Source organism: Anas platyrhynchos, chromosome 5 (assembly GCF_047663525.1).
Source record: "Anas platyrhynchos isolate ZD024472 breed Pekin duck chromosome 5, IASCAAS_PekinDuck_T2T, whole genome shotgun sequence".
In the NCBI taxonomy this organism is placed as follows: Eukaryota; Metazoa; Chordata; class Aves; order Anseriformes; family Anatidae; genus Anas; species Anas platyrhynchos.
In genome coordinates, this window is record NC_092591.1 from 31,850,110 (window position 1) to 32,372,772 (window position 522,663).

The 522,663-nt window shown below is 45.4% G+C and overlaps 17 protein-coding genes, 2 long non-coding RNA genes and 1 other non-coding gene across 71 annotated transcripts; 13 read left to right on the forward strand and 7 right to left on the reverse strand.

Moving 5' to 3' along the window:
* The first annotated feature begins 4,183 nt into the window (after positions 1-4,183).
* Positions 4,184-9,895, forward strand: LOC113841849 (ciliary microtubule associated protein 1A-like). 2 transcript variants are annotated; one of them, XM_038180483.2, is made up of 7 exons: positions 4,184-4,317; positions 4,577-4,703; positions 5,329-5,529; positions 5,965-6,066; positions 6,247-6,368; positions 6,821-6,961; positions 7,792-9,895. In XM_038180483.2, the coding sequence occupies exons 2-7, from the start codon at positions 4,598-4,600 to the stop codon at positions 7,873-7,875; spliced, it is 756 nt and encodes a 251-aa protein (XP_038036411.1). In that variant the 5' UTR covers positions 4,184-4,317; positions 4,577-4,597; the 3' UTR covers positions 7,876-9,895. The 2 variants fall into 2 exon arrangements, with proteins under 2 accessions (XP_038036411.1, XP_038036410.1); XM_038180482.2 differs by lacking the exon at positions 7,792-9,895 and having other exon boundaries at positions 6,821-7,381.
* A 4,849-nt stretch (positions 9,896-14,744) lies between these two features.
* LOC139998561 (ciliary microtubule associated protein 1A-like) lies at positions 14,745-19,435 on the forward strand. Its single transcript, XM_072038711.1, has 7 exons — positions 14,745-14,878; positions 15,138-15,264; positions 15,890-16,090; positions 16,526-16,627; positions 16,808-16,929; positions 17,381-17,521; positions 18,352-19,435. The coding sequence occupies exons 2-7, from the start codon at positions 15,159-15,161 to the stop codon at positions 18,433-18,435; spliced, it is 756 nt and encodes a 251-aa protein (XP_071894812.1). The 5' UTR covers positions 14,745-14,878; positions 15,138-15,158; the 3' UTR covers positions 18,436-19,435.
* Positions 19,436-19,790: 355 nt separating this feature from the next.
* DDB2 (damage specific DNA binding protein 2) lies at positions 19,791-47,093 on the reverse strand. Of its 8 annotated transcripts, none has more exons than XM_072038696.1 (13): positions 46,519-47,093; positions 45,726-45,837; positions 44,494-44,628; positions 42,648-42,831; positions 40,383-40,513; positions 39,697-39,888; positions 36,917-37,083; positions 35,670-35,769; positions 34,107-34,284; positions 32,900-33,045; positions 32,487-32,651; positions 32,128-32,173; positions 30,268-31,459 (listed from the first exon to the last, which is right to left on the reverse strand). In XM_072038696.1, the coding sequence occupies exons 4-13, from the start codon at positions 42,817-42,819 to the stop codon at positions 31,209-31,211; spliced, it is 1,548 nt and encodes a 515-aa protein (XP_071894797.1). In that variant the 5' UTR covers positions 42,820-42,831; positions 44,494-44,628; positions 45,726-45,837; positions 46,519-47,093; the 3' UTR covers positions 30,268-31,208. The 8 variants fall into 8 exon arrangements, 7 of the variants coding, with proteins under 7 accessions (XP_071894797.1, XP_071894796.1, XP_071894798.1 ...); XM_072038695.1 differs by having other exon boundaries at positions 45,726-45,890; XR_011809663.1 differs by lacking the exons at positions 44,494-44,628; positions 45,726-45,837 and adding an exon at positions 19,791-20,423 and having other exon boundaries at positions 20,710-31,459.
* On the forward strand, positions 25,227-28,972 carry LOC113840866 (ciliary microtubule associated protein 1A-like). 3 transcript variants are annotated; one of them, XM_072038709.1, is made up of 7 exons: positions 25,227-25,360; positions 25,620-25,746; positions 26,372-26,572; positions 27,008-27,109; positions 27,290-27,411; positions 27,864-28,004; positions 28,835-28,972. In XM_072038709.1, exons 2-7 carry the CDS (start codon positions 25,641-25,643, stop codon positions 28,916-28,918), a joined length of 756 nt encoding a protein of 251 aa, XP_071894810.1. In that variant the 5' UTR covers positions 25,227-25,360; positions 25,620-25,640; the 3' UTR covers positions 28,919-28,972. The 3 variants fall into 3 exon arrangements, with proteins under 3 accessions (XP_071894810.1, XP_071894809.1, XP_038036414.2); XM_072038708.1 differs by lacking the exon at positions 28,835-28,972 and having other exon boundaries at positions 27,864-28,406; XM_038180486.2 differs by lacking the exons at positions 25,227-25,360; positions 25,620-25,746; positions 26,372-26,572; positions 28,835-28,972 and adding an exon at positions 26,642-26,782 and having other exon boundaries at positions 27,864-28,406.
* An 84-nt stretch (positions 47,094-47,177) lies between the features above and the next one.
* PACSIN3 (protein kinase C and casein kinase substrate in neurons 3) lies at positions 47,178-65,955 on the forward strand. Of its 3 annotated transcripts, XM_027459367.3 has the most exons (12): positions 47,178-47,333; positions 57,089-57,163; positions 58,402-58,502; positions 58,924-59,080; positions 59,590-59,825; positions 60,178-60,333; positions 60,865-61,040; positions 61,805-61,925; positions 62,494-62,630; positions 63,303-63,365; positions 63,882-64,042; positions 65,641-65,955. In XM_027459367.3, exons 3-12 carry the CDS (start codon positions 58,449-58,451, stop codon positions 65,754-65,756), a joined length of 1,377 nt encoding a protein of 458 aa, XP_027315168.1. In that variant the 5' UTR covers positions 47,178-47,333; positions 57,089-57,163; positions 58,402-58,448; the 3' UTR covers positions 65,757-65,955. The 3 variants fall into 3 exon arrangements, with proteins under 3 accessions (XP_027315168.1, XP_027315170.1, XP_071894803.1); XM_027459369.3 differs by lacking the exon at positions 63,303-63,365 and having other exon boundaries at positions 47,179-47,333; XM_072038702.1 differs by lacking the exons at positions 47,178-47,333; positions 57,089-57,163; positions 63,303-63,365 and adding an exon at positions 57,701-57,931.
* Positions 49,804-75,785, reverse strand: LOC140002635 (uncharacterized). 4 transcript variants are annotated; one of them, XR_011809668.1, is made up of 4 exons: positions 75,132-75,783; positions 72,495-72,603; positions 70,734-71,442; positions 49,804-51,197 (listed from the first exon to the last, which is right to left on the reverse strand). It is a non-coding gene; the product is annotated as an uncharacterized lncRNA (long non-coding RNA). The 4 variants fall into 4 exon arrangements; XR_011809665.1 differs by lacking the exon at positions 49,804-51,197 and having other exon boundaries at positions 67,450-71,442; positions 75,132-75,785; XR_011809666.1 differs by lacking the exons at positions 49,804-51,197; positions 75,132-75,783 and adding an exon at positions 74,614-75,065 and having other exon boundaries at positions 67,450-71,442.
* ARFGAP2 (ARF GTPase activating protein 2) lies at positions 75,085-85,243 on the forward strand. 2 transcript variants are annotated; one of them, XM_027459365.3, is made up of 18 exons: positions 75,085-75,222; positions 76,008-76,313; positions 76,398-76,516; positions 76,900-76,972; positions 77,215-77,346; positions 77,436-77,516; positions 78,561-78,663; positions 79,326-79,382; positions 79,932-79,976; positions 81,069-81,121; positions 81,540-81,676; positions 82,185-82,316; positions 82,802-82,930; positions 83,011-83,139; positions 83,503-83,629; positions 83,727-83,817; positions 83,938-84,056; positions 84,512-85,243. In XM_027459365.3, the coding sequence occupies exons 2-18, from the start codon at positions 76,242-76,244 to the stop codon at positions 84,530-84,532; spliced, it is 1,620 nt and encodes a 539-aa protein (XP_027315166.3). In that variant the 5' UTR covers positions 75,085-75,222; positions 76,008-76,241; the 3' UTR covers positions 84,533-85,243. The 2 variants fall into 2 exon arrangements, with proteins under 2 accessions (XP_027315166.3, XP_071894795.1); XM_072038694.1 differs by lacking the exon at positions 79,932-79,976.
* Positions 85,244-85,813: 570 nt separating this feature from the next.
* On the reverse strand, positions 85,814-164,436 carry CSTPP1 (centriolar satellite-associated tubulin polyglutamylase complex regulator 1). Of its 7 annotated transcripts, XR_011809664.1 has the most exons (10): positions 164,253-164,433; positions 155,100-155,202; positions 138,436-138,566; positions 100,202-100,286; positions 94,641-94,726; positions 91,898-92,093; positions 90,229-90,338; positions 87,844-87,907; positions 86,499-87,369; positions 85,814-85,930 (listed from the first exon to the last, which is right to left on the reverse strand). XR_011809664.1 is itself a non-coding variant. In XM_027459374.3 (9 exons), exons 1-9 carry the CDS (start codon positions 164,296-164,298, stop codon positions 87,189-87,191), a joined length of 1,002 nt encoding a protein of 333 aa, XP_027315175.1. In that variant the 5' UTR covers positions 164,299-164,433; the 3' UTR covers positions 85,814-87,188. The 7 variants fall into 7 exon arrangements, 6 of the variants coding, with proteins under 6 accessions (XP_027315175.1, XP_021124135.2, XP_021124138.2 ...); XM_027459374.3 differs by having other exon boundaries at positions 85,814-87,369; XM_021268460.4 differs by lacking the exons at positions 155,100-155,202; positions 164,253-164,433 and adding exons at positions 143,184-143,225; positions 143,358-143,466 and having other exon boundaries at positions 85,814-87,369.
* On the forward strand, positions 163,909-177,266 carry LOC110351715 (uncharacterized). Of its 2 annotated transcripts, none has more exons than XR_002399484.4 (4): positions 163,909-164,256; positions 167,847-167,959; positions 174,795-174,863; positions 176,897-177,266. It is a non-coding gene; the product is annotated as an uncharacterized lncRNA (long non-coding RNA). The 2 variants fall into 2 exon arrangements; XR_002399485.4 differs by lacking the exon at positions 163,909-164,256 and adding an exon at positions 164,577-167,265.
* Positions 177,267-177,743: 477 nt separating this feature from the next.
* LRP4 (LDL receptor related protein 4) lies at positions 177,744-251,738 on the forward strand. Of its 3 annotated transcripts, XM_072038691.1 has the most exons (39): positions 177,744-177,976; positions 215,692-215,838; positions 221,658-221,774; positions 223,815-223,928; positions 224,392-224,508; positions 226,887-227,015; positions 227,348-227,467; positions 227,601-227,726; positions 230,029-230,154; positions 230,634-230,768; positions 230,937-231,062; positions 232,084-232,314; positions 232,621-232,777; positions 233,118-233,335; positions 233,664-233,840; positions 234,443-234,568; positions 235,273-235,481; positions 236,057-236,138; positions 236,784-236,889; positions 237,790-237,991; positions 238,333-238,522; positions 238,770-238,901; positions 239,559-239,699; positions 240,404-240,490; positions 240,698-240,869; positions 240,953-241,115; positions 241,361-241,586; positions 242,959-243,262; positions 243,585-243,803; positions 243,950-244,084; positions 244,265-244,373; positions 244,690-244,834; positions 245,343-245,456; positions 245,758-245,881; positions 246,543-246,610; positions 247,121-247,208; positions 247,744-247,885; positions 248,450-248,518; positions 249,656-249,794. In XM_072038691.1, the coding sequence occupies exons 1-38, from the start codon at positions 177,886-177,888 to the stop codon at positions 248,492-248,494; spliced, it is 5,460 nt and encodes a 1,819-aa protein (XP_071894792.1). In that variant the 5' UTR covers positions 177,744-177,885; the 3' UTR covers positions 248,495-248,518; positions 249,656-249,794. The 3 variants fall into 3 exon arrangements, with proteins under 3 accessions (XP_071894792.1, XP_071894791.1, XP_027315149.3); XM_072038690.1 differs by lacking the exon at positions 248,450-248,518 and having other exon boundaries at positions 177,745-177,976; positions 249,656-251,738; XM_027459348.3 differs by lacking the exon at positions 248,450-248,518 and having other exon boundaries at positions 177,745-177,976; positions 234,446-234,568; positions 249,656-251,738.
* Positions 251,739-253,834: 2,096 nt separating this feature from the next.
* CKAP5 (cytoskeleton associated protein 5) lies at positions 253,835-308,713 on the forward strand. 5 transcript variants are annotated; one of them, XM_027459343.3, is made up of 45 exons: positions 253,835-253,989; positions 262,476-262,568; positions 263,108-263,301; positions 264,426-264,632; positions 266,746-266,917; positions 267,842-267,974; positions 268,257-268,360; positions 268,793-268,906; positions 269,132-269,236; positions 272,103-272,192; positions 272,326-272,490; positions 273,286-273,414; positions 273,835-274,017; positions 274,921-275,034; positions 276,189-276,299; positions 277,540-277,632; positions 277,922-278,107; positions 278,572-278,666; positions 280,076-280,133; positions 280,217-280,342; positions 280,695-280,831; positions 280,998-281,172; positions 281,711-281,824; positions 283,711-283,839; positions 284,491-284,685; positions 285,050-285,185; positions 286,674-286,762; positions 287,565-287,675; positions 287,971-288,096; positions 288,790-288,939; positions 289,302-289,505; positions 289,754-289,889; positions 290,699-290,892; positions 292,356-292,528; positions 293,669-293,842; positions 294,294-294,414; positions 295,108-295,287; positions 295,569-295,756; positions 296,176-296,251; positions 297,038-297,226; positions 297,305-297,442; positions 297,987-298,070; positions 298,164-298,323; positions 299,953-300,107; positions 300,577-301,309. In XM_027459343.3, exons 2-45 carry the CDS (start codon positions 262,512-262,514, stop codon positions 300,829-300,831), a joined length of 6,225 nt encoding a protein of 2,074 aa, XP_027315144.2. In that variant the 5' UTR covers positions 253,835-253,989; positions 262,476-262,511; the 3' UTR covers positions 300,832-301,309. The 5 variants fall into 5 exon arrangements, with proteins under 5 accessions (XP_027315144.2, XP_071894790.1, XP_027315146.2 ...); XM_072038687.1 differs by having other exon boundaries at positions 253,933-254,084; XM_072038688.1 differs by lacking the exon at positions 253,835-253,989 and adding an exon at positions 256,991-257,013.
* LOC113843921 (small nucleolar RNA SNORD67) lies at positions 294,464-294,574 on the forward strand. Its single transcript, XR_003497866.1, has one exon. It is a non-coding gene; the product is annotated as a small nucleolar RNA SNORD67 (small nucleolar RNA).
* Positions 304,361-314,431, reverse strand: F2 (coagulation factor II, thrombin). The gene is made up of 14 exons (XM_038180478.2): positions 314,274-314,431; positions 313,194-313,357; positions 311,535-311,559; positions 311,273-311,323; positions 310,646-310,751; positions 310,439-310,569; positions 309,100-309,396; positions 308,563-308,676; positions 308,138-308,264; positions 307,554-307,721; positions 307,091-307,264; positions 306,679-306,857; positions 305,073-305,143; positions 304,361-304,656 (listed from the first exon to the last, which is right to left on the reverse strand). Exons 1-14 carry the CDS (start codon positions 314,350-314,352, stop codon positions 304,513-304,515), a joined length of 1,830 nt encoding a protein of 609 aa, XP_038036406.1. The 5' UTR covers positions 314,353-314,431; the 3' UTR covers positions 304,361-304,512.
* Positions 314,432-318,180: 3,749 nt separating this feature from the next.
* On the reverse strand, positions 318,181-322,836 carry ZNF408 (zinc finger protein 408). Its single transcript, XM_072038393.1, is given in 4 exon segments — positions 318,181-321,198; positions 321,201-321,524; positions 322,163-322,323; positions 322,802-322,836. Coding segments are annotated over 4 exon segments (1,401 nt in total). The 3' UTR covers positions 318,181-320,317.
* ARHGAP1 (Rho GTPase activating protein 1) lies at positions 321,483-346,450 on the forward strand. 11 transcript variants are annotated; one of them, XM_027459370.3, is made up of 14 exons: positions 321,483-321,769; positions 325,513-325,696; positions 326,222-326,314; positions 331,088-331,117; positions 337,022-337,109; positions 337,352-337,483; positions 337,957-338,043; positions 338,661-338,759; positions 339,462-339,569; positions 340,801-340,877; positions 341,286-341,363; positions 341,932-342,060; positions 342,282-342,385; positions 342,994-346,450. In XM_027459370.3, the coding sequence occupies exons 2-14, from the start codon at positions 325,558-325,560 to the stop codon at positions 343,171-343,173; spliced, it is 1,344 nt and encodes a 447-aa protein (XP_027315171.2). In that variant the 5' UTR covers positions 321,483-321,769; positions 325,513-325,557; the 3' UTR covers positions 343,174-346,450. The 11 variants fall into 11 exon arrangements, with proteins under 11 accessions (XP_027315171.2, XP_027315172.2, XP_071894805.1 ...); XM_021268470.4 differs by lacking the exon at positions 321,483-321,769 and adding an exon at positions 321,779-321,924; XM_021268468.4 differs by lacking the exon at positions 321,483-321,769 and adding an exon at positions 321,931-322,071.
* Positions 346,451-347,989: 1,539 nt separating this feature from the next.
* On the reverse strand, positions 347,990-369,651 carry ATG13 (autophagy related 13). Of its 10 annotated transcripts, none has more exons than XM_027459356.3 (18): positions 369,510-369,651; positions 364,880-364,961; positions 364,183-364,263; positions 363,450-363,569; positions 362,958-363,004; positions 362,306-362,446; positions 361,835-361,875; positions 361,198-361,294; positions 360,755-360,853; positions 359,878-359,968; positions 357,307-357,405; positions 355,852-355,962; positions 354,929-355,062; positions 353,610-353,727; positions 352,813-352,890; positions 352,337-352,453; positions 351,736-351,864; positions 347,990-350,990 (listed from the first exon to the last, which is right to left on the reverse strand). In XM_027459356.3, the coding sequence occupies exons 2-18, from the start codon at positions 364,946-364,948 to the stop codon at positions 350,913-350,915; spliced, it is 1,650 nt and encodes a 549-aa protein (XP_027315157.1). In that variant the 5' UTR covers positions 364,949-364,961; positions 369,510-369,651; the 3' UTR covers positions 347,990-350,912. The 10 variants fall into 10 exon arrangements, with proteins under 10 accessions (XP_027315157.1, XP_027315160.1, XP_027315155.1 ...); XM_027459359.3 differs by lacking the exon at positions 369,510-369,651 and adding an exon at positions 369,030-369,190 and having other exon boundaries at positions 355,852-355,935; XM_027459354.3 differs by lacking the exon at positions 369,510-369,651 and adding an exon at positions 369,030-369,190.
* HARBI1 (harbinger transposase derived 1) lies at positions 369,201-371,460 on the forward strand. The gene is made up of 2 exons (XM_027459373.3): positions 369,201-370,077; positions 370,681-371,460. Exons 1-2 carry the CDS (start codon positions 369,408-369,410, stop codon positions 371,055-371,057), a joined length of 1,047 nt encoding a protein of 348 aa, XP_027315174.2. The 5' UTR covers positions 369,201-369,407; the 3' UTR covers positions 371,058-371,460.
* Positions 371,461-371,745: 285 nt separating this feature from the next.
* Positions 371,746-500,819, forward strand: AMBRA1 (autophagy and beclin 1 regulator 1). Of its 3 annotated transcripts, none has more exons than XM_027459350.3 (18): positions 371,746-371,928; positions 380,852-381,107; positions 381,364-381,422; positions 382,114-382,297; positions 382,913-383,085; positions 383,864-383,930; positions 384,521-385,980; positions 403,160-403,246; positions 409,979-410,161; positions 423,070-423,153; positions 423,706-423,806; positions 448,976-449,086; positions 457,354-457,542; positions 458,013-458,167; positions 472,793-472,932; positions 488,895-488,987; positions 490,567-490,760; positions 499,182-500,819. In XM_027459350.3, exons 2-18 carry the CDS (start codon positions 380,973-380,975, stop codon positions 499,673-499,675), a joined length of 3,909 nt encoding a protein of 1,302 aa, XP_027315151.1. In that variant the 5' UTR covers positions 371,746-371,928; positions 380,852-380,972; the 3' UTR covers positions 499,676-500,819. The 3 variants fall into 3 exon arrangements, with proteins under 3 accessions (XP_027315151.1, XP_027315153.1, XP_038036404.1); XM_027459352.3 differs by having other exon boundaries at positions 371,747-371,928; positions 423,073-423,153; XM_038180476.2 differs by lacking the exon at positions 371,746-371,928 and adding an exon at positions 371,949-372,082.
* Positions 500,820-509,895: 9,076 nt separating this feature from the next.
* On the forward strand, positions 509,896-518,453 carry CHRM4 (cholinergic receptor muscarinic 4). The gene is made up of 3 exons (XM_027459262.3): positions 509,896-510,211; positions 515,710-515,751; positions 515,897-518,453. Exons 1-3 carry the CDS (start codon positions 510,157-510,159, stop codon positions 517,372-517,374), a joined length of 1,575 nt encoding a protein of 524 aa, XP_027315063.1. The 5' UTR covers positions 509,896-510,156; the 3' UTR covers positions 517,375-518,453.
* Positions 518,454-519,060: 607 nt separating this feature from the next.
* Positions 519,061-521,478, reverse strand: MDK (midkine). Of its 2 annotated transcripts, none has more exons than XM_027459267.3 (5): positions 521,343-521,478; positions 519,833-519,912; positions 519,595-519,756; positions 519,358-519,519; positions 519,061-519,233 (listed from the first exon to the last, which is right to left on the reverse strand). In XM_027459267.3, exons 2-5 carry the CDS (start codon positions 519,909-519,911, stop codon positions 519,208-519,210), a joined length of 429 nt encoding a protein of 142 aa, XP_027315068.1. In that variant the 5' UTR covers position 519,912; positions 521,343-521,478; the 3' UTR covers positions 519,061-519,207. The 2 variants fall into 2 exon arrangements, with proteins under 2 accessions (XP_027315068.1, XP_027315069.1); XM_027459268.2 differs by having other exon boundaries at positions 519,833-519,916; positions 521,343-521,476.
* Positions 521,479-522,663: the final 1,185 nt, after the last annotated feature.

Sequence of the window (522,663 nt, forward strand, 5' to 3'; positions counted from 1 at the left end):
GAACACCTCTTAACGACAGCCGTTAGCTAGGTGATAACGGTCTCCACCAGGCACGGTGCGCTCTCCAGGAGGTCGGTGTACACCCAGACCGACTGCCCGTTAAAAAATGCAGCGGTTCAGGTCACGGGATGCAGGGAGTGTCAGAGCCTGCTGCTGCCGTCGGCGGGAGGCAGAGACGCTGCGTGCGTGAGGTGCGAGCAGGTGGATGACCTGATCCGCATGGTGGCGGAGCTCAAGGAGGAGGTGGAGAGGTTGAGGGCCATCAGGGAGTGTGAGCGGGAGATAGACTGGTGGAGTAACTCCCTGCAGGGCCTCAAGGAGAGGTACCGGGGTGAGACACCCCAGATGGGGGTGGACCCCCTGCCCTGTCGCCGTCGGGCGGAGGGAGGGGATCTGGGAGTTGAGGAGGAATGGAGACAGGTCCCTGCTCGACATGGCAGGCGATGCCCTCCCCTTCCGGCCCCACCTTCCCAGGTGCCCTTACGAAACAGGTTTGAGGCCCTGGAGATTGAGAGACCAGCAACTGAGGAAGAGGTAGAAAGTGTTCCCAGGAGGATGCCTAGGGCGAGGAGGTCGACTCCACGCCTCAGGACTGCCTCCACCAAGAAAGACAGGAGGGTGATTGTTGTGGGAGACTCTGTCCTTAGGGGAACAGAGGGTCCTATTTGTCGGCCTGACCCTACCCGTAGGGAAGTCTGCTGCCTCCCTGGGGCCAGGGTCAGGGACGTCGCCAAGAAAGTCAAGTGCCTGGTACGGCCCACTGACTACTACCCGCTACTGGTCTTTCAGGCTGGTAGCGATGAAGTAGCAACGAGAAGTCCGAAGGCGATCAAAAGAGACTTTAGGGATTTGGAGCGACTACTTAGAGGATCAGGCGCGCAGATTGTGTTTGCCTCTGTCCTTCCGATAGGGGGGATCGAAGCAGAAAGGTGTGCTGTTCACATAAACTCGTGGCTTCGAGACTGGTGTGACCGGCAGAACTTTGGGTTCTTTGATCACGGGAAGGCCTATGCTACACCGGGCCTGATGGCACCGGACGGGAAGGGCCTCTCTCGGAGAGGGGTAAGGATCTTTGGTCAGGAGTTGGCAGGGCTGATAGATAGGGCTTTAAACTAGAGCCGAAGGGGGAAGGGGCTAAAACCAGGTACGCCGGTGAAGACCTAAGGGATGGTATGCTAGAATCAGAGGGGCTGTGTGCCAGTGAGATCCTTCAGTTAGATCCACAAGGTGCTAAGTGTAAGGAGACGCACCTGAAATGCTTCTACACGAACGCACGCAGTATGAGGAATAAAATGGATGAGCTAGAAGTCCTGGCCCAGTCCCGCAACTACGACATCATCGGCATAAGCGAAACCTGGTGGGATGAGTCCTGTGACTGGGGTGTTGCGATAGATGGTTACAGGCTCTTCAGGAGGGACAGGCAGGGTAGGCGAGGTGGTGGGGTGGCGATGTATGTGAAGCAGGGGCTGGACTGTGTGGAACTTCAGGTTGGCGATGGCAAAGTTGAGAGCCTCTGGGTAAGGATCAAGGGACGAACGAATAAAGGGGATGTCGTTGTGGGAGTCTATTACAGACCGCCTGGCCAGGACGATAGCGCCGATAACTTATTCTTTACAGAACTAAGAGAGGCCTCGAGATTAACTCCCCTTGTCCTTATGGGGGACTTCAACCTGCCAGACGTTAACTGGGAGTGCCACACGGCTGACACGAGCAAGTCCAGGAGGTTCATGAAGCACCTAGACGATAACTTCTTGGTGCAGGTGCTAACGGAGCCAACTAGGAAAGGTGCCCTCCTAGACCTGTTGCTAGAAAACAGAGAGGGTCTGGTGGGAGATGTGGTGATTGGTGGCCGCCTCGGTCATAGCGACCATGAAGTGGTTGAGTTCAAAATTTACGGTGACAGAAGGACAAGTGCCACCAAAACCTCATCCCTAGATATGGGGAAAGCGGACTTCAGGCTGCTCAGGGAACTAGTCAGCAAGGTCCCCTGGGAAGCTGCTCTTGAAGGCCTCGATGTCCACCAGTGCTGGTCATTCTTTAAGCGATGCCTCCTAGAAGCACAAGATCAGGCAATTCCTAAATATCGCAAGTCAGGCAGGCGGGGCAGGAGGCCGGCGTGGCTGACCAGGAACATTCTGATGGAGATTAGGCGGAAACAGAGAGTGTTTCGCTACTGGAAGGAGGGCCAGGTGTCATGGAAAGAATACAGGGATGCTGTTCGTGTTTGTAGGGAGAAAATTCGTGTGGCTAAAGCACACCTAGAGTTGAAGCTGGCTGTGTCTGTGAGAGAAAATAAAAAGGTTTTTTTTAGATATGTGAATGGAAAAAGGAGAACTAAAGAATACAGTATCAAGATCTTACTGCTACAGGGAGGCAGAGAGACAAAAAGCTCTCATTTTGGTTGCTTTGGCCTCTCCATTAGGGACCATGCTGTCTGCAACACTCCCTCAGCCTCCTGATCTCTTCCAGCAGCACTATCTTGTTGTCGACGGAAGGAAGACACAGACGCTCAATATGAGTGATCAGTGAACTTCGATTTATTGGATAGCTCAGCCGTCTTTTATATGATTCAATATAATTAGCTCATACATATTGCAAAAGCTAAGCTCACTATTGGTTAGTGCAACTTTCCCTATCTTATCAGCTAGCTCCTCATTCCCTCAACCGTTATCCCGTCTTAGGTACTTTCCCATCCACACACTGACACAATGCCTTTGTCCCTTGATTGGCTTCCCGCCATCGGCCAGACTCATTTGAGCTGCGTTCGATACTTTTTTAGCTCGCGACCTCCAAGTTGTTCAACATTCACATGACCTACTTCACTTAACCATTCCTCCACACTATCTGTCCATTCATCGCTGTGTTTAGGGAGCTTACGGTGACCAAGTCTTTCAATTCAGTTTCCCTGGAGATGGATGAAGTGGCTTTCATGAAATCACCCCAGGAGAGTTGGGGCAGCAATAACAGTACATTTTCTGCTGATACTACCTGTAGCTTGCAAGTACTTCGAGCTATCACATAAGCATACCCACGGTTACGTGTCCCCTGGGTTTAAGTGCCCCTAGGTTAATTACCTCAAGCACTGTCCTGCAGTTTATTTAGTACAAGGGGCGTGTGAGACGCTTGGTGCTCCCAGGATGCCCTTGTGAGGGGCTGGGAGGGCAGGAGGTGCTTAAGCAAGGTGTGGGGTGCTCCCAGGGCACTTGTGAAAGGGGCTGGATGCACACAGGGTGCTCGGACAAGGAGGGGGGTCTGCCCCTGTCCCCACCACCCCAAAGCGGGGACATGCGGTACAGGGGGTACGACAAGGATGCCCTCGGCCTGGCTGCTGGGCTTGGGGGCATCATGGACAACAAGGGGGGCATCGGAGATGAGGAGGAAATTAGGAACACCAGGAGGAAATGGTAATTTCAGGAGATTGGGAAGAAATGAATTCCAACCCTCAGTCCATGTCACATGTACCACAATCTTCTACATCGTCTCAGACCCTCTCCAAGTACATGGACACTACACACATCTTCAGTGCCACCGCACACAGGGCCCTCCCTACCCACTCGCACCCCACAGCCAAGCATCCATCCAAATTTTAGATTTTTTTCACCCATCTTTTTTTATTCTTGTGCATACACTATCATGGCAAAAACATGAGATGAACTCACTCTGTTGTTCTCCTGAAACTCGAGAACCTGCTGCCTCAGAGCCCAATTTCCCTGTTTTCCGGAGAAATGGTGTGTCTTCAGTGAACCGAGACACAGGGATGTGAGCAGTGCTGCCCTAGCTCCAAAGCTGTAATCATTCATTGCTCTGCAAGATCTTCCTGTGCTGTTTCAGAGGAGGCCTTGTCTCTCCAGTATTCTCTCAGAACAAAAGTTTACATCACACAGGATCGTAAAATCATCCAGGGTAGGAAAAGACCATTTACTCCCACCTTTAAACTAGTCCTAAAAGGATTAGTTTAAGTCCCTAGTTGGAGACTTGTCCCCAAGGACAGCCCAGCTCCACGCCCCAGCCTGGGGGGCACAGGGCTGGCATCTCCCTGGGCTGAGGCCAGAGACACTTTACCAGATGGGGTCCAGCCCAAGCCTTGGAGGTAACAGCCCAGATGGGGTCACCATGGTTCTGAAACCTCTATGCTGTCATAATGCGTTTCCATGGCGATGCCGTCCCCTATAAAAGCTGGCAGCTGACACCCTCCCCCAGAGTCAGAGTCTGTCCTGAGCTCTGCCTGTCCGCAGCAGCTCTCTGTGCCCTGTGACTGTGAGCAGCCACAGCAGCAGCGCTCATCCTCACCGAATTTTCCTTCCAAGGCTAAGAAAGGTGAAGTGGAGCTCCTCCCGCAGGGAGAGGCGGGTTTCAGACCTGGGTTTTGGGACTGGAGATTCAGCTGTCGGCCTGCTGGTGAAAGAAGCAGCGATAGCTTTGTTTCCTCTGAAGGCTCAGTACCGAGGCACAGAGGGACGGGGGAGAAGTCCTGTGCACCAAGCGGAGCACTGGCACCTGAAAGAGAGGGGCAGAGCTGAACTCCAGGCTCTTTCGGGGCAGCCCATCAGTAACTCCTCTGCTCTTCTACCTTTAGGCTTTGGAGACACCTACCAGCATGGACGGAGCCTTTGTGGGGACGTGGAGACCTCACCGCCCCCGCGGCCCGATCATGGCCCAGTTCACCACCCCTGGGCCCAAGTACTCCATCCCAGGGGCAACAGGTACCGCAAACAAACCCAGGGCAGGCGGCACATCTAGGACATCGCTGCTCACAACAGCCCAAAAGTCTTTTTTTGGCGAAGCCTCCGTGCCCCCCAGGCCTGGCAGAGGAAGGCTGATACTTCCCCTCACCCAGGAGAGCGCTGCTTTCATACCAGCAAAAGCAACGGCCTGGGCAGCATTTCCTGGCGCTGTTCCCATTGGCACTCCAGGGAAGTCAAAGCCTCACAGAAGCCACCTTCCTGTTGGCTTGCCCTCGGCTCTCCAAGTGTCTGTGGGGTTACACTCTTGGATAGCAGCTGAATCCCAGGGATGCTCGTTATGGAGTGCCAACACTGGTGCTCCAAGCAGTGTTTTTGAACCGCTGGGTGCAGGAAGCGTGCTGGCCACACATCGGCTGTCTCTATCTGCTGCCTTTGCAATGCAGCTACAAAGCCATTTGTGCTTCTTGGCTGACTCTTCTGCACCCCAAGCACTGCGTAACTGGCTTGTGGTTGTAGTAGTCTTGGAGGAAAAAGGCCCACGGGAGGGGAATTTGGGAGGATGGTGACTCCAACTGCGCCTCTTCCAGCGGAGCTTGAAGCGTGCAGCCTCCTGGAGGTGCCCTTTGTGTGCTTTGCTTCCTAGGTTTCGTGGGCCACAGTCCCATCAAAAACCGAGCCCCTGCTTACACTTGCAGAGGGACCAAGCCACCCGTGACCGGCGGCTGCGGTCCTGGTCCCCGCTACTTCGTGGAGCCTGACATCACCAGGACGGGGAAGTACGTGCCTCCAGGCGCCCACATCCGGGGACTTCCCAAAATAAACACTGAGGTCACACCCGGACCAAGTGAGTAGCAGTTCTCCAGCTCTTCATCCCAACAAGACCACAGCACCCCACTTCTGCCCTGGCCTAGCAGGGGAACAAGCCATAAATGTGGGCAGCCATAAACGCCCTCTGAGAAGGAGACCTGCCATAGACCACGGGCTGTGGGCAAGGACCATGGGCTGTGGGCAAGGACCACGGGCTGTGGGCAAGGATCCAGAGTCCAGAAAGAAGGTGGCAGAGGCGGGGGGCTGACAAGAGGGACAGCAGGGCAGGACAAAGCTGCGGGGTGCAGAGAAATCCCCCTCGGTGCTGCCTGTGTCCTCCAGCACAGGGCAGGAGGAGCTGCCAGAGAACTGGCAATTTTGCAGCTCTTCTGAAGAGCCCCTCCTTGGGATATCGCCTCTGTGTCTGGAGAAAAAGACCAGCACTTGACTGCTTTTCTTCTCTTGGCCCCAGGCGATTACCACACGGAAACATCCAACAAGCACGTCTTTAAATGTCCACCCGTGCAGTCCATGGCCTTCCGGCACGAGGCCTTCCGAGCAGACCGACCTCCAGGTAAGGCGACCCCGGGCAGGGCAGACACTTGCAGCCTGCGCGAGCTCCAGGGACAGCCTGCTGCTGCTCCGCCTTGGCAAGGGGCCGCTTCCAAAGCCTCCCCCTGACCTGTGGGGAGAGAAGCAGCAGCTTCTCACTCAGGACCCCATCGCTCACCCTCTCTTTTTGCTCCTCCTGCAGGCCCTGGCACCTACACCTTACCCAGGCTGATGGGACCTAACACAGCCTATACAACCGCCAGCCCGTGCTACTCTATGAAGTGGAAGAGTAAGCACGATCGCTTCGATGCAGACCTCTCCAAGGTGAGCAGTGCTTCCCTTCTTTTCCACACTGCCTAGTGACCCCGAGCTGCTCTCCTCGTGCCACGAGGGCTCCAAAGCCTGCTGCATCCTTGCTTAGGGCAGGCTTCTGTGCACCAAGAGCAAAGCCAGAGAATCCACAGCTGTGCTCGCAGGGCCACAGAGCACTCCTGCTGTTCCAGCGGGAAGACAACACAGGGATGCTCTGCCTACACCTGCAAGTGCCTCACTTTCCAGCTCTGGCAGTTTTGATGATGCAGAGCTCATCAGAACTGATGGCTACCTGCCTGACGCTCTGGAACATGCCCCTCTTTGGAGGGGAGCAGGCTGTGCCACCGCCGACATTGTCCCAGGCTTTCCACACCCCTTCTCTGTTAAGGGTGCAGCCCTCGTGGGGAATCGGGAAGGAGAAACCTGTGAATTTGTACCCATCGAGGTCCCCGGCTCTCTTGCAGACTCCCGGTCCCGCCGCATTCCCAAAGATTGAGGTGGATACCTACAAAAGAAGGGCACCCATCTACACCATGGGAGCCCAAACCAGAATTGGAGGGGACAGAACCATCAAGCCTGGGCCCGCGGACTACCGCACTGGAAAGGTAAGGCAGCCTGCTCGCCTCTCCTGCTCCGTTTTCCAACGAGCAGCCTTCAAGCATCTCCCCCTCCTGCTCAGGCTTCAGAGAACAAACGGGCTTCTCACTGCAGGCACCAGCTGCAGGACAGCAGGCCTGCTCCCTGCCCCAGACCCTAGCAGAGGAAGGGCAGAGGACACGGCTTTTCCCTTCCATTCCCTCCGCCCTTACACACGACTTGCTCATCCATCACCATCTGTGAGAGTGGAGCTTGGGGACACCCTGCAGATACACGGGGAGGGGAATCCAGCAAAGGCTAGGCTTGGAGAAAGTTCTGGATCCAGGGCAGGTCCAGCTGAGCTTGCCATGCCAGATGGAATAACCGTCCTTTCAGCCCAGTTTCCTTTTGCACACAAGAGCTTCTCTTGAAGTGGAATGAGACAAAAAGCAGACAAAAATCAGGGAGGTCGTTATTTACCTCTCCCATATCTGTGGTGATGACTGCTTGCCCCAAACGGCAAGCAGGAAGAGCATCAAAGCATTTCCAGTGCTCGGCTAACATGGGAGGTTTTGAAAGAGCGTGCCACCAGGACAGGGAGAGTTAGCTATAGCTTCCCAGGCGTGCATACAGCTGTGGATGAGACATGCAAAGTGCCCGTAGCCACCCCTGTTAGAGCAGGCTGCCTTCACTGCAACAAGTCTGCTCCAGCAGGAAGCTGAAGCAGCGCTGCACTCACATCCTGACACGGAGCAGTAAGAGAGAGGCATACAGGGACTGGCTAGGAACAGGGGGATGTGTGGGACAGCAAGAAGGACCCTTAATGAACCCCTCTTTTTTTAAACTTTTCCCCTTCCAGGTGACACTGATCAAGCCCCAGGCACCTGAAACCACTTTTGGAATCCGTCACTCCATCTATACAACTCCACTCATAGTGGAATAAAAAGAAGTTCCCCAAAAGACCTGGTTTGTTCTCCTTGAGCTATGAGGAGAGGAATGAGAAGGAAGGGAAGCGGGGTGTGAGTGAGGAAGTTTCCTTTTCCCTCTGTAAGGTTAAAGCCTCAGCAAGAAGAGTTCAAGAGGAGAGCCCCACAATCCAAAGGGCACGCAAGACAGCCAGATCTACCGGCACCTTTTCACCTGCGTGCCTTCAACCCACTAGGCCTTGCATCCTGATTGCTCCCTTCACCCTGTGCCAGGGCCGTGCCTCTCCTGCAGGCTGCAGTGCTCCTGGCTGAGGAGAGATGCCAGCCCCACAAAGAGCCATCAGAGCTCAACGCCGCGCCATGACAGCACTCAGGGCCTTCCCTACCCACTCGCACCCCACAGCCGAGCATCCTGGAGCTGCACCATGCAGCTGCTGCAGGGAACTTTACGCCAAGCGTTTACCACCTGCCTCGTAGCTTCCGGCAGCATGCGAGACTGCAGCAGGCACCAGAAGCACCAGCACTTCACGTGGTGATGCTGCACATTGACTTCCCACCCTAAGTTCCCTTTCTGGTGCAGTTCCCTTCCCCTCTTGCGGCAGAAGCCAGATCTTAGGTTACAGGCATTTCCTTTTCTTCCCCATGGAGTACCGTGGGGGCTTTTCCCTACACCATATTGGCATCTGCCAGCATGGGAAGTCTGAATCAGCAGAAGCAGCTTGCTTTTCTCAACATCTTTCCCACCTTTTTGGCCTCTGAAGATAGCATCTAGGTCTGCTGCATAGCAAGACATAAGCAACTCATAAGGGAAAAGCCACTGCCTGTGAGAACAGGCACAAGAAAGAAGTAAGAGAAAGTACACTGAAGGGGACCAGACCTGTTATTTTTAAAGGCAGCACATTTTGCACATGCAGAAGAAAGGTTTCTGTGACGATTTAGACTTTTTGCCTGTGAATGACTTTCTGTGATTGTTCCAATACATTTCCTTTTCATCATTAAAATCAGATTCACACTGAACTCCACTCCTCCTGTTCTCTGAGCTCACAGGGCTAACCCCAGTGTGCTCAATGTTGGAAAACAGAACGTACTGCAGTACGCCCCCTCCCAAGGGGAAACTGTGATTTACAGTCCCAGCAGCAGACAGAGAATTGAGATAAACTAGTTTTGATGGCAGCAACCATGCATAGACACAGCTCATAATGCAGCTATCAAGGGTCCATTGAAGACACAGCATTACGACTGACTTCTCTAGTTCTAGTACTGTTCTAGTTCTCTTAGTTCATCAGGAGAAAGGTCAACATCTTCTAACCTCCCAAACAAAAGCAGCTCAGCAGAATGTGCAAAGCACCCACTCTATGTGCCACAGAAGGACTTCAGTTTAGTACAAAACTTTATTCATACCAATACTGCAAAACTACAAAAGTGAACACAGAATCTGAGCAGGCCTGGAGCCTGTCCCATCCACCAACCTCTGGAACAGCAGCAAGGCCCCAGACAGCTTTATTTTATTAACAAACTAGAATATGCAAAACTTTTCAGTTTAACAGCAGTTTCAAGATTTGGCTCTGAAAGGGGGTGTCTGGAAGAAATCCTCCCCAACAAGCCCATATTGGCTAGATATTTCCTTTGGCCTCATCCTGGAATCACTTAGCAATTTCTTTGCCCTTCGACTCATCCGGGTCCAGATCTGGAAACAGATGGTGGTCTCCTTTGTTTAGCTGTGCCAAAATGCCAACCAAGTACTACTGGGACTAGTTTAGGTGTTGTTTTTTTTTCCAAGTTTGAGGAGAATGTGCAGGGAAGAAGAGTAGGAATGGAGGCATCAAGGACTTTGGTTCTTATCGCTGCTTCTCTATTAAATGCGGCAGCTCCCAGCAATGTCTCTGTGTGGAGGAACGATGGGTGAATTGACAGACCGCTTTGATTTCAGAAGCGGATGACTTCTGAGGAAAGGCCACTGGAACAGCCTGGTCTTCATGATGGTGGCCATTTCAGTTTGCTTTAGCTGTTGTAAATAAAGACCTGGTTTTACATTTTTTTACCCAGGTGTTGTGTGTTTTTTAATTTCTCCTCCAGCTCCTGGCCTTGCCCCGGGCTCCTGTCTCAGGGTACTTCAGCCCGTTTCTGCCAGCTGCTGCCCGTGCCCTGCTTGTGCCTGTTGACACATGCTTAACCCTCTGAAACAGAACTGCAACATTTGGAAGTTCTTGGAGAACCTGAGAAGGTATAACCTGTTCGCGTGCTGGAAAATAGCCTCTCCCAGCAGGAAATATTCTGAGAAAGTGCCGTACCTGAGACAATTCACAAGTATGAATTCAAGGCGGGTGTGCAGGGTAATAACAGCAACACAGTAGTTGATCGCCATTTGCCGAGGCGATCGGCTCCGGGGCAGACGCGTTCTGCAGCGGAGCGGGGGATCGGGCCAGGCAGGGCTAATTTTCCGGCATCGAGCCGACTTCAGGGAGCCGCCAGGACCCGGCAGCCCTCCTGAGGGAGGCTGACGAGGCGAAGGCGGAGCCAGCAGCGCCCCCTCCCCGGCCGTTCAACAGCTGCCCCTAGGGAGCGCGGCGAACAGGGCGGGCAAACAGGGAGTGGCGCGGCAGGGCGAGCAGGCAGGGCGAGCAGGCAGGGCGAGCAGGCAGGGCGAGCAGGCAGGGCGAGCAGGCAGGGCGAGCAGGCAGGGCGAGCAGGCAGGGCGAGCAGGCAGGGCGAGCAGGCAGGGCGGAGAGCAACCCCCTGCCCACACGAACACCTCTTAACGACAGCCGTTAGCTAGGTGATAACGGTCTCCACCAGGCACGGTGCGCTCTCCAGGAGGTCGGTGTACACCCAGACCGACTGCCCGTTAAAAAATGCAGCGGTTCAGGTCACGGGATGCAGGGAGTGTCAGAGCCTGCTGCTGCCGTCGGCGGGAGGCAGAGACGCTGCGTGCGTGAGGTGCGAGCAGGTGGATGACCTGATCCGCATGGTGGCGGAGCTCAAGGAGGAGGTGGAGAGGTTGAGGGCCATCAGGGAGTGTGAGCGGGAGATAGACTGGTGGAGTAACTCCCTGCAGGGCCTCAAGGAGAGGTACCGGGGTGAGACACCCCAGATGGGGGTGGACCCCCTGCCCTGTCGCCGTCGGGCGGAGGGAGGGGATCTGGGAGTTGAGGAGGAATGGAGACAGGTCCCTGCTCGACATGGCAGGCGATGCCCTCCCCTTCCGGCCCCACCTTCCCAGGTGCCCTTACGAAACAGGTTTGAGGCCCTGGAGATTGAGAGACCAGCAACTGAGGAAGAGGTAGAAAGTGTTCCCAGGAGGATGCCTAGGGCGAGGAGGTCGACTCCACGCCTCAGGACTGCCTCCACCAAGAAAGACAGGAGGGTGATTGTTGTGGGAGACTCTGTCCTTAGGGGAACAGAGGGTCCTATTTGTCGGCCTGACCCTACCCGTAGGGAAGTCTGCTGCCTCCCTGGGGCCAGGGTCAGGGACGTCGCCAAGAAAGTCAAGTGCCTGGTACGGCCCACTGACTACTACCCGCTACTGGTCTTTCAGGCTGGTAGCGATGAAGTAGCAACGAGAAGTCCGAAGGCGATCAAAAGAGACTTTAGGGATTTGGAGCGACTACTTAGAGGATCAGGCGCGCAGATTGTGTTTGCCTCTGTCCTTCCGATAGGGGGGATCGAAGCAGAAAGGTGTGCTGTTCACATAAACTCGTGGCTTCGAGACTGGTGTGACCGGCAGAACTTTGGGTTCTTTGATCACGGGAAGGCCTATGCTACACCGGGCCTGATGGCACCGGACGGGAAGGGCCTCTCTCGGAGAGGGGTAAGGATCTTTGGTCAGGAGTTGGCAGGGCTGATAGATAGGGCTTTAAACTAGAGCCGAAGGGGGAAGGGGCTAAAACCAGGTACGCCGGTGAAGACCTAAGGGATGGTATGCTAGAATCAGAGGGGCTGTGTGCCAGTGAGATCCTTCAGTTAGATCCACAAGGTGCTAAGTGTAAGGAGACGCACCTGAAATGCTTCTACACGAACGCACGCAGTATGAGGAATAAAATGGATGAGCTAGAAGTCCTGGCCCAGTCCCGCAACTACGACATCATCGGCATAAGCGAAACCTGGTGGGATGAGTCCTGTGACTGGGGTGTTGCGATAGATGGTTACAGGCTCTTCAGGAGGGACAGGCAGGGTAGGCGAGGTGGTGGGGTGGCGATGTATGTGAAGCAGGGGCTGGACTGTGTGGAACTTCAGGTTGGCGATGGCAAAGTTGAGAGCCTCTGGGTAAGGATCAAGGGACGAACGAATAAAGGGGATGTCATTGTGGGAGTCTATTACAGACCGCCTGGCCAGGACGATAGCGCCGATAACTTATTCTTTACAGAACTAAGAGAGGCCTCGAGATTAACTCCCCTTGTCCTTATGGGGGACTTCAACCTGCCAGACGTTAACTGGGAGTGCCACACGGCTGACACGAGCAAGTCCAGGAGGTTCATGAAGCACCTAGACGATAACTTCTTGGTGCAGGTGCTAACGGAGCCAACTAGGAAAGGTGCCCTCCTAGACCTGTTGCTAGAAAACAGAGAGGGTCTGGTGGGAGATGTGGTGATTGGTGGCCGCCTCGGTCATAGCGACCATGAAGTGGTTGAGTTCAAAATTTACGGTGACAGAAGGACAAGTGCCACCAAAACCTCATCCCTAGATATGGGGAAAGCGGACTTCAGGCTGCTCAGGGAACTAGTCAGCAAGGTCCCCTGGGAAGCTGCTCTTGAAGGCCTCGATGTCCACCAGTGCTGGTCATTCTTTAAGCGATGCCTCCTAGAAGCACAAGATCAGGCAATTCCTAAATATCGCAAGTCAGGCAGGCGGGGCAGGAGGCCGGCGTGGCTGACCAGGAACATTCTGATGGAGATTAGGCGGAAACAGAGAGTGTTTCGCTACTGGAAGGAGGGCCAGGTGTCATGGAAAGAATACAGGGATGCTGTTCGTGTTTGTAGGGAGAAAATTCGTGTGGCTAAAGCACACCTAGAGTTGAAGCTGGCTGCGTCTGTGAGAGAAAATAAAAAGGTTTTTTTTAGATATGTGAATGGAAAAAGGAGAACTAAAGAATACAGTATCAAGATCTTACTGCTACAGGGAGGCAGAGAGACAAAAAGCTCTCATTTTGGTTGCTTTGGCCTCTCCATTAGGGACCATGCTGTCTGCAACACTCCCTCAGCCTCCTGATCTCTTCCAGCAGCACTATCTTGTTGTCGACGGAAGGAAGACACAGACGCTCAATATGAGTGATCAGTGAACTTCGATTTATTGGATAGCTCAGCCGTCTTTTATATGATTCAATATAATTAGCTCATACATATTGCAAAAGCTAAGCTCACTATTGGTTAGTGCAACTTTCCCTATCTTATCAGCTAGCTCCTCATTCCCTCAACCGTTATCCCGTCTTAGGTACTTTCCCATCCACACACTGACACAATGCCTTTGTCCCTTGATTGGCTTCCCGCCATCGGCCAGACTCATTTGAGCTGCGTTCGATACTTTTTTAGCTCGCGACCTCCAAGTTGTTCAACATTCACATGACCTACTTCACTTAACCATTCCTCCACACTATCTGTCCATTCATCGCTGTGTTTAGGGAGCTTACGGTGACCAAGTCTTTCAATTCAGTTTCCCTGGAGATGGATGAAGTGGCTTTCATGAAATCACCCCAGGAGAGTTGGGGCAGCAATAACAGTACATTTTCTGCTGATACTACCTGTAGCTTGCAAGTACTTCGAGCTATCACATAAGCATACCCACGGTTACGTGTCCCCTGGGTTTAAGTGCCCCTAGGTTAATTACCTCAAGCACTGTCCTGCAGTTTATTTAGTACAAGGGGCGTGTGAGACGCTTGGTGCTCCCAGGATGCCCTTGTGAGGGGCTGGGAGGGCAGGAGGTGCTTAAGCAAGGTGTGGGGTGCTCCCAGGGCACTTGTGAAAGGGGCTGGATGCACACAGGGTGCTCGGACAAGGAGGGGGGTCTGCCCCTGTCCCCACCACCCCAAAGCGGGGACATGCGGTACAGGGGGTACGACAAGGATGCCCTCGGCCTGGCTGCTGGGCTTGGGGGCATCATGGACAACAAGGGGGGCAGCGGAGATGAGGAGGAAATTAGGAACACCAGGAGGAAATGGTAATTTCAGGAGATCGGGAAGAAACAACTTCCCACCCTCAGTCCATGTCACATGTACCACAATCTTCTACATCGTCTCAGACCCTCTCCAAGTACATGGACACTACACACATTTTCACTGCCACCACCCTCAGGGCCCTCCCTACCCACTTGCACCCCACAGCCAAGCATCCATCCAAATTTTAGATTTCTTTCACCCATTTTTTTTTTATTCTTGTTCTCCTGAAACTCGAGAACCTGCTGCCTCAGAGCCCAATTTCCCTGTTTTCCGGAGAAATGGTGTGTCTTCAGTGAACTGAGACACAGGGATGTGAGCAGTGCTGCCCTAGCTCCAAAGCTGTAATCATTCATTGCTCTGCAAGATCTTCCTGTGCTGTTTCAGAGGAGGCCTTGTCTCTCCAGTATTCTCTCAGAACAAAAGTTTACATCACACAGGATCGTAAAATCATCCAGGGTAGGAAAAGACCATTTACTCCCACCTTTAAACTAGTCCTAAGAGGATTAGTTTAAGTCCCTGGTTGGAGACTTGTCCCCAGGGACAGAGCCCAGCTCCACACCGCAGCCTGGGGGGCACAGGGCTGGCATCTCCCTGGGCTGAGGCCAGAGACACTTTACCAGATGGGGTCCAGCCCAAGCCTTGGAGGTAACAGCCCAGATGGGGTCACCATGGTTCTGAAGCCTCTATGCTGTCATAATGCGTTTCCATGGCGATGCCGTCCCCTATAAAAGCTGGCAGCTGACACCCTCCCCCAGAGTCAGAGTCTGTCCTGAGCTCTGCCTGTCCGCAGCAGCTCTCTGTGCCCTGTGACTGTGAGCAGCCACAGCAGCAGCGCTCATCCTCACCGAATTTTCCTTCCAAGGCTAAGAAAGGTGAAGTGGAGCTCCTCCCGCAGGGAGAGGCGGGTTTCAGACCTGGGTTTTGGGACTGGAGATTCAGCTGTCGGTCTGCTGGTGAAAGAAGCAGCGATAGCTTTGTTTCCTCTGAAGGCTCAGTACCGAGGCACAGAGGGACGGGGGAGAAGTCCTGTGCACCAAGCGGAGCACTGGCACCTGAAAGAGAGGGGCAGAGCTGAACTCCAGGCTCTTTCGGGGCAGCCCATCAGTAACTCCTCTGCTCTTCTACCTTTAGGCTTTGGAGACACCTACCAGCATGGACGGAGCCTTTGTGGGGACGTGGAGACCTCACCGCCCCCGCGGCCCGATCATGGCCCAGTTCACCACCCCTGGGCCCAAGTACTCCATCCCAGGGGCAACAGGTACCGCAAACAAACCCAGGGCAGGCGGCACATCTAGGACATCGCTGCTCACAACAGCCCAAAAGTCTTTTTTTGGCAAAGCCTCCGTGCCCCCCAGGCCTGGCAGAGGAAGGCTGATACTTCCCCTCACCCAGGAGAGCGCTGCTTTCATACCAGCAAAAGCAACGGCCTGGGCAGCATTTCCTGGCGCTGTTCCCATTGGCACTCCAGGGAAGTCAAAGCCTCACAGAAGCCACCTTCCTGTTGGCTTGCCCTCGGCTCTCCAAGTGTCTGTGGGGTTACACTCTTGGATAGCAGCTGAATCCCAGGGATGCTCGTTATGGAGTGCCAACACTGGTGCTCCAAGCAGTGTTTTTGAACCGCTGGGTGCAGGAAGCGTGCTGGCCACACATCGGCTGTCTCTATCTGCTGCCTTTGCAGTGCAGCTACAAAGCCATTTGTGCTTCTTGGCTGACTCTTCTGCACCCCAAGCACTGCGTAACTGGCTTGTGGTTGTAGTAGTCTTGGAGGAAAAAGGCCCACTGGAGGGGAATTTGGGGGGATGCCGACTCCAACTGCGCCTCTTCCAGTGGAGCTTGAAGCGTGCGGCCTCCTGGAGGTGCCCTTTGTGTGCTTTGCTTCCTAGGTTTCGTGGGCCACAGTCCCATCAAAAACCGAGCCCCTGCTTACACTTGCAGAGGGACCAAGCCACCCGTGACCGGCGGCTGCGGTCCTGGTCCCCGCTACTTCGTGGAGCCTGACATCACCAGGACGGGGAAGTACGTGCCTCCAGGCGCCCACATCCGGGGACTTCCCAAAATAAACACTGAGGTCACACCCGGACCAAGTGAGTAGCAGTTCTCCAGCTCTTCATCCCAACAAGACCACAGCACCCCACTTCTGCCCTGGCCTAGCAGGGGAACAAGCCATAAATGTGGGCAGCCATAAACGCCCTCTGAGAAGGAGACCTGCCAAAGACCAGGGGCTGTGGGCAAGGACCATGGGCTGTGGGCAAGGACCACGGGCTGTGGGCAAGGATCCAGAGTCCAGAAAGAAGGTGGCACAGGCGGGGGGCTGACAAGAGGGACAGCAGGGCAGGACAAAGCTGCGGGGTGCAGAGAAATCCCTCTTGGTGCTGCCTGTGTCCTCCAGCACAGGGCAGGAGGAGCTGCCAGAGAGCTGGCAATTTTGCAGCTCTTCTGAAGAGCCCCTCCTTGGGATATCGCCTCTGTGTCTGGAGAAAAAGACCAACACTTGACTGCTTTTCTTCTCTCGGCCCCAGGCGATTACCACACGGAAACATCCAACAAGCACGTCTTTAAATGTCCACCCGTGCAGTCCATGGCCTTCCGGCACGAGGCCTTCCGAGCAGACCGACCTCCAGGTAAGGCGACCCCGGGCAGGGCAGACACTTGCAGCCTGCGCGAGCTCCAGGGACAGCCTGCTGCTGCTCCGCCTTGGCAAGGGACCGCTTCCAAAGCCTCCCCCTGACCTGTGGGGCCAGAAGCAGCAGCTTCTCACTTGGGACCCCATCGCTCACCCTCTCTTTTTGCTCCTCCTGCAGGCCCTGGCACCTACACTTTACCCAGGCTGATGGGACCTAACACAGCCTATACAACCGCCAGCCCGTGCTACTCTATGAAGTGGAAGAGTAAGCACGATCGCTTCGATGCAGACCTCTCCAAGGTGAGCGGTGCTTCCCTTCTTTTCCACACTGCCTAGTGACCCCGAGCTGCTCTCCTCGTGCCACGAGGGCTCCAAAGCCTGCTGCATCCTTGCTTAGGGCAGGCTTCTGTGCACCAAGAGCAAAGCCAGAGAATCGACAGCTGTACTCGCGGGGCCACAGAGCACTCCTGCTGTTCCAGCAGAAGACAACACAGGGATGCTCTGCATATGCCTGCAAGTGCCTCACTTTCCAGCTCTGGCAGTTTTGATGATGCAGAGCTCATCAGAACTGATGGCTACCTGCCTGACGCTCTGGAACATGCCCCTCTTTGGAGGGGAGCAGGCTGTGCCACCGCCGACATTGTCCCAGGCTTTCCACACCCCTTCTCTGTTAAGGGTGCAGCCCTCGTGGGGAATCGGGAAGGAGAAACCTGTGAATTTGTACCCATCGAGGTCCCTGGCTCTCTTGCAGACTCCCGGTCCCGCCGCATTCCCAAAGATTGAGGTGGATACCTACAAAAGAAGGGCACCCATCTACACCATGGGAGCCCAAACCAGAATTGGAGGGGACAGAACCATCAAGCCTGGGCCCGCGGACTACCGCACTGGAAAGGTAAGGCAGCCTGCTCGCCTCTCCTGCTCCGTTTTCCAACGAGCAGCCTTCAAGCATCTCCCCCTCCTGCTCAGGCTTCAGAGAACAAACGGGCTTCTCACTGCAGGCACCAGCTGCAGGACAGCAGGCCTGCTCCCTGCCCCAGACCCTAGCAGAGGAAGGGCAGAGGACACGGCTTTTCCCTTCCATTCCCTCCGCCCTTACACACGACTTGCTCATCCATCACCATCTGTGAGAGTGGAGCTTGGGGACACCCTGCAGATACACGGGGAGGGGAATCCAGCAAAGGCTGGGCTTGGAGAAAGTTCTGGATCCAGGGCAGGTCCAGCTGAGCTTGCCATGCCAGATGGAATAACCGTCCTTTCAGCCCAGTTTCCTTTTGCACACAAGAGCTTCTCTTGAAGTGGAATGAGACAAAAAGCAGACAAAAATCAGGGAGGTCGTTATTTACCTCTCCCATATCTGTGGTGATGACTGCTTGCCCCAAACGGCAAGCAGGAAGAGCATCAAAGCATTTCCAGTGCTCGGCTAACATGGGAGGTTTTGAAAGAGCGTGCCACCAGGACAGGGAGAGTTAGCTATAGCTTCCCAGGCGTGCATACAGCTGTGGATGAGACATGCAAAGTGCCCGTAGCCACCCCTGTTAGAGCAGGCTGCCTTCACTGCAACAAGTCTGCTCCAGCAGGAAGCTGAAGCAGCGCTGCACTCACATCCTGACACGGAGCAGTAAGAGAGAGGCATACAGGGACTGGCTAGGAACAGGGGGATGTGTGGGACAGCAAGAAGGACCCTTAATGAACCCCTCTTTTTTTAAACTTTTCCCCTTCCAGGTGACACTGATCAAGCCCCAGGCACCTGAAACCACTTTTGGAATCCGTCACTCCATCTATACAACTCCACTCATAGTGGAATAAAAAGAAGTTCCCCAAAAGACCTGGTTTGTTCTCCTTGAGCTATGAGGAGAGGAATGAGAAGGAAGGGAAGCGGGGTGTGAGTGAGGAAGTTTCCTTTTCCCTCTGTAAGGTTAAAGCCTCAGCAAGAAGAGTTCAAGAGGAGAGCCCCACAATCCAAAGGGCACGCAAGACAGCCAGATCTACCGGCACCTTTTCACCTGCGTGCCTTCAACCCACTAGGCCTTGCATCCTGATTGCTCCCTTCACCCTGTGCCAGGGCCGTGCCTCTCCTGCAGGCTGCAGTGCTCCTGGCTGAGGAGAGATGCCAGCCCCACAAAGAGCCATCAGAGCTCAACGCCGCGCCATGACAGCACTCAGGGCCTTCCCTACCCACTCGCACCCCACAGCCGAGCATCCTGGAGCTGCACCATGCAGCTGCTGCAGGGAACTTTACGCCAAGCGTTTACCACCTGCCTCGTAGCTTCCGGCAGCATGCGAGACTGCAGCAGGCACCAGAAGCACCAGCACTTCACGTGGTGATGCTGCACATTGACTTCCCACCCTAAGTTCCCTTTCTGGTGCAGTTCCCTTCCCCTCTTGCGGCAGAAGCCAGATCTTAGGTTACAGGCATTTCCTTTTCTTCCCCATGGAGTACCGTGGGGGCTTTTCCCTACACCATATTGGCATCTGCCAGCATGGGAAGTCTGAATCAGCAGAAGCAGCTTGCTTTTCTCAACATCTTTCCCACCTTTTTGGCCTCTGAAGATAGCATCTAGGTCTGCTGCATAGCAAGACATAAGCAACTCATAAGGGAAAAGCCACTGCCTGTGAGAACAGGCACAAGAAAGAAGTAAGAGAAAGTACACTGAAGGGGACCAGACCTGTTATTTTTAAAGGCAGCACATTTTGCACATGCAGAAGAAAGGTTTCTGTGACGATTTAGACTTTTTGCCTGTGAATGACTTTCTGTGATTGTTCCAATACATTTCCTTTTCATCATTAAAATCAGATTCACACTGAACTCCACTCCTCCTGTTCTCTGAGCTCACAGGGCTAACCCCAGTGTGCTCAATGTTGGAAAACAGAACGTACTGCAGTACGCCCCCTCCCAAGGGGAAACTGTGATTTACAGTCCCAGCAGCAGACAGAGAATTGAGATAAACTAGTTTTGATGGCAGCAACCATGCATAGACACAGCTCATAATGCAGCTATCAAGGGTCCATTGAAGACACAGCATTACGACTGACTTCTCTAGTTCTAGTACTGTTCTAGTTCTCTTAGTTCATCAGGAGAAAGGTCAACATCTTCTAACCTCCCAAACAAAAGCAGCTCAGCAGAATGTGCAAAGCACCCACTCTATGTGCCACAGAAGGACTTCAGTTTAGTACAAAACTTTATTCATACCAATACTGCAAAACTACAAAAGTGAACACAGAATCTGAGCAGGCCTGGAGCCTGTCCCATCCACCAACCTCTGGAACAGCAGCAAGGCCCCAGACAGCTTTATTTTATTAACAAACTAGAATATGCAAAACTTTTCAGTTTAACAGCAGTTTCAAGATTTGGCTCTGAAAGGGGGTGTCTGGAAGAAATCCTCCCCAACAAGCCCATATTGGCTAGATATTTCCTTTGGCCTCATCCTGGAATCACTTAGCAATTTCTTTGCCCTTCGACTCATCCGGGTCCAGATCTGGAAACAGATGGTGGTCTCCTTTGTTTAGCTGTGCCAAAATGCCAACCAAGTACTACTGGGACTAGTTTAGGTGTTGTTTTTTTTTCCAAGTTTGAGGAGAATGTGCAGGGAAGAAGAGTAGGAATGGAGGCATCAAGGACTTTGGTTCTTATCGCTGCTTCTCTATTAAATGCGGCAGCTCCCAGCAATGTCTCTGTGTGGAGGAACGATGGGTGAATTGACAGACCGCTTTGATTTCAGAAGCGGATGACTTCTGAGGAAAGGCCACTGGAACAGCCTGGTCTTCATGATGGTGGCCATTTCAGTTTGCTTTAGCTGTTGTAAATAAAGACCTGGTTTTACATTTTTTTACCCAGGTGTTGTGTGTTTTTTAATTTCTCCTCCAGCTCCTGGCCTTGCCCCGGGCTCCTGTCTCAGGGTACTTCAGCCCGTTTCTGCCAGCTGCTGCCCGTGCCCTGCTTGTGCCTGTTGACACATGCTTAACCCTCTGAAACAGAACTGCAACATTTGGAAGTTCTTGGAGAACCTGAGAAGGTATAACCTGTTCGCGTGCTGGAAAATAGCCTCTCCCAGCAGGAAATATTCTGAGAAAGTGCCGTACCTGAGACAATTCACAAGTATGAATTCAAGGCGGGTGTGCAGGGTAATAACAGCAACACAGTAGTTGATCGCCATTTGCCGAGGCGATCGGCTCCGGGGCAGACGCGTTCTGCAGCGGAGCGGGGGATCGGGCCAGGCAGGGCTAATTTTCCGGCATCGAGCCGACTTCAGGGAGCCGCCAGGACCCGGCAGCCCTCCTGAGGGAGGCTGACGAGGCGAAGGCGGAGCCAGCAGCGCCCCCTCCCCGGCCGTTCAACAGCTGCCCCTAGGGAGCGCGGCGAACAGGGCGGGCAAACAGGCAGGGCGAGCAGGCAGGGCGAGCAGGCAGGGCGAGCAGGCAGGGCGAGCAGGCAGGGCGGAGAGCAACCCCCTGCCCACACGAACACCTCTTAACGACAGCCGTTAGCTAGGTGATAACGGTCTCCACCAGGCACGGTGCGCTCTCCAGGAGGTCGGTGTACACCCAGACCGACTGCCCGTTAAAAAATGCAGCGGTTCAGGTCACGGGATGCAGGGAGTGTCAGAGCCTGCTGCTGCCGTCGGCGGGAGGCAGAGACGCTGCGTGCGTGAGGTGCGAGCAGGTGGATGACCTGATCCGCATGGTGGCGGAGCTCAAGGAGGAGGTGGAGAGGTTGAGGGCCATCAGGGAGTGTGAGCGGGAGATAGACTGGTGGAGTAACTCCCTGCAGGGCCTCAAGGAGAGGTACCGGGGTGAGACACCCCAGATGGGGGTGGACCCCCTGCCCTGTCGCCGTCGGGCAGAGGGAGGGGATCTGGGAGTTGAGGAGGAATGGAGACAGGTCCCTGCTCGACATGGCAGGCGATGCCCTCCCCTTCCGGCCCCACCTTCCCAGGTGCCCTTACGAAACAGGTTTGAGGCCCTGGAGATTGAGAGACCAGCAACTGAGGAAGAGGTAGAAAGTGTTCCCAGGAGGATGCCTAGGGCGAGGAGGTCGACTCCACGCCTCAGGACTGCCTCCACCAAGAAAGACAGGAGGGTGATTGTTGTGGGAGACTCTGTCCTTAGGGGAACAGAGGGTCCTATTTGTCGGCCTGACCCTACCCGTAGGGAAGTCTGCTGCCTCCCTGGGGCCAGGGTCAGGGACGTCGCCAAGAAAGTCAAGTGCCTGGTACGGCCCACTGACTACTACCCGCTACTGGTCTTTCAGGCTGGTAGCGATGAAGTAGCAACGAGAAGTCCGAAGGCGATCAAAAGAGACTTTAGGGATTTGGAGCGACTACTTAGAGGATCAGGCGCGCAGATTGTGTTTGCCTCTGTCCTTCCGATAGGGGGGATCGAAGCAGAAAGGTGTGCTGTTCACATAAACTCGTGGCTTCGAGACTGGTGTGACCGGCAGAACTTTGGGTTCTTTGACCACGGGAAGGCCTATGCTACACCGGGCCTGATGGCACCGGACGGGAAGGGCCTCTCTCGGAGAGGGGTAAGGATCTTTGGTCAGGAGTTGGCAGGGCTGATAGATAGGGCTTTAAACTAGAGCCGAAGGGGGAAGGGGCTAAAACCAGGTACGCCGGTGAAGACCTAAGGGATGGTATGCTAGAATCAGAGGGGCTGTGTGCCAGTGAGATCCTTCAGTTAGATCCACAAGGTGCTAAGTGTAAGGAGACGCACCTGAAATGCTTCTACACGAACGCACGCAGTATGAGGAATAAAATGGATGAGCTAGAAGTCCTGGCCCAGTCCCGCAACTACGACATCATCGGCATAAGCGAAACCTGGTGGGATGAGTCCTGTGACTGGGGTGTTGCGATAGATGGTTACAGGCTCTTCAGGAGGGACAGGCAGGGTAGGCGAGGTGGTGGGGTGGCGATGTATGTGAAGCAGGGGCTGGACTGTGTGGAACTTCAGGTTGGCGATGGCAAAGTTGAGAGCCTCTGGGTAAGGATCAAGGGACGAACGAATAAAGGGGATGTCATTGTGGGAGTCTATTACAGACCGCCTGGCCAGGACGATAGCGCCGATAACTTATTCTTTACAGAACTAAGAGAGGCCTCGAGATTAACTCCCCTTGTCCTTATGGGGGACTTCAACCTGCCAGACGTTAACTGGGAGTGCCACACGGCTGACACGAGCAAGTCCAGGAGGTTCATGAAGCACCTAGACAATAACTTCTTGGTGCAGGTGCTAACGGAGCCAACTAGGAAAGGTGCCCTCCTAGACCTGTTGCTAGAAAACAGAGAGGGTCTGGTGGGAGATGTGGTGATTGGTGGCCGCCTCGGTCATAGCGACCATGAAGTGGTTGAGTTCAAAATTTACGGTGACAGAAGGACAAGTGCCACCAAAACCTCATCCCTAGATATGGGGAAAGCGGACTTCAGGCTGCTCAGGGAACTAGTCAGCAAGGTCCCCTGGGAAGCTGCTCTTGAAGGCCTCGATGTCCACCAGTGCTGGTCATTCTTTAAGCGATGCCTCCTAGAAGCACAAGATCAGGCAATTCCTAAATATCGCAAGTCAGGCAGGCGGGGCAGGAGGCCGGCGTGGCTGACCAGGAACATTCTGATGGAGATTAGGCGGAAACAGAGAGTGTTTCGCTACTGGAAGGAGGGCCAGGTGTCATGGAAAGAATACAGGGATGCTGTTCGTGTTTGTAGGGAGAAAATTCGTGTGGCTAAAGCACACCTAGAGTTGAAGCTGGCTGCGTCTGTGAGAGAAAATAAAAAGGTTTTTTTTAGATATGTGAATGGAAAAAGGAGAACTAAAGAATACAGTATCAAGATCTTACTGCTACAGGGAGGCAGAGAGACAAAAAGCTCTCATTTTGGTTGCTTTGGCCTCTCCATTAGGGACCATGCTGTCTGCAACACTCCCTCAGCCTCCTGATCTCTTCCAGCAGCACTATCTTGTTGTCGACGGAAGGAAGACACAGACGCTCAATATGAGTGATCAGTGAACTTCGATTTATTGGATAGCTCAGCCGTCTTTTATATGATTCAATATAATTAGCTCATACATATTGCAAAAGCTAAGCTCACTATTGGTTAGTGCAACTTTCCCTATCTTATCAGCTAGCTCCTCATTCCCTCAACCGTTATCCCGTCTTAGGTACTTTCCCATCCACACACTGACACAATGCCTTTGTCCCTTGATTGGCTTCCCGCCATCGGCCAGACTCATTTGAGCTGCGTTCGATACTTTTTTAGCTCGCGACCTCCAAGTTGTTCAACATTCACATGACCTACTTCACTTAACCATTCCTCCACACTATCTGTCCATTCATCGCTGTGTTTAGGGAGCTTACGGTGACCAAGTCTTTCAATTCAGTTTCCCTGGAGATGGATGAAGTGGCTTTCATGAAATCACCCCAGGAGAGTTGGGGCAGCAATAACAGTACATTTTCTGCTGATACTACCTGTAGCTTGCAAGTACTTCGAGCTATCACATAAGCATACCCACGGTTACGTGTCCCCTGGGTTTAAGTGCCCCTAGGTTAATTACCTCAAGCACTGTCCTGCAGTTTATTTAGTACAAGGGGCGTGTGAGACGCTTGGTGCTCCCAGGATGCCCTTGTGAGGGGCTGGGAGGGCAGGAGGTGCTTAAGCAAGGTGTGGGGTGCTCCCAGGGCACTTGTGAAAGGGGCTGGATGCACACAGGGTGCTCGGACAAGGAGGGGGGTCTGCCCCTGTCCCCACCACCCCAAAGCGGGGACATGCGGTACAGGGGGTACGACAAGGATGCCCTCGGCCTGGCTGCTGGGCTTGGGGGCATCATGGACAACAAGGGGGGCAGCGGAGATGAGGAGGAAATTAGGAACACCAGGAGGAAATGGTAATTTCAGGAGATCGGGAAGAAACAACTTCCCACCCTCAGTCCATGTCACATGTACCACAATCTTCTACATCGTCTCAGACCCTCTCCAAGTACATGGACACTACACACATTTTCACTGCCACCACCCTCAGGGCCCTCCCTACCCACTTGCACCCCACAGCCAAGCATCCATCCAAATTTTAGATTTCTTTCACCCATTTTTTTTTTATTCTTGTTCTCCTGAAACTCGAGAACCTGCTGCCTCAGAGCCCAATTTCCCTGTTTTCCAGAGAAACGGTGTGTCTTCAGTGAACTGAGACACAGGGATGTGAGCAGTGCTGCCCTAGCTCCAAAGCTGTAATCATTCATTGCTCTGCAAGATCTTCCTGTGCTGTTTCAGAGGAGGCCTTGTCTCTCCAGTATTCTCTCAGAACAAAAGTTTACATCACACAGGATCGTAAAATCATCCAGGGTAGGAAAAGACCATTTACTCCCACCTTTAAACTAGTCCTAAAAGGATTAGTTTAAGTCCCTAGTTGGAGACTTGTCCCCAAGGACAGCCCAGCTCCACGCCCCAGCCTGGGGGGCACAGGGCTGGCATCTCCCTGGGCTGAGGCCAGAGACACTTTACCAGATGGGGTCCAGCCCAAGCCTTGGAGGTAACAGCCCAGATGGGGTCACCATGGTTCTGAAGCCTCTATGCTGTCATAATGCGTTTCCATGGCGATGCCGTCCCCTATAAAAGCTGGCAGCTGACACCCTCCCCCAGAGTCAGAGTCTGTCCTGAGCTCTGCCTGTCCGCAGCAGCTCTCTGTGCCCTGTGACTGTGAGCAGCCACAGCAGCAGCGCTCATCCTCACCGAATTTTCCTTCCAAGGCTAAGAAAGGTGAAGTGGAGCTCCTCCCGCAGGGAGAGGCGGGTTTCAGACCTGGGTTTTGGGACTGGAGATTCAGCTGTCGGTCTGCTGGTGAAAGAAGCAGCGATAGCTTTGTTTCCTCTGAAGGCTCAGTACCGAGGCACAGAGGGACGGGGGAGAAGTCCTGTGCACCAAGCGGAGCACTGGCACCTGAAAGAGAGGGGCAGAGCTGAACTCCAGGCTCTTTCGGGGCAGCCCATCAGTAACTCCTCTGCTCTTCTACCTTTAGGCTTTGGAGACACCTACCAGCATGGACGGAGCCTTTGTGGGGACGTGGAGACCTCACCGCCCCCGCGGCCCGATCATGGCCCAGTTCACCACCCCTGGGCCCAAGTACTCCATCCCAGGGGCAACAGGTACCGCAAACAAACCCAGGGCAGGCGGCACATCTAGGACATCGCTGCTCACAACAGCCCAAAAGTCTTTTTTTGGCAAAGCCTCCGTGCCCCCCAGGCCTGGCAGAGGAAGGCTGATACTTCCCCTCACCCAGGAGAGCGCTGCTTTCATACCAGCAAAAGCAACGGCCTGGGCAGCATTTCCTGGCGCTGTTCCCATTGGCACTCCAGGGAAGTCAAAGCCTCACAGAAGCCACCTTCCTGTTGGCTTGCCCTCGGCTCTCCAAGTGTCTGTGGGGTTACACTCTTGGATAGCAGCTGAATCCCAGGGATGCTCGTTATGGAGTGCCAACACTGGTGCTCCAAGCAGTGTTTTTGAACCGCTGGGTGCAGGAAGCGTGCTGGCCACACATCGGCTGTCTCTATCTGCTGCCTTTGCAGTGCAGCTACAAAGCCATTTGTGCTTCTTGGCTGACTCTTCTGCACCCCAAGCACTGCGTAACTGGCTTGTGGTTGTAGTAGTCTTGGAGGAAAAAGGCCCACGGGAGGGGAATTTGGGAGGATGGTGACTCCAACTGCGCCTCTTCCAGCGGAGCTTGAAGCGTGCAGCCTCCTGGAGGTGCCCTTTGTGTGCTTTGCTTCCTAGGTTTCGTGGGCCACAGTCCCATCAAAAACCGAGCCCCTGCTTACACTTGCAGAGGGACCAAGCCACCCGTGACCGGCGGCTGCGGTCCTGGTCCCCGCTACTTCGTGGAGCCTGACATCACCAGGACGGGGAAGTACGTGCCTCCAGGCGCCCACATCCGGGGACTTCCCAAAATAAACACTGAGGTCACACCCGGACCAAGTGAGTAGCAGTTCTCCAGCTCTTCATCCCAACAAGACCACAGCACCCCACTTCTGCCCTGGCCTAGCAGGGGAACAAGCCATAAGTGTGGGCAGCCATAAATGCCCTCTGAGAAGGAGACCTGCCAAGGACCACGGGCTGTGGGCAAGGACCACGGGCTGTGGGCAAGGACGATGGGCTGTGGGCAAGGATCCAGAGTCCAGAAAGAAGGTGGCACAGGCGGGGGGCTGACAAGAGGGACAGCAGGGCAGGACAAAGCTGCGGGGTGCAGAGAAATCCCTCTTGGTGCTGCCTGTGTCCTCCAGCACAGGGCAGGAGGAGCTGCCAGAGAGCTGGCAATTTTGCAGCTCTTCTGAAGAGCCCCTCCTTGGGATATTGCCTCTGTGTCTGGAGAAAAAGACCAGCACTTGACTGCTTTTCTTCTCTCGGCCCCAGGCGATTACCACACGGAAACATCCAACAAGCACGTCTTTAAATGTCCACCCGTGCAGTCCATGGCCTTCCGGCACGAGGCCTTCCGAGCAGACCGACCTCCAGGTAAGGCGACCCCGGGCAGGGCAGACACTTGCAGCCTGCGCGAGCTCCAGGGACAGCCTGCTGCTGCTCCGCCTTGGCAAGGGGCCGCTTCCAAAGCCTCCCCCTGACCTGTGGGGAGAGAAGCAGCAGCTTCTCACTCAGGACCCCATCGCTCACCCTCTCTTTTTGCTCCTCCTGCAGGCCCTGGCACCTACACCTTACCCAGGCTGATGGGACCTAACACAGCCTATACAACCGCCAGCCCGTGCTACTCTATGAAGTGGAAGAGTAAGCACGATCGCTTCGATGCAGACCTCTCCAAGGTGAGCGGTGCTTCCCTTCTTTTCCACACTGCCTAGTGACCCCGAGCTGCTCTCCTCGTGCCACGAGGGCTCCAAAGCCTGCTGCATCCTTGCTTAGGGCAGGCTTCTGTGCACCAAGAGCAAAGCCAGAGAATCCACAGCTGTACTTGCGGGGCCACAGAGCACTCCTGCTGTTCCAGCGGGAAGACAACACAGGGATGCTCTGCCTACACCTGCAAGTGCCTCACTTTCCAGCTCTGGCAGTTTTGATGATGCAGAGCTCATCAGAACTGATGGCTACCTGCCTGACGCTCTGGAACATGCCCCTCTTTGGAGGGGAGCAGGCTGTGCCACCGCCGACATTGTCCCAGGCTTTCCACACCCCTTCTCTGTTAAGGGTGCAGCCCTCGTGGGGAATCGGGAAGGAGAAACCTGTGAATTTGTACCCATCGAGGTCCCCGGCTCTCTTGCAGACTCCCGGTCCCGCCGCATTCCCAAAGATTGAGGTGGATACCTACAAAAGAAGGGCACCCATCTACACCATGGGAGCCCAAACCAGAATTGGAGGGGACAGAACCATCAAGCCTGGGCCCGCGGACTACCGCACTGGAAAGGTAAGGCAGCCTGCTCGCCTCTCCTGCTCCGTTTTCCAACGAGCAGCCTTCAAGCATCTCCCCCTCCTGCTCAGGCTTCAGAGAACAAACGGGCTTCTCACTGCAGGCACCAGCTGCAGGACAGCAGGCCTGCTCCCTGCCCCAGACCCTAGCAGAGGAAGGGCAGAGGACACGGCTTTTCCCTTCCATTCCCTCCGCCCTTACACACGACTTGCTCATCCATCACCATCTGTGAGAGTGGAGCTTGGGGACACCCTGCAGATACACGGGGAGGGGAATCCAGCAAAGGCTAGGCTTGGAGAAAGTTCTGGATCCAGGGCAGGTCCAGCTGAGCTTGCCATGCCAGATGGAATAACCGTCCTTTCAGCCCAGTTTCCTTTTGCACACAAGAGCTTCTCTTGAAGTGGAATGAGACAAAAAGCAGACAAAAATCAGGGAGGTCGTTATTTACCTCTCCCATATCTGTGGTGATGACTGCTTGCCCCAAACGGCAAGCAGGAAGAGCATCAAAGCATTTCCAGTGCTCGGCTAACATGGGAGGTTTTGAAAGAGCATGCCACCAGGACAGGGAGAGTTAGCTAAAGGTTCCCAGGCGTGCATACAGCTGTGGATGAGACATGCCAAGTGCCCGTAGCCACCCCTGTTAGAGCAGGCTGCCTTCACTGCAACAAGTCTGCTCCAGCAGGAAGCTGAAGCAGCGCTGCACTCACATCCTGACACGGAGCAGTAAGAGAGAGGCATACAGGGACTGGCTAGGAACAGGGGGATGTGTGGGACAGCAAGAAGGACCCTTAATGAACCCCTCTTTTTTTAAACTTTTCCCCTTCCAGGTGACACTGATCAAGCCCCAGGCACCTGAAACCACTTTTGGAATCCGTCACTCCATCTATACAACTCCACTCATAGTGGAATAAAAAAAAGTTCCCCAAAAGACCTGGCTTGTTCTCCTTGAGCTATGAGGAGAGGAATGAGAAGGAAGGGAAGCGGGGTGTGAGTGAGGAAGTTTCCTTTTCCCTCTGTAAGGTTAAAGCCTCAGCAAAAAGAGTTCAAGAGGAGAGCCCCACAATCCAAAGGGCACGCAAGACAGCCAGATCTACCGGCACCTTTTCACCTGCGTGCCTTCAACCCACTAGGCCTTGCATCCTGATTGCTCCCTTCACCCTGTGCCAGGGCCGTTCCTCTCCTGCAGGCTGCAGTGCTTCTGGCTGAGGAGAGATGCCAGCCCCACAAAGAGCCATCAGAGCTCAACGCCGCGCCATGACAGCACTCAGGGCCTTCCCTACCCACTCGCACCCCACAGCCGAGCATCCTGGAGCTGCACCATGCAGCTGCTGCAGGGAACTTTACGCCAAGCGTTTACCACCTGCCTCGTAGCTTCCGGCAGCATGCGAGACTGCAGCAGGCACCAGAAGCACCAGCACTTCACGTGGTGATGCTGCACATTGACTTCCCACCCTAAGTTCCCTTTCTGGTGCAGTTCCCTTCCCCTCTTGGCAGGGGAAGCCAGATCTTAGGTTACAGGCATTTCCTTTTCTTCCCCATGGAGTACCGTGGGGGCTTTTCCCTACACCTTATTGGCATCTGCCAGCATGGGAACTCTGAATCAGCAGAAGCAGCTTGCTTTTCTCAACATCTTTCCCACCTTTTTGGCCTCTGAAGATAGCATCTAGGTCTGCTGCATAGCAAGACAGTCATAAGGGAAAAGCCACTGCCTGTGAGAACAGGCACAAGAAAGAAATAAGAGAAAGTACACTGAAGGGGACCAGACCTGTTATTTTTAAAGGCAGCACATTTTGCACATGCAGAAGAAAGGTTTCTGTGACGATTTAGACTTTTTGACTGTGAACGACTTTCTGTGATTGTTCCAATACATTTCCTTTTCATCATTAAAATCAGACTCACACTGAACTCCACTCCTCCTGTTCTCTGAGCTCACAGGGCTAACCCCAGTGTGCTCAGTGTTGGAAAACAGAACGTACTGCAGTACGCCCCCTCCCAAGGGGAAACTGTGATTTACAGTCCCAGCAGCAGACAGAGAATTGAGATAAACTAGTTTTGATGGCAGCAACCATGCTCAGACACAGCTCATAATGCAGCTATCAAGGGTCCATTGAAGACACAGCATTACGACTGACTTCTCTAGTTCTAGTACTGTTCTAGTTCTCTTAGTTCATCAGGAGAAAGGTCAACATCTTCTAACCTCCCAAACAAAAGCAGCTCAGCAGAATGTGCAAAGCACCCACTCTATGTGCCACAGAAGGACTTCAGTTTAGTACAAAACTTTATTCATACCAATACTGCAAAACTACAAAAGTGAACACAGAATCTGAGCAGGCCTGGAGCCTGTCCCATCCACCAACCTCTGGAACAGCAGCAAGGCCCCAGATAGCTTTATTTTATTAACAAACTAGAATATGCAAAACTTTTCAGTTTAACAGCAGTTTCAAGATTTGGCTCTGAAAGGGGGTGTCTGGAAGAAATCCCACATTTCTGCCTTAAAACATTCATCCAATATTCTGACGTGCATAGGCATGGGTGAGAAAAATTACCTAATTGGTAGCAAGAAAAAGCCTGGAGTTCTCGAGATATAAACTACTAAATCAGTAGGTTCCCAGCTCTGTACTGCCCATGCATCCCACAAGGCAGACAAAGAGGTCTGGCAAGTTCTTTGTGGCCTAGTTAAATAGCTGCAAGCACAGAATAGGCGAAGCCTGAGGTTCTGACAGATGCACACTGTGGGGAAAGCTGGTGTTCCTCGGGTCACCCAAGCTATCCATCACCTCACCCCTGCAAATATTGGACCTTTTCAGGACGTCAGTGTCACTAACAAAGGCTTCCTCAGTTCAGTTTGACTAGGACTCTCTGGGGACCCGTCATGAGCTGCTCCACAGCGCGCTACATGAGGTGATCACCTCTGTTACCAATCTGTTACTGGTAACAAGCAGATGTGGCAGGCTGGAAGCAGTAACTGCAGCAGGATCTGAAGACCTCTGAAGTTTCCCTGATGCCTCAGAAAATAGGTGGTAATTCCACCTGGAGGACAAACACAGCTCTCTAGAAGGGGAAGCAAAGGGAATCAGGGAAGCAAGATCAGATCCAGGGAAGAAGGACAAAGCAAGAAGGCTAATGCCCTGCAGCACTTATGCTGCCCTCTGCCAGCACTGAATTTGTCCTCTCTGATCCAGAAAGGATCAAAATACTAAATCAGTTTTCTAGGTCCTTCCCTTTTCGCTTCCTTGCCTGTGATTTAGAATCTTTGCTTTTTGTTCTCATCTCTTCCACATCCCAAGACAGTAATTTAGCTTTCAGTTTGCTTGTCCCTGGGTTTGCCTGTCTCTGCCCTCCACGTCTGGACAAACTCCGGCTTCCGATCCCCTGTTCTGTCATGGCTTTCAGAAGATGTTCTTGCTTCTTCATCACCATCTCCTCCCGGCTCCAGATCAGAATATTAAAGCCTGAGAGGAAAAATTAAACATTGTATTTGATGTAGATCTTCTGACAGACAATACCTTTGGCTATGCTGCTTAAATGCCAGAAATTCAAAATGTTTTGTCTGTTCTAAGACATTTCCAAGGCAAATAGGATACAAAGATATTTATTGCAGACAATCTCCAAACACCCATGGAATTTTCTCTAATTACAAAATGTAATCAAGTAATTTCTAATCTCCTCTGTCACAGTTATAAGACATAAATCTATAATCAGTTCCCTTAATCCCATACCGCCTAAGAAAAATCTTGTAATCTTGGCTGTAAAGCCTGGGAAATAAGGTAAGTCAAATAAAGGGAAAGTGCTACAGGCCTAGCCGGAAAAGGCCTTTTTCCCCCCATCCTGTGTTCTGGAACTGTCATATGGCCGGCAGATGGCAGCAGGGCTCAGGGGAGGCTTCTTCCCCTGCAGATCTCGTGCTCAGGAATGCTTGAGAGATGACTAGCAGCCCATTTTGTAACGGCAGAAGACAAAGACTGACAAGAAGGTCTTGACTTCCTTCACACATGTAGAAAATTATAGGGGACTGCTAGTGAATGGGATCTGGGAAACCACACTCACGACTTGCTTATAGTTTTGAGAAACAAGCCTACCCTTTCCTGGGTGCTTAGTGTTCCAGGTTCTCTTTACTCACCCATGCCAGAGGCCAGTGTGTCTCCCATAGGGTTAAATTTATTGAGCTGAAAATGGAAAAACAATGAGAGTCTGTAAGAACATCAGTGCTTACATAACAGAGGCGTAAGAGCACCACTGCTTATATAATGGCAACAATCTGGAAAGCAAAATGCTCCCTAAAGAGCATCACAGGAAACCCACAGATGACCACAGAACAGCCCCGCTCGAGTCAGCAGCTTTAGCCAGCAGCCACAACCCCACGAGACTGTGAGTCTGTCACAAGTGGAGAGGACGTTCCTATTGTTCTCGTCCCTAAAGCCCATCTCTTGGCTGCAGTTCAACATGCAGAGGTAGTTTTAGTTGCAGTGCCCAACTCACCGAGATGATACCAGACGCGTTTGGGTCGTGGAGCTGACAAACCATCTCCCCGGTGTTCCCATCGAATATATCAACAGTCCGTAGCTCGTTCACCGTGTACCCTGGGAACTTCGGGTCTGGGTAGCGACCTGCTACAATGAGGTCATAGCGAGGATGCCACGTCGCCTGGTCACAGAGCAGAGCGACAGGGAGTTAGAGAGGGGCAGAGTTAATGCTGACACACACCAGGGAACCATCCCACTCACAGCCTCAGAAACACGAGCATCCTCAGCAGAATGCTCTGCAAGAGCTGCAGCAGTGTGAATATCCACCCACCATCGTATCCTGCCCAGAAATCAGACCATTTCTTTCAAAGCCTGCTGCTAGCACCAAGGGTGATGCTCCTCTTGGAGTGAGTTACTGGCTTAACTCACCTTAATAGGTGTGAGGTGCTGGAACTGCCGATGTGGGTGCGGGATCAGATGCTGTGGTTTGGTCCAGTCTGAACAAGAGTAAACCCTGATTTCGTTGCGCTGGTCTGTAGTCAGCAGCTTGGCACCATCTGTTGGGCTGAAGTAAGCTGGGAGAGGGGGACAACGAGGCAAACAAGTCAATCACAGCACTGTGATCTCAAGAAACATAAAAGTCACATTTCTCTAACTAGAAAAATGTCAACTTGTTTCTTTTTTAAACTAAGAATGTACATGTGGCCATGTGCCCCAACACAAGACTTCACCTGTCTCAAGCAAATTCAAGGCTCTTACGGTAAGCTGAAACCTACAGCACGGGGTTACATAGGAAGAATCACTATTCTCATTTTAGAGTCAGAAAGAGACATAGCCAAGAAAGGAACTTGTTCATTCAGATGGGAAGTCACCAGAAAAGATGGATACAGACCCCTGCAGTTTAGACTTGCAGAAACTGGTAAAACTGCAGCCAAGAAACAGCCTTGAGTCCCACGTCCTGCTTTTGCCAAAAGGGACCATCCCAATAAATTCAGTTTTCTCATCTCAGACACTGCTGATGTTTCAGCACTAACAAAGCACAGTGCCACGGTTTGTACAGCAAGACTGAGGCCATCTGTAGCTTCCCTATTTCACCTCCCTGCCTCTGGCTGCACATTCCCACTGCCTTCCTTGCTCATAAGCACCAGAAAAAGGCAACTGGCATGCACGAAAGCTTTTCAGCAAGAAAGCAGGAGCATCCTCTCTGTTAAACCTGTAAGAAAATAATGAGCTCTAAGCTGCCTAGGATAAGTCTGTCAAAAAACAGAATTTGTGTGCGCTTCCACCACGAACAGCAATTCTGAATAATTTACTCAGGTGGTTAAAAAAAAATACAGGTTAACAAGTTAAATCAACCTTCTCCCAAAGGACTGAGGTAAAATTCATGTTCAATGTTTGTGTTTAAAAGTTATATGATACTTGAACAATTTGCATCTGGCTGTATCAAAGCTTGCTCCAAAGTGTTTTCATCTCTTAAAAACACAAAGATAAGTGGAAGAAAGAGAATCAACTCATGCTTTTTGGGAAGAAAAGCAACATAGAATCCAAAACTCATGAAAAAAGAAAGGAAGAAAAACACGTGGATGGGAGATGCAGCAGACATCCATGTGACAAAATTTTTATCTCATGAACTTACCTGCATTGACAGGTTTATCATGAGGAAGCACATGAAGAAAATTAGTTTTGTCTTTGATGTTTCTGAGGTCCCAGATTTTGACTGTCTGATCCACAGATGCTGTGGCCAACAGCCACTCACATCGAGAGTTAAACTCCACATGAGATACTTTCTTCTTGTGCAATTTCAGCTTCCAAATCTGAAGCAGAGGAAACAAACAAAAAAAATAAAAATCACACACACACAAAAAAGGACTGGATTAAAAAAAATGAAATGAGAATCTGCTAGTGTTCTTGTGCAGAGTAAAGAGGTCATACATTTACAGAGTTAAAAAAAAAAAAAAGAAACAAAAAACCTTCTGTAATACACCTACTGGAAACAAGAAAGGAGAAGATTGACCTTGGAACTATTTAATCCTGAGAGAATCTCTGATCCACCAACTTATTACAGCTATAGGAAACAAAAATACAATCCCTGTTTCATGGAGGGAAGTATTAATGTCACTGTTAAGACCTCATGTGGAATACTTCATGCAGTGCCAGTGCTGCAGCTGCAGGAAAATTAAAACAAACTGGAACAGGTACAGAAATGAGCCACCAACATAATAAGGAAGGGCCTACTTTGTGGGAGATCAGAAAAGCTTGCTTTCTTTATCTTAGTAAAATTGACAGGTGATGGGATACAATTGGCTTCTAGAAACGTATCAGAAAAGAAATATAAGCAAAGGAGAAATATTTTAATTAAGCAGAACAAATGGATATAAACTGACTATCAGTAAATTTATACTAGATGCCAGATGATTATTTCTGATCAAAGGAGTACAGCTGGCCCACCCTCTATAATAATGCGTATCTCCAGAGTGCAGAAGAGCCCATCAAGTTCTTTCAAGAGAAAAAAAATAAAGAAAGCAACTAACCTTTAATACACAAAACTCATGTACTCATAACCCTGCTCTCTAATTTACATAGCTGCCTCTGGCCACAGCTCACCGGGTGGCACACTCTTACAGATGTTACCCTTGCAGGCAGGAGAAATGGTAATTCCAGTGTGGTGGTACAGCAGGCTCCTGTAAGCAGGGCCACTCCAAGCCTGTTCTCTAATAGGTTTCTGTACTGCTTCAGAGTCTGCCTCTGCCTGCCCTCTCATGTCTAGAAGCAGTAGTGCAATTTATATCCCAGTGTTTGTTGAATTACGGTTCCGTACTTACTCCACAGTCATGGAAAGGTGTCTGTCAAAGTAGTGCCTCCCAGATGACTCCTATCAGGGCGCTTAATTTTTGGAAGGATGAAGGTTGCTGGCAGAACGTATTTAGGCTCTTCAGGTTACCATATAATTACTCTGCCCAGTAACAAACACTTTTAAGAAAAGGGCAGCACATCACACAGTCCCTGTTGGAGATTTGTTACTATCACGCTGACCAACATGCTTGACAGAAGTGGAGGAAGTCTCAGCCCCTAAACTATATGTAGGCTCATCTCCTCAGCTGCAAGGCACTTGTCCACTTTACTGGGCCCCTGTAGTGCAGGGAAGTCGATGAGCCATGCAGATTCCCATAAAGGAGGTGCTGTAAGGAGCCATACAAACCTCTTCACCAGAAGTGCTGAGCAGAACCACGTTGCCCAAATTATCTCCTGTCACCACAGCGCGGCAGCTTGCAGAAACATCAACACTGCAGTACCAGCAACTAGAGGGAAAGAGACAAAAATCAGTGCTGCCTCCCACAGGCAGCTGAAGGCAGCTGAGCTCTGGTTCACATCTGGTCCCTTTCTGACAAAGGATACTGCAACAGATTGCAATTGCCATCTCCTGCCTGATCTGATGGGGTGGCCCTCAACATCAGGAAGGGGGCTGGTTTATCAGCAGTGCTTGTTTTGGCGACTGAATATGAAATAATTTCCAAGTAATTTGTGAAGTGCTCACTAGACAGAGTGTGACATGTTGGGACAGTGGAATACAAAGGCTGAGAAGTCCCTTGGAGCCTGCACACTTTGAGAAAGATCAGAACGCCCATGCAACATTGCCAAACATACAGAAACAGCTTTAAAATAAGGTTTTCCACAATACAGTGAAGCAGCAGTAAAGAAAAGACAAAAGCTTTGGATTGGAAAGTTGCACCTCTAAACTGTCTCAACTTCATGCTCCAAGAAACAAAACTGAGTGGAGACTTATCTGATAAAGATCTATTTCTTAACCCCAGCTCTGCTGGGAGGGTAGGGCTAGTGAGAGTAAAACTGGGGTCCTTTGGGAGCCTGGAGGGAAAGCTTTAATTTGCAATGAATTGCAAATTATTCTTGATTTCAAGGCACTGGGAATTAGCATGGTGAGCCTGCACACTCCAGAGGGCAATAGGGTAAACTCAGTAAGCTGAAACTTTGATTCTTCAGGAATGTTTTTTTGGCCTTCCTCTGCTGCCTGAGCTGCTGCACACAAAGCGCCCAGAACACCCATCACAACGAAGAGCAGAAAGCATGTTCTGCTCTTCTCTCCTCACACTTTATACAGCAAAGTTTTGTCAGTACCTGCAAGACAGGAGATGGTGTCACCAGAAACAACACCAGAAGGTGCATGCAGCGCACTCGGCTACTGCAAAAACAGAGGTGCCCTGGGGCTGCCTAGCTTGTCACCCCCCCTGCTGTGCTGGAGCAGGGACCGGGAGCCTATCTCTGAGCTTCCTCACAGGACCACGTCACGCCAAGGATCTCCTCATGCTTGCAAAGAAGCAGATGTTAGTGAGCACGAGCAGAGCCACAGCACTAACCCAGCACTAAGGGTAAACCATTAACCACAGCATTAAGGAGCAGAGATTCATCCTTGCACAGCTCCCTCCTCACCAAACATTATGGAGCTCATGGCCACAGTCCGGGGCACGGGAGATCACCTGCACCGCTCTGCTCTCAAGGTCCTGCAGGCTTAGGGTGCCATCCCCTGATGCCACATAAAGCTTCACTGCCTCATAAGGACTGAACTTGATGTCTCCAAGAGAATCTCCTGGCCCTTTCTGGAATACACACAGAGCCAAAAGGCATCAAGGTTAGAGTGGGGGAAAAAAAATCTTAATACAACTCATCTCCTGGAACACACTGCAGGTTTCCCAAGGCACGATGCACCGCTCTTTTTTCAGGGGACACACATAAGATCTTTCTGATCTGTTTCAGACCTGAGCATATACATTCTGAGCCTCTAGGTTCAACCCCACAGCTTTGGGCTGCAAACTTCATTAGCAGCACTGCTTCCTCTGCTGCTGAGGGAATGACAAACCTGCAGTGACAAATCTGCAGTGAACCACCTGGCTCAGAACAGGCTTAGGTGATCGGAAGAAAAACCAGCACCACTGCATGCAGAAGCTATATAAAATCTCAGGACAGCCCTGCACCAAGCTTTTCTTACAGAGGTTTCATTCACCAGTTCACTACAGCCTACTTCCATTCCTTCTCTAGTCCTTCTCAAGGTACCAGCAGGCAGCACAAGAGCAGTGCCAGGAGTAATTCTACTGCTAGCTACAAGGCACAAGAACCTCAACTGAGGAAATGTGGAAAACATACACAAAGACAGAAAAGAAGGACACAGACTGGGAGTTCCCAGACTCTGACGTGCACTCCATCTGCTGCTCACAGAGCAACCATTTAATGAAGTCACACAGTACACACGAGCTGTTAAGAGGCCAGTGAATATGAAAAGCCCACCCATAGAGCTTGCTTGCCCTCACAGCAGCAAAGAAAGACTGCATGACCTTTCAAATCCTGGCATTACTGTGACAGGGATCCACCGGGATACAAGATCTTCCCGTCCCACCTTGCCTACCTGACCAGTCATCCCAGCACCACTAGGGCTCACCTTCTGCCTCAAGACAAGACTGCAGCTGGAACAGCCGCTTTGGAAACCAACCATGAAAGCTGCTAACAGAAAGCATCAGGTGGAGAAAAGTAAAGAGGAGGCTAACCCCTTTTCTCTCACTTACCTAGCACTGAAGTAACTAATTGAAGAGGTCAGGCTTCCTCATGAGTCCACAGAATACTGTGAGAGGGGGATTCTAAGCACGGGCAGATAGAATTGCCTCTAGAGATTCATCTCCTCATTCCTCTGAAGAATCCGAGTCTTAATTTTGGTATTTTATACAAGAAGCACCGAAAGTTAGGTGGGATGAACTGGTGTGATCCTTATGACGTGTACCACTTAAAGGCAGTGGTGTTTGTGGAGAAGGACTGAGGGGACCGCAGATGGCTCTGCAAAAGCCATCTGGCAGCGAGCAGCACTGCTAGGAGGCCAAGAGGTCAGCAGGTCCCCAGGGCAGAGCTACAGAACACAGAGCTGAGGAAATCCACCCCACACTCCCAGGTGTAACAGGTAGTAAGCAAGCATCTGGGTCCTTCCCCTTAATGAGGGAGAGCTCTCTTCTACCCACCACCCCATTTCAGAGAAAAATAAAAAGGGAGAGTGAGCCTCCTCAGAAGGGAGAGCACTCTTGACATGTAGAGGGTAAAGGAAGTCTATGTGGAGAAGAAGCCCAGCTCCCATATATTGGAGACCAGCATCTCTCTCTCTCTCTGTAGTGCTCCTGCCAGCAGGATGCAGAGGCCCAAAACATTGCTGTATTTCTTACTCCCAGTCCTCGGAGATGGTGAAGACCCGGAAAGTATTGCCATTAAAATCCTGCAGGGTGGTAGTGCCGGCAACTGACGAAGTGTACAGCTGGCTAGGGTTAAAAGGGTTAAACTTCATTCCTGTGATGGCCCCTCCAGCTCCCATCTACAAGGAAGGGGATGAACAAAAGAAAAAATCCACTGAGTGATGGGGAAGGAGGAAAGTGTGTGCTCTAAGTCTGCATTCTCTGCTACGTTCTTAACAGCAACAGTCAAACACACCACAGCCCTCCAGGAGACAAAGACAACCATGCCTTCCCACATGACAGTTGTCTAGGCAGCTGCCCTCCCAGAGAATAGAGCTGCAACTCTGCCAGTCCCCCAGCAATGTGCTCCTCAGCTGACATCACACTAGTAACAAAAAAAAGAAATACAGCCCTGGAATTTTTGGAGGATGGAATTCCTTCCAGTGCACACCTATGTTAATTTAGGAAGGGACAGAAGAGTCTTTTAGAGTCCCTGTAGGACTGCCAATGGCTGAATATACCATGGGGGCATGCTAGCTGTACAAACCACTCATTCTAGCTTAGTTTTTTACTTCAGATGAAGGCACTTTGTTTCTCTCCACTCAAAGTTGTTTCTTCATCTGACACAGAATAAAAGGTGAGCAGAGAAAAGATCAAGACCTAAACCAGACAGACCCTCTCTGCCTATTTGCTTCTGGCATCCCTTTAAAATAATTGTTTTGCCAGTTGCTGATTTTTTCCCCACACTGAACACACATCAAGTACAGTTTCATTATGAATTTACTCAACAAGCCTCTGTTCTCCCTAGTGCAATAGGATTGTTCCCTAGAACAATCTGAACTTAGGAATGACATGCTGCTGCATCTCAGTCCTGCCCCATGGCTGGCTACTCTGCAGCCCAAGGCCTTCATGTGTTTCTCACAACAGATCTCAGTTCTGACCCGCAGATATTTGGTGGTGCTCCAGTTTTCCCCTCCTACCCACCCCACACACCCAGAGACTTACCCCTTTTATAAAGCAGGTTTTAGTAAGTACTTCGTAGTCCCACAGAATGATGTCTCCACCTTTGGAACCAACAGCCACAGTACTTGGGTGTGTTGGATGCCACTCCAGGCATGTCACTCTCCTGTCAAAGGGACTTGCTGTTCGAAAGAGGCGGTATGAGGTCAGAGAACGCAGAAAGGGCAGCTGTAGACACTGTTACAAAGATAAAAGATAATTATGACTTCTGCAGGGATCCCTGAGTATCTCTGAATGAGGAGCGCTAACAATTCCTAATCACCACCAGCTGTAGAACATTCACAGCAAAGGCTAAGCTCCTCTCCGCAAGGAGTACGTGCTGTCCCCAAGGGAAACAATCTGGACCACGCAAATCCACATCAACCACAGCACCCGGAAAGCAACAGAGAACTGAGAGATACCATGCTTTAAATGACGTACAGGGAGCTAAGCCTCTTGGGCTGAGCTAAGAAGGCAGGATAACTAATATTAATGAGGGAGGGTAACATCTCCCTGTCAGAAACAAGACCTTGATGACTATGTCATTGCTGTGCATCCAGAACGTTACACTTCACCTACAGCTACAGTGTCATAGGCCTCCATCCCAATTGCTTGCAGCTTAACAATACAGCATAAAAAAAAAAAAAAAAGAGTTAGGACATCCAACAGGTCATGAAGGAGGAACTCCTCACCTGCCTGAGCTGCGCCCGGATGGAGCCTCCCAGCTTGTTCTGGTAGACATAATGAACAATGCTGCACTGCCGCTCCAGCTGATGGAAAAGGGCTCTGGTGTTTCTCGTCACAGACCCACCTCCACTCCGACCTGCCAGAGAGGAAAAGAATAAAAGTTACTGGGAGCCAATGCCGGTCATGCTCATTCACTAAACAACACAGGAAGACATCTGTATTTGCTGCTAAATCCATGAAAAGCTTCAGTCACAAGTGAAAAGACTAAATGACTCTTACACGTCTAAGGAGCAAGCAGCCTTTGCCACTGTGGAGTCCAGTGCTTCTCATAGGCTGCCAAACTTTGTGTATGCTTCTTCATGTTAAAACTTCCTTCTGCCAGCCAAAGATTTAGCAAAAAGACAGCATGAGAGGGAGGACTAAAGCAAATTCTCAGGTGGCGCATCTCTTGGACAGTATACAGCCTGAATGGTTCATACCCAAAATATACTGAGGCAATCCAAAGCCCCAACAACTTGGCAACATGCAATGGGAGGGGGTGAGCCCCTGTGTACAGAGGAAAGAAGGTCAGACTTATGAAGAGCAGAAATATTACACCTGAAATTTCCCCAAGTGTAGCAATAGGAGTTCCCACACAGTTCCTGAAATGCCTGCTTGTGAATGAGAATATTCTATCTGCTTGTGCTGTAGCCCGTACAGTCTGCCTGCAAACTGTGAGGTTTGTTTTTGATAATAGACTTGCTGACGCCTCATCGCCTGAAAACCTTTCTGTTCAGGGTGATTTTTGCTGAGAGCACAGCATGCTTCTACATTTTGTTCATGTTCCAAGTTTTATCTTCAGGGACCTTTAGATAAAAACAAGATCTGTGCGCAGTCCCATGTCTATGATCTAATCATCCCCATGGCAATAGACTGTAACACCTCAGTAGATCTAGATGTCAAATGAGAAAGATGCCTTTGTTAAGAAACAAAAATGCTACGTTCATTTAAGGATACTAATGAAAAAACAGAAGATCAAAAACGTAAGGATCATTCTGTGTGATTAGAACCTAAACAAAATCTTCCTTTAATGCAAGCCTGGAACCTAGAAATGCAGGGGTGAGAGACTAAACTTCTTTATTCATATGCCAACATAGTGCTAACACTTGCCTCACCTGTTGAATTGGGCATAAGAGGATTTATATTTTAACTCATTTTTCTCTTTTTTTTTCTTCCTCCACAGAAGAATTAGTATCCACAGTTCCTTCTTCAGAAGTGACAGAAGGGGGCATATTTTTTTCAGATTCAGTGTGGTTGCAAAGGATAATTTACTAAGTAAAAACTTCAGGCCTTTTTAGAATCTGCTGTAGTAAACGCTTAAAAACAGATTTCAACTGCAAGAAACTGGACCTGTACTACACAATTCAGAAGAATTTTTTTTTTTCCAAGCTATATTAAAATCAATATAAAAACAGTAAAGAAGCATTACGATTTTCTTTGAGGTTTGGATGCTTTTCCCACAAAGTGTGTATAAAGAACAGAAAATCTCAAATGCAAAGGTCTTGGTCTTTTTAAGAAAGGTCTTAGGGAAAAATACGATTGGTCTCTTTTTCCTCAAAGTACTAACCACATCCAACTCCCTCTGAAACTTAGGGGAACTACAGGTGCTCACCAAATCTGAAAATCAGGCCATGAAGTTACAATGAAAACCACACAGCTAAGTCAGCTACAGAAGATGCTTTAACTATCCACAACTACGTACAGAACTCCTTTCCAGCAAGAGTATTTTGCTTCCATGACCACTGTCCACACTGCCAACTGCTCCAAATTTTGTAACTCCTGCTTGCTTTAGGAAAAGTTAGAATACGCACAGATCAGGTGGAAATGCCAGTTTAGACTGCACGCTGTAGAACACCAACCTTACAGCTAAGAAACTGCATTAAGAATTGCATGGAAGAAAAAAATGATTCATTACCAAGGCTGTCTGTCCTACAATAAAGCAGACATCTGGTAATTCAGGAATTCCACAGAATTCTCCAATGTGCTGTGATGGCATTATGTGGGCAGGCTTCTACCAAGGGGTTATGGAGTCTCAAAAATGAAGGACAGACATGCAGACACACTCTCATTAGACAGATAATTGGAGGCTGCACTACCCTGATACATGTCTGTGTATCACTTGAATATGTAACAGTCATCTGAACACTACTCTTGGCATTCTCCTTCTTCAGCTAGTCGATACCTGTGATTTAGGGTAAATCTGGTTGGGAGAAACAGTAAAGAAGCATTACCGATTTTCTCTAGGGGTTTGGATGTTTTTCTCAGAAACAATTTCCTTGCTAGTGGTTCGTTCTCTAGTTCCTTGCAGTCCAGTTTCCTTTTCCCAGACGATTTTGCCTCTTCTGACCAATACTCATGCGCCCTCTCATGCTTCTTGTCCTTTGGCTGATTTACTGGAGCCATTCTGTCTGACCACTAGAAGCAAATAAAACACGGAAGGTAAGACTGTCACAGACTTTTAACCAGACAACAGAGAGGAAAACTGGAGTGAAATTTATCCCAGTGGCCTGGAAGTAGTGCTTATACCCATAGCCTCTTTCATCAGCATGACAGTAGCTTTTTGTTGTGTTCTGCTGGAGAGGGGAACAGGTTCAATAAACTCTTCTTTGTTCCCATATGAAAATGAGTGTATCCTACAGCACTGGGGTATGTTTTGACAGATGTGCTTCTACCGAAATTTTAAGCTTAAAACCCACAGATCTGCATAAAGCACATCTGTGAAACCACATAATACCGTAACTGTTCCTGCAGCAGCTCACACTGGGCTCTTCAGATTGGGCTAAGGACAGGGTCTGAGCTGTTGCAAAGCTGGCCAAGACTGACTGCTGTCCCACCGAGCCCGTTCAGAAGACACTTCCTACTCTTCCTACTTCACGGCCACCACCTAATATTTGGGCTGGGCTCCCTCGCTAAGCTCCAAACACGCTTTTGACCGTGGGGGCCAGCACCACACGCCTGCCGCCTGCCCCGGCTCCCCGCCTCCTCCTCCCGGCTGCAGGGCACCGCACCCCGGGGGCTCCTCGGGGAAGAGCCCGCTGGGGGCCGGGTCCCTCCCCGGGTCCTCACCGAGCCTCCCCGCTCTCACCTGCGCTCCGCCGGCCTCCGCTGCCCCGGCCCCTCCCCGGAGCTTTCATAACCGGGGCGGGGAGGAGCGGGGGGGCCGCGGCTGCCGGCGCCGGGAGCGGCGCCGAGCCCTGAGGCGGCCTCAGCAGGGCCCCGCCGCCGCCATCTCACGGCCCCAAGCGCGGGGGGCGAGCCTCTGAGGCGGCCTCCAGGGGTTCAGCTCAGCTTCTTCGGGGCTCCTAGGGGAATAATTAATTACTGCGGCACCGAATGGGTTGATTAAAGCTGCGTGGAGAGGGCCCAAAATAGATCAACCGAACAGCGAGCGAAAAAAAGAAGAGAGGCTATTTAAAAACGCGACTTGCACTGCCAGGCGCACCTGGTGTCGAGCTGTGGTGGAGCTCAACAGAAAAACCTGTGCCTTACAGCTGGGGAAAAAGAAAAACAATCCCCAGCTGGAGGCACACACGCCTCCCTCCCTCCCTCTCCATCCAGGAGGGAGGCTACTGCCTGCCTTGCCTCCAGAGCAGCAGGCAGCCCGTGCCTCAGGTCCCCATCGATATTCTGAGTAATAACGTCCTGTCATCCACACAGCTGGTGTGTAGTCCTAAAATATCTCTGTGTAACCACTCCTACAGTTGTAGGTGTGCTGCTTTTTTGAGGAGACAGGGGGTTCTGTTCAAGTTACCTATACATTTTCTCACATAGTAGAAAATGAACTGAAAAACTACTAGGAGAAGGTGCAAAGAGCCAAACTCCAGACCTTTCTGCTGCACTGAAAAAATTTATTAGTTTTAGCATCCTAAAACCAAGGATCAGAATGACCTGGAAAAAAAATCATAACTGCTGACAGATGTCAGTTTTGACATGTTTACAGACATGTCAGACAGTTTTGAACATGTATGCCAGCCTGACCATGGTCTTACCAAGCACTTTTGTAACACACAGCATCCTTCTGAGAATTGTACCCATTAACAAAATATAGCAATAGCAGTAACTGAAAGTAGTATTTACCTGCTTTCCTCACAAGCCTTGAAGGCTTGATTTCTGGGAAGAGAAATTACTATAGAAAAATAGCCTCCTTGTCTTGACAATGATCAACGGTTTTGTCTACAGGTCTGCACATGTCATCATCATCAGAGGCAGAACCTGTGGAGGTCATCAGGAATCGACAACAAATCACCAATTAAAGGACAAAAATCTTAACATCCCCTGTTTTTCACGTACAGTAAAAGGTGTAAATTTCTAAGTCTGTAACTGAAGACAAATGCCCCAATACCAACTCTCTTCAAGCAGATTGAAAGACCTGTATTGCTTTTAGTGATCTATGTATTAATCCCAAAGTAAACTCCAATGGTGTCATCTAGGTTACCCCCAGCAATGTTGTGTACTTCCTGTCCCCATTCCTTTCATCTTCCAGTGTTTGCTTCCCTGCACAGAGGGCACGCACAGTAACCTACGGGTTTCCTCATTGCGCTGTCATGGTTAGCATTTTCTATCAATTACTAACACCACATTTGCTTTCTCTCTCAAGAGTCACCAGATTATTTTTGTAATCGTTATTCACTAAGGACAAGAATAGCAGTTTACAAATCATGCACAGCAGAAAGGCCACTGGCATGGGGTGCCGCCAATTAGTACTGGTATGCCAGTACTAAGCAGACGTGGTGCACCGCAGGCCAGAGAAAGAGTAATTTGAAAATACTACTCTGCATTTACAGGCTCACACTCTTCAAACTAATGTATGCAGCAAAGTCAAAAGAGTATAAATATGCATGAGCAGGATATTAGGCTTTTTTTTTTTTTTTAACAATGCCTTCTGTCTGATATACGCTCTTGTTGAGGTTCCACCTTAGTTATAGCTCACAGTTCTCTATTAGAGAATAAAGCTGTCTTGTTGCTGGGTCTGGTAAAGCTATATTCTGACTAAGACCGTCGACTTCATGGTATTTGTAATACTAGTTGGTATTTTGCCTCCTTGTTGCCAGGATCTTTTTCCAAAGCATGAATGTTTTTGGCTACTTTAGTCTGACTACTGATGTAAAGAGTACCATTACAGCAACTTGAGTTTTGCCCGCAGATGCAAGCAAGACTTATCTTCTGCTAAAAGGTAGGAAAAACTTTTCAATCCCCAGGAGATAAGAGTAAATATGCTATCTAACCTCCTTCTATCCCATGACCTTTACTAGGCTGCCCTGCATCAGGAAAAAGAGCAGAAGTATTGCTATTCTAATTATCTTGTTTACCTGAGCACTCAATTTTCCCTAAGCAATTCCAGTCTTAGAGGAAAGGAGTGAGACAGCCATGTTACGTAGTAGTCGTAACTTGTTACTTAGTCAGCACTGGGGACAGCCAGATCTGAAATGGAAGGCATCTCAGATGCTCAATGCATGGAGTATCAGTATCAAAATCTGCATAACATAAAATAAGGCAAACAGTGGATAAAGAATATTAATGAATTACGTGTTTTTGCTTTCCCCTACCTCATTAATGTACGTACATTTGATAATGGCATTAAAATCTCATATAGTTAATTTAGAGAATCTCTACGCCAAAGAATTGGCATTGGTTTTGTTCATTTTTTTTCAGGGGTGGTGGTGGTGTCTTATTTTTAAAATAAAAAAAATATTATTTTAGTAAGATAAAAAGTTAATGCTCAGTAATAATTAACTTCTAGGGTAAGATAAATGTCTTGAGTCGCTTTTTGAAAGTACACTCATTGTTATACCACACACAGTGACATATCACGGGAATCTACTCAGGGGAAAGCGAACTGAGGATTGGCCCCAGGGCAAAATAAGTGGAACGGTTTCTAAGATCTCCTTTCTAATAGGAATTCATAGTCTCTGAAGGTCCTCTGTAGAGGTACGTTTCTACCTCCTATAAAACTTGGGGCAGTTGTCAAGAGAGAAAACATCCCTGGGCTGCTCCAGAGAAGCGGCAGCACAGATTTACGGCATGTTCTTTCCTCTCTCCCTCCTGTAAGGCTCTCAAACTTTCCTCTCTCCACTGATTGCATAAACATCACGGCAAACTCACAGTTGGTCCTTGGAGTTGGGTCCCAGGTCTCTTGGAAGCAGTCAAGAGAAGAGGGGCCAGCGAGGCCTCCAGGCGCTCCTCTACACGCTCTGTCCCAGCGTCATGGCAAACCACACCCGAGGCCTGGCGCTAGAAATGGAAACTCTGGCACGCAAACCTCCTGGTACTTCGAAAAAGCTGGCTTCGACCAAGAGACTGAAAAGACGAGGTCTGGGTTATTCAGGAAAAAGGTTTCCAGAGGAGAGGGCGAATGGACTGAGTCAGCTCTGAGGGAGCGAGCCAAAAGGCCACCACGCCGAGTCGCGCCGAGGCTGCTCCCCGACCCCAGGAGAATGACCCACGCCTCACAGAACCGAGGGATGGGGGCTCTGGGTGGGCACAGTGGGCTGCAGCTCGCAGTAACCAGCTAACCGAGCCAAACTCCCTGAGCACTGACTCCTCACAGGCCTGCCTGCCCCCTCAAGCACTCGCCATACTGGGGGGCGACCCCCCAAGTGCTTTAAGCGACACCCCACAAAACGCAGGGCGACCCCCGAGCCCCTGCCCGGACAGCCACTTCTACTCCTCCGAGCCAGCCCCACCTGCCCGTGAGGCCCCGTTAATTAGCTAATTAGGGAGGGGCGGGCAGCAGGCGGCGCCCCCCACCCCCGGCCGGCCCCGAGCTGCGGGCCGAGCCCGCCCCGCCGGGAGCTGCTGGAGGCGGAGCGGGAGCCCCCGCGTCCCGTCCCGCGGCTGAAATAGGGGCAGGGCCCGGCCCGCTCCCCTCCCAGGTGGCCGCTGCCCTCTGAGCCGAGCCTGGCCGAGCCGCCTGCGAGGTAAGCAGCGGGGTCACCCCGGCTATAGGGCGGCTTTCGGCCCTGTTCTCCGGGGGGAGCCGGGGGTCCTGGAGGCTCCTGCCCGCGGTGGGCAGCGCGGCTGCGAGGGAAAAGTTTCCTCGGGGAAAGGGGGCGGCGCTGAGACCCCCGGGAGGGGCCGGGGTTGTTCCTCGGGAGGTGTTAGTGGGGTTTGGACACCCCCTGTATGGGTTTCGCCGCCCCGAGCCCCTCGCAGCCCGGTCTCCAGCCTGACCTTCAGCGGGCGCCCCCGCTCCCCAACCCCCCCCCCCCCCAGGGCTGGCGCCTCAGCGGGCTCAGGGCCCCTTTGTGGCGGCTCCGGCAGCGCTGAGGGGCAAAGCGGCTCCCCCGAGGGCTGGGGGCTGCCCTATGGGTCCTAGGGGGTCTGGTCGTTGTCCCCTTGGTGTGAGCTGGGCGGTCCCGGCTGTCTCATCCTCCCCCCTCAGCCCTGGGGTTGGTGTCGGGGGATTGGGGGGGCTGTGGGGGCTGTGCCCGGCTTTGGGGTAGGACGCCGGGGTTACCGTGTCCTCTCCAGCCTGGGGCAGGCGAAAGCTGCTCAACATGGAGGTATTAGTGGGCCTCACCGCCTGGCGCTCGCTCTGCGGGTTGTCACCGCTCGCAGGAGGAGGGATCTGCCATCTCTGCTGGGCGATCAATAAGCGAAGTTTGCCTGGCCCGAACGCGTTAACCAGTTTCGCTGCTTTTTGTGCCAACTCTGTGTGCTTCACTTGCTTCAGTTCTTCAAGCCCTGAGCTGTCCCTAGGCGTGGGGATGAGGACGAGGTGAGCCGACCACCTCTGGCGGCGTGGTCTGGCCTCCTTGTCCACCCTGCACCCAGTGGGTGCTCCCTGCCTCTTGTGGTGGGAGATCAGCCTCCCTCCCCTTCAAATCCACCACCGATCTGATTTGCACGGAGGTATTTGTGGTATGGCAGTAATCAATGGCACTGTGAAGCCCTAGCAGAGCCTCCTGCTCCACCCTGGGATTCAGATGTTGCCCAGAAGTCACTAAAGCCTCACGGCGATCCAAGCGAAGCTCAGTGCGTAATGGGCGCAGAATGCACGACTGCAGCGTGTGGGCTAAAATGACAGGGTCTGGCCGGTTCCAGCTCCAGGTGTGAGCTGGTCCCTGGGTGGAGTCACACCGGAGCTGCTCCCTGCGCGTTGCATAACCGAGCACATTCTTTTCGGGAGGGATTCACCTTTCTGTGAAGTGCACAGCATGCTCCGTGTGAGATGGAGCGTGTTCTGCTTTGGCAATGCTTTGTGTTATTAATAGTGCCTCGCAAGAAGTTCCCTAAAATGTTTACGAGATCGTACTTCCAGTTGCAGCTTGGAACAGAACGAGCGCCTGAGCTGAGCTAGCTGTGTGCCGCCTTCCCTGTGCTGTGCCCACTGTATTGTATTGTTGCATTGTTTTCTGAGCTCTTTTTTTCCTGACCTGTGAGTTTGTGCTTCTCTGGCTTGCCAGTACTTGTTCTATTAAGGCCTGTCTTCCTTCTCGGGTTCTAAAGGGTGGCAACTTCATCGTGTTGGTAGGTATAAGTGCTCATCTGGAACTCCACTATCAAACTTCAGTGAGTAAGGGCTGTGTGTGAGCTGGCTGTACCAAAATGCTGCAGGTCCTTGGCAGGCTGCGCGTAACCAAATTACAAAAGCCTGACTACCTCGTGGACCCAAAATCAGTTCTTGTCAGGATAGTGATGCTTTTAATCATTCTAGGTCATTATGGATTACACAAGAACTAGCCTGACTTTTTGGGGCCTTCCATGGATGAACATGAGCTTACAACCTATCACCACCCCTAAAAATCTATATGTATACATATGCACATATAAAGATTGAACAGAGCAGTCAGGTATATCTGTAATGCAACTAATCTTAGAAGATGACTGTAAAACAGAAACAGATGAGGCCCTATACTAGGGGCAAGATCAACTCCTGTTAAAAATGTTGTATCTCAGAGTGGCAAATACTATATATCCTTATTCTGGCAATTTTGAGGGCTGGAGATTATTCAGTTGTTGTTATTTAAACTGTTTGGTTCATGTGATGGCTGGCATCCAGGAATTGAACTGGAGACTTCAAAAGTATCTGCCTATAGCCTGAGTGGAAAAAACTATGCTCTTGATTAGAAAGCAGTAATAAACTGCCTCTTTTTTTTTTTTTCCATCAGCTGATCAGTAATATGTGAAGTTAGGCTGCTCATGAGAGTTCATGGGGAAATTTCTAAACAATGGGAGAGCTGTTTAAGCCCTTTGAGGCACTCTTATCTTCCTAAAACAGGCTTTCTGATCGGGCAAGCTATTTTATCATACTGACATAGCATGATGGGTGTAGATGGTGCTGTATGACAGGGAGCTGTGTCAGAGAGATTAAAAAAAAAAGCCTTAGTCTTAATCTAAAGGCTGTAGTGGGTGAGACAGAAAACAGTGAGTAGTGTATCTGGAGGGTTTTGTGGAGAATTTGGGCTTCTTCTATTTGAAGAGTAACAGGAGAGCTTTGCATCCTTGGAGCAGTTTGGAAGATGTTCAAGAGGTAGCTTAGCTACCTTGTGGCACAGTGAACACTAATTTAACATCCCAATGCCTTCTGACCATCTGGGCACACATTTTTCCAGCAGAAAGTGTAATGTGAATGCAAAGAGCCTGATGTGCCCTCTGCTGTAATCACCCAGCTTTGTTTCAGTGACTCGTACAGGAGTTTCATGTCCCTTCCAGCTGAAATGTGGGCTGAAGCTGGGTAATGCTGTGAAGCAACGTGTGTGACTGGCATCCTAATCATATTTCTGCCTTCAGTGGTGTCTCCTGGCTGTGAATGGCACAATGGGAAGGAGCCTTTCAGACTTGAGACACTTGGAATTTGTGTGTTCAGTCTAGTGGTTGTCAGTGGGCATTGTAGTTTGCTTAAGAGGCGTGTGAGGGATCTCCATGGTACCAGGGGCCTGGATCCAGAGGCATTAGGCTTGGGGGGGATTTTATGCTCTCCTAGTTGACGATCACAGTAGGACTGTTCAGTGTGACCTGTGGGTAGGCTTTTTTGCAGGCTAGGGGAGTTAGAATTGCTGCAGACAACACAGGTGACAGTAAGTCTTCTGCTCTGTCCATGCCACGAGCTTGCCCAAGCTGTCTCATCTGTTTGTGGGAAGATGTGGTTCTCCTAGGCTGTTGGGGATCTGGTCAATCTCTTCAGTCACTGTAGATGACTGTCTGTTGACAGGAACTTCCTCCTCTGCCTCAGTACCTTGCTGCTGAGCCAAACCTCTCCTGCTCCTGTGTGCCTGCCAAGCTGCATGGGCTGCAGCACTGCAGTATAGGAGTGTGAGGTGGGCTTCTTACCCGACTCTGACAAGGGCAAGCAACCTTCCTGGAGGACCTGGAGACAATGAGCACGTTTCACTTCTTGGATAATTCTAGATGCTTGTTTTTGCTTCTTGGTATCCTTAATCAGCCCTTTCTTGTACCAGCACTGCTTACCCCATTGCCTGGAAACCTCTGTGAAAGCCTGGTGTTGACACCAGCAGGCTTCTACCCCAATACAACCAACAGCAAAAACAGTTTTTTGAGCTGTGGGATAGGAGCTGCTTCCAGAAGCCACGAGGGAGGAAACAATGCCCACTGGATTGCTCTGTTTGTGCTTTGATTTTAAAAAAGGTCCTGCTGTTCTTCCCTCATGTGTCTGTTTGGGACCTGAGGATTAGAAACTGAGATCTGTGCTTTGGCCAATGGGCTGAGGAAGCAAATGACATTCCAGTGATGCTCAGCAGTTGAAATTTCTTCTGTGATATGTGCCCTTTGGACTGAGTAACACATTCCTTTGTAGCCTCTTGGAGTGTTGTTGATAACACCTGGAATATGAAGTATATTGATATTAATAGACGTGTTCTTCAGCTTGATATTCAAAAATGTATTTGAAGAGGGATGAAGATACAATACTGAAAATGAGGACCGGATTCTGTGCAGGTAAACTGAAAGTAGACAGAAGCTGCTGCAAGACGTAGTGTATATGACCTCCAGGATGAATGTGTCAGGTATGAATAATCACAGTGCAGGATAGTTCCTGATGGCTGCCCTTTTCAACCTCCTTATCTGTGCAATCTCCAGGAAATATGTCAAAAAGACAAAGGGTACCTTTACAAATAAACTCTCTACAAAGCAATGGAATCTGCTTACTGCTGCTTGGACCAGGAGATGCTATGAAGGGAATCCAAATTACTGAGTGTTCTCTACACTCCACAGAGCAAACGTTCTTTCTGGGACCAGGCATGTAAAAAACACTCCGGTTGTGTAAAATAACTTTGTCTAACCTCTTGCCTGTAGTTCTGCCACTTCATGTGGTGCCGAAGGCTGCCTTATGCTTGCGTCTTCACGTTTAAGTGTTCCTGTGAGGAAGCAGCTGAGGGAACCTATCTCTGGTAACAAAAGCTGCCAAAGAGCTTTGCTGTCATCTAAGTGCAGGAACTAGCCACAACACAACACAGAAGCAGCATGTGTAATGCTTTACCTCTTGCTTTCCCTTTACTGTAAGAGATGTTCTAGCACTCAGTCTGATCTCATTCAGCTTTCCTTGAAAAAAATTGCTGTCCAGGGATGTGGTGGAGCCCCCATCCTTGGAGGTATCTAAGAGACATGTGGATGTGGTATGTAGGGGCGTGGTTTAGTGGTGGACTTGGCAGTGTTAAGGTTAGTGGTTGGACTTGATTAGGGGTCTTTTCCAACCTAAATAATTCTGATTCTGTCTAATAAAAGCTGATTTACTGTTTACCAAGTAAAACCAGAAGTCTGAGAGATAAAGAGGAAGAAATACACTACCTTGAAATCATTGTGCTTATGATTGCTGTGTACTTTGTCTACATGATGAATATTTGCCAAGTCCATCTCCCATTGCCCCCTTCCTTTAGAAGACAGTTCAGTGAAACTGCATGAGGGCTTCCTTGCATATAGAGGTATGCAGAACTGCAGCTGGGTTAAAGAAGTGTTCCTTCCCAATGGAAGGGGCAGAGGAGCCTGGTTGGAGACACTGCTGCACTACACCACACAGTGGTCAGGGAACTGCCAGAGGCTCGGTGCTGGAGCGGTGCGAAGTGGCCTGCGGCTCTTCTGAAGGCTGTTGGGTTGCAGCCTGCTCCCTTAAGGCTCCTTAATGCATTCAAGTAAACTTGATCCCTGCTCTGGGGGTTACAAGGTGACTCAATCACAGGAGGAGAATATTCCATTGATAGAAACTACTGCAATTTCCTGAGGTTGGGGAAAAAGCAAACAGCAGCACCACCCTGTTATTTCTTTTCTTTACTCTGGGCTGGATGAGGATGGGGCCTTCTGTTCTGTTTGGATCACTGCTGTTCACATACAGATCTAAACAAAACAACTTATTTGCTCAAAGCTTGGCTGGAAGTGGGCACACTGAAAGTGGGCCTGCTGTTGCAACCTCCTTTAATACTGGAGATCTACATCCTATTGGAAAGGAAAACAATTTTTTGTGGTGAAACAATTTCTGCCTGGTACAGCTATGTTGGTCAGGAATCTAACCTTTAGATCAGCAGTGACGTGTTGGCAGAAGCCTATCCTGTAGCCTTGGCCTCTGCAAACTGGATAGGGAATAGCTAAAAAAATATGGAAAGTATTTTGTCTGAACACTTTTTTTTTTTTTTTTTAAAAAAAAAAAGAGAACCACTTGGGGTTATGGCATGGTGAGATGTCTGCAGGATATTAGCTTGGCCTGGATCTGGAGGAGACCAATATAAGGAAGCTGTGGCCTGAAACTAGAGAGAGCGCTGAAGCAGCACGTAGACTCAGGAGGTCAGCACCTTAAGCGGAGGAGGATCTTGTCTGTATTTTTGTACTTTGGTATAACCATTGAGAATTTTGCTGGGGGACAGCCACACAGTCTCTGGAGAATCATTGTCTTGGAGACAAGCTGCTGTTAGAGGCTTGCACATAGCTGAAGTGACCTTTGTGTGCAGTTACTGCTCTGCCTGATGTCTCTGACCTCTCCCTGCCTGGAGAAAGGGAAAGATCTCTAAACTGCACTAGGCAGCCCCAGCAGGCTTCAGGGAGCAGCTGAGAAACATGGGTTTGTAGGCCCATGGCAGGTGACTCTAGCAAGGGTGTGACCACAGCAATAGGGTAAGCATCTTGGAGGATGTTTTGCTGGGTAGAAGTTATTTCAGAGTCACAGGCTTTTTGGAGGGTCTTGATGCCACTTGGTGCTCCTCTAGCTGTAGAGAACTGGCCTCTCTCTGGCAGGTGACCACCTGTAACCATCAGTGCCCCTGTGTAATGGCAGTGGAGAGCACCTTAATGGGCATCGTTCAATTCAGAGCTGTTGGATGCCCACACGTAGAGATGAGGCTGGAGAGGAAACCTTGTCCCATGCTTTGTTTCACTCTTCCCATCAGGCACCTTCCCAGCACTGCTGTACCAGTACCAGGCCCATTTATTATGCTGGGGGCCTTCCTAGTGTCAGCTCTAGCTTCTTTCTGACAACAAGTTACCAAAAAAAGGTGTTCTCATGGCAGCCGCTCTGGAAGGGGAGGGTGGACTGTTGTCCTTTGGTGTCTTCGGGTTGTTCAGATTGAAGTGTTTATCTGCAGCCTACACCAGAAGCGCCCTGGAGTGAAAACAAAACCTCTCCCACTGCCTGCTGTACAGGAAAAGTGACTCTTTGGGAATCGAACGGGCTGGTTGCAGAGATGGCACGCTGCTGCTTTGAGGTGTTATTGTCCTGAGGTGGAAGTGAGTTAGCCTGCTCCTGATTGAAACTCTTGGTTAGCTTGTCTTGAACACCCCTATAGGAACTGGTCCATAATAAATGTCCATCAGCAAAGCCCAGTTCGTTGATAGATATAATTGAACATTTTCCTTCATCTGCCTGGATCCAGTGCTTGCAGTTGTACTCAGGCAAGGTGGAAAAGGGACTCTGCTGGGCAGGAGGCTTTGCCTGGCGCTGTGTACAAGCTCTGTTTCTGTGGAAGAACTCCTGCAGGCCTGTATGCACCAGCACTTTGAGCGTTTGTAGAGCTCAGAGGCTGGTTCTTGGCGAACCTAGGGAAACAATTGCTCACAGGGAGTCTCGGGAGGCGGTCAAGTAATGCACAGAAGTGATGCCTTGGGCGTTTGGAGTCTGGAAGCACTGGAGTGCGGTGTAGAGGGAAGAGGATTTTTGTGGCTTGTGTGCCTTAGGGAGAAGTTTCTGAAGTCAAGGGTGCTTATTACTATCTGGCCTTGAAGCTTTAATTGTGGATCAGGACCCTGTTGTACTCGTGTTGTGTAAACACGAAGCAAAAAGGCCTGCTGAGTGGTGTGGTGCCAGATGCACACGAAAGTGAGGGTTTTAGCCTGACCTCCCGGTCTGAGGGTGGGGAGTTGTGGTGTGAGATGTGACAGACCAGAGCAGGGGTGAGATGGATGTGGTTAAAGGCTGAAACAGCTCTGCTGTGACAAGTGCTCTGGCGGTTCTTGTAGTGGAGCTCAGCACCAGTGAATCAGTCCTGAGCCACTCTGCCCTTCTGCAGCTGAAGGCCAAGAGCTCTTTTTGGATAACTTACTATATTGGTCAAAATAAGAGAGCAGATATTTGGGGGATGGAGGGGAATACTTTTTTTTAAAACACTATTAGCAGCAAGGCTTGTGTCTGCATAAATCTCAGTTGTACGGTTTATTTTGTCTACTTGTCTCTGCTGGTTGTGTCTACAGTGCTCTCATCTGTAATTGTGCAGAGAAGTGACTGGAGATGTGGGTGCTCTCCCTGCTTCCTGGGGGAGTTCCTCGTGCAGGAGCTGCACTGAGGTCTCATTCACTCAACTGTAAGAAATGGATGAGGGAAGCAGGAGGAGAAAGAAACATTCCTCTGCTCTGCAAATTTAACGTTGGTCCCCTCTTAGCAGAGGCGGCAGTGGCATCAGAAAGTCTTGGTGTTGATCCACACAGCTGCAGCTCATCCTGTACAGGCTCTGCCAACCTTCCTGAATGACACGGTGGCTCCTGCTCCATCAGGACGCAGGGTAGTACTGTCATCTCCCCACCTTGCTGTAGAGCAGCCTTTGGCACATGTAACACTCATCTGTTTGCTTTTCCTGGCAAACTCGCGTTTTCCCTGGTCTCAAGCTCTTGGCAGCTCGCAAAAAATACGATGTTTGGGGAATAATCAGGCGTGAGTGGGTGGAGTGGCAATCTATTTGCTCCTCTTGGGCTGAGGGTGACAGCAGCAGCTGTTCTTCAGCCCCCGTGTGCGCTGCTAAGTACCATCCCTGTGTCTGCACGCAGATCCAATTTGATCTGCTGACTGACATGGGCTCATGGAGTATGTAAAGTCCAGAAAAAGCCTGGCAGAAAAGGGTCCTCCTTGTTCTTTGACCTTTTTGCTTCTACCAGGACCCTTTTATCTAAACTTCTATGAAGTCTATACAACTGCTATTGAAATAACCTATTCTGCTGGGTGCTACTTGGGCCATGAAGATTAACCTGTAGAAACGTTAAACTACTTTTTTTTTATTTTTTGATTTGACCACCCAGCTCCTGTGGTGGTGGTCTCAGTAGAGCTTCGAGCTGTGGGGTGCTTTGCCACGTGTTACTGATGCTGAAAACTCCCGTGTGTTCAGATGCAGAGTGGAGAAGTTAACGGAAGGGAAATTCATGGGGTGTTCCTGAATTCCGAGGTGCCACATTCAGCTCAGGAAGTTCCTGTCAACAAATGGTTAGAGGCTTGGAAAGTACGCAGGGAAGCATCATGTATGCTTGCTCTGTTCTCCAAGCAAGGAAAAAATAGCTGCTTTTGGCCACTGGCTGTGAAGCGTATGCGGTGACAAGGACCCTTAGTCTGATCCAGCGCAGCTACTATTATGTTTCAGAGCCTGCTAATCTTAGTGATAGTAAATCCAGTTACTTGCGTTTGTAACTCCCAAGAAATTTGAGCTGTGCCTCCTTATTTTATTGTGGAAATAATGGGTTTGGGTTCCTCCTTTCTTTACCGACTGACCAGGCAAACAAGCTCGCTGTGACACACAAGCTTTCCGCATTTACCCCTGAATTCTAGCACGCTGGAGTCAGTCTGAATCGGAAACCAGAGATGGAAGGCATGGTTGTGATTCAGTGCTTCCCGATAAAGAAGTGGGGATGGGGGCAGTGTGGGAGGGAAGGGTGGAAAAAGTGATACAACCTTAATGGGTGACATCTAATTGAGCTGTGTCTCCACGAGGAGAAGCTTGGTTTTAAATGTAGAACTACTGAGTCCTTTGTCTCCTTTTCATCTTTAGGGAAAAGGGATGGGAAGAAGCCCATGTCTGTCCTTCCCGTCTTTTCTTGAAGCCTGCCATGTCTGTGTGAGGCAGTGGGCTTTCCTACCAGCCGCTGTGCAGTGAGGGGGGTCAGGCCCCACCGCCCCGTGCCTGGGGTGTGCTTTTTTTAGGCCTTGCTGGCGTTGGGCTGTTCCCTTTGCTCAGCTGTTGTGATGCTGCCACCTTTCCCGCACAGTGCTGTCATGCCGCCCCAAATAGTTTCTATTTTAACTTTCTCTGGGGCTAGGTCTTGTGACACAAGGATTTGGCATCTCTCCTACGTGCTGGAACGTGGCATCTTCGGAGGCACGGTGGCTGCAGCTGCTATATCAGAGGGTGCCCCTCCTAGTAGCTGGCAGAAGGGGGACACCCCTATCCCTGCCCTGGGGTTGGGATGTGTCAGAAGAGGCAGCATCCCTGCGGGGAAGCAGCACTGTAACTGCTTGTCTCTCTCTCTCCTCCAGTCTGTTGTAAGGTGTCTGAAGAGCTTGGGACATACTTGCCAGCTCCCTGTTGCTCCCCTGTTGTCTCCCTCTCAGGTAAGTGGTTAGTGGGGGCGATGCTGAGCTGTGTGCCCTGGAAGCACACCAGATGGCTTTGCAGCCTGCTAAGGGAGGATGAGGACGGCTGGTGGCATGAGTGGAGGTGTTCTTCAGGCTTCTGAGCTTGTGCACCTGAGCATCACATCGCATTTAACAGCTGGCTTGTGTGACTGGAGGTCAGCACTTCCAGCCTTCTGGGGAAACCCAGAGGAACGGCATCAATGTGCTTCTGACAGTCAACAGCATGTGAGGCTGGGCAAACAGAGCCCAATTGTTTCTGGAAGAAACGGAGGAAATTCCTGCAGCCTGTGTTGGGGTGCTGGTGAGGTGGCTCGCACCGCAGCTGCCACGCTGAGAAGGATTTGCAGGAGGTGGGAGACGGGCACTCCTGACCTGATCTCCATTTCTGCTGTGTGCTCCGTGGGCTGGCAGAACCAGCAGATACCTCCCCGGGGTGTGAGGGAAGCTTTTTATAACTAGGAATGTGCAAGAGGAGAAGTAAGTGGCAGCAAAGGACATCTATGCTGCGTTAACCCAGGCTTGCCCAGAGGGGAGTGGGTTTGTGCAGGAGCAACTGGTGTGGGCCTCTTTCCATTCCTCATTCCTGCACAAAAGCATCCTTGGGCCTCTCCCCAGGGATTTCAGAGTCACACCGCATCAGGAGCAAAGCAGCAGCGCAGGCTTGTACAGGGAATGGGCCAAAGTCCTGAGACAGAGGTTGAGAAGCACCTTTCACCTTCTAGCCTAGATTTTGAGCCTACTGAGGTGACAGACTCAAGTGTTTTTAGGGAAGCCGTGTGGCTGGGTAACCAGCATGCATGCTGCGGTGCCATGTGCCTCTGCGTGTTCCTGTAGCTCTGCTCAAGCCCAGCTCAGGTGGTGGGCAGCTTATCGGGCTCCTCCCCATTCACAACATGCCTGACTGCTCGGCCTCGTTTTCTCCAGCCAGTTGTTGTAATCCTGACTCACACCGGGAAACCGGAGTCATCTCTGCTGATGGAGGACTCGAAGTGATTCAAGTTTTCAAATAAGTGTAGCTGCTTCAGCTTCTGTAGCTTTTGCTGCCTTCCCGAGGGCCTCGGTTAAGAAAGGGATCTCTGCAGGGGTGGCTGGTGCTGCTGAGAAGTGTTGGATTCACTGCTGTCTCTAGGATCTGTTCAGCTGAAGTTTGAGATCGACACCTACAAGGAGGTTTGGCCAGTGCTGTGTTAGAAATCCCTTTTCTCTCTCCTCAGCTTAACTGAAATCTGCAAAAATTCCTTGCTGCAAGAAAACGAGGGCGATGTCATCAGAAGATGATGCTGGCGGGGAGGCTCCTGGGGGCAGTTTCTGGGAGGTAAGGATAATTGGGGTGTGAGGGAGGTAGGAAGGAATGTCTTACCTCCCACCCATGGAATTAAAGGGTTGAGTTTCAGGTTCATGGGTGACATGGCGCTCTTGGGGAGTGGAAGGGAGAGGCCGTGGGGTGGTTCGGTAACGTGTTGTCTTACTGCAAGGAGGAGTAACCCTTTCCTCCACTGATGCTGTGGAATGAGACTTCCTTGTTCAGCTGACACTGCTCAGAGCTGTGAGAGGCAAAGAGCATCTTGGCGTCCACCCTCCATTGCTCTGCCTGGCAGAGCACCAGAGGCGGGTCTGAGCCCAGCTGCAGGTTCCAGGAGGGTCTGCGCTCCCTCCCAGTGCGCTGCTCGACCTCCTCCTGTCTGTGCTGAAGGAACGTGAAGGTGCAGTATAAATAACAATGTGTGAAATTTCAGGCTGGAAACTACAGGCGGACAGTGAAGCGTGTGGATGATGGCTACCGTCTCTGCAATGACTTGATCTCCTGCTTCCAGGAGCGAGCCAAGATAGAGAAGAACTACGCCCAGCAGCTAACAGAGTGGTCCCGTAAGTGGAGGACCAATGTGGAGAAAGGTAAAGTTGGCAGGCTGGGCTATGAGCAGGATGCAGTAATTGCACTGTATTCCTGGAGTGCTCTATCGTACTGAGGTGTGAGGCTGTTTCCTTGGGGAGGACGGGACAGGCTGCTCTTCTCCAGAAAGGGGGGTGTGAATTTCTTGGGCATTGTTTTGTTTTTGTTTTTGTAGGCAGGTCTTTGGTTTACTTTTAGAAGTCTTCCTCTTCCTCTGCATTGTCAGGTGTTCGGTTACAAAAAATATTTTTAGTGTTGCAAGTCCTTGGCCAGTCCAAAGCTTAAATCGAGCTGCAGATCGCCCATCTTAAATGCCTGCCTTGGCCAGCTGTGACAGCCAGTCTGGGTGCTGCCTTCTGGGACTGAGTGGAGACCAGTCAGTGCTGACTTATGTGATGGAGCAGAGCTGTGGAAGTGACTGCAAAGTGATAGATGAATGTAGGAGGAGGAAAATGAGTGTTTTTTCTTGTGGGCAGGAGGTGAAGAGCCCCTCTGGTGCTTGTTCCTGCAGGTCCACAGTATGGTACTCTGGAGAAGGCCTGGCATGCTTTCCTGACAGCTGCAGACAGACTTAGTGAAATCCACTTAGATGTCCGGAACCACCTGGCTGGCGAAGATTCGGATAAGATCAAGGCCTGGCAGAAGGAGGCCTACCACAAGCAGATGATTGGGGGCTTCAAGGAGACAAAGGAGGCAGAGGATGGGTTCCGCAAGGCCCAGAAGCCCTGGGTGAAGAAGATGAAAGATGTGAGCAAAGTGTGAATGGGGAAGGAGGGGTGAGGGTGGTCCAGGTGGGTGCCACTAGCCACAGTAGGGAGTGCCACAGAGGGAGGGATGGCTAGCTGGGCTCTTGGTCTCGGTCTTGCAGCTTCCTTTCTGTGTAAGAAAAGTTTAGGAACAGGCTTGGTGTTCCTACATGGCAGGTTAACACTACAAGATTATCTGGAGATACCTGTTCCCATGGTTGGCGAAACACCAAACTGGCATTTCTGTTTGTCCTCAAACAATTGCTGCTTACTGCAACAAAGTGTTAATGTGCTCTCTCTGAAGAATAGAAGATCTCTGGTACAGAATCACCTTGTCTGCATCACTCCTACAGGTAGAGACCTCAAAGAAAAACTACCACGCAGCCCGGAAGGAGGAGAAAACAGCCCATACAAGGGAGAACCATGCCAAGGCAGACTCCTCGGTCTCCCAGGAGCAGCTGCGCAAGTTGCAGGAGCGTGTAGAGAAGTGCACTCAGGAGGCTGAGAAGGTGAGCACTGAATGGACACGCATCACAAGGATGCGAATTCCAAGGAGAAGGCACTGGCTGCATTGTCACTCAGTGAAATTGCTCCTGCTGGAGGCTGTAAGGAGGTGTGAGATCGCATTGTTTTGAAGTTTTAGTGAGTTAAACTGAAGCTTTAGGAAGGCTGAGTGAGGGGTCTATCCTTGGTGTTGAGTAGAATTTAATTTATAGATATATTTAAAAAAAAAAGTAGGGGACTGGTTGCAGGGGGAGGGAGCTGCAGAGCTGAAGACTTGGTTACCAAATGTGGGTGGCTTACTTGCTGACAGGAGTGAGTGTGGAAGGACCTCTATGGAGGAGGGTGGTAAGGAAGGAAGAACTTCTAAGATACTAGGAGAGCAATGGATTTGGGTACCAGCTGTGGGACTTTATCTGTTTTCTGTGCTGTGTGTTCAGCAGTGCAGGGGGAAAAACTTCCCTCCTGAGCAGGGGGAGTGTCAGTGGTTTGACATCAAAGCAATATATCACCCCTGTTCCCCTCCTGTGTTGATACAGTGCAAGGATCAATACGAGAAGATGCTGGAAGAGCTGAACCGCTACAATCCCCGCTACATGGAGGACATGGAGCAAGTGTTTGAGGGCTGTCAAGAAGCAGAGCGCAAGCGATTGTGCTTCTTTAAGGAGATGTTCCTGAATCTGCACCAGCATCTCAACCTCTCCACCAGTGAAAGGTACCAGCCCTGACACAGAAGGGAGGCTCTCTACCCTGGGGTGTCCTGGGCACTGAAAAGGGGTCTAATTCTGGTGTTGGTGAAAGGGAGCTGCATCAGGCACATTTTGCTCCTTCCCCTTCTGATTGAGAATGGGCATTCAGTCTCTTTTTTGACTGACCAGTGCAGGAGGATCCCCACAGAGGATTCTTTCTGCCTCTGAACCCTTTGTCTTCCAGTACTGAACCATGGGTGTGTTTCTGTTCTGTGAAGTGCCTCAGTGTCATGTAATCCCAGTCTGTGGAAGGCAATGGAGCCACATTCCTGTATGTGTAGTAAATACACCCGTTTTGTCCTGAGTAGAGACATCTTGAGAGAAAGATGATCATGAGCCCATGAGTTGCCCTGAAATAGGGGTTACACAGGGAGGTAGACTCTTCTGGGCTCCTATGCGTTGAGGTGGAGGTAACAAATCTGAGCCACTTCCTTATGTGCAAGAATGTGCCAGGCCCTTTTGATACTCATTTGAGCTATGCTGGGAACTGGCAGATGTTAGCTACTATCACACCAAACAGCTTGCCATACTTGCTGTACTGACTCCTCTGTGAAGGTGGCCCTGTTTTTCTTGAGCTGAACAGGCGTTGCACCCCGCTAGCACCCTTAGTTCTGTGGGGTTTGATATGCTATGTAATTGTGCATGAGGTTATGCTCTTCTTTTTGACTTAGGTTTTGGGGAACCACTGAGGGACTTGGTTCCTGATGGTTCTGTTTGTTTTTGGTCATAGCTTTCAAGCGTTGTATCGTGATCTCTACCAAGTCATCATGGCTGCAGACAACCAGGAAGACCTGAAGTGGTGGCGCAACACTCATGGGCCAGGCATGGCAATGAATTGGCCTCAGTTTGAGGTGACAAAGCATTCTAGAGTATATTATAATTTCTCACTATCTAACTGCTTTCCTGAAATTGGTGGATTGCTAGTCTTGCATTGGAAAGATGTGTCAGGCATACCTCTTTCCTTCCCTTTCCAAGAGCTTCTGAGAGCTGGCATCTGGTCCTTTTAGGCTAAACCATGCCGGTGTCTCTGGCCTTGAAGTAAGGCTCATTGCTCAGCAAACTTCATGATATTAGAATCTTCGGAGACTTCTGGGGTTGCAGTCCTTTCACTTCCTTAAAGGAATGTGTGCAACCTTGCTGAACTGCAACTACTCTGCCTTCCAGCTGCAACAGCAGGGAAGCTGAACTGGTTCTCAGGGTCCTGGGATAAGCTCCTATTGTCACTTTTCCCACAGGCCCTCTTGTTGCACCTCAGGATTCGAGAGGAGTGAGCCTGCTCTGTCTGCAAGGCCACTTGGCTGATCAGCCACAATTGAAGCATGACTTGTGTTATTACACTTCTGTACTGTCCAGTAGAAAAGATGCCCGGAGCTCTCATATCCTAATGGCTTGATGGTGTTATTACTTCTCCCTGAACAGGAATGGTCCCTGGAAACACAGCGGCCGATCACCAAGAAGGAGAAGAGCGGTAAGATGGCCGACGATGTCACGCTGACCAGCATTTTGCCTGCACGGGATGGTGTTCTTTCACAGACCCCTCTGCAGACGAGGCGAGGGTAAGGATTGAAACCTGGGATACATCCTGTTAGGAGACATACAGCCCTGCCCAGGGTAATTAATGAGTTGGGTTGACAGGACTGATCTGAACTTCTTGTCTCTTCTATTTCTAGCCCCATGGCCTTGCCCAGGACAAGGTAGAATAAGGCTGTTAGGGGAGCTCTTTTTGGTCTCCTATATAGCATTCTCCTAGATAGCATCTCACTAAGGGCCTCCCTTGTAAAGATTCTTCTAGTGATGAGATCTGGCCTTGTTCAGACCAGTGCTGTGCAAGATTGTGGCAGGTGTTTCCACACCTTCTCTTCCACCCAGACAAGGTGAAGAGAGTTGGGAACTGGTGACCTTGTGAGCTAACTGTACTGTTTCCTAAATGAAGGCATCAGTGTTTGTTTTTTTTCTCCCTTGGCATGGTGCTGAGTGCTGCCTGACAAGTCTGGGTACAGCTGCTTCCCTTGCCAGGAAGCAAGCAGGAGAACAGGGAGATATAATAGGATATAGGGATATATAATAGGGAGAATAGGGTATCCTGCAGCGCTGTCACCATCCCGCCTTAAATGGGGAACCCTGGCATAATTGAACTGGGTGGGAAAGAAGGGGAACATAGGGGCATCTCGAGGCCATCACTGTATTTCAGTCTATTGGATTCAGGGGCCCTATTTGCCACTCCACAGGTCTTCCTATCAAGAGGAGCAGAACAGCTTCTATGACAGCCTGAGGGCACCCACATTTGTGAAGTTAGTATGGAATGTAGCCTCTTTGGGGGTTTCTGGGTTCCAGGTGCCTGTCCTCTGCTGTTCCTCCCCTCTGCTCTTGCTTCTCACTCAGAAAATGGCATTCCAGCCACATCTGTTTGGGATGGGAGACCTGTTTTTTCCCCTGTCTGTCCTGTTCTTGGCTGGAATAACTCTGGACACAGCTGGGCTCTCCATTTTAGGACTGACTGACCTTCCCTGAGTGAGATGGTCTGCTGGAGTAGGATGAGGTCACGAAAAGTATGCATGTGTGGAAGTGCTGAGAATGAGTTACCTTCCTAGCCCTCAGGGCTCTAATGCTGGGATGCTTTCAACCAAATCTAGTATCTCCCAGTGTCCTGCTGTCCCATTCACCCTGACTTGGCTTTTGGGTCTCTTGCACTTCATTCTATGGCATAGAAGCCTTTGAGGGGTCAGAGTGGTGTGTGATTCAGGAGGAGGTGGGTGAGAGATGACCCTAACTACCATCTTGTCTCCTCTCTGCTTCCACATGTACAGTGGGGGAAAGGAAGACATTTCGGAGTGGTCAGATGAGGACACTCCAAAGAAGTGCCTGGATGCCAACGGGCATGAGGAGGACTTAAAGGTACCAGGTGTACGGGTACGAGCACTGTATGATTACACAGGACAGGAGGCTGATGAGCTGAGCTTTAAAGCAGGTACAGAAGCACTAACCTCTCACTAACTTTTTGCTGTCCTCACTTGAGCCAAGTGAATGATTGAAACACTTTAAGAACTGGATGTCCACTTGAAAACTGACAATTATTCTTCTTTCCCTGGCCTGACCCACTGCCAACTGCTGAGGAGAATGATACACCAGGCAGTTCAACCTGTTGTAGATCAAAAGACAGCGAGGCCACAAAGTCTGCTTGGGTCTTGGTTACAGTGTAGGGAAAGCAGCAGACCCAAGTGGTGAAATCGATCCTGCCTGCTGTCTCCTAAGGCATTTATTCTTTATTAAATGTTTTTCCCTTGTCACTGATATAAATTACTCCTCTCTGAAGTATGAGAAAGGTGACCACCTATATTGATTGTCCTTTGAAGTAACCAGAAGGTAGATACTCTGGGAAGAAAGCCCATTTGACTGCCATGCACTACTGAAGGCAGAGTTCAGCTGGCAGAAACATCTATGCAAACTGTGGGTATCTTGAGAATGGGTGTTCTGGCTCCCAGCAGAGAGGACTGAGGGAGGGAGAATGCTCAAGCAAATAAACCCCTCCCCTTCTTTCTTCCATCACTTAAACTTATACACTTAGTTTGAATGTGCCATCTTCTCCAAATTCAAGAGGACATGTGGATCTTGAGTGTCTCTAATCTTGCTTCTTCTATGTGGTGTCTGCTATAGAAGTACACCCCTCTTTAAAAGACGCTGTCTTTCAGTAGCAAGGACTTGTGCCTGAGGCCAGCATCTGTGCTGTGGTGTAACCATTCTAACAAACTTCCTAACGTTAACTTGTTGCTGTAAAATATGAGTGCTCTGGATCTTGACTCTTTGGGGTCTTGACTCTTTGCTATTTCTTTCTAGTCAGCTGATAAATAGAGGCATGACTGGTTATCTTCAGTCATCCCTTTTCTGAATCTGCTCTGACAAGCAAGGACCAGTAGGGCTCAAGCCTAACAGCAGATGACTTTCTTTCCCAGCCTCTGCCAGTGTGGGATGTGCTTACTGATGCAGTAGACCTCCCTCTCTGGCAGATGTATGACTTTTTCTGCTGACAGAAGGGGACCTCTCTGCCCTTTCCTGTAGTAGATACGGGGAGGTTAAAAGCCTTTCCTGGTCATAGTCTGGGAAAGGAGTTAATTCCATGCCTTTCTGGCCAAGCCAGACAGTTCATCATGGAATAGTTGTTTGGGGTATTTCCAGACAGAGCTTAGCTGCTTTTTACATTTCCTTCCTACCTGCTCCAGTGGAACTTTTTTTTTTTTTTTTAAAAAAAAAAAAAGGATCCCTGAGCATTCTGAGCCTTTTGGCTTATAGGCACATTCCTCTGGGGAAAAGAAGGTTGGGTGGAAATATTGGGAACAACTTTCTGATGTTGAAGAGCAGAAGTTCCTTTGCCTTAGGGGATGGTACTGATCACAGATACTGAAGAGGTCTGTAACTCTGGATTGGATTAAACTGCAGTATGATAGTGTGATAAAGGGAAAAAGTGTGGGGATTCAGACCAACTCTTTTTTCAATTCAGAAAAAAAACAAATGCTCTTCTACCTTTCCCCTTTCCCAAGGCTGCTTCCTAATATCTGTTTTTGGTTGTAGGTGAAGAATTAATGAAGATAAGTGAGGAAGATGAGCAGGGCTGGTGCAAGGGCCGACTTCTCACTGGCCACGTTGGACTCTATCCTGCTAACTATGTTGAGAAGGTTGGATCATGATTGCTACCACCCTGTTAGTGTCTCAGCCATGCCAGCATCTCCTGCAGAGGTCACTGGGTCACTGCTGGCTCCACTCCACCTTTGCAGTATATCCAACACCTTCTGGACTCTGAGGGCATGTATTCCATGTAACTAATGCTTCATTTTAAATGCCTAGACCTGTAGGGATTTTCTAATAAATAAACAAGGATGAGTAAGACTTTTCTGACTGTGAGCACTATAGGAATTTAAAAGTGCAGAAGAGAACAGATCCTCCTGACTTGCACTTGGTGAAGGGAGATACATGACATGTCCAACTCCTCACAACAGACAAAGACTTCCTGGGCTTCAACATGTGCATCCATAGCATGGGGGTGTCTGCCCTGCCCCCAGGCTTCCTGTTCAAGGAACTCTGGATGTGCAGGGCTGTAGGGAACTTGTAGCATTGCTTCCTCTTTTTGCTGAGCTGAGGCAGAAATCTGTTTATCCTCTCAAATCTTTCAGAAATCTTCAGTGTCCTTTACCTCAGGCCTGGTGACTCCTGTGGTAAGGCAGCTGATAAAAAGGTGTAACTTCAAAAGCCTGGATTTCCCCTCCCACTGTCCTCCGGTTTATTGGGATAACACCAGAAATGCATGATAACACAACTTAGGGACAGGAGAAAGGCTTCTATCTTGCACTGTCTAGCTGTTCATGCTGGCAAGGTGGAAGAGGAATGTCTGGTAGCATACTGGGACTAGCTTTTTTCTGGTCCTGAATCTGTTTCAGGTGTACATATGCCCAGTTAAGAGAAGACCTCTCCAATCTCCATCCTGCCTTTCTGCCCTTCAAAGTCTCTGAGGCTGTTGAGACAAAGTAAGGTCCAGATTTTAGTGCTTTGTGTATTCAAACATGAGCATTTGTCAAAGGTATATGGCTGATAGACATGTTCCAATACAGAATAAGCCCAAAAGCTTAAAGGAAAGCAGAAAGAAAAGTAAACATTTATGGTATAAAACTCAAAAGACTAAAAACTAGCTACTTATTGCATTTGTTTGAAGCTGTTGCTGAGACGCAGTGTGAGCTTGTAGGAGCTTTCTGCAGTGAACTTGTGGGTTAGTACCTCAGGAACTTCATTCACTCAGACTCAAAAAAAAAAAAAAAAAAGCCTCTGCCACGCACTCCCACTGGTGCTAACTGCTGCAGAGCTGTTTGGGAAAGGGATGATACAAAGAAGGAAGTTTTGAATTCAGAGGTGAGCACTTGGGATTAAGTGACTGCAGAATGTTGGCAGACAGTGAAGCAAAGAGGATGTTAAACAAGTGTGGACTCGAGGTGGGGATGGACAGATTCAACCATTAACCTAGGGGAAATTAAAAAGTGTCACAAAGTGTGTTGCCTGACTGCTAATGAGAGCAGAAATGAGCTGTTTACAGCACCTTGGGTGGGGTGAAATATAGTCTGGCATGGGCAATGATCCACAACTCGAGAAATGTCATTGTATAGGCATTTTGATTCAAAGATCTAGGTGCTCCTTTCAGTACCATGTCCCAGGTAAAATATCAGCTGTGTTAGGCAGTAAGGGCCAGTTGCTGACCTCTCCAGCTGAAAAATGTTTTGCTGTCTGCTTTGTTCTAATATACATGAAAGTAAAGAACATGTGCCAGGCCTGAGATAAGAGATAAAGAGTGAAGGATTAAAAACCTGCTTTGTGTTAAATACAGAAATTTACCTTGTTAGCTTGAATGGTTTCAAGGACTGAGATTAGCCTTTCAAGTAGGGTCAAAACAAAGATCTAAGAGGGAGTTAGGAAGGACAAGAAGCTTGACTTCAATTCTTCCCCCAAAGTTCTGATCAGGTTATAATTAGGGGTGGAGGTAGGTGTGGCCAGAACCTGCTGTGAGGACAGAAATGGCCAGTGGACAGGACCCCTGGTTACAGTACAAACAACCTGAAATTCCACAGGACAAAGTCTGAACAGACTTGTTTATCCTAGGAAAACACCGTGACCTGATCACAGGGGGCTGCTTGAAGGTTTCCAGAAACAGTGACGTGCCACACTTCATGTGAACATGTCCTCTAAAGAATGTTTGCACATCAGGAATTCTTGCCAAAAGCTGAAGTAAGAGACGGGAAAATGCATCAAGAATAAAGAATTGCTCAGCTGGAATGTACCTCATAAATTTTGGTATGGATACCCAAAACCAAATGGAGTAGTAAAAAGAGAGCCTGTGTAATAAACCCCTCCCTGGAGGGGTGGTGGTGGTGGGGAACATCTAATGGTCTTAAATTAATGTAATATTTGCCTGGAGACTTACTCACTGCTACGGAAAGCTAAGGTTTCTTTTTAACCGCAAAGGCTCTAGTTGAAACTTGTTATCCATACCATGCCAAAGGTTCTGCGTGAACAGAGAGCTAGTTGCACATGTGACCTCATAGCTGTGCCTCACCTTCAGGTCAGCAAAGCCTCTTCTTCCCACAGAGCTTCTGTAAAAACACACAGATGTGCCTCTGTGGCTGATGGACAACAGAATGAAAACATTATCTAGTTGTTTTTTTTAATAAAGCCATTCCTTGTGAGCAGCTTTGTATGTCTGTGGTTGGCAGATAATTAATTTAGTTCTGACATCTTCCTGGGAAAGTATTTCTAAAGCATCATGCAAAGCTTGGCTTTTATGATGATGATGAATTTTTTCTAGGAAGAGGAAGTTAAGGATTCTCCATGGCAGATCCCACCCATTTCCCCAAAGCAGAAGCTGAGCTTGCTTAACCCATTAATAACATTTCTGCCCTGTAGGCAGAATCTGGGCCTTGGACCCTGTAGAGCCCCCAAGCCAGCTGTGCTTTGCGGTGGCAGCTGAGGGTTGTGGTTAGCATCTAACTCTTGGTGGCATTCCCACAGCCCTGTGTGGAGCCTGGGGCCGTTGGTGCTTCAGTTTGCTTTCCATTTCCACTTCCCCATTCCCTATGTCATTGTGGCTGGTTTGCTTGGCACAAAGCACTGAAGCAGGTGTGAGTGGATGTCAGTCCTGCACTGGGACCCCTCAGAGCTGTTAAAACCCATTCTGGATGCCCTGGATTCTTCTGGATGCCCTTTGCTCCTGCCCTGCTTGCAGACCTAGCCTGTGGCTGCAGCTGTGGGGTGCTCATCTCTGCTATTTCAGGCGCGTTCTCCTTGACTGAAGTTCAGACTGTGCACAAACTGCACAACTGGGGCTGCTTCAGTCACATTTCTAGATCTGCTAGCGTTTTGCTCGTGGGCAACAGTCTGCAAAATTCCCTTCTGCTCGTGAGGAAAGCTGGTGCTGGAGGTAACATGGGCCTGCATGCCACTCAGAGTGTTGGGTAGTTGCTCCTAAGTAACTACTGCACAGAGGCTGGCTGCAGGGACGCTCCATGCTGGTCATGGAGCTGAACCTGAGACAAGGCCAGGGCCACAAACTCCAGCTTTACCTATGGAAATAAGGTTGGGAAATACCTATTTAAAACAAAAACAAACAAAAAAAAACCTGCAACCAAGTGTTGTGCTGCCACTCGTTTCCAGGCTGCAAGGAGCTGGAAGGCTCAGGGGCTGCAAGGGAGTGAATCTGTTTATCAGCCTACCTAAGAAGAGCAAACAGATAAATATGAGAGGGTGTTTCTGGACAAGGTTAATAAATTCTTGCTGAAAGGAAAGTGGGGGTGAGGGTAGGGAAGGGGGTAGCTCTAAAAGACCGGCTGTTTGTTTTTTTTTTCCTAGGGATATCTTGACTCAGTGGCATGGCTGCAGTGAACTTTTCAAAGCCAAGCTTTAGGCCCAGTCACCTTCTCAGTTGCTTCAAACACATCCATCTTACTGGCTGTCTCACCCTGCTTTCCCTTGTCTAGTAGCCCTCCTTGCACAGGTTCATGGTTTGCTGTCAGTCCTGCAGTTTGATGTAATTACAGCTGCAGCTTGCGATGTCCTTTCTCCAGAAGCAGCGTGGTGGCTCAGCACCTCTCTGCAGAGACCCATAATCTCTCCTCTTCAGTCTCAGCGCTTTCACTGGGTCCGGCTATTTATAGGTCCTGTGATCCCTTCCTCCCCGTGTTTCCCTTCTATCCTGTCAGCTGGAAATCTTCCAGGTCTTGTATTCTTCCCCTTTGACTTCCTGAGTCTATTGTTCCTGCTTTCAGCAGGAGGCTGACACTGGAAGCATCGCTGTCCCCAGCTGTGATTGTGTTAGCCCTTTCTCTCAAATCCTCCTCAGGGCCACACAGGTGCCACACAGTTCCTAAGGAAAGCTGCATCCACAGCCCAGTGTATGTTTGCATCCTCTCTACACATTGTTACCACCCGCAGAGCTGAAACACTGCTACCTACTCACTCTCCACCCAAATCCCATTTCGCAGTGGTGCTTATATTCTGTGGGAATTGTATATTTTCAAAACTTTTATAGTAAAGCAACAGCTTTCTGATTTTTCCTTGTTTACACTGTGTTTTTTTAGCATTGCCTGCCTTGGGTCGCTGTCTTCTGCTTTAGGCATGCTTCCCACTCTTGTGGGGCCTGCAGGCAACTAGTCCCTGTACTGGAGGGATTCAGTTTAGGAAACTGGTGAGTGAGGTGATCTGCAGGGAACATGGAGATTACATGCCCACTAGAAGAGTCAGAAAGGTCACGTATAATAGGACAGCCCTTCCAGCTCCGTCCTCAAGCAAATCAGTGCCTGTGCTGTGGACTGCTCCTGAAAGGAGGCAGTGGCCAGGCAACTCAGAAACTCCAGAAGAGGCTCGTTGTTCTGGGGTGAAAAAGGAGGTGTTTCCCTCACTGGAGTACCACCACCTTCCCTCTTCTCCACCTCCCTTCTTTCCCCACCCCCAGGTCACTTGTTTTTTCAGTTTATTTAATTCCAGCATTAAAGTGCTTCAGGAAAGATGCTCAAAACCACAGAAAGCACTGGCTCTTAACTCCCTCGTGGTCTGTCCCAGGCCTGCAGGCTGGCAGCTAAGCTAGTCCTGACAGCCCAAGACCAACACAAACTATAATTCTCAGACTGTACCTTTTCTTCAAGGAGTAGGACTTCTCGTGACTTCAGGGTCTGTGAACGAAACCAACTCCTTTGATGGCTGCTGCCTGGGCCTCGAGTTGTCTGAGAGGACAGCCAAGGCTTTCGGCCTTGCGCTGCCACTGCTGTTCCTGAAGCTGCAGCTGCTGCAGATGTTGAAGCAGGCCACTCAGGGAATCAAGTAATAGCCTCACATCCTGCAAACTGAGGCAAAGCCAGGTTGGCTGTGAAATAAAGGTCTCTGCTGTGCTCCTGCTGAACAGCTGTGGAGCACCATTCCCCTGGAGCTGCCACTCTGGCCAGGCTGACATTCCCCTGCCTGCAAACAGCCTGGGGATCCCTCTCCTGCCACAGAGCACCCCGGTGAGACACGCAGTGCCACTGCACGGCCTTGCTGCTCAGCTGGAAGGTCCCAGAGCCTGCAGTGTGCTGTGGACAAAGGTGTGCAGGTAGCAGGGACACGGGTGTCCCTGGGTTCCTGCTGCCACATGCAGGAAGACTTCTCCAGCCACTGACGCATCGTCTGCACTGTAAGCCCCAGCTCCAAAGTCAGTCATTGCGTGCCACACGTTGTAACAGCTGCCTCTCCAGCAACATTGCTCCAAAGAGCAGCAAACAACATCAGAAATCTGTCCTCTGCATGCAGCCTGCCTGCTGAGGCACTGAAGGCTGCGCTCAGGGCTGGTATCGGAGCTGGAGACACCTGCAATGGAGAACACAGGAAGCTGAAGGAGATCATGAAACTATGGCCTAGGAAGAACTTGAGGAATAAGGAAGTGACTACAAACCCTAAAGGCCACCTGCTCCTACGCGATCTGAGGGGTAACAGTCTCACAAAGTGCTGTCCTTCCCTGCGGCAGGCTGCTTTGGTTTTCTGTCAGAGGCTGACAGATTCCCACCCCTCTTGGGTTCAGAGAACATGTTCCTCTCTCACTCCCTCTGGGAGTCTTTTTTGGCCTTTGCTCTATCCAAGGTTTCACAATTAGGTACTGCGATCTGCTGGTGTGCAGTTTTCTGTTCCCTAAAGAAGTTCTATTCCCCTTCATCCCAGCTGTGCCTCTTTCCTGCTTGCCCACGAGGATGTCTGCCAGTCAGCCAGATGCAAGCTGCTGCCTGCTTTCCCTGGTTCCCAGCCTTTCTGCTTCAGGCTTGTCACTGAACACGACTTCATTTACCAGATGAAATGCTGTGTGACACAAGGCACACTCCAGGCCCCGCACTGCTCTGTGGCTCTCCACTGCTCCTTATAAGCTTCCCCCTTTCCTGCAGCTCAGTACGGCACTGGGCGCAGCAAACCTTGACTCTCCTATTTATTAACCACTTCCCAGGGCTGAACATGCCTTTTATCAACCTCTGACTAACGGCTAAGTTTATCAGCTGCCCTCTGGGAGAGGGATGCAGCAACTGTGCCCTGGCTTGCTGTGGGGTCTGGCTGAGGGTCATTTTTCTCGCAGCTTCCATCCCTTTCAAGGCCGACAGCAGACCCAACGCAATTTTCCCAATATGCCAGCAAATGTTTTTGTTTTTTTTTTTGTAACCTATTCTCCTTCCACATCCCATCCCCTGGGCTTTCCAGAAGTGCCCGCTCATGGCTGAGGAGCCACTGTGACTGCTATGAGCCCGTGGCCGTGCAACAGCACAGCCAAGAGCTCCAGCTCTGCCATGCTTGAGGCAGACAGGGTTTTTCTGACTGCAATGAGGCAGAAGCTCTGTGACAAGGAGACTGTGCTGCTGCCATTTCCATTTTTTATGTACCTTGTTAGCTAGAACAGGAGTGATGTCTGTTGTTGAACCAGTCTTGCTGGTGCCAACTTCTGCTGTATTTTGGGGGACCTCAGGGTGTGCGTTGCTCCTTGGATGGCTTCTGTGTGGGAGAAAACAGTGGGTCATTCCAAGAACAGTTAAGTCTGTGACAAATAAATCATCCCCAAAGGCATCCCCAAAACCTCCTGTATCCCCAGCACCTGCAATACCAGTCCGAGTGTTTCAAGCCAGACCTTTGAAAATAAATATTTGCTTACAAGAGTAGAAATGGAGTTACGAAAGAAGAGCATGAAGACACACGTGCATGCACACACACAGAGAGTCACTTAACAACTAGGTTATCGGCAGCAATCAGGACTCACGCTCCAGTTACCGTTTCCATCAAGCCCCAGCAGTTTTGCCTGACAGCCCAGCAACATCAGCTGATGCAACTGAGAGGGACAGTCCTCTCCTCTCCCTGTCAGACCTTCCTAGCCCTTCCCTTACTCTTGCAGTCACAGGGGAAAGAGGGAGACCAGCTCAGCCACCCAGCTGCCAGAGTGGGTGCAAGGGGCATGACGTGCAGCAGGACCGGCCTTTCGGCTGCAGCGCAACCCCAAACTGGATGAAGCCAGCCACGACTGCTCCTCAGTATCTCCCAAGTTACCCACCCGTCGTCTTCCTTCATAGGTTCCTTCTACCTTTGCTGGATTGTCTCCAAACCACAACATTTGTAAGACTGCAGTAAAATTGTGTAAGTTGTAAACCTTAACAAAATATTCACTCTGCACATAATGTATTAGCTCCTTATCTTAAATCTTGCTGGAAGCATTGTACGGAGTCAGTGTGTGACGTGCCTGCCTGCCTTTGTACAGTACTTTTCCTAAGGAGGCAGTTACTAATTGCACTGGCACAGTGGCAGACTGGTCCCCAGTATCTGTAAACTGGTTGGTTAAAAAATAATAATAATAAAAAAAAAAAGACTTAAGAATTTCTCCTCTCCCCAGGGAATAGCTAAATTCCTGGTACCCCACCACTCGCATTGTGATCCATGGGAAACTGTCTCTACCAGTTATTTTGTGGCGGTTTACTGAATTTCCTGCTCCCTCCCCTATTCTTCTCATTCAGCAAAAGCACAAGAGGCCAACAGGTCTGAGTGGGAGGGCAGGACCCAGCCAGCACCCTCCCTCTCCCACACAGTCCTTGCAGCCTGCAGTCTGTGCTGAGCAGTGGAAGACAGCAAGGCCCCTGCTGTCCTCTGGGACCACCCTGCTCCCAGACAGATCCCCAGAGGGGCACCTTCTCCTCGCCTTGGCTCTGACCTGCAATTGTAGGGCAAATTTTACCCCATCACAGCACTTCACTCCCGAGCCTTCCCAGCTCTCATCTGACTATCTCCTTGCTTTGCCATTTATCCTTCCACGGTAACCTCAAACAATAAGATTCTGTGCTGATAAAAGCATCCCCAGTGGTATGGCAGGCTCCAAGAACAAGCCTGGTCACCCTCCTTCACTCTCCTGGATGATGCTGGGGACTGTCACCTTGCTGCTACGACAGCAGCAGCAAGGAGATCTCCGATTATGGGGCTACAGCTGGCTCGGGGTCTGGTGTCACAGCAGTCAGGAGGAAAGAGGCGAATGTCAGATGTGATGTAGGTGGACATGAAAGCTGAGGGCCAAAGAGCAGGCTGCCGGCTTGCAGCTCAGAAATTCAACAGCAAAGCACATGAGATGCAAGAGAAACAGATGCAGGAAATAGCAAGGACTGTGCAGTGACAGCACACGCTCGCAGGGAACAGTCAGCAGCGGGAGGTCTTTCCTGTACTGACAAAGGCAACAAAAAGAAGCTGACTATTTTTCAGACCAGCAGCATGCTCTTCCTGCTGTTTTTATGTAAAACTGATGGACAGGATCAGCAGCCTTGCCAGCGCTTGGAGCAAACAGCGTGGGCTGGAAGGCTTGCAAGGGACACAGCTGAGGCAAGGAAGCTCAAGGAACCCTGCCATAGCAAGTCCTCTTTGGACACAGCACAGCGAGCATAAACCATGCACCCTTCACAAAGCAGAGCAGCCCGCACTGTCTCTCCAGGTGCCTCCTAGCACAGACAGACAGGGACATCGTGTGACACTGACCTACAGACCTCTGAGGCTGCCTGGGCTCATGCCATTTCTCTCTCGTAAGCCCCAACTAGGGTTAACACCACCACAAATAGATTCTGTCCCTCCTGGCCCCTGCACAGCATCTCTGCCACATGGCCAAGCACAGACGCAGGCAGAATAAAGCCAGCAGAGGAGGGGAGCAGCAGCACACAACAGATGGGACAAGGCAGGAGCAAGCACCTCAGGGTGATACTACTCAGGCCAGCAGAACACCACCACTCCCAATATATGCTCACTGTCTGAACTGGCTTTCAGCAAATGCTCCTCTCTATGATAATATAGTTTATGCAGTCTCCACCAAACCACTATATGCTCTGCCTCCTATCCCTCAGTCTGCCTTCAGCTGCCACAACCCTAACAGCACTAACAGATCTTAATTGCCCTGAGCAGCCCCACCTGGAGCATTTACCCACAGCTGCTGCCCATGTGTGGGTGGGTGTGGGTGTCCATTTAAGTTCAGCCCAGGGCTATTGCCTCTTGTTTGAGCTAACCTGGGGAGGTGCTGCAGTCTGGCTGTGCCTTCTGGATCCTGCTGAGCTGGAGCCTGTTGCTAAATTCAGTTTGCCACCGTGGACCTGCCTGGTAATTGCTAGACTTCATCCTGAGCTGTGAATTGCCTTCCTAGCTTGACTGCAGGCCTACCTCATTGCCAGGGGCTTGCCTGGCAATCTCACCTCTTGGCTGCTCCCCTGCTTGCAGGGCTCAGGTTTTATGGGATGGGCCAGGACTGCTGAAGGCACAGCCCTACCAGGAGCTCCTCTCAGCTCCCCTTTTCCTAGGGTGCAGCCAGCCCTCGCTGCACTCACTGCTGGCCCTCCTGGTATGTGCCCAGACAGCTGCACCACGAATGGGAGCTAGGAGCTCAGCTGGTTTATAAATAGCCATGACAAAAAGCTATCACTTACTTCTACCTGAGGGGGTCCCCCAGTGCTGTTGGGATAACCCAGAAGGGGGCACAGAAACCACCACGAGGCAGGGGGCAGCCAGGGCTGTGCCTCATGGCCTCACCTTGGGGGAGCTCAGGGCGGGTGCCTCAGCGGAGGGGCAGCCTGCCTCCTAGATCTGGTGTTGGCAGCGAGACCTGAAGTACAAGGCCTGATTCCTCTGCTAAACTTTTTTTTTTTTTTTCCAGTGTCTTTCGCTAATTAGTTCAGTTGTTGCTGATTTTATCTGCGTGTCTTGGTGTTATGGAACTTAATTAAGGTGGTGGATCGCGGGCTCCTAGGGCAGTTAGTGCCACAGTCCTCTTGTGGGGGAAAAATAAAACGAAGCAAAAGGAAAGCCGTTCGATTTAACCCGAAAGCCGTTAAACTTAACCTGAAAGCCGCCATACCCAGGCACTAACCCATTTCCTCTTATTTTTTAAGCAATAACTTGGCGTGACGGAGCAGCGTCCTCCGTGAGGGGAGCCCACCCCGCTGCCCCCCCTCAGTGCCCGCCCCGCGGTGCCGCTCCCCTCACGGGCGGCCGCCGCCGAGCCCCGGGCGGGCGGGAGGGAGGCGGTGCCCGGGCCGCCCCCCCTCGGAGGCCGGAGCCGCCGGGGCCCGTCCGGCTCCCGTAGCACCGCCCGTGGCTGCGGTGGCGTGTGGGAAGGAGAGACGATGGCGGCGGAGCCGGGCCGGGCGGAGATCCAGGCCTTCTTCAGGCGGCTGCGGGCGGCGCCGGCCAACAAGGTAACGGGCGGCGGGGAAGGAAGGGCGAGGGGATGGGGATCGGCAGGGAGCCCTCAGCCCATCTCTGCCTCTCTCTGCCTGTAGTCCTGCTTCGACTGCGGCGCCAAGAACCCGAGCTGGGCCAGCGTCACCTACGGCGTCTTCCTCTGCATCGACTGCTCCGGAGCGCACCGCGCCCTGGGCGTGCACCTCAGCTTCATCAGGTCGGGGGGCACGGGGCCCGCTGGGGAGGAGAAGAGTTTGGGTTTGGCTTCTGTGTGCGGGGAGAATGGGGTCTGGGGTGCCACCGAGGTGGTTTTCTCGCGTGTTCCGTCGTGTCCCCTGCCCCGTGCTGCGCTCTGTAGCACCTTCACCTTCTAGACGTGAGCGCTGTTACTTCCAAAGCTGAAGCGGACTTTACTGATCACTTTAAAAGTCCAAACCGATTCCCTCTGGGAGTAAACAAGTTACTGAGATGTTCTTCCCCCCCTTTGCCACCATTACCCTGCTGGGATATCTGGTGGTTCGAGCTCAGAGCATGCTTTTTTTTTTTTTTGCCTTTGCCACGCCTGCCTATTGTTAATAAGTGTAACTTGTTCTTGCGCAGGTCCACGGAGCTGGATTCCAACTGGAACTGGTTCCAGCTGAGGTGCATGCAAGTCGGCAGTAATGCCAACGCGGTAAGGAGCCTTTGTAGGCGTTTTGCTTGCTTTGTTTTGCTAAGCCACGTCCTCTGTTCCTTGTCCCTTTCCTTTGTACCTTTCAGGGTACTGACCTAGCTGCCATGGGGTTCATACCGTGTGCTCAGAGCTATATCCTCTGTGTCTGGGAAGCTTCCTCTTCCTGTTGTCTTTGCATCATGTCTAACGCTTGCCTGAGTGTGACCTGGCAACCAGTGGACTGAATGTTGTTCTCTTTTCAGACTGCTTTCTTCCGTCAGCATGGCTGCACTACAACAGATGCCAATGCGAAGTACAACAGTCGAGCTGCCCAGATGTACAGGGAGAAGATCCGGCAGCTGGCGAGCGCTGCCATGGCCAAGTATGGCACTGATGTAAGTCCAAGCAGCTCTCTGCTGTTAGACACGTAGAACTGGGTGCTGAGTCTTGCAGGATAGCTTCTTCTTTCCTCTTTTCTCTTCAGCTGCTCATAGATGGACTGAGTGGAGCCCCTGGGCATTCCCCTGACAAGAGCGATGCTGATTTCTTCATGGAGCACACACAGGTGAGAAGCTGTCCAACCAGACAGCCTGAACAGCTCTCACAGAGCCAGCTGGTCACCCAGGAGCCTGGAGAGGCGGTAGGAGCAGTCCTACTTAGATTGGAGGGATTTTAAGTTGTATACACATTCGATAGGAACATGGAACAACTAAGATTTAGTCATCAGCCTGGTATATAACCCACAGATGTAAATATTTCCATATGGGGCCTGTAATATCCATGTCCTTTCTCTTTCAAAGTATCTTCATCTTTGAGGGATACTCAGAGTCATCAATTACTCCCTGGAAAATGCTTTTTCTACTGCTTTAATGCAGAGTCTGTGGACAGTTAAAAGTGAGGGCTGGCTGTTATGGAAACTTCTAGTTAAGTCAGCTTTCCAGTGCATAGACCTTGGTAACGTTGGATTTAGGCAAGTGCTTCTACAATGCAAAGTGGATTATATCAACTGAATGTAGTGATGTGACAATGTGGCAACTAGTTATCTAGTAGTAAGGATGGAAATCAGTTATTTTCATAGTCTTGCTTTCAGCTGAGATAGAGTTAATTGTCTACAAAATACCCCCCAGCCTGCTGCTCCCCTCAGTTTCATTGTTCAGCATGACGCTGTGTCGTGTGGAACATCCCTTCGGCCAGTGTGAGTGAGCTGTCCTGGTTGTGCCCTCTCCCAGCTTCTTGTACCCCACCCTCCTTGCTAGCAGGGCACCACAAGAAGCTGCAAAATCCTTGACTCAGCATAAGCACTACTCAGCAACAACTGAAACGTTGTATTATTAACATTATTCTCATCCTAAATCCAAAATGTAACGCCATACCAGCTCCCAGCCGAAACCAGGACACTCATTCAGCTGGATTCTCTTTTTTTCTTTTTTGTCCCTGATAATGTGTGCACAGCTCCACATCCCATTATCTTCAGCGAAGGGATAGTCTGGAGTTGGGAACATGTTTTCTTGACCTCAAATTCAATACAGGTTATTGAACTTGAAGTAAGTTGAGGATGGTTAGATTCGTTCATTCTCTGCAAATCATTCAAATGAGCATCTCTTTGCAGTCTTCCAGTACCTGGGATGTAGCAGATGCCAGCCAGAATCTTGCACAGTCTTCCCTGGAGGTGGAAAAAGCACCAAAGTCATCAGAAGGCAGTGAAGCATCAAGTGAGTTCTCTGCTTAATAATTTTCTTGAGAACCTGACTTAATGTCCAGGATGTCCAGGAGAATACAGTTCTGTAACCCAGTTGGAAGGGCTAAGCTTTGTCCCTTGGTTCAGGCTTGAAGAAACTGTGTGCTGTTTGATGTTAAATTAGTGGACACTTAAAAGAACAGCTCGGTTTGGGCTCAAGGAGTCAGTTCTTTGCATTTCCTGAAATGCAGTAAAAACAGTTTAGTTGGGGCTGGTTGCTCTGTTTCTCTACTTCCAGACGTAATTCTTCATTTAAACACTTTTCTCTATCACTTGAATTTGATTGTTCTATATTCACATTTTATTTTCAGACCTGAAAACTGTTTCTAGGGTGAATTACAAAGAAACCAAGAATGTGGGAGAACAGATGTAATTTGAAACAGCTTTTGTATTCCCTTGACAGAGTATTTACTTTCTTTTAATGCATTAAGAGCACTGCAGAATGGTTAACTTGCTCTGTGGAGACTTAAGGTAGTTGTGCTTGGCAAATTGCACCTTTCAAATGGAAATTAGATTGTTGAAGGAATTTCTGGGTGATGGGGGGCAGAGAAGGTAGCAAGACATAGAGCAGAACTATGAACACAGAAAAGGAAGGAGAATTTCTCTGAATGTTCTCTTCTGTTCTTGTGCTTGCAGATCCCAGCCAAGGCCCATCTATTGACTTGTTGAGCACATCTCCTAAAGCTCCTCTAGGTAAGTAACGCTTCAGTATCTCCTGGATCAGTCTTGCTGTTACACATACTGTTGTGTAGTAACTTTAGTGGAACTGTAACTAATGAGCCTATTTTCAGAATGTTGAAAGGTGTTTATCTGCCTATGGAACAAATACTGATGATCTCCATAAATTCCAAAATCACTCCACAGCTTATTGGAGGTTTCTTGCTCCTTTGGATGATCGAGTCCAAAGCTGTCTCGTTCTCAAAAACTTGTTTTCGTTTCTGGGCTTTGGTCAAAACTTGGTATTTGCATATCTGGAACTTGGTTGACCAAGGCCACGTGGCTGTTTTGTGTTTCATCTGGCTTTTTCCCCTAGAAGCTTGGAACAAATACGCATTTAGTTTGCTGAATAACAGGTGTTTATATCTGATTGTCCCCCACCATAACTGTTCCGGCCAGACACAATGTATAGCTGAGCTTCTTTCCTTACCAAGAGTGTGTTCCTAGCCCACAGGGGGCTTCATCCTGGGTGGAAAGCCTGTGTCCTTAAGCGTCTGTTCATTCCCCATGTTTGTTTCTTCTCAGACGTGTCCATGTGTCTATCAACACAAGAGCCTGCTCCTGCCAGAGGTAACTGGCTAACAGCTGGCCTGCTCTGGCTGCTTGTGACAACTCTGCCTGCCCCTTTTGTAATTCTGCCTTCAATAACTTTAGCTTCTTGTGCTTAGAGGGAGAGAATGAGCCGAAGCTTACATGTATCATATTGGGATCTATACCAGCTATTACTTCTCTGGAAATGGACCTTATTGTTACTTCTATTAAAACACTTCTTGACAGTAATCAAAATAAAATCAGGACCAGTATGCTGAAAGCAGTCTGATAGTGATGAATGTGCCAAACCCCTTATTTCAAAAAAACCTTATGGTAAAACGAGAAAAGATCGTTCTTGACAGCCTTCCCAGTATCTCAAGTATGGATTGACAAAAGTCATGTGGGTGTAGAAAGCAAGGAAACAGTTCTGTGGAAGGGAATCCCACAAGGGCACTAAGACTGGAGCTACGTAATGTTAAAAGCTGGAAAAGTGTCCTGGGCAGTTCCTTTTTATGCTTGCTTTGTTCTTACACATTTTCCACAGGCACCTACTGCTTGGCTGGATCTTGGCTGTTTTTACAGGTGTGGCGTGCTTTATGCCCTCAGAGTGACAGGTTTCTGGTAGAAGGGGTTGAGGAACCTGTTGCTTTCTACAGCTCGCTGTACTTTAGGTCCATTTTGTTGGTGGTCTGTACGTGTAAACATTGCTTTAGGGTTCCTGCTTTTGTCCCTAAGGCACTGGTGAGACACTGACCTTCATGTAGCTCTGGATCTTCGTTTTCCTGGGTTTGTGTATGAAATAAATGTAGTGTCTCTAGCAACCCTGATCTGTACTGGACAGGGTCGCCAACTGCATGACACCTGGAGGAGCTTTTTGAAGGTCTTAATTCAGTTACAAGCTTCTCCAGGGATGGGCGTGCTTCTTTAGGCCACCAGCCTGCAATTGTGGAGCTTTTCAGTGCATCTTTCTTGGCTGGGTGAAATCACCCAGCTTTCTGATGCGAAGCTGCATGGTGTGCCCTGGATTCTGTAGCAGCTGGACTGGGGTGGATGTTTGTGTGGGTTCCTGACTAATTTTGGCTTCTTAAATTAATTCATTTCTGTTTGTTTGCTGCTTCCCTTCTCTTGCAGAACTTAAATCCTCCCTCATCGGAAAGAAGAAGCCGGGAGCTGCCAAGAAAGGGGTACGTCTGAGCTCTTACTTTCTGGAGAGGAGGCAGAGCACATCTCGTATTACTGCTGTCCTTTCCCTGGGCCTGTGCTTTCTGCCCTTACCCAAGCTGTCTACTGAGAGATCCATTTGGGGAAGGCAGAGCTTTATCTCACCACCTCTTTTGAAAGCTAGCTTGTAAATTAATGGACAAAAACAAATAGTGTTTGGATTATTACTGGAGTGTATGTGGCTAATCTCTTCACACTGGGCACCAGTGGGTCAACTCTCATGTTTTTTTTCCATCTTCTGCTGCAGGCTGTCCTGGGACTGTAGGTTTTGACTAAACAGGGAGACCGAAAGCCTGAGCTGCTGGTTTTCTTGTACTGTGAACAGCTTAGGGGGAAGAAGTCCTTTTTGTATGTGTTTTTTTTTTTTCCTTTCTTTCTCAGCTGGGTGCAAAAAAAGGTCTTGGAGCCCAGAAAGTGAGCAGCCAGAGCTTCAGTGAGATTGAGCGGCAAGCCCAGGTGGCAGAGCAGCTGAAGGAGCAGCAGGCAGCGGAGTCCAGGAAACAAGCTGAGGAGTCCATGTAAGTGCCCTGTCTGGGCCGTACGCCTTGTGTACGTAAGGTAGAAGTAACACGTGGTTGATGCTGTTCTAGGACTGCCTGATATGAGTACAGAACATCCACAACCAGTCCTTAGAGCAGGGCACAAGCTATATTGCTGTATTTTATTCAAATTAGTACCTCTGGAAGATTTTAAGGAGCAGATATGGATTTTATTTTTCTGTGCACCTCTGGCCAGGACTGATAAAAGCAAAGGCTGAACTGGGTGGGTGTTCTTGTGTATCTGTCCCAGGGGGTACAGAGGCAGTGCCTACACTGAGAAAATCACGTTTAGCTAGAAAAGAGTTGCATCCCAGTGGAGATGAGGTGGGGAGACAAGCTGCTATGAAGGGATTTTTGTCTGTGCTGCTGTGGAAGCGGGTGTATTGAGGGGTTGTCAGGGTTGCATTTCCCCTTGTCCCTCCACAGCATGGGCTGGGCTAGGGCAGAAAGGTAATGAGTTGGTACCCACTGCAGCTCTTTCCTTTAGAGTCACCTCGATGCGACTGGCTTATCAGGAACTGCAGCTCGATCGGAAGAAGGAAGAGAAGAAACTTCAGAACCTCGAAGGGAAGAAGCGTGAACAAGCTGAGAGGCTAGGCATGGGCTTGGTGTCAAGAAGGTACTTGGCTGGGGATGGCGTGGGGTAGAGGTGCTCTGGAACCACACTGCTCTAAAACAGTTTCCCAAAGGCAGTAGCTTGCTGCTGCTCTAACAAAAGGAAGGGATTTAATCTTCTTGCATGCTGGACTGTGTCTAAAAATGCTTCACACCACAGAAGGAATGGACACTGTTCAAAGGTTCCAGTTCTCACGTGAGCTTTTCCAAAGTTGCTTGGGGCCTGTCAGTGCCTATCTCTGGAGCCTTACAACTCCACAGATGTCTGCATGTAGGCAGGCATCACCCTACGTCCCTTAAGAAGATAACTCAAGACTTTGAGGGATTCAAGCCTGATGTGTGGTAAAGGGGGTTGGCTCCCCACAACTTCCTCCAGCTCTGTGGCACCTGCCCTGTCTCTGAAGGCCAGATTCAGTTTTGAGGGAGACTGTTTGTAGGTGCTGGATGGTGTCACAGCTGTCAGCCCTGACCACCTATTTGTTGTGCTAGCTCTGTTTCACACTCGGTGATGTCTGAGATGCAAGTCATTGAGCAGGAGACGCCACTGGCCGTGAAATCTTCCCGCTCCCAATTGGACCTGTTTGATGATGCTGGAAGCTTCACATCTGGACCCCCCAAGTAAGACTAAGCTTCAGTGTAATGTTTGGCTTGTTTCTAAATTTATTATCTGGCTTAAACTACCTATTTTTGGTACCTAGGTACAAATATAGTCCCTTCTCATTTGAAGATGCCTTTGGCTCACGATGGGAAACAGACTCTTCGTGGGGTGTTGACAAAGAGGAGGAACCAGAGGTGACAATTTCCAGTATTCGGCCAATTTCAGAGAGGTAAAGCACCTGCTACTGTACTGCCCTTGTACGGGACAAAGGGATGGGTCTAGGAGTTGTGGGGGAGATGCTACTGTGCTGTGACAGGAGCTGAGCCTTAGGCTGCAGAAGATCACTTACATGGGTAATCCTGAGAAAAGGGGCCTTTGGTGAGAGATCCTTTGGGCACTTCTTTTCCTATTGTGTCACAGCCCTTATGGTCATCAAATGGGGTCTGCCCTGGGGTGGGGGGAGGAGAGAACTCTGGTAGCAGCTAGCCCTTGGGGTTTGTTCCTCTCCTTCCATCAGATGGGATATGAGACATGTCTTTCTCTACTGTGTTGCTGAGCTTAAGCTGAGCTGTCTCCTCTCTTGCTTCCTCAGGCCCACCAGTAGAAGAGATACAGAGCACAGGACATCAGTTGTGGAATCAAATGAAGCTCGGCAGAAGTTCGCAGGAGCTAAAGCTATCTCTTCAGATATGTTCTTTGGGCGGGAAGCAGATGCTGAGGTAAATGCACTTTGCAGTGCTCTGACTTCATCTCCTGTTTGCTCAGGTTGTTCTTTGTTCCGTTCCTTTACCTTTTTTGTTTTCCTTTCTTCTGCAGTATGAAGCCAGATCCCGACTGCAGCAGCTCTCAGGCAGCAGTGCTATCAGTTCTGCAGACCTGTTCGGAGAGGCTGAGAATGCGCACTCAGGTTTGTTAGCACTCAGTGGGTTGAGGAAGGGAGTGCAGCTTTGGAGGACCTCAACAAGAGGGGGTCAGGGTGTTCTCTGGAGCTGGAGAACTCCAGCCTTACTCCTCCTGGTTCTTGTAGGTGGTGTGTCGATTGGAAATGTCCTGCCTGCAGCCGATATCGCACAGTTCAAGCAAGGAGTGAAGTCAGTTGCTGGCAAGATGGCTGTCCTAGCCAACGGGGTGATGAACTCCCTCCAGGTGAGGTTGCACTGCAGCACTTTCAGACAGGTTCTAGTCATGTTCGGGGACTTCTACCATATCCTGGCCGTTCCAAGTGATTTCACTGGGATTATCATCGTCTTCTCAAATTATATGGAAAGTCCTAGGTAGAGATGAGCCCTTTTGTAGCTGAGGATTCAATAGCTGACCAATTCCAGGTGGCTGGTGAATGCTACTTGGACAACATTATTCTCCTGCTGGACAGGGTACTGTGTTATGTCAGATACACCTTTTCCCACAGATCTTTAAACTTAAAAAAAAAAAATTGAGCCCATTTTACCTCCTGTCTTTGCAAGGTGTCCTCTCTTAAGGCAACCTTTTGTTGACCATTGTGTATTGATTGCATTAATGCCAAACCCCCATGACCTTGTTATTTGCTTCTTTGGAGTTTGCACAGTGTTATAGAATGGTGTCTTGGTGTGTTTCCTCCCCAGGATCGTTATGGTTCATATTGATGACCCAGGAACTGCAACTCGCAGGGAAGCCAGCAGGAGGCACTGATGCCACCTTCGCCTGGAGTAAACTCTGCAGGATTGTCTTAGTTTGTCTGGGGTGGGTGGGGAGGGGAGAAGGAAAGCAGAAGGGGGCAGGACATGGCTGTGCCCAGGATGCTTTCCAAATATCTGAATTCCACTCTGCATTAAAATTTGATGTGCCCTCAGACCCACTGCTATCTACTAGCCAGTGGAGATGGGGATAACCTCACTGCTGTGAAAGATGTGGGAATTCCTGTGACTGCCCTCATCAGTGCTCCTATCCTTCCTGGCCCATCCCTTAGCTGACCACGTGACAGAGGAAATGGGAATGCTGTTTTTCTGAACGTGTTACCTGGTCCCTACGGACATGACTGTGGCTTTCTGTTCTGCTCAGTGCTCTTACTGCCTGATCCCAAGCAGGCTGCTGCAGCAGTTCACAGCACGGGTAAGGCATTTTCAACTGCAAGGTTCTAGCATGCATGGTAAGCCATGGTGTCACAATTCCTCTGTATTTGCAGGGTCTGCCTTTTACCATGGGATAATCCTTTTTATTGTCTTGTAAACTGGCATATATTGATGCGGGAGAACAAATCAAGCAAAGATTATTTTTTTTAGCTTCTAATCACATCATGAGCAAAAAAAAAAAGGCCCAGGCCATGAAGTACTATAAAGATATTTGCTGGACCCTTGGTTATTGTGTTGCCCTGTCCTATCTTCCATCCAGACTTGGACAGAGGGGAAGGTCCTGAAACCCTGGCTTAAGTGGGACAGGGGTGAGGGAGGCTGTCCCCATGGGGACTGCAACCTTAGTCCTACTCAGGTGGGTTCTTTGCTTCTGAGTGTGGTTTCAACAAGAGCAGTTTTCCCTTCATGCAGTTGAGGATGGGATAGGCCTTTTTTTCTGTGCTTATTTTGCAACTATTGCAAAATAGCTGGATGAGCAAAACAATTTAACTCCGTGGGTTCCTGTCAGCAAATGCCCCCTCCAGGGCTGGGCCCCCACATTGTGCCAGATGTGCACGGACCCCCCTGGTCCACTGGGGGCTGCGTGGCAGCAGCCAGAGGGGCCGTGGTACCCCCAGGGCTGTGGCGGGGGTGGAAGTGGCTGAGGGTTGAATGTGCTTGCGTGGGTGATGTGGGCACGGTGCCATTTGTGCTGGGGGTGGCAGCGGGCCCCACCTGGGCGGGGTCAGCATTGTGGGGCCCCATGAGAGGCCACTGGGGCCTGGGAGGGGGGGCACAGAGCAGAGTTTCTCAGGCTTGGCCCCAGGCCTTACACTGCATGCTTTATTCCCTTGCTTTGGTTGTTGCCCACTGCTGGGTGGGGAAAAAACGTGCAGTTAAAGAGCATGCTGATAACTTACAATCAATAAATACCTCCCCCTACCTCCACAGCCAGGTCAGCAGTAGCTAAAAGATTACTCTTAAAATAGTTCCAGCATGTGCTGAATCCGCTCGGCTTAGGGCAGCGCTAAGCTTTGGGTTAACAGATCTTAGTAGCCTACACCGTGCAGCGTTTTAGGGCAGGGAAGAGCAAGAAGCCTCCCAAAGGCTCACGAGAAATTGGAGTATCTTGGGAAATAACGAGTCCATGCAAGCTGTGACAGAGGTGCATGGCTAGTCAGCTGTTCAGGGTTGTGGAGGCCAAGCTGCAGAGTTAGTTACCACTGAGGCTGTAATTCTTTCTGTAGCTGTACAGGCCACACCGCGATGATACAACAATGCCAATATTTACAAAAAGTACCTGGGCCTCACTTGAAAACTGCCTCCTCCTCCCCCAGTGCTTCTGCCCACCAACCCCCAGCAGATATGCTCTATGTTGGCAGGCTGCACCGCCACCTGTGGCCAAACCATCTGAAGACTTTTCATCTCTCTGTTCCACCCCCCTCTCCAAAGCCTGCTTTCAGCAAATGAGCTTAACGTGCTGTTGGAGGCAGGGGGAGGCCTCCCAGAAGGGAACTCAGCACAGCAGAGGAGCCGCAAAGCACCGTGCAGTACTTGCTGAAATCTAGCTTATTATTTGCTTTGGCTTGGCTTGGACTCATGGAGGAGGAAGCTGTGACAGGTGGCAAGGCACTAGCTAAACCCTTCTATTCTAGGAACTTGAGGAATTTCTCTACCTTTGATCACATGCAGGTGCAGCTTTACTAGGAATAATTACAATGGAGCATGAATGCAAAGCTGCCGCTGGCGATTTAACCACTCTATTGTCTAGGCCAAGTCTGAACACAGCTACACAACAAAACCCTGGCACCCAGCCTGCACCAGCGCTCCCACTGTTCCAGCACCTGCTGAACTGGGAGAGAGCCCTGGTTGGGAGAACGCCGGGCTATTTCCAAGTACGGGCAGCTCTAGCAGCTGCTGGTTTGTCGTCTTACGTGCCAGCAGATGGCAGCAGAACTCTGTAGCTGGAAATAGCTACTCCTACACAGATTCGGATCTAGGGGAAAAAAAAAAGCAGCGTTCTTGCTGGGAAGGGACAGGTGGACTTGGCAATGGGGCCTGGCAGAGCCGCGCACACACTGGTGATGTGGATGTAACCCAGTGCCAGAGCAGATGCTCTGGGAGGAGGTGCTGCACCTCCAGGGAGATGTGGACAAACCAAAGGTGGGACCGGTGCCCACCCTCACAACCTTCAGTTTTCAGAGGAGTCTGTCTCTTCGTTGGAGCCTTCACTCTCAGCATCCATTTTTCGGCGATGGTGGAGAGGTTTCCAGGGAGAGTTAATCCTGGGTGAGTGACGGACAGGCAAATTAGCAGTGTCCCCGCTGGAGCTGGTAGGAGCAGAGATGGCAAGCCCTGAAACCTGAGCTATCCTGGAAGAGAAAAGACAAATGCTGGGTAGCCGAGCTTGTCACCTCCACCCTTAACCATAGCAATTTTGGAGTAAACTCGCAAAGAGGACTCATTCCCAACTAGAAAGACGTTCATGGCAAAGATGGGGAATACTTTACACCAGTATCTGCCAGACTTGCTGTGCAAATCTTTTTTCCCCTGTTAAAACAGATCTGGCCTCAGCCTGTGTCTCCTAACACTCCTAGTTTTCACTGTCCAACATTTTTTTTTCCTAACCAAGGTGCATTTCCTCCCCAGTTTCTGAAGCCTTTTCTAAGGATTTTGTTAGCACCACCCAGCCACCCCAGAGGCCCTCTCTGCCTAGGCTGCTCTGTTAGCTCCTCTCTTGTCTTATAGTTGAGTAAAAGACTAGGGGTAGTACTTCAGTGAAGATTTCCTTAACATGCTACTTTCCATCTGTTGCTTTACCTCCTACTCCAGGCAATTCCACTTACAATTTCTCAAGTTCCTGATCCATGGCAGGGTCAAGAAACAAATCTCCTTTATCTGGCAAAGCCCCTGTGAAGAAGAAGAAAAACCAGTATCAGAGCAGAGTTAGGCTATTCAGGGGTTACCTTTTTGAAGAAAATCACTCAAGTCAGGCCAGCATCTGAAATGTGTCCTGCAAGACCAAAAAAAATACCCTTCCTTATGCCCATCAGAGAAATGGACACTGAATATTGAGGATCAAGGACAGGCAAAGAATGATGTTGCATATGCTGTGTCCTTCACACAGGCTCTAGCGGGGCCTCAGCCTAGATGGGAGGCACTCAGCAGTCTCACCTTTCAGAGAACTTGAAAAGCCCAAAGATTCGGCAGGTTCTGTTCCTACTAGAACTACTGCGTGCTGACTGTCACAGGGTGATGTCCCTGTGGTAGCTGTATAGGGCAATTCAGTCCTAAATCCTATCAGAACAACAGAGCCTTCAGGAAGATGGGGCTCTTAGGAAATCCCTCCTGTAACAAACTCCACCTTGCACAAGGGCTGTGGGAGGGTCTGATCGGTCAGCATGGAGATGACAAATTGCCTGGATGATGCCACTGCACACCAGGAAAAAGGCATTTGGTAATCTGTACCAATGCTGCAGCGAGAAATGCTCTTGTTTTTCAGGAGACCTGGGTGCCACACGCAGTATTTTTGGAAAAGAGCTCTTGTACTGCCCTGGGGGGACACAGAGCAGATGTCTGGCCCTGGCACCTTTGTCCTGAAGGAGGGGCTGGAGAGCCACCTCTTCCAGACAGGCAAATGGCAGTCAAAAAATTGTAGCAATGAGCATCTAACAAATTAGAAGCAGTTCTGACCAGATCTGACTCCCTTACTTCGAGTTCTGGTCTTCCTCTCTTGCACCTGACCAGGAAAACCTGGCACAGCAACACAGAGTGGTGGGAGGTCCAGTGCTTGCTTTCACATGCTACATTAGAAGAATAAGCAAGCAGCTAAAGCTTAACTTGTTTCTGTGTTTGCAGAATGTAGTGAGGTCTCTGGGGCACAAGAATTACGTGGGAGAGTCAGTAAATGGCACTTAAAGGTTTCACAAATCTACCTTAACACTGGAGTTAGGCTGCAGGTTCCCATTTGCCTGACAAGTTCATCAGTACTACCCCAGCCAGAATGAACTGCTGTAATCCTTACCCCTGCTCTAGAGGGGCCACTGGCTTTGTGAGGCAGGAGAGCAGGTAGGCATCCTCACTGAAAGCTCCTTTGCCTGAAACTGCCCTTGCTGAAGGGCTTTGGGGAGCTTGTGATCCCCTACAGACCAAAGACTATTGAAATCACCCTTCAGGAGAGATTAAAAGACACCAGGAAAAGAATCCTCCTCTCCTTGCCAAGATGCTAGCACCTGTCAGACTTGTGGCTGCTGCCCCTCCTCTGCGAGAGGCCTCAGCAGGAGGCTGGCAGAGGGCCAGGGGCCAGGCCCACATTAATGGAAAGGAAAACCCACACACTTTGTAGATGGCACAATGGAAGCTGTGGGCAGGATCTTTTTTTTTTTTTGCCCATCTGTTTTCTTTGCACTCGATTGGAGTGGATTTTGTCGGGCAAAGGAAACAAGAATTTGTTTGGTGCAATCCAGGCATCACCTGTGAGTACATGGCTTCCTAAACCTGTTTGCAGAGGGGATTGCAGGGCTGTAGTCCTGCACCTTTGATATATAATCTCTGTGTTGCTGGGTAAGCAGCCCTTCCCCAGAGGGGCATTAGCAGCTTAAATTGTTTGCTGGAAGAAGAGGCTCAGCCAGGGAGGGGACACTTCTACTATGACACACCTGTGCAAAAGAACAAGCCCTCAGGCAAGGTACAGCATCTTTTCACTAAGGCTTGTCTTTGAAATATGGGGATTGGCAGATACTCAGGCCTGGGAGTAGAGGGAGAGGATATCCAAAGAGAGAGCTTATCCTTACTGACCCGATGATCTGCTGAGCAGAGTGAAGGTGTGTGAGCCTACATGCTTTCAAACATTTCTCCTTGTCAAATGCCAAAAGCCATTGCTGTTCCCCTTTGCAGGAGGAAGAGGAGCACAACCAAGTCATATGGGGACAACACAGCGTTATGTGTCTAAATTATGTACGGATTAAAGATGTAAAACATTGCTGTCTTAGGGCAGCATTTCACACCTCATTTTATTGTGGAAGAAGCTCCACAGCTTCAAGCAGACAAGTAAGGTGCAGTGCTATGTTTCTAAACTTTAATCCGTTTAAAAAAAAAAAAAAAAAAGAAGATGAAAAACTGTCCCGTTTTCTTCCTAATGAAGTAAAATCTGGGGCATAACTACAGTGGAAATTCCATAGAAATGCAGAATGACTGAAAATCTAGAGCTGTCCCAGTCATAGAAATCTTACCTAGGGCTCTGTTGATCCCTTGGTCCTTTGCAAGCGCCAAAAGGAATCCATAGAAGGTCAGTCTCTGTGCAGTACTCAGCATTTCCTTCACAAGAGCACAAGGTGGACAGCTAGGAAAAGAGAGACAAAGAGGTTATCTTGTCTATTAAACATCTTTTTCTTTTTTTTTTCAAGATGCAGCTCAAATTGGAAGAATAAGCCCATTTACCTGTTCAAATATTGTCAAGTTGCCCCCATTGTTTAAAACTAATAGCCAACAGCTTGTTTACTTGGCATTGCATCTGCTCCCAATTTGCTAAGCAAAAATGATTGGGCTGGGGTACATCCCTAGGAGCAGTCCTACCTGCCTCCTTTCCAAGCACAGGGAGAAAAACCCAGATCTGCTGAGAAGCATATACACATGTCCACTCTTGACATATATTCTTTCATAAGAGAAAAAAAAAAAAGGAAATCCTTTCTTTTAGCACTCAATAAACTTCCATTTCTGTGAGGACACTGTTTTTATCACCCTTTTACCAGCAACAGACATTCAAGGGGCAGGAAAATCTCTCCAATGACAGACTAAATATGTCCTAAAACATTTGAGTGGGGACTGCAATTCCTATGTCCCCTTCATCTACACTCACCTTAAACCCTGGCCCTGACCTTTAGGCAATATCCTCATTATGATTCTTGCTCTTGCTTAATACTCCTTAAAGAGTTTCCTGCAAAATGGAACTGCTGCATGTAGAGGAAATGAAAGTGCTGAACAGATCAGGACTTAGTAGCACTCCCAGGAGATGTGGGTGTGGGCTGGTGATCCCTCAGGCAAAGGTGGTTACCAAAGCCTGGCTGAGCATTGAGCTACTTGAGGAAAGGCTGGGAATGTCTCCCCTCACAGATAGGCTTACAATATCCTCCCCAGCTGAAGCTCTGGGGGCATACAGGGAACGTAGAGCTTCTGTTACTTAAATGTCCAAACAGCCCGGAATCTCTGCTTAGGTGCCCATAGTACTGGACAGTAGCTCAGAACTAATTTTGGGGATCACAAATTTTGATTCACATAAAGCAGGAGTCAGGTGGGGCCTGCATCATGAGTCTTTTTGTGGATCTAGACCATGACTATCTGCTCACTACCTGCAACTATGAAGAATGTGTCTATTAAAGCTACACAGTAAGGCCTGGTTTTTCTCTGTCCCTTGATGAACCAAGGCTAGTCTTGTGCCTGGGATCTCTAACTAGAGACCAGCTCCATCCCATATTCCAGTTCAGACTAGCAGTGTGATCTTGTCCAGGTGCTAAAGCTTCATCCACCCCAGTGTGGCCTGCCTGTACTTCAACACTCAGGAACGCACTTGTATTTGTTTAGCTCTTCTAGTTAATCCATGATGGTAGATTAACCTCTCCTTGATGAAAATATCAACGTAGAAGTGAGCAGGAAAGCAGAGTCCCAAATCAAACAATTAGCCCAATAATCTGCTCAACTCCACTGTGTTTATTAGGCCCAGGAAATTGTTTTTCTATTTTGGTTAAGGCAGTTCTGCTGTGATCTCTCCCTTCATACTTCTCCAATGAGATCTATGTGGAAGTTACAGCTTGTTCAAAGTCCTGTATTTCTTCGCAGATCCAACCTTACAAAGAGTGTCCAGAGACAGAGACTTCACGTCTGTGTTTTGGACTCTATTCATACCTGTATTTTGATCTGTCACACAAGGACTCTAGGCACTGGTAGAAGAGAGACGCTTCTACCCCATCGAGTGGGTTGCAGTCATTTGGGGGTTGTCGCTGCCGATGTTGCCCAGAGGATGATGTTGGCACGATCACAGTATTTGGATTCTTACCAGCCAATAGATCTTGATAAATGGCAGCAACACTTTCCAGGAACTCTGGAAAAACAGAAAGTGATTTATAACTCAGGGCTACAGCCGGCTAAGCATCCTCCTGACCTACCAGACCCAGGATTAAATTGTCATTCCCTGCTCTGTGCTGCACATGACACCAACAGGAAATGAATGTAAGCACAATACTAAGGCACCCTGCATATTTAGATCAGATATTATGCAGGCACAAGCATCCATTTCCATGTAAGTTGCTGGTTTCTCCCTGTCAGGATGGTTATGAGAGGCCAGCCACTCTGTTCAGACTTTTCTAAAGGGAACAGAGGCGAGCACGTGAATAAAGCACTGGAGTGTGAAAGCTAATGTCAAACACACAGCTAGTTTGCAAAGTCTCAAAAGTTTTCCTTCTTCGTCTGTTACCACCAACCGAGAAATCATCCAAGTTGGGAACAAAATATATGGTACTGCAACAGAAGCAAAGGGAGCAAGTTAGTCAGGGCTCCAGGCTGTATCCCAGCCTGTCTCTGTGCTGCTCCAAAGTAAATATTACATGGGATCTAGAGGAAGGGCCAGGGCAGGTCAGGGCTAGAGTTGGCAGAAAGCCTCTCCCCAGGCTCCTCATACTACCCACTGTTTACTGCAAGAGCCTAATTTTAAACAAGTTTGTTTATGGATGTGGTCAGCAGTTTACAAATCTAGATTCCATTTGGAGTGGTTTGCATGTGTGTGGGTTGGTGGGAGAGCGTATGACAGGCTGCGTGTGTGCGCTGTGCCTGGGCGAGCAGGACAGGGCCGGGCTGCCTGAGTGTGTGCACACAAGGGCGCGTTTGGGAGGGCTCTGGTGGCATTTGTGTCCCCAGCGAATGGAAGTGTGAGGATGTGCGTGAGGCGGCTGGAAAGGAAAGGCGGGATGGCGGCGGGCCCTCGGGCTGCGCTGAGGTTTTGCAGCTCAGTGGAAATATTTGTTGTATCAGAGAAAAACTTTCCAAGCGCATTTTCTGTCCGCAGCTCAAGGCGCTGCAAGCCTGGTTCTGCCCAACCCAAAATCACCATTTTAACTGTTTTTCTTTGATGACTTGTCACGGGTAGTGTTGTGATATGCACAGGGGAGTTATACAGAGAGAAGTACTAAGAAATAGAGATGTTTGTATTAGGAATAGCAGCTGACTCATAACTGCTGGAAAGATGGGAACTGACAGGTTGGATCAGATCAGCAGGCCACCCAAGGCTGTACTCTGACCACAAACTGCGCTCCACCACAGCTTCTAGCCAGGGTCTCCCAGTATCCCTGACCTGCCCCCCTTTGCCTGATCAAGGCCAACTGAGAGCTATGCCCATCAGCAGGAACCCTTAGTGTGAGCGGACAGAATCCCATGATTTTTTGTTGTCTTTAGAAAGTGCTCTGTGCTGCAAGATGAGTGAGTGAGTGCCTGTGCAGTGCCCCATGCTTGGGAGCATATCTAACCTTGATACGGGAAACGTTTCCCTTTTTTTCCCCACTTGAGCAGTTTCCTGGATGAGTTCCTTTCCTCAACAACATTTTAGGGGGCTAAGACAAACAGGCCAACATATTTTAAAACATCTCCCTGTAAAGAAAAAGCACATGAGTGTTCATCCAAGTTTCTCCCCCTTGCCACCTGAACTTTAGTTTAAAAATACCTCAGGATTTTTACAGCTGTGTATGTGTGGGTGAGCATATGTAAAAATATGCATACACAAACTATTAGCATTTGATTTGTACTTCTGTCAATAATCTTAAAAGAAGTATCCCATCTACTTAAAACCCAAACTGAGGGAGAGAACATGAAAAATTACCAATAATATGAAAAACATAGGTAGGGATTAACTGTTCATTTTCCCTTCCAACTAGGGGCTCTCAAATCAAATGAGAGGTGGATCTTAGTGGAACAGGTGGCAGACCCATGCAACTCCTTGCCAAGGAGAGTTGTGGAGGTTAAATGTTGATGTGATTTCAAGGGGAAACTGGAAAATTCCTTGGAAGAGGAATCCCTGAGTGTTTCTAAACCTGTAGAAACTATACACATTTCAGAAACATTTTGAGCTGAAAACAGCTTGTAGTTGGGTGAGTATTAGGGGTAAGAATTTCCTTTTTTTTTTTTTTTTTTTTTTTTTTGAGGCACCAGCTCCCGATCCCTGTTGGGGCCAGAACACAGAACATTGGGTTAGGCTTGCTCTGGGCTGTTCTGATCCTGTCTCCAGCACGGGCCAGTACTTTAGAGACAGAAATGATGTATTACAGAATTACAGAACAAAAATATTAGTAAAAGTTAACTGTTAGGTGCTAACATACACTAGATAAAGCTGGAAATTTATGTCTCAGGGCTAAGACAAATACATGCATAAGCCATAGCTATTACAGGTATCTTGTTATTCATAAACATTTGAAACCTCCTTATGAAGCCTTCTAATCTATTGGCATCAGTGACAGCTTTTATTGATGGGTTCCATTAGCTATATATTCTCTGTGAAAACCCATGCGTGTCCTTACAAGGCTGAAAAAACTGCAGGGATAGAAGAGCTGTAAGGCTGTAATGATATGCCAGAGGGTGAAACCAGCAGCTTCCCAGTATTTACCTGAGTAGTAGAATTGGATCTGGAAAGCAAAGAGGAAATCAGAAAAAGACATCAGGCAATCCATAGCATCATCCATCAGCACAATCCTAGGAATAAGATGAGAGAAACGGTTTGGCATCTCCAAAAGGACTAAAGCCTTCAAGCAGGAACCCCAGATCCAGAGAAAGCACAGCTAGGCAGTTACATGCAACTGAGAACTGCTAGTGGCTTGGCCCAGGGTAAGAGGTTAGGAAAGAGCAATGGGAACACCCACCAGTGCGTGGATGAGGGCACCCTAATATCAAATGAAAGTAGCTTGAGAACCTGGGGTGAGGAGAAGATCCTGAGTATCAGTGCTATCATGCACTAGCTTCGGTGTGACCAAAGCAAGATGAACGTTAAGCATTCAGGCCTGGGGGACGTGCTGGAATGAACATTGGCAGTAAAACTACTAGGCTGGTTCGCATGGCTGTATAAAGAGTAAATTTGCTACAGGCCAGGCAGTTACACAATTATAAAACTGGTGTAAGCAGAATGAGACTTGTGCTGTTCTTCTGTACACCAGATTTTATTGAACTAGGCTATTTCCACATTCATAAGTATAACAATAGCCGTTAAATTCCAACCTATGGCCCAACTCCACCTGACTACAGAGGAAATAACACAATGTCTCTTCTGCATCAACAATCAGCTTTAAAATTACTCACCGTAAACATCCTATCCTCCCTTTCTCATGGATCAGTCCCTTTTCATATATTATCAGGTCAAATTTCATAGAGACTGAAGACTTCCTGGACAAGGGACAATGTCTTCTTTCTCTCTGCTAAACCCCAGGTGCATCTAGGGAGTTACATGTATCCTTATTTTGAATCATACTTTAGGAATACATAAAATATCAGCAATAGGCCACAGAGATGAAGTACAAGTGATAGCAAACTCCACCTCCTCCTTTTGGGAAAAAAACGCTGGATTTCAGAACTAAGTAATTAGTGCAAAAAAATATAAAAATAAAAATGAAAACAATGCTCTGGTCACTACCAGGGATTAGGAAACTTGAGCTGATCAGCAACAACTGAGACCAGAAAGCAGAAGGAAACACAGCACTTGGACAGAAAAAAACAAAAAACAAAAAACAAAAAACAAAACAACAGTACTCAGAGGATGTTAAAGAAAGGTGGCTGGTGCTTCCTTTCAGCTGTGCATTTTCTGGACCACCATGAGCTTTAAGCAGAAACAGGTCTACTGACCCTGTATAGTCAGTATCTGGGATATCACACAAGGAGGATTAGCAGTTCACTACAGCCAAAGTGTGGGCCATCTAGTAGGACACTTCTGAACGCAGGGCCAAATGCTGTCCTCAGACCAACTCCTGCAGCATCAATGGTCTAAACACAAAGCTGGGGAAACACTGCTATGTCTCGTGTAAAATACTCCAGGGAGCTGTGTGGGAGGCTGACCTAGAAGAGTTAGAGGATCTTGCAAGAGGCTTACTTCCCCGCCACTCAGACCAGTTCTGTTCACTGTGGCAAAATCAAACATGCAGAGCAGCTTGAATTAATTATCTCAAAGAAGAAAGACTGGGGCTAAGAGGGTCCCCAGGAGAAAAGCCAGTATTTAAAACAAAACCCTTTGAAGATGTCAAAGTGCTTCTGATTTATTTATTATGTTCCAGAAGCCTCCTCCTCCTCCTGTCTAAAGAAGCAGTAGCTTCAGTGCTTAATTCTCACTAATAAGCATGTTACTAAGATTGTCAGTGGCCACATCAAGGAAATAGCTTTGAAGCTGGCAGGCAGAGCATCCTCATCTCTCAGGCAATATTGCTCAGCTACTGGCATTTCCAACCACTCTTTAAGCACTGGAAATGCTATGGGCCACATCACTGAGAAGCTGCGCTCCCTCCTTTGAAATAATGGTCTGTCTCCCAGATACCCTCAAAGCACGAGCTCCAAAGCTTTTACCAGTGCATTTCTTCATCCTGGAGAAACAGGAGAACAATAGTGGAGAGATTTTTTTACATATTTATTTTGTGGAGAGACAATATTACATCACCCTCACAACAATCAACTAATTTCACTTGTTTTAAATCTAAAGCTATGGCAAATGGGTGTGCCTTGCAGCAGGAAGTCCCGCTCTGCTACTTACAGAAGAGCATCGGGAAGCGGGCAGAGGTCTGAGAATTTAACATTTCTTGCTGTTAGAGCCAGCAAGGAGCCTCCAAGGAGGGCTGCACGGCACATATGTAACGGAGGAGCGTCTAAATAGAAGCAGGTGCACTCTGGTGCTGGGTTACTGACTCCACTTGGCCCAGGAGCCTGCACTCCGGAAATGTTGAGAAGTCTTTAAATCCAATACAATCATTTATGAGGAGATTGACTGCAGCTGGCTATTCCCCCACATAGCCAGCTGACTGCGCAGCCAGGGAAGCTGAGAGAGCATCACATGCAACATATCTGTACATCTTCCCTGAAGTATCTGGCAGCGAGCGAATCCCAGCCATTGCTGGTCTGTAACGTAGCCAGCAGGAGCTAAACTGAGGATGAAATCTGAAAAGTCTGAACTGGAACTCAAAAGAGTTCATCAGGTAGCTGAGATTTCAACAGTTTCTTTATTCACTCTTGTCCAAATTAGATTTTAAGCCCTTAGGGGCACAGACTTATTTACGAGGTTAGTAGTCAGCACTTAATGAATAATGAAAATCAAGGAGAAACTCTGGAAAGGTTGTAAGAAAGATGCCTCCATTTCAGGGACTCTGGTAAGGGTATAGTGGTCTTTCAGGGTTCAGGCGGGTTTGGCTGACAGGGAAGCCTTGCTATTGTGCCAGTGGGGGAACTTTATCATCTGCTGACTGTGGTGAAAATCTCGGAAACCCAGACTAGACAGGATGTCCCCAGGACAAACTCTAGAGCAGGCAAGTTGAAAGGACTTTTACTGTTCCCCGCTACCATTAAGGGCTAACTGACACTGTGTGTCTTAAGGCCAGGCTGGCTCAAATGGGTCTTCAGGGACATGGTTAGTTTACTGATACACAGAGCCAAAAATAAATGGAACATGCAAAAAGAGCAAGATCTGCACTCTCAGGCAATCTTTTACACTTCTATTAGCAGTGACCCGTGCAGCGTGAGCTCCCATATTGCATAAAACAGCATGGGACCTGTGAGCTACTTGGTTCCCACTGCTGTAATGCAGGCAGTGAGCTCCGTGGGTTTCTGTTACAGGAGAGCAGTCAGTGCTCAGGTACAGGTCCTGAGATCCCAGCACCAAACCTGAAAATCCCTTCCTTTTCTGCCCTTTTGCAATTTCAGGATTCAGAAAGCCAGAAGGTGCCTCTGAAGATCAAAGGTATCCCTGTAGATTAAGATCTTTAATCTGCTAATGCCTATGGCCCTTTGAAGGGGAAAAAAAGTCCAAGAAATCTCACTTATAGCTTGGGTTTTTTTAGGGGGTTATGACCCCTGCATTTGTGTGGCACCAGGAACAGACAGATGGAGGTCTGTGGTGTAATGCTAATAAAACCTATATTGTTGTAGCCTCTGTTCTGCTCTGACATTTCCAGGTCCTGTTCGCGTCCAGTGTTTGTTATCAGCGCGTAGCAACAGCTCGTGGGCAAGCGGAGCACCCTGTACTCTGAGCTCATCTCAGCCAGGAGCGCTGGGACCACAACTGTGACTGCTCCAACAATTACACGGCTCCTGGCTGTACCAGCAGACGCTGGGGCTACTGCTGCCACCACTGCACTTAATTCCTGTCCCAAGGCAAATCAGCACCAAAGTTGCTGGGGGTGTGTGGATAGAAGGAGGAACGATGTCAGGAGGTCCGCATGTGCCGTTCCTGCTCCGCGAGGACGTAAGCAAGCAGTGCTGGAAGGCAGCCTGCAGGGCTCACCTTCCCGACTGGAGGAACCGAGGAGGACATTAGGAAGTGGGAACCAGAATAAGCAGCAGCATGGGGCAAGATAAAGGAAAACGAGTGAGAGAGAGCAGCAGCTAGAAGCAATGAGAAAGATGTTTGAGAAACATGATGATTTTTATTGAAATTGCTCAACCAGATTATCTTGTAAGAGAAGAACAGCAATGTTTAAGTAAATCTCTGGCCAGCCAACAGCGAGAGTGAGGTCATCCCCACCTGAGCCGGGGTGCCTCAGACAGAGATCTCATTTCTCTCTAACACCTGCTCCCAAAGCTGGCTTGTCTGTCTCTAAGGCACACGCACAACAGCGCAGCAGGCCCCTGAATGGGGCCTCTAGTTTACAACAGCCTTGTGGATTAAATTCCTTGACACAAACATCATAACATGTGTAGATACGCTGAAGACTCCTTTCATGCACCATCAAAAATTCCTGCTCCGCTCAGCTGGAGCTCTCTGAAATGCACACCCGCACATCGGACTGGTGCTGCAGTACCTCCATGAAAGGAAGCAGCGGCTAGATTCCTGCTACAGGGTCAGCATTCTTTCTTAGCCCAGCATTGGAGGCCAAGCAACTGTACTCTGCAGAGCCCAGAAGGCCCGCTGATGAGCTAGAGGGAATGGTAGCGCTCCTCTTTTAGTATTAATTGAAGCAACACAGCTTTAACTGCGGTTCAGTTCGGAGAGCAGAACAGAGAAGCCTGGGAAGAATTCAGAGAACCAGCCAAGTGGAAGTGCTAGCAGATGGATAACACTTTTTCATTCTCCTTTCTTAATACAGTTTTCAAGGGACTCTCATTCTGTTATCTTTCTTCAGCATCAAAGACAGAAAATGAAGACCTCTTCGTTATGCAGGCCATGAGCAACACAGGCAGCAGCTATCATCCTGATCACACGCCGGGATTCTGTTTCCAATGCTATATCTAGGTCCATGAAAAGCCTTTAATTTCCATGCCCCCTCTACTGAGATGGCTAGGAATGAAAGTACTTAGTAATCTTGCTGTGATTATGTATACGTGTGTGTGCTCCTACTGAGATCTGAACTGACCCCCTACCCCAACAGATGCATATACCTTATTACATTTTCACTATCAGATAGTTAATAATCAACTGCCTGGGCTGGACTGGAACCAGCAAGCACTAACAGCAAAAAAATCCCATATCACCTTATCAGTGCCCTGAGCCATCTATCTGCTTTAGGCCTTGTCTAGATTAAAATAAAATTTCAAACAAATTAGGTACCATGTTCTTAGCTACAGTACTTTAAAATAATCCTTCAGAGTTTAGTACCTTTTTTACATGTGATCAAACATAGGAAACTGGGGAGGGTGGAGAGGAAGGAACACATTTTTAAAATGGTAAACTATTTTAAATAGAGTTTAAAATGGTATCAGTTAAAACCACTTTGACTAACATTTTTGATATGCAACTCATCTGCTGAATTTAGAGATGACAGCAGCATTCTGCGCTGATATTTCAGTCTTTGTATACCATAAATACACATTCTTTATCATTGCTAGAAAAAAAAACACTCTGTTCTTAATCTCAAATCATGACATGGCTTTTCCCCAGAATCTTAAAAGCTGGAGGTCCCTGTTCATATCTTTACCCACAGATCTAGTTCCTAAGTCCATGTGTGTAGGGCAGATCTTGCCTTAAAAGAGTCGATGAGGACCCACCTTGCTGCTTTCTGGGTGAGTTCCATTGGGAAGTCAGGGCAGAGCAGCTGCAGCAGGCAGTGGTATTCCTGTGCTGTCAGCAAATCTGCAGGAAAAAGAGAGGTGAGAACATCAGAATTCTCTTACAGGTTGTTCCCTCCCCTTGTTTCATTTCTAGGAAAAAAATCAAGCTCTCTTCTCTTCTCAATTCAAGCAGACTCAATACTTCTGACACCAAAACTGCTAGCCTTATCCCCCAGGCCCTCAGAGCTGGGCTCTGCAGATAGGAGTTGCCAGTGACCCAGGCAATTGGAAAGGGGCCTGATAAAGGGGAAATGCTCTTGAAGAGCTTCCCTCAGAGAAACCGGTAACAGGTAGCGGTGATTCAGTGTGAAAAAGAGGTAACCAAAACCGGGCAGTTTCAAGTGACAACACGGTTTGGTTTGACTTGAATATAACCATGTGGAAAAACGAATCATTTCAAAGTTGCTTAAATTTGCTGAAATTCACTGGCAAGGCGACATTCACCACAATGAGCCTGAAAACCGTCCACAGAACATCTGGCAGCAGTAACAAAGGCAAACAAGGTTTTGGGGTTGTATATGGAAGGCTACAGTGTATAAACCACAGACGTTATTACTTTGGCATTTGGTAAGGCAGCTGGACGGTCTCTTCTGGAATAACGTGTACGAATCTGGTCACTCTATTATAGGAAGCACAGAACAAAGATCCAAAAAACACAAGAAAAGCAATCAAATGATTCATGTTTTAGGGAGCTGCTTTGTGAAAGACTGGTCAAGAAAGCTCTCTGTGGTTCAGCAGGAGTCATAGAGGTGAATCTTAGGGAACTTTATAGGATCCCAGGGGAATGGAAACATACTGATGTCAAAAAGCCCTACATGATTGTATGTTCACAGTCCAAAAGCCTGTGGACTGGGCTTACGGAGACGACTAGCTGAACAGCAGCAATTTTGCAGTACTTCCATATACAGAAGAATGTCAAGTATGGAAGAAAGAGCCAGGGGTGGAAGTAGAGCCAAGCAGTAGTCAGGGAGGGAATCCAAAGGGCACAGGCACGAGGGCTGAGGTACAGAACGTCAGGTCTGTTACCACGGACACATCTTAGCCTTCCTTAGCCCCAAAACTCCCATCCAAATAATCAACCTCATTCCAGGTGATAGCCACAACTTCTTCATATCTCAAAGCATGATAGTTCCACAAAACTAGGAGAGAGAATGCTACACTTCTGCCTGTTTCAAGAGGCAGATATTCAATAGCAAAGGACATTTCACTGTGACATCCAGCACAGCCAAAGTAATGTTTTCAATGCTGACTATTGAAACATTGCAGGATGACTGTCATCAACATCAGGCTACAGACTTTTCCTATGCCTACATTACTAGCAAGGGAAGTGGAGGAAAAAAAGGAAAGATCTAATACTTCTCTCTTCTGTTCAGGAAACTCTAGAGCTGAAAAACACTGTCATCAGGCTCTTCAACATCCATTATGGATGCTGTCTAGAATTCCATACTTTGCACTGCTCTCAGGAGGACATTCTATCTCATGAAGCACCTCAGATTTAGGGTCATGCTATGAAGAGATTATTTTGAATAATGAGTCGAAAAAAAAAAAATTGCACTGCCTGGAAAAGCCAACTCTGCAGCCAGAAATCTGCTGTAACAGAAGGAGGTCCCAGCCTGTGCTGAACTGCAACAGCACTGCAGGGATCTGTGCATCCTATTCTGCTATACGGGTAAGTACATCAGAATCTCTCTTCTTCCCAGATAGGAGCACTGAGATGAATTCAATTTCTGTGACTGCGCTGAAATGGCAGATGTCTCAGAGAATATGGAGGGCACTGTAACATTTTTCTATTGTCATTTCTTACTAAAGCACAGTTCAGAGGCTGCCCTTCATTGCAGATGTTTGCATATATGTCAGCATATATCTGAGCTCGGAAGTTGCTACTTGCAATTTTTCAGCCAACTATTTCTATTTTGTGAAACAACATGGAGAAAAAAAGACTCTTCTCAGTTATTTTGTTAATCCAACATTCATTTATAGCAGTAGAGATTTTGGTCCTAAGTTCTTAAAGAAGCAATCTGAGCAGTTAAAGTACATGCAAGCTTCATGAAGTCATCCTCAGCTAGCTCAGCACATGGAGCTGGTTAGGGAAACCAGAGAAGCTGGGCATAAAAAGGCTCTTTAGAAACAGACACTTTGCTATAATCGAAGAGAATGGCATGGGCCTCTAACAGCTACTCGTGAAGGCTTTCTAAATCTAGCTTTGAATAATGCTGAGCATTAAAATCTTAATCTTTTTCTAAAAAGTTTACACATTGGTCCTCAAGGAGTCACACCATTTGGAAGCTTTACCCAATGCTCAGTTTACATTTCTGGGTTGCTTAAGTTCAAATTCCTGTTTATGCATCCTTACAGTCTCTGAGACTTCCAGCATCTTAAGAGTAACTGGGCCCTAAGCAAGCATTAGTTTTGAGGCATAGAGATCTCTCACTTGCTGGAATTAATGTATTTTTAAAACTTAATAATCATTTATGAGGTCTTTTTCTCCTTTCTCTTTGTACTGAGTCACAGCATCATCCTCACTCCTCCATCACAAAACCACAAAGCAACATCCAGCTAAAGCACAAGTCTGCTCAAAAGGACCTTGGGAAAGGGCGGCAGAGACCTCTCCAGCCAGCACATCGGCAGGTGGTGTGTATTCTCAGCACACATGAATTCACTAATTGCAGTTTCAGTCTCTGAGCAAGAGGCCTGTTAAGATGGGAACTGCACGCAGAGCTGAAGCGGTGCAGAGAAGTTCCTGCTGTAAAGAAAGCAGCTCATTCTTTACTCCTTCCTTCTCGCTGCTTGTGCCTGGAGCGAGGGCACCCTCAGCTGAGTCATCGCAGCACGCAGGCAGGCTCTTTCAGCCCAGAACACAGCTCAGCCCATAGACACCCCAGGCATCCGACCAATAAATCATATCAATTTCTCAGACTACGGATGGGTACCTATTACACAGGAAGGGGGATCACCGCAGACCTTAGGAGGTGTCTACAGTTTGCTGTGATGACTGTTTTCCTATTCCCTACGGCAAGGTCAGTGAAGCCCATGCAGAAAATTACATTTGCCCATGCACCATATTGTCTGCCAAGAGCTGCTTGGAATAAACAAGGGCAGTTTTGGTGCATGACCACATTGCTCCTTCCTGTCTCCAGGCCACAGCTGAGTAAATAGTGTTCAATGCTGCATGATGAAGAAAGAAAGAAAAGGAGGAAGGTACCGGTCAGAATGAGTGAAAACTGGAATCCACAACTGCTACTTTGGTTGCTACCACAAATTACTGCATCTCAAGTTCCAGTAACAAATGAAGCAAATCACAGAGTTTAAATCTGACCCCATAGCATAGGGCAGCGAGCTATATGCACTCTACCATGCTCTTGTGGTGGAACAAACGCGGTCATACCGTGTGCTTAAGGATGGAGAGAGACTGATTGCAATCTGCATGTTAATCGTGTTCATTTACAGCTGAAAATAATGCTTTGCTCTTCTCCTGTAAAACAGCTAATCAAGAAACTCCAGAGTGATTTTAAAACAGCAGTCCGCTAAGGAGGAGCTAGGAGGCTTAACAGAAAAAGTAGAGGAAAAAGTAAATGGGTATGGCTGAAGTTGCAGAGGAAGCTCAACTGTTTAATCTCAATTTTTGCTGTGCTGGTCTTCAAACTCCTGCCCAACCTGCTGCTCCTGTGCTTCTAGGAAAACGCAGGCTGTTCCCTACCACCTCTTACTGCCCATGATTAGTTTATTGGCCTTCAGTGCCTGGGGCAGACTCATCCTTACATTTCAGAGACACATGGGAAAAGGTTTTTTGTCCATGTGGTCTTGGAACACAAACACAGCTTTCTGGATAAAAATGGCCCCACAGTTGAGAAATATGGAGGCAGCTACTTCATATTTCCCTGGCTTTTAAAACATAGGCTCTTTTTACCCCCTTCCTTTGCTGTGTGTGTGTGGCTGACAGGCAGCACCTAACGCAAACTGATGCAGACCTGAGGAATGCTAAATGACGCGTTTATGCTGCTATCAGTGTCCTCAACGGCGTGCAGCACACACACACCTGAGCCATCCTTAAACCAGTTCTTTCCTACTGACAGCAGCCCAGCCACAGAAGCCTGGAGCTCAGTGAAGGCTGTAAAATCAACCCAGGAAGCCAATAAATATTTAGGACTTAGCTTGAAGCGCAGTCATTGCTGCTATATCTAGGCTGCTTTCGGCACAAAGGGTAGCTATCTACAGTGCTGTCACAACACTATGACAGCTATAAATATGCCAAAAGCAGTAAAAGAATATTTATCGCAGTTGGTGTATGAAATCTGACCCAAAAAGCCATATTAGTAACTCCCCAGAAACTGGAGGATTTCCTTGATGAATATAAATTGAAGTTCCTTATTCCCATCATATTTCATATACAACTACCCGAACAGGCGGGAGCCCTGAGCAATGTAGCCTTCCCCTCTGGATTATGGTAGGACACAACATTTCCACAGACTGCTTTTCTGCCACAGTCACGACGTCATTCAAGAGCCATAAAGTCGGAGAGCTGTAAATCAGTCTCCTAGATATATAACAGAACAGCCTAATAAATAATCAAATGTAATTTTAAATGCTGGGAGAGTCGTTCTCAGGCTTTAGATTTGTAGGATTTCTGGTACAAATATCACATTCTTCGGATTCTCTCCATATCTGTGCAGTCTCATAACCTTGCAAAGAATGAAAACAAAGCCTCTAAAAATAAAAGTCAAGGTGTTCTTGTGCTGCCTATAGGAGCTGCAATCTTACAAATAAATAAATAAATAAAGACATCTACTGATAATACTGCAACTTCACAACTCTCATTTGAGTAATAGGCTGCACTCTGCACGTCTCACTCTCAGGATACCGATAACCTCATTTCCTTACCTCTCCATACATCTAGCACCAATAACAAACAGAAAGCCGAGAACTCTAGGAAAATGAATGCAAACATTCTTTCCTTTCTTCCTCATAAAACTTTAAACTTAATAAAAAAAAAAATCCTTCTTTGTTAATCATTTATAAAATTTTACATTGAGAGATCTTATGAACTATCATGGAAAAGATCTGTTCCCGTAACTCGGAGAATTAATAAGAATTTTAAAGAAAATAAAAACATTCAAGTACTGTTTCTTTGACTATTTTTTAATGACAAGAAGAGATAAAAAAAAATAATAAATAAACAGAAACCATATCCAGAATGTGCATTTGTCTTATTTTAAAAACTTAATTTCTTTATTTTTCAACAAGTTAGAAAATAGTCCTAAGAGCAGAGAAAATCAAAAGAAAACTCACAGAGACCTAAGAGATACTTCTAAGTGACAGGAAAATGTACTGAAGCCAAAGATTTCTGCCAGGTTAGCTCAAAAACAGCTTCCCTCTAAGGAAGGTTTCTAGCAAATATTTTATAGAGTGCAATGGTCAGATCTGTTTCATGGGTCAACACAAGATCCTGTGCTTTATATGGAATTTTGGACATGAAGCTTTAAAGGACTAGTTTTAATAACTGGATGCATTACCTCTGCCTTCCTAATGGTGCAGGTCAAGAAGCAGCTAAGACAGTCTAAAACCTTCCTCCTACTGAAAGAGTCCCCTCTACCCTTTTTCCCTTTCTCCTTCTTGCAGCTGGCCACATGGTTCTGAACGACCCCTGGTACCAGCTCTGCAGCTCAGCAGACCCTGTAGGAGAAAATTCAACTTTTCCCCTGGGCCAGTGAATTGAACTGACTCTCAAAAACAAGTGATGAAAGCTTGTGCAAAGTAAGCTGTGGAGAGGTGCAGGGAAGAGAGAAGGTAGAGGGAGAGCAGGACCTCCCCTTTTCAGCAGAGATAAACCTAGACAGGCTCAGGTAATTCCCTGCTTAAGGTGTTTTAATTCATAAGCCCGGGATATGCAATCCTATTGTCATAGGATTAATGATCCTTCTAATCAAAAGTAGGTTTGGGTCAGCTGGCTGAATTTGCATTACACTGCTAAGACAGTTTGTTAACACTCTGCTATCAGACACACTCTTGAGACTCAAATTCTGGCATCCTCACTATACCCCAGCAGGCAACTGAGTGCAGGTTACTCACAAATCCCATCTGCTCTTTCCATGGATACCACTTGGGTCCTTCCAGAAAGGATCCCAGGGCATCCTCAGGAAGACTCAGGACCGTGGAAGACTGTGCCTGACACAACAGCAGAGGCAGGCAGGATAACTGAATTCAGAGTTGCTAGTTTGGCTCTGTGGGTGGATTCTTCCCAAAGGGTACTTGAAGCACTGGTTGCACGCTGGATTGCCTCTACGGACCTGAGAGCATTTGGAAAATCCTGCCAGAACCAGATGTGAGAGAGCTGCTGCAGGCAGCCTGCTTTCACAAGGTGTTTTGGAGCACAGCTGCGAGCAGTAGTATATTTAGGTGACTCGTGACAGCAAGAGGTAGAAAGACCCAGCATTGGATGTGAAAAAGAAGAAAAGAGTGACAGAGATTTAGTGAGATTTGCCTGGAACAACCTGTGTCAGACTTGGGACAAATATAGTGGAGAGCTAAAGCAGACTGACCTAAAAAGATTTGTTGGGGGAGTGCTGAAAGAGAGAACAGTTTGAGAGGATTAGCACTGTGCTTGAGCAGAAAGCTAGTTTGAAGGCACTCAGGTAAGAAGGAAAAGATTCAGCTGCAGCTGAAATAAAGAATGAAAGCATTAGTCCTGAAGGGAACCTGAACAGTTCATATGAACAGTAAATTCACAGCTGGCTCACTATGGGCAAAGCTCCAGTAGCACCACATTTTGAGTGAGTTAAAGAGTATTTTTTTAAATAAAATCCTCTGGATAGTGCAACTATTTTTCTGTCCCTTGATCTTGAGCCCTTTTATCAATAAGCCACTTGCCAGATTAACAAAAACAAGACAGAATCTCTATAGAACTGCTCCAGTTCTATCCCCAAAATCCAGAATCTTGCTGTTTATTCAAACTTTCAATCATCCTCTAGTCCCTTTCAAATTCCCTGTAATTATCCTGCAGCATGAAACATTTCATGTGGCAGAATTACTTAGAGCGACTGTTAGTCAGGGCAGGATGAGCTGTGCCAAAGGTACAGTCCAAAGCTATCATGTGGCATACTTATGTGGCTAGCATGGCACATCCAGAAACTGAAGAATTTAAACTTTCATTAGAAACAAAAAATGTTCTCAGCTCTCATGGTTGTAAAGAAAACATTCCAACAGTGGAAGAGTTTAGCCATCATCAGTGTGGCATCCCTGAACCCACAGACAGTCTGAAACATAACTCAAGTATGAACTTTCCACCGACTTTGGGAACCCTAACTCTAAAAACCCAATGAAACATTAAAGGCAATGTTAACTCTTCCATTTTGTGTTTTAGCTATAGGCTGGAACTTTGAATGAAGCTGAATTTTAAAGAATTCAGAGTGCTTGAAGTGCAAGAACAGCAAATAATAAGAAAGAAGATGTAACCACTACTTCTGACAGTATTTTCAGAAGTAGAAGATAGAAGACAACAAACAAAAAGGGATGGTTTAAATTTCTCAATCTATTGCTGACTACAGCAAACAAATAGTAGATAAAACTTTATTTGCTACATAGACTTCCAATTTTCTCCATGCACCCTTCTTTCATGTTTGCAAAGTTAATTCTGTGTAAATTCAGAAGCATGGATAATCCTAAAGATATGCTCAGCTCTTTGAGTATGATCCAAAAGGACATTTAGCCTCCTTCAAAGGACATAGGCCTGAAGCTGGTTTGGTGGACTACAGTATAAAAATTTATGGCTTTCCATCATATTTAGAGGCATTAAAAAGCCAAGTAAGAAATGTTAAGCATACCCTAACATCTGAAGTTGAGTGTGATAATAAATATGCTGTATATTCTTGGGTAACTGTAAAGCTGTGACCAAGCAGAAATTACCCCTGGTAATCCTCAGCCTGTAGGTACCTACAAGGGAAACAACACCAGGTAATAGTAGGCACTTTAATCCAGCAAATACAAAACAAAACAAGATGGCTCTTAATACAGATAAACTGGAAAATCAGAAATAAGGTATAATTACAGAGTGAGATTAATTTAAAACTGAAATGCTGTGACATTTGACATTCTTTGTGTGCCATCTACAAAACCATTTTTTTCATTTCACCCTCATGTCCCTGAAGATGCAGCTAGCAGATCTTCCAAAGGATAGGTGACTTAAGAGAGAGAGGCTGCTTCAATCTTGTTCACCAGTTGATTCTCCTCACTTTGAGGAGCTTTCAGTCTCTCATTGAGCAAATAATCAATCCAATGCCAGAGCTAAGTGGTTGTGTAAACAATAAGGAGCAAACATTCCCGTAGGAGTTCTGGCCATCTGGGGGGCAGACTGCTCAACCACTTGAAACGGGACCCACAGCAATCTTCATAGTGAGCTACAGGAATGCCGGCAACACTTCACTGGAGGGGACCAGCAACATTTCCCCGAGCTCTCAAACAGCATCAGTAATCTTTAGGCAAGATGTGGCTCAGGCCCGATTCAAGAAAACAAGTTGTCATTAAGCTTAAGATCTTCAAAACAACTAAAGAATTCATAGCTACACATCACGAGAAGGGTAGAGCAAAGGGCAGGTGGTATGCAGCTGCATCTCATGCAACACAGGACCTTACGTACAACCCCCCCTCAGATGCACACTAGGTCTTGTGACAGTAATAGGACCATGGCCAAGGAGAGGCACAGAGTCTTCTGTCACTGCCTGCTATTTTCTTTCTGTTTTGGGAGCCCTAAGGAGTAGTTGGCTGGCAGACAGCTCATCTGTGTCATGCACAGTGGGTCTGGGAGCAGAAGAAAAGCTATGACATTGTCCTAGAAAGAGGAAAGAAAGGACGTACGATGAACTCTGGAAATGCTGCAGAGTGCTGTAGCAATTTCAGGTCAAAGAACTCCTTGACTTACAGTTTCTTTCTAGCCTGACCTTTCCAGGAAACACCAACAAAAGGTTTTGGTGAACCAGTTCCAGCAGAATCAAGTATTTCAAATACACTGAATTTCCCAAGCGTTTCAGACTTCCACATGGCACATACAAAGCATGAAGTGCAACAGTCAACAATTTCCCCAGAACAATGAGTGAAGCTGGAATGTTTTGGACTTTTATCTACTGTTTCAGAAGAGGCTTTCAGGGAACAATACAGTTGCTACAAGCACCCTATGGAAGGCTGACAAAACATTTCAGCATAATTTAGGATGCCATTATGCAAAGCAGCCAACTCATTGTGGATGAAGCTAGCTGTGATCCACAAAGCACTGAATGGTCTGGCACATCTTTCTCTGTAAACTTGTGTCCACCTGGGTCAACAACTTGACTTAAACATGAACCTACCAAGAACCAGAAGCCATTCACAGTCCTGGCCATTCTTTGGTTGCACCGCACAGTACATTTATATATAGGGTTTTCCACAAACTATGCCGTACAATCCTAAGCACCCAGACTGTTAGCTAGTTTTCTCCAATTTTCTTTTACTAATTATAATACTGAGGGAAACAGTGTGAAAGAACTCTTTTTTAGGAGCTTCTGAGTCAACAGTTAAAGCCTCTATTCATAGAAACAAACACTGGAGTACATGAAGCCATGGTTTGACAGTGTTTTTCTGTCACGTATAATGCTCTTGAAAACTCTGACACTAGATCTCTTTTCTGAGTGTGAAAACCTAAGAAGAAAATGAACCTGAAACTAAACAAGTCAATAAGAGAACTGGTTGGAGAAAGGTTAGCCGGTTAATGACAAGACAGAAGAAGTCACCAGTTGGTTATTTAGAAGGAAAGGCAGTGGAGCATGTAAGCTCCACAGAGAGTGTTTGCAGCCCATTACACTAACAATGAGCTAGATTAATGATTATAAATGACTACCACTACAGAACTGGCCTGAATGCAGAGCAAAATGAATGCGCTAGGAGCAACCTGAAACAAGGCATCCAACCACCCCTTTTATGGGTATGCTTTCAGCCAAGGGTCTGTAACCTCAATCTTGATTTTAACTCTTAAATACTCTAGTGAGCAGTATGCCCCCACCACACACACAGAAGAGAGAAGGGAATAAGTCAATTTTATCTGTATTTCCCCTACATTTTAAAATAAGAACTTATCACAAACATTCACTAAAAAATAATAGAAATTGTTTGTCATTCTTTAAATTTCAGCCCAACAAATTCTAAACTCTTCATATGTCCATTAATCCAGGAAGTTTCACATGGACAGCACGCATTTTTGTCAAAATTTAACTTAAACGCCATCTATTTTATGGTGTAATACATTTCCATGGACCATCTACCATGAACCACAAATTAAGATTATTTTGCTGGAGGAAGGTTCAAGCAAATGCCCTAAATTCTCCAGCATTATATCCTAACACTGATGGTATGCATATATTATGGTAATCAGGGAAGTGTAAGAAATTAGACAAAAGAGTGCCTCTTGTTGGCAAAAGAAAAAGGACACTCTTGTTGCTGCACAGGATTTTCTAGAGAAAACAAAGGCCATCTACTGGAGGACAAATGTAGAGATAAATCCATACTGTAATTCTTGCTTGGAGACACTGAAAATAGCTAAAGTTCAGTTGTTTAATCTTCTTTCAGCCTCATAACAAGGTGAGGCTCTTCAGCTGGCAGTGTGAAGATCTTTATAGAGGGAGCAATAAAAAGGAGTATTGCTCAACAGATTAGTGGTGATAGCTTAGCATAGTGAGCAAATGCTTTTGACCAGTTATGATATACAAGTGATTTCTTCTAAAGGAAGCATGATCGATGCTATGCGCAAACTCCCGGATGACTGCTGCTGCACTGCAGGCTACTGAGAAGAGAATCAAAGATGAAACAAAACCAGAACTTTTAAGAGATGTAGGGCTATCCTTATTTGGGAAGAAAAAAAGAAAAAGAATTGCAGGAGTCCTAGTACCCCAGTTACTGCTGACTGACCCATTTGATGACAACAGTAAGAGAGGCCATCCATACTAACACTATATTAACCTTTACTAGCAGCTGCATCCTCACTTACATTGTTCTAACACAACTGTACTCTTTGTGGTTTTGCTCTTACATTTTTTTTTTTGTCTCTTGTGCAACAATATCCTGACTGTTCAGCAAAAAAAACATCATGGAAATGCAAGTATGATAAACCCTCAGAGTGGGAGTCAAGATGAAAGCTGCTCTTTAAGCATCTCCAGCCATTAAAGACTTACAAAACACATGTTCCTTTTATTTGCTGCAACATTTGCCCTTCTTTTCCCATTTGATGGTGAGACTTATGGAACAAGTCTGAAAATCAGATGGTGCAAATCATACAGCAATATAGCATTAAGGAGTACTTAAACGTAATGTATTTCAGCATATGTTCTTGACTCAAAGGAAATATGCCGGATCTTTCAAAGCAGAGCTTAAAAGTTGAGGTCCTGTTTGCTCCATGCAATTATAAATGTTTCTTCATGGTGCCTTGTTGGGAAAAAATTTGCTTCCTGGTGTTTCTGGCAAAAGAACTGTATCTAAACACACTACATCAGATGTAGCTGCATTTTAGTAGCGCTCTATGTGAAGTGAATGGTAAAAGAATACATAATAAAGATGCTATATACACGTATTGATTCAGATTCCTCTCACTTCCATGCCACATTTAAAGGTAACATCCATCCCTCCAGTTGTCTTTCACATGAGTTATCTCCTGTCTGGATCTGTTTCAGGCTTTGCTGTTCCAGGTCCACACCCACATGTAGTACCGAGGGCTCTGAAACTAGTAGTGCTAGCTTTTAAAAGCTTCAGGATTAAATACAATTATTAACATATAGTTAATGGTCCCAAAGGAAAGCTGAAAATATTCCACCTCCAAAAAAAATTCCAAGATGTTCAGCAGGTAGACGTTACAAGAAACAGCTCCTCATTTGTTACAGAAATACAGAAGTGACTCTCTGGACTTGAGAACCTGGTTCCAAGTGCCAAACCAAGGCTTTACTTACAAGCTCCTGGAATCAGAAACTGCCAGAAAGAACAGGGCCCTGGAGGATCCATGTTGGTGGGCAACAAACAAAACACTGAAGTTCAAGGTTTCTAATTATCTTCGCTAATATGGGATATGTTTGGAAAGTCACTTTACATGACATGTTTTTCAGGAGAAGCAAATCTTCTCGCTATTTACTTTTGCTCTTTCCTTTTAAGAGGATGTCTTCTGGCATTTGCTAGAGAACAAACAGATGAGAGCTGCAAAGGGAAATAGACTGAAAGCCTTTATGTGCACATCTCATTTTCACTTCCAGCTCTGTATACACAGCTGTGACCAGAACAGACTTCTGCTGAATGAAGGACACAGTTCTGCATCCACTGTCACAGCACAAGGAAAATCATCATTTCTTCCTTTGCAGTTAAGGTTTGAAATAACAAATCAGCGAATTATTTGGAAGTTTAATGAGCCTTTCTTCTGATTTCCTTTTCTTTTTGAACTGCTGTCTGTGCCACTCTACAGTCTTCCCATGAATACAGCGTAGATTTGAAAGCTTTTCAATGCTAGACAGATTAGATTCTCATTTCAATGTCTGAGTGAAATTTTTAACTATTCTAGATGTTAAAAGGAAGCTATGAAAATGCTTTTTATTATAACTACTAATAAACACAAAGAAAACTATACAACTACTAGAGATTTCTGGTATATCAGGAATATGTGGAGATGCATGAGCAGAATTTATGGTCTCAGACAGTTTCTGCCTTCGGATATTAAAGAGAGATAGGGAGAGAGGAGTTTTCACTACATAAGACTCATTCTCTGTAAAATAAGCATGTCTAATTTATTATTTGTCTTTCCAGTATAAAACTACTTCCTTGAGAATGCAGTATTTTAATTTTTTTAAGTGTGAATACTGCTGGTCAGTGACGAACAAGATCGGTAATTCATGATAATGACATACCAGCATATGGACACACCCATCTCAAAAACATCCAAAAGCTAGAGTAGAAAAAATCATTGAATGTAAGGGTGAATTTAATGCAGGTGAAATATTAAGCAGAAAGATAAAAATATTCCTGATTTTCTCCAAAAAGTGACAATGTTCAGCTGAGTCACAGACCTGTCACAGTGCAAACAGCGCTTGCCGTGCCATAGGAAGTCTGGGATTCAGTCACAATTCCACCCCTTTTTTGGGAATACAAGAAAAGAATACAGTGATCTACTTATTCATGCTTGGGGCACTTAATAACAGGTTAAAAGTTAATGTGTAACATTATAAATAGAGATCTATAATCACCTTTTGAACTTGGCTATCTTGGTCTGCAAGTATAATGATGATAGAAGATAGAGCATGAATGAACCATCTAGGTGACTGAACGGTTTTGAAAACACCAAAGTTGATACCGACCCCTGAAAACCTGGAACAGCAGTTACTAGCACATTGCAGGTCACCACTTCCATCTGCAGAGACTGGAAACAAATAAAACAAAAAAGCAAAGCACCAGCATTCCCATTTCCCCAAAGCAGATTAGGATCACTTGGAGAAAGAAGATGGTTTCTTATCAGGGAAAACCCAAGACTGCCAGTGATCTGTGATACAGAAGCAAACAAACATGAAAAGTGAAATGTAGAAGTGGCTGGAGCCACTCTGAACTCCATGAACTCTGCCTGACCCTCAGGTGGAAGATGGCAGTATACCTTATAGACAAGCCTCTAAAGTTTTCTTTAAACATTTTTCTCTAGAGGACTTGGAAGCACCTATTGCTAGCATTACTACCTCAGAGAGAATTGAAGTACAGGCAGCAAGGTTCAGTCAGACCAAACACTGGGTTCTGCTTAGGCAAAGGTACGGCAAACTCAGGAACCAAAAATGCAACAAGAAAAACATAATTATTCCACCCTGCATCAGGTTGGAGACTGAGGAAGAAAGATGCACTGAGTTACGTAAGTTCAACAATTCATCCAGTCTGCTAGCTGTGAGTGCTTACTTCCCACTGTGCACCTGGCAATATTGATGTAACACACAAACAGAGGTCTTTCCTTTTCCTAAGATGATGAATTGCAGTCCCGAATGTGCTAATTTGCCTTTCTCACTATGAACTTTCCAACTAAGAACTATGAGCTATAGCTGAAGTAGAACCCATAAGGCAAAGGAACTTCTTACCTCTTGTTTACTTACCCGAGACAGGAACAATCTTGTTCTCTCCTCTTAAATTACATCCCCCCAGACTTTTCACTTTCAAAGCTTTGGGTCAAGAGACTCAACTGTCACAGTATGCCAACAGAATTAGAGCACCTAATGTAATCAGAGACCGGGGGTAGACTGCTGCCCTTTTGGTACAGAACATCAGGAACACTATCACACATTCGGTCAGCTACCCAACGCTAGCTAGATACTTCAGTAATCTCAAAATAGCATTGAATATTTTCCTCATTGATTTGGGTGGGTAGATTATCACTGAAAGCCTAATTGTGCATCACTGCTACCAGACTGTATGAAAACCCATACAATAAATGAATGGAATCCCAAAGAAATCTGAGAGCACTGTGAGGCAGACAGTCACTAGTGTTCTAAACAAAACCTCCCTTTATTAAATTGGTGAATATCTTAAGTTTTAAAATATGAAGACATGTGTGTTTCTATTTCTAGGGTTTTCCTTTCCCGTTCCAAGACAGATCATTAAAGCATCCCATGATATTGGAGCTGAAAATCAGCTGTACAGAAGGAAGGTCTTTAAGTGATAGTACACGATACTGCATTTAACAGCGCTTCTGTGCCAGCCTGCATAATGAGAAGGGGATGAAAAGCAATCGTTTTTCTTCATGTACCGCTCAGTAAGGACAGTTCCAAGCCTGCCACACAAAACTTCTTTAATAATGCAATCCAGTGCCTTTGATTTGAGGAACACGCAAAAGAATAAACAACCTATTAATCTAAATTTTCTAGTTTGCCTGAAAGTACAAAGCGGCAATGAACAAACCTCTTGGCTACATTAAGTGTACTGAAATGCAAAACGGCTTCTTTTCTCACCCTACAGTTACTCAGGAAAAAGAGTTGGGAGAAGAGGGAAGGGAGAGAACAGGCAAGGGAAGCAGAAATGGTTTTAATATAAATTGCTCAGTCAAAACACGGGGCATAAAGAATTCTGAAGAAGGCTTTCAAGTATTGCCACACGAAGGCACTTTAATGCAAGTGGATGTGCTCAGAAGATGAGTGCAGGAGATAGCATTACTTAGTACAGAGCAAGAATCCTCAGGCTAACCAGCTCTCAATTGAGCTGCTACTGTCAAGATGAAGGAACCAATGGTAGCAGTTTGATTAATGCTTTCAGTGGTTTTGTTTGTTTTGGGAAGCTGCAATACAAAATACAGGTGAACACCTTGATTAATGTTAGTCTCCTGCCTGTCTGCAGTGGTGTGCTTTGCTCTGTTATTCTAATGGACTCGCAGTCGGCAGAGGTGCTTTCATTATCCATCCCCGGGTTTTAGCATCTGAACTGGAATTGTTCTAGAAGCACTGTCAGTCTGACTCACAGCAAGGCTGCTGCCTGAGCACTACCAGTTTGGTTGGAGGATATGTTTAGGCATTTGATTAAATGGTTTTTGGCAAAAGTTCTTGGTTCCCCTACAGCCTTTTTCACAGCTTGAGAAGGGCAAAGAGATATTAAAGACAAGCAGCTTTACTACAACAATAGTTTGGGTAAAACATGGATAGTTTCAGTCAAACTCTTCTCTCTATGTACAGAAAATTACAATGTACTTGGGAAAGTTAGACAAGAAAAAAAAAAGATGAAAATGCTGCTTCATTGTCTGTAACATAAATGGGCTTTTGGAAAAAGAAGTTTTCTGACAGCTTGGGATGAACAGAAGAACCATGAACTGAGAAAAGGGTGGGACTGATGCCTCAGAGGGTTTCATTAATACCCCTGGGCTAGACATCTCTTAATACTTTCTGAATCAAAAATTCAGTGAGAAGCTCTAAATACCTGCAACCAGGGTATTTTTGGTAAAACGTTATTTGAGCCAATATACTAGTCATCTTTTTGCTTCAGCATGCAGTTAAATTCAGACATGACAAATTTAGCAAGCTGTTGGTAGCTTATGCCACAGTTGTAAACAAGAGACCCGAGCTTATATATAAATTGTTTTCTGAGGAACAGAAGCTTGATGGCATTAAGAGTAAATTTGGCCTACTAGGCTCTTTATGTCACTACCAAGAAAAGCCATAGTACAAACCCAGACGGTCATCTGCTGAAAAGCTCAGTCCTCCTCCCTGCTCTTCACACCTAGCTTCTCCACAGCTGCTTATACAGCTCCACTGTGAACGGGTCGAGAACCTGATTAAACTAAGAAGTAACTTATTTTTTTCCAGGTTATTTTTTGTTTGGATTAGCTCTGTGCTGTCTTCACACAGCCAGCTTTGCCACCACAAAGGAAGGGAAAGAAACTGGTAGCACAGAGGAAGGCAGGAGTACTCCTTCCCTCAGTGATGCCAACCTAAAAGTGCTTATCTAACCACAGTTGCCTTCCTTGGAAAGAGGCAGTTTCCTTGCAAGCAATCTTGTAGAATAGTTTGGCTTGGCACAGGCCTGTCCATAAAAGTTTCCTCCTAATTCTCCCATGTCCAAAAGCAATGCATCATCTTCCTCAGAATGCAATCCATAAAACATCCCTGCTTCCACAGAAAAGAGGACAGAGTGACAGACAATATTTCATGGCCCTAAAAACGATAGCAACTATGATTAGAAAATGCAAATGAAATCCATAATATTCCTGGTTTAAAAAAAAATAATGGATAAATGTCAACACTGGCGAAAAAGCAGGAAATTAATCTCTTGGAGAGTAAATTTAACTATCTTCTGCATCGTGCAATTCTAAATCATTAAGGAAATAGCTTATGGTTATTAAAAGCTAGAGAATTAAAGGGATAAATCATTCCGAATTTATCTACTGAAGAATCTCTTACAAGAGTAAAAAAATCATACTAAATTTAGTGAACAAGTGCCAGATGCTTCCAATTATACCCTCCAGTAGCCACCATCTGAAGAAATTTAGGGTCATCTTAATTAAGGACAAATGAATCTTAACCAGACACTTTAGTACACAGCAATGGTCTATGAACCTCTGTTTTGTAGCAGTCAGAGGTTGAATTTTCAAGTTTTATTAAACAAGATGGGAACATCCCTTGCTCTGGGCAAAAAAGTCATTAGATGCTGCTAGTTCCACCCTGTCTCTCTTAGGCTTTTGTATTTGACTTGGAAAGGTGCGTCTCCTTCAAAAGTGCCATGTCTGCCTTAAGGTTTTCCAACTGAGTCAATTTTCTTTCCTACTAATAGGACTACTTACCCTTTTGAAGTTTTTTTTTTCCTTCCTTTTTTTTTTTTTTTTTTTTTTAGAGTTACTCATGATTATCAGGTGGTTGAAGGTGTAATAATTAATTCTAAAAAATTACCAGATCAGACTTCTCTACAGAGAGCAGATTATTAATAGCTGAAGAGTTCGAAATTCTGAAAATCCACCCACACTTGGATTGACGTGTCAACTTGAGGTGTATTTGGCCTTTACTGTCAGTTGCTATCACTATTTAGTAGAATTACTATTCAACTTTATGAACAGCAAATGGCATTACAACAAACTTCTCTAATATGTGTAAACTGCTAGAACCGGTTTTGGATCTTCACAGTCTAAAAGTCTATTTTTCCACTCAATAGAGTAAAATAAGGATGAGCATGGATCAAGCAATTTATAGATTAATAACCTTTTTAGGAACTTTACAACATTGCCTACATACTGAAATTCTAATCTGATGTTACAATTTCCCATTCCAAACTGAAATTTTCCCTGTTTACATGTTTCAGAAGTCATGCAAAGAATTAACAAGGCTTTGTCCCACCTGTTACCAAATTTCATATACATGTAATAGAATGAACACAAGAAAAATTACCTATTAGGAAATTTCTTCAGTACATGGGATAGGAAGGCAGTTAATATTAATCAATTATTTCAGTTGTGCAAGATCTTGTTAATCTCAACAACAACAATGTAAAAGCATGTAAAAAAAGCTTGTAAAAGCATGACTGCACTACAGAACTATATCTGTATTGCTAAACACTGTAAATATCAGAAAATACTAAAATTAGGAATGAACAGAAAACTTTATCTTCCTCAAGTCCATATAAGTTATATGACCACATCCTTCATTATGCAAACATTATTCTTAAGCATTATAATATTAAGTTTTTCCTAGCTTCTTTGTAATGTCTGTTGTTCTTGCCTACTTCATAGAAATTTCATTGTGCCAATGTAGTACTGCCAACACATTATTTTTTCGTTATAGTTTATTTGAATAAAATGTCATTTTATTTATTTTCCAAAAGGTGCACAGTGTACAGAAAGTGAAGTTCAGATAATAGGAGAGATTAAGTGCCAAAACACTGATAAAATTTTAGCTACTTTTCTGGTATATTTCAATTGGAAGATTCAAATAAAACTGACGTAGTTTTGGCATCGATGTCTTTCTTGGACTCCCAAGCAGTATAAAAATAAATCATACAAAGTAAAAAAAGGCTCTGCTGACAGCAATGAATAATAGTGAGAAGCCACGACTTTGGAGATAATTGAAAAGAGAAACAAAATGAAAGAGGGGAAAAAATAAGGGGACAAAAAGATAATTATATGTATATCAGGAGAAAACTGGAGTAATGATAGTGCTCTTGACATTTTGCTCTGGGGAGCAAAGGAGGGGGATAAAGGAGTATTCAGAAAAAGTGTGTGCTGCATTTAATATAATACATATCATCCTTCTTTTTCTGTGCAATGCAAACATTTTCCATTTCAGTGATGACTTGGGAAGATGTCAGTAGTGAAGTGGTACTTAACATATTAAGAAATTAAAAACAGATGTTCATAATTTGTCAGAATTTTGAAGTGAGTTGGCTGAGAAGCTCTCAGCACTGTGGAGAATTGATTTGCAAAGTCTACAACACCTGGGAAATTTTGTAGAACTAAAAGACAGCTAAATTTCTATTAGCACTTAAAATTATAAGATCAGTGGTTTATTCTGACTGAAGTGCTTACCCAACAGGAGCATGCAGGCAGGAGCTAGCGCAAAGATGAGGTCAAAACAGGGCCTACAGTACTGCAACAAGATGACCTAAATATTTGTACCATGGCCAGCTCAACAGAACTCTCAAAGAAAACATTCAAACAGGAAACACCGGACTTCTTCCAGTGAACCTAGCAATAGCTATCAACTATGAAAAAAATAACCTTGGGAGAATTATCTTTTCGAATGGGAATAAAAACCTAGATGTAAAAAAGCATCGTATAACAAGCTTTGAGAGATATTGCACTACACTAAGCAGTGCCGTGATTAGAAAATGTGAATGCTATAAGAGGACACCTTAACAGAATAACTGTTGTATCTCAAAATGAGGATGAGGAATCACCACTTAGAAGGTGCATTTCACCTGGGACCACCAAGAATACCACCACAGATCTACACTCTGAAGAACTTTCTAAATTAATGGCCTACAACAGAACAGAAATTAATTTGTGAGCCATATAGCAACTGTAGAAATATCAAAACTTTGAGGAAAGAGTAGTGACATAGGAAAAAATACATTGACAGAGTTTGCTTACACCTAGTTTAGAGTACCATCATGTATGAAATAGAAACAAATCTAGAAACAAATAATGCAGAGGGCTCCACCTAGGTAATAAGCTTCTACAAAGACAATGGAGAGGAAGGTGAACATGAATGCTCAGAACAATGCAACTTGGAAGGTAATCATCTTCAGATGAATACACATGGTAACGCCAATTAGAGAGGCTGAGTTACCAGTGCTTGGCCAGTCTGAAATACTCACAACTCAAAAATGATGGTGAGAACTGAAAAGGTGTCAAAACAGCTGCAAAACTAAAAACGTGCTTTCAGAACATGCCTTAGACACAGAGGTTCAAGGTGATAATTTACTTGGCTTCTTGAAAAGGTGGCTAAGACACTGGCTTCAACATATGATTCAAGTAGTTAAGAAAACATAGTTTTCATAAACTTCTTAAATGCATACATTTAAGGAGAAGATAATCAGGTTGTTAGAGACTGCCACAAGTTGAGGTTGTACTGCAGTGCTCAGGATTTTGATTTTACTAGTTACTGATATTTTTGAGTTCGAAGTCAAGCAAATCTTAGTAAATCCAGTCCTCTCACAAAACCAAAGTTATCAAAGAAACACAACACTGACAACCTTCCTCTTCCAAGGAAGGTTTCTTTCTCACCTGGCCCTTCTGCTACCACAAGGAGCCCATAAAAGCCACGTCCTTCTCAGCAGCAGAGAGCAGAGCGTGCCCCGGAGCCACCCAACCACGCGTGTGCAGAACCGCTGTGCATCTCTCGGGCCTCCTGCCCGTGTGTTAAGGCATGTTCGAACACACCGGGCACAAGGTGTCTGAGAGCAAGCTACTTCCAGCAGCCCTCCTTCCCATGAAAACTTGGTGCTTCGTGGGGCCCGGGCCGCAGGCCAGCCTAATTGCTCTGGCAGCTCCACCAGCTGACTGCTTCCTGCTGCTATTTTTCCCAGGGGCCTTCGGCCCCTTCAGTGCCACATGACTTAATCAAACCTGAATGCCCTTCTGGAAGATATGCAAATGATTTTTCAGTCACACAAAAGGGTTTTGGCTCGATACTGGTGTTACTAAGTGAAGTTTAATGATGTGCTATACAGGTCAGGCTACATGGCCTAGTGGTACTTTCTGGCTATAAACTCTACGAGTGTATTACTCTCTAAATGAGGTTTTAAAACAAAATACTAGCATATTGCATTGTATTATCTAATTAGACTGGGCCAAGTGTCAACACAAAGGAGTACGACCTGTACTTGAGGGCCAGGCCTGTCCAAATGGGAGTTACAGCATTTATAAAGTGCTGGTTTGAGTTCAGCTGTGGTGCCAGCCTCTGCAGCCCACCTCATGTGTGACCTTGCAGTGGCGCAGCTCAGCGTGCTCTGCTGACAGAAACTAATTCAACCAGCACAAATACTACACAGCTTTCTGCCAGTTTAGCATGCTGAGGCAGATCAGTACAAGAAGGGACAAGTGCTGGGGCTGGCATAAGAAGGATGTGAGAAGGCACTATCTAGCTAGCCAGCAATTAGATCGGGTTATGCTGACACGGAACTGCAGCTTTAAGTAAGGTATTAGCAGAATCTCAGATGCATTCAGAGAAGGCATCAACTTCAGTTTATGATTTATCCTAGGCATATGACCAGAATAGGTTTCTCTTCCTTGTATGGCTCTTACCACAAGGAACTGCATCACCGGGATATCCTTAAGTAGTGAGCTGAAGCTTTTTCCACTGCAAATTAGGATAAACCTACGAAGAATGTTTCATAGCCACATGAAGCATGCTAGTCTGGTTTTGAAGCCAGTTTAAAACTGTTTGTTTGTGAGGAAAGATGAATTATGTTGCTTTCAAGGCAACAAAGGTACAATCCCTAAAAGAACAGGTTTCAACTTGCAGGATTCCATCGTGCTCTGGGCAACCCATTCACACTGCGTGGTGGAGCAGCCTTGTGTGTTCCCTTTGTTTGTATTAAAGACACAGTGAGGGATCCTAAAAATGCCTTACAGGTGATAACACTTAATATTGGACAACTCCACATGCATTTTCTTGGTACTTTCACCTGTTAAAATTAACTCGGAAAAACACTAGAGGTAATACTAAGACAAAGACACTAACATTTATTCTAGTTACAATAAGGCTTCTGGGATAAACTGGCAAGCATATCACTAGATGCTGGGATCAGTTGTTCCTAAATAATAGTGGTACATCTACCTTCTCCTGCCAGCTGCATGTCCTTGTATACTTTACTAGAATACTATACAGAACTCCAGATAACTCATTGTTTATTTACAACCATCCTTCTCCCATGCTAATGAGTGACACCAGCTCTTCAAATAGAAGGAGAATCTGCTTTTCTTGCCAACTCACCCTTGGCAGACTCTGCCCTTGAAACAGAAGATTTCAGAGAGGGACTGAAGCCAATGAAAGGGAATGCAAGAGGATAGTATGATATGAGAAGAATGCCTGCAATTTCACTGGGAGAAGACCCAGCTGCCACTTATTTAGATGTATCAGCTCACACACAGATATTACGCTATTCCATCATCAAAAGGTACACACTTAAATACTTAATTGTCAGAAAATGCCAGGGAACAACAGGTCCTCTAAACTCCTTATGTATTTATAATTGAAGGTGGCTGCTTTAAGAAATAATGCAATATACCATACTTTCTCCCACCCCCGAAAAAAAAGGAAAATATCTCTACTACTACACCTTCATTTCTACTATGGACAAAGCCTACAAAGATAACATAGTTACTAGCAGCTTCTTCAAACTGACCTTTGATTCGGGTAAAATATGCTGGCCTTGGGACTTTTCTCAACAAGCAAAAACCTAACATAATTCAGAATTTTGAAACTCTTCCAAACAAACAAACAAGAAAGCAACAATGAAGTAGTTTGCCTCTCTTTTGTTGTATTCCAAGCTCCTATCAAGTCCAGAGTGACGCGTTTGTCCCTTTCCAAATCACTGGATGCTACTGAGAAGCAAAGGGATTGCATTCTGTAGCTTTAGGAGAATGCATCTGTTCAGTGATGCTTTTTTTTTTTTTTTTTTTTTTTTTTTTTTTTTTAAGCATTCAGACATGAAAATCACACACTAAAATTGTAAAATAAGAGAATCAAAGGATTTCGTGGAGAAGTAACTTCCACACTAGGCTAAAACTGCAGAACACATCTCTTCAGTACCTTTCCTTTACACTACTGTAAGTGGAAAAATGACATAGTTACATACATGGAAACAGGAGAACAAACTATGCAATGAATTTTGGTGCTGCTGAGCATTGTAAGATATTAACATTAGTGGAATCTGATGTAGTTAAAGCCTAAACGGAATTTTGCAAATTGTCACCCAATTGATTTCCAACTCATTCCCATTCACCCAGTTGATTCTGATCCACTGTAAAGATTAAAGAACCGGATGTGTATGCACTGTTCTCTACCTAGTGGCTTTAGGAGAAAGACTGTAAAATAAAAGAAAGCTCATCCATATTAATAGCCAACCTAAAGTCCAGTTCGTGAAGCACCACACAAAGGTTCCCCCCCACCACCTAACTTATTAATTTTCATTTCAGCATTACTAATTAGTCAATGACATTTACTGCCACTTATACCCAAACTTCCTTACTTTCTGCTACACTCATCTTCATAATGAGCAAGCTAATTATATTTTAGACATCCTTCAAAAGCTACTTAACCTACTCTGGTAGGGGGAGGGGAGTTGTCAGCCAGTTTTAATTTATAACTATCATGGGAAGGAGAGATAGAGTATGTTGGTTAAGATAATTGGATAATCTTTTTTAAAGCTTTAAATTAGAATCACATTTATATTTTGCTACCTGCTGTTATATTAAGGTACACAGGCATCAAGGCTACAGACAGATATAAAATTTCATATAAATAGATTTTTTTGTTTGATAATTTGTAGCCAAGAATTGGAGATGATCATATTTACAGTTGTAACAAGAATAAACTCAAACATATATAGCATCAGTAGAACAAAAGCATGTTCTTCAGGTAGGTTTCAATTTGTACAGTGGAGGTCTATTAGTGGGTATCTCTTTCTTTGATAGCAAATTTGACCATTTATCACTTCCACATGCCCCTGTCACAGTTCATGGCTCTTTGTTTGCCAAATCAATTGTTTTAGGGAATGTGTCATAAATCTGATTATTAAAGTAATCCAAGTTAAAAATAACCTATTAGAAATCAGTAAAGAAGTAGTGAAAGGACAGAACACTATACTGACTACATCTGTCTAATCCCACAGTTTAAGAGGAAAAAAAGAAAAAGAGAACTTTTGCAGAAAAATCAGCAGTCCACAGGCCACCCTAGCTTTATTCAAGTCCCCAGCCATTCTGTATTGCACTTTCAACTACAACAGATGTGAGCTGATCTAAGAGGCTAAATCTGAAGTATTTTGGTGAGTTATCACTTCCAGTTATTTCTCAGTGTTGTTGCTTTTCGTTGATTGGCTTTGTTTCTCCTCAAAACCATCACAGATGGCAAACAATGCAAAATTCTCTTCGGGGCTCCAGGTGAATAATATCTATCAGAACTGAACTTACCTTGAAACTATTTGAAGCCTGAAATTATCTGTATGAGGTTCCTAACAAGTAGAAGAGTCATTCCCAGGTACTTCAGCAACTTGAAAACTCAGTATTTTGAAGAAAAATCTACATTTTATTTAAATCATCTCTTCTACGGAAATACAAGCTATTTCATCCTGTAATTATTTACCTTTGCCGGTATTTCCTCAAAAAATGCACTACAGGCTGAAAGTAAGACTTTAGACTAACTTCTGGCTATAACATGAACAATAATGTTCCACACAGATTAGGTTGTAAGGAACATACATCTGTGTAAAATGACCCAGTTAACTTGCTCATGATTCAAACTCCTCTACAGTTACTTACAACCACACTCCAGTTACAGATTGATCATTGCTGTGTAACTGTAGAAGTTATGTAAATTCCTTTTGCAATGTTGCCTGCAAATGACCTTATAAGTCATATAAATAATTTTCTAATGAGAGTTAACTTACTAGCAAGCAAATATGCAATGTTTTGAGGATGTTTAAAATAAGTGATTACCTCAACGCTTACCTAAGCCTCTTCTCAAAATACCTTACAGCCATTCCTTAGAGGTGATTGAATATTGAGGTCTGTGCTCTGCAGGGTAGTCATAAGCCACTGCTTTGTTCTTAAGAGTCAGGAACACAATCATACAAATACTCACAAATGAAGTATCAGATGTACTTCACCAACACCCAATTTTTTAATAGCCATTTAATAAATGCTCATATACAGACACATCAAGAAAAACATCAAGGCAAGGAAACAAATTTCAACTTTCTGACTAAAAAACATTGGTCTACTTCATCTCTGTTGAAAGCATGCTGGGCCTGAAAGAGTTCAAGATGATTGTGTACGTTGTGTGTGATAGTTTTCTGCAACCAAACCACAACAAAAAAAGCTGCCACTTTCATATTTCCTTTCTGCAGGTTTAGTTAGTTTTTGCATGAATAGATATAGCTCTTGAAATCCTATTCTAACTATCAAAAAGTATTTTCTTCCTTCTTTCAGAACTTATTTTACTATCATCCAAAGAGCTGTTAAAAGGCAGAAAAATTCCCATAGGAAAAAAACTTCAGAGGGGAATGGCAAGAGGAGGAGGAGGTAGAGGGGAAGATGAGAAGGATTAAAGTTTTTTAATGTCAAATGCTTACACTGCTTTACTCATTCTTTGTATATTTAAAGAATTTTTATTTTAGCAAAAGGAAGAAGCAATGAAGTTTGCATGCTCCTCTGCTGAAAATTAACTGCTTAATACAAACAAAACAAGTGAGAGTTCATTAAAGCCTTGATGCTGTCAAATGTGATCTACACAGGCATCTAAGTAGTCTCAGTTTTACTTATCTAGCCAAAACTCATATGTCCAGTGTGCTAGTCTGATTCAACAGGTGGAAGTCCAGGTTATAAATAGGAAAACAGAAGTGCATTGAGGTTAAGTGATCTGCCCAGGACACAGCCTAAAAGGATTAGGATTCAGGAGTTGCCAGTCTGCATTTCTTTTGCTTGTCCCACTGTTGCTCCACCAGATTATGTACAATGAGAAGAGCAGGGAGGGAAGGAAAATGCTTACATCTTACGCTTGGTGCCAACAAAAAATACTGTCATACTATTCAATATCAGATATTTACCTACAGATTTGCTTTACATACACCTAAACCACGTCTATAATCTGAAATAATACAAGTACACAAGAACTAAATTATTTCATTTGAAATCAGCACAAGTTCTTACAAAACAAATATCCAGACTCTGCGTATGTAGAGGGATATTGTGGATACAATCTCTGGCATGTAAAGGCAAAAGAAAGAATGGATAAATTTACAGTAGCTATCATCTATGCTAAAAAAAAAAAAAAGCTTCCCTGAAATGCCATCTTTAATTTCTTCATCTGCTAAAGCTGTCAGTGTTCACTTTCAGAGAAACGGGTAGCATTTCACTAGATTTTTTTCACCTGTAACATTAGATCTCCAAGATATCTTAGATAGGATTCCAAATGAAATACTTCAAGAGATTATAAATTTGATTTCAATGACTGTGGATTTGTTTCTTAACTCTAATAAGACTTAATATGATATTAATTTTCTCTCCCCTACTTAGCAGATACTTGAGATACAAAAGTTGTAGAAGATTTATAAGGGAAGAAAAGCATTTTGGAATCAAACACTTTCCTAAAAGGCTTATTTATGGGTACTACAGAACAGTGAGCGACAAACTGAAATGAAACAGCATCATCAAAAAGGTGCATTTTGCTAAGGGTTTTGTGTACTCCTCTGGGAAATGGCACATCAGTGAAATTGAAGAGTGGAAAGGTAATTTTTATGCTGTCCATATGTTTTAGCCTCTGGTGACAAACTTAGAACTTCTAAGGCTGCTCTACATAAACTCCTAATATAATCATTAAATAAAGATTCATGGCAAGATCCCACCTGAACTGTTCAAAGCTGCCCTCGGATCACCCCTCGGATCACCCCTTCTCTGTTGGCTATAAAAGACGACTATGGAAACTCGATTTCTAGTTTGTGCATCAATTCCCATTGGAGAATTCTCTTGTATTCTCATGGGACAAGGGGAATTCTAATCAGATGTTAGGGGGGGAAAAATCTCAACCAGAGTAGTCAAACACTGGGACAATTTACTCAGGGGCATCTCCACAATTGAGGATGCTCAAAAATCAGCTGGGGAGAGCCCTGGGCCTGCTCAGAGGAAGGCACTGACCCAGGTAAACCACAGGTGTTGCTCTCAGCCCAAATTACTCTGTACATCCTCAACATGAATTCCAACTTTCCAAAAGTGTTTTCCTCCTTTTTCTTCCTGGTGACCTTCACACAGATCTCCCTTATGCAGTCTATGCCAAGACTAACACATTAAGAACCCTCTTCACCCATTTGTATCCTTTTTATTTTTATTATTATATATTTATTCCTTTAGTTCAAAAAGGTTGAAAGTAACAGCTGCAGCAGGTATTCTTCAGCTTTGGTTACTCAAGTGCATATGCACAACTTTTCAGTGCAGACTTGCTGGAGCCAATGCCAAAATCTCACTTTGTTGGGTTTGAGATCCAAAGCTCAGCTTATAAACCTGTATTTCCAGATAAATAGCAAGGGGTAACAGAGCCAGCTCAAGTTCTAGGCTTCTCCTCTCTAGGATTTAAACAGAACTCAGACAATGGCTCTTCACAGAACAAATGTACTCATGAAATCTTTCAGTAGACAGTACGTGCAACTCACCCAGCAGTCTGGACCTAAGGGGACAGAACTGTATAATATTTTATAAGGTGGTCCCTTGAAGAATAACATGTTTGAACATGGCTCTATACTAGTTAGTCCTTTGAAGTTATGGAGAAACAACAAAAGACTGAAACCTCTGTATAAAAGGAAAATATTCTGAATTTACAATGAGGGATGATGAATAAAGGAGATACTCCGGCATACAAAGTAGTTTCTATTTTGAGCTCCTTCAAAACAGAAAATCTCTTGCCAATTTAACATTACAAGCTAGCAACTTCTATACAAGGGGATTTGCTTTTTATGTGACAAAGTTACCAGATAAGCACCAGAATGCTTCTGAGCCAAGGCACATGCACATGAGATTACCAGGACTATGAAAGGGGTACTAAGCATGTGGTTCTACGATAGAGATGAATATGACAACATTTGTTAGCTAAATGACTTCTATTTTGCTCCAAAGATTTTGACTTGAAAAGCAAACAGTGAAGGGGGTTATAATATCCAACTTGAGAAAAACTAAAAAATACATCCTATGACTGCATGCAGGTCATGCACTGTGGTATACTATTGTCAGTAAGCCAATGATCACTCAAAACTGTTACAAACTAAATAGAAACCAGCTTTAAAAATAATTTATTTGAACAACAATGCTTCACAGTAATAGTTACGTTTTTCCTACTTGTCTCATGGTAAAAGTAGCCTATGTTGTGATTTGTCATTTGTCATAACTCAACACTGGTAGGAAGAGTAGGAAGAAAAACAGGAATAGATAACCAGATCCCAGGTCTAGAAGGAAGCATATTTGAGAAACAGGTGATCAAAATAAACACAGATAAACTCAGGAGGACAGCAAGATGATGATAAATTATAAAAAATGGGCAGGTAAAGAACTGAATAGAGGAAGGGATGAATATAGTTCAGAATGAAAATTTGTCCTACAGTTCGATGGAACAAAAAGGGGAAAGGCTGAAATGCCATTTAGAATAATATCACCTTTCCTCACTTCCCTCCTCTCTCTACAAAAATGAACACTAGTAAAACTTTGGAACCTGACATACTTGCACTTTCCACCACCACCGAAAAAAAAAAAAATCAATTTCTTTTCAACCGTTTGATTTCCTTTAGGTTTACCTACTCAGCTCCTTGTACTCTCCAATCCTTAGCACTGCTTCTTCTCTTATGCAACGGTAGGTTAATTTCACTATTACAAATAATACACAAGTTCTACTGAGGAATTTATACCAGTTTATTAAGTCAGCTGATGTAAATTTTGAGTGCTTCTGGGCCTAGACTTTAATGCAGGAAAACCTCAGAAGACAAGTTTTAACAAGTAACTCTGTGAGCACTGGAGCTAACAAAGCCTTTCTCCTGCAGATTTGTGGGTTTTGGCTAAACTGACATTAAAGTTGAGGAAGGTGTGAACTTCTATTGAAGCTTTTCCTGCACCTGAAGCATTTCTAAGGTCTTTGTCTTTATACCTAAACAACCATTTCATGAAGCTTTCAGGAATTTATCTGATTCCTATTCTTCTGTCAAGTTTAGTTGAAATCAACTAGAAGATACTGAGAGAGGACACACAGAAAACAATCATAGACACAACCACAACCAAGCCTTACACGAAGAGAGAAACTAAACCAGCACTTGTTCTAGAAGTACCAAATAAGGCTGTAATGAGGCTAATTTTGTAGATGTTTAAACCCTTATGAAAAGGAGATGAAAGAGAAAGCTATGTTTTTGACAGTCACACCTGGTTTGTTAGTAATCCCGCTGGTTTTATTTCTAGAGGAAGACTTCCTACTTCAAATCTCAGTGAATAAAAGAACAATGGGGTTTGGATGCTCTATTTTAACAGGGATTTCTTAGTCCCACTGAGATTTAAGGGTGGTCAAACACTGGAACAGTTTGTCCACAGCGGTTATGTAGTCTGCATTTCTGGAAACATTCAAAACCCAACTAGATGCTGTTCTGGACAACATGTTCTTGCTGACCCTGCTTGGTTCCTTCCAACCTGAACAGTTTTGTGATAATGTTCAGAGTTTTCTACCCAATAGCGCCTTTCTTATTATATCCAAAACTTATTTCCTTTTTCAAAACTTAATCTTCTTTCTACCATTTTCCTTGTGAGAGCAGAAATCACCTTGGAAACATACACCAGGCAGCAGTGACAAAGCCCCAGGCCTCATTCATGCATCTATGTTGGGTTATTTGAAGAAGCATACCCGATTGTGGCAGTCTCTAGATAGCACTTAAAACACATTGAAAATTCAGAAAAGAGTTCCCTACAGCACAGATACGCTGTTGAGTAGCCTTCGCACCAGTGAGCAGCACAGCAGAAGATTGCTCTGGAAGTATCAGTTACAGTTAATTATCCTTATGGTGTACTGAAAAAGACACTAAACACCCATTATTTCTTTTTGGGGATTCTTTGTATCGAATACAAAAAAATTAGTTTAGCTTTTTGCAGCTATCTGTATGGAGATATCACCTCACTGAGCTAGGCAATATTCCATACAGTTCTAGATAACAGTGAAATAAAGGGATTAAAGGGACGGATTTTATTTTGGTAAAAGTATATCATAGACCAAGTCATTTCACTTCCCACTTTTTTTTTTCCCCAATTCCAATGTTTTGCAATTAACAAAAAGGAAGGATTGTGCCATCGGAGGAGAGGGGCTTCATGCTTAGTAAGGCCATGGAAGGCAAGTCACTCTCAGATCAGCTTGTGAAGGGAGATATCACACTGTACAATGGCAGAATCATGTGCTGGTGAAAAATTCAAAATGGATAGAGCTTTATTTATAAATATTACCAACTCTATTTCATAGCTCATTTGCAGATGACAGGATTTCCGCAGTACTACCTTACTGCCATTTCACAAAGTAGTAGTAGCATATCAAAGTACTAATCATGCATGCAGATCACTTCTACTGATATTCATCTAGAATTCTCACAGGATGCACAGCAGAATACAACTTTTTTTTTTAATCATATACAACACCTTTATTCATGATCATACTGATTTAAACCAGACTTAAGTAAGTCTAGCAAGGTAAGACAACTTTAGGATGATGTAAGAACTCCTACACCTAGGCACAGCTGCGCTGTTTAGCTAAACTAATTCAACATCACACCTTCAGTCAAACAGGGGCATCCTGAAGGGCACCAAGACCTCAAACCAAAATGCAGAGCAGGGACTTCCTGAGAGATTATGAGTTTGTAGGCATTAATTACCTTGCCTAGTAGGAAAAGATTAGCTGGAAGAGTTCGGTAACATTATTATAGGAATAGAAATTTAGCTTATATCAGTCCTTTGTCACCACAGGGAAAAATCTGTTCCCAAAAGAAATAAACGGCATTAACAAGCCTGTTTCACCAGAATAACCGCACTTCAAGTTTTTGGTGAGTGTAACCAGTTGTGGAAGAAGAGTAAGAGACTGTAGTAGTCCATACTCACAATCAACAGAGAGATCAAGACCCTTTTAGATAGAGATTAGGCCTCCTTCATCCTATAGGTCATAGTACATGCTAGAGTCAGAAGCACATTCTGTAAATCAAAAGGGTTAATTTACAAAAGCTAGGAAAAGAATTTACAGTGGTGGAAACTATGCATAAAAAAGAACACCAGAGAGGAAAGCTACAAGCAGCAGCTGGGACAATAAAGGCACAAAAGACTGGTTCAGAGCAGCTGGATGACAGTATTGAATAGATAGATAGATGTAGATACACCTTCATTTATCATGACATCTGCTAGCACCTAGACCACTTTGAAGAATTAACTGTATGTGTGTAAATGAGGTTCTTTATTCTGTTCACACTGAACAGGAATACACATTCTCTCTTGATATTGCTCTTCCTCAGATTGCATCTACACTGCAAAGTATCTCAGCACACATTCCAGAGTTTATTCCACGGCAATGAGCTGCACGGACTCACCGTAATAGCACTGCTCGTATGTCAACTGACCTGCTGAGATAGCTGGTCTCAGGCTGCTAACCAAGAAATTCAACTCTGCAACTTTAAGGTCCCAAGCCAGTATCAGGAGATAATGCTGAATTGTGTGATATGGAAACATCATCCTTGATTTTTGATTGTCTATATAAACACTGCATTATACAGCACAGATGTATACTGGAAACAAGCAGCTTGGGGAGAAATGTTTCATTGTTCAGTGAGAAGGATGAAGATAACACTTCTCTCAGTTAAGGCACTTTCACGTCTCAAGGCAGGTTAAGAGCCAACAGTGGGTTGAAAGCAGATGTGGATTTCACAGAGGTTCTTGTTTTCCTACAACTTTTTGCAAAAGTCACAATATAAAGAATCAAGAGGAAAAAAAAAAAAAAAAAAAGGTGCTCATCTCCTTTCTCTCTCTCTCCCCCCTTCTTTTAGCATCTCAGATGCTGAGGAATAGATGAGAAACACCATAAAACATACTAGTTAGTGAAGCCAATGCTTCAAAGACCTTCTGCTGGATAATTGCCCACGCATGTATAGTGTGCAGATCACCTCTCAAAACTTGTCACAAGTGACAAAAGATAGAGACCAAGATCATTTAATATAAAAAACATGGAGAGTTCAGAATCCCAGCCCAGATCACACAACTTAGAACTAGTTTTATTCCAGGGAACTTCCCCACGATTTGGAATACCAATTCTCCAAGCCCATATCGGAACCTAAAAAAGTCTTAAGTGACTTAATTGAAAAAATCCATTTCAGTTGGTTTGAATAAGGATACTGTCATAGGGATGGGCAACTTGCCAAAAGACTGCAAAGCAAATGGTAATAATGATTGTCAGTTGAATTTTGGATAATTGCTTAGCAGAATGCAACAATGATCACTGTGCACAAACTCATTTAAATGTTTCATTCTTACTGGGATGAAAAATAAAGAACATATTAATTTAATTTGCCAGTGACAAAGCCAGTAGAGTACTGTAAGACACAAATAGCCAGAAAAATGATTAAGAAAAAAACACAGAAAATTTGTTGTTTTTCCAGAAAAAGTGTATTTCGAGAGACCTAGAATATGAAGTTATGAAGTTGAGAAAAACATTTGGAAATTAAACTGAGCTTCTGCTTGTTCAAAGATATACTTAAAAAGGAAATGCAATACTGGGGGGGAAGATTAGATAAGGATGACTTCTAGTGTACTATACTGAATTTCACAAACTGCATAGAGAAAGACTGAATTCAAGGAGAGGCTGGGTGAAGATTTGATCACTGACCTGTGTGTTGCTCCTACTACAAGTGATTACTGCAGCGCATTTTGTGTCTATGTAAAGCAGATGTTTTGACTTACCATGATTGTAGATATACCTCACCATCTCTATAACGTAATCCTCTACTTATTTCTCCTCAGTTTCCGAAATCCTTTGTACTGATATTTGGGAGTCATCAGTGGTTCCAGACACAGCTACATCAATAAATCATAAGTAGTAACAGCTACAATTGTAGGGCAACGGAACTACCAAGTGAACAAAGGCTAGAGATCAATCATTTCAGCTAAGGCCATTTCACTGCAGAATGAACTTCAGAGATCACTGTATTAAAATCCATAGCTTAATCACCTTTAGGACATACCACAAGCCCTTACAAATTCATAAAAAACTTTCCTGCAATAACATTATATAAAGATCTAATTTGGTTTTAATAGCAAAAGGGTAAAGGCAGTAGATTCTCCATAAAAAAGAGAGAGAGGGAAGAGTTTAATATAGGGAATTAAATGTGGAAGCATTAAGATGACACTACCAAAGGAAGAGGTTTCAGAACCTCAAGAAAGTAATCTTGTCAGTGAAATGCATTAAAATGCATCTTTCAAAGGAGCTGGGAGAAGTGTTCTTTCTAGCTCTTCTCAGTCTTCAAGTTACATGAATCATGCAGATATGGTATTTCTTTAAGTTCTGTAAGGAGTCTAACCTTCCCGGTGAACCCAAGAAGACCTAGTCAGAGCCACATACCACTCTTCTCACTCCCTGACAGATACGTGCTTGTGATACGTCTTCTCTCCAGAAGCTCCAAAAGTAGGTAGACTTTCAATTTCTTAATTCATGTGTGCAGAAACAAAGCCATTACACCATGTGATGAATGTGAAAGAAACAAGCGAAGTATAGAAGATTTTATTTCAATACAAGCAGTAACCGTACTTTGTCTGAAGGGGAGGTAACAGCCTGCAAAAAGGATTCTTAGCCAATATACTCCAGCATACTTTCTGCAGCAGTTTTATGCTTCAGTGCTGTGTGGATCTAAATAAAGTGACAACCACCCCTGCGTGCGAGGATAAGATCCTGTATCTGCTATTGAACCATTCTAGGACTATATCTAAAGTATCAGACAGGAACTATTTTTCCTGGAGGCAGTTTTAAGTTGAAGGTTTTTAAAAAAGAAAAAAAAAAAAAAAGGAAAGAAAGAAAGAATGAAAGAAAAAAGAAAAAAGAAAAAAGAAAAAAGAAAAAAGAAAAGAAAAGCTGTTGAAAAGCACCAAAGAAAGCTGGGTCTCTAGAAAAAAAAGTGCCAATGATCCTGACTGAGCTTTCTGTTTGCTTCTCAATACATCAGGCCTGGAACAAGTTTCTCAGTGCAAAATTTCTCTAATTGGCTGGAAAGCATTTAAGGAAAAAATCTTTTTAATTAAAAACAGAGAACCAAAAAGACATGAAAGCCATGGGGGTTGGGAGAGGCATATGTTGACCTTATGAAGCTTCACAGCAGAACTCTGCAGGGGCTGTTTAAACTGAGAAAGCACAGTTTTAATTAAAGAGTCCTGAGGAACAGACAATTCAAAAGAGCAGGTCAGCTAGATTCCAAGAGGTCAATTTAAGCATAAGAGGAGGGAAAACAAGACTTCTGGTCATTTCGCCTTCCTCTGGGAGAAATCTGTTTCTAACCAAGCATTATGCTCTGTGTTTCTCAACACAGAAACTGGCTGTCCCTCTGACCACCTCCATGGGTGTTGTGTATCATCGGTAAGTGTTTATGGGATGGAAAAAATTTTGTCAAGTCCACCCCAGTTTCTTGACACCGGGTCACATTCTAAAATAAACCCAATTGTATTTTTTCCCCAGTGCATGGAATCCCAGATATGCTTATGCATACTTGAAAACAAAACTCTGAACTTTGCTAAGCTTTGAAAAACAGTGGGAAACCCTGTCAAAACCAGATCCGTTACATTGAAATCCTCCTCCTTTTTCTTTTCCTAAACTTTTTGTTTACTTTTTGAAGTGTGCTATGTTGCTAACACATTTAGTGAAGCTAGTGATTTTTCCTTGCTATTTGGAGACAAACTGAAAAATTAATCCAGTCTCCAAACAACAGAATGCATGAGCAACGTCACTAGAACTGATCAAGTATTAGGGCTAACATACAAAATCCTAATATAAAAGGTGCTTCATTTCTCCAAGAAGAACTACATGCCTTTAATTCAAAAGGATAAGGAATTAAGCAGAAGGGTAATATCTACAGGCTGCCAAGGGAAACAATAATTTTAGTTCATTTCAATTAGTGTATGTAGGGTTCTGCACATGCACTGATTATGAGTATTGCTCCTGTTCAGATCTCTCTTATTGACCCTTTGAGAACTCATGGCTAGATACATCTGCTTGGGTGAACAAAGTGCACCAAAATCAAGACATGCTTATTTCAAGAATTATAGATCAAGTAGTAAATCCTACAGGGAGAATTTCACTGCATTGAGCAGAAGCAATTAGCAGCCATATTAGTTGGTCAGTTCACTCATTTGTGAAATATTGCCTGCTTTTCTAAAATCCCAATTAAATTCTCAAAGTTGGGAATTTTTATTTATTTGTTGAGATTTTTATACACTTAGCAATCACATTGTCTCATAGGCATCTTTAATCTTATTCTCTCTTGCTTCATCCAGAGTGCAAACTTTGATGCAAGTTCTTGTTTGCGTTGATCTACATCCTCAGAGCCAGCATTTATGCAGTTTGTACACACCACAGATAGAGAAAACTAAGAAAAAGACATCCATTCGCTTCTAAAACAGAAATTCAGGTCTGGAATGAAACTGAAAAGAATCGAAAGGGATGACTGGCACCAAACACATTTGTGGCAAAGGAATAAACAACAACAGAAACTTTCCATTCACCTGACATAGTGCACCAATTGTAGAGAGACACTAGTTCCCTTCTCAAAAGCTATATTCCAGGATAATCTGGAGCAATACTGCTTCTAATTCCAGAACTGGCAGGTTGTTTGCCCTGTTATCAGTTGCATGGTGTAGGATTACCATAAACAAAATTTCTGAACAGGACTCTTAACTTTTCTACCTCTTGTACGTAATTAAATTAAAATTATCCTAATTGTATCAATGTAAAATGACATGCTGTAGCAACAAACTGTCTTTAGGTAGAGTTATGATTCCATGCAAACTCATAACTACGTTTCTTTGATATATACATGCAGTCTTGCATTCTCATTCAGTGATCATAAAGAAACAACTAATTTCTGGAATAATCTAATTAGAAGACACTCTGACAGCCATGCTTCTAAGGAAAGCTCCAAGCTGAGAGTCTTACTTGCTTTGGTTATCACTTAAATTTGACTTTTTCTATTGTAACAAGACATATTTTGTAGTTTGGATCACCGAACTAACTTCTGATTGCTGTCATTTGTTGTATAACATTATTTCTTCCTGCATTCACCCCCAAAACGTCTTATTTCTGATAAATATATCCAGGTCTAGCCTATGCCTGAGAGTGGTAACAATCGTCTTTCATCTGCCATGTTATAGAGGTTAGGTCGCAGCTGCTTCTTAGTAAATTGAGTTTAGTGGTTAAGAGACCATGGATGTTCTGAGTTCTCTTATGCACAAGTGTAGTATTTTGATTGCAGATACAGAGTAATTCCTTTAAGAAATGAATGCCTGTTACATGATGCATTAGGGACAATAAGCTCAGAGCAAGTAAAACTAAAATGAATTAAAGCAAGGTTTGAGATTGTAATTACTGATATCAAACCAGAGAAGTTGGACTGAATGGCTGAAAATCTTGTCAGCAACTTCTCTAAAATTGATTAATTTCTACCTCTAATTAACTTAAAAAGGAAACATATATAAACAATGTATAAATATACAGGTAAACATGTCGTATTTGCTTAGACTAAGAAATACAGCCACTGGACTTTGAAGTCAGAAAAATATATCCTAAGCTCTTTTAAAACCATAACCAGAGTATAGTAGCATTCACCTGAGCTTTTTTTCTTATGGTCCTCCCTTTCCTTTCAAAGTACCTTGGTGGTTACATTTTCATCCAAGACCTTTTCCATATTCACATAAAACTCCTCTGAGTATTGACTTATTATGTAGTCAAAGCTTTTAGGTCCTTTCTAACAAATCCAAGTACCTATCATCTGGCCAGGTCAGATGTTAGATAGACAAAGTCTGGTGAGAACTTGCATTGGAAGTACAACAATTGGTACCTTCCATCACATAGCTTCTCATTTTGTCAACAAGGTTCACCACTGACAAACTGCAGTTCTGGTGGATGACTTCTTCACTGTCGTCTCTCAACTCTACTACAGAAACCTGTTCCAGGAATCTGTACTCTATCTTTCTTGACCAAGACCTGACCTTACATCATAGATGTCTTCACGGCATACTCATTAGATTAGTACCATACAACTTACCTGGTATCTTAAAGGTGTTATCCTTAAACCAAAATAAATGATTTAGAACATAACAGAACTATGACTAGCAAGAAGGTGTTACACACAGCATACCTAGCCACCTCAGTAGCTAATTAGAGATTTTGTCATGTTTAACTACAATTGTCAAATTTCAAAGGATCTAAAACAGATATGTCAAAAGTCATCTCCTTATTTATACTCTTGGAAACTGTTCATCATAATCAGAAGCTTTGCAAAGCTTAGCTAGAAGTTGAGTATTTATCTGTATGTACAAAGATGGTTCTAGTCTTCCCTGCTACAAGAAGTGAGGCTGAATAGCTTGAAACAACTGAGGCTCATAGTCAAAAAGAAACCAAAAAGCAAAAAACAAAACAGACAAACAAACAAAAAAACCAAACACCACTAAAATTCATATTTGTACAACAACGTTTAGTATGTTTGCTTAAAATTTTAAACTGAAAACCAAACCAAAACTTAATTTTAGTTGCATGTAGTTACACGAGTTTATTTTGAACTCTGGCCAGTTCTCCAATACCTAATCTACAGTGTACAGCATAAGAATAGCTAGACAAGATAGTACAGTGCTGAATGGTTATTTTGGCATTGAATCTTTTTCCTTGTGGGTGGGGTTGGGGAAGAGGTCACACAGTTGTCAGTGGTCCCTGTTCCATAGTCATCAGGGTCCTGTAATGTGATCTAGGAGATGTTCCAGGACTAGCTCAGGCACAGCTTAGGCTGAGCTAGTTCACCACCCTACAGCCCAACACCACTGTAACTCCTACCTCCTGCAGAGCTCATGGTCAAAGCACTGGGCATTTAGTGCTCTCAATCTGAATACAGAGTAGGAAGCATATCTCCACAACTGCTATCCCACTCCCATCCACTGACGCTCAGCACTTTTTTTTTCTTTGCATCCCCGTGCACAGTCCCACAAATGTCCTCCCTCCGGTCTGTTGTTGCTCAACACGCTGTTCTGTAATGGAAGGAGCACAGGCAACAAGGTGCCCCTATACTAATTTTCACATATTTCACAGGGTACTGTGATTATGTTTCCCTTTTTACAGCATTAGAACATTCAGCCAGTGTGCAGTGTCAGTATTTGTATTGTACTAATAGCCTAGCTAACAATTTTGATGTCAATATAACAAGATAGCAGCAGATGCTGGAATACTTGCCTCCGTTTTTCCCCACTGTTCGGAAACATCTCCAGAAGGTCCGAAGAAAAGATGCTCTGTTATGAGGGGTAGCTTGGACAAAGCTGAACTCACGGAACAAAATGTGTGTTCCTTGACGCACACTGTTAAAACTGTGGAGATAAAGTAAAAACAACAAAACGTTAGAAAGCTGAACCAATGTGAATGTTCTGGGGCCAGCTGGAACAGTAGCAAAAAACCACTGGCAGTTATATTTTGTGAAACCAAATCTCTAAAGCTTATATCCATCTGTTCTCTAGAGAGAAGACTATTTGCAAAAACCACACATTGAAACTTAATTATAGGAATTAAGGGTTTGTCAAAGTAAAATTCATTCTAAAGAATCCCAGCAAGGGGTGTCCAAGAGCCACTTAAATTCTTGAGACCAATCCACTGGAAAATGAGTGGCTAAGAGTTACTGTTGTTTGTCTGACCAGAAGATGCCTTTTCTTTTAGCACCATTTGAATTTCATTGCTATTCTCACCAGTTTTCCCCGAAGCCACAAAATAACAACAAAAATCTTCTTCAACAGAAGTCTCAAGATTTTATTTCTAGGTTACTTGACTGAGACATGACTGTACTGAACGTATAAAATCTGCTTTAGTTGTCATGAAAACTAGACTGGCACCTCCCTAAATAACACTTTGCACTAGTCCATTTTGAAAATAGTAGCTGGTCATTATGATGGAGAGTCAATTTGATATTCACAGTCTTGGATTTTAGTACAAATTTCTCATATTTGACTTGTAAGCACTTCAGGGTAACTTCTTATGGTAAACATTTGTCTTAAAAAGGTTTCTCTGAAGTGTAAGAAGCTCTCCTTTGGGTACGGTGGAGCTCAGCATGTAAGAACAATAGAAATGCAAATACAAACATTATATACCAAAGGTACAATGACAGGGTTGCCTCAAAGATGGATTTTGCGCATTTCTCTCTGAATCATGCAAGTGGGACAAAAGCTTTCAAACACTCCAGAGAGATCATTAAAAACATTCACATGGGACAGCAGCTTAACTTGCCTGCACAGTGGAGAATTAATGAAAAGATACGAGCTTATCTTTCATCACAGCAGAACCTCTCCGTAGGTAGCATCTCCGCAACAGAAAAAATCCAGTGGTCAGTGGGAGCCCATTCAGTTTGCAATTTTAAAATCATCTTCTTAAATATAACTAGTTTCAATCACCTTTTTATGCTGCCTAGCATAGAAAAGGGCCTCACATTTCAGAGAGAATTATACCAGAGATAGCAAAAATTAAAGCCATATTATCAGTTTAGGGGGATGGGAGGGTGGAGTGGTTGTAGCCCTCCTATTCTGAAGGGAATGCAACTCACATAAAATAAGTACAACCACATTATGATTAGAAAACACTCATCCTTGAATCCTGGAAATCAGGAACACTTTTTTCTGTAAATATCATGAACAAATTGATTATTTCACATTTATGAAGCCTTACTCATGTACCTGTGCTGTGCAAGCCAGTGAAAAGCACAGGCATCGTAGCAAAAGATTTAAGTAAATAAGTAGAACCTGTGTCTGATCAAAATATCCCAAAATTAGAGGAAAGAGCTCCCATGACTATCATTGTAAGTGAAGAATATTCACTACAAAGTGTTATAGCTCATTATTTAGAGGGAAGAAGTACAGAGCAAGGGAAAGAAACTTGCTTTAAATCCCACAAAGCAACTGTGACAAAGCTGGAAATGGTATTTCAGATCATCTCATCCCAAACCACAACCTATAAGACTTTTTTGATTTCTTATTTGCATTGTTTTGTTGATGATTTGACAGGCTGATGGAAAAAAAAAAAAGAAGGGTACAAATGAAAAAGAAGCAGCTTGGTATAATTGAAGAAGGCAGCTTTCAGAAAGATGACACATAAGGGAGATATATAGGAAGAGGAAAAAAAGATGAAGGCAAGAGTACGGTTGTACAGACCCCTGAGGGAACGAGAAAGAATACTCAAAGTTTAAATCTGAGAAAGAAATAGGGGGAGGTTAGCTGCACAATGATTTATCTAAATGTACCCAAGTTATATTGCTCAGAACAACTACAGTACCTACACCAGCTGGAAGCAAATCCTGGCACATCTATAAGGGAAAGTTCCAGACATGAAGCTAACATACTATTAGCTCACAGCAGACAGCTCTGCTATATTACTCCTTAGTCCTAATAAGAGAAAACTCAAGGCACTTGGATTTTCAGCACAGGATGGCTCTAAAGCTAGCAGGCAGAAGGGAATGATATCATTTGTTGTTGCTTACTCGGCTATAAGAGTGGGTGGATATGTTGGAACACAGCACACCTGCGTGTACTGACAGCCAAGTGCCGTCAGCTAGTTGAGAGAAGAGGCACATTGCTTCTTTCGTTCCTCATCTCTTGCAATAACATTTCATTTAACTATACAATGGGAGGATTTTGCCCCAAAAGCTCATGTCTGCAACCACAGGAGTTAGTGTTATCTCTGTTAAGATGCTGCATTTCAGAAATTACTTTATACATTCTTTTTTATAGTTTGCAAGTGCTCAGCTCAATGGAGAGCGCCACCTCCTGCAGCCCACGGTGGAGCTATCCAGCAAGCAGCCCACTGAGATCAACAGGTCTGTTCTCAGGCAGGGTCAACACCGCTACCAGGGACAGGAAATATCTATTTCAAACATATTTTATAATACTTACATTAATTATTTTATTGTGGGTAGAGAGGCAGTACAAATCTAACACTTGCACCTTTTCCATAAGGATGACCCAGAGATGAAGTTATCATTAATGTGGCAAGTAGCAATGGCCTGCAGGTAAACTCTGCTGAAAGCAAAAGGAATGGTGACTACCAAAACCTACTGCAATTATTTCAACTGCATGTCTGCAGTGTGACCAACACATTACCTTTGATTTTAATATACACTTGAACAGATGTCTTTTCCAGTTTCTTTTGAACACAGGAATAAAAGAAGCTGCCCTCCCAGAGGAATGGTTTAAGTAAGCAAGATATCAACTGCAAGGCAACAAACTTAGCTCGAAGATTCTCAGCAAGTTTAACAGCTGCTGAGGTTCCTCCCTTAGGATTGCTCAGTCTTTTCCTCTATCTGTCCTCCTCTCATGGAACAATTCATACCCTCAGCAAAGTCAGGTGGCCATAGCTCAGCAGCACATTGTGCAGGAGAAAGACCTACAAACTAGGCTGTCTTTACAAGCTGTTAGTTTGTCCTCATTCATTTGAAAGCAGGCTAGTGAACCTAGAAATACAAGCTGGGAAAATAACTCCTCACTTATCTGGTTAACTCCTCCTTTCCCCCCTTTCAGGCGTTCAGCGTGGCCATTTGCAGAGAATCCTCCTAGAAGAAAGCTTAGAAAGTTTCAGAGTCTTCAACTGCAGAACTAATGGCTGTCTTGGCCCTCTACCTTACCAGTAAACAGTGTAGACAAATAAGAACACTACCAGAAGTTATTAATGACACGATTATGTTTGTCTGAAATAAAAACTGAGACCAGGCAGTGAGTTGAACGTTAACACCAGTTTACTGCAGACACTCATATTTCACACAAGAATTGTTACACAACCAGGTAATGTGCTAAGCTTCTCATTCACTTAAGAGAATATTCTGGGGAAAGATGGGACAGGTTTAAAGCAAGGTTCTTGCTCAATGGGAAACTTTGAAAATTTGAAGAAGCTTTTGCAGTAGGGACCTAAAGGTCTTCCATTTTCACTCCTTTCCATCATGTGCTCTAGAGCAGCCAACCCAAGGAATCAAATCTCTTCCGATGCCACTGCTGAGAAAGCTGCATCTTGCAGCACACCCAGTCCATGCTTGGGGGATGGCACGTGCATGGGAGAAGAAGAAAAAAGTTTTGGGAAGAGACTGATAAAACAACCCCAGCTCTCAGAAATGGCTGTGCTGGGAACCCTCGCACTCAGGTGCTGCTTCTCCAAACAGAGCTGCTTTCAGTAAGGCTTTGTCTTTTGTGTAATTACATTTCGGCAACTTGCCAGAGTTCAGAAACTTTCAAGCACTCTTTTCAAACCTTTGGACTTCTAAATAGATTGTAAAAGTCCCAGGATGCTATGGTAACATCCCAATTGAAACCCACTGCAGTAGTTAGCCTCTGCCTGCTGAACTCGGGCAAAGCCAAACATGCACAATGCAGAGAGAGCCCCGTGCCCTGCAAAGGACAGAAGTTTGCCAGCGCCCCGCTGTCCCCCTAACAGGTGCCACCTTTGGTTACTGAATGAGTTCTCAGGGCCCCTTCTCTACTAAAGCAAGGAACAGGGACCGTTATTCCTTAACTTACACCATACTGCTTTCATTTTCCACCAAGAGCATGATGAAGGAGGAAAAGCTCACTTTGCTGGCTTATGCTGCTTCTGCAGAGGACCTGATGTCAACGCTGTGGGTATTTCAGGGTTCGTTTTTCTTGAAACACACTTTGGACTGGCTCTGGTTTGGTCTCCTGGACTGCATGCTCATTTGCAGTTGGAACACATCTTTCAGTTTAGTTCATCTGAAAGGAACCCAGGTCACGAGCTCCAAGTCTGCTTCATGGTGTGAACCAAAGCACAGTAAGTAGGGATAATCAGGAGTATTAGGATTAGAAACTACGGTACAATGGGTAACAAAGAACTAGCTCTAGCAATAGAAAATACTGGAATTCAAAAGACCTTAAAGCTCAGGCAATTTCTGTTGTTAAATAACTCATCCACGCACAAAGCATCCCAAAGCGACCAATCACACTTACCCAAGGTTTTGCTCCAAAATAGCAAAGTCAGGTTTACCTTGCCTGGAAAGAGCCCAGACAGGGGAAACATTTAAAATAATGGGCATCACTGAGAAAAAAATCCCAGATATACTGCTACGATGAATAAAGTACTACTGAATGAGCATAGTTTAATGTAAGATTGCTGTTCCTTACCTATTTAAGTTTACTAGGCTACGTGCAAGATGCAGACCAATCATTGGATTATTTCTTTAGCTATCACTCTTGGAAGGTAGCAGAGAAATATCAGCATTCCTCAATGCAAAGCTGTTGTACCAAGTGCTTTGTGAAATTCCAGAGATATTAAGATTCAGGACAATGAAGTTAACCTAAAAGAAATCAACATCTTCCTCTAATGAAATTAACAGTGCTTTTTAGGCACTTCCTTTGAAATGTGTTAATGGTATTAAGGTGAAACAGATGCTGACAGTTATTCCTGATGGCTGACTTTAAGGAAAAAAATCCTTTTTTAACAACTGGGCAGATAGGAAATCATTAACACTTAACATTTTGGTGCGACTGGGTGATGTAACACTGCAAACAGCCTTTGTGGGTTGTTTTTTTTTGCAATCCATTCTGTTTCACCCACTCAAGTTTATTTCAGCTGAGGGGAGCGGAAAGAGAGGAAGGAGTGACACAAATGTTAGAGATTTGTTTTCAGGCTTTCTGGTGTAGGCCCAGGGATATCTGTATTCATGGCAGCATTAGTACAGGTGGTACAGAGATTATCCCCAGTACCATCTGAAAGGAAATGAAGCACAGCACCTGTGACACAGCTCAGATAGGCAGCAAACAGGCCTTCTTATGTTGCTTTGTATCAAATCAAACCCTCTGAGACCAGTCTACAGATTCTGGAGAAGGAAAGGATAAAAAGAGTTGCTGTGCTTGCTTTTTATTACCTGGAATCCCTTTATCTTTTTAGAGTCCCCTCCCTTGATTTTTCCTGTGCTAGGTCAGTAATTTAAGACCTTGAAGCTTTCAAATCAAAAGCTAAAATGACCTTACTGTGTTGAATTATTAGCCCAGGATTTAAAAACAAAAGCAGCAAATGGGGGCTGGGAGGGGAATCTCTTAAAACAGAGGCCTTTTGATCAGAGCAGCATCCTGCAGTTTGCTGTAACTCAAGCTGGCCATTCTTACAGAGCAGGAATTAAGGACTCCCCCTGCCAGGCAGGGCCCTATTAAAACACAATAGCTGCTTGAAAAGAGTAAGGCAAGCTGATATGGATATAATAGGCCACATACTGAGGCCCCTTTCTGCTTTGAAATAAAGCCGCTGCTTAGAGTTATGAGCTGGGAAATCTAGTATTTGGAAAGATGGGAAGGGCGTACAATGGCAGGCTGTAAATAGCCGTGCAGAAGCCCTCCAAGGTGCTTAAGGAAAAAGTAAGGAAGCCTTCAGAGATAAGCATCAATCACCACGAGTAGCTTTTTCAGTCTGATCAGGTAATTTCAGACCACATGGTGCTTCAGTGAGCCTAGAAAGGTCTTGCTGGTATAAATGGAGGTTTAGTTTTTACAGCAGAATACAAAAACCCAGCGTGTTGCCCACTGCAGTGACGGCTGCATGAATGCTGTTAGAACAGGTTTTAAGGAGATCACCACATTGCTACCCAGCTTCCCTCAAAAACCCTTGCCCTCCTTGTACCTCAAACATTAAATAAATAAATAAGTAAAATGCAGAATTATAACTACACCAAGGAAGGTGCTAACTCTCCAGCTAATGTGTTTAGTATTTGTTCAAACTCGTCTAGGTAGACATTTCTTGGGAAGAAGAGGGCTCTGTATTGAACTGCTCAATAACCTTCGCTATGCAGATGGCATGGGAGATTCAAGCCTTCAATAAGCATTGCTAACACCATGAACTCCATTCTTTGCCTTCTTTTATTTAAGTGGATATTTTGTTGCTCTACCTGTCACACTGTGGAATTGATTCACTATCTCTGAGACGCTACAGCAACTGTTAAGGGTACTGGGGGCAAGGGTGAGAGAATGGCACAAGGAAGAGGAACCATTAAAAATGCAAGCATCACAAGGTAGCAGTCGGATTACTTCCAGCCGAACAAATCTGGAAGTTGCTACGGAATTGACAGTGGCTGGAGATGGAACTTGATACCAAAAAGTCAATGTCCATTGAAAGAGGAGTGTGAATTTGAGAATCGCTGAATGACTGAACCCATCTTGTACCATTGAGATCAAAGTAAAGGCAAACTGGCTTCTCAGAAAGGTGAGGGCCTGCTTGTTCCACTCTGCACAGTCTCCTGTAGGTCATATTGCCAGACAGTTCAAGACAGCTCTGTTATAATAAATCAGACTTTTAATTAGTTTAAAAGATATCAGTACAATCGCATTATGATGGTGATGATCCACAAACCACTGAAACAGAAACTCACGGCTGTTTTAAAAGGAGATTCAATGCTGCATGGTTCTGCCATGCGCGCAGCTCCAATATTTGCTTTTTTCAGTCTTGGTCAGAATGGAGAAATTTAGAAGAAAAAAAAAAAACAACAACCAATATTCCCTCACCTGATTCAGTTGCACTGGCAAGAACCACAGCACATCAGAGACTGAGCAGCTTCCAGGATTTCCATCATGGCAACAAATGAACACTGCCAGAATTCCTCAGCAGAGATGAAGCTTCATCATTTTATGTTAATGTCAGGTCTGCATCTAGAGATTGCTGAGCTAAACCACTTTATGCCCACTGCTTGGCTGTAGCATTGACGAGCTACTGTTTGTCCAATTTATTTGATGAAATGCAATGGGATTCATTTTGTCAGACATGAGATTACTGCAAGTCTCTGAGGCTAACATTCTGGAATCTGTATGGTTTCAACACTATACAACAGCACAAAATCTCAGGTTTACTATTTTTAAAAAGGAGAGAAAAGGAAACTAACTAGAAAAACTATAAGGCTTTCAGCTGCATGCTATTCTTGGGTACGCAGAGACATTTAAGGGATTTTACCTTGTAAAGGATACAGAATCCTATAATAGGATCTTGTTGCATCCCATGCTGTAGGCATTTGCTTATTTTTACCGCTTGGTATACCCAGTTTATGAGAAATTTTACATTTGTTGGCCATGTTCTTAGCAAGACAATTGGAAATGCTCCTCAAAATTTCCTTTAACACCACAACATTTTACAGCCTAAGAACGAACACAAAACTTCTTCCAATATCCCCAAGACAATAAATGCCTAAATTCTGTTCCATCTTTTCTTAAAGATCTTTCCAGGACAGATAAAACATTCCTCAAACTTACATTACTTTATTCTACTTTAATACAGTCTTGTAAGTTTAAATGGATGGAAGCCAAACATTCTTCTGAAATTGATCTCCCATTTGCACATAGTCTAGATTCATGCCAAAATGCTTCATTAAAACTAGAACAAAACCAAATGAGGTTGTAATACAGGGGAAGGTATAGTTAATACTGAAGCCATCATGTATATGTATGTAACAGTGGTTTTCTTACAGTTTGAGACATCAAAAACTGTTTTGGAGGAACTAGTGTGTTCCAAAAAATTTCCTTACAGAAAAGGAAGAGACTATGACATGTAAATTCCTAAAAAGAAAAAAGAGTATAGTAAAATGAAGTTACCAATGGGTACTAAGCTTCCTCCATTATTATGCTTTTCCAGAGTTCCTATTTTCTCCTGCATTTCTACTGAAACCCCGGTGCCAATTACACATTACTAAAACAGTTTTCTTCAAAACATTTACAGAAGCTGCAGGAAATCCAATCCTTACGGCAAGTGACCAAGCATGACAAGAGATTACTCTTTTATATACACATTGCAGATTGTAAGCAAAAGACTGTAAATAGACCCACTACATCTGTTGTGGATAAGTCACTATTTGCCTCTTTTTCCAATATATTCCAACCCAGAGTGACTCAGCAAGCACAAATAAGCCATTTTCCAGAATGATGGAGAAAGATGTTTTTCAAAGTGATCTCAGCATTGAGTGTTTACTTTGCATTACAGAAAGCTCTGCTCCAGAGCTTCCCTCGGTGGAAGACAGACAATATACGATTCTGACTTGAGGGCCCTCTCGCTTCTGCAAGAATTCAGACTAAAGCAGAGCAGAAATATGTGATCAGAAATGCAAGAACAGGGAGAAGGAATTAAGCATCAAATACCACAGATATAAAAACAAAACAAAACAAAACAAAACAGTAGACAGTTGGAGAAAATAAAATGAAACGAAAGACCCTGTAGCGTCCCAAAAGTAACACAGTGATCATCTATAAAATACCCAACTGATGAAATAAGTTATGGCGAAATAACCCCAAAGAACCCATGTACAGGAGTTTCCCTAAAGATGTTCTTAGGAATTGCAATGACTTACACATCTATTTTGTTGCACTGCCAAATGCAGACAGCAGGGGTGGACCAGGGAGTAGGAAAACTGAATCACAAACCAAACAGATCAAGTTAAAATTACTTCTGTTACCTTCTAATCCACATGAGAGTGATCAGTTTTCAGCATATTGCAGGATCTCATCCTTTTCAATTACTCCCTAAATTATTCAAACTGTTCCAAGAATAAATTTGTACATTCAACGTATCTTAACAACAGCCTGATATTAACTTCCAGCTGGGATCATGCATGTGTGTCCAAATTTGCATTAGTAACATTAACAACTACACCAAAAACTAATAAAAATTTGGAAGCATAAGCAGAATTATTACCTAAAGCTAGACAGAGGAAAATACATTCAAACCTAGCCCAGAGAAACAGCATAAACATAGATAACTCAGATACACATCATCCTACCACTTACACCATTTGCCAGGTTTCTGGAGTTCACCTTTTGGAAAATTTCAGATGTCTGTTTTTCAGGCTCATTAGCTATCAACACTGCTTATATGCAATTAGGTTTAGTGATCATTGAAGGCATCTCAGCTCTATGGCAAACGTGTTGCCTTTCAGCATTCAAGGTTATAAGAAGGCATACAGATACACCCAGCTATATAAAGGTCTTCTATCAGGCAGTCAGACCACATGTGCTGCAACATGTAGTTTCCATAATGTAAAGCAATAGTAAAGCAGCAAAGACTGCACTGATACACAGTGAATGCCTCCTGGAAGCATCACAATCTGACCACGCTGCATATGGAAGATGCAATTGCTCCCCTTCAGACAGCAAGAGCAGAGTGCAGCTCGGCTATTTAGAAGGGGAGGCTTACCTGTAGAGAACTACCCTGTGCTGCCACTGTGCTGATATCAAGTGCTAACGTTCCTATGTTATGGTACGTTTTCTAGATTCTGCTGTCATCAAAACAGTATTATAAGTTTCCTGAGTGGAATGTATTATCATACGCAGCATCAAACATAAACGTTGCCTTCTATGTTCAATGCTATGTTGCTCTTCTGACTGCAAGCTTCATCTGTTTGTCCTGCTTACCAAATATCCTCTTTATGATATTTCCCCCCCTCTTTCTTTGCAAGGGTTTGGATTCATCCAAGCGTCTCCTCACTTTTAAGATTCTCAAATATGTGGGAAAAAAAGTTATATTTTTGAATATATTGGCAACAGGTACAAGCTTCAGTGGGAATCGGTGTGTTATTCCCATTAATATATGCATTTTTTCCAGCTGTTTACTCAACAGCAGCCATCCCAATCAGCATACTTGTCAGGCTAGGACTTGTTGCAATGTTTGTTGCAAAGAAACAACTCTGGGAAAACTGGGACTTCACAGAACCTGCCTGTCAGATGAAGATACAAGTACTGTTCCAGCTGTCAAGCAGTTCTTTACCGGAAACATCAAGCTACAGGCAATCTACAGGCTCTGGACAAAATTTGTGTAATTTTAAATGACAAATGATCTGAGTTATCCACCCTCCCATATCTTCCATAGCTCTCATACAAAATATATGCCCTTACTCTGTAGGCAGGTGGTACTGAAATCCTTTTTCTGCTATGGCTTGGAGAAACTTCGATTATAATGAAGAGACAGACTTCCCGTTCTAACAAGTCTGCTCTGTAGAGACAACAAATGGACTTTAACAGAAAGGCTTTGTGTCCGTTCACCACACATCTGTGAGTGTAGAAATATGCAACTATTATATGTTCCCCAGGAAAATTTATCGCCAAATTCAGTCCTGCAAATCTATCTGCTCTCCGGAAACAGACACTGAAAATGTCTCGCTCGTAGTAACTCATTCACATGAGCTGCAAAATCTGCTCCTCAGAGTGCTTGGCACGAGTGCTGTCTCTCAGAATGCATATATTCATTCTCTCTCCACTGATAACTGAAAAGTGAAGGAGAGACAGGCAGCACTCATGTAGTGCCCTAGGGACCAAGGAATCCCAAGCAAGAGCCTGTCAGGAGCCATCACACACATCCCCCCAGCTGAGATTTTCAGCCCAAGGGGCTGCTTCACAGCTGGGTCGCTGACAGCAGCAGCTTCACACCTATCACACAGCTCACTGCAGGCTCACACTGAGCATGATAATTTTGTAGTTTTCTCTCCAGAGCAAAGAATTGCAGAAGTCCTGAGAGCATTTGAGGAACGCAGGAAATACAGTCTCACGAGCTATTGCAAAAATAGTGTGAGAGAGCTTATCAACATTTGCTGTAAGAACCTGAAAGAATTTTTACCTGCCAGATGCTGAGTTTCTCAAAACCAAAAAACACAGAATGAGGGGGAGGAAAAAACAACACAAAAAACACCTTCCCCACCAACAAACAAACACACACCCGCCCCAAACAGTCTTGCCAACAAGTTCTAATGACGACACCCTGCTAGACTCCATCTCTCAAAAAGGGAATCCAGTACAACCTGTCAAAGCCCTAAGGACCTTCTCACTACTGTTTTTGCTGTTTATACTACAACCGTACAAAGCATGGAGACAATGTCGTACAGTGCTGCATGCTGTAAAATACATGCAGTACAATATAATTCCTGTCTTGAAGAGCTTACACTATCCTTGCAAGCAAGATAGAACAAGTTACTGTGAAAAGGGGAAAGATACAGTGCAGATGACAGCAAGATGACGACGATAAGGCCTACGCACACAGAGGGCTGAAAAAAAAAACCAAAACATATGGCTCTGAGTTAGCTCTAAGAATCTCTCCTGTTTATAAGCAGATAATTCAGCTTATTTCCAGTTGTCATTCAGTGCTGCCTTCAGTGAGTGGCTTATTTCTCACAGGCATCCCATCTGTCCCATTCCTGGCCCTTCCCCTCTGCCTCTTCCATTCCCCCAAGGGTACTGAGACCATTTTAAACAGGAGGACATTGTTTCCTCTACACTTTTATTTAGCTAAAGAAAGGTAGACGTACAGGACTGAACAAGCTGAAAGCTTTTTTCTGATAACGAAGCTGGTGTCACTGCTATTGCCAGAGGAGGTCAAAAAAGCAGTATCACAGCTGTCCCTAAGGAATGAGTTCACCAAATTGTTCTAGCCAATCCAGAGAGCAGGAGAAAATGAGGCACCTTCATTACTATATTATTTCTCACCACGATAACATCTTCCTATCCCATGGTCTCAAGCTATATAGCACTGGCAGTCCTGTTATTCTGAACTAGATAAGTGTCCCTTAGTGTAAAAGTGCTCTACATAGCGGAGACCTGGGATTTTGAAAAAAAAACTCCATGCCAACCACACAACTGACCTAAATGCAGCATCCAGTCCCCCCTGACAGCAAACACACACATCACACACAGCTTCTCAGATAGATATTATCAAAGCAGTCATCAGAGAGCACATGAATGTGCACAAGATCCAGCAGGGACGCTTCAAGTTAAACCCAGCTGAAACATCCTTTTACATAAACAGGGAATCTTGGACATCAGTTTGCAGAGCCCAGCAGAGGCGATGAGGCATCTGCAAAACAACAGTAAGATGCCTTTCTCAGTTGTGCTCCAGCTGGCAGGTAAACCCAAAGACATTGCACCATAAACAAAGGAAAACAACAAGTGTTCTGGAAGAAGAACAAAAAAATATGCCTTTCCAAGGAGTCTTGAACAGAGCAGGTCATCTACCTGCAAACTGGAAAAGTTTCAAGCACACTGTTAGCACAGAAAAAAAAAAAAAAAAAAAAGGACTAAAAGGAAGCCTTTTGGTAAAGAAAAGTTTGTGCTGCTTCTTCTAGCTGAAGGGAAATAAGCACACAGCTTCCCCTTAAGATCCCAGAAAGCTTGAAGTGGGGCATGATGCACATTCCCTCTGAGTGATCAAATCCACTAGCACGGGGGCCCTGCTTTTCTTCAGTACAAGAACAATCAAGAAAACAGGATAATAAATAATGTATAGGAGGAACGTGTCCCTTTAAGATATGTTGGCACAGAAGATAGGCTGGAAGAAGTAAATCAGCATTAGTCCATAATTACATGGAGGGTTTTCAAGAGTCTGTATTTCATGGAGATTCAAAAGCAGAGCAGAGACTTCTTGGGTTTGTAACGAGCAAATACCAGTAGCATTTCAGCAGATCTATAAAATTTAGACTAGTCCTGAGAGAGGAATAATTTTACTCTTTAGCAAAAAGATGTGGATTAATTCACAGAAGAGTGATTGAGTCCTGTTCCTGTAAGAGCTGGGAGCGAGTCAGGTGAGAGAAGCCTCAAGGAACTCCCAAGATTAAAAGCAGATGTCCACATAATTGGGACAAATGAACAATTGAATAAAGTGGGTGAAAAAAAAATATCCTTAAAGACTAAAAATATTCTGGAAGGGGAGCTGCGGAGATGAGGGTCAGCCCTCTGCAATCAGCAATCAGTGCTAGGCAGTGAATAGCAGTGGAATACATAACCAGCCTCATTTCCTGAGCTAAGAACAACTCCTTGCCTGCAAAACACTTACAGCTTGATCCATACAGAGCTCTATGACCACCTAGTTTTCAACTCTGAAATTTCACTCAAATAAGCTAAACCCCAAAACCGAGTATTTTCTTAATAATTATAAGCTGTTGTAACTGGTACAAAGACTTGAAGTGACCCACGGTAATGTGTGATGGAAAGGCCACAACTGCTCTTCAGTGGTGAATTCAGTGAGGAGGGGTTGTCCATGCAACACCACTGTGTTGAACAGTATGCCCTCTGAAAAGGGTTTGGAGAATATCCAACACACTAACTTCACATCCTTGACACACTAACTTCATTATTTCTGCAAAGTTACAGAAGTTGTATTACTTTACCCTACACACACTTGAAAAAAATTACTTGCTTGGGCCTACCTCCTAGCTTCCTAAATTCTGGGCTTTTAGCCTGTGATGCTAAGCGAACACTGCACTGTCCTTACTAACGTGAAGGATTGGACACCTGAAAACAAGCTCTTTTATCTTAAATCCCTACAGCGTACTTCAAAATACAGACATGCCAATCCTCTCCCGTAGAATAACCTGGAACAAGCAAAACACTAGAACAGTACAAACAAACCTTAGGAATCTCACGAGTTATCTTAGAGTTCTAAGGTATTAAGATCAAAAAATAAAAATCAAGATCAAGCATAGCCTGAACAAACACTGACGGATGAGTGAGTAGAATTCCACTGGGCAGCAAGGACACACCACTTAGCCCTGGGAAACTGCCTATTCTGGCTGTCTCCATAGTTCTGATTATTTTTTCTCCACATAAGAAAGATTCACACATTCCACACGCTAAGAGTTTCACAGCTCTCCAAATCACAAAGGCTGTTTGTGCTTTGGTACAGGGACACAATGTCATCCGTTAAATTCCAGCTATACCACATAAAAAAAAAAAGACAGAAAAAAAAAAAAAAAGAAAGTGACAAGTTCTAAATTACTCACAGAAAAAAAAAAAATGCCATCTTTTTCTGTCTTTCAGAAAATCAGAAGCTCCATGGAAAATTCAGTGTGAACACAAAGCCATTGTAGAAAGCCATATCTTCGAAAATAAACAGGAAAAACATGAGCTCCAGCACTTACGTCAATCAGAGGGTTGTGCTCCGTGCTGATGGTTCTGTTTGTTTGTCGCAATGATCTGGAATTACTATTTATGCTTTCAGAGGTGGAAGAGGGCTAGGAAGTGAAAAGGTGGTGGTTATCAGGTCACGATGAAGAAATACTGCAGTGAAGCAACATCAGCAGTTTTTAAAGAGTGTGGTAGACCTCTTTGACCACCATTTAATTTTTGAAGTATGTATGTGCAGAAGTTTGGAAAAGGCCCTGAGGTGTCAGCTTGAAAGTAGGTGCAAACCAAACCCAATCTGGACAGATGCCTGAATGACAATTTAGACTAGGTATTTCAGAGCCACCTTGTTTTCAGTCTTGGTAAACAAATCCTGCTTAGGGTGGAGGTCATTATAGTTGTGCTCTTTATCTTCAAGCTCTTGTTTACTATTTGTTCAGCTGATTAATCTTGGTATTACTTTCTGTGGAAAGTCACCTGTATCTGATGGAGTATCATCATTCCCAATCACATCGTGTGCACAGATTGTAACTTTGTTTGTCCCCAGTACCTGCTCTCAGTGATTAACTCTCCGTAACTCTCACATATCAACGACTGCTACCACTGCAACTTGCTCAGAACATGGAAGTGCACTACAGGGAAAGGTTAATAGTAAAACATAACAGCCTTGTTCAGCTGTTTGATTCTTCTTGATTGTTCTGTGTAAATGCCTTTATTCTGGAAGTCGTACATGGGACTTCCAGATTTTGTAACAGGGACAATTCACTCCAAGTGAAAGCTGGAAGTACTTTGTTGAGAACAAGACAGATAAGGAACTACCAAAAAACATTTTCTTGTTACAATGCGACCTACCTAAAAGACTTGTTCTATAAACAGAAAAATGAGATAGCCCATATCTTACCTCCTCTGCCAAGCATGGACAAAACACACTGGTCTTGAGCAGCTTCTCACCCTGTTTCCAAAACCACTTGCTTTGAAAATTTCCACTCAGACTTGCTGCATAGTTTATTTTAATTACTACTATACCAGTGAGAATCTCTGGTATCTATAAGTTTAAAATATGCATGGGGCAGGAAAATATAATGTAAGTAGTCCAGACAACTGAAATAGCAAGTTAGATCTCATTTGGAGGTCAAATTGATGCTTCAGTTAAAAAAAAAAAAAAAAACAACAACAAAAAACACCTCTGGTCAGCTCAGAAAGAAAGTTGCTCCTGTGCTTTGAAATTCTCTTCCACAGACGTAGTACAGAGAGTTTTGTGAAATGCTCTGCACGTTGATTTGTCTCAGCAAAAGTTAACAGAAAAAGAAGCAAGCAAGCAGATTTTCAAATGGGCAAAGGACAGACTGAAACATACCAACTGCAAGCACACCCATTACCAAGAGATTTTTTAATGAAGCTGCCTGGAGACCTTGAAATATTGTGTAAGACAATAAATTCGCAAAACATACGGTGATCAGCTGAGTCAACATCAATAACGCTGAAGACTAGCACGCAGTTTCCCTCCCCCCTAAATCCTTCTAAACTAGTAGGAAGAGATTATCTGTGCTAATTATTATGTTCCTTTTAAGGACTTACACAGATTGTAAGGGAGCAAGAGACATTCTATTAAAGCATTCAGCATGATAACAATCACACAAGGAGACAAAACAGTTCAAATTCATGCTCAGAAAAAGAAAGAATAAGTGCTGCTGAAACCAGAAGCACTCCCTGCTTTTGATACTGGCCAACAGCCCTGATTAAGCCAAGCACAATTTGTTTTTTTTTAATATGCTTTTAAAAACTTTCTTCCCCAAAATGACTGCTTCACATGGAGGTTTGTACCAGGAGAGGTACCAAACTGTACGAAACCCATGCACGTTTCTGAAACATGCTCAGGCAGCCCTTGGCTAACCTAGTGAAATGCAGCATTCACAACATAATCAGCATGTGTCCAGCTCCATTCTCCATGTACCCTGCCTGTTTCCAAAAGCCCCCCTCAGGCTGCCCGTGTTGGCAGTGTCCTCGTGTACTTACTATTCAGTGAAGAACCTGGCAATGCCATACTGACTAATATCTTCTCTGTTCTCCAACAGCTGGCTCACTGCATCCTCCATGTACGTGAGGACATGTCTTTGAGCTGCAAATAAAAGACAGTAAGGGAGAGAAATTAGAATACAAGGGGGCCTGCAAAGCCCAGAGCCAGACTAGCCTCACTCTGTGCCTTACAAAAACAAACCAATAAGCATTTGCTCCCTCAGTTAGAGAGCAGAGCTTTAATTCTGCTACATATGGATAGTAGAACTCCTCACTTAAACACTGCTTTCATTCCTGGCTACACAGAGGTAGTCATTAACAGTGTGGACCCTTTTTTAAGTCCCCTGAGATTCTGCAAGCAAAGGAAGTTGCAGATGCAATGGAGTTGTCTGCCTTGCTGGAAAATGCTTACTCCTGATCTCTGTTCCGAGTCACAACCATCTTTCCCATACAGATCATCAATGCTGTATCAATGGGGTTGTTGCAGAGCTTTACGTGTTCCCCACCCGTCCCTGCTTATGAAGCCAAGTAGCTCTAAGGTTGTTCAGTAAAGATTTTTTCCTAAAGGTGCAACTAAAAGTACATCTGCTTTCACGCAAGCATCAATGAATGTTCTTGGAGTGGCAGGTGGGGAACAGTTCTCAGTGCCAAGAGAGATTTATATTGCTCAACAGTCAATCTCAAGTAACTGCCTAACCAAACGCAAGGAGATTTCAGAAGAGGCACATCTGCCAGAGCCCAACCACAGAACCCCGCTCGCTTCTGAGTTAAGGTAATTTGGTACAAGACAAACCATTTTGCTGCTTCTACAGGGGGCAGACTCTGTACAAGTCAAGCGCTTGCCAGGGAGGAAACAGCGCGGATTTGCCACTGCGAGCCTTTGATGTTTTTGGCTGGAAACCAACTCGGAGCAACAAAGAGCCGAGGCTGGGGTGATGCGCCAGCTAGCAAGCAGAAGACTTTCCAAATCTACAAGTTCAACAATCAGAAGACAAGTCACAACGAACCCAGGAAAATCGTTCCTAACCTGGAAAGCGCACAAGCCCTGTTCCCAAAGCACACGCCTCCATCCTAAACACGTATGCTACTGCACCTTTGCAAGTAGTGTCGTGTCCTAAAAAGAGCAGGAGAAAACCCTCAGGGGATATAGGAAAGGCAAAGGCTGTTCTTGCTCCTTGCCAATCTATTCCAGACTTGGCAGCATCATCCCCTCAACCAGCAACTGGCCAACCTCAGACCCACATCAATATTCTTCAAACCATTTTAATTTGTGCTTAATATCCTGGTAAGCGTCAAGCCTGTGCCACTCGATACACAGCGTGGAAATCCCTTTCATCTTAGTGTGGGGCAGGTGGACTTCAAGAGAGGCCCGGAAGTGATTATTCCCAGTGGATACAGCGATTAAAAGTATGTATGAACATTGATTGCTATCAGGGGATTTCTCTGCCTAGAACACTTTTCAGGACAATGGCAAAATTGGTTAAGCACACCCTGGAAAATACCTTGCAGCTGATAGCAAAATGGTGAGCCAAAGGTTCAAAGATATTATCTGGCACTAAAAGATACAGGGCGTAGCTTTATTTAATTATTTTAATGCAAAGGAATAAATTTAATTTATGTGAGTGATTAAAGAAAAATAGCTCTGCGCACCTGTGTCCCCTGAGGGAGGAATGAGTCGTGCAGCTCAGTCACAGTCTTAAGATAACAGCAACTGGGTAACTTTATTCCAGCCCATCCTTCCTCCCTCTTCATTATGCAGCCCATCTTACACCCAGAAACTGTCTTCCCAGGCCCCTCGTGGGCTGTCAGTGGTACCAGGTTAAGCCAGGAAGCCCTACTAGCAGCCAGCCTTCCACTCACATTGGTCTGCAAGCACTGTCTGAGTTCCCACTCAACTGTAAAACCATTTCCTAAACCTCGTGGGGAAGCATACGCACCTTTTGTTGAAGAGCCCCTATCAGTGAAACACATTTCTGTTATTTGGCTTGCTTGGAGTCATTAACCTCTCCCCGAAAAGACCAAGGGAATAAACAGGCACGGTCCTACAGTGCTGCACAACACAATAAGACCGACCTCTATAACAAAGACCTTTAAGTCTGCTCCTGGAGAATAAATTAACTTTCAGCATGGAATTTCAGCCATTTCTGTCACACGTAAGTGTACACAAATATGCACGGGTCACTACTGAATACAGTCCCTGGACAAAGGATATTTCTGTTAAGCTTTTTGCTGCATGGTCTCCGGATCCTGGCAAAGAACCTCTCTCCATATTTCCCAGAAGGTAGGTAGGGGAGTAGGGGAGGGAAGAAATTAGTGAGCAGAGAAGCTGAAAGAAAATAGCACTTGCAATCTACTTTAGAAGCCTCTCTCCTTGGCTCTTTGACTACTGTGCTGTTTTCCAGGTAGCACAGCTCACGGTGCCAAACCAAATTCCAGTTCTGGCTTCCTGTTCTCTGGCTGCCTAGTTTCATGGAACGGTACGAGCGGTGTTTTATAGCCCGACCAACTCGATCCTACACAAAAAAAGGCATAGAATATAACTTAATTTGCAGGCAGGTTCTAGCAGGCCAGGGAGGCAAAATAAAACGCCAGGAGTCTGGTTATAGCAAAACACGAGTGCCATAATTTATACAAATGGTACTTTCCATAACAAACACGGGAACGATACCGCAACATTACCTATTTATGCGAGCAGAGAGTTAAAAATCCATGGGGTCCTGTGCAAAATAAACATGATGATTCATAGCTTTTAACAACGTTTTAGATTCTTTGAAAATCTGGGGAGATGGAGTATTGGTATAGTCATTGCTCATACTTTTGAAGTTAACTTTGCAATAAGGCAACAAGTCCAAATCAGAATGTAAAGCCCAAATACTCATTCAACAATGCCATTACAGCTTGCTCTCCCTGCTCATTTCCTTCCTGATAGGACTCCTGTATACTGGAGCTTCCATGCACATTACCTTCATCATTTATTGTTTATGGCTTATTCCAACAAAAGCTCTTCTCCCTGCTCATACAAAACCTTCCTAGGTAATGGATCACGCAACCTGTATTTGCTGAGCTCTTCCCCAAACATGCCCACACCCCACCATCACTCACATGCTCAAGGTTCAAAGTGAATTTTGGAATTAAGGCACTCTGGCTCAAAACCAAGTTCAGGGTTGAATAGTGGCTGTTCAACTCAAGCATGGCCAGACCAGGTCATACAAGTTTCCTCCAGCTTACAAGAAAAAGGCAAACAAGGATTACATCCACAGTCAGTCCACATTCTCTGTGTACTCTGCTACAACAGTTTACATGACCCCAACTAATTCCCTTTAGCTGTAACAGTACCAAATCATGTACTAAAAACAGTCCTTTCCTAAGTCTGTGAGCGACCTCTTTCAGTCTGCTTATGAGAACAAACAGTCCTGGTAATCTGTAGACTTGATTACAAAATATGCTAAGAACAAGCATTGATACTTGAAAAAAATCTTGAAGGAAAAGGAAAAATGAATGCAAATAATACCAATACATGAAACAGAATATGTGTCTTGAAATTCTCAAAGTCAGAAATTCAGGAGCAAGGAAGGAAATACATGTCACCTTTAAGTAATGATATTGCATTTATGTATTTTATTTTTTTTTTTAATTACTGGTAGTGCTCAGGAACCAGGAGGATTAAGACCTTACGTGCGCTGTAGCACTGTTCACAAGAGTTGCGTAACATCTGCTTCAGCACACACTGGCAACACGATGGAGTTAACCATGCTGCTTCTGCATATTAGCTACCTACTGTTACAGCTTAGGTGCATTTCCCTATCACTACATTAATAATTAGCTTCTATTTCCAGTAAGTTTACTTTTTCTAAGATGGCATATAGAAAAATAATAATACTGAAGATAAATATACCAGCATGCTTAACAGAATGTGTTACTGCATGTCATAAACAAAGGGACTAGGAAACATGGGGTGGCCAGAAGATGCAATAAAAAGAGCAGCAGAAGCTGCAAAGAGAAAAATAAAACTGAAGGAAGACTATGATTAGAATAAATTCACACAGGATAGTGAAACACACATCAGGACAGGCCACCAGGCACATCCTGTTAAAAGAAGCAGCAGAACAGAGCCTTAGAGCAGAGGTAAGTCCAACCAAATGATCAATTTTTTTTTATTATTATTATTATTTTTCCCCTAGCTGGTTCATTCCTAGCATAGCAGAATATTTTGAAAAATCAGGAGCGAGAATTCCTGGATAATAAGACCAATTTTTATTAATTATTTGCCTCCTCCTCGACTAAAGTGCTGAAAATACACACTCTTCGATGCAATTAACGTTGCAACTCATTTCAGTTATCAGAAGTTCAAAAGCAGTATAAGCTTTAACACACTTGAAATATTTTCTGCATTTCTAAATCTCTAAGAGTGTACAAAGTATCAGCTAAGTACACTTTCCGAATTTATTCTAAATTGGTGCTTAACTAAGGAGCCTGCTGTATTACTGACTTTTGGAAAGAGACATCTACGACTACACCAAACCAGCTTCATGCAAGGAACAATAATGATGTGAGAAGGAATTAGCAAGGATACAAATTGCAAGAACAAAATAACAAATTCTGGAAGATTTTCCAGCATTAATGGTCTTTCAGGATGCTATTCTTAATCTCTTCAGATATCCCCAAGGAAAGGATTGAGCAAGAGAAGTATGTAAACAAAACAATCAACCTAAAAGCTAAATCACTGTACAGCTGTGGTTCCTTCCAGCTTGGCAGTAAAATTTCCTATTAACCCTAAAAAAAATGGGGTTAAAGGACAGAACGTGTGGCAAAGTGCAAAGAGACCTGGTCGCACCAGAAATAAACACTAGGATGGGAGACACCGCCATTCACGAAAGCACGCTAAAAGGCAACAGGACACATTGTATTTTGTACGTTTACAGTTTCAAAACTGCTTTCAACAACAACAACAAAAAGAAATGTTTCAGTTTATAGGTTAATCCTGACCATAACTGAAAATTTGTCTCAAACAATTAATCAGCATATTAATTGCAAACCATGACATTACCCTCCTTCAGTTTGCACACACATCCTCAGACCACACACAGACCGACTCCACTGCTCAAGTCCCTCCAGCAACCACCTCCTGCAAGACACAGTACAGCTGCTGGGAATCACCACCTCTTCATTGCAAAACTATTGAGCTATTAAAAAAATACAAAATAATAAAAAAAAATCTGAGTTTATGCAGTACATTATTAACACTGTGGAAGTAATCATCATTCCAGCTTGTTCATAGGACACTAAATAACCCAGTGGCTCCCTACCTCTTCATACTCACATGCTCTCCAGTTCTGGAAATCTCCCTAGCTCAGTCTCAGATTTCCCTTATGCCCTTCAAGCTAAGGCGGAAGTCCTGAAGCGCAGCAGCAGGTTTGGGGATGAAACTGCAATCTTGGAGAAAGTCCTAGATTTTGGAGAAACTGCTAGTATCTTAGAAGATTCTAATGTATCATTTTTACATTCAAACTTGAATGTATCAGTGAGGAGGTCATTCATACTCCACATTATAGATCTCCTATCCATACAACAGAGCAAGAAAGAAAAAGAAGGGGGGAAAAAAAAGCATTGCATTGTTTTCGCTTTTTAGACCACAAGCTTTTTCAGCCAGAGTGCTTTGCACAAGCTTGTCAGATACCTCGATGAAGAGGAGATTCAGCATGGGCTGAGATGTCTGGATACCAATATAATCTGTATGCTGAATATGCTGGTGAAGAAATTGTGCTCAGGAAAATTGAGTTTGGAAGTCCAAGACTGTTCAGAAAGAGTAAACCCTGGTTGTGTGCAAAGTATCTGCACAACTGAAGTTCTCTGCTGGAAGCTGCCCTTGGTTTTGTAAAAGCACCAATGCCATGAATGTTCTTTCAACTCATTAAGCTCAAGCCCTCTTAAGAGAGAGATGAGGAAACAGGACCTTGTTTCTGGCACTCGGTAGCCCCATGCTTTACCAAGAAGGCATTTCCCTAACAGAATATTTATGTTCTTACATGTCTTATGTTGGCAGAGGAAGAAAAGAAACAACATCCTGGAGCTGGCAAGTGAAAAGCGGGAGAATCCAGGGGAAAATAAAAGTTCAGAAATTTGCAATAATCTTCAGCACTTTCTTTATAACAGAGGAGGAGGGGAAACATACAATTTGAAGCTTCAGAAGACAGCTGCATGAGTAGAACAATACACTAAGTGCTCCACTGCCTGCTATAAATAACCAAGCAATCACCAGTTATTAAACCATAATGAGGAAGGCATGGAAAAGTGTCTCAAATAGGCCTCATTTTGCCTACTGTAGTTCTAGTCTCATCCATCAAATGTAAAACACATTTTCATCACTATCCCCAAACACTAAATGTTGTTTACTCAGTGAAAACGCTGTTTAAAATATCCTGCTTGTTACAACTTCTTCGCTGTAGCCTTTGTGCCAACTTTGCAGACCTCATTTCCTTTCCTATTCTGTCAATTCTAGTCACCTCTGTTCTTTACCTGCTGTCTTGCGGTCACTATGGCCTGAGTTTTGTATTTTCCAGGAGCTCTGCTGTACCAAAGCTTTGCATTTATTTTTCATTTTAAGAGAATGCTTGATTCACTTCTCCATGTTTATTTCTATTTTAACTCACAACTGCTTTTTTCCCCTTAGAATATGTCCAACTGTGTAGTACTCTTAGCATCCAAATCGGACACAAAATATTTTTTTTTCCATATTTAAGGTAAAAGTGAACACAGCAAGTAACACAAGGTTATTTTGGCCACTCATTTTTATTTGTTTGACTATTTTCAGTTCTGAGAAGGGAGGGAAAAGAGGTTAGGTGTAGCTCACCCATTCCAGGCCAGGAAAGACAGAGTGCCATCTGATCTGGGAGACTCAAAGAATACCTCATGTGGCAGCCTGGGGCAACACAATTTCAGAATGAAATTACAGAATGTGAAACTTGTTTATCACAGTTGCTTACAACCCCACATCAGACAACAATATTAACAAGACTTTGAGGAACACAATAGGATGAATCCAACCAACGGTGATTTCAGAATGCCAAATAATGCAGAAAACTAAAAAGCATCTTATAAAAACAGTTTTTATCAATTCCCCACTGTGAACACAAAATTCATTCTGTTTTGTGTGTGAGCGGCTTGGTAAGTTACAAAGTCTTGTGAAGACAAAACAATTATTCTTGATGACATTTATGGCCAATGAAAACACCCCTGCATGGCAGACGCTTTCTCTCTAATAGAGGACAGATTGTAACTTAAACAGAAGGATGCGCTATGTGAGCAACAGAACAAGCTCTTATACAAGCTACTGCTCAACCTGCATGCTCCTGTGTGTCTTCACCTAACCCAAATGTCACAGAAATTTAGGTTTTACAAAATGAAAAGGGAAGGGTAGATCAGCAAGTAGAACAGAGATAAAAGGAGGCTCACTTTAAGTAGGCTAATAATGCTGCTTGTACCATGCAATGTTACACACCTCTCAGAAGTCTCACTTCTCAGCTTCAGGTGTAAAACAGAAAGCTGGTTATTTCTCCTCACTCTCTAAGATTATTTTAGTCTGCCTCCTAGATTGTTTTGACTGATTCAGTCCTTACTGACAAGTTTCACACGAGTAAGAGTTAAGCGCCGATTTCATTAAAAACAATTAAACGAACCTAAAACCAAGTTGGCTCATTAAAAAGAAAGAAATTTTGCAAGTTTCAGCCTAGAGCAACTCTGTGGAAAAGTTATGAGCACCTCTATTAATGCGTAGGTTGAAAATGCTGACATGGTGTGATAGAGCAGTACACAACTGAAGGGTGTATTTACACGGCACGCCGTGATATTGTTCTCAAATACCTGAACTAGCGCCAACATTGAAATCAGTAGTAAGATCCAAAGTGGATCTCCTGAGAATCATCCTGACCTGAGAACTAAACCTCTGATTTCTGCCTTGAGTTTCCTTAATGCAGAACAGCACCGTGGTCACGTAGGGGGATGCACAAAGCATCCCAGTAATGGCCTAGTAGCAAAAGCATGAGATTCTATTCTGAGAGGACCTACATCACTCCTCTGCTTAACTACTTCAGCTCTCTTTCTTGCCATGATGCACTCTGAAAGACGGGTCAGATCCCTACTCATTGGCTCCAGCGCTAGGCTAAAGAAACCGAGTTCTTGTAGTCTCCCCCCTGTAGGACTGGATTTCCATTTACTGGAAGCTAGTGATGTTTTCTAGCCTTGTCCCATTCTGACTGACCAGAGATGGCAAAATCATGGTGGAATACGTACCACAAACCAATAGATGACGTTTCTTACCTTTTCTTGTATAAGAAAGCTCCAGTAAGTTATGTGTATCTTAACAGTTGTTACCAAACAGCATCTCAGGCCTAGAAAGTGATGGCTGAAGAATTTCACTTTTAAAATATTGATTTGTTTGTGTTCCAAATGCTTACCACTTGCAATTCATCTCCTCTTTAGCAATTAAACGAAGTCATATTGACTTTTTTTCCACCATAATTATTTTTCTTGATGTACTAACAGCTAATCCCTTTGCTCCTTAGTTTACTGGAACATCGAGTAGTAGCAACACAAACTGCTAGAGCTTCAAAGTTTGCAGTCAGTAAGGGAGCAGCTGCTTTATGAGTGAAAAGATTCCCATTTTACAGGGCACAGATCAGTAGGAAACACCACCTTTATTCCAGAAGAAAGGCTAACACCCAAACCACCTCAGGCCCTAGCCCAAACCACCTCACAACCTAAGAGCAGCACCCGATCTGACATTGCAAAACAAGCCTAAACCAGGGTTGCTTTCACAGAGGGCAAACAGAGGACTTCCAGAAGCCCTCACAGAGGACTTTGGATGGGCTACAGGGGGGCAGGGGCAGAAGCACCTTGCTCCGCGCCACCCCCACAGCCCAAGGATGCGGGCAGGCGGTGGCAGCCCACCCTCCTCAGCCCAGCCCAGCTTGCAGGGAGATGGCACCCACTGGTCTAAGAGGGGCACCCTGAGGGGTACAAGAGCCCCGTTCCCCACCCGCAAGCCCCAAGCAGCCGAGATGGCGGACACGGAGCCCCCTCCTCTCGCCTCAGGGGCTCGCCCCGGGCGGGGAGGGCAGGCACCGGGCAGCCCCTCCGCGCCGCCCCGCTCCTCACCCAGGTACTCGGGCCCCGGCAGCGAGAGCCGCTCGGGGCTCAGCATCCTCTCGCCGCCGCTCCCTGACGGTTTCCGCCCGTTTCCAAGGCTCCCGACGCTCAGGGCCCGGCGCTGCTCCTCCGCCGGCCCCGGCTGGGAACGAGCCCCGCCGCCGCCACCGTTCCGGGCCCCGCAGCGCTCGGCCGGGGGCTCCTCGCCCCACCGCCTGCAGCGGGGCCACGGCGGTCACACTGCACCCGCCCGGCGCTCGGCACCGGCCTGGGGCTGAGGGAAAGGCTGGGAGGGCGTGAGCCGCCTCAGGGGAAGGGGCTGTGGAAGGCGAAGTGACGGCACGGCTTGCCCTAAGGGGCTGGGGTTGACATGGCGGCCCGGCCCTGAGGAGGGGGCTGGGGTTGACATGGCGGCCATGCCCTGAGGAAGGGGCCGGGGGTGATGGCCTGGGCTGCGGATGCCTGGGGACTCCTCAGAGGGAGAAGGGCTGAAGAGCCAAAATGGCACAAGGAGTGAAGGCGTATAAAGCCGTTCTGGTTCAATTTGGAAACCAGAAGGTGCCTAAGAGCAGGGAGCTGCTGGATGTTTTGTGCTACAGCTGTGGGGGGAAAGATCCAAAGTTGAAGGTCAGTGGAAATAAGTCACTGAAAGGCGTTATGTAGCAACCTTGTTCCAGAGAGCCAGGCCTGAGCAGGGTGACCATGGAGGCCCCTTACGGTTACATCGGTCTATCAGTACTGCTGCTTGGCTCCCAGGCTGGTTTTTGGCAGCTCTGGTTCTCCAGAGAGGAGGGAACGGGGAGCATCGGGCATTACCCATTGCTCACAGGAGAGCAGAAAGTAACAGAAAAGCTCTGAGCAGCTCTGCTGGGTGCCTTTTCTCCAGAAGCTGATAGGGCTGAAATTTCCCAATGCCTTTGCAGTTTTTTCTTGCATCAGCATTAGAAAAAGCCCAGCCCAGGATGTAATCCCAGGAGTTCCAAAAGAAGAACTGGGAAGTGTTATGTTTTTAATGACAGATGCAAAAGAACAGAAATTAAATAAACCATTTACATGTGCATGCAAGCCTTTACTCCACAAAAACAAAAAGCTGTGTCGCTGTTGGAAACTCAGCTTTAACTTCTACTCAAAGTACAGTCAAGAGAGCAAATAGGATGTTATAGATAACCTACTTAAATTCCACATAACCCCACACCCCCAAATTGCCTGGACCTTTCTGCTGTATTTGTCTTGTTCAGTCTTTAAAAGGTCTTAGATATAAATATTTGAAAGCTAAGTAGTGAGAATAATGTAAGAAACAGACTGAGACACCCCAGTATGAAGAGTGATTGGATAAAAGATAAAACTGTCTCAAAGAGGATCGTTAAACATATCAAATGACAATATTATTGAAAATTATTTGTGCTACAATGAAGTTCATTTTAAAAATCATGTGTCCACTTTTGCAGTTTACATGTTTAGTTCTGTGTATTTAAAGGCTATAAATTTAAAGAAGAGAGATTTTGATACCAGATAAAATCAGAATGTATCTTGCATTGATGCAAGATATTTTTGGAGCCAAGAATTCAGCAGAATTTAGAAAGGAAGTAGACGTTTTTACACAGAATGAGAAAATACAGGATTATGTTATTACATATAAAAGCATACAGGGGGAAAAAAAGAGCACAGTGACTGGAGGAACATGAACTTCGTGGTGAAGGCAATTATCTGACTAATGGGGTTTTGGAAAAGATTTTTCCTAACATGAGGTCTATTCCATAACTGCTCACTTTAGGGTTTCAGGCACTTTGCAGTGAGGTGTCTGCTTCTAGGCCACTGTTGGAGAGGAGGGGGTCATTTGGTAGACCCCCTGTGATCGTTACGTTTAAGAACACAGTTCTTGTGCTTCTAAAACTGGTGTCAAGATCTGTTTTCACAAGCAGTCCTTTACAATCATCCAGGCAGTTTTACTGGTATTTAAAACCCAAATCTAGAAGACTTTCCTCTTCTATATTCCCAGTCAGCTGTGCTGGTTGGAGCCTTCCACAGGTTCATTAATTCTTTTCTGTTGTTTAACCCATTTCTGTAAAACACAATTTCTCCTTGATCAATTTCTGGAGCGCTCATTTAAAAGATGCTTTTAACGTCCATTTTTAACAACTACATTATAATATTTCTATTTTGCATTTTCCCTGGGATTTTTTTTTTTTTTTTCTTGTTACGGTTTGGTCTCTATGGATTGGACTATGTTATTTCCCTTAAGCTAGCTCAGGGAATCCTTTTGGACACTGAGCCCATTTGTGGTTGTAATAATGATAAGTTTCAGCAGTAGTGGCGCCTGACTGTTAATGACTCAAAGAAAAATATATAAAAACAAGACGTCATTTCTGGAGCCATTTATAAACTTCCCTGTTTACTATAATTTCTTTCTGGGCTTGCCAGAGCCAGGATTAGGTGATATAACCAATCAGCTGCAGCACTCACCTGTTCTCTCAAGCTTGTGACCTGAAAAGGGAGAAATGCTGCCAGCCTGGCCATGGGTATTGCTTTCCCATATTCATCCTTGAACCCAAGACTATTGTGTTTTAATAAAAAGCTCTTTTAAATTGAGAAGGCTTTTCTGGATCAGTGGGAAACATCTGCAAGTTTAATAGCTGCTCCAGGAAGAACAGCCCTCTAACAGGAGGTTAATGTTCCTTTGGACCCAGCTGGAAGAATGACAATGAAAAGCAGTAGTTTTCTCTGTCAGCAGCTCCTCAGTGGATAATCAGGGGTACAGGTCTTGCTTTAGGACAAACATAGGGAGTAGACTCAGGGTTACCATCCACCCTGGCAAACGGTGATGCTTGCATCTTTTAACTAAATGTGCTGAGTTCGTCTACCAGCATTTGGGAATCCAAATCAGTCTTTCAAGAAGATCAGTTGGACTACACTGATATATTTTGTGAACACCGTCTCTCAGAGTTAAAGTGACCTTGATTTGATTTAGCTTAATTCACTTCAAAGTCTGGTTTTGGAAGGCCTTCAGAAGTCATACCTTTAGGTAAATAGGGGTAATTTGCTTTTATAAGAGACCATGTGTTCACAAGTTTGAAAATAGTCAGTGGCATAATTTAAATTATATCATGAAAGAAAATATCTCTATTACGTTATGATGCATGGACTGGAAAACTCCTTCCTGTTTCAGTTTTACAAGAGTTTCTCATCAATTTAGCTTAAATCAGATTTGTCTTCTCCGTTCCCACATACTTTGCACCCACTGTGTTAATTGTGTTGTTTAATCTTTGCTGTTTTTATGGTCACTGTTCTAAATGATACTATCAAAGTTCTTCTGATTTTTTTTTTTTAATTAGTCAGAGTTCTGTGAGACAGCTCCTAATTCAGAGAGATTATTGTATAGAATAATAAACAGGACTAGATATCAAGCAACAAATTCCAGAGGAAATGCCTTGTTTTAAACAGACTGAGTCATTTTGTCTGGCTTCTATTAATTGTTCTTGGAATGAAATATTTTATTTGCTTAGAATTTTAACAATTGTTGCTAAAGTATTTACAGTAATGCATAGTGGTATTGGAAGCAAAAATGTAACTTTTTTTTTTTTTTTTTTTTTTTTTTTTCTTCAGGAAGCAGTTGGAAACTGTTGCTTTAAAGGTTACAACTACAACATACAAAGAACTAGGTTGTGGGGAGTCTTCAGTCCTTCTTCAGTCCTGTTCCAGGTTCAACTTCTATTCATGTAAGCAAGTTTCACAAGAAACACCAGGAAACTGTCTGTAGACTTTCTTGTTTATCTTCTGAGTGTCCAAAGCATTGTCCTATTTTAGAAGAGTTAGCTAAGAGCCTATACTGTGCAGGACTTTGGGGGATTTGGTGGTGCTTTGTATTTTTTGAGGTCTCCCGTATATTTGCCAACTGAGCTTTACCTAGTACGTGAGAAATAAGAAAATTGCTGGTGGGATAACAAAACATATTTATCTGAAGACACCTGAAAAACAAATCACAGTGAGAGGAGAAAACACTGAGTGAAAACAGCTGTCAATTTTTATTGATGATCTATTGTTTTAGGCACCATAGCAGAGAGAAGTTTTGAAGGGCGATCTGAAGGAATGGGGAATAAGATCTTCACATACTATTTTTTATGTAAATTATTGGAAATCTTGTAAATGAGATTAGGATTCTATTATGCAAGACATTTGAAAAATAATTGGTGCTGCAGCTGGATGATTCATTTGTGAGTCAGTTGCAAACTCATAAAAAAACTCCCAATTAATTTCTGATTTAATAATTATATGTATGAATTATGATCAAACTCTCTAAACACATGCACTAAAAATAAGATTATCTTAAATAAAAAGGTCAGCCAAAACCACAATGAAATTATGTGATGAAATCTGTATTTTCATATTGTTGATTCCTCAGGAGACATTTACAGAGAAAGATCCAGTACTCCCAGTGCTTATCCTGCTCTGAGCCTCCTCATGCTGAATGAACTGTTTATCTAGTTTACAGTCAGCACAGAAGTTTAGCACAACAATTAATGCTGTCACTTTTCCCTAATAAGATAGTATTAATACTAATTTACCTCTGCATGTAAAACCTAGGCAACCAGATGGGTTTTAGATTGTTTTTAAGGCCAACAGATGTTAGAGAAATAAAATTCACAGTTTCTCACTCCTTACGTCTGCCACAAAATGAAGTCTAGAAACAACATTGTGTTTTGCAGCTAGGGATAGGATATGATGACAGCAGCAGCTCTCTTAAACTGCCAGGATTTGTACCATTAAAAGGGCTTAAGTTCGATACATGTAATTATACCTGGAATTCTTAAGTCAAGGATATACTTAACTGGTAAGGTGTCATAAACACGCAGGAGACTACGCTGTGAACATGATTTATGTCTTCTTTACTAGTAGTTTACCTGCTAATCCTTAGTCTGGATCACTGAGACTTTGTCTTGTTCCTTGAACTGGTGGACAGAAAGAAAGTAGAGATCTGATGTAATTTTGAGGTCTCTCTATGCTGATAAACTTTATGTTCACCTGAGGATTTAGGTTTAATCAAGTTGTGAGATGCTTATATTTTAAATGTAAGTTCTTAGAGAAAAAAAAAAAAGTGAAACATTCTTCTACTTGTTGGTCATGAGAGTAGTTTTATATTCTGGATGATCTGCTTATGAGAAGAAGGAATATTATTATGACAGGTTCTGTGACTTATGGAGGCTGCATCTTCATTTTACAGTCAAGGGTAGCTCTAGGTGGTATGGTAGATTCCTGTCATGTATTATATGTGTTGTCCAAATTTTAGTTGTTTTTGAGCTTGACGTTAGTAAGCAAATTTGTATTTTTTTTTGTAACAGCAAACTGTTGAAAGACTCTCCTTCAGTTTTTGTTCCCATTATCTCTTCAGGAAGGAAAGGACAACATCTTTAAAAATACTTATGTACCAAGTGACTGACCCTTCTCTGCTGGAATGCCGCCCCACTAATGATGCAGAGAAGAAAAACAGCCATTTCTGGCAGAGTTTTCAGGATCTCTCATGCCAAACACACACACACCAAAAAAAAAAAAAAAAAAAAAAAAAAAAGTCTAAAATGCCTGGTAAAAATAAATATCAGTAAGAAATCCTGGCCTGGAAAACATTTCTGACAGCCAAGGCTTAGCTCATCCTGGGGGGTAACTCAAGAAGGCCTGCAATTTTCATTCTTTTTTTCTGCTTGTTGAATGCTTCTTGCAAACTTAAGCATCTAGAGCGTATCGTCTATTGGGCCAGGTGTCTGTGTGATAAAATAAGTAAATGAAGTTCTGTTTGTGTTTATACACACACAAGAGAAGGGACAGGTCTGTGTGGAAATGAGCTGTTGCTTCTTAGGCTGAAGTGAAGCAGTTACTCTGACAGCTGGACTGGCCATCTCTTATGGGAAAGGGACATAAATTCCTATCTGCAGTACAGAGACTTAGCACATTCAAAATAGTCTGGAAGTAAGTAAGACAGAAGGCTTACAACATCTACAGGGAAGATCAAATGATGGAAACAAGGAAAAAATAGCCGAGGAAGTGAAAATCATAGATTCATTAAAGTTGTGAAACTCTTGCAAAAGAATCCTTAGCTCTACTTTTTAGGTACGTAAAAGAGAGCCTGAGTATTTATTAGGGCTATTGCGAGGGAGCACTGCAGAACATTGCAGCTATGCAAGAGCTGAAGTCAGTGTTCTTTTTAGTGAGAGCACACACTGATATGCCAGTCATTCACGCAGTAATCTAAGACAACAAAGTGAAGAATGTTCTTTCCTTTCTGCTACATAATACTTGAGGTGTTTTCAGGAGTAACAGCTTTGTGGAGTCACCAAAAGAGAAGATAGAGACCAGAAGATTATATAGTGGTTGGAGAGTTTAGGAAGATATATTGAGAAGCAATAGATGGGAGATAGAAAAGGTGGCATGCAAATCACTTACTGAGGGAGAAGATAAGCCAAAGGAGACTGAACCAGCAAATTAAGATACTAAGTTTTATCTGAGGAATGTATTTAAATTTTGCTTTTGATTTTCTGACTTTATTGTGCTTGTTTCTAAAACAGAAAAATAGATTGACCATTCTCCATTTGAAATTCATAATAACACATAAGATAGTCAGAAACTTTCTTTAAGTCTCCAATTCTTTACACATTAAACTTTACGCAGCGAAAGCAGAGTTGCTCCTTGAACACTCCTGAAGTTTAGGTATGCGTCAGAGTTTCCCTCAAGCTCTGTGACTGGAGTACATTTCTGGTATTTACTAATCATATTCAGTGTGGTCTAAGTTATGTGAAAGAGAAACCTGCACTCTCTGTGACAAAATTTTCACTGTGCATCAAAAGCATACTTCTGTGCTTGCTAAAGTCCTTAAGTTTCTATCAACATTTGCTGACCTGAATTAAAGCCTAAATTGCAATACACAAACCCCCACTACCTAGAATTCCCAGAATATTAGGGTGAATAGTATTAAAAGTGTAATACTTAAGTGTCCTAAAATCCTAAAATCGCAATGACATAGATGTGAGTATACATGGCTGGGAGGGAGATTGGACATGTGTGTATACGTGTGGGCAGCTGATCTCAGAGGTGGAGGGTGTGTACATCTCTGGGATCTTGCTCCCACCTGTGCCTTTATTCAGGTCTCACTTGGTGCTGGTAAGAAGCAATTAATTTGTTCCCTCATTCACATTTATCAAGAGCTAATATGAAAGAGGGAGAGGTGTTAAGAGGCGTCTCTGATTCAGCCACCTGATAGGAGAGCAGATGGTTGACATGTAGTATCTCTTATCAGAAAGGCTCAAGGGTTATATCTTGTGCATGCTGGCAGTACTTGCCTAACTCATCATGCCAGTAAAGTATTAGAACTGAATCATCTTCAAGAAAGAAAACACTCTTTATCTGTCTGTCTACATTTTTACATGTCACTCATCTCCATAGTGGCTGGGTTTCTGCAAACAAGAAAGGTTTGTGAGCTGAAGGAAAGATCTGTTTGTGTCTTTCACATCTATTCCCATGGCTCCTTGTTTCTCTTGCGGGCCCAATTCAGGTACTCTGCTTTTTTGAGGAAGGAAAGCTCAGCCCATCAAAGCTATTCCTTGTACTGAGATGTAAGGTCACCTTTCTTTCTGATTGTGTGACTGAGTTCCAGAGTTCCACCACAAACTTTTTGTTTGAACTCGGAACCTATTGATTACAAACCACATTAAGAGCCTGAAATCAAAGAAAAGTCCTCGTCCTCAGTTCTTTGGAAAATGCTTCTCTATGCATTCAAGAATTACTTTAGGAGCCACAACTTGTTGCTTATCCATTTGAATATGTTTGGAGAATAAAGGTGGTTAGGTTTTTGCCTTCAAATTGAAGTCTTCTACTGCTAGCTTTTAAAAGAACATTTTTCTTTTAAGCTCTTCCTTTTTCTCTCTCTCTCTCTCTTTTTTTTTTTTTTTTTTTTTTTTTCTGTGCCAGAGTCAAGGTATTAAACTGTGCTCTTCCTAAGGCTAGGCCACAGGCTACCTTTGCAATGCAGACATTGTGCAAGGCCTGGGTAATTGCCATTTCACTGCAGGGAGGAGTCCAATCAGGAATAGAAGAGGGTGTATTTGCATTATTTTTACATAGAGGATGTAAAGGAACTGGCAAAAGAAAGAGCAGAACCAGCTTGCAGGACACCCAGGAAGAGCTACTGTCTCAAACAAAACATGAAGGAAGGTTTGGTTTGCTTTTTTTCCTCCTGATTTGAGAGTCAATTTACTTACTTGGGGCTTTTTGCACCTCTCCATCAAGTGTCAGTAGATAAATAAATAAATAAAAGAGCTTTCAGATGAATCTGCACTTGGGTCATTAAATTACGTAGTGACTTTTGCAGGATTCTTTGTGCCTCAGCTTCTGAGTGCAGCCATTTAATGTAATGTTTAGTTTTGCTGTTCTGCACCATAAAGTAGAATTAATAGTTGTCTGTTAGATGGTCACAAATTTCCCTCAAATAAATTGGAATTTGACTGTTTAGAAGGTAGTAAATAGACAAAAGGCTGAGAACGTGAAGTAGTTCATGAGCTCTGACTTGATAACCTGAATTTTGTTTTGTTGCAAATGAAAACTACTGTGGTAAAGCCGCAGAAGACAACATATGGATTACTGTTGTCTTCACAGTAAGTGGCTTCAACTTGAGAAACAGCATAAAGGACAGTACTGACAGGACTGGAATGTTTATGACATCTAAAAGGACATCTGGGTTCAAAGTAGTGGTGCTACTGCTAGAAAAATTCAGGAAAGGCAACAAGGGAAAAAACGATAGCATAGCATAAAATATAAATCAATGCTAACATTTCATTTAATGTATTTAACACAGAGACCATCATTTACAAACTAGGTCACCAGCTGTGAAAGCTGCAGGCCCCTCAGCTCTTTGGAAAATCAAACTTTCTTTTTATGTACAACAGTGAATTCTGAGGCCCAACTGCATATCTGCATCTTCCTCCATATGGGTAAAATCTTCATTTTTATCTTATCGGGCATTCCAAGCTACAGCCTCTTTGGTTCACTAGTGACACTGAAGAGGGAACTGGTATGGGTAATGTAGCAGTAGAATAATGATAGAAATTAAAAGGGCCATTGAAAAATCCCACAGTCTGACGGCACTGTCATTTTATCTTGAATGTGGAGCTCGGTAGGGAGCAACTTGTTATTTTCCTGGATTTTCTATTTAGTTAAGGAAGCCCATTAGTACAGCAGAATTTGAACAACCAAAATGTAGACTTTGTATTGATCTTTCCAGTTAAATTTTTTTTGAGTTATATCCATTGTGAAACTGGAGGTTTGGAAGAGATCCCAAAAGACCACCTAGCTCAACCTGTACCACATCCAGATTAATTATATCAAGGCCAGCACTAGCAAGTTTATCCAATTTTGTTCTTAAAAAAAATCCAATGGAATTGATTCCACAGTGCCTCTAGACAGTCTGCTGCAGTGTTTAAAAAAATGCTTAGCTGGAATGCTGATTAGCAAAATCTTTTAAGTATTTCTTGTCAGAAATCAAGTTGACTCTTTCATGCCTTTCTACTGGAGCCATAGAGAATAGCTGATCACCATCTCTATAGCGAGCTTTTATGTATCAGAAAGCTGCATCTACTTGGAGCTTATTTTCTTGACTAAGCTAATCTAAATTCCTTCAGCTTTTTCTTGTAGGGTTTGTTTTATAAACTTCTTGTTCTTGTTGTTATTTTCTTGTTTCTCTTCAGCTGTGTTTGTATTTCTAAGGTGTTCAGCTAAAATGAGATGCAGTGTGCTACTTGGGGCTTCAGTACCATGTGAAGCTTAGAAATGAAACAAATTGTCTTCCTTGTGACACACCTTTTAATGCATTCCAGAATGAAATGAATTTTTTGGCAGTGGCACTGCATCGCTGATTTATACTGTTTGTTATACGTGTAACCCTAAGATGTGTTTTTGCTGTATTTCTGACTTGTCAGGAATTCACAATGTTTACTGATGTCTGTTTCTGAAGAATAATATTTTACATTTCTCATTACTGTTTTTTTCCTTGTTGATTTTTGGGCAATCTGTCCAATTTGTCAATAGTATTTGGGGAATCTGATCTCACCCTTCCTAGTGTTTGCGTCCCCTGCTGTTGTTTTGAGATTATCAGGGTTTCTTTAATACAGATATTCAAGCATAAATAGTGTGTTACCAAAGCTGTCTCTGAACATACAAAGCAAAACAGGGGTTAGGACAGACTCTGAGAGGTACCAACTGACATGCCTTTGCATTTTGATAAATAACCACTGATGACCACTGTGGTTTTCTTCTATCAGATGCCTACACACTTTCCACTAGTTGTATTTAAAGTATGAGTCTGTGAAAATGTCCTGTGAGACAATGTTAAAAGTCATACCAGATTTATTGTGTCTTCTGTTTACCCAGTGAGCTTAACATTACTTAAAAAAGGGAGACTAGCATTTTGCCCCTATTAAATTAACTCATACAATACTAAATATTTAGGACATGATTGCTCCAAACCTTTGTGAACATATGAATTAAACTATCTGGTCTGTCATAATCTTCTAGGAAACTTGAGGTGTGGAGCAGCATCTTCAAAGCAAGGACCATTTGTGTGCTTTAGAAGTACTTTGACAGGTAAGAACAAAACTGCCCATCTCCCTCTCCCTCTCCCTCTCTCTCTCTTTTAACTTATTTTTAGGATCTTTATGGTTTAAAAATAGCTAAAGTGCATTTTCTCTCGTAATCCTACCTGGTTCTAGATCCTTTCCTTTTTCCTTTTCCAATGTCCTTGGTGTTCTGGACGCAGTTGCTACAAATGATGCTAAATTTTAATATTATTTCATTGTAGTTATTTTCTCTCATTGGGTTGTTTTATTTCTGTAATGCATCTATTATTTGGGAAAAAATGTGTCATGAGATGGTCATTATGATGATCATTTCCCTGTTCCCTTTATAATGCCTGCTTTATTTGATTAAGCATATTGTCATATCAATTAATCATTAATTATATTTTAATTACTCCTTTCCCATTTTCATTACAATACTTGTGCTATATGTCACTTATCAATGATCTATAAATTATTACATAATGCTCTTCCCTCACAGCTGTGTGTAAAAAAAAACACATATCTTGTGCATGTGTTGAAATGCCTTCTGGTATCTATGTAGTCTTTCTTCAAGTTATTTGGTTTGTGAGAGGTAAGTTTTAAGCATATCGTTCAATTCACCAGCATTATTTAGCAGCTTTTCTACTGTTTTTTCACCAAAAATATCCATTTTGCACTATATCAGTCCACTTCACAATTATTCCCCAAAGATCCCACATGGAATCAGGGCTATATTCAGTCACAGTATTGTATCATCAGGTAGGTAACTGAGAGGGTTAGAAGAAAAATTTCCATCCTCTCTACTGCAGCAGATCTAGGAAGTTGTTACGAAAAGCAGAATAATACTATGTGCTTCTCTATCATTTCACCTTGGGATTTCAATATGATTTATAAGTCAGAGATTTAATTATAGGGAAATTGAGCACAGAGAGGAAAGTGATTGCTGGAACACAGGCACAAGTTGCAGAGGACTGGTAAACACACTTCAACAAACACAAGTGGGTAAAAATGTTTATTCCCTGGGGAGAGAAGGACTGAAGAGGTAACAAGTGAATTTATTTGTGTTTATGACAACATTTTTTCAAGAGGCTTTTGTTTCAAACACAGGAAAACACTCCTCTCGATTGCTGGAAGACTGTTTCATGACTTAAGTATGTAGTTATCAGGAAGTTCTGGGCCCTGTGTTTGTCCGTTATCACGTGCAGTACTTTAGCATCTAAACTTCTCACAAGCTTCTGTGAGCCTGAAGTGAGCAGGGCTTCTCTGATTTACCCACAGTCTTCTCTGATTTTCACCACAATCTAGCCTCAATAGAGAATATATACTTGAATTAATTGTGGCTGTGTTGCCCTGTATTTTTAGGGGGTGCAATAATGTGAGGGTTTGGCATGGTAGCCAGCCAGCCCCCTGTCAGAGTTATGTTAATGTTTTCTCGCCCTTAACTTCAGCCCCCTGTTCCTAACTCTTCCACTTCGATCATCTCAGAGCTTATTCTCTTACAATAACTGCTTTTTCTTTTCGTGCCTCAGTCTGTCCCTGTTTCCAAGTCAATGTTAGCATAGCGAGGCTTTTTAATCGCTCCACCTCAATTAGTCCCTCTTGGCTACCTTTTTTGTTGTTACTGGTTGGCAACTTTGTGCACTTTGTCTGTCAAAGGCGCAGGATTCAGAGCCATAGTCGAGGTGCTATTGCACACATGCTGCGTAGAGCGGATCTGTTCCCATCCTGAAGCAGCAATTCAGCATATAAAACAAATAGACTCTTGTGTGGGTATTTTTTGCAATCTGGGCCCCATATATTGTAAATTTATGCTTGGTTTGCTTCTTCTGGTGTTCCTGTTCTTGGGAGTTCTCCTCAGTGAAGCTGTTTCAGATTATTTTTTTTCTTTAGATTTCTTTTTTTTGTCTCTCAGTTCATCAAGAATCAGCCCCTGCTTTAATTTTCTGTTGACATGTTTAATAATATCCTTTGTTTTCACTATTTTACACTTAATTAATAGGAATGGCAGAATTGTCTCAGTCACATGCTGTGCTGTTTACTTGCTCTTGTGATTCTTTAAAGGAGAGGAATAATTGCAGCTTCCTCTGGATTCATCTGCGTGAAGGCTTTAAATAAGACCATTGCTAACTCCGGCCCTTTGGTGTCAATTTGACGAAATTCCCATCTTCCCCTGTGGTCCAGGGTTTGGGCTATCTGAATCAGCTTGCATCCGAATTAATACTTAGAAATCATCCGAGATTAATTACATAACAGAACTTTCTTGCGTTGCCAACCCCGCGTATTAAGATGTCAAGTCATGCCACAGAGGATCGTAAAACTTGTTTTAACAATGACATCCAGTGAAAGCCTGTCTGCTTTTAAACTCAAGGCAGAAACCAGAAGGCACGGAAGACGATTGTCCAAGTGTTAATTTCTACTCCTACAGGCTTCTACCCTGGCTCCTTTTTTTTTTTTCATTATTTTTTAGGGTAGCAGAGATTCCTACATCGTTGGCTGTCTCCAGGCTGTAAAAAAACATCAAATATGAAAAGAATTGCGATGAACGGGGGGAAAAATTTCTCCCTCGGAGCAGGGAGCTGGGGAAGGGGCTGCTCAGGGGCATCCAGTTCCCGAAGGGTGCGCGGCAGAGGGGCTGGGACGGGGCGCAGGGGCTCTGCCTCGGCTGCACCGGGCACAAGGCGGGGAGCTCTCCGCCCCCAGGGGGAGCCCGGAGCCCAGGGGACCGCTCTGGGGAGCCCGCAGAGGGCTGAGCCCGAGGGTCCCGTGGCGGTGCCGACCCCGGGAGGGGGAAAGCGAGGGGCCGGGGTCTCGGCGCGGAGCCGCCTCCGCCGCGCGGAAAGTTTGCGAAGCGCCGGGGGGAGCGGGGCGGGGGCTGCCCCGGCGGGGCTCCTCCTCCGGGGCCGGGCCTGGGCCGGGCGGAGCGGGGAGCGAGCCCCCAGCCCCGGAGCCGCCGCGGCTGCCGAGGGAGCGAGCGAGAGAGCGGCGGGGAGCGGGGCTGCAGCGCGCAGGAGGAGCCGGCGAGGGGGCTGCGGGGCCGGGGCGCTGCCAGCATGGGGCGGCGCGGCGGGGGCTGCCTCTCGCCCGCTCCTCCGCGGCTCCTGCTGCTGCTGCTGCTGCTGGGAGCGCTGCTCCACGCCAGAGGTAAGCGGCTGCCGAGGCGCCCTCTGCCCTCGGGGGGGGCCCCGGTACCGGCCGGGAGCCGCTCACCTGCCCGCGCCCGCCCGCCGGGGAGCGCAGCCCCGGGGCCGCCGCCGGAGGGGATCCCTCGGAGGGGGTCCCCGGAGCCCCAGGCGGCCGCTGCCCCCCTTGGGAGCCGGGCGGCGGGCTCGGGCTTTGTTCCCGTGGGGCGGGCGCGCAGGTTGCCTCCGAGCCTGCCGTGCCCGGCGTGTCGGGACAGCCGCCGCTCCGCAGCAGGAATGCAGCCGCGGGCCCCTTAAAGGCGCAGCCCGGCTCCGCCGTGGCTCCCCCCAGCCCCGGGCTACCTGCCCCGGCCGGCACAGGGGGTGGGGGGGGCGCTTCCCCCAAAATAGCGGCGGTGGGGCTGGGGGGAGGCTCGGCGCCGAGCGGGGACGCGCTCGCAGCGAGGCTCGTCGGGGGAAAAAACTTGGCTCCGCGGTTGCCCCGCCGCCTGCGAAGCGCTCTTCGTCCTCGTGCGCGGCGGTGCCTTGTTTTCCGAGCGCGCCCGGTGGAGGGGAAACCATCCAAACGCTCCTCGGGATTGTTTATAAAGAGTTGGGAGGCTTCGGGGGGAGGGGAGCGGAGACACGGACCTCGCTTCTCTCCCTTCGCTCCTCCGGCAGCTGCCGCGGGATTTCACCCATCCTTTCTCTCCTCCGCTTCTCTGAAATTACAGGAAGCGTTTCCAGTGGTGCTGCTGACCTCCTCCATCGTTCTGCAGGCATCGCCTCTGGGGCACAATCACATGGGGTTTGGGTTTCAAGTAATATTATTTCTCTTCTAACAAGGGACCTAATTGCAGGCAGCTTTGAAGAAGGTGCTAAAGCAGCTCGGGAAGGCTGAGTAGAGGGCTGCAGTTCCGTGTATCAGCAAATCTGCTTTTTAAAGCAAGAGGTGCTCTTAAGTTCCCAAGTGCCACACATTTAGCTGCGCTCTAGGAGTGAGAAGGATGTAAAGCATAGGTCTTCGTGTAGGTACAGATCTGGATGTGTTTTATTTTGGCTGTTACCCAGGTGCTCCTAGTTAATGTGTCTGGGCTGTTAACAGCCATGTGGGGGATGTCTGATTGTAAAGAGCGGGTTTGTTCCTAGGTGGTTGTGTCTTGATGTCTCTGGGACACTTTTTATGGCAGTTTGTCTCTCTTTCAAGAAGTTCTCCCATCAGTGCCCTTTTCTCTATCCTCTTGTCAAGTGAGTGTGAGTTTTTGATTGGATGCACCAACTATTTCCAGAAGTGAGCTGCTGCTTTCTTTCACAGGGAGAAGTGCTTCCCAATAATGCAGGATACAATTCCTGAACAATATTTTTTTGTATTTTGAAGTAAGGAAAAAGATAAGGAGGTAGCAGAGAAGATGCCAAAGCCTGTGGTGAGTTGATGGCCCTAGTTTCCACCCACCCCTTAGCTTTTGCAGAGCTTTTCCCATCGGTGTTCCTTAGAAGTACGTGTGGGGACAGTGTGTAGCTCAACTGTCATAAAGCATCAACAGCCACAGAATTTGCAATGCCAAACAAGTAAATTATAGGAAATGTTAAAAGCACCCGGTCATTTACTGCCTGCCGAACCTCACTGCAGGAGCGGGTAAAGCAAACAAATCTCCAGGACTGAACTTTGATCTTCTGTTTGTGGATAGGGGCAGTTAAAACGGGAGAAGTCTGTGCAGGGGAATAAAGCAGGTCTGCAACTATCATGAGCTCTTGGAAGAGCATCTCACAGGTAACAACAGGCACAGAGGGGGAGAATTAAAAGTTAATGGCATGCACCGGTGGTGCATGGTGATGAAGGGCCTGATGGTATGATGGTCTGTGTTAGTATAAACACAGAATGTCACAGAACCTGTCTGGGTGATGTGTTTGCTGTTCTAGCTCCTGGAGCTCTGCCAGGAAAATACATGGCTAGTATCAGAGCTTCCCTCCCCAAACATCTTGACTCTTAGAGTCACAAACTTGAAGGTGGTACCTCTGGAGAAGTACAGTTTGCAGTGGGAGTCAAGATCTCCACTACCTGTGTGTGGCATCACTGTTGATTGTACAGCTCTGAGCCAGGTGCAAAGCGCTTGTTTTCCTCTTGCAGTTTAGAGCTGATAATGCTCTTCTTCCTGGTTAGGCTGAGTGTACTTGGGTTTGCTGTCAATCAGGTTGGATGATATCCCCAACTTGTGCTGGTCATGACATTTCTCTTGACCGTTTCTTTTTGTCAAAGCGATGAAAGCACTGAAAAAATCTCCACTTTTAAAATGAAGAGTAAGATGCAGCAGGAGAATGAAAATGTTGGGTGTCTTATGTTGTTATTTTTTAAACAATTCTTTGTCAACTAAAACATGGTAGCATGTGAAAAATAGTGAAAAAGCATAAAACGTAATCTTCCAGTACGCAGTTAACGTTGCCGTTTATTTAGTGTAGATAAGCAACGTTCTTTTGTGTTCTAGTACCAAATGCTTTCAGCTCTGTGCTTCAGCACTGCTGTCTGCACTAGAGAATCCCTTCTTGCATCCTGGCAGTGTGGGTGTATGCAGCGACCAAATTAATAGGCACTTAGTTATGTAAAGTGCTTGCATTTCCAGAGTGTCTTGTGAATCCTGAAGAGGGATGTTCTGTTCATGTGGGCCACAGGTTGGGATTTCAGAGAATTGGAGACGTTTCCCTACATTCTGTTTGTTGAAGTTAAACAAGAAAAGGTGGTTGAATGTAAAGATTATGCAGTTTTTTGTAGTTCAAACCTGAAAACAGTACTTGCTGTATGTTAACTAGGAAAAGAAATCAAAGTGATTGTATTTTGTTTTAACTCCTGAAAGCCTGCAGTTCTCCAGACTAGTGACATTAACATGAAAAAATAATTAAAACATTCATTCTGTGAGAATGATCTGTAGTCTGATAGTCCTCTTGAATTTTACTGCACTCTTTTGAAATAGGCAAATATTATCCTTGTTTTGTATATGTGGGAAGCAAAGTAGAAATTGTCTTGCCCAAGGCCAATTCCATTTGCCCTAGAATGCAACTTACCATTGAACACAATAGAATGCATGCTTCATAACATTTTGCCTCTAACATGCTTCATAACATACTGCTTATAAAAGCTGATAAAGAGATGTTATCTTGAAAACCAAGGTTTTAAAAATAGGTTAAAAAGTAAGTGCATGTCCTACACCTTCATTGAATTCTTCTGCTACTTGTGATTTTGTCTATTTCTCTTTTTTAATAATACTTCTATTTCTTTAGCCGATGACCAAAGACAAATGAGATAGTGGAAATTGACTGACTCTCCATCAGGACATACGAATTACAAGTAAAGTGTTGTCAAAAGAAACACACCATAAAAGTGGACAACTTGTTTACTTTTCTGTTATTTCCACCTTAGTTATTTATGATGTTATCTCACCCAGTTTTATATTACAAGGTGATATATACACACGTGCATTTATGCCAACCATCATCCATTAAAGATGTTTGACTATACCTGATATAACATCCAGAGCTGGAGCTCTGGCATGCAGCAGACCCACTCCATTAATTGGCATCCTGTATTTAGTGGCTGTCTGTGTTTCACACAAATCACGGCAGAGAACACTAATTGTAATTGTCATCCATGCATCTAATGAGCTTGATGGTTCAGCTCTTGCTTTTGCATCTGTAGTGCCTGTGGTTCTTTGACGTGACTGCTATGTTAGGCATTAATCTTTCATGGGATTTTGTTGCCTATCCTGCATGAAGACTGGGCACTGTAACGGTTCCTGAGTCTTTTTGTATCATCTTCCCTGTAGATTTCCATCTCCCTGTAGTAAAGATAAAAACAGTAACTGCATGGACCTGGGGACTTGTAAACCAAAGGCTTGCAGTTTATTCCTTCTGTGTATCAGGTTGCTCTGGGACTGTTACCTTGGGAGTATTTGGCTGCCATCCTCTTGTGGGTGAGTTTATGTTCAGGTTTTTCAGCTTTCCAGTTGGTTTTTTTTTGCTGCTACCTGTTAAATGCTGAAGTATTCCATCCTGTGTACTTAGTCTGAGAGACTCTTGAGCTGCAGTCAGTGCTTCTGTGAGGAGCAGAACTCCTCCTAGATTGCCATGGGCCCAGATGAAAGGAGACTCGCTATGCAAAGGCAGGAAAATAAGTTCTCATAAGAGTTTATTAATGTTAAACATTGTGGGCTTTTGCCTTGCTCAGCTGTGGAAACTGAATACTGACTGAAAGTCTTCATATCAAGGAATTATGGTGAGATTGAAGAGTCAGAAGCCTGATGGTCTGAGATACATCTACGCGTCCTGCTACAGGCATGTTAGCACAGCTTTGGAGTGTGAAGAGGTTTAAGAGAAGCTTCTGTTTTTCATAAGGTTCTTCTTAGGTTATTAGATGTCTCTGCATTTAACCACCAGTCAGCAGGTCACAAACTATTAAGATAAATGGATAATAAATATCATATATGCAAAGTAAATGTTTGTACTGCAAATTGGAGGCTTGTCAAAAAGTGTCTGACCAAAGACTACGTGGGCTCCTGTTTCCCAGGCTGTCAGATGTTGCTAGCAAATTCCTGATGTCGTTGTAATGCTGAGAGCTAAGAAGCACCAGCTACTTCCCCTGGATGGGTTAGGATGACAGGAAAATTCACCTCACTGTAGCATGGCAATGAAGATGTTTAACGAAGTGTTGTCCAGCAGAGCTTCCAGCAGAGACCGTGTCTGCCTGAAAACAGATTCCACATTCTGTGGTGTCAAGGTGAAGCCTTACTCCTGGAGCTGAACTTGCCGGCAGTGAGACATCGTCAGGCCACGGGGCAGAGGGGACCCTTCTCCGGGCTACCAGCGTGGTGACTTCCTCCACATGCCCTAGCACGGGGCATAGTCTTCTGTATCTCTTTGTTAGTGCCTGACAGCCCCTCCTGGCTGCTGGAGCTTTCTGTTCCTATTGCATAGCAGCAGTTCTTTAATCAGAAATCTTGTTAGTATTCAAGGATAATTGATCCGACTCTCTGGTAGGGGGTGGGGACCCAGCCTTGCATCCTTCTCCTACTTGCCACCCCCAGTTTGACCCCTGTTGTCTCTTTGTTTTCTCCTGTTAAGTTTGTGCCAGTGGTGTGTGTGTGTGCTGTTTTTCCAAGCAGCCTGAAGTTGGCTGTAACCAAGAGCAGCAGTTTCCCCGCTTCCTGGCGTTTAGTTGTTCGGCTCCATTTTCTGGTCTTCTGTGTTTTTGATTTGCAGAGAAGGAACTTACTTGGTGCCCCCGGGCATCTCTTAAACCCATTAGAACAAACTCCATTATTTCCCTGTACTTAGAAATCCTCCTCCTTTAGTCCCAGCATCCATCAAAATAATGTATCCTCTGTAAGGCCCTCTGGAAAATGTTTAATAGGATCTTTTCAAACTCAAGGACAGTTCCAGTTTGCAAGGGGGAGGGGGGATGGCTAATGGAAGATCCGACTGTGACTCGCAGTAAGCCTGAACTTGGCCTGTGTCAGCTCTCCCTTCACCTCCATGCCGAGGGAGTGCTGAACAGAGCGGATCCAACACTGGGATCAAAGCTGGGAACAAAAGGCTTTGGGAGAAAAATTTCCCGTCTGGCCAAGAGGCAGCCACACAAAGGTGGTGCATAATTTATCATTCGAGGTTTATTTCTGCTGTGCTTCTTCTGGAGAGGGAAGAAAAAAAGCAATGACTCTCCTGCTGTTTTGAAGGGGATAAGTGATGGCTTTGGGACTTGAGGCGGGAAGCAACTAGAGGTACCATGGAAAAGCCTTTTCAGTACAGTCTATGCCCAGCTTCTCTCTTCTCAGACAATGTCAGGCAGTCTTTCTTTTTTTTGGGGGGGGAGGTGGCTGGGAGCCGGGGGGAACCACTCTTGCCTTTGGAATTTTTGAAGAGCGAGTACTTCTCACTGCTCGAGTCATTCCCAAGTCCCAGTGTGTGGAGCGGAGCTGATCTTGGCAAAATGAAATTGTTTGCATTTCTGAGGTATTTTCCTTACCTTAAGGATCGGTCTAAGAGCTGTGGCTCTGTGTAACGTGGAGGAAGAGGCTACGTTTGCCTGAAGGGTTTGTAGTCTAAATTAGACATCTGATAAGGATCAGGGATGTGATAATTCTAGTGGGATAGATAAGGTCCAATATTAAAATAGCATAGCTTTCTAATTAAATTTCCTTTTGCTTTGGTTTAATGGGAAAAGCTTCGGAAAGGTTTTCTTTCCAATCACTTCTTAAAACAAGGGTAGAGAGTTGGGTTGTTCTGTTGTTGGTCTTTTTTTTTTTTTTGGATGGGGTTGGCATGGAAAGCTACTGAAAGGTGGTAAATGGGGAAACGAGGATGAGGAAGCAGTTGTAAGAGTAGTTCAAACCATGAGAAGAAAGGAAGGGGGTATAGGAGCACAGATGCTAACAGAAACAAAGATAGGGATTTTGGAAACGAGAGCCAAGGACTTGAGCTGGCAAAGGAACAGAAGAGCCACGTAAGGAGATCCAGGTGGAATAATTATATGAAATCTGATGGCAGAAAGTTATTAATTAGGTAGTGTAAAAGATAGAAGTTTTCAAAGCGGAGGTGAGCATTGAGCAAAACGTAACTGTTGAGGTAGAGAGAGAGTTATTTTAGTGATGCTTTGAAGGAAGTGGCAACTTGTTAGGTACCCGCAATGGTAGAGTTCCTGTCCTAATGGGGTGATCTTAAGCCATATGAGGAGCTTAGCCATGGGGACAAGAGGTGGAAATGGAGACTGACGCTGGCATAGTACAGGGATGGTAAACCTGTGAGTTAAAGGTGGTGATGGGGTTGTCTGCATCTGTGGAATTTGGGACCAGTCAGGCTTGGGAGTGTGTACAGCCAGAAGGATTTTTGCATGGGATGTCCAGGAAGATAGAGAACAGTCCTGTCCGGAAAAGGTTATGAAATGGGAGAGCAGAGTTGAGGAGAAAAGCCAGGAGGCTGGAGATGATTGCCTGGAAAAAGGCATAAAGTGAGAAGAGGAGATCACTCTGAGTTTGGAAAGAAGTCTGGGTATAGGCAAGGAACGGGACTGGTGACAGAAAATATCCTGCAGAAGGAGACTACCTCTGCCTCCTCTCCATTGCTAAGTGAGGGGATGACTCACTAGGGAGAACTGTTACAACACTGCCATGTGACGTTCCCAGCCTCCTGCTCTGAAAGGATCATAAGAAGCCTTGTGTGGCTCTGTAAGAAGGTTAGAGGGAAATACGGGCTCTGCTCCTTGAGCCTGTATCTCCAGCTGCGTCAGTTCGTTTGATTTGGTGACAGCTGGAGTGGCTGGGAGAGGTTCTTGCCTAAGGTGCAGCCCTTCGCTGCAGCAGAACTGTGTCTCATGGGATCTAGGGTTGGAATAAAATAAAGACACACCTTTTTTTTTTTTGTCTTTCTTTCTTTTGTGCTCCCACCCAATTTTAGTTCTAAATTTCCATATCTGCTGAATAGTCAAATGCTTTCTTTGCAACTCTTGACTGCAGGAAAAAAGATGAGAAGTCTCAGGATTATCATTAGCTGCTTCTGTTCTGAGCTCCCAAGGATAAAATTAGGAAATATTTTTTCTACGACCTCAGAGATTTTGTTCCTCTCCAGTGATTTTGGAGCCTGTTACTCTTGAAAAGCCTGAGGTGTTTCTTACAGCTTGAGGACATGCCCCTAATTTGTGCTGCCTTTTGAAAAGGCCTTGATCAGCATAGCGCCTATTAGCATGAGGAAAAGCATAATGGGCCTGGCTGTGAGAGAAGACTGGAAAGCTTGTGGTATGGGAAAGGGAAATAGATGGGAGGTTGCCGTTCTGGAGGTTTTAACATCCAAGAAGCATGAAAGGATACTTACAGATGAGTAGGACATAGGAATACTATCGGACTACCTGCATTTTTGTCATGGACCCTCAAAAAGAAGTACTGAGTGTCTAACTCTTAGAAATAATGTGGGAGACTAGGTGAGGTTTCCTGATCAGGGCACAGGGAGTTGCCCTGCAAACAGATGTGGTTTTAATGCAAGGGAAGAGGTAGGTTGAATTGAGAGCCATATTCATGCAGAGGGAAACTGGGGAAGGGATTTTTCTTGGGCATTGATGTGGAAACAGGGAAGAAGTGAACTGATCTGGTTGGTGAGGTTCCTGCCTTTGGCCGTCTTTACTAGGCTTTAGGGAAGACTGCCTGTGGGTCTGACTTCTTTCCTGTACCCAGTCAAGCAGCGAACAACAGCTGCGAGAGGGTGTTGACTCACAAACAGCTGATTCACGAGCGGTTAAGATGTCTCCACCGCAAGGGTGGTAACCTCATCTGTTGTCCCAGTTTGAACAGTCATTGCTCGTGAATCAACACCCTCCGTAGGCTTTTGTTCACTGCATTTTTGTGTAAGAAAGAATTCAGAGCTGCAGTCAGCATTATCTTAAATAACAGAAGGCCTTTAGGCCTTTTAGGCATTATTTTTATTTTTTCAGGCCCACAGTTCTTTTATCTGTGGAGCAGGTGGATGCCCTGTCTGTGCCTCAGCTCCTCTGGGAGGGCAGTTTGAATGTGTCTGCATCTTTGTGAGATCTGTTGAGTAATTTCTAGGCTACAAGTACTCAAAGGCTTCTTCCCCGCCTAACCAGGGAAGAACCACCTTGCTGATCCCTGCCTTCCGCAACTTTTCACTAAAATCTTCTTTGGCTTGAAATGGCTCATCTGTTCACAGGAGAAACCCATTGTACCTCTGTTTCTTGTTTGTGACCTGCCTTCTGTGAAGTGGAAGATGAGGAGTTGTAATCTTTTGCTGCTCTTTGTGCAAATTGCAGACTAGAACAAAATTAGTTCCGTAGGTTAAGTTTTCCAGTCATTGTCCTTAGATTTTTTTTTCCTCTTTGTTTCTGTTCTTGTTTGTTAAGGTCTATTCTTCACCCACAGCTCTTCAGAAAACCAGAGACTGAACACTGAAGCTGAAAAGGAGTGTCCAAAAAATAAGTAATTCCTGTGACATTCTGTAGTAATGTTTTGTTGGTTGTTTCTTCTGGAGAAGTAAACTCTTGATGGCAGTAATACTTGTGCTGGAGGGAGAAGAGAAGCTCAGATGATGAGTTTCTGAGAAATGACCCATAACCACTTTTTGTGCTGCAGATGCTTTTGAACAGGCTGGCAGGGAAAAGGGGTGGCAGGCACTTGCCTACTTTAAACACTTGACAAAAAACCCTGCTTAGCTTAATCTGGCATGCAGGGCCAAATCTAACATGGTTACAGTATGGAACTAATGGGAGATGCAGGGCAAATTAAACCTATGTACAATCCATCAGTTGTAGAATAAAAATAAACAGTACTCAGAAGCCTTCGAGCAAGGAAGGGAGTGAGGCAGAGATGACATCTTCGGTATGTACATCTTGACTTACCCTCTCAGGCGAAACAGCCTCTGAGCTTGGGCTTCCGCTTAAGTGACTGGGACAGCTGCCAAAACACCTACATTTGCTAGCTAATGTACTGCGTGCAGTGCATTGGTCCTGCAGGTTAATCTGGGTAAGGCATGATGTGATATCTGGGCTTGTTTGGGTCTTTTTCTTGAACAATGTCGTAACAACATGATTTGCATGCTGTATTTCAAGGTCTTAAAATAAACGTGGTGGGGATGCTTAAACTGACTATTAAAGTGTTGTGAGGAAAGAGGGCCATCAGTTACGCCACAGAAGACCAGATATGCCTAAGGAGCCAGCTTCCCTGACCTTGCAGTCTGCATACCGAAGTCTGAGGTATGTGCAATGGGGCTCTGTGCCCTTTAGAGACAAGTAGAAGAGGAGAGGCTCACAGGAGGGAAATGACTGTAGCTCTGTAAGGAGCTAATTATTCTGTTGCAGGATAGGTCTGGACTGAGCTGGGCACGCAGCAAGGTCCCTCTACAGCCCTGCACTATCCAGCCTGAGGAGCCTGTGTGTGTAAAAGGCTTGATGCCAGTGTGGTGATGCTGGGTACTTGGAGGTCCTATCAAGTAAGACTCACTTTAACTACTTAAACAGTGAGATCTGCGAGTACAATCCACAGATTTTGCTGCTATACCATTCAGTGGCAAGTTAAACTCAATTCCCCCATGGATGAATTCCAGAGCTCTGTATATCCTTACATTGTAACCAAATGGAAGTATTTTATTTTCAGATCTGCAAAGATGTGGTGGGACTACATATATGAAATCTATACAGTGATAGCTGCAGAGTAGGACTGGGAGGATTTCCATTGCTGATGTTTGCATAGAAAGGCTTGGCTTTGCTGCTATCTCAGCCAAAGCGGCAAAAGCTGCCGCCTCCTAAAAGTTCTAGAGACACATAAACTGAAACCAAACGAAAATGCTGTCCATTCCTATGAAAATATTGCTTCTTGGACTTGGAACTCCTTTTGAGTCTAATGAAGCAAAAAAATGAATCCAAAATCCATCTGCTTGAGAAACTGGTCTGAATCTAAACCAGAACACAAGTTTCTATAACAAAAACAGCAAAAAAGTACAAACCTAGTAGCCAGCTAGACTGCAACAAGTTATTGCGCAAAGTTATCGTGCTGGCAGATAGCATAAAATGAAATGTGCAAAACTAAGTCAGACTCTTACCAAATCCTGAACTGGCATGTGCAACTTTGAGTTGGATACAGGGAAAACTCCATAAATCAAACTTTAAAAGTCTGGAAAAGAGAAGTAAAAGTAGAGACTTAGAAGGAAATCTTCTGATTCTGTGAGTAAAATACAAAAGTTGAGAGAAGGCAAGAAAAGATAATACTAGAAATAAAATATTTTTCATTTGAATATTTTCATTTCTATTATTGGCCTTCATGCGATGTAGCCTTCTCTTGAAACCTTTGTGGAGGCAAGCACTTCATATGTTGAATCCACTTTTGGGAGAAACTCAAGTGTGGTGTCTCTTACATGTGGGTAACACTTGCAGAGCTTGTTTTGCCAATAAAATTATCTTTGAATTGACTGTGGTGGGATGTGGTGCAAGTTCTGATGCAACATGAGGTTCTTTGTAAGTGCGGATTTTGATGAGAACTCCTCTCTAAAATCTCTAGTAATTTTGTTTTCTTGTTGCTGTTGCGAATTGGCTCCTTCCTTTCTGTGGTCCATTGTTGTATGGTTGATCTTTGAAAATGAAATGCCTTCCATCTGCTTAAGAAATTTGGTTTATCCTTGGAGGCCTGAACTACTGCCTTCCCTAGTAGGAAATAAACAATGCTTCCAACTGTCCCCAATTATCACCCACTTGCCTTCCTGCAGATCCACGTCTCTTGCAGGGCCACTAGAAGAAATGACTTATGGAGCATGAATTGCATTTTTGCTGTCCTCTCTTCCTTAATCTCTGCAAATGTAGTCCCTTCTTCCTGTTTAAACTTTATAAATTAAACATACTACTTAAAGCATTTAAACAACAAGCTGGACAGTAGCTTACTTGGAGCATATGCAGTAGCTTTTTTTTAGGTGACGTAAGTGACTCACTATGTTCCTATGGACACATTCAGGTAGCTGACTTGTAGTCCAGGTAAGTGTAACCCAACCCTATGGGAAACGTCTTCAAAATACAATTTGAGACTAATATAAAGCCTGTGTTTCAGAATATCAGAATGAGAGGATTTTTTTTTTCCTGCTGCCACTTGCTTTTGGTACACCCAATGCCTCTCTTGGTGATAGAGAGGGGGGAAGAAATTGGTAGGAGTACCAGGATGCTGTCATGGCTGAGGATGGTTCTCTGCCTGGAATATATGTGACTTGGGCTATAGCTACACAGCTTCCTTGATGCACGGGCTATGGTTTCACGCTAAACCTGATCTAAAGTAACTGTGGCTTACCTCACAAGAGCAGTCTCACCCTCGTGTCCCTTTGATAGGTTTGTGTGTGTGTGTGTCAGCTGGATGAATTGCTTTGGCTTGTTCATCTATCAACAGAGCTAAGCTGCAAAATGGTGAAACCAGCAATACCACAGATTGCACGGCATTTTTGAGCTGAACAGAATTGCTCTTCAGTGAGCCAGTCGGTATGGACTGATTGAAATATGAGGGATGGAGGAAGGCAAGGCCAACTTAGTTTTTTTCCTTTGGTAGTGATTTGCTGCTTCTTTGCTTTATCTTAACTGTAGGTTGGAAGGACTAGCTCTGGGAACAAAGAGAGGGCAGAATTCAAGCATGAGATTCAGTTTCTGTAGCTCATGTAAAATGTAACCTGTCATGCCTGTAATTAGCAGTCCTAACTGTATTAGCATCAACATGCAGTGAAAGATTAACCTATAGTTATTGGAACTGGTGTAGTATGTTAATTAGTGATGCCTTTTGTGGGGAAAACATCTGTTCATTAAGACTTGAAGCAAATACCTCCTATCTTGTGTTACTTGGGCTAACACAGACTTATGTTCTGAGTTGTTGCCAGAGAAGTTGTCAATCTAAATAAGAAAAGCTTTATCCCCTTGCTAGCTTCCATAATATTGCCTTTTAAATGACTGATGTGTAGTGAAGAGTTATTTTTTTGACCCTTAGTTGCAGGATCTGGATTTGAGTTTTATTCTTCCCACCTCTCCACTGATGTGGTGATGTAGTTTGATGAGCCTGGCGTGGGCACGCACACCCAAGGAGGCACAATGCCTCTTTCCTCCTGAGTTGATGTAGAAATGGCAGCGATGGCTCTAAGTGCCTGGCTGGTCCAAGGAAGACAGAGGTAACTGTTTGGAAACATCAGCTGCCTAAGCAGCCATTTCCCTTCTCCCTGAATGATTATGTAGGAGACTGAAGGGGAAGATCTGCACGGGCTGAATCTCACACATGAGTTGTCAATTGGATCGTTTAAAGATCCACTCTGATGGAAATCAGAGCTTTGCATTGTTATATGCAGTGTGTGCATACAATAAGGACAGTCCCTGCTGAAGAGTTCCTAATTTCTGCATGCAGTAAATTGACAGATGTATCAAGTAATAAGAAGAAACATAATAAAATACTGATAAACATAGTAAGTAAGGGCTCTGAAATGTTTTGCCCTTTAGTCTGTATGTTGATAATTCTTGTCCTCTCCATCCTCAGAATGCCTTTTTGTTGAAGCTGTGTTTCTCTATTCTTTTTTTTCCCCTTCTGACATGCTGCATGCTGCATTATCACTAGTAAATGGATACATTTGGTATGTGTGGGGTCTGATACCAGGAGAATGAAAATTATTTTCAGATGTAATGCCTTTCTAAAAGGATCTTGCTGCGTTTGTCCTAGGTAGCACATGTTCCTGTTTTCTGCCAGTGTGTTTAATAAATGCTTGTCATTTAGTCCAGTGAGGGGTATCATATCTGAACCTGTCTCACAAAGATCTTTTCAACCTTCATGTCTCTTTCGTTCTTTTCCATATACTGACTGTAGCAACTTTTAGGATGGATCACAAATGGATATTTAACCATGTAACCACAAAGGTCAAGAAATATGAGAACAGACGCATAACTTGGACTTGGTTAGGAATCCAAGTGTTAAACCATGGATTCCTGACTTGGAATAGTTTAGCTGCAGCCAACTTCAAATAATAATTATTAAATGTTCCTCTTGCTGCTTTGTAGCAGGAAGCTAAATTGCTGGGTACAATTCTGTAAATACGTAGCTGGCCTTAGCAGCCATACTCCCAATAGCTTAAGTGTGTTTTTCTTTCTGAAAAGCTTTGGAGATTTTCTGTACAGTATTTGACTTGGGAGCGTCCCCTTTGCAGGCAGTGGCGTAGCTGTTCACCGTGATGGTTGGGCCAGGTGTGCCAACAGTTGGGACTTTCTTTTTTTCATCTAAGGATAGATGACAACTTGATTTTGGAGGCAACAGAATTTCTTCTTGCAAGGGTAAAAAACTGAACCATGGTAACTGGTTGCTTAAGAGCTCTTTTTTTTTTCTGCGTACTGAAGTCAGTGGCTTTTTCCCAAATTAGAATGTTATGTTTTTAAACATTTACTGTACTCAAGTGTAGAATGATCTAATTCACCATGTTTATTCCCTTTCATAAGAATTTTCAGCACGGCAGCATGCATACCCAACTTCTAAATGCACAAACAATTGGTAAACAGACTGGAAGAAGAAAACAGCTCCTGAGCCACTGTAGTAAATATGTCTGTAAAGCCGTAAACAGGAAATGACCCCAACTTCTTCTCCTGTCAGTTTGGCTCTGGGGCTATGGTTTCGTGAGCAGTGAAGCTGAGTGAGAAATTAAATCAGCTGGGTGAAAAGGAATTGGAAGACCCTTCCAATTTCCCCTGCTTACCCTCACTGTACCATTTTCCCTAATCTATTTCTTAAAAGGCTGTACAAAGACCCGTGCGAGCTCATGGACAGTCACGGGGCTGGTAGTAGGGAAAGGAGGGCTGGGAGCACTTGGAGCTACCGCTCCTGCTGAATATGAAACCACAGTCAAAGTTTCTTTTCTGTTTTGATCAAGTATTAGTTTGTTTCTGGAGGACCTGTGGGCCGTCTTACTTCTTAAACATAGTCAAATGAAGACTGCTTCCTGTCCTTTGCTTGTCATGCACAGAAGAGGGTTTGTTTTGGGAGGATATCTGGCAAAGAAATCAAGAAACTAGGTTATAGCATGAAGGGCAGGAGATTATATCTTCCACATGGAAAATAGTCATGCTCTGTTGAGGACTTGATACCTAAATCATCTTGTATGTATTTCAGTTTGCCAAGTATTTGTACAGTTTTAAGGAGGAACATGGGAACAATTTCCAGAACGCTGCTGCTATTTGTAATCCTAAATTGTCTGATAGCGTACAAAAAAAAAAAAATGGATGGAGAGGAACGAACCTCTAAGCACTCTTCTTCTCAGAACCTGAAATTAATCAACTTTCGACCTCCGAATAAAGGACCAGGAAATGGGAAAGCTAACTGAGCTCAACCTCTGAGGAAGCCCCTATTCCAAGCTGAGATGTACGCTATCATGACCCTAATGGCATGTAGCTTAGAGGCATGCTGTGATAAGCATACAGTAGACTGATCTCGAGCCTTCAAGGCTTGTTGGCTGAAGGTCTAAATGTACTAGATGTTCTTTGTAGAGAATTATCTGTAGGAATAAATATTATGTTTTCTCAGGGTTTAGGAATGGGCGTGCAAGGTACAAGAAATACTTAGCAAATTCAGTCAAGATACAGCTCTACACTGAAATCTTTTGCCCTCATCATAGAAATCCTTTTTTTTTTTTTTTTTGTGACTGAAAAAAGTCATTTTACTACATAACCACTAAAATAGATTACTACATAACGTCCACTTAGGAGTGGAAAGACAGGAAAAAGTCTGCATCCAACTGAAAAAAAAAAACAAACAGGAACTTCTCAAGGTAGATAGTAATTACTGGAGATAAAGTTCTGCTACAAATGGAAGTAACTAGAAGAGTAGCCCCATGTTTTGCAGCATCTTTGCTGTTGTCCAGTTATTTTAGGTGGCGGTTATAACACTGAGAGGCTTGGGTCGTTCTTTGATCAGAGAAAGCACGCTATATTTGGCTGGATAACGTCACTTCTAGCAGTGCCCACGAGTTGTCTCAAAAGCTTGATTCAGCTTGACTTGTTGCACCCTACTCCTAAAAGTACAGTGGAATAAGGGAAGGAAAATGGCTGTCAAGACAACAGAAGATGGAACAGCTACTTTTCATGTTTTTTGGCTCTGAGATGATGCTTCCAGTACGAGGCAGCATGCCTGTGTGTAAGGTAAACCTTTGCTCTGTAGACAGAAAAGGTTAAAAAACTTTATTTAAAAAAAGTGACAAAAATTCTTATTACAGGACTGAATGGTGTATCTGCTGAAATGAACTGTGGTATTTGTGGGGAATATGTGTTTTGTTTTGTTTTATTTAGATATGCATCTCAGGTCTTAGAGCTTGGTCCAGGAAGTAGTATCAGGAGGAATTCTTAGTAATATTGTTAATATTGGCTCTTCTCATGAGAAAAATCTACAGGCATCTTTACCCTGCTTTTGGATGGAAACAATGGTTATTTCAATGTGTGTGCATATTTTCTCGCCCCCAAAAAACTGGTCGCAGAGAAGAAGTTTCATGAAAATAGGCAGCACAATAAAGGGGAGGCACCACCTAAGTGACTGGGTTGTAGGTGAAGATTACTTGTGAGTTTGCATTTTGTCAGACATCAAAGAATGCATTCCCTGCAATTGGCAAGAGATGTACCAAAACTGACTATTTGAGATGAACCCGTCTGAAACTGGCTTTTTTAGTTCTGCTTCTCATGGAGCTCTTGAGGTTAATCAGGTGTGCACGCTGGAGTCTCGCTGGACATACGCCTATTTCCAGGTTCCCAGGCAGTGGCAGTGGTCCAAGGAGGTTCACCACGCTCAGGAGATAATTCAGTCCGTGCTTGTGAGGAGACAGAAATCTTCAGTGGGCTTTAATTGGGTTGCACTTGAGGACTGCTCGCAAGCTTTGGCTGGTATAGGATGCGGCTGCTTGGCTGCAGAGTGATATTTCTGGTGAGAGAAGTACGGTCAACTTGTGTTTTGAGCCACTGGCTGGTTCCCAGACAGGAATGAAAGGCTTTGTTTGTTTGTTTTGTTGTGTTTGTTTGTTTATTTTGCTTAAACCTGTTAAATTGTTGGACTGGATTTGATTTTTTAGTGGTCTGATCTTCTGCTCATCGCCCACTGAAGGTCCACAGAGCCTCACTTCACTTGTATTAGGAACAATTTTAACCAGGCTGTCTGAAGTAATGACCCCTCCCTGGGGTCTGTCCTGGGCCTCGTAATGGCTGAGTAAGAGGTAAAATAGTGCTGAATGTCACCGTTCACAGCCTGGCAATTTGCATTTATTTTAGTAGGCCAGATTATAAACTGGTGCTTTGGGAGCTGTGCACAAGTGTCCCGAGGTAACATCTTGCCAGATAAGATCCTCTGGATTGCTGGGTCTGGGCTGATTGAAGTGGAAGGAGCTGCAGGCGGGATGCTCTTCGCCCCCTGGAGACCTGAATCTCTTGGTCTTCAAGTCGCGTTACAGCACGGACAGAGCAGAGAAGCAAGCTGAGAGGTTTTGCTGAGGGCAGAAAGGAAAGGAAGACGTCCTGCATGTTTCCAAACCTCCTCAGCGCCTCGGAGCACACCAGAGACACTTTACAATGCTAGTTGAACCAGTTCTGATGGTCCTTCCTAATTAGTCACATCAGAAAAGGCCAGGGATCTTTATTTCTTTTACTGATTATTTTTTTTCCTGTCTTTTTTCTTTCTCTTTTGTCTTGCTTTCAGTTCACCCATCTGCATCTGGTCTTGCCCGGGCAGCTGCTGCTCTATTTGTATGTTCCCTGGGGGAGCTCTGGTGCTCCTTTAAGATCTCCTGTTGCTTTGGGAATTCACCTTTTAGACATGGTGCTTCATTAGCCTCACTCATTTATTTAGGACTGTGAGAAAAGATTTCCCCTCCCAAAAAGCAGAAGAACGGGTTTCCAGCAGCATCTGCTCGAGCGAAGAGTGTCTGTGTAAATAGAGCGTGTTTCAAAGCCTCTGCAATCGTCAAAGGAGCGGCTGGGGAGTTTTTGAAGGAATATTGTTTGACCGAGCTGGCACTACATGGCCCTTTTGGAGGCGAGGGCTGAAGAGTTCCCGTCTGCTCTTTCTATCCTGGGGAAGGTTTGGGGTTCGTGAGTGGCCTTGCTGCCCTTCTGAACCTCTCCAAACCAGAGAAAGGAGACTTTCTGGATTTTTTTTGACCTCCAGGTTCTGTGTTTTCTCGTGGTTTGCTGCGCCTCTCCCCCGTCGGGTGTTGTGGGAGAGCTGTCGAGCCGTCCCCTCTGCAGGCGCTTGTGGGAACGGCCCCGGCCTCACTTATCACCAGTGACAAATCAATGGCAGCCTTCAGAAAGCTGGCCCCCAGGATCCCCGCTCGGCCCGGCTCTGGAGCAGTGGGAGGCTTCCCTGGCAGATAAAGGGCTCCTTCCAGCTCTGACTTGTTGCCTTAAATCTAACCGAGGAAACCCTTTCATTCCCTATAGCAGCGGCCCCCTCCCTTCTCAATTTGTCTTAGGGAAGGTGGCGGTGGGTGGAAGGGGGGCACCTGGGGAGGGGGGGGAACGGGAATGGGGGAGCATTTGGGTTTGTAGTGGTTTTTCTGTTTCCCTTTCACAATAGTCTGGCTGGTGCATGCGGAGCTGGGTTCACAAAGCCTCCCCAAAGCGCCTGGAGTCCCGCAGGGCTCCTCACAGTGCAAGTTTGCTGTGTGTATTCCTACCGACAATACAGCTGGGCCCAGTGACGGGCTCCAGCTTTGGGCAAATATTTCTACAGCTTTCCCTTAATCACTTTGAGGGGAGGAGGGTGAGATGGGTTTGAGAGGTGGGAGGGGGGGAAAGAAAACTTGTATACGTGAGGGAGGGCAAAACAGAGATGGGTGGAGGGGGATTTATCTCCAGCTTCTGTGATCCAGGCTTTTAAAGGGAACATTTGTCAGTGTTCAGCATCCACATTAAAGCTGGAGGGTTTGGGGGGCATCAGTGTTGGATCTGAGGGAGGAGAGAGGTTTGGGCAGACAGCACGTAATGGTTTGGGTTCAGCCAGTCTCCTTTATGGTTTTTCTTTTAGTAGGAGACATTAGCTGACATGTCCCTTCTGGGTGGTTTCATCTAAAGTGTTGGCATAGGCTGAAAGGGCAGACTTCTCATATTAAATATGTCTAGCTTATTTCTGCTCAACTGTTCTGTATGTTTTTATACTTGACTTTATGTTCCCTCTACTACCTGTGAACTATCTCTCTATTTCTAGTTTATTTGATCTGGGTCCCAGCTCCAGATGTGAAAGAAATCAGAGAATTGATATCTGTTTAAAGCAGGTTATTGAAGCTTGACTGCCTGATAGGTTTTAGCCTTAGGAGTTCCTTGCACCCTGCTTGTAGTTCTGGAATAGCTTGGTAACCTCTTACCTACATGCTGCTTCTGTCCTCTCTTTCTAAAGCTCCAGCGAAGGTACATAAATGGTCTGAAGCTACTTGTTTGTGACAAGGGACCATACAAGCTCACTTCTCACTAGCATTAAGGGTAAAAAGTAACCAGGCAGCCTCCATTAAACATTCTTTTCCTTCCCTGCAGGGCTCCGAGCAAGCCTGCAGTTTGGGGCTAAATTCGTACTTTGGATACTCTGTATAGCAGGCGTTATTTGTTGTGTATTAAAGACTAAAGTGACATCTTTACCGGATGCTCTTGTTATAGTAGAAATGATGCCAGAACAATCATCTTTGTTCCAAATCACGTCAGAATTGAAAATTGGCCAGGAGCTGCTTACCTGTGTCAGCATTGTTCTAAGGTTGTAGCTCCAGAGATGCTTCAATCTGAATGTAACTACGGGCTGCTCAGATGGAGGCTGGACTTCCAGAACTCTCTGGCCAAGGCCTGGCTCATCTTCTGTTTCCAGTCAGTTAAATCCCAGCAAAATTTCCAAACCAAATCCAGTCTCTAAGCGATCAGCAGAATTATGTAAAGATTAAGTAAAGAATTAAGTAAATTAAGCAGAATTAAGTAAAGATTATTCTGTATCAGCATATGGGAGGATATGCAGGTTGAGAGAAGAAAAGTCTGCTGTGCTATGGTAAAGCTCACAGTAAAGTTCTTAGCATGGATACAGTGAATACATTCAAATGAGGGACATCCATGCCTCTCATTTGGAGATGAGGGTAGTAAGTCCTTTTTTTTGTGGGAAGAAATTACTGACATGCCAAATACAGACCTGAGTCAAAAGAATGTTCATAAGTATCTTTATGGAGATTTTTTTTTTTTTAAAGCATCCTTATTCTCACTGGTATCTGGTGACTGCCCCTTTCTTATGTATTGTTCATGATGCAGTATTTGTAGAGGCATTCTATCCTTAGATCATCACAACTGCAACTGAGGGCAAGGTTTGTAGGGAAAGAGAACAACTTTAGGCTGGCTTATAAGCCTGGAAAAGACATGGTTTTGGGAGCACAGTTTCTCCTGAGAAGTAAAATCTTTAAGTGCATGTTGAGAACAACTACTTTGAGTGCAGTTTGTATTAATGAATTAGAAATTGAAGAGAAGGTTTCTTATACCTCTGAAACAGAAGGCCATGTGTGTGAGAGGAGTGGTGCCATAGGAACGAAGTCTACCACAAATCCTAACTCATTTTCACTCTTTTCAGTTGCTTCAAGTTTGACCAACTTCTAACTTTATAAGGCTGAAACTTGAGGGAGAGAGAGAACGGTTTCTGCCTAAAACCCTTTGTAAAACTACAATTAAAAATGGTTCAGTGAGTTTGCAGAATAAGGATAGAGTGGAAACGCTTTGTTTTCCCATGATTAAAAACTTGCCATTCGGCAGAGAAGCTTCAGCATGGTTTTTAAGCCTCTCATGCTCCAGAAATACAAATAGTGGAAAGTACTCAGACTCTTTGCTTTCACTGAAATCCACCCGTGTATGGTGGAGTTGTAAATCTTTGAAAATCAATATTGGTATGTGCTGAGTCCAAGTTAAAAAGGCAAACAGCAAAAGCCTCTTTGACATCTCTCTGTGATGAATATTAGCTATCCAGTGTCCGGCTTGAGCTGAACAGGAGCTCTGCTCCAAGTGTTCCCCAAAGTGAAGGGCTGCAGAGGAACTGGGGTCTAGATAATACCTTCTGGGCTGAGCAGGCAGTGAGGAGGAGGAGAAGACAGCTTGAGTAGGCTATTTCTGTGTGATACAATGCAGTACTGAAGATTGTGTTGCAACGCAAAAAATAACATAGTTCCCTATATAGTTGATTCTGTCATGCCACGAGTCAGTAAAGCCAGTGCACAAAACATGCAGCTGTGTGATTCCGGACAGTAATGCAACCTGTCTGCCTGTGCAAGTTCTTTCATGTAATTTTTGAAGGCTTAACTTTTCACTAGTTGTTTTCCATCTTGATCACTTAGCTGCTTTTTTGCAGTCATCTTGCACCTGGCTTAAACTTAGGTATGTATTCTCAGTCAGAATAGAGAGAGGGCTGACTGTCTGCACCTTACTTGGATCAGGTTGAATTTCTGGGCGCTCCAGGTAAGCAGAGATGTTGTTCAAAGCTGAAAGAGCATCCTTCCTTTGAGAAAGTAGAATTAGCCCATTTGAAATGCCATGCTGGTGTGTATCTGTTCTTGTAGTGTTGCTGTAGACAGAGAGGTATGAGTTTAGAAGGAAAGAGTAAGAGGATAATTATTATGGAAGTAGGGAAATCTATTAGGTAACAGAAAAGTGATGAGGGCATCTGGGCAGCTGTGAGATGGGAGATGCTGCCTCCTGCTCACCTTTTCTACATCTTGCCTCTTCCTCCTGCTCCCAAGTCCCACTTTTCTGTAGTGGCTTGCCGAAAAGCAGCTTGTATCTTTCAGGTTCTTTTCTTTTGCCTGTCCTTTTTCTTAGGAAAAGGAGATTTGAAGTTTGAGAGGCCTGAGAGTGACTGGTTTGCCACAGTGTTTTACTTCTCTTCCACTGGTGTTGCTCTCCTTTCCTTCTGTTGTGTTTGAAATGTGCTGTTGTCAATATCAGCTAGCTTTATTTTTTTTTGAAGCATGCTCTATGATACTGCTTTTGCCAGGCTGTTGCTCAGTCCTTCTGTGAGAGTTTCTTCATACCAGGAAGTTCATACTTTTAAAATTCATACGTGTAAAAGTAAATTTACTGAAATCTTTCAGGTTCTGTAACCGTTGGTGTGCTAGACCTGACCCCTCAGTTACCTTCTGTGAAAAGAGAGAGAGGTGGTGTTTGGGAGTCGTGGTGTGTCCACTCTTAGCGTGCTCTCCACTGCTGCCTCTGTGGTTAAGTTGTTCCTCACACAGCATTATTCATTCTGTCTAATTCTTTGCACAGACACGTTCCCCATTCTGCAGAGGAACCAGTGTGTCTACGTGTAGTATGTACTACAAGATTATTTTTTCCTCGGAGCTGTCCCAAGGCATCTCCTTCCTATTTTTGCTCCTTCAGGAGGAGGAGAGCCAAGTCTCTCCTAGCAGTGCTGCTTGTAGCCTCTTGCAGCCTCTTTTGACCCATTTCCTGGTGAATGAGAGAGTTGAGCGGAGGCCACAGGTCTGCCCATGAGAAACACAAGGAACATGAGTTGAGATCCATGTTAATTTCCCCCCGGAAGCTGCCTCTCTGTAATTACAGTTCCAACATCCTCCAGAAGAAAAGGGCCCCGTCCCCCCTGCAGCCCCCCTGGCACACGCGATGCTCCTTGCAGCAGGGAAGGCAGGCGTGGAGCGGGACAGGTCAGCTGGGGCCTGAGAACGCTCCCGGTCTCTGTCTTCCTTGCAGAAGGGGGGTGGGGGCTGTCCTCCCCCCCAGCCCCTTCCTTGCCCCTTCCCCCAAATCTCCCAAGTAAATACAATTTTATTTTATTATATTGCTGCCGATCTGCTGTTGTTTTTCATACAAAAAAGGTGGAAGGGGCAAGAAGGAACGAAAGAGTCTGGCGACAGGAAGAGATGAATTGCTGAAGAATGACACTGGCAGGGACTATTGTTCATTTTAACGCTGGAGCAGGAGCAGAGAGAAACGTTCACACGCCATTCTTGGGCATCCTGCTGGGCAGGCTAGGAAAGGGGCATTCCAGCTGGTCATGAGATTTGGCCGGACAGATTGAATTGGGCTGAATAGAGTGCTAGCTGTTTTTATTATTATTTTTTTTTTCTTATAAAAGCCCACTGATTAATTGCAATGGAACCCGATTAAAGGGAGAGTCTGAAACCCACATAGACACTACAGACATAAAGCTGTCAGCCTACCAGCATGGGATAACTGGGCCTTAACCCTTTACGAGGCTCACAGGGGAGGGGGATGCTCACCAGAGTCAGCCTTGCCCGGTCGGTGTTTACATGTTTGTGTGAGAGAAGACTTCTCTCATTTGGGGAAAGGGTTGTGTGCACAGCAGGAGCCCTGTAAACAGACTCTATCTCATGAAGGACAAGTGGCTGAAGAAAGAAAATAAGGTTTGGGGATATTGTGCTCATGGAGATGCTGTATGGGAATTTGCTGCAAGGTTGCTGGTTATATATTAATAAATTTGCAAGTTTAGCAACCCTTGTCCACATCTGTCTTCTCTTCTGGGCTTTCTTCAATACAACAATAGGAAAAAATTAATGAAGGGACCTGCAAAGTTCCACAGGCTCCATGTGGATTTTTGCAAACAAACTTAGCAGAAACACAAACAAACCAGTGGTATATATTAAGTGACAAAATGGGTAGGTGTGTAAAAGAATGTTGTAATCTATGGAAGAACAAAGCTGTAGTTCAGGTGAACATGGGAACTGATGCAGAGATTGAAAACAGAGAGACAACCTGGACATACGTTATCTGAGCAGTGAAAGGATGGAGTTTCAAGATGCTTAGAGACCTCTTTCTGAGTGAAAACCCTGGTTTCATTTCAAATCAATAGAAAATAAAGGTCTAAGTTGTGATACTTTTGGTTCTCTTTATTTATCACTCAACTGATTTAGTGTCTGGACATGGCTGAATGCTCTCTGCTCATTCTCCATCTTTACTATCATGATTGCAGTTTGCTTCTGCTGTTGAGAACAGATGAGTTATTCAAACAGACTCTTCAGGCTTTGAAAGGGGTCTCTGTGTTGCAGTGTGAGATTCTGGGGGGGAGGAAATGCTCTAGCCCCCCAGCAATGTTTAGCTTCAAGCATGGCAGAGTAAAAGATGGCAATGTAAGATCTCTAATGAGAGTGCCGTTCGGCCGTTTTATCCTTTTCTACAGCAAACCCTGCACGTGTGTGCCCACTGGCTCGGAAATGTTTCCCTAGAGAGGTGAAAAGAGCAGGGATACAGTTGGTAGCAAACAAAGGTTCTTTGTGGGGCCTTTGGGAACATGATGGAGGGATTACTTTTTGCTATCTAAAATCTTCCAATTCATCTCTCCGAATGATTTACAGGAGCAATGGGAGGTTCCTGAGCAGAAAGTTGCTCGTCTTCCTTTTTCTTGTCTTGCATCTGTGGTTGCTTCTGTCGGAAGTGATCAGTGCAGGTTGTTCCCTCACTGGCTTGGATTCACAGGAAGCAACTGGGGGAGTCTTCATGCTCAGCTTCTTCCTGTCGAGAGAAGGAAAAATATCATAACAGACGGAAATATCTTTATCCTCTCTTTACATAGATGTTTGTATTAGATGGAGTGTTTGAGTATTCAAGGCAAGAAGGGCACTATGCTAAATCCATACAATTCATCAGTGAAAATGGAGAACGGTATGAATGGACAGTTAGGATCTTGCATATTGCCCTGTGAGAACACAGGCTCTGTGAAGATCCCGAGCGGGGAGACTGGAAGTAACCACCTGCTCTTGGTTGACCAAGGACAGGAGTTAAGTTTCACGGTAACTCAGCTTTGACATAGCCAACGAGCTGGGAATAACAGAATTTCCTCGTTCTTATTCTGTATTTTGAATGTGGAGAAAGGAAGGTGGATGAGAACTCCTGTAGTTAGAAAAAAAAAATAGGAGAAAGTGAGACCTAAAGAGTGCTGTTCACACAACCTAGTAGGAGGTTGGATAGGGGAGTCACTTCTGCACAAAAATATTCTTACTCGGTGGTGTCTTCCCGTATCTTGTTTCTTTTTTCTGTTTCTTCTGTTTGTTTGTGCCTCCCCCTCCTTCCTCCCTGCCACCTACTAGTCCTGCTGTAGTCCTTTCCTGCAGCTCTGTTAACGTTTAACAAATTTCCCTTCAGTTCCTATGTTTCTTTTGGCTGTAGCTCAAGGCAAACTCCCCAGATCCAAAACTAATTTAGGGCTCTGAGCAACAGTAGCATTTAAATGTTGGCTTTGTGCCATCAGGCGGGCAGCCTCTTCACTGAGAAGAAATCTAATTCCAGTGTTTATTAGATCAACAGTGGCCTCAGGGCTGGACTTCCTTTAATGTTGGCCTTTTAATAATCGTAAGGCTAATACAGGAACTTGGGACCCCCAGGAGGGTCTCAGGAGCCTGGCTCTGACCTTTTTTTGGGGAAGCAGGACTTGGATCTTGCTTAATTTGGGTCAGGGAGTGGAGGGGAGCAGACTGGTGAAGTGGAGCGGGAGGTGTTATTTTGACTTCCCCAGCAGTGTGTGTAAATCCTTCCCCATTTGTGCAATGGTGACTTTGATTTCCTGCGAGTTTGTTTTAATGAGCTCTCTGGGGTAAGGACCTAGGTAGGGCAGGGCAAATTGTGCCCTGATTAAGAAGTGGACTGGGACTGGGTAGGATCTGCGTTAATTTCTCCATTTGGCCACAGGCTCTTGGGGAAGTCACTTAGGACTCAGGTTTCCAAGCACGAAGAGTGCCTGCGGTGGGAGGTATGAGTACTCGGTAATACCGAGCATCAGGTCTAAATCTTCTGGGCCAGATGTGTAATGATAGGTAAATGTCTAATTTTCCGCCGTTTTTAAATGACTTAGGCACTCAAGTGCTCACAGATCTATGCCGCTGGGCTTCCCCTTTCTGCTTTTGAACCAAAGATGATACTTCCCAGCTTCAAGGGGTGCTGAAATCTTTCATTAAAGGAGAAAGGCTCTCTGACACTACCGTAGTGGAGAAAGATGTGCTTCCATAATTAGGCCACGTTGCTTTTTCTGCATCTTCCTCTGCCTGCCTCAGTGCCGTTGCCATTATTTCGTGGAAGGTGGAGGTGAAACCCAACATCAACAATATGAAATTGGCTGTATGGGATTCTCTGGTCCTTTTTCACTCTTGTGGTTAATTTTTCCGCCATGGGAATACGAACGAACTGCGGAGCTCGTGGCTTTGTGCAGGCAGCACCTGAGCCCCACAGCTGAAGCAGAGGAAGAGCTTTGCGACCACTCCGTAAGTCATGCGAAGGAGCCTCGAGGCCAGGCGCTGTGGGAGGTGCAGGACGGTGCTTCGTGAGCTGCCTAGAAAGCGAGCGAGTGCGGGTGGGCTGAATGGGGCCGATGCACAGCATAGCTGCCCTGCAGTAACCCCACTCCGAAGTTCTTGCTTTTCCTCTTGGCAAATCTATTGGAAAGAACTTGTCCCATCTGAGCCCATAAAACATGCTCGTGTTAAACTTGTGCCTTTGAGTGCAAGAGTGCACGTGTGTGTGTGTGTGTGTACTCAAAAAACGTTACTTTTTTTTTTTTCCTTTTTTTTTCCTTTTAAGTGAATCCAGTTCTCTGGTAGGCAGTACGGTTGCTGTGATGTCTTTGTGGTCGTGTGGTACTTCTCTTTGCCAGGCCCAACCCTGTTCTTCCAGCTCAGTCTGGCCAGCTAATAATTGCCCCTTCGCTGCTCATCCTCTGAGGGCAACATAATATCATGTGTGGGATTATTTTTTTTATATTTTTATTTTATTTTTCTTGAAAAAGCAGTACAGAACAACTCTTTTTCCCAAGATAGCTCCGTTTATCTTGTGGTTTGCGCTTTTGAAGTCCTCCTGCCTGTGGGATTGCAAAAATGAGCTTGTGCCTCCTTATTGCCACAAAACCACCCTGTGTATCCTACCCCTTCCCTGGAGAACTCCTCTGCTAAGCTGAGCTATTGTGGTTGGCTTCCCAGTTTCTTGTGCGGCAGGGAGCTGGAAAGCTCCAGAGCTCAGATGCTGCACCACGAACATGATGGCTTCTTTAAAGGAGACCAAAATAAACTTCTTAAAATGACCCTGTCAGAGAGCAGTCTCTGTCTTATCCAGGAGCCTGGCCTTTTCTGTATTATGCCATCATGATGAGAAGAAGCTGACTGCAGCCTGCAAAAGCCAAAATGGGCTTTGGGGGTGGTGATGGTGGGGGGAACTCCTGTCATCTCCTCACCTTACGTGCCTGGACAACTGCAAAGTGTTCGGTTCCTGGAAAAGGAGGACTTTATAATGCTTACATTTTATTTCCTGAAAAGAGATGTATGAATGTCTATGCTGATGTATCCTGATCAGGACAGGAGAACTTGGCTTTTGTTTTGGGTAGGTTAAACAAACAAAGGAACGTCCTGGCTTCTAGCTCTGGAGAAAAGCTGGGCATGACAGAACATCCTTACAGCTAGTCCAGTGCCTGGAGAATCATACGGATGAAAGAGGCTGACTGACAATTTCCTGTGGAACAAAGTTATTTAGTGTACTTCAGAGAGCTGGTGCAGGAGGAAACCGTGAAGGCCAGTTCAGCAATTGCATCTGAATGTATTGTGAGCAAGGTTTTGGATGCTTTGTAAATCGAGAGCACTGGATTGGACAAGCACTGATGCTCTAATTGATGAAGATTATAAAAGGTGCAGGAGAGAAAGCTAAAAGCTCAAGAAGCTTCTGAATCTGAAGAGAAAGGAGCCAATTTCTTAGAGGATCTGTGGCAATGAGGTGGTTGTGTATAATCTTTTGTGCTCTGAACTTCCCTAAGTATGTTTACCAGACTTTTAATCCTTGCAATTCAGATCCAAAAGTGTCACTTTCAGCTTTCTTGGCTCTGTGAAGCCTCCGAGTGCTACTTTTCAAGCAAGGATGGCAGCAGTGCTTTTCTACTCCTAGCTGTCCTCTTTTGACCACTCTATTTTCTTAGCCCCACTCCCCCCACATCCAAGAGACAGCTCAGCTTCTTGGGAAGCTGCAGTTAAACAGGTGCGGTTTATAGATGGTAGACGTAGCTGTCCTCCTACAAAACTAAAAACTTTTTTAAGCTCAAATCAGGTTGAATTAGATCATGCACAGTGAGATGACAGCTCTGTCTCAGCTGCTAAGCAAGGGATTTAGGAAATCCCAAAGATGCTTAGAGCTTGGAAGAGGACATGACAGGAATGGGAGCAGAAACAGAGTGAATGTTGGAACTGTACTGAAAGTTTGTTTGCCCTGAAAGTTAATATTTGGGTTACTTAAACTAAGGGAAGTGAAGTAGAAGAGGGAGGAATGCATGGATACAAATTCAAGGGTTTTTTTTCCTCATATTACTGTTACAAGTGACAGATGCTGAACTGTTTTTCATTAGGTGTTGTAGTCTGCTTGCTCTCATTTCCATTCAGAGAAGGGGAAGAATTGGAAAGCTTCAGAATTTGTGAAATACCTCTGAACTTCTGATTCTTCCAAGTCACTTCCAGGACGTGACAGAGTATATATTTGCTGTGACTGTAGAAAAGCTCAGGTGCTCCTGCAGCTGAGGTAATGTAAAGCTCACTGTAGGATAATTGCTTCTAGTATTTACTTGACTACTTTAGCAGGTGGATTGGGCTCTGTGCATTTGTGACCTGACTGCTACCCAAACCTTAGTCAACTAAGTCACCTCTTTCAGAGCTAACTTCAGTAGATCTGCAGTATGCCTTAGGGACAGTAGCAATTGAAGCAACCTGTTTGCAAAACAGTGTCTGTAGCAGTAAGAGCAGGCAGGGGGTTATTTCTAGGGTCTTGCAGAGAACCTGTTTTCCAAAACTTCCTTCTGAAGGGCTGTAAGTGGCAGCATTTGGTTAAAGCAGTGAGCTGCTGCTTCAGTTACAGTATGTTTGATATATGGGATGTGCAGGATGTAACCTTGGAAGTCAAGAAGCGGTGGTGTTGAGGTTAGAAGATGGAGAAGTTGTGTCTTTCGTAACATCTGGTGGACCCATCGTACCCAGACTATGCCTCTGGGGAAACTTCTTTGTCTTGGCCAATTAAAGCTTTGGGGAATAAACCTATCATTAGGGTCATGAGTGTTGCATCGTGTAGGCCACATTTCAATAACTTGAGGGGTGGTGTTTGTCCTGCTTCCTTCTGTTAAGAATCGTGTGCTTCCCTGTGGCAAGCGCAGCAGTTTTGTGTGTTTATCCTTAGCTTTTTATTGTAATCTTGCTTTTAGGAGGATATACCATGAGAAAACTATCTAGAAATTCCCTTATAATGGATATTCCCTCATAACTTTCTGCCAGAAATGTGAACCAGTCTAACTCCAAAGCTCAGTTTGTTATCTGTAGAAGAGAAAGATTAACTTTTTCACTATTTCGTAGACAGAGGGATTTCTCTAAAGGAAAGCTTATGAAACTAAAATAGTGCTGCTTTCTGTCCTGTAACTGGGGAAACAAACTCCAGTACTTCACTAGCCCTAATCAACATCTATAGGTCATCTCCATGGACATACAAGAGTAGAAGAAGGATTTCCGACTTCTCACTCAACTTCAGACTCAAGAACTAACATGCTAGTGGAAGTAGAGTAGCTGAAATGCATCGGATGTACCCTTCTTTCTATGGGTTATCTGTTTCTTAAAACAGCAGATTGCTTCCCTAGCTGGCACTTAACAGTTGTCTGCTATCTTGAAGGTCTCCTGGTTACACTTCTGTTGTTTTGCCATTATTTTGTAACTTTGAGTGTCTACTGTGCTGTATGATTCATGACAAAAGAGTAGTAAATTGTTCACATCCATTATGGGACAGGAAAGGATAGAGGTTATTAGTCTGTGGTTGAGAAAAAAAAAAAGTGAAAGAAATGGAAAGTTATTTGTCTCATCTTGCTGAGGTGACTAATTCTTGCAAAGCACGATGTAGGTTTAAGGTAGTATTTTAAAGTGTTTGTCTAGTGTTTATGTTCGGAAAGGGTTTGAATTCTGTAATTCCTGCCTTGCAGGCCATGGTGTTCCAGCTAAAAATTGCTGCGTTTTTCTAGAGCAGATGATTATATTTCTGCTCTGTCTTATGCACCAGCAACCTGTTAGTATGCTGCCCATTTCTGAGGGATTTCTGGTTAATGTGCTTGAGTGAAATGGTTCTGCAAGACAAGTAATTTCGTGCTGTGGCTGAGCACTTCAGACCTGTCCCTTGGATTGTTCATTGCATTTCTCTGTGGACACGCAGTTGCACAGGAGCTTGCAGCTGTGCAAGGAAATGCCACTCCAGGCTAAAATAAGCAAAACGTGTCTTCTGATGGTGTCTTTCAAATATCACTCTACACTTCATGACAGAAGATGGATGAAATGCTCTATGTTTAAGAGGGCAAATCTACAGACAATGAAATGTCAAGGCTGAAGGGATACTTTTAATAATGACAGGAAGGAAACTTCACAAGGTGGGAAGCATAATGGTCCTTGGAGTCCAAATTTATGAGCAAGACAAATAAACTTTTCCACAGTGAAAACAACAAATTCATTGGATAAAAGGATTTGGGAGGCTGAACCTCTTCCTGTAAGGGCCTTGGAGAATGTCAGAGATGGTGGACTGTAGCTCATGACTTTCTTTAGTCTTAGTTTTACCAAGAATCTGTGAAGGGGAGAATGGATGTTCCCAGTGTGTAATGTTTCAGAACACTCTTGTAGAGGTAATGGCAAAACTGTCGCACTGAATTGTGACCTTTTGAAATACTGAAAGCCCTTTTCTAAAAGATGTCTCTGGATTTTCATTGGACTTCGACACCTGAAGCTGGCTGATACAAGGCTGGTAGTGTGCCTGGTTCCTTAGATGTGCACACCACTTGGCAGGCCTCTGGAACAAGGCCACAGAACAAAACTTGTGTTTTTGAATCCTCTATCAGGTGTCATAAGAGGGTAGTGTGCTATAATGCATTTGCTGTACATTTTGTTGCTGCAGTTAGAATATCTTGTTTAGTTTCCTTATATTAATCTGGTGCTGGGGTGTGTGGAACTGAGTGCTTTAACCTAGTTCTGCACAGAGAGAAAATTTCTTCCTCCATGGTGTGACACTTCTGCATGTTTAACCTAAAAATACTTTTTTGGCTGCCATATTGCGTCATGACATAAATCCATGGCCAGCTTGTCTTTTATTATTGCTCCTTGATTTCTGCAGGCATTGCTGCATCCCAGATTTTTCTTTTCAGTTTCTTTTTTTTTTTTTTTCCAGTTGAGTATCTGTTTCAAATTACTTTCCACCAGATGCATTAGCTGCCTTTTTTTTCCTTAATTTTTTTGAAAGGTTGAATCTTAATTTCCTGCTCATAATTCTAATCTTCTAAGGTCTCATCTGTATTATTTCTCTGTCCTCTGTGGAATTTGCAGAGGAGTGTTTCCTATTTTGGTATCCCTTGCAAGCTGCTTTAGCATGGTTCTTATTCTCTCTTCCATATTGTTAATGAAGTTATTTAATGGGACTGGATCTAATGCTGATCCCTATGGTATCTACTAGCCATCTCCACCCCCTGCAGCTTGACTTGCTGCCATTTCTCATTATCTTTTGTTTATGGTCCTTCAGCTGATTTTTTTGGTCCGTGTGTGCTTGTAGCCAAGCCAATTTGAATTAGTTTTTGTGAGCAGGATTTCATGGCAATAATACTGTCCTTTCTGCTCAGTCTCTGGATATTTAGGAGAACACAGCAAGCTTTAGCACGCTGTGCTGAGGTGGCGGTAGGATCCCTGTTTCTAGAGGGGGGAGAAGTAATTTGTAGAATGATGTACAAGATAGAAATAGACCTAGGACAAGTGTTTAGAGACCTTGGTTCTAGTCATCTTGTTTATTACGAAGTGTTCATTTAGTAGTTAACGTGCTTGGGAGAACAAGCTGTAACCATTGCTCCTTGATCCTTGAGTCTTTTTATGTTCAACTCTTTCTTCAGTATTTTCCTGTCGATAGCTGTTTCTGTTAATGCTTTCCTATCCCAGTGCAGAATGAGGTTTTCAGTGGGGCTGGTAATCTTCTGCGGAATCAGAATTGGGCCCCAGGGAGTCAAACATGTTTTTAAAGGCCTCATATCTCCTGACCCAGGTAGTATTTCTGAAATACAGCCTCTGTTCCTGTCTCCCCCTGCCTCACACATATAGCACCAAACACTAATTTTGCACTTTTAATGCTTTTCTTATTTTCTTTAAATGCTAATTAGCAGATATCCCCTGGAATTTCTCTTCCTTGTGCTTGTTATTCCCTGTTGTCATATGCACTGTAACGTTTTTCAGGTCTACCCAGCATAGGTGTGCAATTGAATGAGCTAGAGGGTGGTTGTAGTTAATAATGTGCCTCTCCACAGAACTTTGTTCAGCCACGTCTTTGTTTGAGAACCACTGGTTCAGGCTGAGGTTTCCCTTCTCTTCCCTCTAAGCCTGGAAAACTTTCATCCTTGCTTGAAAACTGTTAAAGTATGCGCAATACCCCATTACAATAAAATAAAAATCTTTGTCAAAAGAAGCTGTAACATCCCTGATATTCTCCACCTCATGTTTTTGTTTGTTTGTTTTTTAACAAAACCTCACCACTGTAACATTTTTCTCTCAAACAAAAAAAAAAATAGTTTTGTTTAAAACTTTGGAGTCTTTTGGGTGTCTCATCCCACTGACATGTGAGGTTAATTTTACTCTAGGCAGGCATCAGATACTTGGACACCCTGTGAGTACCTAGTAAGAGGTGCTTCAGGTACTTCCACAGTGTGAGTAATAAAAGAAAAAAACCCTGTTGGCTTTTATCAGTGCGAGGTTACCCCTTCTGACATCAGGCTGTGCTGTAATGTTGCTTTTGCTGTGTCTGCCAGCAGAGCTCTGGGCTCAAACAATGGTCAGCAAATCCCTCTTCTAAAGGTGGATTAACTGTACTTTCCTTCAGTGGAAACTGCTATTTGGGTAAGGGAGAGGAATCCAAAATTTTCATTTTCCTTCAAGATAGGCAAGAAAAGGAAGCTGAGCTACTTTGCTATAGAAACAGCAAAGTGCTGGACAACGAATATGTATCAACTGAACTATGTACAAGGCTCTCTGAAATGTCCAAGGTCTTTCCTCATCAAGGAATATATGTGATGGGAACACAAAAGCAAGCTTGGCCTGGAAGAGGAGGAGGAGAAATGGTATCCAACACAGGCCTTACAACAGCAGGTAAACAAGGTGCTAGAGGCTATTAAAAGCTGTGCTACAGAATTCACTGATTTTAACCCCAAAGAAACAATTACATGCTCGTGGGTTCCTGAAACAGAAATTAGAAATGAAGTGCACTTACCAAAGCCAGGGCAAAATATTCTGGTGCTTAAACTTTTTTTTTTCCCCCTCCAGAAATGCTTTTTGCTATATCCTTCTGTACTTCTTATGAGGAAGAATATTCACAGCCTTGTGTCTGTCACTGTTAGGATTTGGTTTTTGCTCTCGTTTTCCATTTAATTCCATTGTTCATACTCCAGTTCTGTTATACAGCCCTAGATTTTTCCTGTATGTCACTGCCAAATATTTGTGCTGTATTCTCACAACTTTTCAATATCCAGTTATATCTTCTATCCTCTGCCAGGGATTTAGATGGTAGGATTAAAATTATAAAAGCTGGTATTGTCATCTTTTTGTTTTGGTTGCATCTCTTGTGGTAGTGAGATGGCTCAGAAATATCTGTCTTCCCCCTGGAGGTCTTCTGGAGGTGATGAAATGCGGAGTCTGTCCCTAGACGGGGAGGAACCCAGGGCTGTGTTGCTCCGTCCTGGACCAAAACAATGAATGTTCTTTTCAAAGGCCTCTGTTTCTGAACTGAACGCTCTGCAACCATAGGTCATGCCAAATATTTTAGTATTTTTTTTATGTTTTTCTAAACGTGCTGGTGTTGTTTTTTACCTTGCAGTATAGAAGAAATGAATGGATATTTAGTCATGATTAGCTGTGCTACTGTGTTATGTGTACACACAGAATTACGGGATGGTACAAGCAAACTGATGGCTGTGAATTTAATACTACTGCTTTAAAAAATAGCGTTAAGAATTTCTGTGTTAGGATGAAGGGAAAAAGATGCAATGAATAGGGTGGCATGGAGAGGAAGAGTCTCTGGCATAGTCATTTCTTGGTACCTGGAAAGAAAGAACATGTGGAAAGGCAGCATGGTATTGCCTGTAGATGCCAGGATCTTTGGCAGTTGTTTGTGCAGTATTCTTGGCCCTCATCCATTTGAGGTAACTTTGTAATATGTGAGAAAATCCTGCTGTTTGCTAGAATGCTGCCAGGGCCTGACAGAAGTGATGGACCCCAAAGAAGAACATGTTTAAGCAACAGCCTGTGGAAGGTGGAATCCCTACAAACTAGGGGTAAGAGCTGCCATCTGTCACTATTTTCACTGAAAATAGGAGAAGCTTTTCTCCTCCTGGCATGCCATCAGGATTTAAAAGAAAAAGTGTTTTCAGTCTCCCCTAAAAACTTGTTGTTGCTAACAACAAGGGGTACAGAGTTCAGCGTGATAATTATTCAGTCTGCTTAAGTTTCCTTTGTAGTTTCAGGGACTCTGTGGCAAATACAGGGCTGTTAAGTAATAGCTCAGAGCGTTGCAAGTGACCTCATCAGCAAAATGAACCTTTGCAGGACTGGCCAAGACAGGCCAGGAGAGTTGAGTGATGTTAGCTCAGAACCTGGCAGTGTCTCTGCATAGCTTCTATATATTGTTTTATGTATATTTCAGTGTTAAAATATGTCATTTTTTGCCTCTTGCATAAGCAAAATGATTTTGGAGTACAGAGGGTTGTTAAAACGTCCAAGCCTCCAGCGTGATGAAAAGTTTTAGGAAAATTGCTTGTCACAGCTAAGCCCCAGAGGCGCCCCTTGTTCTTGCTCTGGAATAATGTGCAGAAGTGTAAGAAGATATTTCTGCTTTGATTGCTGGTCCAGTTGCCTGAAGGGCAGGCACTGACTTCCGTTGTGTTCCTGGACCCCTGACGGACTGGTCTTGAAACGTGACACTGGAGGTTTATGTTCCACCCTAATGCGTGTTTGGTTAGTCTTCCATCTCACGCTCCCCATCTTTAGTAAGAGCTCAACGTTAAAGAAGAAGTCTTGTGTTGAGGCTTCTCACACCAAATGCCCTTCTTCCGCTTGTCTTGGAGGTGATGGAAGAAAACGCGCTTCTCATCTTTCTTCTTCCTGGCCCTCTCTGGTTACAGAGGGTGCTGTCACTGAGCTCTGAGCACTGGGAAATAATCTTGGGACATCAAGGGTGAAATACTGTCCACATTGAGAAAATTGAGAAATGCCCAATTGAGAAAATTCTTGTTATCTGCAGCTTGTCCCAGGCTTCATTCAGTCTCTTCTTTGTATTGGCTGGATGTCAGTCATCTGGGATTGGTTCTTCTGATGCTATTTACAGGTTGGAATAGGTTACTGGATTAAAAATGTTCATCTTTCAAGGGGAGCAATATTTGTGCTCTCTGAACATGAAAGCCCAAGTGTAAGATTAAGGTAAAACCTGATCTATAAAGCATGTCATAAAGACTAGAAGGTTAGTTAACTTCAAGATCACAAATTGCAAAGCATTAGACTCAGAAAGCTCATAACATACTGTGCTTCACTAGTCTAAATTGACATATTATGGGTATAGGCTCGTGCATGTAAAGGAGCGTTGGTACTTGGGTTATAACATACCCTTGTACTGGGTCTGGTTAAGTTGTAGTATGCAGATTTCCCAGCACCAGACAGCTGCACTAATTCTTCCTCTGCAATTGCAGAGGTGTTCCTCCGTGCTGCTATCCAGCAGCTAAAGTACCTCTCACTTTTACTTTTTTTCCACAACTTCTCTGATTGAATATTTTCCTCAAGTTTAAGAGCTGTTTGTGTCGACGTTTGATCCTTTCCTGTTGCTGAAGCTACCCTAGGTCATGACATGGTGGGGACTTGGCAATATAGAACAAGTTGCTGGTACTTTCATGTGTTATTTTTTTAAGGGTAATGAGGATGATGATCATCATCTTGGTGTCATCATCAACAGGAAGGGATATTGGAGCTGAACGTAGTTAGAGTAAGTGCTTCGGGTTACTGTTGAGCAAAACAGTAGAAAAATTGCTTTGAAAGAGGTAATTTAAACAGCAGCTACCTTAGTTACAATATGCAGCTGGTTCTGCCTTCCTGAGCTGTGGTAGGCTCTGGCAGAAGGTGATTTGTCCTGAATTTCCTGTGCTGTCAGTTTGAAGGAACTTCTGCTTGACCTTTGGGGAGGCTTGTGGTTCTTCTGAATTTCATTGTGATTATTTGTAATAGTCAAGTGTATTGTGTTGATGATGTGTAACTTTTCCTTAAGGATGTCTGTGCTGAGTTTTTTGCCTTCTGACTCACATTAGGGTTAAACTTGTCTTTTGAAATCTGCATCACTCACTCGCTGTCTTTTTGAGTCAGGCTTTGCTCTGACCATACCTGGTGAGTTCATTGAGCGTCTAAGACCACTCCGCTCCCTTTCATTTCTAGGTCCTTCTTTCTGTTCCTTGTTCACCTTATACTCTTCCTCCTTCTGTCTCTTTTCATACCAAATATTCACCGCTTTCCCTAGCATCTACAGAGATGCCTTAGATGTGCTTTTTCTACTAAGCCTTTTCAAGATAATTTGTAGCAGAGATGGGAAATAACAAAAAGCTTATTGCACCCATGGCAATCTATGAAAGGGAAGACATGGCAGCTGGTTTCATTGGCCCAGTTCAGTAGCTCGTGGATGTGCTTGGGAAACAGTTTGTAGTGAGCCCTTGCAACAGGCAGTATAGCAGTGGGGGCAAGCAGCAGGGGCTGGCACAAAGCTCAGACAGTTCTGTTGCAGAAAGAATTTATCATGGTATTATTCCTCTAGGAAGAAGTGCATCCCATCAAAACTTAAATCTGAGCTTAACTTGTCCGAGTGGATGTCCTCACTGGAGGGAGTTCTGCTGCTGAGAAAGCTTGCAGAACAGTTGCATAAAATTTTGCAGATAGTGCTTTTAACAATTAGAATAGGAAATAAATTAAGAGGCTTTTTTTTCTCTCTGTAGGATTTTGTGGTTTGTTTGCTACAGTTTATGGTTTATCTTGGATATACTAACAGTAACAACTGAGGTCAATAAGTCTGCAAGTAAATAGGTTGGGGAGTCGTGTCTGGGGATACCACTTGTGGCAGGTATCCCTCTGAACTTCTTCCGTTAAGATTTATTTCTTACACTTTGAGTTTTAACTTTGTTTGAATTGCAGCAAAAAGGAACCACCAAAAAATCCAGTCACAGATTAGCCTGAGGTGGTTGTTGATTGATAGAATAATCATTTATTTAACAATGATATTGATTATATTGATTTGTCTGGATAACTTCAGACAGAAGTTCAGGTATGACTTCTTCCCCTTTGAGAGGTGGGCTGTAGCCTGTTCTCTTAAGGCAGAGGCTTACTCCCAGAATGTGTGGGTTAACATCTTAAACAGTTTTATTTGCAAATGGGTGAGAGTCAGAGTTGAGCACAGCATTGTTCTGTAGCTGGGAAAGTGGAGAACAGGATTGGAAACTCCTTAAGCTAACATTAAGGCTGAAAAAAAAGTTCTTATCGGATTATAGCTTGACATTTGGACTGCGTTTTCTTTTGGTCAGTTTGTAGAGCTGAAAATCCTCTTCTCTTGCTTTCATGAGTGTCAGTTATACACACGGCAATGTCACAGGTTAATCTCTGTCACAGGTTAATTAACAAATAAGAAGGATGTCTTTTTTATTTTACTGAAATCTCTAAAGCTGTGACATGTAAAAGGTTGGTATCTAGAAAGTTCCAAGTCTGGAGAAGATCCCTGATAACCCTCTGAAGCGGAGTCTTTGATATTCCTTCTGTTGTGTTGTCAGAGCTAAATGCTAAGTGGAGCAGCATCAGTGCTGTGCCGTAGAAGACTGAGTCTGTAAAATAAAAAAGGGTGTTCTGATGCCTGGGATTCCTTGAATTTGACTGTGACTAGTGCTGAGTTATTTTCCACCTAACTGATTCCTAAATCTCTTTTTGGCAGGTTGCTATTTGCTGTTGTCTTCAAATAGCTCCATTCCAGGAAACTGTGGATAGTGCTCGATCTCCTATTTCAGCAGTGTGAGAGGGATGAATGTTTTTCTTTGCAGGAGAGTGTATGTTCGTGCAGGGAGTGTGTACGTGGAGAACAATTGTAACGTCAGTTTGTATTTAATGCGTGTACCATAAAATAGAGCCACGTCTTCAAAACATCTTTTTCCTTTTGTTCCTTTGCAGGTGTATTGAGTAGCACCGAGTGCTCCTGTGGACGTAATCACTTCACGTGTGCTGTCAGCGCTTTCGGTGAATGTACGTGCATCCCTGCTCAGTGGCAGTGTGATGGAGACAATGACTGTGGGGACCACAGTGATGAAGATGGCTGCAGTAAGAATACCATTTGTGACTTGTGTTTGTGAAAGCTGAATGTTTTAACTGTGACAGGTAACTTCAAACAAACCGTGTGTAAGAAAGCAAGATACTCAGCAGTGAGAGAGCTGCACCTGTGGAAGGCATGGCCAGAGACAGTTTCTTCCTTTTGAGTGAGATGTTTTAGTTCTGAGATAAATTCTCAATGTTGTTTTCTTTTTCTGTGTGTGTGTTCTGTTGCAAACTGTACAACAAACTGACATTTTTAGAATCAGTTCCAGTAGGTTTTTCCTCAACCATTACCTTTTCAACACATCCCAGCCTGACTGACTTTCCTATAAATATTTTCAGCTTGGATTGATGTCCTCAGACTGCCTGGTTCTTGTAGGTGTTTTCCTGTAGTTCTCAGGAGAGTCCTGCCTCTGCTAACCTGGCTATGACGGGAACAGTTTTTCTTGCAAATCTGAAGCCCTGCTGTGACAGGAGCCAATTATTCTGTGACATGTTTGCTTCCTGCTCCAGATCATGTTTACAAGCCATAGTCCTGTAGTAATAATAGTAATAAGCGACCTACCAGCTGTCATGCCAGCTTCATAGACTTTCTCTATTTGGTGTCAGCTCTCTGGCTTGCTGACAGTGTCTGACTTGGAAGCCTTTGCTACACATGCCCAGAGTAGCTCAGCTGCCTTCCTGCCTTGTGCCAACAGAGACTACTTTGGACTGTCCCTAACGAAAGCTGCGTGCGAGAAGAGGAATGGTTTTCATTCTGCCCTTCTATATGTACTTTGAAGTCCAGTGTGGTGTGAATGAGTCTTACTTCCTGTGGCAAGGGTGAAAGGACAACTGAGTAAACTTGGCCTGAGGATTGATAAATAGTTCTGTTTCTCATAAGATACGCCAAATCCTGTCCTAACCATCCCCCAACAGAGCCATTTTACTCTGAATTTAGCATCTGTATTGTGCCTCCTCAGCTTGTAAATGTGTCGCTCCATGGGACTCAGACATGCTTGCCTAGCTGCATGTGCTGTTGTACAATGCTATTTCATTTAAAGAGCCTGAAAAAGAATTTACTTCTTTTACCTTAAAGCATACTGAAAGTAGCCTTCTGTTTCCATCTCATTTGGGAACTTCACGTAATTCCTGTTGAGCTACAACACGTTCAAGTCCAGTAGATTTTCTTTGTTGCCAGAAACAGTATAGCTACTACACCTACCAGTCCCACACAAATGTGTTCTGTGATGATGTGAGGATAAAAATATCCCAGGCCTTTTACTGAAACTGATGGAAACTTTTTTTAGAAGAATAGTCTTCCCCCTGCCTTCTCCATAATCACCAGTCTGGGGCTCAGATGCAAGAGCTTAGGTGAAGCTTTGCTTCTAAACTTCTGGTTTGGCTAAACTCAGTTTATGGTTTCTGTTGAAAAGACACCACTTCCATATCTGGTATTTCTTGTGAGTAAAGTTTACTTCATGCTTTATTATTTTATTGGGCTTGGTAATCGTGCTTTTTCTTTAAAAGGCATCAAAGGGCATCCCAATTAATGCAGTGCCCCTCAGGCACCCTTTTGATTGAAGGGTGGTGGAAGATTGGGTGTTGATACCCTTTTTTCTTCTTTCTTTTTGTAATTTTGACCAGCAAAGTGCTTAAATACAGTTTGACAGTGCTGTTGAAAATGTTTTCTGTTATTTTGGAACTAGACTTTCCAAAAAACAGTTGGTGAAATCTGTGTGCATACAGACATGTAGCTATATGAGTACAGCTGAGGGTCAGGCTACTGGTAGTATGAACTTTTTGTAATTAATATTTAAACTAACTCCTCATTCTTTGTATGAGTGAGGGTTTGTCTAATCAAACCGTATTGTTCAGCCTGCTGTGATCCGGATCTGAGCACCAGTCACTCACTGTCCTTGGGCACAAAGGAACCTGGGCACTGCAGGCAACAGGGATAAAGTGTTCAAAGGCCAGTGGGACGTGATTGAGGCTGCGTTTCACCTTATAAACTTCCCTTTCCCCCTGCTCTTCCCCCTCCCCTTTGGCTTGGCCGTAAAAGAGTGCCCTGTGTAATAGGAGTTGGGAGAGGGGGAGGAATAGCAGGCCTACGATAGACCTAGCTTTGCTGAAACTTTGGATGATGTCCAGTGTGACCATGCAGAGGGATGAGCTCAGGGAAATGGTTGGAAGTTCAAAGGCCTTTTTGTGTTGCTCACTGCAAGTTGACAGATGTGCTCTCTTAGGCTGTAGCTGGCCCGCTTAGCTCTTCCCGCACGCTCCCTTTCCTTGTGCTTGCTACCTCTGCTTGGGGAAGCAGGTTAGTTCCTATCCCTGTGGGCATTTGTCTGTCTTCAGCTCCATCCCAGGACTTGCCATTGCTTATTCCTTTCAAGAAAAATACTGCTGCTTTGCACGGATGTGGAGAGAATTGAGTAGGGAAAGGGGGGGAGGGGGTTTGAGGCTTAGTTGCATTTACCGTTGCAGTGCCTAAATGCCTAATCCTGCTCTGAGTAGTGGTAAAACCACGTTAGTGCAATCTAACAGTTTCTCATCAGTGGAAACTGCCTATGAAGGCCTTGCAGCTATCGTAGGAAGTAATAAATGTTCTTAATTTTACCCCCGCTAGAAGTGGGGCTGAAGTGCTAGAACTGTCCCACAGTCATGCAATAATTGCTATCAAAGCTGTGGAGAAAATATAGATGTGCTGTTTCCTGGCTTCTGGCTGCTAATCCAGTTTGATAATCCACTCTTCTCCCTCTCTGGCAGTGGAAGGAATACTTGATGGATTCAGGTGTAGCCATGTATTCTTCTAATTGAGGGAGGAAGAAGATGGAAATGTGGCTTTTTAAAGTTAGTTAAAGCAGTAAAATCCCTTAGCAAATTGTAAAGGTATTCCATGATGGCAGAAGAAAATATAGTGGAGGTTGTTTGAATACCCTGAACTATGTGTTTTCCAAAGCGTGACACCTTAACTTTTACATTTCCTCTTAACTTTTAATTTTCAAACAATTTTGGGGGAAATACTTACAACAGCACTAAATTTTATCCTCTGGACTAATGATGTGCCCTCAGTTTTAACTCTATAGGAAGAGAACTCAAAATACGAAGAAATAAATGACTAACAGAAGGGCTGAACAACAATAGCCCCAGAACAAAGGGCTGTACAGTGGGACTGAAGCTGACATGTGTAGAACTAACAGGAAGACATGCAGGAATGTTTCAGTGAGGACAGCTTGCTTTTTAAAGGGGAGAAGGGATGGTGGGCTGGGAGGATCAGGGCTGGGAAGAGGGGATAGGGACAGGCTGCCCCTGCGTAAAAGCTGCTCCTGGAATCTCCTGCATTTGCCTTTTGAAGCGTCTGTTACTGAACATTATTAGATTCAGGTTACAAATTTACACAGATCCCTGGCCTGATCCCATTGGTGGTTCCTAAGCTTTATGAAACATCAGCCTTCATTCATTATTTTTTTTTGTCTTAAGTGTTTTTTTTCTTTTCTTTTTTTTTTTTTCTTTCCATTTTCCTTCCTCCTTTAAAGGAGAGCTCCTCTGGAAGGGGATTTATCTCCCCCCTGGTGTTGTCTGGGCTGGCACATACTTGCTGTCTGCTAGGGTGGGAATTAGGTCCTCCTTTGTATGCTGCAGTTTGTGTTTTGCTCTCTTTCCCCTGCTCCTGCTCCCCCTCCCCTGTGGTTGCAGCTCAATTTTTATATTTAAGGGAGAGTATGAAATTGGCTGAACTGCTCCCTGTAGGGGTGGAATTTCATTTTGTGTTGTTACCTCATGAAGGGATGCAGCAGTTCAATGGGATAATGGTATCAGCTCTGAACCAGTGCTAATGGCCTAACCCTCTGGGAGCCTGAAGAATTCTCCCCTGGAGAGTCAGCATGCAAATTCCCTTCCAGGCGGCTCCTGTGCAGTCCTTTGGTGATTAGTCACGCTGGGACTGGGCAGAGCAGACAGAAAAGCATATGCTGGGGGGATGGTCTTAGTCCTGAAACTGCAGCTGAGGCCAGGGAAGGTTTGCTCAGCATGTGAAGTATGTATGGGAGCTGCACTTGGGGGAGAGAGGGCTGATCTGTGGGGCTGACTCTCTGAATCCAAATATCTGCCTTGGCTTTGTTCGGAAGCAGAGTTGGGATTTCTTTCCCCTTTCTATCTGCCCTGGGGAAGAAGGAGGCTGGAGGCTCTCCTCCTTCGCTTTGATGCAGCAGCACAGGGCTGCTCAGAGAAAGCACAGGGTAAGGAAGTGGGCCAGCCTCGGGATGACCAGGGTGCTGCCAGAGCTGTGAGGGTGGCGATACAGATCTGTGTGCCTCCTTCATACTTCTCTGAGGCCTGGAAGTGGCTGAGTGTGATCTGGACGTATACCTACACCAAGACGTCCTGGATGTGATAGGATGAACCTTTAACTGAGGGCTGGTGCCACAGTCTGTATTTTGTCATCAAGTGTGGTGTTCAGCGGTGACGCCCTGTCAAATGCAGAGATGAGGCTTAGGTGATCCACATCCGTGCTTAGACTCTTACAGCCAGTCTGAATTGAACTGCAGTAGTGTATTCTTAGGGTTGGGAGGCTTTTAGGCCAGGCACTCGGTATGAAATGTTGGAGGGTGTGCTATAAAGAGCTGTGAGTGATTCCGTGCAGTGTAATCCATACTGCTAACACAGGGCACTGGCAGCAGTCCTGGCCTATGTGGAAATGGAGGGGTGAGGAAGCTGGGAAAGTAGAAAATGTGGCTATTTGTTCTCCTTATTAAATCCTCCTCCTTGTGTGTGTGGCTGCTGTCTTCACCTTCTTTTAAGCCTTGCGCCCCCACCCCCAGGACAGCGTTGGCAGGGGAAGAAGTAGGGGCAGAGCAGAGGAGGGCTGAGCCCCTGGTGACAGACGGGAGATGCTGTCGGCAAGCTGGGCTGGGATGAAAGGGTTTCAGGCACTGGCCTTTGCAGCCTGCTCCCCTTCACATCGCTGAGCTAACCTTGCTCTTCGGAGAACACACCTGTCAGGAGCGGGGTCTTGTGCAGCCCCTTCCCCACCACAGCTGGCAGCACTTAAAAGCATGAACCTCCCTGGGGTTGAGGGTTTCTCTCATCCGTGGGGGCAGGACGGAGCTGATGCTCCCCCGTGAATTCCAGCTTTGTGGCTCTGTGCCGCCTTGATTGCTGTGGATTTGTGGTTCCACTCTGTTGCCAGCAGAGTCCTGTGTAGACAAGTGTCCCATACACCCTCTCCCTCTATCCCTTCTGGAGACCTTTAACAGGGTTTGAACCCTATTGCCCATACCCAAGGCACAGTGAATTTATCCTCAGCAGTGGGTTCCTGCCTCTAAGCTTCTCCTCACAGATTTAGACAAAAAAAGCTGGCAGAATCCCCAAGCTGAAAAACACTTTTCATGTGTTTTTCTTGTGGCATGTGCCTTGCAAAACCCTGTTCCCCAAACCATTGTTTCTGATGGTTTTTATCCTAAAGAGCTCACTGTGTAATTGAAACAGGATGGACTGCGCTGGGAAGCATGCAGGAAAATGTTGATATTGTAATTTTCCTTGTTATGAAACAAGTGCCATTATGGGATGATAGCAGGCTTAGGGATGAAAGAGAAAAAAGGAACTCAGTGGGGAATTGTGATGGCTACTCTATTGTGGAAAGGTCAGTGCTCCTCTGGGGAGGAAAGGCTGACAAGCTGCAGACCTATCCTGCCACCCCTCTGAGGCACAGCTCTTCCTTGTGACTTGAAATTTCATGTCTTTTGTTTCTAAGAGCTGTAGCCTTCTCCCATCAGGAGGGAAAGAACTTCTTTTCAGGAAGGAAGCCGGCTGTAGCTCCATACTGAGGTGTTTCTTTGCTCTTGCAGTGCTGCCCACTTGCTCCCCCTTGGACTTCCACTGCGACAACGGGAAGTGCATCCGCCGGTCATGGGTCTGCGATGGAGACAACGACTGCGAGGACGATTCTGATGAACAGGACTGCCGTAAGTCACCCCTCAGAGGGGAGGGAGTCATGCTGTGTGCCTGCCATGGGTGAGGAAAGTTAGCCCACTCTGTTACAGGATTTTAAGAGTTTATCCACTGAGGCAGACCTTTGGCTTGCAATAAGCTATATCCTGCCTCTGACAGAGATGTGTACCTGATGTCTGTAAGCCCTCCCCGATTGGCACCTGGCTTGTGGTTCAGATGTGTGTCCTGGGGGAGGGGGTGCTGCTCTGTCCAGCTGGAGAACAGCTTATGCCCTGCAGCTTTGCTAGTTAATGTCCCATGAAGCACTTCCCCAAGCTGAGCGCTTCATGTCCTCCCCTGTTCATGGAAATGCCTAACCCCTGCCAAATCCAACTGAACTGCCTGTCTGGCTGACTTCCTGTGGCCTCAGGTTCCACTGTCTGACTTTTCTGCTGTGCTGGGTTGTCCCCAGCATCCTCTCCCTTTAAACTGAGCTCCCTGAGAGAAAGGTGCTGTAGTTATGCTCCCCACACAGAGACCAGTTACCCTGAAAGCTGGCCGACTGCTGCCGTATGAGGTTGTCATCTTCAGAAGAGCTGCCATGGCAGGCTGCTAGCTGTAAGCACTGCTGTTGTGCTTCTGCAGCTTACTAAAACTGAGTGAATTTGGCCTGAGCCATTGCAGCTTTCAGCCCCTTCCTTTTACACTTGGTATTGTGGAGAGGTTCACTTGTGGTAGGCTTCTATTAGCAAAAGGTGGTCAGGGATGCAACTTTCCTTCTTCACAACAGATCATCCAGTTTGTACTTGGCAACATGTGCCAGGGAGCTAGCACACTGCATAGCCCTTGAGCTTCAGATTCTCTGAAACTGCACTGGTTGCTAGGGCTGACATCAGGCTGCAGTTAGGAGCAAAATTTTGTGCTGCCTGTTTGAGATGATTGCAGCTGCTCAATAAGCATCACTCTGCAGTCCTTGAATTCTACAGAAATTGTGTGCATAGTGCTCCGGAGTGGCTCTTATGGAGGAACCAGAAAAATAAATCTCTTGGCTGTAAAGTATTCCGTGTCATTTTAGCCATTTATGCAATGCTTGCGTGCTAATGAATTCACTTTTTGATCAGCATTGCCCTGATCTGTGCCTTCCGGGCAGAGGGCTGGGAAGCAGGGTCCAGGGATCTGACATCCTTGTGATGCTCTGGGTGATAGGACTAAGGTTGGTTTTTCAGTCTCTTTTCAAAGCTTTTCATAAAAGAAAAGTTATGTAGGTCTGGGTCTGTTTGGTCTTCTGTTTTTCAGAAAAGGTTGGAAAGCCCTCATATTTAAGACAACAGTAAAGAAGGGTGTGATCAAAAGTTTTGGAGACTAATGAAAGGAAAAAGGCAAGGTTCTGAGAAGAAGAGACTCCTAGGGAGTTGTCCAGACTAGCACTTAACCATAGGAGGGTTTCGGTTGGATTAAGGTCCTCAGGTGCTAATTTCGCAGTCCCTTTTTCTTTTCCTCACTGGCCTGCAGACAAGCTTTTGTAGAAGACTGGCAAAGAGTGGAATGAGGCTATAAGTACTGGAGAGTTTGGAAGAGAAAGTTGAAATTTCTCCCTTTTCAATGAACATTTCCTTTCCTTTGAAGGTAGTTTTGGTATTGTGGGAAAAAAAGGTGGAGGTACAATTCTGACAAAGTATTTGTTAGGTAATGATAGGCCATATTAATTGCTTTAAAAAAGAGGCCTATGTTGCCTTTTTTTCTTGTGGGGTTCACTTGAACCATGCTTGGGGCTGTGCAAGAATGCCAGCCCAGGGTGGGTGGCTCCATTATTCTGTTCCAGGTCCTTCCTCCAACCCATGTTCTCAGGTTTTAGAGCCCACCGTGCAAGCAACTTGCAGCTGGAGTGGACGAGGGAGACGAGGGGAATATCACAGTGGCCATCGTAATGTTGTTAGGATAAGGGAAATGAACTCTCCAATTAAGTAGCCTCCTTGGAGGAGGATGCTCGATCTGTGACACGCCACAGGTTTGGCATTTGCTAAGCTTAATCTTACTGCCTTGTCTTCACCTTATTCTCTTTCGTGTTCCTGCAGCTCCACGGGAGTGTGAGGAAGATGAGTTCTCATGTCAGAACGGATATTGCATCCGCAGCCTATGGCACTGTGATGGAGATAACGACTGTGGAGACAACAGCGATGAGCAATGTGGTGAGTAGTGGTCCTGCCAATATCACAAATGACAGTGATGGCTGCCTGCCCCGCTGGGGCTTGAAAAGACATCGCACAGGCTCCCACCTGTGCAGTTCTAGGGTCCTCTTAGCGTGGCAAGGGCTCACAGCTGGCTTATCTGGACCGGGCTTGTGGGATATTGTGTTCCTATGGCTGGCTGGGATTTCAGGTTGTGTGGCTTATTTGCCAGGCAAAAATCACTTGAGGCTTGTTATTCCTTCACATGCAATTGTGAAGACCCATGGATTCCTTTCAAATCCAGTGCTCTGTGTCTGTTAAATGAGCACTGACAGTTTTGTCCTGGCACTGCATGACATGGAAATGTATGGTTTAATGAGCAGTCTTGTTTGTCAGTGCCCTAGGAGCTTCAGGAGCATTGTGTGGTTGTTTCCTGGGTACTCTGAGAAAAGACAAGGCTTTGTTTGTGTTACTATCTTTGCAGATATGAGAAAGTGCTCAGAGAAGGAGTTTCGTTGCAGTGATGGCAGCTGCATAGCTGAGCACTGGTTCTGCGATGGTGACACAGACTGCAAGGATGGTTCTGATGAAGAGAATTGCCGTAAGTGCTCTCCTTGCTTTGTAACCACAGGAAATAGCCTTTTGGACCTGCTCCTGTCTTGGGGTTTGGCACGTTTTCTGCAGCAGAGATCAGAAACGAGTTAGTCCTGCCTGTACTGGCAGCTAGGCTGCCTTCCGTTGTCTACCCCAGAGGGCATGAGAGGAGGATGGTATGCCTCTTGTGTTACCTCACAGAAATACTTAGGCTGTTCCTGGCTGCTTCTCTGTTGCTTCCCATGGATATATGATCTTGACTCGGAGCAGGGGGCTTATGCTTCATTGAATAGAGCTCTATATAAAACTGTAAGAGCTGGAGGGCAGGGAAAAAGGGAAGAAAACTGCTCCCTCCTTTATTCTCTTGTCTGATTCCTGCCTGAAATCTCCTGGGGGGCTTTGCCCACTGACAGCATCCTAAGGGACTGCATGTTCCTGGCTGGCATGCTGCAAGGGCTGCCTGCCTGCCCAACCCCTCTTCACTCAGATGCTTTACTCAGGACCTTGTCAGATAAGGGCTGATAGGATGAATTAGTTGGAAGCTGATTTGACTGATGGAGATGGGGGAAGGTGGGGGTGTGAGAACCCACAGCAGTTTTCTCCTCCACCATCATGGGCTTGTGGCAAGTGGAACAGGAGTCTATTATGTCCCTTCCTAACCCCCACTGCTCTCTGCCATGTCTCTGAGCGCATTTAGTGTCTGTGGAAGTTTCAGCGGTCCCTTCCCCCACCCTGCTTTCAAAGGCATTTTGCAGAATTTGTTCTAGATAGCAAGAAACTTCAAAAAGCTCTAGGAGGGGGGGATCAGGGCCGCCAGCTCCTGAAGGGCAGGGGAGTGGATGCATGGGGGAGTTGTCTTTTATCTCTCCAGATAATGAGAGTTGGCAGCAAGCCAGGGGCTGCAAACATTTCTAAGCTGGGAAAAGGCTCTAAGAGGAAGCCAGCCTCTTTCCCTCGCCTTTACCCCTCTCTCCTTTCTCATTCCCTTGCCTGTTGATTCCATGCAGGCCATGAATAGGCTCTGGGGAAGTGAGGAGAGATGTTTCAACCTTTCCTCCTATGCAGGTGGAAGGGCAACCTGAATTCATGCCCATGCTCCTCTGAGTTGAAATGCTTCTCAAATCGTGGCTGGCAGTTTTCTCTGTAAGGCATTTTAGTAAGGAACTTCACTAAGAAGCTCACTTTGGCTGCCTCCCTTTCTCTTACCTTACTCAGTGTGGCTGTCAACTTTTCCTTATATCCAGTCCTGTTCGTTCTTTATCTAAGACAATGTGGGACTACACTTTTTTTTTTTTTTGATGGGGTGGGATGTATAATTGAATCGTGCTATATGAGAATATAAGTCATCAACTTTGTTTTCTCCTCAGGGAGGCCCAAACACTACTTTCAGATTGCTTTGGTGAGGCACAGGTTAACACACCTAGTAACACAGTTAGTAACTAGCCACTGGATACTGGCTGAACTGGAGCTCTTACTACATGCCTGGAGGCTCTGCCCACTACTTGAGGTTGGATAGGCAGGCGTAGTTCAGGTCCCTGATTGCCAGCCTTTGTTTTCTCTTTTGCTGAGTGTATTTGTTTTCTGACCTCCTCAGCTGAAAGGCTCGTGCCTGAAACATGCAGTTCATTCTCTGGACAGCATGAGAAGAGGTGTCAGATTCTGTTGTGTGGGACTTAGATTTTTCATCACTTCCCACATAGTGTACTGCTGAACAGAGAACAGTGGGCAAATCCTTGACTGCAAGTTTGTTGGGCTCTGCCTAGGGTCATCTGCCTGCCAGTGCTCCTAACTGATAAGGCACGGTTTGTTTTAGCAATGGCTTGAGAGGAAAGGGAGGGGGGAAAATTCAAAGGTCAGGTGCAGAAGCGGGCACCTCGCTGCTTGCTTCCTTTGGTCTTCAAGTGTTTGTTTTTGTTAAAATTTTAAAGGAATCATGCCATATTTTAACCTTGCATTGTGATGTGCCTCAGTCCTTAATATAGAGCTACCCCAAAAGGTAGCTTTGTTTTTATACCTGACTTTCAAAGGTTTAATAAACATTTCAAACCTTTACACAGGGCACTAAGATAGTATCTTGAGTGTAAGAGGGAAGGTGACACTCTTGGATCCTTTTTGTTGCTTTCTCATCAACCCCTTTGTGTTTTTTTAAGTGAGTTGACTGCACAGTTTTGTTTGTACATAGCTTTAAACTGCCCCTCAGTGAAGCACAAACAGCATTCAAGTTCTCAGCGATACAAGTCATGCAAAGCTATGCAGCAATGGCTAGCAATTTCCAACACTTTTCCATTGAATATTTGCTAGTGCATTATTAGATGGAGAAAGGTTGCATTTAAACTGGATTGTGCCCTTTTACCTTAGGCATTTTTTGTTTGATTCCCTTGTTAGCATCAGATGTTCCAGCTGCCACCTGCAGCTTGGAGGAGTTCCAGTGTGCGTATGGACGTTGCATCTTGGACATCTACCACTGTGATGGCGACGATGACTGTGGGGACTGGTCTGATGAATCTGACTGCTGTAAGTTAGTGCAGAGTGGTACTGGTCCAAGCTTCTGACCTGCAAGCCTAAATGGATTTTGCATTGGCTGGAGAGACAGCTATCTAATTTGTCACACATAAGCTGATTCTTTGATCATTAATTTTTTAACTCAAGACAGTGAGAGTAGTGATGGAGGCTGCTGTGCAGTCAGCACGTTTCTGCACACAGGAATTAAAGCAATTTCCAGGAGGGATCTGTTCAGGACCAAGTTCCACTATAGTGGAACATAAATGTGGCGTTGAGAGATTTCTGGGATGTTCCATAGATCTGAGTTTGCTCTTTATTTATTTATTTATTTAACCTCTCCACAGCATCTCACCAGCCATGTCGCTCTGGGGAGTTCATGTGCAACAGTGGCTTGTGCATTAATGCTGGCTGGAGGTGTGATGGAGACTCCGACTGCGATGACCAGTCAGACGAGAGGAACTGCAGTGAGTGCTGGGGACTGGTGGGAGTGTTCTGTTTCTGTGGATGCAAGAGAATATGTGGAAGTGTTATCTTTGAAACAAGTCTCTTCTGATCCTTCTTGCTCACCTAATTTTCTCTTTTTTTTGGGTCCCTCAGCTACATCTATGTGCACAGCTGACCAGTTCCGCTGTAAATCAGGGCGCTGTGTCCGTCTGTCCTGGCGCTGTGATGGGGAAGATGACTGCTCTGACAACAGTGATGAGGAGAACTGTGAGAATACAGGTTTGGCCTGCTGCCTTGCTGCTTATAGCTAACATTTCTATCCTGGAGGTACAGGTAGTGAGGTCTCTTTTGGATAGTTTGAGTTCAGCCTCAACTTACTGTGCTTCCCAGAGTATGAGATCTGTAAACTGTCTTCTACACTTGCAAACATGCGCTGGTCTGTGTGCTTAAACTAACCTAAGTAGTGGTGTTTTCTGGTCAGGTATCAGATCCCTGTATATGCCTATCCTGCCCATACTCTATGAATTACAACAAAGCTCTGAGACACTTCCATTTAAACCTGGAAGCATTAATGAAGTTCAAAGTTCCTACTTTTGTCAAATGGACTGAGTCTGGCTCGTTCCTTCTAGGTAATTCTGGGTATCTTTCGTTTTGCCTTATGAAGCTGCCAAGCACTTTTAACAGGAGATAGTATCAAAAAGGCATTTTGTAAAAGTGAAGAAGAAAGCGTTTGTTTTAGAGGGTTAAGGGTACCAGCCCCACCATGCCTTAGACATTTTCTAGGCAGTCTCTTGCTCTTTCTTGTAACCATTTCCCCTAGAGCTATTCTTCCATATGATGGATATGGAAAAGAAGAGGGTTTTAACAGGCCCCCGTATTATGGCAAGATTCAGGAAATAACTAGAATCTCCTATTTTTCTTAATTTTTTCAGGTTGTTTGTATACCATCCCTCATAGAGGAATGGTATATACTGGTCTGTGAATTTGTCACAGTGAGAAGAGCCCAACTGTGTATACTGACCTCTTTAGATCAGAGTATTTCAAAAATTGTGTTTAGAATGACAAAAAGGACTTTTAAAACTGCAGCCCTTGCTTGGGCCTGTTGAGGAGAGAGCAGTGTGCATTGTACAGGTATAGATGAGCTCAGAGGACCTGGAGCTATTGCTCTAGATAAGTCAGCTGGCATGAGTAGCATTGTGCAGGAGGCGGTGGTGATCCTGGAAAAAGCAATTGTGCTTAGACAAACCGGTAAACCCATTGCCTTATCTTGATAACCAAGATATTTAAACAAATACTGAAAGAACTGTTGCAGCCCAGAAGCCAAATCAAACTTCCAGAGCCACTGAACTTCAACCTCCCCACTCCAAACGAAACCCGAGATGGTAGAGTACAACTGTTGTCACCACAAGGTTGGTTGTGCAGTTCTGCATTAGGTCTACAGTGATAGTCGTCAGGTAAAAATTAACTGAGGGGTTCTAGTCCCAGCAGAACATGTACTGGCTCGTCTAATGAGAAATAGTGCACTGTCTAGATGTCTTTAGCAAGTTAAAAACCTGTGTCAGTTCTTGGATTTATGTTTTTATTGGCTATAGGGAGAAAATTCCTAGAACACTAGGAGATCAGCTGATGTAAGAATCTTTGTCTTCATTATGACAAATGCAGTCCAAGTTTTGGAATCCTTTATAAAAAGTATTTCTGTTCTCTGAGAAGTGAATCTGTATGTGATTTGTTTTTATGTTCCCGGTTGGTGTGTCTGTTAGTTCTTATTTGTACTTGATAATCTCACAACTACCCTTTTCAACGCTGCTTGCAGGCAGTCTGCCAATCTAATCGTTTCTTTGCTGATAACTGTATTGTCCTGTTATACTCCTAGGATTATCAGAGGGTGATGGTTTGGAAACCACTGACAAAGTCAGCTTGAGAACTATAAGAAATAAGAGGCAACAGGACAGTGCTGTTATTGACAAAGACACAATTAGATTGGCAGAGTCCCTACAAATAGCATTACTTTACTTACAAGAATTTTGTAGAGCCTTCCTGCCAACAGCACAAGTTGAAGTGTGTAGCTCGTGTGAAATCCTGTTGCCTGAGCTCAGATTTCAGTGATGCATGTAAATCTCATTCCAAGTCCGTCACAGTGCAGTTAGGGCTGGACAAGACGCCCATTCCTAGGCAGGCTTAAGATCCATAGCCGTGCTGGGGTGGCATCTCAGATGATTAAAGTGAAGAACTGACTCCACTCTGACACATGCTGAGGAGGGCTGTGGAATCTGGAACCAAAGGGAATTAAGCCAGGACCTTGAAGTCGTTCTGAGAGTGACTAAATAGCAGAGCTTCCCAATATAGCAGCATTGGACTCGGTCTGGAGGAGAGCTCACAGGCCTCTGAATCAGCATGAAGATATTTGGAGCAGTAAGGAGTGGAAGATGAGCTGAATTCAAGGAAAGAGGAAGTAATGGATTTGTGTTCATATGTAAAGATTGTAACAAATCTTAGAAAGTGTTCTGTGTCCTTTTCTCCACCATGACTGTTGTTGAATCAGTAAGCTCTGGTGTTTACTTTCTCCTTCCTCTTATTGCAGGGACGCCTCAGTGTGCCCCAGACCAGTTCCTCTGTGGGAACGGGCGTTGTATTGGACAGAGGAAGCTGTGCAATGGAGCAAATGATTGTGGAGATGGTAGTGATGAGAGCCCACATCAAAACTGCCGTAAGTAAATAACAGACTCCAAGACAAGTCTTAAATATAAATGGAGGCACTGTGTGTGGGAGTCTGTCTGGTGTTGCTGAAGGATGCGTGCAAGGAAGAAAGCCTGGGTTGTGTTACTGGGAGAGTGTGTGGGTTGAAGACTGAGGAAAATGACCTTTGTGGTTTTGCCAATTGCATGGTGTGGAGAGGGAATAATGGGGAGAAGATTATGCTTTCAGGTATCAAAGTTAGTCTGCAGAGATGGTGAATCCCAAACCATATTATTCTGAGCTTCGTTGTCCAGATCTTGGGAAGGGCTGATAGCCATTGGTTGTGGCCTGCAGGGGAGAGTTCTGACTGCAAAGAGGCAGCTTCCAGCACAGTTTGTCTTCCCTGTGTTGCTTAGGCTATTCTAAAGTGTGGCTGCTGCCTAACTGCTGAGGACACAAGCAGCTGCCTTGTGGTTTCAGCTCAGTTATCTTCATGCATTGCTTTTGCAGGTCCACGAACGGGGGAGGAGAACTGTAATGTCAACAATGGTGGCTGTGCTCAGAAGTGCCAGATGGCACGAGGGATGGTGCAGTGCACCTGCCATACAGGTTACAGGCTCCTGGAAGATGGACGATCGTGCCAAGGTGGGTTTTTGGAGCAGTAACCTCCTCCCTGCTGCTTTGATGTGCTTGGAGTTGATGGCTACGATAGGTTGCAAATCAGAGCATGAAAGCAGAAGCAACCTGTCAGTGAGGTTGCCCGACTTGTTGATGATATAATGGTAATTTTCTCCCTTTGTCTGTAACATGCAGATGTGAATGAATGTGCTGAGGAAGGTTACTGCAGCCAAGGCTGTACCAACAGTGAAGGAGGCTTCCAGTGCTGGTGTGAGCAAGGCTACGAGCTGCGACCTGACAAACGTAGCTGCAAAGCTCTAGGTAAAGAGGAATTCAACCTTACACTGGTGCATGTGTGTTGATACATACATGTTGTTCTCATAACTTTGTCTCTGATGCTTTGTTGGCAGCATTATGCTGTTCACCGAGACAATGTGTGATGCAAGGAAGTACCTGGATTTTTATTAGATATGCCTAGTAAAAACGTGTGGAAACTGTGATTTTGACTATGGAGAGATATTTCGCTATTTTCTTTCCTTTTTGACAGCCCTTGTCTGCTTCTTGTAGTTTCTTGTCATTCCTGGTGACCCAGACCCTGGGACAAAACCAGTATCATGTCTGTGTTTAGGAAGCGTCTCAATCCTTCCTTGTCAGTGAAGTTGCATCAAATGTCCTTGCTCTGGTTTAACCTTTGATGCTGGTCACCAGTTCTGAATGTTGTGAGTGGCTGCTCTATGGACATCTGTTTTTAAGGGCACATATACATTTGTAGAACTTAACTTCTCAGCTCCCCTAATGTAGGAAATGAGGAATTAAGAGTTCCATTACGTAAATTAGGAATATTATTAGGAATTCCCCTAATGAAATCCACAAAGAACTTCAATTCTTTTTTCAGCAGAAGTATCTACCGAGTTTATATCTAGCTGAGGCATACTTTAACTATGTCATGTTTTGCTGTGACAGTAGGCTGTGGTAGAAGGTGTGGTACAGCATGTGTGTTTATATGGCTGGGAGGTGGATATAGGCAAAGGAAACTATAACCTTGCTGCCAAGTGTGTGCCTAGTGGTATGGCTTCAGAGGCTGAGGTGAGGTGAGCTCAGACGGAGCCTGGAATGATCACATCTTGATAAATAAATGTTTGCCAAGAGCTTTAAAACTGCCAGATTTTGAGTTAAGTTTGTGTATTGTGGTTATGGAAACAGCTCTTTGAGGTGTTTTGCACTTGGGCGTTGATTTCTTGTTGCTGGTACTTCAAAACAACGTTGTGGAACTTAGAGCAAAGGGAATGGTAGGCAGGACCCTATCAGAGTACTCTAATGCTGTCTTCCCATCCATCCTCAGGGCCAGAGCCAGTGCTGCTCTTTGCCAACCGAATTGATATCCGACAAGTGTTGCCTCATCGCTCAGAGTATACGCTGCTCCTGAACAACTTGGAAAATGCCATTGCCCTTGACTTCCACCACAGCAAGGAGCTGGTGTTCTGGTCTGATGTCACTCTGGATCGCATAATGAGGGCCAATCTGAACGGTAGCAATGTGGAAGAAGTGGTTTCCACAGGGCTGGAGAGCCCAGGTGCGTCACCACAAAAAAGACAAAGGTCTGGGCGCTATCTGTGGTGTGAGAATAGGGATGGGTGAGTGGAGAAAAGTGGGTACCCAGAGTTCAAAATGGAGTGTATCTCCCTGAGCAAGGGGACAGATGGGTTGGATGGAATTGGGTGTGAGATGATTGTCTCCCTGGTATTCATCTCATCTGACAGGGTAGAAGATAGGAGGACTGAACTGGGACTTCCCTGAGGCTAAGAGGGAAAGGGAACTATTTTTCCGAGCAGAGCCTGCTCCTGGTTTCACTCTGTGCTTAATTCTCCCCTGGAGATAGGTGGACTTGCTATTGACTGGATCCATGACAAACTATACTGGACAGATTCTGGGACATCTCGAATTGAAGTAGCAAATTTGGATGGCACTCACAGGAAGGTGCTTTTGTGGCAGAACCTGGAGAAGCCCCGAGCGATTGCCCTTCATCCTATGGAGGGGTGAGTGAGAACTTAAGACCTCGGAGAGCCTTCTGTGCAAGCGCTTCTGGGTGGACAATAAAAACCCTATCCTTGGTCACTAAGGCTGCCTTTGGACTTGAGCCCTTTATTTGATAGCAGCAGTTTCGGAAACCTTGAGGTGCTGAGGGCTTTCAGAGCCTTAGTCCTATTCTGGAGCCTCCAGATTTCAACAGCTGGCTGTTGCTTCTTTCATGGCTGTGGCCCAGGTCTCACGTTTGAGGTCCCAGGATTGATATTATTTTGCCCTGATAGGAAGTGATGCTGTGTGCATTACGTGGGACATGAGTTTTTCTAACCCATTTCTCCTTGCCTCCTCCAGCACTATCTACTGGACTGACTGGGGCAACACTCCCCGCATCGAGTATTCCAACATGGATGGCTCTAATCGGCGCATCATTGCGGACACGCACCTCTTCTGGCCCAACGGACTGACCATCGACTATGCAGGGCATCGGATGTACTGGGTGGATGCCAAGCACCATGTCATCGAGAGGGCTGACCTCGACGGGCGGAATAGGAAAGCTGTTATTAGCCAAGGTAAATAACGGGGCTGGGTACAGGGAATGCTCTCTGTGGTAAAGAAGAGTAGTATAATGTTAACCTGAGTTTCAGAGCCACCTGCTTGTAGGTGAATTCTGTTGTCTGTTGTGTTTTCACTGTGGGATGAATTTTGTTGCTGCTGTGAGATGGGCTCTGCTACCTGGACATTAATGGACAGGAAGTTTCTGTCATGTTAGTGTAAGCTGGATTTAAGCAGGTTGACTGTGGAAATGCCTCTGGGGTGGTGCTAAGAGTTCCCTTGCCTCTGTGCTTGCCTGACTCAGGTTGAGAATAATTAAATCCCTTTAATGGACATCCATTACAGGCCTCCCACACCCATTTGCTATCACCGTGTTTGAGGACAGTTTATACTGGACAGACTGGCACACCAAAAGCATCAATAGTGCCAACAAATTCACAGGCAAGAACCAGGAGATCATCCGGAATAAACTCCACTTCCCTATGGACATCCACACACTGCATCCTCAGCGCCAGCCAGCAGGTAACTGCAGAGGGAGTAGAGACCTATTTGAGCCTCTGGAAGATCTGCTGCCACCCACCCTGTAAAGCAGGGAGACGGCAGGCCTGAACCCAGGGCATTGACACGTCCTGCACTTCTGTCCGGAGCTGCCACAGCACCTGCTTCATCCAGCAGTTCAGTTTAGGTCCCCCAGTAGCAGACAGAGCTAAGCGTTACCTCAGCTCCCCCTGCTGACACTTGGGAGTGGATGCTTGCCAGTGAGAAATAAGTTGTGGTTTGTGTACTAAGAGCAACTGGGGGGAAGAAGGGGGTGGGAGGGAGATGCAGGAATCATAAGATCATAAGTGGGCACTAGAAATGACCAACACCTCCCTTATTACTTCTAAATTACTGTAATCTGCTTGGCAAATTGATTGATTTAAAAGCTTTTTTTTTTTTTTTGTCAGATCAACCCTTACAAGTGGAGTTAGTGCTTTAGTTTATTGTCTTATTCTCAATGAACTTCTGTGTAGATAAGTTGAGTTATGTTATCCATGTGGGACTTTGTATCTTGGCTGGTATTTTTCCTCTTTTCTTTTACTCTTTGCTTTATGTGTGGTTGTTTTTGTCTTTGGCTACTTGAGCAGGGAGAAACCGTTGTGGGGCCAACAATGGGGGCTGTACGCATCTCTGCCTGCCGAGCAGCAAGGATTACACCTGTGCCTGCCCCACTGGCTTCCGCAAGACCAGCAGCCATGCCTGTGCCCAGAGTAAGTGAGGTGGGACCACAGCCTGTGTGCCCAGATGTTTGTTGGGTGGCAGAGGGTTGGAGATGGGAGTAAGCAGCAGAAGTTGCTTCCAAGGGGATGCAGCTGGATGGACTCAGTAGTATTAAGGGCCCTGCTGCAGAATACCTCACCTTGATGCATTCCCCTGTTCTGCATTCGCACTCCCCTTGATAGGCTGGATGGGTGGGGATGCAGAGAAGTTCCATCCTTCCACCGATAGCAACACTGGTTAATCCAGTGTTGCTATCGGTGCCGTGCTGACTGTTTCCCTAGAGATCCCATAGCTGTGTCAGTGATGAACAAAAAACTCAGCTTTGCTGACTGCCAGAGTTTCTCTTAGTTTGCAGCCAGATGGGAGAATCAGGCCAACTGTTGTCCTAGATTCTCGAGAGATGGCATAGTTATTTGATTTGGAGAGATGTCTGTGCCATTCTTTGAAGAACATGGTTGAATTTATTCGCTTTGCGTAGGTTACCCTCAGGAGACAGCTCTCTACTGCTATGCTTCTCCCTGCTCCCAATCCCCAATAAAGTGATATTTTTTGCTACCAATAAAATCCTGGGCTGTGACCTGCCAGTGATAGATGATGTAAGGTTAAGTTTGGATATAGCAGGGAATTGTCTGTGTCTATCACTGTGTTGTTGAACTTAGAGAAATTAAAAGAAGACCTTTCGACCTTTGATCAGGTCTTGACAAGTTCCTGCTTTTTGCCCGAAGGATGGACATCCGTCGGATCAGCTTTGACACAGATGACCTGTCAGATGATGTCATCCCCCTTGCTGATGTGCGCAGCGCTGTGGCTCTGGACTGGGACTCCAAGGATGACTATGTCTACTGGACAGATGTTAGCACCGACTCAATCAGCCGAGCAAAATGGGATGGATCAAGCCAGGAGGTACAGTGTTAATTATGTGTGGAGACCATCTAGCCAGGAGACTCTTGGAATATCAGTTTTGAATCTACTGGGATCCACTGGCTTCCTAAGGAGCTGTAGTTCATGTTGTATTTAATGTTCATTGAGGCCCTAAGATCACTTAACACTTCATACACAAGTATGGTATATGTTCCCGTTTTTCTGGAAGACCTTGAAGTGGGACACCAAGTACGATGATTTACTAGCTCTGTTGTAGCCCTAAAATCTGAAAGGAAAAAGTATTAATTCTTCCAGTGAATGTACTACATTAGTAACAAGAGCCACAGTCCTTGGGACTTGCATGTGCCCTTAATGAGGAGAACAGAGTTCAAGGTTTTGGAATAGTATTTTAAACAGACACTGAAAAATAGGTGTTTCTTCAAATGTAAGAGTTATTTGAACTTGTAAGCACTTAGTGCTCTCATATGGCATTGTTCTCCTTGTGCTTTTGCCTTTTGAGAGTTACATTGTTTGAGAATGAGTAGTGCATTGGGCCAGTGCTTTTCCTCTAAGGTCTAATCACATTAATGATTTTTTTTGTTTTTCTTTTTGTTTAGGTTGTGGTGGATACCAGCCTGGAAAGTCCAGCTGGACTGGCAATTGACTGGGTTACCAACAAACTATACTGGACTGATGCAGGTATGGGATTCCTCTGCTTTACATAGGCTTAAACCTTCCTTATTAGTAATGAAAAGTGAATAGCAGCTGGGTAGTTCTAACTCATCCCCAAGTTTGTCTGTTTCTGTCTAGCAAAAAAAAAAAAAAAGCACTTGAGATGAAACTCGCTTTAACAAAGTGGGAGCTGAGGTGGTATCTTTAGTTTAATTCTCTTTGCAGTGTCCCCAGTGCTATTCTACAGAAAGGTTTATAGGAGAAATCAAGCCCCACTGTTGTCTTGCTGCAGAGCTTGTGGTTGTACATGTTCACGTATCTTCCAGCAGCGTATCTTGGGGTGCAGCAGGTAGGATCTGGGGGTTGTTCCCTGCCAGAGAGTCATAGTTCAGAGAGATGTAAGAAAGATGACTCCTTTCCAGCTGTTCTCTCATGCCTCTGTAGATGTCTTGGGAGCTTATAAAAGCACATGAGACTGTGCACCAGTCACAGCCATGAAGTGGCATGAGAGATCTAATAGAGGATGATACTTTGAGCCACGCTTGTTACCTATTTTCTAGGTATGAAGAGAGATGGAGAGAAAGGAATAAAGCATTGCTATATGGATGTTTCTTGTGTTACTTATTGTGATTCCAGAAGTGCGTGTCTAATTCTTTCTCTCGATATTTGTAGGAACAGATCGGATAGAGGTCTCCAACACAGATGGGACCATGAGGACTGTTCTGATCTGGGAGAACCTAGACAGACCTAGAGATATCGTGGTGGACCCTGTTGGAGGGTGAGAGACAATTTCTTCTGGGATGACGTGGGAATTCTTCTGTCTCTAAAGTTGTTCGGGTGCTTTGTTGTGCAAATGTCTCTCCCTGGTGCCTTGGTTCTATGTCCTGCCGAAGTCTGAAATTAGAGACCTGATTTGGATGCTACCACTAATATCCAAACAGGATAAGTAGGGGTAACTACCTGTCATGCTGTAGAGCTTTTGCAGGAACTGGCTGCTGTTTTCATTTGTTTATCTTTGGGACCTAATGACTAGAGATCTGTTACAGAAATGTGAATGAGATCTTTTCTGCTTGTTTCATACCTGTGTTAAATTTCTATTCAAACTCTCTGCTTATCAACCAGAGTTGAATCAGAAGGATTTCCTCAGGTAGATTAGTGCTGATCTTAAGCAAGATGTAATGCTAGCGATCTCTTGGCTTCAAAGCATTGCCTCAGTGGGAATATTGAGGGATCAACTACACCACAGAACGCAAACCTGAGTAGAATAACAGAAACAAATAGTTTTAATTAGGGATTTTGCTTCTGAATTACAAGACTGTGGAGCTAGGGATTGGATGGATAGAAAGAAGAGTACTGTTCTTTCCTTGAGTGGATTACTGGAAGACCATTTCAGCAAGAGTATAAAGGACTAGTGGTGGAGACTGGTAAATAAGTGGTTATTTATTAGACCTTGAACTTTTTCCTCCATGCGTTAATAAGGCCAGTACATGGACAATGGAGAGGATATCAATTTGAGTATGATTTTAGGCACAATACAGAAACCCAAGGCTAGTCTAATACTGTGTCCTGTTGGCTTCTAAAGGCACCAGGCTCTTTTGTGTCTCACTACAGGCACTGCCTGGTTGTGAAAGCAGTGGGGGAGTGCAGGCATTTACTTCTGTCTTGGCCTTGTGTTCAGGTTCATGTACTGGACTGACTGGGGAGCCAACCCAAAAATTGAGCGCGCTGGTATGGATGCCTCAAACCGCTTGGTGATCATTTCTTCCAACCTGACGTGGCCTAATGGCTTGGCCATTGACTATGAGTCACAACGCTTGTACTGGGCAGATGCGGGCATGAAGACCATTGAGTACGCCAGCCTGGATGGCAGCAACAGGAAGGTAAGGAGGTTGTCTTTAAGGAGAAAATTTTGGAGCCTGAGGTGCAAGTCCTAGAGCACCAAGTGCGAAGAGGCCCTGCCTCTCTTTCCAGTTGAAAGTGAAATAACCAAATCAAGACGTGCTAAGCTGCTTTCACTGGGAGAGAAGAGCTCCCTTTCAGTTACAAACTGTGTATGAGGAAGCCTCTGTTTGAGGGTTCGTGTTGCCTCATCACTCTCCTCATGCTGTGACTCTATATTATAATGTTGAAAGAGGGGGCAAGGGGAGCCATTAGTGACATCTTAGTAATGTTTTTCTTAGTAATGTTGTTTTTGGGGGGGTGCTGGGGGTGATCTGACCAGGTGCTGATTGGGAGCAATCTGCCTCACCCCTTTGGACTTACTCTTTATGGCGAGAGAATCTACTGGACAGACTGGCAAGCCAAAAGCATCCAGAGCGCAGATAGAAGGACTGGGCAGGCTCGTGAAACACTGCAGGACAATCTGGAGAATCTTATGGATATTCATGTTTTCCACCGGCACAGGCCACAAGGTACAGAGTTCATCCAAAGCCACATGGAGAAGAGAGCTTGCTCAGGCTCTGCTATGTGGCACAGCTCTCCTGCAAGGAGCTGGCCTGTCTGTCAAACCTCAATGCCTTAAGTCTGGATGGAATATGAGAGCATGAAAATAACCCTGGGCTTGACATTTAAGGGCATTCTAGAATACATTTCTATAGCTATTCTACCCTGTTTGTTCTCATTCTACTGGCTTATGGATTCGCATCATCTTTCCTATAGTACGTACTCCATGTGAAGTTAACAATGGAGGCTGCAGTCACCTATGCCTTCTGGCACCTCTTCCAAAAGGTTACAGCTGTACCTGTCCTACTGGCATCAATCTGCAGTCTGATGGCAAGACCTGCTCTCATGGTGAGTCCCCTCTGCAGGATCTGCATTGTAACTGGACCATAACTACATTCCACTCCCACCTTGTTATAGAACAAAATTCACTTCATGCACTTACCTGCTTTACCCCCCTTGAAAAGCCCATTTGCTGCCTGTACTTTCACTGTGAGAGGGAGACACTGAAAAAAGCTGTCAATAACTGGATTGATGCAGAAAAAATTGTACTTGAAATTGCACTGGGCTAACTAAACTGGCTTTCACATTTTCCTCATACTTTTGCTCTAACTTACTTTTAACTACAAGGTGCTATATCCTTTAGTAGATCTGTACTCACTCCTTCTATTGACTGTTTTTTGAGGATTGTGGAAGGCTCTTGGCTTCAGGCCAAGGTACGTTCATTTGGACATCTTAACAGGAAAGCCAACTCCTAATTCCTGTTCCCCACATGGTACCAGAAGTAACTCTTCCACGAGTGCACTCATTTTCAACTTGGAAATACTGAGTGATGTGGAATGATTCTTTAAAGCTCTTGTGCCCCAACTCCCCATAAGCAGAGATCTGTCTCAGACTTCACCTTTTCCACTGAAGCGGGTTTTGGCTCCAGAATGCTCAATAAATCAGGTCTTGCAGTTGGCTGGACTTGTTTCTCACTGATACCTGTCTGTTTTCAACTTTCTGCAGGAATGACCAGCTTTCTGATCTTTGCCAGAAGGACTGACATCCGTATGGTCTCTCTGGATATTCCCTACTTTGCAGATGTCGTTGTCTCAGTCAATGTCACCATGAAAAACACCATTGCAATTGGAGTGGATCCTCGTGAAGGTATGAACTTCATAGTGTATCAAACTGCCTGTTTGAGAGGCAATAAGTGACTTCAGTATCTAAATGTCCGAATAAAGGCCTGGGTGCAGATTTTACTGTTGTAGATTGTGAATTTGGGTAGATTTTTTTTTCTAGTGTACGCTGCAAATGTTCCTTTCATATCAGGAAAGGAATACCTACATGAGAACAGACAGCCCCAGCTAAGTGGCAAAAGCTGTGTGCTATACAGGGAAAGGTTCCTGTCCATTTTGGATTTAAGAAAGCTTTCCTCCTGCTGAATTGTATTACAGCAGTAGAGCTGAGGCTCTGACTATTGGCTTATACTAAAATCTGATGCTGTGCTTGATGTAAACCTACTGCTGTGTAGTAAGGTAGATGATATGATTGCTGTCCTCAGGGACATTGCTAGAAATAAGACGTGGGATACTACTACTAGCTGATAATGCGTTATATGTTCTCTGACCTTGTGTGTAGGTCACTGTTAGAACAGCAGAGAACTCCCCAGAGCCAGTGCTACCACACCTTTTGGGAAGAACTGGAACAAGATAATTTGTATTGTTCTATTGCTCTAGCTGAACAGTCTTGTGCTGCTGCTATTCCTGTGCAGTCAGATCAGTCTTGAGTGGCCTAGCTGGTAGTCAGAGACCTGGATCTGATTGTTAAGGATTTCAGTGATTTATTTTAATTTCTCTTCTTCCACCCAGGAAAGGTTTACTGGTCAGACAGCACACTGCGAAAGATCAGCCGGGCTGCCCTTGATGGCTCCAAATTTGAAGATATCATCACCACAGGTAAGAGTGATTTTGTCCTGGGGTCCTCTTGTGCAGTGTGAAAAAAGAGATTCTCTGATCTCCCGGTGGAATAATCTTTAAATTTTTGGTGGAAGGGCAGGCAAAGCATAAAGCAACTCCCCGATGAGTTGCAAAAAGGCAATATTGGAAGTTTCTGAGTAAGCTGAGAGGATGAGCAGTGACTGATACACCTTAGTGTTTTCTCAGGTCTGTTGACTACGGATGGGCTGGCTGTGGATGCTATTGGCAGGAAGATATATTGGACAGATACAGGAACAAACCGTATTGAAGTGGGCAACCTTGATGGCTCCATGAGGAAAGTCTTGGTCTGGCAGAATCTGGACAGCCCACGGGCAATAGCCTTATACCACGAGATGGGGTTAGTGTTGTCAAGAGCATTATCTAGGTGTTGGAACACAGCTTCTGACATCTAATTCCATAATACTTACTGCTTTTCTCTAGGTATATGTACTGGACAGACTGGGGCGAGAATGCCAAGCTGGAACGCTCTGGAATGGATGGCTCAGGACGTGTGGTGTTGATCAGCAACAACCTGGGCTGGCCTAATGGACTGGCAGTGGATAAGGCTGGGTCCCAGCTGCTCTGGGCTGACGCACACACTGAGGTCTGTTTCTGTTCTTTAGTATGGTTTGTCACTGGGTTTTTAGTAGATCCTGGAGGCTATTTTGAAGCTCTTGAACAAGCTATTGTAAGAACAAGGGGAACATAAGTTTTTCCAAGAGCTTGGGCTGTGTGGAGGGTGGACTTGAATAACATCACTTAGGCTCTGGTTCCCACTTGATATAGTCGCTGTTACCAAGAGGGTCAGTCTGTTGAGTGTTCTGCTGATGTGATTGCTTCTTTCTTCAGCGTATTGAGGCTGCAGATCTCAATGGTGCTAACCGCCGCACCCTGCTGTCCCCAGTGCAACACCCCTATGGCCTGACTTTGCTGGACTCTTACATCTATTGGACTGACTGGCAAACTCGCAGCATTCACAGGGCTGACAAGGATACTGGTGCCAATGTCATCTTGGTGAGGGCAAACCTGCCTGGCCTCATGGACATACAAGCTGTCGACAGGGCACGGCCCCTGGGTGAGTTGCTAGGCTGCTCCCAAATGAGTGTGTCTGCATATGGTGATTAGGGGAACCCTTGTGTCATTGAAAGCACTCCTTTGAAAAAAAAGGAGTGATAGAAATAAAGCACCAGAATCAGCTTTTCTTCTTCCCTCTTGTGTATCTTTTTTTATAATTTCCCCTATTTATCCAGCTCCATAGGTCTGTTTCTTATTTTTTACTGCATGTGTTTTGACCATTCACCTCATTTCTTTCATTGGATTGCACTGACAGCCTCATTATCACATGCATCAGAGTCATGTTCTTAGGAAGACTGAATGGGTCATGCAATATTAGACTTCACCTGAGTGTTCTGGCAATGGACAGTCTCTTTTTATTTTTATTTTTAAATCTCCAAAAGGCAATCATTCCTCTTAAGCTAGTTGCTGAAACCTTGTTTCAATCATTTTCAGTCATTTTTTTCCCAACCACCACATGCTTCATCTTCCCACTTGCCACTTTGCTCTACAGATCTGTGCTTTGTTAGCAGCTCTTAATATATCATGCATTCTGTGCCAGAGTGGGATTCCTTATGTTACCTTTTGGGGATCCTATACAACCTCATCTTGTCTCCTCGCTCTTCAGTGTGAGTTGTGGCTTTGTGTTGTCCCTTCATACTGGGGAAATTCCACTGAAATGTACTTCTACAAAAAACTCTATGCTGCTTCTCTGTCACTAGTAACAGTAGAGCATTGCTCTTGACAGTACAACTTAACAGTATAACCTGAAGCTAACTAAAACTCTAGCCATCATATCCCTCTTACATTCCCTCCACTCCCTGCACCTTAAGGGCTTATCCCCTCCTAATAAATGTATGCTGGCTTTTCAATAAAGAAAAAGAGTTGGAACTGAAGATATGACCCTAATATGTCAGACACTTACAGCAGGCTTCTCTGATGCCTTTGTTTATTTGCCACTGTGTGCAGCTAACTTGAAACAGAAGCTTCTTTGTCAGCCTGGCCTCTGGTGCATTGTCACGCTGCTTCCCCACAGGGTGGGATCTTTCAGTCAGCATTATTTTTTTGCAACTATAATAAATCTAAGCTGCAGTTCTGTGAATCTATCAGCATTTCTATGATCCTTTTTCCATGGGAAAACCGATCAGCAAGGAATAAAGGTCAGGATTTTGTTCCTGTGCTCCCCACTACTTCTGTGCCTTTCTGTTCTCCTTGCCCAACCATTCATTTTGGAGGGAGACAATCTCTGTATGCAGGGCCGTAGATTCCCAGTAAGGCTACAGTTAGGATGAACTCAGCTGCTAGCAAGTTGTGCGTGTGTGTAGACTTTAAAATAAAGCTTTATTCTCTGGGACCACATTGATCCTTAAACTGTGCTTTGTCTACTTCTAAAGGCTTTAATAAATGTGGATTTCGTAATGGTGGCTGCTCCCACCTTTGCTTGCCTCACCCCACTGGCTTTTCCTGTGCCTGCCCCACTGGCATCCAGCTGAAGCGAGATGAGCAGACGTGTGATTCTTCTCCAGAGACCTACCTACTTTTCTCTAGCCGTGCTTCCATCCGTCGTATCTCACTGGACACCAGTGACCATACAGATGTGCACATCCCTGTTCCTGAGCTGAACAACGTCATTTCTCTGGACTATGACAGTGTGGATGGCAAGATTTACTACACAGATGTTTTTCTTGATGTCATCAGGTAGGTGCCAGTGATCTGCTCGGCCAGTGCCCAGGTCACCCAGCTGTGTGTGCTCTGTGCCACAGTGAGCTGTGTGGAGTGTGCCAGGAAGTTGGGGAGACCATGAGATGCTGTCAATACACTACTATTCATGCCTTGTCTGTGGCCTGCAGCATCATGTGGTATGCTAAAGGTGTCTTTAACCGGCTGGAGATTATGGGGAGAAAAGAGATTTGGGAGGTAGCAGTATGAAGTAATCCTGTTGGTGGGGGGACCTTCTTGTGTGATCCCTGTCAGGAGCTACCCATTCCTCACTGCCATTTGTTACTGATTTTTTTTTCAGGCGATCTGATCTGAATGGCAGCAACATGGAAACTGTTATTGGTCAGGGTCTGAAGACTACAGATGGCCTGGCAGTGGACTGGGTCGCGAGGAACCTCTACTGGACAGACACAGGACGCAATACTGTAGAAGTAGCTAGGCTGGATGGCAGCTCCAGGAAAGTGCTGATCAATAACAGCCTGGATGAGCCCCGAGCCATTGCTGTCTTTCCCAAGAAGGGGTAGGTTGGGCAGATAGTTGGGAGAAGCAAACTACAGACCACATGAGCCTTTCTGAAACCGAATAACGCAGTTTACTGAAACATCTAGCTGAATAAGGCTGAATATAATGTTCTTTTTTTCTTGCATTTGCCTCTTATCTCATTAGGTACCTCTTCTGGACAGATTGGGGTCACATTGCTAAAATTGAACGGGCAAACTTGGATGGCTCTGAACGTAAAATCTTGATCAACACAGACCTAGGATGGCCAAATGGATTGACCTTGGATTATGACACAAGGAGGTCAGTGAAAAGATTTCTTGCACCTGTATAGAACTAAAGGATATAATAAATTTTCTTTAACTGTTTTAGCTTAGTTTCTTGAAATGTTTTGATTGGTCCAGTCCATCTTGGCTAGCAAATGACTAGAAAGTAAAGAGGGATTGTATCAGTGGAAGCTCACCTCTTTCCCTGTTCCTCCAGGATTTACTGGGTGGATGCACATCTTGATCGCATAGAGAGTTGTGATCTCAATGGGAAGCTACGACAAGTGTTGGTCAGCCAGGTGTCACATCCCTTTGCTCTGACCCAGGTAAGAAGATTTACCCCCACATACCTTTCTCCCTGCTGAGCTGTTTGGACAGTGGAGTTTGAGGACAGGCAATTATTATAGTCCAGGGGAAATCAAAATAGATATAGGGTAGTACTTCTGTGGAGTTAACAAAGGAAGTTTGTCTGAACTTCTCTGGGGTGTACACAGTCTTTTTCTTTATGACAAGAAGGGGTTAAAAAGGCCTTTCTTTGGGCCTTCTGACACTGGGACATGTTTTTGATGGGTATCCTGTGTCTATGTGGCTAAACATGCTAATGGCTGTGAGTTTTTTCCTTCTTGCTATCTCCCTGAGCAGCAGGACAGATGGATATACTGGACTGACTGGCAAACCAAATCTATCCAGAGAGTGGACAAATATTCTGGACGGAACAAAGAGACAGTCCTGGCCAATGTTGAGGGGCTAATGGATATCATTGTGGTTTCCCCTCAAAGACAAACAGGTAAATAGGAGGGCCTCCTCTCAGGCAAATGTTAATTAGAGTCAAAAGGAAATCTAGTGCTACTATAGGCGTCAGGTGAGGTTGACGTCCTTCCTTGGATGCAAACTTAATGCATCTTCCCTGGGCACGTTCTTTGTCTGCCTGTGACATTTCAGCCAAGAACATCTTGACTGTGTTCTCTTACAGCTTTGATCAGCAAATGTCACTGTCTGTATTATTCATCTGACATTGTGTTAAAACAGAATGTGAGCTTGTTTTTTTATCTGTGCAGCTGTGTTGACTGGGCTCCTGTCTACTGATTTCCAGTGCCTTCCTTTCAAGGTTATCCTAATCTTACCAACATCTGGCTATTGTCATCACTTTCTTAGCAGTCAGATATAGGGCATGTACCAGAGAATAATAATTTGCTGAATTTCTAGGAAGTAGCTCTGGCTGAGCAAGAAAAAAAGATTGTTGGGCTCCTACCTGGCCATCTGCAACAGATTTAAAAATTGCTTGTTCCTTCCAGGTACTAATGCTTGTGGAGTGAACAATGGAGGCTGCACTCACCTCTGCTTTGCCAGGGCTTCTGACTTTGTCTGTGCCTGTCCAGATGAACCAGATGGGCGGCCCTGTTCTACTGGTGAGTTTTGTGAGCCTCACTTGGGTAGTAGCTTCTATATGTGAGCCACTGCCACTACTTACATGTTGAGCGTTCGTTTGTCTATGGCAACCAGAGCATCTGAAGCTCTCTAGTGCAAAAAGTTTGCAAAGTCTTGTACTTGGAAGTAAGACAACTGTGAGCAGAACTTTCTTCCGTCCTTTCTGCTTGACAGGCTGGGTTTGGGATGGCAATCACATTTCAGAAACTATCTACAGCTTACCAGACTTGTTCATCTGTCTCACAAAGTTGGGGTCGTCTTTATTTTTCTTTGTCGTTCTAGTTCCTGGTGTGGTGCCCCCTGGTCCTGAAACCACCAGAGTAAGTGGGAGAAGTCAGACACCACCTGGCAGAATGGGTACCTCAACAGCCAAACCTCTCACATCTCTGGAAGCAGTGGAAGGAAAGTAAGTACTATTGTTCTGTTGGAGTTAGGGTTTGAAAGTCACCATTTGTGCAAGATGCAACATGCAAGCTCTCTCTGGCTGTCATCACCCAAATATACATCTCCTTAGCCAAAAGGGGCTATTCCAGCTCCAGACTTTACAGACATAAAGACATAATGAAGTGTTAAAATCCTGCTGAGCCCATGTTGCTCCTTTTGATTTATTTTTCAACTCCTGATTTTAAGAACTTAATTTTGAGAAGATACAGGAATTTGTTGCTCTAGTTCACTCCAACGCATCAGACCTGACACAGACAACTGAGGAAATGGTTTTGCTGGGTAATGTATGGCTGTAAATATACCAGGCAAAATTTTGGCTTTGTTGGATACAATCTATTGGATAGAAAAATCTCTGTGCTGACTCTAGGAAGTTTTTTCTTCTGCTTCAGCACTGTGATTTTTGCTTCAGCACTGACACTGAGAATGTTGTGATCTAGTGAAATACACATAGGAGGTCCTCTCTCCTCTGGATGCAGGAGGGAACTAGAGAGGAGAATGGAGGGCTCCTGTTGTTGAGTTGGAAATGGAAGGGATTTCAGTGCTAGCCTGTTCCATCCTGTCTTTTGATACTTTTGGTATTACTTTCAGTAACAGGATACTAACTGAGTCCTTTTGTCATTCAGCTGCTCCGACAAAGATGCTATACGAGGCTTGTGTACCCATGCCAATGAGGCAGTGTTGGCAACAGCGGGTGAGTTCCCTTTCTTTGCTCTTAAACTTGATCCTTAATTCCTCAAATGCTTTCTGAGCAAAATGTATCTGAAAATGAGTAACAGACATACACATTCACTAGCCTATATGGGGACTTTTCCAAACGCCACTTTGGTGTGAAGAATACTGTTTTCTTTCATCTCCTCCTTCATCCATTGGGCTCTCTCTAATGTTACTCCGCTTCACCATCCTCTTTGTGTTTAGTGAGGCATGGTTGGTTAGGTTAATGGCTTCTCAATGCACAAATAAGCTGTTAGCAAGGAGGTCTAACTCATCTTTATGCAGCCCCATTACAAAGATCTTGATGCTCCTGGTTTGCTGGGGCCTGGGTGGGAGGAATGAATTTGTTCATATGTCAAATAAAACCCTTTACTAAACCTTTGTGTGTTGACGTTTCACTTTACATACTTCTGTATTTTGTTACTGAGATCAGAATTATCCAGTGGAAGTTAAGGAAAGTGTATAATGTACCCTTGCTGTTCTCTTTCAGGAGAAGGACTGCATGTTAGCTACATTATTGGGGGCCTTCTCAGCATCTTGTTTATTTTGCTGCTTATTGCTGCTTTCATTATATATAGGTAAGCGATCTTTTCCGCTTCTCCTGGACCACAGTAAAATCTAGCCTGTTTAAGAGCAGAAACCTCCTGAATAACACTTTGTAAATGCCAATGAAGAAAGACAATCCCTTTGTTTTCATTTGTAAGCAGTGTCTGATGATTGTATTAGCAAGATCAGTACTGTTCCTTTGAAGTGTTGGGCGTGCACATATTTTTGAAGCAGTATTGGCTAAATTTTCTGCAGCGAGCTTAGAAGTTATGGATGGGGATGTGAGGTGATTCATATCTCAGTACATGTGTGGGCCTGTGTGCGCTCTGCCACGTAGCTTCTCCGATTATTGCCAGTATAGCTTTAGTGGTTACATGGCAGAGCCTTGCTGCACTGATAGTTAGTGAGTAGAGTATACTGGTAGCTGAAGAGCCTGGTGAAACCAGTGTTCCCCCTCTCTTTGAGGGGCAGTGAAGATTGCTGGAGCTTTCCATTCACTGAGCACTCAGGAGCTTCAGATCCTGGCAGAAGGGCTCTTTCTCTTTTCTAACAGCTCTCTTCCTCTAGGCATAATAAGTCCAAGTTCACAGACCCTGGCCTGGGGAACCTAACCTACAGCAATCCTTCATATCGGACATCTACCCAGGAGGTGAAGATTGAAGCGATTCCCAAGCCAACAATGTACAACCAGTTGTGCTATAAGAAAGAGGTAAGAGCTGCTACTAAAGATATGGAAGATGAGTTCAAGCTGCTGTTAGGTATAACAGGCTTTCACATGTGAAGATGTTGCAGCTCTGTCAGCATTTACCATTTAGGACACTGGAGGGACAGCTTCAGTAATTTTCTCAGGCTCCTCCAAGCAGCAGCATTTCTTCCCTAGTGAGCTGTAGTGAATTGGGCCTGTCTTTAGCTCTGTGCTTCTTCTCCACTCCCACAGTGTCTTATATTTCATTTGCATTGGATGTTGGCTGCTGAAGTATAGGAGTCAAAGGGAATTGTCTTCCCTGGGCACAGTCCTGGTTGGTGACTGTTGCCCCAGGGCTGCTTTCGGCATTCACCAGGGGAACAAGGAAGGCAGAAAGAATTCGGTAACAAGAACACGGCTCCTGGCTGTGCACTTCATGGAAGGGGTGGGGTAGGGTGAGAACTGGAGCTCTTACTAAATGTGGCACTTGAAAGGCCCTCCAGAGGTCCACCTTGTGCGCATGGCAGGATGGAGAGGGTTTAATAAGATGTCTTGCAGCACTTAGTTTCTCCTCTGTTTTCTCCTCAGAAGCTTTCTTATCACTCAGATAGTTTCTCATCTTCCCTCTTCTGATTTCCATCCACATCCTCACGTCAGGTATCACTATTCTATGTGTGTGTTTGATCCTGCCTCCCTCACTCAAGCTGTGTTGTGTGGCTGTCCCATACTAATTCCTCTTTCTTGTTTTTTCCTCGGCTTTTATGTCCTTAAATCAGTTCTACTGTCTGCCAAGAAAGTTGAGGTCACTTTCTCTGGTCTTGGCTTTGGCTACTTAGTATGTGAGATCTGAAAAGTAATTTCTGTTCAAGTATTTATGATAGCCTGTTAAATCACTTAGCTCCTCTAGCAGGGATCATGACAAGACTTATGCAAAGAAGAGTTTTCCCTGGCTTTGTTTTTCAAATATGCTACCTAATAGATTTCCCAAACTTTCCTGCAATTTTAGCCTTGCCTAGTAAGGATAAGACAGGATGATTCCTTTGGAAATCCACATCCTTACCACTTACTTCTGCTGCTTTTACATATGCCCAGATGTATTCCCCTCTCACTCCACTTTCTTCCCAGGGTATACATCAGATGTTCTAATGCTCCTTACTTGTCAGTGAGCCAAGTAAGACAGATTCTTTACTTTAATCTTATCAGAGGTTAGCATGACCATAATGATTTCCATCATTTCCCTATAATCTGCTTCCCCGTATCACTGTGGAGCTCGGACTCAACAGTGGTGTTCCAGCTGTGCCTTCCTGAGAGCTGAATCTAGAATGACTCAGATATCAATTCACTAGCCCTACCTATTTTTACCATGAAGTTTTCTAGCTCCTTCTGCTTTCCATGTTTTGGTGGGTTTTTCTTTTTTATTTATTTTTTTTCTTTTTGGCTGTTTGGTTACTTCCTGTTTAACTCCTTTTTAGGCTCAATATCCTTGCTCCCTGCTGCTAGGGGTTCTAAATAATTGAATTAGGAGAGCTACCTCATGCTTATTCCCCTTCTATGATTTGAAGGCTCCTGGAGTTTGTAATGAGAGCTCTTGCAGGGACGATTGTATCTGGGGAAGGGTGAAGAACTGACGGGGAACTTAGAATGGGTTTTGCCATTGTGACAGTGAGAGCCAGTGGCTGTTTACATGGAGGTCCAGCCTGTTATCTGCTTCATGCTTTGTGCCAACTCTGCTTTGCTCTTTGCCTTATTTTTACATAGATGTATTGTTTTTTCACTCATCTCTCTGCTCCTTAGACTGGTCCTGACCACAGCTACACCAAGGAGAAGATAAAGATTGTGGAGGGCATATGCCTTTTATCCAGTGATGATTCAGAGTGGGATGACCTTAAGCAAATTCGGAGCTCTCGAGGAGGGATCCTCCGGGACCACGTTTGCATGAAGACGGACACGGTCTCTATCCAGGCTAGTTCTGGTTCACTGGATGACACTGAAACTGAGCAGCTGCTTCAGGAAGAACAGTCTGAATGCAGCAGCGTTAACACAGCAGCAGCCACTCCTGAACGGCGGGGCTCACTCCCAGACACAGGCTGGAAACACCAACGCAAGCCCTCCACGGAGAGCGAGGTCTAAAGTACACGCTCCTTTGGAAATGCTCGTACCCTCCCTAGCCTTTGCTCTGCACAAAAAAGACAGGACTCTGCCTGCAGGCAAGGAAGGGCACAGAGACTAGCCTCTCTTGTGAGGGGCCCAGAGACTGTGACTGCCTTTCAGCAATGAGCTTGGGCAGCTGTGCTGTTGTGGTTGGAGGGGGAGGATGGGTGGGTTGGAACCCAGAGACCCTTTTGGCTCATTTTCACTGTCTGTGGTTTATTTATATGTTCCCTTTTCCTGGAAGCTGCCACGTTAACTTTTGCAGTGACTCCTTTGGCCTGAATCTGGTCCAGGTTCTGTGTTCTCTGGCAACCTGCAAGTCCCGTGCCGTCCAGCTCACAGTCGATGCCCATGAAGAGAGCAGAGCTGCCTCGACGCTAGCTCCTGGTCACAGAAGTTCCCCTAGTCATTCCAGCACTAGCAGCACTCTTTGAGGCTTTATGTTGTGGGGTCTCTGACTGGAGAGATGTTTTGGAATAGATGGAGTATACTCTGGGGCTCAAGGGGACAGTGACACAGCGTCAGGTCACCTTTTGAGGGCATAAAGAGGGTAACCACAGTTGCCGTGACACTTCAGGAGAGCATCACTGTTTACGTTCCCATCTGCTAGTAAAAATCCTTACAGAATTCTCAGATCGGAGCACTGTGTCTGTTGCTGGCAGTGGACACTGCTCCTGTTTCTCCCCTTTCCTCTTGAAAAATATTTCTGTTCCAGAAAAATAAGAGTCAGCAAGTCGTCCTTTCAAAACTGCTCCCTGTGGGTACTGGAGTCAGAGTGCTGTACTTGAGGAAAGAATAAACCGGTATTGTTCGTAGCTCTAGAGAGCTAATGGGAGGAAATGCATCTCAGCCAGACCCAAGTTTTACTCTTGCCTTTGCATAATTGATATATATAAATATATATATATATATATATATATATAAAATAAAAATAAAATTGCTAAATCCCCACCAGTTCCAGTTCTTTTGGAACTGAACAGGTCCCAGTTCTCTTGGCCTTTATGACCTTTGATTACCGTAGCAAGGGAAAAAGGAATTCCTAGGTCAAGCCTCCCCCAGGGGCACCCTCAGTGCTAACAGTTAGGAGCTGGTTTATTACAAAGCCGAGTGTGTTTGACCTAGAGTTGGAGACGATAATCACGGAGCTGCAAGGGCCATTTTAAAATAGTTTGTCAGAGAGAATAGCACTTTAAGCCCTGCTGTTCTACTAAAGAGCTCTCCTTGCAAAGTTGTTTTTCCCATCAGCTGTGTGAGCTTCAGTTGTTCTCTGGCCTCCAAGGCCTTTACCCTCTAGGGGGGTAATTCTACCCTTGCAGTTACAACCCAGCAGCAGCTGGAGCTTGCACGCTCCCAAGGACTGTTGCCACCTTTTCATAGTGTCCTGACTTCTCTTGTCATCTGTTTGTTCAGGCAGGAAAAAAGATTGAGAAAATGTCTCTTGACGCTTCTTCAGAAATGAGATTTAAATCAACCCCTCAAGTTACACGAATACTATCATGGTAAAATAGTAAGTGTTAAACCAGATACTTGGAAGCAGAACTTTCCAGTGAAGAATTTCTCACGGCAAACTGTGACCTCTTTATCTCCTAGGAAGAAGCCAAGTACATTCCCACCCATGGTGTAAAGAGAGCAAAGCATACGGTAGAGGTGCAGGGGAGGATACATCTCCTGTGCAATATTTTTCCAGCTAGTAAAAAAAAAAAAAAAAAAAAAAAAAAAAGGAAAATCAATCCTACTCTGCTCTAACCTTGTTCATATACTAACAGTCCTGCTGCCCCTGAAAACGTGACGGTTGCTGGTGGGTTGGCTGTACATTTTACACCAGAGGTAGCTTTGCAGCAAGGGGAAGGTTGCAGCTTTGCCCTGGCTAGGTGGCTTGAAACTGTTCATAATTGCACCATTGGGCTGACTGGTGTGTGTTGCTGTGGAAAACAAGCTGGAGCGAAGGCTTGGATATCTCCCTGTGTTAATGTGGGACTCTTCCCTACTCCCAGAGGGATTGTTTTTTATTAGATTTTTATTTAATTATTTATTTGATTGACTCCAGCATGGGAAACTTTTTTTTTTTTGTTGGGCGGGGGCAGTTCTGGATTGAGGTGTGGACTCAGGTGGGGACTGAGAAAGGATTGTGTATCACTGACACGGACCTGGTCGGTCTAGGCTGCCTCATCGGGGACATCAAAGGCTGAAGCACAGGCACAAGGCTCAATCTGAACAGAAGCCACGTGTAGGGGCAGGGGCGTTAGAGCTGGGAGTGAAGGACAGGGGAGGAAGACTTTGACTTGTGGGAGAGCAGGAGCTTTTTTTTATTTATTTACTTTTCCTCAGTAGCTCTGTAAGTGTGCACCAACCTCCTGAGGTGGGACAGGGGTGAAAGGAAACATCTGTCCAGACTGGCCCTTGAGGTTCAGCCAAGCCTGTTGAAATAATTGCTGTCCAAGTCATGAGTGCAGAAGGGAAAGGAAAACCCAGTCAGTCCTTCCAACAACTAATGGTGCTTGTGGTCTCCACCTTGGTTTATCCTCTGCTGCTTCTGAGGAGGGACCTTGCATACTCCAGCCTAACAACCATTCATGAGAAGAATACAGCAGAAAGGCACCAAAACATCCCCCAGTCTCTCCTCTGCAAGTGAGGTGGACTAAAATTAGTTTCTTAAAGTATGGAGAAAGCTCCAGTGAGATGCTGCCGCGGGGGTGCATCGTGTTTCCCCATTCTGGGGAAGAGAAGACCCTCATTGCACTTAGGCTGCTAAGAATGTAAAAAGGCCACTGGAGGATGATCTCTTGAGCACTGATTTACTATGTAAAAAGCAAACCTCTCTCCTGTCTGTCCTGAGCTAACATCAGTGATTTCCCTGTGTTCCTGTGTAATGGTTTTAACGTTACTCACTGGAGACATCGGACTTTCTGGAGTTATTTAACCACTGTGTTCAGTATTTTAGGGGTTGATGATAATTTAATATAAATTTAGCTTTTCTTAACCACTCTGCCTGGCTTTTGGTTGTGAATCGTGCATGTTATTTGGACTCTCCTTGGACAGAGGAGCTCTCAGACCTGTTTGCACAAAACCTCACCTTAGTTTCAGTTGAGAGGAACACAAAGGTAGGAAGGGACAGGGGTAGCTTCCATCAGCAGTGTCACACACACTTCTGTCACTAAAGCTTTGAAGCAAGGGCCAGCTCCCTCCACTCACCTTTAAGTCCCTACTTCTACACGTACTCTCACCCTGTCCCTACTTGGCGTTTTTCCCTTTACCATTTTGACATGGGGACAGCCCAGCAGTGTGGCCTTTTTATTTTTTTATGGGAAGTCTCAGGATGACTGCTCTCCAGCAGCGTATGACAAAGAAAAGGGTTGTTTCGTGCTCTCTGCCTGGTGGAAAACAGAGCCCTGAAGAAGAGGAGGTGCTGGCTGGGGCCTTTTTTTAATAACAGAGCTTAACGAAGGGGCAGAATACTGAAGGACACGTTCAGTAGGAACTGCCTGCCCACTCCTGGTGCTGATCTCGCATTCCCTGCTGTTTCTGGGGGAGCAGACCACCACCGACACCATTCCAAAAACTTCTGCTTTATTCCTCCACAACCTCTGAAATTGCACAGGAGTGATCACACCGAGGCCACGCACAAATGCTTTGACACCTCATTTTTTATTTAATGCACGTCCCCTGGGTGGGGCGGGGGGCACAGGGGCAGGGGGAGAGGCTTTGGGTCCCGAAGCCGCCCCCCTGGGTCCCCCCGTGCTGAGGGCGGCTCCCCCCGGCCGCAGCCCCCTCAGCTCGCGGGGCTCTCCTCAGGGCCGGGCCGGGCCTCGCCGCTGCCGGATTCAAACGGCCCAATGAGGAGCGCGGCTGTGGCAGCGGGCGGGGCGGGCGCGGGCCAATGGGCGAGGAGGACACTGGGAGGTGCGGGCGGGGGGAGCGATTTCAAACGGCGCCGAGCAGCGGCCGGACACTCGCCGCGCCCGACCCGCGGCGGCCAGGTGAGAGCCGCCCCCGCTCCGCCGCGCTCTGCCGGGCCCCCGCCGCCGCCTCCCGCCGCGCTCCGCCGGGCCCACGGAGGCCGCTGAGGGCTGAGGTAGGCCCCGGCCCTCCGCTAGGCCTAGCGCCGGGCCCTCCGCCCTGTCAGGGGGCCGCGGCCCCGGGAGCGGCGCTGCCGCCCCCCTGCGGGAAGGCGCCGGCCTTCCCCTCCCCCCCGCTGCCCCCGGGCCGCTGCCGCGCTGTGAGGGGGGGACTGGGAGCGGGGGAGGCCGCGGCCTGCGCCGTGCAGGCGGCTGGGGCCTGGCGGGGCCGCGGCTGCGTCGCTCGTGGCATCGCGGCGGGGAGGTACTGGGGGGTACTGGGAGCTGCTGGCTTCGCTCCCGGGAGGTGGCCGGGCTCGGCTCGCTGCTGGAGCCCCGTCACGGAGGCGTTTTGCTGGCCTCTCGCCCCCCCCCACCTCCCAGCCCTTGTGCGGGGATGGCTTCCCTTCGCGAATCACCTGGGGAAGGCGTCCCTCGAGATAATGACGGCCTCACAGCAAAACCTGCCAACGCTCCTGCGGCTCAGGGGTTGGTCCTCCGTCCCCTGGGCCCGTCCCCAGGTGCTGAGCGCTCTGTAGCAGGCAGCAGTGTGGGATCCCCCCACCCCTCTCCTCGTCGGCTTCATTCTAGTTCTGAGTCACAGTCTTGTGATCCTCCTTAACACAGGAGCTCTCACGTTGCTGGGGGGGGGGTCCTCCAGAATCTGCAGTTTTCCCAGCAAGGGGCCCACAGGATTGTGCAGCAGAGGCTGGGGAATGAAACTAATGTGCAGCACAAGCAGGCCTGGACTCTGCTGTTTAAAACAAACAAAACAAAGCACAACCATCCCCCCAAACACTCCAAACTCTTCTGCTACAACCTGCTATCTGATTTTTGTTCAGTGTGTATCAGCTATCTAATTATGTTGAGGAATTTTTTTTTTTCTGAATCTTATGTTACGTTTAGTATTAGACCCTCCAGTGCTTGTACTAAACCACGGTGCTATTACAAATTGCCCTCTGCAAGTGGGGAAGGAAGGAGTAGCTGTCAGGATGCTGGGCTGCCAGCTGTGGGAGACCTTCCTCCCTTATTACTGCTGTGTTGGAGAAGGCATTGCGCTACACTTTCAATTAGCATGCTAATTAGTTGGAAACTGTAAAGACGCATGTTTCCAAATGCTGCTAGTCTCAAATATTGAAGTATTATGAAAGGCTACTAATAGAAATCTATTATTATTGAAGCTTTGCAATAGCATCAAGCCAGAAAGAAGAGTGATGGGGTGCAAGCTGCTGTTACAGTATTGACACTTCTGCTGTCCAGGATCAGATTGATTGGTTGGGCAAAAATTAGGATTTTGTTGCGCTGTCTCTTCCCTCATGCTTCCCTTTCCTTAAAACTTTGCTGTTCTTGTTGGTTTCCTCCATTCAAAACCTATAGACACGCCTTCTTTTTTCCCCTTCAGACAATTGTAATAGGGTTAAAGCTTTTAAGCTTCACCAAGAAATGGATGTATCAAGGTAGTAGCAACAAAAGCAGCAATCAGGTACAGTGAGCTGGTTGTCAATGGTGTTATAGATGCGTTTATTGAAGGTAATTCTAAAGAACACAAAATTGGGAATATTAACTAGGGGGCCTGCTATGGAAAAAATTATTTGTGGCACCTGCACAAAAATAGATGGAAGTTGGATTTTCAAGGCATGAAAGAGAGACTGCTTTAAATCTGTATTGATGCAAGACTTCTTATTTGCTAACTTAATATTAAAAAATGAATGCGTGCTAATGGATGGGTATTGCTGGTTCTCATGCCCGTGTGACTTGGATCTGTGGGACTTGTTTCCATGCTGACTCTTGTCCTTCCCCTGATGTGGGCCAGTTATGTAATCTGGGCCTGTGTCTCCCAAAAACCTGGCCTGTGCCACTGTGGAGCTGCTAATCTCGTGTAGACCTTACAGTTTGACAGACATTGTGTTCCCGTTTCCCTGTCAGTTCCAAAAACCTGCCTTCCAGCTCACGTTACGACTTGTTTTTCTCCCGTGCCTCTGTGTGCAAGGTGATGAATTTACAGCTGAAATTCACTTGTCACGTTGTGAGCTTTTTCAGTCAATCCTTTTTTTTCCCCCTCCTTTGCTACCCTGGCTAATTGTCATCTGCTGCCTGCACCAGCTCCGTGCATCCCTTTGTAGGTTGGTTAGGAACATCCTGAACTGTGCATGCAGTTGGGAAGTTGATCTGAGTGCTTTGTGGGGTGGAAATAATTGTCTCCAAATCTTAAGTATCTGATATGAAGGTTTTGTTGTGCAGGGAGTATGACTTGAAGGACCCTTGAGAGCGGTAAATACTTGGAAATCCTAATTACAGGCTTTACGAAGTCGGAGTCAGCGATTATCTGATTGTTTCTTTTTCCCCTTCCCATTTCTCCTCTGTCCCATTGTTCCAGCTGGATGTGCTCTTCCGTCCCTTAAAAGAAACGTATTACGTTATGTTGCTAATTTATCTATAAAATATTGACTACGTGTTGTGAAACCCCTGCGGGAGTAGGATGGGATGCAGGCCGCGGCTGGTTTGGGGACAACACAGGGCAGGGCGGGGGGACCCGTACAGCCACCAGCACGCTTCTCGGTGCCCCCCCGCTGGTTACAAAGGTCCCCGCCTGGTTCATTTAACCCCGGCCTCGCAGCGGGCGGCGTCGGGGGCTTGATTTAGAGACCCTGCGGGGCAGGGGCAGGGGAGCCGCGTGGTGCCCGGCAGCGCCCCCGCAGCAGCCGGGGGCCGGCGGAGCTGCCCCGGGGGAACCCCCGTGGCCGCGGGGTGCCGGCGCTGCCCTGCCCGCCTTTGTCTGTCTGGCCGGGCTGGGGCCGGCTCCCCCCGCCCCCGGGCCCCGGCCCCGCCGCGGCGCCCCCGGCCCCGCCCGCCCGCGGGGCGGCGCTTCCAGCCCGGCACGGCCCGGCCCGGCCCGGCCCTGCCCTCGCCGCCTCCCCGCCGCCGGAGCCGGGCCGGGGCCGCCAGGTGAGTGGGGCCGGGGCGCGGGGGGGGGCGCGGGCAGGGCCCGGCGCTGAGGCGAGGCGAGGCCGCAGACAATGCGGGCGGGGCTGCACCATCCTGCCCGGGTGGTGGCTCCCGGGGGCTTCCCCGTGGCAGCAGCCCCCCGCCGGCCTCCTAGGGAGCATCCCGGGGGCCTCGCCTGCTTTGGCAGCGCCCAGGCTCCCCACCCCTGCTGCCCCCCCTCCCACCAGCCATCTGCCCTCACGGTCACCTCAGGGCGCACAGCCGTGCCCCTGGCACTGCCCTTCTCCCCGCTCTCTGCTGTGTCAGGTGGGCTTTGCTGCGGGCTTCCCCCTGTGGGAAGGAATCGCAAATATGGATCTGTAAGCAGGAGGTCGGTTTGTTTTGCCTCGTCTCTCACTTCGAGGCTATTTCCACGCACCTAAGTCATTTGAGGGGACTGTGCCTTGAAATGTATCCCAGAGAAATGAGCTGTCTCCCTCACCAATAACTTAGCAGCGTTGCTATTAAGATGTCACTGAGCCTGCTCAGGACAAATGCATTAGAGCAGGCAGAAGAATGTGATGCTGTTTACTCTTGTGTGCCATTCCAGTGCTCCTGGAGCTGCGAGGAGCTGTGCCATGCACTCCGCAGCCTGCAAAGCAATTCCTTTTAACCGTGTATTTCTCCTATTTGATCTTCATTATTCCGAGGCCCTGCTTTCCTTTCAAGAGCCTGTGTATTTTGCATCTTCTAATTGAAATTGCCGGCCTCTAAAAGATGAGGAAATTTTTATGGCCTAAGCAGCAGATAGCCTTCTGTTTTTCTTGCGTGTGTGTGTGTTTAAAGCTGCTTGTTACTGTGCAGACTGAAGCTGGAAAGCAAATGGTCATCGTGACAAAGTTCTTCTGACTCTTCAGCTTTTTGCAGGCCTCTTCAGTTCAAGAATATTAGCTGGACTTAATTTTTCCTTCTGATGGTGGAGTTTACTAAAGCAACCCATTGCGTTGTTTCACTGACTAAGCTACAGTTCTCCAATTCGCATACCTGGTGTGTCTGAGTCGTGTTTAAAATAAAAATTTAACTACGCTATGGTTATTTTAATTTTTCATTATTTTTTTAAGCCCTGTTATATTGTAGCTAGCAAACACAAGGGTTTAGTAAGGAAGTACTAGCAGTTCTGCTGGGCTGAACTTCTGAGGCAGTGAAACTTCATGTTTTCAGAGACGAAGAGCAAATGTGACCCAAAACTGCCATTAAACAAATAAAAATTCTCTGTGCTGAGAAGACCGGACTGTACTGGCGGAGAACTGTGCTGAGAAGCGTAGTCTCAACTGAAACGTGACATACAGCTTTGTGCTTTCCAAGTATGTACTCTACTCTGCAGGAACATATCAAACCCAATTTGCCTTGAAAGTGGCCTGCCTTGCTTTCTCGGAACTTCCTCTCTGGGTAAACCTTCTGGGAAGGTTACTTTGGCATCAAGAGTTGTGATGACTTAAAAGCTGTTCTTGCACAGGAGTGACGCTCAGCAGGTGGAAGTGGGTAGGGAGACGTGGACAATCAGTATCAAGAAACATCTGGTTTGGTTAGCACAAAATGGCTCCTTAGGTTGCCAATGCATTTTTTATGGGAAAATGGTCTGGAAGCTGAAGGTTCATGATAATGTATAGTGAATTGGTAATGAACATCTGCTTCAAAATACAACATTTCAGAATGTTACATCCAGAAGCTTTGCTTTAGCAGTGTCCTGTAAGGTTGATGCTGTTCAGCCCTCAAAAACTGTAGCAGAGAAAGCATTTATTTAGAGGCTTGAGTAGGGAACTTCTCAGATCAGTGCGTAGCTAAGCCACAGATTCCTGCAATGTCACTTTCCTGTATTCTCTTAACGTGTTGATAAATTTGTTTCCTACACTTATATCCAGTGGGCCACTTTTACACTTTTTCTTGCATTTGTGCTGCCTTAAATATTTCCCGTACTTGCTGTTTTTGCATTGTCTCCCTTTAAAATATATCCTGTTCTTTTCTTGTTGGTCTTCATTTTCTTACTGCTCCGTAGTACAAGAGCTTGCCCTGCCAAGAACTGTCAGGGAAGATTTGTTGTTCCTCTCCATTGCAGACTGCTCAGCTGACTTGCTTTTGTAAATGTTCTGTTGACCACGTTACTAACAGGCCTCTCTCACAAAACTTATTTTGGTGGGTCAGTCACTTCAGAGCTCCTGTTCGCTGTATTCTACCAAAATGGGTGTCGCTACAGAAAGACTGAAATCTGTTTGTTCCGAGGCTGTAAAATTAGTTGTGCTCACAAGAAAGCTATATAGGTCAAACGCTTCGTTGCTGCAAATTCACTGGTAGTAACGTAATTTAGCTGCGTTATAGTAGAGTGAAGCTACTTGCTGTTCAGTGTTGAGAAGTGATGGAAGAAGCTTACCTATCTTTGCAAAGAAACTTTTAAAAAAAATAATAATCAAATGTAGGATCATTTCTGAACATACAGAAACCAGTGATGTAACTGAAGGGAGAAGCAACAGTCTCTTATTCTGGTAAAGGCAAGACTCAGGCAGCACAAGGTTTTGGGATTAGGGCAGGTGTGAACAGCGATGGAGCTGGAGAGAAGTGATGTTTGAGGGAGCGCTCCCTCTGTGCCTCTAGATAACATCCTGATAAACTGTTCCAAAGGGATTTGTAAGTTAGTGGAGAGGACGTATAATTTCAGCGCTATTTTTAGATGCAGGATTCAGCGCAGAAGGCAACTTAACCCATTTTATAATTGAAGTAACAGTTGTAGATGTTGCAATTAAAAATAGTAGGGGAACTGACTTGACCAGGCTGAAAAAATGGGTGGGAATACGCACTGTGTTACCCTCCCCATCCCCACAAGGTGAGTTCCTCGTGGTGTTGGGAAGGAAGTGCTAGGTCTTCTTCTCTTAGTTTCTGTAATGCAGCACTAGGATATACAACCCAGGGTCAAACTTCATAGCAGTGAATTTTGTCAGCATGTAAAGGTTTAAAAGGAACGTACTTGGAAATCTGCATCAGGCTTGCAATGGCCGAGGCTTTTTAGGGGAACTGCTCCTGATTGAGTGTTTGAACCAATTGTAGGGTTGCAGTAAGGCATCACTGACCTGCACTAAGATTTTCCCTGGTGGAACAAGTCTCTGGAGAGAAAGGTGCCCCCTTGCACTGCTGAGGTCGGGAGTTCGTATTGCTGACAGGTTTCCAAACAAACGGGGTGTAGATGAGGGTTTGTTGTGGTACCAGTGTCAAAACTGTACTCTGGTGTTCGTGCTGCTGCCAGGTATGTTGGTGCCTTACTCCTTTTCCTGTTTTATCCGTGAGTACCTCTTGTCCTTGTGTTGCTTTCATCAACAAAAGGATACAGACAGGGAACGGCTTGAATACTACCTCCAAGTTCCTCAGCGAGATTGAAAACTACTGAACTCCTTATCCTTGACAAGAATAAATGGAGCGCGTTCAGTGCGTGTGAGCCTGGGAGGGAGTGCTGTATGTGTCTAGTTGTGATTTGCGTCCCCACTTAGGAAGTGCCCCCGTATTTTCTGTACTGGTACATGAAGTTAAAGGTGTTACTGATGCAAACGCAGTTTATATGGCAATGCTGTGCCTCTCCTGGTGTTGCTTGGCTGTGAGGCTGACCTGATGGATTAAAAAAGGGGAGTCTGCTCCCGTGACTGCACTCACATGGGGACATTCCCGTATCCTTGACTAGATGAGCTGTTTGAAGAGTGTTTTTTATCATAAATGCAGCTTCATTTTCTCTTGAGTATTGCTAGCCTGGTGTTCCTATTGCACCAGCTGTATGTTAGTGCTGTGTGGCTGGCAGGTGGCTTTGCAGGACTTGCTTGTATTAACTTACACCGATGAAATTCCGCTCCTCGTTCTAGGGCCTGTTTGGCTGTGGAGAACCTCTGTGTGTACTTCGTAAGTGAAGCACCTTGTAGGTGAAATACGCAGTTTTGCTGGCATAGGCTGAATTTACATTAGGAGTATTCTGCTCCTGAAGGTGTTTATATACCGGCAGTTGAATTATTGAATATAGTAGCCACCAGTTTTTGGAGTCTTGCTCTTTTTTTTTTTTTTGTCTGTGGATTTGAATTAGTATTCTGGAATGCGTTACTCCTTACTTGGTTTGATTTCACTTCATAGAATCATAGAATCATAGAATATCCTGAGTTGGAAGGGACCCTTAAGGATCATCAAGTCCAACTCTTGACACCGCACAGGTCTACCCAAGTTCAGACCATGTGACTAAGTGCACAGTCCAATCTCTTCTTAAATTCAGTCAGGCTCAGTGCAGTGACCACTTCCCTGGGGAGCCTGTTCCAGTGTGCAACCACCCTCTCTGTGAAGAACTTCCTCCTGATGTCAAGCCTAAACTTCCCCTGCTTCAGCTTAACCCCGTTCCCGCAGGTCCTGTTGCTGATGTTAATGGAGAAAAGGTCTCCTGCCTCTCGACACCCCCTTACGAGGAAGTTGTAGACTGCGATGAGGTCTCCCCTCAGCCTCCTCTTCTCCAGGCTGAACAGGCCCAGTGCCCTCAGCCGTTCCTCATACGTCTTCCCCTCCAGGCCTTTCACCATCTTCGTAGCCCTCCTCTGGACACTCTCCAACAGTTTCATGTCCTTTTTATACTGTGGTGCCCAGAACTGCACACAGTACTTGCCAGTCTTCTCATTGCTGCTGTTTTCATTTTGCTCATTTCCTCTTCATCAAGCCTATTCTCTGAGCGTTTGTATTAGTTGTACAGCGTGTCAAAGATGGGCCTTAAGCCTGAGGTCTCATCTCATACCCCTAGTGGTCAATATTCCTATTTTAATGAGGGGGGGAAAACACAAACTTGAATAAGTAATGTTTTGAGCCTACATAAAGTAAGAAACTGATCTCTTGTTGACAGTTGGCAATGCTGATTACGTTAGAATTAGGGCATAAGGGCGCAGCTAGCAAAAAGGGGGATTGTTCTTCTCTTGGGACTGTTCATTTTGGATGTGCTGTGTGTAAAGTGGCTAAAATGGCTGTCCTCACGCTAGCACCCGATTATTTTTTCAACACTGATTCATGCCACCTGTTGCAGAAAGCACATGTCAGTAAGAGTCAGTTTGCTGTTGTTGATGGGTAGTCATTTCTTATCAGCTCCTTCATTGTAGTACATTATTTCTCAAGCTTAGACAAGGCTATATTCTGCATGCTTTAATCTCAGTTTACTAAAACTTCCACAGATTGAGATTTTTAATACCTGAAATGTTACTAAATGCGCGGCTCTTTAATCTTCAGTGGCTTCTGGTAGCCTTACAGGGCTAACAGAGTACTGCTCTAGTCTTAGTACATATCTAAATACAATTACAAGCTTGGGAGCGTGGTTTTCATGTTGGCTATAAGACTTCGTACAGAAATGTGTTTTTTTCCTCAACTGTGTTGCAGGTAATGCCTCATGTATTTTTCTGTGTTCTGACTTGTCTCTGTCTCCACAGGAATTAGTGTAATTGTAGAGAGAACCTGAATTAACAATGGGGGACGACAGTGAGTGGATGAAACTGCCCATTGACCAGAAATGTGAACATAAGGTAGGACACCTTCTCTTTGGGTTTGGCTTAATGTGTATCAGTGCTGTGGTAAGGCAGTGGTATTCCCTTACCTGTTTGCACCAAAATTAGGTAATATAGCTGGCCAGTATGTGTGTAACGGGTCTGAAACTGCACCAGTTCTGCTCAGCCTAGAGGTAGAATAACATCTATTAAGCACGATTTAGTTGCATGATAATCTGTATGGCATAAGCGTGTGTGCTGAAAGATCAGCGTACTTGTGCATGTGGAGAGATTACTCATCTGTAGCTGAAACCATGGTTAGGATCACACCTACTCACTGGTGGTTGCTAGAGCTTATGAAGAGCAGCGTAGCATACTGGCATCTCTCTAGCCAGATCACTGTTGACAGGAAAACAGTATTTTGTCCTGTTGCGTGTTATTCATGCAGTCATTGAAGATAAATCCTGAGGATGCCAGCTTACTGAGCACACCTTCAACTATGATTGAAGTACTTTGCAAGACTGGTGAGTTAAGGTTTGTACTAGCACAATACTTATGCATTTGACTTTTGCTTCCAGCTGTGGAAAGCCAGATTAAATGGCTATGAAGAAGCCCTTAAGCTCTTCCAGAAGATAGATGATGAGAAGAGTCCTGAATGGTCCAAGTATCTTGGATTGATAAAGAAATTTGTGACAGACTCCAATGCAGTGGCTCAGTTGAAAGGACTGGAAGCAGCGCTTGCCTATGTTGAAAATGCTCATGTAGCAGGGAAGTAAGTAGCCTTTGCTTGCTATCAGTAGGCTGTTAGGAGTTTCTTGTGCCTCTCTGAGAGTCTGCAGGTGAATTTTATGGTGGCCATTAATAACTCTGGTATTTGCTGTTGAGAGCAGGATTAGCTTTCAGATCTAGAAAGCTTGCTGAATGGCAGGCTTTCCTTGTAGATGGTCTCCATGTGCTTGTTAATGTGTCACAAGTTGCTTACATAATGCCATATGATAATGTTCAAAGGAACTATTCAAGAGTAATACAGATTTCTGAAGTGGCAGAGAATCCATAAATTGGTGATATGGATGTTGTGAATTGGAATCCCTGTTTTTGTTTTTATCTTTGTTTGAAAAAGTCTGTATGTACAGGGAAGCTCTTTCCTGGGTGACATTCCTATAATTTAACCAATATGTTTATGTGGAGTTGCATCTAGCTTAACTGGTCTGAATCTGCATAGCTGCCAATTTCTTCACAGGACGTTTGTTAGTATTTCTTGGCTGTCGAGCCCCATGAAATAGCCTGTGCTCCTGGGGGTGAAATTAAAAATCCTAATGCACCTGATCAGTGTTTTGGTCCACTGGCTTTAAGTGACCTGATAAAATGAATAAAAAAAGTATCTTTAACAAATGCATAAATCCAAGCCATAGATCAAAAATCTAACAGCTCTTCCAAGCCCCTTAACTTAGAAGTGGTGTAAATGAAATAATTTCATTACGAAGCGTGTCGGCAGCTTTGAAATAATCCCAACAAATTAATTTCTATTTATTCTCCAGTGTAGTATGTTAACAGTAATATATGCAATTTCAGGAGATAACATTCAGTTATGGACCAGAACTAATGTGTATTAATAAATATACTTCTGAGAAAATGTCTTGTATTCGCTGTTTGGTGTAGCCTACTATTAGGAACGTGCAGAATAGCACTCAGTCTGCAGGAGTTCTCTTGATTAAACGAGAGGTTAAAATCATCTCTTACAGTAGGTTATTACCTTTTGAAGTTAGTTTAGAATTTAGTCCCTATTGTATGAGGACTTACTGAGTTCTAATCCATATTTCTGATGTTGTGTGTGTGTTTTTCTGTGGATAACAATGGAGGACACCTGGTTCACTTAAACATTCTTCCTTCTTTCAGGACAACAGGAGAAGTAGCTTCTGGAGTTGTAAATAAAGTGTTCAATCAGCCAAAAGCCAGAGCGAAGGAGCTGGGTGTAGATATATGTCTAATGTATATAGAAATTGAGAAAGGGGAGGCAGTACAAGAAGAGTTACTGAAGGGTCTGGATAACAAAAACCCGAAAATCATAGTAGCATGTATAGAGACACTGAGGAAAGCACTAAGGTAAGCTTTTAGTTTGGGGACTTTCTTATTCTGTGTGTTGTGTGTTTTTGTTTTTTTTTTGTTTTGGTTTGTTTTTTTTGTGTGTGTGTTTTCTTTCCTTCCCCTAGCTCCAGTACAATGTGGAGACACTTCAGTGTTTTTAACAGGCTAAGACGACTTGTTGAATAGGATGTATCTATACTGGTATTTTATGGCAACAACAGTTGTTAGAGCATCATGGGATTTGTTAGATGTGAGGGATCTCTGTTGTACAAGCCTCATCAGGATCACTTTGGTTAATGGTAACTGTTTGCCAAACTTCCTTTTTCACAATGGACCTCTGAAAGAGAAGGGCAAGATTAGCGTGTCTTGTTCCAGACAGTGCTGCTTCTCTTCTGAATTCTGAAAAACAGTGAAGGGAAAATTAAAATGTATTTGTTTCTATTTAAAAAAAAAAAAAGTTTTTCTCACTGATATGAACCCTGTTGGCTACATTGTGTATTTTCAAAAGAGAAAGCTTGCTGCAGCTTAAATGTGTTTTGTATCAGAACTACGTCAGCTTCCACTGTCCATATAACAGTATCTTCATTGAAAAATAAAAGATGTTCATGCTTATGAAAAAACAAATTTAATCTTGAAACCAACTACCCAGTCTTAAAAGTGGAGCATCTTTCTTTGTTCACCTTCAAATGTATTTTCTGTTTTTGAAGATTGAGTGAAAAATACTGTTTTTAATCAAATTCTTCTATGTTGGGTGTGTATGTACCCAATGGGTAGTGAATTATTTAAAAAAAGAAACAGATAATATTGGTCAGAATAACTATTTTTTGTCAGAAAAAAGGCAATCTGAAAACACTAATACAGGTATTTTATATGTTTTTTTATTATGTTTGAGATAGCAAGATCAAATTAGTTCATGGAGCCTTATTAACTTCTCCTTTAAAGTCGTCTTCTGCTTTCATAGAGTTTCTGCATAGATAGCAAGATTTGTGTTGTATCTGGGTGGGAAGGTTGAGTACGTACCTAGTTTAGCTTTTGGTGTTTTTTATCTTGTGTTAAAGCTTCTGCTTTTCTTCTTGTGTTATACAAATCAGATGATAACATGAGAAGTTGGGGTGGCCTATTGTTGTATAGCCACTTTTCCTCATACACCCTTTTATTTTTACTGTATCACTCATTTGTTCTTAGTTTGCATTTAAGTTGCATTAATTCCAAGATCAGAGCCTGTTTTGCATGTTTTATTACTTCATACTTCTAGCAGTAGAATTTTTAGAACTTAAGGATGCAAGTTTCAGTACTTGAGCAGACGTTTTTACTAGACTAGCTTTCTCATGAAAAATTTGGCTGAAAAGAAGCAGAAGAAAATGTGATTAGAAAGTTTAATTTAGAGTTCTCAAGGAAGAGAAATGGTTCTGAATCAATATTTTATTGCTTCTGAAGTAATCTAGATATGCTTTAAGAACCAAAGCAGTTTACTATAAGTATCAAAAGGAAACTTGTGTTTTCATTCAACAGTGATTGAAAAATGAAGTGTTGTGTGTTAAATCCAACAACATGTAAAATCTGCTGACAGGAGAGAGTGAGTGGCTGGGGAAAATTGTCCTTTCAGTAGCACGTATTTCAACGCGTGTATTTTCTGTGAAGATGACCCAGGCTTACTATAATTATCTGATCCAACAAGTAGCAAAATGACTAATGCTTTTACTGCAGTTTGCCTCCAAGGATAGACAAAGGAGATTCTATTCTGATTTAAAAAAAAAAAAAAAAAAAAAGTAGGTCATACAAATTTCAGTCTAAGGACGCTTTTTTTTTTTTTTCCCTCTTCTGGCAAGGGGACAGATTTAGGCAGTGGATTGGAGTAAATGCTTTGAAGTAATTTCAGAAGAGGCCTGATTTTGGTAATTCCAATCTGGTTGTTGAGAGTAATTATGTTAGGACAAATATCTTTTTTAAATTGTGCAGCAACTGAGTAGTGTCACCAAAAAAAAATAATGGTTTCAGTAAATGTCAGAATCCCTAGTGTATGTACTAGGTGCATATCATAGATTTTGTTTTAAATATTTATTTTTTTTTTGTGGCTCACTCCTTGGTTCCTACTTGGACTCTGATGCTATTCCATGTTTTTAATTTTCAGTGAATTTGGTTCAAAAATAATCTCATTGAAGCCAATCATTAAAGTGTTGCCAAAACTATTCGAGTCTCGTGAAAAGGCTGTTCGAGATGAAGCCAAACTCCTTGCTGTAGAGATCTACCGTTGGATAAGGGATGCACTGAGACCTCCATTGCAGAACATAAATTCTGTTCAGGTAGGCAGAATGTAGTCTTGTATCCACACGTTTGAGAAAACACTTCTACACATGCATGTGCTCGCCCTCCCTGATCCTGTGGTGTTGGTCATCCTTAAAGGTCAAAACTGGAGCTTTCATTAACGAGGCGTTATTTTTAGCTTCCTGTTTAGTGCCTCTTTGTTTGAAAAGACAGGACAACATTTTGTTGTTTGTACTGAAACTGAGGAGGAGATTTGGAAAAGTAAAAAGGCTTGTTTTGGGGATCTAACCCAAGGGCAAGTAATTTCCTGCGTAAAGGACTCCTGCACTGAAAGTGTTCAGGTCCACAATTTTTCCGCTCAATTTTCTTGTGTGATTCCTGTACTTTGGGAAGTGGCATTGCATTATGACAGATAACTGCGCTATTGGAGATGGAACAGTCCATTACTTGAAAACTTTATAAATTATTAATGAATCTTTCTCTACTACCCACTTGTATTAATTGTGTTCGGGTGGAAAGCAGTAACTTCCTGGAGCAAGGTATAATTTTTGTTTTTTCAACTGTCTCGTCATATGTATCAGCACGTTATGTTTCATCTTCATTTTACTATCCGAGTACAGCATGGATATAACAAGAATCTTCCTCTGTGCTCAGCCACTCTTATTTTAAACCTTCTACGGAGGCCGCACAACATTCTGACTGTTCTACAGTTTGTTCTTATGCAAATGCTTTGCATTGATATTTTTGTTGATGATGTTGTGTTATGTGAATATACTTACTCAAAAGCTTCTGAACAGCGAGTGTGAACAGCAAGTCACTTCGTTGGTGGCAGGAAAAGGAACTTAAAAGATAGCAACATCTTGGATTTGAGATGGGAACATTCTGTTGCTTTCTGTGAAGGGTGTCTTGTCTGTGGTATGTACAAAACATCTTGGATATGATGATTCTTTTCCCTTTGGCAGCTAAAAGAACTGGAAGAAGAGTGGGTCAAAGTGTCAGCAGCTGCTCCTAAGCAAACCAGGTTCCTGCGTTCCCAACAGGAGCTGAAAGCAAAATTTGAGCAGCAACAGGCAGTTGGAGGAGATGGAGACGGAGGTAAATTACTTACACTTTTCAGTGAAGTGCAGAGATTATCACTGATACACTATTTCTTAACAAATACTTCAGTCACAAAGGTTTCTTTATTCAAGCTGTTGCAAAACAAGTGAAATGCACAATAATATGTGACTGGGGTAAGAACTTTATATGAGAGAGTATCTGTCCTTTGAAACAGCAAAATCACAAGTGCTGATACTGTTTTTAAATGAGCCTTAGGCAGTAGTGTAGTTGACATTTTACTTGTCACTATGCTTACATTTTTCTCATTTCTGGTTGCAGGAGATGATGATGGGGAAGAGGTGGTACCGCAAGTAGATGCATATGAGTTGCTTGAAGCTGTAGAAATTCTTTCCAAGCTTCCCAAAGACTTCTATGAGAAAATAGTAAGCAGAAACTTTAATACTAATACTACCCATTAATTCCATTGCACATGGGGCTAATGAAACTAAAGATGGACTAGCATTTTGCGATGTAAGCTATACTGCTACTTGAACGGATAGTAGCAGACTAGTGTAAGCAAAATCATAGAATATCCTGAGTTGGAAGGGACCCTTAAGGATCAAATATAGACTATCATAAGTAAATAGCAATTTCTTTTTTATTTTTACCAGCAAGAAAGCTGTAATTTTAAGGCGCTGAGGAAAGTACTGTATTTAATGTTTCACTGCAGTTATTGATGTTAAGCTGTAGGGAAACTTTTTTTAAAAAGTTTTGACTTTCTCAGAATAGAGTTAAGCTTTACAGTCTGTGGCTTTTGCTAATTATGCTTCTCTAGAACTGTTTGCATTTATAAACTAATGTGATTTGCTTTGCAGGAAGCGAAAAAGTGGCAGGAGAGGAAAGAAGCTCTAGAAGCTGTTGAACTGCTGGTGAAAAATCCCAAATTGGAATCAGGAGACTATGCAGACTTGGTGAAAGTTCTCAAAAAGGTAATAAATAAGACCCAGTGTGTACATAAAGTTTAATATTTTTTAATAAAGGTTCTTTGTATTAAAGTTTAGAAGTTCTTATTGAGGTAATGCTCAGGAGTAGAAACTTCTTCAGTTATTCGCACCATTGTTACAAGTTACCTGTAGCACGTTAGCTGTATTAAGAAATCTTTCCAAGTCTCTGAAACTTGGATTTTCAACCTGTCATTGCTTTTTGCTCTCCAGGTTGTTGGAAAGGATACAAATGTTATGTTAGTTGCTTTGGCTGCCAAATGCCTTGCTGGACTAGCTACTGGCCTCCGAAAGAAATTTGGACAATATGCAGGACATGTAAGTAAGAGTATGTACTTTTTTTTTTCTGTTTTTTCTTTGCTGGACACCAGGAAATATCTTGGTTTTATTTATCTATTTACTGTTTTGCTTGTCAAGGGCTGGTATTTATCAGAGAGATTTTGTACTGTTATGAATGCCTACCTACCCCTTGATGGAGCAAGAAGTGAAGTGCCTGCCAGGGTGTCTTGCAGCTTAAGGTCTCAAAGGCTCTTGTTTATTAACATGGAACAATATAAAGTTTATTGTTGCAATGAATCTTGTTTACTATGACAACTGTGAATTCATCTGCCATGAGATGAACTTTATTTACAGTACCCCACCCTGGAGGTACACCCACAGAAATGCATTTGTGGCTCACAGTGGCAAAAGAGCACTTGTGAGCCTGAATTCTACATAGCTGAGCCATCATGTATGGTTGGCTTTTTTTGGTTTATTTCTTGTTTTGTTGCCTGCTTTAGCTAACCAAATTGCTGAGACTTCAGTATCAAAATGTCCTGGTGATCTAGATTAATTTCTTCTCTGCTCTCCTTTACTACTCTTGTCTCATGAACAGCTAACGTCAGGAGAGCTTAACCAATATTTGGAAATAAAGGGAGCTTTAATTTTAATTGCTGGTATCTCACTTGTTTCTTAAGTCACTGTTGCATTGTTCGTTAAGTTAATCACCTTTAATTTTATCTTCTAACAAGTCAAAGGGAGCTGGGGGTAGAGCTTGAGACCAAGAGAAATGTGTCTGGCTGCTGTTAGCATTACATTATGTAAGGAGTTGTGAATGTTTCTAGAGTAATGAGATTCAGTAACGTTAAGTCTCCTGAACTGTGAACAAAAGTTTGGGCAAAGACAATTTCATTCTGAAAGCTGTAGGTAGTTGTAAGTAACAGTCTTACATCTGTTTATGCTTGATGTGTATTTTAAAGGTTAACCCTCAGCTGTGGAGTTAATATTGGGGGGAAAAATAAGCTTCTAAAATAAAGGTATAGCTCCATGCAAGCAGCTAAGCAAGCTGCATTGAGATGTAGATTTATTTTTTTTTAAGTACCATAATGACAGCTCTGAATTGCATCATCTCAGCACGTGTTCTACAAGTTGACTCGGTTTGTGTGCTGGACTGATTTACTGGTGTGCTAGATGTAGGCTCTTCCTGAGAGCAGTTTTTTTTTTTTTAAGTGTTGGGAAACAAAGTTATTGCTAGAAATGTTGCTAGATGTAGTATAAATTCCACTAGTTAGATATAGGACTCTAATGTCCAACTCTGTGGGACTTGAAATAAAGGAGCAATGAAACTAAGCACAGAACCATACTACTCATTATAGTTGAGTGCACGATAACCTCCTTCATCTTTGACTGCCTTTGAAGCCCTAGACTGATCATTTTTCCCCACACACAGACCACCTTTCTCCTTCTTCCCCCCATCACCACCATCTTCTCTCTTTCTTTTTTCTCTTACACATAGGGTATAGCTTCTAACTTCCATGTTAAAAAAAAAAGTGCACCCTCTAGCTGTCAGTATTTTCTAAAACAGATTTAATGATTCAGTATCTCCTTCCTATAAGAAGGTTCTATGGTCTTAAATATTTCCAGGGATGGGACATCCACAATTTCTCGGGGCCTCACCACCATCATAGTAAAGAATTTGTTCCTAATATCTCATCTAAACCTACCCTTTTATTTTTTTATTTTTTTTAGTTTAAATCCATTACCTCTTATCCTATCACTATAGTCCCTGAGAAAGAGTCTCTTCCCCAGCTTTCCTGTAGGCCCCCTTTTGGTACTGGAAGGCTGCAATAAGGTCTCTCCAGAGCTTTCTCATCTCCAGGCTGAACAAGCCCAACTCCCTCAGCCTGTCTTCACAGGAGACATGCTCCAGCCCTAAGATCGTCTTCATGGCCCTCCTCTGGACTTGATCTGATATACCCATGATATGTCTGGTCACAGTGGGTTGAGATTTTGTGGTCCACTTTTGAGTAGAAAGTGATAGTTGTGGAAAACCTATTTTGTATCGTGTTAGAGCTTATATCCTCTACGTAATCAGCTTCTCATCTATCAACTGTTATGTTTACAAAACCTTTGAAGTAGCTTGCTTTCCACAGGGAAAAGCTCTGCATGTCTGTAGTTTAATGGTAGAAGCTCTTGTTACAGTACCAACTGTGTAGGTTATAGAGACCATAGTTAAGTGGATCTGCTTGTATTACTGGCACATGAGTGTGCCAGCTGATCTCTTTTAGCACTGGCTGACTGAGCAGCTATATTGGGTATAAATTGCTGTGAAATTCCTGCATGACATGGTTTAGTGACAGGTATTGTTTTTCAAGTTGTTATATCCAAAAACACCACTGTAGGGACGGTGCAGGTGTATTGCTCTAGGAAAGATTCAGGCTTTAGAATGCAGCCGTGCCAGCTGTGAGTCAAATGAGAGCATTTTACAGAGCTGTGCTGTATGCTGTGAGGAAGCTGGGAAAGAGGGAACAGGTTATATACCTTCTTGGATTCCTACAGGATGAGAGCACAGTACTCTGCTGTGTAACTGATTTCCATTCAATTTCTTTGTGTCCCAGACCAGTCAATACAGAATATTTATCTGTAATTATGTGAACTTGTACATCTGCCTTTTGTTTAGGGTTTTTGAACAATTTCTCATAGCGAAGCTATATTTGAAAAGAGATGGACTAGAAAGAATTTAATGTTAGAGACAGCTAGAATAAACTAGTTCATATTGTTGTTGTATGGCCTTGAGGGGCAGCAGTGATTCTGACTTGCATTATTAGTTTCTTTGTGCAAAATCAGGGAGCAGACTATCAGGCTTTATATATAATTACACTAGAGAAGAATGGATTGACTTTTTTCCTTTTTCTCTCTTCTATAGGTTGTTCCAACAATCTTGGAGAAGTTTAAAGAGAAGAAACCTCAGGTAGTGCAGGCATTACAGGAGGCCATTGATGCAATCTTTCTTACCGTAAGTAAAAGACTGACAATTGGTGCTCCCCCCAAAAAACAAACAAACTGCTGTTGTCTTAGATTTGATCTCTAGTACTTACTTGCTTTTTCCTTCCTCTGAAAATTAATGACTTATTTATCAAACATTGTAGACCACATTGCAGAACATAAGTGAAGATATTTTGGCAGTGATGGACAACAAAAATCCAACAATCAAGCAGCAAACATCCCTTTTCATTGCAAGAAGCTTCCGTCACTGCACGCCTTCTACTCTGCCAAAGAGCCTGTTAAAACCCTTCTGTGCTGCACTTCTCAAGGTAAAACAGGAGGAATTGTTAATTCTCTGGTACTGAAGTATTGTTAAGAAGCATTGGGTTGTTTGGGAAAAAGACTTATGGTACAGCAGAGACTGAGAGAGCTTGTGTGCTATGTGGCCATCAGAGTGAGTTTTGACTGTTGAACTATAAGATGACTCAGTCACGGGAGTAGTTTACTCTCCTCATCCTTAGCTGTCTCTAAAACAGAAGACTCAGCTAGTTTGTAATAGTTCAAGATAGTGATGTGTAAGTATTAAACTGCTGGATACTGCTACTTGCTTCTTGCAGATTATCTGTAGCAAGCTTTTATTGGGATGCTAAAAAAGAACTGTCATTAATTCATAGACTACAAGTACACTAGACCATCTACCAGTGTAAACAAAAATAGGGCTTTTTTTCCCCACTATGAAGTAACCCTTTCCTTCTTCTTGGAAACTTCCCTGGCTTCAAAAATGAAGATTTGAAAAGGATTGCAGGACTTCAAACTTTTTGTAAACTTTCATAGTATTGCAATATCTCTTAAAGCCTAACTATTTACCACTTTCTTGTTCTCTGAAAGATGTAATGATGGGAAGCTAGCTGTGTTTGAGAAACAGTAGAATTGATCAGTACATGGGAAAAAATAAGTGGAAAAATAACTTTTTTCTTTCCACCACGGAAAGAATATTAAGGATTATTCCATAGTAGCTGTAGGCTTTTAAAAAAGGTGGGGAAGGATTGATACAGAACGTGGATTTAAAGTTTTGTTTAGATGTGAGCTGCAAGTTGCGTTATGTGCACTGTATTTCTCTGCAGCATATCAACGATTCGGCCCCTGAAGTAAGAGATGCTGGTTTTGAAGCATTAGGCACTGCCTTGAAAGTGGCTGGAGAGAAAGCTGTGAATCCTTTTCTAGCAGATGTGGACAAACTAAAGCTTGATCGTGTGAGTTTATTGTAACTGCTGTAAAAATGCTTTATGTATCCATTTAAGATCTATTTTAAGCTAGAGAAGACTAAAGAGGATGCTTGAGCTGCTGATTTGAAACAGATTTTTGAATTTTATTTTTTTTACTTAGAAGTTACCGATGCAGCAGGGCGTCTGAGTATCTTTTTATTTCTTGCTAAGTATCATGTATCCTTCCTTTAACTTTCAGTACCTAAACTGTTTGATATGCTGTCAGCGCACCTTTTCATTCTTACATACAATATCTGTTTGGTTTCAAGACCTGTGAGGTGGCATGTATTTTTTTTGTTTTGTTTTGTTTTGCTTGGTTCTGTAAGGGTTTTTGTTTGGACACCGTACATCTAGTTGTGGTAGCTGAACAGCTTTTTTTTTTTTTTTTTTTTTTTAACCATTTGGCAGATTAAAGAGTGTGCTGAGAAGGTAGAACTGGTTTATGGTAAAAAGACAGGAGGAGCTGCTGAGAAAAAGGAAAGCAAACCTGTTGCTGGAAAGACCCCTGTTCTTTCAGGGACTGCTGCTGATAAAGAAACAAAAGATGCAGCAACCAAACCAGGACCACTGAAAAAAGCACCTGCTGCGAAGGTAAGAGATTTTCAAGAGGTTGTTGATAACTGTATTTGTCTGTGATTGTATAGACTAGTTGTATGTTGAAGTTGAAAGGTGGACTGTTGAACATCTCCTTCCAGTGAAGAATCACTGTGACGAAAATGTCCTTGTGTAGGAGTTGGTGAGCCTAATAACAAAAGGAATCTGGGACTTTCTGATCAAGTACCTGCTGAAATCTCAGGGCTTTTTATCATATTAAACATAAGCAACAAACTTTATACCAAATTTTAATAATGAAATAATAGTAGACCACTGGAGGCAATCGGGTGAGCCTCATATGTGCTTTGTGGTGGCGTAGTAATATTTGACTCTTGTTATAAATAGCAAGGTTACTACTGAAATGTTGTGTTCTCTTAAGTGTTTGTTACTGACAATAACTTAAACCATTAGCCTGTATTATTTTAAAACGGTTATTTGGATTTTAAGAATTGATTTAAGCATCCCAGTAGATATTTCTAGTGCTGTACTTCTCCAGGTGGGAATCCTGGGAGTGAATAGTAGAATAGATTGTATTTTTTTTTTAGTATTTATTAATAATCTAGCATCATTTTTCCAGGCTGCCAGTCACAGATTTAATGTCTAATCTTTATCTATAGGAAAATGCAGGGATGAATTCACGAGTTCCTGAACCTTCACAAATGCATACATTCTTTCCCTTTTCATCTGTCTTGTATGTCCCTGTACTGTACCTGGTCAGAAAGCAATGTATGAACTAAATAAGCTGTAACATTGCCTGTAACAGTTATGGTAACATAGATTGTCTTCTAAATGCATCTTCTGACATCAGAATGCATAGATGTGGAAAACCAGCAATTCATTTGGAGTCTGATGAATCAGAGACCTGTTTGGTCTTGGCTAACTTGCTTGTTTCCTTTCTAGCCTGGGGGCCCACCCAAGAAAGGCAAGCCAGCTGCAGCTGCGGGTATGGGAGGTGCTGGGGCTAAAGGCAAGAAGGCTCCCGAGACCAAAGAGATATTTGAATCAGAGCTCTCAGTAAGTATTCCCCCATTCTCTGAAATACAAAGTGCTTTATGCAAGTAGTTGATCAGTTCTGCAGCTACTAAAAATATTTTCACGGAAGTTGGGGTATTTTTGTTGGACAAGGGAAAGCAGTGCATTCAAATAAATGGAAGTCATAACCAGTAAAATGGATGTTTGATATATTCTGGTAAATACACACTTGTTCTACAGGCTGTTGTTGGTATCAGGTTGTGTAAGACAGTAAATACTAAATCATGCTAATATCATGAGGGATGTTATGTTGCCTCTGAACTAGGAACAGATAAAGGCAGAGATAGAAACACTTTTAACGTAACTGCATACGTGATTTGGTACAGGGGTACTAACTCAAATTTATTCTATATTATTCATAGTAAGTTGAGTCAGGAAAATGTTTAAATTTTGCATGTTAATTGAGCCACTCATATAGTTTATAGGTATGGGTTAGACACTGTTTCTACTTTTTCTAGAAAAATTTTTCTCCTGTATCATCTTGGTAGATTACCTCATTCCCCTCATCTGTGGGTAAAACAGTAATAAAGCTGTAAAGGTCTGTTTACTGCTTTACTAAATCTACGGGCAAGGTTTTTGGATTGTCAGTTATCTTTATGGTGTTAAGTACGAGTACTTTCTATTATACCCTGTTTACATTATACAACACAAAATAAGGATACAGTTCTTGAGGGTAATGCAGACACCAGTGAAACAAGGGAAGTTTATCTTGTTTCACATACTAAACTTGACTCATTTTGCTAAAATGGATACATAGATGTATTCTACCATTTGCCTTTATCAACCCTCAGTTTGTTGCTATGAACATTTACCCACACTTCCTACGAAATTACCTTCAAAATTTTAGTTTACCTTTGCTGTAGCTACCTGCTGTCATTTTTGACTGCTTATACTTCTCAGGGATTATTCTTCTGTTGCAGTATGACTTAACAGCCTCCCAAATTCATAAGGCCCCTAAACTGTATCCCATACAAAATATTTCAGTCTACAACAGAACTTATGATATGGTGACTCGCATTTTGTAAATGCACTGCAGGGCAGGGGTCATTCCAGCATATTATCTGCCCTTAAGGCTGCAGCCTGCTGTACCGTGGGATCCTGCAGGGTGTCTTAACCTTGTTCTGTTTTGACTGCAGATAGAAGTATGTGAAGAGAAAGCTGCTGCCGTCCTTCCAGCTTCTTGTATCCAGCAGTTGGACAGTGGTAATTGGAAAGAGAGGCTTGCCTGCATGGAGGAGTTTCAGAAGGTGAGTTTGCAACAGTTGATAAGAGGAGAGGTGAAGAAGGAGAAAGCAAAAAATGTAATTTCTTCAGCTTTTTAGGCCTGGTAGTTCTTATAAAAAGGCATAGCAGAGTAGTGATATGTCAGCACAGTAGTTCTACAGATAGATTAAATAATATTTGCAAAATATAAGTGGTTTATGTTTTAAACTAGCTATTAATCTATAACTATAGCACAGTAAGTGTCTGTTTTTAATGTAGATATGCTTTTATCAAAAGTACTTGTATGTGTATTGAGGATGCATACAGGTATCTTTAAAATACTATGCAATTCTAAAGGCAATTCTAAAGCTTAGCGTCAAAGATAGCCAGGCTTAAGCAAAGGTTTGCAATTATTTTGGCAAAAACACTTGCAAGTACCTGTTGACTGCATGTTAAGCAGCAATTGATTAATAAACGTAATAATGATGGAAATAAAACTACAGTTGGCAAATAGGTGATGTTTGAAGCCTATGATGACATCAGCCTAAATAGCTGGCAGTTAATACTTTGTGTAGTTGCAAACAAACATGTCACATACAACTAGAACAGGAAGCCTGGCTATTGTATAATATTGTAAGATCATTGAGAGATCACGTTCAAAAAGCCATCAATTGCAGATGTACAAATAGTTCATAACACTGCACTGTAGTTGCTCTTGCATTTTAATATTTTAGTTGAAAAGGTCACTAACTGAAATCAGAAACAGTGACCGGCTGCACTGAAATGCTGCTGCAGAAGCCAGAGTAGTTTTACTCAAATGTAAAGATATTATGGTTTCATTGGAAGGTGTTTACTCTTTTTTTTTTTTTTTTTTTTTGAATGGATTTTTGAAGTCTAACAACAACTACAGCTAGTTTAGGTTATGTTCAAGCTTAATCTCTGCTTTCTAGTCAGGCCACTTATTAAGTGTTAAATTCCCAGGGCTGGAATGGCCAATAGGTGCTTCTAAGTACGCTTTTTAGAGAATATACAAAGTGTAGCAATATGAATACTGTCACTTAAATGGCTTTGCACATGTAAAATGGACTATGTGTGGAAATGGGCCTTGTGGTAAGGCTGTTCAGGTCGATTGTTATGTTCAGAGCTTCTGCAACTTAGTCCAATGTTAAGAAAATTATAGGACAGTTGAGGTAACTTCACTTGTGTGGGTGTTTTGTTAGGTGTTTTTTTTGTTGTTTTTGCACTGTTCATGATGTACTGGCTAACTTAATATTTATCCTTCAGGCTGTTGAGCTCATGGAAAGAAGTGAAATGCCTTGCCAAGCTCTAGTAAGAATGCTGGCCAAGAAACCTGGTTGGAAGGAAACAAACTTTCAGGTAATACATTTTATTTACATTAACTAACAGTAATGGACTGTTAGTTACCGTGAATTGCCTTTCTAACTAACTGAAAGGCCCTAGCTGCATACACATCACTGATGACAATCCTAGTACATATATAAAGCTGCTGAGTTTTATATATACGTAGTACATATGTACTATGTATAATATATCATTTAAATATAATTATGAAATTATATACTATTATATAGTTATAACTATAATTTTTAAAAGGTCTTAAAACATGAAAACATGAGTGACTTCCTTGCTGTTACGAACGTTGCAGGTGATGCAGATGAAGCTGCATATAGTTGCGTTGATTGCACAGAAAGGAAACTTCTCCAAAACTTCAGCACAGGTTGTGCTAGATGGTCTCGTAGACAAGGTTGGTGATGTGAAATGTGGGAGTAATGCAAAAGAAGCCATGACAGCAATAGCTGAGGCATGTCAGTTGCCATGGACTGCTGAGCAGGTGAGTGAATAGTAAAGGTATTCTTCCAGTAAAGGCAGAAATACTATGTGGGATATTTTCAGTCGGAGGAATAACTCCTAAATCTTTTATTTATTTTGTGTTTTCTGGAATTAATTTGCTTTCAAGGTATCTCTTGAGGTAGCAGTTAAATAAACCTTAATTCAAAAGAGGTAATTGCAAGGTACTGACTTACTTGTTCAGATATTGTCAAAACAGTTAAACTTCCATAGCACAGGTAATCTCCAGCTGCCTGTTAGTACTTCTGTAACCTCTGGGTCACTTCAGCTGCAATCATATTATGCTGTAGTGACACAACAAGTTCTGCCTTGCTTATTACCCTAGCTGTTTTGGTTTATTTGCCCTGCCTTGTTTTTTTTTTCTTTGCAGGTATTTTAACTCATTGGTTGCAGTGCTTAGTCACCTGGCTTGTCAATGAAAATTCACATTTAACTCTTCTGTTCCAGGTTGTGGCTACGGCTTTCTCTCAAAAGAATCCTAAAAACCAGTCAGAAACCTTGAACTGGCTCTCAAACGCGATCAAAGAGTTTGGCTTTTCTGGGTATGTCTTTTAAGTAAATTGGCAAGAGCAACTTGAATGAAACTATTTCTTATGTTGGACTGAGAATCTGTTCATCCTAATGAATGCAAATGCAAGGAACTTTTGTTCCCTCATCTGTAATGCTGGCTATATCAGGTGCCTTTCTAGCTCTAAATGTGTAAAGAAAAGCATCTAACTTCAGTAATAAGATACGATCCTTTATCACTACTCCATTCTCACTGGGCCTTCTCTGAAGAGCATTCTGCTTAACCTATACAAAGAAGTGGGATGAGCAGGTAGTTGTAGCAGTTCATGTCTGTTATTCCCATTCTGCTTAGATACACCTGCACCCTGGTGGATTGCTATTTATTTAGACCAAAAAAAGGCAGATGGAAAAGTTACATAGCATGCTTATTGCTTTTTTTGGGGTCAATTTTAAGGATGATAACAGTATGATATTTTCACCAGCGTAATAACAATTGTTGCTTCTGGTGCTGTGAAGGAAAGAAATGGACTCTCCTTTAGAATCAGAACAACTTTCCTTAATTTCTAAGCATCTCTCTTAACTGAATGTGTTCTAGCATATGTAATACAATAATATACAGTTTGCTTGTAAGAATAAAACTTCTGAGCAGTAACTTATTTGACTGAGCAGTAATTTATGTGACTACTTGGGTGGTTACTATGCCTGTTTGTGTTGTATCACAGCTGTTAAATAGTTGTGTTGATTAAGTCTGGGAAATAAACTCTTTTCAGTAGCATTTTACACACTAGGACAAAATCCCAAAGAAGTATGTATCTTCAGCAATAATGTGTGGATATGATACTAGAACAGCAGTTTTTGGGGCTGCACAAAGGAGTCAATCTTCCATGCTTGCTCGTCTGTTTTCTGTTTAATGCAATAGTAGTACAGAAGATTCAGTAATATAAACCTTGTTTTTACTCTTTCTATTGTAAATTAGTTTGTTTGTTTGTTTGTTTTGAAACTTACTCTTCTTTCTTGGATGATCCTGATACAGGTCAACAAAAGAGTACCTTTTATTATGCACCTGTATATCAGGTGCTTAAATGATACTGGGCTTATCCTTTGGGATTTGAGTCCTAGCAGTTGTGTGGGTGTTGTAGTTTAAGAAAATGCACAGCTGTAATAAATGCAGTCTTTGATGTAAAATATCCTAGGTTTACAGTACTGACTTTCCTATTAGGTTATTTCCAAAACCTGTCTATTTCAGTATTTTTTTAAATAGCTACTGTCTGTGTTGTACCTGGGATATTATACTGTGCAAATATTTTCTGTTTCTAAGTCATTTGTATGTATCTGGTTTATTCTCATTGCATTATTTTAATCTGTAGCATGTTGTGATGATTTTGTTTCTCATTGGTGTTTGCTGTGTTGTGTTTTGCTCATGGGAGCGTCTTTTTCCCCACAGACTGAATGTCAAAGCTTTCATCAGTAACGTGAAGACAGCTCTTGCTGCAACTAACCCAGTAAGTAAATTTACAATTTTAATACAGATTTTTTTTTCGGTCCTTAATTGGAAGACTGAGTGCTTTTATCATCTTTCTGACAGGCTGTAAGGACTTCTGCCATTACCTTGCTGGGAGTCATGTACCTTTATGTGGGGCCTCCTCTGCGAATGTTTTTTGAAGATGAGAAGCCCGCCCTTCTCTCCCAGATAGATGCAGAATTTGAAAAGGTATGAAGCCTAACACTCTTATTAACAAGTACCATTAAAACTAAAACTACTTGGAAACTTCAGTAGTCGGAATGCGTAGTAAAACTGTGGTCTAACCTGTGTTTTTGTAAATGAATCAAACTTCTGAAGATAACCTGCCAAAGCAGCTGCAAACACACTGTGTGTAGCTTGGTCAATAGTCTATTTTTTTTTATCCTATGATGGAATTAAAAAGCTTCTGGTTTGGGGGGTATCATTATTTTCTAGAAGTCTGTTACACTGAGATAGCATATTTGGGTCATGCAACAGTCTCTGTTTTTCATGTCAAATGAAAAACTAAAATAGCAATTTCTGTCTTTTGTGTTGCTTCCAGATGCAAGGGCAGACAGCACCAGCCCCAACTCGTGGCATATCCAGGCACAGCGGAGGCAGTGGGGATGATGGTGAGGAAGAGGAACAGGAGGATGTTGGGAATGATGTTGTGGATCTCTTGCCAAGAACAGATATTGGGTACGTTAGGGTTCTACAGCTTGAAGACATATTTGCCCTGCAATTCAAAGCTTGGTATTTCTAAGCACTTCATAAGCAGATACCTGTGTTGTTAAAGCGCTAAATTACTAAAAAACATGTAGCAAAGAAAATGGGCTTTTTGCTACTTATTTTTTTTCTCTTACAGTGATAAGATCACAGCTGAGCTAGTGTCTAAGATTGGGGACAAAAACTGGAAGATCCGAAAGGAAGGTCTAGATGAAGTGACGAGCATAATTAATGATGCTAAGTTCATACAGCCCAACATAGGAGAACTTCCAGCTGCTTTGAAGAGTCGTCTCAATGACTCCAATAAAATCTTGGTATGTTATTTGAAATCCTATTTCAACTATTTACAGCTTAGAACTGCAGACAAGCTATTTCTGAACCTTGCTTATGGTTCACATCTATTAACATTGTCATGAAATGAAAAGTTTGAAACCAGTGAACAGTGTATTTACAGATTATGTGCTTGCCCGTTCTTACAAACATTTGTCTTTGCAGATTTTTATATTGTCTTTGGGAAAAAAAAAAAGTCAAAAAGGGGGAAAGTCTACCTCTGTACACAGAGTAATGCAAGCAAACTTTAAAAAAAAAAAAAAGTTGCATTGCCTTACTTGTGGCAAAAAATAAGTCTCTTGTTTTGAAATTTTTTTGCTGAACTTGATTGGAATTTACTTAAAATATAGAAATAACTTTTGCCTGTTTGTGTGATGAATTTGAGGTCTGGAAAGGATATAGTTGAGTAGGCATTCTAAAGTAAAAGCCTAGCTAAACAGTGTTGCTTTCCCCATATGACTTGGAGTTTTGTGCAGGTGCTTGTGGCTGTAGTTTATTCCAAGCCTTTCTGTTTATGTGCAGGTGCAACAGACGCTGAGCATTCTTCAGCAACTAGCAACAGCAATGGGCCCCAATATCAAGCAGCATGTGAAAAACCTGGGCATTCCTGTCATTACAGTCCTTGGAGACAGTAAGGTAGGACACTCGAGACCTCTTTCCTTTTTGCCTTTCACTATCTAAGCTATGTCTGAGAATAACTATATAGGCTATAGTATTTAGCCTTGCTTTTGAGACACGGATGGTAATTTGTAAGCTAATGAAGAAGTTTTAAAGTCGTGGTGCTGTTGGACTTTTTTGGGGGCGTGGTTCTTTCTTAAATGAAAGCTTATTATCAAAATAAGAATTTCTACCTTGTTATATATTCTGAGATGTATTCTACTGCTTGTGAATAAATGCAGTCAAGGTTGTGCTTCAACTTTAAATGAAACAAAATGACTGTATGTAGATGTACTCCTGATGCTGAAAATATACCACTTGACCAAACAAACCTGATTAGCTTTTAAAGTTGCTTGTTAGTACTCTTCTTTTTGTGTACCAATGTGGATTCCAGTGTACCTTGTCTAGTTATGTAGGAGACCTTTGAACTGGAGGTAGTAACATGTCACTGATGACCAACACCAAAGCTTGTATAATGTTAGTGTGGAGCTTGTCAAGATACAGTGTCAAAATCAAAGCTAGGACCATGGGAAAGCTATTTTGAGGAGTTAGGGAAAGGAGGCTTGGTACAATGCCAATGTCTTGTGCCAGAATTCACAGGCAATTATCAGAGATGGTGTACTTCTGCTGTTTCTACTCTGCATGTGAGTAGGGAAAAAGAAAATAGGCGACCAGCCTGAAGGTGAAGGTCCTAATAGCAACAGAAGCTATCACTTTGAAAGCTTCTAAAGATGTGTGTCAGAACTAGATACCTATCAAAATACTTTGCTGTTGGTAGTGCCCATAGGAGAAAGGCTCTTGACACAGTCTGCATTTCTGTGCAGAAGAATAGTCTTGCCAGTACCTCCCCCAAGCTCAATTTTGAGCCGAATTGCCAGGAGATTAGAGCAATTCTGCTGGAGGCCAACGCTTACTCAGCATAGACTGGTATTGCTTCAGCAAGCACCTTCTAATCCTCCACAAGCATATAGGATTCTCTCCTTCCCTTGCTTGAAGAAAGCTGATTGTTACTCTCTAGGAAAAGGAAACTGCTCCTCTGTTTCAGTGTTATGGATCTTCCTGCTTGTAAGGAGCCTATATATCTGAAAACAAGAGAAAACAGTTTTACAAGCTGTGATGTTCATGCATCTACTAATGAAAAATCAAAATGTGTTCTAGTCTGCTAACAAGCTCAAGCTATCCTGAAATTTAAAGCACAACATGCACATATTGATGCATGCCAACATGCATTAGCACATTAATGCTCAATGTGTCTGTATCCTAGGTACTGGCGGTGTATGCATTGGTGCTTCTCTTATTTTACTGAAGGGGCAAAAACTCCAAATTACTGTGCACGTTACTCCTATTTATGTAAGACTTGCACCTTTTGGTTGTTTGATGCTGTTCTAAAGTAGTCTGAAGATGGAAAATGAGTAAGAGTAGAGGGCTCCCCTATTCCTGGTTCGACTTCTGCTCACATGTATCCTAAATAACAGTGCCTTGCAACTAATAACAGGTTCTATAACCCACTTGCCCTGATTTATGAACATGCTACATCTATCTTTACAATTAGGTAAATCATTGACCTTATTCTTTAGCTAGGAAACTAAGCTAAAGGAGACTCCCAAACTCTCATCAATGAGTGGTAGCAAGTTCCTAAAGATGCCTTTTGTCCTTTTTTACTAAACTACTACTAAAAAATGATAAATTAAGATAATGCAATTTGTTCATTGCTGTATCTCATAGCATTATTAAAATTAGGTTCTTCTGAATATTAGGTTTCTTGAGCAGTGAAGAGAAGGTTTTAAAGCCCATAACCTAGAATCTTCTGTTGTAATCTTCTGACCCTTCTTTAGAATTCTTCTTCTTAAATCTTTTTGTTACAGAATAATGTTCGTGCTGCTGCATTAGCAACTGTGAATGCCTGGGCTGAACAAACAGGAATGAAGGAGTGGTTGGAAGGTGAAGATCTATCTGAGGAACTCAAAAAAGAAAATCCGTTCCTAAGACAAGAGGTAGGCTTCTGCTAAGTAAAACATCTCCACATGTGCATGTAATCAAGGTAACCTTACTTACAAAGGAATATGTTCAACTAAGCAGACTGACATTGCATAATACGACCATTACATGGGTAAACAAGTAACTCTGTTCTTACTGACAAAATGTCAAACTTCACAAGGCTGATGAGCTGTCACCCCTGCATGTTAGCTGTAATTCAGATTTCAGTGCCTCCCAAATGGAAAGTTTGCCTGTTTTGATTACCCTTTTGTTTTTCTTCTAATTAACCCTATGGTGATGAAGACCTGAACTGAACTGGAGGCATTAATAAATTGAAGTGAATGAAGTGCAACTTGCTAATCAGCTGTGCTAGCTGAAATTACAATGCTTTTTTTCAAAAGGAAGAAACAACTCAAGCAGTCTTAGCTAACCAGGCTCCAAATTTTAAATTAGCTGCATATTGACATACTGTACTCTTTTTTTTTTTTAAACTGCTGATATTAAAGTTCACGTTAAGAATGTTTGTCTGAACAGATGTTGTAGGGCTTTGTTCTTTTTGTGTGTGGAAATGTGAAACACTTCTACAACTGAGCTGCTCTTGTGGCTTATGCTAGGTGTTCCAAATAGCAGCAAGCACTTCCCTAGAAGCTTTTTATTCTTTCTTTCAGCTGCTTGGTTGGTTAGCTGAAAAGTTGCCTACCCTTCGTGCTGTTCCTTCTGACCTGCTCTTGTGTGTGCCTCACCTCTACTCCTGTCTTGAAGATCGAAATGGGGATGTGCGTAAAAAGGCACAAGATGCCCTGCCGTTCTTTATGATGCATCTTGGATTTGAGAAGATGGCAAAAGCCACCAGCAAGCTGAAGGTATTGTTGTCACTAAGATTAGATAACGTGACCTTGAATAAGTGGATATTAAGAAGTCACACTCACAATCTCATGACTTGATGTCTTCAGTTATTAAAAGCCTGACTTCAGTCTCTTTGAGTTCAATGCAAATAGCATCAGGATTGCTAGTTCACATGTTTCCTATAGGTCCTGCAGAAAGAAGCTAAAGGATGACATGTGTTTTACCTCAGAACAGAAATACCTGAAAGTATAATGTTTTAAGATAAGCATCATGGAAGATGCGAACTAGAGGGTGGTACTGTTTGCCTTGTCTGTAGCATGTATTAACATTGTAAAACTTCATTCAAAAATGTCCATTATTTTTTCCCCCTCTCTTCTCTAGCCAACTTCCAAAGACCAGGTACTGGCCATGCTTGAGAAAGCCAAGGCCAACATGCCAGCCAAACCAGCTCCTGCTGCTAAAGCATCTTCCAGAGTGGGTGGGGGAGCAGCTCCAGCCAAATTCCAACCTGCATCAGGTAACCTCTCGAGTTTTGGGAAATGAGCAATAGAAGAGTGGCTTTCCTTTCCTTTAAGTAAATTTATTGAGTTAAATAGCACTTTAAAGTTTGTTTATATTTTTTGAGAGCACAGGTTCTGTAAAATTGATTCTCTAATTGATTTTCCCAGCTTGGGGCTACATAAAAAGGAGTTTTATTTGCATGATCTGAGCATTGGAATTAGTGGATAAGCTTACAATTACTGTATTAAGTTTGAGATAGGTCAATCATCTGCAGGGAAGAGCTTTTGGCTATATATGGATGTTACTAACTGCGGTATGCCATTGTAGAGTTTGTTGTAGACATTCTTTTTAGATTGATAAGCAAGTTGTTTTGAAGGTAACTTTCAGAAATACTTTTTACACAAAGTCTGTGGTCTGGACTAATACTAAAAACATGGTTTCATAGGTCCAAAGACAAGGGTGTCAGTGGAATATTAACCTGGAAATCTGTTTTAATATTATGTACCTGTATCTAAAGAAACAGGACAACACTTAAAAAAAAGTCTGAACTTTTGAACAACATAAACAAAAAAGTTAAAATCTTAGTCCTTCTCAATTTCTAAATCAACTTCTATTGATTTAGTACTATGCATTTCTCAAAGAGTATCCTTGCAGAGAATGACTTGATTACACTTGCATTTACTCAAACTTCTTCAGTGCATGCAGGCAAATTAAGAGTCTTATGTATCTGTTTCACGGAGCTTAAGTTTTGAGGTTTCCAGGGAACCTTTTTGTCAAGACCACTTAACAGGAGAAGGGAAATTCAGTGTAGTTAGAGTTGCAAACACCTTTGTGCTTCAATCAGTTGTGCCTGCGGTTCTGGTCAGTCATGCAGTTGATTTGACTTTCATTGTAGGAGGGTGTGGGGTTTCTTGTTTTCTTTTTGTTTGCTTGTTTTTAAAATCGTTCCATACAACCGTCTGAGAGCTTCTCTTTGAAAATATCTGTGGTATTGAAAATACAAAACAGCTTAATTGTTATGCTAAAATCAATTACCAAAAAATTCTGTGACAACACTTAAAAATTATCTGGATGATCTGTCCAGTGTAGTTTACTGTGGGGCTACTAGAATGCTTGTGCTGACACAAGGGAGAGGGTGACAGGATTGGGTTACAGGGGATTAGAAGAAGCAGTCCTGCATTATCTCCTCCTTAGGGTCAGCTTGCCTGCTCAAACTGAGGACAGCTACAGCTTCGGACACGAGCCCACACAGTACATCTGCGTGCATGTTTTTAAACCTATTTTGATAATGACAAATTTGACATAGTATGATTTTAATTGAGAACTTTGTATGCTAACATGCAATAGAAGGAATTTCTCTTACACATTTGAAGTCCTCAGATGTCAGTGTGATAAAGGCATTATTATCTTCATCAACATTTTTTCTTCTCTGCTAAGGACAGAAAACCAGCACTGACCTAAAATAGGCTTGCTTGTAGTTTGAAATGGTCTGTTGTTTTTCCAGCTTTTGCTGAAGATTCAGGGTCCAACACCATGGAATCCAAGCCTGATCCCAAAAAAGCCAAAGCAGGAGGTGCCTCCTCTAAAGCTAAGGTATGCTGATTGCATTTTGTATGAAATCGGTTCAATTAAGTTAGACGTAGTTTATTAACGTATTATAAGTAAAAAAAAAAAAAAAAAAGAGCATAGCCCTTATTAGGGACTGCATTTACGAAGAATTACTGTGATTGTCTGATTTCTGAAATTGTGTTCCCATATCATCTACTTCATCACTATTTTTTTAACTGTTGAATTATTCTGAAGCCTGTTGGCACAAATTCAGTTTTGTGAACAGCTTACTCCATGTTCTAAATACGCTTGACATCCTTGGTTTCATGCAATTGAGAACTCACTATTTCTATTGCAGTTCCAACATTATACTTGGTACAGTAGTTTTGAACCCATGTATTGGAAGAAATTAATCTCTCCTTTACAGTAGGGTGCATAAAATGCTCTCGCACACAGGAGAAGGAAGATGCTTAAATGCATAGTAATAGCCTCAGCAGAAGCTTACATTTGAATTGTGGTTAGGTGTTTCTGCTTTGTTACAGTAATTTTTCTGCTATTAACTTTGAAACGCAACAACAAAAAGAAAACCTGTTCTACAGTCCTGTTGCCTCCTTTGTTGAAAGTAATGCTGTAATGAGATCAGTTTTGATACAGGTCCAGATTTATGACAGAAAAGAATGAATCAAACTTTGAAGGATATTATAGGCTTGCCTAGGTTAATACGTTCATCTGTCAAAACTGATGCCAGAATTAATGCCTCTGCTGTGAACTCATAGGAATTTTGGAATAGTAGCTCTAGTGAGTAAATCTTTCTAACAACAAAGCCTTTTTTGTGGCTTATTTACAGCAGTCAGATGTTAATAGCACTATGTCCAAGGGCAATACCAGCCTGTCCAAAACTAATACAAGCCTCAGCAAAGGCAATACCAGTCTGGCAAAGAACAAATCTGTCAAACAGGTACCACGTTGGGTTTTAGGGATGTGTGTGGGTGACTAGTGCACTGGTTGAGTGACATGTCATATTTCACGGAGTACTATTGCACACATTGTCATGGGTATTGCTTCCACAGCAGCAGAGCACGTACTTCTAAAATTCTAATCAACGTTACTCTTCTAGTTTCTCTCTGGCTCTTGTACGCCTAGGCAGCATGAGGTTGGCTGATATCTAACGCTTGCAATTGCTTGCCTAAGGCATGTATGTGTCTTGCATTGCCTCTTAAAACCTTGTGTGTTTGTGTTTGTTTTTTTTTCAGGGTGTACAGGGAAAGAAAGTATTAAGTAAGCCTACTTTGAAGGAAGATGATGATAAATCGGGTCCTATTTTTATCATAGTCCCAAATGGGAAAGAACAGAGAATGAAAGATGAGAAAGGTCTGAAGGTGAGGAAAAAAATGGATGTATTCACCTGTTTTGAAGTAGTATAACCTCATACCTTCTTTTGTTCTGGTACTTAGAGTTAAACATGCTAGGGCATGAAAGTACTAGGCTCTGTCCATCCTTCGGATTGATTTTTCTACTGTCTGGTTGACTTTCACAGGTCCGTGTCAGTCTTACTGTGGTGTTTTTGTTTTTTCCTGAATTTTGTGCATTGTTGTAAAACACAAAGGCCTTTTTACAACTTCATTCAGCGGAGAACTCTCTCGGGTATCAAGTTAAAAGACTGTTTTCACATAACTAATTCTAGAGTTGTAAGATCCACTGTAAATTCTTCATGCTTGTTTTTTTTAACAGCACTTCTTATAAAGCTTGTCTTATCCGTGGAAGTTCTGTTATTTAAAACTCAGGGTTTATCAGTTACTTGCTAGTGAATAGGCCTATTTTGCCTAAAAACAACCATTTAAAGCAACTGGTAATAATTAAGGTAACAGCCTAAAGGTAATCACTCTACGCAGGGAGAATCTTTCATGTAAGACAAGGTGAGGAAACATCACCAAACTTTTCCCACTGCGTTTTGATGATGAGAAGACTTTGAAAACAGATTCTGAAGCAATATTAAAAGCAATGCAACTTGCAGGTTATTTCAAGAACAGAAGGTACTGCTTGCTTTGAGTTCTAAATGCTGGCTTTTGCAGGTGTTAAAGTGGAATTTCACTACTCCCCGTGATGAATATATTGAGCAGCTGAAGACTCAGATGTCCAGTTGTGTGGCCAAATGGCTACAGGATGAGATGTTTCACGCAGACTTTCAGCATCACAACAAAGCACTGGCTGTTATGATTGAGGTAAGTTTGGATCTGTGGTAGTGGATGACAACATATAAAATTATTCCTTGCTGTTTCTTGAGAGAGGAGAAAATGAGTTAGTTCACTGGAGACTTCACAGAATTTCAGAAAGCTGTACAAGGTAAAAGTGAGTACTTGAAATTTTAGGAGTCAACCAGTAAAAGTAGACAGTTTTAACAGGCATAGCTTTTCCTTATATTTTTTCCTTATATCTGCCTTCTTGAACACAGATACACTTTTCAACCAGTAAAAGTAGACAGTTTTAACAGGCATAGCTTTTCCTTATATTTTTTCCTTATATCTGCCTTGAACACAGATACACTTTGCACAATGTCCTTTTTTTCTTTTCCTGTCACTTCAAGCATTTGGAGAGTGAAAAAGATGGAGTCATCAGCTGCCTGGATCTGATCTTAAAGTGGCTGACCCTGCGGTTCTTCGATACCAACACAAGTGTTCTGATGAAAGCACTTGAGTACCTCAAATTGCTTTTCAATTTGCTGAGTCAAGAAGAGTATCACCTTACTGAAAATGAAGCATCCTCTTTCATCCCGTATCTCATCCTAAAGGTACTTTTAATTGTATAAGTTAACCTTATTTTTCGTGGGAAACATAGGATGGCATCAAATGCCTCAGTAATTTGTTCTTTTTTAATATATCGCACATCTGACTTTAAAAGGCATTTGCAAAATCATTCTTGATGCAAAAAACTTTTTTGGGGTTTTCTTAACGTTATTTAGACTGTCTCATCAATGGTAAGATGAGGCTGTTGAAAATGTTACGTATTTTCCACACACATGCCAATCTTTTCTTCTAGGTAGGAGAACCAAAAGATGTCATCCGCAAAGATGTCCGTGCCATTCTGAACAGGATGTGTCTCATATATCCAGCCAGCAAGATGTTTACTTTTATCATGGAGGGGACAAAATCTAAAAACTCAAAACAGCGTGCAGGTGGGAAATAGCATTATGAACTGAGCAATTGCAAGTAGTTCAGACTGTATGGTTTAGTATTCCAAAAAGCCAGCATAACTTTTGGTGGAACATGAGATTTGCCCTGTATGTAGAATTCTGTGCACTTGCAAATAATCCTTTTGGGGATTAGATTGTAAAGAAGAATAATCTTTATTTTGTGTCTTTGGGAGGTACAACAATCTGTTAAATTACTATCAATGTTAAGATAGTCTCCCTTGAGTATGCTTATCTTAATAAAATAGTACTAGGGAGAATGGTGATGAAAATATTGTCCAAGTGACTAGGGGACTCAGATAACCTGATCAGAACTTTGAAAAGAAGTATCTCTACGCTGCACATCTGTCTGAACTATATTTTGGGAATTACTTATCATATGGTGTTTGTGTAGTTCAGACCACTCCGGTCACCTTAGGGATATCTCATCCTGATATAACTAGAGTTACATTCTATGCATGAAACAACATTGCAAGCTCACAACTGTCTAAGCTACCTAGATGTAAAGTTAAACATCACATTGTTTGTATATGGTAATAGGAAATATTTGCAATGGTATGGGGATGACTGACAGCTCTAACATGCTATCTCTGTGCCACTTGCCCCATGAATCACCTGGAGAGTGTGTATCTATCAACAGGGAGGGCAAGAATTACTGTTCTGATAAGAAATTCAGCATTGTGATTCATGCTTCTCTACAGTGAACATTCAAGTTGTGCAAACAGCACAAAAATCTGAGGGCTCTCTTCCCAGCAGCTTTAAATTTGCATGTGTGTGTCATTTTCTTCCTCTAGAGTGCCTGGAAGAGCTTGGATGTCTGGTTGAATCATATGGCATGAATGTATGCCAGCCAACTCCAGGGAAAGCCTTGAAAGAAATGGCAACTCACATTGGTGATAGGGACAACACTGTGCGCAATGCTGCACTGAACACCATTGTGACTGTCTATAATGTTCATGGTGACCAAGTATTCAAGCTGATTGGAAATGTAAGTGTAACTGGAAATACGTCCTTTTGTTCAAGTCCATACGCTTGTGTAGGGATTTGCACTGTTTTTCTTGTGATGGGTCATGTTACGTTTTGCTGTTGGTGTCAAGAGCATTTTGTTATGTTGGGAATAACTTGCTATACCATAGATACTCTAAAAGTTGATTACTTTTTTCCTGACTGTGAAATTTATAACCTGGTTGCTCATGAATGAAAATTAAAATTTGCAGAAATGAGCAAAGCACTGACCTTTAATAGGAATTAAGAAGTTTATAAAGAGCGACTTGCTACAGAGTTTGGAATCCTTGTGATTTGAAATGAGATTTGGATAAACTTGGCCAAAAAAAAATGCTAGTTGCTGAGGCTTCCTCAAGTACTTGGCTTGCTTTTTTTTTTCCTATGCCTATCTCCACAAGCTGTTTAGCAGTTGAAGTCTGGTAAGTTTGGTTTGTTTGCTTTATCTTACTGCACTGAAGTGTTGAAGGTCTGTGCCAGTACTGTGTAGCTTTGTATTGCTGTTGTTTTCTGGAAATCATATTTATCCATGTTATATAAATGCAGCAGAAGTTAAAGGTAGCAAAACTCAGTTTCCAAAATAAGCTGCTCCCCCATTCTCTAGCAGTGGAAAGCCAGTTTCTTGAGTTTTCTGCAATTATTGTGCATAGCAGATCAGGTATCCTGAATTCTAACTTGAGTCAAGAGCTTTTAGACCACTTTCTCCTGTTCTGTTCTCTGAATTTGCGGTCTCTCTCAATAATGTTTTTAGCAACACTTAAACTGCTGGGAATATGATGGCAATGAGCAGGAAAACAAGACTGTTCACTCCACACCCCTTTTCTGGTTCCTGAAGTAATTCAGGATGTTATATTGAAATTGGTTTAATGTGATTCTCTGTTACAAAAGGCTACTTTTGCTCAAATGTTGTTACTGGTAATCCTCAGTCCTGTAGATAAGCATATAAATATGATTCTTATCACTGCTAGAGTTGCCGTATTCAGTTGACTTACCTTGTTTTCATGTTGAGTTATGGGTACATTCAATAGGCCAGCTCTACAAGGACCCTGGCTTTTGTGACAGTGTCCACAGTGTTAAAGCATTGACTGGGCTTCCTAACAGGGGACATGGATATGTGAGTGGGTAGTTCGGTTTTTCAGCATCACAAGCAACAATTAGAAGTACATGGTAGTGCCAGGGTTTGAATTCAAAATGACTTGTTTCTTGGAAACTGTGGACTAGGACTGGCTGTATTCCATATTACAGCTTGTTAACATGGGTTAATTAACACCTTCAGGAGTATCTGGTAGTACAGAGTGGCCCTGATACAGTGCTGCTAAATGGTGGTGTTGAGCTACCCTTGGTATTATGAAATCTAAGTCTGTAGTAGTAAGTGTATACCTCCTATAAATGACCAAGATTTCTAAATTCAACACAACTCAAACTAAGTGAAAGCATTATTTTTTGTAGCTATCAGAAAAAGACATGAGCATGCTGGAGGAGAGAATAAAACGATCAGCCAAGAGACCATCAGCAGCTCCTGTGAGACAAGTAGAGGAGAAACCTCAGCGTGCTCAAAACATCAGCGCTAATGCTAGCATGCTGCGGAAGGGACCAGTTGAGGACATGTCTTCCAAACTCAAGTATGTAATGATACGTTGTGGTCTGTAGCTGGTACAGTATGTGTGCTAATATCATGTCCAGCAATGTTATTTTAGTTCTTGTATCATCATCTTTGCATGTTGTGAAAATTGGCCAAATAATTTAAAGCAAAATGTCTAAAATTTTTTTTGTCTTGTCTGTCTTTAAATCTTTCTAAATGGTCTTGTGCCTTTTTTCACTGCTTCTCCATGGACAGAATTATGTATCGCACTTATAGGATGTAAGTACTGCCCACTAACTCCTTGGTAGCAAGGCTCTTATCTTTCAATTTCTATTCTGGTCATGCCTTCCTGTGGGTGACAGGTTTATCAAGGCTGACTCTAGTTTATTTACATTCTCTGATCTAAATGAAAGTAAGGAACAAAAAATACATGTTTCTACAAAGCTAACTGTAGATCAAAGTGCAGGCAGACATGGCACTTTGGCTAGGTAGCTGTTGAAAATGCTTGGAGAATTTAGGATTACATGTTACATTTGGTGTTTACTGAGCCCTGTTCTTGTTAGGGCAGGCAAATAGCATAGAAGTGGATGAGCATGTGTGAGTCATGGAGCCTGGAGCAACAGTACTAGAAACAAAAGCTCAGAAACAGTATTTCTTACACTTGCTTGTTATCTTGGGATAAAAGTCCCTGTTGAGAATCATGTACTAGAACACTTCTGTTGAAAGATATACTACAAAACATTAGTTCTGAAGGACAATGAGAGTCCTACATTCAGTTAAGCTTGCAAGATTCCCATATGCATATGCATCCTATTCATCAATTAAAACAGCCCCCCATGAAATTTAACTCTGTATTCCATTCATGCTACTTTAAGCTGTGCTGGATCACTCTCAGAATGAACCAGTGTGTACCTAACACTGCTGTAGGGGGGGTTTCAGGTTGTATTATGAGCATTACTAAGAAGGCAACTAGCAGCTACTCTTCTGACCCTATAAAAAAAAAAAATGTTTTAATAAGGGGAATAGCAAAGGGGATTGATTATTAAGGGGCTTGAATAAAATCATATCTCCAAAATCTGTGCTATTCTATTATGAGAGCTTTAGGGCTACCAGTGGATGCTAGTGCTAGTACTCTTGCCTGTTGTATATATAATTAACGCCTCTCTCCTGATTTCTGTAGCCAAAATCGCAACATGGGCAGTCACTCTGAGACATCACATACAGTTCCACGGGAATTCCAGCTGGATCTTGATGAAATTGAAAATGACAATGGTCCTGTCAAATGTGAGATGCCAGCACTTGTACAGCACAAACTAGATGACATCTTTGAGCCAGTTCTGATTCCTGAGCCCAAGTGAGTCTAGTTCCATCTCTTTAATGAAGTCATAGGGCTACTTAAAACTATTTTGAGAAGCTGAAATGACCGTGCTGGTTTGTACGTTCAAACCTCTTCACATAAGAATGCAAACAGTCAACTAGTTCGAAGAGAGATGTCAAAGTGACGGTAGGGGGTACTGTTCTAAAGTCTGGATAAGTTTTTTTTACTAATAAGAAGAGACACTGATTTCTGTTCATTTTTGTATTTTACATGTTTTTTTAAGACAATACTGAGTTTCTAAACGTATTATCAGTGTCTTTGCATAGTGCAGTAGACACGCTACAAATGATTTCTGCCTTCAGTGTCCCCTGTGAAGATGAAATCCTTCTCTCTTGTCTCTAAACTGTCACTGGGGAATAGCAGTTCGGTACGAATCAGAACTCTTTGGAGAAAGGGTAACAAAATCTTGTTTTCTTGAACTGTTTAGGATCCGTGCTGTGTCCCCACACTTTGATGACATGCACAGTAACACAGCTTCTACTATCAACTTTGTCATTTCCCAAGTAGCCAGTGGTGATATAAATACAAGCATCCAGGCTCTGGCCCAGGTAAGAGAATTAAGGTAGCAACTACTCATACTGTATTAAACTATTTATCCGCGAGAGTGATGAGCTGCACTCTGGTGGAGCGACCGTGTCGGGTGACATGGGCTCTGCTCAGAATCTCCCTGATGACAACACTAAGTGCACAGGGGCCATCTGACTCGCTTTCGCAATAAACATTTTGCTTGATCAGACTTAGAGAAGCACTAAGGGGAAAAAAAAATCAGTACATATTTTGGTTTTGTCGAGTGTATGTACTGAATACAAGCAGAAAAAGCAGACTTGCAACGAGGCTTAACTTTTACATGTAAACTGTTTTGCAGGTCCTCAGCAAAAGAATTTTGTATTTTCCATCATAGCTTTTATGTGTTTATAGGGTGGCTTTAAATATATAGAAGTGTTTTTTTCTGGAAGATTTTATGAAGCTGTTAATTCTAGAATCTGTAATGCAGCATGTAATGTTCTCATTTGTACAGGATAGAATTGCAGCTCTATAAAAGAGAAATACTTTGTATTGGGATTAGCAATAGAAATTTGCGGTTACTGGTTTCAGGTAAAAGATTAAAACAGAAATGCCTTGACAAATAGATTGGAAGGGCAAGACCTTTCTTACAGAAATGTTTTCAAGTTACAGTTATTTTGCACTGTTTTCAGTATGTTGACTTTACTGTACTTGGGTGTTTTGTTTTTAAATCTTAGATTGATGAGGTCCTCAGACAGGAGGACAAAGCAGAAGCAATGTCTGGACATATTGACCAATTTCTAATAGCTACGTTTATGCAGCTTCGGCTAATCTACAATACACACATGGCAGATGAGAAGCTAGACAAAGATGAAATAGTGAAACTTTACAGCTGTATTATTGGGAGCATGATATCGGTAAGGCTTTAACCTACAAATTAATGAGAAAAGCAAGTGATTTCTGTGTGGAAGTTGCAGGAGAATGGACTATCTGACTAATTCCTTACCTTTTGAGTGCTTAGTTGGGGGTTGAAGTATATTCAGAAGTCATTCAGTAGAAATAACCTCCCTAGTTGCATTTTTATTGTTTAATGTTGAGGGGTGGGGCAGGATTGTCAAAGGATTAGGTAGTGTGGTGAAATCCTTATATTGAAGTATTTCATGCAGGGAAATTTTCTAATCTTGTCCTCAATTGGTAGCTATTTCAGATAGAGAGTCTGGCTCGAGAGGCTTCTACTGGCGTACTGAAGGACCTAATGCACGGTCTTATTACATTAATGTTGGATTCTCGGGTTGAAGACCTCGAGGAGGGTGAACAGGTCATCCGATCAGTCAACCTCTTGGTAGTGAAAGTTCTGGAAAAGTCTGATCAGACCAACATCTTAAGGTATATTTTGAACAAGAAAAATGAAGTAACAAACTGATTACTGCTTCTCTTCACCTGTTCTTCTGTGATCTGACTGTGTTTGTTAGTCATTTTATAAGGAAAGAATGATATATGTAAAATTGTTGAGCTGGTTAATAAGGAATTGTCACTGATTGTTGGTGGCAGTCAGAGCATGACTGCACAATCTCTACTGCTGAAGGCAGGTTAAGTGAACTAGCTTAGTGCAATTCTGTGTGCTTGGTAGGTCAGCATACTGCCTCTTAAATTCCTGTAAAGTACTGGAAAGAAAGAGCTCTTACACGACATGACATAAACTGCTGGACTAGCCCCAGTCTCTGGTGTGATACTGTGGGAACTGGCATCTTATCTGTGTGTAGCACTTCCCTGTGTAATTCTATTACTGAATTTATTCATTCTAGTGCTCTGCTTGTTCTGCTCCAAGACAGTCTACTAGCAACAGCCAGCTCTCCTAAGTTTTCAGAGCTTGTCATGAAGGTGAGTCTTTAATAGAGGTTTCAAACTCCAGAATATTTGGTTTATCTGACTCAACAACCTAACTTTAAAGAACAGATATATTTTTTTAAAAAGGTGACCATAAATTGGAATATTTCTTATAATTCTATTAAATGTTACATACAGTGACTTCATTGTATATGCTAAGCTTACATCTGCTAATAGTCACATCCACTAATAGTTTGCAGAAGTTTGCGTGTAAGCTCCCTACAGAGGAGTCACCTGCTGGATTTATTTGCTTAGGCACAGCACGGTACTATGCATTCAAAGAATCCCAGGCTGGAGCTGGCTTAAATTTAGGCAGAGGGGACATGCAAATGTGTGCATTTATTAGTATGGATGTATTCTTTTTTTTCTTTATCATACAACACCCTTTTGTAACTAGCATGGTTTAGAGAACTAAGACTGAGTTCTTCTCATTAAAAATTTAATAAGGCTAAACCTGAAAGCATGTTGTTCAGATGTACTTAGTAAGGTGCATTATCTGCTGACACTTCTTAGCACAAAGCATTCAGTCTCCTGTTACTGGTAGTGAGGTCAAGACTAATGCATATAGTTCTATGTATCGTTGCTAAAGAAGGACCTGGAGATGGTACAGCTAGTTACAAAGACTGTATATACCAGTTAAATTTTGAGACACGCTGCATGTGTCAGGGTATGTAGTAGCAGAGTGAAATGACTAATTGGTACTTCTGTATAATCTGCTCTTAAAGTACTTAAATACTTCTTCCATGAGTTGTCTTGCTCTAAGTAAGCCTGTCATTCCAGTGTCTGTGGAGAATGGTGCGTCTTCTTCCGGAAACTATTAATAGCATCAATCTGGATCGGATTCTACTGGATATCCACAATTTCATGAAGGTCTTTCCCAAAGAGAAGCTGAAGCAGTGTAAGAGTGAGTTTCCTATAAGGACACTGAAGACTCTGCTTCACACCCTGTGCAAGCTGAAAGGGCCCAAGGTCAGAGCCAGTGCTAGTTATTTGCTTTGAAATTGGATGTTAATGTGTTCTATAAAGTTTTTGCCTGTTTTTCTTTAGATCTTAGATCACTTAACGATGATAGACAACAAAAATGAGTCTGAGCTGGAGGCTCACCTATGTAGAGTAATGAAACACTCCATGGACCAGACTGGAAGCAAAGCTGATAAGGATACGGAAAAAGGGGCTTCTCGCACAGTAAGTAATAGAAACGTGATGGTGGGCAGAGGGAATGTAAGGCAATTTACTCAAGGAACAAGCCTAACGTAATGACTGTGGAGTATGAAGTAGTACTTACTCGTCCAACATGCAACAAACGTTGGAAATACTTTCCTAGTTCCACTTTTATGGTGGTTTTGGGAACTTAGTGTGTTTCTGTTATATGCACACAATATTCAGGTGGTTTCAGGATCAGATGGTCCTCTGAGACATTCAGGTATGCAGAACAGGCTTGATACTGCTTGTTACTGTACTTCATCTGCGAACAGCTGACGCTGTCCAAACCAGATTTTAAACATTGGTCTCTTAGAAGCATGCTTACAGCTTGATGATGTCTTTACTCTCATTCTGTGTAAACAGTGACTATGCAACAATCCTAGTCACCTCAAGGTTTTCTTCATCTTTGAAGCTCTGTATCCAGCTAACGGGTTTGAGCATTCTGTGGGTTTGTCTAGCTGCCCTTTATTTTTAAGAGAAGTTTATATTATTCACGTTGTTTAGAAGTTTCCCTTTATTTATTTAGGAGGAAAAAGCTTCAAAGGCCAAAGTGAATGATATTTTGGCAGAGATATTTAAGAAGATTGGCTCCAAGGAGAACACTAAAGAGGTAATTGGTCTCTTCCTGCAAGGAAGAAGGCATGATGCATTAGAATGGTGTATACAGCAGTTGGAGTAATACACAGGAACTCTTCTCTCCCAGGGTTTGGCAGAGCTGTATGAATACAAAAAGAAATATTCTGATGCAGACATTGAGCCCTTCCTGAAAAACTCATCTCAGTTCTTCCAGAGCTATGTGGAAAGAGGCCTCCGGCTGATAGAAACAGAACGGGAGGGGAAAGGACGCATTCCTTCTTCTACAGGTATATTTTATAGCAACACGATTTGATTTATGAGAAGCAGACATCATACAAGGAGAGCAGTTACATGTGCCATGTTAAATATTTGAAATTTGTATGATATTCTGAAGTAATTTATGTATTCTCTTAGCACTTGTGTTGCTTCATGAGGCATCATTTGCAGAGACTATGCATTTTTTTGTTTATAAGAAAGTTGTTATAACCATTGTCACACTGCATCGAAAACATCTGAAAGGCGCTTGATAAAACAGCTGTTTAAATTTGTTTTAATTTGTCTTGTACTGTGTATTAAACATTAGCATATGCTTCATGTTTCTGGTATCAAGAATTGTTTCTGGAAGGCGTACAGCTGGTTTGTAACAGCAGCAGCTGTCAGGTTCTCCCTTCACCTTTTCATTACAAAAACAGTACGACAGGCTTTTTGCTGGAGCACTGCTTGTTATGGAATTTGAAAGTTTTAACAGATGTCTCCTTTTCAACAAGTAAACTGCTATATGGTATAAATTACTGTTAAACATGCTTTAAGTTTTAGTGAGTATTTTCATTGCAGATAAGTACAAATGACTAATGCAGTGTTAGAGAGGAATGTAACAAATGATTAGCTAACAGTAAAAACTGATACAGTCTGGCAAAACTACACTTATTATTTCTTCAAGTATCTAACTGTCCTGTGAGATTTTAGTCTTCTTCAGCTACTGTTCTTTCTCCTGTCCCTGCGTTGTTTATTATTTGAGAAGAAAGCTTATTTCAGAACCTCATAAATGTGTCTGACTAGATAGAACAGAAAATTCTGCATTATGTTCTAAAATTCTGTACAGCCAAGAAATCTTAGTTTGGCAGTTAACACTTTTGAATTTGTGCCCCAGTTTTGTCGTCTTTCCCCAACTGTAATAGTTAAATACAATGAAGGATATTGGTCTGTCTTGTGAGCTGGGCTTTATTTAAACCAAGTATAAACACTTTAATTCTCAAATCTATTTTAAACACCCTTGCAGTAAACTAGTAAAAACAAATCCCTGTCCATGCTAAGCGTTGTAACTTGACGTTCACTTCAGAATGAAAGTTTTTCTCCTAATGTGAAGTCCTTTCCTAGTCTTTTAACAAAGTGTTTAAAGTTTCTCTACTACATGCCTTTTGGAAAGCATTATTTCAGATTCAACTGGAATTTGCAATACCTTTCAAGTTAACTGAACAAGAAGTAAAGAGTTTAGAATCAGTGGTGAGGTCTACCAGAAGTACTACTGAACTTAGAAAAAGAGAAAGCTCCAAGTATTTTCCATCCTGCCAGTGTAATTGCTGAGTTCCCTCTATTGTTTACTTCTGATCTGCATCAGCATCTTTCTCCCTCCCATGCACATCCTTCCTTCTCCAGCTGTCAGCACCAGCACTACTTCTGGAGCTGCTCTATACTGCTGCTTAAATGTCTTCATTTCTTTTCTCACTGTTCAGTTGTTGCTCTTTCAAGGAAATGATCTAATGGATGTGAAAATGCAAAGAGTTTACTAGTCTATGGATTGGTTGATTCTTCATCTATCGCATCTCACTTGAAGCAACTGATCAAGAAGGGTTATTTTTGAGTTTTTAATATTTTATTTTTTCTTTACTTTTTTTTCCTCCTCCCCCGTCCTCCAGGAATTTCTCCTCAGATGGAAGGAACATGTGTTCCTGTTTCTACCCACACTGTATCTTCATCTATAGGAAACACAAATGGGGAGGAAGTGGGGCCTTCGGTTTACTTGGAAAGATTAAAAATCCTCAGGCAGCGTTGTGGCCTTGACAATGCAAAGGTATTGTATTTGACAATGCTTGCAGATCCCATGAAGTTGTACCTCATTTGCACTTGTTTTTTTTTTTTTTTAAGAAATCAAATGATTGGCTCCTCTGTGCCTAAGACAGATTCAAGTCAAGAGTCTAGGTTTGATCTGAGGCTGAAAGGTCTCAAACGTATTGTCATGAGTCTAGTGTGACTACTTCTTGCAGATGGTTGGACTTCTGCAGATTTTGTGTCCAAACTGACATCAAGGTAACAAAGAACTACTTAAAAAACAAATTATAGGAATTGAATATAGTAGTTAGCTTTGCATGGTTCTGCCTTTGGCAACTGACTTTATAACATTGGTGACTTAGAGGAAAGGGAAGGAAAGATACCACTCTGTTTTCAGTGTTTTCTGTGAAGATGAAAAGCCATGAATTATGCTCTGTACTTAATGGCTTTTGCCATTATCTGTCTTAACACTTCACTTTCCTCCATCGTAGCAGGAAGACAGACCACCTCTGACATCTCTGCTCTCTAAGCCAGCAGTCCCTACAGTTGCATCTTCTACAGATATGCTTCACAGTAAGCTCTCCCAGCTCCGTGAGTCACGGGAGCAGTACCAACATCTGGACCTGGACTCCAATCAGACTCATTCCTCTGGCATTGGAACTACCCCAGCTTCACCCTCTTCTGCAGCAGCTAATATCGATGACTTGAAAAAAAGATTGGAGAGAATAAAAAGCAGTCGCAAATAGAGATGCGAGAGGGACAGCATCACGGTTGCTTGGGCTGTCTTCAGCTTTAGTTTACTAAACTAGAAGTCTTCATAGTTAAATGGCCTCGTTTAGGCCTAATGTATACAAACTGGTTTATGTATAATATGGTGGATTTTGGGGGGTTGAGTCATTGTGGCACAAGTATTTGTACATACTCTGCTTCTCAGTGAGCATCTCTTGACAATAGAAGGCTGTCTGTGTATTAGTTTTAGTGTACAGACCTGTAAACAACCATCCTCTTGCTCAGACTAGTTTCTCATAACTTGTTTTTTATTTGTAAAATTGTCGTTAAGATCTTTTTTCCTAGTTCTTAACTCTTAGAAGATCTTTAGTGCTTTCACTTTTAATTTTGTGAATTCTTCTCCATGTAATCCTTGAACTGTTGATTCTGTATGGACACATGGCATGAAGTAACTAATTTAAGTGTCTTTTGTAAATAAAGTTTGCATTAACTATACCAGTCTCTGTAGGAACAGCAGTGACTGCTGGCGAGAGAAGTTGCTCTCTATTCCTGAATGTTAGTGACTGGGCATCTAGCAACTGAACTAAGCTATTGACATGAACACGGGGCTTGGATATATTATAGGGAAGATGAGTATATTCAGTGTATACTATCTGTGGGTTGCAGTCCTGAGACTTTGCACTCTTCTATAAGCAGTAGTGCATTTTTTCGTGTAGTTGCTCTTTATTTTTGTTCCAGAATATGGTTTCAGTAAGTTGAGACTACTTAGTTTGCTGACATGCTTATTTTAAATTACTAATCCTTGTGATGCCTCTACCCAGATTAAGCATAATCTCATCTGTGTACAAATAATGCTTTCTCTTTGAGGGAGCCTGCTGCTGTTGATAAGGAATAGATTAGCAGTGAAGTACAGTCAGTGTACTTGCTTATCCTGAATTTATTTAAGTGGTCTTCTTCAGGTGGACTGCAGCACCACATTCAGTTGCATTTAAACATCCAATGTTAGCAAACTCTCCTCTTTTATAAAACTAGAAAAGACCTGGTAGTGTTAGTCTGCAAAAGCTGCAGTCACTGCTTTTTAATTTAAGAGAGAGTTCTGACTAGCCTTTTTCAGAAGCAACGAGTACAAAAGCTTAAAGACCTACACTGTGTAGCCTTTCTAGCCCTTTCATCTCTAGGGAGGTGATGTATTTTAACCTTGCTACTTCACTTCGGTGGGTGAGCTGGTTGTGAAGTATAAATTCCACATCTGTTCCATAGCTGGACCAGAGTTGTTGAGGAGTTGGATGGGCAGGCTTAAAACAGCACGTTTCTGCTCTGGGTTTTAACTTGGTTCCATGTAACTGCTGCTTTTGTTGTTTGCTCTGGGACCCAACAGTCTCTGCATCTGGGCTGTTGCTGAATCAATCTTGCCTGATTATAGTAAAAACCTGACTTTAAATTAATACCTGTATAACAAATCTATGCTAGAGCTTCTGCAAATGGCTGCAATTTTCCTGTTACAGGACCCCTAGGCTGGGGTTGCAGTGGATTTGTGATACTGCTTGGTGCTTGTGGTGAGTTTGTGCACTGTGATAGCAGGTGACTTGTGAGCGTTCGCCATCCTGTGTTAATTGACATGATGCCATTCATTGCTCCACCGCTTTGATTTAGTAGTTGCAGTCTCCTATCCTAACCTGAAGCAGTCATGCCCTTTCTTGTGAAACAGACCTGAATGACAAGTGGAAGTGTTTGGACGTTATTGGTAAGTGCTGAAGTTTTGTGCACTTAAATTGAGGCTGTTTGCGAATAGTTGATGTCTGGCTTGCATTGGAGTTACTGCCACTACCTCTCAATTATCAGCTGCTTTTTGAAACTTACTGACATTTAAATGAACCCATGTGTTGATTTACTGTACCACATCTAGCAGACATTCTGAAGAGCTGTTTGTTAATTAGCTCAGGATGTTAAAACAGTGATGCCTGCAAACCTGCATACAACTATTTTAAACTTGAAACTGAATTGAGAGTGAAGTACAGGAATAATTGAGTAGAAGATATAGTTGCTTACTATGAATGAGTTTTTGCCCTGTGTCTCTGTAGTGTTTGGTTGGACTCAATATCCTGGGAGTTCTGAACTAAAACTTGTGCACATAAATTAATAAAGCCTAATCTTTAGCCCAGAAAATATTTAAATAACATTAAACTGAGTTTTAAAAATGATTCCTCTGTATTGTTTGTAATAAGTCCGCAATAACAGTGACTTACTCCAGAAATTGTATGGTCCTGGTTCCCGTCTGTTAGATACAGTTTCTTACAGATCCTGGGTAGTTGTAGAAGGGTGAGGCTAAAAATGCAAGCATTAGAAGGGCTAAACATTTTCATTTTTCTATGCCTGTGGTTATCAGTGACTTTAAATGGTTGTGGAATGGTTGTGCAGTTAAAATGGTTTCTTCAGATATCTCTGGGAAGTTGTTATTGTACTTGCTTTGGGCAATTAAAGTGGGTTTGTCTTCAGGTTGATTCCCAGATAAGCCATCTTCAAGGAGGTTGCAAAAGCAAAACACAGTAATTGATTGCTAACTTTGTTATCAACTAATTTCAGGTAGTTCTGCCATATTTTTTCACGTCTCCTTTCACTCTCCTTAATACTCTCTGAAGCACAATCAATGTTATCTATTGCCTGCTTCTCTAACGTGATGGCACTGTGAAGGATGAGGAATTGGTAATATGATGTCACAGGCAGCAAAGATAGCTTACAAATCTCATGATCACTTTAAAAGAAAATTGCACTGAACTGATCGGTTTGTCAAGAATACGTTATTTGCTACTGTACTGCTGGGTCTCTGGTGGTCTGCAAATATTGCTAAAGAGTTCATGAATGAACTGGAGCTTGAGAGTGATTCCTAAATGGGCTTTATAAGAACAAAACTGGTATAGTGCAGGATGCTTCCTTTGGATGCACCTTTGACCATGCACAAATTGCTTTTCTGAATCTAGCTATGCCAGTGGAAAATACACTTCAGGAGCCACCACCACCTGCCATGTAAAAAGTTACTGCAATGCAATAAATTGAATGCTACTTCTTCATCTATTCCAACCCCTATTCCTGTGTAGGATGAGTTGCATATAGCTGGCATCTATAACATTTTTAGACATTAATTTTGAAAATAGTGGTGCTGGTACTTTGTTGACTGCTATCACAGCCAAGAACAATGCCTTTCTTATTAAAAAAAAAAAAAAAATTGCTTTACTTCTGACATCAGTATTGTCATTTTGAATAATTCCACAATTTTTGTAGGGGGGTTATCTCATTTTCTGTTCAATTTCTGGAAGAGAAAATGCGTTGACTTGAAGGGAGGAAATGATGTATGAGGGAAGTTTTGCTTACTGCATCTGAAGTCTATCGTCTGAGGTCTAAGATCTCTTGATTATTAGAACCGATAGAAGGGAGGAGAATGTTTGAGGCACAGCAGGTAATTAGCAGTACAACTAACGGTGTTTGGTACTCCCAGCTATTGTGATTGCATGGATTCAAGTGCAATTCAATTCGTGAACAAAAGGAAGATGAGGTTGTTGAGAACTTTTATTTTCAAGGAAGAACACCTTCCTTAGTCAAGTTGTAGGCACGTAACTTTCACTTCAAGATCTTCAATGCTTATGTTTTCAAGAACTGGAATACTGTAGCAAAACTGAGAACAAGCAAGGGAAACGCTTCTTCTATCCCCTGTGTTTTTCGATGGCTTTTCGCATCCACTTCTTCAGGCGGAATACATGGGTATAAAATCCGTATTTGCCATCTCGGTCACAGCCTTCTCCCCATGAGACTATCCCCACTTGATACCAGCGGTTGTCATCCGGGTTCTAAATCAAAGCAAAATGAGATCAGCATGAGGAGCAAGAGACTTTCAGATCTGAGCCTTGTTTGTGCCCCAGCCTGTTTAGTCATGCATGCTGCTTTGGAATTTAGCTTGGCATGTACTAGGTAACAGCTTATTGGCATAACTGTGTCTCCACTCTTAAACCTGTAAGTGGGATTTGGCCATCACTTAAGAAATCCTCAGCTGATCTCTCAATTTGCTGAGAGCTCAGTACAGAAACGGAGCTGAGCTAGATGACTGCAGGATTCATCTCGGTTGCTCAGCTCAGGCTTGAGAGGGGTTTGCTGCTTCAACCACTCAATAGTTCGTATCTGTGCTGCTGTTTTTTAGACAACTATAAAAGTTCAGAACACAACCCCAGTGCCACGTGTTTTATAAGTTTCAGCTTACTGAACGTACCTTCATTACAAAAGGTCCCCCACTGTCCCCTTCACAGGCATCTCCTCTCTTTGAGTCTTCAGGACTGTAACCTACAGGAAAGAAAACAGACATCTGGCTGTAGGGGAAGTGACTGGTGTTGGCCATCTTTTCCTTTAAGTATCGCTGCATAACGTGTCAGGGCCATGAGATTGCTTGCTGCTTCTACCAATGTTGGACTTAAAGGGGTTTAAATTTGATATTTATAAACCAGCCAACTGCTTCTGTCTTTGCAGAGTTACTGATTGTATTGTACTGTGCCACCCTCTGTGCTCTCATTCCTATTTTTCATCAGAATAGCTGTTAGTCAGCTGCCACCTTATTTTCAGCTGTAGCTTAGGCTACTCTGCCTTTGTTTCTACAAACTTGTGTGCTCAAGTTCTGTGTACCTTGTTCTTTCATTGTATTGACTAGAGACATGGCCTTCCTCACTTTTATTTTCCTGTCATTCTGCAGGTTCTGTTCTTTGTCTCGTCCAGCTGACTGTGTATATCTTCCTACAGATGTGTCATAAAGAAAATTGGGGTTTTACTTGGATACTGCCTAGTTCATCAGGAATTCTTGCATTTTCCATCACTCAAGTCTCCCTTTTGCTGCCCTGTGTCTGAATCTCATCTATTTTTCAAGTGTTTTCTAGAGAAAGGAACTATGAATACTATATTGTTGGTGTACTCTACTATGAAATTGGCTTCTATCCTAACTTTCAAGCATTTATGTTATTAGATGGAAAGAGGACAAACTCTGCCAAAACTTTTTGGAGATATGCTTGCAGAAACTTATAAAGACTGCAGGAATGAAGAATATAGCAGAAAGTATTAAACCAGTACATAAATCCATAGCATGTTTATATCTTCAATGCTATGTTTATGTTTCTTCCCTCTCCAAAAGGGTATGGTGCTAGAAGAGATTTAAGAAGGTACAACAAGGATTATCAGAAGTACAGAATGCCTTCTATATTAGGAAAAATTAAGTCCTACTCAGCTTGGGAGAAAGATGACAGAGCTGTAAGAGGTCTGTAAAATAGCATATGACATCAAGAAAAGTGTTTTTAAAGCTATGATTATAGATGTGCACCTCTTCAAATTTGTTAGACAGGAAATTTAACAGAACGTGAGGAATGCCTCTCTTCTCACATGCTGTAACTAATCTGTGAAGGAGCCTGCCACAGAAATTGTGGGCATAAGAGTAAACAGGTGCTCAAAAGGTTGAGACAAGTACAGAATCAGTCACTTAGCCTAGTGAGTAGTATAGCTGGTTTGCAGCCTTTAATGCAGGAAGCTGCTGAACTGTTCCTTATAATGGTGAAAAGATTGTGTTCTCAGAGTTCTTGCACAGCTGTTGCTGATACATAGCAGTGCCATTGTGCTAGTTGGTCTGACAGCATGGTGGCACAAACCTTATTCATAGCTTTAACTTCTCCTGCCTTCAAGTCTGAGAGTTGGAAAAAAAAATATCATGGGAAAGTTACTCTTTAGGAGGGCACTTAAAAATTTATCAGAAAGTAACCTTGTGGTATGTGTCCCAGCAGGAGCTCAGCCCCCTTGTCTTCAGTGGCAGGTGTTTGCCTTATGTCTCCAGGTCTACTTACCTGCACAGAACATGTTGTCAGTGACTTTAACTCTGGTGGACGCCTTGCAGGTATCTTGGTCTACAATGGGTATGTTGAGCTGTTGCAGGACTGTGGGGAGGTTGTTTGGGCTAGTGACCCATGTTTCTTTCAGATTCCCCCAGCCAGTTACCCGCCCTTTATAACCTGCCAGCATCAGCCTGTGGAAGCAATCACAGAATGGAAGGAAGCATAATTATAATCAAATAATCCTTCTGTGGAAATCCTTCCACAGAATGGAAAGAAGTGTAATTATAAAATCAAGTATGTTGTAACAGCTTTCTCCTGTCTGGCTCCTTTGCTGCGAATCACCTAAACAGGCGTTTTTAGTTTGTCTTCTCTGAAGGCCCAAAGGACACTGTTGCAGCCTGTATTTCTAGGATTGCTGCCTCACCTTTGCACAACCTCTTTGGTAGGCAGGCAGACAGGGTGGATGTAGTCACTGAAGGCGATGGGTCTCTTCAGGTGCAGAAGGGCAATGTCTCGGTCCATGTTCTCTTTCCAGTTGTACTTGGGATGGAGGATGATCTTATCCAACAGAGCAATTTTCTCTTTGTTCTTTTCATATCTGAAATAGTTGTGAAGGAAAGAACTCATTGTACAATAGAAAATGAGCAGTTGTGTCCTCTGAGACATTGTCCCCCTCTTGACAGGGGAGTGCCCCTTTAGACCTTCCAGGGTTCTGCTTGCCCTTTCAAGATCAGCAACTGCCATCTCCATTAAATCTCATTCTTGAGATAGATAGCATTGACTCTATATGTTTCCTGGGGTACTGAATGATATTCTAACTTCACTGCATCTCACTACCTCAAGAGAAGAGCTAGTGTACTCTCAGTTTAGGCTGTTCAGGCTCTTACTTTGCCCTGAAATGTTTGCCAATCCGCACCAAGATGTCATCTGTAGTTAAGTTCTTGTCCCAGGGTGGATAAAAAAGACAATGAGCAGCAGTCAAGACCCAGTTACTACTGATGAGGCTGGCACCACACAGGAGCTCTTGAGGGCTCTTTTTGTAGAGCATCACCTGCCTGAAACAAAAGGAAAGAGGAAGACTTAAGACTAATGTCTTGGCTTGCAGTGTGTGTCTCAAGGAGAGCAGAGTTTGGATTGAGCAGGGAAGTGTATTGTGTTGTACTGGTAAAGAAGACTGCAGAGGTCTATTTCTATGTAATAGGCAATTTACCTTATCTCCTTTACCTACCTCTCTGCTCCAGCAAAGCTGGCAAGAGGAGAGATGAACCCCACTACCACTAGCATTCCCTGACAAGCATGCATTTAGTTCAAGCACAGAGAAGCTTGTTTCCTACTGCTTTTCTACCCCTCTGTCACATGCTTGGAGAATCTGTGCTTAGAAATGATACTAACTGCATGCTTCCTGCCATGAGAGATCCCTTTTATTTTCCCCTGTGGTGGAAATGAAGGACTATGATGAGATAATGCTTACCAGGGGGAACTTCCCAGTTCTGCATCATCCCCGTGCACAACTCTGCCTCCTATATAGGACTCCAACAGCTCCTTCTCACTTTTGTCCGTTAACTTTTTCTTCTCAAATAAAGGACGAGTGCCACAATCTGGGAAAAACAAAACAAAAACAGACAACCTGGTTTTGATACTCTGCCTCATTCACAGTAGCAAAATTGTCTGCAGTCACCATGCTCAGCTTGAAAAGCTTAGGACAGGCATGCTAATTAGCTCCATGATTTTAACTAGAGCTTAACTTTTGATGAACCTTTACGCAAATTAAATATCTCCTACCCTTGCTTTTGACAGCATTTGGTAAGCTGACATTTCTGAGGTACAGTGAGTGCTCTGTGGGAAGAAGCTGCAACTTTTCTGCCAACTGATGCTGTATCTAGAGTTTTTGCTCACCTGCTTCGCCTGTACCAAAAGTTGCATCATCAAAGAAGGTTTGGAACTCTTGAGGAAGGAGGGTGCGTCCTCCTCTTTCCTCCTGCTGTTCATACTCATCCTCTAGCAAGCTGTCTGAGAGAGACAGAAAGATAACATTGTAAAAGGCTTAGCTGCTGTGGTCTCCATCTTCAGAGCAGCGTCGATGTCCATTTCCCCACACAGTGAGAATGACAGAGGAATGATGTTTGAGAGCCCTTGCTAGTTTTAATGCTCATTGTCTACCAGCAAGAGACACCCAAGAGAGTTCAGTTATATGCACGTATGGCAGGTAGGTACATGAAGGCTTTCACATGTGTGGTATTGTGTTGGTGGTAGATGTGTCAGTACTAGGTTAAAGGTTGGACTAGATGATCTTAAAGGTCTTTTCCAACCTGACTGATTCTATAATGATTCTATGATTATAAATTCCTCCTCCCCCTCCCCTGTCAGGTCCTTCATTCTGCTTGCATGTACTACCGTTTTTGCCCCTTCCTCAAACCAATAAAGGGTTCTCACCGCAGTAGTTCAGGTCACAATATTCGAAGTAGGGTGGTTCATCTGTTACACACCAGACACCCTCTTCATCTGCATCAGGGTTCCGACAGTAATTCTCCAGCAGCTTCACCTCTGGGGTGATGTCTTTATTTTGGAGCAACGCCTTGGCCTTCTCTGAGTTCCACGGCAGGCATTTTGCCCCAGACACAGTGACTGAGAGGGTCCCTGTATAAAGCATGCCTCTCTCCGGTTCACAGGCCTGCACTGGAGCTGTTGTTGTGACCCGTGGAGTAAACTCAACTGTTGTCCTGTCTTGACCTGGAAGGGCAGAAAGCTGTGATTTAAGTCATAGCTTTGCATTAGAAAATAGCAGCCATTGAGGAAGCAGCAGTAAGCACTTTAACGGGGGAGACTGCATCTCTGTGAGATTGATTCATGACAACTTGATCACAAAGGAACTGTGCAAGAAAGCTAAGGATTTTCTAGTCCAGTTATATCCATGCACATGTAAGTGTAACAGTTGGTTACTTTGCCATAGGGCAGAAACTAACTCATGAGCAGAGATGGTACCAATGCACGATCATCCCAAAGCTGAACATTATTTTTCTCCAGTTTGCTATATGGCAGACTGGAGCGATGTTAATGATTTTAATGCTTCAGAACAATTATTTGTCAAATTTATGACCTCTATGACTTTCATGAGTCATTGCCTCTAGTCTCTGCTTTTGCAAGTGAAGCCTCTGCTGTGACAAGGTTCTCCACTTTCAACCATTTCTTCTGAGATGAAGGCCAAGCCCCAGAGGAGACAGCTCTGTGTTGTAGACAAATGGGAAGGTACAAGTGTATGGGGATAGTTCTCCATCCTGTCAAAGGGGATAATGAGACAAGGGCATCTTCTGTCTTCTTGAGAGGAGACAGAATGTCACATGCTGCACATTAGGGTGAGCAGTCAAGCATAAGTTGTGGTGGTTTTATCCTAAAGGAATTTTGACCAAAAAAAAAGGCAATATGACTCATTGCTGTCACAAGTTAGAGGCAGCTGAGTCAGGATTTGGGGGTGCTCCTGGCTGGTAAAATTGCAGTAGACTCCAGGAAACTGTTGACAGCAGGTTTAATCTAGATTTGTATTAGTCTAGAGAAAACACAGCTTTAGAGGGTCTTACCCAAGGTAGATGGATGGGCATCTACTTGACACTTTCTCCCCAGACACTTTTAACCTTTAAGGCATAGCTGCTCTACTCTGAATGACCTGTTTGTATAAGATCCCTTCCTGCTAATTCTCACCCCTTCCTTAGCATCAGTGTTAGTGCAAAGTTCCTTGCTAGCGGAGAGCTTGCAGAGGCGCAGTGCTGAGGCGTACCGCACACTGGTATGGGACATTCCTCCCGTTCCACCGTTGGGTCTCGGGTGTAGCACCACGGGCCTTCGGAGTTGTTGTCTGGGTTCCTGCAGTAGTTCTCAATGAGGTTGGGATAGATGGTGGCATTAAACCTGTGGGAAAAGGCTGGTTAAGCTAGGAAGGAAGGACACCAGGGAAAATTCGGGGGAAAGGGGGAGATGCACTTACTTAGGGATATGTGGGTATTTGCTTGTCCACACTTGACATTCAATCCCGGATTTGGTGTAACTAATTGTCCCCTGATAGTTCTGGCCAAGACCAGCAGAGCAGTTACCTGTCAAAAGCCCAACACAGGGTAAGCCTGGGCCAGTGGGCATGGATGTTACACTTCTCAAGGTCAGAGGTACCCTCCCACAAATCCCTTTATCTTTTAATGCATACAGAAGCCTGCACAAGCACAGGCATTCTCTTTAGGGGGTGGGAAGAGCACATGGCTTAAACTCTCTCTGCTTCATCAGAGGGAGCTTGTCCTGAGGCTTTGTTCTTTGCTTTGGCTGTAGGCACAGGTCAGAGTATTTCTGAGAGGCCAGTCTAGCCTAGAGCTGGTCAGGGACACACTACTGTATCACTGGGAAAAGGAAAGCTACCCTGTATCATTTTAATTGGGAAGTCAGGCAGCTTGTGAAACGGTTACTGGGGAAATAAAGAGGATGAAAGGAATGTCAAGATCCCCTCATCCTATTTTTTCCTTCTAATCAGATGACCTCACCACCTTCAGCTTGTTTTTTTCCATCCAGACAGTAGGAAGCAGGTTTCTGGCACTTAGGGAACTTGAGGTCCACATGAATTTCTTACCTTCTAAACAAGCATCCAAAGCCGTCCTGGTCTTTCTCATGCCCTGACATGCTAACAAAATAAGAAAAATAAAAAACATTACAAGAAAGGAATCTAAGCAAGCAGCATGGTTTGAACCATTTTATCATCTAGGGCTTATTTTAACATAAGGGCTTTGTCCTGGAGAGTGAGCTCTCCAGAGGGGGAAGGGAGCCATTCCTCCAGGATGGGTCAGTACATCCTGAGGGAGAGCAGAGTGCCTGCAGGACTTGGAGCAACTTACCCTGGTATTTTGGCCAAAATACATTCTGTAAAAACAAACAAACAAAAATATTGAAGAGCAGAGTGCAGACATCAGACCTTGCTTAGCTGCTGCAATTCAACCAGTAGAATGCCTTATCGCAGCAAGTGGCACAAACTAACCTAGCTCTTTTGATAGCAAATACGGTGAAGTCCAACAAAGCAGAAAATCTAACATAAAACTACATTCCCACCCAACAGACTCAGGGATCAGGTCTTTTTCAGCTTTGCCCAAGCTAGGCAAGCATTTTGGAGGCAACACACTGAACTTCATGCATGCATGTTTCTGCATCTTTGCAATACCCAGACGTAAGATCTCCACCATCTCCAACAATCTGAAGCTTGGAACCACCTCATCTGTAAGCCCCTGTCCCTAGCTAAGTGGAGGTGGGACAACTGTTGAGGAATATTACAATGGTTTCTGGTTAGCTACCTTCCTTTCGCAACCATGGAGCTCCAAAATTACGTTTTTATACTGTTACTATACAATGTGCTTTGCTTTATGCCCCATGCTGGCAAAAACCAGTACCATAATACAGCCGTGTCCCCGTGACAAACTAGCCTGATGTGTGCAGGTGTCTGTACCATCCCGTGAAAGGTCATTTTGACCGCTCTGTCTGTCCTGAGCCTCCACCTTGTGTTTGTCTTCTCTGGATTGACCTAGAACAGGATGTGCCGAAGGGAATTTTTATCCCTAACAAAAGCAGAGATGCAAACCCTGAAGATCAGTTACTGTGCAGGAACATTTGTTGTCCCTTTTAGACTCTTGATCATGCAACGGATCATCTCCAGGAGAGACTCTGGTTGTTTGCTATGGACTTGCAACTAATCAGAGTAACAGAGAGGACTGTCACTTCTAAAAAAGACCAGAGATGCTTACAGCAATTCTCCCTTATCAATGTGCAGAGGAAGCAGAGCTTGTGCTGCAGTACGGAAGTCCAAGGAATTGAACCCAGAACTTCTAAAGATCATATGCAGGTACTGCTCCATTCTTTGGATCTGCACCTCTCCTACGCAGCCCAAGAGTTTGTGCTGCTCTAGGAATACTCTGCGGAGCTTCTTTCCTGCTGGCTTAAACTCCTGGCTGGTCATCTGGTTTGCGTCTTATTCTCAGGTGTGGAATTCAGCACTGATACTGGCCTTGGAGCTAGGAGCATTTCACAAAATGACAATGAAAAAAATGTATCAGAGTGAGAGTGTGTCTGGAAACCAGAAGAAGGGGCAAACTGTGCCAGAGTTTGAGCTCAGAGGGGCTTGAGGCACCTGCACTCAGGGTTTGATTGCGAAGGCATCTGTTCTGTGACTGTCTGGGGCTGTGGCAGTTCAAATGTGCGTGGCAGCATGCTGGACTAGTGCAAGATGCAATTCTTGGCTAGTAGTTGAGGAAATACTCACTTTTTTTCACTTCATGTTTACAATAGAGAAGGAAGGAAAAGAATCTGAGCTTTGAGGTGCATTTCCTGGTGTGGCTCTAGGCAGGAGTCTCCCTGAGGGTGTCTAAGCTCTCTGTGTGTCACACACACGTCAACCTTATCTTTCTATCACAAAATTCAGCCTTAAAACCCCAGTGCCTAGCTTTGTGTGACCCACTGCTCTCACTGCAGGAGTCAGCCGCGGGACACCCCCGTGCCCTGTGACGTACCGTGTCAACGGTGGATTCGAGGGCTTCGAAGGCCTCCTCGTAACTGCATATCTCCTCCAGGCACTCTCGCTCCAGGTTTCCTTTAAGCATCTCTTCGAGAAATCCCTTGTTGGCACGTCGTGGGCGCTTGAGCAATGACAGTGCCTGCCCCTTTTCCAGGAAAACTACCGAGTCAGAACACTGCCAGTCAAAGGGATGCTCGCAGTGGGAGGGTCCCCGCATCTTCCCTCGCAGTTTCCAAAAGTCACGCTCAGCTGATGTGCTGATCCCATAGCCCAGCCTCCCCCAGCTCACCACAGAGAGAGGAGAAGCCCTGCCCAAGACCTGTCAAGTCCACACCTGACGGTCAGTGCAGTCTTGCTATAATTCATCTTTTGGGGCTGGCAGCGCTGAGGCAGCAGAAGCGATAGGAATCCTCAGCAAAGCTGCTCTGCTGATTTGCAGTTAGATAGAGGCTTGTTTGCCCAGAGCCCGTCTAGAGCTCTCTGCCAACCAGTGTATTTCTGTCTCGCCAGCCTCATGCTACTGCGGCAGGCATAGCTTGATTCCATCTTTGTGTTCAGGGACTCTGAACTGAGACCTGTGGACAGGTCTTCCCCCACAAAGCAGTGTGTCAGAGAGGACCTAAGCTCATATTAAGAACAGATGGATGAAGTAAAGGCTCTGGGAGAAGACACGGAGCAATAAGCAGGAAGGCTGCATACTGCATCTGACCTAAATTGTAGATAAGGGCAGCTGAAGAGGCAATGGAGGATTACAGCAACACAGATGAGCTGAGGAACTAACCCAAAAAGTGGCTGTGCTACACAAGGTCCTGAACTGAGCCCCATTCCCCTTTCCCACCATCTCCCAGGTGACCCACAAAATCTACTGAGCTGTTGGCTTTCCCTGCCAGCTGCTGGATGCTGCTGCATCCTCCTGTGCAGGAAAGCCCTCTGCTCAGTCCACTCTCTGCACCCTTTTGCTCCTAGCTACAAGGTTTTAGAAGCTCCACAAGCTTCATCCCTGGAAAGAAATAAGTCCATCTTCCTTCCTTCATCACCCACTGGTTCAGCCCTTCTCCCTGTGCCAGAGACTTACCTCCATCGTGGCTCAAGGTGAGGTGCAGGAGGCTGGAAAGGAGCAGGCCCTGCAGTATGCTGGTTTTGCTGTGCGCCATGCTGTACAGCCCTGGCTGCGGAGGAAATGCAACGGGAGCAGAATAAGCGGAGTCACAGCCCCGCCGGGTTAATATTAAACCAGAATGAAGAAACAGGACTCCAGAGGTCATGGTGTGTCAGGGACAGCGGGACTGAGGCTTCTCTTATCCATCCTCTCTTGGCATCTCTCCCTCCCTTTTCATTTTCATACTTAATTGGTGGAAGCCAAACAAAATGCCTCTATATGCACACACCCCAGGAGAAAAATTAGCATCTCATTTCATAACAGGGAAGATGCGAGAGGACAAGCTTGTCCCAGGGCACAGGGAGAACTTGGGCTGGCCGAGAGAGGTCTCTGCCAGGGGACAGCCACCCCAGCCCAAGCAGCTCACTACTTTTCCTGTGGTGCCACCCTGCTCTTGGCATGACTGCTGCCCCCGCAGCTCTTGGCATGACTGCTGCCTCCCAAATCCTTCTGATTTTGCTGGTTCCAAATCCGTCTGATTTAGTAGCAAGCCGCCCCTTTTTCCCCTGGTGTCCAGTTGTCTTTTCTCCCTGCAGTTATCACCAAGCTTAGCCCCAGCTATTTTGGCACCCATACCCACGGTTTAAGTCTCCTCCATCTCCCTCATCCATGCCACGTATCAGAAGGGGTGCCTGCTGCAACCCCTGGGGAATTTAATTTTCCCCCCAGTGAGGTCAGCAATGCCATTCTCAGTGTGTGTAACTTCCCACTGTATATTAAAATACATCCAAAAGGAAACAGAGGCTCTGCCAGGCAAGGAGCTAGCACACCTGAAACAGGCAGAAAAACAAGGGCTTGCAGGAACAGGGAGGCAGGAGTAATTCAGGTGCCACAACATCAGCTAATAAATAAGTAAAGAACTGGACTTCCAGAGCTGGGAACACCATCATGATCCCTACAACAAGCAGAAAATCGGCATGGTGAGAAAACAGCAGAAAGCAGGGCAGGGTCAGGATGGTCTCTAGAGCTGCCACATGGCACAAAAGTGTTTTCTGCCAGCAGGGAGCATGTTTTGTGCTGTGCCTCCGTGCAGGGGATACAGCTGTAATATTTATCTCCATAGAAGGAGTGCAAATATTAGCATTAGGGTGGCTCAGGAATGACTCTGTGTCCACTGGTACAAAGAGCAGTTGCAGAGGCTCCCGCCCTCACCTAACAGGAGTATCCCCTGTTCTCACCCACCACACCTGGGTTTTGGAGAGGCGCCTTCAGGAACAGCCAAACTGCCCTGGGTGTGTGTGCATAGGATTAGGCACGACCCTAGAAACACCCTGCGTTACTTTGCAGGAGGGAACCGGCATTTAGGAGAAATGCACAGGCAGGGACTGCAGTAAGGCTGGGGCAGGAGGGAGGCATCAGTGCACAAACAAAGGTTTGGAAGAACGGGGAAATCAGATCTGCTGCTGTCCCACACAGCAGTCACCACTGCTCCTCACTGTGCAAGGAGGCTCAAACAGCCCCATGTTTCTGTAAGCCCTGCTGGCAGCCAGTGGGACTTGCTCAGCTGGTAGAATAGAAGAGGATGGCAGCAGGGACAGTTTCTTTACTCTCTGTATGATAATTTGGTTCTGGTCTCACACTGCAGGTGGGACAAATGACCTCAGGGTTGTTTTCACCAGGGCAGAACTGAGCGATCCCAAGTGGCTGTGCATGCAGAGCAGAAATAACACTGGTGGAAGACCACCCTGATTTCTTGGCTGTAGTGATGAGTGATGGATATGCACCTGTGCGAGTGTTCATTGTAGATCCTAGTAAGAAAGGGCACAGAGTACACAAGGTATTGATTAAAATGGCATTTGTTGGAGATCACATTAGAAGGCAAAGGGGGATAGCAATCTTAGGTCTCTTTGGATGCTGGCAACAGCAAGTAGCAGAACATCAGGCCATCATGGTATGCTGTGCAAATATTGTCTGTGCTGAGGTTCACCAGCTTTGTGGTCTTGTTTTTGTTTTTTTTTAAGAGGATTTTCTGGGAAGCAAACAACTCTATTTGTCATTTCCAATGTCAAACAAATGGATGTTCCCATAAGAATATGCTGCCTCACTCTGAGATAAAGACAAGGCTGCTTGGTGGTGGTGGCATCAGCACCAATGCCAAGTGGAAGCAGCCTGTAGGCTCTCCAGTTAGCATTAGCCATCTTAGCTCATCCTGTGGCCAAGTGATACATGCAGCACAGCACAAGCCTGCTCCTACTCACGCCAACTCGCTATGTGGATCCCTGGAGTATTCCCCTTCATAAGAATTTCCAATATACTCTTTTTTTTTTCTTCATTCCTGCACTTCTCTCTGTCTCTTCTTTGTAATAACCACACAACCTTTATACTAGAGCTGAAATCAGCAGCTGCTATATTTATACACAGCATTTTACCATCTTGCTTTTCCTTTCAAGGAGAAATGTTAGCACTTTATATGATATCACGCATTGTATAGGGGTAAGTTTAAGCAACACTAGAATCTGGCTGTTAAGCTTGGTTATTGGACAGATATCAATATCCTTTGATATTTATCTGTCATCTACCTTTTGTGTCAGAAATCTGTTCTGATCCCTTCATCTGTTTTGTTGCTTAAAGACTTGTTTAAAAAAAAAAAGTTACTGAAACCAACTGTTCTGTCACTGCGTCTGGCTGCTTCTTTTCCAGTTGCTGTTCTTCAGCGGCTTCCCCTGTGAAACAGGACCAAACCCAGTGCTGTAAGGCTGATAACTGTAACTGCTGCAGCCTCTTGTCTCAACTGTCACTTAAGTTTCAGCTATTTCTTTACACTGACATTGCATTATATTTGGAGATTTCTGCTACATCCTGGGGCTTTTTCATCACATCCCCAGGGGTTTTGACTTCCACCCTTTGAACATTTAACTCTTCCATCTCTGTTCATCATTCCTGTAAGCAACTTTTTATCATCTCCTTTTCTTTTTGCCTGTAATGGATGCTATTTTCTTTCCTAGGTGAAGATTTGCACCTTTATGCTCCCACAAGTAAGGTTTTCAACACAAATGGGAGTTTTGAGCTCTTGCCTCATATGGGTTAACTCTTCTTTTTAAATGAAGAAAATATTTGTCATTTACCAGTATCCCAAAGCCCTGATGAAGCCTTTCCAGCAAGGCAGACCATGACTGGACAGAAGACCTGTGTGCTTGCTGCTGGGAGATGTATGGGTCACAGGCATGCAGGATCTCCAATGAGACCTCAGCCAGACAGGTTCTACAATTCTCTCGGTTGTCATCTCACACCAGGATTGTATGATGAGGTTGCCCGAGGTCCCTTCACTTTGGTCATAATTAATGGTCCCATGTTCTGGGATCCCAAACTTTGCCCCGTCCTTGCTGCTTACAGATTACACTTTTCCTACAAATGGCACAGCAGCGAGCAGCGTGCTCCTTCACCTGCATTTCTTGCTGCTGGGATACCCACACTAGTTCTTTCCTTATCTTCCATATCTCCATATCCACACAAGAGACTCTTTTACCCCTTGTATCAGACCAAAACATTCCCACACTCTTTTCAAGCATGTTAGTAACAAGCAAGTACAACACATTCCTGTTGAACTTTTCTCATCCCTTCCTTTTGGAGAAAACTTAATATTTCAGCTGGAGTGGGACTTCCCAATAACTTCTTCTGAATCTCCCAGCTCACCAGAAAGGTCACCCAGGCCAAACACCACGTGATTATTTCTCATGACTGTTGACAGGACCCGGCAGGAACCCATTCTTTTCCTCACTATCCGTCCAGTAAGGCATTTCTCACCAGGATCCTGCTGACTACACCAAATGTAGTGCAAGTGTTCATTATGGATCCCTGTAAGAACGGCACTCAGACTCCACAATATGTTAATTAAAATACCATTTATTGGAGATAACATTGGAGACAAAGGGGATGGCATTTGAACATCTTACAACTCTACAGATGCTGTGAACCCCGAGTTCTGCAGATCCTATCCTTGCTGAGGTTCCCCAGCATCCTCATCTTTGGAGTTACGATAGGATTTCCTTAGAATTAAATAACTCTATTCATCACTTTTACCGTCAAGCAAAAGGATGTTTACAGTCACTAACACAACAGTTTTTCTGTTAGGACCACTTAATTGCTCCTGTTTATTCTCCCCTATTCACTCAGAATGAAGAAGGCAGTTACAGGGCAGCAGATTAAGCAACAGGGGCCTGCATTCTCCCCTTCCCTTTGCCCTGCTGTTCCCCCTTCTCTCCCAGTTGTGCTGTGACAGAGGGCACAGGCTTCAAACACAGCATGAGAGCTCCAGCGAGAACACTTTGCAGCTGTGTCAATATTTGAAAGCTGCAAGAGTTCAGTCAGGCACCACAGGGGGAGCAGTAGAAAGCAGTGCAGCTTCAAATTTAAGCCCTCCCGCATACACCTGTGCTCCCACTGCTCTGTCTCCAAGCCCTCAGGGCAAAGACTCAGTGCATCTGCCCCGACTTCAGAGAAAATAGCTGAAAATGAGGATATCCAGCAGCTCATCGTCTGAATTTCACCTACCTGCCTTACCTCAAATCAAGGTGTTGTGGATCTGACTCTAGTACCTCATCTACAAACCAGTCACAAAAGTTTATGGAAAAAGTTGAAAGAAAGATGAGTAAAAACCATAATGAACAGTTTCTCAGATGGTCACTTTACTGTCTTCATAGCACCCGAAAAGGGAATTGTGCTAATGATGATACTCAGGTGACACTATCCCCTCCTTTTGCAGTGGGCATAAAAAGCCCAGAGATCTTAGGCCTCTGAACAAAACTTTCTAGGGAAATGCAGATGTTGGAGAGGGTCAAGATGGAGACAACGAATGGCTAAAGTTAAGGAGGTGGCAAATGAAAACAGTTTGTGTAAGAAATGCAAGTGTGGGCAGGCAGCACTGAAAGATCTCTGCTAAGGCTGATACTGTTGATTTCTCCCTATAAGGCCAAACTTGCATGGCCTTTGGAAATGTGCACTTCTTTCCGGGTACCAATTTTATTCAGTGTATCTCAGATGGCAAATGAGCACTAAAGAAGATGAAGCAGTGGAAATATTTGGGGTGTAGTTGCAGTTTTGCTGTCTTTTAGCTTTATGGTGCAGGAACAGGAAAGAACTGGAAGACAGGAAGCAAGAATACAAGAAAAAGAACAAGGAAACAGATTAGTGAACCTCATTTGCATGTGGCGGGGAAAGGGAAAATCTGAGTATACTGAAATGAGCTGTTGAATCCTTACCTGGACAGGTAAGGCACTTCTTGGCTGGGAACAGTGAAAATTCACTGTACAATGCTCCTAGTACTGTGAGAAAGGAAACGATCCTTTACCATCCCTGGACAGACCATCCAGTATCAGAGAGCCAGGAAGCCAACAGCAAACAAAACAGGGGAAAAGAGGAAAAACACTGAGCCCTAGCTCTAAGGCAGGACTTTGCTTCTGCTGGTTGTGAAAAATGGTTTTCAAAATAAAAAAACAGGGACACCTTGTAAATGCTTGTAAATGCATCCCAGCAATGTCTGGCATTAGCATCACGCTCATGTGGTCAGAAATGCTGTTGGGCTCCAGCATAAAATCCCAGAAAAGTGCTTGAATAGCAACAGTTAAGCAGGAAAAGAAAAATTTGAAAGGAAGGAATTGTTCAAGGCTGCTGCTTTTAGATTTTTCCCCATGGTGCACCATCACCCGCTGACAATGTAACAGGCAGAGCAGGGGCCCTGCTTGTTAAAACGCTGTTTCCTCTCTAAGTTATTCCCATCAACAGCCAATGCCTTCCCTGCACCAGGCCTGGCACGTGCAGGTTCATAGCAGCTACTGAAAAGACCGAGCTCTACACCCACAAGTTACCTCTACAGCTACTATTTCTGCCTGGTGCTGAGCCCCAGGCCCTTTGTTGCCACAGAAAACAAAACAAAACAAAACAAAACAAAACAAACAAACAAAAACAACAGAGCTAGGTTTACACTTTAATATTCTGTACAGAAGCTCTGCAAGCTGAGATAGTCAGGTCCCAGTCTCGACCTCCACCACTTCGGCCACTGCTCCGAAGCCCATCCCCTCCTGGATGATGACCACGTCACTTGGTGAGCCCTTGTCCTGCACAATAACGCACTTGTCCTCATGCTTGGAGATGGTGATTTCAATGACATCCTTTGTCGATGGCAAATGCTCAGCAGGTCTCCTGTGTGCCTCAGGACCTGGGGGGCTGCCCTGAGGCTGGTAAGCAGCAATGCAGTGACCACTGGCTGTGATCAGGAGCTCTGCCACATTCTCTGGCTCTAGCACCTCCACCATGAGCAAGGCAGGCTCTGCCACCTCCTCCTCTTGCTGGCTTTTCCTCTGAGGCCTTCTCCTTGCTGCCTGGGGTAGGTCCACAGCAAGAGAGGCCCCTGCGGTGTTCAGTCCCTCAGGGTCCTTTTCTGCCTTGTGGGCGAGCATGTGGTGTGCCAGGCTCTGTGAAAAGTTGTAGCCCATGCCGCAGAGCTCACATTGGTAGGGCTTGTCAGCCAGGTGGCACTTCTGGTGGCGCCACAGCTTGGTGGCCAGGGTGTAGGACTTGCCGCAGTGCTCGCAGGAGAAGGGGCGCTGCCTGCTGTGCAGGACCCGGTGCTCCTGCAGGTCGTGCTTCGTGCGCTACGCCTTGTCGCACTGGGGGCACTCGAAAGGCCGCACGCCCCGGTGGGCCAACAGGTGGGCTTTGAAGCTCTCCTCCGAGCTGCAGCTCTTGCCACACTCCGTGCAGAGGAAGGGTTTGTGGCCAGCGTGGACGAAACGATGCTTCTTGAGGTGGCAGAGCTGCAGGAAGGCTTTGCCACACTCCCCACACTGGTACCTGCGCCTGGCCAGCCCCTTGTGGGACAGGACACCTGGCGGGGGGCCGGGCTGCCAGCATGACCCCGCACCAGCTCCATGCAGTCCTCCTGCTCTCCAGGCTGCTCCACTGAGCCCTTTTCCCCATGCTCTGGGGATCCCAGCTTGGAGGCTTCGCAAACTTTGCCCTCTTTCCTGCAAGTCCCTATATCCTCTCCTGAAGGCCTGGGCTGCCGGGGTTCTTCCCCAGCTGTCCTGGCCCCACAGCCCTTACGGCACTTCTGGAGCTGCCCACTTGAGGGCAATGACAGCTCCCGCTCTCCCGAGCACGCCTCTTTTTGCCCCATCTCCACTTTTCCTGCCGCGGATCTCGGCTCCGCACCCTCGTCCAGTCCTTGCCCTTGGCATTAACTCTCGGGACGGCCTGGAGGTGCCGATTCCCGGCCCGTGGCACTTTGTCTCGCCACAGCTCATGTTTTGGCAGCGGGGCTCTCCCCTCCTCGCTTCGGCGCCGGGCTCCAGCCCGCTCCGTGCTGCCGGGGGGGAGGCGGCCGGGGCGGGGAGCGTTCCCCCGGCGACACGCCGCCCTTCCGCCGGATACGGGGCGGCCGGCAGGGCCGGGAGGAGGCCGCTGGAGGGCCGCAGGTACCGGTGGAAAGGGGGGGACACGGGGCTGGGAGCGGGGCGTGAGGAGACGGGGAGAGGGGCAGAGGGCGGCGGGGCGCTGCCTGCCCCCGCGCCTCAGCGGCGCGGCTGCGTGTGAGCGGCTGCCCGTGAGGGGACGCTGAGCCCTTTTCCTGGTGAGTCGCAGCCTTAATGTAAGGCTTTGAGGTCTGCTGCTGAGGAGCTGGCTGCCTTTTGTTGTGTTACGAGGAGAGGAGCCCTCCAGAGGGGCTGTGCCTCACAGGAACGCTGCCTGCTGAGGTGTCCGTCGCTGTTACTGACCGGTGGGTGCAGCGAAACAGGCGTTGGGGCAAATAAAACCGAGCTGGGAGGAGCTGGCGGTTGGCAGCACAGGCAGAGAAATCATTGAGACACCCCAGGACTGGGATTCCTGCTTGGCTGGAGCGTGGCGGTGGTAATTGGTCGGGGAGAAGGAGCCATTGGCCTTTTGGTGGTGTTTCTCGGGTGGAAGGACGGGCCCGGGGGGTGCTAACGCGCGTCCCATGTGCAGGTTTACTTCGGGATTAATAGTAGGGCTGGAAGAAAAACAGGAAAAGGAAACTGCAGAGGAGGTACGGTTTAGAAACAAGTGATGGCAAAGCGGTGAAACTGGAATTGGAAAAAAAAAACACCACCAAAAAGTCTGTGTGAACAGCAGCCACCAGCACGTCATCAATACCAGAGAGCTGCCTTCCCTGGGTGAATTCTGGTAGGATCTTGTACAGGGAGTGTCCAGCAATAAAAACTGTTTTAAAGGGCCGGGGTTTCTCTCTTTCTGCAGAACGTGCTGTTCTGCACATCTCTGTGTTAGCCAAAAAGTCAGTTTTTATTAGAGAGCCAAGGACGTGGCTCAGCAAGCATTGAGATCACCAGGAAAGGTGCAGAAAACACTTGGAAAAATGGAAGGAGTTGTCTTGTTAGAGCCTGGCTTCTGGTGTCAGGAGTGATTCTTGAGTTTTTAAATGCTTGAGCAGGCTTCGTACTTTTTAAATCTAGCTGCATCGCTTTCCTTACATTTTCATTGGCTGTGCAGGGTGTGCGATTTGCATCTTGTCGGGACATTTATCTAAGAACCGTGGGGCTCTTAAATTGTGTTACATCTGCTAAAATGCTGGTGGGTTTTTTTGACAGCTACTTCACCCTTACACTGACGCAGGAGCACTTTCTGTTTAACAACAGGTCCTGCTTCCAGGTCAGTTTTGGCTAGACAGGGAAAAGATCTTGTGCAGCTGTTCTGTCAGAAAATAAAATGCATGCCCTCATGCTAAGATCCCTATTTAATTTCTTACATCTGAACCTTCAGCTCCAGGTCTCTTTCTCAGTGCCCACTAGTTCCTGGGCACTGAGAGGGTTGTGTTTCTCTGAACTGCTCTGATGTGGGAGATGCTGTGCTTTTGGCTTTTGCACAGTTGGTAAAGGACTGGGGGAAATTCTGTGAGAAGCCTTCTGGAATCCCCTGGGCCCTACAGGCTGGTTCACAAGCAGAGGCTGCGATCTGTGAGGATTGGATCCTCTTTCCATTAACATTTCTGTCGTGAAGCACTAATCTAGAGCCGAGCAATGGAGCTGCCTGCCCCATAGTGAAAAAAAAAAGCAGATACCTGGCAAGTCTGGCAAGGGGTAAGGACGGTTTTGGCAAGAGGCTATTTTGGCTCCTTTTGCAGTGTGGAACTCTAAGGATCCTAGCGATGACTTCCTTCTACCTCGTGGTGCCACACTAGGATTAATTTCAGGAGCATGCCCAAGGGGAAGTCCCCCGGTGGTGTCCAACAACCTGCCCTTGTGCCCTGGTGAAGCGTTGCCAGGTGTCTCCGAAGCCAAGTCATGATCCTTGGAGCGAGAAGTGAGGAGACCTGGTGGCTTGCTGGCCCCATGGCAGTGCTGCTGCTGGAAGATTTGGAGGAAGATTTGGGTTTGGCCCCTGAGCACTTCGGGACCTTGCTCTGGGGACGCAGTTGCTGTGGGGCATTCTGGAGAACTGGAAGGTGTCTCAATAGGTCAGTGGGTGCAGGTAGGTCCTCTGTCCCCACCGGGGCTGGGAATTCCCTGGGAACTGGGTGCACTCGGGGCCCACACGCAGCAGGCCGCCCTGTGGGGCCGCGGATGCTGGCTTGTGGGGCCGCTGAGCCGCAGCGGGGAGCGCTTTAAAAGCACACTGAGTCACAGGCACTGGTGCCTGGCGTTACCATAGGAATCCGAGCAGTTGCTAGGGGTGGGGAGCTGGCTGTCACTCGGCCCTGCTGCTGCGTGGTTCCAGCATGAGCTCATGGTGCAGAGGAACCTGATTTCTTGCTCCCTGCCACTGTGAGAGCAGAGGTCAGACAGCTCTCAGCCCTTGCGGGAGGAGGGCAGGGAATAACTTTGCCTGGGCCTCCGCTCGGCTGCTATACTCAGACCCCTCGTGCTTGCCATTCCGCTGTGGTGATCCACTGCTGTGTGTGTCTTGCTCTTTCTTGTTTTGGGAATCCAATTTCTTTTGCTTAGCCATAGCTCCCAGCCCCCTGGGAGCCCGTGAGAAGTGAAAACTGGTTGTAAACTGATGAGTAAGAGAGAACACCTCCCGTCCTCCCAGGGAGTAATCCAGGGACAGGGGGCAAATGCCGACTGTCCAGTTCTGTGCTCACATCCCCGTGGCTGCCTGCTCACCTTCTCTGGATGGATGCACACGTTCAAGCTCTGGGGATGGAAGATGCAAAACATCGTTGCCCCCCTCCATTCTGCTAAAGGAAATAGCCTTGCTCTGGGTGTCATCTTTCCACAGAGAGGTGTTGTGCCTCCTCTGATCATCTTTGAACCCTGCGCTCCCCTCGTAATGGAAAACAAGCACGAGCCTGCCCGCGAACCAGCATTACAGAGAATCTTGCTGATGCAAGGTGTCAGTTTGTTTTGCTACAGTTCCTCTTGGCTCGCGGCCTGTTGGCCCTGAGCTGCTGTCCCTGTGGTGATGCTGGCTTTGCTCGGTGTGAGCAGTCGAGGTCTGCCTGTCTGTCCTGCCAGTATTTCCTTGCTTATTTCCAGGAGACTGACATTAGAGGGCACCAGCAGTTCCCTAGGGGTCTCCCAAAGAGCTGGTACCCTTGGAGGGTGCTGCGTGCTGTGCCAGCTCAGAGCTGGGTCTGACAGAGCATCTGCTCCAGGTGGGAGTGAGAAAATCCTTCAAAAATCCTGTTTTGAGAAACTCGGAGCTGTTCACTTGTGCGTGCAGATCCCAGCACACCGAGGCACCCACGTTGGTGTTGCTGAGAGCTCTGGCCCTCCCCTGTGGGGAGAAGGGGGGGTGATTCCTGGGAAAGCTTCCAGCGCTGGGCCAACTGTGGAAAGGGCTGGGCTTTGTGCCAGCCCTTCGGAGGGAGGGGGAGCTCTTAGCTGCAGTGAGTGTGTCAGGCAGGGGCTGGCATAGCCTGTTGCCTTCCTGGGCGGCTCGCTGCTGCTCCTGTGCCAGGAGAGAAACTGATCTGGACACAGCTGTGGTCAAGCAGAGCCTCACCGAGCGGGTTGGTACAGGCTCCCGACGGCCTTTTGGGAGCAACTGGCACAAAAAAGCTGACATATGTCGGTGCTGCTGGGAGGAGGAGGAGTTCCTGCTTGCCTTGAGGGGGAGGGGAAGCACGATCTTGGGGTAGGTGAAGAAAAGGCGGGCTTGGGGGAAAATCAGGGAGAAGAGGAAGAGCCTCTTTGGGGAGGGAAACTCGTGGTCTCGGTGTCTCACCTAGCCATCTCTGCAGTCCGTGTTCTAGGTGCTGCAGGACAGACGGTGGTTTTTGGGCACCATGGCTACAGACCCACTCTCAGAGCTTCAGGATGACCTGAACTTGGATGATACCAACCAGTCCCTCAGCCAGCTCAAACTGGCCTCCATAGATGATAAGAACTGGCCAGCAGATGAAGTCCCTGCGTTCCCCAAATCAGGTAAGTGTCCTAATAATTTGAGGGCTGGCTTGAGGCCAAAAAGGAGTTGTTTGTCCTGCATCATTGTGGTCAGATCTGCACGCAGACAGAGTCCCAGCTCCATCTAAAAGCTTTATAGACCCATTACTGTTGCACCACGCCCGAGTGAATTAGCCCTGCCATTGAATAGCACTGAAAGCTCCGAGCCAGCTGCTGTAAATGTATTCTTTGTAAATATATTCTTCTCAGTTCTGGCACTGGCTGCGCTTTGATGGTGACAGTATGGACACGCTGTAAATCCTTGAGTGTCCTCTGTTATGGTCTCTTGCAGGACAGTTTGATCTTCCTGGATAGAAAGGTCTTGAGATGCCATATGGGAAGCAGGACTGGAGAACTGGGCTGTTGCTCTGAAAGTCTGTAGGAATGCAGTCAACTCCTGTGCTATGAACTGTTGCCCGAGGAGGTGTGGGAAACCAGCTGAAGGGCACGTAGGGCAGCCAATCCAGATCCCTTCTGCTAATTGCTTGTTCCTTATGTTTTGTGCAGAGGACTCCAAAGGCTCCCCTGAGCCCGTCACTCACCTGCGATGGGATGATCCCTACTACGATATCGCCAGGCACCACATTGTGGAAGTAGCAGGTAGTCTTTGCTCTCTGTTTTCCCCTCGGATATCTTTGCAGCTGGGCTGAGGCAAGGTCTCTGAAAGGGAGTTGTGGGGGCATTTGCTACGTGCCAGGCCCAAGTGGCAATGACAGCTGGCATCATAAAGAGCAAGAGCACCAAACTTCTTGAATACTTGCCATAAATGCAGTTTTTCACTGACCTTGGTTAAACTTGCATTCTTTCTTGGATCTTGCTGTCTTGATTATATTATTAGCAGGACTTGGTCACTTTTGTCAAATCGTTTTAGGTGTGTATCCTTGACTGTATCCTGAGCACAAGACGTGGATTCTACATGATAATGTCACACAAATTACCTAGTTGTGAGCTCCCTCAGCTGACTGAGTGTGGCAGCTCTGTTGTATCCGAATGGCCAGTTTGCCATCCTGTCCTTATTCAGCATTTTTAGAAACCTGAAATATGGGGGAGAGGCCTGTGGTCCACTGCAAGGAAGGACCTGACCATTCAGTATTGCAAACATTCTGATTTCTTCTGTGTAGTTGTCTCATCAACATTATTTTAATTACGCTAACCCTCAGCATTTACAGCTGGGACCTCCATGAGAAAAACTCTTGGAGACCGTTCTTAGGTTGCTGTGGTAAGTCTGAGGGAAGGTCATTCTAGTTTGTCTTGCATTCCCTGCTTAAGAAAAAAAAAGCCTCTTCAACCTGTTGGGACTTGACACACTTCCTCCTTAATCATCTACAGCCACCTCCTTCCCTTCCTCTTGCCGTTTCTCTGTACCTTGATTCCTGCCCCACGTGAGAATTTGCAGAGAGGCGGAAGCACAAGCTGGAGTCCTCCTGATAAAGGGTTGTTCTGCAGCTGGGCTGGGTTAGAGAGGAAAGATTTGCAGGCAACAACCTTGGCAAGAGTTGTCCTGACATTATTATTTCCTAGGCTGTCATCTAGAATGAAGTTCCTTTCTCCTGACCTCTCATGTTACATTTTTAGGGAACAAAATGATAATGGCAAACTCAAAACCTTCTTTGTCTCCCTGTGTGCCTTTGGCTGCTTCGGATGACAGGCAGAGCGTTTAGCATTTGAGCCCTTGTGTCTTCCAGATTCTCTACGAGCGCTTTGATTTGCAGATGTGTTAGTAACCTTCTCCATGGGGCTGGGCTTCCAGGACTGGAGTTAATTTGGGTCTGCACTCTGGCCTCCCTGCTGCCGAAATTGCAAGGGAACAAATGTGTGGAGTCCTGCCCTTTCAGTGACAGTAGCTAGAGCGTTTGTAATGCAAACGGCAGAGGTGCCCGGTGTTCCTGAACTCTGGGAGCTGGTGAGTTAAGTTGCACTGTTGTTCGCTGCAGACAAAGCCCAAGTGCTTAGCAGAGTGTTTAGATCGCAGACATCGATAAGACTGGAATGTCGACCCAAGCCCAGCACACACTTTGTGCTCTGCCTCTTGATGTTAGCACCAGCCTTTCTGCGGGATTCCTGTTCCAAGGTAACACGGCGGCTGTTTTACCAGCTCGCTGAGTATCCCTGCGGAGGGGATGATGCCTCGGTGGTGCTGGAAAGCAGCCATTTGACACAGGCGTCTAGGATAGCACACGAAGAATTACCTAACTTCCTGGAAGCCTTTCAGGCCTGTAAGATGGCTGCCTGGGAGGTGTGCCTGCCTTCTGAAGGGCATCTCTTCCCCGTCATGGCTTGAATTTGTGTTTCGGGTGAGTTCCCCGGCCCTGTTTGCGTGTCTGTGCAGTGCAGCAGCATCTTGCAGAGCCATCTGTTGCTGGCTGCCATGAGCCACTTTCCACCACTAGCCTGTTTATCTGAACATGTCTGATAGGGCCCACCACAAAATGTGGTGCAATGCCTTTTCTGGGTAAAGAAGCCCAGCTCCACGTAGTGGGTTTGCTGGCGCTTTCGTTTTGAGGCTCGCTGGTGTTGTCTCATCTCCTGGAAGTAGGATTTATGAAGGTGGGGGCTGGAGCTGAAGCAGTTTGTTCAGTTTTCTTGGTCAATAATTAATAACATTAACCGTTCACAGAATCAGACAGGGTAATGTTCTCTGGGCTGTCACTGGAGGCAAACTATCTGAGGAAGCTGGAAAAATCCTTTTAGAAGTAGCCTGGGGAGTCAAAATCTCGCTGGGGGATTAAAGGGGAACCGTTTGGTGCTGGCTCTGCTGACGAGCTGTGCTTGTCAGCACTTCTAGGTGCAGCCAACGTTTGCCACGCTGAGTCTGAAGCAAAACAGCTCCACCCCAGCTCTCCTGTAAATATGAGCAGGTGGCAGCAGATCAAGGGTAGTTTTATCCATTCTGCTGTTTATGAGCTTTCACTTCTGTGTTCTTCCCTGCTCTTCGCTTCAGAGCAGAAAGCATATGGCTAATTCTGTTTGTGCTTTCCCCAAAATACATTCTGGGGTGCTGATGCTATTTTGAGACAAAAGCAGAAGGCTGGTTACCGTCCTTGGGCTGAGATCCCAGGGTTATCCTGTGTGGTCAGAGCACTAACTGCTTCTAGTGGGCTGGTGCGTGGTGTTAATAGTAGCTTATTTTAAAAACATTAAAAAAAAAAAAGGAAAGGAAATAAAAAAAAACAACCACCAAAACAAACTAAACCCCAGTTCTGATTACAGAAAGTTAGCGTGCTCGTTTTCTTGCTGACTTGAATTTGTGACTCAAATCAAATCATGCCAGATTTCGCTATCACAGCTATCTGGCTTAAGAGGAAGGAAATTATTCAAAAAATAAAGTTTGCCTTAAAAAAAAAAGTTTCCATTTTCATTTCCCCCACTTCAGAACAGCGCAGCACTTTCATGGAAGCTCCCCTTCGTGCCCTGTGCTCCTATCTCCTGGGGCCTGGGACCTTCCTGGAAGGGGCCATGCATCACGACCTGCCTTTTGTCCACGGAACAGAGCTGGCGTGTCATTGCTGTTCCTAGGGGGGTGCCTCACAGGGAGACAGGGCAAAAGGCGCTGTTACGAACCAGAATGTTTTAGGAAGGCTTGTTTTGGTTCAGGAATTTAATGCTTTTTGGAAGGAAAGAGATGGCACTATTTACCTGCCCTTTCAGACCTGCCCTCAGCGGTTTGTTTTTGGAGCATCTTATGGAGGTGGTGGAGAGGTCCCTGTGGTTGTGCTCTTCCTGACTCTGAGTTCTTCTTTCTGTGAATGCTGTAGCAAATTAATTTGTCTTTACACGTGGATAAAGTTGGAGCAGATGTAGCTCGGTTTCACTGCACAAACCACTTCTGCAAAGTGATGTGTTTTTTTTCCTTACATCATGTAATGCTTGGAGGAAACACGGGCTTCTGGCTGAAGGCTGTTGAACCGTCCCACGTCCCAAGCTTCTGATAAGTTTAAGAGACGCTGTGTCCTGCTGCCAGGTCTGATGTGGCAAAGGTGCTGCTACGTAGTCCCTGCCCAGTGACTTCAGTGCCTTCATGAGGTTCAAAGCATGTTTCTGCTAGTCTTGTGGGAAATCTGCTGCCTCCCCCCATTAATGGGCAGCCTGTAGGGCTGCCCTTGCAGAGAAGGCTTGGTGCCAGTGTGTAGTAAGACCTGCTACTGAAATGGGGGAGCCAGGTGGCAAGCTGGAGCTGTTCTTGAGCATTACTAGATGGCAGAGAATCCTTTTTCTTTGTGCCAGGTACCAAACCTGCCTAAAAAGCATCGTTGCTGGCTGCAGGTGCCAAAGTTGTAACTAATACTGACGATGGTGGTGATGGATGTGGGGAGATAAAATCGATCTTGGAGCAAGCACCAGTAGCTGCTGTTGCACCAAGCAGGCAAAGGCAGAAGTTGCAGACAAAGCTTGCTTAGGAAGTAGGTTGCATCGTTGCACCCCTCTGATAATAAGGGTCCTTTCCCTTTCTAGCACGGTGCATTATTTTGGGCTCCGTTAATGTGGGAAGCCTGCATTTCTGCTGCATTTGAATGTGCTTTCTGGCTTTTGCTCTTTTTTTTTTTTTTTAACAGTATTTATATGATACGGAATGACGAGTTGCTTCTGTGGAATTGGGCCCATCCAAAGGCAGCCCAGCTTCTGCACCATGTTTTGAGATAAGAGATCAAGGGAATGGAGAGTTTCTCGTTAGACCCTTGCTCTACTGAGCTTCCTATGTCAACAGGCCCATTTGGGTCTGGGGAGCATATATGGTTGTGGGAGAGATGGAAAGGAGCTGGGGATGGCAATAAATGCCTTCATAACCTCCTCCCTGAACAGAAAAAACATTTCCCCCCCTAATTGCCTTTTTTTTTTTTTTTAATTCAGAATCTAATAAGACTTTTTTATAACCTGTGTTGAAGATCCAAATTGTCCTCACGTTCCTGTTAGTGAGATTTGGCTTCTCCCAAAACAGTCTGTTGAGCATGCCGTTCATACAGAGTGATGTCATCCTATGTACACTTTGCACTTTGCAGGTTGTTCAAAGGACCTTAACTTTCCGAATTTGTGGCATTTAACCCTTTTAAAAGTGGCAGCGTGGTGGTTGCCATTTTGTTGGTGGGGGAGGTGTTAACTGCAAGTGCCAGAAATTGGACTAGGATTATACAGAATTTGTTGCAAATTCAGGAAAGAGGCTCAGGAACTCTGGGTACAGGATTACCACCTCTGTTAGTTATGTTTACTTTTGGAGAGGAGCATGGGGGAAAGATGAAGGAGCTTAACTGCTGCACGACGGCAAGTAAATGCATCCCAGTGGCAATCTGGCTAGACTCTGAGACTTTATGCTCAAGGTTATTTTCTGGAAAAGAGCGCAAAACTTGGCTTGCTATAACCTTGTTTCTGTTCCTCCAGACCAGGGTGCACTTGATGGGGCCCAACCAGGTAGGTAGATGTTTTGTGATGCTGTAGATCCTGGTATTCCTTCAGCATGACCGTGGCCTGTAGCTGGGTTATCTCAGGGGAGCCCAAACTTTGCTCAGCCTTGGGCTGTGCTGGCAATTTTTCAGGAGTCCAAAGGCTGCACAAAATTGTCGTCTGAGGACTGCACCTCTGCCTCAGGCACAGCAGTATCATCTGAGCCAAATTTGGCCTGTGGGCTTTACTTGGGGCACTTCGGGGCTGTCGGGTCTCAGTGTAAATCCTGTTCCTCTTCTGGTGGTGGCCTGCTTGGACCAGTTCAGTTCGAACACAGAGATACCTCGTTGTCATGTGTGCTTCAGAAGCTCATCCTAGGATTGCTTCCCATTCCTTCAGACGATCTGCTGCTGCGTGCACTTACAGTGCAGCTGGCACTGAAATTGGATTCTCCAGCTGGAAGCTACTATGAGCAAGTTCTTCGTTTGGCTGCAGAGATGTTGGGTTTTGGTCACCTGTTCCTTATTCCAGCCTGAAGCTGTGCTAGACTGCTCTGTGCTTGCTGAGCATTTGTTAATAGTCTGGCCTTCAGCCCCAAGCCTTAAGGATTCCACACTTCTCGGTGTAGATTAAATTCTCGTGGTATGAAATCCTTTCTGCTGTTTCTGAACAGCAGGCCAAGATCTTCGCACAGTCCATGGAAATGCTGATCCTCATTACACGGGTTCTTGTCCACCATTTGCTGTGGGAGACATCCTTCTGTTTTACATTATTTAATCTGATCTTTTAGGTTGTGTTTTGTTTTTTTTTTAATCAGTTAGGGCTTTAGTCACTTGATAAAGCTTGATAATTCCAGCAGAGTTTGGATATTGGGAGTATCTAGGTGTAAGATGTCTTGTATTAAAATGTTGCTACTTCAACCTCCTTACTTTCTTTTCTTGAGAGGCTAAATCCATGTTGGAATTCCTCGGGCATCTAAAATCTACTATGGATACTTTAACACTGCACTGTGTCATAAGTTTGCCACGAACCTGAAATTTCACTAGAGGAGGTTTTTTTTTTTGTTGTTTTTTTTTTAACTGATGGTGGCTCTGATAAGCATCCTGAGCTTTGTGAAACTTGTGTAGGGGTGTTCTGGATTTCTGTACTGATGTGCCCTCCTTCTCCCTGACCTGGCAGCTTTGTTGCTTTACTGATGACACTAGCTCTTCACAGAACCACAGAAAGTGGGTTGGAAGGGACCTTAAAGACCACCTGCATTCTCTCAGTATCCACATACCAGGATCTTCTCACTTGCATCTGTCATCAAGCACGTATTTTCCATGTTGGTCGTACAGATTTGTTTAGCAGAGTCCTGTCTCAGGACAGTCCTGCTATCTTGATAGGAATTCCTGCTCTGGTACGTTTGCTTTGCTGCGGGTTGCAAACCTTAGCCTTGGTGATTAAACTTCAGCTGTTCTAGGAGCATGGTCCTACACTGATGGTTTGGAACTGCAAGAATGGTGTTCTCAGCCCACGTCTCAGGAGTGCATTGGAAACACTGCTCTTCAGGAGGGAGTTGGAAACGAATTTGGGCCTTAAAAGCACCGCAGCAACGTTCAGGAGAATCAGCACATCTGAGTGCCACAAGTCAATATCTATTTAGATGAGCAGCAGTCTTGACTGGTAGGCTCTGCGTGTTGGCTGCTGTCCTGCTCTTTGTTGTTTACAAAATAATAATTGGGAATTCCAGCCTATAGGGAGGTCGGTGGGTTCTGGAGTGCCCTGAAAGTATGTTTTATGCATGAACATACAAAGGCGTGCACTCTGTTGGGGTGCTCCGAGAGTGCTAACATATATAATTGCCTCCTCGTTGGTTTGTTGTTAACTATTGCTGAGCATTTCTGGTCTGGGAGAGGTAGCAGACAGCCTGAGAATCTGAGCAGTTACTTCATGGTCTACAGTTGTGCTCAGTGGAAACTGTAGGTACTTGCGCTTGCAAGCAAGGGGTGAAAATGTAGATAGATAAAATTAATCACAGAATCACAGAATCACAGAATCACAGAATCTCTAGGTTGGAAGAGACCTCAAGATCATCGAGTCCAACCTCTGACCTAACACTAACAGTCCCCACTAAACCATATCCCTAAGTTCTACATCTAAACGTCTTTTGAAGACTTCCAGGGATGGTGACTCAACCACCTCCCTGGGCAGCCTGTTCCAATGTCTAACAACCCTTTCAGTAAAGAAATTCTTCCTAACATCTAACCTAAAACTCCCCTGGTGCAACTTTAGCCCATTCCCCCTCGTCCTGTCACCAGGCACATGGGAGAACAGGCCAACCCCCATCTCGCTAGAGCCTCCTTTAATATACTTATACAGAGTGATAAGGTCACCCCTGAGCCTCCTTTTCTTTAGGCTGAACAAGCCCAGCTCCTTCAGCCGCTCCTCATAGGACTTGCTCTCCAGGCCCCTCACCAGCTTCGTCGCCCTTCTCTGGACCCGCTCAAGCACCTCGATGTCCTTCTTGTAGCGAGGGGCCCAGAACTGAACACAGTACTCGAGGTGCGGCCTCACCAGAGCCGAGTACAGGGGGACGATCACCTCCCCAGCCCTGCTGGTCACAGTGTTTCTGATACAAGCCAGGATGCCGTTGGCCTTCTTGGCCACCTGAGCACACTGCTGGCTCATATTCAGCCGACTGTCCACCATCACTCCCAGGTCCTTCTCTGCCTGGCAACTCTCCAGCCATTCCTCTCCCAGCCTGTAGCTCTTCTTGGGGTTATTGCGCCCCAGGTGCAGGACAATAATACTGCAAGCAAGAGAACAAACAGTACAAGGGATGGAGCATCTGGGAAAGATCAAACGTGATAAGGAACTGCTCAGTCTGAGGCAGAGAGGCCACCTGGAGGCAGTTTCCTCTGGCAACCAAGAATACATGGAATGGGCTTTAGGTTCTTGTTTATAAACTGGGACCAGCTGATTGTTCATCTTTGATGCTCAGGAGCTGAACTTTATATCCGGAGAAACCAGACTGATCTGATACACGTCAGGTGGAAACAGGATTGGCATTGAGTGGGTTTGAATGTTTGTGTTGACAGGCTGAGCCCAGTGTGAAACTCACAACTCAGTAATGGGCGTGCTGGTTCCTGTGGAGTTCTCATGCAAAAATTCATTCGTATTTGGAAGGCAAAAAGGGCCACTCCTTTTCCAGTGATCCAAGGGACTGTAGGTAATCTTTTGGTGTGCTTGGCCCTGGAAATTATCCAGGGGAAACATGCCATCTTCCCTTTGGCAGAATCGTGGATTGTCTGTTTTTTCTTTTATCAGCAATCCCAGGGCTCTTCACCAAGGCTGTGTAAAAAAAGAGATTCTGGACTTTGCATAGGTCCTGCTGAAGGCTTTCATGCCATTCTGGAGGAAGGTGCTCAAGGTTTTGGGTTCCTGACTTGTGATCTGTTCAGCCTGGAAGTCAGCGCCCAGGAGCCTGAGCAGGCTGTGTGGCCACCTGCAACATCACACGAGGATGGAGCTGTACTGCAGTTCTCCACAACCAAGACCTGCCTTCATCAAGCTTACATCTGCTTCACGCCCTCAGACCATCCACGTGGATCTGAATTGCATCCTGTTAACTGAAGACAGCAGCTATTCTGCTTTAACAGAGCTGTGAACTGCACAGATCGGTGGGCTTTGTGGCTGTTTTCTTTCATCACCACAAAACTCAGCAGATTCTCCATGCTGCCATCTTCTTGCTGCTCTGTGCAGGCAGGATCCTTTGTCTTCCAGAGGGTGCCATAAAAGTGGTTAAAGACTACTGGATAGAGTCACAGTTTGCCGTACCCTCTTGCCCAGAACTTTCTAGCCTTTCTTTGTTCTGTAGACACCTCACGTGCATTTGAGCCAGCCCTAAAGTTCACAGCAAGCTACCAAGAAACTCCGGGCTAGGCAGAGAGTGGGCTGCCGTGGGATGTGCAATGTGATGTTGGTCTCGTGGCCTGGCTGTGCCTGTACCCGGTTGTTCCAGACCATCCTTGCATCACTCTCTTCTAGTCCTGCTTTCTGGGTCGTGTGTCCTCCCGAGCTGCCCCCAGCTGCGCATGTGTGTGTCAGTGTGAGCCTCTGCCAGCCTCTCCTGGGCTGTACCCGGTGCTGCCTCAGTGTCCCTAACCTTTGTAGAGGCTCTGGCTTGTGTGCATCACTACGTTCTGTCTCGTGCTGTCTGGTGAGTGGCTTAAAAGTGAGACTTGCAAGGGAAAAACAGAAGTGAAAAAGCAGAGGGAGTCTTCTTCTGGCCAGGGTAGGGATAAAAGATAGGCCTAGAGGCTTCTTGATGTCGTGGCTTGTGTATGTAAATTCTCTGGCTTCCTTTTGCTGCGGCAGTGGTCGTCTGTTACAAACAGGCATCGCTCCTGGAAGCCTCAGGTTTGCTCAGGTTTGATTTAAGATCTCAGTTGCTGCACGGCAAGTCTAACCAAGCAGGGTTTGGGCACTGGAGCCCATGCAAGGGGGAGGAAACAGCTGCATGCTCTGAATACTGCAAATCCAGCATGGGGAAAAGGGTATCTTTCAGGAGGAATGTGTACTAAAGGGCTATCCTGCATATAAGTAGAGATCTTTGCTGCTTTCTGTGATGTGGTCTGAATGGGATGGTTGTGCTGCAGGGGAGGGAGGAGGGCCTTCTTGAATATAGCCTCAGTAGCCCCTTTCACTGCGCTGTGCTCCTTCTGCTTTGACAAGAAACCATTGCTCTCAGAGCAGGGTGAGTAGCCAAAAAGACAAGAAAATGTTAACCCTTGACACTGAAGGAACAATTTCACCTCCACGGGTGCTAAGAAGTAAGTCATCCTTATGGAAATGAATTGGGGGGGGTGTCCATCTGGGAGAGAACCAGATTTCCCTCAAACTCTGCATATCCAAATGATTTGTGACCTGGTTCTCACTTACCCAAATCCCTCAGTTCCCCCAGTGTGTCTGCTAAGCGTGTCCGTGCCCACCTGCCTGGGTTTTGTTCGTGGTGCCAGCAGAAATACGCTGATGTATGAAGAGTTGCTTTGGAGAAGATTTGGTTTGTTGTCTCTGAAGCCTCAAGAGGTGGCTGGGAGTGTCCTCCCCTAAGATGATGAGGTTGCTTTATGGGTTATTTGGCTCCTTTGTGGTGGGGACTGTTTTCTGCTGGGGTTTTGACATAGATTTGGCTTGGTTGTGCCACGCTTTGCAGCTCCTTCCATTTCAGAACGGGAAAATACAACTGTAGATGGAAAAACCTGGGAAGCAGTGAACAGCAGCTTGTTCTGCAGACCCCCTTGGAGAATCTGGTGGGGCTAACCTGGTCCATCTGTAGAAGAGGCTTGTGATGATGCTTGCTTCTTGTCTCTGGGATGTGGCTGGGCCTGCCTGTTTCTGGGAATTTCTTGGTTTTCAGGATGTGAAACTGCTTTGTTCTGTGTGCAGGATGAAGCTGTAGGTGAAACAACAGCCACACGCACCAGACCATGAGTAGTCTGGGACTGTGTGCAGAAGGGGAGGAGCAGTTTTTGTGCCTGTGAGGGGCAGTTTTCCTGTGCCTCCCTGTGCACACATACAAGGGGAGCAGTGGCCTCAGGAGCAGCGTTGCAGGACTAATGCTCCGGGTACTCTGCTCTGTACCGGAGGCCTCCATTCCTACATGCTCTGACTCATCCTGGCTTCCAACTCTTCCTCTTCTTTCAGGGCTGGAGCATGGACTGTTCTCCGTTCACGTTGCCAATTTGCCAGGCCCTTGGGGTTCAGGTTTCTGCTCCTATACTAGGCCCGTGGCAACTCTGCTGAAAGTCAGGTTTACCTTTACTGTCAGCTTTGGCAATCTCAATTTCTGCCTTGTTATGGTGGTTTTCCATGCTCCATTACCCCTTTGCTGCCAAGACCACAGCGTAGTGCTGGAACTCCCTGTAATCTCTGGCATTTCATCTGCAGGTGATGACAAATATGGAAGGAAAGTCATTTTGTTCAGTGCCTGCCGGATGCCCCCAAGTCATCAGCTTGATCACGTGAAACTGCTGGGGTGAGTAGTGTCTTCGGAGGCTGCTATTAACTTCTTAACCCTGACACGATTCCCAGGTACTGGATGCCTGAGGCTAAATCTATATGGAGTGTCTTCTTTATCTTGACATGTCCTTGCAAAGTGCTTACGTTCATTGATGGGGATACAAATCCTCTGCTATGGCACGCTAAAAAGAGGCCCAAAGGAGGAAGAGCCTCTGTGTGGCAAAGCATGAAGCGAGTTCATCAGCTGTCTCTTTTCAGGTACCTGAAATTCACACTGGACCAGTATGTGGAGAGTGATTACACACTGGTGTATCTGCACCACGGCCTGACCAGTGAGAACAAGCCATCCCTGAGCTGGCTGCGAGACGCCTACAGGGAATTTGATCGCAAGTGAGTAGGGGGCAGCAGGCAAGGGTGTAGCATGCTGCTCTGCAGCCCAACACAGGAGATCTTTCCCCTGCCCCCACGTAGCCTGGTGGTCATAATTTACTATTGCTTGTTTCTACTGCTTGTGGAGGTGGTTTTCTTTTTGATGCAGGCTGAATCACAGGATGCCCAGCTCTTCCTGGCCAACAGGCAAGCAGCAAAATCAGGAAGCAGTGCAAGTGTGTCAGCCCCGTGGTATAATTGTTGCTTCTTGGTGAGGCTGGTCACTGCTGCTGGGTGAATCCTGGAATAATGTAGAGCGTGCCCTTAGGCTGCTGGGCAGCCTGATGCTGCTACCAAATGTGGAAGAGCAGGGTTCTGGGGAGCGGTGAGGCAGAATCCAAAAGGAATGGAGCATCTGGGATCCCTTAAGCTTGTGAAAAGGTTGGTTCCCCTGCTTAAGGCACAGTTCATCCTTACTTAGCTTCTCTTGGCAGGTACAAGAAGAACATCAAAGCCTTGTACATTGTGCACCCAACCATGTTCATCAAGACCCTGCTGATTCTCTTCAAGCCTCTGATCAGGTAGGAAGCCTCTGGGCACCCACATCCTCACACTGATGGGGAGTAATGGGGCAGTTCTTGGGGGGGGGGGACACAAGATGTGCCCAGGCTGCCGAGCCTGCCCTGCTGGCCCTTGCCCTCTGCTGTCTCCTCCTGTTTCTGAGCTCAGAAATATTCAGATGCAACACCTACCTACAGAATATGCAGATCTGTGCTGCTCCTTGGTTATCCAGCCAGTTGGAAGTAATGTGGTGCAGGCTCTGCTAATAATGGAAAAAGAAGAGAGAGAATTGGTCTAAATAATACTTAATTCATTGTGTTGATGCTGAAATCCTAACTCTGTAAAATAATCAAAAAGTTGTCTGCAGCTTACTGCTGAGCTTAGGAAGGAGAAAGCCAGGGCTTTAGAGAGGCTGCTTCTGCAAGGGCTTCTGATGGGACCTGGAAAGTCTTGGCATCTCCTGGTAAAATATGTGGAGTTGTAGAGCTGCGTGGGCAACACGTCTGTCGTTCAGCCATACTGTTTCATACCCGTCAATGTCTCTTTCAGACCCCTACTCTGCTTGCCTGTAAGAAGTCCACCCTTCTGCTACTGGATTTCCTGATTCTTTACCTGCTACTTGTCTCTTGTTTTTCAGCTTTAAGTTTGGACGAAAAATCTTTTATGTGAACTTCCTCAGTGAGCTGGAGGAGTACGTGAAGCTGGAACAGTTGGGGATCCCGAGCCAAGTGCTGAAGTGAGAGTGCTACCTATCTCCCGTTTGTTTAGGGCTCTACAAGAGGGGATTTTACTGGATGAATGGCAAAGGAAAGAAGAGATTGCACCACCTATGCAGTGTTTTTTGAGGGAGTGGTGGCAAATTACCAGACTGTTGTTTCTCTCCACTGTCTCTCCTGTGTGTGCACCCCAGTACCCAGTTCTGTCCTTGAGTTAAAAAAAGCTTCTCCAGTGGAGCACCCATCATGCCCAGCCACCCCTCAGGGGCTTTCTGCAAGCTATTGACATTAACACTGTCTTGGACCTTGTGGTGTGTATCTGCTCTGGCTGGGCAACTGTTTTCCTCCCTTGGCACAGTTCGGCTTGTCTTTGAGACTTCCCAAAGTTACCACAATCTTGGTCCAACCACCCGTCCCTCGCACACTTGTGCAACTGTCTCATCACAAACAGTGCTGCCCTGACCTCTTTCTTGTGCTGTTATCTTCAGCTTCTCCAGCTCTTGATTCCATATATATCTTCCTTCCCTTCTGCTTTTTGTTTTTTTTCTGGCAACCAAATATTTATGTGTGTTTATCTAGGGCTGTCTGTCCTGTTTTTGCATAAATGGAACCATGCAAAGGCTGGAGGTGATACTAGTGTGTTAGCAGTGGGTCATGTGCAGTGTGGGGTTTGTGCTCTTTCTGGAGGTGGACTGGCTTTTTACTATTCTGTCTTGCCACAGATACGATGAATATCTGAGATCCCTGCAGAAGCCTGCCCAAGTGCCCCAGAAGCCAACACCCCCACGCCCACCACTGCCAAACCAGCAGTTTGGAGTCTCGCTCCAGCAGTGAGTATCTCTGGATTATGTTGATTTAACTCTGACCTGGTGGATATGAGGTTACTGTATTTATAACTGAACAGCTGCAGGAGTGGTTGTAAAATTTTTTGCAGTTTGGACTTCCGACAAAACTATAATCATCCTTCTGAGGAACTCTGTGTTCATGTCCAGGGCCTGACTGACTCAGTTCAGTTCAGCTCTCTTTGTTCCCGGACTAGATCCTAACCTCCATCCTAAATTAGAATGAGGCTGTTTCTGCAGCTAAGGCTTACCAAAGGAGAAACAAAACAAGGACCATGAGGACAGCTCCATGCCACTAAAAACTTCGTTTAAGCGAAGGAAGTACATGAGACGTGGATTGAGGTGTCTTTACAGTGCTATTTTTATTGAGTAGGACTGCAGATCTTTTTTTTTTTTTTTCCATATCATAATTACTATTTTAAAAGCACTTCTACTTACCCTTGTACTGATTTCCACCACCCATTCCTGCACAATGACACAGGCAAACACAGACACTGGCAAGGGATAGTGATACTGGCTAAGTGCTGAAGGTATTTTTAACCTTGAGTGCAATTTTGTGGCTGTGGAATGAGGAGGGGCCAGCGTTGTGTGTCCAGACAGATCCTCTGAATGTGGGAATGCATTCCCCAGCTGCAACACAACATTTCCAAAAGTAATCCCTGTGTTGCTGTGTGTCTGAGCCTGGTAGAGGCCTGAGAGGGGTGAACAGCTCCATACCAAGTGGTACAGACTGTGCAAGTGAGGGTGGCACAGATGCCTCAGCATCACTAGGCCTTCCTTGACAGCTGTTGTGTTGGTGTGTCTTCCATCACAGGAACTGGGTGGATAAGTTTATCCCATGTATGTCTGTGTCAGCTTCCTCCTGCCTTTGCCCACAAGAGGGAAAGACAAAGGCAGTTTAACTCTCTTCACCTGGTTTGTAACTGGCAACCTTGCCTTCTGGGAGCCCTGTTGCCCTGGTGTCTACATGCTATGGTTTTTATGGAAGACAAAGAAAATATTGCTGTAGTGTGGTAATGATCCCAGACTTGCTCCAGTGAATGACAGCACGATGGGTGAACAGGAGAGAAGGCAGGAATAATGGGTGAACTGGGGGACTGGGATAGCAAGATCCTGAGTGCCAATCAAAGGTAGTGCTTGTGTGGGCAACTTCAGTTCTCAGGGGCTGCATGCAGGGCAGAGAGAATGAGTTATTGTAACCTTTTGTCTCTTCCCACAGTCTAAGGGAGAAGAGCCCTGATCAGTCTCCTGTTCCTCTGGTGGTCAGAGAGACCATTGCTCATTTGCAGGAGCACGGTAAGTGTTAAAGGGAAGCTGCAGCCCCTCGTAATTTCACATTGGTGGCCTCTCCTACACCCAGTTCCCATCCAGAGTGTAGTGAGAAACAGCAGAGCAGCAATCTAGAATAAGTTGTAAAGGCCTGACCCAGGGGGGCAAGCCTTCAAGAGACTGCATTTTCATGGCTTGGAAGAACTTTTTCTCTTAGTTGTTCATACTCCCACTTGTATAAGAATAGCAAATGCTGCTTGTACCCTTTGCCTGCTGCTGGAGGCAGGAAGAATTGCAGTTCTATAAAAAAAAAAAAAAAAGGGACGTGTTGGCAACTGCCTGAACACCATACAGCATGGATTTATAGTTAAGACCAATGTTCCTAGAGACTCGCACGTATCTGATCTTTCTTCTCCATCTGCTCTCCCTTGACAGCTCTTGCAACAGAAGGGATTTTCCGGAGATCAGCCAATACACAGGTTGTCAGGGAGGTCCAGCAGAAATACAACATGGGTAAGTGTCCCAGCTCAGCAGAGCCCGTCTCATTCTCTGACTCCTGTCTAGCTAGAATGGTGTTGGAGCTAGTCCAGCATGGCTCTTCACCTTCTCTGATGAGGCCCCATCCTCACCTTCTCTAGGGGAGGCCCCATCGGGGATAGACCTGAGTTGCAAGGAAGAAGCATCTGACACTGCATAGTATTTCTGCTGTGTGGAAAGCATAGTTCTTCCCACTCGTGTTTCCTACACTGCCCTTTTCTGTCCTGAATATTTCCCCATTTCTCAGGGTAGGATATACCACGTTTGTCTAGTTATGCCAGAGGGACTGAAGATGACAAGGAAGAAACCTGGTCATCTGTTCGGTTTGCTTTTTTCTAATGAGTTAGTGACGGATTCAGCAGTGCTTTGCATATGCTTTTGGGACACATTTTTTCACTCTGTTACAAGATGTCATGCTTCATTATCCTCTTACATTCTTTAAAATGCTGCTTCCGCAGTTCTGGGCTCTGACCATCGTGCCACGTTCTTTGGAGGAGATCCTACTTTGGCCAGTGAATGCTGAATCTCTGCTTTATTTCCTCAGGCGTGCCGGTAGATTTCCAGCAGTATGAAGATGTCCACCTCCCTGCTGTGATTCTCAAGACCTTCCTGAGGGAGCTACCCGAGCCCCTCCTCACTTTTGGCCTCTACAGCCATGTTGTCAGCTTCCAGAGTGAGTTGTAACAAGAGTGTGCTCTATACACCCTGCATGTTGCATTGGCCAAAGACAAATCTTCCAAACCACCCTTATCTGTGAAATGGCCAGTCCTGCATGGGATAGCCCGTGCCTTCAAAATGTGCTTTCACTGGGATGCGTGCTGAGGTATTCATCTTTTGTGTGGAGAGATGAGAATTTCTCATGGGCCCGCTTGTCCCATCTCTCCTGCATTTTAGGTGTGGAGGAGGAGAATCGTGTGGACATTGTTCGCAAAACGCTCCAAAGTCTGCCAGAAGAAAACTACGAAGTGCTCCATTTACTGACAGCCTTCCTGGTGCAGGTGAGCTGCTCTGAGATTTGGAAGTTGTCTTCTAGTTCAATTGCCTATGCCTTGCATCAGCTTTTTGCCTGCCTGCTCCCTCCTTCCTTTTGAGAAGAAATGAGTCTCAAGCTAGGAGATTGCCTCTCTCTACCTTATGTTCCTCTTATATGGGATCTCACAACTGAGAGGTGCAGGCAGGCATTAAGCCAGTGTGAGCTGTACCATGGAGGCTGAAAGCTCCCCAAGGTGAAGATACGACAGCAAAAATAGCTGAGTAGAAGATGGGACTAGGAGAGGGGTCACAGATCTACCCTAGATCATTTAGTTAGTGATGATCTGGACTGCAGAGGTACTGCCTGACAGTGCTCTTGGTCCTATTATCATATGGCCTGATAGTTGAGCCATAGTGGGATGTGGGGAGTGACAAGATGTTGCTCCTCACCTCCAGAGTGCTAAAAATCATGTGTTTCCCCCAGCTACCTTCTGGCAGTGGGTCTTCAGCTTCTGCTTGCCGTCCTCCTTCCAGTTTACCTGGAGAGTCTGCCAGTTCTGGCTTTGGGGAGGGTGGAGGGCAGCTGCTCTGTCGTTCTGTAGGATTCACAACGGTCTCTTTTCTTCCCACGTAGGTCTCTGCTCACAGTGACAGAAACAAGATGACAAACACCAACCTGGCAGTTGTGTTTGGCCCAAATCTGCTGTGGGCCAAAGATGTAGCCATCACCCTAAAAGCCATCAACCCCATCAATACCTTTACCAAGTTCCTGCTGGACCACCAGAAGGAGCTCTTTGAGAACGTGGAGGCCTGAATCCAGGCCAGCCCATTCCAGCACACTGTGCCCACCTTCCCACCTTCTTTCCCACCTTGTCTTGGAGCTGTGACCAAGCTGCCTCCAGTGTAAAGGGACCATTGATCCCCTGAGTGATGAGCAGAATGAGGGCTGTGGAGATGGTGGAGAAAGTGTAAGTAAGCAGCAGATCTCTAGCATCAGGTGGGGATGGGAGCTGGTCTCCCGGCTGCTGGGTGGAGTCCTCCCCAACCTGCCAGTCTGTGCAGCTCCTCCAGGGCTCATCACCAGCCTGCCGCCCTATAATGACCCGCCTTCCTTTCCTCCTTCCCTCACCTGCCTTTTTTCTGCCCTCCTGGTCCCTTCCTCAGCAAAGATTTTTTTTGGTTTAAACTCCCAACAGCCCCAGCTCGCTCCCCTTGCCTCAGCTGGGCTACCAGGGCTAGGGCAGACTTGCTGGGTTCGTGGCAGAGGTGTTCTTGCTCAGTGCCATCTTCCAGCACTGAACATGCATCCTGCCTTCTCCCAGAGGCACCTGAAGCACTGAAGGGAGCAGGCAGCCCTTGTGCTTCATGTAGCATCGTGCTCTGCACTTCCAAACACCTCTCCAGGTCCACGGTTTTGACCAGCAAGTGAAATACAGGTTCACAGCATGTGGGCTGTTTAGACCTGCCAGACTGCAGCACAGGGAAGCTGAATTCAGCCCGTATTCCTCTGGGCTCACCCACTCCAGGTACTCTTCAGCTTTTACTGGGGTGAGGTTGCTCCTGTAGTTACCCAGCTCAGGTGTTTTTGTCCCTCCAGCAGCATTTCCAGCCTGGCTGGGAAGGTTTGTGCTGGACCTGGCTGTGCAGGGGTCTGGCTGGGGCCCTTTCCCAGACGGGAGGAGGTGCCCTGGTGGCATTGAGCTGCTGAACACCGTGAAGATCACTGCCTTGCCCTGTGGCAGCAACACGAGGCCTCTTGTACTCCTTCAGGCGTGTGTACCTGTGCTGCCAGGCACAGCCTGCCTTGGTTCTTCTTTTTTCTCTTCCTTTTGAGCAGAACTTTCTCTAGCACAACGCAACAGTGAGCGTGGCCTTGAGGGGAGGTCTGGAGCCTCGCTCTGGGGTGCACCAGGCCTGGCTTACAGGTTTCTGCCCCGGTGCTGAGCTCTCGTGTGCCAAAGTTGTGAGGGAACAGCTATTCCATGCTGAGGGCCCTGCCCTCGCTCCTCCTCGCTTCATTGTTCCCTTGCATCCTGCCATGGAAGCCTCCTCAGATACATCCTCTATGCCCTGGAGAAAACTGGGAGGTCTGGAGGCAGGTTTAGGGCAGGATGTGCCCGGTGCCTTCCCCGAGCAGGGCATCGCTGTCGGTTTGGGGTGCAGCCTGCTGGTGGCCTGAGCTCAAAGCGATCCCTGCCCTTAGCCTGGGCCCGAGGGAGCTTCTGAAGCGGGGAGCTTCTCGCCTTATTCCTCTGGTGTTATTTACCTTTGTATCTCGTGCCCTGCATGCCTGGGCCAGTCCCGCTCCCTGTTGCATCTGGCCCCGGGGACAAACGGTTCGGACCAAACAGAACTCATTTTTTTTACAAGCTACTGGATGCTAAATGGGGTTTGCCTCTTCACAGCCTTTCAGCCTGAACAAAAGCTGGTGCCCCCGCTGTAATGAAAGGAAGCGAGCTGTGCTGCGGGGCTGGTGGAAGCGGCTCTTTCTGCTAAGCTGAGGAGCGGGGCTGGGTGCGAACACAGGGAGCGTGGTGGGGCAGCACCCGGCTGGCTGGGAGGAGGCACAGCGGGTGGGAGCTGGGCATTGCTAAGGCTGGAGCCAGAGGTGTGCTAGGGCAGGGCTGGGCCCCATCCCTTCTAGGTAGAGGGGACGTTGCCCCAAGGAGGCTATGAGGTTGCCGAGTTTCCCTCCTTCAAGAGTAGGACTCTTCCCTGTTTGGCCAAGATAGGAGCTGCTGCAGTTAGGCTTTACCAGTGGGGAGACTCCTGCTCTGGCTCTGCAGCTGGCTCTGGCCTTGCTTGCATCTCCCTAGAGGAAAGGCAAACCCAGCTAACTTCTCCAGGGACAAACGAGCTTGGAACAGCAAGTGCCTGTCTGCTGGGGCACGAGGCCTTGATCCTACGCGCAGCTGCAGCTCTGGGCAGGGTGGCAGGTTGCAGCCCATGCCTGGTGGCCAGGAGCAGCGCTGGTGTAGCTCAGCTGCTCTCCAGGGGGAGAGCCGGGGTCGCTGCAAGTGTCTGTGTTCCCTCTGGAGTTTGTTGGGTGGCTGTTTTTTCTCGTTTTGTTTTTGTTTTTTGTGAATTTTTGAAATCCTGTTTCCTTTTTTTAGCAAAAAGGAGCCTGGTGCACCCCCTGCAGGCAGGGATAACAGCCTGCTCCAGGTCAGTGCCTGCAGGGAGCAGATTTGGAGGGTGTTCAGGAAGCTGCTACTGCTCGTGGTGGGAAAGTGCTTGAAAATCCTGGAAGGGACCCAGTGTAAATATCCCCTTTCCTCCAAGGCTCCTCATGCGGGAGCTGCCAGGGGCCCTGGAGTAGGCACAGTAACCGGGGCTGCTTTTACTTCTGCACTCTCCCCTCCTGAATGCCTTCTTTGGAGAAATCCCTCCTGTGATTTGAGCAGGGAACTGGCCTGGGCCTGCCCGCAGCCTCTGCTGGGTGGATGAAATCCCCTCGCCCGCTGGGCAGCCTCCTCGCGGGGAGCACCGCTGGCAGGGCGCAGGCCTGGCCGGGCTGCTGCTGTCCTCTGCATGTCGCTGGGGCCAGGATCTGCTGAGGGTGCCCGTCTTTGTCATTTTTCTCCTCGTAGAGCTGCCCAAGGTCTCTGGTTTGTCTTTCAGGTTAGCGATGAGCCATTTCTCCCTGCGGGGATGGAGAATTTGCTCCGTTCCACACCTCTGCTTTTTAGCACCTAGGCCATTCCCCCTCTGGGGTGCTGTCTTACCTGCCCCCGGTCACTCCCTGCTCCCTGCCCCAAGCTGCGCTGTGGTATCAGAGGTTTTGGGTAGTGCAGAGGGGGCTGCAGCCGTCTGGATGCCTTGTGGCAATGTCTGCAAATCTGACAGAGAGCTGAGCGCCAGTTTGGTCCCTGTTTCCTCTTTGAAGCACAGGGGCCCCTGTGCAAAATTTTTGGCTTTGCTTTTGTTGCCGGTGTTCCCTGCCTTCTTTTCTGTCGACGTTCATTAGGTGCAGGGATGGGGTTTTCACAGTGGTATTAAGTCACATTGTTTATTTCCTTCTAATCTGCACCGATCTTGTATTTCACGGTTTGCACTTTTTGTATTTCAATAAAAACGGAAATGTAATCCCAGCTCCAGGTGTGTCTGTCCCGTGGCAGCAGCTGCAGCACCACTCCAAGAAGCAGAAGTAAGGCTGGCTGTGCTGCCAGCCACAGCCATGCAGAGAGCTGAATGAGCACGAGATGCCTCGTATGTGAGTAACGCGGGGAGGCAGGAGTACTTTGCGGGAGCATCAGGCTGGAAAGAGATTTAGAAAAAGAATGAAGTGTTACAAGCTTGGCTCTCTCCTGACAGCAGGAGCCTAACCAGGGCTGGGCATCCAAGGTGTTACCTCCCTCTGGTGATAAGGCAAGTCATCTGCACAGACCTGCCCTCTCCCCAGGAGAGGGACTGCTCTGACTCCTGCATGTATGGTGGTCTTGGGTTAGGGCCACTGCACCCCAGCCCTTGATGCAGACGTGGTTAATTGGCTTTTCCTAAAGGCGCTGTAGTTCCTGATTAAATCAGGAGGCTTTTTGGCTTGTAGAAAGACTTTTACATCTCAAGTGATTAGGAGTACAGAGAGCACTGGAACTAAAAGCGCTACCCTTGGGCAGTAGCAGGAGCCCTGGCTGCTTGGCTTGGTGTCTGGCAATGTTGATTCTGATGTTAGCACTTGCCATTATACAGCAGCCTGCTGCTTTTCAGCTTTTATTACCGATTGTGTATCGTTCAAGGCCCATGCTATCCCATTAAGGGCTTCCCCGTGTTGCCAATTTGCCATCTACATCTTGGCACTGTTCAGTGGGACTTGTGAGAAGCCATCAGCCAGATACAAGAAGGCATTTTTGGCACCTGTTCACAAGTGCTACTTTGTGGATGGTCCTTGTGGTCTGATTTACTAATTTATTTACCTGCTGTCACTTGCTGCACAGTATCTCATACCTAGAGCTGAAGAGGTTCCTTAACCTTACTACTTCTGTAGGGCCTTTTCATGTGGATGGTGCTTTTGGCTGTAGCCTGTGCGGTCACAGGTTTCAGTCTGTGACTGAGGCTGGTTAGCAGACAGCCATGAGCTGCGTGCTTCCTCCAAACAGCAGAGCAGCGAGCAGTGTGCTCCTTCACCAGCATTTGCTGCTGGGATGCTCACACTAGTTCTTCCTGCATCTTTCACATCTCTTCTACTTCTTGTATCAGACTTAAATATTCCCATGCTCTTATTAAGTGTGATAGTAACAACCACAGAGCACGCACCTTCTGCTTTTTTTTCTACTGCTCTAGGAGGTAAGTTAACATTTCAGCTGGGGTGGGACATCCAGGAAAGTCTGGATCCAAGAAACTCAGGACCGTTCCCCCCTGCTTGTGTATGGGACCAGGCAGGCACCTGCTTTGTCTTTTTCCTTGCTCTCTTTCTCCCTAGAAGGCAGCCTTACTGAGGTCCTGCTAATTACTCCAAACATAGCACAGCCTAGCCCTGGTGGAGGCAACGAGCCTGCTCCATCCTGCACTCAGTGGAAGGCAGCTCACTGACAGTCCTGTTTCCTGAAGGAGAAAGATTGAGAGGCTGGGACTGTTCCAAAGCGGTCAGTAGATGTGGAGAAAAGCCTGTAACAGAGCAGTGCAGCACTCCATTGCTTACATAAAAGTTTTATTGGAAATTCTTCGAATACTTGAAGTACATTGGAGACTATTTCCAAAACAATACAATTCCCCTTCCCCTTCACCCAAAGTATCTGTAAAGCAGCAGCTATACACATGCTGTCTTCAACACAGAACTGAGCAGACACCTGCAAAAATAAACAGCCCCCATAACATAAGCTGTGGCAGGCTGCAGCAGCATCTAGCTCTTTCTTGAAGCAGAGCATTTACACAGTGGTCAGAGAACTCAGAGCCTACCTAGATGTAGCAACTATGTGTTGAAGCTGAGGAATGTCCAGAAAAGAGGCACATAACTCAGCCCTAGAGCATCTCTTTATTGCTGTGGCCATCCAGCTCAACACTAGCAGCTTATATAGGCAAATGTCCAGCCTGCTGAAGTAGAAAAGAACTGCCCCACTGAAGTGCTGCTAACGGGGTGTGAGAGCTGCAGCCACGTTAGGAACTGCAGCAACTGAGTGCAAGTACTTGGCTCAGGGGCCCTCCTGGGCAGGACTAGCAGAACGGCATGCCTTCTGCCGCCTCCCTGGCTTTTCGTTGTGACGAGAGGGGACAGCAGTAGCACTGGCTAGATGAAGTTCAATCTGTTCTAGGCTTCCCCCTGAATACAGTGTGAACCAGCACTTTTCCCACTCTGCTGCTTTGCGGCTCAGCTAAAACTGCCAGTACGTTAAGGGAAAGGTGACAGCGACCACCCCTACAAGGTGACAGGGACCAGCTTCCTGAGCAGAGACGAGGACCAGGCAATACCCTCGTTCCTTGTGTTCTGCACTCTTCTGATACCTCTTCTACCTGTAAAACGAGGTGGCTCTGGCTGTGGGGATCAAGTATTTGTTAAATCCCAGGTAACTAAAGTCCTCTACTAAGCCATTTAGAAACTTTAAGATGTCTGTGCACCTACTTTTGTGAGGCTATTGAAAAGTTGGATCAGGTGAGTAAGCTGGGTAAGTCAGGGTAGGTAATTCTCCTTCAGTACAGCTCTTATCTGGACTTTTGGAGCTCACACGACCTTCATGTGATGGAACACATCACTTAATACAAAAGCCAGTAAAGTTCAAGCACTGCGTTGATCTGACCTTACAACAAGCTCTACTCTGAGCTTGGTTCCTTGCTCTACCGGGGCACAGAGTTAGTGTTCTAGAGAGGAGCTGGGCTTCCCCTGTCACCTGCTAGCAATCTCTTTCAGTTAAGAATGCAGCAAAGCTGAAGAAGCTGCCACACCGCACTAACTTGAAGGCTGGTTACTTAACCACTCTAGGGAAACTACGATGGTTCCTCAGTACTGAGAGAACAGCCTCACTTCTGGAGAAAGGGAAAGAACAAACATATATTAGGACAGTAAGGGGTCTTGCAATTGCTTGTTTGTTACACATGGGAGGAGGAAAGAACCACGAGACCTACCTTATCTAGGTTTCTGCTTAGTGTCACTGCTGCTCCTCCCCTCCTTACGTCAGACAAAAGACACACAACAGCCAAACCACCCCGAGTGCTGCCAGCCAGTCACACTGCTAGTAGCCAGCTCATTACAAAAATAAAATTTCAGCTCATCGAAAGCCAGCTGATTAAAAAGTACCATAAGCTCCCAAAAATGTGCTTCTTTAAAGAAGCTGCCTTCTGAATGGCTGAAGAACACTGCAAATTCATCCATACCTATCAGAATACAGCTTTTAACCTAAGTCCCCACCACTCCACTACACTGCTGTGTGCATTTCGTTGTATCAGTGGGCCCTGACTGGATGTAATGGAAACATAGTCCCCAAAGCAGAATATTATATTAGAATAATCAAGTCTGTCTTAGAAAATAAATATCTTGGATATTTTCCTGCAAAAGGAGACTCACTGGACAGGGTTCCATGGCACACATGCTGTCTGCAGTGATCCAGGGCAGAATGACCCGCACTACTACATGAAAACAACATCTTTTAAATATAGGTTTCTTTAAAAGCAATAAATATTTCTTGATTAAGATCATCTATTAACCATAAAGCAGAAAAGTTTGCACGGGTTAGAGGAAAGAATCTTGGACTAAGACTCCTAATTACATTAACCCTAAAGAAATAGGATTCCTAGTATTTACAGTTACATTTCAAAAGCAGAGACTATGAATTCAGCATCATCACAGCTGCTACGTGCAGGCTTGTCAACACTGGTAAACTCAGCACGGCTGAGTGGCAGTACACTCAGGAAGGAAATGTGGAAAGCACTTCTGCAGTTCCACTCCTGCTTATCAGCGAGCATAACAGAAGGCCTCACAAAACGACTGTGTGGAGACCCAGTTCCTTAGAAGCAGGAAAATAAAAGGTAACTTGTGTTACGCAGGTCCCAAAGCCGACGGCTCTCCCTGGGCTCCAAGTGCTCACACTGAAGTCAGGCCAAAATGCCCCATTCTGCGGAATGGATGTCCTGGACTTAGAACTGCTGATCTGCTGAACTCGCAGACCTTGGAAGTGAGCCAAAGCTTTCTATGCTCTAACAGGATCAAAGACTGTAGGAAAAACAGTCTGTTAGCAAGAAACTAGGTCGAGAGAAACTTACACCATGGGATCTTTGGAGGAAACACATGGCAACTTTTCACAAAGCCCCTCCACACAGAACAGACTGAAGAGAAAATGAGTTTCATACATTGGAGTTTGACTTCCTGTGTACCTACTGGTCATAAAGTCAAAACTGAAGATGAACAGGAAGAGCGGTCCAGAACTACGCAGAGGAGTAGCTGAGGGAAACCAGCAGGTGAGCTGTATCTGCTGTTAAAGAGCAATCAAAGAAAGCTCACTTGATGGAAGGAAATAGTCAAAGTGAGACAGAAGGCAGAACAGGGGTGATAGAGATATTTGTTGACATTGTTCTCCAGGATGCCTCGAAGAGGAAGAACTGCTGCAGCAAAACTGGAAAACACCTTCACTGCAAGGTTTCTACAAAGGCATCAAACTCTTTGACATTTTTCTCATGGACCGCCAACTTCTCTGGTAATGAGTCCTGTAAGAGCAAAGAAGGGTGCAGATCAGCACTCACTCACAGCAGATAGCGCATGCATTTACAGCTTCCTTCTATGGTAAAAATTCCTTTTCTAAGTCATCCAACCCCTCTCCACTGCTCTGGGCTCCCCTTCCCACATGCACAGGAGTCCTCTGGTAGGATCCAGCAAGTGACTCTGAGAAGGGCACTCTGCCCAGGGATTATTTATTCTGCAGGAAGAGGAGGTGCACTGTGGCCTAGCCTTGTGCAGTTCCTCCGACAGATGGAGCACAACAGCCTGCTCAAGTCACTGCCTTCATCAAGGTACTTGCAGCACTTCGCCTTTGGAATTCATTTTTCCCCACAGTATGTTACAGTGGCTGCAAATTCAGTACTGCGCTCACCCAGACAATTCTTTCACCAAGATTTTACCTCTGCTCAGACTGCAAGATCAGGCCTAGTCTGCCACTAAGCCTGATGCAGCAGAAGCAGGATCAGTTCTGAGGGATTAGTTTTGGGGGTCTGAATGACAACCACAGCAAGTGACCACAGGCAGCAACTTTTAGCTTGAAAATAAACATGCAAGCTTCAGAGCCTCAGGTGTGCCACAAACAAATCTTCATTTCTCTGGAACATATTAATGAGGGACCCCCACTTTGGGCAGGGCCTCTCTTCTGAGAGGATGCTACTTCTTTCAAATTAGGAATAGGGAGAGTACTATAAAGAATGTACAATGCCCACAAACAGAAACTTCATGGTTCCATACCAAATCCTCTGCCATGGACTGAGCTCCTATGTCAATGGAGAGGCTGCTGAGTTGAGGGGGGTTCTGAAACTCACGGTAAAACGTCCCCAGGTCCATTGGAAGGATGTCATCTTTTGAAAATGCTGGTTTCTAGAATCAAAAACACTGCTGTCAGTTCTCATTCAGAGACATTGGCTTCCCTTTTACCATGATCTTAGGTAAAGATATTACCTGCTATAGGTCACCATCTTGGTATAACAACTCTTGCAATATTGCAGATTAAATAACCGAACAGCTCCAGCTTTAGCCCCTGCCTTGGCCAAGATCTGTGTTTGACTGAGCACTGGGAAGGAAGCAGTTCTTGGAAGCTAATTCCTTTAAGCATTAGAGAGGACAAAAAGCCCAGATATTGGTAGGAACTATAAAATTATGTCATCGGTAGCTGGTGGTACTCTGTGTCAGTATTATTGCAGTTCTGGGACTGGCAGGCTCTATTTTGGAGCAGACAATCATGGATCTTTTCCCCCCAGTGAAAACAGCTCTTAAACCATTTGCCATTGCACCAGCACATAAAGCCCACCTGAGGATGCAGCTGTGTGAGAGCACTGATCAGGGCACTTACAAAGTCAATCATAACAAAGTCATCATGGGTGTTCCCTGTGCTGCTGCCACTGGAGCCCTCTGAGTGTAAGCTGCCTTGTAGAGGAGATTCAGCTTCTGGGGAGTCAGGAGGATTGACCTGCACAAGAAAGCAAACACAGTGAGTACTGATCTTATGATCACATCTGCATATTTTAACAGTGTGGGGACAGTTAGGAGGTTGGACCATAAGCACATGCTGCAGATGGGGCAGCAAAGATGTGCTTGCACATCAAGAGACCCCAAGACTTGGCACAGGAGATTTCTTGAAACCAAGTAAGCTTAACTAGTTTTGTTTTTTTTCAAAAATAAAATAAGGACATCCCCTAAGAACAAAACAAAACAAAAAACACCTTCACCAACAAAAAATACCACAAAGTGTATTCAAGGAAGGGAATAGCATGGGCGTTGTATGAGGGGTGCTAAGAAGGTACATACTGTATTTCTGAAGGGGCTTACCATAGGGTCATTATCTTCCAGCTCAACATTCTTGGGAGCAAACATGGCAAAAGGAATGTCTAAGTTGGCCATGGTCACCTGAAGAGATTCAGCAAAAAGAATTTTACTGAGATGCTCTGCTCACCCAGCACAGAAAAGGCTACTGAAAGTCTTTGCCAGGCTTACTAAAAATTGTCCAAGATCACATCATCAGCTTGGCAGAAGGCTGACCACCTCATTTAAAAGGCATGAAATAGATTGCATTCAGCTGACCTAATGCACATATTCTGAGTTGGGATTTCATGTACACCTCTTATACGAGACAGATAAGGATTAATGCACTGCTAAACATTCAAACAAACCCTCTTCATCCATCCAAAGAGCCTAGAAGAGGGCTTTAAAAAAAAACTTACTTAAAAGCAGCTTTAGCAACTGGGCAGATCTCTAAGATGAGCTTCCTAAATGCTTGCTTACTTGTGATGGTCTATTACACATGCTTTCTAAGAAAGGAGGCTTGCTGCCAGCTTCTCCAATTTATGAACATGTGGTAGTAGCAGATCACTGTAGGACTGAAGTGGGTTATGAGGTCTTCCACGCCCAAACAGGGTGTTGACAAAGTGGGGCAAATTCAGCAGCTGCCACATCCCAAAAGGATTTTATGAAAAATATGCCTGTGACAAGACCCTGTAGGCAAATGTTGCAGGCAGAAATACGCACACTCAGTCTCCTTGACCACCCTGGCATTGGGGTGCTTTTTTCCTTGGTGTAAGATGGGAGAACTAGAGTACAGTGCCCTCAGAAAATGAACTGCCAGTTACCTGGTTAATGGGTTTGTTGACAAAAGCTCCCACTTTCCGGATAAAGATGGTCTCCAAAAGGTCATGTGGGGAGCCACACTTCCCTTCGCTGCTGTTTGATACTGTTTCTGTGTCCTCACTGGGAAAGGAGAGCAAACAAGTGACTCACAGTTCAAACAATACAGACAAATCATATGCTGTGAAAGACTCCTCCATTTTTCTGGATCTACTCCTAGTATTAGAAAGGAGAAGAACAGAAATCTCTGTCCTTGTTTCACACCATCCTCTTCAGTCATAAGCACAAAAGGGGACTGGGACACTTGTGGACTTAGATTATTATTATTTTATTTTATTTTATTAAATCTGGAACAAAGCTAGTTAGTTGAATGAAAAGTCCAACTGACTTGGAACAGCTTTTTCTTTCTTGGAGAGGGACTTAACTTCAGAACATGTATGTTCAGAGCTGTTCCTACTCATCACTCCTATTTTTTCAGAAATCTGTCAGAAGGTGAGGGCAAGAACCAGAATTTTATCAGTCATTCTGGTTATAGAGGCAGCAGTCTAATGTGTCAGAACAGCCAGTGCCAGCATGGTTAATTCTCTACATGGCTACTGTTTATTTCTATGGCCTGTTTATTTTCCTACCACAAGTATTTGGAAATTTAAAACATCAAAGAAAAAGGTTTAGTCTTCTGGCACAATGACTGTTTACATAACATACCCAGGAAAGTGCTAGTGCTGTTATGATTTGTGGTTTCCTCATAGCAAAATCTCTGCTTAACATATTGACTCAGAACTATGTGACCCCAAGAGACACTTCATAAGAAATGAATATGGTGACCAAAAAAAGGACTTAATTAGCAGAAAGGGAGGTGATTTAGGACAGTTTGAGGCTGCATTGTTTACGTAACTTTGTGCCTGAAGTTTCTTAATGTTGTGCATAGATTTGCAGAAACTATAACTGTTTTCCACAACAATTCTCTTTAAATCTCTTAAGAATTTAAGATTCACTTGTGAACTTAGTTCACCTAGTTGCTTCACAATCAGCAAAACCAGTACAGAGCTTAAAAAATACATAAACTGTACAGTAAGGTTGCAATAACAGAAGGCACAAGCATGTTATGGTGACCAGCAGCTCTAAGTAGATGGGTGAGATCATTGTTTGGGGAAAGGCTGAAGAAGTCCCAGTCAGAGAAAGCTGCTCACTCTTTTAGGGGTAGGGGAGAGAAGATGAGAGTTATGCTACAAACAATAACTAAAAAGGGGAAAACACGAAGTTTTATGTTAACATGATTTTAAATGGGTTAGCACAAGTGGTGATTCATCTAAAACCAACCTACCTACTAGAAGGAGTAGCAGCTGAGTAGTGGACTCCATCTAGCGGGGTGCACATCCGCTCTTGGTCAGCTTGGGTGCCATGTGCTGGCTGGCTAGGAACTGGGGGAACTCCCCCCTCTTTGCCTGGACCAATCAGCTGAGACGGAGAGGAACGATCAAGTTAGACATCCCAAAATCAGTGCCACAACGCAGGGCAGTGCAGAGCATATTCCGACACTTTGGGACTAAACTGTGTTTTTTGGTGTATGACTTGGGCTCTTGCCCCCATGAGATGATGTCAAGTGGATGGTGAGCACCTCAGTACAAACTCTTGTTCCTTTCCTATTCCTCTCCACTTCAGGCCTGTTCTATAGGGCAGGGCTCTCTGTCCATAGGCCCTCTGCTTATGGAGAGGGGAGGAAATAAAAATAAAAAATCCTATCTTTTTGCTACCATCACTACCTCAGCAAAACTCTAGTGCAGAAGCAACATTACAGGCAGAGATAGACTTCTGTCAGCTTAGCTGACTTTGTCTGATGCGTGTATGCAAATACACCAATACGGACTGTCAGCGTGTCCTACAACGCCAAGCTCTGTGCTGTGTTTGGAGACTCACAGTGGCAGCAGCTCTGTCAGGCAGCCAAAGTTTGGAATTTGTGGCACATCGGTGCAGGCAAACAGGTTTGGTTCTGCAAACAGGTCTGGCCTCTCTTAGCACAGTTTCGCTATGTGACCTTTACCCTACCACAGCACAGTCAAGGATGTTGGGGAGCCAATTCCTAGCTTCTGTGCAAGCTGTGCTTTCCCTATATTTACCCTAGATTCTTTTCATTCCTGACAGACAGGACACCAACGCATGCACTAGTTGCCAGGCCTCTCTCAGATGTAGAGGTGACGCAATTGTTGCAGTACCAGCCATGCTTGTTCTTCTACCCTCTACAAGTACCTGGTGAGGGTGCGCAGCATTCAAGCCACCAGCAAAGATTACGGGGTACCCCATGTCAGCTGATCCAACTCCCAGGGCAGCAGGCTGATAGGAAAGACGAGAGCTGGAAAGCTAAGAAAGAAGAGAAAAAACAAGGGCAAAGGGAGAGGAGAGGGGAAGGGGAAGGGGAATGCCCCACAGTCTGAATAATCAGTCACTGAAGAAGGAACAGGAGAAGTCAGAGGCACAGCACGGTGTTTCAGGCTGGCAGAAGGATGCTAGATTTTTGTTAGTCACTTGCAGAGGTCATTACTTTGAAAAGTTCTTATTGCAAGGGACAAAGTTAGGGCCTTAACAAGAAAACAAGACTGGTTTCCTACACATACAAGAGGCTATGTGAGGTATGGCTGACATTCAGTCACAGGGCAGCTCTGCAGGCCTGTTTCACATACTTCAGGAGATAACGTTTTATTTTCCCAAAAAGCAACTGTGCTATCAACTGAACCCCTTTCCACTGCACATGAAAATAGCTGATCTACAGGAAACTGACTGATGAGAAGCACTTTTATCCAAATGAGGCTAGTCAAGCTGAAAGGAGCAATCTTTTCTCAAAGAGCAGGTACAGTATTGTTAGTATTTTGCTCTAGAGATATCCAGCAAACTTGACTCTTTTTGAAGAACTCACATTGCCTTGAAGATTTTTACATGCATCTTCCTGGAGAAGTTTCTTAAGGAATTTATGTGAGCGTTGCTCACTGATATTACCTCTGTTTAAGAAATACTCAATATCTACAGCCACGCTTCTCCATTCTTTAACTACTTTTTCTAAGCTTTGTAGTAGCCAAGCATTTCTACTTTTATTTGTTTATTAAAATATTTCTCTGTCCTCTGTTGTGAGACTCACACAAATATGAGGAATATGGCTTTAGACGGACCTGTGAGATGTAAACAAGTCACAGTATTTCAGGTCTTCACCAGGTGTTACTCATAACCAGGAAGACAGATGGAAGTGTTTGTTCTGTTTTTTTCTCCTTCAAATTAACAGCATCTCTGTTTTAATGACTAGTGCACGTTCTAGGGAATGCCAGCTCTTTCTCAACCCCCGACCAGCCTGAAAAATCTATGCTGTGCCTTTTTCTTTTTTTAAACAAAAACCAAAACCTTGCTCTCCAGTGAAGACCCTTTTAAAACCTTGCAGAAAACTCCTCTTTCTCCTGTATCAAGTTTTACAGGCTGCTTCCTGCAGGACTGCTGCTCAGTGCAAAGATTCCAGGTGGGCTTTATATTTAGAGCACCCTGGTTTTGCAAACTGTTAACTGGTTACTTGACCATATAACATACCTGTCCCGTTTGGGGTTGATCAGCCTTTCCCACGTACAACAACCATTCTGCATTGTCCTGTTTGTACTTTCCTGTATTTGTTCTGTCATGCCAGTACTACCTGGCCATGTATAACATATTCGATTGACAACTCACTTGATGTGAAAAGGCCAGTCCCATCACTGGGACCTTCAGGGTGTCCGTCACGACAGGAGGAGGGGTCTGAAAATGTGCCTTTGTGACAGTAAAAACACACTGTGCACAAACACAGACACACAGAGGAAACAAGGAAAAGAAAGAGTGAGAGGGGGAGAGAGAAAGAGAGAGAGAAAGAGAATAGAAGGACTTCAGAGAAGAACTATAAAGAGTTGGATGAACTGAATGCTAGTGAGGAGTGTTTGGCTGCAGCAGCCACGCCTCCACATGGAGCGGAATTCTCAATATTGCCAGAAACACGTTCATTTTATAAAGAATTGACTGCTTTCCAATCTCGGTGAAACACTCCACACAGGTAATATTTAAGACTCCAGTGAACACCAACAGAAAGTAACTGCCAGAGACTCTGTCCCACAGCTAATTAGAACTGTTACCAGCCAATTAGCAAGGAGAAGCCTGAGTGGTTGCCAGAAAAAGCCAAGAGCAATTTTGTTTTGGAATGCACAAATCACACATATTTCCATACTTTCCACCCATACACACTCTTAGTCTTCCAGTATTCGCAAGGGCAGCAGGGATCGTATCTTTGCATGTCTGTGCTGCACCCTAAGACTAAAGAGGGCCCAGACTAAGGGAAATACAAACATACGGATGTGAAGAGAGAGCTCCTTCACCAGTACTGACGCTCCAGAAGCAAACACTGTCTTACAGAGATTGCTCATGCAAAAAGGGCAACCCAGGTCTGGTTTAGTCCTATACCTTATAGCAGTCATTCTCCTAACAGCACAGAATTATGACAAATTGTTTCTGGGTATTACCTGTGGCCAGGTTTTCTCACGAATTTGGGGTACTTTACAAACACACACAACAGATACGCTGTACAAGCTCACAGGGAAAAGGTAACCCTTATTTCCTTGTATCATGCAGGCTAGACCTCATTTCTACTGGGAAGGCAAGGCAGAGCTTTGGACAGTCTGCTTATAGGCTGTCTACGCCACACAGTTTCCAGTATTCTCCTTAAGCATTAAGTTGTAAATAGAAAATTGGAGAAAGAAATTAGTTTTCCCCCTCCAATTTACTTTAGAAACCACTCTGTCAAGACAGCCGTACAATTCTAACTGTGGTAAAGAAGACTGGCAGTTGCTTTATAAATAAGCATACAGCATATGGCAGCTATGAGCCACAAAAAAGCAAGAATGTAGGCTCATACTTGATGTGAATCCTTGAGGTTCATCTAGTTTCATAAAGCTTTTTCCCTCAGTGACAGCAAAGCTCCATGTCCCCTGGGGAAATGTCAGCTTCAGTGTATTTACAAACATTCTTACTGTTAAGTAACACTGGCATGAGCAAGCCAGTGGAAATTTCCTCATGACCTTACTGCACTTAGCTTGCTTTGTGAACAGGCAGGACACAACTCTGCCACAAACCCATCTCCTGAGCTGTGTATCCTGGAACAGGAAAAAAACTTTATTCCTTCAGACTTACCGTGAGTGCTGGCTGATCACTTCAACATTGCCTGAGGCTCACTGCCTGAGGTCCTGTCACCCAAAAGCTGCCAGTTGGCACAAAAATGCTTCCTAAGAAGAGCTCATTTCTGGCTCATTCATTCAGTAGAACGTACTCTGCTAAACCAATCATACTGCTTCCTCTGAAGCAGCAGAAAGACCCATAGCAAATTCTTTCGATTTGGAACCGCATTGCAATTGTACTTCATTCTGCATTTCACATCCAAAGCAAAAGAGATTTATAGAGTCTTTAGATTGTCTTTAAAGTTCAGTAGAGCCATCTGCTTGGCTGGACAGCAAGGCGAAACATTCGTGAATATTTAAAGTCATAGGAAAACAGCAAAGCTGGCCAAGTCTTCAAAATACAGAATTGTGGAGTCAGATATATATGGACAGGAGAAAAGGGAGTAATTGGAGTTCCTGTTTTTCAAGATTCAGAAGGCATCCATTTTCTTTTTATTTTAAAATCGAAACTTCAATAAAATTTGCATGGGTAGGTAGAAGTACAGAGAACTGTATTAAGTGCTTAGTTCAACATGATGACCCAGTTTATTTGCCGATACTTACTCCTGCTGCCCAAACTTGTTTTAGATGGTCCAACAAAGGCTTTTGTCTTTTTTCTGATTTTCCAGACTGCTGTCTGGAAAATATGACTGTGCCACATGCATCTTCCTGATAATTCAGCGTTTTTTTTTTCTCAATATCAGCCCGTTACCTCTACCTAAGCTACCTGGCATTGATCCCTTGAATTCCTGTTTTCGCAGTACCAGTATGTGTATGTATCTAGTACGCTGCTATCCTCTTCAGTCATGTCTCAGACCAGCTAAAGGAGTTGGTTCTTTTGGTCTTTCTCAGTAATTCAGTCTTTCTAGTCCTTTAGCATCCTGTTGAAATTAGTGTTTGACTAGGTTTTACTCAGAAAGCAATCAGAGTAAGAAGCTTGCACATTAAATTTTAATTAGCAGCAGGAGTCTGCATGTTTGCACAGTACTTGATGTAGGAATATGCACACTACACTGATAGTGATTGTTCTTCCTAAGAATAAAAAGAGCCTGTTTTCTCTTACCTGAGATGGAGGAGAGGTGGAGAATGATGTGGTACACACTTCTTGGGAATCTTCTACTGAGGGGTATACCGCACCGTTGTCCTCACCAGCTCTAAAGTAGGAAGGGAAGAAAAACATCCTAACTGGAAATATTCCACACAACTAACAAACAGCAAAACGCACTGGGACAAACGCTGCAGGGAAGTTGAGAGTATTTGGGTGGAGTTGAAAGGAGAATTATTAAGGGCTCTTATAATCTACTTGGGAGAAGTGAGGAAAACAGGGTATGGAAATATTCATTTTCCCCAGAATTATCCTAAGAGCTTCTCTTCTACTCACAAATAGAAACACAACCCTGTTTGTTTTTGTTTGTTAAAAACAAACACTAAAGAAAAGGTTTTCTTAAACACTAAAAGTTTTTCTTATACCAGCCAATGCTACATGCTTTCGTGTTTACCGAACTGCTCTCAAAAAATACCTCTGGTCCTACTGTGAGTGCTCTCACAAGAACTTTGGGCAAACCTCTCATCTACAAAGAGAAATTCACCTGTAATCTTTCTCTATTAGAAATCCCTGGAGCTGCATGCCTCTGGACATGGAGTTCTACAGCAAGAGTAACTGTTACTCTTCTAAACTCATGAAGACAGCCAAGGTTAAACCTCTTTTGTCTCTGAGTGTTTCTGTAAGGAATTTGGTAAAGGAATTCTGTAAGGAATTTGGCTTCAAACACTCAGTATTCTAGACACAAATGTTGCCTTTCCTTACATGCTCAACCAGATCAATAGGATTGACCCTAATCCTCCAGTCTCCCTTCCCATGCAGTCAGTGGAAAAGGCTCTGTATTTGGGCATAACGATGCCTTCACCATGGCCCATGACTTCACTCAGCATTTCCTCACCTGTAATTGCAGGGGTGCATGGGCGAAGAGCTGGGATAGGGACGGTCCACAAAGTGATCAATGATAATCCCCATGATAGGAGGGGTCCTCTCAAACTGCCTGCAAGGCAACAAGCAATGGCATTATTGGAAAAGCTGCTTTTTCTCTTTACTGCATCCCAATTCATGGTACCCTCACAGAGAGCCCTAGTGTCTAGAAATGGGACCAGAGCATCTTTACAGTTCAGCCCTGCAACTCCAAGCAATTTGGAGTTCTGGAGCCTGACTCAGGGCTACCCAAATACTCTGCTTGCTGCAACACTGGAGCATTAGAGAATATTCTCCATTAAGGAGAATTTCAGCAGGAAAGGATAAGCAGAAGGGAAAGATTTAGAGGCTTATAATATGAGGGGTTTAATACTACGTTATTGTGAAACAGTTTGTGGTATGATCCCATTTTCTCACCTGGTTGACATGAAAGCAAGGTTGATTCTGTAGGCACAAGACAAAGTGATGGTGCCAACTGGGGTACCCACTGTCCCAACACGGACTGTTTGGAAACCTGTAGGGTTAAAGAATGATTATCAGTTCTACTGATTACACAGAACCTTCTTATTTATGTTCCTTACTGCCTTCTTGTATGGTCTTATTTCTGTGGTGTTTTCATTATCCCTTGCAATCTCATCTCCAAACACACGCACGCACACAACCTTTATCAAAGCAGGACTAGGTTGCCTTGCTGGCAGGCTTCATCTGCAAGACTACTGATGTTGTTTCTTATCTTGGTCTCATATATTGCTCTGAAATGCTTCTTGATCCTGAGTAAATCACTATCTCCTTTACTGGTCCTGTGCCTTATAAACATACCTCCATATTCTTCTTTCAGTTCTGGATCACTAGAGTCAAACTGTCAATCATTCTAGATTTGTCAAAGCACCACATTGTACCTGCCATGTTATGACATGACCCTTTACTGATCCAGATAAAAATCATGTCTAAACCTCAGGCTTTACATTCCTTGTGGCACTTAGGAATAATAACAAATGTGTCACCAGCACAGAAAACAGTTCTGCTCTAGTTTGTGTGTGTTGACTAACCATACCTTCTCCCAAGCCACTCAGTTGCACTTCACCAAAATATATCCTGAAAGAAAGAAAAAAAAAATCTATTAGGTCCAGTGGGCACATAAGTCTAGTATACGTCTCTATTACTTATTTAATTCTATGAGTTGAACAGTTGGAACCACTTTTCCTCTTTAGGAAAAAACATAAGCAGCAGCTAGAATGCCCATCTCAGCCTTCCAGCTACTTCAGAAGACATGCTACATAAAATGGAAGAGAAAATTGTAGTTGAGTCTAATCAAAAATATTTCTTTAAGTTTAAAATGTCTGTGAATGAGGCTGTAAGGTGACACACAGTTCAAAGTTCTCTTTATTTGCTCTTCAGTAGTAGTTAAATCCAATTCATTTGAATTTACTGTCACTCATCCCTTTTTACCACATTTACAGTTGCCCTATGCAAATCTATTTTTGTCTCTGCTATTCCAGATAAGGAATTTCATATTCCACTTCACCTGTACAATATCACATATTCATGGCCTTGTTTCCTTGAGAGTCTGTAGGCTGGAGTTACCCTGGTTATAGCAAGCAAAGACTTCAGTAGTAGAGACAGCCTGTTGTATACAGTGTAGGAAACTTTGATTTCTTTGTCACACCTATAGAACACAAAGGAAAAAATTAGGAGTAAGAAGGCAAATTTTTAATCAAAATGAGTCTGGGCCAATTCTTTCATGTCAGTTTTATTGCCAAAATGACAAAAATAAGGTCACAATGCAGTTTGCTGTTATTGACCAATCTGCTAAGAGTCCTACTTCAATCTAGTCACCTGTTGTAGAATTATTGAAAAATGCCATGCAGCCTGGTACTAGACAGAAACATCTTTAGAATATTAGAAAAAATGTAGTTAATGAGCATATGTACTCTTGTATCTCAGGAGGTCTACTAATTATAATGGAAGAATGAACAAAATTACTATTTTCTTTTCTTGACACTACTATTAAACAGCTTGACAGCTGCACTAGACAAAGAGGCAACTTCCCTCTGAAGTGTCACAGGCCACACAGCCCATTATGTGCTCATTCACCAACATGGATGGAGCACTTCCCCATTTCATGAGCTAAGACAAACAAATAACAAACACAAAGAAAGTGTGAAGAATGCACTTACTTTTCATTCATTTCTAGACACCAAATCTCTAGCTCCATGGAATCCCCCTGGATCAGAGAAAGATGGCAAACAAAGGCTCATTTCAGAGAACAATTCTTTTCACATCTCATTAATAATCAGCAACAACCGCACCTCTCAGACACACGTTTCTCCCAGTTCCCACTTTCTTACAATGCAACAATAGAAAAAGGTGCACTGGAAGTCTCACCAAAAAACTTGATCATCTGAGGCAATGTCCTCCTCAGAGTGGCTAAGCTCCTCATGGTTTATGAAACTAAGTTTTGCTGCTCTGCCATTTGTGTGTCTGGCTTCAGATACTTGCAGTGTATTGTTTTTGTCAAGCAACGCATTTCATTAACCCGTTACCTAACTTCATAAATGAAGATGCTTCTGCATTATTTTGGGCTAAAAGGTAAAAGCTCTGGAAGGTGACTTAAGATTCAAGTAAAAATAATAAATGAAAATCACCATCTATTTTAACTCAGTCCTCACCTCTGAGGTTTTGAGAGAAATCTCCACACACATGGACCGTCCAACAGCGGGCAGCTGTCCTGCCAAGGCTTTCTTTGCTTCATGAGTAACCTCTGGTATATCTTTGATGGCCAAATTGAACTGCAGAATGAAAGAGATGATTAAATTTTTGCATTTCTTTGAAAAACTGCCTAATAGTACACTGTGGAGGCCTATATATAACATACTAGGTCAGTGTCCATTAAAATATTTATGAAACAGAAAATTCCCAGATTGGCTCAGGCTTTTCATATTTGCAAACATTTCCTTGGCTGCTAATTCAAGTGTTTTTCTTGATTCTGCTGTAAAAAACTTGTTCCTTTTCTCTCACTTGCGTCATACATTCACCCACAGAGTATCTTGTGTCTCTCCAATTTTAATAAAGCCCATCACTTATACAGAGCTGCAGAACTGCAAACTTCTGACAGAAGAGAACTCATCACCCCATCCCCAGCAGATCTTGGAAATGTGCCCTAGTCAGCTGGCAGGAGCTGCTGAGAGGTGTCATTTATCTCTCTAATCAGCCCTTAGAGAGCCCAGAGTGACACGCTGCATGTCAACAAGAAAAAAAAATGCCAATCAACATAATTGAATATAGTAGCTGTTATATGAATAGTTATTACAGCCTGCACAGGACTGAAAGAACCTTATTGTGTTCTCAACACACAAAAAAACAAAAACAGAAATGGAGCTGCTTTACAAAACGTGACGTTACCCAGTCAGAGCCTGTTGGGGAGGATGATGATCGGGTACAGATCTTCTCTCCAAGTCGGGCCTGGACAATTACTTGTACCGTCTGAAACAGAAAGGACAAGATCTGAGCTCCTGCGTTCAGCAGAGTTCAGAACCTCACCGATATTCCAAGTAAAAAATGAAAGGGCTGACCAAAACATAGAGAAGTAGAGTTTGCTAATCTTCAGGTGTAATCATCTTAAATTATTACATGCAACAGCTAAACGTATTTCAGACAGAAAATGATTTTAAGCTGACCCTTCTTTGCTAGAACATGAATTGACTAAGTCGGTTTTGTGATTGGGAGTTGCATAGCTTCCTTTATGACTGAACCAAAGTTCACAGTTATATCCTGAACCTGGACACACAAACAGACGTCAAGCCATTCCGTATGTTTACAACATGTCCACTGCCGGAGTTTCTACTTGCATCTAGCAAGGCCAGGAAGTAAAATCTAGGTACCAAGTGAGGCCAAGTTTTATAGTTACATGTCAGAATAAATGAAAAAGTGAAAAAGGAAGTTTTGAGCCCAACAGAAGGTACTGCCGAACTGCAGGGTGATTAGATAGGTTGACAGGAGCCCCACGCTGACAGAGCTGTGATGTGCCTGCCACTCATTCCATGGCTTTTTTCATAAACAAGAAAAACAGAGGCATTTACACATATGAGAAAAAAATTACCTTTAGAGCAAAAAATTTGATGAACTTGTCCAGGTCCTTCCTGTCCTGGGAACTGAGATCAGTGTCCATTGCATATGGCAATCTGAAATATAGCATAGGCAGGGGGATGAAATCTTCCTTCAGCTTTCTGTCTGGAGTTTAAGATTTCAAAATATTTTGCCATTTGAGGCTACTTCAAGAGAAATATGTAAGCACCAAACACCTGTTAAAAGACCAACATGCTAAGAACTTTGAACTTTTTAAAAATTCCTGTGAATAATGATATATACTGTCCACATAAAAGGTACTAGGGAAAAAAAGTAACAAAATAGGGGGCACGTAAAACTGGGTAGATTTTCTCTAATTTTGCTAGTTTCATTTTAAAATGGAACACCCACCAACACCACACTGGGTTCTGTATCAAGCTGTCCATTAGACAGGGCAGTCTTGGCTTCAGAAATAAGGTATTCTCTGTTAACAGTGCTGGTCAAAACCAAGCCACATTGTTTTTTCTTGGGTCTGAAGTTCTAAAACCAGTGTCCAGGTGTATTTCAGCAGGTACCGAAATCGGTATAAGAAACCATTGCTGGAATGGGCTTCTTTACTCCCAACAAACAGTATTGACAGTAAATCTGTACGGCCACAAGTTCACCTACAAGCAACCCAAAAGATGTATTTTCTCAAAGGACAGACCACAATGCCACCTGCACTCCTTGACAGCCCCAGATGCCAAACACTCAGCTCCCACAATCACACCAGCTTGATTTTCAAAGTATTACCGATGGTTTTAGCAGCGCCGTGGGACTTGCACAGTGCCTGAAGCCAGGCTGGCCAAGCTACTAAGCAGATTTCTGCCACCATCACCTCACGTGGTCTGGGATAAATGGCAACTTCCCTGTCTCTCGGCTTCTTCACATGTAAGTTAATAACCATACAGAGACCGTGGGGAGGACTGCCTTAATTAACCGTTTTGATTGTGCTTTTTGCTCGTAAGCCTTCAAAGTATCAATTCATTCTTAACTCCTGTTGCTGTTTTGGCTCTGAGACAGCTTGTCACCCCAAAGTGCCTCGTCCAACATCACCTGCACAGGGACTGCGCTGCCCAGGGCAGGCTGGGGTCCCCAGGTCAGTGGGCGAGCAGCGGGTATGGTGTGCGAGGTCACTTCACCCAGCGTCGAACCTCTGAGCAATGCCTGAACTTGCAGCAGGACTGTAGCGTCGAGAAGGGCTGGGTATGTGACTTAATACAACTTAAAGCTTAGCCAAAGGGGCCAATAACCCCGATCAGACAGAAAATATCATAAAATCTTTCATGGCTACGCACATCCAGAAGTTCTACTTGAAATATTTCAATTAATAGAAGTAAACGCCTATTTTAAGTAACGCTGCTACATGAGAGCACTGCAGTTAACAGGGCACGGTACAGGGCCGAATGCTGCTTTCTGCATGACTCGATAAAAACAAAGCTGAGCACCTGGTGTGGTGGGAAGTTCCTGGGCTACATTCATAGGGCACCTCCCAGCACTCCACCTCTTTTATTATGTATTATGATTTGAAAACTAACAACATAAATGATTTAACAGTAGATACGTTATCAAATTTGGATATCCTAACCTCCGCAGAAGGAGAAGCTTTCAGTATTGACCCTTCCCACTACGAAAAAAAAAAAAAGTGTGTAATAATAATTTTTCTGACTTAATTAAGTGTAAGGGTTAAGAGGACCTGAGATCCACAGAAAACCTGGCTGATATGGGCAGTAAAACACTGTATTAAAAAAAATCTTTTTCTCAGCAAGAAAAATGCTGACACTTAAATACTGAGAGAAATCAAATTAGCTTTTAACGTAAAAAGAAGCGGGAGGGCATTTATTTGTGATTCCTGGAGAAAGGTACAAGGAAGAATTTATCCTTATGGCATAGGAGAGCTGTCAAATAGATCACCTGCATTTGCCTTATGGGACTGGAAAGAAATTCTGGGTATCGACTGCCACAAAACATTAGGGAACTAACAAAAGATGTTAAGATCAGTGGCCACTTAGGTAAGGAAACAATGCAGCACGGTTCTCTGTGCAACGTAGGCATTAGTTCTGGTATTACCCAAATACCTCTAGAGGGGACAGAAACAGCCACCAGAGCCATGCCTTGGATGCAGGGTTCCAAGAATGAGAGCTTCACAGTTCTGCCCTGCTCCAGCAGGAACAGAAATCTTTCTGCAAGATCCCAAACTTTCTGTAACATCCATGAAACAGTTGGAGTTTCGTTCCTCAAGCTCCAAATGCCAGCAACAGCTGACTCACCCGAGTTTGAAGCACAGCAGGAACAATCGGGCAAGATTCCACGTCAGGGATCTGTAATTTCAGGGAAAACTATGACCCTGGAACTCAGCCCCTGGCACGTCTAAGGCCTGTCATCTGGCAACCGGCATCTCCTCATTTTTGCAGGGAAGCCTCTGATGATTACTTGCCACCTGCTGAGGCAGTGTTCACCTGCAGAATCACTCTTGAGAAGAGTCAACACAGACCTAGAACTACAAATGTTTTATTTACAAAAATGCTTTCATGACTGCGGGTTTGCTTCCACAATCTGACCTCAAAATTCTTTAAGTTCCACCAAACTCATTCAATTCCTGAAGTCCTGCAGGTTTTGATGCCGACGCGGTCCTTGTTAAGCGCCAGTTACCCAAGCAATGCTCAGCTCTGTGCGGACACTATCTAATTTTACACTGACTAACACCCAGAAGGAACTAACCTTTGGTCTTGTTCAGAAATCTCCAGATGACTGCTTCCCCCTCAACCAAATAATCCCTTAAACAAACAGCCACCTCGCTGCTTTAGCCTTGCACACAGGCTGCTGACAGGTAAAACAAACGTCTCGGCTACCTGGCTTTCTGCTTTGCCTCTCCCTTTCTGCAATACCTACTTTCATACTCATCTTTATTCACGTGGCGTTGTCTCCTCTTCCCTCTCTACCGAAAAGTCAGAGAAAAATACTCAAAGCAGAAACGCCACGTGGCTTTTTTAGCTAAAGCCTCTCTCTTTTTCACAAGGTTCCAAGATAAACATTAGCCTTCCCCATTGTTTTGACACCCAAGCATTGTGCCACGCTCTACCTGTAGCTACAGCCTGCTTCGCCAAGCGAAGGGCACGTGAACAGAAGGCGAGGGCACCTCGCCTGCATGATGCAACAAGCTGCAAGAGCTGTCCCCTTGGTGTGTCGGTGCAGCCTGGATGAACAAGGCAGCACACGTGGCCCTGCTCTGCTGCCAGCGGCCGTGCTGCGTGCAGGCACTTGTGAGCCCGGCGCCCGACAGGTGCATGGCGACACCTGTGAGCACCTGCATTGCCCTACGGGTTTCGTGCCTGGGAATTCGCTGGGCACGAGCGTTTGACACTCATGTAAAGGAGCTGAAGCACCTGGCACACACCGGGCGTCAGCGTTAGTGCTGGGGAAAGCACGTACAGGCTGCTGCCATTACCTCCCTCCTCTGAGATTTCGTTCTGAGCCACGGCCGCTACAGCTTTACCTCATCGTGCTTCCCTTTAAAACAGACAGACGCAGTAATTAGTCAGGGTTTCTACCCCAGAGCACCACACTGGCACTAAAAAAGAGCAGAGGGCAGTGGGAGCCCTTCCATTCCTATGAGGCGGGCTGTGCTCGTCCCAGTCCCCCCTCCCCAGTTACCTCCTTGATGGTGCCCCCAGAGCGGGTTCCCTGCTCTCGCCCCTCTTTTCAGACCTGTTTTGTACCCGCAGGACCCAGAACTGACGTCTGAGCTGGTCCTCCGCTGGGCTCCGGCCGCTCCTTGCCGGGTCCCTCAGGTAAACAAGAAGTTTGGGCAGCTTTTAATAGCGCGCCTTGGACAAATAGGCCCGGCTGCCAAGAAGCCTTTCCTAGAAGCTCTTTGGAAGCACGAAGCTGTGGTGCGAGCAGGTATTTTGAGCACATTAACAAGCGCCTATAAAAAGCCCCCTGCTGCAAGGCGCCCTGCGAGGCCTGGAAACCAAACTCCGCGCAGCCCGGGCGGTTGCTGGACGTTCACCTCCATTTCCCCGCTGTGGGGTTTATTCAGCGACCTTTTTTTTAGGTTTTAACCCGTTTCAGGCTCCCCTCACCCACCGCGGGCTCCCTCCCCCCCCGCCCCCCCTCAGCGCCTCAGCGCCGGGTGCCGGTACCTGCGTGGTGGCGGCGGTGCGGGGGGCTCATCCCGCGGGGCCCCCGTGAGGCGAGGCGGGGACGGGGGCGGTGGCGGCGGTGGCGGTGGCGGCGGGGGGGGCTCCGCTCCGCCTCACAGCCTCGGCCCGCTCGGCGCCGCCATCACGGCCGCTTGTTTTCATCGGGGGAGGCGCCGCCTGAGCATCCGCCGCCGCACTTTCCACACGCCGGCAGCGCTTCACCGCCCCTCCAGCGGGGAGGGAGGAGGCGAGGCGGGGAGCAGCGAGGCAGCGCCCCCTCAGCAGCCGCCCCCCTGCCCGCCCTCCCCACCCTCCTCGCTCCCTGGGGGCTGGCGTGAAGCTGTGGCGAATCTGTCCCCCCCCCCCCGGGTGTCGGCCATGGCCGTGCCCGTGGCGGTGCTGGACTGCGACCTGCTGCTGTACGGCCGCGGGCAGCGCACGCTGGACAGGTTCAGGCTGGAGGATGTGACGGACGAGTACCTGGTGGCCACCTACGGCTTCCCCCGCCGCTTCATCCGCTACCTGGTGGAGCTGCTGGGGGCCAGCCTGACGCGCCCCACGCAGCGCTCCAGGGCCATCAGCCCCGAGACGCAGGTGCTGGCGGCGCTGGGCTTCTACACCTCGGGCTCCTTCCAGACCCGCATGGGCGACGCCATGGGCATCAGCCAGGCCTCCATGAGCCGCTGCGTCGCCAACGTCACCGAGGCGCTGGTGGAAAGGGCCTCGCGCTTCATCCGCTTCCCCCAGGACGAGGCGGCGGTGCAGGGCCTGAAGGAGGACTTCTACGGGCTGGCGGGCATGCCGGGGGTGCTGGGGGTGGTGGACTGCACGCACGTGGCCATCAAAGCGCCCAACGCCGAGGACCTGGCCTACGTCAACCGCAAGGGCCTGCACTCGCTCAACTGCCTGATGGTGTGCGACGCCCGAGGGGCCCTGCTGAGCGCGGAGACGCACTGGCCAGGCAGCCTGCCGGACTGCGCCGTCCTGCAGCAGGCAGCCCTCGCCAGCCAGTTCGAAAACGCGCTCCATAAGGACGGCTGGCTGCTTGGTAAGTCGGTTTTTCCTCACTCCTGCCTGTGGAAAGGCCCTTCCCTTTCTGTGCTGGCGCCTCTTCGAGTTTGAAGCCTCTCAGCACAGCCAATAAGTTCTGTTCTTACTGCTTCCTGCAAATTCCTCAAGACTTGACGTTCAGTTTGGACTGTTCTTGGAAGTCTACAACAGCAATTTGCAATCTGTGTTACAAATACTACGATCATTGTATATACTAATTCGTATTCATATTGTAATTTGTACTGATTTATACAATTTAATTTCTATTTGACCTTTTCAGAATTCTACCCCTTTCTAAGATGAATGCCGCAATGATTCTGTTGATGCTCTTGGTCCAGTTGTCTTACTTTCACCGTATTGCACAGTAAATGGATTCTCTTATTCTATTCCACGTACTTCAAGGCTTAAAGGGAATGTCTTTACTTTGTTATTTGTCACATTTGTAAACCAGTTATTGTTGCTCTTTCATCTTTTCTGTTCTAGCCTGAGAGATAAGTTATTCTGCATCCACACTACCAGAAAACCTGGGGCAAAGAGCTGAAGCCCTGAGGTGGCTAACTGTAGGTCTGTAACCCATCTCCCTTCTTTTCACTGCCAACAGGTGACAGCTCCTTCTTTCTCCGAACCTGGCTGATGACCCCCCTGCACATCCCCGAGACCCCCGCAGAGTACCGCTACAACATGGCGCACTCCGCCACCCACAACGTCATTGAGCGGACATTCAGAACCATTCGGTCGCGCTTCCGCTGCCTGGACGGGTCCAAAGGCACCCTGCAGTATTCCCCGGAGAAATCCAGCCACATCATTCTGGCCTGCTGCGTGCTCCATAACATCTCCCTGGAACACGGGCTGGACGTGTGGTCCTCTCCGGCCACGGGACACGTGGAGCAGCCCGAAGAGGAGTATGAGCAGATGGAATCAATGGACTCGGAAGCCTGTCGTATTCGCCAGGAGCTTCTACTTACGCACTTTAGCTAGTGTTGTGACAGGGGGAGGGCTTCAGCAGGTCATCTGAGATGATACAGAGAGCAACTGTGTCCCTCTCCTTAAGTTTGTAATGACTGTGCGGGTGTGGGACGAGGGCAAATTTTATTCACTTCATTTCAGGGGGTATTATGAGCTTCTCTTGATCTCCTCAGAGGTGTCATGTAATTGCTAAATGTTCACTGTTACTGATGCTTGTAGACTCCCCTTTTATTTCGGGAACAAGGACTGTAATGTGAGATCAACGGAGAGCCTTGGGACGTTGTCTTTGATAACAATGGCAAACCTGTAAGCCTTGCACTACTTCACAACAGTTCCGTGCCTCTTTGTAACCCGAATCACCGCTGAGTTTTAAATCAGCGTTTCACACAAATTAAACTCCTGTGCAGACCCCGAATTCATGAGCGTGCTGCTGAAGGGCTGCTCTTTTGGTTTTCAGGTGTAAATTTTTGCAAAGTCCTCACAAAACCCTGCACTGGGGGGGGCAGCGTGCACACCCCCACACCCCTGGGGGTGGTGAAGGGCCGGGTGCGATCCTGGGGGGCTGGGGGCGCTCCATCCCCGTTCCGCTCGGCGCTCCACTGGCCGTGCCTGGCTGCCGGGCCGGCTGCAAGGGCGGGAGGGTGGCAGCGGCGGCGCTGGCAGGCGCTCGGCGCTCGGCAGGCGCGGGCTGCCGCCGCCGCTCCGCCTTCGGCTGCTCGGGCCTGGCCGCCGCTCCTCGGCGCCGCTCCCCGGGCGCGGCTCGGCGCTCGGCTGCCCGGCCTGGCCGGAGCTCGGAGCGGCGGCGAGCGAGCGCTGGGGCCGCTCCCACCGGCCCGGCCCGGCCCCGGCCCCGGCTCCCCCCAGGCCCCGGCCCCCGCCGCAGGTAGGCCCCGGCCGCGCTCCTCGGCCCGCCCCCGCCTCGGCGCCGCTTCCCCGGGCGGGCCCCGGAAGGTGGCGGCGGAGGCGGAGGCCGCGCCGGGCCCTCGGCGCCCCGGGAGGCTCCCCCCGTGCTGCGCTGCGAGCCCCGGAGCCCTGCGGTAAGGGACAGGGGCTGGGCGCGGGGCCGCGCTGCCCCTCAGCCCTGCGGCTGCGGAGGCGCTGGGGAGCAGCGCCCCGTGCCGACCCGTGCCGCCCCGCTTCTCCCCCAGACCGGGCGTTCGGGCTCCTGAGGCAGCCCGGCCGTGTTTGTCGGCCCGCCTTTGTTCAGCCGGGTGCCCTTCGCAGATGTCAGCTCGGCTGCCCGGCCTCTGCCACTCCCATCCCCTTCGGGATGGGGAGATGGAACCTGGCGCGGTCCCGCTGGTGCCAGGCCGGAGCAGCGCTGCCTGGTTGTGGGGCTGGGTGCGCTTTCTGAAGGAGGGATGAGGATAAAGCCGGGCACGTCCCAGTGCCTGGGGAGGAACGCAGCAGCGAGTTCCAGGTGTAGCTCCGTAACTCCAACATCCTGGTTTGTCTTCTGGACCACTGCCGTGGTTCAGCTTCTGGTGTTCAGAGCTCTTTGGTAGAGCTCGCTTGCTAATTCTGCAGTTAACCAATTCAGGTGGTGTTGCTGTAGATCAGTGTTTTGTTCAGAAATGGCCTGTTTGTGTATTGAAGATAGCAGGCGAGTATCTGGTGCTCTTCCATGGTGTTGCGGTGGGGATGTTAACGCGGGCAGCAGGCCGTGAGCCGGTCTGTGTTTTTTTTTCTAGTGCTTGGAATGAAGAACGCGTCTGGATCCAGATCGCTGGGCTCGCCTGCTCAGGCTTAGCTACCGGGGAGTGCACGCGGAGTGTTTACTTTGCTGTCAGCTTCTCCTTAATTTTCTTTCTTTTGCCCTTTTCTGAGTCATAGCTGACCCCCTGGATTCTTGTTTGGTTGTTTTCTACTTTTCCATTTTCCACACTGCTCTTTCAACTCTTATGCAGCTGCAGTGAGCGTTCCTAAGGAAGGCGAGCAGTAACGCTGCCTGCCAGGATCCCCTGGTCACCAGTTAGGGATTTGAATATTTCCTCCCTTCCTGCACCATAATTTTGTTTAACGAAACCAAGGGACAATAACTTCAGTATCTTTTGTGCGGTGGCTAGCAAGCTGACTGAACTCAGGACACCTACAAAGTCACTGTTGATGCTGGTAGTATAGTTAACGCTCGTTAACATTGTTCAGGTGAATAGCGTTAAGGCAGTTTCTTTTCTTTTTTCTTCCCCCCCATTGAGTTTGTATTGTTGGAGATCTGATAAGGGGCAGAGTACATGTTAATAGTTACCTTGTGAGCTCTTCTGGTGAGAGTCCTGCACGAATCTAGGAAGGAAAGTGACAGAAGCGAATTGTTAGTGACGTGAGCACAGAAGAACAGTGCTTTTTGGAAGTCAGTAGCAGGGTGATGTGTCATGGAAGGGGATTTGTGTTAGAAATGTTTTCATGGAAGGTTGCAAATTGTGTGGCAGTTGCTCAATGAAAGACCTACTGATGGAGTTGCTTAAACCAAGAGACAAAAGTCCCTGGTGGATTTAACGTGGGTTGTGAAGGGCTTTGACAGTGACTGCTGTCCAGGAGCTGTTTGTTGTCTCGGTTCTGGGTGGTGAGGTGCCAGGTCTGAGCGGGGAGGGCGTCATCCTGGTCTGTGCTGTGGCACAGCTCCGCTTGTGATGCTCTCAGTGAGGTCTCCGGGGCTGTCCTGGCAGAGCAAGGCCGTCCTGCTGCCCTGCTGCAGTACGTGGCACTGACTCGCCACCTGGAGCAGCGCAGAATGGTTCACAGCAGTGTCCGAGCCCCGTTTCTGATACTTTTTTGTTCCTTCCTCCTCATGTTTCTCACATGCTTCATCTGAGGCTGAGAAGGGGAAAGGGTGTCAGGAATTGGCAGCGCAGCTTTGAATAAATAAAATCCTTTCTCTGCACCCTATGGTTGGATACCCATGCCATTCCCAAAACCCTTCCATGCCAACCCAAACCATTGTGCTCTGTGATGCCGGTACTCCCAAGTCGCTCTTGCATGCGTGATGCCAGTAGGTAGCACTTGGCTGCGGCTCTTGAGCTTGAGGAACCTTCATGGGACTTCTCAAAACCTCAATATTTACATTAATTGAGAACTTCTTTCCTCTTCTATCAAAATGAGAGTGGTTCTCTGAAGGGGTTAAGCTGCTTCCTTTTTTTGCTCTATTTTTCTCTTTGCTCTGCCCCTCCTTTCCTACTGCCTGCGGGACTTTGCCAAAGATACCACGGGCTGAGCGTGGAGTCAGGACACAAACTCTTTAATCTCCTGGATCTCAGGTCTGCTCTGTGACAGACCTTGCAGCTTTGTGAAATTATATTTATTCTCTTCCCGGCTTGTGGATCGGAGCTAGCATCTCTTCAAGAATTCTTGAAGCTTACGTGGAAATAGCGATAACAGACAGGGAAATGCTTGGTGTTATCGCTGGCAAATGAAGCTGCCAGACGCCAGACACAGCTTATCGCTTACCTTTTTATGACTTCCCTTCTCATCCGCGCCACCAGTTTGCTGACCTTTAGAAGCTGGGATCTGCAGCTTTCTCTGCCACTTCCCGGTATTTTTGCTGTACATAAGGAGCAATTACAAGTACTGCTCTCGCAGGTATTCCAGCTCGCTTCATCCAGACTGGGAAGGCACAGTAAGGTTCTGATGGCAGTCAGCTCCACCTTGTTGTCATTTCATATCTTGAAATGACAGCGTGCTCTTGACATCTTTGTAATCTAATTAAATTTCCTGAGCTGTTTGTGGTTGCAATTTGAAGCACGGCAATGGATTCTTTAATCAAGAAACACTAATGCTAGTTATTTTCTTTCATAATCCTGTTGTGATTTATATGGAAATGCGTCGAGTTGCAGATACAACTTGGAGCCATGCATCCAGTGCATCTGCAGAAGGTGTGCTTTGGAGTTACTTTCTAAATCTCTCTCCCTTTAATCGAGGGAAAACTTCAGCTTGCTAAATATCTTTAAAGCTTTGAAGAGTAAAAAGAGTCACACAATGAAAGTGCCTTCGTGGTGGCAATTCTGGGCCCTGTTACCCAGTTCCATCACAGGCTCACTGCCTATCCTCTTCAGGTTCTTTTCTTGTTGCAGTTTGGGATGGGTGGTTGAGGTCTGGCTTTATGCTCTTTGGTAGCCTAATGTCAGGAGCCTGCATATTTCCAGTGTCTTAATTTAAAGTTCCCATGGGTTTATTTTGTTTGTTTTTTTTTAGGATAATCACGGGCACAGAAGAAGAAACAGAAAGCAATGTAACGCACTCCAGTTTTGCTTCTTTCATTCTTTCACTTTATTTCCAACGCGTGTCCATTTAAATATCGCTGCAGGATAACTTGGAAGTTATCGCTTGGAGTTAAGGGAGGATGAATTGTGGTATTAGGAGGAAAATGTAAAAATGCAGCTGATCAGGTACTTTCTCAGAAATTCATGTGGCTTGGCTGCTTTGTGTGGAGCACAAGACAAGTTTTGGAAGAGCAGGAGGTACTAAGTTTAGATCAGTGGAACTGCTCTGGATATGAGTCATGTCACCCTTTTTTACTGATTTTTGTTGTTGTTTTTGCATTGTTCAAATTCCAGTGCTACATAGTTCGATTACTTACCAAACTAGGACTCTCTGACTCGTCCTGTTTGTTTAGCGGAGCTGATACAGCACAGAGAGGGCAAATCAGCTTTTTTGTTTTGGTTTTGCATCAACTTATTTTTTTTGTTTTGCTCAGTCTTTCAAGTGGAGACATGAAAAGGTTTAGAGGGAACGGCAAGGCACTTGGTATGAATTGAAACAACCATTTTAATAAAACTGCTGGTAGGTTTGAGGTCCTCTTCTACCCAGGACAGCATTTCTGGGGCTTTTTATGCATCTTGTTTTGTGCAGTTTAGGGAGATGTTGGCATCACTGTCCCCATTTTGCAGAAGGGGAGACTCAGAGCAGAAACAGGGCACTGAACTAGAAAGTCACAGGAGCTGTGTCACTGCTCACACATGTTCTGAGTGATGCTTTAAGCTTCTAGTTCTGGTTTGGAGATGTCCTGTCTCTGGGTCTTGGAGAACGAGGACTTGTTGCTTTGAAGCTCCTGTGAAAGGAGAGGGGCTGTGTAGGCTGCAGGCACACTTACAGGATGGTCTCAGGCTCTCTTCAGCACGCACGGTGTCTTCTCTTTCCCTCTTTAGGGCGTGTTAAAGACGATCCTCGATGAGGGTTGCTGGTAGTGAAGGTGAAGCATTTGGCTTTTACCACCATAAAAACTGTTGTGTGCACGGTCTGCAGATGGTTACTGGTAGAAGTCACCTGCGTGTGCAATAGTGGAATTGTTGAGTTACTACTAATATTTATTAAAAACAATCAAAACCATTGCGTAGTGTTTTTGGTTGTATTTACATTAGTACACTACGTACTGCTGGCACAGGCCCATGACTTGTGGGGATCCCATTGGTTTTATAGACAACGCCTTCTGGAAGCCTTAAAACTTGCCAAAGGGACTCGGAGGCAGAAACTAACAGCACGTGCTCCCTTCCTCCCCTCTGGGCTTTTCTGGGGGATTCTCTCCATGGATCCCAGCTTGCAGAGCCAGAGACCGTTTTAATCTTTCCCTTAATGTTGTTTCTGTTCTCCTCAATCACTTGAGAGCTCTTTAGGTAGCAAAGCTGTCTGAAATTATTTGGACATTTGTATCTCTTGGACAGAACTCCTGTTATAAGTAGTGTTTACGTTTTACGGTTGCAGCTTTTTTTCATTTAACCACTGGTGGAGCAGATACCGCTGCTCCTGTACGCACGCATCAGGAAAGGCTCCCAGGGGCGTGCTCAGCACACAACCAGGAGGTTCTTAGGAGTGGTAAGAGATCTGTAGTCAAGAGCTGAAGGCCACGTGAAATAACTTTTTCCCCAAAGCCAGCTGTGGTCTCAGATTCTCCACAAAATTATTAACGCCAAAGCTGTATGTGCACAAGAAATGGGAGCAGGATCTCTGTAAGGTGCTGAAGCTTCTTAGTGGAACACTGACCCACTGCATAACACGCACAATACCTCAGCATCCTTTCTGTAAGGCCACTTGAATGTGTTTGGGTTTATTCCTCTTCTCTCCCCACCTTCTGATCGGTGTTTTCTTGTGGTCCTGTACCACTACGAGGTGTTAGCAGTTGTTTTGCTGCTTCGCTTTGGTTTTGGGGAGGTTCAGTATCCGTAGAAGTGCCGTTCACAACTGAGCTCGCACTGATCCGAGGCCGGGAGTTCTTGAGGCTTCCTCAAGGACAGCTGGCGCAGAGCAAGTAAAAAGGCTTGGGGTTGGGCTGTGCTCTTTCCAAAATTATAAACAGCCCAGCGTGCTGTCCTGAAATGCCCTGAAGGGAGAAAACTGTTAAGGAAACAAAGCCGCCAATTACAGAAAAATTTCTGAGTTTCCACTTTGGGAATTTCTCTGGAGCCCTGGCCTACATCCAGGGCATCACCTAATCGTCTAGCTGTCGGACTCCACTTCTGGTCATTCTGCTTTAAAAACACAAGACAACAGAAAAATACCAGTCCCAAAGCAGCTCCTGGTGCTGGTGGTCGGCTGCTCATCAGCTGTGATGGCTCAGCTTTTGCAACAGAAGCAGTGCTGCTGCTGAATCAGTCCACCACTGGCCCAGGCAGGTTTGGTCCAAGGAGCTGCACGTTTTCATGATGCCTCAGTAGTATTTTTCAAGCCCACTGAGCTCCTTTTAAACTTTGTTAGTCGGATGCCAGCTGTTTAGCTATCTGTAAATGTGGTTGGTGCTTCAGTGCTTTGTTCTCTCTTGGTATTTAGTGACACTGTCATTTTTTTCCTTACACCTGGGCAAAATGTTTGGATTTGATGGGTACCTCTATTAGATTAGAGGAGGAACTGGGTCTGTCTCTTGGGGAAAAAACAAACACAAACAAACAAACCAAAACCAACAAAGCAAAACAAACAAATGAAAACAACAACAAAACCCTGAGCAGATGATACAGTAATAAAGTTAAAGCCTTCCTGCTAAAGGTAGCAGAGATAACGCCCGTATCTGTGCTGCATCTCTTTCTCCATTCAAAGGCTCGGTTTTTCTTTTTCCTTGCCAATCCAAAGTGTTGCAGAGCGTGTCGCCAAGCAGTGGAGAGCGGTTACTGTATTCAGGCTAATTCAGGTAAGGGATTAAACTTCTGAAGCACGAATAAAGCCTGGTCCCCAGAGGGACCGACGGTGACTCCGGAGTGCCAGCTCTGCTCAGGAAGGATGCACTCAGCTCTTCCTGACAAGATCCCAGCTTTTAAAGATGTTGAGCAGGTAGCAAAGGCTTTAAGTCTGGGGCTTTATTTTGTTTTCTTTTCAAGTGATTTAAAGAGGTGAGTCAGTTCAAAGCAGCTGGAAAATGAGGGACAGTCCCTGAGGGAAAAATAGCAAGTTTGGACGCGCTCAGGAGGCTCATGTATGAAGTGTTTGTTATATCCGAATTAGTTCAAAAAATTAGTACGCGTCTGCGAAGATTTAGCTAAGTCGTTTTAAGGGAGGTACTCGCTTTTATGCTGTGAAGGTGAGTTAATCTTTACAGTAAGGTGAATACAAGGAGCTCCCTACATGCATTTGTAGGTGTTATCTGTTTATTTTGCAGTATGTAAACTTACTCATGGCATAAACAAACATCAAGATGCTTGATAAACATCTTGGTTTCCTTGTTGCCATTGTACTTCATGTAATCTCAGTCCCTATAGGACTGAAATGTTCCCAAGCTGTCGGAGCTTGTACTTTCTCATGAGTAATTGGGTTATCCTGCTTGTAAATTACCAGCTTCTATTAAGTTATTTAGGTTATTTGTCCTTTACACCTACTGGAAGGCTGCTCTGAAGCTTGGTGGTTGAGGTCTTGGACTTGGTCTCCCGTTTATGTTTGGTTTACACATTTGTTCTTGCATTGACATCGTACTCACTCCTTGAGAGCACCCATAACGAGAAGTCAGCTGCTGTTTCCTTCATTTTCCTAGGCAAAGCTAGGCGTATGGTTTGCTCCCATAAAACAGGCTTTTTATTGCCTGCGTTGTTCCTGACCTGTCCTTCCCTGCCGCGCTTCCTCCACCCTGACCCCGTTCGCTTCTGGAGGTGGGTGACCGGCCTCGCTTGCAGAATCCAGATTAGTGTTTATTAGTGTTCAGCGGAGGAAGATTTTCGTTCAGTGATTCGTGTGCTAAACAGTGCTTCTGGCTGCGTCTACTCTCGTTAGCCTTTTTATAGCGTTCTAGCATTTGGGGTTTGGGCTCTTCATCTGTACGGTTGTTCCTGTGAACTCTCTTGCGGTAAGACAACTTCAGCTTTTCTATCGCTTCCCAGTAAGGCTTTTATTTTGTAGAGTAATTCCTACGTACTGCTTGGCTGACTTGCACAGACTCTCAAAAGCGGGCTTACTTTATATTGGGCAGTTTAGCTTCCCTGGAATAGCTGATCCCCATGCTGTTCACATTAAGCGTCAGGAAAGTTCCAGCTAGCTTCAGTTTCTGTGGTGGGTTTCACTTCTCCAAAGGTTGATGCATTTACTTGTTCCTCGCTTCACTTTAGTCCCCTTTATTGCACTTTCACAAATGAAAACCGGCCGGCTTTATTGGAACTCATTTTCCTGGCTTATCTCTTCAGACAGCTCCTCCCAGCACGCAGCAGCTGCCTTGAATCATCTGCTCAGGAGGGTTTTTTTAGGGAGAGTGGGAGGAAAGGAAGGCTTGCTAATGACCGCTCTGAATTCCCTCATTGAACAATTAGCTCTTCTTGCGTCCATGTGAACCTTTTTTCCTGTGTGTGTGTTTTTGCTTGTTTTTTTTTTTTAAGTTGCCACTTCCTTTGTGATCGAGTATTGGTGGTTTTGTTTCATGTGACGTGAAGCGAGGAGGATTTATCTTTAGATCTTTACATTGAAAAGAGCTGGCAGAGCAGTATGCGCGCTCTGCTGGGATCAGAAGGTAATAGCATCGCAGCAGCGCTCCTTGTTTTGTCTTTTCTAAAAAAAAAATCTTCTTTTGGGAAAGCTTTTGGTAACGTGCCCCAATGCAGGGGACTATTTAAAAGCTATGTAACGTGGTTGCTGTTTTGTTCTGTCAGAAAACTAACTTTTTTCTAAAAACCAACCAAGAAGTCTTACTAATGCTTTCCCTTAGCAGCTCAAAACACACTAAAAGCGTCAATCTTTGCCGTTGTGTATTACTTAGGGGAACTGTTGTTCTGAGACGGGAAGATAATTTGCAGACAGGCAAAATGAGCAATCGTGGTGGAGTTAGCCAACGTGCTGCTGCAGCCCTCGGTGACAGGTTTTGGTCTGCCATGTGCTTGTTTCCATACACTGTGAGCTGTTGGGATAGAAAGGGAAATAATTAGGACTTGAGGTGCATCAGTTGTCTAACTTGTGCAGGGCTAATGGTTACCGTTACCGAAATCTGCACAATTTTGCAGAGACTTCTGTTATTATTGTCAATTTTTAATGCTATTCCTCTAGCTATCTGTCAGCCTTCCCAGATAGGAGCTAAATCTTTAAGGTGTAAAGTGTGTCACTTTGCAGATTTTTTTTTCTTTTATTATGTATGGCAAGAGATGGAGGGAAGAGTGAAAGTTTCAAGTCCAATTTTTAATTCTCTTTCGATGTGGTATGTCTGCAATATCTGTACGTGGAAAGGACTAGGTGCTTTCAGAAACCTTTTAAAGTAATCTTTGGCCGCAAAACTGTCACAACTGGGCCTTGATAATGGAAAAAGGCAGCAAAAGCGGGGGAGAGGATAGATGCTCCTCTTAAATCTGTTGTATTGGGATTTAAAGTTCTTCCTTCATCTAGGTAAAAGCTGCCTTTCTTATCGCTCTTTCTCCATCTAGGTTTCCATGAAGATAAACAGTTGACATGTGGATAGCCTGTCTGTAGCTCAGTGCTGGTTGTCATCTGGAACCTGCTGGTGTCTTCTCCCGCTGGTTGGCGTAACGTTGGCCGCCGAGAGCCATGAAGTTTGTACCGGAGAAGAACGCGGTGCGCATCCTGTGGGGTAGGGAGCGGGGCACCCAGGCGCTGGGCGCTCAGCGGCTCCTGCAGGAGCTGGTGGAGGATAAAACGCGATGGATGAAATGGGAGGGCAAGGTAAGGTCGCAGCACGGAGGTGCGCAGGTTGGTGTTGGAGAGGGGGACGGGAGGCAGGGGTTTGAAGATCAAATTGTCTCGTGGTTGTACATTTGATGTGTTACACTTGATATGCTCTCTGGCTCTGTTCAGTTCCTGCAGCGGTGTGATTGTAGATATGTTCCTGCAGCGGGTTCCCCTTACTGTCCGTGTGGCTTACAGTTAAAGTACGATCATGTGACACTTGCAACACTTCCTGCTTTGTTGGCTTTTTCAGAAAGTTGAGTTGCCAGACAGTCCACGCTCCACCTTCTTGCTGGCGTTTAGTCCAGACAGGTAATTAACTCCTAGTTCGTTCCCTGTTTCAGCAGTCTCCTTACGCTTAAAAAAAAGCGAAGGAGGCTTGTGCCCGTCGAGTTGTTCAGTCCTGAACGGCCAAGTGAAACTCCTGGTTCCTGGCATGCATGGATGGAACGTGCACACCTTCCTAATCTCACAGCTTCAGGCGTAGCTGGTGTTTAATTCTGAGGTACCCAAGCGATGCATAGCCCTAAGGAAAAAGGGTCTCTGTGGCCACCATGGGATTTCATGAAAAACTTGAGGGAGTAAAGGGTGTTTTGGTACCCCATCCCAAGTGATGGGGCACACCCACTGGGATAGTGAGAACAGAGCAGAATGCTGCGTGCATTGGAAACAGGAATGGGAGCAGGATCTCTCAGTGTCAGAACTGGGAATGTTTATTTGCCCCCAACTGTCACTCGGAAGAGTTCCTTCTGAGCTGCATGACGACTCTTTCAAGGTCAAGTTTGTGCTTGCAGATCTGATGAGCTCTCGCTTGCATGGGCCTTGAAATCTGGCCACAAGAACCCTTCTGGCCACTGGTGGTAGAGTAGCCTCTTACCCTTTGAGTGTGGGGCTATGTGTGCTGGGTTAGGTGCCAAAAGACCCTGTTGAGATGAAGCTAACCGCAGTCTGTTTTGCTGTACTCTTCTTGTGCTAATGCTTGTCCTGCCTTCTGCATCCCTAGAACCCTGATGGCTTCCACACACGTGAACCACAACATCTACATCACGGAGGTGAAAACGGGCAAGTGTGTTCATTCCTTGGTTGGACATCGCCGCACTCCCTGGTGTGTGACCTTCCATCCCACCATCCCAGGCCTCATTGCTTCAGGATGCCTAGATGGGGAGGTTAGAATTTGGGATTTACATGTAAGTCTTTCCTGAAACACATGCTTTTGCATTTGGTGGGTGGTGACCTTTTTTGTCTGAGTTTGTTTGCCAAATGTTGCCTGATAAGAAAGATGTTTGGAAGTTTTGCATAGAATAGAGCAGACTGTAGCCGTCCTTTGTCTAGAGAGGAGATGACAGATTCGTCATTCAGTCTGCCAAGTAGGTCATGCTCCTTAGCCCTGATATGAGCTGTACAGATAATGCTGGAGAACTTTAAGCTGAACACGTCTTGCACATGTGAAAGACTTGCCATTTTTCATTCCCTTGGGTTTATTTCAACTCTTAATTAGAAATTCTGTTGCCCTACCAGTTCTGCCTAGCCTGGTGATTGGCCTACAGACAAAATAAGGATGATTACCTGGTCGCTTTGATGGGCAGCATTTGTACAGGCTGTTTGAGACACATGTGAAAGTACACCTGCGGTCATTGTTGGGGGTAGTACTGTGTTCTGGGTATGGTCTCGTATGAGAGCAGCTGTTGTTGAAAGCATCACTTCAATGCTCTAGGCAGAGTCTTGGAGGGGGCATGTGCATGGAAACCTAATGATCTTAAATTGTATGGTAAACTGCTTGTGGTTCTTGACTCCTCACTCAGGGTGGAAGTGAGAGCTGGTTCACAGATAGCAACAACGCCATTGCATCGCTTGCTTTCCATCCTACGGCTCAGCTCTTGCTGATTGCAACTGCCAACGAGATACATTTCTGGGACTGGAGTCGTCGGGAGCCTTTTGCAGTGGTGAAAACAGCCAGCGAAATGGAGCGGGTCCGGTGAGTTCTTGTTTCCAGAGGAAGAGGGCACTTGTCTGGAAAAATGGTCAGGTTTGGGGAATACAGGTTTTTCCTCTGGGATGCTGCACTGTCTGTGCTGAAGCAGAGGAGAGAAGCATTGTTAGCAACTACATGACCCACCTGGTAGGAAAAAAAAAACAGCCCTGTGAATAGGGAAAAAAAGCAATTGGAAATAATATATCAGTTTGGATGTTCGTATTTGTAATCAGCCCTGTGTCCTACAAATGCTTTCAGGATCTACTCCATTTTCATTTGTAAGCTTAGTAGTTAAACTTGTCAACCATAAGGATGAGAAAACCCAGAAGCTGCTGGAAGAGAGTGCTGAACTACTATTTTAGTGCGGTTACAGAGGAAACTGCCACTGGAAACTTGATGCCATCCTTTGAGCAGTTTAAGATGATGAAGTAACATTCAAGAGGAGTTAATCTCTCCCTTTGTACCAAATTCCAGAGTGTATGTGCGTCTTCCCTAAAACTTCCTGGCTGTTTTTACTGATATAGCAGTGCTTACTGCCAGCTTTTAACTTCTGTATAGAGTTGCTGTGGACTAAAAAATAGCTGCAGTCTTCAGCTAAATAAGTATGTTTTCTTCTTAATGTGTAAGCTTTTTTCACATCCTTCAGAAGCCAAGCTGGTAGGTAATATAGTAACAGTGCAGATATTTTCATGTGGGATTTTCTTTCGTGCTGTGTCTAGTTTCCTGTGTCAATGTGGAATGTGAACTGATGATTGATACTCTGGCTCTGCTTTTGTTTTAGGTTAGTACGGTTTGATCCCTTGGGACACTACTTGCTCACAGCAATCGTTAACCCTTCCAACCAGCAGGTAAGGGTAATGCATTGACTGGCTAATTACAAGGTGCTTTATGTATTAACCCTGGTCTCTTCCTAAGCAGCCTTATGCTTTTCTGAAAACCTGCAGTCTTTCCAAGCTGAATTCTGTTCCAACTTAATTGGGTACAGAGATGTTCTCACGTAATATGCAGGGCTGTTAAAGAACTCTCTTAAGTGTGCTCGTTTTGCCCTCACTGTCTCATTAGTGGTAGGACAGATGTCTCAATGCCCATGCTCTTTCCGTTGTGTTGCGACATCCTGCTGGATTTGAAGCTCCATGACCTATTAGCTGTGCTCCCCACAGCTGCTGACCCTCAGATGCTGCTGCTTCTGTTGGTATGAGCAGCATGTTGTTGAAGCTCACTGGGCTGGAGGAAGAGATGGTCTGGATCCAAAAAATGAGGTCCTTTGAAGTAAAGAGTTGGCTTCCTGCAACTCAAGGCCGGAGCCTTTTTTCCCTCTCTAGGAAGAGGCTTATCACATCCTTTCATCTGGCTGGGGTGGTAGCGGCTTTCTTCATTTTATCTGGAAGCGTAGGATTTTGCTGTGAGGTGACTGAACCTTGATCCTTTCCTTCTGCAGAGCGACGAGGAAGTGGAGATCTCTGTGGACAGTACAGAGATGCCGCATTATCGCCAGCGCGCTATCCTCCCCTCTCAGCCCGTGAGGCGCACGCCTCTCCTCCACAACTTCCTGCATATGTTGTCCTCCCGCTCCTCTGGCATACAGGTGGGAGAGCAAAACAGTGTTCAAGACTCTGCTACCCCATCCCCTCCACCGCCTCCACCACCACCACCTCCACCTCCAGCCAGTGAGAACACAAGGGCATCTGTCTATAACAGGCTCCGGGAGCGTGTCAGCTACCCCACAGCAGAGTGCTGCCAGCACCTGGGGATGTTGTGCCTTTGCAGCCGATGCTCTAGTGCAAGACTTCCATCTTCTCTCTTCCCACACCAGGAAAACGCACCCTCCACGTCTTCTGGTGCCACTGGCACGTCCTTCTCCTCTGTGCAGACAGAGCCTTACCAACCCCCAGAGCAGGCCTCTGTAGCACAGGAGGAGCAGGGGATACTTAACAGGCCCTCTGCTTTCAGCACAGTCCAGAGCAGCACTGCTGGCAACACCCTGCGCAACCTTAGCCTGGGCCCCACGCGGCGCTCCCTGAGCGGGCCTTTGGCAGGCCACCAGTCCCGCTACCAACAGTCTGCGAGAGAGATGGCTTCGGGCTTAGGTGGGTCTGACTGGTCCAGGACAGTGCTGAACATGAGCTCCCGCTCGGAGCTGGAAGCCATGCCTCCCCCTAGGACCAGTGCCTCCTCCGTGAGCTTGCTGTCGGTGCTGAGGCAGCAGGAGGGAGGTTCCCAGGCATCGGTCTATACCTCGGCGACAGAAGGGAGAGGCTTCCTAGCCCCCGGGGCCGAGGGGGACAGCGGTAGTAGCGCTGGCCCGAGCAACCCGGCCAGCATCCGTAATGAGCTCCAGTGTGATTTGAGGCGATTCTTCCTGGAATATGACCGGCTGCAGGAGTTAGATCAGGGGATTGGTGGGGAGCCCAGCCAGTCGCAACAGGCTCAAGAAATGCTCAACAACAACATTGAGCCTGATCGGCCTGGTCCCTCCCATCAGCAGACTCCGCACAGCAGTGAAAACAATTCCAATTTGTCCCGGGGTCACCTGAACCGCTGTCGCGCTTGTCATAACCTGCTGACCTTTAACAATGACACGCTGCGCTGGGAAAGAAGCACGCCTAGCTATACGCCAGGGCAGGTCCAAAGCACGTTTGAGGGTGTGCCTCCAAATACCAGCCAGGTGCAGCCTGCAGAGAGAACCGAGGGCAGAGCTCCTGCCTCTAGCAGGCTGCAGCTGGGCAGCTCTTCCACCCCGCAGGAGGAGAGGACCGTGGGAGTGGTCTTTAACCAGGAGACGGGGCACTGGGAAAGAGTTTACAGCCAGTCGGCTTCAAGCAGACCTGGGAATGTATCACAGGAGGCCTTAAACCAGGAAATGCCTGAGGAAAGCTCAGAGGAGGATTCACTCAGGAGGTAAGATACATGCTCTACCTTCCTCCTCCGTTTATTTTCTTCAACCTTTCCCATCTGGTCTGAGTTTTTTTCAGTGTTTTCAGAGTTAACAACCTTTTGTCATGTGTTCGTGTGCTACTTGTGTGGATGAAAGTAGTGATGCTGCATTGATGTCTTTTATAGATGCCACTGTCATTCTGCAGATGTGTGCTGAAGGTTGTAAGGGCAGAGACCAGGCCTCCTAATGGGCAAGGAGGGTGATAGTGCAAGCAGGCAAAAGGACAGACTCCAGCAGCAGAGCTCTGGGGTGAACGGTGCCACTGGTGTTCCTCAGATCTTGCAGAGGGGGTGGGAACACAGGATGTGCTATGCTCTCCTTTGTACCCCATAGCATTTGTATGGTGTACATGGAAAATCTGCCCAGGTGAGGCATGGGGAATTGAGCGGAAGTTGGGAACGGCTTTTTTGAGTGCTCTGTCTTGTTGAGGTTGTGGTTGCTATGTTGGAAGGGTTAACAATTATTTCCTTGGTGCTACCATGTAGGGTGAAAAAAGCTAAAGCTCTGTGTCAGAGGGTTGGGAATATATATTGGCTGCGAGTGTTTGATTAAACCCATGTGTTTTGCTTGCCCTTGACAAAGGTTTTAAAAAGTGGCTCTCGTTCAAAGAGGTAGGTTTTAAAAGTGGCTCTCATTCTCCTGGATGGATGGGCTGTTTAGGACCCTGCTGATCACTGAATGTTTTAGGGTCTGCTGTATTCCTTTTTAGCAAGGGAATTCTTTTTTTGGGAGGACTTTTGAGATGTCAGAGATGTTGCAGGCGACTAGAGCAAGCCAAATCAGGCCCACACTGGGAAGGATCTGTGCTTTGTGTGGAAGTCTCTCGGCTGGCTTGTACCAACGATTCAGCTATGCGCATGCTTTGGATAGGGTTTCCTCACTGCTTTCAGATTGACGTCCTCTTGGTCAAGTGATTTGCGTGCTTGTCAGAGGGAAGGTCCAGTCCTGGTGTTTCTTGGAAATGGATGCCTTGTGCTTTAGGAAAGCACAGTTTCCAGGTTTGATGCAAATGTAACTGACTGATGAGGCTTTGTACACAGAAGTGCCTGAGGAAAGGGAATTCTTCCCTTCTTCCTGCAGATAAGCTGCTTATGCTCAGACCGGAACACTGACTGCCTTTCTTTTGCTGTAGTTGCATAGCAAATAAGTGGCGATAGTCACGAAATGATTCATTTGCTTCTAAATCCTTGCCCCAGTTTTTTTTATAGCCTGCCTTAATGAGACTCTCAAGCTGATTACATGGTAACTACTTCTTTCTTGTGCCTAGACTTACCTGACACTAATTTATATCAGATATCCTCTAGACCTTTATAAAAGAGCAGTGAGGTGAGGAGGAGCTGACAAATACAGCTTTAAAACTGCACTTGCATAAGTCTTGCATTACTTTATTTCTTTTGAAATAGCTGTACGTGCTCATAATACCTCCACCACATTGGTTGTTCCTGGGCCAGTCACTGCGGTGTCAGAAATAAAAGGGGCAAATAACCGTTGTAATGATCGGGCTACTGGTACATATTTGGATGGTAAGGTATGGTGGAATCTGTAGATGCAATCTTCCAGCTAGTTCTGTAGGAGTTAGCATTTAAAAATGCTCTGAAGCATTCAGCTTAGTCTGCCCCACAGTGCAGGAGCTGAACTGGCTGTGGCCTAAATGCTGGAATCCTGTAACTAAATCTCTGGGTCACTTTGCAGGTGCTGGTTGCTGCTGTCTCCTTCGTGGTTGTAGCATCTGTGCAGGGTCAGCTTTCTACCTGGTTGCCTGTGCAAACAGATGTTTTTTGCAAGGGTGGATGAATCTGGGGCACGTAGCTCAATAAGTGAGCCTAATTCCAGAGGAATTCCTACAGTACAAAACCTGCTTCTGTTGTCAGACTTCCCTTGAGAAAAGGCACGGCACGGGCTTCTGCTTCGAGCTGAAGTTAAGGTGACTGTGGAGTAGGGAGGTAAGGAGCAGGGAGCGCTCTGGTAGTAAAATGCTTGTGGCAATTTCCTTGAAGCAAAGCTTCATTTGCTTTCCTGTTAAACGTGCTGCGTGGACCTGTGGGGAGCTTTATCAAATCCTTCCCCTTAAAAGGAACCCTGCTCGTGGGATACCTGTGTCCTGCAGGTGTCATTTTTTCCCCCTTTCTCAGGCTATATTATATTTTCCCTCCCAGAGCTGTACAAGTCAGCAAGCAGCCACTTACCTATTTTTCCCCCTAGAATGAGCGCACTCAGGGCCAGCTGCCTAGCCTCCCAGACCTAGATTGTGCTCCTGTAATGGGCAATGAACCACTTCTGCACAGCAGCATCCAAAAGGTGTATTAATTTTTGCAGCTCTAGAAGTGTGCAAAGATGGTGACTAAGGTTCCTGAGGTTTAAGCTTTGTAATACAGTGATGGGGAAAGAGAGGAGAGGAGGAGAGTCTTTGAGCCCGAGGAAGCAAGTGATGACTGATACCTACTTTCAATCAATGTAATTTGTGCCTGTGAACCTCAGGTTAGGTAGGTCTTAGCACTGGGGTACATCTATTTGCTCCAAACCTGCATCTTATCTTCTGTTTTTCTTTGTTTCTCCATTAGATGTCCTCGTAGGGCAATCGAGCTCTTTATTCAAAGGCTAGCTGAAAAATTTAAGACAGAAATTGCATCTGGAAATAGTGCGTGTACTCCCCTTGCCAGTCCATGGGCAGGATCCATTTCTTGACCTGGCTTGCCTGGCCGAAAAGCGTCTTGCTGAGAAGAAGTTGCCGTAGAGGGTCAATTAAGTTAATAGGTACTTTAATGAAGGTTGTTCCTCTTTGAATTCTGTTGATGCAGTTACACCATCTGGGTAGAGAGAATTCTGCTCTTTCTGATGGTGCTGGATTAATTATCTTGGGCTAATCACGGAGGCACTAATAAGCATGTAATGAAGCTATTCCTGACTAACAGCTCTGGCACCTCTAATAGGCGGCGTGTGTCACTGAGAGCCTCGGTGGTGCAGCAGTCTTGTCATACTCAGCTTGGCATGAAAGCAGCACAGGCAGTGAGGAGCTCGAAGCTGTGTCAGGGATGTATGAAGTTGGGGAAGGCCATGGTCTACCTTAAGCAGAAGTTGCTGAGATTGAGCTTCAGCTTTTCTGAGGTTCTCCAGGCTGATCTCATTAATTAAAATGTAGGGTTTTTTCCCCTGTGGATTGATTTTTTGCCTCACTTCTAACATCAAAGTGAAAAGAGCCCTAGAAATCCCTGAAGTTGGCATGTGAAATGTGCTGCATGAAATCGGTGATAGGAGCAATTGGCAAGATCTGGATGAAGCAAAGATAATTGAGCAACAGATGTTAGCTAGTTTAATTTTTCTATAACTTTAATTAAAAAAATGTGTGAAGGAAGCATTGTGTTAATATTGTAACCTCAGTGAGGGAAAAGATCCTGTAAGTACCTTAAGCCATTGTTGCTGCATCGGCCAATTCAGGTTTATAATGAAAAGTTGAACAGGGGATGAGAGAGAATCCTAGTCAGCTGCTTGCTTACGAGTAGCTGGTGTCACCTTCTTAAGAAAATGATGTATAAAATACAAAAGCCTAGTGGCAGTCCTTCCTGACACCTATTTCAGCTCCTCAGCTAATGAGAGAGGTACGGTGCCATGCTGTCTGATAAACCTGATCCACATCTTCAAATGCCACCTCTGGCCATTTCAATACGATACCAGTGATCTCTAAGGAACTAGTGAGTTGTTACTCTAAATAAATAAATAAAATCCTCTGGTTTTAAATCTTCTGTTGTTTTTGTATTCTGGCATGACACACCAAGGCATAATCTTTCAAGCAGGGATGCAAGGAGCACGTAGTGCCACCTGTGTCCCTGTTCATGTAACTCAAATCTCATCCTATGAAACAGGGAAGAGAAATGTACAAGGTGAAACTTGTCCTCTACGCGTTCAAGCTGTAGCTGCTCATATTGTGCTAAGGGGGAAATCTCAATGTTGTTTACCTGTTTGTTTTGACTAGAGATTTAAATGAATTACTGTAAATGAAAGGTGAGCCCTGTCTTATTGCCAGGCAGGTTTGAAAGAAGCCTGTGTTTCATGAGGAAAGGTGTTTTGTTGTCCTTATTCTTGCGTTGAGAAGCCTCGTCTGACAATTACGCCAGGCTCCTCTAACCACTGCATTGTGCTGGTTCCTGAGGTCACGTTGTGCAGGCTGAGGTATGAGCAACTCGTGGGCCTGCTTTAAGAATACATCGCCTTGCTCACCAGTTTAGTTTTCAGGCTATTGAAGCTGCCTGAAAACCTGAAAAGTCTTTTGAACCATCCTAGGTTTTGCCATGTGCAGGGGTAGAAGTGCGTGTGAGGTGGGGGAGTTGGTGTTGGTATGAACTCCTGCCTGTTGTCTGGGAGGCTTCTCCCCTGAGCCGAGATGGTGGCACTTGGCTGAGATGGGGAGGTTGTATGTAGGATTATGAAAGCAGTCCAGCCACCAACACTGTGTGTGGAGAGAGTTTGGCTGTGGTGTTGCCCTTAGTAAGGTGTGAGTGCTCTCCCTGTGGCTTCAGCTGCTAGGCAGCCCCAGGCCCCTGTGCCGAGCTCCTGCCAGGCGTGTGAGGGCCTGGAGGCTGTGTGGGACTTGAGCTCATACCATGGTTTTCTTTAGTCCTGACGGCCTTTCTGGCAGCACATAGCTCTCCATACGCACACCAGGTACGAAAAGGAGCACCCAGTCCATTTCCCTCTGAGCTCATTTCATTTCCATATTGCCTTGCCGCCACAAGGTGGTAATGTTGCTTCTGCTCCTTGCTTTCCCCATCTCCTTGCAGAACCGAAAAGTTCGAGTTCTTGTAAACAGGGGAAAAAATAGATAGCCCGAGGTCCCATGCCTCCCCACCTCCAGTCCTAAATTGCAGCTTATCTACTTAGCCACCAGACATTTGCAAGCTCTTCAGTGTTTGGGGAAAGGTATGAATGGGGATCCTGAGGGGAAATGGCTCTGGTCCTGAATGAAAGCAAGGCAGCAGCTTAGCCTCTTGGCTTTTGTCAGGTTTTGAAAGGGGTGGATTTGGATCTCAAGGTGAAAGATATTTTTCTGACAAGCGAATACCTGTAAATTGAAGATGTAAGAGAGCTAGCCAACTTCACAGAACTTGTCACAAATTCATGCTCATTGTCTACCAAGCCCGGAGCAGACCTTTCTTTACAGTCTGCCTTCTTGGAGGATTTTGTCTGCATTTAAATAGATGCTCTTCCTTTGAAGACCTGCATAATGCGTGGCTTATTTTCTGGAGGAATGCTTGGCAGGTGCTGACTGGAGTTTGAGTGGCCACCTTTTCTATGGGGCTGTGTTTATTTTGTTCAAGTATGCCTTTAACTCTTACCCAAACTTTTAGGCTTCACCATAAGAAGTCAGTGAATGGTTGTGTGTGTTGGCTTTTTTTTTTTTCTTTTTCCTGATGCAAATAAGCATGGCTTACTCATGACCACGAGGGATGCCTCTTCCGATTCGAAATTGTAGCTCTGGTGTTGACTTGTGGTCAGGCTGGGATTAAACTGGACTGGCAGGGTAGGGACAGCCACGTTCCTGCCCGGCGACGCTAAGTGCTGTAGTCACTTCTAAAGCTCGGTGTGGAGCTCCTGCTAGAGCCTGAGCCTCTGATGTGCTGCTCTAGTTTCTGGTGTAACTGACCAGCTGGTTCAGATCTCTGCATATATTGGCTTCGGGGAGCTTTTTCACCACATAAAGCACCGAATGTAAAGGCGCATGTCGCTCATATCCTAGCCTTAAAAACAAAGCAACCAGAACATTTCTGTGCCCTCTGCCGTGGGTGCAGAGTTGCCTCCTAGGAGACATTTCTATGACCGAAATGTATCATCAAATTGGCTAGAGGTGGCCTAAAATAGAAAAGCGTAGTGCTTCTCCCTTTGCTTTTTTTGGAGGGGAGGAAGCTGAAGCATGGGGGAACTGCAGCCTTGCCTAAAGCTACAAAATGCATCTTGTCGCAGAGACAGAACACGTACCTAGTGTATCCAGCCTTGTTTTGTTCCATAATTAACAAAAACAATGTTGTTACTATTTTTTCCTAATTGCTTACAGCAACTGTGGCTTGTTTATTCAAATATTTGATATTTATTGCAGCAGTGACGTATTGAGTCCACTTAAAAAGGGGGGGGAGTCGAGCAGGAGGACGGCACATCGCCGAGCTGTAAAGAAGAGATGCAGCAGTGCAGTGCTGACTGCTCAGACCAGACATCACTGTGAATGTTTCCTGTGCCAACTCCAAACCAACCTGTCCAACAGTGCATACTGAGCGGGTTTGCATTTCTCTGGGGCCCTTACACTCAGGCCCCTTTCTGCTGGAAGCCTTGCTGGTCCTGACACTTGTATTTTGGACACAGTGATCAGTTTAAGCTGATGGTGTGTAGCCCTCAAAGCAAAAACAAAAAAGCTTGTAAGACTGTATTAAACACAGATAAATTTTGGCCAGGTCATGCATTAGAAGGACAGATAGCCTTAGATAAGGTATACAAGGAAAAAAATGATAAAGGTCTTAGACCTGTCTCATGTTAGTGTCTTTTTTTTAGGTGCTGTGGAAAGGATTTTCTTGCAAACCTTGTAGGCTTCATAGGCCGAAGTGGTACTTCTGAGAAGTTTATGCTGTGCTCTTTTCAAGCTTGTTAAGAAATCCCAGAGATGCTCATCACAAGTGATTGTGATAGAGATGAGTAATATCTCAGTAGCGAGTAAGGAACAGTGGGATAAAGAGAAATTACAAAGGGGGTTGCAGGCAGAGAAAAGTGAATCAGGTTTGTGGTAGGGGAGAAGGGCAAAACTGTGGGGTAGGGGCCTGATTTCTGGCAACGTTAGCCTGGACGTAGAGGAATGAAAAAAAAATTGTCAGTGTTGAACATAAAGCAAAGTGCTAGTCTGAAGGTGACATGAGTATTTTAACGTGATTTGCTGCATTGAGGGTGAGATGTGCAGGTTGTGGACAAACTGAGCTAGCATTGTTTATTTGGCCTTTACTAAAAATAGCAATGGCTTTCATCATGGAAACGTGACAACAGCGTGAACTGTAGGAGAGGCTGCAGCGATATCTGAGCGGTCACTTGGTGTCTGTGTGAGCCCTGAGGCTTTTGCTGCCGATCTTGCAGCTTTGTTTTTTTCCAGACCAAGTGTGCTGTGTCTGTGTGGTCAGGAAAGGCTCTGTTTTACTGAAGTGCTACAAGTTCGGGCTCTTGAATATGCTGCTAGTTGTTATGTAGAAGAGCAAGTGAAAGAAGTGCCCTCTCTTGCACAAATGTTCCTCCCCTTGCCTTTGACGACTGGTTTCCTGGCTTAAGAATAATTTAAGGCTGCTTTTTGCATCTACTTCCTTACTGAAAGTTGGTGCGGGGAAAAAATGATGCTTGTGTTTCGCCTCTTGTAGTGACTAATAGAGGTTACTCCCTGCTGCTGAGCTTCCCACTGTACTTTAGAAAGCTGAGCATGTGCAGTTTTTGCCAAACTTGGAGAAAGGCTTAAGCCTTCTTTTCTTTTCGTTGGCCTGAATTTAAATACACAGCAATGGCTGTAGCACACAAACAGAGATTTCTTCCCTCGTTACTCTTGCAACAGTTTGGCTTGTAAACTGTGCAGGTATAGCAGCAACACTCTCTGCCTTCTCAAAACACCTTCGTGGTGTTTCCTCAGCCAAACCACCTTCCTTCTCTTACCTCTTTCTTGGTAGCCCAGGCCTAGCAGTGAGGTGTTCACCTATAAAATAAATAGGTAAGGTTTTTCTACAGTTTCAGGAAAGTGAAGATCTGTTTCCCGACAGGTCTCTGTTCGTGGAATTGTTCAGGTAAAGTACTTGGCTCTTTATGCACCTGCTCCTGCATGGCAGCAGGGGAACTTGTGGAAATTTCTCAGTTAGGATGGAAGAGGAGCATGCTTCCAAAATGTCCTACGTTTTTGTTTCTCCTGCAGAACAATGAGAGCTAAAGGGGTGGGGGTCTGGTTTTGGTGTCAGAGGTTTCTTTTGGGGAGGGTGGGAGAGCTGGGCTGTCTGAGATGACCACAGAACAAAGATGCTGAGTAAAGACAGATTGCTTAGAAGCTGGAGGACAGCTGACTTCAACCAGATAAAGCAGATAGCTGTTTGAGGATAATGTAAAACAGTATTTCTCAGCTTTCTTACAGGCACGGAGAAGTGCAGATAGCTTCCCCTCTCTTGGAAGATGTCTCTTTGTTAGGCTGTCTGTGTCCTGTGCTGTCTGCACGTGGCTTCCCTGCAGCCTCCTGCTCCAACAGCAGCAGCATGGGCAGCGTATCCAGGCAGGCTCACCTGATCTGGAGCAGTTGCTCATGTTCACCTATTAGCTACGTACGTTGAGTTCACATAAACGTGGTGTTCTGTATTGGAGATCACTCTCAGCTTATGGTTAATAGTGGTCTTTGACATGCCTAAATCATCTAGCCCCAATTCATCCATCTTGTTGTCTGGCTTCAGGTAAGGAACGTGAAAACAATCTCTTAATTTTTTTTTCCTTTTGCCAAGAAACAAGCTGTGGGCAGGCTCTCAGACCTCCTATTTCAGTCCCACTTGCTCAACTAAATGATTTTTGTAGCTTTCTTGAGTGTGGGGTGGAGCTGGAGATGTTGGCGGTATAATGTGCCTCTTTTTTATGCTAATATAAGCCCTCAATCATTAGATGTGCAGTCACTTACATATATTGCGTGCGTGCGCTTATTTTTCACGCTCTTTATAAATGCACACGGCACAGTGTGCCTGGGGACAACGTGCCCTCATCCAATTATTCGCTCCTTATTACAGAATCTGGGCTGTAGAATTTGCAGTGGAGCGCACACTTACTGCCTAGTCCTGGAGCCAAGTGGAGAGAGAGAGAGAAGGGGGGGGGGACCTGTGATCTGAGTCCGTAATACAACTGTAACCAAAATAGTGATGATTCTAGATTTCTCCAGTTGAGCCGTTCTGGTCTGTTGAATAGCTAACGTGCATTTCAAATGTTTTCCACATACATATTTAACTGATTGCGCCAAATGGCTGTTTGTGTGATGATGTAACTGGCCCCCTCCCTTGCTCTTCTTGAGAAAGCACCTGCTGGAACTCAAGTCTGTGAATAAACAGGGTTCATTATCTGCCAGGAAACTGACTCATTTTTCTGCTCAGAATGCGTTAGTATTAAATCCTTCCCCCGTCTTCGTGAAGTGGGAGGGCTGGGGTAAGTGGCTGAATTGTCCTGCAGGTCATCTGTTGACCCACGTCTTTTCATTATTTCAGCCTGAGCTAAAGGAAGTGATTGATGTGCAGAGGGACCTCTGTTTTCATAGCCTTAGAAACCTACAGAGATAACAGTATGGCTTCTGCCCCCTCAGGAAAGACACCTCCTCTTCAATTCCCTATGGAGAAGCGGGAGTCCTATGTAATTATCCCAGAAGCTGACGCAGATCTGCATGCGTGGGTAAGCAGAGCTTTCTGCTGTCCACACAATCTGTGGTGTTGGGAACTCCCAGAACAAGGAGAATGTGAAGCATACACTCTGCATATGAGGGCAGGTAGAACAACCCTCAGAAGAATAAAGGTGTCTGCAGGCTCAGGGAGTTCAGCACGTTGCCTATGTTCTGGCTGGGCTTTCACACCTTTTTTTCATAACCGTGATGACTAGGACCCAGTTAGCTGAATTTCTGATATAATCACATGTTAGAGTCCAGGTGAAAGGTATGTGATGTCTGTCTGCAGCTTAGCTGAAGTGCCTGTCCCATTCTGAGCACTGTTATAAACCCCTTACTGTAAAGCCAAGCAGCCTGTGCAGGAGCTCAAGCTGGAGTTGGTTTAAATTTCTCCCCCCCACCCCAAGTCTTATCGCTGCAAAATGAGAGTGTACAATCTTTCGTTGCTCTTTTAATTTCAGAGTTATTGGCAAACTAATCAATGCTGTCATAGCTGCACTTGACCCTTTTAATGTCTATCACAGATGCGTGCTTCCTCTCGCCAGTTGAAATAACACATTAATTATTCCATGGGTGCTGTGTGATGAGGACCTCTGCATAATGATCCCTCATCTTCTGTTCTGATGCATGGCCTTTGTCAGCAAGTGAAGCAATAGATTAAGAATGTGACCTTGGGTCCACTTAGGGAATTTGTTATCTTTCTTAGAGCCACCAACCTTCCTGTGATGAACTCGAAGGTGCTGTGTAGCTCCAATGGCATCAGGTGGAGGTTGAAGTTCCTAGTCAGAGCACAAACGTGCAGAAATAGTAGAATTTATCATGGGGTAGTTAAATGGAAGTGGCTAAGTGCTGAAGAGTTAATTGTGTTCTCTTGGAACTGTCTGCTCCCTGTCTCACGATTAGAACTTGAATCCCAACCTTTATTTTAACTGTTAGTACTCTTACCTACAGTTCTTTGTTTCCTTTTCCCTGCACTCTTTCCCCCTTTCTGTCTTGGCTGAAGACCTGATGTGCTGTTTTCTGACTAAGAAACACTTAAAGCTTGTTTTCTACAGGATTCTTGCTCCGAATCAGTGAAATGGGAAAATGTTTTTTCATGAGCACTGTTCTGTATCCAACCTGCTTCTCCTCCAGGAAAACAGATTCAGGTTCTCTGACAACTCCACACCTTCAGCTGGGTAGTATGCCTTCGCTGTCCCTGTCTGCCCTTCGGAGTTAGTGCAAACTCTCCCAAACAGGCCAAAATGTCCTACAGAGTCCATGTTTAGAACATATCTGTGATTGCGTCTTTGCTGTCACTGTTTCCTCCTTTTCCTAAAGAAAGGAAACTTTATTGTAAAGGTTACACCCCCCCAAAAAAAAAAAAAAAAAAAAAAAAACACAAACCAAAGAACATAGGATCAAAAGAATGCCTAATGGGGCTTGGATACCCCTGAGAGAGGCAGCCTACCAGCTCTAGGATGAGGAGCTGCATAGCAGAGATGGGAACAAGAGGCTGGAGGAGCAACTCAGAACTGCAAAACTGAGCACTGATGTGTTCATCAGCACTGAAGTTCTGGGGTTATCTGTCTTTTGTATTTATCTAGGTGTCTACACCTTGTAGGTGGTTACAACTGTCTTAAGAAAAGCATATCCTTCTTTGAACACCTCTTCACTTCTAATCATCTGCTTGCGATCTGCCTTAATTCAGTCTTGATGCCAGGCTCGCGATGACTAACCATAGCCACGAGAAAGTTTAAACAGTCTAGAAATGTAAACTTAGAGGTATCAGGGTAGATTCTGTTAAGGACTTAATTTTAGAAATCATCTTGTCAGGCAATCTTTAGAACTGCATGCTGATTGCTTTTTTATTTTAGGCTTGAATATGAAACCGGTGATAGCGATAGTGTTTTGCTGTTTGACAGGGACTACAAAACTTTTGGGGAAAATGGAGCTGTGGAACAAAATGCCTGATGGGTTCTGCATACGTGACTTCAATTTGCTCGTTGAAATTGGGCAACACAATACAGAGTTGTCTGAAATAATCCTTCCCTATTCTTCAGAGAGAAGGAAAGGGGGAAAAAACAAAACCAGTGGATGGTGTTGGCTGAGGTTTTTGTTTAGCATAGCTTTCTAGTCTTCTACTGCGACTATAAGTGGTCTCCAAGAATTAACTGGACTTGTTAGCAGTTAATGGTTGAGTTTAGAATTTGAGAGAGGGTAGCAGTGTTACTGGAGAGCCAGAGAACATTCAGCTGTCTTCACCTTTCAGCTTTCTTCTTGTCTTTATGTTAAACATTGTGCTGTCAGAAGAGGAGGATGACTGAAGGGAATCTAGTTTTAAGCTGTTGCTGTGTTTTACATTCATTAGGAGCACATCCACAGGGACAAGTGCTCGGGAGAACTGATTGCTAGCTGTAAGTCAGAGGACTGAAAAAGGGATGTGATATGAAGTAGTGCAGTAACTTTACTTCCAAATGAGCAGCAGGGAATGCTGTAAAAGCCTTTCCAGGGAAGATGTAAAACCAGGGGAGGAAGTTCACAAGCTGCTAGAATTGTCAATGTACTTCTCCTGCAAAGGGTAATTAAGAATTGCTCTGTTTTAGGCTCTCTGTGTAGCTGAAGGCTGGGATTATGTGTAGGGTAGGAGTGTAGGCTGTCCTTGGAGCACTTCATTTTATCGATTTACTCTGGTTGTTGGCGTGCGGCGGCTTAGGAGGATGGAAGCTGACTGCACAACCTTTTGGTTGTAGGGAAGCTAATCCTCAGTGCTGCTTGATAGTGCTTCCCTTTCGGGAGAAGAGCCCTTCCCTCGGTGTGGTTTGGATAGTAGCACTATGCTGTAAGGCGCCTGCTGTGATAGCACATCTTGAGATCTGGTGTAGGAATTACATGTCACCAGAAATTGTTACTGAGAAGTTAAATTTGCTGCGTTTAAGTGTCTTCTCAAAGCCTGCCTAGATGAATCACTCTGTCCCAAGAGGCTTTGGTGGTGATCCTCGCCCCCGGGGAGTGTGGTGCAGTCTGATAGTTGGTGTGCTGTGAGGAGATCCTATCCTCACTTTTCTCCTCCTCGGGCTGCAGCTTCTGGCACTCAGCTGCTTATTCCTGATAAGTTTTCCTTTTCTGCCTGTAGTGTTCAGCACATTCATGCTCTCCTTCTCTCTCTCATCCAAAGGCATGCCATAACTCAGACCTTGCTTCCTTTTTCCCCTCAGTAGTGCAGCTGTTTGCAGACCCGAGTTGATGGAGCGAGCACAGAGCAGCAGTCCCGTAGTTCCTGACGTCTGGCAGAAAAGGCATCTGCTGAGATACCAGTGCTGCTGAGCAGGGGCCATTTATATCTTCGTGTAGTAGTTTTAAAACAACAATCACAAACAAAAACACACGCACAAAACGCAATCCCCCTCCTCCTATTTTAGCAAGCCGGGCCAGAAGCATCTCCCAGGGTGAGCAGAGTTAATCTTCATCATCGTGGCATTGACTGACAACCTGGAGGATGATAATGTGTGATTTTTCCTGGTGAGCGGGGGAGGAGAGTGGAAATTGCAGTTTCGCTGTTAATTGTACTTTAGATGTCATTTGTGACAATTTCATATTGTCTAGACAGATATAGTGGAGCAGTTGCTTCCACAGAGCCTAGTGTTAGCCTGTTATATATCTGGGTAGCAAAAAATGGAGCTGGGGGGGTGCAGCAGGGAGGAGAGTGCAGTAAGCTCCGGAAAGGATTGGGGAGTCAAGCATGATCTACTGAAATCTTTCCAAAGAAGATACAAGCAACGTGTATTTCTGTTCTCTCTTTGCATGTCTGTCAGAAACTGTTAGACATCAGTGGCTAGCACCTCCCTGTAACAGAGCTGCTGCTATTTGTCCGTGGATTGTCTTTATTCTACTTAACAGAATTGCTCCTAACCTCAGCGTATATCTTGGCAGGGAACTAGGCTACATTAGACTGAGCTTACTGAAAACATACAGTCTGTGTCTCTTTCAGGACTTAGGGTAGCAAAAGCTATGAATGCAACATAATATGCAGTGTGACTTACTTTAAAAACATTTATTCTCACCTTCCTTAGGGACAGGAGGTTACACTGTCGCCATCACAAATTAGACACCTTATTGATGCTTATAGCAGCGTCCCTTTTATTGAAGCCATTTGTCAGTACCCGATGCATTCAGATCTGTAACTTGGACCTCAAGGGCTTAGTCTAGAATGAATTAGTTAATAGATTTTATTCATGTTCAGTACTGCGGTTTCAGGACAGATTTTGTTATTCTCAGGAGCATGAAGTGCAGAGATCCATCTGGATCTCACGAGATTGCGCGTTGCCTTTTTCGTTTTGTTTTTTGCCTGCTATTATATCTATCGATGCTCACCTGTTGGTTGCCCTTAGTGACTGGAGAGGGCACAGTTGTAAGATAATTAAGAATCAATAGTTGCTAGCAGTTTCTTAGCTGAATTATCTTGGTCCACGTGATTTGAATGAGGCCTCACTAAGTGGCTCATATGCCTTGGTGTGGTGTAGTGCAGCTGTCTTTGGTGTTGGCAGGCTTGGAGGGCTCCACTGGCCAGACCAGACCATTTCAGCAGAGACCGTTCAACTCTGGCAGTGTGGTCTGAGAGCGGGTCCTGTGGATGATGCTTCATGGGGTGGAGTTGCAAAGGTTCAGGTAAAATCATGGGGCTCTGAGGCCCATAGGAAGCTGGTTTCTCTGGATAACTGGCTGTGGAGCATCAGTCTGTGGCTCAGGCAGCTGTTGGTTTGTGCTTTACTTGGTGCTCATTTGAAGTGACACATGCCCTGCAGTGCAAGGTTTTTCAGGTGTTTATTTCAAGGATCAGATGGGGCCTAAACCTGGGGATTGAAGATTTCCTCAAGCCTGATGTTTCAGAGATGAGCAGAGTGCCTTCTGGCACGATGGTACTAGATGCTGTGGGGTGTGCCTTGCTCCTGTTTGCACACCCTTTTGGTGCCCTCTGCTTGGTCTGTGTTTTGATTTCTTTCAGCTTAGCTGCTGGCTGCTTTCTGAGGGTCATCCAGCTAACTCAATGCCCTTTTTGGGCAATTGACAGCGTTTCCAAAGGAGAGAAAAAATATATATAGATGGAGAATACCTGGAAATGCCTTTCTAACAGATCCTGCTGGGCTGTGCAGCATGTGCTGGTCATCTGCCCTTGTGACCCATTGACTGTGCTGTGTCATTTAGTGGAGAGAGCCCAAAAGGTTGGGAAAGAGGGCGTCATGTGCGTTGTATAAACCCCAAGACTTGACAGTGACGATGAGTTGGACAGTTATTTGTGTGCACACATCATCTGGGCACTGTTGGGTTTGCAGGAAATGGCACCCAGCAGACCACTGGCGTTGTGTGTAGGTTGCTCGTACCCGCAAGGAGATGACTGCTGTTCCCAGGGCTGGGAGCTGACCTGGCCCTGCCAGGATCTGCATGATGTGGGAGCTCTTTCTGCCAGATGAAGTCCAGCAGGGGTAGCACTGCTGAGCTCTACAGCTGGCAGGCATGGGACTGCTGCTAACACAGGGCAAAGCCTGGCTCCTGTGCCATCCTCTAAAACACTGCTCCGTGCTCACCGGCTGTTGGGATACCGGGCAGTGAGTGCTTCACGGGCTGCATGCGGTCTGTGGGATGCCACTTGTCTTGCTGCAGGCTTGGGTCTGACAGAGGAAGGAAACTCCCCTGGTTTTGCTGGTTTGAAGCATCTTTTGCAGAACATAAAACCACCGATGCAGACTGTTAATAGACTGCCCTGCGTTGTCGGAGGGAAGCACTCAAGAAGAGATTGCGCAGGGCTGTTCAGAAGGGTGGCAGCCTCAGCTGGTGCTGGAGTGCTCTGTATAAGCAGCTCTCAAGAGTCTGCTTGACTGTGTTGATGTTGCAGTGCCAGTAACCCAGTCTCTGAACCCTGAGCTGGTGGCTCAGAAAGGGACCGGTTGACTGAACAGGTAGAGTATCTGTTACAGTCGTGCTCAACCATCCACCTCTTCCCCCCAGAAGTAATAATAGCAGTTTATATATAGTGTGAGTGATAGACCTGCAGTCACTACAACCTGTCTTGCAAAACTGTTGTACCATTTGTTCTGGGTTGCCTGCCTTGGCATATATTGACTTCTACACTTAGAGCAGGAGACAGGATTTGGTAGTATGGAAGTATGATAACTTTCTGGGGAGCCAAGGGTTTCCTAATATCTAGCGGTGTTGAAGGTTAGAGCTTTTGACTCAGTAACTTGGGGAATTAATTCATCTCAAAGTTGAGAGATTTAATAACTCTTCTTGGGTAAGACAAATGGTTGCCAAGCAACTTTGTGCCAGGGAGGACAGGATTTCTTCTTTACCTTCTCTAAAGTCCTAGCGCTTTGCAGCAGATGTGTGCTTTTCTGAGTAACTGGAGCCATCTTTTGCTGTTTCCTGTACTCTAGGTTTAAAATGTAAAAGTCAAGGGTTTTATTTACTTATTTTATTCCTGGAATGCAATCCAGATTTGTCTTTTGAGCCTGATGGGGAGGCTACTACTGGGGAAAACGTGTCTCATTTGCATTTGTACTGTATATACCTGAGAAACATTCTGGCTGGGCTTGTGCTCTCACTGTCTTCTTTCTTTTGTGATATTTTGACTTGCTGGCTACAAATGGGAGGTTGGATGTGGATCTGGTCCATCATCCTGCTTCCTGTGTTGATGCTTGCTGTCCTGCATTGCAAATGCTGCCTGCGAAGGAGGTATATGGGGCTAAGGCTGAGAGACTCAAATGTTTCTCGCCGAGCCTGTGTGGGGGTGAAGAGAACAGATGTGGTGTTGGATCTCTTTGACTTTCAAACCATAACAATTTTAATTTGGGTTACAATGACTGGAAAACAGATTTTATCAGGAGTTTCGAGACAAAAAGACTTGAAAGGGAACTCAGCAGCCTTATAAACTTTGGTAGTTGATTTTTCCACTCTCCGCACCCGCCCAAAATCATCTCTCTTGTAAGTGTTAATGTAATGGCTGCAGCAGGCTTGAATGAGTCAGTCTTGAAACAATGCCATCCTCTGCTTTGTGACGAGAAGCTAGCTAGAGGTGCATGTAGAAGCCGCGGTGGAGGACATGTTCCTGCTATATACTTTGATTCTGCTGCCTTCATGACTCAGACTCGCTTCTCGTGTATTCAAGCTGTCTGGCTGCATTTGCATACATTTGCTTCTTGAGTGAATATTTGGTATCTCTCCCTGTGACTGATTAAGATGCAGAGGAAATGAACACTTCTGTGTCCAAAATCCTCTCTTTCTGAGCCTTGAGACTTAAGATTGAATGTTTTGCCATGAATATATGCCAGCAGTGTCCTTAGTGTCTCCATACCAAGCTGTGTTCTTTGCCCCGTGCTCCTTGGCCCATTCCACATGTGGCCACCTTTGAGTAGGTATGAATTTGACAGATGGCCAATGCAGTGTTAGTGTTTATGGACCTGGCAAACTGGGGTAGCTTATCTCCAAAGGAAAAGTAACATCTGCATTTTTCCCTTGAAATTTGGAAGTGGGTTTGCGACCACTCTTCTTGCTCGAGGTATTCTTTCTCTTTTATAGTGAGAATATTACACTTTGTATAGCTATGTGACAAAAACACTTATGCCATCAGTCAGTGGTTTAGTATGTTGCAGAATTCTCTGCACCAATGATAGAAATAGTTTTAAGAGGCTTCAGCAAGTAGGACATAAATAGGAGGGATGCTCCTGGATGGTCTCTGACTTAGTCATTTGTTTTTTTCTTTTTAGGAGGTTGCTGGAGTCTTCCCTCATTTCATTATCTCGCTACGATGGAGCAGGGTCCCGGGAACATCCAATCTACCCAGATCCAGCCAGGTAAGAGCTAAATGCAATTTAAAGGCATTTTAGTTTCATAGACAAAAGCATTACTTTGGTCTAACTCCCTGAATCTTTTGGCAATGGTCCTAGTATTGGACCCATCCTCTTCTCAGTGATTTGCCGTAGGGGCAAGAGAGCAAACCAAATGAAAAGATGTCATTAGGTCTTGAGGAGAATGAGGAAAAGAAGAAATTGTTGTTGATGTAAGCGCATAAGAATTCCTGAAATCATTTGGGATGGAGAACACTAGGTGGCAAGCAGGTCCAATAGTAGAAATGAGATGATACCAATACATTTGAAGTATTTTCTCAAGGCAAAAACGAAGGAAAAAAGAAAAAGCCTATTAGGGAGTAAGGGTGACTGCAGTAAAGGCAGTTAAGAGCTGGTGAGAGCAAACAATGTGCTTGGAAGAATGGAATGTCTCCATAACTGTGTAAGTATGAGAAAGCATAACCAGGATGTGAAGTATACTTAACTAAGAATGAATTACTGACAATTATTTCTGAAGAGTCATGAATCATTGACATTAGACATAGGAACACCTGTAGTGCTGCTTAACCTCCAGAAGAGGTGGGAGTATTTCAGAGGACTAGAAAAAGCAAACATGGCAGAGTTATCAAAAATGGAAAGGAGTGATCTTTGCAGTTACCACTTAATGTATTAAGAAAACAACAGATGGGATAATATGACCTACAGACTCTGTCAGAAAAGATGATAGAATCGTGAACAGCAAGCAGCTTTGGAGGCTTTCAAAGACTAAGTTATGACAACAAGCTTTCTTTAGATGGGTTTAACAAAGGTATAAACGAGGAAAATTCAGTAAGTTTTAAATATATCTAATTTAGGCTCTTAAGGAACCTCTGACATAATTACATGATTTGAAGGTTACTAGGATTTATCATAAGAGTGATACAGGAACAATGTATCAAAACTAAATATCGAAGTTGCTGATGGAGGTGCTTTTTTCCCTCTTGTTCTTTTCTGTATTGACAGCAACATACATTTTTATACAGACAGTACTCTAAGTACAAGTTCTCAAATAAGAGGTGATGTTGCAAACTGGCCTCGCAGTATCATTATGCTATTAAATGACTCTTTGACTATCTCTGTAAATAAATCCTTGCAGAGGAGAAATGTTATATTAGGCTTTTTTTCCATCTGTTATGAAGAAATTTACTCTGTAAAGATAATTGAAAGGTTTAGGAAGGATATAAAGCTGTCTGGAGCGAGGTGTAAGTAAGGTGGAGTGTGTTTCCCATATATGAGGTCACTGAAAGACCTACCTAGGTTGCTACAGAATGTCTTGGTAACCAAATGTCAGAATAATGCTGATAAATGTAAAAAGCTTTCTAGTTGGCAATTGATTAAATGATAGAGGGACAAACTCATTTACCCAGAGAGATAAAAATATTTTACAAAGGTCAGTTAAAGGATATTACTACATTCAAGTCAATTTATGAATGCTAAGAGCTGTTAGATGTCTGGAAGTGCATCATTTCTTATATTCTGGAATGCATAATCCAAAATAGGCAGATTTCTCGAGATTGTAAGAAGTGGTTTTGGCTCTCTGGGAACTGCATTTTGAAAAGGAAAAAAATAGGAGCCTGCCTGGATTACTGAATCTTTTTTCCCCTCTGTCAGACCTCTCGCATAGTGAAGCTCAATAAAGTGTATGAGAAAAGATCCCTGTCTGAGACATTTCCTAGTATAAGGAGGAGCATTGTCAAAAGTATTTTTCTACCTGAAGCCGTTTTTGAACTGATATGGCACTCTTCACATTCAAGTTCAATCTTTTTTTTTTTTTTAAATCTTATAGAAGGTATAGTAACTTGAGTTTCAAAGGAGCTTTGGAAGAGCAGTCCAGTGTTGAAACTTCATCTAAGAGGCTTAATTTGTTCCACTCAGTGTCACTTTGTCTTTTTCAGAGGATGAGGTACATAATGTTAATTGGCATGAACTAGAAATTTGAGTGGGGTAAGATCAGAGTCTTCCTCCACAAATCTTGTTGGTGTGCGAGACTAGTAGGGTCTTATTAATTGTCCCTTGACCTTATTAGAAATTGGCAGGGGATGGGTATATATAATTAAATGGGATGTATCTCCATTTGAGTTTTCTGTAGCATCACGAGTTTGTAACAGGGAAGTTCAAACTTCCAGATATTCTTCAGTAACAAAGTGGAAAAAGTGAAACAAAGGTGAAATGAACTCTCTCTCTATCTCCTTAGGACCAAATATCCTTAAGACCAAGCTGTCTCAGTGGATTTTTTTAAATTCCCATCCATGCTCTGAATATTTTTTTTCAGTCTGTGTGGTAGATGTCTCTGCATCTCCAGTGTGTAATGGTTCTATGTTTGAATAGCCTAGGTCAGGAGTGAGGCACAGAGAAAGTTTTTGAAGTTCCCTTGGGTGTTGAATGAATATTCTGCTGTAGACTGCTGCAGACTTTCTCAGTGGCCTTGCTGAACTTCTCTAAGGATGGCTTGGCTGTTAGGTCATTCTCCACAGCTTCAGGATATACTAAGCTCAGAAAACAAGCTGCAGATGAATCAAATAGAGCTGGTATCAACAGAACATCTATATATATAGATAGATTATTTTTTTAAATAGAGATACTCAGAAATATGCTCTCAGACTATATATGTAAAGCAGCACAGGAACGGTTGTTAGATACATCTCTAGAAAAATCTAAGCTGTTAAAATAGTTCCTGGGAAAGAGATGCTTGGCTTGGGGGGCCTGACTGTTGCCTGAGTCGAAGGCTAAAGAGGAATGGAAGCAACCAAAGGTTGGAGTTTGTTATCAGCAGTGCCTTCAACTCAAGGGCTAGTGGTGTGTATGCTGCTTGAGTGCTCACCGAGGAAATCAGTGTCACCAGTCAGGTAACTACTTTAAAACACGTCTGCTGGCCGAGAGACACTTAGAGGTGTGGGCTCTAACAACGGCAGTGAATATTCTGGACATCAGCATGAGGGCAGGGAAGCTGAGCGGTGTTGGTACTTGTGAAGTATCTGGGAGCTCAGGGCAGGGCAGCGTGCTGCCCATGGGTGCAGATAGGCCAGTTCTTGCTCTGGCTGGCCGGGTAACTGGGCGTAGACATCCTCGCTGAAGTTCTTGTGAATTTTAGTTTTCTTTCCTTTGAAAATACTAAAATGGGGAGGGTGAAGAGAAGCAGCCCTTGTTTAAAATTTTTCATACTATCTGTAAATATGTCCAGCCTGTTTGGATTTCTGACTGTATTTGAGGATGCTGCTGTGTAGTAGCTCTTGCTCTAAATGGCATCATGAGTATTGAAGAACGGTATTTGAACTTTACTAATTTAGCAAAATATTTCCTTCAGTTAATTCTCTCTTCCTTCAAGTTCCTCTTCTCGCTGGCCAGCCAGCAGCACTAGGTGCCTGGTTAGAGCCCTGTTTCTCACCGACATACTTGTTGGGTGAGACAGAAGCTGTTTGGTTCTGGTTTTTTTGCACGGCAGCCTTTCTCCCACTCAGCGCCTTGTTCTGTGGCTGTCATGTGTGGCAGCCTCGTCTCCTACTCTGAACCATCTGCTTCTGTAAACAGGGTCTAGTCACCTCAGAGACTAGGTTAATTCAGCTCCTGCGGTGCTGTCAAATGCAGCCTACTGTCCTGGGCACTCAAACTTGGCTTAAGAATTGCTGGATAAACTTTGTGTGTGTTTTGCCGCAGCTTTAGCAGAAGCGCAGGTGAGAAATAAATGAATCAAGTGGTCTGCTGTGACTGGCTTGTGCTTAGCCTGCTGGTAAATGAGCGTCAGTCAGGGGCTGCTGTACACTTGTGTTCAGTAGCTGAATGAACTGAAGAGGTATGTTTAATGTTAAACAGCATTTCTTATGCTGCTTTGCAGCTTTCTCCTCCCTCCAGGACAGCGAAATCTCTTATGTTGGTTCTCAACTCTGATTCTGATTTGTGTTATAACCAGATTCCAAAGAGAGACATCCTGACAAATACTTTCTTTGGGCTGTGCATACCCAAGCACTCATCTGCAAAGATGAGTTCCTTAGTCCCTTGCTTTGAATATGTTTCTCCCTTGCCCTTTGTATGTTAGCACTTGCACCTTTCTGTGTGTCAGGCTTAAGCTTCTTGTCTTACCTTTGGAAATCCTCTTCACTGTCTATCCGTTGTACTTACCATGTGCTGTTGGGAAGCTGAGTCTGGCTTCTGGTCATGCATTATTGCCAGTCTTTGTGGCTTATTCTTTCTTGTTCTTCCCACAAGAATCGCACTGTTTTCTCTTGTGGTGTCCTGCATGACTTCAGAATACTAAATATCTGCAAAACTTCTTCACATCCTTCTGTAAAAAATCTCCCTTGGTGTGCTGTTAACAAAGAAAGAAGTTCCAGTGATTGCACTGCTGGACTGCTGAGAGCACTGCTCATGTCTTCCTGTATTGCCTTGCTTCTCTACCTGTTCGTATTATGCTGTAGACTTGCTTTTTTTGGCATTCACAGAGACTTTGGATTATGCAAAAGGGCAAAGAAGAGAACAGCTTCTCTTTTATATGTGGTGGTCAAGACCAGGTTGGACAAAGCTCGGGGCAGCCTGGTGTAGTGGGTGGCATCCCCCATGGGACTGGAACCAGATGATGTTTAAGGGCCCTTCCAGCCCAGGCCATTCTATGGTTGCAGTAAAGCCTTGCTGGTTTGTGCTTGGCGTATTAAGTCTTCAGGGGAATACAGAGAAATGCAATGTTTGTGTAGCAAAGTCTTCTACGTTATACAAGCATGAGCAGCTTTAACTCATCTAACAGCGTGGTAAAGGTACAGGAGGCATCCAAAACAAAGTGCACGTGCATGGTTCCCTTTACCACTTCCGGTGCGTGGTGAGTACGTTTAGAGACCCCATAGCCTGCATTCTGTCTGTAAACTTCCCATGCTAAAGAAATAAGAGACTGGTAGGGTGCAGGGAGCTTACCCTGCAGAAGAGGCATCTCTTAGTCTCTGCACGCTTCTTGTCACCTTCTCTTTTGCTCATGTGCCATGAATGTATGGAGGTATGGGAGATAGATTGTATTAATGTTGTTTTGGCTGCAGACAACTATCGAGGACAATCAATCTCTTGAAGAATTAGTATGTCTTTCTCATGCTGCTCTGGGGAGCAGTCTCTCAAAATAGTATTAAATAGTTTTCCATTGAAATATGACTTTGGGGATAGTAGCAGAGCACTTTATCAGACCTGGTATGAGTGTTTGCTGCTCATGCTGATGGATGTGAATCTATTCATGTATTACTCCTGGTACATCACCAGAGAGCCAGCACAGCTCTGGAAGGAACAAGTCTTCCATGTTATATAGCAGTCATATTATCAAAAGATAATTATGGAGCTGCATTTTGTTACTGGTTGTAGCATAACACACACTTTGTAGTGGTAGTCACTGTAAAGGTGAATTTATCCTTTCTCTTGGTTCTCATGGCTGACAGCAAGGTCCGTTTTAAAGAGTTTAACTCGATGGTCTGTTCTGAAGATGAATAGCATTTCTAGAAGGCAGACATTTCACCTCTTGTGTGATTGTAAATATATATATTTATTTATCTCTATATTAATCCCTGGAATTTGCTGTTCACTTGTTGGATGTTGTTTTTTTTTTTTGCTTTTTGTTTGTTTAAAGCTGCTCAAATTTTCATCTGTAGATTAATAAAAAAAATAGGGCTATGCTGTCCATTATCAGTCTCTTGCCCATGGTGCCTTTATAGAAAATGAGATCGGTACTTGCCAGGGTTATGAAAATATAGTCTGGTAACTTGCACCGATTAAAAAAGAACAAAATCAAACGCATGGAATGTGGGAGCTAGGCATTAATCCACCCATTCCTTTAATATCTAAGCTGTTGGGTTTGTTTGTTTTTGTCTCCCCCTCCCCAGTTAGGTCTCAAGTCTAGCTCAAATAAGGCTGAAGAAATGGTTATTTAAGTATCTGAGGTCTCTGGACTTGAATACTGAGCTCCTGTCTCGCAGACTGTGCTAGAAGTTGTGGATGTGCGTAGGATGGGGAAAAAACACTTCTTTACCCATTTAGCACCAAGGAGCTGGGTAACGCTCAGGCATGACAGCTGATGCAAACAAAGGCCAAGTTCTGCTTGTGGAAGGATTAAGAGTTAATTGCAGAGGAAAGTGGGACTCAGGCTTTTAATCACAGTGCTGCTCTTACAACATGTAGTGGATCTAATGAAATTGTCATTATACGAAAGCCCTAACATTTGGATTAAAAAAAAAAATTAAAGCTATTTCACCCTTTTTCCAAGTTGATACTTTGTGGTGCTCCCATTAAGTACCCTCAAAACACCACCACCTTTATTCAGTATTTATTTGAACACTGCTGCTGTTTGGCATTGATAGCAGAGTTTAGATTGGGAGTGGGCTTGATTCTTACTGGGGATGCTTGCTGGGATTAGGTTTGTGAGCTGGTAATAAACGAAGAATGGACTCCGGAGACTCCTGAGAAGAAAACTCTGAGCTGTGGGTAAGGTTTTTGTTTACAGGTACTCTATAGTACTTCTGTTTGCACAACAAGGAAGTCACGTGGGTGTGAGGAGCATAAAGGGAAAATTGGTTCTACTTGTTTTCTTTATTCACATTGTCTTACTCATGCATAAAACACAAACAACCTATTTCGTGATATGCTGCTACTATCCTGGAACCTGAAGCTCCAGAGGAAGAACAAGGCTGGCTGTCATTCTATGCTTTTGTAACAAATGCCTGTCTCTCTCTTGCTCAGGTTGTCTCCTGCTGCATATTATGCTCAGAGGATGATTCAGTATCTTTCCCGGAGGGACAGTATTCGACAGCGCTCCATGCGATACCAACAAAACCGTCTCCGCTCTTCCTCCTCCTCTTCTTCCACTTCAGAGAACTCAAGCCCATCTGTAGAGGGAAATGACCTGGAATTTGAAGATTTTGAGTAAGTGTGCGTGCTGCCTTGCCCTCTTGCTACTGCATGTTGTCAACACAAGACTGCTTTGTGGCTTCCTGCTGCTTAACATGCAAAGACATCTCAGGCTTCCTGTAGGAACAAGATAAGTTTAAGTCATTCCATTAGTCATTCAATGAAAACTGATTGCTACACATGGATCTTGTCATTTCTGTTATGAAAAGTGAAAGAGGCTTTAGGCAACCTTTGGCACATCAGACTATCTCAACCAGATTTAAAGGACTGGTTAAACAAAGGAAAGGAGAATCTTGTCCTCCCGTGGAACTGATGAGGAGCCAAGAGTTTATTACAGCTTTCAAGTCTTGAGACAGAACAGGAGCCCCAAAGAGGCTTTGCTGGACTTAGTTATTTGATCTAAGGCTAGGAGAGACAGCCAGCATGTTCTGTTACTTTTACTCGCTGTATCTGCACAACTTTGTCAGATGAACTGAATTTTCTGGGATTGCTTTTTTGGAAGACTGTGATTGTGAATCTGTGTTAAGGCTTAATTTCCTGTAAGGAGAGCAAATGGCCTCTAGTGTCAAAGTGAGGAATGGCCCTGCATCCTAACCTTAAAACAGTGCTCCTGTAAGCCACTGTATTTCTTTCTGAGCAGTTCTGACAAACTTTGAAATCTGTTCTCTGACATCTGCTTTTGGACTTTGAGGTACCCAGTGTGATCTCAGTGAGCAAACTTATAGCAAATCCTTTCCAATAAATGGTATTAGAGTAAGGGACAGTTTGGATAACATGGAGACCAAAAGCTCAGGCATTTAGATTAAAATCAATTTTAGGAGGAAAGAGAATATGACCCCTCAAATCTGTCTTCAATCGTTGCCTTTAAATATGAGATTTTTCCCTTGGTACTTGAAGTATTTCACTGATTTTTTTTGGCCCTTTGTGTATATAGAGCTTAAAACACGGGATGATTCTGAGCAAGGTTATACAAGTAATCTATGGAGAGTGTGTGGTGGGAAGCCGTGTTTGACTGAGAGGAGCTGTGAGCCCCTCAAAAGTCTGGACTCTTATGTTGTTGCTGCCAGCAGAGGATGCTGTCAACTCTGCTACTGCTATGACTTTGATGTTTGCTTGCTGCAGTGGCACATACATGATTGAGATGGCATGATGCTAAACCTCCATGCTTTGTGTCAGGGTGAAGTCCCTTTATGAAGGACACTGGTAAAACTGGCTATCCCCCCAAAAAGTATGATGTTAATCCCTTTACGTGGTGGTAGAATACATTTTTTCTGGAGTATTGTTCTGTCAAGCTGTCATTTCATGCTTTGGCAATTAAATATTCAAAAGTACAGAGTAGAATGAATGACTTCCCCTGTCACTGTGGCCTTGTTTGTGTAAGATGTAAATGAAGGAAGATAGTGCAGCGTAGTCACCGACTAGTAGGTTTTCCCAAGCAGCTTCAGGCCTGGAAAAGCAGAGATGTGGTGGTTGCTGGGCCAATTTTGTAAGGCGGGTACTTCATGAGCACAGATCTATTTCTTTTATCCCATTCCGTTTGTCTGGGGCTGTTTGTTCTGTTGCGAAAATAAAAGCTGGTAGGTTTTCCATTCACAGAGTAAGGCAAATACCTGCAGAGAAGTGTGCTCCCCTGCAGATAATATTCGCACAGTGAGAGCACCCAGTCAGGGAAGCAATTCAATCAGACATGCTAAGGTTGTCTTTCATTTCATACTGAGCAAAGAGGAATGTTTATTCTGTACTGTGCACTTGCTGAATTTGTTGGCTGAATATTTCATACTGAATTCTGGTCTGTGCATTCAAGACGTTCTGTCTTTTTCCTTCCCTGCTTCATTATTTCCCCTGGCTGCTTAGAGAGAGCTGCTGTGCAGGGTCCTTTGAGCTGGAACTTGTCTCGTGATTCATTTGATTTCTTCTGTTGACACTTCAAAATGGAATCTCTTAAAAGGAATAGAAAGAACTCTATATGACTCCTGCATCGCTTCATTCTTGCATTCTCACCCAAGCAGGGTCATGTATCTCTTTCTTGCCCTTGTCTAGATGCTCTGTTTTGCCTGTTTCTCCAGATCTCGTGCATGGCAGCGTGTTGCTGCTGTGTCTAGCTGTATGCAGCTCATGCTTTTCTCCTGAAATCTAATGAACTTCTATTAATGTAAAATCAATAGCAATTTGCCTTTGATGCTTTATCTTTCTAAACTGGTTAATGTCGTTGGTAAATATTCTCTCTTCTTTCTCCTGATTTCTAGGAAATTGAAAGGTGGATGTAGCATTAGACGGCAGGTAGTTCTACCATATGTAAAGCTGTGGGTGAGGAGCAAGGCCTGTGCTTGGTCAGGGTGCCCACCAGACAAGGCACCCTTAGCTCTCATCTTCCGTGGGGTTTTGAGGTTTCTTCTCCTCTAAGAGGAGCTGTATCTTTTCAGCTTTGCTTACGTGATAACCTAGGGATGTGAGCAACATGTTCTGCGTGCTATTTGTGTGCATATTGCCTACAAACTGAAGCTGAAGCCTCTATTCCTGTGTGCCAGTCTCTTGATGCCATTTTCTCCAGAATGTGTGCAGTTTCTCCAGGATCTCATTTGAATTCATTCATAAATACGTTTAGTTTGTGGTAGACAAACACCACCGCTATTGCTAAAAACGTGGAGTAGAGTGTTTTTTATAGGTATTAGTAATATCCTTTCATTACACCAGCTGCTATGGGTGGGGAGGGGAGGGAGACACAAGCTATACCTGTATTATTTGGTCTAATAAGATATTATCTCTCTGCATGCGCTGCCTGTGTTTAACCTGTCACTGTTGTCATCTCAGTGCTTATTGAATACAACTGACAACTGTAAACTTAGTCATGTCTGCATGAAAGTATTTTATACAGGCTGTAATATATATCCAGATTGTAATATTAGGTTATTAACAGATAAATTGATATGAGTGGGTTTTTAGGTTAGCTTTAACAGAATTGTGAGCTGAAATGAAAAGGCTTCTTGTATGCTGGGATGAGAGTCTGAGTGGAGAATGACGTCACTTTATTCTTCCAGAATAACTGGTAAAAATAGGTTCTTTGTAGACAAGCCACAGATGTTGAACTTTATAATTTCAAGGTCTTTTCAAGCGTCTTATGTCTGGAGCACATAGTAAGTTTAGATTTATAGAGCTTAGCTGTCTTTTTACTCCTTCAATAGGTTTGACTGGGTTGCTTCCAGAGTGACCTGTAGTTTGGAATAGTGACGGTGTTGGAGACTGCGTGGTGCTTCTAGGACTTTTCTCATGTGTATTTCTAAATATGGGAAAGAATACAGGTTCTTCAGTCTGTCAGACTGAAAACCAGCAGTTATCTAGAATGGCACACCACCTTGCTGTCTGAAAGCCTTGCTCAAATCCTTCATTTCAGTTCCATAAAGAATTTCAAGCCAAGGCTAAAGCTGTGGCTTTGGCCAACTCCTTTATCTGCTTTTGAGAGTAGGCAGCCTGTTAGAATATAGTTATGAAGGAGCTTGGAGACTGCACTTTAACATCTGCAGCTTTTCCCCTTTCTGTCTTTTCTCTTTCCTCTCAGGACAATCTGTGTTGGGGTAGCTCCATTCAGTTCTGTCATTGTCACAGAGTAGGAAAGTCTTTACTGTCTTGTCTCTATAAAGCAAAAAGGGCTTCACCTCACATGCCTCAGAGCATCTTTTGGTGCTTTAACTTTTTGATTTCCTTTGAGACATTCCTGAGCACCCAGACAAAGAACACGAGCATGGTAGATACTTTTGCTGAGACCACGGTAGATGCTCTCTGCTAAGCAAGAGACTATTTCCACAAAAACAGATGATGAAAGCTGTGGAAGGCTTACAAGGTTCAGGGTGAGATTGTTTAGCTTTCCTTGTTAACTTTAAATCCTTACAGTTAAGGCATTTTCTGGACTTACACTTGCAGTTTCTCAGATGGGCATCTTAAAGGGGTCTCTTCTTCATTAGTGAGAGTATCCACAGTGTCTGTCTTCTGCCATTCCTGGTTTCCTTACTGATGCTGTCTCAGCAAGTTTCCTCCAATAGTCTCTTGCCTTAAAAGGTTCTACAGTTGAAACCTGCCAGCTGACTGACACTTCATTGGAGCCGAATGTTTCACTTTTGGTTTCCTGAACGTGACCAGTTTATTTTGGAGAGTAGCATGGTTGATGTTCTTTCCCTCTTCTGCAGGTCAAGTGTTTGTGTTAGGAATCTGCTCTGTGCCATAGTCAGTTATCTGCCTCAAGCTAGCATTTTGGTTTAACTTATTTTATATGTTAAGTAGAAAAGTTCATGGCTAGTTTGCTTAATAGCCCAGGTGGAAAGAGATTTTGTGAAGTTTGAGTGAATGAGGGGAGAAGGGTTTGAGAAATACTTACTGAAATATTTTTTCCCTACACTTGTGAAGGAATTTCATGCTCATTTATAAATCCAGTTTCTGCCTTTTCAGTCTAGATCATTTGCTGGAGATGTGGAACAATTAAAGCAGTTTGTAGAAATGCAATCACTTCACAATGCACCTGCTGTTTTCACTTAGCACATCAACTACTAAGAGCACACAGCAGAACTGAGTTTTTGTATTCAGTCTTTCTCTTTACTGTCCTCCTTTACGGCTGTCCACTGTGCATTAATGTATTTCAGAGAGCTTTTTCCTTCCTATGACAACCTTCAACTTGACAATGACAACTTCTGCAAAAGACACTCTGTAAAGTAGCAATCTTTTTTTTTTTTTTTTTTTTTTTGGCAGTAGAGAGGAGTGTTTAGAATGGCTAAAGTTTTTGTGAGACCTGAAATAAGTATGGAGATTTTGATCTGCAGCTCCAGAACAACAGCTAAAAGCAGTTCTGTCCTTATGGAAAGAAAAGTTCAGGGAATCCAAGGGGTAAAGAAAAAAGGTTACTCTGTAGTGTGACTCCATAGCTTAACCTGACATCCCACGCATCCAGAGGTGTCAAGTGCTCGGTTCTGATATGTTGCAGTGAAGGTTGGTAAGAGAGATGACTTAATCGGTGATCACCTTTTGGTGTAGTGGTAGAAAAGTAGTGTATCGAATCTGTGAGGTTTGTAAAAAGCAATTTGATTTTGTTTCCTTCTTACTGATGCTATCCAAGGTGTGTGTTTGAGGTTAACAAAAAAATCAAACATGGCAGGAGGTGGGAAAATAAATATGGGCTCTAAGTGTCACTTAAATGTTGATGGAAAGAGATTTTTAGAATCTTCGTACCTGTGGGAAACACAGTGATTTCTTTCTGGAAGTCTTGGATGGAAAGTTTGTCATCTGTCTGTCTTACCTGAGCTCCTACAAATAATAATCTTGTTGGTGTTTTGTTACTTGAATTCAGATAAAGATATAAAAAGTGTTGTTATTAGTTGCATGTAGCTGCCTTTGTTGTTATTTTCTTCCCAGAGCCCTTTTATCTGTGCTTTTGATGCTGTCTCCTCTGCTTCTGTTTCTCAGCTCACATGGCTCAGCCTCATTGATTTTGATGAAGATGGACTTTCTAAAAGGACCTTCTTAAGAGTGGCTGAAAGCCAGACTGAATTTTGTGGAACTCGGTGGTCGCTTTGTTCTTTTTCACTCTGGCATAGGTGTCTGGAGCAGTTAGCACTGGGACATTGTTTCTAGATACATAGCAATTTATGTTAATTATATTCATCATCTTAAAACACAGTTGCAGGCTAAGAATGCTAACAAGTCCAGGATGAATGGGAATGATACTGAACCTACTCTTTGAACTTCACTTTTCAAGGATTAGTGAGTGTCTTAGTTTGGCATATGATATACTTGTAGTAGCCTGCAGCTTCATTTTCCTTGTTCTTTTTATCTTTATCTTTTGTGACAGTCTTTTATATTCTCCTTATCTTGGTCTTAATGCCTAATAATACTGCCTGATGCAGTGACAGGGAATGACTACATGTATTTCCTTGGAGTAGCACTGCAGGATATTGGTAACCTCTCCAGCATAATGCTGTGTGGCCTTTAGGTCAGATTCCAGTGAGGCAAATGTGGTGGTGAAGGAATAGCAGGGTGGTGAAGGAATGACTGCCTTTTGGGAGATGATAGTTGCCAGAAAAGCTCACATATTCCACACTGTATGTTGTCTGGGCTTGTAGAAACAGTCTTGATGTCAAGATGGTACCCTTCATTCCAGTTGGTTTGTTTTTTTCCACTTAAGCTACTTGTAACCTGTGTTCATTGTTTTCCTTTTGCTTTTATTTTGTCTCTGTGAAACTCTTAAGTCAAACAAGGTCACCTCGTAAGTGATGTCTGGTGTTGATGAGAGTGATTAGGAAGCAAGCTGTTTTTAGTTTGTTGCAGGCTATGCAGAGCAGGCAGTGGTTAGCATTCTGCAAGCCTGTAGACCTGACAGATTAGGGTTGATTGTGCAGTTATGTCTTCATTTCTGTTTCTCCTGGAAGAGCAGCGTTGTGATGGTGCAATGTGGTTGTTTTTTTTTGTTTGTTTGTTTTGTTAGTGCTTGCTTCTGACCCTTTATTCCAGTATGGCAGTCCGATGGGGCAGCTGATGCATGTTTGCTCTGCAAACTGTATTCAATTAGCACCAGTTGTGAAGTTTACAAGTGATTAGAATTAGCAATAGCGATGCTTTCCCTTCTCACATTCATGTTTGAATGCTTGAAAATGCCCAGAAAATGGGTCTCAAAGGAAAGGTGGTTGTAATGTTGGATGCTCTATTATTTTTTCGTAAAACATTGAGCGCTAGTTCATATAAACATATGATAGTTCCGGGCTAGGGAGCAGGGATTCTCTACCTTTGGCCTTGGTTTGTTTTCCAAGGATTCAGTGTAGCTGTGGAGCATATCAGCCTTGTTCTAAAAGGTGCCATCTATTTGCAAACCCACCACACGGTGAGATGATTAGAACAGAGACAACTGCACCTAGATCAGAGCAAGTGCTTCATTGTGATTCAAAATTAGGCTTTCTCTGAAGCAATTAATCCTCAGCATTTAACAGGCAAGCGCTGCTGTTTCTCTTGACCAGGTGATAAATCCTCTCTTATGTGATGCTTGTCTGAAGCACTTGATCTTCTGAAGTGCCATTTTTAATCTTGTAAATATGTTTCCCCCCTGAACGGCCCTCTAAGAGGTAATCAAGGCTGGAGGTTTTGTTTCCCTCTGGTCAGGAGAGCCATTAGTAACACAGCAATCTACAGCACTACTGCTGCTTTATAGGAAGTTTTAGCTGATAAATGCATGAAAGTTTTCTCGGGTGTTCCCTTGAAAAGCTGTTAGTGAAAGACTGACATTTAAGCCTTCAAAAGAGTATAGGAGAACAGAAGGGCACCATGTCTTGAGTGACTTACTTAACTTCTTTATCAACTACCATATTAAGTAGCTGCATTTCAAGTCTATTCTTCTAATTCCTGTCTCTCCAGCTGGGCAACGCTGCTCTTTCCAATTCCTCTAATATTTTTATTCTTCAGTTTTGTTCACCTTCCACTGTTACACCTGGGAGGCTGTTCTATGGTCCAAATACATTCAGTGCTAGGAAAGACTTTTTGTGTAGCAGATGCTGCTTTTGGCTTATTTTTTTTAAGTTCTTGTTTTATGTGCCTTAATTACTTCAATAATGGTCATATCCTTCAAAGATAAGTAGATTAATGTATACCTTTAATTTTTACTAGGTTATGTATATTTTAATTCTGTGTCTTCATATTTTATTGTCTGTGGACATTAATACTTATTACTGGTTTTGGCATGCCCAGTGCTCCTTCCTTACTTATTTGTACCCATGTGTGGGGAAACAAAAATTTCTGCTCAGAAATAAGTCAGTTGTCTCGAGTCTTTTCTGTTTAATCATATTCTTGTTTTTAGGTGAGATACTGTTGTTCTCAGAACAATAAGTAGGGTGGGCCCCTTTTCCTAACATGGGCTGTACAAATTCTCCAAGACTTGAGGATTGTGAATAAAATAACATCTGCTAGGTGGAAACTCCATGTTTTGAAAGACTCCTGTTACTGATCCAGTTGTTACTCCAGGAGCGCTTTCCTTTCAGTCTCTTTCAGTCTTCTAGGATAGCTGTATCTCACTGAAATATTCAGAATGTCAAGGTTTTGTTTATTTTGTGTTCACTTCTCAATTTTGAGAAGCTTATTTCCTAGAAACGCTCAGTTTTCCCTAACCTTATTTGCAGGAGGTGCTCAGGATCTTGAAAGATCAGGCAGAGAAAAACAAAAGTTCTACAATCAGGTGTTTTGCTGCTCCTCTGTTGTAAAGATAGTAGTAATTTACTGTCATAGAGCTCCCAACACTGTGCCTCTTACTCATCAGTAATGGTGCCGGAAAGTGGTTGACATGTTCTTAGAATCGCTACCAAACAAAATGTGTCCCCCCACCTTTTTTCCTCCTTATGCATCCTGTGTGGAAATGCACTGCGTGCTTTGTCTTGTCCTTTGCAGCTCTTGGGAGAACACCCTTGCCAGGATATGTCATCTGTTTTAGCCTAAATCTACAGACAATCCCGTGAATTGCAACGTTTCAAGATCTGTTTCTTTATGTCCAATTATGATGTCCTCCATGTACCCTCTCTAGAGGGTCTGGGGTCAGAGTTGACCAACCTTTAGAGCCAAATAACTGTGTTTTCTTGTAACCTCCTCTGAGCTCCTGATGTGATGTTTGTGCTACTCCTGCCCTCCTGCTGTTTCCTCTGTGGTAACCTCCTGTGGTCTTACACAACTGATAGCAAGAGCGTGGAGATACCCAGTGTTTGAAGTACTAAGGAATTATTATTTTTTTGTTACATGAATGGTGTCGCATCAAAATCCAGTTTAAAGATATTAGCAGGTGCCGCTTAAGCAGTTGTTTCACATTGGAATTAAGTATCTAACTTCTGCAATAGAAATTGATTTAGTGCTTGATGGGATCACATCAAACACTATAAAACGCTGAAAATATGGAACAATTGGCTTGGTCTGGCATAATTTGATTCTTTTGCACTTGCATGGCTTACTGGTGCTGGCTCTGATAATTAAATGGCTTTTCAAAATGGTCATTGTTGACCTAATTCTGTTGGCAGCGTAGTCAGTGGGAGTTTTAATGTTGACTACAATGGGAACAGTTAGACCAACAGATTGCATTAGAAATCCCATGCTGTGTGTTTAATTTCACTTCCTAATACAACAATCTCTAAATATTAAAGACTACTCTTGCCAAGATAGAGAAGCAGAACATAGCTGTGTTTTTTCCTTTTCTGACTATCTTGGCTATCTTCTGTATCCACTCAGTTATTAATACGGTAGCCAAGTTACCAGCTGAACGAAGAAAAAAGCTACCTTTTTCTCTAAACTCTAGAATGCCAAGCTTTGCATCTCTGACTCTGATTTTACGACCATCATTTTCACTTGATTGTATCTATGTTGGTCAAGTCTTTTTTTCTCAGAAAGCAAACTAAACAGTAGCAGAAAAATACCACAAAGTTATCCAGTTCAAGATGAACATTCATCCTTCTTGTGTCCTACTACAGCTCCACAAACCTCCTCGAATGTATGGGAATGTTTCTTCCTTTTCCTGCTCCATTTTTGTGTTAATGCTGTTTGTGTTAATGCTGTTTTTCTCCTTCCAACTCTTACTCTCTGTATTGCTGTTCTGATTTGTCCCATGCTGGTATCTAAACAAGTTATGAATAACCTGAATTTGGGCCAGACTTTTAAAGTTAATTTGACCAGTTGTTGGTTCTTGCAGTTTTCCTCTGGAGCGAAATTAGTCTGTTTGCTAGTTGTAGTATGAAGTCTCCCTTGTAGCCTTATGTACTTCTAACTTCTGATTCTTTCCCTGCACCTTGCTCAATGGATTGCTTAGGTCCTTCACTGTTTTTCACTGAACTTTCCCTGTGCCATTCACTTCTGCTGGTGCACTTACATTAGAGGATATTCCAAGAGATTTTTTAGCCTTGTTATAGCACTCACCGTGTCACATTTGTTTCACTTGTGCAAGGAAGCTGTTGTGTTGCTTTACAGAAGAAGCTTGTGTACACACCTGCTGAGGGATCTGCATTTTCAGGTTATGTTAATTGAACTATCCACTGCAAATCATTAGCTAAATGAGTCTGCAGGTAGTTGACACTAGATAAAAAGTAGAGCGTTTGATCTTCTCTAGTATCTCAGAGAACTTTGTCAGAAGCTTTTTGTTTCTTGCAGGAGTGCTTCACTCTGGCACTGCAGTCGTGCTAACATCTGCTCTGCTTCCTCTGTCAGCAGGCTGTACGTGGTACAGAAATAACACACAGTGCCACCCATCTCCACTGGTCTGTAGGGGTTTTTTATTTTCCTTTTTAGAAGGTGCAGAACTAATCTTCAGCTGGTACCAGGGTATTATCAGCTCTTTCAGCTTTTCAGCAGTAGATGCTTAAAAACAGTCTTACATGGCATTGGGCATAGGAGTTTCGACATAAATGACTGTAGATCAGTGATTCAGAGTAATGTTTGGTAATATGCCTCTTTCATGCAGACATTTAAGGGAGCAAATCTTACAATTCCATTATGTTATGTAGAAATTCTAGCATTCTCACAGGTTAGTCACTGTTCCAAATGCTGTTGTTTGAATTATAGGGTGTAGTGGTAGTTGGGGGGTGACTTCATTATTATTATTATTATTATTTGTTTATTAAGGGGATGTTAGAAAGAGATTTCTATCTCTTGAATTGCTAGAGGCTCTCTGCCATGGTGAAAACTGAAGCAAGTCTAGTCTATATTTTATTCTCTTTCAGGCTTTTTGTACTAGGAGGGTGTATGAATGGCGAAAGGGACAGTAAAGGAGTTCTCCCATCAGAAAGTCTAGTTCATTAAACTGTGTATGTCCTAAAATGTTTTTTATGGATGCTAAGAGCTTTGGCTAGTGGCATTTTAAAAAACTCAAATCACTTGCTTAAGGTCTCTTGCTTTGTGCTGTGAGAGAGTTTGCACCTTGCCTTTTTTGTCTGTCTGCTAGAGCCAATTCCTCATTCCTTTTGAAAACTGCAGTAGAGATTCTCTTTAAATGGGTAATTCTGCAGGGTGTAGTCCTATTTTTGTTCTTACTGTTGTTATTTATCGCTTTCAAAAGCATCTTCTAATTCTAATAAATGTCCAAAGCAAATGTAAACCTTGAAAACCATTTTGTTTCTGTTCTCCCAGGCTTGTATATCAGCGTATCAGCATAGTTTAAAAAACTGGTATGTGAACTCATAAAAAATACAGATATATATATTTCTTGTCTGACTTTCACTAGCTCTTAATGTGTGTGGTGGGATCTGGAACATGACACTTCTTTTCCCCCTTAGCCTTTTCTCTTTTATCAGGAAAAGTTGATATGTCAGCACTTGACTTCTCAGTATTTTTCCTGTTACTGATCTGTTCCCTAATAGGGTGGAGGACTCTGATAAAAGAACAGCAGCAGCCTTTACTTTGCTAATTTCAGGAAGCCTGTTGGCTTCACAGAAACCTCAGGGAAAGGTGCAGCTTTGGCTGTGAACTGCAAATGCTGTGTCTGCAGTGGGAGGAGAAATGGGAGCTTTTAGCTTTGATTCAGGTTAGGTTTTGGTGAAATAGCTTGAAATGCTAATGAACTTTGCAGAACAGCCTCTGCTCTTGTGTTCCTGGTTCCTGAAGTGTGTGGGAAACAAGCACGCAATGGATTTTCTTCTCAGCGCACGTTTTTTGCTCTCAGACTCGAAGAGGAAGGGGGGGAAGACGCACCACGACCACAAAAAAAGGCAGCAAAACAAACAACAACAACAACAACAAAAAACTGACGACATGCACAACTTGCTGGAGTCAATTAGGAATGTGCTGCTGATGTGTTGCGTAACAAATACTTAGTTTTCTAATGATTCTAAAGCTCTGCAAATAATATTCTCCCCACAGCTGCCTGGGAAAGAGGCAAGTAGAGCTGCAGTCAGATAGAGATCTGTTGTCCCTGCATTCTAGACTTGCTGCTTGTGCAAGGTCACACACATTTCTGGACAGAGTAAATCTTTGCAGAGGTCTGTTTCAGAGCTTGAGATAGTGATGTAGGCTCGTTATTTTCCTTGTAGTTCTAGGGCTGTATAATTACAGATCCTCTGTGACCTATGAATGTGGTATCATGAATTTTGCTTCTTGGAGGTTTTTCAGTCTGGTCTCCTGCTTGATGTTGGGTTGCTATTGCCTAAATCAGATTGTCAACCATGGCTTTGTCTAGCTCTGGCTTGAGATTTCCAAGGTTGGCAATTCCGCAGGTGCTCTCGGTGACCTATTCAGTAGTGCAGTGTCCTGGGGAAGAAGGCTTTCCTGCGCCTAGTTTAGGAAAACATTCTAGACCCTTTCACATCCCCCAAGGCACAGCTCTTTATTGTGAAATGGGGTGAGAGGTTTTTGAGAAGTTATGTTTTTTGTCTGATACCATCACCTAACATTTGTGATTTCAGTGGAAAAGCTTGTGAAAGGTGAGATGTATCTTAGCTTGTAGCGGCATGTAACCTGGACCTTGAAGAAGGGAGTTCAAGAGGATAGTTTGCAGATGATGACCCTTTGACAGCATTCCTGGAAATGAACAGATAAAACTTAGCAGATCTCTTCGACTAGCAGAAAGTTTTCGTCAAGACTATGGCATGCTTGCTTTTTCTCTCGCAGTCCAGATAGTAAGGTTCTTGGTTTATTTGTTTGGGTACCGACACTAACTTATTGACTGATTTTGTCGATACTTTTGAGGCACCCTCAAACAATGAGGTAAGTGGATGTTAGGCTACCAGCATGCAAATCTACCAGGAGTTTTTGGTAGAGTAAGTCACGTGAATTTGGAACTAGAGCATATGACTTCTGCAAGAGAAGCATTAAAACTCAGTCAAGAGGAGTAGTTGACATGATCTGTGTGGGGTTTTTTGGTTGGTTTGTTTTCTGGATAACGTTCCATTGCATAGTATTTTTAATGTGCAATATTTTTTGTTTTTCTTTTGTTGAAGGGACAATGGAGACCGATCTCGGCACCGAGCTCCCCGTAATGCCCGCATGTCTGCACCGTCTCTGGGGCGCTTTGTCCCAAGGTAAGACTTGTACACACAACTGTATAAGGGTGTGAAAATCCTTGAGGTACCAGTTGCAGTACAGCTCTGTGGTACTTTCAGATGGATTTCCTTTCTTGCACGAGGCTGCAGTTTTCTTGGTTTGCAATATTTGGAACCCCAGAGGTGGCATGTTAGCATGACCTTCTCACCCTGTGACATTTTGAAGCACAGCATGGTCTTAGTGCTTCTTACGTGCATGATGGAGCTATAGGTTGAAGGCGGAGTAGGAGAAAAGAACCTGTTGGGAGATTCTCAGTGAGACCTGCTGGTTTGAGATTAGAAAGCTGTTGTAGGAGGTAAAGGATTTGTTTAATGGTGACTTCACAGCCACATTGATCAGAGGAGGATCTAACCTGTAATTTGCCACTCATTTGAAGCCATGAAGTGGCTGGCTAAGCAAAAGAGCCCGGTCTTCTGCTATAGTCGGCTGGAATTTAGTCAGGTTTCCTCAAAGTAATTGTAGTTGCTGTCCAGGGCTTGTAGCGTACTGGGATGTTTTTTCCCCATGTAAATTTACTCTTTCTTTTGCAGACGCTTCTTGTTGCCAGAGTACTTGCCTTATGCTGGGATTTTCCACGAAAGGGGACAGCCTGGTTTGGCCACCCATTCCTCTGTCAACAGGGTTTTGGCAGGTAATGAGCTTTCCTTGTTTGCAGTTGTTGTGTATATTAGTGGTGTTTTTCTTGTGAATCTGTGCAGAACAGAACTGACTGGGACAAGACTAATTCCAGCTTTGAAGATGCTTTTTAAGTCTCTGAAACAAAAGAAAGGCCTGTTAGGGTGATGTGGTAAGCTGTCATTCAAGTGCTTGGCGCTGCAGATTCCATACTTCAGATAAATGTATGGGATTTTCAACATGAACTGGGGAGGGGTGCTGTTAACAGTTCTCCCTTTGTTTAGCTTCCTCCCCTATTCCTAGATGTCTTTTACTTAACAACCTGACAGGCTAATGATAAGCTTGCTGCAGGTCCTTATAATTGAATTATAGGGTGCCTTGTTCGTGTTCTGGCTGGCAAGATGCACACAAGGCAATGTGGGATTCAATTAGGATCTTAATAAGCGCGTATTAAAACTAGGCTGCCACCACATACAGTGCACAGGCATTTGGGAGCCTTAAAGGGCAGGCGGAGGCGGGAGGGGACATGGAGGAGGGAGCAGAAGCTATGGCACTCTGGCAGTTCATGAATGAAATGGCTTTGGATAACATAGTTCTTGAGGGTGCTTTTTTGGCTGGGTCCGAGATGCTCTGTAATTAACCCCAGTGCAGGGGGGAGTCATTTTGGCGCTTGGGGGAGAATGAAGAAAGGGGTATGGACAGTTAAGTTGGGATGTGCTGCTCTCCTTTTTGTAAGCAGTCACAGGAACATCACTTAGAGGACTGCTGTAAGGTCTCTTGAGAGTCTGTGTGACCCTTTTCCTTATCCTAAAGCACGATCAACTATGCCTAAACCATTTTGAACAGGATTTATCTAACCTGCTCTCATCAGCCTCTGCTGGATATTTCCTAAATAATCTGGGGTGGAGCTGTTGTTTTTTTTGCATGGCTCATTTAGGATGACGGTTCTCTTGTCTTTTGATTTCTGGCTTTTAAGTGCCAGAAGCATCTCCTGGATTTTTGCGTCTCTGGATGTTTTGTCTGAGTGCATGTATGGTTCATAGACCTTGTTGCAATAATAGCAAAGAAATTAACCAAAGGCTAGGCTCCAAAGCACCTCTGCTTTTTTTTCTTAGGAAGCAATGGAACTAGCCTGAAGCTTTAGCTGACGCATGTACTTTCCCATGCTTGCTGCCTGTGTGGGCTTTGCTTGTTGGCACGTGGAAACAGCACACTGGCAGATAATTACTTGCTGCCAGGCAACACTGCAGATCTTTTCTGTGGCCCAGCTTTACAGGAGACACCTGCCTTCAACCCTCTTCTAGCCTTCCTCACAGTTTGCCTGTTCCTTAGTGCCTGGGAAACAGCCCGGCTTTTTTTTCTTGCACATTTTAGGGGATTTGAGCCCCAAAATGCACCTTTTCTGTTTCTTGTATGTATGCCAAGATTAACAAAAGATGGCAGAAGTTATAGTCATGGGGCTTCCAACTGACATCACCTATCTTTACTGTATGGCACTGTGTTGAATATAATTAAGAAAAGGTTGTTGGCTCCTGTTACGATACTTCGCGCTGGAAATGAATGGGATTCCTCAGTAAAGACTTTATTGACTTTAATATTAAAAGATTAATTCTCCTAATGCAGCAGTTCCTTGTCATAATTTTGTTTCAACATTCTGTTTATTGTAGTCTGTTACTTACGCTTTCAGCTTTGAAAATGTTTTGCACTTGCGTTCAAAAACGTGGTAATGTGTTACAGAAACCAGGAAAGTTGAAGATGTAAATATTAGGTGGAGGTGTGAAGGATGAGAACTGGAAAATGAGGTAGTGGTGGGATAGAGAATTTTGTGTGTTTGTTAGGTCAGTCAGCAGCATTGGCAGTTTGGATGTTTTGTTTTGGGGCTGTTGAAGGTTGCAGTGCTGATAGTATGCCTTCTTTTCACTTAGCCTCTGCCAAAGCTTCTTTCTTCACTACCGTAGTGGAAAAACATCTACTCAAGCTCAAAAGTACTTTAACCCCTGGCCTGGCAGTTACAGGTGAGGTTGCCAGCCTTGGCTGAGGAAAAATCATCTTCCACTTAATACAGGCTAATCTAAGCTTGAGTGCCTTAAATTGTTTCATCCTACTATATATCCAGGCTGTCACTTCTGAGTTATGTTTTAAATGCACAAATGCCAAGTGCATTTCTTATGCAACCTCTACAGGATTTGAGAAAAAGGTGCCAAAAACCATATTCCTAACCTGACAACTTGCTCAAACGGGCAGTAGACTTCTGTGGTCACGTATCAGTGAGAGCTGTTGTTTGGAGAGAAGTAAGGAATTGATTATACTTCTCCTGTCCCTTGCCCCATTTATTGCTATATGAGGAGAGGAAATAAAAGAAGCAGACAGATCTCAAGGGTTTGTTATTTACTTCGTGGTGTGCTGACTGAATTTCTTAATGTCAAAGCTCTTGCTGTCAAGTTTTGTACGTACTTACTTTCAGATTTCTGCTTTGTATGAACAATTTTCCATTATTCAAGTGTTGTTCTCATGCAACTGTTACAGGCAATATCTCCATGCTAGGTAAGACTGTCTTAGGAATAAATTTGTAGAGCAATCTGTTTTAATGAGCCACCAAAAATGAGTTATCTAAGCAGATGGGCTAGTACAACAGCGTAGATTTGGCAGCATGGCTCTGTTTGTATGGCAGGGCTCTGAGATGTCAGGCAGGGCTGAGGTCAGGGTTAGAGATTGCTTTGTACAGGTCAGGGACGTGCACCTATGCCTGCTCCAAAGCACTTCCAGGAGAAGGTAAGGAAAGGTGGCAACAGATGGGTAAAACAGGTGGGAGTTCAGGGCAGAGGAAATGAAGTGATACTAGTCAACACGACAGACAGATAATCTGCATGCCAGCAGCCTAATTTGCATGTAGCACTGGAACAAAACCGAGTCCCAGTAGCATCCTGCCCATCTCACCTATGGGTGTACTGGTTCGGTGTAGACTGAACAGTTAGCAGGCACGGTACGCTGCATCACTGTGCTTTGTGGCACCAGGTAAGACATTGTGCGAATATTTATTACATCAACATTGCTACCTTTAGCATTCAAACTTGTAATCACACCAAAAAGTGTTGGTAGTTTGACAAGTTATATTTTCCTGTAAAGTCTCTCTTGATTGGCAGTAATTACACTGTCCTCCTTTATTAACTGAGTCTCATATCAGCTTTTTCATTATTTTGTCTGGAATCAATGTCAGGATGACAAGACTGACATGTCTCATCCTATTTCAACCTTTTAAAATACTGGTATAACACTAGCATATTTTTCAGTCTTCAGCATTCCCCTTTTATTTCAAGACTCGTCAAAAAAACTGGGAGTTCATTTGGAAGCTCTTCTGAAGCTCTTGGTGGTGTGGGCTGTAAGGTGCCCTCTGGATTGTCCTTTCCTTGTTGAACTGCCATAAGTGATGGGGTTATGGCCTCCAAGGAAACATCCATAAAGTGAAAACTAGTCAAATTAAAAAAATATATATTAAAAGTTGGTGAAAGCAATAAATGCATTTTGGCATTCTCATCCGATAGAATTGGCCAATTGCATGCAGTGGAATTCAGCATCTTGGGACTGTTTGTCTTCTAGTCTAGCCAGCAGAGTGTGTTTTTCTTTTTTTTTTTTTCGTTATAGGCATGTGTGCTTCCTAGGAGAGAGCAAAGAGCTGTTCTGTGGGATGAGGTTACACCTTTCTTGATGGGATTTAGTACTGCTGCAGAGTTCAGCATTGCAACATGCCTGACTCTGCATCAAGGAAGGCACAGCTCTGTATTGTTTACCACCTCCTACTGCTTTTTTCTTTTCTTGAGGTTGAGTACTTCTGCCCACAATTTTCTTTGCAAATTTATTTGTCCTAAGTCACACTGTGAGCAGGACACTCACCTCATTATTTGAGGGTCAAGCTGTGCATGTTTTTTGTCTTCTAGTAGTAGACAAATGTAGGTCTTAATACATTATTAAAAATGAGTAAATAGTGAGGGGCCTGGAGAACAAGTCCTATGAGGAGCGGATGAGGGAGCTGGGCTTGTTCAGCCTGGAGAAGAGGAGGCTCAGGGGTGACCTTATTGCTCTCTACAGATACCTTAAAGGAGGCTGTAGTGAGGTGGGGGTTGGCCTGTTCTCCCACGTGCCTGGTGACAGGACGAGGGGGAATGGGCTAAAGTTGCGCCAGGGGAGTTTTAGGTTAGATGTTAGGAAGAGCTTCTTTACTGAAAGGGTTGTTAGGCACTGGAACAGGCTGCCCAGGGAAGTGGTGGAGTCACCATCCCTGGAAGTCTTTAAAAGACGTTTAGATGTAGAGCTTAGGGATATGGTTTAATGGGGACTGTTAGCGTTAGGTCAGAGGTTGGACTTGATGATCTTGAGGTCTCTTCCAACCTAGAAATTCTGTGATTCTGTAACCCTAAAAACCTTCATTCCCACTAAAGTACTTCTGACCTCTTGTTCACCTGTATGAGCTTTTTCCTTTAGGCTTTGTAGTAATTATCTGACTACTTTAGGATGGACAAAAACTTGCTTGTGGTGGTATAGTAGAACGAAGAAAGTTTTGATTTCAGTTCAGTGCAAGCACAGGGGAAGAAAATCAGTGTTTGCTGAGGAACATTTGCAGGAAGCCTTAAAAGTTGACACAGATACCAGTTTATGTTCCTGTTACTCATCAGGAGACCATCATATATAAGTTTTCTGGAAATGCTTCAGTCTCACCTTGCTTTGGTGTAATAGGCATCTTGCGGTGATGTGCATCTCAGCAAGTAAAATATTTTTCCTTGAATGGACACAGATTGTGTGTCTGTTCTGGCTCTGCCACCAGATTTTATTTGTTGAAATGCAATCCATCACAGTTGCTCGAAGTCCTCTGCCTCATGGAGAGATCCAGACTCAGCATGGCTTAGGGGCTGAATGATGCAACACTGTACATTTAGTTGTATACAGTTGTATAGTGGTTGCTATTTCAGGGCAGTAGATTCAGACTAGAGACAGAATGCTAACATGTTTCAAAAAAAAAAAAAAAAGCTTGATATTACAGGTTTTTCTACAGCTTATACTTATTCAGCGTATTGCTTGCTACAGGAGGGGTAATATTACAGCTTTGGACATCTCTACTTAAGTTGCAAACAAAGCTATGCAATTTTGATTGTGATGTTTATCTCTTACATTGGAATAGGGCTGAAGCTATAGGTGAAACTAGGACTCAGTCATCTTTAAACTCAGTAACATTGGAACGTTGCCTTTGCTTTGGGATGTTGAACTTCCAAGTGTAATGTCCAGGTGATGTTTGATGTTTTTCCAAAATCACATGAGCTATCCCATTATTCTGGGATAATTCCTGAGAGAATTCCAGGTTGTGAATCTTCAAGTGAGGTGGGACCTCAGCTTCTTGTTTCTGTACTTCTGCCAGAAACTACTAACAATTGCTAGAGCATTTGAAGTTTCATTGAGATAAAAACTAGCTAAGATGGTGAATAAATGTCCTTCTGTGACAGGAAGATTTATCTGAGAGCTTCATAGTTTACCTAGTAAGAATTAGGGTAATGACCTTCCACCAGTCAAATTTATAAACCAGACCCACTAGCTATGATGCCTCCTGGTGCATGTTCCCAAGCTGTAATCACTGTAGTTGTGTTAAGGGCTCACTTGTTCATATACAAGTCAGTGGCTGTAACCCAAGGCCAAGTTAAAATGGATGTTGACAAGTCCCCAGTATCTATAACTGGGAAGACTGTTGGTTGCTGCTGCTACTAGAATTAGCCCAGAATTCACTTCTGCTCTAATGATGAAAGTGGTTGTGATGAGAGGCTGCTTTGGTTGCCTTAGAAACAAAACCAGGTGTGCATTACTCCCATGGTTCAAGTCTCATTGACCTAATGCTGTTCTGTCACTTCAAGTGTCATAGTGAGCTGTGAATTCTGCTCTGAGATGCCCTCACCCTTCAAATGTGCTTGCAGCGATGCAGAGCTGTACAAGGTAGGATGGAAATAGAAGACTCAAGAACTCCAAAAGGTCAGCAGGAGTAGATGGGAAAATGCATCTCTCCTTTCCCTGTTCCCTTGCTTCTCCTCCCTGTTAGCTGGTATGTAGTTCACTTTCTCTGGGAAGGCTTGTGCACATTTTCCACTTTCCAATCTGTACTGTAGCTAGTTCATATATCCACAGTTCAGCACTACAGCCTCTCTTCTTAATATTTCTGTGTGAGAGGCTGTACTTCCACAAAAATTACAAGCAATTCTCAAGCCTGTCATGAAGGTGACAGTATCTATAGCTCTCCAGTCACAAAAGAACCTGAGACATGTTTTAAGCTTATGTTGTTCAGTGACTGCTGACATTGACTATGGAGAGACCACAAAGAATGAAGTGACTCAGAAGTTTGCATCTTTTCATTTTAAGCAGTATCCAACAGATATACAGTGCATAGAGAGCCAGCCACACAGGTATGTTTGTTGATTGTATTGCCCTACAGTTCTGTCTATTGTGAAGACAAAGATGAGAACAAGATTCTAATCCAAATTAATGTAGTTGTCTTAAATGAAGAGGCAGAAAAGCAAACTAACAGGAAAAAGCCAGTGATGGACAGCTATGAGTTAACTGTATCTTAGTATTAGATCCGTCATTGACTTCTTTACAGATTCTGCAGCAGTGGCTACAAGGCAGTACCACATCAGGGCTGTGGTCAGAAAGTAAACTTCTTGGTAAAATATTCTTCAAATGAAATCCCTCTTGCAGAATGTTGGAATCAATTTTTCACTTAAAAACAAAACAAACAAACAAACAAAATAGAAACCAACTGGTATCAAGTAAGTATTTGTGGCTATGTAGGGGTCATGTAGCTGATCCACAGATGCTGTGCTCTCCCTAGCAGGTCCATCTTTATAGTACACCAGTCATTTTGTTTCTCACTGTATTGCAAGACACTCGTGAACTCATTCTTTGTGGCATTGTGCTTTAATTGGCAGTCCAGCTGCTCCTTTTCTCATGCAGTAATTTGTGTCATTGGCTCAATGGAGGCTGAAAGGTAGTTGGTATCATTAGCATTTGGGTGACCCCAAGGCCATCTCTCTCTGGAAATACAAGTCCTGTGCAAGGACCCCACAGAAATTCCCAAGCTGATGGCATTGGTTTTAGTGCAGGTAAATGCTGCTCTGAGCAGAAGGGGATCTAGTTCTGACTAGCTAGACATCTCCTGAAAGGGCACGGTAGGTAGTGTTGAAGAAAGCTATTAATATGCATTAATGTGATAAAAAAGGTTGTGTGTTGTTTCCAGTTAGCCTTTCCCTCCTATCCAAAATGTCAAATTCCACAGTGAGAATCTGTGCAGTTACTCATCCTCATTTTGATGTCCACTTCTGCTGTATACTGTCGCATACAAAAAGCATAGGCTGCAAGAAAGTGTCAGGACACTTCATCTGCTGGAATGGAAGAACATTAATCTGGCTGTCTGCTTGTAATGCCCTGCTTGCTCAATGTCTCTGTTTACTTGCTTCTTCCATTTAGCAGCAAAGGTGCTCGTGGGCATGGAGTCTTTTGTTGTCAGCTGTGAACAGATCCAGTCTGAAGTTTTGAAGTTTTTGATTGGGGCATTAAGAACACAGAGTCCTAGAGATTGAAGGGCAGAGGAGAATGAACTCACATCAGAATAAAAAGGATAATCATTTCAGGAGAGAACCTTTGTAAGATGCTCCTGTTTGTTTCCAGAGACCAGAGTGCTCTCAAGGCTTGTGTAGAATCTCCAAAACCAGTTTAATTTCTAAATAATCTTGTAGTAATGTATTTATATATCAGTGTCTTTATACAGTAAGAGCTGCCTCTTCTCGCTTGAGAGCTGGAGATGGTCAAAATGCCTCTTAAATATTACGCAGTAAAGGTGCAACTGAAGAGTCAAAATACTGCTATTAGTGTTTTAAAGCTTGCTCTTGCTCAGTCCTTTCTGTTCTTGTCTTCCCTTTATGCTTTTGTAGCTCAACCCACAGTTCACCTCAATCTGTTAAGTCTGGGAATGTGTTAATTGAGAGGGAAAATGAGTCAACTGGAAATAAGAATCCACAGCTATGTACACTGTGGGGGGTATTTACACTATAATTTTTTGGGCATCTGACTTGGGAGGCTAAGCTTCCTATATAGTTAGAGAAGCTTTTGCTCTGATTCATCATCTGAAAGGAGCTGAACTTAGGTGCTCTGAATCTTACGTGGAGCTGCCAGTCTCTTTATCTCCGATTATATAAGGAGCTTGGGAAGAAGAGTACCTTTCTATTGTGGGTACCTTTAGATGCATAAAATTAGGCTGGTTGCATCCTGCCCTGACAGCGGGGTGCAGAGAGAATGATACCTAGAAGAGGAGCAGAAGGGATGAAATGAAAGCAGTAGGGGTGGGATAAGAAACTAATAAAGAAGGAACTTGGAGAGAAGGAAAAGCAGCAGCTGTCTTGCTTGTATAGAGCATGTTCCTTTTTTTTTTTTTTTTTGCACTTAGCTTCAAGAGGTTAAATACTGCTTGGCAGAGTGGTAGTGCCAAGTAATTCAGCCTGCAGTGACCAGGAAGGTTGGACTAGACAATCTCCAGAGGTCTTTTCCATCCCTGACCTTCAGGGATTCTCTGATTTGAGAGCTCAGGAGCAGGGAAGTTCATTCTTACCTACAGGAAGGTTCACTGTAGGTAAGAATGGAGTTTCAGTAAAAGCAGGCAGTGCAGCTGCTTCTAGCTGCACGTGTTGGGATAGTTTGCTGAGCCTGTTGTAAAACCTTGTGGTGACTGTTACTGCAGAAATGGCTCTTTCAAGGTTTGTCTGAGAGAGCAGATGTTACTGGAGAATGCTTTGTTACTGGCTTGCTATGAAGATCCTCATTTTGTGCCAGGTCTCTCCTTTTCGCTTCCTTTTGGTAAGCTGAACCGAAAAGCCCAAAACCTTTCAATCACTTGCTTACAAAGTGTACGTGTCCGCAGAAAAAGCGTGGATTAGCTGCTGTATGTTAAAAGCATAATTTATAACTGTATTTGCAAGTGTAGATCAGAACGAGTCCAACTTTTCCAGTCAGAGTGAGTACAGACCACTTGTCTTACAGGATATGCTTGATGAAGCCTTAGGTGTCAGGGGAATTTTGGCTAGGATCTGGAAATGTGACTGGACTGAGATGAGCACTGGTTGGGAAGATCTGCATTTACTCAAGTGTGACAGATGTTGCCTGTGACTGGCTGCGTTTCAGGAGTTGTGGAGATGTTTTTGATATGGTGCCCTTGGTTATGCTGCCCCATGAGAGGAGCTTCTGCTGCTGAAAATGTGTATGACTTTGTCCTTCCCCATCCTCCATGTGACAAAATCCTATTAAAGGGTTAAGAGGTCCCAAATGCAGAGCCCTGAAGTCCTGATGACACTTGTGCCATCCTGTTAGCAGGATGATTACCATGATCGCTTCCCGGAAGAGATGAGGGATGTGAGTGCACAGTGGCTGCTCCCAGCCCTGGTGGAGGCACAGCTCAAACAGGAGCAGTGTGGTACTCCAACCCCTGAATTAAGCTGAAACAATTTGGAGGTTAAAGGAAGCTGTTTCTATGGAACGACCCTGGGCCAGAGGCAAAATGTGCTTCAAAGAAGCCAATTGTTAAGCACAGCTAGCAGCCTCTAGTTCAGCGGTGCTGGTCTATTGCTGTCGGCCTTTCAAAGAACCAGGACCTCGGGATCTTGAATCAATCCATTTCTGACTGCAGACACTAAAACATGGAGCGTGACAGAGGTAATTTCCATCTGTTTGTTTGGAGGACAGATCTGCCCTGCAGTTGCTTCGTTCCCTGTGATGATCTAAGCGATGGGATGAGTAAATGGGTGAGTGAATGTTACCACAGCCCCGTGTGAGGTTAGGTGCCTTGAGACAAGTTGGGTATCACATTTGCAGGGTGTGAAGTCTTGTTCTGGGCAAAGTATTAACTCTGAAAACGTTTTTGGGAGGGGGAATTGCATGTGAACGAAGGGAACATGAATTCTTATGATGACATAAATATAGATCTAAGGCCTTACATAAAGCAAGCAATACCAGAGCATGAAACTTGTTTCATTTCTATATGGTCTTAGTAATTCTGTTTCAGATGCTCTGCAAATGCACATGCAGCTATTTTGTCTGCACTTTGGAAGGGCTCAAAGTCGATAGAGGAAGAATCTGCTGATAAAAACTTCAAATATAGAATGACATAAGCTTAATGTACTTCACTAATCAAAGAAGTAGTAGGTAGAAGTTTTTACTTGGTTGGTCTAGATATATCTAAGCGGGGGAAAAATTTCTGAGAGAGCACCCTTTAACAGACAAAAGGAATAAAAAGATGCAGAAACTTATGACAGATCTAGACTGGAAACAAATGGCAGATGTTTGGGCATGGTAAAGTTGTTTTTTTAATTTATTTCTTAAGGTCTTGCTGTATAAAGTTTACCATCTACCTTATAGTAATTAATTGTTAAAATTGTCTGTGCAGGTGTATTAACCGTACGTCCTCAGTGGACCCAGTGAAGGAGGTCCTGCTAGCTATCTGCATCATTTAAGCTGTGAGCACTGAGAATGAGAAAGCTTGTGAATAGTGTTTACTGATAGAGACTGTCCTTGTCTTTCCCGTTTTGGTGGCTGGGAGCTAAAGCTTGCTTTAAGATTCAGAAAGGTGAGATGTGTAGCTTGAGGAGAGATGATGTTCTCAAAAGTGAAGAGTGCAGGCTGATTCCTTTTGTGTGCATTGTTCAAGTGATGAATTTCGAGATACCATTGTATCAGAAGGGGTAAGATTTTACAGAAGTGCTCATCATCTTGTGGGCGGTGAGGGCCCCTTGGGGACATGTCTCTTTGTGGGTGGTAAAACTCATTTAGCTTAAAAAGTATTTTCCCACAGCTCATTGCCATTTCTTTAATAAAAAAAAAAAAATTAACCCCCACTTGAGAGTGGGGAAGGAAGGCAGAGAACCGGTGTGCTCTGTCATGCCAGAGTGGGGTTGTAGGTTTTCTCAGTGACCTGCTGTATTTGACTTTTATCTGTGAAGAGAATAGTCACAATTTTTGCTCATGTGTTTTACATGGGGGAAGCAAACCTAGAGCCAGATTTTGCTGCATCTAGTATAGACTATCCTCACAGACTTTTATAGCAACCCTTGCATAAAGATGGAGGAAGCTCTTACTATGGCAACATAGTTGTATGTCATATAAGAGGTGTGATAAGGATGCTGTGTATTGATCTCCAGCTCCTTTTCCCAGGTAGATTGGATTGTATCATTGGATCTTTCTGCTTGTTTTCCTGGAGTTTTTGGTAACTGAGCAATGCATCAATCTGTTATCGTTTAGGGAATACATATCAAAGATTGTTGCTTGCTATTAGATTCTGCAGTGGTAGTTTTCCTGCAACCATAGTATCACTGCTTTGGCTTACTCTGCCACTCCTCAGCACTGCCTTTAAGTATATACAATTTCAGCTGTATCGAGCTGCTTCAACCCACCTGTTTTTGCAGCAATGGGTGGGAGAGTGTATGTAGCTGTGGCTTATGACCAATTAGATAACTTGAGAGCTGGCAGCAAGCACAGAGCTTGGCGTGGAAGGAGATTTGGTGATGTTTGTAATTGCTCATTTGTTTCCTTAGGCAAATTTGGGGGTGGTAGTGGTAGAAGTCATTCACAGAAGCCACTCAAAAGTCAAAAATGTTACCACCTTTGCTATGTCGGTAAAGATGATGGTTAGAAAACTAACTCTGAGCTTTGACCAGGAAGCAGTCGCTAAAAACAGTGCAGCTCTAGGAGGATTTGAGAGGTGGAAGGTAGGCTGGAGAGGATCTAAACTGGATTTGTCAGGAAAGAAAAATGCCTGCTGGTTCACATGGTGCAGTTTGAGAGCTGGGAAGGAGATTGTACAGAAGAACACAAGGTCATGGTGCATATGTTTCCCCTTTTCACCCTACACATTCAAACTGTGGTCCAGAGCATCTGAGGAATTTAGAGATGTAAGAACTTAATGTGTGTTTGTGTTGTGAGAGGAAAGAGAGTAGCACACAAAGGTTTGATAACGTGACAAGGATTGAAAACTGGCACAAAAGAAATAAGGACAAAATCGTTGGGGCAGGTGGAAAGCTGAGAAGGATTGGCAAGACTCTTCTGTATGTGATGGGAGGAATTGCAAAAGGGGACTGAAAGGATGGAAGAAGTAATGTCATTCTATAATTTGCTCATAAGCAATTGAGATTCTGCGCAGAGAGAAATGGAGGCTGGAGGAGGGGAGGGATTGAGGAATGAGTCAAAGGTGGTGACAAGGCAGCTGGGATTGCAGGCGTGGGTTTCAGTTAAAATGGAGAAGCACTCTTCCTCCTTTCAAACAATTGTTCATATTAGCATTCCTGGTGTGGGCACGCATGCACCCATCCATGTGATACGTGTCTCCTGGAGTGCTGCACACACGTTGTTCAAGTACTCATCACAGAGACCAGCCAAGTCAGACCTGTGTCTTCCCTGGGTTGCCATAGTAGAAGAGAAAAGTGTATTGTGAATGTTGTTAGTCTGGTGGCAGGGTTTTTGTTAGTTATCTTGCAGTACATAGTGAAATGGGAATTGGTATCAGGGTTGGTCAGGCTGAAATCTGGTGAGGAGCATGACTGCGAGGAAGGAGGCAAAATAAAAAACACCTCTCGTTTGGACAGTGAAAAGGGTGAAGGGAATAAATATTTTGACAGAGCAGAAGGTCAATAAGAGTGCTGTGGGTAGCTGTGTAACTGATGGTGCTTGTAGACTTGAAATCATAGCAGGACAGAGAAGAGTTAACAGAAACACTGGAAGACATGAAATTGTGGAGCGGAGGGATTCAAAAACAGAAAATTGAGAGAACAGTCCTGTAGGGCTCACGGAATTAAGAGACTTGCAAAGATGTTGATGGAAGGAAGGGTGTAGGTAAGGGACTTGATTGGGTCCTCTGTGCAAAAGGCATGGAGGTGATGTGAGGAGAGATTGGTGTTCAAGGGGCATCCTCCATCTTCTTCTGGCCCAGCTTGGCCACTGAGATTGCATGGGAGACCCATCATTTGATAGGTGCGTGGGTTTCTCTTGACAGAGGGAGGAGTGAAAGCTGAAGGCAAAGCTGTGTTGTTACTTCTCAGCTTGCAAAGAATCTAGCTCTAACTGGGAATGTCAGTATGTTGCTGCATAGGGAAGGTGAGAGTTCAAACAAGATTTTTTTTGAATTTGTGGCACCAAGGAGCTGCTGCCATCCTTCCCCCTCAGCAGGAAGCCCTGTGGTGCAGGGTGTGAGCCCTCATGGTCCTAGCCATAGACAGTGCAGCAGCAGTGTTGCCCGAGAAGCAGGCTGTATCGGTGTTCTGCTTCTCCCTGGAATGAAAAATTCCTGTTGATAGCTAGCTAACAACCTCCCTTCTGCCACCAGATTCTTTTGTTTCAAGGCTCCTGCTTTTGAGTGTATGCAGACACTCCGTAATGTCTTTGCCTTAGGTGCCTGCATTAAATGCAGGGCACCTGCCCACAGTGCCCTTTCCAGCAGGCTGACGGTGCAGAGCCATGAAGAGATCAGTCTCACCATCTTTGTGATTTAGTGAGCTACTGCCTACCTTCTGCTGTCCCTCCGACCCCTGAGGCCCAATAAAGTTGTCTTTGTAGGACCGTACCGTTACACGGAGTCCTAGGACTGAGAGGCTGACCTGGAGTGCTCCTCATCATCTAGGCTGTTCTGGACTGGTAGGAGCTGAACCTCTGGCTCTGCTGCTGTGAGCCTCTCACCACAGTTTTTTTAGCTCGTGACCTCTGTCTCCAATAAAGGATGGCTTGCGCTAAATTGTATATAATATAAAATTTTACAACAAGCCAGTAAATTTCAATTGCCCCTTTTTCACTGCCTGAATTTCCTTCTGCTCTCGCTTTAAAAAGTGTCAGAGTAGCTGTGGTGATTGCACTGGATAGCAGTTTCTTGGACAGGTCTGCTTGTGTCCTCTGAAAGTATTAGGAACTAATTCAAGTTGGATTAAGGTCAAGTCTGCCCCAGAAAGAAATAAAACCTATCTGCAGTATCCATCCATTGTGCAGCCCTGGGCCTGCATGCCGAGTAGCTGCGGTGTACTTCTGCCTTGAGCTTAGGTCTTGGTTTTTCTCTTTGTGGCTTTGAGTTTGATTCCTAATTCTCCTTAAAATAATGGGATAAAGTGTCAGTCTCTTTTGATCTTGTAGTTGCTTTTGTAATTGCAGTGGATTGGACCTGTCTGGGTTGCACTCAGCTGTGGCACTGATTTACAGAAGTCACTGCAAGGTTGTGAACTCAGCTGAACTCCTCGGTCAAGTCCTGCTGCCTTCTGGGAGCTGGAGTGATGCTGAGTCACTTTGTTTTCCGTGTTGTGCCATTACTGTCGTGTAACTGTCCAGTAGCACGTGGACCAGTGTACTTTGTCAGTCCTACTCAGGGATCTCGATTGCCCCTTGAGCATCAATCTCTGCAGGGATTGCTGTTTTCACTGAGATGCTGGAACCTCCTTTGTACATCGAATCTCATGGCAATAAGGAAGGAGTCTCATTTCTACTGCTGTCATCTAGATCATCCCAAACCACCCTCAAGAACTTCCTTCATCAGAAAGTATTCAAAACATTACAAGAGCCAAATACTTTTGAGAGAGGGATCTGGGGGTCGTGGTAGACAGCAAGTTGAATATGAGCCAGCAGTGTGCCCTGGCAGCCAGGAGGGCCAACCGTGTCCTGGGGTGCATCAAGCACGGCATCGCTAGTAGGTCGAGGGAGGTGATTGTCCCGCTCTACTCTGCGCTGGTGCGGCCTCACCTCGAGTACTGTGTGCAGTTCTGGGCACCACAGTATAAAAAGGACATGAAACTGTTGGAGAGTGTCCAGAGGAGGGCTACGAAGATGGTGAAAGGCCTGGAGGGGAAGACGTACGAGGAACGGCTGAGGGCACTGGGCCTGTTCAGCCTGGAGAAGAGGAGGCTGAGGGGAGACCTCATCGCAGTCTACAACTTCCTCGTAAGGGGGTGTCGAGAGGCAGGAGACCTTTTCTCCATTAACACCAGCGACAGGACCCGCGGGAATGGGGTTAAGCTGAGGCAGGGGAAGTTTAGGCTGGACATCAGGAAGGGGTTCTTCACAGAGAGAGTGGTTGCACACTGGAACAGGCTCCCCAGGGAAGTGGTCACTGCACCGAGCCTGACTGAATTTAAGAAGAGATTGGACTGTGCACTTAGTCACATGGTCTGAACTTGGGTAGACCTGTGCGGTGTCAAGAGTTGGACTTGATGATCCTTAAGGGTCCCTTCCAACTCAGGATATTCTATGATTCTATGATTCTATGATTCTTTGTTTACTGTAGGTTCCTTTTACCTTGTTCTTTCCCAGCTGGAGCAATGTGGTCTCCTCAGTGCGTTCTTCCAGGTTGGATTTCCTCCTTTCTATCTCACTACGCTTTAATTTTAAACTGTGTTCCCATTAGTTTGTCTTTTCTTAGGTTTTACATTTTCTCAGTTTGCTCATTTTCTGCTTTTTGTGGTTTTCTCCCTGTTCACCACTTTACTCAGAAAGCAGTTAGCTCGCCTGCTTGCTTTCCAGTTCTGTCCTGCCTTCTCTTCTCATCAGATGGGGATACCTCGCAAATTGCTCCATTAGTGATGTCTCTTCAGCTTTGTATTCCCAAAGCAGGGCTAGTGCCTGTTTTGTTTGCAGACACAGTGACTATACAGGACCCACCAGTCTGAATGGAGGCCTTTAATGAGCACAGCTCAGTTCTTAAAATACATTTCTTAAATGCCACCTGTCAGCAATTCATTTCCCCTAAGACACTTTGTTAGTTTATTATATGGAGTTTGTTTAAGTTGTCAGGACCTGCATTCTTATTAATGGAGCTGCGTTCTTCTCCAAGGACACGTGTTTTCATCTTAACCTCCCTCTGTGAGTACACATTCAGAACAGGCAAGCGTTTCCTCAGCAGACCTATCCTGGTCACAGGATATTATGACTGTGAAATGTAATCAACCACTGAGCGTGTTTAGCTTACTGCCTGGTATTGTGATGGTAGCTCTGGTCGTGTCGCCGAGCTGATGCAGCACTTTCATTGTAGGTTTGGGTGCTCGGGGTTTATTCTGTAATATTACTAGTCCTGAAATGTGTTTAAAGATAGTAAGAGTCTTTGCAAGACTTCATCCATTCACTGACGAGCGCAAGGCTTTGAATGTTTCTGTGCTCAGACCTTTTATTGCTACTGCATGCTGCTATTCCCACAATGAAAAGTGGCTCCACCGTGGAAGCTTTGTGCTGTGCTGATATACAGTTAAATCTTGGGAATTTGGACCCTTCTGTGGAACATAATGCCTTGTGGATTAGAGAAAGTTCGTGTTATTACAATGGGGTGGTTGATAAGGCACTTATGTGCTCTGTGAGGGTACCGCTGAGTTTTTTTCCACTGCGGCTGAGTGTTTTGGCATAAGCCACGAATGCATTTGAAGCTGTGCTAGGCACATGTTCTTGCAGTAAGAGCTGCAGAGGCGGTAGCAGACATTTGGTTTGCTGATTTGTTTGCATTAATAGGATTTCACGAAGTTAAAATGCACACTCACAAGGAAAAAGGCTATTCTCTGTGAGAAGCATTTAACTCGATATTTTTACGTCGGTTCTGCATCTATCTGTTGGCACAGCTACGTTGCTTAGCTGGGAGTGCTGTTGTAACACTGTCGAGCCTCTGCTCAGGAGAAGAGCTTCGTAGAGTGAACTGGAAATGTGACCACACAAATCTATCAGGTATGGAGCCAACAATGAAGTATAACCTGTGTGGAGTATGAGAGAAAGCTGGCAGGTATGTCAGTCCCTACAAGAAAATATTAAGAAATCAGAGGAGCTCTGAATTAGCTAAACCCATCTAGAGCAGTTCTGGTAAGGCTGGGTTAGCCTGACACTGCTCTAGCCTCTGTCAGACAAGTGAACCTAACATCAAGCGATACGTGAGGCCTCGGCCCAAGCAGTGCTTCAGTCACCCAGCACTATGAGCTCACGTGGGCTCCTGTGCTTGGAGAGCCATCCAGGAAAGCAAGAGGCTCTTTCCAGCAGAGCTACGTGGGGAATTTTGGCCTTGTGTTCTTCAGAAAAGGCGAGGGGAACTCTGGAGACCCGCAAGCTTAGAGCCTGGTGGCAGCTCCGGCCAGCACAGTGCCCCGCTCCTTGGCGGAAGGCTGCCCCTTTGTTTGGTCTCGGCGAGGCTCTCCATCCGAGGCAATTAGGATTAGCAGTCACATTTCATGCTCTGAAAAGTCAGAAAGGGAAAGAAAAAGGAGCCTTACAAAAAAGACTTGCCTGCCAGGCACAGATTTCGCTCTGTTTTTGTGCAGAGAATAAACACAGATGTGAAGGTTAAAAAGCAGGCTTCCAACAGCCCTTAATGAAGGGCTTGGAAACGATGCGAGGGACTTGGCGATGGAGGAGAGTGGAGGCAGTGCACGGGGCAGAGCTGGCAGAGGGAGGAGCCGGGGTGACACACGGCACAGATTAGCTCCTGAGACCTTGCTGGTTCACCTTCAGAGGGATTTCAGGAAATTCAGCCTCTGGCAGGAGAGATGTGGCATTTTGGCTTCCAGAGCTACCTACTGTTTGGGGAAATGGAAAAGGGAGGAGAGCTGTAAACATGCCCGTGTGCATGGGCCCAAACAGGTGAAGGAAGACAATACACATCGCTTTGAAGGTTGCAGATTTCCACTTTGTTTTGCCTTTTTGTCTATCAGTGTGTCCTGGCCTCATTGGGAAGTGTAAACCCCTTTCTCCAACCCTTGGTGTTTTTTTATTAGGGCTTCTTCACACATACAGACAAAACCATCTAAAATGCTGAAAATATGCAGACATGGTTGAAACAAACATTAGATGAAATGAAGTGCAGATTGGAATGTATTTTTAGTGCTTGAATATTTTCCCTAAAAGCCTGTGCTGTAGGAAACACGTTTTGCTGCTTGAATCATATGGTAATATGAGGCATGCTTTTGACACATGCTGCTGTCACATGGAAACACAGAAATGGTCTCAAAACAAGCAACACTGTGTACAGATGCTTCTTTTAATGGCTCCAGCAGCTTGCTGATTGGAAGACTCCAGCCTTGACTCTTATTCCCAGCAAGGGGCCCAAGTGGAGGAAAGAGAAAAAGAAAAGGGGGAAAGCTTACATGCCCACCCACTTCTTAAACAACTTGTGATGGCTGTCACTGACAGTAGCAGATGTTTGTTTCGGTTTCCATAACCTTTTACTGTCAAGCTCTTTTAATGATGCAGCATCTCTATTTGCAGGAAGATTTCACTTGACATTCTAGCCTGCTGACATTTGTTTCCACCTGCATGTTTTGTGGAGTACCTCCATCTCCTCAGGAATGCGGTGACGTATTGGAATTTCAGGCGTTTAGGGAATGCCATGAAACAAGGGGGGTTGTTCTTAAAAATACGCGTATGCATGTGTGCTGTTAATGTAAAGCAACTCGCGTTGTAGAACCTTCCTATAGGAATTCCTCTCTACTGCAGCTAAAAGCATCATAAATGACAAATAAGAAAGACAAGCACTATAGAGTCCCTCTTCACAAAAGTTTTCTCATAAAGAAGAAAATTGCACTTAGAAGCTTTGAGCTGTACAAATGTAAGACTGGCAAGTAAGATTTAATGTGTCTGTTCTCTGTTGAATTGTATCAACTACCCTGCAAGAACAAACTTTTAAACTGTGGAAATGAAGTATCTTCTGAAGCAGTGAATCTACACAAACTAAATAATGATGTATCAGTAACAAGGTACAACTATTGCTTTGGGTTCTGTTGCCAAAGTCAGTCTCACTATCTCATTCATCTCTTCTCCTTTCTAGAAGCTGTTGAGCAATCGTCTTGCTCTCCACTCATCACTAAGGTGAGGCTTGAGTAAGACACTGGTATGCTCACAGTTCAGATGGTATTTCTCATTCCCTAGATTTTTCTTGATGGCAGGAGAGTTTCTATTTGCAAGATTGATAAGTGTGCAAAAATTGCTTTAAATCCTGACTGACTTTTATTGTGGTGAGGCTGTATTTGAGATGATGATCAGGAGTGATTTAGGAAGCAGAAAGAAAGAATTCCTTTAGATTTTTTTATTATTTTATTTTTCAACAGTGTATGTCTGATATTAAATGGCTACAGAAAGTTTTTAGCACATAGGAGTCTGAGACCATGATCTATCACCAACAGTAGCTGAGGGTGTGGAGGTGTAGTTATAGGAAGGAAGTGAAACTGCTTGTTTGTTATCGGTCGCCCTGAGGAGGATGAGTGTTTCCTAAGCAGTGACCTTGGCTTGCTCCAATGTTTATATTCAAAGGCTATGATAAGATACCTTATTTGTCACCCTGGAGAGTACAGGGCTTTTCCTGGTCTGAAAAAATCTATGTGAATATTGGTAGCTGAGCTCTTGCTGTTTCTGGAAACTCACCGTACTCTTTCATAATTGGTTTTCCAACTTTCATGTGTAGCAGAGTGGCATAAGCAGGGATAGCTATGTGGGGTGAACAACAGGAGAAAAGAGCGAGTTCTCTTTAGTGAAGAGAAAATTATCAGCTTGATTGATGAAGTGCAAACAATTTGGGCAAGAAGGGAATGCATTTGAAAATGACCTTAATATCGTCTAGTTTTCCTGAGGGAAAACTAGATCCTACAAAGACAGACACTTCCCTTATGCGTTTCTGTATCAGTTGTTGCATGATCAGACAGGAATGTCTCTGATGCCGGGATGTCAAGGAGCCACCGTGAGTGTACCAGGGATAGAAGCTTTGGGCAGGGCATCTCTTCATTTACTCTTTGTGTTCCTTGCAAATAAACTGATTTCTTTTTGAAGTCTGAAACTTGTGACAGGAAAATTCTTTCCCATGTCATGCTTGCATTGTTCACAATATGAATGAAGCCCTGGGGCACTTGACTGAGGACATTCATCTTTGCTACCTGCAGCTGAGGCCTGTTTGCATTTCCATCCATGATTAGGGCTGTGGAACTGGGCAGGCTAAGTGTTGCCCCTTTTAGAAGAAAATTCTTCAATAAGAATGAGTATGAATGGACCACTGCGTTTCTTATTTTATACATCTGTGGTAAAGAAAAAATAATAGCTTTTTGAAGGGTTTAGCCTTCGGAGAGCTTAGACCTCTCTGGGGCTTTCTCAGTTAGTGTCATTGAATCCAGGATCCCTTCAGCGTTTAGCAGATGCTGAACTACCCTCAGTAACATTTTGTGCATCCATTCTTGAAAATAATTTTGCTGGCTTGCTATTTAAAGCTTGCTGGTAAGTTGAAATGGTCTCTTCAAATGGCTACTTAGCAAAACGAATCCTTGAAAATTCTAGGCTGCTACGCATGCTGTTTATACAACGTTAGCACAGTAATAGATGGTTAGCTCCACCACTTCAAAGGCAACATCTTCATGGTAGCCTAGAATAAAGATTTGCCGTGACTTGTCAAAATCATGTTCAGGACTGAATATATTTACTGTGATCAAAGGTAGTCCCCAAAGCCAGGCTGCAGCGTAGAATAAGGTCAGAGATGTGCGAGAAGCTGCTACAACTCCAACTAGTTGACGAGGATCCAGTGATCAGTAGTCATATTGCAGCTGAATTCAAATTGCTTCCAAATTGGTTGAGGAAATCCAATATATTCTTGCAGCAAAGAGCTTTATCTTTGGTTTATCAAATAAGCTTGTCCTGTGTCTTGGGCTTCCTGGAGGCTGGTTTATAGTAAATCTAGGACCAGTAAATGTAAAACTCGCCATCTGTGACAGATCCCTTCTGCAAGTGTTGAATAACCTCAGCATCATTAGCTACAGTTACAAATGGGCACATAAAGAGGTAATTACTTCTCAAAGGTACTCATGCTTAAAGATGCAAGTACTGATCTAGGGGGAGTTTTATACCAGGGCCTAATCACTGTCTCAAATTGAGTCACAAATTAGCTCAGGGACTTTGCCAACTTCCTCAAAGGCGTCTGCCTTATCTTTAAGCATCTTAATAAATTTTTCTCTGACTGAGGGAATCTGCCAGACAGTAAAAACTTGAGGAAAAGATCTAGTCTGGGGAAAAAATAAAATAAACTCCACTTTCTGTTAAGTTTATGGCAGAGAAATTTTCGTAATGTGTAGATGGTCCGCATTCTTGAAACTTGTACCCCAGAGCCTGTGTAGTTGTCGAGTATTAGCTCATTTTCTGAGAATGATAGGAGTAATCTGGAAGTGTCCTGCTCTTCACCAGAAGAGTACCGTGGAAAGTGGGTTTGCACCTCTCTTTTTTTTTTCCCCTTTTAGTCTAAACTCAGATATTGGCTTGATTCATAAATGAGCAATAGCTGACTGACAAAGGTTCATTTTCCACATGCCAAGATGAGTTGGACCCTCTGAGGGGATTGAGACTGACGGATAAATAACTGTCACGTGTAGGTGGCCTGTAAGAAAAGATTTTTGGTGGGTTTTTTTTTTTTTTGAGTCTTTGTTAAGACTTTTTCCCCCCACTCTTTAAACTCTCCTGTCATGTGCTGAGTGGGGGTGGGTGGAGATCAGGGCGGTGGGGGGAGAAGGGGGTGCTGCTGAAAGCATTTCTCTTCATTTCTGCCATCACCCAGTGTTTATTACGCAGTGATAGACAGACGCAGGAAAGCTGCCAATCAAACCTACATTCACTGCATTTCAATTGGCCTTCGCTTTGGCTTTCAGCATTTTGAAATCTACATCTTCTCTTCGGAAAAAGGTCGTTCTGTTCATGGCGATGACAAGCCCGAGACCCTCGGGTACCCACTGCAGTCACTTGTGATCCCATCAAACCATGGAGGATCCAAGGAGCAGGACAGACTGTCAGGGGCTTGGTGAGAGCTGTTGCTTATAAGAGCTGATCTCCTGTTGCCCAGATTTAAGAAGCTGGGGTGTGATTTTTGCCTCCAGTCAGTTACACTAGGTCTTAAGAGGCAACAGCACTTCCTTATGCTCTCGCCCAGACTGAAATCCTGACCAGGCAAAGCATCTGAGACAAGTCCTGGAGCTGCACAGTGAGCAGAAGCTCTGTAAGTGAGGGTTTGAACATTTCCATGAAGTTTTTCTCCTGCGGTCTCAAGTTGTCCCTATCAACCAGGGGAAAAAGCAAACAAAAAAGGTTAAGATAGCGTAATTGTGTACTGTGGTTTATTTTCTTCCCTAAATTAAATGTCTCAAATGTTTGCATGCTTTTAATTGTCTCTACTGTAGGACAGTGCGTGCATGCATGTGGGAGGCTTCTGGCAGGATTTGTGATACGATACAAATGTTATTCCCTCTTGTTGTATGTAACTAGATATAATTTAATAATTACAGTTCTCAATTACACAATTAGTGTAAGTGGAGGTAATTACTTAAAACACGTAGATCATCGAACTGCCATTTGTGTCGGGCTCAATGGTTTGGATCCTTTGAGAAACGGACCAAATCCTTCTGAACCTGCAATTTTCCCTCTGTGAACCTTGTTCCCTCCTCCTCCTTGATAAAGGTGTTTGTTCCTTGAAGCACTAGCATTAGTTGGTGGCTTTTGCTGGCTCTGAATCTGTGCAGTCTTGCCCTCTAGATGGGGAGAGGAGCTGCTGCTTTCCTCTGGTAGCTTTTCATGTAGGATGAGGATGCTTTGGGAGGTGCAAGGGGGTGAGGTTCAGCTGAATGCCCTGACTCACCTGAAGGTTCCAGGGGAAGGGAAGACTAGAATCTCTACAGGAAAACTTCAAAAAACATTTCCCAACAGCTTTTTGATAGTACTTGTGTGACATTTGTAGAAGCCAGATGACTTGCTGTTTGCGGAGCAGTGGGTGATGTTGCTAGGCTTCTATGATGCAGCGGGACTGCGAGATTACTCTCCGAAGGATATGTTATTCTCCAGTTCGTATGTTATCGGCTATGCCTACAAAGATTGTCATCGTTGCAAAACAGGTGATGACCTTGTGATGCTGGTCTGCAGCAAGATGAGTATTGTGCAATTATGTGCCCTGGGCAGTTCTTCCATTGCCTGTCTTGGCAGAGTAATTCCTTGCCTTAGTCCTGTGAGGCCATCGTTACCCAGTCAGCAATGCTAGGTACTGTTTGTGTGCAGCAGGTCCCAGTGCTCAAAATTAGCACTGGGCCTAGTTTTTTGTTCTCCATCTGGTGGTTAGAGACAACACAGCAAGAGCTGCCCTTGTGTACCAGCCCTGAGCTTGTAATGAGGAGACTTTTAAAGCCGAAGGAACACGAAATTTAATTGTCCTTCTTCCACTTCTGGTTGCAAAATGTAATTTCATTAATGCATTGAGTCTGCTTTCTCCAGCGCGTCTCTTTTGTTCAGAGGAGCCTTTTGTTTGGGGGGATATGGAGAACGAGGCCTTGGGCATATGCGAGGGCAAAGGAAATATTCTTGCTTTTGCTCTCGCAGTGATACGTGAGCATCTGTCAGGGGCAGATACAGAGGCTGAGCAGATGCACAATGGAGGTCTGTCAGTCGCTGCAGGCCTGGCACAGCTGAATACACAGCATAAAGCTGCCTGCTCAGAAATCTGGCTCTTGGCACACTTCTGAGCTTTCTCCAGAACCAAAAATCAGGATTTGAGACAGTTGATCTATGAAAAGGGGACTAGCGGGAGCCTTCTTGGTGTCTTTATCAGCGCTGGTCTAGGATTTACTTTCCAAATGGGCCCTGATCCCCTTGTTCTCTACTCTGCAGAGAGAACGTGTGCATCTGTGTATTTTCAGGCCATTTTTGTTTTACAGCCCTGAGTGTTCTGCTTGGATTTGATGAAAAAAAGTAAAAATCCACCACCCTGGTCTCCTCATCTTCCTCCACATCAGTGTGGTTTCCCAGCAGTTCGCCAGCTTTTAGCGCTCTGCACAGGCAGTTTTCCTGCTGGGTGCAGTAACACAGCTGTCCCAGCACTGCTCTTCCACTGATGGAGCAGCAAAGTCCTGAGGCAGTCCTTCTGGGAGAACCAAGCCACTGACTCCTCTGCGTGCTTCCCATCGGAGACAGTGTAGAGATGCCTACATCCAGCCTGCTGAACCCTGGAGGCTGTGCTTTTACCCATTTGTGCATGGGGACAATCTTGTTTTGCTCTCCCTTACCAACTTCTCTTACCATGAGTGTCTCTGGGTGTCAGCGTGTGTATGTAGCACAAGGACTGCATGCATCTGAAGGCCTTAGAGACCAGAAATAGCACTAGGTTTTTGACTCCAGTACTATAAAGGGAGAACTGTTTTTCTCCACTTGTCTCCATAGGGATTGCATTTAATGCCTCGGGGCTTTCTTCATGTATGCCGACTGAGTTAGCAGTGGCAGTTCCTTTCTGCCTGGAAAATTGTTCTTTGTGCTATTTCTGAATCATTCTGCTTAGCCGTGTGCGTTGGGCTGCTGTCCAAATCCTAGGGTGGTTAGCAAGGGGCATGTCGTTTGCCTGGAGTCAGGGCAGTCCCTGCCTGTAGTAACTTGGGCCACCCAGAACAGTAAAGGCAGGAGAATCCCAAGGCCAGCTCTTACTTCTGCCTGGTAAGGAGGACCTAACCACCGTCCTGCTTATGCAAATAATTAACAATTTTTCTGTGCTTTCCCTGAATAAATGGATTACCAAAGCCCACAGCCTGCATTTGTGCTGTTCTTATGCTATTTCAGAGGGCCCAAAAAGGAGTACCTGTATCAGGAACGTAGGTTAGGCTCTCTAGTGGACTCTAATTTCACCTTCATTTCAGGTAGAGTTGCTAATACTCAGTTATAATCCTTACTGTGTGGCAAGTACTGCATCCTTCTGAGTGGAGTTCACATCAATAGCAAGCAGTATGTCCCCAAGTGTGTGTTATTTGACAGGGCAACAATTTTGTCCTTCATAGCTGTACTAGAAAATTTTAGGTCTGTGAAAATACATCTTTACTAGCACTGGTAAATGGTATGTGCTTGGATCAAATGAATCTGATTAAGATTTCTACCTTGTGAACCTGGGCAAATATCAGTTATCAGCCTTTTTTCCTTTTAGAAATATGTTGCAAGGAAGTGCGTTCCTATTAATTTCCTGTGCTTTGTGGATTATTTAGGTGTTGCCATTTCTGTAAATAAGGTTTCTTTAAGAATCTAGAGTTTTATTACTTGGATTTTGAAAAGCTTTTTTATGGTTTTGTCACCTGAGCTGTTTTCTGGATGATCTCTTGGGGGTTAAATTGATAATTATTTCTACCTCTTCCATAGGTGCTGTGATTGGGGATGGACAGTCAGCTGTGGCCAGCAACATTGCCAACACAACCTACCGGCTCCAGTGGTGGGACTTCACAAAGTTTGACCTGCCTGAAATCAGCAATGGTAAGTTGGAAAGGACGCTTACTTCCTTTTAAGTCTGTGCTAACTAGAGCTGCCGTAATCTGTACGATTTTTGGAAGGTAGCTATATATTGCAGGGCTTGGATTATTTGTCTTGTATTGGGAACTGTAAAATGCTTAGCCGTTTGTGAAAAGTAATATTGACAAAATGTGTTCAGATCTGTTACTGCCTTGTTCATCTTGCATATTCTTGTTATCAGCAAATCCTTGTGTAAGTCGGGCTTTTCTGTTAGTAATGTCATGAGAATATATAATCCTTGTACAGAAATTCTGTGTCCCATCCTCTCGTTCCTTTGCCAAGTTACTAGGGGGATTACTGATTGGCATATTTATTGTCTTTATACCTTGGCATTAGAACCTGGTAATAAATTGGGTCTGGATCTTTCAAGTCAGACACACTGCTGTGATTTAAAATGCTGCAATGTGTTTTGATAATTGGGGTCCTGGTCTATTGCATACCACCGTGTTGTAAGCTTCTGGGCATTTGCAAAAGCAATAATTTGTTTTATATCTCATGTGGAAGGCACTTTTGGGTCAAGAATGAGCAGTATTACTGTAGGGGTGGTGGTTATGATTGTATTTTTCCTTTCCCTTCCCTTAGTGAAATTAGACCATAGTTTTACAGGTGTTTGGTGCTGGCATAAGCTAGCTATTGCACTGGAAGAGGCTTGTTATGCTGGTGCAAGAATATTTGATGCTTGTACTCGGATGATCAAGAAATGACATTTGAGGGAGATTTAAAACTAAAATTACTAAAAAGACTATTTTTAACCCAGAATGGTATCCTGATATAGCTTGCTGCACAGATGTAGGAATGTTTGTGGCAGCCTGTGATGAAGAAATAAGATAGAAGATAGGTAGGGATGTTTGTACAGTGATTTTTAACATCTCTATGCATATATGAAATTTATTGCTTGACTTCTTTTTCGGGGGAACAGGGATTCTGTTTGCAGAAAGTCTTTAAGGTCCCTTCCAATCCAAACCATTCTGTGATTCTACATCTTTTTGTTTTTACAGATAGCCATTAAAATGAACTAGGTAGAAAACCTCTCCCAGACTAAGCTCTGTCCTGAGTTTCCAAAAATTACATATTCACCAGGAATTGTCTCTGGAGTACTGTCCTGCTGCTTAATAAAAATAAATAAATAAACACCAAAGGAGCACATACAGTGGCACTGTAGCAGCAGTGCACAGAAATGCAGGGAATTGAACTAGGAGGGGCCATTCATCTCCCAGAGGCTGGGAAATCGGAGTAGCTAGGGGAAAGCTAGCAGTTGCCTGTCCCATTACAAAAAACTGCTTCTTACTGTGTCGTTCCTGCAGACAAAGTATCTGGTGTTTGTCTTATATCCTTCTTTCATGTTTTATAGAATATTGTGGTGTGATGTTTATAGCCTGGCGGGAAATAAAAGCCCTGATTTTAGAAGATAGCCTTTGATGCTATACAGGGGAAAGGTGCTTTATATTTAGTCTGAGAAGCATTCTGTGTCATGGTAAGGAGCATGCAGAGTCATTTTGAAGGCAGAATATTTCCGTGAATTTAAATGTGCCAGTGCTTTGACTTGTCCAGTTAAGTGTCAAACTGTAGTGCTAGTGTAAGTTTGTAGGCTGAGGATCAGTGTACAAAGTAAAGTCTTGCCATGTGCTGGCAATAATTTCCATGGTCCATCCAGGATCAGGAGCAGAATAAAGCTGAGACCAGAGTGGGGAGAAGCATCTTGCTGCTGACTTAGAGTCCTGGGGACTTCTCTGCAAGCTTGTAAAGTATTTGAAGAGTGGTGCAGCTGCAAAAAGGTTTTCTGGCCTCATCTGGCTGCTGAGGAGGCGGTTGCTGATTTTTCTTTTCTTTTGGGAAAAAAAAATGCCCAAGGTGCTTATAATTTATGGAATTCCTTAAAAAAATAAGGACCATCTGCTGTTCAAGGCATTAGTATTTCAGTCTTCTCCCTCTCCTCTAGCAGGACGCTTCGATTCTGAAATCTCTTCTGAACAGCTGGATATTGGGCTAATGCCTCTGTCATTATACCCTTCTTCTGGCAGGGTTCCTCTTACAAGCCCATCACTAGCTCTTCTGACTCCCCACTTTGTAATACTTGGCTTGTCCATCTTGATTTATGACTTTCTGGAAATGTTTGGGTTTACTGTGTTTTCACTTCAGATGTTGAGCCCAAATCTGTTTTTTGTAGGCCGTTAGCCCTGTCTCCCTTTGCAAAGGTCTAGTAAAGGTGTACGAATGCAGAGCAGCTGTGCTCATTCTCAAACAGGCATTTACTACGCTTGCACATGCACCAAACAAAGGCAAGCTGCAACTTTGCCAAACCAGAAGGACATTAATGTAGCTTAGGGTTACTGATATTCCCCCTTTATAGGGGGACTGATATTCCCCCTTCATAGCCTGATGCTTAGTAGTGCTGCCGCTCATCCGTGTTTTTAAGTGCCAGGCCCAGTTTTCTATAACGAGGCCTCCACGAAGAAACATGCTTATTTCAATGTGCCTCTTGGTGAAAATGTTGCACCAGGTGCAAAAATTTGTAGAGATACTGTAAAACGAAGTGTGTGACAGTGGAATGGAGGATTTTTTTCAGACTGTTTGTGGTCTCGGACACAAACTATTTTCCCAGTAAAGCATTTGACCTCAAAATCTCCTTTTTTTCCATCATTTTCTGTAAATCAGAGATGGTCATGTGAGAGAGTCTGCTTACAAAGAGGGTGCTATTGCACTTCCTGGGACAGGCTTGAGCCACAAGTGGTTTGGGAGCGAAGGCAGATGAGATGATGCAGCTGAAATGTGGGACTGCCTGCCAGCTCCACTTTCAGAGGAATGGTTCCGTGGCCAACCTCCATCTCAGAGCAGCTCTTCTTCCTGTTACAATTAAACAAAGAGAAGGTAGTTTGGAAATAGGATGTTTTGCACTGAAACAATACGCCTGAGCAAGTGACAGCGGCGCGATTAGCGCAGCCCTGCAATCCCGGCGCCCTCAGAGCCCCAGGGCAAGGACCTCACTGACACCACAGCCAGGGACTCCAACAGTCTTGGGGAGATGGCTCTGCAGGGACCTGGGGGATTTTACCCTCCAGCCTATCTTCTCTGTTATTTACAAAACGGAAGAAGATAGCTTCAGATTTCTTCTCTCCTTTTTGCCAGTTTTCATTTTATTAACTTCAAAATGGATATGACCCAGCCTTTGATTGTAACTGTCAGTCGTGCTGGCATTAGGCTGGGGAGTTTATTTGGCAGCAGAAACAAAGCTGTCTTTAGCCATTTATTTAATATTATTCTAGTAGGTGCTGCTGCTATCACTACCTCAGATCCTTAAAATTGCCTGCAGCTAACAGGTAAGTATTGAATCAGCGAACGCTGTAGAATATTCCCTTTCCACAGGTAAAATATTTAAAGGCTTTGACTCTTGAATCATTTTAATAGAGCTTCTCGTAGCACTCACTGCTCATTACTTCAATTTCTAACCACTGGCTGAACTGATCTAGTTCTTCCATGTTCAGTCACGAGTCAAGAGTTTGCCCTCTGTTGTAACGCTGGCTGGGACTTGAGGAAGGTGATTTGGTCACTGCTTGCCGATTTACAGTGTGATGCAGAAAAACTTAGAAGGAAAAATAACACATTAGGAAAGCACCGTCATTAGGGGTGGCTAGGAGAGGATGAAAGCCTGTACCCTCCATTGTGTGCTGGGTTATCTCTGGCAAGCAGTGCTGGTCCTGGTGGCCTTCCAGGCCTTCCCCAGCTTCAACTGGGATTATGCTGTAGGTGTCAGCACTCCAAGTTGGCACAAGAGCTTGATTAATTTGTTCTCTGATGTTTCTTTTGATCTATTCTGTCAGCTCAATGGCTGCATTAACAACAAAAGAAAACAAGAGATGAAAGGGTGGCCTTGTTGCAACTGGTTTTCCAAAAATAGCAGTTTTCCCCTAAAATCTTCTGCATTGGCTTTGTTTTCATAGACTGGGCCTTAGACTCAAAGAAATCAAATAGCCTGTGGCTTTGTCAAACACAAACATTTTGATCCTCCTCATGACTTGGGAATCTCTTAGATGCTGTTCCTTAAGATGAAACCTTACTGAGATCTCCACCCCTGTTTTAGAGTTGTTCTTCTGGCAGAGTAAGGCAGAGTAAGCTCCTTTGGTTCTAGGTGTCAGCGCTCCCTAATTCCCTCCTCTTTTGCAAGGGAGGAAAGAGCAAAGAACCATGATGCCAGTGTGAATCAGATCTTGAAAGACTGAAATAAAGGACACTCTTCTTGTTCAGTGCAACTTGCATCTGTGATGTTTTATGTTCCAGACACACATCAAGGGGGAAAGATAGTTCACTTCTGGCAGGGGAGCTCACAATCTGTTTTGCTAAGAGGCATTCAGCATATGCATTAAACCTTAAAAAGAACAAGACATGCAGTCATGTTGGACATCATTTTGAAGAGCTTACCAAAAGCCACTGTACTGTGTGCTGTGCTGGAGGAGAGGAAGGAAAAAAAAACACAACACACACATAAAGGTAGAAAGTAAGTTCTATGTAATAAATGGACTATTGGTGAATGGTGACCTAAACCAGATATTGCTTTAAAAGGTTATAGTTAAAGCTACATGAGGAGGAGGATTAAAGACCTAGAGAGGGAGAAAATTGACCATTGAACTGCAAAGATATTGGTAATGTCTCTGACAAGACTTGGTAATGTCTCTGAGTCTGTACAAGGTACAGAAGAAATTTAAGCATTTCTTACCTTATGAAAATTACAAATGTACAAAGCTGCATTTTATTTAAAAGTAAAACCATTTGAAAAACATATGAAGAGGTAAGAATTGTCTAGGCTACGATTTTTCAATAGCTACAAGAACAAGGAAAAAACATTGCCTGCGCCTGGAAGAATTGGTATCTGACCCCCTCTAAAATTTCTTGCACCAGGAGTTGGTCAGTGCAGAAGGTTTCCTGGGATACATGACACTCATATCTTTGGTCTGGTTTTGGAGAGCAGGCTTTTGTGTTTCATAGTTGTATCTCTGGCAGATGTTCTTGCTGTGTAATGTGTTTTCAATTCATCGTTGGCCTTCTTGCTTGGCTCTCTTAAGTAGTTAATGCAGGTTTGGCTGGGAGGATCCTCATACTCACCTGTTCAGTAAGTCCCCATCCCTTTTTTTCTAATTTTTTAAAATATCATGTCAGATTAGAGTACAACTCCAAAGAAATAGATGAGAAAGGTGACCCCTTTAAGCACTGAGCCTAGTTCCCTGCTGTCTTAGCCAAGCGCATCCTATAGCTCCTTTTATTCTGTTAAAATTAGTTAAATTCCTTGCCCCTTTCAATTCTGTTGAAAAACTATTCTACAGTCTTAGTACTCTGATTATAAATAAATAAATCTAATTTCTAAACTTAATGGCTGCTTTTACCCACTTACTCACCTGTCAATGCTATTTGTGAAGAGAACTATGACTAATGTTCTCTGGCACTTATGTTTTTGGAACTTTTTTCTAAATGCAATCCCATTTCCTCTCAATCACTTTTTTAAACCATAAAATGAATCTTGCGTTTCCCCCAGTCATCTTTATAGCTATTTACTGGATTTGCTATTGTTTAGGGTTTAATCTTTTTTGAACATGGCTAACTAAAACTGTGTGCTCAGTATCCTGCACGTGCACTCGGCACAAGCTTGTGTGTTAGCATTGACATTTCCCTTGTGAACCTGCTCCCCAGTGCAGTTCAGGATTGCCATCTTGTTCACTGTTACGCTAGGTGGGTGGCTCAGTCCTTGCTATGATCACCAAAATCAATCCTCTGTTGTTTCCAAGTGACAAAGCAGAAGTTTGTAAGTGTTAACACACTTGTAGAAGTCTTGCATTTCATTTCTTTTATGCTTCTGTGGAGTTCAGTTCTCCATTTGTGGTCTGATCATGTTCTGTTAGTGAAGTTACCCAACTTTATCAACAGAATTCACCAACCAGCTCCAATCTTTAAGTCTATCCAATTGAAAAAAATAATAAATAGAATAATAAATAGGACTGGTTTTGAAATGAGTCTCTGAAGAACTCTGTGGAAATCCTCCTAGTTTGGGGATGACAGTAGTGCAACCTGTTGTCATGTATCCTGTAGCTGGTTCACTGCATATACGGTAGTTCATGTGTGGATGCCTATCTTCTCTTGAGATTGCAGACTACTTCAGTGAAGCTTATCAAAAAAAATACACAAATTTTAATTCTGAAATGCAAATTTTAATTCTGCCCCCTTGAAATGAGGCAGTGCAGTCCTTAACCTTTACTCTGTGTTCTTTCTGTTCTACTAGCTTTAGACTAAGTGCTCAGGAATTTTGTCGTCTTTTGAACTGTCTGTTCTTTGACGGGCCAAAAGTATTTTAGGTTATTACAGCACTGGCAGTGACTACATTATTTACCTTTTTTTGTTCAGCACCTTTTTGTTTATACTAGGCTGAAAATTACTGTTTTTAGCAGCTCTGAAACTGGAAAAAAATGGCTGAGTAAATTTAGAGTACAGGTGTAGGTGGTTTGGTACAGAATGTAATTAAATAGTCCACTTCTTATCCTCGTCTGTTTATTTTAATTGGAGTTTCTTACATGGAACAGTAGAAGTTGATACTCAACCATATAGGAAAGCGGTTCCCAGGAAGAATGTCTTCTAGACCAGAAAAAAAACAAAAACCTAAAGATTAGGTTCAGCTTTAAATCAACAGAGGTGGAAGAAGGATCAGTCCTGGCTCCCTTCCCATCACGACTTTTCCTGCTGCTGCAAGTGTCTGCGTGGCCATGGGGCATACCAGGTTAGGGAATGGTTCTGGCTAAGGTGTGACAAAATTACCAGTCAGTAATTTTTCAGCCATATCACATCCTGGGTGTAGCTTTTCACAGAAGTGTTAGAAATAAGGGACACGGATTCTTCCTTCTGGCAGCGGTGCCAGTTTTCTGAAATGTTGAGGTACAGCCTTAATTTGATTTGGAAGTTCAAACTCTCAGATCTACAAAACATTCTTGGCACTGTTCTTTTATTAAACTAATAAGGGGTATAGCCCAAGAAGTGCCTTCATAAACTGATACATAATTTAGCCAAACAAATCAAAGCTGCCTCTAGGCTGGGCATAGTCTTAATGTTTGGAAGAGAGCTTCTGGACTATAAGAGCTAAGGTAGTGCTGCACATGATGCTGCAGATTCAGTGTGTGAGATGGGCTGTTCAGTCTTAATGGCATGCAATTCCTCTGTATTGCAAATGTGAGCTCTATTATTGTTTTTTATAATTACTTCTAGACCTTTGATTTTGAAAATACTGGGATCTGAAAATTGCTCTCTTAAAATAGTGTATTCAGTTTCAACACCAAATCTCCTGGAATAATCAGAGCAGTTTTAGTCAAAAAGCTGAAGTGCTTTTAAGCTTAAGCTGAGGAAGTGAACATCATAACTCCAGTCGTGTCTTAGCAAGCTGTTGGTGCAGATGATGCCAAAAAGCAGTGGAACCTTGTTGTACTAGGAATAGCTTGAGTTTGTGGTAAGATTCAATAGTCCAAAGACCTCACAGGCTGCATACACAAGGCACAAAGGGGGAAAAGTTTGTTCAAGGGCACCTGGCAGCTCACTGGCAGAGTTGAAAATAAAACTTCTTTTCTGAAATGCTGCTTGCTACCTTGTCTGCTGAACAGTTTCATCACTGATTGCACAAGTGCCTCAAATAGTGGGGCAATTAAATGGTGGACTGGCTAGAGAAGTCTCTGTCCTTGCTTGCTTGCCTGATCCAAGATCGGTGTAAAAATCAGCGAACAGAAAGGAATGCCTGTATCTGCAGGGAGGAATTTTTCCTTTACCTCCTGTTTATTGGAGATAAGGGAGGTGGAACTCAGGGGCTCCGCACAAGAAGAGGAAATGAGTTAAGGTGTACTGTTTCTAATGACACCACTGCTGGAGTTTGTCAAAGAGTCACAATTTGGGACTTGTTTAAACTGTGCTGTCCTTTGCAAAGGATGATGTTATGCTCAAGAAAGAAGGGGTTGATGAAATGCAATCACCACTATTTCTTGGCTGAAGTCTCCAGGAGATGAACAGATTTCATTCCTTGAGCTCATTGTGGTGTCTTATCTCCGTTTTGGAGCAAGTTTTACATTTAATCCAGGTATAAACTTCTGGAGGAAGCTAAATGTCCTGAGTGCCTTTTGCATGTACTGTCTTGACTCCAGCATCAGGTTTGAATCTTGCTTTATTCTCTGTTGAACCAGAGTGCTTTAATCGTTCTTCCTTTCATTCCTCAGCCTCCGTGAACGTGCTTGTTCAGAACTGCAAGATTTACAACGATGCTAGCTGCGATATCTCCGCAGATGGGCAGCTGCTAGCAGCCTTCATTCCCAGCAGCCAACGAGGCTTCCCCGATGAAGGGATACTGGCTGTGTATTCTCTGGCACCCCATAACTTGGGCGAGATGCTTTATACAAAGCGATTTGGTAAGCATGCAGCAAGAAGGCAGGGGCGGTGGGTGGGGCTGTGAAGTTACCTCAAAATCAACCTTCAATGAGAAATGCCACAGTCTGAATGTCAGTACCTGTCTATTGGAGTCACAGAATATATGCTATTGGCCTACCCCCAGCCACAAATACATTAATGCTGGGGAGAAAGTTGCAATACTGTGTGGACACATGAAGTGCTGGTAGGGGGGAGCTGCTACAAGATGTTTTTTTTTATTTCTTAAAGAACTTTTAAGAGCTTTTATCTTAGAGGAAGATACCTGCAGCAAGGAAACCTTTTGCAAAATTTGTACTTGTGCAGATCTCTTTGTTCTCCTCTGTCCCTTATAAGAATGATCTTAGTATGCTGTACATTATGTGAATACCTAAAGGGGTTGAAGGAACTGTGAGGATAAGGTGTCAGGAGGAATGTCAATCTTTGAGAGAAATAACTGCTATTTTGTTTGTAGGCCCAAACGCCATTTCCGTGAGCCTGTCTCCAATGGGCAGATATGTAATGGTGGGACTGGCTTCCCGGCGTATCCTGTTGCATCCCTCCACAGAACACATGGTTGCTCAAGTCTTCAGGCTGCAACAACCCCATGGTGGAGAAACCTCTATGAGGGTGAGTATGTGTATAATCTGTTTCTGTAAGTTTTGTTGGTGATACTGTGTTGATTTAGCTCTAGCCTAGTGGTTAGTTGCTCGTTTATAATAGCAAAAAAGTAACATGCTCCAGGCCCACTAAATAATAAACACATGTAGGAATTTATCACGGAGATATGTGAACATGACAGGAGAATATAAATATAACAGAATTGGAAAACTACTCTGGTTTCAGGTATGACGACAAAAATATTCAATGTTGTGTGTGGTAGCGTAAGTCTAAATGTCACTCAGAGTATTTAGTAGATGTTCTGTACTTTTGGGGGGTAATAGGCATGTATCTTGTGGCACTGTGGTTGGCTTTGTTGATGGAGCGTATCAGCTCAGGTTTCTAGATTATTTCCTGACATTCCTGAAAGGGGCTGACTTTGAGGGGAGTTGCCACCAGTGGTTTCGAGAAGGGTTGGAACTAAGCTTCATCCTGGACTTACAGACTGAAAGAGGCTTAGCATACTTTTGCCAAATAGGCTTTTGTTGGCTAATTATTAGTGAGCTTTCTGCGTATATGTAGGCCTATTTTGGGAATGGAATTATTCTTCTGTACTTTCGCTTTGGGGGAACTTGAACTATGACCCACCCTGACTAAATCATTATGTGTGGAAAACCTTCATCTTTTTTCAAACTAGCAAAGAGACTTAAGAGAACATGTATTGCTTGCTTCGCTCATTAGGAGAGCACAACAGCTGTTTAGGATGATAAAAGCCATATCCAGTTAATAATGCAGAAGAAGTGTTGAGGAGGTGGAACTAGATGGTTCCTGAAGCTGAAATATGGCCTGGATACAAATTTTATGCCATATATTCAGGTGACTTTTGTTTCAGGACATGAAACCTTTTCACTTTTGATGATAACTTGATTGTAGTGGAATTGTTTCCACTATGAATGGCTTTTTTCCCCTCTGTTTGTATCTCCAATTTTTAAAGGACAGAGCTTTCCTAATATATCAGGGTTGCACTGAAGCATTTGACTAATGGCCTACCACTGGTGAGAGACTTGTCTCTGGCTCAAATGGCCTGATTCAACTTCAGATTGTAGTTGCTCTTCAAAGTACTCGTGATTCATAGAGGGTCATCTCAGCTATATCGTTACACGAGCTACTTTATCAGCTGATGTAAAATTCTTGTTTATCTTCATCACCTGCTCCATGTTATGAGGCAAGGTAAGACCGATAATAAAGATTCTTTACTGAACCAAGTCAGCATGTTTTTAGCCCTGGTTCTGAGCTACCCTGCTTTTGTGGGTCTCTGAAGGTAAGAAACAGGAAGGTTAAAGAGTAATTGTGAAAACAACAGAATTTAGTTAACAGGTATGGTTTGTGAAATTTGTCTGGATATGATAAGATCACTAATTATATGGATTCAGTATCCTGTTGGATCCTTTTAACCGTCTAGTATGCCCTGGTACTGGGTGGTAGTTTTGTTTGTTTTTTCCCCAGTTATTTTCAGGTCCTAGTGAAATATATAGTTTCCACTGCCAGATACGGAGTGTCCCTTCCTACAGTTTTCTTAATGTATCATAGTAAGTTAAGATGGAGAAGCCCTATTAGCTAAAATTTTGTCTCTTCCCGTAAAGAGCTATGGTAGGATTCTTTCCTCTCATCCATCCTTTGTGTTTGCTCTAAACTGCAGTCGCTGTGCTTCTAGCCATTCCTTTTGGAGACATTTTTTGTAACTAGCTAATTCAGTAAGCTTTCATCTGAATCTTCCGATGCAATGTCTTCTACTTATTTCATCATCTTCATTTCAAACATATCTTCTTTCCCTATGCTGTTACACTCTCCAAACTCTTGTACCCTTGCTCTTAGTCACCGTTTAATAAAGTAATGCTTTGTATTCCCTTAATCTTTTCTTGTAATTCAATCTTCCAGCTTTATTTTTATTCAACTGAATTCTCTCCAAAATAACTATTTTTTTTCCTCAGTCTGGAATATGTTTAAATGTACATAATGTGATAAGTATAGTCTTACCAGAACCCCACAGGATATTTTCAAGCTGTTTTTTTTTTTTTTTTTCATTTATATAGGGCTTTACTTACAGTTTTTTCATTTTTTTATTATGGTGCCTTGAAAACTTTGTACAATTTCTCTCTCATTTTTCAGACTTGTGCCACATCACTGCACCCCTGTCTTTCTCATCTGCTATAGTTCTGGATTATTTTTTCTCCAGATGGAGTGCATGTATTCTAAAGGTTGCTTTTTTCATCTTTCTTGCACATGTATTTTTAGCTTCCAAAAGTCTTTCCCCCACATTCTCAAATCTATCCAGTCTAGCAGGATTTGTTAACTAATTTGCTGTTTTTCCCCTTTCCTGCATCACGATTAAAGATGTTGAAAATGTCTCATTTCTGACTGCTTTGGACTTTCAGCTTTCTGCCTATGTGACAGGGTCACAGTTAGACCAATCTGAATTAATTTGATTAAAGAGCCTTCCTGTCGGATAACATCAGATATTGTTTCAGCATTCTGGTGTAGTGTTGGTTGTCTCTGCAGTCTATAGGACCAAGCTTCAAAAACATAGAGTTGTTAATCTTGTAGATGTTATTCCTTCATCTAGTTGTAAAAACTAGTAAGTCAGCTACTGGCACCAGAAGAACTGATGCTTTTTTCTATCTTCAATTTTGCAATAGGACTGCTCCATAAGTTTGTAATGCTTTTTAGAACCTGCAAAATAAAAATTTAAGTAGGAAACTTTACAATACTCTTATCACACTGTCTTTAAAGGGGCTGCTGCGTTCATATTCAGTGGAGTGTAAAACTGGTTTGTAGCTTGGCCAGCATGCAGTAGAGAAAGGTTTAAGAAAAAAAAGCATTGGTGGAACTATATTCTTCAATCTGTAATTTAATGTGCACGTTTGAGAGAATCAGAATGCATCCTTGTTGCCTCTGTGCCAACAGTTTGTAATACAAAGCAATTATTGCTCAACTTCTTAATTAAAAATAAGTCATAGCCGTGTTCTTTAGCAATGCATTGTGGATATTTTAATTTTACATAACTTGCAAAACTCCCAAGAGAGAAATTCAAGAAAAAATCTGTATCGGATTCTATGAAAATTCTTAAAAGTTGTTTCAGGGTTGTCTCTTTCTTTCTGACACTGTTTGATTTCCAGTCAGTGGACTGGGAGAGTAAGGCTTGGCAATGTGGCCTCTAAGTCATTGCAAAAGCTTGGCAGCCTGCTGAGGAGTGAAACACAATGATTGCTTCTGCTTTCAATTAAAATGGGAAGACCCTTTCTCCACACCCCTGATGAGCATTCAGGGTAACGCAAGTTTCTGTTCCTCAGATAGTTTTCTTTCTTTTCCTGCTGCAATAGAGGTTTTGAAGATGCAATTACTTAGCTTTATTATATGAAACTCTAATACATGTAATTGCGCCTAGAAACCCACTGGCTGCTGGTGTAATTTTCAGAGATGAAGAGAAATGTCCTCTCTGAGAGCTGCAGCACTTCTTGGTTGTACTAAGGAGCATCTTGGTTACAGAAGCATGTTTTGTCCGTACACATCTTGCTCGTAACATTTAGGTGATATTGGTCAGAAAACATGATCTGACTGTTACGAGTTGTGTTTAGAAGTGGAATAAAAGTACTAGACTGCCAGCAAACGTGGTAGAGTGATGAGCTAGAGATTCATGCTTTTTCTTTGCTCAGTCCCTTAAGATTTGCTATGCTTAGCATTTCAAATAGAAACCTAGCTTTGCTGAAGAAAAAGATTGTTTTTTGGATTGAAACTTTAAAAGCTTGTTAGTAGAATCAGCTTTTAAGGAGAGTAGTATGCGTAAGTCTTGGATTTTTTTTGTTTGTTTGACAAGTCTAGTTAACATCTCTGAAATCTCTTTGTAGCTGCAGAATATAAGGAAGGAACTGCTTTTAGCAGATCTCTAGCTTGGGGTGGTACAAGTAGCAGTGGTATTGGGAATCATCATGAGACAGTGGAATTTCAGAGGTGGGAAGTTTGGAGAATGAATGCAGGGTTTTGCAGCCTGTTTTGAAATTCTAAGTGGAGATAGTCTCTGAATAAGGATCTGCTTTCAAGCTGCTTGGGCCTGGAATGACTTCTGATTTCCGAATGATTCCAGGAATATGTGGATGTTAAAGAACATAGAATAATATGATGATAGGAATGTGGAGCTAAAATTCCATGGAAACTTAGAGTGAGGATCATATTGCTCTGGGTCTGTTAGCAATGGATATTAGTGAGAAAGAAGGCCAGCAGGTAGCTCTGCTTCTGGCATTCACAAATCCCGATGCCCTTGCTATGTTCAATATTTTCTGTGTTTTACCCAGAGGAAGCTAACTCTGAAATCAAAAAAATGTGATTACTGTAATTCAAATTAAAACGTAACTTGGCAAGGGTTTTTTAAACAGAAAACAAAGTGAGGTAGGTGATTTGAAAAATTTGATTGACACAGAGCTGAGGAGCTAATCATGCAATCTGTGGGGATAAGATGACTTAACCAAGTCCTGTCTCAGATATTGCTTTGTGATTTGAATCTAGAAGGAATACGGGCTGTGGAGACTCATATTTAACTCTTGACGAGACTACTGGCATTTGGGAAACATCCTGTTGAAATGGTTGGTCAGTAGCCTGGACGGAACGGGATATGTGTGCACTTCCATTGTAAACAGGAGAATTCCAAGTAGTGCAGGAAGAAGGGCCTGAAGCAGAAAGGCACAGCGCGTGTCAGCACGGAGCCAAGCTTTCTTTCAGTGGATTAACTCTTAACTGGGACAACGCGCAGAGCACTTGAGAAGGTGCACAATTTTACTGAGTGCTCTGAGCTTTGTGCAAGTGCCAACAGAATGCGTTCGGTATGGGCAGCAAAGGTGGTGGCACTGCCACACCTCATTGACTTGTAGGTGAGTTATGAATGCTCCTGCAGCTGTACGTGAAGGGGCTTGAGGCCTGAAAGCAAATGGCTGTGCTCATTTGCTTCGCAGGGGCACAAGTTATTGAGGATTCTGACAAAACTACGATGTGAAAAGAAAACTGATGAGAATATATGAAGATTGCCTACTGTAACAAGTTACCTCCGTTGGAAAAGTTCTTATGAACTCACGCGCTTCTGAAAACACGAACAATTTGCAAGAAAGAGTAGCAACCTCTTACTGTGTTACGGAAAAAGCATGCTTACTGGTGCAGTCTCTTGTGTCTCTGTTTGAGAGAGATTTTGTATCTTCAGGTGAAGAGAGGGAACTTTTGACAATTCTAAATAGAACTGAGTTTGGTACATCCAATTCCTGCCCTAATGTATTTTTTGCTGTCAACAGATGTTCAGCCACGTAGATGCTTCTTTGACAACTGAAATTCCAAATGGTCACGGACTGTTTGACTGTACTTGTTGGTACTAGGAAGAGGGCACGGAGGCAGAACCCTCTTCTTACTGATTTGAGAATTCTCTCCTTTTTATACAGAGAGGAGCATGATAGTCTGCTTGAAGCCAAGTAGTTTTCTATGGTCTGTGTATCAGCAGATTCTAGCAGGTAGCTTTAACAAAGCAGCACGTCCAAAACCTATGTTGGGAAGCACTGCATATATAGGGTGCTGTAAATAAGAACTGTATTCAGCATCATCAGAAACTGCAGCGCTACCTTGGTGTTGCAGATGGCATGAAGAATGGCACAGATGTGCATGCTGGAGTATAGATGCAGGAATGGTACGTTTGAAGAGTTAATAACGTTGCTGTCTTGACTGGTTCACCCATGTCTGCACAAAGGCTGCTGAGGCAGAACGTAAAGGAACTGTAGGAATTTAACTCATTAGGTTACCTTCAGAAAATAATGTGTTAGCGTCTTATACAATGATTAAATAAGCGAGCAGCATTGTTTTTAGCAAATTTGTGTGAAAAGAAAGAAAATGACACTTATTCAGGATGTGTTTACTTCATGGCATCTCATGATGATAGCCAAGACCTTTTGTTTAAAGGTTTTGTTTTGTGTTGTGTTGTTGGGAAAATAGTTTTAACTAGATAGAAATAATTATGGCAAAGATGGTTCCACATCTGAAATTATTTAGGTACAGCCCTCTTGCCAAAGTCAGCTTGGGAAAAGGGAGCCTTGGTAAATTGCTACCAGATTTGTGCTAAAGTCAACATAGGCTGGGAAAGAGGTATGCAATTTCATGAAGGTTTTTTTCAGTGCTTCTTCCTACTGTCTTTCTTGAATTAAATTTAAGCTCTTTTCTCCAGTAGTTATTCCTTCCAGACGTGTAGGCAGCTGGATGACAGCCTCTTATCACCCAGATGAAGGTGCATATAGCTCTGTCATCAACATATTGTTGACACTTGATCTTGCATTTTGCTCTGTGCAGGCTCAGCAGACAGAGAGCAGGGTGGAATGGCAGCTGTACAAAAATCCTCTGCTCTTGTCATTAGATCTTTAACATATTGTAGATTTTGCTGCTACAGTCTCTGTGCGACATTTAATGGGGAATTCAGAGGTAGCACTTTCGGTTTGCAGTCTGAGTTAAGGGCAAAACTAAAGGGGCTTGTCATTCCTTTTGCCGTAGAATTGACCATATTTTTATTAGATTGTTCCAGCATTGACAGCTGTCAGTGATTTTTGCAGGAGACAGCAGTAGCTGGGGGCGCAGTCCTGTTTGCACAGTTCAGTTGACTTTTGCATCTGCCCTGAATATATATGTATCTATCTTCTGTCACGCTAACACCCCCTTCGGCATTCCTCTTCCTGTCCTTTCATCTGTTCCAACCACACACGCGCAATTGAAAGGACAATTGTTTTGTTTGGCAATTTCTTGCTTACTCAGCCCTCGATTTCAGATCCAGGCTTGGACCAGTCCCCTAAAGGGCTTTTTGGAGGTATTACCCTGGTTTCACAGCCTTTGGGAGACTGGTAGCAAATAAATGAGCTGTTTCATTGCAAGAGTGTTATTTTCATGGTGAGAGCTTTGTTACCTAAAATGATGAGCTGCTTTATATGACCTAGCTCTTGTTAATGTTTCATTATTTTAAAGCTGCTTTCCATGTAGTTGGATGGCAGGCTTGTGAGTACCAGGTGCTAATGCTAATAGCTAGCCTGAAGAAAGGAAGGGCTGGGTGTGCTCTAATGAGACCTCACCTGATCTGAAAGATCAGCAAGAAGTTACGTGACCAAGACTGGTCAGGGAGAACCAACAATGCTTTATCTGTCTGCAAAGTTCCTTGGTCCTTCCACAGGCACCTCTGATGCAGACTCGTTTTAGGAAATAGATCAAGCCTCCCCAGTTAAGGTTTTCAATTGTTGCTGAAAATAAAGGATTAGTTCTCAGTTAATTCACTGTAGCTTAGAAAGCAAAGCTAGGATTTTCCACACTGGCAACAGATGCAGAAAAAGGCAGAAAGAGGTTTGTTGCATCAGTAAAGAATGAAGAAGAATTTCATGTATGATCCTATTGCATCTGGAGAAGATAAATGGAGTTGAAAGAAATTTTATTTGTGCTGTGCATTGGATGATAAGATCCATTTGAGGATAAGACTGACAAATCCAAGAAGATAAGTGCATTATTTTTGCTTCTTCCATTTTAACGGAGAAGATCTAATGGAAAGACGTGTCTGTTGTTGGCAGGAATTAACTGTGGGGGGAGGGGATGAGCACAGCATGGACCAACCTGTTTAATAAGAAGAGACTAGGAGCAAAAAAGCAATTTTTCTTTTCCTGTCTTCTCATGGGAAATGCCTACCTATCTGTAGATGCAGAGAAAAAGCCACAGAAAGGAGGCTCCTTCCAAACAGAAGGGAGATTTGCCTCATTGCAAAACATAGATGAATGTATATTGTCTTATGAATGAATGTAGTGAACCATCAGTCAGTTTTTTCCATGGAGTATTTATTTTGCTTTGCATTCAAGGTCCTCTGCTTTAGACAAGCTGGATCTGAATTCTGCTGCAGAGGTCTCTGGGTTTGATGGCAGTGCACAGCGTAAGCCTGCTTTTCAGCAGCTTTCGTGAAATTCATAAATAGAAGGTGGAGTAAAGAATGGTAATCTAAGCAAAAAGGGGATAATGTTATTTATTAAGGAGGTCAGGTTAGGGTGTCTGTTTCTTATTACACTTCTGGACCTTAAAAAGCCCGAGTTGTTTAAAGTAATTGGCAGCATTAGAGAAGCCAGTGATGCAGGTGGCTTCCTGGCAGCGAAGCAGAGGACATGCAGTGCTTTCCAAGGAGTGGTGGATTCCTTACAGCAGCTTCTTACCTGGTGTGCTAGTGTCAGAAGTGAACTAGTTAACACATTGACATCAAAGCATACCAGGTGAGATTTTTCAGTGGCAACACACTTTTGGGGTGAGTAAGGCAAAAAAAATAAAAAAATCCTGAATTGCTTTAGGTGTTCTGTCTCAGTAAGGTGCTTGCATTAAAAAATGATGAGTTGAAACTTCTGAAACTTCAAGATCAGTTTGTGGAGCTGAAGATGAAGGGCAGATGGGGAAGTGCAAAATATGTACAGCCCTCGTTGTACTGTTGGTTTTGTTGTGCTTGTACCTTCATCCTGTCACTGCATCTTGTCTGCTGCTTGGCAAAGCACAAGTGCAGTTTGCAGTTTTCTACCAATTGCTGCTACTACTGTTTGAGTGCTCATTGCCTAGTTTCAAACTGAACGTAGGCTTTGCTTTCTGGTGTACTTCCAGTGAACTTAATGCAGTGTTGTGAATTGACCATGCTTTCAAGGCTGCCTCTGTATTACATGGTTCGTGTAGCTTATTTGTTAAAGTGTATTATCAAGTGACGTATCTGTGCAGGCTAAAGGCTCCAGCATAGCTGCAGTTCCACTGACAAGCTGTGCTGTCTGGGATTGCTTTGGTGATATAACCTGAATCCATATGAAAAGTGCTTTGCTGATCTGTGCTGTGTGTGTATAGCTGTAGCTGCGCTGTCAACACTTGTATCTTGTGCCCGTGCAGATCTAAAGCTGCTGCTGGTAACCATTCTTTTCTGAACCTTTTTTCTTTGCAGCCCAGGTCAGGGTGGCTGTGAAGCTTTGGATTTTGCTAGTCCCCCAGAAAGAGAGAACTGCTGTCCGGGAAGCAGGGTGTGACACTTGTACAGATGAGGAAGGATGCAAGAGCCCAAGGACAGAGAAGCGTGAGGTGGTCAGGGGCCCAGGTCTTCATGCTTGCACACTCAGCCTCAATTTGGGGGTAGGGGGAAGGCTTTAATTCTTCCTTGTGGTTCTGTAGGTGGAATCTGCTTGCCCTTTTGACCTGTTCAGCAGCTTTGTGCCCACTTTATTCTCAGGGAAGAGTCAGCCCCTTGCAGGATGTCTGCAGTTTGACACTCAGATCGATGCAGTCGATGCTCTTGCCATCTTTGTGCTCTGTACCTTAGTTCCTAGCAATCTTTTCTCACTTGCACCTCCCTGCCCAGTTCCGCTTAAATATTTCTTGTGCTCTGTTGGGGTTAGCACGCTAGATGTTTCTCTTCCTGCATGTTTTCACAGTTAGCCTCTGGTGACAGCATTGACTCAGTTGGAAATTAATAATTAAATTTTAGCCTGGTGCCTGATAAACCCACCTTGTCAGCTGCAGCCTTTCCTCACCCTTTACCTGTCAGGATGGAGCTTCACGGATGACGAGGTTTCCCCATGTAAACAGGAGAACAGCTGCACCCCCTCCCCACACACTCTTTATCAAGGCTGATCTAACAGCCCAATTTACTGCCTGGGCTAAGCAAAGGTAATGGCTTGAAATTTATTGGCATCTTGAAAGGAGATGCATCTAGTTGAGAGCAGAAATGTCTCTATTGAATTTAAAAAGATAAAAACGCAAGAGTTCCTGCTGAGTTTCCCTCCACGCTTGTGCCAACTTTCTCTTCTCCTCCAGCTTCAAAACATGTTTTTTCCTCCTTGAGTGCCAACGAGGAGGAGCAAAAAGGTCCCACTCTGTTGAAGTGGTGGTAGTCAGCCCTCCCCTGCTTTCGGTTGCTCTCCTTAGAGCAGGAGGAAAGCCTCGAGCAAAGAAATGGCCGTGCACGCGATGTGGTCTGCAGGCACAGCGCTGCTCAGACCAAGCAGGCAGTGCAGCATCGCTGCCAAGGCAGGAGCAGCACAGGTTTGGGGCAGCCTGCTGCTGCTGCGACTGGCAGCATCCTGGCGAGTGCCCTCTCCAGTTTTTTTAACGTTGGCAGACCCTGTAAATGGGGTGGGCAGGTGGAATTTGAGGAGTGTTATTAAATAGCAGCAACTTCCCCAAGATGGAGTGTGAGGGGGACTAGGGAAGCACTAGGTCAGTAACTAGGGCTTTGTGCAGCAGAAACTTACAGCAAGAAGTTTTCTTACTCCTTCAGGGCAGGTACAAATTAACTGTCTAGCTCCATGCGTGTACGTTGTGCCCAGGGCCCCCTTCTTCCCCTGCAAGTCAGCTCCTTGATGGTGAGGAAGAGATCACTGGGAAAGATTCCTCGAGGCTGCTGGTTGTCATGCAGCCTCTCCTGGCTCCCTGCCACAAGTAAATATTTAGTTTAATACCTAAGCAGGGGCTGTGACAGGTGCTGCAGGGCTGATGTGCCAGCACTGACAAGTTGGAGGGGGAGCAGCAGCAGTGGACTTAAGGTGGCCTTTGCACTCCACACAGCACGCGTGCTGAACGCTTTGAGGGGCCTGTTTTCTTGTTTTTCCTCTTGCCTTACAGCCCTTCTTTCTCTAAGCCATCTTCCTCCCCTGCTGAATTGCACGTTGCTCCTAGATTAGCTGTAGAAGTGGCTGTGAAGTGATGAAATTAGCTTCAGGGAATTTTGTAGGTAATGCGTATGCCCACTCCTGTTCAGGGAGGGTGGAAGAGGCGCACCGAAGAGGTAAGCAGCTGCTTCTAGTGCAGTCTTTGAAAACAGGCACGCAGACATAAGCAATTCAACCAAATCTTTCCTCACACTTCATGGTTACGGGGATGTAAAATGAAAGCAACCAGCTGTTTCTTTAATGAGCATTGCTTTCCCTTTGTGTTAGCGTTGCCTTCTGTGTGGAAGCTTAGCTACCTAGAGAGTTTGGGTATTTCTAGAGGAAGGCTCCTCACCTTGCCAGCATCCCCTGCACTCAGATGGGAAAGGAGTCCCTTTTCAATCTCCTATAGGGTATGGGGAGGTCTCTGGAAACAGGATTTTCTACAAATGTAAGCAAAGCTCAAGCAATAGTTCTGCGAATGAGACTGGGTTATGTAGCTTCTAAAGGGAAGGGGCAGGACCTTTCTTGCCCACTGAAATGACACTGATATGTTTGTCATTGCCAAGAAGACAGTAGCTTGCCAAGCTGATGTTGCCTGTTTGGGCTCAAGCTTCCACACTGATGCTCTGAAATGCCCTGTGGGGTAACTCGTGAAGCTCCCAATCCTCAGACTTCCCAGTGTTTATTGTTAGAGAAACGTATCATTCAAAGCCCTGTTTCAGAACAGCATCTGGAAACAAATGAAATGCAGCTGCCAACTTAATAAAATGCTGAGTGGCCACTTCTAATGGTGTGGCTCTGTAATATTGAATTAGCAGTACAGCACTACCGAGGGGGAGTTTGCCATTGGCCATGGTGAATTGCCTGGAAGCTTGCTGTGGCTGCTGATTATGGGCTGATAGTGTGATGCAGCATGATGTCTGTCCAAAATGAAAATGCCACCCTCTTAAATGTAACTGCTCTGGAGGCTGTGGTTTGCTGTGGTGGGTGCCTTAAAGATCAGTGGATGTTTACAACAGTGGTACTAAGCAGGTTCTTGAGCCTTGCACATCAGCATGGTTTTTGCATATGGTTTGCAACCGGTTTGTGGATCAGCCCTAAAGAACAAGAACTGGAGAGTTGTCAACTTTATGCCTTTGTGTTGCCAGTTTTATGAGTGTTTGAGGGCTGGCAGCGGTCTCTTGATGTAGAAACTGGGGAATAGTGTTAGTGTGGGATTCCTGTAATAACCTGAATGTTCCTAGAAGTTCAGAACTAAAAAGCATGGACAATCCCACTGGCAAAGAGGTGCAGCCACTCCCATTCATTTCAGGCTGACTACTTTGGCTGAAATATCTCAGTAACTTTACAAGATTTAGTGATGGAAGCAAAAAGTCAAAAAAAAAAAAAAAAAAAAAGCCAAGACAAATTGGCTGTGATCTATGGAGAATGTTTCCTGGAAGGCTTCTGATCTTTGACAAGAAGGACCTGCTGATGTTGAAGGAACTTTATTTTTTAATTTTTTTTCCCTCTCTGTGGGTAGAGTAGGGGGTCTTGCTAATGGATGCAATTGCAACAGCCAATCTGTATGACTGCATCAGATTGATTAGCTGGGTCCTGGTTACTGCTGCGAGTGGTGATTATGCCAGTACAGCTGCTCTCTCTTTTTCTGTACTAATTACCACACGCACGGATGTCATCACCCTTAACACTGCATGGAGTTGTCCCATTAGCGTGGGAGTGGGAAGCAGCAGGGGAGGGGAGCTCTTCGGCGTGACAAGCTGTTCAGAAGTGTGCGGAGAAGTGGAGTGATGAAGCATCGTACGGAGAATGTCTGAGCCATCTTGTCTTTGAGATTCTGCCCTCAGCCAACACTTTTGCAGGTTGTCAGGACCAGCCCCGTGTCCTTGGCAGCACTCTCCATGGGGTGCCACTCACTGTGAAGCACCCTGGCATTGAGCTGGAGCTGGCAAGTCCCTGCCCTGCCGTGGCCAGCGGCTGGGCCAACTGGCCTGCCAGGGGAGGAGAACTTAGGGCAGGCTCCAGAAGGCAGCTTCCCCAGCTGTCATGCCTTACAGAGGTGTTCTCAGGAGAAGAACTGTTTTTCTGTCTTGCTGAAGAATCATGTCCTTATATGACGGAATACTCTTGCAGTTCTGGAGAGACCTGGAAAGCCAAATTTCTGAATGTATGCTCCAGCTCCGGAGGACCACTCCCCTTCTCCTCCCTGCCTCCCCATCTCAGAGTGCACCATGATCTCCATGGTAACAGGTATTACCAACATATGCCTGATGGTGATTTTTTTTTTCTTCCCCTTTTCCACAAAAAGCAAGAGGGGAGAAGGAGGCAGACATGACAGCGGTAGGTAAGAGCGATGTAAACCCCAAAGAACAAGTTCCTTCAAACACCCAGCTTCTCTGAATACCACCGACTGCTGAGTGATATCTGGGGCAAAGAGTGACCAGCTTCTGTCATGCAGAGAAATCCTAAAGGACGTTTTCTCCTTTAATGCGACCTCCTTGGAAAAGAGGTTAAATGTGTTACTGATGGCAGGACATAATGTAGTTACGTTGCTTTGTTCTGACTTGCTTTTTTGGCATTACAGTGGTCAAGATGAAGGTTCTGGGTGTTATGCTACTGGAAGGCACATAGTTAAGTGTTTTCATGCTTCAGACTTCTCAAGCTGTAAAACAGATGAGAAGTGAGGTGGAGGGGAAGAGCTGTAGAGAAAAACAGGCATATAAGCTGTTGTCTTGAGTCCTGGTTCATAATGCCAGCCGATGAGTCTCCCACTAATTAATTATTAGTTCAAGCTACCTCAGCAGTGCAGTAGTGGTTGATCAGCATTCCTGTCTAACTTTATCATCTTGTTCCCCTGCATTCTCGTTCCCTTCTCTGATCACTGGTCCTGCACTGTCCCCATTTTCTAGGGTGTCTGGCAGAGAGGTTTTGGGATGGATGAGTGGTTGCCCACGCACTACAAATCTAATGAAAACATGTCTCAACGGGGATTAAACCCATTGAAAATGTAGATTCCAAGTCTATACTATATACCAATGCTGCTCACTGACTAGCAGGGTGCAGGGGAGCAGTGTGCTGTACAGAAGACATTAGCTTCTTGGAGTAGGAGAGTAGCCTGCATAGGTATAATCTGTTCCACTTCATTATTTTTGCCTTTCAAGCCTGTGCACTACAGAAACCAAGCGAGTGTATACCAGAAACAGCTTGCTATTGGTCCTGCGTGTGCACAGTTTTCATTCTCCTGTACTAATGCAGCGTTTAGGATGTGCTGTTTTGCAGCTGTGATTGCTGCCTGCAATCTGAGCAGCTCTTGAGCTCTCACCATACTGCAGGTAGAATAGATGGAAGGGAAGCTGGAGTGAGGGATTTGTTTCTTGCAAATTTGTGCTGTATCCATAATCCCTGGAGGTTAATTTTCCTTGTTTGTGCACCGTTGATGTGGGGGTTGGTCAAACTGAAACATTTTCAGGAAGCCGTTTAAATGTTTTAAAAAGAAAAGAGCTGTGTATTATTTTTATGTAAGGTTTGGTTTTCCTAATAGAAAAAATAAACTGTTGATGCTGAAAGCCCATGCACTTGCCAGTTTGCTGTTCCACCTCAGTTAAAATGAGAGGTGAAGCCTGAAGGGTCCCGGTTGTCCTGCTATGCCACTTGTCCCCATCACTTAAGCTCTGCAGCCTGCTGAGTGACATGAAGATTCTCCTGGTGGCAGAATTGTTTATGTTCTGCAGCGATGTGCCTGGCTGTCTACTAAACACTTGTGGGCACGTGTGTGGCTCTCTCAAGCAGATGCTTACTCCTGCTGCTGGATTAGGAGTTTCTTGTAACATCCATGTCTTCTTGGCCAGCTGTGTTGCTGCAGGGAGACTGGATGTTAATTTGAGCCTCCTTGGCTCCCCTGCCTTGTTTTGTCTTGTCAAGTAACTTTCTGTCTTTGTTTCAGAGAGTTTTCAACGTTCTGTATCCAATGCCTGCTGACCAGAGAAGACACGTCAGCATAAACTCTGCTCGCTGGCTGCCTGAGCCAGGCCTGGGATTGGCATATGGCACCAATAAAGGGGACCTGGTGATTTGCCGACCAGAGTAAGTGATTGCTTTACGTCGAGTTATAACTGCTTTTGTAACTCTCTTTTTAGGGCAGTGGGAATAAGGTAGCTCTTTACTGCTTTGGGGCATTATGCTTGAAGGACACCCTCCACCCAAAATAAAAAGTAACCTTGATACTCCTTTTGGGCTACCAAAGTGTTTGCCCAGTCTCATGCAATTAGCGTTAGTTTTGCTGATTATAAACTTAAAAGGACATACGAGGTACATCTCATTAGCTCTTTTTATTTCCTATGTCTGTCTTGGCTTTCTGGATCCTTTGTTCCATGTATGCCTAGTGTAATGTATTTGTCTCTTCGCATTATGGATCTCTAAAACTTCCCAGTGAGAACAGCAAATTTGCACTGTTAAAGATATGCTTGGTTTCCAGCAGCCACAGGTTGAAAGCTGCTGACCTGGACTTACCAGATACTTACTGCAGTGCTCAAGCATGAAATTCTATGAACTGCAAAGGCTTTTGTCATGATTATGAGCCAGCCAGTGAATTGGTTTGGTCCTCACTTTTAAGCACAATGGTTTGATCTGTAGACTTTAGCTCTTTTTTATTTATACAGCACCATGAGGTATGTAACTTTGCCTTTGTAAGCTTGCCATTAAGCACAAGTTAACTTAGGTGTTGTGTGACACAGGATGACAGAGTCTGAGCAGTGAAACGAATATTGTTTTCAGTGTTGCTGGGGCTCTCTACACCATACATTGCTGAGACCTTTTACTTCACTGTGTTGTGCAACTAGTTCTTTTGGAGCAGTGTTTTTCTTATGCTGTGGGAACACTTCAGTTATTTCCTGGTACTAAGCTACCTCAGTATTCATTTAGGTTATGCTTCGCATGTTGAACTTTTTGGTAACTTAGAAGCCAGTAGCTAGAAACTTGCAGCACTGCTGGTGATCTTACCAAATGTGTGTGGACTCCATCTGTTGTGCATGCGATTAGGCATGTGGTGCTTGTGAAGAGTCATATGGTCAGTGTAGAACCACTACCTAAATCAGAATAAATATGTACAATTGCAATAGTGACTAACTCAGTACAGCCTTCTGGTGAAATTTGCAGTTAGAATTCATATTGGACCAATTTCAGTACTACAGAATGCCAGTGCTCTTCAAACAGCCCTCTTATTCACTTGAACATAATCTTTCATCAAGGGCTTATTTATACATGAAGTTCTACAAGATATTATTATGGAATAAGCTATAATCACTCTCTTCCAGGATAAGTGGTTTTCTTCAAGAATAGTTGCTGTACTTTCTAAGCAGAAGAATTGTTAAGGAAAAATGGCTTTCTTCTCAAACACTAGTTGTTCTAAGTTGCTCTCGGTATAGAGAAGTGATAAGATCTAGTCTATTGATTATTGCTCATGAGATGAACTTGGACAAGAATTTGGGGAAATGAAGGGGAAGGAAATTAAGTCATTTGAATGTCCTCTGTAGAGTCAAGCTTGACTGATTACAGTCAAGCTTGGTTTGCAGAGTCAAGCTGCCTGTCTAGGCTTGCCACATCCCATGTTAAGTATCCATTCTGGCGCTTATAGTATCCCCAAGCTAAGTGCCATGTTCTTATTGGCACTTCCCTAGTTAAGGATATGCCAGGAATCCCTTCATATGTTATGGAAGCACTCTCAGTCCTTCTGCAGCATCTCTGTGAGATCTTTCTTAGCTCACTAAGTTGCTTAGGGCATTTTTCCGTCTCCTTATTTCTATCTTAGCAACAGTTGTTGTCAACAAAAATGAACTTCTTGGTTATGAACATGAAATAGGATGAATACAGAGGTTACAGATCTATTGGTGGATTGAAATAACTGGTGCTTCTGGGGATTATTGCAGCCCTCACATGGACTGCTCAGTTCTTTTTCAAGCAGGACTCCTAATATGTTCAGTTCTAGATTTGCATCATTTTACAGGCCAACAACAAAGATGTAGATATTCACTAATATGAATAGTTTGCACTGAGACTCTAACATCAGAACACATCAGTAAGGTACTCTCAGAGAAGAAGCGGCTTGCAACTATGATGTCTGTCCTAGGTCTAACCTGGAAAGTCCTCAGAGAAAGATGATAAATTCCAACGTGTTGATGCCATCTAAGTAGTTCTTGGCTTAATAGACTTGGTTTGAGGTTGGTGTATCTGATGCCTTTAACTTGAGAGATGAGGGAGAAGGATGAAAAATATTTGTATAGTTTCCATACACAGTAATACAGAGGAAGAGAAATACTAAATAAAGGACTTAGCAATTGGCAGAGTATTATATGGGGACGGTCTAATAAACAGCAGGGATCAAAAAAACACTGCACTGCTGAAAACACCCCCACTGTTCTCATTTGGCAAAGAAAACAGTGGTCAGTAGCAAACAACCGAGAAGGTTATAATTCCCTGGGTCTTTATTCTCATGCACAGTGGAAGCATTTGAAGCCAAGTACTACAGGGATAAGTTAAACAGGTTGGAATAGCAGCTGTGACTCGAATACAGTGTTTGAAAAGCATGTGTTTGGGGAAATAGAGATGAGTAGATTGGAGGTACAAACTTAACACATGTGAAAAACTTGAAGCTTAGTGGGCTTGTAATGAGAGGTTATGCAAGTAGTTATTCCAGAATTCTAAAGAAATTGTAATTAAAATCAAAAGTTTAGGGGTATATTGCTAAGTTGGGGTAGCACTGATGGCAGCTGGAAATGGGGAAGGTCAGATTATGCTGGCAATCCATAATGTGGGCTCAGTATGCAGGTTTACGGGATATGTTAAGAATGAAAGGAAAATTAAAACCAATTAGAGCAGGATCGAATGCATTGTAGTTTGACTAAGGTAGGGTACAGCAGGAGGATACCTACCCTTGAGAATTTTATTTACAATTAAAGGGTTAACTAGGGAATTGCTCCAGCTCTGTTACCCGTTTTAGTAACGCAGTTACTATGTTGGTACTACAATATATCTGGTTAAATTGCTAAGAATTAGAACAAAATTTGGTAAGGAGCCAGTAAAGGTCTGCTTAAGGAAAGAATACAGCATGATTGAAAGCTGGGCTCTGTCACAAAAGAGATTACTGAGGAACCTATTCTGGGGCTGGTTGTTATTACTATTTACACTAATGCCTCGTAAGGGGGAGCTGAATAAATTTGCAGAGAATGTGACATTAGCCTTGTCATTGCAGAGAAGGATCAGAGCATTGCACAAGAATTGGATTGTCTTGAAAATGACTGGAGCTATAGAAATGAGATAGAATTTAATAGTACAAAGTGCACTTAGTGACTAATAACACTGAGCTCAGTAGTTAAAATGACAGAGGAGGAAAAAGACCTGAGGTTTTAGTTGATCATAGATGATTGAGCCATCAATACAAGTGGCTGTAAAAACAACAAATTTAGTTGGAGTATGAGACACAAGATACTTAACAGTAAAGATAGCGGAATGTTAGTATCACTGTAGAAGAAACTAGATACATAAGCTGGAACAGTTTAAAATTCAGATATCCACGTTCAGAAGTGGATATCTGATTTTTTTTTATCTACCTTTGAACTGCTGTGGTAGTTGAGAAGGGCTGCTAGTGCCATCAGTGGAATGGGTTTATCTAACAGAACCTGCAGCTTGGGGTCTTCATCCTACAAAAGGAAGGGTAAGGAGGGGCTTATCTAGCCTTCCATAAATGTCTGGGAAAGGAGAACTATTTATGTTTATATACTTTTCACTAGAAAACAGAGGCATAAATTTACTGTGACTAGGTTATGGCTGCAAACTAGAGAAAGGCTTTAACTGATCTCTGCTAGAGCCTGTGAGTCGGTTGGGTGAATATAAAAGGCTCAGATGTTTGGAGAGGTACCTTGGCTGGTTTTTAAAGACAAGTATATAAATTGAATACTTGTGACTGAAGGAGGGACTGCATTGCTGAGCCATGAGGCATTTTTCAGTATTTTGAACCAAGGTCTGTGTCTAAACAGGTGTTGGCAAGCTGGCTCTCTGAGCTGTTCTGCTGTAGAGAAGTAAGGTGGTGACAGCAGTGTTCATCCACAGATGGAAATACACCTAATGGGCCTCAAAAGTCTGTAAAAGATTGGAACTCATAAGCCAGTACAGTAGCTATAAGGATAAAATAAAAGATGTTATTAGCCAACAGCGGTTTTGGTTTTGGCTTTTCAAGATCTGTAACCAGAAAATGCATGCCTTCCTGGCAAGGTTGCATTCTGGCGAGTACAGTGTCTGCTACCTTTTGTATGTTTTCTGTTTGTTTAGCTGCCGGTTTCATTTGATTGCAAATAAACCACCCCTCTTAGAGCAGGTCTCTATGACCCTCTCCTTTTCCTGCTGAATTAGTGTCTTTTTGAGGATTGGCCTGTGTGAAAGCAGTAGGAAAAGAACACAGCTTTCAGAAACAACTTCCTCTGCAAGTGGCCAACAGGACAAGCAATTTACTTTTCATGAGTCTGTTTGATCTTTTGTTTGAAAAAATCATTAGAAAAGGAGTCACCAGGAAAGGATCATAGAAGTAACCCTTGAGGAGAGAGCACAAAGTGCAGGAAGCTGGCACAAAGAAAAGCATCTACAAGTCCTGAAGATGCACAGTAACGAACAGAATTGAGTAGATCTTTGGCAGTGTAAGTGTCTTCAGGGGATGCTTCTTGCTTGTCTTCTTGTTTTTTAATCACTTGCAGTAACAACAGCTGGAGTAAGAGTACTCAGGTCTGTGGTTTGCAGGTGAGTCCTTTTTAGCTTCCTCCAAGTTTTCTCACCCACCATCTGCTGCCTGACATCCCTTGTAACTATGGCTAGTGCTCATGCATGTCCTCCTTGGTTCTACATAGTTTAAGGCTTGATTCTGTTCATGAATCCTTGATTTTTGCAACATGGAATGAAACCCACAGTGTCTTGTACAGTAAAGACACCTCTATTAAATTTACAAGGATTTTTTTTCCATGTTGATAACCTTCCCTATACTGTCACATTCTAACAAGAGCTTTCCCATTCAAAAACATCTCTGGTGGGGATTCTCAAATGTCTTGTGGAATATGAAGAGCTCAAACCAAAACTGAGGGGGAGCAGACTGCATGCTGCTTATTGCCCTTTTGCTGGATTCTCTTGTGAGGAAGATTATCATGGGAGAAAGGGGGAGGTCCTCTTATCAGTCTCTCATCATTTCATCTTGAGTACCCCCCATAGTTAGGAGCAGGTTCTGGTAGGGCTCGGTGCTCATGTGCTTTCAGAAATACTAATCCAAAATCCCCAGTGTTCTGAGAATATAATTTAAAAGCCAAGTGTTGAAGGCACCTTGTCGAGGGCTGGCTATGTAATGCAGGCATCTGTGAAAGAGGAACGATTTCTTCGGCAGACAGAGCCTCTGGTAATGGAATTAAAATACCCCCTGAAGATGTGTCTGGTTCAGAGACAGCATCTCATGGAATTCTGTCATTGTGAAGTAGGTGTGGAGAGTCTCAGATTGATTCAGTGGTATGCAGTGTGCATATTTTAATTCGTTGTGGTGAGCTCTGCCATAAACACGAAATTTTTCTGTGAAAATTCCCTTCACAAGAAATTTCTGTGCTTTGCAAAGGATCGTTGCTATGGTCTGCACATGCCAGTCCAGGTTTTTCCTCTGAGAACTGCATATCCTCTTATCTAGGGATGGGAACAATATGTCTGCAGTTATCAGTGCTGGTAGGGAGATGGTAACCTGTCCTGCTGCCTGGCATTTCCTTTCTCTGCTGGCTGATTCCATTCGTCAGGCTCCTCAGACTCTAGCAATGATGCCTCCCAGCAGCATAAGCCCTGGTGCTTTTTTTTTTTTTTTTCTTTGCCTTTTAAGAATAGCTTCTGGAGGATGTAGTTAACAGTGAGTGAGGCAGGAGGAGGAGCTGTCTGTCTTTGTGTAACTGAGGGATGTTAGCAAACCTGCCCAGGGAGTATTTTCACATCCATTAAGTGGGACAGATAGAGAGAGGGGTTAGGTCAAAGTCTTCTCTGCAAATGACCTCTTGAAAGGCAGCATCTGAGCAGTAGCCTTTGACTATGGCCAAGTGAGCAAATGAATGTTCTGGACTTCTGCTGCCTCTTCACCACAAGATGTATTTCTTTTTAAAATGAAGGTAGAGGGTGGTTTTGATTGATAGTAGGCCTGAAAACGGGGATGAGATGACCCATTTTGCACTAACAATGCATCCTGAAAGCTTGCCTTTGGATTTTCTTATTCGTACACTTAAGTGAAAACTAAAGTGAATTATTTCCAAACTGTGGCAAGCCTAGGTATCTGGAGGGCTGAGAGGCTCAGTCATTGCAGATGCATGAGAAGTAGAGAGGTAATATGGAGGCTTGAAACAGCATCTCCATTCTGATACTGTTTTATTCCATTTCTGTTTCTATTTCTGAATGTGTGTTTGATATCCAAGATGAATGATGGCATTAGGTGGAAGATGCCCTCATGCAATTCCATTTAATATGTCTGTGAATCTTAGAGATAAATGTTGAGAGCTGCTTTAAGTCCTCGGTTATTAGCAAGTTCATTTCCTTTACCCACTTCAAGATATGCTGAAGCACTGACTCGTTAGTGACACTAATTTTCCTCCATGAGAAAGAAAACTTAGTTCAGAGCTCAGTGTTAAAGAAACTTAACCTGTTGCTTACTGGCTTGTTTATAATGCCACTGCACTTCTGCAGGACCTTGCTGGTTCTCAGCTTGGGCAGCGATCTTTTTATCAGAGATCGTAACTGTGTACTTTAAGAACAAGTACTAAACGCTTCACTTATATCTATCTATTCAGATCACATCTGCCGCCTTCTCTTCCTTTACTTTTTCTAATTCTATCTACAAAAGCAATTAAATTTCATGCAATTATTTGACTTACTAAAGCCCCCCTGCCTACTTCATGTGGCTCATTCTTTCATTGTTTTCAGATGTATTCTTTTTTCTCTTTGTTATATTGCTCTCCTCAAGGATAAAAGTTACACTTAGGAGAGAGTAGTTGTCAAATTAAGTAAGTCTTTCTTTTTGAAGAGCGCTGCTAAGTTGGCTTTTTTGGCCTTTTGTCAATTCTCAATTTTTTTTCTAACTTTTAAAATCAGATCTGAATGGTTAAAAAAAAAAAAGTTAACTTTTTTTAATTGAACTAGCTGCGAAGTCTGGCTTTGTCTTTTACCAAAGACTTTTCTTACTCCTAATTGCATAAGCACCATTGGATATTTTTAAGTGGATACTTCAGAGAGAAAATTCAGCATCTCGGCCGCTTTGAGTCTTCATTGATTTTGTCCTTAGCTTCACTGATAAATAGACCTTTTTTCATTCTAGTACCATTTTCCTCATGTTTATTTTTAGAATGTCTTTTCCCTCTTTGGCAATACCAGTTCATCCTGCTTTCTTATAACCTTTCTTTGCCGGTCTATACTAGACCTTTCTTGTTTGGTTGTTTATCCCCTTGGCTTTCCAATAAAATCATCTTTAATCTTCCAGGCTTTGATCCAGTTTATTTGTGGAGTTACTGGTTGTCACACATACATTTTTCAGCAGGACTGGTGAATCGAGCTAGCAAGTAAAACAGTCAACTTCTTTGTCATTTTCTTTCCCTTGGTTAAACCCTCGCTCTATCTGATTCTGTAAATGGTCTCAACTCAATATCTGCAAAATGTAATTGGAGAAAAAATTGTGGGGGTTTTTGCTTTAGGGAGCAGGTTTTTCCTGCAAACTAAACAGAACACTTTTAATGAACTAATTTCAAAACTGCTGGAGAAAAAAAATATAAAGTTTGGCCTGCTTCATGGATCTCACTGACATTAGACCAAGCAAAGACCTTGGTTCTAGAGTTTGGCAGCCTCGTATGTACTCAGTGCAATATTCTATTTAGAAAAAGGAGGAGGAAAAAAAAGCATTTGTTATGCTTGCTGATTTTAAACACTGTGATGTTGATTTCTCCCATTCTAAATATATTTTCCTGGTTAAGTTTGTTGGCATGAGATCTACAAACCAAGCCTACTTCAAAGTTGCAGTCTTTGAATCAACATAAATGTTAGTTTCTGCTAAAACTCTAGTGAAAGTTCAAAGAAGACTGAAGAGTAAGTTTGGCTCACAAGACTTGTAGTAGTTTGATGTTTAAGGCCTTAGAAGGCTTAAGCAATTTGCACTCCCCTGAAGTCTCATAGCATCGTAAGTTGTCTAAGCCACTGGAAGAGCTCAGATCATAAACAGCTTAAGATATTCTGAGTGTTCAAAGCTTATTCAGCGCATAGTCTGCCTATAATCACTTTAAGCAATTAACAAGGCTTTAGGTTTTCAAGGGAATTTAAGCAAGTTATCCATCTTTAGAGCTTGGTTTAAGGTGATACTAAGCTGAATTGTTTTCACTTAAGGAACTTAACAAATTTCAGAATGCTAAGTTTTATTTCCCTGTATTTCTCTACATTGTACATGGCGTGGCTGAAGTCACTTAAGTGGAGTGATACCATGGAATATTGTAAGGTTTTGAGTGAGAAGAAAGTCAGCAAACATTCAGGAAATTCTTATTTGGCCTACTTCTGCCATGTTTGTTCCAGGGTATTTGGCCTGCAGGCTCTTATTCACATTGGTTAACAGTGTTAAAACTACTGCATTCTGCACTATACAATACACAAAGATCTTATCAGCATTTCAAGGGAAAATCTCTAGGTCTTCCTATCTTGAGTGTTTTGTCCATCTTCTCACAATGTTGTAGCAATTCAAATATTTTGTATTTAATGATGGTTCCAGTGTGCCACTCCAAATTGGGATATACCTCTTCTAACTGTCAAAGTAGTTCATGTGTAGTTACGGCTCAGGTAGCACAGGCGTCGAGAACAGAGGGTTTCCAGTTTTCTCTCAGGAGTGAGTTACAGATTCCTATGTCGTGCTGACAGTAGCGTGACAAAGCTCTTGGAGAAGCTGCTTTAAAACACAGCTGTAGTATTTTAATAGGAAAAATAGCATGGGCAAGAAAGTTGCCTGTGAGAGACTTTTCTTGTCCTTATTCTCAACACAGGTTTAGCTGTGTAGCTTCATGCCCCTTAAGGCGAGTACTCTCAACTGTGATATTTGTACTTGGGTTCCAAGATAATCAACCATTCGCACTTTCATATGAAAGTCTCTCCTGCCCTTTCAATGTTTTGGTGCTTAATTTCCTTTTATCACTCACGTTGAATATGCTGGAAGACTGATTTTTACTGTAGGATGCTTTCCCTAAGAATGTAAGGTGAATTCCTAATGTTACTTTCTCTTGGTGTGTCTTTTGTGATACTCATTTTGAGTTTGCTCTGTAGTGACCCTGTGGATCAGAAGAAACCATTCTGTTTGTGTTCTTCCTACTGTGTTAATAGCTTTTCTCTCTCTCTTTGAGGTCTCTAACAGCTTAGCTGAAATATGACTCTTCCTGAGCTGAAATGTCACGTTTTTGCCCAGGGAAGAAGACTCTCAGAGGTGTGCCTTCCATCTAAATCTTGCACACCAGCTGCAAGAGCCTGGAATGTATCTGGCTTAGTTGCCCACTGCTGGGCAGAACAAACTCATGTATATTCCTGTTGTTGAGACAGGAAAGTGTTATTAGGCTCTGGTGTTTCCAGATTTATAAGACTGACCTCATTTAGATGGTGTGAGTTTGAAGGGAGTTTCTTCAGAATCCCCATATTTAACTTAGCTGGCAGGATTGCACAATCAAATAAATTAACTGGGCCAGTCATCTTGCACAGTGTTCTGAGTTAAGTTGGCATCATCCCTGAAGCAGGCACATGGCCACCAGCTGCACCAAGCTGCTTGCTGTCCTGCTTCTGCAGCACCTTTGGCAATTCAAGTAGGTGTCAGGATGTGTTTCTGCATGGTTGCTGGTTTCCAGGCAGGCGAAGCTTGCAGAATTCTGGAAAATTAGCAGGCTGTTTGAGTGGAGGGATCTACACAGTAAAAAGGCACCTGCTGCTAGCTTCAGAGAAGAAGTTGACCTTTCTTTTGCTTCCCTGAAAGTGATGAATAGGATGATTTCACACATCAGTTAAATACCTTAAACTGCAGTCCTCTTGTTTTCTGTGACTTACCGTGTTAGGAATTCCTATCCTCAGCCTCGTGCTCTTCCCCAGCTAGTCACACATGGGCTGTACTCCTTGGGAGTGCTCTGAAATAGGCAGGTGCTAGTGAAGCTGCCTCCTCTTCCTTGGTCAAAGAGAATTACTGCCCAGCAGAGCTGTTCCAGGAATCCCACGTACTGGTTCAATACAGGTTGCGCTGCAGCCAGTTTTTGCTTGAATCTGTCTCTGCATGTGGTTCATTGCATGCACAGAAAGCTAAATATTTATGAACTAGGGTGTTAGAAATGATTATTTTCCTACCTAGGCAGCTGCTGGGAGTGCCAAATTTGGCCTTATTCTGACAACAGTGTTGCCTAGCTAATCATGGGAGTCAGGGATGGGGCTTGCTGTGCTGATCAGCATACGCTGGAAGAGAGAATGAGCTACTGACAAGGATGCAACTGGAATCTGGCTGAGCATTGCATTGCACAGGATACCATGCACTGCTTCTTCCTTCCCAACCAGGACAATGAATTCCTGTCCCTTGACATAGTGTCACCTTGTTTTCTGTACTTCCCCATATTTTTCCTTGAAACAGATTGAATGGTTTAAGAATGACAAGTTTAAACAAAGGGAGGAAAATTGTCATAGGAAATTCAAATCTTCTGTAAACTAACCTGGGTTTATATGATGGCTCTTCATGGTCTTGAATGAACAGTATATTTGAGAAATCATCTTTAAAGAGTAACTTATTTTATGGAGAAAGTGAGCCTTGGCAACATGAAAATCAGAAATTCACCTAGTTATGTGCTGTATGGAGTTGCTTTTCAGAAGGTCTGCTCCACGATGGGCTTGCCAGAAACTTACATGCTAGTAATGAGGTTGTGCACATACTGTTAGATGGGAGGGATTGCAAGCAGTAATGTCTTAACCAAAAATGAATTCAGTGCTGTTGCAGACGAGTGTGCTGCTGTTGGGCCTTCCCATGTGGCAGGATTTGAAGGAGCAGTGCATTTGGCCACCGCTGGTACGTTCTTCAGTATTGGGGATGGCTTAAGTGAAAAGACCGTAAACAAATGTTATTTATGCCTTCCTGGACATCCATACCATGCTTGCAACTGATTTCTTTGTCTTGCCTTCTTGTTGCTGAGATTTACTTTTATGGCTGAGTTGAAGAACTTCTATTCTTTCTCCTCTTCCTCTTCAACCCCTGATTTTTGAATATTCCAGACGGGGCATTACCCAGATGTCTAAGTCACTTTGTGCTGACCCGTGCTTTGTCAGTTTACTTTTCAAATGTTGGTTAAGCCAGTGCAATAAGTACTGTTTTGTAGGTATAATTTTGTCATTAATTCCTAGAGATTGGTCCTAGGTTCTTCAGGGGGCTGTACCTGAGCTGCGTAGCTCCATGAAGAGGGAGAGGCTGTGCTACTGAACCCGTTGGCACTTGGTACTTAGCAGGCTCCGCGCTAAGTCCTTATTCAGCTCTCAGCAAAGCATGCAAGTCTGTGCCCTTCATCTTCCTCAAGCTCATTAACGACATGAGCTGGACAGAGGCGTGAAGGAAAAGTCCACCTTGGAACAGATTCCTGCTGGGAAAGCCTGTCTCAGAGCAGCTCTGCATTTAACAAAGCTAATGGAAATTTCCAGTGAGGGCTTAAAGAGCTTAGAGCCATAAGAAGGAGGAGGAAAAAAAAAAAAAAGAGCTTGACTTAGTGGACTTCACTGTCCATGACTGACACAGTGTGGAGAATTGCAATTTTTCACTCTGAAGCCCTTGGCAATGTATGTCCTCCTTATTGCATCCCCAGCCAAGTGGCAACATGCTCCATGCTCCACAGAGCTTCTACCTTATGCCCTGGAAAATGTAAAGGGCTTCCAGCATTCCAAGCCTAGAGCTTGATGGAGCAAAAGTTAAATGCTTCCATTACCTGAAAAATATTCATTTCTCCAGTGTAAGCTCTGCTTCTGTGAAATGAATAGTCAGGCCTTGATTTGCAAATCTCCTGGGAAACGTGCTGCAAAAGGCTTGCTAATTTACAAAAAAATCAAGTGATATTTTGCAAAGGGTGTTAAAAAAACCTTTAGATTTTCTGCCAAGAGAGATTGCACTGTTTTAAATAGGTGTGGTTAAGCTAGTGCAAATCTTTAAGCTTAATTGAAAATCTGTTCTAAACAAAGGTACTTGTGGTTGTCATATATTATGTACTTGTATTAGTTTAAAGTACAAATATCTGGGCAAATTACTAAAGCAAGCATGGTCCTAAAACCGACGCTTAACCCATACAATAGTGGCATTTCTTTGGTGAAATCTCTGCTATTCAAGAAAGGAAATGGTGGTCTTTGTATAAATGATACTGCTCAGCTAACTCCCTCTAATAGGTTCAGACATTTTCTTTCTCCTCTGTACCTTGATGCAGCTTGAAGCCCTCGTTGCATAGTCTCAGTCATCCATAGGCTGGAAGGCTTAATCAGGAGCAAGCTGGATATCTGCCTTATGGCTGTGGGTGCCAGGTCAGAGATGTATGTACTTGCAAGTAAGAGGAAAGATCATGCTGAGGGCTTTATCGCTCAAAGTCATTTACAAGAAATGGAGTTGGGAGAGGGCAGGTTGTTTGGTTGGCCCTGGTGGAGAAAGGGTCTGCTGAAGGTCAGCAGTGAGGATGCTTGCTGCTGCAGTGGGGAGTGCCCACTGTCTGTTCTCAGCCAGTTTTCTGGCCCTGCAGGTAGACATACGTACTCAATTTACACTAAAAAGCCAGGTGAGAGTGGTAGTGAAGATGTTGAACTCCCATCATGACTAAGCCGAGTGACCTTGGCTTAAGCATCCCCAGAATCAGCAAAGAGCAGCGGCATTGGCTGCCACAGGTCTTCCTCCTGGGAAAGGAAAGCAAAATCCTCGATTCTCTGGCAGTAAATGAATAGCAAATAGGTCCCTGGCAGTGAAATATAGCTGATAAATGGCAGCATTTAAAACCAGTGTGCAAAGTCATGTATTCAATGGAATGGATATTGATTTTGCTGTCCAGGGAAAGGTGTGAATTGACAGCAAAGAGTTGGAATGGAGTTTCCTATACGACAACCTGACTGTACAGCAACATGCCTCCCCAGAACGGGTGGGAGAAGGGAAAAGTATTTAACCTTGCATTGTTTGTCAGCCTGGTACCATGATGCTTTTGTAAAAGTGAGATGAATCAGACTCAAGATGTGTATGTGTGCATGCACATACAGGAACTGAGTTTTCTGTGCAGTACGTACCCGTGGTGTTTGTGGGAAGGGGAGAACTCAGCATTGCCAGCTCGTGATTTAGCTTAGGGAAAGCTTTGCAGTCTTCTGGGTTTTAGAGGTGGGAGCTGACAAAACCATATACAGCACATGGACGCTTGGTGAGGAATGTGAGTTGTGTTTGTGGCTGTGAGGACCGTGGCTATGAGGACCGTGTCTGTACTTCGGAAAGCAAGAAGTGTGGAGGGCATGGGAGAAGAGCATGGGGTCACTTCACCTCTGTTGGATAACAGCTGCAGATGCCAAGGAAACCAGGCTTTTTCTGGAAAATTTGACTACCAGGTCAGAAAGTCTCCCTTGCTGAGGGATTGTGTTGCTTTGCAGACAGCAAAGTGTGACAGATCTCAGTGAACTGGGCAGAGGATGAACAGTCAGAGAGGGACTGGTAAGTGTGCAGCGGCAGGTTACCATCTGTCAGTAAACTCCAAAGTCATTGAAAATTTGCATCTCCCTGGCAGCTGCTTTCATGGGGTATAATGCAGCACAGGGTTAGCACAGAAAAAAAAAAAGAAAAGTAATTATTGCTTCCTGTAGACTCTTCCTGTAGTGCGTGGTTCTGTTGACCTAATTTTCTCCAGCTTTTGTACTTGGTCCCGACCTGGGGTGCTGTAACCCCATCAGCCTTGCCCCAGGCCTCCAGCAGACTCAGCTCTACCATTGTCTCTTCTAAGCTGGGGTTCTTGATGCAGCTCTTAGACATGTCATTACAGGGACAACGTGTGCCTTCATATATATGTACATACACTGTTTGTTTGTGCCTGAGCCATAACCTACCAACTACTTGTCCTGGATCCTTCCTTTAGACTCTGGGTGCGTCCTTTGTTCATGCCCTGAGAGGTGCTGCTAGTCCAGCTTTTTAATGCCATCCCTTCTGTCTATGCAGCACTTTTTTTTTTTTAACCTCCTTATGGTGACCGCTGCATAGCACTGCCATCTTTCTACCTGTTTTCTGTAGCTAGCACCAGCGGGGACAAATCTGCAGTCCAGTACACAGCATTGCTTAGAAATCCTCAGGCCAGCTCACAGGGAGCTGGTATACCAGCACGGCATGGCAAAACCCCTTGTAGAAATTCCCCGTGAGGCCAGCCCCATGTTAATTCAGCCCCCACGGGGCTTTTGGAGGTGAGCCGCAGTAGTAGGTGGGAAATCTCTCACACTGCACAACATGTGCCTGTTTCTTGGTGTAGAGTGTCCCTCCGCTTGTCTCACTGTGTAACTTGCTGACAAGGCTTCCTAGTGCCCTAGGGAGCCCCCTGCTTTCTGTCTTCATTTAGGTTATCGGGATCCACGAGCCTCAGGTGCTCCCTGCTTCTTAAGTGTGTATCAAGCTGCTGGCCTGTCTGTGCGCATATTTCTGTCATCTGAAACCATTTTCCTTACAGAGTGTAACCAGTGACTGTAGGGCAGGAGGCCTGCTCCTGAGCCCATCGGCCAGGCAAACAGTGAGGGCACTTTATGAAGGTCTCCCACACACCTTGCTGGCTGCACTCCTGCAGCGTGGCTCCTGAGGTCCTGGGAGGTACTCTTATTGCCATGGCTCGTCTGCCCAAAGGATCCTTCCCAAGCAAGGCCCTGTCGCTGCATTTTGGATTCTGTGGAGGGAGTGGCCTTACAAAGCCTTGTGGATGACTCTTAGGCTTATATTTATGTCCCTCCTGTTATCCCAAACTTCAAATGACTACAGTCTTGTCCATGCTCTAGCATTTTGTTGGAGCAGGGCTTCTAGGCTGACTAGGCCAAATCCCACAGTTAACCGCTTTGATCCTGTAAGAGAAGGTGGGGGCTCTTACGTGACTAGAAGGGCTCCATCGTGTATGGCATAGAGCAAGTTGGATTCGCTGTCTTCCAGTTGAAGAGCTACTGGGTTTCAGAAGTTGTGGGAGGTGTACTTAGAGCGTCACGGTTATGACAGCTTAGTGTCTTCAGCAGTGGAGAGGTGATCCACGATATGTTGTTGACCTTCCCTGTTTGTGTGAGGTGATTAGCCAGCCCTGGATTTACACAGCTTTTTAGGAAATGCATTGTGAAAGTTTGCCAAAGCATTGATGTTTTGCTAAACTTAGTAGCATTAGCTGTAAAATTGAAGCTTTGGACTTCTCCGGTACAGACATAGTTGATCCAGCACAAACTCTTTTGTGAAAATTTACAAAAATATCCTCTGCATCTGCCCTTGTTCTGCAGTGACTGTCAGTGGGAAGGCTGTGTAGAGATTTATTTATAGGTAGAAAGAGCGAGAACCTTTCGCAAAGAAACTAAATGTAGAATACAGAGCAGTATTTTACTTAGCATTACCTAGCGCAGGAAATGCTGGCAGGCACCACAAAGAGAATTGGTCTTCCCATTCCAATTCTTTGTTTAGTCACTTGGAGGTACGGTAACCTGATTTTATACACACAGTTGTATGTCTTCATTTCCTGAAAATCTCTCCATTCGTGGTGCCTTGCTTCAGTGCTAATATTGAATTGAAATGAATGGGAATGGGATATTCCAGAGCTATCTGGGTAGTGCAGTACTCCGTGTTCGCAAGTGATGATGTGCCTTTGTAATGAAGACATGAACTGAGCTAGATCTGCAGTCTCTGTGGGTCAGGAATCAGCACTGTCCTCCATGTTATGGGGGTGTAATGTATGCTGGATGGAATAGCGTCCTGCTGTACTGATGTATCTCTTCTTTGTTGTTTCAAGGGCCTTAAACTCTGGAGTTGAGTACCACTGGGACCAGCAGAACGAGAATGTCTTCGCTGTGCATTCCAGCAGCAGGAGCACCGAGCGGCCTGGGTGAGTCTCCTGAGTGTAGGTTAGAGTACGCTAACCCTTTCTGCTGTCTTCATTACATATGACAGCACCACTTCTTCCCCCTTTTTTTCTTTGGTACTGCTTTGTTGGGCCATCTGAAGTGCTGCTAGCAGCATTCAGTGCCCCAGGATGCTGCCAGTGATAGCGAAGTACATGTCATCCATGGCCTTAGCAGCATCCTTGAGAAAGCTGTGGAAGGAACATGTGGGGCTTGAAGCATCAAAGATACTCTGCAAAGTAAATGGTGCCTTTGAGGATAAACTGAAGAATGTGATGGTTTGCAGAAATGAATGCAAATCCAACAGGTTGCCCTTGTGACTGATTTTCATCTTTTTGGTGTGTAGTCATGGGACAGTTGTTTCTCAGGACTAAACTCTGAAAATAAAGCTAAATCCCTTGAGAACCCTGCTGGCTGTTTCATCCAGTCTGCCCAGTGATGCACCCATTAGTTATCCTAAAGACGAAAGAAATAAGCAGCACCATGCTTATTTCCCCGGTCAAGAGTACTTCTCCTTAGGCCAACTGTTCTTGACAAAAGGGTGGCAGTCCTGTTTTTGAACTATGAGCTCCAAGATCCCAAGGAAGTTATGAGCCTGTGCCTGTTCTGTCCTACAGCCCTGGCCTGACTGCGGATGAATTAACAAGCAGAGATTCTTTCTCTGCCACATGAGTGGATATTGCCATTACTTGCCTTTTTTGACAACGCATATCAGTCTTGTAAGCTGCTCCGAACAGCTTGAAGGGTGAGAGCTCCATCCCCTCTTTAGGGGACTAAGGTATCAGAGGCAGAAACACTGCTCGAGAATGAACCCTCTCCCTGTGAGAGGGCAAGATAAGCATGGTAGGTTTCAAAACCTTATGAAAGAATGTAGATTGTGATGAGGCAGTCTTTCCTAGAAACTCCTTACCATTCCCAGCACTTATAGCCAGAGGTCAGTTTTGGAAAGAGCATCCAAGCATTGCCAATATTCAGTTTTTGTAGTTGAATACACTTCAACTGTTTGTCTCTGAGAAGAAGCTAATGAGCCTTGAGGCGGTTCCTGTTATTTACTTTGGAGAACAGAGAATTTCTCGTCTGACTGGAACGAGCAGAAATGCCTGCCAGAGTGCATTCATGTGTGATGCTGACAAACTAGGAGGTCCAGAGGAGGGAAGGGATACAGGCTGTGTTCTCGGGACTGAAACTGTCCTGCTGACGTGCAGAGGGAAGTTGTGTGTGTGTTTATGGTCCTGCGCTGCATTTGTGTTGTCGACTTAACTCAGTGACCCCAAGAGCAAGTTGTTCTACAGCCTGTGATACTGCAGGGATATCTATCTATGCCTGTCAGACACACTGCTTCTGTGGAAGGGTGAGTGGACTGAAAGCTTAAAACAGGAGACCAGCCAGCTGAAGCCAGAGGGAAGTCTGTATGTAAGTGCAGGTGGTGATTTCCTCCTGCCCCTTTCTGCTCAGTGGTTGGCAGGTGTGTGGTTGGAGTGGAGGCTCAGATGGATGCTTCCATCTTGCTGGGGCATATTGCCTCCAATGCTCCCGGTCTGATTTGTTTTTCTCTCTTTTCAGAACCAGCAGAGCCACATGGAGGACAGACAGGGACATGGGCCTGATGAATGCCATAGGCCTGCAACCCCGAAATCCCCCCACCTCTGTGACTTCGCAGGGTACCCAGACCTTGGCGCCTCAGCTGCAGAATGCGGAGACTCAGACAGAGAGGGAGGTACAGGAGCAGGAATCCGCCTCTGCAGGGACTGGGGAAGGTAGGAGCTCAATCAGTCACTTATTTGACAGAGTTTACTTGGTGGGTGAGGAGTTTTCACATAGGTTCCACATCATGTGATCCATTTGGACACTTACATCTCTTCAACAATGATTTGTCCAGCCTAATTTACGTGTAGCCAGACCAAGATGATCAGTTCAATGAATCTCCATCCATACGAATAGAAAGGATGTCTTTTTCATGTGCTTTTACAGGGCAAAATGAGCTTCTCTCCAGATCATTGCATCTTTGTAAAGTCAGTTGTACTGGCATCACTCCTTACAAATCTCCTGAAATGTAACCATTAGTAAGGCTGCAGACTGCTAATAATCATCCTTTCTGCCTCTGTTAGAGCTTGGCTTGGTCTTTCAACCTCTGCGCCTAAAACCCGTGTGGGTTTCACAAACTCAGTCTCTGGATACAAAATAAAATACTGTAAATTACTTCTTACAAAGCAGGTATGAGTATTCTGTTTACTATGATTGACAAAGACTGATGAGTGTCCAGCTCAGCTGTTCAAAAACATCTCTAATGTTTTCCAGTCTCAGAAAATTTATCAGCGTGTAAAGAGCTGTGAGAAGCTGATGTGCAATTCCTTTATGGTAACAAATCACCAATTTTTTGAAAGCATGGTGATCTTGTCCAGGCTTCCTGTCTCTATTACTGTACCACGGTGCTTTGGTGCTCTGGACGCTAGGCTAGGAATGCATTGGGCACTTTATATATGGGAAGGGCAGAGAAAATCAGAGATGCAATTTTGAAAGTGTTGGTTCATGATGAACTCATTGGGCTTTGGAAAGCAGCCCCACGACTTACCTCTTTGTGCCTGTATGCTTGAGCTCTGTCATTCTGGGAGATCCCTGTCAGCCTGCAACTCTTCCACAATTGCTGCTGTGCAGCATCCAGCATGTGGGATAAGGCTTTGTGTTTCTCTGATCTTGGCTCTTGTGTTCAAAGTTAAACGACAAATTCCTGACCTGTGGGGTTTCCCATCTGCTTATCTCAGCGGGACTGGGATTAACCTCTCTAGAAAGTTAATGCAGCTGAGGGCGTGTGAATTCGGCTGGAACATAGGATGTCTGGACAAGTGTCGATCTTGTGGGAACTGTTTCTTCCACTGAATGTAGTATGCGGACCGAGAACAGGGGTACGTAGGGTATGCAACAGCTGTGGGACCTTCCTGCATCAATGCAGCGATGGCTGATGCTGCAGCCTCTCTCTGCTCTATTAAATCAGAGGAGTTCTCCAGTGGCTTCCTCCCACAGCTGCTGTTCTGCAGTCATCTGAAAGTTTCACGTCCTCATTCTCTTTAATTAGCCTTTCAATTTGCAGATCTAGAACGTGGCTTGTAACTATACCTGTTAGTGAGATGAGGAAAGGTTGTTCTTAACTAGTGCCTTGGGCAAGTTATGCACAGTGGGACAAAACACATAGCACGTGAAAGAAAAGGGGTGTAGATAGCAAGCAAATGATGGAGACTTCCTGTTGTCTGTCTCTTGCTTGGAAGAAGGTTGTCAGGTTCCATAACTGGTGTGGTCTCTGGCTCAGACTTACCATATATCCTTCCACAAGTGGCTTCACGTGCAAAATGGGCTGTCACTGCCCTGTCCACTATATGGATTCTCAGAACAAAGGAGGCTTTTTCCAGGACAGGCGCGTGCACTGGAGATGATTCATGCGTTTTGGCTGATCAATTATTTCACCATTTACATTCTCAGTGGAAATTCCTGTGCCAAAACAGGGAGAGTTAATGCATTTGAAGACGTGTGAAGAGATTAACTGTGAGGAGAGTTTAGGATCCAAATACAACTGTAATTATTGACAGAGGAATAGCATGAGGACCTGTTGTGAAATGGAAAGACAAGTTTGGATGGACTGGCTTGTTCAGCTACTTTGTCTACCACCTCAGGGACATGTGACATCAGTGGTATGGTTCATCCAAAAGTCCTATTGTTTCACATTAGAAGAGCTTGAGCCCTATTGAGCTTGCTGGGGCATTACATATACCTTTATTCCAGCATCATAATCTCTTAATACGCATGTAGTGCATTTAAACAGGTTAGATTAGATGCTGCTTTTGTGATGGTTAATTTGCCCACTGTATCTGCCATAACTCTTTGCCCTGTTGAAGGTAAACAGAGTTTCACTAATAGCAGGATCTAGATGCCAGGAATATTCAAAGAAAAGAAGTGTGCTACCACTAACTTGGTGTGTGACCTGGGGCAAACTATTAATCATCTATCAAATGGGAATAAATCTTCCCATACAGTGCACCAGGGGCTGTGAAGATTAATTAGTGTTTTGTATGGGGCTTTGAAGATGTAAATCGCTATGTAAGGGCTTAGCAGTATTATCAGCAGCAAAATGGATAAATCAGATGTGATTCTGAGTGATGTAGAGGAAAGTGCTTTGGTTATCATCTCATCATGAGGAAAGGAATAAAAATCCCTGAATGTTGTCCTAAAAAATAAAAACAAAGACTGGTGCTACCCCCAAGAGTGGGCTTATGTCCTGCATCCTGTCAGCTCTACTTTTGCGGGGAGTTCTGGATCAGGGCATTTCTTGCAGATATGTGCTTACTGTACAGGAAAAAAAAAAAGGCAGAATTGCATCAGAAATCTAATTAAGCTCTGTGCTGGTATAAATAGTTTCCTTTTCTCATGCAAAGCTCTGCGGGGACTTTGCTGTTCTGATTATCTTTCTACCTCCTTTGGAGGAATGAGTATATGATGACTTTATTAGAAGTGAATCCCTCTAATGTCTGTATCGTTTTGTTTTACAGCAGTTGATAGCTGCCTTGTGAGCTCTGCTCACCAGCCACACATGAACCAAGCAAAGTTAGATTTGTGTGGAAAGCTGAGAGGTACTAAGAAATTCCTAAACCAATGTTTCAGTTGTCTCCTACTTTCTTTTAAGCTGACAGACACAGTGGAAATCGTGATGGAGTTGTAACTTTGAGGCACTCTTAATTAGAAACAATCTGTTGGGCATTATACTACATTTTCCCTCGCAAATGGACAGTCATGATGGGGAAGGATGTGTATTCAACTGGCAAATTAAATCTCACTCGAAACCAGCAAGATTCTTTATGAGTGTTAATGACCTCTCTTTAACCTTTAGAAATAGTAACTCCCAGCCCAGATTGTGTCATGCTGTGGCTGACACTTGCTCAGACTGCTGAGGCGTGTGGAGTGTGCTGCAAGCAGCAGCAGCTGGCAGGGGATGGAGTTATGGAAAGAAAAGGTGCGGCAGACCGAGGTGAAGGGGTCTTTGCAGACGCTTGCCCATTTGTATGCCCACGCTGTCCTTGGCTCTTAACAGTGTATTGATAGAGCTTCAAGATAATACATTTTTTAAAAAAGAAAAAAGGAAAGAGGTATTTCCAAAACTAGTAAAAATACCTGAGTTGCAACCATCATCTTAGTTCCCATCATCTGCATTGTTTTTGGGGCTTAAAATTCAGATAGCTAGCTAAATGCTCATTGTGCAAGTAGACACCAGTTATGAACTGAAAGTGTAGCCATCACTGGGTTGCTACTTTGCCTGTCTTTGAGGAATCAACACATTGCCATGTAAAGTTTTTTTTAAAAACCTACTTGAATAGCTAAATTCCCTGGCCAGTACACATTTCTGTCCTGTCCAACTGCTTTCAGAGGCTGGTGCTTTTGGGAGGAAAAAGGGTTGTGGGATTCATTCTGTTCAAATAGTAGTGAAATGAGACCACATGCAGGTGAAACTTTCGTGGTACAAACAGAGCATCCTGAGGATGCCTAAGCAGCATTTAAGAGCAGAGTCAGTGTGCCTAGATGCAATATAATATGCGTGATCTGAGACATTAGGAACATGTGCTGTAGCCTGCATGGGCAGGAATACTGTGACCCCAGCAGAGTCTCACGTGTTTCACAAAGAAACATGCTGGTTTGAATTAGCTGCACGCATTCCTGCAATGCTCTTGTCAGATGTAATGTGACTTTTTGGAGATTAGTGTGGGAACCACACAAAATGGGATCCAGGACACCACAGATCTATTTCCAGATCTGCTTCTTGTTCTCCAGGCAGAAACGTGGGTAGATCCCTTAACCTTTCATCTGTCTGTCCATCTGTAAAACGTCACGTGTCCTATGGAACTGCAAATCTGTAAAATGTTTTACAAGCCCTATAGAACTCTGAAGTTCGGTTTCTCTTTAAAACCCTCTGAAAAGTGCTCAATAAAAAATAACGTCGGGTACTGTGCAAGCCTTCGCACTGCTAAGTACTTCAAGTACCTTGCTCTCTTGGGATTAAATTATAGAGCAATTTTTAAACTCTAATTAGAAAAATAAGTTTCACTCTACAAATCACCAAGGTGAGATGCTGTTAAGAAATTGGTTACAAGTCAAAGCAGTTGTGCCTTTTCTATGTAGATTAGCTACCTCAGAAGGGGAGCGTGAATGTGCTGCTGAGCTAGGTTGGGGAGGAAAGTAACTGGTAGTATTTCTTCTTGCACTAAGAGAGATGTGATTATTTGTAGCTGGTTAGGCAGAGCTGTGACCCTCCCTTTCCTCTCCTTCTGCAAGGAGTGAATTAATTTAAAAGTGCTGATATTTTTATCTTTGAGCATCTGAATTAGTGGGTCAGCTCACACCTCAGAGCTGTTGTTCCATGTACTCTGAAGACTTAGATGTCTCTGCAGTTCTAACACTAATTTTGTAGCTTTGTTTGCAAGCATAGCTACTAACTACTGCTTGTTTTAGAAAGAGGAAGGCTGAGAATAGGAAAAGTTGAAGAGTGATACTAGCTGCAGATGAGCCAGCCTGATCTCACCCTTGCCTCTATGGGCTTTGCTCTATCAGGTGTGTGTTCTCCATTTCCACAGGTAACCTAGAACTTATGTCCTGTTGCCTGTAAGTGTGGCAGAGTTCACTTTGTTTAAGAATGGAAGTGTTCCTTATGCCCTGCTCCTTGTGTCTTATGCCCAGCTCCATTGAAAGGTTGGTGGCTGTTTTGCCCTTGTAGTCTTCCGTACCAAAGTCTTGTTTTGCTGGAGTGGTGTGGTAGAGGGCTTCTAAAGACAGATGCGTTAGCTAGAGAGTATCCTAGTTATCATTTCGTTAATTGTTGGAGCCAGTCACCTAGAGTGACAGAAATCCATTGGTCTGCGGGATAAGTTTTGGTACGTGTTTGTGAGATTTATGGGGTTCTGGAACTCTGGAGAGATTACTTTGGGAAGAGTATAAAATGGTTGTAGGAGCAGCACAGTAGACATAATAGTAATACTTGTGTTGTGGGAGGGAACAACGTGTGATGAGTTTCTGTGCTGTCAGGCACCGAATTTGAGTGTCCTTGGCCAGAACTTGGAGACTTTTGAGATCACTGCCCTGTGATGGATTCTGACGTAGGGACAGCTGGGGCGGAGGACAAATTGCCGGGTCTTATGGTACTTCACACACAGCCTGTTTCTGGAACTGGTTAGCTCAGTTGTCTGGACATTGTCTCTGCATTATTTTTCTATTTTCCTGGCCCAAGAAGGTAGGCTTAGAAGAAAGTGAGTTGAGGATGAAGGATTTTACAGGGCTTGAAAGAAGAGAATGTAGTTCTGAGCATAAAATGAGAGAAGAGGAATTGCCTTTTCTGAGTGGAGAATGAGAGATGCTGTGTCACATGGATTATTCATCCCACACAAGCTCAGGTTATGCTTAAAACCCTTGGAGTCTGGAGAGAGAGGAAAAAAAAGTATCACCAGCACAGGTTTTTCTCTGTCCTGGTTTTGTTCAGCTGGTGGAGCAGAGAATGGAGTTCGGCCACTGCAGCAAGTTGGAATTTCTGGCGACCTCAGGTGTGGGTTTTACAGCACTGCTGCTGTTTTGGGGAAGTGCCCATGTACGTAGCCTGAACCTCCACTAAATGGAAGTCAGCTTCCATTTCACTTGCACTGAGGGCTAGTGTGGTCTGCATTGGCAGCATGGAGAAGAACATGTGTGGGAGGCTCCAGACAGTGGAAATGGTCTGTGCAGGAATCTGTGCTGTAGCTCAGCTCAAGGCAAATCACTCAGGAAGCTGTGCTCCTAACCAGTCAGCCAAAATTGGAACCTGAGGAGGGGGGAAAAGGGAGGACAGCTCCCCCAGCCCCCAGAGCAGAGGTGCTTTTGTGGCTCACTTCTGACCTTTGGTCTGTCTTGCTGACGTTTCCAATACTGCTGTCTCTCTGTCCCCATAACCTGAAGGCTTGGGACTTGCTGATTCCTCCTGTGGCATCAGCCCTGGCCTGTTTTCTGAGCAGGCAGCCACCTCAACTGGCAAGTCCGCCACAACACATGGTAATTAAGGGGAAGGGAGCAGCAGGGGGTGCTGCGGTGTGTGCTGTCTGCATGGGCTCCCCTCGTGAAGCACATGTTTGTGATGTTAAGGGACATTGTCCAGGGACCCTTGCTGATTCACAGCTCCAGTTCTGTATGGGCCAGTTCAGAGCAAGCGATCTGTCAGGAGCACAGTACCTGCTGGTCCAGGGCTTGCGTAGATAGGGCAGGCTGGCAAGCCTCTAAACCAGGTTGCACGTCTTGGCTCTCTCAAGCTTCCTGTCTGGCCTGGCCAGATGGTTGTTAACAAAGTGCTTACGACTATGCCCTCAGAAGGAAACGACGACTGAATTCAAAACCACGCTTCTCAAACCTTCCACTTACTCCTGCTCATGATTAATGCTCCTATATCCTCTGGCATTCATGTTTTTCACGCTCAAGTTTCCAGTCCTATAATAGTCTCCTCTGTTCTCAGTCTTGTTCGTGCTGGTCAGCCTGGTTCCTAGCTCATGCACCAACCATGTCCTGGACAGGATTTCTCTGCTAGTTTTTGGCCAGGCTCTGCCCAGAAGGTCGTTCTTGCACGATCCGCTGGGCTCTGCTCCAAATTCTCATGTGGTTACTGGTGTCTGTGGTCTCGCTAATGCTCTAAATCAAGGAGCTGTGTCACTACTGTACGTATGGTTGATACAGCAGGCTTACTACATTGCTAGCAGAAAGGGACTTAGTCTGCTTGTGAGAATTAAGCTTGTTCTTGATATCCACGGTATTTCTTCAGCAGGGCAGTATGTCAGCAGACTTGCTTGAAGATGAGATTAGCCTTACACTGGTGGAAGAAGCCAGTGGTATTTTGGTGCACTGAGCTGAAGAAGAAAGGGAATAAGCTGTTAGTGACTGGCTGCATGCATGTTAACAGCTTTAAATATGTTCATTATTAAAAAACAAAAAAAACAAAAAAAAAACAAAAAAAAAACAGTAGCAGCATGGTGTAGACTGTATTGAATACCCCAGATCCCATGTTGGAGACACGATCTCCATCCCAAGTCCCAAACTCTTTGTCTTCCTAGTCAACGTGGCATTTTCTTTTTATTGTGTTTTAACTCCTGCCTCCATCTAGCCTTGTTGACATTTGTGTTGATTTCCTTGGTGCCAGGAGAGCTCATGGTTTTCTCCTCCTCTAATCAGCACTGTGATAGCTTCATGGAGCTGGGAGTGAGATTTATCTCTTTAATAAGAATAGTCAGGATCCCACTGTGGAATGGTTCTGGCAGTTTATGATTACAGATTGTTTTCCCCAGACAGTCTGGTTAAAGTCTGTAGCAAAAGGAGGATGCTGGGAAACAGAACTGGGCTGGATGTTCCTGCCACAGGGATTTAATTTCCTACATGGGCTATCTTTCTGAGAAATTTTCTTCTTCAAAGGCAATCTTTAGCAACTAAGGCATCTGACAGTGGTTCCCTCAGAGCCCAGTACAGCCTGACCATGAAGGAACTCTCAGAGGCAGAGCAGGCAAAGACCCTAGATCTTTGTTCATTGCGTTACTCAAAAGATACCAGTGGAGGAGAGCAGAAGACTAAACGCTTGATCTTTCCTCAGTCACAGGTGATGTGGAGGCACAGACTGTGTTCTGTAGCTGCTGTCTGCACTTGGCTGGCTGCCCATGTCCTCCGTGGTACTGGGGAGAGTGCCTTTGTGTTGCTTGCCTGGGGTGCTCTCAGATGGGTGAGACACATTACCACCCGTCTGAGAACCATGGTGAAATGTTTGGTTTACTGCAACGCAAACAGAGCTTTCTTTTCTTCCTGCCCTGTGGAAGTGGCAGGACTGTCCTCACGGCTGTGAGAACACCGCCTCTGCCTCCTCTTTGGCTGACCCACGTGGCTAGATAGAAGCTTCCTCTTCGAGGCCTGGGCAAACAAGTCTGTGAGGGATACCTGTGGGAGTGACCAAGATTTTCGTGACAGAGCGTGCTGAATTTGTTTGGCGCTTCAGTGAAAGTTACTGAAATAAAGCATTGGGCTCCCTCTGGAGCAAATCTTGTCTTCTGTCCCAGCACGGCTGCACGGTGATTCAGCAACCCAGCGTGCTTTGTCTTTGTCTTGTAGTTTGCCGCGTGCACCAACGTTGCTTCTGCTTTCTCTTGCAGGTGAAGGTCCAGAGTACGGGGCCAGTGGGGAGGATGCCCTGAGCAGGATCCAAAGGCTGATGGCAGAAGGTGGCATGACCGCTGTGGTGCAGCGGGAGCAGAGCACCACCATGGCGTCCATGGGTGGCTTCGGCAACAACATCATCGTCAGTCACCGCATCCACCGCAGCTCTCAGACGGGTGCGGAGTCCACAGGGGCTGAGGGCACAGCAGCAGCACAGCAGTCCACCTCGCAGCAGCTGGCGGCTGAGCTGGAGGGACGCATCCTTTCAGAGTCTATGCAGCTGTCAGAGCACGGCCTGAGCCCGCGGACAGCCCCTGGCGGGAGTGAAGGACAAGGCGCCGGTGACCTGGACCTGCCAGAGCAGGCCCAGTCCTCCATGGACACTGAGGGACCAATTGAGTACAGTGACCTAACTAATAATAACCATCTTCCTGACAGTACCAACTTCTATAGTAATGACAGCACCAGTGGGGAGTCGCGGAACAGGTAGAGATGAGTTGTGTGTTGGTGCTACCCTTGTACTGCTCAGCAGAGACCTGTACCTCACAGCTGGCCAGAAGCTGGAAGAGTAGGGACTTGTGGCTCTGACAGGACGTTGGTGGTTCAGGGGGTTTCTGTATCCTGGGTGAGTGGCAAGGGATAAGAACTTCAAGAAAGCCATGGGCAAGAAAGCATACTACCTTAACTTCCAACATTCCCGCTACTGAATAGTTTAACAGGATTATAAAAAAATAAAATAAAATATGCCGGCTGCACCCCATGCAGATTTTGAAGTCCTGTGGGATCCCCTGAGCTCAGCCCTAATCCTGCAATTTGGTCAGTGTCATCCTTTGTAAAGCTTCTTTCCTTTTCTTTCCTTTCCTGTCTTTTCCTCTTTCCTGCCCTTTTATGCCCAGGGGCTGATCAGTAGAGTGAAGAAAGGGAAACGGGCCTGCAGCATCCTTCTGGAGACTGGAGGTCCTCCTGGGCAAACCTGGGCGTGATGCTCCAGCCCTGTAGCTGGAGTGGAGGAGTCTTCCAGGCCACAGTCCTGCTCCGTGGCTCAGCACTGCTACCCCTCAGAGCATGGTGTTCTGGGACCCTTCCTGCCTGCGTTGTGGTCTTTTCTGGGAGGAGCTGGGCTTTGTCAAAACCTGCATGGCTCAGGAACTGCTCGCAAGAGAGGATCCTTCCTTTTTAGAATTAGTTTAGTACTTGGCAGGAAGCTAAGCAGAGCTGCTATATGAATGGGTAGAGGGACAGGGGCTACTGCTCTCTAGTCGGGATGCAGTTCACACAAGGATATCCTAAGCTGTGCCAACATAAACGTGAATGAGCCATCCCAGTGGTTTCACGGTGCCAGGACTGAGCTGCACCTCCTTGGCAGGGGGCAGGAAATGTCTTTCAGCTCCAGGCCAGGGTGTGAGGTATGGGTCTGTGATGTAAGGTGTTGCATGTGAAATCTTGACCTTGTACATGTAGTTTCTAGTGGAGAAATCAAGGCTCTGATATTTTGTTTTTAGTCTCAAATGTGATTTTCCTTTTCGTTTGTAACTCTCCATCCCTAGTAGGTTTGTGGAGGAAGGACGGGGAGAGCGTGAGTGCTAACGAGGGAAACACCAAAGATCAATGTCATTAAAATATGACAAACCCTTGCTTGACCTGCTGTCTTCATTTGTGTGATGGATGTCTGTGTGATCGGCCTCGGGGTAGCTACATCCAGCTCAGAAGCTTGAGGTAGCTTACAAACGTCAAATGATGATCATCCCCTTCCCAGGAGGACAACAGGCTCAGCCTTTGAGTTGGAGGCTCACAATGGGAAAACAGAGGAGCAGTTGAGAGTCTTGATTGCAAATTGCCTTTTAACCAGTATGGAGATGAGCAGGCACTCCCGCATTTCCCATCATTCGAGTATTGCAGCAGGGAGAGAGGCTAGAGTATTTCTGCCATCCTGCTCAGAAAGGAATGTAAAGATGCAGCACCGTCTGTCTTGCTGACCTCTTAAAGCAGAAAGGAGATGCAATGTCTGGCTGTCCTGGATAAAGGAATGCATGCCCCAGTGCCTGTTACCACTTTCTGTGCTGAGGGATGCTTCCCCTGCCATCTGAGCACCTGCCAGCAGCTGCTGCGCTCCTGCCCTGCTTCTGTAGACTCTGTACTGCAAAGACATTACGATAAATAAGGCTGTCATTAGGCAGCACTCAGGCTCCCAGTCAGAAGAGTCTGTTAGAGAACATTAAGCAAATCTTCTCTTAAATCACAGCCTGGAAATGAACCTTAAATCAAATCAGCTGCTGCCAGGCCTCATTGCAGAGTGTTAATGAGGCTCTAAAACCTGCCCTGAGCCAACCACATCCCTGATCTGACAAGAGAGCAGCCTGAAAAACGGGATTCCCTTGTGCGGTGAGCAAGGTTTCATGCGTCCCTGTATTGCCTCAGTGTAGGTTGGCCCGAGGATGTGCTGACACGGGGAGCCAGAGGAACTGTCTCAGCTGAAGCCCTGTGCAGACAGGGTGGTGCAGGTCTAGGCGGAACTGTTTACTGCTCTGCTTGAAAACAAAGAAAAACAGAGCCTGGAAAAAACTGCTTCTGCTTCAGCTCATCCTGGCATCTCCTGTTCCCACTCCCGGCATGATTCCTGGAAGAGTCTTTAGGCCCGTTCTCAGTAGATGCGCTGCAGAGCGCTTGCAGATGTCCATTTCCACAGCCAGAGCCAAGCTACCTACAGAAAAATTTCCATCACGGTTGGGGAAAGGTCTTTTGGGAGGCCTTGCTCTAGCGCTGGCAGGCTCTCAAAGGCCTGGTGTGCACCGGGGCTGGGCACGCTGGCCAAGCTGCTGTGCCACAGCTCCACCAGGGCCTGCAGCCTGCTCGGCTGAGGGCTTCCACTTGGTCAAGACCTGTCCCTGTTGAGATGGTGGCAGAGCTGCAGTGAACTCCAGTGGGAGCACGAGACAACTGCAGCCACTGCTTGGTGTCAGCCTGGGGACATCACTGAGGCTCCCGAGCAGCTTTTGGTTTGAGGCTTGCAGGGAAGGCCCTTCTGGATGAGGTAAGGCTGGTGGAGGCCTCAGATGGAGGCTTTGATGCTTCTCCTAAACCTGCTTTGTAGCTTTGGGCCAGAGACTGATGACAGCTGTGGCCTGACTTCAACGAGCTCTGAGCAGGAGTGGGTGTGGGTGGGCTCACTCTTCAGAGGCTGCCTTGGATGTGCTTGGTAGATGTCCTGCCGTGGGCACAAAACCAGCGGGTACTTTCAGAGGTGGTGGGCTTTCATACAGAGAACACATTTTATTTTTTGAGTTCAGCCCTAAAACGTGCCAAGCGCAGCTCCTCTGCCTTGCCTGCCACGTTTTAGCCCAAGAGGCTTTTTGGTGGTTGGTTTGGGCAGGGCTGGGCTGACCTCCACACGTGGGCCTACAAACACCCCTGAGCTGACGTGGTAGGCACAGAGCCCTGTGTGGGACAGGCCTGGGGGGCTGCCCACCTCCAGGGCAAGCGCAGCAGCAGCACTAGGGGCTCCTTCCCAAAAAACACAGCTTATCTGTTCGCTGTGATGTGATAACGCAGCACGGAGGCAAATGCCCTGCCAGGAGCGAGGTGGAAATTCAACACGAGCTGCCTGAGGAAGCCGGAGCCACGCACGTTTGCTGGCCCAATTTAGGAAGCAAAATGAGAGCTTTGCTGCTTAGGAGCAGGAAATAATCTTAAAAACCAAAAGCTTTCGTCAGCCTTAGCTTGTCAGGAGCCTTTAAATGTGCTAACAAAATCCTGGGAGAAATGCAGTGCGGAGAATTTTATTTAGCTTTCAAAAGGCTTTTGATAAAGCCCCTCGCAAGAGGCTACTAAAGAAACTGAGTCACCTCGGGGTGAGAGGTAAAGTCCTAGAAATGGAAACTGCTCGAGGTGGGAACTCGAGTCAAAAGTAAGAGCTAGATCTGGGTGTGGAAAGAGGTTACTGGTGGGTTGGCCAGGTTTGGGAGGAGCCAGGGTTCTCCAAATGCCCTGATGAGCTGAGAGGAGGGGGACAGCTGAGGACACGAGATCACTTAGGTCAGGTAGGAAGAGAGAAGGTGCCAGAAGCCTGGGCCAGTGGGAGGAAGCAATGGGTGGAGCTGCCTGCAGTAGATGCATGCTCCAGCACACCAGGCTTGCCTCCTAAGCAGCTGGTGGCAAGGAGAGACGCTTGGGTCCAAACATGGGGTTGCCGAAGCCCTGCAGGCAGTGCAGTGAAACAGTGAGGCACATTTGTCCTGTCAGTCCTGGCTTTTCTGTCCTCTCTCCTTTGCTGGCCTCCTGCTCTGTCTCCAAGCATATCCACTGAAGTCCCACCTTGCACCACCCAGTGCCAGCCTCGGGGCCACCACGGGGTGACCCTGCAGACACATGGTGTGGGGACCCCAGCTCCGCAGGACAGCCAGGACGGAGCAAGAGGGCAGGGGCCAGGGCACAGATGAGTGCACCAAGACTTCTTCCTTGGTGTCTCCAGTGTCAGCGGCTGTTTTTGTCCCTTTTCGCACATGTCAGGGGATGTGGTTGCTCATCACAGCTTGTCTCATCCACATAGGCCAGCGACAGGGCTGTGGGTGGCCCCTGGGGCCTTTTCCAAAGCCAAGGAGTGGACTTGTGCTGCTGCCAGCCTTTCCCAGGCCAAGGCCTGGGGTTGTCCTCTCCCCCTGCTGCTGGGGCCAAGGACGAGCAGTTCACCAGGGAGTAGCTGGTCCCAATCTGTCAGAGAAGTCATTCACCAACAGGAAAAGGCAAATTAATTAAAGCGTGCAGCATGTGAGCCATCCGCCTCTAATTGGGATCTTGGTGTGCAGCACACAAATGTCACGCTGCTGCCAGCCCGGGGCGGTGCTCAGTACGTGGCGGGGACGGCCTCTCCTTTCCAGCTGACACCCTCAGCCCATCCCCAGCCCGTTAACTGTGGTGCCCCTTCCTCCTCCGGGCTGACAGGTGGGGTTTTTTGGAGCCTCTGAGGTTTCTCTTTCTGTCCTTGCTCCAGCTTGCCTGGTGGAGATGGACACCGAAGCCCCTGCCCTTCCCAAGCTCAGGAGGCACCCGAGTCCCTCTGGCTCTCTGTGCTTGCCCACCGAGCTCCTGCCTCCATCCAGCTTTACAGAGGCAGCGTGCGAGCTTGTGCAAAACCTTGGGATTTCGTGGTGCTTGGGGCTTACTTCTTCCTACGCCTTAGGCTCGGGCACTGCTCACACCCACGTGGTGCCATGGATCCAGCACTGCTATGGCAGGAAGAAAGCAGGAGCCCAGAGCTGGTCACAGTGGGTGCTCTGCTGTGAGTAAACTGGGGAAAGGGAGAAAGCACCTGGTGTCACGGCCTTTCCTGGGGTTTAGTGCTGGAACCCTGATACCATCCTAGCTCAGAGTGCCCTCCCTCTGCTCCCAGCCCAATAACCCAGCAACGCCCTGATAGCATCAGGGGCTGGCTCTGGCCGCGGGTTGGCTCCAGCCTCTCCTGCAGAGCAGGGCCCTGCCACCACATCGCAGGGCACCTGTAATTGGCAATTATTTATTTTTGAGGCACTTCAGCCCCAGACAGGCTCAGGAAAGGCTCGTGTGGATTAATGAAGATGGACTGGCAGCTGGCAGGGAGGCTGGCATTAAGGCATGTAAATGCTAAAGCAGCGCAGGGCTGCCGCTGGTCTGTCTGCCCGCTGCAAAAGTTCCCGTGGAACTAATCACCTACATCAGCCCGAGTGCTAATTAAAGCAATCATTTAAGGAGGAAGCAAGGCTGGTCCTGCTGCACTGCTGTGGGGCTCCGAGCAGATTTTGGGCTGCGGGGGTGATGAGCAGGACCCTCAGGGCAGGGGGATGCAGGCAGGGGGTTTGGGCAGCTTTTGGGGTGCTGTGACCTGGGAGAAGCCCCCAAGACAGCTTTGCCCCAGAGGTGCTGAAGAAGGATAAAGCCGGTATTGTTTTTGTGATGAGATTTCAGCTTTGGTTGACAAAGGTAGCTGCGTCGGCATAATACGCTTAGGCTCCTGTAAGGTATTTGACGTGATACGGTGTGACAGCCTGATCAGAAATTAGCCCCGTGTGGCCCTCGGTGGGTTTAATGCAGCTAAGTGCGTGGCTGTGTGTTTGGGGATGCTGAATGTAGGTCGTGGCAGCGAGACGGGGCTGGGGGCAGTGTGGCTGTGGTCCTGATGTGACAGGAGGACGAGCATCACCTGAGGGTGCTCACTGCCTCGGGGCTACTCGGGGAAAGGAAGCTTGGGGAACACCCTGTGTAACACCCCAGTGGCACGCTAAAGGGACACAAATGGGCCTCGGCGTGGTTTCCCCGCTCCCCCTTGGGATTCCTGTGGCTTCTTTCTGCGGGGCCAGCAGCACAGGACACCTCTGGCCCCAGGGGCATCTCCCTGCTTTCCTTGCCCTGTCCCAGCCCCTGCCTGCTGGCTGTCACCTCCCACCAGGGGCCTTTCTCCAGCACCCTCCTCCTGCTTGTTTTTTCACCCCCTCTGGACAGTTATTTATCTTATGCTCATCAGCTCGAATGGGTTTTTCTTCCTAGGAGCTCTGCCTCCCACGCAGCTAATGGGCTTGACGGGAACGGGACGGGCTGGAGATGACACCCGCCGGGGCTTGGATCCTGCCCAGCCACCCCGAGAGGACGCCTGGGGCCGCACAGCTTCACAGCTGCCCGGAGGAGAGCAGAGCCCAGCTCGTGTCCCGCACACGCCACAGCAGGGGGGAGTTTGGGCTGCCCCTCTGGTCCTGGACAGGCCAAGGAGCAGCCCAACCTCATCCCATGTCGCAGGCGTGGGGCTGTGTGCCAGCACGGGGCTGCTTCTCTGCCCTGCAGCACCGACCCTTTGCGAGCAGTCCCTCTGCAAGTGGTTTTGCAGCAGCGGTGTGCTTTTTTCCCCTCTCTGGAGAGACTTGAGACTCTTGTTGGGAGGTATAATAAACCAGAGAATAAATTAGCTCTCCCCTGGGGAAGGCCTTTCTACCTGGTTCCTTTTAATGGGGCTGATAACGTATTATCCAGTTTCTGCCTACACAGCCTTCCCTTCCCTTTCAGGAGGGAAATTTTCCTGGTGTTGGTTTTGCTCTCCCCTGCTGGGGCGATGCTCAAAGCACTTCACGTTCCAGCTCTTTTCCCCGCTTGCTTTTCCCCTTCTCCCAGGGCTGGGGGGGGGGCTCTCATGAGCCTGGGGGGCTGCAGCCTTGCTGGAGGGTGAGGGGACGTGTCCCAGGCGAAGGTCTTGGTGCAGGAGAATTGCTGGCATGGGCAGGGCAGGAGCTGTTCTGGCTGCTGCTGCAGGGAGGATGAGGAAGAGGAGGAAGGCTGCACGTGTGTATTTGCACGCGTGAGCTGGAAGGACAGACGGAGCTCTGCGGGGGGCTGGGGACGCCTGGCTGGGCCGGGGGCCTCCTGCCTTTCTCCTCCTCTTCTGCGCTCTGCTCCGAGGAGCTTTATTCAAACAAATGGTGCAATTACAGGGAATTAAGGGGAGGTGAGGGATTGATGCCAAAACAGAGCCTTCTAATTTCCAACTTCACCGCGTCCTCTGGGTTTCTCTGTGTGCCCTCTCCCCCTCTCTCAAGATTTCTCTTCCTCCCAGTAAAATTTTTGGAGGGATGGGGAAGGATGGATGGAGACCAGCCTGGCTGAAGCTGCCCTGGCGGTGGCAGCCCTGCAGCTGGGTCCCCGTGTAGGGGTTGGGGTCCTGTGTGCCTGCCCCTCACTGGGGTCCCACAGCCCCCCCAGGGCTGCAGGCAGCTCCTGCCCCCCGTCCCCTGCTCCCCAGCACCCCCTGCTCGCCTCCCCGGCAGGCACCGCGCTGAGATTATCGTAATGATCCCCGACAAGGCACTATCAGGAATTATGCTGATAAATCTAAACAGACAGCTTATAAAAAAAATAAAAATAAACAAACCACAAGCCCGGGCCCGTAATTTAATACAAGGTTATTAGCCTGGCTGGCAGGGAACAGAGCTCTCTCCTGCTGCAGCCCTGAGTCTCCTCTGCCCCCGGCTCTGCCTGGAGCCTTTGGCCAGGTCCCTGCAACGCGGGGGGACCCCAGACCTGCTGCTCCTCGGGGGCTGGGAAGTTTAGGGGAAGATTTGAAGTGTTTGGGGAGGGGAAGAGCGGCAGAATCAGGATGTGTGGAGGGTGTGGGGATGTGGCCAGAAATAAAAGTGAGAGGTGCAAGGGGGGAGATGGCAGGGGGGAGGCTGCTGGCGAGCAGGGGTGAGGAGTTGTGTGTCAGCACATCCCGAGGTGTGAGTCCTGCACGCGTCCTTGTGGGCACGTTCACAGCCCTGAGATGGGGACGAGGGAGCGGTGGCCTGGCCCCCAGCTGCGGAGGGCCTGGGCTGCAGAAGAGGATGCTTTGGGGGGCTTCCCCCAGGAGCAGCACAGGCTGGTTTTGCTGGACTTTCATCCATTAAATTCATGCTGAACGTGATGGCAATGAAGCAGTGCTGCCCGGAGGCACGCGTTAACAGAAGCACAGCGCTGACCTTCTCGTCAGCCGAGCCATCGCCAGATGTTTTTTCCCTGCTCTGGTTTCTGCACGGTTGCTGCTCGCCCCTTGGTTTCGTTCCCTGCGAGCAGGACCGTGGATGGCGTTAATATTAATGGCTCTCAGGGCCGGGCAAACAGCACAAATCCTGCCCAAACGCGGGGGCTGAGCTGGGCTGCCTGGGGTGAGCCGCATGGAGCACTCCGCGCCCCTGCAGCGCTGGCGATTGCTCCGAGTTGAGGGGAGCCCGGGTTTTAATAGGGACATTTAAAGCCGTGGGCGTGTAAAAGCACACTTCGATTAGGCTGTGTGCGTGGCACAGGCTGGGCTCTGTCACACTGCCCAAACCTGAGCTGTGGCTCAGGACATGCCCAGGCTCCCAGCCTCTGCGCAGGGCATTGCCGCAGCCTGGTGATACGATACAAGGGGAAGCAGCTCCAAGCTGCATTTCCACTCCCCCCCCCCTTTTTTTTAAATAATAGGTATAAAAGAAGTGATTCAGAAGCACTTTACCCCTTCCATTACCCAGAAAGCAAATAAGAGTTGCAAGAATGGGGACTGCAACACAACAATTATATTGAAATATTCCAAGTCGTGCTTATATGGCGAATGTGACAAAATTGAGTGCAACCTTAAAATAGCAGCAGCGATCTTTTAAAACACAAAAAGCAGATGATTATTGACTGGAGGGATGGCAGCGCACCGGGATGGGAGGCAGGCTGCCGGGTTTAACTCTCCCGAGGTGTGTGCGCTCTCTGGGCCGCCCCGAAAGTGGTTTGGATGGGCTCAAGCAAGGGGCTGTGCCCGGTGTTAGAAGGCTAAAATGGTGTGAGATGGCACCTAACGTGGAGATATTGTCTGATCCTGCACCTGCAGAAGGAGCAGGAGTCCACAGCTGGTCAGGGCCGCCTGGGGCTGAGCCCCCCTCACTGTCACTGCCTGCTTCCCAGCTCTCTGCCTCTCCATTTCGGGTTCTTTTTTAATTTTTATTTTATTATTTTTATTATATTTTGTTAGGGGCTGATAGGCAGATTAGCATTTATCAGCGAGCTGACTACCGGAGGGTTATTAAAAGCCATTTGCAATGTAAATACTTTCATCAGCAGCCACGTTTTCCTTAGACTGGGGTTGACTTTTATGAATATTGAAGATGTCAGGATGGGTCTGCCGGGTTCACGGGAGCGTGGCTGCTGGAGGGCAGGGGCTGGGCTCGCGCTGCGCTGCGGGAGGCAGCCGGGAGCATGAGAGGATCCGTGCGGGGCAAGGGAGAGCCCCTGTGGAAGGACGGGGAGCAAGGCTGTGTGTCTGAGAGCATCTCTACTGGGGGAGAGAAGGGATTTTGCCTGCCTCTAGGCAGATGTGGCTCGGGCTGAGGGCACGGTTTGAGGCAGAGCCCGTGGAGGCTCGCCAACTGGTGGTGGGAGTGCGGGGATTGCTGATGGGCTGTCAGGCAGAGCGAAGCTCGGGGCATGGCCAAGAAAAAAATGGAGAAGCCGTCCAAAACCAGTGGATGGAAATAAAGGGATGAGGCAGGGATGTGCGAGTGTTTCGAGGAGAGAAGCAACCACGATTTCTCACCAGAACGTGAGCCTGGGCCTTCAGAGGCTTCACTTCTTCTGCCCAGTGAGAGGGAATAGTGCTGGGAGAAGAGCTAGGAGTTGAAAAGTTTTGTTCTTAATTTGGTTACACGTTTTTGTCTCCACGACTGATCAGCTTTGGAGGAAGGCTCCTCGCTGCTCATTACAGCCTTTTGTCTACCCGAGGGGAGCTGCGGTTTCAAACAAGAGCCCAATCAAAGCAGCCAGCCCCGGTGCAAGCAGATTGTCTTCCAGGCAGACATCTCCTCGCTCGGATGGGTCCTCCCGGGGCGCGGCAGTTCTCCGTACACCATTTGGGGCTGGGCATTTGGCTTGGAGAGGCCAAAACCCAGCCGAGGGGCACATCTCCGGCCCGGGAGGGGGGCACTGCCCTGAGAGGCGGCTCTCGGGGGGCAGGAGCCGTGAGAGGGGCCGGGGCAGGAGCTGGGGGGGCTTTGGCTGGGAGCCCCCGGGGGGCTCCGTGCGGGGCGAGCCTCGGGCGCTGTCCGCGGTGCTGCCGGGGCGGTGCCGGAGGGTGGAGAGGGTAAAAAAAAAAAGGGGGGGGCAGCAGATTTAGCAGATTTTTTTATAATTTATTTCATTCCGGGAGGGAGGCAGCAGCGAGGGGATTGGCCGCGGCACCGTGACGCCGCGGTCGCCCCCTCCCCTCGTTGCTCCAAGCCTCCCCCCGACGTGGGGGTGATGCTGGGGAGATGGGGGGGGGCACCGGGCCGAGCCGGCAGAGCCGGGTCCTCCCCCTCCTCCTCCTCATCCTCATCCTCCTCCTCCTCCTCCTCCTCTTCCCCACGCCCCTCCCCGCCCTCCGCACGGCGCCGCCGGCAGCCGGGAGCCGGGAGGAGCCGGCCGGGGCCATGAGCACCGGAGCCCCCGACGGGGCGGCGGCGAGCTCGGCGCTGCGGGATGGCCGCTGACAACCGCTCGGCGCCGGGCGGCGGAGAGCCCTGGGGGCTGCCCGGTGAGTGGCGGGGGGCAGGGGGCACCCCCGGACCGGGGGCACCCCGAGGAGGTGGGGGGGTGGAGGGGGGCGTGCTCCCGAGGCGCGCACCCCCGGGGATGGCGCACACGGGGAGGGGGTCGGGGGGGCTCGCTGATAACTTCCCTCGGCCACGCAGCCCCCTGCCCCTCTGGACACCCCTCTGGCTGTCCCGTCCTGTCCCGTCTCCCTTGTCCCGTCCCGCAGCAGCGAGGGGCAGCGCTCGCCCCCTTCGTCCCCATCCTGGGCTGCCCCCTGTCCCCATCCCGCTGACATCCCGGCTGGCGGGGGTCGCGCAGCCCCACCCTGCTCCTTGCCAAAATCGTGCCTTTGGCTTCAGACCAGGGGGCCGGTTCTTGGCACTCCTTCAAGCCAAAGCAGCGCCGGCTTCTCCTCTCTCTCCCTCTGTAAGCCCCTCTGACTGTGCCACAGCCGCGTTTGCCGTCTGGTCCTTGCAGACACCGGGGTTGGAGGGGCTGGAGGGGCACTTCCCCAGCTGGGAAAGAGCCGTCCTGCCTCGTCCTGAGGAGCTGGGCTGTGGGTGTCAGCGCATGGAGGAGCCCTGCTTCGCCCCGGGCACCCGGGGTGACCTCGGAGGGCGGCCGGGTTCCCCCGCGCTGCTGGCAGGGTGAGCAGGGGCTGGCACCCGGCTCCTCGAGCCTGGTGCTAGCAAAACACACAAGAAGCCAGCGAGCCAGGGCCCAGGCCTCCGGTGAAACATCCCCGGTGGCAGTGCTCGTGCTGAAAGCACAGGTAGCAGCGGGACGCGTGGAGCTGTCACCACCTCGGGGCACCACCGCTTCCTAACACCTGGCCTCGTGTGCTCGGAGCGCCCATAGCCTGGGCTAGGTCCCGTTACGCACCCCAGGACATGCTCCCAGGGGAGCTGAGCGGCTGGCTTCACCCTCACGGACAGGCTAAAAATTAGGGACACATCCCCGGTGCTCACTTGGCCAGGCTGGAGGCCAGCGGGCAGGGTGGGCTGGAGATGCAGGAAGGCGTCCAGCAAACGTGGCTTGTTCCCCCACGTGAGGGGCATGCCCGTCGCCGCAGGTCAGTCTGGTTTCTTTCATCGAAGAGAAATGAACTGAAATGATTAATTAATGCTGCGATCCAATTACTCTGAGTTTGCAGAAGAAGTATGGCTTTTCTCTTCAAACTATCCCCAAGAGGAGCCTATTGATACCAGCTCCTGTCATGGTTGTGCTTGTTGTTGTCGTTGTTTTTTTTTTCTTGTAACGAACATGACAGACGTCTCCCCAGCAAAACGCAGCCAGAGGCAGGGATGGATGTGGTGAGAGAGGTGCCCAGCACACCTTGGCTTTGGAGCCCCTCTTCCCCCGCTGTGCTGGGACGCGGCCGCAGCGGGGCCGGTGGGCACAGCCGGTGGCAGCGGGGAGAGCAGCAGCAGGAGGAGAGGGAAATGGAGGCTGTTTGCAAGGGGCTGCTGCTCGCTGCACAAACGCAGCTCGTCGTTCCACGTGCGTGCACACACAGCCAGCCCTTCATGTGCACAAACTGCCCCTTGGCACTCAGCGGGGCATTTACCAGAGAAGCAGGCTCTGTCCTTGGCTGGTCGCTGCTGGGTTTGGCACGGGGATATGCCCCTCTTGTTCCCAGGTGATCCGAGGGGGTAGATTTGCTTTGCATTTCAGCATCCTCCCCGGGCTGGCTCTAACGCCAGCTCAGGAAGCCGCAAGGTGGGCGCCGGGGCAGCGAGGCAGTGGAAGTTCAAACCAAGCCATTCCCATCCACCTCCCTCCCCTCTTCATCCCCGCTGCTCAGCCTGTGTTAGCCCCACAGCCGTGCCAGGACCAGCGGTGGGGATGCTCAGCCCTGAGCCACGCCGAGGCCTCTTCAAGCCAGCACACGGTCTGGAGGCACACCAAAGCCCGAGTGGAGCCGCGGCGGCCCCGTGCTGCTCCCGTGACTCAGAGGGGCCGGGAGGGCTGCCGGGAGCCGCGGCGGCTGTTTGCTCCTCTTCGAGAGCCTGGCAGAGGAGCCCCATCCCGGGTCAGCTGGAGGGGAGGAGCGGCAGCGGGGAGCCTGGCCATTAAAGGCAGGGTGCTGGAAGCGTGGCAGGCTGCCCCGATGCCACGCTGAGCGGGCTCTGCCGCAGCCCCTGCCAGTGGTGCAGCAGCCAGATGCAGGAGACCCAGCCGGAGAAGCAGCCCCTCGATTACCACTATATTCTGAATGTGTTTTACAGCTCCTCGCAGCTTGCAAGGCGCCACAGCCGCAGGCATTTGTCCTGCCCAAGCCAGGCCATGGTGGCACCGGGTGGCACCAAGGTTTGGGCACTGAGAGGAGAGGGGTGCTGGGCCCGGGGGCAGGCACAGAAATTGCTGAGGTGCTTTGCAACGGGCAGGGTGGGAGCCGGCTGCCACCCGCCGTGTTAAGGGTTAATGGCGAGTTGGTTTGGGTCCAGCAGAGCGGGGCCGATTGGCCTGTGGGAAACTCAAAAGTTTTGGTTGTGCAACACCAAGGGCCGAAAACATCATTTTGTGCAAACACAATGTCCCGTGGCCGGGTCACAGGGCAAATCTCGAGCGGCAGCTCGGCGCCTGGATCCCAAACCCTCCCAGCACCTCCTCGGCGGGGCAGCAGGATCATCCGACTGCTGGGACGGGATGGGATGGGATGGGATGGGTGCCTTATGGGGTCAGCACGGGGCAGCTGGGATCCAACCCCGCAGTTGACTTGTTTTCGGTCCCAAGCTGTCCTCACTGCTCCCTCTCCCCCTGTCTCTCCTGTCTCCTCTCTGATCCAGGCAGCCACTTGTTGCAGCCACCCTCCTGCCCTCTCCCTCCATCCCCTCTCCCCTGCCCTTTTCCTGCTGTGTTATCCGGGGTTATTTGTGCCGCGCCGCCTCCGAGCAGCTGGGTCCTGCTGAAGCTCCAGCCCAGGGCTACAGAAGAGCGTGAGCATCTCTCTGAGGCAGGCAGCATTAATGCAGCAGGCGCCAGAAGCTCAGCTCTGTCCTGGGCTCCGCAGAGACCCAAGAGCATCCCGACCTCTGTGCGAGTCCTCTGGCAGGCACGCTTGCTGCCAGCCTGACATTTTTGGGGACTTTGGTGCCCCCCCAGCCTCACCATGCAGGGGCAAAAGGAGCCTGGCAGTCCCAGAGGAGCACATCCCGCCGGCCCCTCTGCTTCTGGCTGCTTTCCCACTTGTTTTATCACCTCCATCGCTCCCCAGGTGTGGAGCAGCCAGGCAGAGCCCCCCGAGGAACCCCCCCAGCAGTAGGACCCCTCCTTTACCCGCTCCCCACACATCTCTCCGCATCCCTGGGGTGCCTGCGGCGGGTCCCCAGGATTTCCACGCACTCCAGAGGTGTGAATCTGCCAACCAGAACAGCCCCTTGCTGGATGTAAGCTGCTGCCGGGACTCAGAAACTCGTTAGAAGCTATTAGATAACGCAATTAGCACCACAAACTGTCACCCCAGTGAGCAGGGGTAGCCATTCAGCATCCCCCACCCCTCCCCTCTCCCTTCTCCCTTTTGCTGAGGGCTGAGCCCCACATCACATCCCCAGTTGGACACATCGGGCCTAACCCTGTGGCATTTTTAACCTCTGGGTCCTTTGGGTCATCAGCCTTTAGGTTCATGGCATCAGCGTTAATGGCACGCCAAACCCGGCCGCCCCAAGGCGGGTTGTCCCAACCCCTCCTGCAGCCTTGGATGCACCTCATCCCTTTAGCTGTGCTGTGTGGGGAGGGAACGAGCTTCTCTGCCTCAAGGATATACTTTTTAGTGGCTCCACGGAGAGGAGAAAGCTGCGAAATTCACTGCAGGCAGCCCCAGGGAGGGGGCAGGCAGCTGAGGATGCTGCAGCTGGTGGAAGCGGGGCCGGGGGCACATCTGCTGAGCGCTGTGGCCAAGGGACAGTGTGTGCAGGGACAGAAACCAGCCAGTATCTGGGGCTGTGGGCCCTGTGGGCATCAGCCCCAGGAAACCCCACGGGATGTCCTCTGGGCTTTGCCAGGGCTGCCTCTCCGGCTGTGGTGTGTGGAGGGGACAGGGACCAGGAGGACTGTGGGGAGGGGAGGAACACGCTGCTGGAGGTGCAGGAGGAGAGAGCTGGGCATGGAAGAGGACAGCCCGAAGGCATCCTTTCCTATCATCCTACCCAAGGGTGCCCCCATCCCAATGGGCCAGCCGCGGGGCTGCTCCTCGGGGAGGGAAACCCGCCTGGGAGGGCTGGAGCTGCTGCTGGGGAAGGGGACCTCGTGCCACCAGGCAAAGCCAGGCAAGGTGACACTGAGAGTGTGGCAAACACAAAGCACGACCTCTGTCCCCAGTGCCACCACAGCGGCTGAGCTGTGGGCACGATGCACGGCCTGGCTGTGGAGAGGTGGTGGGGTGGAGAGGGCAGCAGGTGGGGAAAGAAAAGCTGCCCGATAGAGCAGGGCATGGCAGAAAACAGCCAATATTCATTTTCAAAACACTGGTTGAAGTCTTTCATCCCGAGGATCCCGTTTCCTCTTTTTTTCAGCCCAGAAATTTTCAACCTGACCTCTGGGTGGCATCCAAGGACATTTCAGCGGGGCCTCTGCAGCCCTCTCCCTAATGCCCTGCGAGTCGTGTGGTGTGGTGGGATGAGCTGCACTTGTCTTACTTACGTATTTTGGATCCATTTGCACACCTGGGACACGTGCATGGTGGGGCAAAGCCAGTGCTGCTCTATTTTGATAGCCCTTGGTCTACACGAGCAGCCAGCAAGGATAACCATGTGTTATTGGCAAAATCAGCTCCAGGACAGCCGGGGTGCTGGGAGCCAGTGCTGCCTCCACAGCTGGCTGCAAGGGACAAACTTTGCCAGCCACACACCAGCTTGGGCTGCTGCTGGCCTCCGTCGGGCCTGTGGTGGCCACCTCCTCTTGGCCTTGCCCCCAGTAGCCCCAGGGCCAGGGCTCAGCAAAAATCATCACAGAAAGTATCGCTGCTTTCTGAGAGATACAGGAGGCAAAGAAGAATATTTGCTCTGGAAGCACGGTGTAACAATAAGCGAGGCTTCCTTAGAAAAACAAACATGTTCCTCCTTTCCTTTCTTTCAGCCCTGGAGGGTTTTCTTAAAGCGAGTTTTGGGGCTGGGTGGCGTGTGAGAGGCGGGTCGGGTGGGAAGCTCTGCCCAGCCCCTTTGCTTCTCCTCCCCCCTCCACGAAATTCCCCCTTCGTACCAATTTTGGTCCAATGATTTTCTGGAGGGCCACGCTCCTCTTAGCCATCCCCCTGGAGGATTACCCACAAGCATTGTGGTTTGGGTGGAGGCAGTCTTTCTGCCCATCATCTCCCACACCCTCCAGGGCCAGGCTGTGAACCCAGCCAAGACAAATTACCCGGGGATGGCAATCCCTTTCCCCGCCTGCTCCGAAACCACACAGCTTTTGGGGAAGGCAGGCCAGGCCGGCGTGCTGTAGGACGTGTATGGACATCTCGGGGTTGAAGCCAAGTGTAACTTGCTGTTTTCCCTGTCTCAGATTTCCTCTTCCAGAAGGAGCTGCTTGCTGCCAGAGACACAGGTGAGCACCGCGGGCCGTGGTGTGGCTTTGTGGGGTGTCCTGCCGGTGGGCAGCCCTCCCTGAGGGGCTCACAGCCCCCCAGGATGGACACGCGGACCCGCAGGTGTGATAACGTTCTCCCTTTCTGTCCCCGCTCCCCTTGCAGACCCCATGCACAACCTCTCTGCGCAGCCCTGGCAGGCGAAGATGGCCAACCTGACCTACGACAACGTCACCCTCAGCAACCGCTCCGAGGTGGCCATCCAGCCTCCCACCAACTACAAGACGGTGGAGATGGTCTTCATCGCCACGGTCACCGGCTCGCTCAGCCTCGTCACCGTGGTGGGCAACATCCTGGTGATGCTGTCCATCAAGGTGAACCGCCAGCTCCAGACCGTCAACAACTACTTCCTCTTCAGCCTGGCCTGCGCGGACCTCATCATCGGGGTCTTCTCCATGAACCTCTACACGGTCTACATCATCAAAGGCTACTGGCCGCTGGGGGCCGTGGTGTGCGACCTGTGGCTGGCCCTGGACTACGTGGTGAGCAACGCCTCAGTCATGAACTTACTCATCATCAGCTTTGACCGCTACTTCTGTGTCACCAAGCCCCTGACGTACCCGGCCAGGAGGACCACCAAGATGGCAGGGCTAATGATTGCGGCTGCGTGGATATTGTCCTTCATTCTCTGGGCCCCTGCCATCTTGTTCTGGCAGTTCATTGTGGGCAAGAGGACAGTCCCTGAGGGGGAATGCTACATCCAGTTCCTCTCCAACCCGGCAGTGACCTTCGGCACGGCCATCGCTGCTTTCTACCTGCCCGTGGTCATCATGACGGTGCTGTACATCCACATCTCCCTGGCCAGCAGGAGCAGGGTGAGGAGGCACAAGCCTGAAAGCAGGAAAGAGAGGAAAGGCAAGTCCCTCAGCTTTTTCAAGGCCCCCCTGATCAAACAGAACAACAACAACTCCCCCAAGAGGGCAGTGGAGGTGAAGGAGGAGGTGAGGAATGGGAAGGTGGATGACCAACCCTCGGCACAGACAGAGGCCACTGGCCACCAGGAGGAGAAGGAGACCTCCAACGAGTCCAGCACGGTCAGCATGACCCAGACCACAAAAGACAAGACCACAGCGGAAATCTTGCCAGCGGGGCAAGGGCAGAGCCCGTCCCACCCCCGGGTGAACCCAACTTCCAAGTGGTCCAAGATCAAGATCGTCACCAAGCAGACGGGGACCGAGTGTGTCACCGCCATCGAGATCGTCCCGGCCAAGGGAGGAGCCTCTGAGCACAACTCCCTGTCCAACAGCCGCCCGGCCAACGTCGCCAGGAAGTTTGCCAGCATCGCCAGGAGCCAGGTGCGGAAGAAGCGCCAGATGGCAGCCCGGGAGAAGAAGGTCACCCGGACCATATTTGCCATCCTGCTGGCCTTCATACTCACCTGGACTCCATACAACGTCATGGTCCTCATTAACACCTTCTGCCAGACCTGCGTTCCCGAAACGGTGTGGTCCATCGGCTACTGGCTCTGCTACGTCAACAGCACCATCAACCCGGCCTGCTACGCCCTCTGCAACGCCACCTTCAAGAAAACCTTCAAGCATCTCCTCATGTGCCAGTACAGGAACATTGGCACGGCCAGATAAGCTGGCACTCAGGGACCACTTCAGCCAAGTCACGGCGGGCCTCCCCTTTGTCTCCTTTGTCCCGAGGGGAGACAGAGGTGGGGGGTCCTCTGCTCCCCACTCACAGAAGTGCAGACTGTGAAGTGCTGGCAGGTGATGCCCTTCAACGCTGACGAAGGCCCACGGCACTGCTGGGCTGCAGCTCCTCCAGTCACCCCGGGCCCAGGGACTCGCTGGGGGAGCCAGAGAGAGAGCTGGAGGTGAGACGAGACCAGGAGGGGTGGTTGCCAGGAGCCCTCCCAGCCCTTGAAATGTTGGCCGAATGGCATCAGTGCTTGTCATCAGACTGGGTGCCTCTTCTGACCACCTCCCAGGCCTCAGAGCTTGTTTGCACGCAGGCGGCCTAACGCCAGATGCTTTCGATAGGCTTGTAGACCATTTATTGCCCAAAATGAAAAGAAACAGGGGGCCAAACTTGCCAGCCACTTCGGACCAGGCTGGCTTGAGTGTGCTGATAAAGCCCTTCTGGCCCATCCAGGCCCTCTCCTGAGGAGGTCAAGGTTGTGCCGTAGCAGCTGTGCCGAGCTCCCCTCCTACCCCCCGATCTCACATCCTGACCCAGGGACCTGTGGGGAAAGCGTGGGGCACGACCCAGGGACGTGTGGGGAAGGCGTGGGGCACCTGTCCCACCGGTGGTGGCCTGCGTGCACCCCAGGGAGGACGGAGGAGGTGGCTGCTGAGCATTGTACATGGATGTAACCCCACGGCCGCTGCCGTCGCGGAGTCCTCAGCATGTGGGGTCCCGCCAGCCCCGTCCCAGCCCAAACCCCGTCGTGCCAATGCCCCACTTCTCCCAAGGCCGGGGCTCTGCCGAAATGTGGGGGCACGGCCGTGTCCGTGCGTCTGTCCTGTCCCCAGGGTGACGCCGTGCGACCTGGAGATGGGCTGCCCCGGCTGGGTGGGGACCCCCTCACTGCCTTTAGGATAACCGACAGAGCGTGTCACTGCAGTGCCCAGCGGGTTGGTTTGGGGTGTTCCGAGAGGTGTGACGACGACGGCTGCCCCCCCCCCCCCCAGCAAATAAAGACCTCGGACCAGAAACCAAAGGCCATCGGTTGAGTAGACCATGTGGCGTCACCTGGTTGCTGTCCCCAGCACCCCGTGGGCCCCCGTGGGGATGGTGAGAGCAGACAATGGTCCCTGGGGACATCCCTGTGGCCACTTTTGTTTTTGTCACAGAAAGAGCATGGGTGGGAGCAGGGGAGAGGGGTGGCAGGCAGCCCAAAGTGCTGTTGGGATGGGGTGCTGGCACAGGGCATGTGTGTGTGTGGCACCCAGGCCACTGTCCCCAGCCACCCAGTGACTTCTCTGCTCTCTGGTCCTGGGGGGTGCCCCATGCTGGTGCTGGCCCCTCCGAAGGTGTTTGCAGCCTCACCCCGAGTGGAGGATGGATGTGGTGGCTGCAGGGCTGGTTTCCCTTCTTCTGGGGTACCCACAGGGATGAGAGGCGATTCTGATTCATGGATTTTTTTTAAAAAGATTTTTATTGGAAAAGAAACCGAACCCCATTTTCCAAAAGACACAAGAGTGCCCACCTGGCGCTGGTGCTGGCACGGCGCAAGTCGAGGCGACGTGCAGAGGGGACACGGTGGCCGCCAGGCTGGTGGCACCTTCCCGAGGTGGGCACGCCTGCTCTCGACTAGAGTAGCGGTTAAACAAGGCATCTCCGTGAAAGGGGAGGTGGTGGGGAGAGGAGAGGGAGGAGGAGGAGGAGGAGGAAGGCTGGAGCATGGCTCGCTGCAGTGGGGAGAGGTGCACACGTCCAGGGGCCGACGAGGACGCCGGCGTTCCGCTCTAGTCCTTCCCCTTGCCCTTCTTTGCTGCAGCCGATGACCATGGGAGACAGGTGTTAGCACGGCCGCTGGCAGACCCCTGCTGCCCCAAAACAGCCCCCCCAGCCCCAAGAGCCACTGCCCGGGGGCGGGTGGGAGGCTGGGGACTCACCTTTGGACTTGGACTTCATCTTGGAGGCACAGGGCTTGCTCACGTAGACGATCTCCTCGCACTGGGCGTTGTACAGGGCTTTCTTCAGGATGCCCGAGCGAGTTTTCACGCCCGTCTGCGCGCTGCACCCTCCCCAGCTCTCAAACTTGTACTTGCAGTCGGCTGCGAGAGGCAAGAGGTGTTACGGACGTGCAGCACCCGGCGCAGCCCCCAGCCACCCCCCGGCCGCCCCCACACCTCCGAATTTCTTCTTCCAGTTGCAGGGGATCTTGCACTTGAGCTTCTTGCTCTCGTCCCCACAGGTCCCCTCGCGGTAGCCCAAGCCGCAGTCCTTGCTGTTGGGGACGCAGGGCCCCCAGCGCCAGTCCTGGCACTCGGAGCCATCCTTCTTCACCTTGTCTGCAAGACAGGGAGCGGGTGGGAGTGGTGGGAGCGTGCCCCTGACCCCCCTACATCCCCCCAGGCTCCCCCTCACCTTTCTTGGCTTTGCCAGCCTCGGTGGTGACAGCCAGCAGCAGCAGTGCCAGGAGGAGGAGGAGGCCCCGGGGCTGCATCCTGCCTGGGGAAGGAGGGATGGGGGGGACGGTGGGGACCCCGTGCCACACGGCCCCGCAGTGCTCAGCGGCTCTCATCCAGCGCCCAGCACCAAAGAATGCCGGGGCCAGAGCCTGTGGCTGCCATGGTGCCTTACCCCAGCTCCCAAGGAATCCAGGGATGGGAGAAACAATCCCAGCAAAAGCAGCCCCCTGCCATGGGGGGGCCGGGGAGCTGAGCCAGCAGATCTCACACACAAGTGCACGCAGTGTGCGAGCTCGCCGGAGCGATTTAGCAGGAGCGCTGCGCCCACTGCTGGCTCTACACCCATCAGCACATCGCCCGAGCACCAGGCATGTGCACCAGGCGTGTGCATGAGTGTGTGTGTGTGTGTGTGTGTGTGTGCACAACGGCAGGGCGAGCCCTTCCTGGCAGCAGCCCCGTGGGCTGGGGGATCGATGCCTGCTGGAGAGCGGTGCCCGCATTAGGCAGGCTCCAGCGCCCTCGCCTCCGTGCACCCGCCGCTGGCTGCGCTCTGAATGGAGCTGTCAGGGGGGATTACACAGCCCGGCTGGATGAAGGCTGGGAACCGTCCTGCCCAGCACGGCCCTGCTGCCTTCGGAGGGGACGAGGGCTCAGCCCACAAGCCTGATTTCGGAGGGCAGGGCTGGGGCTGAGCTGCTCCTGCCCCGCTTGCTGCAGGGTCCCCTGGGGCAGCGCTGGCACCCGCACGATGCACGGCGTCGCCCGATGCTCGGTGTTTGGTGCTCTGTAACTTCTCTCCACCACAGAGCACTTCCCTTGGTGTCTGCGCCCTCTGGCACTGTCCCTGCTCAGCCCCCTCCTCAGCCGTGGGCACCCCTGGGTCCCCAAGGCGTGGGGACCCCATGCAGGGTGCGCAGGGACCCTCATCCTCAAGCGTCCATGGATAAAAGGCAGGGCAGCTTTCTGCCCGCTTTCCCCTCCTTCCCCCTGCCCGCTGCTCACCCAAGGGCTGTCCCCGCTTCCCCTCCCTGCTCCGGGTGCCCTGACCCTAAACCAGAGCCCAAACCCCCCCCGGCGATGCTGGAAGAGGCGCCCCAGCACCGGGGCCGAGCTCCTCCTCGGCTGGGCAGCGGGGGGGTGGGCACAGGGAACAGGACCCCTCTGTCCCCACAGCACCAGCACCGGGCACTTTGGGGACAAGGGGGGCTTTCTGCCCCCATCCCCCCGACCCCCTCCAGCTGAAGGGAGCACCCAGGGCCCCCCACTTCCCTTCCCCACCCTCAGGCAGCGCCGTCCCCTCCCCAAGCGTGTGCGCGGGGGGCTAAGATCCAGCACCCCCCACGCCTCCCCTCTTGCCCCGCGACCCCCGCAGCTGCTCCCTCACCCCATAACCCCCCTTCTCCCGCCCCCCGGGGGATGGGGATGAGGTTTGGGGGGCCGGGGCACCCCGTCGGGGCCGCACTCACCTGGGGCGCGGAGCGGCGCCGCTGCCTTTGTGTGGCGGCCGCGTGCGGAGCCGCCGCGCAGCGCTGCACAGCGGCCCCTGACGTCGGGCTCGGCCGGCAGAGAAAGGTGGGCTCGGCCCCAAATTTTGGCAGGCTCCTCCCCTCTGTGTCGCCCCCCCTCCCCTCCCCTTGCCTGTAACCCCCGGGCACGGCCAGGCACAAAAGGGGGCGGCCCGCCGAGGGGCGGCCCCCGGGGTGGAGGGGGCTGGAGGGGGATGCTCAGCCCCGAGGGGGCGGCTCCGAGCCCCCAAATGGGGAGGGGGTCCCCATGTCCCTTGTCCCTTGTCCCCCTGGCCGGGCGCTGTAGGGTGGCTGAACGGGGGGCGAGCTGGTGCTGCTCGCTCTGGGGCTCCGAGACCCCTTTGGTGATGCCCCCACAACCCCGGGGCTCGATGGGGCAAAGGGACAGCCCCGTGTCCCCACCTCGTGCCTCCTTCCCTCTCCTGGTGACCTCTGCCACCCACGGACGGACCCGCCCCCATCTCTGTCCCCATGGGAGAGCAGGGGTAGGGGCTGAGCCGAGGCTCCCCTCACGTTACCCATCAGGAGAACGGGGCTGTGGTGGGAGCCCCCAGGGCTGCTGTGGGATCAGTGGGGCGCACACACCGGGATGGGTTTCGGGGCTGTGATGAGCAAACCAGAGCCATGTAGAGCTGGGGAAGAGCTGGCAGCAGGGTGAGCACCGCTGGTTTCCTTCAGCCTGCCCTGGACAGGAGCCAAAGAGCCCCTTGGAGACCCCAGCGTGGTGCTGCCCAAGGTAGGGCACAGCTCTGGGCAAAGTCCCCCCCGTTTTCAGATGGGGCCGCGCTCGGTCCCTGCCGGGCCCTTTCTGTGGGATGCAGGGGAAACGGCTCCTGCGGCTCAAATCAGAAGCAGAAGGCAGCGCTTGCAGAAAGGGGCCTCATACCAAGGGAAGGAGGGAAGGGAAGGGAAGCGAGCGTGACAAACCCAGGTGCATTTCCCCACTACTTTTCTAGGGCTTTTTACCCCCTTAACAACATCACAAGGCAACTCGCGGCGTGCTGGCGGCACGTTTTCCACCCCCAGCACACAAAGCCTGCTCCTTGGGGCACCGTGACCGCACGCTGCAGCGGTGCCAACGCGGGGACGTGGCTACGTGTGAGGGGAAAGCTCCTCGCTGGGACGTGGCTGAGGCGAGAGCACAGGCGGTGATTTACACAGCCCTCACCCTGGGCTGGCAGGGTCCCCGTGGGCACTCACACACGCCCTATGCATGCTGCCCGCACCGGGATCTGCTCCTCTCCCCCACCATAAACCCGAC

Coding starts and splice junctions, on each gene's coding strand:
- HARBI1 (XM_027459373.3), top strand. CDS start 369,408: ATGGCCGTGCCCGTGGCGGTGCTGGACTGCGACCTGCTGCTGTACGGC. Junction 370,078..370,680: donor TAAGGACGGCTGGCTGCTTG/GTAAGTCGGTTT, acceptor CACTGCCAACAG/GTGACAGCTCCTTCTTTCTC.
- AMBRA1 (XM_027459350.3), top strand. CDS start 380,973: ATGAAGTTTGTACCGGAGAAGAACGCGGTGCGCATCCTGTGGGGTAGG. Junction 381,423..382,113: donor CTGGCGTTTAGTCCAGACAG/GTAATTAACTCC, acceptor CTGCATCCCTAG/AACCCTGATGGCTTCCACAC. Junction 423,807..448,975: donor TGTCAACAGGGTTTTGGCAG/GTAATGAGCTTT, acceptor CCTCTTCCATAG/GTGCTGTGATTGGGGATGGA.
- PACSIN3 (XM_027459367.3), top strand. CDS start 58,449: ATGTCATCAGAAGATGATGCTGGCGGGGAGGCTCCTGGGGGCAGTTTC. Junction 58,503..58,923: donor CTGGGGGCAGTTTCTGGGAG/GTAAGGATAATT, acceptor GTGAAATTTCAG/GCTGGAAACTACAGGCGGAC. Junction 62,631..63,302: donor CCTCTGCAGACGAGGCGAGG/GTAAGGATTGAA, acceptor GCCACTCCACAG/GTCTTCCTATCAAGAGGAGC.
- LOC113841849 (XM_038180482.2), top strand. CDS start 4,598: ATGGACGGAGCCTTTGTGGGGACGTGGAGACCTCACCGCCCCCGCGGC. Junction 4,704..5,328: donor CTCCATCCCAGGGGCAACAG/GTACCGCAAACA, acceptor TTTGCTTCCTAG/GTTTCGTGGGCCACAGTCCC. Junction 5,530..5,964: donor TGAGGTCACACCCGGACCAA/GTGAGTAGCAGT, acceptor TCTTGGCCCCAG/GCGATTACCACACGGAAACA.
- ARHGAP1 (XM_027459370.3), top strand. CDS start 325,558: ATGGCTACAGACCCACTCTCAGAGCTTCAGGATGACCTGAACTTGGAT. Junction 326,315..331,087: donor CCACATTGTGGAAGTAGCAG/GTAGTCTTTGCT, acceptor CTGTTCCTCCAG/ACCAGGGTGCACTTGATGGG. Junction 338,044..338,660: donor CTCTTCAAGCCTCTGATCAG/GTAGGAAGCCTC, acceptor CTTGTTTTTCAG/CTTTAAGTTTGGACGAAAAA.
- ATG13 (XM_027459356.3), bottom strand. CDS start 364,948: ATGGACACTGATCTCAGTTCCCAGGACAGGAAGGACCTGGACAAGTTC. Junction 361,295..361,834: donor ACTGAGTGGCTTGGGAGAAG/GTATGGTTAGTC, acceptor TTAACCCTACAG/GTTTCCAAACAGTCCGTGTT. Junction 352,454..352,812: donor TGGAAGATAATGACCCTATG/GTAAGCCCCTTC, acceptor TTTCTTGTGCAG/GTCAATCCTCCTGACTCCCC.
- LOC113840866 (XM_072038708.1), top strand. CDS start 25,641: ATGGACGGAGCCTTTGTGGGGACGTGGAGACCTCACCGCCCCCGCGGC. Junction 25,747..26,371: donor CTCCATCCCAGGGGCAACAG/GTACCGCAAACA, acceptor TTTGCTTCCTAG/GTTTCGTGGGCCACAGTCCC. Junction 27,110..27,289: donor CCGAGCAGACCGACCTCCAG/GTAAGGCGACCC, acceptor CTCCTCCTGCAG/GCCCTGGCACCTACACCTTA.
- CHRM4 (XM_027459262.3), top strand. CDS start 510,157: ATGGCCGCTGACAACCGCTCGGCGCCGGGCGGCGGAGAGCCCTGGGGG. Junction 510,212..515,709: donor AGAGCCCTGGGGGCTGCCCG/GTGAGTGGCGGG, acceptor TCCCTGTCTCAG/ATTTCCTCTTCCAGAAGGAG. Junction 515,752..515,896: donor GCTTGCTGCCAGAGACACAG/GTGAGCACCGCG, acceptor CTCCCCTTGCAG/ACCCCATGCACAACCTCTCT.
- LRP4 (XM_072038690.1), top strand. CDS start 177,886: ATGGGGCGGCGCGGCGGGGGCTGCCTCTCGCCCGCTCCTCCGCGGCTC. Junction 177,977..215,691: donor AGCGCTGCTCCACGCCAGAG/GTAAGCGGCTGC, acceptor GTTCCTTTGCAG/GTGTATTGAGTAGCACCGAG. Junction 221,775..223,814: donor TTCTGATGAACAGGACTGCC/GTAAGTCACCCC, acceptor GTGTTCCTGCAG/CTCCACGGGAGTGTGAGGAA.
- DDB2 (XM_072038697.1), bottom strand. CDS start 42,819: ATGGCTCCAGTAAATCAGCCAAAGGACAAGAAGCATGAGAGGGCGCAT. Junction 40,514..42,647: donor CAAACCCCTAGAGAAAATCG/GTAATGCTTCTT, acceptor CCTCTCTGGCAG/GTCGGAGTGGAGGTGGGTCT. Junction 39,889..40,382: donor TCCGGGCGCAGCTCAGGCAG/GTGAGGAGTTCC, acceptor TCTTTGTAACAG/TGTCTACAGCTGCCCTTTCT.
- CKAP5 (XM_027459343.3), top strand. CDS start 262,512: ATGGGGGACGACAGTGAGTGGATGAAACTGCCCATTGACCAGAAATGT. Junction 268,361..268,792: donor AAGACTTCTATGAGAAAATA/GTAAGCAGAAAC, acceptor TTTGCTTTGCAG/GAAGCGAAAAAGTGGCAGGA. Junction 286,763..287,564: donor GTGCCTCCTCTAAAGCTAAG/GTATGCTGATTG, acceptor GCTTATTTACAG/CAGTCAGATGTTAATAGCAC.
- F2 (XM_038180478.2), bottom strand. CDS start 314,352: ATGGCGCACAGCAAAACCAGCATACTGCAGGGCCTGCTCCTTTCCAGC. Junction 313,358..314,273: donor CACCTTGAGCCACGATGGAG/GTAAGTCTCTGG, acceptor CTGACTCGGTAG/TTTTCCTGGAAAAGGGGCAG. Junction 310,752..311,272: donor TTTGGATGCTTGTTTAGAAG/GTAAGAAATTCA, acceptor GGCTTTTGACAG/GTAACTGCTCTGCTGGTCTT.
- CSTPP1 (XM_027459374.3), bottom strand. CDS start 164,298: ATGCTGAGCCCCGAGCGGCTCTCGCTGCCGGGGCCCGAGTACCTGG. Junction 100,287..138,435: donor AACAGTGGGGAAAAACGGAG/GCAAGTATTCCA, acceptor TTTTTCCTGCAG/ATTTGCTGACAGCACAGGAA. Junction 90,339..91,897: donor TGTGACAGATCAAAATACAG/GTATGAATAGAG, acceptor CTCTTTTCCTAG/CTGTCCACCTTGTGCTCTTG.
- LOC139998561 (XM_072038711.1), top strand. CDS start 15,159: ATGGACGGAGCCTTTGTGGGGACGTGGAGACCTCACCGCCCCCGCGGC. Junction 15,265..15,889: donor CTCCATCCCAGGGGCAACAG/GTACCGCAAACA, acceptor TTTGCTTCCTAG/GTTTCGTGGGCCACAGTCCC. Junction 16,930..17,380: donor TCGATGCAGACCTCTCCAAG/GTGAGCGGTGCT, acceptor GCTCTCTTGCAG/ACTCCCGGTCCCGCCGCATT.
- MDK (XM_027459267.3), bottom strand. CDS start 519,911: ATGCAGCCCCGGGGCCTCCTCCTCCTCCTGGCACTGCTGCTGCTGGCT. Junction 519,520..519,594: donor CTGGAAGAAGAAATTCGGAG/GTGTGGGGGCGG, acceptor TGCCTCTCGCAG/CCGACTGCAAGTACAAGTTT. Junction 519,234..519,357: donor GATGAAGTCCAAGTCCAAAG/GTGAGTCCCCAG, acceptor CATCGGCTGCAG/CAAAGAAGGGCAAGGGGAAG.
- ARFGAP2 (XM_027459365.3), top strand. CDS start 76,242: ATGGCGGCGGAGCCGGGCCGGGCGGAGATCCAGGCCTTCTTCAGGCGG. Junction 81,122..81,539: donor CGGGAGCTGCCAAGAAAGGG/GTACGTCTGAGC, acceptor TTTCTTTCTCAG/CTGGGTGCAAAAAAAGGTCT. Junction 82,317..82,801: donor ATGGGCTTGGTGTCAAGAAG/GTACTTGGCTGG, acceptor TTGTTGTGCTAG/CTCTGTTTCACACTCGGTGA.